Consider the following 576716-nt stretch of genomic DNA (forward strand, 5'->3'; position numbering starts at 1 on the left):
TCATATATTTCACACCTTTTCAGGCTCTTCATGTTTTTCACACCTTTTCAGGCACTTCATGTTTTTCAACAACGTTTCATGCTCCTCCTATTTTTAACACCGTTTCATGCTCCTCATATTTTTGACACCTTTTAAAACTCTTCATATTTTTCACACCTTTTCAGGCTCTTCATGTTATTCAACACCTCTTCATGCTCCTCCTATTTTTCAGACCTTTTAATTCTCCTCATATATTTCACACATTTTGAAGCTCTTCATATATTTCACATCTTTTCAGGCTCCTCATGCTTTAGAGCACCACTTCATGCTCCTCCTATTTTTAACACCGTTTCATGCTCCTCATATTTTTGACACCTTTTGAAGCTCTTCATATTTTTCACACCTTTTCAGGCTCTTCATGTTTTTCAACACCACTTCATACTCCTACTATTTTTCAGACCGTTTCATCGTCCCCATATTTTTGACACCTTTTGAAGCTCTTCACATTTTTCACACCATTTCAGTCTCTTCATGTTTTTCAACACCGCTTCATGCTCCTCCATTTTTTCAGACCGTTTCATGCTCCTCATATTTTTCACACTTTTTGAAGCTCTTCATATATTTCACACTTTTTCAGGCTCTTCATGTTTTTGAACACTGTTTCATGCTGCTCCTATTTTTCAGACCGTTTAATGCTCCTCGTAATTTTGACACCTTTTGAAGCTCCCCATATTTTTCACACCTTTTGAAGCTCTTCATATATTTCACACTTATTCAGGCTCTTCATGTTTTTCATCACCACTTCATGCTCTTCCTATTTTTCAGACCTTTTCATGCTCATCTCATTTTTCACACCTTTTGAAGCTCTTCATATTTTTCACACCTTTTGAAGCTCTTCATATTTTTCACACCTTTTGAAGCTCTTCATATTTTTCACAGCTTTTCAGGCTCTTCATGTTTTTGAACACCGCTTCATGCTCCTCCTATTTTTCAGACCGTTTCATACTCCTCATATATTTCACACATTTTGAAGCTCTTTATATTATACACACTTTTTCAGGCTCTTCATGTTTTTCAACACCGCTTCATGCTCCTCCTCTTTTTCAGACCATTTCATGCTCCTTTTATTTTTGACACCTTTTGAAGCTCTTCATATTTTTCACACCTTTTCAGGTTCTTCATGTTTTTCAACATCGCTTCATGCTCCTCCTATTTTTCAGACCGTTTCATGCTCCTCATGTATTTCACACCTTTTGAAGCTCTTTATATTTTTCACACCTTTTCAGGCTCTTCATGTTTTTCAACACCGCTTCATGCTCCTCCTCTTTTTCAGACCATTTCATGCTCCTTTTATTTTTGACACCTTTTGAAGCTCTTCATATTTTTCACACTTTTTCAGGCTCTTCATGTTTTTCAACACCACTTCATGCTCCTCCTATTTTTCAGACCGTTTCATGGTCCCCATATTTTTGACACCTTTTGAAGCTCTTCATATTTTTCACATCATTTCAGTCTCTTCATGTTTTTCAACACCGCTTCATGCTCCTCCAATTTTTCAGAACGTTTCATGCTCCTCATATTTTTCATACTTTTTGAAGCTCTTCATATATTTCACACCTTTTCAGGCTCTTCATATTTTTCACACCTTTTCAGGCTCTTCATGTTTTTGAACACCGCTTCATGCTCCTCCTATTTTTCAGACCGTTTCAGGCTCCTCATAATTTTAACACCTTTTGAAGCTCTTCCTATTTTTCACACATTTTCAGGCTCTTCATGTTTTGAACACCTTTTCTTGCTCCTCCTATTTTGCAGACCGATTCATGCTCCTCATATTTTGGACAATTTTGAAGCTCTTCATATTTTTCACACCTTTTCAGGCTCTTCATGTTTTTCAACACCGCTTCATGCTCCTCCTATCTTTCAGACCGTTTCATGCTCCTCATATTTTGGACACCTTTTGAAGCTCTTCATATTTTTCACACCTTTTCAGGCTCTTCATGTTTTTCAACACCGCTTCATGCTCCTCCTATCTTTCAGACCGTTTCATGCTCCTCATATTTTGGACACCTTTTGAAGCTCTTCATATTTTTCACACCTTTTCAGGCTCTTCATGTTTTTCAACACCACTTCATGCTCCTCCTATTTTTCAGACCGTTTCATGCTCATCTCATTTTTGACCCTTTTGAAGCTCTTCATGTTTTTCATATTTTTGAAGCTCTTCGAATTTTCACACGTTTTCAGACTCTTCATGTTTTTCAACACCGCTTCATGCTCCTGCTATTTTTCAGACCGTTTCATGCTCCTCATATTTTTGACAACTTTTGAAGCTCTTCATATTTCTCACAGCTATTCAGGCTCTTCATGATTTTCAACACCACTTCATGCTCCTCCTATTTTTCAAACCGTATCAATCTCCTCTTATTTTTGACACCTTTTGAAGCTCTTCATATATATCACACCTTTTCAGGCTCTTCATTTTCTTCAACACCACTTCATGCTCCTCCTATTTTTCAGACCGTTTCATGCTCATCTCATTTTTGACAACTTTTGAAGCTCTTCATATTTTTCACACCTTTTGAAGCTCTTCATATTTTTCACACGTATTCAGGCTCTTCATGTTTTTCAACACCGCTTCATGGTCCTGCTATTTTTCAGACCGTTTCATGCTCCTCATATATTTGACACCTTTTGAAGCTCTTCATATTTTTCACAACTTTTCAGGCTCTTCATGTTTTTAAACAGCGCTTCATGCTCCTCCTATTTTTCAGAACGTTTCATGCTCCTCATATTTTCCCACCTTTTGAAGCTCTTCATATTTTTCACACTTTTCAGGCTCTTGATGTTTTTCAACACCGCTTCATGCTTCGCCTATTTTTTAGGCCGTTTCATGCTCCTCATATTTTTGACACCTTTAGAAGCTCTTCATATTATTCACACCTTTTCATGCTCTTCATGTTTTTGATCACCTCTTCATGCTCCGCTTATTTTTCAGACCGTTTCATTCTCCTCATATCTTTGACACCTTTTGAAGCTCTTCAGATATTTCACACCTTTTCAGGCTCTTCATTTTTTTCAACACCAATTCATGCTCCTCCTATTTTTCAAATCGTTTCATGCTCATCTCATTTTGACACCTTTTGAATCTCTTCATATGTTTCACACCTTATGAAGCTTTTCATATTTTTCATACCTTTTCAGGCTCTTCATGATTTTCAACACCGCTTCATGCTCCTCGTATTTTTCAGAACTTTTCATGCTCATCTCTTTTTTGACACCTTTTGAAGCTCTTCATATTTTTCACACCTTTTGAAGCTCTTCATATTTTTCACATTTTTGAGCTCTTCATAATTTTCACACGTTTTCAGACTCTTCATGTTTTTGAACACCGCTTCATGCTCCTGCTATTTTTCCCGACCGTTTCATACTCCTCATATTTTTGACACGTATTGAGTCTCTTCATATTTTTCACACCTTTTCAGGCTCTTCATGTTTTTGAACACCACTTCATCCTCCTCCTATATTTAAGACCGTTTCATGCTCCTCATATTTTTGACACCTTTTGAAGCTCTTCATATTTTTCACATTTTTGAAGCTCCTCATATTTTTCACACGTTTTCAGGCTCATCATGTTTTTGAACACCACTTCATGCTCCTCCTATTTTTCAGAACTTTTCATGCTCCTGATGTATTTCACACATTTTGAAGCTCTTCATATTTTTCACACCTTTTCAGGCTCTTCATGTTTTTGAACACCGCTTCATGCTCCTCTTATTTTTCAGACCGTTTCATGCTCCTCATGTATTTAACACCTTTTGAAGCTATACATATTTTCCACACCTTTTCAGACTGTTCATGTTTTTCAACACCGCTTCATGCTCCTCCTATTTTTCTCCGTTTCATTCTCCTCATATTTTTCACACATTTTGAAGCTGTTCATATTTTTCACACCTTTTCAGGCTCTTCATGTTTTTCAACACCCCTTCATGCTTCTCCTATTTTTCTGACCGTTTCATGCTCCTCATGTATTTCACACCTTTTGAAGCTCTTCATATTTTTCACACCTTTTCAGGCTCTTCATGTTTTTCAACACCGCTTCATGATCCTCCTATTTTTCGGACCGTTTCATGCTCCTCATATTTTTGAAACCTTTTGAAGGTCTTCCTATTTTTCACACCTTTTCAGGCTCTTCATGTTTTTCAACACCGCTTCATGCTCCTCCTATTTTTCAGATGATTCCATGCTCCTCATATTTTTGACACCTTTTGAAGCTCTTCATATTTTTCACACCTTTTCATGCTCTTCATGTTTTTGAACACCGGTTCATGCTCCTCCTATATTTCAGATCGTTTCATGCTCCTCATATTTTTCACACCATTTGTAGCTCTTCATATTTTTCACACCTTTTGAAGCGCTTCATATTTTTCACACCTTTTCAGGCTCTTCATGTTTTTCAACACCGCTTCATGATCTTCCTATTTTTCGGACCGTTTCATGCTTCTCGTATTTTTGACACCTTTTGAAGCTCTTCATATTTTTCACAACTTTTCAGGCTCTTCATGTTTTTGAACACCACTTCATGCTCCTCCTATTTTTCAGACTATTTCATTCTCCTCATATTTTTCACACCTTTTCAGGCTCTTCATGTTTTTGAACACCGTTTCATTCTCCTCCTATTTTTCAGACCCTTTCATGCTCCTCATATTTTTGACACCTTTTGAAGCTCTTCATATTTTTCACAATTTTGAACCTCTTCATATATTTCACACCTTTTCAGGCTCCTCATGTTTTTCATCACCACTTCATGCTTCTTCTATTTTTCAGACCGTTTCATGCTCATCTAATATTTGACACTTTTGAAGCTCTTCATAATTTTGACACCTTTAGAAGCTCTTCATTATTTCACACCTTTTCAGGCTCTTTATGTTTTTCAACACCGCTTGATGCTCCTCCTATTTTTCAGACCGTTTCATGCTCATCTCATTTTTGACACCTTTTCAAACTTTTCATATTTTTCACACCTTTTCAGGCTCTTCATGTTTTTCAACACCACTTCACGCTCCTCCTATTTTTCAGACTGTTTCATTCTCCTCATATTTTTGACACCTTTTGAAGCTCTTCATATATTTCACACCTTTTCAGGCTCTTCATGTTTTTAACACCACTTCATGCTCCTCCTATTTTTCAGACCATTTCCTACTCATCGATTTTTGACACCTTTTGAAGCTCTTCATATTTTTCACACCTTTTGAAGCTCTTAATATTTTTCACACCTTTTCAGGCTCTTCATGTTTTTGAACACCGCTTCATGCTCCTCCTATTTTTCAGACCCTTTCATGCTAATCTAATATTTGACACCTTTTGAAGGTCTTCATATTTTTCACACCTTTTGAAGCTCTTCATATTTTTCACACCTTTTCAGACTCTTCATGTTTTTGAACACCGCTTCATGTTCCTCCCTTTTTTCAGACCGTTTCATGCTCCTCATATTTTTGACACCTTTTGAAGCTCTTCATATTTTTTAAACCTTTTCAGGCTCTTCATGTTTTTGAACACAGCTTCATGCTCCTCCTATTTTTCAGACCGTTCCATGCTCCTCATATTTTTGACACCTTTTGAAGCTTTTCATATTTTTCACAACTTTTCAGGCTCTTCATGTTTTTGAACACCGCTTCATGCTCCTCCTATTTTTCAGACCGTATCATGCTCCTCATAGGTTTCACACCTTTTGAACCTCCTCATATTTTTCACACGTTTTCAGCCTCTTCGTGTTTTTCAACACCACTTCATGGTCCTCCTATATTTCAGAGAGTTTCATGCTCCTCATGTATTTCACACCTTTTGAAGCTCTTCATATTTTTCATACCTTTTCAGGCTCTTCATGTTTTTCAACACAACTTCATGCTCCTCCTATTTTTCAGACCGTTTCATGCTCATCCCATTTTTGACATCTTTTGAAGCACTTCATATTTTTCACAGCTTTTGAAGCTCTTCATATTTCTCACACGTTTTCAGGCTATTCATGTTTTTCAACACCACTTCTTGCCCCTCCTAATTTTCAGACCGTTTCATGCTCCTCATATTTTTGACACGTTTTGAAGCTCTTCATATTTTTCACACCTTTTCAGGATCTTCATGTTTTTGAACACCGTTTCATGCTGCTCCTATTTTTCAGACCGTTTAATGCTCCTCATATTTTTGACATTTTTTGAAGCTCTTCATATTTTTCACACCTTTTTAGGCTCTTCATGTTTTTGAACACTGCTTCATGCTCCTCCTATTTTTCAGACCGTTTCATGCTCCTCATGTATTTCACACATTTTGAAGCTCTTCATATTTTTCACACCTTTACAGCCTCTTCATGATTTTGAACACCGCTTCATGATCCTCCTATTTTTCAGAATGTTTCATGCTCCTCATATTTTTGACAACTTTTGAAGCTTTTCATATTTTTCACAACTTTTCAGGCTCTTCATGTTTTTCAACAGAGCTTCATGCTCCTCTTATTTTTCAGACCGTATCATACTCGTCATATTTTTCACACCTTTTGAACCTCTTCATATTTTTCACACCTTTTCAGGCTCTTCATGTTTTTCAACACAACTTCATGCTCATCCTATTTTCCAGACCGTTTCATGTTCCTCATGTATTTTACACCTATTGAAGCTCTTCATAATTTTCACACCTTTTCAGGCTCTTCATGCATTTGAACACCTTTTCATGCTCCTCCTATTTTTCAGACCGTTTCAAGCTCCTCATAGATTTGACACCTTTTGAAGCTCTTCTTATTTTTCACACCTTTTCAGGTTCTTCATGTTTTTCCACACCGCTTCATGCTCATCCTATTTTTCAGACCGTTTCATGCTCATCTCATTTTTATCACCTTTTGAAGCTCTTCATATTTTTCACACCTTTTGAAGCTCTTCATATTTTTCACACGTTTTCAGGCTCTTCATGTTTTTCAACACCACTTCCTGCTTCTCCTATTTTTCAGACCGTTTCATGATCCTCATATTTTTGACACATTTTGAAGCTCTTCATATTTTTCACACCTTTTCAGGCTCTTCATGTTTTTCAACACTGCTTCATGCTCCTCCTATTTGTCCGACCGTTTCATGCTCCTCCTATTTTTCAGACCGTTTCATGCTTCTCATATTTTGACACCTTTTGAAGCTCTTCATATTTTTCACAACTTTTCAGGCTCTTCATGTTTTTCAATACCGCTTCATGCTCCTCCACTTTGTCAGACCGTTTCATGCTCCTCATATTTTTGGCACCTTTTGAAGCTCTTCATATTTTTCACACCTTTTCAGGTCTTCATGTTTTTGAACACCAGTTCATGCTCCTCCTATTTTTCAGACCGTTTCATGCTCTTCATATTTTTGGCACCTTTTGAAGCTCTTCATATTTTTCACACCTTTTCAGGCTCTTCATGTTTTTCAACACCGCTTCATGCTCCTCCTATGTTTCAGACCGTTTTATGCTCCTCATATTTGACACCTTTTGAAGCTCTTCATAATTTCCACACCTTTTCAGGCTCTTCATGTTTTTGAACAGCATTTCATGCTCCTCTTATTTTTTTTTTATTGTTATTTTTTTTAATTTTTTTTTATTATTTTTATTTTTTTTTCCCTGTCGGTTTTGTCATACATTGATATGAATCAGCCATGGATTTACATGTATTCCCAATCCCAATCCCCCCTCCCACCTCCCTCTCCACCCGATTCCTCTCGGTCTTCCCAGTGCACCAAGCCGGAGCACTTGTCTCTTGCATCCTACCTGGGCTGGTGATCTGTTTCACCATAGATAGCATACATGCTGTTCTTTTGAAATATCCCAACCTCGCATTCTCCCACAAAGTTCAAAAGTCTGTTCTGTATTTCTGTGTCTCTTTTTCTGTTCTGCATATAGGGTTATCGTTATCACTTTTCTAAATTCCATATACATGTGTCAGCATGCTCTAGTGTTCTTTATCTTTCTGGCTTACTTCACTCTGTATAATGGGCTCCAGCTTCATCCATCTCATTAGGACTGATTCAAATGAATTCTTTTTAATGGCTGAGTAATATTCCATGGTGTATATGTACCACAGCTTTCTTATCCATTCATCTGCTGACGGGCATCTAGGTTGCTTCCATGTCCTGGCTATTATAAACAGTGCTGCGATGAACATTGGGGTGCACGTGTCTCTTTCAGACGAACCTATGGACACCTTATCTTTGACAAAGGAGGCAAGGATATACAATGGAAAAAAGACAACCTCTTTAACAAGTGGTGCTGGGAAAACTGGTCAACCACTTGTAAAAGAATGAAAATAGAACACTTTCTAACACCATACACAAAAATAAACTCAAAATGGATTAAAGATCTAAATTTAAGACCAGAAACTATAAAACTCCTAGAGGAGAACATAGGCAAAACACTCTCTGACATAAATCAAAGCAAGATCCTCTATGACCCACCTCCCAGAATATTGGAAATAAAAGCAAAACTAAACAAATGGGACCTAATGAAACTTAAAAGCTTTTGCACTACAAAGGAAACTATAAGTAAGGTGAAAAGACAGCCCTCAAATTGGGAGAAAATAATAGCAAATGAAGAAACAGACAAAGGATTAATCTCAAAAATATACAAGCAAATCCTGCAGCTCAATTCCAGAAAAATAAATGACCCAATAAAAAATGAGCCAAAGAACTAAACAGACATTTCTCCAAAGAAGACATACAGATGGATAACAAACACATGAAAAGATGCTCAACATCACTCATTATTAGAGAAATGCAAATCAAAACCACAATGAGGTACCATTACACGCCAGTCAGGATGGCTGCTATCCAAAAGTCTACAAGCAATAAATGCTGGAGATGGTGTGGAGAAAAGGGAACCCTCTTACACTGTTGGTGGGAATGCACACTAGTACAGCCCCTATGGAAAACAGTGTGGAGATTTCTTAAAAAACTGGAAATAGAACTGCCATATGACCCAGCAATCCCACTTCTGGGCATACACACTGAGGAAACCAGATCCTCTTATTTTTCAGACCGTTTCAAGCTCCTCATATTTTTTACACCTTTTGAAGCTCTTCATATATTTCACACCTTTTCAGGCTCTTCATGCTTTTCAAATCCGCTTCATGCTCCTCCTATTTTTCAGACTGTTTCATGCTCCTCATATTTTTGACACCTTTTGAAGCTCTTCATATTTTTCACACGTATTCAAGCTCTTCATCTTTTTCAACACCGCTTCATGCTCCTCCTATTTTTCAGACCGTTTCATGCTTCTCATATTTTTGACACCTTTTGAATCTCTTCATATTTTTCACACCTTTTCAGGTTCTTCATATTTTTGAACACCGCTTCATGCTCCTCCCATTTTTCAGACCGTTTCATACTCCTCATATATTTGACACCTTTTGAAGCTCTTCATATTTTTCACAACTTTTCAGGTTCTTCATGTTTTCAACACCACTTCATGCTCCTCCTATATTTCTGAACCGTGTCATGCTTCTCATATTTTTGACATCTTTTGAAGCTCTTCATATTTTTCACGCCTTTTCAGACTCTTCATGTTTTTCTACACCGCTTCATGCTCCTCCTATTTTTGACATCCTTTGAAGCTCTTCATATATTTCACACCTTTTCAGGGTTTTCATGTTTTTGAACACCGTTTCATGCTCCTCATATTTTTCAGACCGTTTCATGCTCCTCATATTTTTGACACCTTTTGAGCTCTTCATATTTTTCACACCTTTTCAGGCTCTTCGTGTTTTCAACACCGTTTCATGCTCCTCCTATTTTTCAGACCGTTTCTTGCTCCTCATATTTTGACACCTTTTGAAGCTCTTCATATTTTTTCACACCTTTTCAGGCTCTTCATATTTTTCAACAAGGTTTCATGCTCCTCCTATTTTTCAGACAGTTTCATGCCCCTCACATTTTTGACACCTTTTCAAGCTCTTCACATTTTTCAAACCTTTTCAGGCTGTTCATGTTTTTGAACACCGTTTCTTGCATCTCCTATTTTTCAGACCGTTTCATGCTCCTCATATTTTGACTCCTTTTGAAGCTCTTCATATTTTTCACACCTTTTAAGGCTCTTCATGTTTTTCAACACCGCTTCTTGCTCATCCTCTTTTTCAGACCGTTTCATGGCCCTCATATTTTTGACACCTTTTCAAGCTCTTCACATTTTTCAAACCTTTTCAGGCTCTTCATGTTTTTGAACAACGTTTCATGCTCCTTCTATTTTTCAGACAGTTTCATGCCCCTCATATTTTTGACACCTTTTCAAGCTCTTCACATTTTTCAAACCTTTTCAGGCTCTTCATGTTTTGAACACCATTTCATCCTCCTCCTAATTTTCAGACCGTTTCATGCTCCTCATATATTTGACACCTTTTGAAGCTCTTCATATTTTTCACAACTTTTCAGGTTCTTCATGTTTTCAACACCACTTCATGCTCCTCCTATATTTCTGACCGTGTCATGCTCCTCATATTTTTGACAAGTTTTGAAGCTCTTCATATTTTTCACACCTTTTCATGCTCTTCATGTTTTTCTACACCGCTTCATGCTCTTCCTATTTTTGACATCTTTTGAACCTCTTCATATATTTCACACCTTTTCAGGGTTTTCATGTTTTTGAACACCGTTTCATGCTCCTCATATTTTTCAGACCGTTTCATGCTCCTCATATTTTGACACCTTTTGAAGCTCTTCATATATTTCACACCATTTCAGGGTTTTCATGTTTTTGAACACCGTTTCATTCTCCTCATATTTTTCAGACTGTTTCATGCTCCTCATATTTTTGACACCTTTTGAAACTCTTCATATTTTTCACAATTTTTCAGGGTCCTCATGTTTTTGAACACCATTTCATGCTCCTCCTATTTTTCAGACCGTTTCATGCTCCTCATATTTTGACACCTTTTGAAGCTCTTCATATTTTTCACACCTTTTCAGGCTCTTCATATTTTTCAACAAGGTTTCATGCTCCTCCTATATTTCAGACCGTTTAATGCTCCCCATAATTTTGACACCTTTTGAAGCGCTTCATAATTATCACACCTTTTCAGGCTCTTCATGTTTTTGAAATCTGCTTCTGCTCCTCCTATTTTTCAGACTGTTTCATGCTCCTCATATTTTTGACACCTTTTGAAGCTCTTCATATTTTTCACACCTTTTCAGGCTCTTCATGTTTTTCAACACCGCTTTATTCTCCTCCTATTTTTCAGACCGTTTCATGCTCCTCATATTTTTGACACCTTTTGAAGCTCTTCATATTTTTCACACTTTTTCAGCCTCTTCATGTTTTTCAACACCGTTTCAACCTCCTCTTATTTCTTAGACCATTTCATGCTCCACATATATTGACACCTCTTGATGCTCTTCATATTTTTCACACCTTTTCAGGCTCTTCATGTTTTTGAACACCACCTCATGCTCCTCATAATATTCAGACCGTTACATGCTCCTCATATATTTGATATCTTTTGAAGCTCTTCATATTTTTCACTCATTTTTATGCACTTCATGTTTTCAACACCACATCATGCTCCTTCTATTTTTCAAACCGATTCATGCTCCTCATATTTTGGATATCTTTTAAGCTCGTCATATTTCTCACACCTTTTCAGGCTCTTCATGTTTTCAACACAGTTTCATGCTCCTCCTATTTTTCAGACCGTTTCATGCTCCTCATATTTTGACTCCTTTTGAAGCTCTTCATATTTTTCACACCTTTTCAGGCTCTTCATGTTTTTCAACACCGCTTCTTGCTCAGCCTCTTTTTCAGACCGTTTCATGCCCCTCATATTTTTGACACCTTTTCAAGCTCTTCACATTTTTCAAACCTTTTCAGGCTCTTCATGTTTTTGAACAACGTTTCATGCTCCTCCTATTTTTCAGACAGTTTCATGCTCCTCATATTTTGACTCCTTTTGAAGCTCTTCATATTTTTCACACCTTTTCAGGCTCTTCATGTTTTTCAACACCGCTTCTTGCTCATCCTCTTTTTCAGACCGTTTCATGCCCCTCATATTTTTGACACCTTTTCAAGCTCTTCACATTTTTCAAACCTTTTCAGGCTCTTCATGTTTTTGAACAACGTTTCATGCTCCTCCTACTTTTCAGACTGTTTCATGCCCCTCATATTTTTGACACTTTTTCAAGCTCTTCACATTTTTCAAGCCTTTTCAGGCTCTTCATCTTTCTGAACACCGTTTCTTGCACCTCCTATTTTTCAGAACGTTTCATGCTCCTCATATATTTGACACCTTTTGAAGCTCTTCATTATTTCCCAACTTTTCAGGTTCTTCATGTTTTCAACACCACTTCATGCTCCTCCTATATTTCTGACTGTGTCATGCTCCTCATATTTTAGACACCTTTTGAAGATCTTCATATTTTTCACACCTTTTCAGGCTCTTCATGTTTTTCTACACCTCTTCATGCTCCTCCTATTTTTGACACCTTTTGAAGCTCTTCATATTTCTCAAACGTTTTCAGGCTCTTCATGTTTTTCAACACCCCTTCTTGTTCATCCTATTTTTCAGACCGTTTCATGCTTCTCTCATTTCTGACACATTTTGAAGCTCTTCATATATTTCACACATTTTCAGGATCTTCATGTTTTTCAACACCACTTCATGCTCCTCCTATTATTCAGACCGTTTCATACTCATCTCAATTTTGACACATTTTGAAGCTCTTCATATTTTCCACACCTTTTGAAGCTCTTCATATTTTTCAAACGTTTTCAGGCTCTTAATCTTTTTCAACCCCGCTTCTTGCTCCTCCTATTTTTCAGACCGTTTCATGCTCCTCATATTTCTGACACGTTTTGAAGCTCTTCATATTTTTCACACCTTTTCAGGCTCTTCATGTTTTTGAACACCGCTTCAACCTCCTCCTATTTTTCAAAACGTTTCGTGTTCCTCATGTATTTCACACCTTTTGAAGCTCTTCATATATTTCACACCTTTTCAAGCTCTTCATGTTTTGAATGCTGTTTCATGCTCCTCCTATTTTTCAGACCGTTTCGTGCTCCTCATATATTGACACCTTTTGAAGCTCCCCATATTTTTCACACCTTTTGAAACTCTTCATATATTTCACACTTTTTCAGACTCTTCATGTTTTTCAACACCGCATCATGCGTCTCCTATATTTCAGACCGTTTCATGCTCCTCATATTTTTGACACCTTTTGAAGCTCTTCATATTTTTCACACCTTTTCATGCTCTTCATGTTTTTCAACACCGTTTCAGGCTCCTCCTATTTTTGACATCTTTTGAATCTCTTCGTATTTTTCACAACTTTTAAGGCTCTTCACGTTTTTGAACACGGTTTCTCTCTCCTGATATTTTTGACACCTTTTGAAGCTCTTCATATATTTCACAACTTTTCAGGCTCTTCATGTTCTTCAACACTGCTTCATGCTCCTCCTACTTTTCAGACCATTTCATGCTCCTCATTCTTTTGACAGGTTTTGAAGCTCTTCATATTTTTCACACCTTTTCTAGCTCTTCATGTTTTGAATACCGTTTCATGCTCCTGCTGTTTTTCAGGCCGTTTCATGCTCCTCATGTATTTCACACCTTTTGAAGCTCTTTATATTTTTCACACCTTTTCAGGCTCTTCATGTTTTTCAACACCGCTTCATGCTCCTCCTGTTTTTCAGACCATTTCATGCTCCCTTTATTTTTGACACCTTTTGAAGCTCTTCATATTTTTTACACCTTTTCAGGTTCTTCATGTTTTTCAACACCGCTTCATGCTCCTCCTGTTTTTCAGACCGTTTCATCCTCCCCATCTGTTTGACACCTTTTGAAGCTCTTCATATATTTCACACTTTTTCAGGCTCTTCATGTTTTTCAACACCACTTGATGCTCCTCCTATTTTTCAGACCGTTTCATGGTCCCCATTTTTTTGACACCTTTTGAATCTCTTCATATTTTTCACATCATTTCAGTCTCTTCTTGTTCTTCAACACCGCTTCATGCTCCTCCAATTTTTCAGAACGTTTCATGCTCCTCATATTTTTCACACTTTTTGAAGCTCTTCATATATTTCACACCTTTTCAGGCTCTTCATGTTTTTCACACCTTTTCAGGCACTTCATGTTTTTCAACAACGTTTCATGCTCCTCCAATTTTTAACACCGTTTCATGCTCCTCATATTTTTGACACCTTTTAAAACTCTTCATATTTTTCACACCTTTTCAGGCTCTTCATGTTATTCAACACCTCTTCATGCTCCTCCTATTTTTCAGACCTTTTAATTCTCCTCATATATTTCACACATTTTGAAGCTCTTCATATAATTCACATCTTTTCAGGCTCCTCATGCTTTAGAGCACCACTTCATGCTCCTCCTATTTTTAACACCGTTTCATGCTCCTCATATTTTTGACACCTTTTGAAGCTCTTCATATTTTTCACACCTTTTCAGGCTCTTCATGTTTTTGAACACTGTTTCATGCTGCTCCTATTTTTCAGACCGTTTAATGCTCCTCGTAATTTTGACACCTTTTGAAGCTCCCCATATTTTTCACACCTTTTGAAGCTCTTCATATATTTCACACTTATTCAGGCTCTTCATGTTTTTCATCACCACTTCATGCTCTTCCTATTTTTCAGACCTTTTCATGCTCATCTCATTTTTCACACCTTTTGAAGCTCTTCATATTTTTCACACCTTTTGAAGCTCTTCATATTTTTCACACCTTTTGAAGCTCTTCATATTTTTCACAGCTTTTCAGGCTCTTCATGTTTTTGAACACCGCTTCATGCTCCTCCTATTTTTCAGACCGTTTCATACTCCTCATATATTTCACACATTTTGAAGCTCTTTATATTATACACACTTTTTCAGGCTCTTCATGTTTTTCAACACCGCTTCATGCTCCTCCTCTTTTTCAGACCATTTCATGCTCCTTTTATTTTTGACACCTTTTGAAGCTCTTCATATTTTTCACACCTTTTCAGGTTCTTCATGTTTTTCAACATCGCTTCATGCTCTTCCTATTTTTCAGACCGTTTCATGCTCCTCATGTATTTCACACCTTTTGAAGCTCTTTATATTTTTCACACCTTTTCAGGCTCTTCATGTTTTTCAACACCGCTTCATGCTCCTCCTCTTTTTCAGACCATTTCATGCTCCTTTTATTTTTGACACCTTTTGAAGCTCTTCATATTTTTCACACTTTTTCAGGCTCTTCATGTTTTTCAACACCACTTCATGCTCCTCCTATTTTTCAGACCGTTTCATGGTCCCCATATTTTTGACACCTTTTGAAGCTCTTCATATTTTTCACATCATTTCAGTCTCTTCATGTTTTTCAACACCGCTTCATGCTCCTCCAATTTTTCAGAACGTTTCATGCTCCTCATATTTTTCATACTTTTTGAAGCTCTTCATATATTTCACACCTTTTCAGGCTCTTCATATTTTTCACACCTTTTCAGGCTCTTCATGTTTTTGAACACCGCTTCATGCTCCTCCTATTTTTCAGACCGTTTCAGGCTCCTCATAATTTTAACACCTTTTGAAGCTCTTCCTATTTTTCACACATTTTCAGGCTCTTCATGTTTTGAACACCTTTTCTTGCTCCTCCTATTTTGCAGACCGATTCATGCTCCTCATACTTTGGACAATTTTGAAGCTCTTCATATTTTTCACACCTTTTCAGGCTCTTCATGTTTTTCAACACCGCTTCATGCTCCTCCTATCTTTCAGACCATTTCATGCTCCTCATATTTTGGACACCTTTTGAAGCTCTTCATATTTTTCACACCTTTTCAGGCTCTTCATGTTTTTCAACACCACTTCATGCTCCTCCTATTTTTCAGACCGTTTCATGCTCATCTCATTTTTGACATCTTTTGAAGCTCTTCATATTTTTCACACCTTTTGAAGCTCTTCATAATTTTCATATTTTTGAAGCTCTTCATATTTTTCACACTTTTTCAAGCTCTTCATGTTTTTCAACAAAACTTCAGGCTCCTACTATTTTTCAGACCAATTCATGCTAATCTAATTTTTGACACTTTTTGAAGCTCTTCATATTTTTCACACCTTTTCAGGCTCTTGAGGTTTTTCAACACCGCTTCATTATCCTCCTATTTTTCAGACCGTTTCATGCTCCTCATATTTTTGACCCTTTTGAAGCTCTTCATGTTTTTCATATTTTTGAAGCTCTTCGAATTTTCACACGTTTTCAGACTCTTCATGTTTTTCAACACCACTTCATGCTCCTGCTATTTTTCAGACCGTTTCATGCTCCTCATATTTTTGACAACTTTTGAAGCTCTTCATATTTCTCACAGCTATTCAGGCTCTTCATGATTTTCAACACCACTTCATGCTCCTCCTATTTTTCAAACCGTATCAATCTCCTCATATTTTTGACACCTTTTGAAGCTCTTCATATATATCACACCTTTTCAGGCTCTTCATTTTCTTCAACACCACTTCATGCTCCTCCTATTTTTCAGACCGTTTCATGCTCATCTCATTTTTGACAACTTTTGAAGCTCTTCATATTTTTCACACCTTTTGAAGCTCTTCATATTTTTCACACGTATTCAGGCTCTTCATGTTTTTCAACATCGCTTCATGCTCCTGCTATTTTTCAGACCGTTTCATGCTCCTCATATATTTGACACCTTTTGAAGCTCTTCATATTTTTCACAACTTTTCAGGCTCTTCATGTTTTTAAACAGCGCTTCATGCTCCTCCTATTTTTCAGAACGTTTCATGCTCCTCATATTTTCCCACCTTTTGAAGCTCTTCATATTTTTCACACTTTTCAGCCTCTTGATGTTTTTCAACACCGCTTCATGCTTCGCCTATTTTTTAGGCCGTTTCATGCTCCTCATATTTTTGACACCTTTAGAAGCTCTTCATATTATTGACACCTTTTCATGCTCTTCATGTTTTTGATCACCGCTTCATGCTCCGCTTATTTTTCAGACCGTTTCATTCTCCTCATATCTTTGACACCTATTGAAGCTCTTCAGATATTTCACACCTTTTCAGGCTCTTCATTTTTTTCAACACCAATTCATGCTCCTCCTATTTTTCAAATCGTTTCATGCTCATCTCATTTTGACACCTTTTGAATCTCTTCATATGTTTCACACCTTATGAAGCTCTTCATATTTTTCATACCTTTTCAGGCTCTTCATGATTTTCAACACCGCTTCATGCTCCTCGTATTTTTCAGAACTTTTCATGCTCATCTCTTTTTTGACACCTTTTGAAGCTCTTCATATTTTTCACACCTTTTGAAGCTCTTCATATTTTTCACATTTTTGAGCTCTTCATAATTTTCACACGTTTTCAGACTCTTCATGTTTTTGAACACCGCTTCATGCTCCTGCTATTTTTCCCGACCGTTTCATACTCCTCATATTTTTGACACGTATTGAGTCTCTTCATATATTTCACACCTTTTCAGGCTCTTCATGTTTTTGAACACCACTTCATCCTCCTCCTATTTTTAAGACCGTTTCATGCTCCTCATATTTTTGACACCTTTTGAAGCTCTTCATATTTTTCACATTTTTGAAGCTCCTCATATTTTTCACACGTTTTCAGGCTCATCATGTTTTTGAACACCACTTCATGCTCCTCCTATTTTTCAAAACTTTTCATGCTCCTCATGTATTTCACACATTTTGAAGCTCTTCATATTTTTCACACCTTTTCAGGCTCTTCATGTTTTTGAACACCGCTTCATGCTCCTCTTATTTTTCAGACCGTTTCATGCTCCTCATGTATTTAACACCTTTTGAAGCTATACATATTTTCCACACCTTTTCAGACTGTTCATGTTTTTCAACACCGCTTCATGCTCCTCCTATTTTTCTCCGTTTCATTCTCCTCATATTTTTCACACATTTTGAAGCTGTTCATATTTTTCACACCTTTTCAGGCTCTTCATGTTTTTCAACACCCCTTCATACTCCTCCTATTTTTCTGACCGTTTCATGCTCCTCATGTATTTCACACCTTTTGAAGCTCTTCATATTTTTCACACCTTTTCAGGCTCTTCATGTTTTTCAACACCGCTTCATGATCCTCCTATTTTTCGGACCGTTTCATGCTCCTCATATTTTTGAAACCTTTTGAAGGTCTTCCTATTTTTCACACCTTTTCAGGCTCTTCATGTTTTTCAACACCGCTTCATGCTCCTCCTATTTTTCAGATGATTCCATGCTCCTCATATTTTTGACACCTTTTGAAGCTCTTCATATTTTTCACACCTTTTCATGCTCTTCATGTTTTTGAACACCGGTTCATGCTCCTCCTATATTTCAGATCGTTTCATGCTCCTCATATTTTTCACACCATTTGTAGCTCTTCATATTTTTCACACCTTTTGAAGCGCTTCATATTTTTAACACCTTTTCAGGCTCTTCATGTTTTTCAACACCGCTTCATGATCTTCCTATTTTTCGGACCATTTCATGCTTCTCGTATTTTTGACACCTTTTGAAGCTCTTCATATTTTTCACAACTTTTCAGGCTCTTCATGTTTTTCAACACCGCCTTATGCTCCTCCTTATTTTCAGACTGTTTCATGCTCCTCATGTAATTCACACCTTTTGAAGCTGTTTATATTTTTCACACATTTTCAGGCTCTTCATGTTTTTCAAAACCACTTCATGCTCCTCCTATTTTTCAGACCGTTTCATGCTCATCTAATTTTTAACACCTTTTGAAACTCTTCATATATTTCACACCTTTGGAAGCTCTTCATATTTTTCACATTTTTGAAGCTCTCCATATTTTTCACACGTTTTCAGGCTCTTCATGTTTTTGAACACCGCTTCATGCTCCTCCTATTTTCCAGACCGTTTCATGCTCCTCATATTTTTGACACATTTTGAAGCTCTTCATATTTTTCACACATTTTCAGGCTCTTCACGTTTTTCAACACAACTTCATGCTCTTCCTATTTTTCAGACCGTTTCATCCTCCTCATACTTTTGACACCTTTAGAAGCTCTTCATTATTTCACAACTTTTCAGGCTCTTCATGTGTTTTAGCACCGCTTCATGCTCGTCCTATTTTTCAGACCTTTCATGCTCCTCATATTTTTCACACCTTTTGAATCTCTTCATATTTTTCACACATTTTGAAGCTCTTCATATTTTTCACACCTTTTCAGGCTGTTCGTGTTTTTGAACACCTCATCATGCTCTTCCTATTTTTCAGAATGTTTCATGCTCCTCATGTATTTCACACCTTTTGAAGCTCTTCATATTGTTCACACCTTTTCAGGCTCTTCATGTTTTTGAACACCGCATCATGCTCCTCCTATTTTTCAGAATGTTTCATGCTCCTCATGTATTTCACACATTTTGAAGCTCTTCATAATTTTCACACCTTTTCAGGCCCTTCATGTTTTTGAACACCATTTCATGCTCCTCCTATTTTTCATACCGTTTCATGCTCATCTATTTTTTGACACCTTTTGAAGCTCTTCATATTTTTCACACCTTTTGAAGCTCTTCACATTTTTCACACCTTTTCAGGCTCTTCATGTTTTTGAACACCGTTTCATTCTCCTCCTATTTTTCAGACCCTTTCATGCTCCTCATATTTTTGACACCTTTTGAAGCTCTTCATATTTTTCACAATTTTGAACCTCTTCATATATTTCACACCTTTTCAGGCTCCTCATGTTTTTCATCACCACTTCATGCTTCTTCTATTTTTCAGACCGTTTCATGCTCATCTAATATTTGACACTTTTGAAGCTCTTCATAATTTTGACACCTTTAGAAGCTCTTCATTATTTCACACCTTTTCAGGCTCTTTATGTTTTTCAACACCGCTTGATGCTTCTCCTATTTTTCAGACCGTTTCATGCTCATCTCATTTTTGACACCTTTTCAAACTTTTCATATTTTTCACACCTTTTCAGGCTCTTCATGTTTTTGAACACCACTTCATGCTCCTCCTATTTTTCAGAGAGTTTCATGCTCCTCATGTATTTCACACCTTTTCAAGCTCTTCATATTTTTCACACCTTTTCAGGCTCTTCATGTTTTTCCATACCACTTCATGCTTCTATTTTTCAGACCATTGCATGCTCCTCATGAATTTCACACCTTTTCAAGCTCTTCAGATTTTTCACAACTTTTCAGGCTCTTCATGTTTCTGATCACCGTTTCATGCTCCTCCTATCTTTCAGACCGTTTCATGCTTCTCATATTTTTGACACCATTTGAAGCTCTTCATATTTTTCACACCTTTTCATGCTCCTCATGTTTTTGAACACTGCTCATGATCCTCCGAATTTTCAGACCGTTTCATGCTCTTCATACTTTTGACATCTTTTGAAACTCTTCATATTTTTCACACCTTTTCATGTTCTTCATGTTTTTCCACACCACTTCATGCTTCTCGTATTTTTCAAACCTTTTCATGCTTCTCATGAATTTCACACCTTTTGAAGCTCTTCATATTTTCACAACTTTTCAGGCTCTTCATGTTTCTGATCACCATTTCATGCTCCTCCTAGCTTTCACACCGTTTCATGCTTCTCATATTTTTGACACCATTTGAAGCTCTTCATATTTTTCACACCTTTTCAGGCTCTTCATGTTTTTGAACACCGATCATGATCCTCCAAAATTCAGACCGTTTCATGCTCTTCATATTTTTGACACCTTTTGAAGCTATTCATATTTTTCACACCTTTTCAGGCTCTTCATGTTTTTCCACACCACTTCATGCTTCTAATATTTTTCAGACCGTTTCATGCTCCTCATGAATTTCACAGCTTTTGAAGCTCTTCATATTTCTCACACCTTTTCAGGCTCCTCATGTTTTTGGTCACCGTTTCATGCTCCTCCTATTTTTCAGAAAGTTTCATGCTCCTCATATTTTTGACACCATTGGAGTTCTTCATATTTTTCACACGTTTTGAGGCTCTTCATGATTTTGAACACCGCTTCATGAACCTCCTATTTTACAGACCGTTTCATGCTCTTTATATTTTTGACCCCTTTTGAAGCTCTTCATATTTTTCACACCTTTTCAGGCTCTTCATATTTTTCAACACCGTTTCATCCTGCTTCTATTTTTCAGGCCGTTTCATGCTCCTCATATTTTTCACACCTTTTGAAGCTCTTCATATTTTTCACACCTTTTCAGGCTCGTCATGTTTTTGAACACCGCTTCATGCTCCTCCTATTTTTCAGACCGTTTCATGCTCCTCACATTTTTGACACCTTTTGAAGCTCTTCATATTTTTGACACCTTTTCAGGCTCTTCATGTTTTTGAAGACCGTTTCATGCTCCTTCTATTTTTCAGACCATTTCTTGCTCCTCATATTTTTGACACCTTTTGAAGCTCTTCATATTTTTCACACCTTTTCAGGCTCTTCATGTTTTTGAACACCGCGTCATGCTCCTCCTATTTTTCAGACCTATTCATGCTCCTCATATTTTTGACAACTTTTGAAGCTCTTCATGTTTTTCACACCTTTTCAGGCTCTTCACGTTTTTGAACACCGCTTCATGCTCCTCCTATTTTTCAGACTGTTTCATGCTCATCTAATTTTTGACACTTTTTGAAGCTTTTCATATTTTTCACACCTTTTGAAGCTCTTCATATTTTTCACACCTTTTCAAGCTCTTCATGTTTTTGAACACCGCTTCATGCTGCTTCTATTTTTCACACCGTTTCATGCTCCTCATATTTTTGACACGTTTTGAAGCTCTTCATATTTTCCACACCTTTTCATGCTCTTCACGTTTTTGAACAACGCTTCATGCTCCTCCTATTTTTCAGACCGTTTCATGCTCCTCGTATTTTTGACACCTTTTGAAGCTCTTCATATTTTTCACATTTTCAGGCTTTTCATGATTTTGAACACCGATTCATGCTCCTCATATTTTTGACACCTTTTGAATCTCTTCATATTTTTCACACCTTTTCAGGCTCTTCATGTTTTTGAATACCACTTGTGTTCCTCCTATTTTTCAGACCGTTTCATGCTCCTCATATTTTTGACACCTTTTGAAGCTCTTCATATATTTCACACGTTTTCAGGCTCTTCATGTTTTTCAACACCACTTCATGCTTCTCCTATTTTTCAGACCGTTTTATGCTCCTCATATTTTTCACACCTTTTGAAGCTCTTCATATTTTTCAACCTTTTTAGGCTCTTTATGTTTTTGAACACGGTTTCATGCTCCTCCTATTTTTCAAACTGTGTCATGCTCATCTCATTTTTAACAACTTTTGAAGCTCTTCATATTTTTCACAGCTTTTGAACCTCTTCATATTTCTCAAACGTTTTCAGGCTCTTCATGTTTTTCAACACCCCTTCTTGCTCATCCTATTTTTCAGACCGTTTCATGCTTCTCTCATTTCTGACACATTTTGAAGCTCTTCATATATTTCACACATTTTCAGGCTCTTCATGTTTTTCAACACCACTTCATGCTCCTCCTATTTTTCAGACCGTTTCATACTCATCTCGCTTTTGACACATTTTGAAGCTCTTCATATTTTCCACAACTTTTGAAGCTCTTCATATTTTTCAAACGTTTTCAGGCTCTTAATCTTTTTCAACACCGCTTCTTGCTCCTCCTATTTTTCAGTCAGTTTCATGCTCCTCATATTTTCCACACCTTTTGAAGCTCTTCATATTTTTCACACCTTTTCAGGCTCTTCATGTTTTTGAACACCGTTTCATGCTGCTCCTATTTTTCAGACCGTTTCATGCTCCTCATATTTTTGACACCTTTTGAAGCTCTTCATATTTTTTCACACCTTTTCATGTTCTTCAGGTTTTTCCACACCGCTTCATGCTTCTCCTATTTTTCAGACCGTTTCATGCTCCTCATATTTTTGACACCTTTTGAAGCTCTTCATATTTTTCACACATTTTCAGGCTCTTCATGTTTTTCAACAGCGATTCATGCTCCTCATATTTTTGACACCTTTTGAAGCTCTTCATATTTTTCACACCTTTTCAGGCTCTTCATGTTTTTCAAAGCCACTTCATGCTTCTCCTATTTTTCAGACCGTTTCATGCTCCTCTCATTTCTGACACATTTTGAAGCTCTTCATATATTTAACACCTTTTCAGGCTCTTCATGTTTTTCAAAGCCGCTTCATGCTTCTCCTATTTTTCAGACCGTTTCATGCTCATCTCATTTTTGACACCTTTTGAAGCTCTTCATATTTTTCACACCTTTTGAATCTCTTCGTATTTCTCAAACGTTTTCAGGCTCTTCATGTTTTTCAACACCCCTTCTTGCTCATCCTATTTTTCAGACCGTTTCATGTTTCTATCATTTCTGACAACTTTTGAAGCTCTTCATATATTTCACACATTTTCAGGCTCTTCATGTTTTTCAACACCACTTCATGCTCCTCCTATTTTTCAGACCGTTTCATGCTCCTCATGTATTTCCAACCGTTTGAAGCTCCTCATATTTTTCACACCTTTTCTGGCTCTTCATGTTTTCAACACCGCTTCATGCTAGTCCTATTTTCCAGACCGTTTCATGCTCGTCTCATTTTTGACACCTTTTGAAGCTCTTCATATTTCTCACAACTTTTAAGCTCTTCAAGTTTTTCACACGTTTTCAGGCTCTTCATGTTTTTCAACACCGCTTCATGCTCCTCCCATTTTTCAGACCGTTTCATGCTCCTCCTATTTTTCAGACCGTTTCATGCTCCTCATATTTTTGACACCTTTTGAAGCTCTTCATATTTTTCACACCTTTTCATGCTCTTCATGTTTTTGAACAACGCTTCATGCTCCTCCTATTTTTCAGACCGGTTCATGCTCCTCATATTTTTGACACCTTTTGAAGCTCTTCATATTTTTCACACCTTTTCATGTTCTTCATGTTTTTCAACACCGCTTCATGCTTCTCCTATTTTTCAGACCGTTTCATGCTCCTAATATTTTTGACACCATTTGAAGCTCTTCATATTTTTCACTCATTTTCAGCCTCTTCATGTTTTTCAACACCGATTCATGCTCCTCATATTTTTGACACTTTTGAATCTCTTCATATTTTTCACACCTTTTCAGGCTCTTCATGTTTTTGAACACCACTTGTGTTCCTCCTATTTTTCAGACCGTTTCATGCTCCTCATATTTTTGACACCTTTTGAAGCTCTTCATATATTTCACACGTTTTCAGGCTCTTCATGTTTTCCAACAGCACTTCTTGCTTCTCCTATTTTTCAGAGCGTTTTATGCTCCTCGTATTTTTCACACCTTTTGAAGCTCTTCATGTTTTTCAACCTTTTTAGGCTCTTCATGTTTTGAACACGCTTTCATGCTCCTCCTATTTTTCAGACTGTTTCATGCTCCTCCTATTTTTGACACCTTTTGAACCTCTTCATATTTCACACAATTTCAGGCTCTTCATGTTTTTGAACACCGTTTAATGCTCCTCCTATTTTTCAGACCTTTTCATGCTCCTCATATTTTTGACACCTTTTGAAGCTCTTCATATTTTACCCACCTTTTCAGGCTCTTCATGTTTTTCAACACCGTTTCATGCTCCTCATGTATTTCCAACCGTTTGAAGCTCTTCATATTTTTCACAACTTTTCAGGCTCTTCATGTTTTTGAACACAGTTTCATGCTCCTCCTATTTTTCAGACCGTTTCATGCTCCTCGTGTATTTCACACCTTTTAAAGCTCTTCATATTTTTCACACCTTTTCAGGCTCCCCATGTTTTTCAACACCGCTTCATGCTCGTCCTATTTTCCAGACCATTTAATGCTCGTCTCATTTTTGACACCTTTTGAAGCTCTTCATATTTCTCACAACTTTTAAGCTCTTCATGTTTTTCACACGTTTTCAGGCTCTTCATGTTTTTCAACACCGCATCATGCTCCTCCCATTTTTCAGACCGTTTCATGCTCCTCATATTTTTGACACCTTTTGAAGCTCTTCATATTTTTCACACCTTTTCAGGCTCTTCATGTTTTTCAACACCGCTTCATGCTCTTCATATATTTCAGACCATTTCATGCTACTCATATTTTTGTCACCTTTTGAAGCTCTTCATATTTTTCACACCTTTTCAGGCTCTTCATGTTTTTCAACACCACTTCATGCTCTTCCTATATTTCAGACCGTTTCATGCTCCTCATATTTTTGTCACCTTTTGAAGCTCTTCATATTTTTCACACCTTTTCATGCTCTTCATGTTTTTGAACACCGCTTCATGCTCCTCCTATTTTTCAGACCGGTTCATGCTCCTCATATTTTGACACCTTTTGAAGCTCTTCATATTTTTCACACCTTTTCATGCTTTTCATGTTTTTGAACACCGCTTCATGCTCCTCCTATTTTTCAGACCGTTTCATGCTCCTCATATTTTTGACACCATTTGAAGCTCTTCACATATTTCACACGTTTTCAGACTCTTCATGTTTTTCAACACCACTTCATGCTTCTCCTATTTTTCAGACCGTTTTATGCTCCTCATATTTTTCACCCCTTTTGAAGCTCTTCATATTTTTCAACCTTTTTAGTCTCTTCATGTTTTTGAACACGCTTTCATGCTCCTCCTATTTTTCAAACTGTGTCATGCTCATCTCATTTTTAACAACTTTAGAAGCTCTTCATATTTTTCACAGCTTTTGAAGCTCTTCATATTTCTCAAACGTTTTCAGGCTCTTCATGTTTTTCAACACCCCTTCTTGCTCATCCTATTTTTCAGACCGTTTCATGCTTCTCTCAATTCTGACACCTTTTGAAGCTCTTCATATTTTTCACACCTTTTCAGGATCTTCATGTTTTTGAACAGAGCTTCATGCTCCTCCTATTTTTCAGAGAGTTTCATGCTCCTCATGTATTTCACACCTTTTGAAGCTCTTCATATTTTTCACACCTTTTCAGGCTCTTCATGTTTTTGAACACCGTTTCATGCTGCTCCTATTTTTCAGACCGTTTCATGCTCATCTCAATTTTGACATTTTTTCAAGCTCTTCATATTTTTCACACCTTTTCAGGCTCTTCATGTTTTTGAACACCGCTTCATGCTCCTGCTATTTTTCAGCCCGTTGCATGCTTCTCCTATTTTTCACACCTTTTGAAGCTCTTCATATTTTTCACACCTTTTCAGGCTTTTCATGTTTTTGAACACCGCTTGATGCTCCTCCTATTTTTCAGACTTTTTCATGCTCCTCATGTATTTCACACGTTTTGAAGGTCTTCATATTTTTCACACCTTTTCAGCCTCTTCATGATTTTGAACACCGCTTCATGATCCTCCTATTTTTCAGAATGTTTCATGCTCCTCATATTTTTGACAACTTTTGAAGCTTTTCATATTTTTCACAACTGTTCAGGATCTTCATGTTTTTGAACAGAGCTTCATGCTCCTCCTATTTTTCAGACCGTATCATACTCGTCATATTTTTCACACCTTTTGAACCTCTTCATATTTTTCACACCTTTTCAGTCTCTTCATGTTTTTCAACACAACTTCATGCTCATCCTATTTCCAGACCGTTTCATGTTCCTCATGTATTTTACACCTTTTGAAGCTCTTCATATTTTTCACACCTTTTCAGGCTCTTCATGCATTTGAACACCCTTTCATGCTCCTCCTATTTTTCAGACCGTTTCATGGTCCTCATAGTTTTGACACCTTTTGAAGCTCTTCATATTTTTCACACCTTTTCAGGTTCTTCATGTTTTTCAACACCGCTTCATGCTCCTCCTATTTTTCAGACCGTTTCATGCTCCTCATATTTTTGACACCTTTAAAGCTCTTCATATATTTCACACATTTTCATACTCTTCATGATTTCCAACACCGCTTCATCCTCCTCATATTTTTCAGACCGTTTCATGTTCATCTCATTTTTATCACCTTTTGAAGCTCTTCATATTTTTCACACCTTTTGAAGCTCTTCATATTTTTCACACGTTTTAAGGCTCTTCATGTTTTTCAACACCACTTCATGCTTCTCCTATTTTTCAGACCGTTTCATGCTCCTCATATTTTTGACACCTTTTGAAGCTCTTCATATTTTATCCACCTTTCAGGCTCTTCATGTTTTTCAACACCGCTTCATGCTCTTCCTATTTTCCAGACCGTTTCATGCTCCTCATGTATTTCCACCCTTTTGAAGCTCTTCATATTTTTCACACCTTTGCAGCCTCCCCATGTTTTTCAACACGGCTTCATGATCCTCCTGTTTTTCAGACCGTTTCATGCTCCTCATATTTTGACACGTTTTGAAGATCTTCATATTTTTCACACATTTTCAGGCTCTTCATGTTTTTCAAAACCGATTCATGCTCCTCCTATGTTTCAGACCGTTTCATGCTCCTCATATTTTGACACATTTTGAAGCTCTTCATATTTTTCACACCTATTCAGTCTCTTCATGTTTTTAAACACTACTTCATGCTCCTCCTATTTTTCAGACCGTTTCATGCTCCTCATATTTTTGACACCATTTGAAGCTCTTCATATATTTCACACGTTTTCAGACTCTTCATGTTTTTCAACACCACTTCATGCTTTTCCTATTTTTCAGACCGTTTTATGCTCCTCATATTTTTCACACCTTTTGAAGCTCTTCATATTTTTCAACCTTTTTAGTCTCTTCATGTTTTTGAACACGCTTTCATGCTCCTCCTATTTTTCAAACTGTGTCATGCTCATCTCATTTTTAACAACTTTTGAAGCTCTTCATATTTTTCACAGCTTTTGAAGCTCTTCATATTTCTCAAACGTTTTCAGGCTCTTCATGTTTTTCAACACCCCTTCTTGCTCATCCTATTTTTCAGACCGTTTCATGCTTCTCTCATTTCTGACACCTTTTGAAGCTCTTCATATTTTTCACACCTTTTCAGGATCTTCATGTTTTTGAACAGAGCTTCATGCTCCTCCTATTTTTCAGAGAGTTTCATGCTCCTCATGTATTTCACACCTTTTGAAGCTCTTCATATTTTTCACACCTTTTCAGGCTCTTCATGTTTTTGAACACCGCTTCATGCTCCTGCTATTTTTCAGCCCATTGCATGCTCCTCATGTATTTCACACGTTTTGAAGGTCTTCATATTTTTCACACCTTTTCAGCCTCTTCATGATTTTGAACATCGCTTCATGATCCTCCTATTTTTCAGAATGTTTCATGCTCCTCATATTTTTGACAACTTTTGAAGCTTTTCATATTTTTCACAACTGTTCAGGATCTTCATGTTTTTGAACAGAGCTTCATGCTCCTCCTATTTTTCAGACCGTATCATACTCGTCATATTTTTCACACCTTTTGAACCTCTTCATATTTTTCAACACAACTTCATGCTCATCCTATTTTCCAGACCGTTTCATGTTCCTCATGTATTTTACACCTTTTGAAGCTCTTCATATTTTTCACACCTTTTCAGGCTCTTCATGCATTTGAACACCCTTTCATGCTCCTCTTATTTTTCAGACCGTTTCATGCTCCTCATAGTTTTGACACCTTTTGAAGCTCTTCATATTTTTCACACCTTTTCAGGTTCTTCATGTTTTTCAACACCGCTTCATGCTCCTCCTATTTTTCAGACCGTTTCATGCTCCTCATATTTTTGACACCTTTTGAAGCTCTTCATATATTTCACACCTTTTCATACTCTTCATGATTTCCAACACCGCTTCATCCTCCTCATATTTTTCAGACCGTTTCATGTTCATCTCATTTTTATAACCTTTTGAAGCTCTTCATATTTTTCACACCTTTTGAAGCTCTTCATATTTTTCACACGTTTTCAGGCTCTTCATGTTTTTCAACACCACTTCATGCTTCTCCTATTTTTCAGACCGTTTCATGCTCCTCATATTTTTGACACCTTTTGAAGCTCTTCATATTTTATCCACCTTTCAGGCTCTTCATGTTTTTCAACACCGCTTCATGCTCTTCCTATTTTCCAGACCGTTTCATGCTCCTCATGTATTTCCAACCTTTTGAAGCTCGTCATATTTTTCACACCTTTGCAGCCTCCCCATGTTTTTCAACACGGCTTCATGATCCTCCTGTTTTTCAGACCGTTTCATGCTCCTCATATTTTGACACGTTTTGAAGATCTTCATATTTTTCACACATTTTCAGGCTCTTCATGTTTTTCAAAACTGATTCATGCTCCTCCTATATTTCAGACCGTTTCATGCTCCTCATATTTTGACACCTTTTGAAGCTCTTCATATTTTTCACACCTATTCAGTCTCTTCATGTTTTTAAACACTACTTCATGCTCCTCCTGTTTTTCAGACTGATTCATGCTCCTCATGTATTTCACACCTTTTGAAGCTCTTCTTATTTTACCCACCTTTTCAGGCTCGTCATGTTTTTCAAGACGGTTTCATGCTCTTCATGTATTTCCAACCGTTTGAAGCTCTTCATATTTTTCACAACTTTTCAGGCTCTTCATGTTTTTGAACACGGTTTCATGATCCTCCTATTTTTCAGACCATTTCATGCTCCTCATATTTTTGACACCTTTTGAAGCTCTTCATATTTTTCACACCTTTTCTGGCGCTTCATTTTTTCAACACCGCTTCATGCTCGTCCTATTTTCCAGACCGTTTCATGCTCGTCTCATTTTTGACAACTTTTGAAGCTCTTCATATTTCTCACAACTTTTAAGCTCTTCATGTTTTTCACACGTTTTCAGGCTCTTCATGTTTTTCAACATCACTTCATGCTCCTCCCATTTTTCAGACCGTTTCATGCTCCTCCTATTTTTCAGACCGTTTCATGCTCCTCATATTTTTGACACCTTTTGAAGCTCTTCATATTTTTCACACCTTTTCATGCTCTTCAAGTTTTGGAACACCGCTTCATGCTCCTCCTATTTTTCAGACCGGTTCATGCTCCTCATATTTTTGACACCTTTTGAAGCTCTTCATATTTTTCACACCTTTTCATGCTCTTCATGTTTTTGAACAACGCTTCATGCTCCTCCTATTTTTCAGACCGGTTCATGCTCCTCATTTTTTTGACACCTTTTGAAGCTCTTCATATTTTTCACACCTTTTCATATTCTTCATGTTTTTCAACACCGCTTCATGCTTCTCCTATTTTTCAGACCGTTTCATGCTCCTCATATTTTTGACACCTTTTGAAGCTCTTCATATTTTTCACACATTTTCAGGCTCTTCATGTTTTTCAACACTGATTCATGCTCCTCATATTTTTGACACCTTTTGAAGCTCTTCATATATTTCACACGTTTTCAAGCTCTTCATGTTTTTCAACACCACTTCTTGCTTCTCCTATTTTTCAGAGCGTTTTATGCTCCTCGTATTTTTCACACCTTTTGAAGCTCTTCATGTTTTTCAACCTTTTTAGGCTCTTCATGTTTTTGAACACGTTTTCATTCTCCTCCTATTTTTCGAACTGTGTCATGCTCATCTCATTTTTAACAACTTTTGAAGCTCTTCATATTTTTCACACCTTTTGAAGCTCTTCATATTTCTCAAACGTTTTCAGGCTCTTCATGTTTTTCAACACCCGTTCTTGCTCATCCTATTTTTCAGACCGTTTCATGCTTCTCTCATTTCTGACACATTTTGAAGCTCTTCATATATTTCACACATTTTCAGGCTCTTCATGTTTTTCAACACCACTTCATGCTCCTCCTATTTTTCAGACCGTTTCATACTCATCTCGCTTTTGACACATTTTGAAGCTCTTCATATTTTCCACACCTTTTAAAGCTCTTCATATTTTTCAAACATTTTCAGGCTCTTATCTTTTTCAACACCGCTTCTTGCTCCTCCTATTTTTCAGACCGTTTCATGCTCCTCATATTTTTGACACGTTTTGAAGCTCTTCATATTTTTCACACCTTTTCAGGCTCTTCATGTCTTTGAACACCGTTTCATGCTCCTCCTATTTTTCAGACTGTTTCATGCTCCTCATATTTTTGACACCTTTTGAAGCTCTTCATATATTTCACACATTTTCAGGCTCTTCATGTATTTCAACACCACTTCATGCTCCTCCTAATTTTCAGACCGTTTAATGCTCCTCCTGCATTTCACACCTTTTGAAGCTCTTTATATTTTTCACACCTTTTTAGGCTCTTCATGTTTTTGAACACGATTTCATTCTCCTCCTATTTTTCGGACTGTTTCATGCTCATCTCATTTTTGACACCTTTTGAATCTCTTCATATTTCTCAAACGTTTTCACGCTCTTCATGTTTTTCAACACCCCTTCTTGCTCATGCTATTTTTCAGACGTTTCATGTTTCTATCATTTCTGACAACTTTTGAAGCTCTTCATATATTTCACACATTTTCAGGCTCTTCATGTTTTTCAATACCACTTCATGCTCCTCCTATTTTTCAGACCTTTTCATGCTCATCTCATTTTTGATACATTTTGAAGCTCTTCATATTTTCCACACCTTTTGAAGCTCTTCATATTTTTCAAACGTTTTCAGGCTCTTCATTTTTTTCAACACCGCTTCTTGCTCCTCCTATTTTTCAGATCATTTCATGCTCCTCATATTTTTGACACGTTTTGAAGCTCTTCATATTTTTCACACCTTTTCAGGCTCTTCATGTCTTTGAACACCGTTTCATGCTGCTCCTATTTTGCAGACAGTATCATGCTCCTCATATTTTTGACTCATTTTGAAGCTCTTCATTTTTTTCACACCTTTTGAAGCTCTTCATATTTTTCACACCTTTTCAGGCTCTTCATGTTTATTACACCGCTTCATGCTGCTCCTATTTTTCAGACCGTTTCATTATCCTCATATTTTTGACACCTTTTGAAGCTCGTCATATTTTTCACACCTTTTGAAGCTCTTCATATTTTTCATATTTTTGAAGCTCTTCATATTTTCACACGTTTTTAGATTCTTCATGTTTTTCAACACCGCTTCATGATCCTGCTATTTTTCAGACCGTTTCATGCTCCTCATATATTTCACACCTTTTGAAGCTCTTCATAATTTTCACATGTTTTCACGCTCTTCATGTTTTTCAACACAACTTCTAGCTCCTCCTATTTTTCAGACCGATTCATGTTCCTCATATTTTTGACACGTTTTGAGGCTCTTCATATTTTTCACACTTTTTCAGGGTCTTCATGTTTTTGAACACCGTTTCATGCTCCTCTTTTTTTTCAAACCTTATCATGCTCCTCATATTTTTGACACCTTTTGAAGCTCTTCATATTTTTCACAGCTTTTCAGGCTCTCCATGTTTTCAACACCACTTCATGCTCCTCCTATTTTTCAGACCGTTTCATGCTCTGCATATTTTTCACACCTTTTGAAGCTCTTCATATTTTTCACATCTTTTCAGGCTCTTCATGTTTTTCAACAAAGCTTCATGCTCCTCCCATTTTTCAGACCGTTTCATGCTCCTCATATTTTCACACATTTTGAACCTCTTCATATTTTTCACAACTTTTCAGGCTCTTCATGTTTTTCAACACTGCTTCATGCTCCTCCCATTTTTCAGACCGTTTCATGCTCCTCATTTTTTTGACACCTTTTGAAGCTCTTCATATTTTTCACACCTTTTCAGGCTCTTCATGTTTTTCAACACCGCTTCATGCTCTTCCTATAGTTCAGACCGTTTCATGCTCCTCATATTTTTGTCACCTTTTGAAGCTCTTCATATTTTTCACACCTTTTCATGCTCTTCATGTTTTTGAACACCGCTTCATGCTCCTCCTATTTTTCAGACCGGTTCATGCTCCTCATATTTTGACACCTTTTGAAGCTCTTCATATTTTTCACACCTTTTCATGTTCTTCATGTTTTTCAACACCGCTTCATGCTTCTCCTATTTTTCAGACCGTTTCATGCTCCTCATATTTTTGACACCTTTTGAAGCTCTTCATATTTTTCACACATTTTCAGGCTCTTCATGTTTTTCAACACCGATTCATGCTCCTCATATTTTTGACACCTTTTGAAACTCTTCATATTTTTCACACCTTTTCAGGCTCTTCATGTTTTTGAACACCACTTGTTTTCCTCCTATTTTTCAGACCGTTTCATGCTCCTCATATATTTGACACCTTTTGAAGCTCTTCATATATTTCACACGTTTTCAGGCTCTTCATGTTTTTCAACACCACTTCATGCTTCTCCTATTTTTCAGACCTTTTAAGCTCCCCTTTTTTTCACACCTTTTGAAGCTCTTCATATTTTTCAACCTATTTAGGCTCTTCATGTTTTTGAACACGGTTTCATGCTCCTCCTATTTTTCAAACTGTGTCATGCTCATCTCATTTTTAACAACTTTTGAAGCTCTTCATATTTTTCACACCTTATGAAGCTCTTCATATTTCTCAAACGTTTTCAGGCTCTTCATGTTTTTCAACACCCCTTCTTGCTCATCCTATTTTTCAGACCGTTTCATGCTTCTCTCATTTCTGACACCTTTTGAAGCTCTTCATATATTTCACACATTTTCAGTCTCTTCATGTTTTTCAACACCGCATCATGCTACTTCTATTTTTCAGACCGTTTCATTCTCCTCATATTTTTCACACCTTTTGAACTCTTCATATTTTTCACACATTTTCAGGGTCTTCATGTCTTTCAAGAACGCCTCATGCTCCTCGAATTTTTCAGACCGTTTCATGCTCCTCATATTTTTGACAGCTTTTGCAGCTCTTCATATATTTCACACCGTTTCAGGCTCTTCATGCTTTTCAACACCGCTTCATGCTCCTCCTATGTTTCAGAGCGTTTCATGCTCCTAAATTTTTTGACACCTTTTGAAGCTCTTCATATATTTCACACCTTTTCAGGCTCTTCATGTTTTTCAACAGTGCTTCATGCTCCACCTCTTTTTCAGACCGTTTAATGCTCCTAATATTTTTCACACTTTTTCAGGCTTTTCATGTTTTTCAATACCCCTTCATATTCCTCTGATTTTTCAGACCGTTTCATGATCCTCATATTTTTGACACCTTTTGAAGCTCTTCATATATTTCACACCTTTATTGGCTCTTCATGCTTTTCAACAACGCTTCATGCTCCTCTTATTTTTCAGAACGTTTCATGCTCCACATATTTTTCACCCCTTTTGAAGCTCTTCATATTTTTCACACCTTTTCAGGCTCTTCATGTTTTTCACAACCGCTTCATGCTCCACCTATTTTTAAGACCGTTTCATGCTCCTAATATTTTTAACACCTTTTCAGGCTCTTCTTGTTTTTCAACACTGCTTCATGCTGCCCCTATTTATCAGACTGTCTCATTCTCTTCAAATTTTTGACACCTTTTGAAGCTCTTCATAATTTTCACACCTTTTCAGGCTCTTCACGTTTTTCAACACCGTTTCATGCTCCTCCTATTTTTCAGACTTTTTCATGCTTCTCATATTTTTGACACTTTTTGGAGCTCTTCATATTTTTCACACCTTTTCAGGCTCTTCATGTTTTTGCACACCGTTTCATGCTCCTCCTTTTTTTCAGACCGTTTCATGCTCCTCATATTTTTGAAACCTTTTGAAGCTCTTCATATTTTTCACACTTTTTGAGGGAATTAATGTCTTTCAAGACCGATTCATTTTCCTCCAGTTTTTTAGACTGTTTCATGCTCCTCATATTTTTGACACCTTGTGAAGCTCTTCATATATTTCACAACTTTTCAGGCTCTTCATGCTTTTCAACAGCGCTTCATGCTCCTCCTATTTTTCAGAAAGTTCCATACTCCTAAGTTTCTTGACACCTTTTGAAGCTCTTCATATATTTCACACCTTTTCAGGCTCTTCATGTTTTTCAACACAGCTTCATGCTCCTCCAATTTTTCAGACCGTATCATGCTCCTCAAATTTTAACACCTTTTGAAGCTCTTCATATATTTCACACTTTTTCATGCTCGTCATGTTTTTCAACACCGCTTCTTGCTCCGCCTATTTTTCAGAGCGTTTCATGCTCCTCCTATTTTTGACACCTTTTGAAGCTCTTCATGTATTTCACTCTTTTCATGCTATTCATGTTTTTCAACACTGCTTCATGCTCCTCCAATTTTTCAGACCGTTTCATGCTCCTCATATTTTTGACACCTTTTGAAGCTCTTCATATTTTTCACACCTTTTCAGGCTCTTCTTGTTTTTGAACACTGTTTCATGCTCCTCCTATATTTGACACCTTTTGAAGCTCTTCATATTTTTCACACTTTTTCAGGCTCTTCATATTTTTAAACAGCGCTTCATGCTGCTCATATTTTTGATACATTTTGAAGCTCTTCATATTTTTCACACCTTTTTGGGCTCTTCATGTTTTTCAACACCACTTCATGCTCCTAACATATTTGACACCCTTTGAAGCTATTCATATATTTCACACCTTTTCAGACTCTTCATGTTTTTCAAACCTTTTCAGGCTCTTCATGTTTTTCAGCACTGCTTCTTGCTCCTCCTATTTTTCAGACCTTATCATGCTCCTCATATTTTTCAAACCTTTTGAAGCTCTTCATATATTTGACACCTTTTCAGACTCTTCATGTTTTTCACACATTTTCAGGCTCTTCATGTTTTTGAACATCTCTTCATGCTCCTCCTATTTTTCAGACCGTTTCATGCTCCTCATATTTTTGACACTTTTTGAAGCTCTTCATATTTTTCACACCTTTTCAGAATCTTCATGTTTTTCAACACCGCTTCATGTTCCTCCTATTTTTCAGACCGTATCATGCTCCTCAAATTTTAACACCTTTGAAGCTCTTCATGTATTTCACACTTTTTCAGGCTCTTCATGTTTTTCCTCACCCTTCATGCTCTACCTATTTTTCAGACCGTTTCTTGCTCCTCATATTTTCGACACCTTTTGAAGATCTTCATTTATTTCACTCTTTTCAGGCTCTTCATGTTTTTCAACACCGTTTCATGCTCCTCATATTTTTGACACTTTTTTAAGCTCTTCATATTTTTCACACCTTTTCAGGCTCTTCATGTGAACACCGCTTCATGCTCCACCTATTTTTCAGACCGTATCATGCTCCTCATATTTTTCCCACATTTTCAGGCCCTTCATATTTCTGAACACCGCTTCATGCTCCTCCTATTTTTCTGGCCGTTTCATGCTCCTCATATTTTTGACACCTTTTGAAGCTCTTCATGTTTTTCACACCGTTTCAGGCTGTTCATGTTTTTCAACACCGCTTCATGCTCCTCCTTCTTTTCAGCCCGTATCATTCTCCTCATATTTTTGACACCTTTTGAAGCTCTTCATATTTTTCCCACCTTTTCAGGCGCTTCATATTTTTCAAAACCGATTCATTCTCCTCCTGTTTCTCAGAGCGTTTCAGGTTCCTCATATATTTCCCGCCTTTTTAAGCTCTTCATATATTTCACACCTTTTCAGGATCTTCATATTTTTTAACACCGCTTCATGCTCCTCCAATTTTTCAGAACGTTTCATGCTCCTAAAATTTTTGACACTTTTTGAAGCTCTTCATATATTTCACAACTTTTCAGGCTCTTCATATTTTTCAACACCGCTTCATTCTCCTCCTGTTTTTCAGAGCGTTTCCGGTTCCTTATATATTTCATGTCTTTTTAAGCTCTTCATATATTTCACACCTTTTCAGGCTCTTCATGTTTTTCAACACCGCTTCTTGCTCCTCCTATTTTTCAGACCGTTTCATGCTCCTCATAATTTTGACACCTTTTGAAGCTCTTCATATTTTTCACAACTTTTCAGGCAATTCTTGTTTTTGAACACCGCTTCATGCGCCTCCTATTTTTGAGACCGTTTCATGCTCCTCATAAATTTGACACCTTTTGAAGCTCTTCATATTTTTCACAACTTTTCAGGATCTTCATGTTCTTCAACACCAATTGATGCTCCTCCTATTTTTCAGACCGTTTCATCCTCCTCATATTTTTCACACCTTTTGAAGCTCTTAATATATTTCACACCTTTTCAGGCTCTTCATGTTTTTCACAACCGCTTCATGCTCCACCTATTTTTAAGACCGTTTCATGCTCCTAATATTTTTAACACCTTTTCAGGCTCTTCATGTTTTTCAACACTGCTTCATGCTGCTCCTATTTATCAGACTGTTTCATTCTCATCAAATTTTTGAGACCTTTTGAAGCTCTTCATAATTTTCACACCTTTTCAGGCTCTTTACGTTTTTCAACACCACTTCATGCTCCTCCTATTTTTCAGACTTTTTCATGCTTCTCATATTTTTGACACTTTTTGAAGCTCTTCATATTTTTCACACCTTTTCAGGCTCTTCATGTTTTTGCACACCGTTTCATGCTCCTCCTTTTTTTCAGACCGTTTCATCCTCCTCATATTTTTGACACCTTTTGAAGCTCTTCATATTTTTCACACTTTTTCAGGGAATTAATGTCTTTCAAGACCGATTCATTTTCCTCCAGTTTTTCAGACTGTTTCATGCTCCTCCTATTTTTGACACCTTTTGAAGCTCTTCATATATTTCACAACTTTTCAGGCTCTTCATGCTTTTCAACAGCGCTTCATGCTCCTCCTATTTTTCAGTACGTTCCATACTCCTAACTTGTTTGACACGTTTTGAAGCTCTTCATATATTTCACACCTTTTCAGGCTCTTCATGTTTTTCAAACCTTTTCAGGCTCTTCATGTTTTTCAACACTGCTTCTTGCTTCTCCTATTTTTCAGACCGTATCATGCTCCTCATATTTTTCAAACCTTTTGAAGCTCTTCATATATTTGACACATTTTCAGACTCTTCATGTTTTTCACACCTTTTCAGGCTCTTCATGTTTTTGAACACCGCTTCATGCTCCTCCTATTTTTCTGGCCGTTTCATGCTCCTCATATTTTTGACACCTTTTCAGGGGCTTCATATTTTTGAACACCGCTTCATGCTCCTCCTATTTTTCTGGCCGTTTCATGCTCCTCATATTTTTGACACCTTTTGAAGCTCTTCATGTTTTTCACACCTTTTCAGGCTGTTCATGTTTTTCAACACCGCTTCATGCTCCTCCTTCTTTTCAGCCCGTATCATTCTCCTCATATTTTTCACATCTTTTGAAGCTCTTCATATATTACACAACTTTTCAGGCTCTTCATGTTTTTCAACCACGCTACATGCTCCTCCTATTTTTCAGACCGTTTCATGTTCCTCATATGTTTGACACCTTTTGAAGCTCTTCATATATTTCACTCTTTTCAGGCTCTTCATGTTTTTCAACACCGTTTCATGCTCCTCCTATTTTTCTGGCCGTTTCATGCTCCTCATATTTTTGACACTTTTGAAGCTCTTCATGTTTTTCACACCTTTTCAGGCTTTTCAAGTTTTTCAACACCGCTTCATGCGCCTCCTATTTTTCAGACTGTTTCAGGCTCCTAATATTGTTAACACCTTTTCAAGCTCTTCAAGTTTTTCAACACCACTTCATGCTCCACCTATTTTTCACACCGTTTCATGCTCCTAATATTTTTAACACCTTTTCAGGCTCTTCAAGTTTTTCAACACCGCTTCATGACCCACCTATTTTTCAGATCGTTTCATGCTCCTCATATTTTTGACACCTTTTGAAGCTCTTCATATATTTCACTCTTTTCAGGCTCTTCATATTTTTCACACCTTTTCAGGCTCTTCAAGTATTTCAACACCGCTTCATGTTCCCTCTATTTTTCATACCGTTTCATGCTCCTCATACTTTTGACAAATTTTGAAACTCTTCATATGTTTCACACCTTTTCAGGCTCTTCATGTTTTTGAACACCTCTTCATGCTCCTCCTATTTTTCAGACCGTTTCATGCTCCTCATATTTTTGACACTTTTTGAAGCTCTTCATGTTTTTCACACCTTTTCAGGCTTTTCAAGTTTTTCAACACCGCTTTATGCGCCTCCTATTTTTCAGACCGTTTCAGGCTCCTAATATTGTTAACACCTTTTCAGGCTTTTCAAGTTTTTCAACACTGCTTTATGTGCCTCCTATTTTTCAGACCGTTTCAGGCTCCTAATATTGTTAACACCTTTTCAGGCTCTTCATATTCTTCAACACCGCTTCATTCTCCTACTGTTTCTCCGAGCGTTTCAGGTTCCTCATATATTTCTCGCCTTTTTAAGCTCGTCATATATTTCACACCTTTTCAGGCTCTTCATATTTTTCAACACCGATTCATTCTCCTCCTGTTTCTCAGAGCGTTTCAGGGTCCTCATATATTTCCCGCCTTTTTAAGCTCTTCATATATTTCACACCTTTTCAGGCTCTTCATATTTTTCAACACCGCTTCATGCTCCTCCAATTTTTCAGACAGTTTCATGCTCCTAAAATTTTTGACACCTTTTGAAGCTCTTCATATTTTTCACACATTTTCAGGCTCTTCATGTTTTTCAACACCGTTTCATGCTCCTCCTATTTTTCAGACTTTTTCATGCTTCTCATATTTTTGACACTTTTTGAAGCTCTTCATATTTTTCACACCTTTTCAGGCTCTTCATGTTTTTGCACACCGTTTCATGCTCCTCCTTTTTTTCAGACCGTTTCATCCTCCTCATATTTTTGACACCTTTTGAAGCTCTTCATATTTTTCACACTTTTTCAGGGAATTAATGTCTTTCAAGACCGATTCATTTTCCTCCAGTTTTTCAGACTGTTTCATGCTCTTCATATTTTTGACACCTTTTGAAGCTCTTCATATATTTCACAACTTTTCAGGCTCTTCATGCTTTTCAACAGCGCTTCATGCTCCTCCTATTTTTCAGAACGTTCCATACTCCTAACTTGTTTGACACGTTTTGAAGCTATTCATATATTTCACACCTTTTCAGGCTCTTCATGTTTTTCAAACCTTTTCAGGCTCTTCATGTTTTTCAACACCACTTCATGTTCCCTCTATTTTTCAGACCGTTTCATGCTCCTCATATTTTTGACAAATTTTGAAACTCTTCATATGTTTCACACCTTTTCAGGCTCTTCATGTTTTTGAACACCTCTTCATGCCCCTCCTATTTTTCAGACCGTTTCATGCTCCTCATATTCTTGACACTTTTTGAAGCTCTTCATATTTTTCACACCTTTTCAGACTCTTCATGTTTTTCAACACCGCTTCATGCTCCTCCTATTTTTCAGACCGTATCATGCTCCTCAAATTTTAACACGTTTGAAGCTCTTCATGTATTTCACACTTTTTCAGGCTCTTCATGTTTTTCATCACCCTTCATGCTCCACCTATTTTTCAGACCGTTTCATGCTCCTCATATTTTTGACACCTTTTGAAGCTCTTCATTTATTTCACTCTTTTCAGGCTCTTCATGTTTTCCAACACCGTTTCATGCTCCTCATATTTTTGACACTTTTTTAAGCTCTTCATATTTTTCACACCTTTTCAGGCTCTTCCTGTGAACACCGCTTCATGCTCCACCTATTTTTCAGACCGTATCATGCTCCTCATATTTTTCCCACCTTTTCAGGCGCTTCATATTTCTGAACACTGCTTCATGCTCCTCCTATTTTTCTGGCCGTTTCAAGCTCCTCATATTTTTGACACCTTTTGAAGCTCTTCATGTATTTCACACCGTTTCAGGCTGTTCATGTTTTTCACCACCGCTTCATGCTCCTCCTTCTTTTCAGCCCGTATCATTCTCCTCATATTTTTCACATCTTTTGAAGCTCTTCATATATTACACAGCTTTTCAGGCTCTTCATGTTTTTCAACCCCGCTTCATGCTCCTCCTATTTTTCAGACCGTTTCATGCTCCTAAAAGTTTTGACATCTTTTGAAGCTCTTCATATATTTCACAACTTTTCAGGCTCTTCATATTTTTCAACCTCGCTTCATTCTCCTCCTGTTTTTCAGAGCGTTTCAGGTTCCTTATATATTTCACTCCTTTTTAAGCTCTTCATATATTTCATACCTTTTCAGGCTCTTCAGGTTTTTCAACACCGCTTCTTGCTCCTCCTATTTTTCAGACCGTTTCATGCTCCTCATAATTTTGACACCTTTTGACGCTCTTCATATTTTTCACAACTTTTCAGGATCTTCATGTTCTTCAATAACATTTGATGCTCCTCCTATTTTTCAGACCGTTTCATGCTCCTCATCTTTTTGACACCTTTTGTAGCTCTTCATATTTTTCACATTTTTTCAGGCTCTTCATGTTTTTGAATACCGTTTCATGCTCCTCATATTTTTTACACGTTTTGAAGCTCTTCATATATTTCACACCTTTTCAGGCTCTTCATGTTTTTCACAACCGCTTCATGCTCCACCTATTTTTAAGACCGTTTCATGCTCCTAATATTTTTAACACCTTTTCAGGCTCTTCATGTTTTTCAACACCGCTTCATGCTGCTCCTATTTATCAGACTGTTTCATTCTCTTCAAATTTTTGACACCTTTTGAAGCTCTTCATAATTTTCACACCTTTTCAGGCTCTTCATGTTTTTCAACACCGCTTCATGCTCCTCCTATTTTTCAGACTGTCATGCTCCTCATTTTTTTGACACCTTTTGAAGCTCTTCATATTTTTCACACCTTTTCAGGCTCTTCATGTTTTTCAACACCGTTTCATGCTCCTACTATTTTTCAGACTTTTTCATGCTTCTCATATTTTTGACACTTTTTGAAGCTCTTCATATTTTTCACACCTTTTCAGGCTCTTCACGTTTTTCAACACTGCTTCATGCTCCTCTTGTTTTTCAGACAGTTTCATGCTCCTCATATTTTTCACACCTTCTGAAGCGGTTCATATTTTTCACACATTTACAGGCTCTTCATGTTTTCAACACCGTTTCATACTCCTCTTATTTTTCAGATCGCTTCATGCTCCTCATATTTTTGACACGTTTTGAAGCTCTTCATATTTTACACAGCTTTTCATGCTCTTCATGTTTTTGAACACCGTTTGATGCTCCTCCTATTCTTCAGAACGTTTCATGCTCCTCATATTTTTCCCACCTTTTCAGGCGCTTCATAATTTTCATACCTTTTCAGGCTCTTCAAGTTTTCAACACGGATACATGCTCCTCCTATTTTTCAGGCCGTTTCATGCTCCTCATATTTTTCACACATTTTCAGGCTCTTCATGTTTTTCAACATTGCTTCATGCTCCTCCTATTGTTCAGACCGTTTCATGCTCCTCATATTTTTGACACCTTTTGACGCTCTTCATATATTACACAACTTTTCAGGCTCTTCATGTTTTTCAACCCCGCCTCATGCTCCTCCTATTTTTCAGACCGTTTCATGTTCCTCATATTTTTGAGACCTTTTGAAGCTCTTCATATATTTCACTCTTTTCAGGCTCTTCATGTTTTTCAACACCGTTTCATGCTCCTCCTATTTTTCAGACCGTTTCATGCTCCTCATATTTTTGACACTTTTTGAAGCTCTTCATGTTTTTCACACCTTTTCAGGCTTTTCAAGTTTTTCAACACCGCTTCATGTGCCTCCTATTTTTCAGACCGTTTCAGGCTCCTAATATTGTTAACACCTTGTCAGGCTCTTCATATTCTTCAACACCGCTTCATTCTCCTACTCTTTCTCAGAGCGTTTCAGGTTCCTCATATATTTCACGCCTTTTTAAGCTCGTCATATATTTCACACCTTTTCAGGCTCTTCATATTTTTCAAAACCGATTCATTCTCCTCCTGTTTTTCAGAGCGTTTCAGGTTCCTCATATATTTCCCGCCTTTTTAAGCTCTTCATATATTTCACACCTTTTCAAGCTCTTCATATTTTTCAACACCGCTTCATTCTCCTCTTGTTTTTCAGAGCGTTTCAGGTTCCTTATACATTTCACGCCTTTTTAAGCTCTTCATATATTTCACACCGTTTCAGGCTCTTCATGTTTTTCAAAACCGCTTCATGCTCCTCCTATTTTTCAGACCGTTTCATGCTCCTCAAATATTAGACACCTTTTGAATCTCTTCATATTTTTCACACCTTTTCAGGCAATTCTTGTTTTTCAACACCACTTCATGCTCCTCCTATTTTTCAGATTGTTTCATGCTTCTCATATTTTTGACACCTTTTGAAGCTCTTCATATATTTCACACCGTTTCAGGCTCTTCAGGTTTTTCAACACCGCTTCTTGCTCCTCCTATTTGTCAGACCGTTTCATGCCCCTCATAATTTTGACACCATTTGACGCTCTTCATATTTTTCACAACTTTTCAGGATCTTCATGTTCTTCAACACCATTTGATGCTCCTCCTATTTTTCAGACCGTTTCATGCTCCTCATCTTTTTGACACCTTTTGTAGCTCTTCATATTTTTCACATCTTTTCAGGCTCTTCATGTTTTAGAATACCGTTTCATGCTCCTCATATTTTTTACACGTTTTGAAGCTCCTCCTATATTTCACACCTTTTCAGGCTCTTCATGTTTTTCACAACCGCTTCATGCTCCACCTATTTTTAAGACCGTTTCATGCTCCTAATATTTTTAACACCTTTTCAGGCTCTTCATGTTTTTCAACACCGCTTCATGCTGCTCCTATTAATCAGACTGTTTCATTCTCTTCAAATTTTTGACACCTTTTGAAGCTCTTCATAATTTTCACACCTTTTCAGGCTCTTCATGTTTTTCAACACCGCTTCATGCTCCTCCTATTTTTCAGACTGTCATGCTCCTCATTTTGTTGACACCTTTTGAAGCTCTTCATATTTTTCACACCTCTTCAGGCTGTTCATGTTTTTCAAAACCGTTTCAGGTTCCTCCTATTTTTCAGACTTTTTCATGCTTCTCATATTTTTGACACTTTTTGAAGCTCTTCATATTTTTCACACCTTTTCAGGCTCTTCATGTTTTGGCACACCGTTTCATGCTCCTCCTTTTTTTCAGACCGTTTCATGCTCCTCATATTTTGACACCTTTTGAAGCTCTTCATATTTTTAACACGTTTTCAGGCTCTTCATATTTTTCAACACAGCTTCATCATCCTACTATTTTTCAGACCGTTTCAGGCTCCTCATATTTTTAACACCTTTTGAAGCTCTTCATGTTTTTCACACTTTTTCAGGGAATTAATGTCTTTCAAGACCGATTCATGGTCCTCCAGTTTTTCAGACTGTTTCATGCTCCTCATATTTTTGACATCTTTTGAAGCTCTTCATATTTTTGACACCATGTCAGGGTATTCATGTCTTTCAAGACCGCTTCATGCTCCTCCAAATTTTCAGACCTTTTCATGCTCCTCATAATTTTGACACCTTTTGAAGCTCTGTATATATTTCACAACCTTTCAGGCTCTTCATGCTTTTCAACAGCGCTTCATACTCCTCCTATTTTTCAGAACGTTCCATACTCCTAACTTTTTTGACACCTTTTGAAGCTCTTCATATATTTCACACCTTTTCAGGCTCTTCATGTTTTTCAACACCGCTTCATGCTCCTCCTATTTTTCAGACCGTTTCATGCTCCTCAAATATTAGACACCTTTTGAATCTCTTCATATTTTTCACACCTTTTCAGGCAATTCTTGTTTTTCAACACCACTTCATGTTCCCTCTATTTTTCAGACCGTTTCATGCTCCTCATATTTTTGACAAATTTTGAAACTCTTCATATGTTTCACACCTTTTCAGGCTCTTCATGTTTTTGAACACCTCTTCATGCCCCTCCTATTTTTCAGACCGTTTCATGCTCCTCATATTCTTGACACTTTTTGAAGCTCTTCATATTTTTCACACCTTTTCAGACTCTTCATGTTTTTCAACACCGCTTCATGCTCCTCCTATTTTTCAGACCGTATCATGCTCCTCAAATTTTAACACGTTTGAAGCTCTTCATGTATTTCACACTTTTTCAGGCTCTTCATGTTTTTCATCACCCTTCATGCTCCACCTATTTTTCAGACCGTTTCATGCTCCTCATATTTTTGACACCTTTTGAAGCTCTTCATTTATTTCACTCTTTTCAGGCTCTTCATGTTTTCCAACACCGTTTCATGCTCCTCATATTTTTGACACTTTTTTAAGCTCTTCATATTTTTCACACCTTTTCAGGCTCTTCCTGTGAACACCGCTTCATGCTCCACCTATTTTTCAGACCGTATCATGCTCCTCATATTTTTCCCACCTTTTCAGGCGCTTCATATTTCTGAACACTGCTTCATGCTCCTCCTATTTTTCTGGCCGTTTCAAGCTCCTCATATTTTTGACACCTTTTGAAGCTCTTCATGTATTTCACACCGTTTCAGGCTGTTCATGTTTTTCACCACCGCTTCATGCTCCTCCTTCTTTTCAGCCCGTATCATTCTCCTCATATTTTTCACATCTTTTGAAGCTCTTCATATATTACACAGCTTTTCAGGCTCTTCATGTTTTTCAACCCCGCTTCATGCTCCTCCTATTTTTCAGACCGTTTCATGCTCCTAAAAGTTTTGACATCTTTTGAAGCTCTTCATATATTTCACAACTTTTCAGGCTCTTCATATTTTTCAACCTCGCTTCATTCTCCTCCTGTTTTTCAGAGCGTTTCAGGTTCCTTATATATTTCACTCCTTTTTAAGCTCTTCATATATTTCATACCTTTTCAGGCTCTTCAGGTTTTTCAACACCGCTTCTTGCTCCTCCTATTTTTCAGACCGTTTCATGCTCCTCATAATTTTGACACCTTTTGACGCTCTTCATATTTTTCACAACTTTTCAGGATCTTCATGTTCTTCAATAACATTTGATGCTCCTCCTATTTTTCAGACCGTTTCATGCTCCTCATCTTTTTGACACCTTTTGTAGCTCTTCATATTTTTCACATTTTTTCAGGCTCTTCATGTTTTTGAATACCGTTTCATGCTCCTCATATTTTTTACACGTTTTGAAGCTCTTCATATATTTCACACCTTTTCAGGCTCTTCATGTTTTTCACAACCGCTTCATGCTCCACCTATTTTTAAGACCGTTTCATGCTCCTAATATTTTTAACACCTTTTCAGGCTCTTCATGTTTTTCAACACCGCTTCATGCTGCTCCTATTTATCAGACTGTTTCATTCTCTTCAAATTTTTGACACCTTTTGAAGCTCTTCATAATTTTCACACCTTTTCAGGCTCTTCATGTTTTTCAACACCGCTTCATGCTCCTCCTATTTTTCAGACTGTCATGCTCCTCATTTTTTTGACACCTTTTGAAGCTCTTCATATTTTTCACACCTTTTCAGGCTCTTCATGTTTTTCAACACCGTTTCATGCTCCTACTATTTTTCAGACTTTTTCATGCTTCTCATATTTTTGACACTTTTTGAAGCTCTTCATATTTTTCACACCTTTTCAGGCTCTTCACGTTTTTCAACACTGCTTCATGCTCCTCTTGTTTTTCAGACAGTTTCATGCTCCTCATATTTTTCACACCTTCTGAAGCGGTTCATATTTTTCACACATTTACAGGCTCTTCATGTTTTCAACACCGTTTCATACTCCTCTTATTTTTCAGATCGCTTCATGCTCCTCATATTTTTGACACGTTTTGAAGCTCTTCATATTTTACACAGCTTTTCATGCTCTTCATGTTTTTGAACACCGTTTGATGCTCCTCCTATTCTTCAGAACGTTTCATGCTCCTCATATTTTTCCCACCTTTTCAGGCGCTTCATAATTTTCATACCTTTTCAGGCTCTTCAAGTTTTCAACACGGATACATGCTCCTCCTATTTTTCAGGCCGTTTCATGCTCCTCATATTTTTCACACATTTTCAGGCTCTTCATGTTTTTCAACATTGCTTCATGCTCCTCCTATTGTTCAGACCGTTTCATGCTCCTCATATTTTTGACACCTTTTGACGCTCTTCATATATTACACAACTTTTCAGGCTCTTCATGTTTTTCAACCCCGCCTCATGCTCCTCCTATTTTTCAGACCGTTTCATGTTCCTCATATTTTTGAGACCTTTTGAAGCTCTTCATATATTTCACTCTTTTCAGGCTCTTCATGTTTTTCAACACCGTTTCATGCTCCTCCTATTTTTCAGACCGTTTCATGCTCCTCATATTTTTGACACTTTTTGAAGCTCTTCATGTTTTTCACACCTTTTCAGGCTTTTCAAGTTTTTCAACACCGCTTCATGTGCCTCCTATTTTTCAGACCGTTTCAGGCTCCTAATATTGTTAACACCTTGTCAGGCTCTTCATATTCTTCAACACCGCTTCATTCTCCTACTCTTTCTCAGAGCGTTTCAGGTTCCTCATATATTTCACGCCTTTTTAAGCTCGTCATATATTTCACACCTTTTCAGGCTCTTCATATTTTTCAAAACCGATTCATTCTCCTCCTGTTTTTCAGAGCGTTTCAGGTTCCTCATATATTTCCCGCCTTTTTAAGCTCTTCATATATTTCACACCTTTTCAAGCTCTTCATATTTTTCAACACCGCTTCATTCTCCTCTTGTTTTTCAGAGCGTTTCAGGTTCCTTATACATTTCACGCCTTTTTAAGCTCTTCATATATTTCACACCGTTTCAGGCTCTTCATGTTTTTCAAAACCGCTTCATGCTCCTCCTATTTTTCAGACCGTTTCATGCTCCTCAAATATTAGACACCTTTTGAATCTCTTCATATTTTTCACACCTTTTCAGGCAATTCTTGTTTTTCAACACCACTTCATGCTCCTCCTATTTTTCAGATTGTTTCATGCTTCTCATATTTTTGACACCTTTTGAAGCTCTTCATATATTTCACACCGTTTCAGGCTCTTCAGGTTTTTCAACACCGCTTCTTGCTCCTCCTATTTGTCAGACCGTTTCATGCCCCTCATAATTTTGACACCATTTGACGCTCTTCATATTTTTCACAACTTTTCAGGATCTTCATGTTCTTCAACACCATTTGATGCTCCTCCTATTTTTCAGACCGTTTCATGCTCCTCATCTTTTTGACACCTTTTGTAGCTCTTCATATTTTTCACATCTTTTCAGGCTCTTCATGTTTTAGAATACCGTTTCATGCTCCTCATATTTTTTACACGTTTTGAAGCTCCTCCTATATTTCACACCTTTTCAGGCTCTTCATGTTTTTCACAACCGCTTCATGCTCCACCTATTTTTAAGACCGTTTCATGCTCCTAATATTTTTAACACCTTTTCAGGCTCTTCATGTTTTTCAACACCGCTTCATGCTGCTCCTATTAATCAGACTGTTTCATTCTCTTCAAATTTTTGACACCTTTTGAAGCTCTTCATAATTTTCACACCTTTTCAGGCTCTTCATGTTTTTCAACACCGCTTCATGCTCCTCCTATTTTTCAGACTGTCATGCTCCTCATTTTGTTGACACCTTTTGAAGCTCTTCATATTTTTCACACCTCTTCAGGCTGTTCATGTTTTTCAAAACCGTTTCAGGTTCCTCCTATTTTTCAGACTTTTTCATGCTTCTCATATTTTTGACACTTTTTGAAGCTCTTCATATTTTTCACACCTTTTCAGGCTCTTCATGTTTTGGCACACCGTTTCATGCTCCTCCTTTTTTTCAGACCGTTTCATGCTCCTCATATTTTGACACCTTTTGAAGCTCTTCATATTTTTAACACGTTTTCAGGCTCTTCATATTTTTCAACACAGCTTCATCATCCTACTATTTTTCAGACCGTTTCAGGCTCCTCATATTTTTAACACCTTTTGAAGCTCTTCATGTTTTTCACACTTTTTCAGGGAATTAATGTCTTTCAAGACCGATTCATGGTCCTCCAGTTTTTCAGACTGTTTCATGCTCCTCATATTTTTGACATCTTTTGAAGCTCTTCATATTTTTGACACCATGTCAGGGTATTCATGTCTTTCAAGACCGCTTCATGCTCCTCCAAATTTTCAGACCTTTTCATGCTCCTCATAATTTTGACACCTTTTGAAGCTCTGTATATATTTCACAACCTTTCAGGCTCTTCATGCTTTTCAACAGCGCTTCATACTCCTCCTATTTTTCAGAACGTTCCATACTCCTAACTTTTTTGACACCTTTTGAAGCTCTTCATATATTTCACACCTTTTCAGGCTCTTCATGTTTTTCAACACCGCTTCATGCTCCTCCTATTTTTCAGACCGTTTCATGCTCCTCAAATATTAGACACCTTTTGAATCTCTTCATATTTTTCACACCTTTTCAGGCAATTCTTGTTTTTCAACACCACTTCATGTTCCCTCTATTTTTCAGACCGTTTCATGCTCCTCATATTTTTGACAAATTTTGAAACTCTTCATATGTTTCACACCTTTTCAGGCTCTTCATGTTTTTGAACACCTCTTCATGCCCCTCCTATTTTTCAGACCGTTTCATGCTCCTCATATTCTTGACACTTTTTGAAGCTCTTCATATTTTTCACACCTTTTCAGACTCTTCATGTTTTTCAACACCGCTTCATGCTCCTCCTATTTTTCAGACCGTATCATGCTCCTCAAATTTTAACACGTTTGAAGCTCTTCATGTATTTCACACTTTTTCAGGCTCTTCATGTTTTTCATCACCCTTCATGCTCCACCTATTTTTCAGACCGTTTCATGCTCCTCATATTTTTGACACCTTTTGAAGCTCTTCATTTATTTCACTCTTTTCAGGCTCTTCATGTTTTCCAACACCGTTTCATGCTCCTCATATTTTTGACACTTTTTTAAGCTCTTCATATTTTTCACACCTTTTCAGGCTCTTCCTGTGAACACCGCTTCATGCTCCACCTATTTTTCAGACCGTATCATGCTCCTCATATTTTTCCCACCTTTTCAGGCGCTTCATATTTCTGAACACTGCTTCATGCTCCTCCTATTTTTCTGGCCGTTTCAAGCTCCTCATATTTTTGACACCTTTTGAAGCTCTTCATGTATTTCACACCGTTTCAGGCTGTTCATGTTTTTCACCACCGCTTCATGCTCCTCCTTCTTTTCAGCCCGTATCATTCTCCTCATATTTTTCACATCTTTTGAAGCTCTTCATATATTACACAGCTTTTCAGGCTCTTCATGTTTTTCAACCCCGCTTCATGCTCCTCCTATTTTTCAGACCGTTTCATGCTCCTAAAAGTTTTGACATCTTTTGAAGCTCTTCATATATTTCACAACTTTTCAGGCTCTTCATATTTTTCAACCTCGCTTCATTCTCCTCCTGTTTTTCAGAGCGTTTCAGGTTCCTTATATATTTCACTCCTTTTTAAGCTCTTCATATATTTCATACCTTTTCAGGCTCTTCAGGTTTTTCAACACCGCTTCTTGCTCCTCCTATTTTTCAGACCGTTTCATGCTCCTCATAATTTTGACACCTTTTGACGCTCTTCATATTTTTCACAACTTTTCAGGATCTTCATGTTCTTCAATAACATTTGATGCTCCTCCTATTTTTCAGACCGTTTCATGCTCCTCATCTTTTTGACACCTTTTGTAGCTCTTCATATTTTTCACATTTTTTCAGGCTCTTCATGTTTTTGAATACCGTTTCATGCTCCTCATATTTTTTACACGTTTTGAAGCTCTTCATATATTTCACACCTTTTCAGGCTCTTCATGTTTTTCACAACCGCTTCATGCTCCACCTATTTTTAAGACCGTTTCATGCTCCTAATATTTTTAACACCTTTTCAGGCTCTTCATGTTTTTCAACACCGCTTCATGCTGCTCCTATTTATCAGACTGTTTCATTCTCTTCAAATTTTTGACACCTTTTGAAGCTCTTCATAATTTTCACACCTTTTCAGGCTCTTCATGTTTTTCAACACCGCTTCATGCTCCTCCTATTTTTCAGACTGTCATGCTCCTCATTTTTTTGACACCTTTTGAAGCTCTTCATATTTTTCACACCTTTTCAGGCTCTTCATGTTTTTCAACACCGTTTCATGCTCCTACTATTTTTCAGACTTTTTCATGCTTCTCATATTTTTGACACTTTTTGAAGCTCTTCATATTTTTCACACCTTTTCAGGCTCTTCACGTTTTTCAACACTGCTTCATGCTCCTCTTGTTTTTCAGACAGTTTCATGCTCCTCATATTTTTCACACCTTCTGAAGCGGTTCATATTTTTCACACATTTACAGGCTCTTCATGTTTTCAACACCGTTTCATACTCCTCTTATTTTTCAGATCGCTTCATGCTCCTCATATTTTTGACACGTTTTGAAGCTCTTCATATTTTACACAGCTTTTCATGCTCTTCATGTTTTTGAACACCGTTTGATGCTCCTCCTATTCTTCAGAACGTTTCATGCTCCTCATATTTTTCCCACCTTTTCAGGCGCTTCATAATTTTCATACCTTTTCAGGCTCTTCAAGTTTTCAACACGGATACATGCTCCTCCTATTTTTCAGGCCGTTTCATGCTCCTCATATTTTTCACACATTTTCAGGCTCTTCATGTTTTTCAACATTGCTTCATGCTCCTCCTATTGTTCAGACCGTTTCATGCTCCTCATATTTTTGACACCTTTTGACGCTCTTCATATATTACACAACTTTTCAGGCTCTTCATGTTTTTCAACCCCGCCTCATGCTCCTCCTATTTTTCAGACCGTTTCATGTTCCTCATATTTTTGAGACCTTTTGAAGCTCTTCATATATTTCACTCTTTTCAGGCTCTTCATGTTTTTCAACACCGTTTCATGCTCCTCCTATTTTTCAGACCGTTTCATGCTCCTCATATTTTTGACACTTTTTGAAGCTCTTCATGTTTTTCACACCTTTTCAGGCTTTTCAAGTTTTTCAACACCGCTTCATGTGCCTCCTATTTTTCAGACCGTTTCAGGCTCCTAATATTGTTAACACCTTGTCAGGCTCTTCATATTCTTCAACACCGCTTCATTCTCCTACTCTTTCTCAGAGCGTTTCAGGTTCCTCATATATTTCACGCCTTTTTAAGCTCGTCATATATTTCACACCTTTTCAGGCTCTTCATATTTTTCAAAACCGATTCATTCTCCTCCTGTTTTTCAGAGCGTTTCAGGTTCCTCATATATTTCCCGCCTTTTTAAGCTCTTCATATATTTCACACCTTTTCAAGCTCTTCATATTTTTCAACACCGCTTCATTCTCCTCTTGTTTTTCAGAGCGTTTCAGGTTCCTTATACATTTCACGCCTTTTTAAGCTCTTCATATATTTCACACCGTTTCAGGCTCTTCATGTTTTTCAAAACCGCTTCATGCTCCTCCTATTTTTCAGACCGTTTCATGCTCCTCAAATATTAGACACCTTTTGAATCTCTTCATATTTTTCACACCTTTTCAGGCAATTCTTGTTTTTCAACACCACTTCATGCTCCTCCTATTTTTCAGATTGTTTCATGCTTCTCATATTTTTGACACCTTTTGAAGCTCTTCATATATTTCACACCGTTTCAGGCTCTTCAGGTTTTTCAACACCGCTTCTTGCTCCTCCTATTTGTCAGACCGTTTCATGCCCCTCATAATTTTGACACCATTTGACGCTCTTCATATTTTTCACAACTTTTCAGGATCTTCATGTTCTTCAACACCATTTGATGCTCCTCCTATTTTTCAGACCGTTTCATGCTCCTCATCTTTTTGACACCTTTTGTAGCTCTTCATATTTTTCACATCTTTTCAGGCTCTTCATGTTTTAGAATACCGTTTCATGCTCCTCATATTTTTTACACGTTTTGAAGCTCCTCCTATATTTCACACCTTTTCAGGCTCTTCATGTTTTTCACAACCGCTTCATGCTCCACCTATTTTTAAGACCGTTTCATGCTCCTAATATTTTTAACACCTTTTCAGGCTCTTCATGTTTTTCAACACCGCTTCATGCTGCTCCTATTAATCAGACTGTTTCATTCTCTTCAAATTTTTGACACCTTTTGAAGCTCTTCATAATTTTCACACCTTTTCAGGCTCTTCATGTTTTTCAACACCGCTTCATGCTCCTCCTATTTTTCAGACTGTCATGCTCCTCATTTTGTTGACACCTTTTGAAGCTCTTCATATTTTTCACACCTCTTCAGGCTGTTCATGTTTTTCAAAACCGTTTCAGGTTCCTCCTATTTTTCAGACTTTTTCATGCTTCTCATATTTTTGACACTTTTTGAAGCTCTTCATATTTTTCACACCTTTTCAGGCTCTTCATGTTTTGGCACACCGTTTCATGCTCCTCCTTTTTTTCAGACCGTTTCATGCTCCTCATATTTTGACACCTTTTGAAGCTCTTCATATTTTTAACACGTTTTCAGGCTCTTCATATTTTTCAACACAGCTTCATCATCCTACTATTTTTCAGACCGTTTCAGGCTCCTCATATTTTTAACACCTTTTGAAGCTCTTCATGTTTTTCACACTTTTTCAGGGAATTAATGTCTTTCAAGACCGATTCATGGTCCTCCAGTTTTTCAGACTGTTTCATGCTCCTCATATTTTTGACATCTTTTGAAGCTCTTCATATTTTTGACACCATGTCAGGGTATTCATGTCTTTCAAGACCGCTTCATGCTCCTCCAAATTTTCAGACCTTTTCATGCTCCTCATAATTTTGACACCTTTTGAAGCTCTGTATATATTTCACAACCTTTCAGGCTCTTCATGCTTTTCAACAGCGCTTCATACTCCTCCTATTTTTCAGAACGTTCCATACTCCTAACTTTTTTGACACCTTTTGAAGCTCTTCATATATTTCACACCTTTTCAGGCTCTTCATGTTTTTCAACACCGCTTCATGCTCCTCCTATTTTTCAGACCGTTTCATGCTCCTCAAATATTAGACACCTTTTGAATCTCTTCATATTTTTCACACCTTTTCAGGCAATTCTTGTTTTTGAACACCACTTCATGCTCCTCCTATTTTTCAGATTGTTTCATGCTTCTCATATTTTTGACACCTTTTGAAGCTCTTCATATATTTCACACCGTTTCAGGCTCTTCGGGTTTTTCAACACCGCTTCTTGCTCCTCCTATTTGTCAGACCGTTTCATGCTCCTCATAATTTTGACACCTTTTGACGCTCTTCATATTTTTCACAACTTTTCAGGATCTTCATGTTCTTCAACACCATTTGATGCTCCTCCTATTTTTCAGACCGTTTCATGCTCTTAATATTTTTGACAACTTTTGAAGCTCTTCATATTTTTCACACCTTTTCAGGCTCTTCATGTTTTTGAACACCGTTTCATGCTCCTCCTATTTTTTACAGATTTTGAAGCTCTTCATATTTTTCACACATTTTCACGCTTTCCATGTTTTTCAACACCGTTTCATGCTGCTCCTATTTTTCAGAACGTTTGATGCTACTGATATTTTTGAGACGATTTGAAGCTCTTCATATTTTTCACACCTTTTCAGGCTCTTCATGTTTTTCAACACCACTTCATGCTCCTCCTATTTTTCAGACCGTTTCATGCTCCTAATATTTTTGACAACTTTTGAAGCTCTTCATATTTTTCACACCTTTTCAGGCTCTTCATGTTTTTCAACACCACTTCATGCTGCTCCTATTTTTCAGACCGTTTCATGCTCCTAATATTTTTGACACCTTTTGAAGTTCTTCATATTTTTCACACCTTTTTAGGCTCTTCATGTTTTTGAACAACGCTTCATGCTCCTCCTACTTTTCAGACCGTTTCATGCTCCTCATGTATTTCACACCTTTTGAAGCTCTTCATGTTTTTCAACACAGTTTCATACTCTTACTTTTTTTCAGACTGTTTCATGCTCCTCTTATTTTTCAGACCGTTTCATGTTCTTCATATATGTGACACCTTTTGAAGCTCTTCATATTTTTCACACCTTTTCATGATCTTCATTTTTTTCAACACCGTTTCATGCTCCTCATATTTTTGACACCTTTTAAAACACCTCATATTTTTCACACCTTTTCATGCTCTTCCTGATTTTCAATGCCGTCTCATGTTCCTCCTATTTTTTGACCGTTTCATGCTCCTCATATTTTTGACACCTTTTGCAGCTCTTCATGTTTTTCACACCCTTTCATGCTCTTCATGTTTTTCAACACGGTTTCATGCTCCTCCTATATTTCAGACCGTTTCATGCTCCTCATGTTTTTGACACCTTTTGAAGTTCTTCATGTTTTTCAACACCGTTTCATGCTCCTCCTATTTTTCACATCGTTTCAGGCTCCTCCTATTTTTCAAACCGTTTCATGCTCCTCATATTTTTGACAATTTTGGAAGCTCTTCATATTTTTCACACCTTTTCAGGCTCTTCATGTTTTTGAACACCGCTTCATGCTCCTCCTATTTTTCAGACCGTTTCATGATCCTCTCATTTTTCACACCTTTTGAAGCTCTTCATATTTTTCACACCTTTTCAGCTCTTCATGTTTTTGAACACCGCTTCATGCTCCTCCTATTTTTCAGACCGTTTCATGATCCTTTCATTTTTCACACCTTTTAAAGCTCTTCATATTTTTCACACCTTTTCAGGCTCTTCATGTTTTTGAACACCGCTTCATGCTCCTCCTATTTTTCAGACAGTTTCATGCTCCTCATATTTTTGACACATTTTGAAGCTCCTCATATTTTTCACACATTTTGAAGCTCTTCATATTTTTCACACGTTCTCAGGCTCTTCATGTTTTTCAACCCCGCTTCATGCTCCTCCTATTTTTCAGACCGTTTCATGCTCCTCATATTTTTGACACATTTTGAAGCTCCTCATATTTTTCACACATTTTGAAGCTCTTCATATTTTTCACACATTTTCAGGCTCTTCTTTTTTTTCAACACCACTTCATGCTCCTTCTATTTTTCATACCGTTTCATGCTCCTTTCATTTTTCACACCTTTTGAAGCTCTTCATATTTTTTACACCTTTTCAGGCTCTTCATGTTTTTGCACGCCGCTTCTTGCTCCTCCTATTTTTCAGACCGTTTCATGCTCCTCATAATTTGGACAACGTTTGAAGCTCTTCATATATTTGACACCTTTGAAGCTCTTCATAATTTTCACATTTTTGAACCTCTTCATATTTTTCACACCTTTTCAGGCTCTTCATGGTTTTGAACACCGCTTCATGCTCCTCCTATTTTTGAGACCGTTTCTTGCTCCTCATATATTTAACACCTTTTGAAGCTCTTCATATTTTTCACACTTTTTCAGGACTTCATGTTTTTCAACATCGCTTCATGCTCCTCCAATTTTTCAGACCCTTTCAAGCTCATGTCATTTTTGACACCTTTTGAAGCTCTTCATATTTTTCACACCTTTTCAGGCTCTTCATGTTTTTCAACACCACTTTATGCAACTCCTATTTTTCAGATCGTTTCATGCTCCTCATATTTTTGACACATTTTCAAGCTCCTCATATATTTCACACCTTTTCAGGCTCTTCATCATATTCAACACCACTTCATGCTCCTCCTATTTTCCAGACCGTTTCATTTTCCTCTTATTTTTGACACCTTTAGAAGCTCTTCATACTTTTCACACGTTCTCAGGCTCTTCATGTTTTTGAACACCGCTTCATGCTCCTCCTATTTTTCAGATAGTTTCATTTCTCTCATGTATTTCACACCTTTTGAAGCTCTTCATATTTTTCACACGTTCTCAGGCTCTTCATGTTTTTGAACACCGCTTCACGCTCCTCCTATTTTTCAGACCGTTTCATGCTCCTGATATTTTTCACACCTTTTGATGCTCTTCATATTTTTCACACCTTTTCAGGCTATTGATGTTTTGGAACACCGTTTCATGCTCCTCCTATTTTTCAGACCTTTTCATGCTCCTCATATCTTTGACACCATTTGAAGCTCTATATTTTTCACACCTTTTCAGGATCTTCTTGTTTTTGAACACCGCTTCATGCTACTCCTATTTTTCAGACCGATTCATGCTCCTCATAATTTTGACACCTTTTGAAAGTCTTCATATTTTTCACAGCTTTTCAGGCTCTTCTTATTTTTGAACACCGTTTGATTCTCCTCCTATTTTTCAGACCGTTTCATGCTCCTCATGTATTTCAGACCGTTTGAAGCTCTTCATATTTTTCAAACCTTTTCAGGCTCTTCATGTTTTTGAACACCGCTTCATGCTCCTCCTATTTTTCACACTTTTTGAAGCTCTTCATATTTTTCACACCTTTTCAGGCTCTTCATGTTTTTCAACACCGCTTCATTCTCCTCCTATTTTGCAGAACGTTTAATGTTCCTCATGTATTTCACACCTTTTGAAGCTCTTCATATTTTTCACACATTTTCAGGCTCTTCTTTTTTTTCAACACCACTTCATGCTCCTTCTATTTTTCATACCGTTTCATGCTCCTTTCATTTTTCACACCTTTTGAAGCTCTTCATATTTTTCACACCTTTTCAGGCTCTTCTTGTTTTTGCACGCCGCTTCTTGCTCCTCCTATTTTTCAGACCGTTTCATGCTCCTCATATTTTTGACACCTTTTGAAGCTCCTCCTATTTTTCACACGTTTTCGGGCTCTTCATGTTTTTCAACACCGTTTCAATGTCCTCCTTTTTTTCCGACTGTTTCAGGCTCCTCCTATTTTTCAAACCGTTTCATGCTCCTCATATTTTTGACAATTTTGGAAGCTCTTCATATTTTTCACACCTTTTCAGGCTCTTCATGTTTTTCAACACCGCTTCATTCTCCTCCTATTTTTGAGACCGTTTCATGCTCCTCATATTTTTGACACTTTTTGAAGCTCTTCATATTTTTCATACCTTTTCAGGCTCTTCATGTTTTTGAACACCGCTTCATGCTCCTCCTATTTTTCAGACCGTTTCATGATCCTCTCATTTTTCACACCTTTTGAAGCTCTTCATATTTTTCACACCTTTTCAGCTCTTCATGTTTTTGAACACCGCTTCATGCTCCTCCTATTTTTCAGACCGTTTCATGATCCTTTCATTTTTCACACCTTTTGAAGCTCTTCATATTTTTCACACCTTTTCAGGCTCTTCATGTTTTTGAACACCGCTTCATGCTCCTCCTATTTTTCAGACCGTTTCATGCTCATATCATTTTTGACAGCTTTTGAAGCTCTTCATACTGTTCACACCTTTTCAGGCCCTTCATGTTTTTAAACACCACTTTATGCTCCTCCTCTTTGTCAGACCGTTTCATGCTCCTCATATTTTTGACACCTTTTGAAACTCTTCATGTTTTTCACACCTTTTCAGGCTCTTCATCTTTTTGAACACCGCTTCATGATCCTCCTATTTTTCAGACCGTTTCATGCTCATCTCATTTTTGACACCTTTTGAAACTCTTCATGTTTTTTACACCTTTTCAGGCTTATCATGTTTTTGAACACCCCTTCATGCTCCTCCTATTTTCACACCTTTTGAAGCTCTTCATATTTTTCACACCTTTTCAGGCTCTTCATGTTTTTGAACACCGTTTCATGCTGCTCCTATTTTTCAGACTCTTTCATGCTCGTCATATTTTTGACACCTTTTGAAGCTCTTCGTATTTTTCACACCTTTTCAGGCTTTTCATGTTTTTGAAAACCGCTTCATGCTCCTTCTATTTTTCAAACCTTTTGAAGCTCTTCATATTTTTCACACCTTTTCAGTCTCTTCATGTTTTTCAACTCCGCTCATGCTCCTCCTCTTTTTCTGACCTTTTCATGCTCCTCATATTTTTGACACCTTTGGAATCTCTTCATATTTTTCACCCCTTTTGAAGCTCTTCATATTTTTCACAGCTTTTCAGGGTCTTCAAGTTTTTCAACACCGTTTCATGCTCCTCCTATTTTTCAGACCGTTTCATGCTCATCTCTTTTTTGACACCTTTTGAAGCTCTTCATATTTTTCACACGTTTTGAAGCTCTTCATATTTTACACGTTTTCAGGCTCTTCAAGTTTTTCAACATCGCTTCATGCACCTCCTATTTTTCAGACCGTTTCATCCTCCTCATATTTTTGACACGTTTTGAGGCTCTTCATATTTTTCACACCATTTCAGGCTCTTCATGTTTTGAACACCGTTTCATGCTCCTCCTATTTTTCAGACCGTTTCATGCTCCTCGTATTTTTCACACCTTTTAAACCTCTTCATATTTTGCACACCTTTTCAGGCTCTCATGATTTTGAACACAGCTTCATGCTCCTCATATTTTTTATACCGTTTCATGATACTCATGTATTTCACACCTTTTGAAGCTCTTCATATTTTTCACACCTTTTCAGGCTGTACATGTTTTTGAAGACCACTTCATGCTCCTCATCTTTTTCAGACCGTTTCATCCTCCTGATTTTTTTCACACCGTTTGAAGCTCTTCATATTTTTCACACGTTTTCAGACTCTTCATGTTTTTGATCACCGTTTCATGCTCCTCCTATTTTTCAGACCGTTTCATGCTCCTCATATTTTTGACACCTTTTGAAGCTCTTCACATTTATCACACCTTTTCAGGCTCTTCATGTTTTTCAACACCGCTTCATGATCCTCCTATATTTCAGAGCGTTTCATGCTCCTCATATTTTTGACACCTTTTGAAGCTCTTCACATTTTTCACACCTTTTCCGGCTCTTCATGGTTTTCAACACCGCTTCATGCTCCTCCTAATTTTCAGATCGTTTCAGGCTCCGCATATTTTTGACTCCTTTTGAAGCTCTTCATATTTTTCACACGTTTTCAGGCCCTTCATGTTTTTGAACACCGCTTTATGCTCCTCCTATTTTTCAGACGGTTTCAGGCTGCTCGTATTTTTCAGACCGTTTCATGCTCCTCATATTTTGACAATTTTATAAGCTCTTCATATTTTTCACACTTTTTCAGGCTCTTCATGTTTTTGAACACCGCTTCATGCTCCTCCTATTTTTCAAACCTTTTATAGGTCTTCATGTTTTTCACACCTTAATACCCTCTTCATGTTTTTGAACATCTCTTCATGCTCCTCATATTTTTGACAATTTTATAAGCTCTTCATATTTTTCACACTTTTTCAGGCTCTTCATGTTTTTGAACACCGCTTCATGCTCCTCCTATTTTTCAGGCCGTTTCATGCTCCTTATATTTTTGACACCTTTTGAAGTTCTTCATTTTTTTTCACACCTTACAGGCTCTTCATGGTTTTCAACACCATTTCATGCTCCTCCTTTTTTTCAGACCGTTTTATGCTCCTGATATATTTGACACCTTTTGAAGCTCTTCATAATTTCCACACCTTTTCAGGCTCTTCATGTTTTTCAACACCATTTCATGCTCCTCCTTTTTTTCAGACCGTTTTATGCTCCTCATATATTTGACACCTTTTCAAGCTCTTCATAATTTCCACACCTTTTCAGGCTCTTCATGTTTTTGAACACCGTTTCATGCTCCTCTTATTTTTTTTTATTGTTATTTTTTTTACTTTTTTTTATTATTTTTATTTTTTTTCCAGTTGGTTTTGTCATACTTTGATATGAATCAGCCATGGATTTACATGCATTCCCAGTCCCGATTCCCCGTCCCACCTCCCTCTCCACCCGATTCCTCTCGGTCTTCCCAGTGCACCAAGCCGGAGCACTTGTCTCGTGCATCCTACCTGGGCTGGTGATCTGTTTCACCATAGATAGCATACATGCTGTTCTTTTGAAATATCCCACCCTCACATTCTCCCACAAAGTTTAAAAGTCTGTTCTGTATTTCTGTGTCTCTTTTTCTGTTCTGCATAAAGGGTTATCGTTGTCACCTTTCTAAATTCCATATACATGTGTCAGTATGCTGTAATGTTCTTTATCTTTCTGGCTTACTTCACTCTGTAAAATGGGCTCCAGCTTCATCCATCTCATTAGGACTGATTCAAATGAATTCTTTTTAACGGCTGAGTAATATTCCATGGTGTATATGTACCACAGCTTTCTTATCCATTCATCTGCTGACGGGCATCTAGGTTGCTTCCATGTCCTGGCTATTATAAACAGTGCTGCGATGAACATTGGGGTGCACGTGTCTCTTTCAGACGAACCTATGGACACCTTATCTTTGACAAAGGAGGCAAGGATATACAATGGAAAAAAGACAACCTCTTTAACAAGTGGTGCTGGGAAAACTGGTCAACCACTTGTAAAAGAATGAAACTAGAACACTTTCTAACATCATACACAAAAATAAACTCAAAATGGAATAAAGATCTAAATGTAAGACCAGAAACTATAAAACTCCTAGAGGAGAACATAGGCAAAACACTCTCCGACATAAATCAAAGCAAGATCCTCTATGACCCACCTCCCAGAATATTGGAAATAAAAGCAAAACTAAACAAATGGGACCTAATGAAACTTAAAAGCTTTTGCACTACAAAGGAAACTATAAGTAAGGTGAAAAGACAGCCCTCAGATTGGGAGAAAATAATAGCAAATGAAGAAACAGACAAAGGATTAATCTCAAAAATATACAAGCAACTCCTGCAGCTCAATTCCAGAAAAATAAATGACCCAATAAAAAATGAGCCAAAGAACTAAACAGACATTTCTCCAAAGAAGACATACAGATGGATAACAAACACATGAAAAGATGCTCAACATCACTCATTATTAGAGAAATGCAAATGAAAACCACAATGAGGTACCATTACATGCCAGTCAGGATGGCTGCTATCCAAAAGTCTACAAGCAATAAATGCTGGAGAGGGAGTGGAGAAAAGGGAACCCTCTTATACTGTTGGTGGGAATGCACACTAGTATAGCCGCTATGGAAAACGGTGTAGAGATTTCTTAAAAAACTGGAAAGAGAACTGCCATATGACCCAGCAATTCCACTTCTGGGCATACACACTGAGGAAACCAGATCCTCTTATTTTTCAGACCGTTTCAAACTCCTCATATTTTTTACACCTTTTGAAGCTCTTCATATATTTCACACCTTTTCAGGCTCTTCATGTTTTTGAACACCGCTTCATGCTCCTCATATTTTTCAGACCGTTTCATGGTCCTCATATTTTTGACACGTTTTGAAGCTCTTCATATATTTCACACCTTTTCAGGCTGTTCATGTTTTTCTACACCGCTTCCTGCTCCTCCTATTTTTGATATCTTTTGAAGCTCTTCATATATTTCACACCTTTTCAGGGTTTTCTTGATTTTGAACACCGTTTCATGCTCCTCATATTTTTCAGACCGTTTCATGCTCTTCATATTTTTGACACCTTTTGAAGCTCTTCATATTTTTCCACACCTTTTCATGCTCTTCATATTTTTCAACAAGGTTTCAAGCTCCTCCTATTTTTCATACCGTTTAATGCTCCCCATAATTTTGACACCATTTGAAGTGCTTCATAATTATCACACCATTTCAGGCTCTTCATGTTTTTCAAATCCGCTTCTCCTCCTCTTATTTTTCAGACTGTTTCATGCTCCTCATATTTTTGACAACTTTTCAAGCTCTTCATATTTTTCAAACCTTTTCAGGCTCTTCATGTTTTTCAACACCGCTTTATTCTCCTCCTATTTTTCACACCGTTTCATGCTCCTCATATTTTTGACACCTTTTGAAGCTCTTCATATTTTTCACACTTTTTCAGGATCTTCATGTTTTTCAACACCATTTCATGCTCCTCCTATTTTTCAGACCATTTCATGCTCCTCATATTTTGACAATCTTGATGCTCTTCATATTTTTCACAGCTTTTCAGGCTCTTCATGTTTTTGAACACCGATTCATGCTCCTCATATTTTACAGACCGTTTCATGCTCCTCATATTATTGACACCTTTTGAATCTCTTCATATTTTTCACACCTTTTCAGGCTCTTCATGTTTTTGAACACCACCTCATGCTCCTCCTAATTTTCAGACCGTTACATGCTCCTCATATTTTGATATTTTTTGAAGCTCTTCATATTTTTCACACATTTTTATGCACTTCATGTTTTCAACACCACATCATGCTCCTTGTATTTTTCAAATCGTTTCATGCTCCTCATATTTTTTATATCTTTTGAAGCTCGTCATATTTTTCACACCTTTTCTGGCTCTTCAGGTTTTCAACACAGTTTCATGCTCATTCTCTTTTTCAGACCGTTTCATGCCCCTCATATTTTTGACACCTTTTCAAGCTCTTCACATTTTTCAAACCTTTTCAGGCTCTTCATGTTTTTGAACAACGTTTCATGCTCCTCCTATTTTTCAGACAGTTTCATGCTCCTCATATTTTTGACAACTTTTGAAGTTTTTCATATTTTTCACACCTTTTCAGGCTCTTCACGATTTGAACACCGTTTCATGCTCCTCCTATTTTTCAGACCGTTTCATGCCCCTCATATTTTTGACACCTTTTCAAGCTCTTCACATTTTTCAAACCTTTTCAGGCTCTTTAGATTTTTGAACACCGCTTCCTGCTCCTCCAAATTTAAGAAGGTTTCATGCTCCTCATATTTTTGACACGTTTAGAAGCTCTTCATATTTTTCACACCTTTTCACGCTCTTCATGTTTTTCAACACCGCTTCATGCTCCTCCTAATTTTCAGACCGTTTCATGCCCATCTCATTTTTGACACCTTTAGAAGCTTTTCATATTTTTCACACCTTTTGAAGCTCTTCATATTTTTCACACGTTTTCATGCTCTTCATATTTTTCAACACTGCTTCAATGTCCTCTTATTTTTCAGACCGTTTCATGCTCCTCATGATTTGACAACTTCTGAAGTTCTTCATATTTTTCAAACCTTTTCAGGCTCTTCATGTTTTTCAACACCGCTTCATGCTCTCTCCTATTTTTTGAGACCGATTCATGCTCCTCATATTTTTGACAACTTTGGAAGCTCTTCATATTTTTCACACCTTTTGAAGCCCTTCATATTTTTCACACGTTTTCAGGCTCTTCATGTTTGTCAACACCACTTCATGCTCCTCCTACTTTTCAGACCGTTTCATGCTCATCTCATTTTTGACACCTTTTGAAGCTCTTCATATTTTTCACACATTTTCAGGCTCTTCATGTTTTTCTACACCGCTTCATGCTCCTCCTATTTTTCAGACCGTTTCATGCTCCTCATATTTTTGACACCTTTTGAAGCTCTTCATATTTTCCACACCTTTTCAGGCTCTTCATGTTTTTCTACACCGCTTCATGCTCCTCCTATTTTTCAGACCATTTAGGGCTCCTCATATTTTTGACACCTTTTGAAGCTCTTCATATATTTCACACCTTTTCAGGCTCTTCATGTTTTTCAAAGCCACTTCATGCTCCTCCTATTTTTCAGACCGTTTCATGCTCATCTCATATTTGAACAACTTTGAAAGCTCTTCATTTTTTTCACACATTTTGAAGCTCTTCATATTTTTCACACCTTTTCATGCTCTTCATTTTTTTCAACACCGCTTCATGCTCCTCATATTTTTTACATCTTTTGAAGCTCTTCATATTTTTCACACCTTTTCAGGCTCTTCATGTTTTTGAACACCGCTTCTTGCTCCTCCTATTTTTCAGACCGTTTCATGCTCCTCATATTTTTCACACCTTTTGAAGCTCATCATATTTTTCACACCTTTTCAGTCTCTTCATGTTTTTGAACACCGTTTCATGCTCCTCCTATATTTCAGACCGTTTCATGCTCCTCATATTTTTGAAACCTTTGGAAGCTCTTCATATTTTTCACACCTTTTAAGGCTCTTCAAGTTTTTGAACACCGCTTCATGCTCCTCCTATTTTCAGACCGTTTCATGCTCCTCATAATTTTGACACCTTTTGAAGCTCTTCATATATTTCACACCTCTTCAGGCTCTTCATGTTTTTCAACACCGCTTCATGCTCCTCCTATTGTTCAGACCATTTCATGCTCATCTCATTTTGACACCTTTTGAAGCTCTTCATGTTTTTCACATTTTTTGAAGCTCTTCATATTTTTCACACCTTTACAGGCTCTTCATGATTTGCAACACCGCTTTATGCTCCTCCCATTTTTCAGACAGTTTCATGCTCATCTCATTTATGACACCTTTTGAAGCTCTTCATATTTTTCACACCTTTTGAAGTTCTTCATATTTTTCACATTTTTGAAGCTCTTCATATTTTTCACTTATTTTCAGGCTTTCATGTTTTTCAACACCGCTTCATGCTCCTCCTATTTTTCAGACCGTTTCATACTCCTCATATTTTTGATATTTTTTGAGAGTCTTCATATTTTTCACACCTTTTCAGTCTCTTCATGTTTTTGAACACCGCTTCATGCTCCTCCTATTTTTCAGAACGTTTCATGCTCCTCATATTTTTTACACATTTTAAATCTCTTCCTATTTTCCACATCTTTTCAGGCTCTTCATGTTTTTGAACACCGCTTCATCCTCCTCCTATTTTTCAGACCGTTTCATGCTCCTCATATTATTGACACCTTTGGAAGCTCTTCATATTTCTCACACCTATTCAAGGTCTTCATGTTTTTGAACACCGCTTCATGCTCCTCCTATTTTTCAGACCGTTTCATGCTCCTCATATTTTTGACACCTTTTCAAACTCTTCATATTTTTCACAACTTTTGAAGCTTTTCATACTTTTCACACCTTTTCAGGCTCTTCATCTTTTTGAACAAAGCTTCATGCTCCTCCTATGTTTCAGACCGTTTCATGTTCATCTCATTTTTGACACATTTGAAGCTCTTCGTATTTTTCACACCTTTTGAAGCTCTTCATATTTTTCACATTTTTGAAGCTCTTCATATTTTTGACACGTTTTCCGGCTCTTCATGTTTTTGAACACCGTTTCATTCTCCTCCTATTTTTCAGACCGTTTAATGCTCCTCATTTTTTCACACCTTTATAAACTCTTCATATTTTTCACACCTTTTTAGGCTCTTCATGTTTTTCAACACTGCTTCATGCTCCTCCTATTTTTCAGACCGTTTCATGCTCGTCTCATTTTTGACACCTTTTGAAGCTCTTCATATTTTTTACATCTTTGAAGCTCTTCATATTTTTCACACATTTTGAAGCTCTTCATATTTTTGACACGTTTTCCGGCTCTTCATGTTTTTGAACACCGTTTCATGCCCCTCCTATTTTTCAGACCATTTAATGCTCCTCATGTATTTCACATCTTTTGAAGCGCTTCATATTTTTCACAGCTTTTCAGGATCTTCATGTTTTTCAACACCGCTTCATGATTTTCCTGTGTCTCAGACTGTTTCTTGCTCATCATATTTTTGACACCTTTTGAAGATCTTCATATTTTTCACACTTTTCAGGCTCTTCATGTTTTTCTACACCACTTCATGCTCCTCCTATATTTCCGACCGTTTCATTCTCCTCATATTTTTGACACCTTAGAAGCTCTTCATATTTTTCACACCTTTTCAGGCTCTTCATGTTTTTGAACACCGTTTCATGCTCTTCCTATTTTTCACACCGTTTAATGCTCCTCATGTATTTCACATCTTTTGAAGCGCTTCATATTTTTCACAGCTTTTCAGGCTCTTCATGTTTTTGAACACCGTTTCATTCTGCTCCGATTTTTCAGACCATTTAATGCTCCTCATGTATTTCACATCTTTTCAAGCTCTTCATATTTTTCACACTTTTTGAGACTCTTCATGTTTTTGAACACCGTTTCATGTTCCTCCTATTTTTCAGACCGTTTCATGCTCCTCATATTTTTGACCCCTTTTGAAGCTCCTCATAATTTTCACAACTTTTCAGTCTCTTCATGTTTTTCATACTTTTACAGGCTCTTCATGATTTTGAACACCGTTTCATGCTCCTCCTATTTTTCAGACCGTTTCATGCTCCTCATATTTTTGACACATTTTGAAGCTCTTCATATTTTTCACACCTTTTCCGGCACTTCATGTTTTTAAGCCCAGCTTCATGCTCCTCCTATTTTTCAGACCGTTTCGTGCTCCTCATGTATTTCACACCCTTTGAAGCTCTTCATATTTTTCACACCTTTTCAGGCTCTTCATGTTTTTTAAAGCAATTTTATGCTGCTCTTAATTTTCAGACCGTTTCCTGCTCCTTATATTTTTGACACCTTTTGAAGCTCTTCATATTTGTCACACCTTTTCAGGCTCTTCATGTTTTTCAACACCGCTTCGTCCTCCTCCTATTTTTCAGTCGTTTCTTGCTTCTCATATTTTGACACCTTTTGAAGCTCTTCATATATTTCACACCTTTTCAGGCTCTTCATTTTTTTCAACACCGCTTCATATTCCTCCTATTTTTCATTCCGTTTCATGCTTCTCATATTTTTGGCACCTTTTGAAGCTCTTCATATTTTTCAAACATTTTCATGCGCCTCATCTTTTGCAAAACAGTTTCATTTTCATCCTATTTTTCCGACTGTTTCATGCTCCTCATATTTTTGACACCTTTTGAAGCTCTTCATATATTTCACACCTTTTGAGCTCTTCATATTTTTCACACGTTTTCAGGCTCTTCATGTTTTTCAACACCGCTTCATGCTCCTCCTATTTTTCAGACCATTTCATGCTCTTCATATTTTTGACACCTTTTGAAGCTCCACATATTTTTCACACCTTTTCAGGCTCTTCATGTTTTTGAACACCGCTTCATGCTCCTCCTATTTTTCAGACCGTTTCATGCTTCTCATGTATTTCACACCTTTTGAAGCTCTTCATATTTTTCACACCTTTGGAACCTCTTCATATTTTTCACACATTTTCAGGCTCCTCATGTTTTTCAACACTACTTCATGCTCCTCCTATTTTTCAGTCCGTTTCATGCTCCTCATATTTTTGACACGTTTTGAAGCTCTTCATATCCTTCACACCTTTTCAGGCTCTTCATGTTTTTGAACACCGTTTCATGCTCCTCCTATTTTTCAGACCGTTTCATGCTCCTCATGTATTTCACACCTTTTGAAGCTCTTCGTATTTTTCACACCTTTTGAAGCTCTCCATATTTTTCACATTTTTGAAGCTCTTCATATTTTTCACACGTTTTCAGTCTCTTCATGTTTTTCAACACCGCTTCATGCTCATCCTATTTTTCAGACCGTTTCATGCTCCTCATGTATTTCACACCTTTTGAAGCTCTTAATATTTTTCACATCTTTTCAGGCTCTTCATGTTTTTCAACACTGCTTCATGCTCCTCCTATTTTTCAGAGCGTTTCATGCTCCTCATATTTTTGACACCTTTTGAAGCTCTTCATATTTTTATCAGCTTTTCAGGCTCTTCATATTTTTGAACACCGGTTCATGCTCCTTCTATTTTTCAGACCGTTGCATGCTCCTCATATTTTTCACACCTTTTGAAGCTCTTCATATTTTTCACCCCTTTTCAGTCTCTGCATGTTTTTGAACACCGCTTCATGACCCCTCTTTTTCAGACCGTTTCATCTCCTCATGAATTTCACACCTTTGAAGCTCTTCATATTTTGCACACCTTTTCAGGCTCTTGAACTTTTTCACAACCACTTCGTGCTCCTCCTACTTTTCAGAATTTTCATGCTCCTCATATTTTTGACACCTTTTGAAGCTCTTCATATTTTTCACACATTTTCAGGCTCTTCATGTTTCTCAACAGAGCTTCATGCTCCTCCTACTTTTCAGACCGTTTCATGCTCCTCATATTTTTGACACCTTTTGAAGCTCTTCATATATTTCACACATTTTCAGGCTCTTCATGTTTTTCAACATCACTTCATGCTCCTCCTATTTTTCAGTCCGTTTCATGCACATCTCATTTTTAACAACTTTTGAAGCTCTTCATATTTTTCACACCTTTTGAAGCTCTTCATATTTTTCACACCTTTTCAGGCTCTTCATGTTTTTGAACACCGCTTCTTGCTCCTCCTATTTCTCAGACCGTTTCATCCTCGTCATATTTTTGACACCTTTTGAAGCTCTTCATATTTTTGACACCTTTTGAAGCTCTTCATATTTTTCACACCGTTTCAGGCTCTTCATGATTTTCAACACCGCTTCATGCTCCTCCGATTTTTCAGACCGTTTCATGCTCATTTCATTTTTGACACCTTTTGAAGCTCTTCATATTTTTCACACCTTTTGAAGCTCTTCATATTTTTGACAGCTTTTGAAGCTCTTCATATTTTTCACAACTTCTCATGCTCTTCATGTTTTTGAACACCGTTTCATGATCCTCCTCTTTTTCAGAACGTTTCATGCTCCTCATATTTTTGACACCTTTTAAAATTCTTCATATTTTTCACACCTTTTAAGGCTCTTCATGTTTTTGAACACCGCTTCATGCTCCTCCTATTTTTCAGACCGTTTCATGCTACTCATATACTTGACAGCTTTTGAAGCTCTTTATATTTTTCACACCTTTTCAGACTCTTCATGTATTTGATCAGCGTTTCATGCTCCTTTATATTTCAGACCGTTTCATGCTCCTCATATTTTTGACACCTTTTGAAGCTCTTCATATTTTTCAAACCTTTTCAGGCTCTTCATTTTTTTCAACACCTTTTCATGCTCCTCGTATTTATAAGACCGTTTCATACTCCTCATATTTTTGACACATTTTGAAGCTCTTCATATTTTCCACACCTTTTCAGGCTCTTCATGTTTTTGAACACCGCTTCATGCTCCTCCTATTTTTCAGACCATTTCATGCTCCTCATATTTTTGACACTTTTTGAATCTCCTCAGATGTTTCACACATTTTGAAGCTCTTCATATATTTCACACCATTTCAGCATCTTCATGTTTTTCAACACCACTTCATGCTCCTCCTTTTTTTCAGACCGTTTCATGCTCCTCATAATTTTGACACCTTTTGAAGCTCTTCATATTTTTCACACTTTTGAAGTTCTTCATATTTCTCACACCTTTTCAGGCTCTTCATGTTTTTGAACACCGCTTCATGCTCCTCTTATTTATCAGACCGTTTCATGCTCCTCATCTATTTCACATCTTTTGAAGCTCTTCATATGTTTCACATCTTTTCAGTCTCTTCATGTTTTTGATCAGCATTTCATGCTCCTTCTATTTTTCAGACCGTTTCATGTTCCTCATATTTTTGACACCTTTTGAAGCTCTTCATATTTTTCACACATTTTCAGGCTCTTCATGTTTTGAACACCGCTTCATGCTCCTCCTCTTTTTCAGACCGTTTCATGCTCCTCATATTTTTGACACCTTATGAAGCTCTTCATATTTTTCACACTTTTCAGGCTCTTCATGTTTTTCAACACCACTTCATGCTCCTCCTATTTTTCAGACCTTTTCATGCTCCTCATATTTTTGACACCTTTAGAAGCTCTTCATATTTTTCACACCTTTTCAGGCTCTTCATTTTTTTCAACACCTCTTCATGCTCCTCGTATTTTTCAACACCGCTTCATGCTCCTCCTATTTTTCAGACCGTTTCATGCTCCTCATAATTTTGACACTTTTTGAAGCTCCTCATATTTTTCACACGTTATGAAGGTCTTCATATATTTCACACCATTTCAGGCTCTTCATGTTTTTCAACACCACTTCATGCTCCTCCTATTTTTCAGAGAGTTTCATGCTCCTCATGTATTTCACACATTTTGTAGCTCTTCATATTTTTCACACCTTTTCAGGCTCTTCATATTTTTCAACACTACTTCTTGCTCCTCCAATTTTTCAGACCGTTTCATGCTCATCTAATTTTTGACACCCTTTGAAGCTATGCGTATTTTTCACAATTTTTCAGGCTCTTCATGTTTTTGAACACCACTGCATGCTTCTCCTATTTTTCTGACAGTATCTTGCTCCTAATATTTTGACACATTTTGAAGCTCTTCATATATTTCACACCTTTTCATGCTCTTCATGTTTTTGAACTCCATTTCATGCTCTTCCTATTTTGCAGACCGTTTCATTCTCCTCATATTTTTACACCTTTTGAAGCTCTTCATATATTTCACACCTTTTCAGGCTTTTCATTTTTTCAACACCACTTCATGCTCCTCCTATTTTTCAGACCGTTTCATGCTCATCTCATTTTTACACCTTTTGAAGCTCTTCATATTTTTCACACCTTTTCAAGCTCTTCATATTTTTCATATTTTTGAAGTTCTTCGTAGTTTCACACGTTTTCAGACTCTTCATGTTTTTCAACACCGCTTCATACTCCTCCTATTTTTCAGATCGTTTCATGCTCCTCCTATTTTTCAGACCGTTTCCTGCTCCTCATAATATTGACACCTTTTGAAGCTCTTCATATTTTTCACACGTTTTCAGTCTCTTCATGTTTTTCAACACCGCTTCATGCTCATCCTATTTTTCAGACCGTTTCATGCTCCTCATGTATTTCACACCTTTTGAAGCTCTTAATATTTTTCACATCTTTTCAGGCTCTTCATGTTTTTCAACACTGCTTCATGCTCCTCCTATTTTTCAGAGCGTTTCATGCTCCTCATATTTTTGACACCTTTTGAAGCTCTTCATATTTTTATCAGCTTTTCAGGCTCTTCATATTTTTGAACACCGGTTCATGCTCCTTCTATTTTTCAGACCGTTGCATGCTCCTCATATTTTTCACACCTTTTGAAGCTCTTCATATTTTTCACCCCTTTTCAGTCTCTGCATGTTTTTGAACACCGCTTCATGACCCCTCTTTTTCAGACCGTTTCATCTCCTCATGAATTTCACACCTTTTGAAGCTCTTCATATTTTGCACACCTTTTCAGGCTCTTGAACTTTTTCACAACCACTTCGTGCTCCTCCTACTTTTCAGAATTTTCATGCTCCTCATATTTTTGACACCTTTTGAAGCTCTTCATATTTTTCACACATTTTCAGGCTCTTCATGTTTCTCAACAGAGCTTCATGCTCCTCCTACTTTTCAGACCGTTTCATGCTCCTCATATTTTTGACACCTTTTGAAGCTCTTCATATATTTCACACATTTTCAGGCTCTTCATGTTTTTCAACATCACTTCATGCTCCTCCTATTTTTCAGTCCGTTTCATGCACATCTCATTTTTAACAACTTTTGAAGCTCTTCATATTTTTCACACCTTTTGAAGCTCTTCATATTTTTCACACCTTTTCAGGCTCTTCATGTTTTTGAACACCGCTTCTTGCTCCTCCTATTTCTCAGACCGTTTCATCCTCGTCATATTTTTGACACCTTTTGAAGCTCTTCATATTTTTGACACCTTTTGAAGCTCTTCATATTTTTCACACCGTTTCAGGCTCTTCATGATTTTCAACACCGCTTCATGCTCCTCCGATTTTTCAGACCGTTTCATGCTCATTTCATTTTTGACACCTTTTGAAGCTCTTCATATTTTTCACACCTTTTGAAGCTCTTCATATTTTTGACAGCTTTTGAAGCTCTTCATATTTTTCACAACTTCTCATGCTCTTCATGTTTTTGAACACCGTTTCATGATCCTCCTCTTTTTCAGAACGTTTCATGCTCCTCATATTTTTGACACCTTTTAAAATTCTTCATATTTTTCACACCTTTTAAGGCTCTTCATGTTTTTGAACACCGCTTCATGCTCCTCCTATTTTTCAGACCGTTTCATGCTACTCATATACTTGACAGCTTTTGAAGCTCTTTATATTTTTCACACCTTTTCAGACTCTTCATGTATTTGATCAGCGTTTCATGCTCCTTTATATTTCAGACCGTTTCATGCTCCTCATATTTTTGACACCTTTTGAAGCTCTTCATATTTTTCAAACCTTTTCAGGCTCTTCATTTTTTTCAACACCTTTTCATGCTCCTCGTATTTATAAGACCGTTTCATACTCCTCATATTTTTGACACATTTTGAAGCTCTTCATATTTTCCACACCTTTTCAGGCTCTTCATGTTTTTGAACACCGCTTCATGCTCCTCCTATTTTTCAGACCATTTCATGCTCCTCATATTTTTGACACTTTTTGAATCTCCTCAGATGTTTCACACATTTTGAAGCTCTTCATATATTTCACACCATTTCAGCATCTTCATGTTTTTCAACACCACTTCATGCTCCTCCTTTTTTTCAGACCGTTTCATGCTCCTCATAATTTTGACACCTTTTGAAGCTCTTCATATTTTTCACACTTTTGAAGTTCTTCATATTTCTCACACCTTTTCAGGCTCTTCATGTTTTTGAACACCGCTTCATGCTCCTCTTATTTATCAGACCGTTTCATGCTCCTCATGTATTTCACATCTTTTGAAGCTCTTCATATGTTTCACATCTTTTCAGTCTCTTCATGTTTTTGATCAGCATTTCATGCTCCTTCTATTTTTCAGACCGTTTCATGTTCCTCATATTTTTGACACCTTTTGAAGCTCTTCATATTTTTCACACATTTTCAGGCTCTTCATGTTTTGAACACCGCTTCATGCTCCTCCTCTTTTTCAGACCGTTTCATGCTCCTCATATTTTTGACACCTTATGAAGCTCTTCATATTTTTCACACTTTTCAGGCTCTTCATGTTTTTCAACACCACTTCATGCTCCTCCTATTTTTCAGACCTTTTCATGCTCCTCATATTTTTGACACCTTTAGAAGCTCTTCATATTTTTCACACCTTTTCAGGCTCTTCATTTTTTTCAACACCTCTTCATGCTCCTCGTATTTTTCAACACCGCTTCATGCTCCTCCTATTTTTCAGACCGTTTCATGCTCCTCATAATTTTGACACTTTTTGAAGCTCCTCATATTTTTCACACGTTATGAAGGTCTTCATATATTTCACACCATTTCAGGCTCTTCATGTTTTTCAACACCACTTCATGCTCCTCCTATTTTTCAGAGAGTTTCATGCTCCTCATGTATTTCACACATTTTGTAGCTCTTCATATTTTTCACACCTTTTCAGGCTCTTCATATTTTTCAACACTACTTCTTGCTCCTCCAATTTTTCAGACCGTTTCATGCTCATCTAATTTTTGACACCCTTTGAAGCTATGCGTATTTTTCACAATTTTTCAGGCTCTTCATGTTTTTGAACACCACTGCATGCTTCTCCTATTTTTCTGACAGTATCATGCTCCTAATATTTTGACACATTTTGAAACTCTTCATATATTTCACACCTTTTCATGCTCTTCATGTTTTTGAACTCCATTTCATGCTCTTCCTATTTTGCAGACCGTTTCATTCTCCTCATATTTTTACACCTTTTGAAGCTCTTCATATATTTCACACCTTTTCAGGCTTTTCATTTTTTCAACACCACTTCATGCTCCTCCTATTTTTCAGACCGTTTCATGCTCATCTCATTTTTACACCTTTTGAAGCTCTTCATATTTTTCACACCTTTTCAAGCTCTTCATATTTTTCATATTTTTGAAGTTCTTCGTATTTTCACACGTTTTCAGACTCTTCATGTTTTTCAACACCGCTTCATACTCCTCCTATTTTTCAGATCGTTTCATGCTCCTCCTATTTTTCAGACCGTTTCCTGCTCCTCATAATATTGACACCTTTTGAAGCTCTTCATATTTTTCACACCTTTTCAGGCTCTTCATGTGTTTGAGCCCAGCTTCATGCTCTTCCTATTTTTCAAGCCGTTTCATGCTCCTCATATATTTCACATCCTTTGAAGCTCTTCATATTTCTCACACCTTTTCAGGCACTTCATGATTTTGAACACCGCTTCATGCTCCTCCTTTTTTTCAGACCGTTTCATGCTCATCTAATTTTGACACCTTTTGAAGCTCTTCATATTTTTCACACCTCTTCAGGCTCTTCATGTTTTTGAACACCGCTTCATGCTTCTCCTATTTTTCAGACCGATTCATGCTCCTCATATTTTTCACACCTTTTGAAGCTCTTCATATTTTTCAAACCTTTTCAGGCTTTCATGTTTTTCAGCACCAGTTCATGCTCCTCCTATTTTTCAGACCGTTTCATGCTCCTCATATTCTTGCCACCTTTTGAAGCTCTTCATATTTTGCACACCTTTTCAGGCTCTTCATGTTTTTCAGCTCCACTTCATGCTCCTCCTATTTTTCAGACTGTTTCATGCTGCTCTCATTTTTACACCTTTCGAAGCTCTTCATATTTTGCACACCTTTTCAGGCTCTTCATGTTTTTCAGCACCAGTTCATGCTCCTCCTATTTTTGAGACCGTTTCATGCTCATCTCATTTTTTACACCTTTTGAAGCTCTTCATATTTTGCACAGCTTTTCAGGATCTTCATGTTTTTCAGCTCCACTTCATGCTCCTCCTATTTTTCAGACCGTTTCATGCTCCTCATATTTTTCACACCTTTTGAAGGTCTTCATATTTTTCAAACCTTTTCAGGCTCTTCATGTTTTTCAGCACCAGTTCATGCTCCTCTTATTTTTCAGACCGTTACATGCTCATCTCATTTTTTACACCTTTTGAAGCTCTTCATATTTTGCACACCTTTTCAGGCTCTTCATGTTTTTCAGCTCCACTTCATGCTCCTCCTATTTTTCAGACCGTTACTTGCTCCTCATATTTTTGACACTGTTTGAAGCTCTTCATATTTTTCACACCTTTTCTGGCTCTTCATATTTTGAACACAGCTTCAAGCTCCTCCTATTTTTCAGACCGTTTCATTCTCCTCATGTTTTTGACACCTGTTGAAGCTCTTCACATTTTTCACACCTTTTCAGGCTCTTCACGATTTTCACACCGCTTCATGATCCTCCTATGTTTCAGACCGTTTCATGCTCTTCCTATTTTTGAGACTGTTTCAGGCTCCTCATATTTTTGACAGGTTTTGAAGCTCTTCATATTTTTCACACCTTTTCAGGCTCTTCATATTTTTGAACACCGCTTCATGCTCCTCCTATTTATCAGACCGTTTCATGTTACTCTTATTTTTTAGACCGTTTCAAGCTCCTCATATATTTGACACCTTTTGAAGCTCTTCATATTTTTCACAGCTTTTCAGGCTCTTCATGTTTTTCAACACTGTTTCATGCTCCTCCTATTTTTCAGACCGTTTCATGCTCCTCATATTTTTCAGACCGTTTCATGCTCCTAATATTTTTGACACCTTTTTAAGCTGTTCATATTTTTCACACCTTTTCAGGCTCTTCATGTTTTTCAACACCGCTTCATGTTCCTCCTATTTTTCAGACCGTTTCATGCTCCTAATATTTTTGACACTTTTTGAAGCTCTTCATATATTTCACACCTTTTCAGGCTCTTCATGTTTTTCAACACCACTTCGTGCTCCTCCTATTTTTCAGACCGTTTCATGCTCCTAATATTTTTGACACTTTTTGAAGCTCTTCATATTTTTGACACGTTTTCAGACTCTTCATGTTTTTCAACACCGTTTCATGCTCCTCCTATTTTTCAGACCGTTTCATGCTCCTAATATTTTTGACACCTTTTGAAGCTCTTCATATTTTTGACACGTTTTCAGACTCTTCATGTTTTCAACACCGTTACATGCTCCTCCTATTTTTCACACCGTTTCCTGCTCCTAATATTTTTGACACCTTTTTAAGCTGTTCATATTTTTCACACCTTTTCAGGCTCTTCATATTTTTCAACACCGCTTCATGTTCCTCCTATTTTTCAGACCGTTTCATGCTCCTAATATTTTTTACACTTTTTGAAGCTCTTCATATATTTCACACCTTTCAGGCTCTTCATGTTTTTCAACACCACTTCGTGCTCCTCCTATTTTTCAGACCGTTTCATGCTCATCTCATTTTTGACACCTTTTGAGATCTTTATATTTTTCACAGCTTTTGAAGCTCTTTATATTTTTCACACTTTTTCAGGCTCTTCATGTTTTTAACACCGTTTCATGCTTCTCCTTTTTTTCAGACCGTTTCATGCTTCTCATATTTTTGACACCTTTTGAAGCTTCATATTTTTCACACCTTTTCAGGCTCTTCATATTTTTGAACACCGATTCATGCTCCTCCTATTTTTCAGACCGTTTCATGCTCCTCATATTTTTCACACGTTTTGAAGCTCTTCCTAATATTCCACAACTTTTCAGGCTCTTCATGTTTTTCCACACCGTTTAATGCTCCTCCTATTTTTCAGACCGTTTCATGCTCATCTAATTTTTGACACCTTTTGAACCTCTTCATATTTTTCACACCTTTTCAGGCTCTTCATGTCTTTGAACACCGCTTCATGCTCCTCCTATTTCCGACCGTTTCATGCTCATCTAATTTTTGACACCTTTTGAAGCTCTTCATATTTTTCACATTTTTGAAGCTCTTCATATTTTTCACACCTTTGCAGGCTCGTTATGATTTTCAACACAGCTTAATGCTCCTCCTATTTTTCAGACTGTATCAAGCTCCTCATATTTTTGACACCTTTTGAAGCTCTTCATATATTTTACACCTTTTCAGGCTCTTCATGTTTTTGATCACAGTTTCATGCTCCTCCGATTTCTCAGACAATATCATGCTATTCATATTTTTCACCCCTTTTGAAGCTCTTCATATTTTTCACACCTTTTCACGCTCTTCATGTGTTTGAGCCCAGCTTCAAGCTCTTCCTGTTTTTCAAGCCGTTTAATGCTCCTCATATATTTCACACCCTTTTAAGCTCTTCATATTTTTCACACCTTTTCAGGCTCTTTATCTTTTTGAACAAAGCTTCATGCTTCTCCTATTTTTCAGACCTTTTCATGCTCATCTCAATTTTGATACCTTTCAAGCTCTTCATATTTTTCACAGCTTTTGAAGCTCTTCATATTTCTCACACCTTTTCAGGCTCTTCATGTTTTTCATTGACGGTTCATGCTCCTCCTATTTTTCAGAAAGTTTCATGCTCCTCATATTTTTGAAACCTTTTGAAGCTCTTCATATTTTTCTCACATTTTCAGGCTCTTCCTGTTTTTCAACACCATTTCATGCTCCTCTTATTTTTCAGACCGTTTCATGTTGCTCCTATTTTTCAGACCGTTTCATGCTCATCTCATTTTTATCACCTTTTGAAGCTCTTCATATTTTTCATAATTTTGAAGCTCTTCATATTTTGCACACCTTTTGAAGCTCTTCATATATTTCACACATTTTCAGGCTCTTCATGTTTTTCAACACCACTTCATGTTCCTCCTATTTTTCAGACCGTTTCATGCTCTTCATATTTTTGACACCTTTTGAAGCTGTTCATATTTTTCACACCGTTTGAAGCTCTTCATATATTTCACACCTTTTGAAGCTCTTAATATTTTTCACATTTTTGAAGCTCTTCAAATTTTTCACACCTTTTCATGCTCTTCATGTTTTTCAACACCGCTTCATGCTCCTCCGGTTTTTCAGAACGTTTCATACTCCTCATATATTTGACACCTTTTGAAGCTCTTCATATTTTTCACACTCTTTCAGGCTCTTCATGTTTTTCAACACAACTTCATGCTCCTCCTATTTTGCAGACAGTATCATGCTCCTCATATTTTTGACACCTTTTGAAGCTCTTCATATTTCTCACACCTTTTCAGGCTCTTCATGTTTTTGAACACCACTTCATGCTCCTCTTATTTTTCAGACCGTTTCATGCTCCTCATGTATTTCACACCTTTTGAGGCTCTTCATATTTTTCACACCTTTTCAAGCTCTTCATGTTTTTGAACAAGGTTTCATGATCCTCCTATTTTTCTGAACGTTTCATGCTCCTCATATTTTTGACACCTTTTAAAGCTCTTCATATTTTTCACACCTTTCAAGCTCTTCGTGTTTTTGAACACCGCTTCATGCTCCTCCTATTTTTCAACTGTTTCATGCTCCTCATGTATTTCACACCTTTTGAAGCGCTTCATATATTTCGCATGTTTTCAGGCTCTTCATGTTTTTCAAAACCAATTCATTCTCCTCCTATTTTTCAGACTGTTTCATGCTCCTCAAATTTTTGACACCTTTTGAAGCTCTTCATATATTTTCCACCTTTTCAGGCTCTTCATTTTTGTGAACTCCGCTTCATGCTCCTCCTTTTCTTCAGACCGTTTCATGCTCATCTCATTTTTGACATCTTTTGAAGCTCTTCACATTTTTCACACCTTTTGAATCTCTTCATATTTTTCATATTTTTGAAGTTCTTCATATTTTTCACACGTTTTCAGGCTCCTCATGTTTTTCAACCACGCTTCATGCTTCTCCTGTTTTTCAGACCGTTTCATGCTCCTCATATTTTTGACACATTTTGAAGCTCTTCATATTTTTCACATCTTTTCAGGCTCTTCATGTTTTTCAACACCACTTCATGCTCCTCGTATTGTTCAGACCTTTTCATGCTCCTCATATTTTTGACACCTTTTGAAGCTCTTCATATTTTTCACACCTTTTGAAGCTCTTCGTATTTTTCACACCTTTTCAGGCTCTTCATGTTTTTCAACACCGCTTCATGCTCCTCCTATTTTTCACAACTTTTGAAGCTCTTCATATTTTTCACACCTTTTCAGGCTCTTCATGTTTTTCAACACCACTTCATGCTGCTCCTATTTTTCAGACCGTTTCATGCTCCTCATATTTTTGAAAGCTTTTGAAGCTCTTCATATTTTTCACACCTTTTCAGGCTCTTCATATTTTTCAACACCGCTTCATGATCCTCCTATTTTTCAGACCGTTTCATGCTCCTCATGTATTTCACACCTTTTGAAGCTCTTCATATTTTTCACACGTTTTCAGCCTCCTCATGTTTTTCATCAATGCTTCATGCTCCTTCTCTTTTTCAGACCGTTTCATGCTCCTCATAGTTTTGACACGTTTTGAAGCTCTTCATATTTTTCACAGCTTTTCAGGCTCTTCATGTTTTTAAACACCACTTCATGCTCCTCCTATTTTTCAGACCGTTTCATGCTCCTCATGTATTTCACACCTTTTGAAGCTCTTCATTTTTCACACCTTTCCAGGCTCTTCATGTTTTTGACATGGTTTCATGCTCCTCCTATTTTTCAGACCGTTTCATGCTCCTCACATTTTTGACACCTTTTGAAGCTCTTCATATTTTTCACAGGATTTCAGGCTCTTCATGTTTTTCAACAACACTTCATGCTCCACCATTTTTCAGACCGCTTCATGCTCATCTCATTTTTGACACTTTTTGAATGTGTTCATATTTTTCACACCTTTTGAAGCTCTTCATATTTTTCACACCTTTTCAGGCTCTTCATGTTTTTGAACAGCGCTTCATGCTGCTCCTATTTTTCAGACCGTTTCATCCTTCTCATATTTTTGACACGTTTTGAAGCTCTTCATATTTTTCACACATTTTCAGGCTCTTCATGTATTTCAACACCACTTCATGCTCCTCCTATTTTTCAGACCGTTTCATGCTCCTCATATTTTTGACACCTTTTGAAGCTCTTCATATTTTTCACACCTTGTCAGGCTGTACATGGTTTTGAACACCTCTTCATGCTCTTCCTATTTTTCAGACCGTTTCATGCTCAGGTCAATTTTCACACCTTTCAGGCTCTTCTTATTTTTCAAACCAGTGAAGCTCTTCATATTTTTCACACTTTTTCAGGCTTTTCATGTTTAGAACACCGCTTCATGCTCCTCCTATTTTTCAGACCCTTTCATGCTCATCTCATTTTTGACACCTTTTCAGGCTCTTCATATTTTTCAAACCTTTTGAAGCTCTTCATATTTTTCACACTTTTTCATGCTCTTCATGTTTTGAACACCGCTTCATGCTCCTCCTATTTTTCAGACCGTTTCATGCTCCTCATATTTTTGAAACCTGTTGAAGCTCTTCATATATTTCACACCTTTTGAAGCTCTTCATATTTTTCACTCCTTTTCAAGCTCTTCATGTTTTTCAACACTGCTTCATGCTACTCCTATTTTTCAGACCGATTAATGCTCCTCATGTATTTCACACCTTTTGAAGCTCTTCATATTTTTCACACGATTTCAGGCTCTTCATGTTTTTCAACAACACTTCATGCTCCACCATTTTTGAGACCGCTTCATGCTCATCTCATTTTTGACACTTTTTGAAACTGTTCATATTTTTCACACGTTTTGAAGCTCTTCATGTTTTTCACACGTTTTCAGGCTCTTCATGTTTTTCAAAACCGCTTCATGCTTCTCCTATTTTTCACACCTTTTGAAGCTCTTCATATTTTTCACACGTTTTCAGGCTCTTCATGTTTTTGAACACCTCTTCATGCTCTTCCTATTTTTCAGACCGTTTCATGCTCATGTCAATTTTCACACCTTTTCAGGCTCTTCTTATTTTTCAAACCAGTGAAGCTCTTCATATTTTTCACACTTTTTCAGGCTTTTCATGTTTAGAACACCGCTTCATGCTCCTCCTATTTTTCAGACCGTTTCATGCTCCTCTCATTTTTGACACCTTTGAAGCTCTTCATATTTTTCACAACTTTTCAGGCTCTTCATGTTTTTCAACACCGCTTCATGATCCTCCAATTTTTCAGACCATTTCAAGCTCCTCATATTTTTGACACCTTTTGAATCTCTTCATATATTTTACACCTTTTCAGGCTCTTCATGTTTTTCAACACCACTTCATGCTCCTCCTTTTTCACACCATTTCATGCTCATCTCATTTGTCACACTTTTTGAAGCTCTTCATATTTTTGACACCTTTTGAGCTCTTCATATTTTTCACACCTTTTGAGGCTCTTCATGTTTTTCAACACCGTTTCATGCTCCTCCTATAATTCAGACGGTTTCATGCTCCTCAAGTCTTTCACTCCTTTTGAAGCTCTTCATATTTTACACACCTTTTCAGGCTCTTCATGATTTTCCACCCCACTTCATGCTCCTCCGATTTTTCAGACCGTTTCATGCTCATCTCATTTTTGACACCTTTTGAAGCTCTTCATACTTTTCACACCTTTTGAAGCTGTTCATATTTTTCACACCTTTTCAGGCTCTTCATGTTTTTGAACACGGTTTCATGCTCCTCCTCTTTTTCAGACCGCTTCATGCTCCTCATATTTTTGACACCTTTAAAAGCTCTTCATATTTTTCACACCTTTTCAGGTTCTTTATGTTTTGAAGACCGTTTCATCGACTTCCTATTTTTCAGACCGTTTCATGCTCCTCATATTTTTGACACATTTTAAACCTTTTCATATTTTTCACACGTTTTCAGGCTCTTCATGTTTTTGAACACCGCTTCATGCTCCTCCTAATTTTCAGACCGTTTCATGCTCCTCATGTATTTAACATCCTTTGAAGCTCTTCATATTTTTCTCACCTTTTCAGACTTTCATGTTTTTGAACACCGTTTCATGCTGCTCCTATTTTTAAGAACGTTTCATGCTCATCTCATTTTTGACACCATTTTAAGCTCTTCATATTTTTCACACCTTTTGAACCTCTTCATATTTTTCACACGTTTTCACGCTCTTCATGTTTTTCAACACCGCTTCTTGATCCACCTATATTTCAGACCGTTTCATGCTCCTCATATTTTTGACACGTTTTGAAGCTCTTCATAGTTTACACACATTTTCAGTCTCTTCAGGTTTTTGAACACCGCTTCATGCTCCTCCTATTTTTCAGACCGTTTCATCCTTCTCATATTTTTGACACGTTTTGAAGCTCTTCATATATTTTAGACTTTTTCAGGCTCTTCATGTTTTTCAACACCACTTCATGCTCCTCCTATTTTTCAGACCGTTTCATGCTAATCTAATTTTTGACACCTTTTGAAGCTCTTCATATTTTACACACTTTTTCAGGCTCTTCATGTTTTTAAACACCGCTTCATGCTCCTCCTATTTTTCAGACCGTTTCATGCTCCTCATGTATTTCACACCTTTTGAAGCTCTTCATTTTTCACACCTTTCCAGGCTCTTCATGTTTTTGACACGGTTTCATGCTCCTCCTAATTTTCAGACCGTTTCATGCTCCTCACATTTTTGACACCTTTTGAAGCTCTTCATATTTTTCACAACTTTTCAGACTCTTCATGTTTTTCAACAACGCTTCATGATCCTCCAATTTTTCAGAACGTTTCATGCTCCTCATATTTGTGACATCTTTTGAAGTTTTTCTTATTTTTCAAAGCTTTTAGGCTCTTCATGTTTTTAAGCACCACTTCATGCTCCTCCTATTTCTCAGACAGTTTCATGCTCCTCATATTGTGGACACCTTTTGAAGCTCTTCATATTTTTCACATGTTTTCAGGCTCTTCATGTTTTTCAACACCACTTCATGCTCGTCCTATTTTCCAAACCGTTACATGCTCCTCATATTTTTGACACCTTTTGAATCTCTTCATATATTTCACACCTTTTCAGGCTCTTCATGTTTTTGACACGGTTTCATGCTCCTCCTATTTTTGAGACAGTTTCATGCTCCTCACATTTTTGACACCTTTTGAAGCTCTTCATATTTTTAACACCTTTTCAGGTTCTTCATGTTTTTCAACACCGTTTCATGCTCCTCATGTATTTCACACCTTTTGAAGCTCTTCATATTTTTCAGACCTTTTGAAGCTCTTCATATTTTTCACACCTTTTGTAGCTCTTCATATTTTTCAGACCTTATCAGGCTATTCATGTTTTTGAACACCGTTTCATGCTCCTCCTATAATTCAGACGGTTTCATGCTCCTCATGTATTTCACTCCTTTTGAAGCTCTTCATATTTTACACACCTTTTCAGGCTCTTCATGATTTTCAACCCCACTTCATGCTCCTCCGATTTTTCAGACCGTTTCATGCTCATCTCATTTTTGACACCTTTTGAAGCTCTTCATATTTTTCACACCTTTTGAAGCTGTTCATATTTTTAACACCTTTTCAGGCTCTTCATGTTTTTGAACACCTTTTCATGCTCCTCCTATTTTTCAGACCATTTCATGCTCCGCATGTATTTCACAGCTTTTGAAGCTCTTTATATTTTTCACACCTTTTCATGCACTTCATGTTCTTGAACAATTTTTAATGCTCGTCCTATTTTTCAGACCGTTTCATGCTCCTCATATTTTTGACACCTTTAGAAACTCTTCATATTTTTCACACCTTTTGAAGCTCTTCATTTATTTCACACCTTTTCAGGCTCTTCATGTTTTTCAACACCACTTCATGCTCCTCTTATTTTTCAGACCGTTTAATGCTCTGCATGTATTTCACACCTTTTGATGCTCTTTATATTTTTCACACCTTTTCAGGCTCTTCATGTTCTTGAACACCTTTTCATGCTCCTCCTATTTTTCAGACAGTTTCATGCTCCTCATGTATTTCACACCTTTTGAAGCTCTTCATATTATTCACACCTTTTCAGGCTCTTCATGTTTTTGAACACGATTTCATGCTCCTCCTATTTTTCACACCGTTTCATGCTCCTCCCATTTTTGACACCTTTGAAGCTCTTCATATTTTTCACAACTTTTCAGGCTCTTCATGTTTTTCAACACAAATTCATGCCTCTCCTATTTTTCAGACCGTTTCATGCTCCTCATATTTTTGACACCTTTTGAACCTCTTCATATTTTTCACACCTTTTGAAGCTCTTCATATTTTTCACACGTTTTTAGGCTCTTCATGATTTTGAACACGGCTTCATGCTCCTCCTCCTTTTCAGACCGTTTCATGCTCCTCATGTATTTCACACATTTTGAAGCTCTTCATATTTTTCACACCTTTTCAGGCTCTTCATGTTTTTGAACACGATTTCATGCTCCTCCTATTTTTCAGACCGTTTCATGCTCCTCCCATTTTTGACACCTTTGAAGCTCTTCATATTTTTCACAACTTTTCAGGCTCTTAATGTTTTTCAACACCGCTTCATGATCCTCCAATATTTCAGACCATTTCAAGCTCCTCATATTTTTGACACCTTTTGAATCTCTTCATATATTTTACACCTTTTCAGGCTCTTCATGTTTTTCAACACCACTTCATGCTCCTCCTTTTTCAGACCATTTCATGCTCATCTCATTTGTCACACTTTTTGAAGCTCTTCATATTTTTGACACCTTTTGAGCTCTTCATATTTTTCACACCTTTTGAGGCTCTTCATGTTTTTCAACACCGTTTCATGCTCCTCCTATAATTCAGACGGTTTCATGCTCCTCAAGTCTTTCACTCCTTTTGAAGCTCTTCATATTTTACACAACTTTTCAGGCTCTTCATGATTTTCAACCCCACTTCATGCTCCTCCGATTTTTCAGACCGTTTTTTGCTCATCTCATTTTTGACACCTTTTGAAGCTCTTCATATTTTTCACACCTTTTGAAGCTGTTCATATTTTTCACACCTTTTCAGGCTCTTCATGTTTTTGAACACGGTTTCATGCTCCTCCTCTTTTTCAGACCGTTTCATGCTCCTCATATTTTTGACACCTTTAAAAGCTCTTCATATTTTTCACACCTTTTCAGGTTCTTTATGTTTTGAAGACCGTTTCATGGTCCTCCTATTTTTCAGACCGTTTCATGCTCCTCATATTTTTGACACATTTTGAACCTTTTCATATTTTTCACACGTTTTCAGGCTCTTCATGTTTTTGAACACCGCTTCATGCTCCTCCTAATTTTCAGACCGTTTCATGCTCCTCATGTATTTAACACCTTTTGAAGCTCTTCATATTTTTCTCACCTTTTCAGGCTTTCATGTTTTTGAACACCTTTTCATGCTCCTCCTATTTTTCAGACCGTTTCATGCTCCACATGTATTTCACAGCTTTTCAAGCTCTTTATATTTTTCACACCTTTTCAGGCTCTTCATGTTTTTGAACACCGTTTCATGCTGCTCCTATTTTTCAGACCGTTTCATGCTCATCTCATTTTTGACACCATTTTAAGCTGTTCATATTTTTCACACCTTTTGAACCTCTTCATATTTTTCACACGTTTTCACGCTCTTCATGTTTTTCAACACAGCTTCTTTTTTTTTTTTATTATTATTTTTTTTTCCTAGTGGGTTTTGTCATTCATTGATATGAATCAGCCATGGATTTACATGTATTCCCAATCCCGATCCCCCCTCCCACCTCCCTCTCCACCCGATTCCTCTGGGTCTTCACAGTGCACCAGGCCGAGCACTTGTCTCGTGCATCCCACCTGGGCTGGTGATCTGTTTCACCATAGATAGTATACATGCTGTTCTTTTGAAATATCCCACCCTCACATTCTCCCACAAAGTTCAAAAGTCTGTTCTGTGTTTCTGTGTCTCTTTTTCTGTTCTGCATATAGGGTTATCGTTATCACCTTTCTAAATTCCATATACATGTGTCAGTATGCTGTAATGTTCTTTATCTTTCTGGCTTACTTCACTCTGTATAATGGGCTCCAGCTTCATCCATCTCATTAGGACTGATTCAAATGAATTCTTTTTAATGGCTGAGTAATATTCCATGGTGTATATGTACCACAGCTTCCTTATCCATTCATCTGCTGATGGGCATCTAGGTTGCTTCCATGTCCTGGCTATTATAAACAGTGCTGCGATGAACATTGGGGTGCACGTATCTCTTTCAGATCTGGTTTCCTCAGTGTGTATGCCCAGAAGTGGGATTGCTGGGTCATATGGCAGTTCTATTTCCAGTTTTTTAAGAAATCTCCACACTGTTTTCCATAGCGGCTGTACTAGTTTGCATTCCCACCAACAGTGTAAGAGGGTTCCCTTTTCTCCACACCCTCTCCAGCATTTATTGCTTGTAGACTTTTGGATAGCAGCCATCCTGACTGGCGTGTAATGGTACCTCATTGTGGTTTTGATTTGCATTTCTCTAATAATGAGTGATGTTGAGCCTCTTTTCATGTGTTTGTTAGCCATCTGTATGTCTTCTTTGGAGAAATGTCTGTTTAGTTCTTTGGCCCATTTTTTGATTGGGTCATTTATTTTTCTGGAATTGAGCTGCAGGAGTTGCTTGTATATTTTTGAGATTAATCCTTTGTCTGTTTCTTCATTTGCTATTATTTTCTCCCAATCTGAGGGCTGTCTTTTCACCTTACTTATAGTTTCCTTTGTAGTGCAAAAGCTTTTAAGTTTCATTAGGTCCCATTTGTTTAGTTTTGCTTTTATTTCCAATATTCTGGGAGGTGGGTCATAGAGGATCTTGCTTTGATTTATGTCGGAGAGTGTTTTGCCTATGTTCTCCTCTAGGAGTTTTATAGTTTCTGGTCTTACATTTAGATCTTTAATCCATTTTGAGTTTATTTTTGTGTATGGTGTTAGAAAGTGTTCTAGTTTCATTCTTTTACAAGTGGTTGACCAGTTTTCCCAGCACCACTTGTTAAAGAGGTTGTCTTTTTTCCATTGTATATCCTTGCCTCCTTTGTCAAAAATAAGGTGTCCATAGGTTCGTGGATTTATCTCTGGGCTTTCTATTCTGTTCCACTGATCTATATTTCTGTCTTTGTGCCAGTACCATACTGTCTTGATGACTGCGGCTTTGTAGTAGAGTCTGAAGTCAGGCAGGTTGATTCCTCCAGTTCCATTCTTCTTTCTCAAGATTACTTTGGCTATTCGAGGTTTTTTGTATTTCCATACAAATTGTGAAATTCTTTGGTCTAGTTCTGTGAAAAATACCGTTGGTAGCTTGATAGGGATTGCATTGAATCTATAGACTGCTTTGGGTAGAATAGCCATTTTGACAATATTAATTCTTCCAATCCATGAACACGGTATGTTTCTCCATCTGTTTGTCAACACCGCTTCTTGATCCACCTATTTTTCAGAACGTTTCATGCTCCTCATATTTTTGACACGTTTTGAAGCTCTTCATATTTTACACACATTTTCAGGCTCTTCATGTTTTTGAACACTGCTTCATGCTCCTCCTATATTTAACACCTTTTGAAGCTCTTCATATATTTTACACTTTTTCAGGCTCTTCATGTTTTTCAACACCACTTCTTGCTCGTCCTATTTTCCAAACCGTTACATGCTCCTCATATTTTTGACACCTTTTGAATCTCTTCATATATTTCACACCTTTTCAGGCTCTTCATGTTTTTGACACGGTTTCATGCTCCTCCTATTTTTCAGACCGTTTAATGATCCTCACATTTTTGACACCTTTGGAAGCTCTTCATATTTTTAACACCTTTTCAGGTTCTTCATGTTTTTCAACACCGCTTCATGCTCCTCCTATTTTTCTGACCGTTTCATGCTCCTCATGTATCTCACACCTTTTGAAGCTCTTCATATCTTTCACACCTTTTGAGCTCTTCATATTTTTCACACCTTTTGTAGCTCTTCATATTTTTCACACCTTTTCAGGCTATTCATGTTTTTGAACACCGTTTCATGCTCCTCCTATAATTCAGACGGTTTCATGCTCCTCATGTATTTCACTCCTTTTGAAGCTCTTCATATTTTACACACCTTTTCAGGCTCTTCATGATTTTCAACCCCACTTCATGCTCCTCCGATTTTTCAGACCGTTTCATGCTCATCTCATTTTTGACAACTTTTGAAGCTCTTCATATTTTTCACACCTTTTGAAGCTGTTCATATTTTTAACACCTTTTCAGGCTCTTCAGGTTTTTGAACACGATTTCATGCTCCTCCTCTTTTTCACACCGTTTCATGCTCCTCCCATTTTTGACACCTTTGAAGCTCTTCATATTTTTCACAACTTTTCAGGCTCTTCATGTTTTTCAACACAAATTTATGCCTCTCCTATTTTTCAGACCGTTTCATGCTCCTCATATTTTTGACACCTTTTGAACCTCTTCATATTTTTCACACGTTTTGAAGCTCTTCATATTTTTCACACTTTTTTAGGCTCTTCATGATTTTGAACACGGCTTCATGCTCCTCCTCCTTTTCAGATCGTTTCATGCTCCTCATGTATTTCACACATTTTGAAGCTCTTCATATTTTTCACACCTTTTCAGGCTCTTCATGTTTTTGAACACGATTTCATGCTCCTCCTATTTTTCAGACCGTTTCATGCTCCTCCCATTTTTGACACCATTGAAGCTCTTCATATTTTTCACAACTTTTCAGGCTCTTCATGTTTTTCAACATCGCTTCATGATCCTCCAATTTTTCAGACCGTTTGAAGCTCCTCATATTTTTGACAACTTTTGAATCTCTTCATATATTTCACACGTTTTCAGGCTCTTCATGTATTGGAACACCGCTTCATGCTCCTCCTATTTTTCAGACGGTTTCATTCTCCTCATGTACCTCACACCTTTTGAAGCTCTTCATATATTTCACACTTTTTCAGGCTCTTCATGTTTTTCAACACCACTTCATGCTCCTCCTATTTTTCAGACCGTTTCATGCTCATCTCATTTTTGACACCTTCTGAAGCTCTTCATATTTGTTACACCCTTTCAGGCTCTTTATGTTTTTCAACACGGCTTCATGCTCCTCCTATTTTTCAGACCGTTTCATGCTCCTCATATTTTTCACACCTTTTGAAGCTCTTCATATTTTTCACACCTTTTCAGGTTCTTCATGTTTTTCAACACTGCTTTAGGCTCCTGCTATTTTTCAGACCGTTTCATGCTCCTCATGTATTTCACACCTTTTGAAGCTCTTCATATTTTTCACACTTTTTGAAGCTCTTCATATATTTCACACGTTTTAAGTCTCTTCATGTTTTTCAACACCGCTTCATGCTCTTCCTATTTTTCAGACCGTTTCATGCTTCTCTTATTTTTGACACGTTTTGAGGCTCTTCATATATTTCACACCTTTTCAGGCTCTTCATGTTTTTGAACACCGCTTCATGCTCCTCCTATTTTTCAGACCGTTTCATGCTCCTCATATTTTGACACCTTTTGAAGCTCTTCATATTTTTCACACCTTTTCAGGCTCTTCATTTTTTTGAACACCGTTTCATGCTCCTCCTATATTTCAGACCGTTTCATGCTCCACATATTTTTGACACCTTTTGAAGCTCTTCCTATTTTTCATGCCTTTTCAGGCTCTTCATGTTTTTCAACACAACTTCATGCCCCTCCTATTTTTCAGACCGTTTCATGCTCATCTCATTTTTGACAGCTTTTGAAGCTCTTCATATTTTTCAAACCTTTTGAGGCTCTTCATATTTTTCACACCTTTTCTGGCTCTTCAGGTTTTTGAACACCGTTTCATGAATCTCCTATTTTTCAGACCGTTTCATGCTTCTCATATTTTGACACGTTTTGAAGCTCTTCATATTTTTCTCACCTTTTCAGGCTCTTCATGGTTTTCAACACCGATTCATTTTCCTCCTATTTTTTCAGACCGTTTCATGCTCCCATATTTTTGACACCTTTTGAAGCTCTTCATATTTTTCACACTTTTTCTGGCTCGTCATGTTTGTGAACACCACTTCATGCTCTCCTATTTTTCAGATCGTTTCATGCTTCTCATATTTTTGACAACTTTTGAATCTCTTCATATTTTTAACACCTTTTCAGGCTCTTCATGTTTTTGAACACCGTTTCATGCTGCTCCTATTTTTCAGACCGTTTCATACTCCTCATAGTTTTGACACCTTTTGAAGCTCTTCATATTTTTCACACCTTTTCAGGCTCTTCATGTTTTTCAACACCGCTTCATGCTCCTCCTATTTTTCAGACCGTTTCATGCTCCTCAAGTATTTCACACCTTGAGGCTCTTCATATTTTTCGCAGCTTTTCAGTCTCTTCATGTTTTTGAACACCGTTTCATGCTCCTCCTATTTTTCAGACCGTTTCATGCTCCTCATATTTTTGACACATTTTGAAGGTCTTCATATTTTTAACACCTTTTCAGGCTCTTCATGTTTTTGAACACCGTTTCATGCAGCTCCTATTTTTCAGACCGTTTCATACTCCTCATATTTTTGACACCTTTTGAAGCTCTTCATATTTTTCACATCTTTTCTGGCTCTTCATGTTTTTCAAAACCGCTTCATGCTCCTCCTATTTTTCAGACCGATTCATGCTAATCAAGTATTTCACACCTTGGGGCTCTTCATATTTTTCACAGCTTTTCAGGCTCTTCATGTTTTTGAACACCGTTTCATGCTCCTCCTATTTTTCAGACCGTTTCATGCTCCTCATATTTTTGACACATTTTGAAGGTCTTCATATTTTTAACACCTTTTCAGGCTCTTCATGTTTTTGAACACCGTTTCATGCAGCTCCTATTTTTCAGACCGTTTCATACTCCTCATATTTTTGACACCTTTTGAAGCTCTTCATATTTTTCACACCTTTTCTTGCTCTTCATGTTTTTCAACACCGCTTCATGCTCCTCCTATTTTTCAGACCGATTCATGCTCCTCAAGTATTTCAAACCTTGAGGCTCTTCATATTTTTCACAGCTTTTCAGGCTCTTCATGTTTTTGAACACCGCTTCATGCTCCTCCTATTTTTCAGACCGTTTCATGCTCCTCATATTTTTGACACTTTTTGAAGCTCTTCATATTTTTCACACCTTTTCAGGCTCTTCAATTTTTTCAACAATGTTACAATGCTCCTCCTATTTTTCAGACCGTTTCATGCTCCTCATATTTTTGACACATTTTGAAGCTCTTCATATTTTTCACACCTTTTGAAGCTCTTCATATATTTCACACTTTTTCAAGCTCTTCATGTTTTTCAACACCACTTCATGCTTCTCCTATTTCTCAGACCGTTTCATGCTCATCTCATTTTTGACACCTTTTGAAGCTCTTCATATTTTTCACACTTTTTCTGGCTCGGCATGTTTGTGAACACCACTTCATGCTCCTCCTATTTTTCAGATCGTTTCATGCTTCTCATATTTTTGACAACTTTTGAATCTCTTCATATTTTTAACACCTTTTCAGGCTCTTCATGTTTTTGAACACCGCTTCTTGATCCTCCTATTTTTCATACCGTTTCATGCTCATCTCATTTTTGACACCTCAGGAAGCTCTTCATATATTTCACACCTTTTGAAGCTCTTCATATTTTTCACACCTTTTTTAGGCTCTTCATGTTTTTCAACACCGCTTCATGCTCCTCCTATTTTTCAGACCGTTTCATGCTCCTCATATTTTTGACCCCTTTTGAAGCTCCTACTATTTTTGACACCTTTTCAAGCTCATCATGTTTTTCAACACCGCTTCATGCTCCTCCTATTTTTCAGACCGTTTCATGCTCATAATATTTTTGACACCATTCGAAGCTCTTCATATTTTTGTCACCTTTTGAAGCTCTTCATGATTTTCAACACCGCTTCATGCTCCTCCTATTTTTCAGACCGTTTCATGCTCCTCATATTTTTGACGCCTTTTGAAGCTTCTACTATTTTTGACACCTTTTCAAGCTCATCATGTTTTTCAACACCGCTTCATGCTCCTCCTATTTTTCAGACCCTTTCATGCTCATCTCATTTTTGACAGCTTTTGAAGTTCTTCATATTTTTCACACCTTTTGAAGCCCTTCATATTTTTCACACCTTTTCAGGCTCTTCATGTTTGAACACCGTTTCATGCTCCTCCTATTTTTCAGACCATTTCATGCTCGTCATAATTTTGACACCTTTTGAAGCTCTTCATATTTTTCACACTTTTTCAGGCTCTTCATGTTTTTCAACACCGCTTCATGTTCCTCCTCTTTTTCAGACCGTATCATGCTCCTCATATTTTTGACAACTTTTGAAGCTCTTAATATATTTAACACCTTTTCAGACTCTTCATTTTTTTCTACAACGCTTCATGCTCCTCCTCTCTTTCAGACCGTTTCATGCTCATCTCATTTTTGACACCTTTTGAAGCTCTTCATATTTTTCACACTTTTTGAATCTCTTCATATATTTCACAACTTTTCAGGCTCTTCATGTTTTGAAAACCGTTTCATGCTCCTCCTATTTTTCAGATCGTTTCATGTTCCTCATATTTTTCACACCTTTTGAAGCTCCTCATATTTTTCATATTTTTGAAGCTCTTCATATTTTTCACAACTTTTCAGGCTCTTCATGTTTTTCAACACCGCTTCATGTTCCTCCTATTTTTCAGACCGTGTCATTCTCCTCATATTTTTCACACCTTTTGAAGCTCTTCATATTTTTCACAACTTTTCAGGCTCTTCATGTTTTGCAACACTACTTCATGCTCGTCCTATTTTTCAGACCGTTTCATGCTCATCTCATTTTTGACACCTTTTGAAGCTCTTCATATTTTTCACACTTTTTGAAGCTCTTCATATTTTTCACATCTTCTCAGGCTCTTCATGTTTTGAACACCAATTCATGCTCCTCCTATTTTTCAGAGAGTTTCATGCTCCTTATGTATTTCACACCTTTTGAAGCTCTTCATATATTTCACAACTTTTCAGGCTCTTCATGTTTTTGAACACCGCTTCATGCTCCTCCTATTTTTCAGACCGTTTCATGCTCATCTCATTTTTGACACCATTTGAAGCTCTTCATATTTTTGACACCTTTTGAAGCTCTTCATATTTTCACACGTTTTCAGGCTCTTCATCTTTTTCAACACAGCTTCTTGCTCCTCCTATTTTTCAGACCGATTCATCCTCCTCATATTTTTGACACCTTTTGAAGCTCTTCATATTTTTCACAACTTTTCAGGCTCTTCATGTTTTTGATCATCGTTTCATGCTTCTCCTATTTTTCAGCCCGTTTCATGCTCCTCATATTTTTGACACCTTTTGAAGCTCTTAACTTTTTTCACACCTTTTCAGGTTCTTCATGTTTTTCAACACCGCTTCATGAACCTCCTATTTTTAAGACCGTTTCATGCTCCTCATATTTTTGACACCTTTGGAAGCTCTTCATATTTTTCACAATTTTCCGGATCTTCATGTTTTTCAACACCACTTCATGCTCCTCCTATTTTTCAGACCGTTTCAAGCTCCTCATATTTTTGACACATTTAGAAGCTCTTGATATTTTTCACACCTTTTCAGGCTCTTCATGTTTTTGAACACCATTTCATGCTCCTCCTATTTTTTAGACTGTTTCATGCTCCTCATATTTTTGACACCTTTTGAAGCTCTTCATATTTTTGACACCTTTTGAAGCTCTTCATATTTTTCACACCTTTTGAAGCTCTTCATATTTTCCACACCTTTTCAGGCTGATCATGTTTTTGAACACAGCTTTATTCTCCTCGTATTTTTCAGACCGTTTCATGCTCCTCATGAATTTAACACCTTTTGAAGCTCTTCATATTTTTCACACCTTTTCATGCTCTTCATCTTTTTCAAAAAAGTTTCATGCTCATCCTATTTTTCAGACCATTTCCTGCTCCTCATATTTCTGACACTTTTTGAAGCTCCTCATATTTTTCACACCTTTTCAGGCTCTTCATGTTTTTGAACACCGTTTCATGCAGCTCCTATTTTTCAGACCGTTTCATACTCCTCATATTTTTGACACCTTTTGAAGCTCTTCATATTTTTCACACCTTTTCTGGCTCTTCATGTTTTTCAACACCGCTTCATGCTCCTCCTATTTTTCAGACCGATTCATGCTCCTCAAGTATTTCACACCTTGAGGCTCTTCATATTTTTCACAGCTTTTCAGGCTCTTCATGTTTTTGAACACCGTTTCATGCTCCTCCTATTTTTCAGACCGTTTCATGCTCCTCATATTTTTGACACATTTTGAAGGTCTTCATATTTTTAACACCTTTTCAGGCTCTTCATGTTTTTGAACACCGTTTCATGCAGCTCCTATTTTTCAGACTGTTTCATACTCCTCATATTTTTGACACCTTTTGAAGCTCTTCATATTTTTCACACCTTTTGAAGCTCTTCATATATTTCACACTTTTTCAAGCTCTTCATGTTTTTCAACACCACTTCATGCTTCTCCTATTTCTCAGACCGTTTCATGCTCATCTCATTTTTGACACCTTTTGAAGCTCTTCATATTTTTCACACTTTTTCTGGCTCGGCATGTTTGTGAACACCACTTCATGCTCCTCCTATTTTTCAGATCGTTTCATGCTTCTCATATTTTTGACAACTTTTGAATCTCTTCATATTTTTAACACCTTTTCAGGCTCTTCATGTTTTTGAACACCGCTTCTTGATCCTCCTATTTTTCATACCGTTTCATGCTCCTCATATTTTTGACACCTTCTGTAGCTCTTCATATTTTTCACACCTTTTAAGGCTCTTCATGTTTTTCAACACCGTTTCATGCTCCTCCTATTTTCAGACAGTTTCTTGCTCCTCATAATTTTGACACCTTTGAATGTCTTCATATTTTTCACACCTTTTGAAGCTGTTCATATTTTTCACACCTTTTTAGACTCTTCATGTTTTTCTACACCGCATCATGCTCCTCCTATTTTTCAGACTGTTTCATGCTCCTCTTATTTTTGACTCCTTTTGAAGCTATTCATATTTTTCACAACTTTTCAGGCTCTTCATGTTTTTCTACACCGCTTCATGCTCCTCCTATTTTTCACACCATTTCATGCTCATCTCATTCTTGACACTTTTTGCAGCTCTTCATATTTTTCACAAGTTTTCAGGCTCTTCATATTTTTCAACACCGCTTCATGATCCTCCTATTTTTCAGACCGTTTTATGCTCCTCATGTATTTCACACCTTTGAAGCTCTTCATATTTTTCAGACCTTTTCAGACTCTTCATATTTTTGAACACGGTTTCATGCTCCTCCTATTTTTCAGAACGTTTCATGCTCCTCATATTTTTACACCTTTGGAAGCTCTTCAAATTTTTCACACCTTTTGAAGCTGTTCATATTTTTCACAACTTTTCAGGCTCTTCATGTTTTTGAACACGGTTTCATGCTCCTCCTCTTTTTCTGACCGTTTCATGCTCCTCATATTTTTGACACCTTTAAAAGCTCTTCATATTTTTCACACCTTTTCAGGTTCTTCATGTTTTGAAGACCGTTTCATGATCCTCCTATTTTTCAGACCGTTTCATGCTCCTCATATTTTTGACACATTTTGAAACTTTTCATATTTTTCACACTTTTTCAGTCTCTTCATGTTTTTGAACACCGCTTCATGCTCCTCCTATTTTTCAGACCGTTTCATGGTCATCTCATTTTTGACACCTTTTGAAGCTCTTCATATTTTTCACATCTTTTGAAGCTCTTCATATTTTTCACACGTTTTAAGGTTCTTCATGTTTTTCAACACCACTTCATGCTTCTCCTATTTTTCAGACCGTTTCATGCTCCTCATATTTTTCACACCTTTTGAAGCTCTTCATATTTTTCACACCTTTTCAGGTTCTTCATGTTTTTCAACACCGCTTTAGGCTCCTGCTATTTTTCAGACCGTTTCATGCTCCTCATGTATTTCACACCTTTTGAAGCTCTTCATATTTTTCACACTTTTTGAAGCTCTTCATATATTTCACACGTTTTAAGTCTCTTCATGTTTTTCAACACCGCTTCATGCTCTTCCTATTTTTCAGACCGTTTCATGCTTCTCTTATTTTTGATACGTTTTGAGGCTCTTCATATATTTCACACCTTTTCAGGCTCTTCATGTTTTTGAACACCGCTTCATGCTCCTCCTATTTTTCAGACCGTTTCATGCTCCTCATATTTTGACACCTTTTGAAGCTCTTCATATTTTTCACACCTTTTCAGGCTCTTCATTTTTTTGAACACCGTTTCATGCTCCTCCTATATTTCAGACCGTTTCATGCTCCACATATTTTTGCCACCTTTTGAAGCTCTTCCTATTTTTCACGCCTTTTCAGGCTCTTCATGTTTTTCAACACAACTTCATGCCCCTCCTATTTTTCAGACCGTTTCATGCTCATCTCATTTTTGACAGCTTTTGAAGCTCTTCATATTTTTCAAACCTTTTGAGGCTCTTCATATTTTTCACACCTTTTCTGGCTCTTCAGGTTTTTGAACACCGTTTCATGAATCTCCTATTTTTCAGACCGTTTCATGCTTCTCATATTTTTGACACGTTTTGAAGCTCTTCATATTTTTCTCACCTTTTCAGGCTCTTCATGGTTTTCAACACCGATTCATTTTCCTCCTATTTTTTCAGACCGTTTCATGCTCCCATATTTTTGACACCTTTTGAAGCTCTTCATATTTTTCACACTTTTTCTGGCTCGTCATGTTTGTGAACACCACTTCATGCTCCTCTTATTTTTCAGATCGTTTCATGCTTCTCATATTTTTGACAACTTTTGAATCTCTTCATATTTTTAACACCTTTTCAAGCTCTTCATGTTTTTCAACACCGTTTCATGCTGCTCCTATTTTTCAGACCGTTTCATGCTCCTCATATTTTTGACACCTTTTGAAGCTCCTCATATTTTTCACACCTTTTCAGGCTCTTCATGTTTTTCAACACCGCTTCATGCTCCTCCTTTTTTTTCAGACTGTTTCATGCTCCTCATGTATTTCACACCTTTTGAAGCTCTTCATATTTTTCCCAACTTTTCAGGCTCTTCATGTTTTTGAACACCGCTTCATGCTCCTCCTATTTTTCAGAACGTTTCATGCTCCTCATATTTTTACACCTTTGGAAGCTCTTCACATTTTTCACACCTTTTCAGGCTCTTCATGTTTTTCAACACTGCTTCTTGATCCTCCTATTTTTCAGACCGTTTCATGCTCATCTCATTTTTGACACCTCAGGAAGCTCTTCATATATTTCACACCTTTTGAAGCTCTTCATATTTTTCACACCTTTTTTAGGCTCTTCATGATTTTCAACACCGCTTCATGCTCCTCCTATTTTTCAGACCGTTTCATGCTCCTCATATTTTTGACACCTTTTGAAACTCCTACTATTTTTGACACCTTTTCAAGCTCATCATGTTTTTCAACACCGCTTCATGCTCCTCCTATTTTTCAGACCGTTTCATGCTCATAATATTTTTGACACCATTCGAAGCTCTTCATATTTTTGTCACCTTTTGAAGCTCTTCATGATTTTCAACACCGCTTCATGCTCCTCCTATTTTTCAGACCGTTTCATGCTCCTCATATTTTTGACGCCTTTTGAAGCTCCTACTATTTTTGACACCTTTTCAAGCTCATCATGTTTTTCAACACCGCTTCATGCTCCTCCTATTTTTCAGACCCTTTCATGCTCATCTCATTTTTGACAGCTTTTGAAGTTCTTCATATTTTTCACACCTTTTGAAGCCCTTCATATTTTTCACACCTTTTCAGGCTCTTCATGTTTGAACACCGTTTCATGCTCCTCCTATTTTTCAGACCATTTCATGCTCGTCATAATTTTGACACCTTTTGAAGCTCTTCATATTTTTCACACTTTTTCAGGCTCTTCATGTTTTTCAACACCGCTTCATGTTCCTCCTCTTTTTCAGACCGTATCATGCTCCTCATATTTTTGACAACTTTTGAAGCTCTTAATATATTTAACACCTTTTCAGACTCTTCATTTTTTTCTACAACGCTTCATGCTCCTCCTCTCTTTCAGACCGTTTCATGCTCATCTCATTTTTGACACCTTTTGAAGCTCTTCATATTTTTCACACTTTTTGAATCTCTTCATATATTTCACAACTTTTCAGGCTCTTCATGTTTTGAAAACCGTTTCATGCTCCTCCTATTTTTCAGATCGTTTCATGTTCCTCATATTTTTCACACCTTTTGAAGCTCCTCATATTTTTCATATTTTTGAAGCTCTTCATATTTTTCACACCTTTTCAGGCTCTTCATGTTTTTCAACACCGCTTCATGTTCCTCCTATTTTTCAGACCGTGTCATTCTCCTCATATTTTTCACACCTTTTGAAGCTCTTCATATTTTTCACAACTTTTCAGGCTCTTCATGTTTTGCAACACTACTTCATGCTCGTCCTATTTTTCAGACCGTTTCATGCTCATCTCATTTTTGACACCTTTTGAAGCTCTTCATATTTTTCACACTTTTTGAAGCTCTTCATATTTTTCACATCTTCTCAGGCTCTTCATGTTTTGAACACCAATTCATGCTCCTCCTATTTTTCAGAGAGTTTCATGCTCCTTATGTATTTCACACCTTTTGAAGCTCTTCATATATTTCACAACTTTTCAGGCTCTTCATGTTTTTGAACACCGCTTCATGCTCCTCCTATTTTTCAGACCGTTTCATGCTCATCTCATTTTTGACACCATTTGAAGCTCTTCATATTTTTGACACCTTTTGAAGCTCTTCATATTTTCACACGTTTTCAGGCTCTTCATCTTTTTCAACACAGCTTCTTGCTCCTCCTATTTTTCAGACCGATTCATCCTCCTCATATTTTTGACACCTTTTGAAGCTCTTCATATTTTTCACAACTTTTCAGGCTCTTCATGTTTTTGATCACCGTTTCATGCTTCTCCTATTTTTCAGCCCGTTTCATGCTCCTCATATTTTTGACACCTTTTGAAGCTCTTAACTTTTTTCACACCTTTTCAGGTTCTTCATGTTTTTCAACACCGCTTCATGAACCTCTTATTTTTAAGACCGTTTCATGCTCCTCATATTTTTGACACCTTTGGAAGCTCTTCATATTTTTCACAATTTTCCGGATCTTCATGTTTTTCAACACCACTTCATGCTCCTCCTATTTTTCAGACCGTTTCAAGCTCCTCATATTTTTGACACATTTAGAAGCTCTTGATATTTTTCACACCTTTTCAGGCTCTTCATGTTTTTGAACACCGTTTCATGCTCCTCGTATTTTTCAGACCGTTTCATGCTCCTCATGAATTTAACACCTTTTGAAGCTCTTCATATTTTTCACACCTTTTCATGCTCTTCATCTTTTTCAAAAAAGTTTCATGCTCATCCTATTTTTCAGACCGTTTCCTGCTCCTCATATTTCTGACACTTTTTGAAGCTCCTCATATTTTTCACACATTGTGAAGCTCTTCATATATTTCACACCATTTCAGCATCTTCATGTTTTTCAACACCACTTCATGCTTCTTCTATTTTTCAGACCGTTTTATAGTCCTCGTATTTTTCACACCTTTTGAAGCTCTTCATATTTTTCACACCTTTTCAGACTCTTCATGTTTTTGAACACCGCTTCATGCTCCTCCTATTTTTCAGACTGTTTCATGCTCCTCATATTTTTGACACCTTTTGAAGCTCTTCATATTTTTCACACCTTTTCATGCCCTTCATGTTCTTCATCAGCGTTTCATTCTCCTCCTATTTTTCAGACCGTTTCATGCTCCTCTCATTTCGGACACCTTTTGAAGGTCTTCATATATTTCACACATTTTCAGGCTCTTCATGTTTTTCAACACCGCTTCTTGCTCCTCCTATTTTTCAGATCGTTTCATGCTCCTCATATTTTTGACACGTTTTGAAGCTCTTCATATTTTTCACACCATTTCAGGCTCTTCATGTCTTTGAACACTGTTTCTTGCTGCTCCTATTTTTCAGATCGTTTCATGCTCCTCATAATTTTGACAGATTTTGAAGCTCTTCTTTTTTTTCACACCTTTTGAAGCTCTTCATATTTTTCACACCTTTTAAGGCTCTTCATGATTTTGAACACCACTTTATGCTCCTCCTATTATTCAGACCGCTTCATTCTCCTCATTATTTTTGACACCTTTTGAAGCTCTTCGTATTTTTCACACTTTTTCAGGCTCTTCATGTTTTTCCACACCGCTTCATGCTCCTCCTATTTTTCAGACAGTTTCATGTGCCTCCTCTTTTTGACACCTTTTGAAGGTCTTCATATTTTTCACACCTTTCAGGCTCTTCATGTTTCTCAACACTGTTTCATGCTCCTCCTATTTTAAAGATAGTTTCATGCTCCTCATATATTTGAAAACTTTTGAAGCTATTCATATTTTTCACACCTTTTCAGCCTCTACATGTTTCTCAACAGCACTTCATGCTCCTCCTGTTTTTCACACCGTTTCATGATCCTCATATTTTTGACACCGTTAGAAGCTCTTCATATTTTTCACACCTTTTCAGTCTCTTCATGTTTTTCTACACCACTTCATGCTCCTCCTATTTCTCAGACCGTTTCATGCTACTCATATTTTTGACACCTTTTGAAGCTCTTCATATTTTTCACACCTTTTCAGGCTGTTCATGTTTTTCAACACCACTTCGTGCTCCTCATATTTTTCAGACCGTTTCATGCTCCTCATATTTTTGACACCTTTTGAAGCTCTTCATATTTTTCACACCTTTTCAGGCTCTTCATGTTTTTCAACACCGCTTCATGCTCCTCCTATTTTTCAGACCGTTTCATGCTCCTCATATATTTGACACCTTTTGAAGCTCTTCATATTTTACCCACCTTTTCAGGCTCTTCATGTTTTCAACACCGTTTCATGCTCCTCATGTATTTCCAACCGTTTGAAGCTCTTCATATTTTTCACAACTTTTCAGGCTCTTCATGTTTTTGAACACGGTTTCATACTCCTCCTATTTTTCAGACCGTTTCATGCTCCTCATGTATTTCACACCTTTTAAAGCTCTTCATATTTTTCACACCTTTTCAGGCTCCCCATGTTTTTCAACACCGCTTCATGCTCGTCCTATTTTCCAGACCATTTCATGCTCATCTCATTTTTGACACCTTTTGAAGCTCTTCATATTTCTCACAACTTTTAAGCTTTTCATGTTTTTCACACGTTTTTAGGCTCTTCATGTTTTTCAGCACCGCTTCATGCTCCTCCCATTTTTCAGACCGTTTCATGCTCCTCATATTTTTGACACCTTTTGAAGCTCTTCATATTTTTCACACCTTTTCAGGCTCTTCATGTTTTTCAACACTGCTTCATGCTCTTCCTATAGTTCAGACCATTTCATGCTCCTCATATTTTTGTCACCTTTTGAAGCTCTTCATATTTTTCACACCTTTTCATGCTCTTCATGTTTTTGAACAGCGCTTCATGATCCTCCTATTTTTCAGACCGGTTCATGCTCCTCATATTTTGACACCTTTTGAAGCTCTTCATATTTTTCACACCTTTTCATGTTCTTCATGTTTTTCAACACCGCTTCATGCTTCTCCAATTTTTCAGACCGTTTCATGCTCTTCATATTTTTGACACCTTTTGAACCTCTTCATATTTTTCACACATTTAGAGGCTCTTCATGTTTTTCAACACCGATTCATGCTCCTCATATTTTTGACACCTTTTGAAACTCTTCATATTTTTCACACCTTTTCAGGCTCTTCATGTTTTTGAACACCACTTGTGTTCCTCCTATTTTTCAGACCGTTTCATGCTCCTCATATATTTGACACCTTTTGAAGCTCTTCATATATTTCACACGTTTTCAGGCTCTTCATGTTTTTCAACACCACTTCATGCTTCTCCTATTTTTCAGACCTTTTAAGCTCCCCTTTTTTTCACACCTTTTGAAGCTCTTCATATTTTTCAACCTATTTAGGCTCTTCATGTTTTTGAACACGGTTTCAAGCTCCTCATATTTTTCAAACTGTGTCCTGCTCATCTCATTTTTAACAACTTTCGAAGCTCTTCATATTTTTCACACCTTATGAAGCTCTTCATATTTCTCAAAAGTTTTCAGGCTATTCATGTTTTTCAACACCCCTTCTTGCTCATCCTATTTTTCAGACCGTTTCATGCTTCTCTCATTTCTGACACATTTTGAAGCTCTTCATATATTTCAAACATTTTCAGGCTCCTCATGTTTTTCAACACCACTTCATGCTCCTCCTATTTTTCAGACCGTTTCATACTCGTCTCGCTTTTGACACATTTTGAAGCTCTTCATATTTTCCACACCTTTTGAAGCTATTCATATTTTTCAAACGTTTTCAGGCTCTTAATTTTTTCAACACCGCTTTTTGCTCCTCCTATTTTTCAGACCGTTTCATGCTCCTCATATTTTTGACACCTTTTCAAGCTCCTCATATTTTTCACACCTTTTCAGGCTCTTCATGTTTTTCCACACAACTCCATGCTTCTCCTATTTTTAGCCCGTTTCATGCTCCTCATGTATTTCACACCATTTGAAGCTCTCCATATTTTTCACACCTTTTCAGGCTCTTCATGTCTTTGAACACCGTTTCATGCTGCTCCTATTTTTCAGATCTTTTCATGCTCCTCATATTTTTGACTCATTTTGAAGCTCTTCATTTTTTTTACACCTTTTGAAGCTCTTCATATTTTTCACACCTTTTCAGGCTCTTCATGTTTATTACACCGCTTCATGCTGCTCCTATTTTTCAGACCGTTTCATGCTCCTCATATTTTTGACACCTTTTGAAGGTCTTCATATCTTTCACACCTTTTCAGGCTCTTCATGTTTTTTACACCGCTTCATGCTGCTCCTATTTTTCCACACCGTTTCATGCTCCTCCTATTTTTGACACCTTTTGAAGCTCTTCATATTTTTCACACCTTTTCAGGGTCTTCATGTTTTTTACACCGCTTCATGCTCCTCCTATTTTTCAGACTGTTTCATGCTCCTCCTATTTTTGACACCTTTTGAAGCTCTTCATATTTCACACCATTTCAGGCTCTTCATGTTTTTGAACACCGTTTAATGCTCATCCTATTTTTCAGACCGTTTCATGCTCCTCATATATATGACACCTTTTAAGCTCTTCATATTTTACCCACCTTTTCAGGCTCTCCATGTTTTTCAACACCGTTTCATGCTCCTCATGTATTTCCAACCGTTTGAAGCTCTTCATATTTTTCACAACTTTTCAGGCTCTTCATGTTTTTCAACACGGTTTCATGCTCCTCCTATTTTTCAGACCGTTTCATGCTCCTCATGTATTTCACACCTTTTAAAGCTCTTCATATTTTTCACACCTTTTCAGGCTCCCCATGTTTTTCAACACCGCTTCATGCTCGTCCTATTTTCCAGACCATTTCATGCTCGTCTCATTTTTGACACCTTTTGAAGCTCTTCATATTTCTCACAACTTTTAAGCTTTTCATGTTTTTCACACGTTTTCAGGCTCTTCATGTTTTTCAACAACGGTTCATGCTCCTCCCATTTTTCAGACTGTTTCATGCTCCTCATATTTTTGACACCTTTTGAAGCTCTTCATATTTTTCACACCTTTTCAGGCTCTTCATGTTTTTCAACACCGCTTCATGCTCTTCCTATAGTTCAGACCGTTTCATGCTCCTCATATTTTTGTCACCTTTTGAAGCTCTTCGTATTTTTCACACCTTTTCATGCTCTTCATGTTTTTGAACACCGCTTCATGCTCCTCCTATTTTTCAGACCTGTTCATGCTCCTCATATTTTGACACCTTTTGAAGCTCTTCATATTTTTCACACATTTTCATGTTCTTCATGTTTTTCAACACCGCTTCATGCTTCTCCTATTTTTCAGACCGTTTCATGCTCCTCATATTTTTGACACCTTTTGAAGCTCTTCATATTTTTCACACATTTTCAGGCTCTACATATTTTTCAACACCGATTCATGCTCCTCATATTTTTGACACCTTTTGAAACTCTTCATATTTTTCACACCGTTTCAGGCTCTTCATGTTTTTGAACACCACTTGTGTTCCTCCTATTTTTCAGATCGTTTCATGCTCCTCATATTTTTGACACCTTTTGACGCTCTTCATATTTTTCACACCTTTTCAGGCTCTTCATGTTTTTCAACACCGTTTCATCCTCCTCATATTTTTGACACCTTTGAAGCTCTTCATATTGTTCACGACTTTTCAGACTCTTCATGTTTTTCAACACCGCTTCATGCTCCTCCTATTTTTCAGACCGTTTCATGCTCCTCATATTTTTGACACCTTTTGACGCTCTTCATATTTTTCACACCTTTTCAGTCTCTTCATGTTTTTCAACACCGCTTCATGCTCCTCCTATTTTTCAGACCGTTTCATGCTCCTCATATTTTTGACACCTTTTGACGCTCTTCATATTTTTCACACCTTTTCAGGCTGTTCATGTTTTTCAACACTGCTTCATGCTCCTCCTTCTTTTTTGCCCGTATCATTCTCCTCATATTTTTCACATCTTTTGAAGCTCTTCATATATTACACAACTTTTCAGGCTCTTCATGTTTTTCAACCACGCTTCATGCTCCTCCTATTTTTCAGACCGATTCATGTTCCTCATATTTTTGACACTTTTGAAGCTCTTCATATATTTCTCTCTTTTCAGGCTCTTCATGTTTTTCAACACCGTTTCATGCTCCTCCTATTTTTCAGACCGTTTCATGCTCCTCATATTTTTGACTCTTTTTGAAGCTCTTCATGTTTTTCACACCTTTTCAGGCTTTTCAAGTTTTTCAACACCGCTTTATGCGCCTCCTATTTTTCAGACCGTTTCAGGCTCCTAATATTGCTAACACCTTTTCAGGCTCTTCAAGTTTTTCAACACCACTTCATGCTCCACCTATTTTTCAAACCGTTTCATGCTCCTAATATTTTTAACACCTTTTCAGGCTCTTCATGTTTTTCAACACCGCTTCATGATCCTCCTATCTTTCAGACCGTATCATGCTCCTCAAATTTTAACACCTTTTGAAGCTCTTCATATATTTCACACTTTTTCAGTCTCGTCATGTTTTTCAGCACCGCTTCATGCTCCACCTATTTTTCAGACCGTTTCATGCTCCTAATATTTTTAACACCTTTTCAGGCTCTTCAAGTTTTTCAACACCGCTTCATGACCCACCTATTTTTCAGATCGTTTCATGCTCCTCATATTTTTGACACCTTTTGAAGCTCTTCATATATTTCACTCTTTTCAGGCTCTTCATATTTTTCACACCTTTTCAGGCTCTTCAAGTATTTCAACACCACTTCATGTTCCCTCTATTTTTCAGACCGTTTCATGCTCCTCATATTTTTGACAAATTTTGAAACTCTTCATATGTTTCACACCTTTTCAGGCTCTTCATGTTTTTGAACACCTCTTCATGCTCCTCCTATTTTTCAGACCGTTTCATGCTCCTCATATTTTTGACACTTTTTGAAGCTCTTCATATTTTTCACACCTTTTCAGACTCTTCATGTTTTTCAACACCGCTTCATGCTCCTCCTATTTTTCAGACCGTATCATGCTCCTCAAATTTTAACACCTTTGAAGCTCTTCATGTATTTCACACTTTTTCAGGCTCTTCATGTTTTTCATCACCCTTCATGCTCCACCTATTTTTCAGACCGTTTCATGCTCCTCATATTTTTGACACCTTTTGAAGCTCTTCATTTATTTCACTCTTTTCAGCCTCTTCATGTTTTTCAACACCGTTTCATTCTCCTCATATTTTTGACACTTTTTTAAGCTCTTCATATTTTTCACACCTTTTCAGGCTCTTCCTGTGAACACCGCTTCATGCTCCACCTATTTTTCAGACCGTATCATGCTCCTCATATTTTTCCCACCTTTTCAGGCGCTTCATATTTCTGAACACCGCTTCATGCTCCTCCTATTTTTCTGGCCGTTTCATGCTCCTCATATTTTTGACACCTTTTGAAGCTCTTCATGTATTTCACACCGTTTCAGTTTGTTCATGTTTTTCAACACCGCTTCATGCTCCTCCTTCTTTTCAGCCCGTATCATTCTCCTCATATTTTTCACATCTTTTGAAGCTCTTCATATATTACACAGCTTTTCAGGCTCTTCATGTTTTTCAACCCCGCTTCATGCTCCTCCTCTTTTTCAGACCGTTTCATGTTGCTCATATTTTTGACACCTTTTGAAGCTCTTCATATATTTCACTCTTTTCAGGCTCTTCATGTTTTTCAACACCGTTTCATGCTCCTCCTATTTTTCAGACCGTTTCATGCTCCTCATATTTTTGACACTTCTTGAAGCTCTTCATGTTTTTCACACCTTTTCTGGCTTTTCAAGTTTTTCAACACTGCTTTATGCGCCTCCTATTTTTCAGACCGTTTCAGGCTCCTAATATTGTTAACACCTTTTCAGGCTCTTCATATTCTTCAACACCGCTTCATTCTCCTACTGTTTCTCAGAGCGTTTCAGGTTCCTCATATATTTCACGCCTTTTTAAGCTCGTCATATATTTCACACCTTTTCAGGCTATTCATATTTTTCAACACCGATTCATTCTCCTCCTGTTTCTCAGAGCGTTTCAGGTTCCTCATATATTTCCCGCCTTTTTAAGCTCTTCATATATTTCACACCTTTTCAGGCTCTTCATATTTTTCAACACCGCTTCATGCTCCTCCAATTTTTCAGACCGTTTCATGCTCTTAAAATTTTTGACACCTTTTGAAGCTCTTCATATATTTCACAACTTTTCAGGCTCTTCATATTTTTCAACACCGCTTCATTCTCCTCCTGTTTTTCAGAGCGTTTCAGGATCCTTATATATTTCACGCCTTTTTAAGCTCTTCATATATTTCACACCTTTTCAGGCTCTTCAGGTTTTTCAACACCGCTTCTTGCTCCTCCTATTTTTCAGACCGTTTCATGCTCCTCATAATTTTGACACCTTTTGACGCTCTTCATATTTTTCACAACTTTTCAGGATCTTCATGTTCTTCAATACCATTTGATGCTCCTCCTATTTTTCAGACCGTTTCATGCTCCTCATCTTTTTGACACCTTTTGTAGCTCTTCATATTTTTCACATCTTTTCAGCCTCTTCATGTTTTTGAATACCGTTTCATGCTCCTCATATTTTTTACACGTTTTGAAGCTCTTCATATATTTCACACCTTTTCAGGCTCTTCATGTTTTTCACAACCGCTTCATGCTCCACCTATTTTTAAGACCGTTTCATGCTCCTAATATTTTTAACACCTTTTCAGGCTCTTCATGTTTTTCAAACTGCTTCATGCTGCTCCTATTTATCAGACTGTTTCATTCTCTTCAAATTTTTGACACCTTTTGAAGCTCTTCATAATTTTCACACCTTTTCAGGCTCTTCATGTTTTTCAACACCGCTTCATGCTCCTCCTATTTTTCAGACTGTCATGCTCCTCATTTTTTTGACACCTTTTGAAGCTCTTCATATTTTTCACACCTTTTCAGGCTCTTCATGTTTTTCAACACCGTTTCATGCTCCTCCTATTTTTCAGACTTTTTCATGCTTCTCATATTTTTGACACTTTTTGAAGCTCTTCATATTTTTCACACCTTTTCAGGCTCTTCATGTTTTTCAACCCCGCTTCATGCTCCTCTTGTTTTTCAGACCGTTTCATGCTCCTCATATTTTTCACACCTTCTGAAGCGGTTCATATTTTTCACACATTTACAGGCTCTTCATGTTTTCAACACCGTTTCATACTCCTCCTATTTTTCAGATCGCTTCATGCTCCTCATATTTTTGACACCTTTTGAAGCTCTTCATATTTTTCACAGCTTTTCAAGCTCTTCATGTTTTTGAACACCATTTCATGCTCCTCCTATTTTTCAGACCGTTTCATGCTCCTCATATTTTTGACACTTCTTGAAGCTCTTCATGTTTTTCACACGTTTTCAGGCTTTTCAAGTTTTTCAACACTGCTTTATGCGCCTCCTATTTTTCAGACCGATTCAGGCTCCTAATATTGTTAACACCTTTTCAGGCTCTTCATATTCTTCAACACCGCTTCATTCTCCTACTGTTTCTCAGAGCGTTTCAGGTTCCTCATATATTTCACGCCTTTTTAAGCTCGTCATATATTTCACACCTTTTCAGGCTCTTCATATTTTTCAACACCGATTCATTCTCCTCCTGTTTCTCAGAGCGTTTCAGGTTCCTCATATATTTCCCGCATTTTTAAGCTCTTCATATATTTCACACCTTTTCAGGCTCTTCATATTTTTCAACACCGCTTCATGCTCCTCCAATTTTTCAGACAGTTTCATGCTCCTAAAATTTTTGACACCTTTTGAAGCTCTTCATATATTTCACAACTTTTCAGGCTCTTCATATTTTTCAACACCGCTTCATTCTCCTCCTGTTTTTCAGAGCGTTTCAGGATCCTTATACATTTCACGCCTTTTTAAGCTCTTCATATATTTCACACCTTTTCAGGCTCTTCAGGTTTTTCAACACCGCTTCTTGCTCCTCCTCTTTTTCAGACCGTTTCATGCTCCTCATATTTTTGACACTTTTTGAAGCTCTTCATATTTTTCACACCTTTTCAGACTCTTCATGTTTTTCAACACCGCTTCATGCTCCTCCTATTTTTCAGACCGTATCATGCTCCTCAAATTTTAACACCTTTGAAGCTCTTCATGTATTTCACACTTTTTCAGGCTCTTCATGTTTTTCATCACCCTTCATGCTCCACCTATTTTTCAGACCGTTTCATGCTCCTCATATTTTTGACACCTTTTGAAGCTCTTCATTTATTTCACTCTTTTCAGGCTCTTCATGTTTTTCAACACCGTTTAATGCTCCTCATATTTTTGCCACTTTTTTAAGCTCTTCATATTTTTCACACCTTTTCAGGCTCTTCATGTGAACACCGCTTCATTTTCCACCTATTTTTCAGACCGTATCATGCTCTTCATATTTTTCCCACCTTTTCAGGCGCTTCATATTTCTGAACACCGCTTCATGCTCCTCCTATTTTTCTGGCCGTTTCATGCTCCTCATATTTTTGACACCTTTTGAAGCTCTTCATATATTTCACTCTTTTCAGGCTCTTCATGTTTTTCAACACCGTTTCATGCTCCTCCTATTTTTCAGACCGTTTCATGCTCCTCATATTTTTGACACTTCTTGAAGCTCTTCATGTTTTTCACACCTTTTCAGGCTTTTCAAGATTTTCAACACCGCTTTATGCGCCTCCTATTTTTCAGACCGTTTCAGGCTCCGAATATTGTTAACACCTTTTCAGGTCTTCAAGTTTTTCAACACCACTTCATGCTCCACCTATTTTTCAAACCGTTTCATGCTCCTCATATTTTTCCCACCTTTTCAGGCGCTTCATATTTCTGAACACCGCTTCATGCTCCTCCTATTTTTCTTGCCGTTTCATGCTCCTCATATTTTTGACACCTTTTGAAGCTCTTCATGTTTTTCACAACTTTTCAGGCTGTTCATGTTTTTCAACACCGCTTCATGCTCCTCCTTCTTTTCTGCCCGTATCATTCTCCTCATATTTTTCACATCTTTTGAAACTCTTCATATATTACACAACTTTTCAGGCTCTTCATGTTTTTCAACCCCGCTTCATGCTCCTCCTATTTTTCAGACCGATTCATGTTCCTCATATTTTTGACACTTTTGAAGCTCTTCATATATTTCTCTCTTTTCAGGCTCTTCATGTTTTTCAACACCGTTTCATGCTCCTCCTATTTTTCAGACCGTTTCATGCTCCTCATATTTTTGACACTTTTTGAAGCTCTTCATGTTTTTCACACCTTTTCAGGCTTTTCAAGTTTTTCAACACTGCTTTATGCGCCTCCTATTTTTCAGACCGTTTCAGGCTCCTAATATTGCTAACACCTTTTCAGGCTCTTCAAGTTTTTCAACACCACTTCATGCTCCACCTATTTTTCAAACCGTTTCATGCTCCTAATATTTTTAACACCTTTTCAGGCTCTTCATGTTTTTCAACACCGCTTCATGATCCTCCTATCTTTCAGACCGTATCATGCTCCTCAAATTTTAACACCTTTTGAAGCTCTTCATATATTTCACACTTTTTCAGTCTCGTCATGTTTTTCAGCACAGCTTCATGCTCCACCTATTTTTCAGACCGTTTCATGCTCCTAATATTTTTAACACCTTTTCAGGCTCTTCAAGTTTTTCAACACCGCTTCATGACCCACCTATTTTTCAGATCGTTTCATGCTCCTCATATTTTTGACACCTTTTGAAGCTCTTCATATATTTCACTCTTTTCAGGCTCTTCATATTTTTCACACCTTTTCAGGCTCTTCAAGTTTTTCAACACCGCTTCATGACCTACCTATTTTTCAGATCGTTTCATGCTCCTCATATATTTGACAATTTTTGAAGCTCTTAATATTTTTCACACCTTTTCAGACTCTTCATGTTTTTCAACACCGTTTCATGCTCCTCATATTTTTGACACTTTTTTAAGCTCTTCATATTTTTCACACCTTTTCAGGCTCTTCCTGTGAACACCGCTTCATGCTCCACCTATTTTTCAGACCGTATCATGCTCCTCATATTTTTCCCACCTTTTCAGGCGCTTCATATTTCTGAACACCGCTTCATGCTCCTCCTATTTTTCTGGCCGTTTCATGCTCCTCATATTTTTGACACCTTTTGAAGCTCTTCATGTATTTCACACCGTTTCAGTTTGTTCATGTTTTTCAACACCGCTTCATGCTCCTCCTTCTTTTCAGCCCGTATCATTCTCCTCATATTTTTCACATCTTTTGAAGCTCTTCATATATTACACAGCTTTTCAGGCTCTTCATGTTTTTCAACCCCGCTTCATGCTCCTCCTGTTTTTCAGACCGTTTCATGTTCCTCATATTTTTGACACCTTTTGAAGCTCTTCATATATTTCACTCTTTTCAGGCTCTTCATGTTTTTCAACACCGTTTCATGCTCCTCCTATTTTTCAGACCGTTTCATGCTCCTCATATTTTTGACACCTTTTGAAGCTCTTCATATATTTCACTCTTTTCAGGCTCTTCATATTTTTCACACCTTTTCAGGCTCTTCAAGTATTTCAACACCACTTCATGTTCCCTCTATTTTTCAGACCGTTTCATGCTCCTCATATTTTTGACAAATTTTGAAGCTCTTCATATTTTTCACAGCTTTTCATGCTCTTCATGTTTTTGAACACCGTTTGATGCTCCTCCTATTCTTCAGACCGTTTCATGCTCCTCATATTTTTCCCACCTTTTCAGGTGCTTCATAATTTTCATACCTTTTCAGGCTCTTCAAGTTTTCAACACGGATACATGCTCTTCCTATTTTTCAGGCCGTTTCATGCTCCTCATATTTTTCACACATTTTCAGTCTCTTCATGTTTTTCAACATTGCTTCATGCTGCTCCTATTGTTCAGACCGTTTCATGCTCCTCATATTTTTGACACCTTTTGAAGCTCTTCATATATTACACAACTTTTCAGGCTCTTCATGTTTTTCAAACCCCCCTCATGCTCCTCCTATTTTTCAGACCTTTTCATGTTCCTCATATTTTTGAGACCTTTTGAAGCTCTTCATATATTTCACTCTTTTCAGGCTCTTCATATTATTCACACCTTTTCAGCCTCTTCAAGTATTTCAACACCGCTTCATGTTCCCTCTATATTTCAGACCGTTTCATGCTCCTCATATTTTTGACAAATTTTGAAACTCTTCATATGTTTCACACCTTTTCATGCTCTTCATGTTTTTGAACACCTCTTCATGCTCCTCCTATTTTTCAGACCGTTTCATGCTCCTCATATTTTTGACACCTTTTGAAGCTCTTCATATATTTCACTCTTTTCAGGCTCTTCATGTTTTTCACACCTTTTCAGGCTTTTCAAGTTTTTCAACACCGCTTCATGCTCCACCTATTTTTCAGACCGTATCATGCACCTCATAATTTCCCCACCTTTTCAGACTCTTCATATTTTTGAACACCGCTTCATGCTCCTCCTATTTTTCAGGCCGTTTCATGCTCCTCATATTTTTGACACTTCTTGAAGCTCTTCATGTTTTTCACACCTTTTCAGGCTTTTCAAGTTTTTCAACACTGCTTCATGCGCCTCCTATTTTTCAGACTGTTTCAGGCTCCTAATATTGTTAACACCTTTTCAGACTCTTCATATTTTTGAACACCGCTTCATGCTCCTCCTATTTTTCAGACCGTTTCATGATCCTCTCATTTTTCACACCTTTTGAAGCTCTTCCTATTTTTCACACCTTTTCAGCTCTTCATGTTTTTGAACACCGCTTCATGCTCCTCCTATTTTTCAGACCATTTCATGATCCTCTCATTTTTCACACCTTTTGAAGCTCTTCATATTTTTCACACCTTTTCAGGCTCTTTACGTTTTTGAACACCGCTTCATGCTCCTCCTATTTTTCAGACCGTTTCATGCTCATATCATTTTTGACACCTTTTGAAGCTCTTCATACTGTTCACACCTTTTCAGGCCCTTCATGTTTTTAAATACCACTTTATGCTCCTCCTCTTTGTCAGACCGTTTCATGCTCCTCATATTTTTGACACCTTTTGAAACTCTTCATGTTTTTCACACCTTTTCAGGCTCTTCATCTTTTTGAACACCGCTTCATGATCCTCCTATTTTTCAGACCGTTTCATGCTCATCTCATTTTTGACACCTTTTGAAACTCTTCATGTTTTTTACACCTTTTCAGCCTTATCATGTTTTTGAACACCCCTTCATGCTCCTCCTATTTTCACACCTTTTGAAGCTCTTCATATTTTTCACACCTTTTCAGGCTCTTCATGTTTTTGAACACCGTTTCATGCTGCTCCTATTTTTCAGACTCTTTCATGCTCGTCATATTTTTGACACCTTTTGAAGCTCTTCGTATTTTTCACACCTTTTCAGGCTTTTCATGTTTTTGAAAACCGCTTCATGCTCCTCCTATTTTTCAAACCTTTTGAAGGTCTTCATATTTTTCACACCTTTTCAGTCTCTTCATGTTTTTCAACTCCGCTCATGCTCCTCCTATTTTTCAGACCGTTTCATGCTCCTCATGTTTTTCACACCTTTGGAAGCTCTTCATATTTTTCACACCTTTTGAAGCTCTTCATATTTTTCACAGCTTTTCAGGGTCTTCAAGTTTTTCAACACCATTTCATTCTCCTCCTATTTTTCAGACCGTTTCATGCTCATCTCTTTTTTGACACCTTTTGAAGCTCTTCATATTTTTCACACGTTTTGAAGCTCTTCATATTTTACACGTTTTCAGGCTCTTCAAGTTTTTCAACATCGCTTCATGCGCCTCCTATTTTTGAGACCGTTTCATCCTCCTCATATTTTTTACACGTTTTGAGGCTCTTCATATTTTTCACACCATTTCAGTCTCTTCATGTTTTGAACACCGTTTCATGCTCCTCCTATTTTTCAGACCGTTTCATGCTCCTCGTATTTTTCACACCTTTTAAACCTCTTCATATTTTGCACACCTTTTCAGGCTCTCATGTTTTTGAACACAGCTTCATGCTCCTCCTATTTTTTATACCGTTTCATGATACTCATGTATTTCACACCTTTTGAAGCTCTTCATATTTTTCACACCTTTTCAGGCTGTACATGTTTTTGAAGACCACTTCATGCTCCTCATCTTTTTCAGACCGTTTCATCCTCCTGATATTTTTCACACCGTTTGAAGCTCTTCATATTTTTCACACGTTTTCAGACTCTTCATGTTTTTGATCACCGTTTCATGCTCCTCCTATTTTTCAGACCGTTTCATGCTCCTCATATTTTTGACACCTTTTGAAGCTCTTCACATTTATCACACCTTTTCAGGCTCTTCATGTTTTTCAACACCGCTTCATGATCCTCCTATATTTCAGCGCGTTTCATGCTCCTCATATTTTTGACACCTTTTGAAGCTCTTCACATTTTTCACACCTTTTCCGGCTCTTCATGGTTTTCAACACCGCTTCATGCGCCTCCTAATTTTCAGATCGTTTCAGGCTCCGCATATTTTTGACTCCTTTTGAAGCTCTTCATATTTTTCACACGTTTTCAGGCCCTTCATGTTTTTGAACACCGCTTTATGCTCCTCCTATTTTTCAGACGGTTTCAGGCTGCTCGTATTTTTCAGACCGTTTCATGCTCCTCATATTTTGACAATTTTATAAGCTCTTCATATTTTTCACACTTTTTCAGGCTCTTCATGTTTTTGAACACCGCTTCATGCTCCTCCTATTTTTCAAACCTTTTATAGCTCTTCATGTTTTTCACACCTTAATAACCTCTACATGTTTTTGAACATCTCTTCATGCTCCTCATATTTTTGACAATTTTATAAGCTCTTCATATTTTTCACACTTTTTCAGGCTCTTCATGTTTTTGAACACCGCTTCATGCTCCTCCTATTTTTCAGACCGTTTCATGCTCATCTCATTTTTGACACCTTTTGAAACTCTTCATGTTTTTCACACCTTTTCAGGCTTTTCACGTTTTTGAACACCCCTTCATGCTCCTCCTATTTTTCAGGCCATTTCATGCTCCTTATATTTTTGACACCTTTTGAAGTTCTTCATTTTTTTCACACCTTACAGGCTCTTCATGGTTTTCAACACCACTTCATGCTCCTCCTTTTTTTCAGACCGTTTTATGCTCCTCATATATTTGACACCTTTTGAAGCTCTTCATAATTTCCACACCTTTTCAGGCTCTTCATGTTTTTCAACACCATTTCATGCTCCTCCTTTTTTTCAGACCGTTTTATGCTCCTCATATATTTGACACCTTTTGAAGCTCTTCATAATTTCCACACCTTTTCAGGCTCTTCATGTTTTTGAACACCATTTCATGCTCCTCTTATTTTTTTTTTATTGTTATTTTTTTTTAATTTTTTTTATTATTTTTATTTTTTTTCCAGTTGGTTTTGTCATACTTTGATATGAATCAGCCATGGATTTACATGCATTCCCAGTCCCGATTCCCCCTCCCACCTCCCTCTCCACCCGATTCCTCTGGGTCTTCCCAGTGCACCAAGCCGGAGCACTTGTCTCGTGCATCCTACCTGGGCTGGTGATCTGTTTCACCATAGATAGCATACATGCTGTTCTTTTGAAATATCCCACCCTCACATTCTCCCACAAAGTTTAAAAGTCTGTTCTGTATTTCTGTGTCTCTTTTTCTCTTCTGCATATAGGGTTATTGTTGTCACCTTTCTAAATTCCATATACATGTGTCAGTATGCTGTAATGTTCTTTATCTTTCTGGCTTACTTCACTCTGTAAAATGGGCTCCAGCTTCATCCATCTCATTAGGACTGATTCAAATGAATTCTTTTTAACGGCTGAGTAATATTCCATGGTGTATATGTACCACAGCTTTCTTATCCATTCATCTGCTGAAGGGCATCTAGGTTGCTTCCATGTCCTGGCTATTATAAACAGTGCTGCGATGAACATTGGGGTGCACGTGTCTCTTTCAGACGAACCTATGGACACCTTATCTTTGACAAAGGAGGCAAGGATATACAATGGAAAAAAGACAACCTCTTTAACAAGTGGTGCTGGGAAAACTGGTCAACCACTTGTAAAAGAATGAAAATAGAACACTTTCTAACACCATACACAAAAATAAACTCAAAATGGATTAAAGATCTAAATGTAAGACCAGAAACTATAAAACTCCTAGAGGAGAACATAGGCAAAACACTCTCCGACATAAATCAAAGCAAGATCCTCTATGACCCACCTCCCAGAATATTGGAAATAAAAGCAAAACTAAACAAATGGGACCTAATGAAACTTAAAAGCTTTTGCACTACAAAGGAAACTATAAGTAAGGTGAAAAGACAGCCCTCAGATTGGGAGAAAATAATAGCAAATGAAGAAACAGACAAAGGATTAATCTCAAAAATATACAAGCAAATCCTGCAGCTCAATTCCAGAAAAATAAATGACCCAATAAAAAATGAGCCAAAGAACTAAACAGACATTTCTCCAAAGAAGACATACAGATGGATAACAAACACATGAAAAGATGCTCAACATCACTCATTATTAGAGAAATGCAAATCAAAACCACAATGAGGTACCATTACATGACAGTCAGGATGGCTGCTATCCAAAAGTCTACAAGCAATAAATGCTGGAGAGGGAGTGGAGAAAAGGGAACCCTCTTATACTGTTGGTGGGAATGCACACTAGTACAGCCGCTATGGAAAACGGTGTAGAGATTTCTTAAAAAACTGGAAAGAGAACTGCCATATGACCCAGCAATTCCACTTCTGGGCATACACACTGAGGAAACCAGATCCTCTTATTTTTCAGACCGTTTCAAACTCCTCATATTTTTTACACCTTTTGAAGCTCTTCATATATTTCACACCTTTTCAGGCTCTTCATGTTTTTGAACACCGCTTCATGCTCCTCCTATTTTTCAGACCGTTTCATGGTCCTCATATTTTTGACACGTTTTGAAGCTCTTCATATATTTCACACCTTTTCAGGCTGTTCATGTTTTTCTACACCGCTTCCTGCTCCTCCTATTTTTGATATCTTTTGAAGCTCTTCATATATTTCACACCTTTTCAGGGTTTTCTTGATTTTGAACACCGTTTCATGCTCCTCATATTTTTCAGACCGTTTCATGCTCCTCATATTTTTGACACCTTTTGAAGCTCTTCATATTTTTCCACACCTTTTCATGCTCTTCATATTTTTCAACAAGGTTTCAAGCTCCTCCTATTTTTCATACCGTTTAATGCTCCCCATAATTTTGACACCATTTGAAGTGCTTCATAATTATCACACCATTTCAGGCTCTTCATGTTTTTCAAATCCGCTTCTCCTCCTCCTATTTTTCAGACTGTTTCATGCTCCTCATATTTTTTACAACTTTTCAAGCTCTTCATATTTTTCACACCTTTTCAGGCTCTTCATGTTTTTCAACACCGCTTTATTCTCCTCCTATTTTTCACACCGTTTCATGCTCCTCATATTTTTGACACCTTTTGAAGCTCTTCATATTTTTCACACTTTTTCAGGATCTTCATGTTTTTGAACACCGTTTCATGCTCCTCCTATTTTTCAGACCATTTCATGCTCCTCATATTTTGACAATCTTGATGCTCTTCATATTTTTCACAGCTTTTCAGGCTCTTCATGTTTTTGAACACCGATTCATGCTCCTCATATTTTACAGACCATTTCATGCTCCTCATATTATTGACACCTTTTGAATCTCTTCATATTTTTCACACCTTTTCAGGCTCTTCATGTTTTTGAACACCACCTCATGCTTCTCCTAATTTTCAGACCGTTACATGCTCCTCATATTTTGATATTTTTTGAAGCTCTTCATATTTTTCACACATTTTTATGCACTTCATGTTTTCAACACCACATCATGCTCCTTGTATTTTTCAAACCGTTTCATGCTCCTCATATTTTTTATATCTTTTGAAGCTCGTCATATTTTTCACACCTTTTCTGGCTCTTCAGGTTTTCAACACAGTTTCATGCTCATTCTCTTTTTCAGACCGTTTCATGCCCCTCATATTTTTGACACCTTTTCAAGCTCTTCACATTTTTCACACCTTTTGAAGTTCTTCATATTTTTGACACGTTTTCAGGCTCTTCATGTTTTTCAACACCGCTTCATGCTCCTCCTATTTTTCAGACCGTTTCATGCACCTCATATTTTTGACACTTTTTGAAGATCTTTGTATTTTTTACACTTTTCAGGCTCTTCATGTTTTTCAATACCACTTCATGCTCCTCCTATATTTCAGACCGTTTCATTCTCCTCATATTTTTGACACCTTTAGAAGCTCTTCATATTTTTCACACCTTTTCAGGCTCTTCATGTTTTTCAACACCGCTTCATCCTCCTCCTATTGTTCAGACCGTTTCATGCTCATTTCAGTTTTGACACCTATTGAAGCTCTTCATATTTTTCACACCTTTTGAAGCTCTTCATATTTTTGACACCTTTTGAAGCTCTTCATATTTTTCACAACTTCTCATGCTCTTCATGTTTTTGAACACCGTTTCATGATCCTCCTTTTTTTCAGAACGTTTCCTGCTCCTCATATTTTTGACACCTTTTAAAATTCTTCATATTTTTCACACCTTTTAAGGCTCTTCATGTTTTTGAACACCGCTTCATGCTCCTCCTATTTTTCAGACCGTTTCATGCTACTCATATACTTGACAGCTTTTGAAGCTCTTTATATTTTTCACACCTTTTCAGACTCTTCATGTATTTGATCAGCGTTTCATGCTCCTTTATATTTCAGACCGTTTCATGCTCCTCATATTTTTGACACCTTTTGAAGCTCTTCATATTTTTCAAACCTTTTCAGGCTCTTCATTTTTTTCAACACCTCTTCATGCTCCTCGTATTTATAAGACCGTTTCATACTCCTCATATTTTTGACACATTTTGAAGCTCTTCATATTATCCACACCTTTTCAGGCTCTTCATGTTTTTGAACACCGCTTCATGCTCCTCCTATTTTTCAGACCGTTTCATGCTTCTCATGTATTTCACACCTTTTGAAGCTCTTCATATTTTTCACACCTTTGGAACCTCTTCATATTTTTCACACATTTTCAGGCTCCTCATGTTTTTCAACACTACTTCATGCTCCTCCTATTTTTCAGTCCGTTTCATGCTCCTCATATTTTTGACACGTTTTGAAGCTCTTCATATTCTTCACACCTTTTCAGGCTCTTCATGTTTTTGAACACCGTTTCATGCTCCTCCTATTTTTCAGACCGTTTCATGCTCCTCATGTATTTCACACCTTTTGAAGCTATTCGTATTTTTCACACCTTTTGAAGCTCTTCATATTTTTCACATTTTTGAAGCTCTTCATATTTTTCACACGTTTTCAGTCTCTTCATGTTTTTCAACACCGCTTCATGCTCCTCCTCTTTTTCAGACCGTTTCATGCTCCTCATGTATTTCACACCTTTTGAAGCTCTTAATATTTTTCACATCTTTTCAGGCTCTTCATGTTTTTCAACACTGCTTCATGCTCCTCCTATTTTTCAGACCGTTTCATGCTCCTCATATTTTTGACACCTTTTGAAGCTCTTCATATTTTTCACACTTTTTCAGGATCTTCATGTTTTTCAACACCGTTTCATGCTCCTCCTATTTTTCAGACCATTTCATGCTCCTCATATTTTGACAAGCTTGATGCTCTTCATATTTTTCACAGCTTTTCAGGCTCTTCATGTTTTTGAACACCGATTCATGCTCCTCATATTTTACAGACCGTTTCATGCTCCTCATATTATTGACACCTTTTGAATCTCTTCATATTTTTCACACCTTTTCAGGCTCTTCATGTTTTTGAACACCACCTCATGCTTCTCCTAATTTTCAGACCGTTACATGCTCCTCATATTTTGATATTTTTTGAAGCTCTTCATATTTTTCACACATTTTTATGCACTTCATGTTTTCAACACCACATCATGCTCCTTGTATTTTTCAAACCGTTTCATGCTCCTCATATTTTTTATATCTTTTGAAGCTCGTCATATTTTTCACACCTTTTCTGGCTCTTCAGGTTTTCAACACAGTTTCATGCTCATTCTCTTTTTCAGACCGTTTCATGCCCCTCATATTTTTGACACCTTTTCAAGCTCTTCACATTTTTCACACCTTTTGAAGTTCTTCATATTTTTGACACGTTTTCAGGCTCTTCATGTTTTTCAACACCGCTTCATGCTCCTCCTATTTTTCAGACCGTTTCATGCACCTCATATTTTTGACACTTTTTGAAGATCTTTGTATTTTTTACACTTTTCAGGCTCTTCATGTTTTTCAATACCACTTCATGCTCCTCCTATATTTCAGACCGTTTCATTCTCCTCATATTTTTGACACCTTTAGAAGCTCTTCATATTTTTCACACCTTTTCAGGCTCTTCATGTTTTTCAACACCGCTTCATCCTCCTCCTATTGTTCAGACCATTTCATGCTCATCTCATTTTGACACCTTTTGAAGCTCTTCATGTTTTTCACATCTTTTGAAGCTCTTCATATTTTTCACACCTTTTGAAGTTCTTCATATTTTTCACATTTTTGAAGCTCTTCATATTTTTCACTTATTTTCAGGCTTTCATGTTTTTCAACACCGCTTCATGCTCCTCCTATTTTTCAGACCGTTTCATACTCCTCATATTTTTGATATTTTTTGAGAGTCTTCATATTTTTCACACCTTTTCAGTCTCTTCATGTTTTTGAACACCGCTTCATGCTCCTCCTATTTTTCAGACCGTTTCATGGTAATCTCATTTTTGACACCTTTTGAAGCTCTTCCTATTTTTCACACCTTTTGAAGCTCTTCATATTTTTCACACATTTTCAGGCTCTTCATGTTTTTGAACACAGTTTCATGCTCCTCCTATTTTTCAGACCGTTTCATGCTCCTCATATTTTTGACAACTTTTCAAACTCTTCATATTTTTCACAACTTTTGAAGCTCTTCATATTTTTCACACCCTTTCAGGCTCTTCATGATTTTCAAAACCGCTTCATGCTCCTCCTATGTTTCAGACCGTTTCATGTTCATCTCATTTTTGACACCTATTGAAGCTCGTCGTATTTTTCACACCTTTTGAAGCTCTTCATATTTTTCACATTTTTGAAGCTCTTCATATTTTTCTCACGTTTTCAGGCTCTTCATGTTTTTCAACACCCCTTCATCCTCCTCCTCTTTTTCAGACCGTTTCATGCTCCTCATATTTTTGACACCTTTTGAAGCTCTTCGTATTTTTCACACCTTTTCAGCCTCTGCAGGTTTTTGAACACCGCTTCATGACCTTCCTCTTTGTCAGACCCTTTCATCTCCTCATGAATTTCACACCTTTTGAAGCTCTTCATATTTTGCACACCTTTTCAGGCCATTGAAGTTTTTCACAACCATTTCATGCTCCCCATATTTCTGACACCTTTTGAATCTCTTCATATTTTTCACACCTTTTCAGGCTCTTCATGTTTCTCAACACCGCTTCATGCTCCTCCTAGTTTTCAGACCTTTTCATGCTCCTCATATTTTTGACACCTTTTGAAGCACTTCCTATATTTCACACATTTTCAGGCTCTTCATGTTTTTCAACATCACTTCATGCTCCTTCTATATTTCAGTCCGTTTCATGCACATCTCATTTTTGACAACTTTTGAAGCTCTTCATATTTTTCACACCTTTTGAAGCTCTTCATTTTTTTCACATTTTTGAAGCTCTTCATATTTTTCACTGGTTTCAGGCTCTTCATGTTTTTCAACACCGCTTCTTGCTACTCCTATTTTTGAGACCATTTCATACTCCTTATATTTTTGACATTTTTTGAGGCTCTTCATATTTTTCACACCTTTCAGGCTCTTCATGTTTTGAACACCGTTTCATGATCCTCCTATTTTTCAGAACGTTTCATGCTCCTCATATTTTGACACCTTTTAAAGCTCTTCATATTTTTCACACCTTTTCAGGCTCTTCATGTTTTTGATCACCGTTTCATGCTACTCGGATTTTCCAGACCGTTTCATGCTCCTCATATTTTTGACACCATTTGAAGCTCTTCATATTTCTCACACCTTTTCAGGCGCTTCATGTTTTTCAACACCGCTTCATGCTCCTCCTATTTTTCAGATCGTTTCATGCTCATCTCATTTTTGACACATTTTAAAGCTCTTCATATTTTTCACACCTTTTGAAGCTCTTCATATTTTTCACACTTTTTCAGGATCTTCATGTTTTTCAACACCGCTTCATGATCCTCCTATTTTTCAGACTGTTTAATGCTCCTCATATTTTTGACACCTTTTGAAGCTCTTCATATTTTTCACAACTTTCAGGCTCTTCATGTTTTTCAAAACCGCTTCATGCTCCTCCTATTTTTCAGACCGTTTCATGCTCCTCATATTTTTGACACCTTTTGAAGCTTTTCATATTTTTCACACCTTTTCAGGCTCTTAATGTTTTTGAATACCGCTTCATGCACCTCCTATTTTTCAGGCCGTTTCATGATCCTCATATTTTTGATACCTTTAGAAGCTCTTCATATTTTTCACACCTTTTCAGGCTCTTCATGTTTTTGAACACCGTTGGATGCTCTTCCTATTTTTCACACGGTTTAATGCTCCTCATGTATTTCACATCTTTTGAAGCGCTTCATATTTTTCACAGCTTTTCAGGCTCTTCATGTTTTTGAACACCGTTTTAATTCTGCTCTGATTTTTCAGACCGTTTAATGCTCCTCATGTATTTCACATCTTTTCAAGGTCTTCATATTTTTCACACTTTTTCAGACTCTTCATGTTTTTGAACACCATTTCATGTTCCTGCTAATTTTCAGACCGTTTCATGCTCCTCATATTTTTGACCCCTTTTGAAGCTCCTCATAATTTTCACAACTTTTCAGGCTCTTCATGTTTTTCATACTTTTTCAGGCTCTTCATGATTTTGAACACCGTTTCATGCTCCTCCTATTTTTCAGACCGTTTCATGCTCCTCATATTTTTGACACATTTTGAAGCTCTTCATATTTTTCACACCTTTTCTGGCTCTTCATGTTTTTAAGCCCAGCTTCATGCTCCTCCTATTTTTCAGACTGTTTCATGCTCCTCATGTATTTCACACCCTTTGAAGCTCTTCATATTTTTCACACCTTTTCAGGCTCTTCATGTTTTTCAACACCGCTTCATATTCCTCCTATTTTTCATTCCGTTTCATGCTTCTCATATTTTTGGCACCTTTTGAAGCTCTTCATATTTTTTAAACATTTTCATGCGCCTCATCTTTTGCAAAACAGTTTCATTTTCATCCTATTTTTCCGACTGTTTCATGCTCCTCATATTTTTGACACCTTTTGAAGCTCTTCATATATTTCACACCTTTTGAGCTCTTCATATTTTTCACACGTTTTCAGGCTCTTCATGTTTTTCAACACCGTTTCATGCTCCTCCTATTTTTCAGACCATTTCATGCTCTTCATATTTTTGACACCTTTTGAAGCTCCACATATTTTTCACACCTTTTCAGGCTCTTCATGTTTTTGAACACCGCTTCATGCTCCTCCTATTTTTCAGACCGTTTCATGCTTCTCATGTATTTCACACCTTTTGAAGCTCTTCATATTTTTCACACCTTTGGAACCTCTTCATATTTTTCACACATTTTCAGGCTCCTCATGTTTTTCAACACTACTTCATGCTCCTCCTATTTTTCAGTCCGTTTCATGCTCCTCATATTTTTGACACGTTTTGAAGCTCTTCATATTCTTCACACCTTTTCAGGCTCTTCATGTTTTTGAACACCGTTTCATGCTCCTCCTATTTTTCAGACCGTTTCATGCTCCTCATGTATTTCACACCTTTTGAAGCTCTTCGTATTTTTCACACCTTTTGAAGCTCTTCATATTTTTCACATTTTTGAAGCTCTTCATATTTTTCACACGTTTTCAGTCTCTTCATGTTTTTCAACACCGCTTCATGCTCCTCCTATTTTTCAGACCGTTTCATGCTCCTCATGTATTTCACACCTTTTGAAGCTCTTAATATTTTTCACATCTTTTCAGGCTCTTCATGTTTTTCAACACTGCTTCATGCTCCTCCTATTTTTCAGACCGTTTCATGCTCCTCATATTTTTGACACCTTTTGAAGCTCTTCATATTTTTATCAGCTTTTCAGGCTCTTCATATTTTTAAACACCGGTTCATGCTCCTTCTATTTTTCAGACCGTTGCATGCTCCTCATATTTTTCACACCTTTTTAAGCTCTTCATATTTTTCACCCCTTTTCAGTCTCTGCATGTTTTTGAACACCGCTTCATGCCCCTCCTCTTTTTCAGACCGTTTCATCTCCTCATGAATTTCACACCTTTTGAAGCTCTTCATATTTTGCACACCTTTTCAGGCTCTTGAACTTTTTCACAACCACTTCATGCTCCTCCTACTTTTCAGACCATTTCATGCTCCTCATATTTTTGACACCTTTTGAAGCTCTTCATATTTTTCACACCTTTTCAGGCTCTTCATGTTTCTCAAGAGAGCTTCATGCTCCTCCTACTTTTCAGACCGTTTCATGCTCCTCATATTTTTGACACCTTTTGGAGCTCTTCATATATTTCACACATTTTCAGGCTCTTCATGTTTTTCAACATCACTTCATGCTCCTCCTATTTTTCAGTCCGTTTCATGCACATGTCATTTTTGACAACTTTTGAAGCTCTTCATATTTTTCACACCTTTTGAAGCTCTTCATATTTTTCACACCTTTTCAGGCTCTTCATGTTTTTGAACACCGCTTCTTGCTCCTCCTATTTCTCAGACCGTTTCATCCTCGTCATATTTTTGACACCTTTTGAAGCTCTTCATATTTTTGACACCTTTTGAAGCTCTTCATATTTTTCACACCGTTTCAGGCTCTTCATGATTTTCAACACCGCTTCATGCTCCTCCGATTTTTCAGACCGTTTCATGCTCATTTCATTTTTGACACCTATTGAAGCTCTTCATATTTTTCACACCTTTTGAAGCTGTTCATATTTTTGACACCTTTTGAAGCTCTTCATATTTTTCAAACCTTTTCAGGCTCTTCATTTTTTTCAACACCTCTTCATGCTCCTCGTATTTATAAGACCGTTTCATACTCCTCATATTTTTGACACATTTTGAAGCTCTTCATATTATCCACACCTTTTCAGGCTCTTCATGTTTTTGAACACCGCTTCATGCTCCTCCTATTTTTCAGACCATTTCATGCTCCTCATATTTTTGACACTTTTTGAATCTCCTCAAATGTTTCATACATTTTGAAGCTCTTCATATATTTCACACCATTTCAGCATCTTCATTTTTTTCAACACCACTTCATGCTCCTCCTTTTTTTCAGACCGTTTAATGCTCCTCATAATTTTGACACCTTTTGAAGCTCTTCATATTTTTCACACTTTTGAAGTTCTTCATATTTCTCACACCTTTTCAGGCTCTTCATGTTTTTGAACACCGTTTCATGCTCCTCCTATTTTTCAGATCGTTTCATGCTCCTCATGTATTTCACATCTTTTGAAGCTCTTCATATTTTTCACACTTTTTCAGGCTCTTCATCTTTTTCCACACCACTTCATGCTTCTCCTATTTTTCAGACTGTTTCATGCTCCTCATGTATTTTGCACCTTTTGAAGCTCTTCATATGTTTCACATCTTTTCAGTCTCTTCATGTTTTTGATCAGCATTTCATGCTCCTTCTATTTTTCAGACCGTTTCATGTTCCTCATATTTTTGACACCTTTTGAAGCTCTTCATATTTTTCACACATTTTCAGGCTCTTCATGTTTTGAACACCGCTTCATGCTCCTCCTCTTTTTCAGACCGTTTCATGCTCTTCATATTTTTGACACCTTATGAAGCTCTTCATATTTTTCACACTTTTCAGGCTCTTCATGTTTTTCAACACCACTTCATGCTCCTCCTATTTTTCAGAACTTTTCATTTTCCTCATATTTTTGACACCTTTAGAAGCTCTTCATATTTTTCACACCTTTTCAGGCTCTTCATGTTTTTGAACACCGCTTCTTGCTCCTCCTATTTCTCAGACCGTTTCATCCTCGTCATATTTTTGACACCTTTTGAAGCTCTTCATATTTTTGACACCTTTTTAAGCTCTTCATATTTTTCACACCGTTTCAGGCTCTTCATGATTTTCAACACCGCTTCATGCTCCTCCTATTTTTCAGACCGTTTCATGCTCCTCATAATTTTGACACTTTTTGAAGCTCCTCATATTTTTCACACGTTATGAAGGTCTTCATATATTTCACACCATTTCAGGCTCTTCATATTTTTCAACACCACTTCATGCTCCTCCTATTTTTCAGAGAGTTTCATGCTCCTCATGTATTTCACACCTTTTGAAGCTCTTCATATTTTTCACACCTTTTCAGGCTCTTCATATTTTTCAACACTACTTCTTGCTCCTCCAATTTTTCAGACCGTTTCATGCTCATCTATTTTTTGACACCCTTTGAAGCTATGCGTATTTTTCACAACTTTTCAGGCTCTTCATGTTTTTGAACACCACTGCATGCTTCTCCTATTTTTCAGACAGTATCATGCTCCTAATATTTTGACACATTTTGAAGCTCTTCATATATTTCACACCTTTTCATGCTCTTCATGTTTTTGAACTCCATTTCATGCTCTTCCTATTTTGCAGACCGTTTCATTCTCCTCATATTTTTACACCTTTTGAAGCTCTTCATATATTTCACACCTTTTCAGGCTTTTCATTTTTTCAACACCACTTCATGCTCCTCCTATTTTTCAGACAGTTTCATGCTCATCTCATTTTTACACCTTTTGAAGCTCTTCATATTTTTCACACCTTTTCAAGCTCTTCATATTTTTCATATTTTTGAAGTTCTTTGTATTTTCACACGTTTTCAGACTCTTCATGTTTTTCAACACCGTTTCATGCTTCTGCTATTTTTCAGAACGTTTCATGCACTTCATAATTTTGACAGGTTTTTAGGCTTTTCATATTTTTCACACCTTCTCAGACTCTTCATGTTTTTCAACACCGCTTCATACTCCTCCTATTTTTCAGACTGTTTCATGCTTTTCATATTTTTCACAACTTTTGAAGCTCTTCATATTTTTCACACCTTTTCAACTCTTCATGTTTTCGAACAAAGCTTCACGCTCCTCCTATTTTTCAGACCGTTTCATGCTCCTCAAATTTTTGACACCTTTTGAAGCTCTTCATATTTTTTCCACCTTTTCAGGTTCTTCATTTTTTTGAACTCTGCTTCATGTTCCTCCTATTTTTCAGACCGTTTCATGCTCCTCATATTTTTGACACCTTTTGAAGCTCTTCATATTTTTCACACATTTTCAGGCTCTTCATGTTTTTCAATACCACTTCATGCTCCTCTATTTTTCAGACCGTTTCATGCTCCTCATATATTTCACATATTTTCAGGCTCTTCAAGTTTTTGAACACCGCTTCATATTCCTCCTATTTTTCAGACCGTTTCATACTCCTCATATTTTTCACACCTTTTGAAGCTCTTCATATATTTCACACCTTTTCAGGCTCTTCATGATTTTCAACACCGCTTCATGCTCCTCCTATTTTTCAGACCGTTTCATGCTCCTTATATTTTTCACACCTTTTGAAGCTCTTCATATTTTTCAGAACTTTTCAGGCTCTTCATGTTTTAGAACACCGTTTCATGCTCCTCCTATTTTTAAGACCGTTTCATGCTCCTCATATTGTTGACACCTTTTGAAGCTCTTCCTATTTTTCACACCTTTTAGGCTCGTCATGTTTTTCAACACCACTTCATGCTCCTCGTATTTTTCAGACCGTTTCAATCTCCTCATATTTTTGACACCTTTTGAAGCTCTGCCTATTTTTCACACCTTTTCAGGTTCTTCATGATTTTCAACACCGCTTCATGCTCCTCCTATTTTTCAGACCGTTTCATGCTCATCTCATTTTTGACATCTTTTGAAGCTCTTCATATTTTTCACACCTTTTGAATCTTTTCATATTTTTCATATTTTTGAAGCTCTTCATATTTTTCACACGTTTTCAGGCTCTTCATGTTTTTCAACATCACTTCATGCTCCTCCTATTTTTCAGACCGTTTCATGCTCATCTCATTTTTGACACCTTTTGATGCACTTCATATTTTTCACATCTTTTGAAGCTCTTCATATATTTCACACCTTTTCAGGCTCTTCATGTTTTCAACACCACTTCATGCTCCTCCTATTTTTCAGACCCTTTCATGCTAAACTAATTTTGACACCTTATGAAGCTCTTCATGTTTTTCACACCTTTTCAGGCTCTTCATGTTTTTGAACACCACTTCATGCTCGTCCTATTTGCAGACCGTTTCATGCTCCTCATATTTTTGACACCTTTTGAACCTCTTCATATTTTTCACCTCTTTTCAGGCTCTTCCTGTTTTTGAACACCACTTCATGCTCTTCCAAATTTTCAGACTGTTTCATGCTCGTCATATTTTTGACACCTTTGGAGCTCTTCATATTTTTCACTCCTTTTCAGGCTCTTCATGTTTTTGAACACCACTTCATGCTCTTCCTAATTTTCAGACTGTTTCATGCTACTCATATTTTTCAAACCTTTTGAAACTCTTCATATTTGTCACACCTTTTCAGGCTCTTCATGATTTTGAACACCGCTTCATGCTCCTCCTATTTTTCAGACCGTTTCATGCTCCTCATATTTTTGACACCTTTTCAAGCTCTTCATATTTTTCAGAACTTTTCAGGCTCTTCATGTTTTAGAACACCTTTTCATGCTCCTCCTATTTTTCAGACCGTTTCATGCTCCCCATATATTTGACACCTTTTGACGCTCTTCATATTTTTCACACCTTTTAAGGCTCTTCATGATTTTGAACACCGCTTCATGCTCCTCCTATTTTTCAGACCGTTTCATGCTCCTCATATTTTTGACACCTTTTGAAGCTCTTCATATTTTTCACACCTCTTCAGGCTCTTCATTTTTTTGAACACCACTACATGCTCCTCCTATTTTTCAGACCGTTTCATGCTCCTCAAATTTCTGACACCTTTTGAAGCTCTTCATATTTTTCACACCTTTTCAGGCTCTTCATGTTTTTCAACATCACTTCATGCTCCTCCTATTTTTCAGAACGTTTCATGCTCCTCAAATTTCTGACACCTTTTGAAGCTCTTCATATTTTTCACACCTTTTCAGGTTCTTCATGTTTTTCAACATCACTTCATGCTCCTCCTATTTTTCAGCCCGTTTCATGCTCCTCATATTTTTGAAACATTTTTAAGCTCTTCACATTTTTCACACCTTTTCAGGCTCTTCATGTTTTTCAACACCACTTCATCCTCCTCCTGTTTTTAAGACCGTTCATGTCAATCATATTTTTGACACCTTTTGAAGCTCTTCATATTTTTCACACCTTTTCAGGCTCTTCATGTTTTTCAACATCACTTCATGCTCCTCCTATTTTTCAGCCCGTTTCATGCTCCTCATATTTTTGAAACATTTTTAAGCTCTTCATATTTTTCACACCTTTTCAGGCTCTTCATGTTTTTCAACAACACTTCATCCTCCTCCTGTTTTTAAGACCGTTCATGTCAATCAGATTTTTGACACCTTTTGAAGCTCTTCATATTTTTCACACCTTTTCAGGCTCTTCATGTTTTCCAACACCGCTTCATGCTCCTATTTTTCAGACCGTTCATGCTCCTACAATTTTTGACAACTTTTGAAGCTCTTCATATTTTGCACACCTTTTCAGGCTCTTAATGTTTTTCAACATCACTTCATGCTCCTCCTATTTTTCAGCCCGTTTCATGCTCCTCATATTTTTGAAACATTTTTAAGCTCTTCATATTTTTCACACCTTTTCAGGCTCTTCATGTTTTTCAACACCACTACATGCTCCTCCTATTTTTCAGACCGTTTCATGCTCCTCAAATTTCTGACACCTTTTGAAGCTCTTCATATTTTTCACACCTTTTCAGGCTTTTCATGTTTTTCAACATCACTTCATGCTCCTCCTATTTTTCAGACCGTTTCCTGCTCCTCATATATTTGACACCTTTTGAAGCTCTTTATATGTTTCACACCTTTTGAAGCTTTTCATGTTTTTTAACACGCTTTCATGCTCCTCCTATGTTTCAGACTGTTTCATGCTCCTCATATTGTTGACACCTTTTCAAGCTCTTCCTATATTTCACACCTTTTCAGGCTCTTCATGTTCTTTAACACCGCTTCATGCTCCTCCTATTTTTCAGACCGTTTCATGCTCCTCATATTTGTCACACGTTTTGAATCTTGACATAATTTCAGAGCTTTTCAGGCTCTTCATGTTTTTGAATACCGCTTCATGCTCCTCCTATTTTTCAGACCGTTTCATGCTCCTCATATTTTTGACACCTTTTGAAGCTCTTCATATTTTTCACACCTTTTCAGGCTCTTCATGTTTTTCAACACTGCTTCATGCTCCTCCTATTTTTCAGACCGTTCATGCTCCTCATATTTTTGACAACTTTTGTAGCTCTTCATATTTTTCACACCTTTTCTGGCTCTTCATGTTTTTGAACTCCGTTTCTACTCCTCCAATTTTTCAGACCGTTTCATTCTCCTTATATTTATGACACCTTTGAAGCTCTTCATATTTGTCACACATTTTCAGGCTCTTCATGTTTTTGAACACCGCTTCATGCTCCTCCTGTTTTTCAGACCATTCATGCTCCTCATATTTTTGACACCTTTTGAAGCTCTTCATATTTTTCACACCTTTTCAGGCTTTTCCTTTTTTTCAACATCACTTCATGCTCCTGCTATTTTTCAGACCGGTTCATGATCATCTCATTTTGACACCTTTTGTGTCTCTTCATATTTTTCACACCTATTCAGCATCTTAATGTTTTTGAACACCGCTTCATGCTCCTCCTATTTTTCAGACCGTTTCATGGTCCTCATATATTTGACACCTTTTGAAGGTTTTCATATTTTTCACACCTTTTCAGGCTCTTCATTTTTTTCAAAACTGCTTCATGCTCCTATTTTTCAGACCGTTCATGCTCCTCATATTTTTGACAACTTTTGAAGCTCTTCATATTTTTGACACCTTTTCAGGCTCTTCATGTTTTTCAACATCACTTCATGCTCCTCCTATTTTTCAGCCCGTTTCATGCTCCTCATATTTTTGAAACATTTTTAAGCTCTTCATATTTTTCACACCTTTTCAGGCTCTTCATGTTTTTCAACAACACTTCATCCTCCTCCTGTTTTTAAGACCGTTCATGTCAATCAGATTTTTGACACCTTTTGAAGCTCTTCATATTTTTCACACCTTTTCAGGCTCTTCATGTTTTCCAACACCGCTTCATGCTCCTATTTTTCAGACCGTTCATGCTCCTACAATTTTTGACAACTTTTGAAGCTCTTCATATTTTGCACACCTTTTCAGGCTCTTCATGTTTTTCAACATCACTTCATGCTCCTCCTATTTTTCAGCCCGTTTCATGCTCCTCATATTTTTGAAACATTTTTAAGCTCTTCATATTTTTCACACCTTTTCAGGCTCTTCATGTTTTTCAACACCACTACATGCTCCTCCTATTTTTCAGACCGTTTCATGCTCCTCAAATTTCTGACACCTTTTGAAGCTCTTCATATTTTTCACACCTTTTCAGGCTTTTCATGTTTTTCAACATCACTTCATGCTCCTCCTATTTTTCAGACCGTTTCCTGCTCCTCATATATTTGACACCTTTTGAAGCTCTTTATATGTTTCACACCTTTTGAAGCTTTTCATGTTTTTTAACACGCTTTCATGCTCCTCCTATGTTTCAGACTGTTTCATGCTCCTCATATTGTTGACACCTTTTCAAGCTCTTCCTATATTTCACACCTTTTCAGGCTCTTCATGTTCTTTAACACCGCTTCATGCTCCTCCTATTTTTCAGACCGTTTCATGCTCCTCATATTTGTCACACGTTTTGAATCTTGACATAATTTCAGAGCTTTTCAGGCTCTTCATGTTTTTGAATACCGCTTCATGCTCCTCCTATTTTTCAGACCGTTTCATGCTCCTCATATTTTTGACACCTTTTGAAGCTCTTCATATTTTTCACACCTTTTCAGGCTCTTCATGTTTTTCAACACTGCTTCATGCTCCTCCTATTTTTCAGACCGTTCATGCTCCTCATATTTTTGACAACTTTTGTAGCTCTTCATATTTTTCACACCTTTTCTGGCTCTTCATGTTTTTGAACTCCGTTTCTACTCCTCCAATTTTTCAGACCGTTTCATTCTCCTTATATTTATGACACCTTTGAAGCTCTTCATATTTGTCACACATTTTCAGGCTCTTCATGTTTTTGAACACCGCTTCATGCTCCTCCTGTTTTTCAGACCATTCATGCTCCTCATATTTTTGACACCTTTTGAAGCTCTTCATATTTTTCACACCTTTTCAGGCTTTTCCTTTTTTTCAACATCACTTCATGCTCCTGCTATTTTTCAGACCGGTTCATGATCATCTCATTTTGACACCTTTTGTGTCTCTTCATATTTTTCACACCTATTCAGCATCTTAATGTTTTTGAACACCGCTTCATGCTCCTCCTATTTTTCAGACCGTTTCATGGTCCTCATATATTTGACACCTTTTGAAGGTTTTCATATTTTTCACACCTTTTCAGGCTCTTCATTTTTTTCAAAACTGCTTCATGCTCCTATTTTTCAGACCGTTCATGCTCCTCATATTTTTGACAACTTTTGAAGCTCTTCATATTTTTGACACCTTTTCTGGCTCTTCATGTTTCTAACTCCGTTTCTTGCTCCTCCAATATTTCAGACCATTTCATGCTCCTCATATTTTTGACACAATTTGAATCTCTTCATATATCACACCTTTTCAGGCTCTTCATGTTTTTGAACACCGTTTCATGCTGCTCCTATTTGTCACACCGTTTCATGCTCCTCATTATTTTCACACCTTTTGAAGCTCTTCATATTTTTCACACCTTTTCCGGTACTTCATGTTTTTGAACACTGCTTCATGCTCCTCCTATTTTTCAGACCGTTTCATGCTCCTCTTGTATTTCACACCTTTTGAAGCTCTTCATAATTTTCACACCTTTTCAGGCTCTTCATGTTTTTGAACACCGTTTCATGCTCCTCCTATTTTTCAGACCGTTTCATGCTCCTCATATTTTTGACACCTTTTGAAGCTGTTCATATTTTTCACACGTTTTCCGACTCCCGATGTTTTTCAACACGGCTTCATGATCCTCCTGTTTTTCAGACCGTTTCATGCTCCTCATATTTTTGACACTTTTTGAAGCTCTTCATATTTTTCACACATTTTCTGGCTCTTCATGTTTTTCAACAACGCTTCATGCTCGTCCTACTTTCCAGACCGTTTCATGCTCGTCTCATTTTTGACACCTTTTGAAGCTCTTCATATTTCTCACAACATTTAAGCTCTTCATATTTTTCACACCTTTTTAGGCTCTTCATGTTTTTCACACCACTTCATGCTCCTCCTATTTTTCAGACCGTTTCATGCTCTTCATATTTTTGACACTTTTTGAAGCTCTTCATATTTTTCACACATTTTCTGGCTCTTCATGTTTTTCAACACCGCTTCATGCTCGTCCTACTTTCCAGACCGTTTCATGCTCGTCTCATTTTTGACACCTTTTGAAGCTCTTCATATTTCTCACAACATTTAAGCTCTTCATGTTTTTCACACCTTTTCAGGCTCTTCATGTTTTTCAACACCGCTTCATGCTCCTCCTATTTTTCAGACCGTTCATGCTCCTCATATTTTTGACAACTTTTGAAGCTCTTCATATTTTTCACACCTTTTCAACTCTTCATGTTTTCGAACAAAGCTTCACGCTCCTCCTATTTTTCAGACCGTTTCATACTCCTTATATTTTTCACACCTTTTGAAGCTCTTCATATTTTTCAGAACTTTTCAGGCTCTTCATGTTTTAGAACACCGTTTCATGCTCCTCCTATTTTTAAGACCGTTTCATGCTCCTCATATTGTTGACACCTTTTGAAGCTCTTCATATTTTGCACACCTTTTGAAGCTCTTCATATATTTCACACATTTTTAGGCTCTTCATGATTTTCAACACCGCTTCATGCTCCTCCTATTTTTCAGACCGTTTCATGCTCCTCATATTGTTGACACCTTTTGAAGCTCTTCCTATTTTTCACACCTTTTAGGCTCGTCATGTTTTTCAACACCACTTCATGCTCCTCGTATTTTTCAGACCGTTTCAATCTCCTCATATTTTTGACACCTTTTGAAGCTCTGCCTATTTTTCACACCTTTTCAGGTTCTTCATGATTTTCAACACCGCTTCATGCTCCTCCTATTTTTCAGACCGTTTCATGCTCATCTCATTTTTGACATCTTTTGAAGCTCTTCATATTTTTCACACCTTTTGAATCTTTTCATATTTTTCATATTTTTGAAGCTCTTCATATTTTTCACACGTTTTCAGGCTCTTCATGTTTTTCAACATCACTTCATGCTCCTCCTATTTTTCAGACCGTTTCATGCTCATCTCATTTTTGACACCTTTTGATGCACTTCATATTTTTCACATCTTTTGAAGCTCTTCATATATTTCACACCTTTTCAGGCTCTTCATGTTTTCAACACCACTTCATGCTCCTCCTATTTTTCAGACCCTTTCATGCTAAACTAATTTTGACACCTTATGAAGCTCTTCATGTTTTTCACACCTTTTCAGGCTCTTCATGTTTTTGAACACCACTTCATGCTCGTCCTATTTGCAGACCGTTTCATGCTCCTCATATTTTTGACACCTTTTGAACCTCTTCATATTTTTCACCTCTTTTCAGGCTCTTCCTGTTTTTGAACACCACTTCATGCTCTTCCAAATTTTCAGACTGTTTCATGCTCGTCATATTTTTGACACCTTTGGAGCTCTTCATATTTTTCACTCCTTTTCAGGCTCTTCATGTTTTTGAACACCACTTCATGCTCTTCCTAATTTTCAGACTGTTTCATGCTACTCATATTTTTCAAACCTTTTGAAACTCTTCATATTTGTCACACCTTTTCAGGCTCTTCATGTTTTTCAACAGTGCTTCATGCTCCTCCTATTTTTCAGACCGTTTCATGCTCCTTATATTTTTCACACCTTTTGAAGCTCTTCATATTTTTCAGAACTTTTCAGGCTCTTCATGTTTTAGAACACCGTTTCATGCTCCTCCTATTTTTCAGACCGTTTCATGCTCCCCATATATTTGACACCTTTTGACGCTCTTCATATTTTTCACACCTTTTAAGGCTCTTCATGATTTTGAACACCGCTTCATGCTCCTCCTATTTTTCAGACCGTTTCATGCTCCTCATATTTTTGACACCTTTTGAAGCTCTTCATATTTTTCACACCTCTTCAGGCTCTTCATTTTTTTGAACACCACTACATGCTCCTCCTATTTTTCAGACCGTTTCATGCTCCTCAAATTTCTGACACCTTTTGAAGCTCTTCATATTTTTCACACCTTTTCAGGCTCTTCATGTTTTTCAACATCACTTCATGCTCCTCCTATTTTTCAGAACGTTTCATGCTCCTCAAATTTCTGACACCTTTTGAAGCTCTTCATATTTTTCACACCTTTTCAGGTTCTTCATGTTTTTCCACATCACTTCATTCTCCTCCTATTTTTCAGCCCGTTTCATGCTCCTCATATTTTTGAAACATTTTTAAGCTCTTCACATTTTTCACACCTTTTCAGGCTCTTCATGTTTTTCAACACCACTTCATCCTCCTCCTGTTTTTAAGACCGTTCATGTCAATCATATTTTTGACACCTTTTGAAGCTCTTCATATTTTTCACACCTTTTCAGGCTCTTCATGTTTTTCAACATCACTTCATGCTCCTCCTATTTTTCAGCCCGTTTCATGCTCCTCATATTTTTGAAACATTTTTAAGCTCTTCATATTTTTCACACCTTTTCAGGCTCTTCATGTTTTTCAACAACACTTCATCCTCCTCCTGTTTTTAAGACCGTTCATGTCAATCAGATTTTTGACACCTTTTGAAGCTCTTCATATTTTTCACACCTTTTCAGGCTCTTCATGTTTTCCAACACCGCTTCATGCTCCTATTTTTCAGACCGTTCATGCTCCTACAATTTTTGACAACTTTTGAAGCTCTTCATATTTTGCACACCTTTTCAGGCTCTTCATGTTTTTCAACATCACTTCATGCTCCTCCTATTTTTCAGCCCGTTTCATGCTCCTCATATTTTTGAAACATTTTTAAGCTCTTCATATTTTTCACACCTTTTCAGGCTCTTCATGTTTTTCAACACCACTACATGCTCCTCCTATTTTTCAGACCGTTTCATGCTCCTCAAATTTCTGACACCTTTTGAAGCTCTTCATATTTTTCACACCTTTTCAGGCTCTTCATGTTTTTCAACATCACTTCATGCTCCTCCTATTTTTCAGACCGTTTCCTGCTCCTCATATATTTGACACCTTTTGAAGCTCTTTATATGTTTCACACCTTTTGAAGCTCTTCATGTTTTTTAACACCCTTTCATGCTCCTCCTATGTTTCAGACTGTTTCATGCTCCTCATATTGTTGACACCTTTTCAAGCTCTTCCTATATTTCACACCTTTTCAGGCTCTTCATGTTCTTTAACACCGCTTCATGCTCCTCCTATTTTTCAGACCGTTTCATGCTCCTCATATTTGTCACACGTTTTGAATCTTGACATAATTTCAGAGCTTTTCAGGCTCTTCATGTTTTTGAATACCGCTTCATGCTCCTCCTATTTTTCAGACCGTTTCATGCTCCTCATATTTTTGACACCTTTTGAAGCTCTTCATATTTTTCACACCTTTTCAGGCTCTTCATGTTTTTCAACACCGCTTCATGCTCCTCCTATTTTTCTGACCGTTCATGCTCCTCATATTTTTGACAACTTTTGTAGCTCTTCATATTTTTCACACCTTTTCAGGCTCTTCATGTTTTTCAACACGGCTTCATGCTCCTCCTATTTTTCAGACCGTTTCATGCTCCTCCTATTTTTCAGACCGTTTCATGCTCCTCATATTTTTGACAACTTTTGAAGCTCTTCATATTTTTCACACATTTTCTGGCTTTTCATGTTTTTCAACACCGCTTCATGCTTGTCCTACTTTCCAGACCGTTTCATGCTCGTCTCATTTTTGACACCTTTTGAAGCTCCTCATATTTCTCACAACTTTTAAGCTCTTCATGTTTTTCACACCTTTTTCAGGCTCTTCATGTTTTTCAACACCGCTTCATTCTCCTCCTGTATTTCAGACCGTTTCATGCTCCTCCTATTACTGACACCTTTTGAAGCTCTTCATATTTTTCACACCTTTTCAGGCTCTTCATGTTTTTGAACACCGTTTAATGCTCCTCCTATTTTTCAGACCGTTTCATGCTCCTCATATTGTTGACACCTTTTGAAGCTCTTCATATTTTGCACACCTTTTCAGCTGTTCATGTTTTTCAACACAGCTTCATGCTCCTCCTATATTTCAGACCGTTTCATTCTCCTCATGTATTTCCAACCTTTTGAAGCTCTTCATATTTTTCACACCATTTCAGGCTCTTCATGTTTTTGAACACCGTTTAATGCTCCTCCTATTTTTCAGACCGTTTCATGCTCCTCATATTTTTGACACCTTTTGAAGCTCTTCACATTTTACCCATATTTTCAGGCTATTCATGTTTTTCAACACTGCTTCATGCTCCTCCTTTTTTTCAGACCGTTTCATGCTCCTCATATATTTCCAACCTTTTGAAGCTCTTCATATTTTTGACACCTTTTCAGCCTCTTCATGTTTCTGAACACCGCTTCATTCTCCTCCTATTTTTCAGACCATTTCATGCTCCTCATAATTTTCACACCTTTTGAAGCTCTTCATATTTTTCACACCTTTTCAGGCTCTTCAAGTTTTTCAACACCGCTTCATGCTCCTCCCATTTTTCAGATCGTTTCATGCTCCTCCTATTTTTCAGACCTTTTCATGCTCCTCATATTTTTGACTTCTTTTGAAGCTTTTCATATTTTTCACACGTTTTCAGGCTCTTCATGATTTTCAACACCGCTTCATGCTCTTCCTATTTTTCAGACCGTTTCATGCTCCTCATATTGTTGACACCTTTTGAAGCTCTTCCTATTTTTCACACCTTTTAGGCTCGTCATGTTTTTCAACACCACTTCATGCTCCTCGTATTTTTCAGACCGTTTCAATCTCCTCATATTTTTGACACCTTTTGAAGCTCTGCCTATTTTTCACACCTTTTCAGGCTCTTCATGATTTTCAACACCGCTTCATGCTCCTCCTATTTTTCAGACCGTTTCATGCTCATCTCATTTTTGACATCTTTTGAAGCTGTTCATATTTTTCACACCTTTTGAATCTTTTCATATTTTTCATATTTTTGAAGCTCTTCATATTTTTCACACGTTTTCAGGCTCTTCATGTTTTTCAACATCACTTCATGCTCCTCCTATTTTTCAGACCGTTTCATGCTCATCTCATTTTTGACACGTTTTGATGCACTTCATATTTTTCACATCTTTTGAAGCTCTTCATATATTTCACACCTTTTCAGGCTCTTCATGTTTTCAACACCACTTCATGCTCCTCCTATTTTTCAGACCCTTTCATGCTAAACTAATTTTGACACCTTATGAAGCTCTTCATGTTTTTCACACCTTTTCATACTCTTTAGGTTTTTGAACACCCGTTCATGCTCCTCCTATTTTTCAACCCGATTCATGCTCCTCCTATTTTTTACACCTTTCGAAGCTCTTCATATTTTTCACAATTTTTCAGTCTCTGCATTTTTTTGAACACCGCTTCATGCTCCTCCTATTTTTCAGACCGTTTCATGCTCATCTCATTTTTGACACCTTTTGAAGCTCTTCATATTTTTTACACCTTTTGAAGCTCTTCATATTTTTCACACCTTTTCAGGCTCTTCATGTATTTGAACACCGCTTCATCCTCCTCCTATTTTTAAGCGGGTTTCATGCTCGTCATATTTTTGACACATTTTGAAGCTCTTCATATTTTTCACAATTTCTCAGGCTCTTCATGTTTTTGAACACCACTTCATGCTCTTCCAAATTTTCAGACTGTTTCATGCTCCTCATATTTTTGACAACTTTTGAAGCTCTTCATATTTTTCACAGCTTTTAAGCTCTTCATATTTTTCACACGTTTTCAGGCTCTTCATGTTTTTCCACACCGCTTCATCATCCTCCTGTTTTCAGATCATTTCATGCTCTTCATATTTTTCAGACCATTTCATGCTCCTCATATTTTTGACAACCTTTGAAGCTCTTCATATTTCTCACAGCTTTTAAGCTCTTCATATTTTTCACAAGTTTTCAGGCTCTTCATGTTTTTCCACACCGCTTCATGCTTGTCCTATTTTCCAGACCATTTCATGCTCCTCGTGTATTTCCAACCTTTTGAAGCTCTTCATATTTTTCACACCTTTTCAGGCTCTTCATGTTTTTGAACACTGCTTCATGCTCCTCATTTTTCATACCGTTTCATGCTCCTCATAATTTTCACACCGTATGAAGCTCTTCATATTTTTCACATCTTTTCTGGTTCTTCATGTTTTTGAACACTGCTTCATGCTCCTCATATTTTTCATACCGTTTCATGCTCCTCATGTATTTCACACCTTGAGAAGCTCTTCATATTTTTCACAGCTTTTCAGGCTCTTCACGTTTTTGAACACCATTTCATGCTTCTCCTATTTTTCAGACTGTTTCATGCTCCTCATATTTTTGAGACCTTTTGAAGCTCTTCATATTTTTCACACCTTTTCAGGCTCCCCATATTTTTCAACACGGCTTCATGATCCTCCTGTTTTTCAGACCGTTTCATGCTCCTCCTATTTTGATGCGTTTTGAAGCTCTTCATATTTTTCACACCTTTTTAGGCTCTTCGTGTTTTTGAACACCGTTTCATGCTCCTCCTAGTTTTCAGACCGTTTCATGATCCTCATATTTTGACGCGTTTTGAGGCTCTTCATATTTTTAACACCTTTTCAGGCTCTTCATGATTTTCAACACCGCTTCATGCTCCTCGTATTTTTCAGATCGTTTCATTCTCATGTCATTTTTGACACATTTTGAATCTCTTCACATTTTTCACACCTATTGAAGCTCTTCATATTTTTCATAATTTTGAAGCTCTTCATATTTTTCACACGTTTTCAGGCTCTTCATCTTTTTCAACACCGCTTCATGCTCCTGCTATTTTCCAGAACGTTTCATACTCCTCATATTTTTGACACGTTTTGAGGCTCTTCATATTTTTCACACCTTTTCAAGGTCTTCATGTTTTTGAACAACGTTTCATGATCCTCCTATTTTTCAGAACGTTTCATGCTCCTCATATTTTTGACACCTTTTAAAGCTCTTCATATTTTTCACACCTTTCAAGCTCTTCATGTTTTTGAACACCGCTTCATGCTCCTCCTATTTTTCAACTGTTTCATGCTCCTCATGTATTTCACACCTTTTGAAGCGCTTCATATATTTCGCATGTTTTCAGGCTCTTCATGTTTTTCAAAACCAACTCATGCTCCTCCTATTTTTCAGATTGTTTCATGCTCCTCAAATTTTTGACACCTTTTGAAGCTCTTCATATATTTTCCACCTTTTCAGGCTCTTCGTTTTTGTGAACTCCGCTTCATGCTCCTCCTTTTCTTCAGACCGTTTCATGCTCATCTCATTTTTGACATCTTTTGAAGCTCTTCATATTTTTCACACCTTTTGAATCTCTTCATATTTTTCATATTTTTGAAGCTCTTCATATTTTTCACACGTTTTCAGGCTCCTCATGTTTTTCAACACCGCTTCATGCTTCTCCTGTTTTTCAGACCGTTTCATGCTCCTCATATTTTTGACACATTTTGAAGCTCTTCATATTTTTCACATCTTTTCAGGCTCTTCATGTTTTTCAACACCACTTCATGCTCCTCCTATTTTTCAGACCTTTTCATGCTCCTCATATTTTTGACACCTTTTGAAGCTCTTCATATTTTTCACACCTTTTGAAGCTCTTCGTATTTTTCACACCTTTTCAGGCTCTTCATGTTTTTCAACACCGCTTCATGCTCCTCCTATTTTTCACAACTTTTGAATCTCTTCATATTTTTCACACCTTTTCAGGCTCTTCATGTTTTTCAGCACCACTTCATGCTGCTCATATTTTTCAGACCTTTTCATGCTCCTCATATTTTTGAAAGCTTTTGAAGCTCTTCATATTTTTCACACCTTTTCAGGCTCTTCATATTTTTCAACACCGCTTCATGATCCTCCTATTTTTCAGACCGTTTCATGCTCCTCATGTATTTCACACCTTTTGAAGCTCTTCATATTTTTCACACGTTTTCAGGCTCCTCTTGTTTTTCATCAATGCTTCATGCTCCTTCTCTTTTTCAGACCGTTTCATGCTCCTCATATTTTTCACACCTTTTGAAGCTCTTCATATTTTTCACACCTTTTAAGTCTCTTCACGTTTTTCAACACCGTCTCATGCTCCTCCTATTTTTCAGACAGTTTCATGCTCCTTATGTATTTCACATCTTTTGAACCTCTTCATATTTTTCACACCTTTTCAGGCTCTTCATGTTTTTGAACACCGCTTCATGCTCCTCCTATTTTTCAAACCGTTACATGCTCCACATATTTTGACACCTTTTGAAGCTCTTTATTTTTCACACCTTTTCAGGCTCTTCATGTTTTTCAACACGGCTTCATGCTCCTCTTATTTTTCAGACCGTTTCATGCTCCTCCTATTTTTCAGACCGTTTCAAGCTCCTCATATTTTTAACACCTTTTGAAGCTCTTCATATTTTTCACACCATTTCAGGCTATTCAAGTTTTTGAACAATGCTACAATGCTTCTCCTATTTTTCAGACCGTTTCATGCTCCTCATATTTTTGACACCTTTTGAAGCTCTTCATATTTTTCACACCTTTTGAAGCTCTTCATATATTTCACACTTTTTCAGGCTCTTCATGTTTTTCAACACCACTTCATGCTTCTCCTATTTCTCAGACCGTTTCATGCGCATCTCATTTTTGACAGCATTTGAAGCTCTTCATATTTTTCACAACTTTTGCAGCTCTTCATATGTTTCACACCTTTTCAGGCTCCTCATGTTTTTCAACACCGCTTCATGCTCCTCCTATTTTTCAGACCGTTTCATGCTCCTCTCATTTCTGAAATCTTTTGAAGCTCTTCATATATTTCACACATTTTCAGGCTCTTAATGTTTTTCAACACCACTTCATTCTCCTCCTATTTTTCGAACCGTTTCATGCTCATCTAATTTTTGACACCTTCTGAAGCTCTTCATAGATTTCACAAATTTTCAGGCTCTTCATATTTTTGAACACCGCTTCATGCTCCTCCTATTTTTCAGACTGTTTCATGCTCCTCATGTATTTCACACATTTTGAAGCTCTTCATATTTTACGCACCTTTTAAGGCTCGTCATGATTTTCAACACCACTTCATGCTCCTCCTATTTTCAAACCGTTTTTGCTCCTCATATATTTGACACCTTTTGAAACTCTTCATATATTTCACACCATTTCAGGCTCTTCAAATTTTTGAACACCACTTCATGCTCCTCCTATTTTGCAGACCGTTTCATGCTCATCTAATTTTTGACACCTTTTGAAGATCTTCATATATTTCACACCTTTTGAAGCTCTTCATATTTTCCACATTTTTGAAGATCTTCAAATTTTTCACACGTTTTCAGGCTCTTCATGTTTTTGAACACCGCTTCATGCTCCTCATATATTTCAGACCGTTTCATGCTCCTCATATTTGTGACACCTTTTGAAGCTCTTCGTATTTTTCTCACATTTTCAGGCTCTTCATGTTTTTCAACATGACTTCATGCTCCTCCTATTTTTCAGACCGTTTCAGTCTCCTTATATTTTTGACACCTTTTGAAATCTTCATATACTTCACACCTTTTCAGGTTCTTCATTTTTTTGAAAAGAACTTCATGCTCCTTCTATTTCTCAGACCGTTTCATGGTCATCTCATTTTTGACAGCTTTTGAAGCTCTTCATATTTTTCAACACCGCATCATACTCCTCCTATTTTTCAGACAGTATCATGCTCCTCATATTTTTGACACGTTTTGAAGCTCTTCATATTTTTCACACCTTTTCAGGCTCTTCATGTTTTTCAACACTGTTTCATGATCCTCCTATTTTTCAGACCGTTTCATGCTCCTCATAATTTTGACACCTTTTGAAGCTCTTCTTATATTTCACACCTTTTCAGACTCTTCATGTTTTCGAAAACCAACTCATGCTCCTCCTATTTTTCAGATTGTTTCATGCTCCTCAAATTTTTGACACCTTTTGAAGCTCTTCATATATTTTCCACCTTTTCAGGCTCTTCATTTTTGTGAACTCCGCTTCATGCTCCTCCTTTTCTTCAGACCGTTTCATGCTCATCTCATTTTTGACATCTTTTGAAGCTCTTCATATTTTTCACACCTTTTGAATCTCTTCATATTTTTCATATTTTAGAAGCTCTTCATATTTTTCACACGTTTTCAGGCTCCTCATGTTTTTCAACACCGCTTCATGCTTCTCCTGTTTTTCAGACCGTTTCATGCTCCTCATATTTTTGACACATTTTGAAGCTCTTCATATTTTTCACATCTTTTCAGGCTCTTCATGTTTTTCAACACCACTTCATGCTCCTCCTATTTTTCAGACCTTTTCATGCTCCTCATATTTTTGACACCTTTTGAAGCTCTTCATATTTTTCACACCTTTTGAAGCTCTTCGTATTTTTCACACCTTTTCAGGCTCTTCATGTTTTTCAACACCACTTCATGCTCCTCATATTTTTCAGACCGTTTCATGCTCCTCATATTTTTGAAAGCTTTTGAAGCTCTTCATATTTTTCACATTTTTGAAGATCTTCAAATTTTTCACACGTTTTCAGGCTCTTCATGTTTTTGAACACCGCTTCATGCTCCTCATATATTTCAGACCGTTTCATGCTCCTCTTATTTTTGACACGTTTTGAAGCTCTTCATATTTTTCACACCTTTTCAGGCTCTTCATGTTTTTCAACACTGTTTCATGATCCTCCTATTTTTCAGACCGTTTCATGCTCCTCATAATTTTGACACCTTTTGAAGCTCTTCTTATATGTCACACCTTTTCAGACTCTTCATGTTTTCGAAAACCACTTCAAGTTCCTCCTATTTGTGCGACCGTTTCATGCTCTTCATATTTTTGACACCTTTTGAAGCTCTTCATATTTTTCACACCTTTTGAAGCTCTTCCTATATTTCACACATTTTCAGGCTCTTCATGTTTTTCAACACCACTTCATGTTCCTGCTATTTTTCAGACCGTTTCATGCTCTTCATATTTTTGACACCTTTTGAAGCTCTTCATATTTTTCACACCTTTTGAAGCTCTTCATATATTTCACACATTTTCAGGCTCTTCATGTTTTTCAACACCACTTCATGTTCCTGCTATTTTTCAGACCGTTTCATGCTCTTCATATTTTTGACACCTTTTGAAGCTGTTCATATTTTTCACACCTTTTGAACCTCTTCATATATTTCACACCTTTTGAAGCTCTTCATATTTTTCACATTTTTGAAGCTCTTCAAATTTTTCACACCTTTTCATGCTCTTCATGATTTTGAACACCGCTTCAGGCTCCTCCGGTTTTTCAGACCGTTTCATACTCCTCATATATTTGACACCTTTTGAAGCTCTTCATATTTTTCACACTTTTTCAGGCTCTTCATGTTTTTCAACACAACTTCATGCTCCTCCTATTTTGCAGACAGTATTATGCTCCTCATATTTTTGACACCTTTTGAAGCTCTTCATATTTCTCACACCTTTTCAGGCTCTTCATGTTTTTGAACAACACTTCATGCTCCTCCTATTTTTCAGACCGTTTCATGCTCCTCATGTATTTCACACCTTTTGAAGCTCTTCATATTTTTCACACGTTTTCAGGCTCCTCAAGTTTTTCATCAATGCTTCATGCTCCTTCTCTTTTTCAGACCGTTTCATGCTTCTCATATTTTTCACACCTTTTGAAGCTCTTCATATTTTTCACACCTTTTAAGGCTCTTCACGTTTTTCAACACCGTCTCATGCTCCTCCTATTTTTCAGACAGTTTCATGCTCCTAATGTATTTCACATCTTTTGAAGCTCTTCATATTTTTCACACCTTTTCAGGCTCTTCATGTTTTTGAACACCGCTTCATGCTCCTCCTATTTTATACACCGTTTCATGCTCCTCATATATTTCACACCTTTTGTAGCTCTTCATATTTTTTACACCTTTTCAAGCTCTTCATGTTTTTGAACAGCGCTTCATGCTCCTCCTATTTTTCAGACAGTTTCATGCTCCTCATGTATTTCACATCTTTTGAAGCTCTTCGTATTTTTCACACCTTTTCAGGATCTTCATGTTTTTGAACACCGCTTCATGCTCCTCCTATTTTTCAAACCGTTACATGCTCCACATATTTTTGACACCTTTTGAAGCTCTTTATTTTTCACACCTTTTCCGGCTCTTCATGTTTTTCAACACGGCTTCATGCTCCTCCTATTTTTCAGACCGTTTCATGCTCCTCCTATTTTTCAGACCGTTTCATGCTCTTCATGTTTTTGACACCTTTTGAAGCTCTTCATATTTTTCACACCTTTTCAAGCTCTTCTTGTTTTTGAACAACGTTTCATGATCCTCCTATTTTTCTGAACGTTTCATTCTCCTCATATTTTTGACACCTTTTAAAGCTCTTCATATTTTTCACACCTTTCAAGCTCTTCGTGTTTTTGAACATCGCTTCATGCTCCTCCTATTTTTCAACTGTTTCATGCTCCTCATGTATTTCACACCTTTTGAAGCGCTTCATATATTTCGCATGTTGTCAGGCTCTTCATGTTTTTCAACACCACTTCATGCTCCTCATATTTTTCAGACCGTTTCATGCTCTTCATGTTTTTGACACCTTTTGAAGCTCTTCATATTTTTCACACCTTGTCAGGCTGTACATGTTTTTGAACACCTCTTCATGCTCTTTCTATTTTTCAGGCCGTTTCATGCTCATGTCAATTTTCACACCTTTCAGGCTCTTCTTATTTTTCAAACCAGTGAAGCTCTTCATATTTTTCACACTTTTTCAGGCTTTTCATGTTTAGAACACGGCTTCATGCTCCTCCTATTTTTCAGACCCTTTCATGCTCCTCCTATTTTTCAGACCGTTTCATGCTCCTCATATTTTTGACACCTTTTGAAGCTCTTCATATTTTTCACACCATTTCAGGCTCTTCAAGTTTTTGAACAATGCTACAATGCTCCTCCTATTTTTCAGACCGTTTCATGCTCCTCGTATTTTTGACACCTTTTGAAGCTCTTCATATTTTTCACACCTTTTGAAGCTCTTCATATATTTCACACTTTTTCAGGCTCTTCATGTTTTTCAACACCACTTTATGCTTCTCCTATTTCTCAGACCGTTTCATGCTCATCTCATTTTTGACAGCATTTGAAGCTCTTCATATTTTTCACAACTTTTGAAGCTCTTCATATGTTTCACACCTTTTCAGGCTCCTCATGTTTTTCAACACCGCTTCATGCTCCTCCTATTTTTCAGACCGTTTCATGCTCCTCTCATTTCTGAAATCTTTTGAAGCTCTTCATATATTTCACACATTTTCAGGCTCTTAATGTTTTTCAACACCACTTCATGCTCCTCCTATTTTCAGACCATTTCATGCTCATCTAATTTTTGACACCTTCTGAAGCTCTTCATAGTTTTCGCAAATTTTCAGGCTCTTCATATTTTTGAACACCGCTTCATGCTCCTCCTATTTTTCAGACCGTTTCATGCTCCTCATGTATTTCACACATTTTGAAGCTCTTCATATTTTACGCACCTTTTAAGGCTTGTCATGATTTTCAACACCACTTCATGCTCCTCCTATTTTCAGACCGTTTATGCTCCTCATATATTTAACACCTTTTGAAACTCTTCATATATTTCACACCATTTCAGGCTCTTCAAATTTTTGAACACCACTTCATGCTCCTCCTATTTTTCACACCGTTTCATGCTCATCTAATTTTTGACACCTTTTGAAGATCTTCATATATTTCACACCTTTTGAAGCTCTTCATATTTTTCACATTTTTGAAGATCTTCAAATTTTTCACACGTTTTCAGGCTCTTCATGTTTTTGAACACCGCTTCATGCTCCTCATATATTTCAGACCGTTTCATGCTCCTCATATTTGTGACACCTTTTGAAGCTCTTTGTATTTTTCTCACATTTTCAGGCTCTTCATGTTTTTCAACATGACTTCATGCTCCTCCTATTTTTCAGACCGTTTCATGCTCCTCATATTTTTGACACCTTTTGAAATCTTCATATACTTCACACCTTTTCAGGTTCTTCATTTTTTTGAAAAGAACTTCATGTTCCTTCTATTTCTCAGACCGTTTCATGGTCATCTCCTTTTTGACAGCTTTTGAAGCTCTTCATATTTTTCAACACCGCATCATACTCCTCTATTTTTCAGAGAGTTTCATGCTCCTCTTATTTTTGACACGTTTTGAAGCTCTTCATATTTTTCACACCTTTTCAGGCTCTTCATGTTTTTCAACACTGTTTCATGATCCTCCTATTTTTCAGACCGTTTCATGCTCCTCATAATTTTGACACCTTTTGAAGCTCTTCTTATATTTCACACCTTTTCAGACTCTTCATGTTTTCGAAAACCACTTCAAGTTCCTCCTATTTGTGCGACCGTTTCATGCTCTTCATATTTTTGACACCTTTTGAAGCTCTTCATATTTTTCACACCTTTTGAACCTCTTCATATATTTCACACCTTTTGAAGCTCTTCATATTTTTCACATTTTTGAAGCTCTTCAAATTTCTCACACTTTCTCATGCTCTTCAGGATTTTGAACACCGCTTCATGCTCCTCCGGTTTTTCAGACCGTTTCATACTCCTCATATATTTGACACCTTTTGAAGCTCTTCATATTTTTCACACATTTTCAGGCTCTTCATGTTTTTCAACACAACTTCATGCTCCTCCTATTTTGCAGACAGTATCATGCTCCTCATATTTTTGACACCTTTTGAAGCTCTTCATATTTCTCACACCTTTTCAGGCTCTTCATGTTTTTGAACACCACTTCATGCTCCTCCTATTTTTCAGACCGTTTCATGCTCCTCATGTATTTCACACCTTTTGAGGCTCTTCATATTTTTAACACCTTTTCAGGCTCCTCATGATTTTCAACACCGTTTCTTGCTCCTCGTATTTTTCAGACCGTTTCATGCTCATGTCATTTTTGACACATTTTGAATCTCTTCACATTTTTCACACCTATTGAAGCTCTTCATATTTTTCATAATTTTGAAGCTCTTCATATTTTTCACACGTTTTCAGGCTCTTCATCTTTTCAACACCGCTTCATGCTCCTGCTATTTTCCAGACCGTTTCATACTCCTCATATTTTTGACACGTTTTGAGGCTCTTCATATTTTTCACACCTTTTCAAGCTCTTCATGTTTTTGAACAACGTTTCATGATCCTCCTATTTTTCTGAACGTTTCATTCTCCTCATATTTTTGACACCTTTTAAAGCTCTTCATATTTTTTCACACCTTTCAAGCTCTTCGTGTTTTTGAACATCGCTTCATGTTCCTCCTATTTTTCAACTGTTTCATGCTCCTCATGTATTTCACACCTTTTGAAGCGCTTCATATATTTCGCATGTTTTCAGGCTCTACATGTTTTTCAAAACCAATTCATGCTCCTCCTATTTTTCAGACTGTTTCATGCTCTTCAAATTTTTGACACCTTTTGAAGCTCTTCATATATTTTCCACCTTTTCAGGCTCTTCATTTTTGTGAACTCCGCTTCATGCTCCTCCTTTTCTTCAGACCGTTTCATGCTCATCTCATTTTTGACATCTTTTGAAGCTCTTCATATTTTTCACACCTTTTGAATCTCTTCATATTTTTCATATTTTTGAAGTTCTTCATATTTTCACACGTTTTCAGGCTCCTCATGTTTTTCAACACCGCTTCATGCTTCTCCTGTTTTTCAGACCGTTTCATGCTCCTCATATTTTTGACACATTTTGAAGCTCTTCATATTTTTCACATCTTTTCAGGCTCTTCATGTTTTTCAACACCACTTCATGCTCCTCGTATTTTTCAGACCTTTTCATGCTCCTCATATTTTTGACACCTTTTGAAGCTCTTCATATTTTTCACACCTTTTGAAGCTCTTCGTATTTTTCACACCTTTTCAGGCTCTTCATGTTTTTCAACACCGCTTCATCCTCCTCCTATTTTTCACAACTTTTGAAGCTCTTCATATTTTTCACACCTTTTCAGGCTCTTCATGTTTTTCAACACCACTTCATGCTGCTTCTATTTTTCAGACCGTTTCATGCTCCTCATATTTTTGAAAGCTTTTGAAGCTCTTCATATTTTTCACACATTTTCAGGCTCTTCATATTTTTCAACACCGCTTCATGATCCTCCTATTATTCAGACCGTTTCATGCTCCTCATGTATTTCACACGTTTTGAAGCTCTTCATATTTTTCACACGTTTTCAGCCTCCTCATGTTTTTCATCAATGCTTCATGCTCCTTCTCTTTTTCAGACCGTTTCATGCTCCTCATAGTTTTGACACGTTTTGAAGCTCTTCATATTTTTCACAGCTTTTCAGGCTCTTCATGTTTTTAAACACCACTTCATGCTCCTCCTATTTTTCAGACCGTTTCATGCTCCTCATGTATTTCACACCTTTTGAAGCTCTTCATTTTTCACACCTTTCCAGGCTCTTCATGTTTTTGACACGGTTTCATGCTCCTCCTATTTTTCAGACCGTTTCATGCTCCTCACATTTTTGACACCTTTTGAAGCTCTTCATATTTTTCACACCTTTTGAAGCTCTTCATATATTTCACACTTTTTCAAGCTCTTCATGTTTTTCAACACCACTTCATGCTTCTCCTATTTCTCAGACCGTTTCATGCTCATCTCATTTTTGACAGCTTTTGAAGTTCTTCATATTTTTCACATCATTTGAAACTATTCATATTTTTCACACCTTTTCAGGCTCTTCATGTTTTTCAACACCGCTTTATGCTCCTCCTATTTTTCAGACCGTTTCATGCTCCTCTCATTTCTAAAATCTTTTGAAGCTCTTCATATATTTCACACATTATCAGGCTCTTAATGTTTTTCAACACCACTTCATGCTCCTCCTATTTTTCAGACCGTTTCATGCTCATCTCATTTTTCACACCTTCTGAAGCGCTTCATAGTTTTCACAAATTTTCAGGCTCTTCATATTTTTGAACACCGCTTCATGCTCCTCCTATTTTTCAGACCGTTTCATGCTCCTCATATTTTTCACACCTTTTCAGGCTCTTCATGTTTTTCAACACCGCTTCATGCTCCTCCTATATTTCAGACCGTTTCATGCTCCTCATGTATTTCACACCTTTTGAAGCTCTTCATATTTTGCCCAACTTTTCAGGCTCTTCATGTTTTTGAACACCGCTTCTTGATCCTCCTATTTTTCATACCGTTTCATGCTCCTCATATTTTTGACACCTTTTGTAGCTCTTCATATTTTTCACACCTTTTAAGGCTCTTCATGTTTTTCAACACCGTTTCATACTCCTCCTATTTTCAGACAGTTTCTTGCTCCTCATAATTTTGACACCTTTGAATGTCTTCATATTTTTCACACCTTTTGAAGCTGTTCATATTTTTCACACCTGTTCAGGCTCTTCATGTTTTTCTACACCGCATCATGCTCCTCCTATTTTTCAGACTGTTTCATGCTCCTCTTATTTTTGACACCTTTTGAAGCTATTCATATTTTTCACAACTTTTCAGGCTCTTCATGTTTTTCTACACCGCTTCATGCTCCTCCTATTTTTCACACCATTTCATGCTCATCTCATTCTTGACACTTTTTGCAGCTCTTCATATTTTTCACACGTTTTCAGGCTCTTCATATTTTTCAACACCGCTTCATGATCCTCCTATTTTTCAGACCGTTTTATGCTCCTCATGTATTTCACACCTTTGAAGCTCTTCATATTTTTCAGACCTTTTCAGACTCTTCATATTTTTGAACACGGTTTCATGCTCCTCCTATTTTTCAGAACGTTTCATGCTCCTCATATTTTTACACTCTTGGAAGCTCTTCACATTTTTCACACCTTTTCAGGCTCTTCATGTTTTTCAACACCGCTTCTTGATCCTCCTATTTTTCAGACCGTTTCATGCTCATCTCATTTTTGACACCTCAGGAAGCTCTTCATATTTTTCACACCTTTTGAAGCTCTTCATATTTTTCACAACTTTTCAGGCTCTTCATGTTTTCAACACCGCTTCATGATCCTCCAATTTTTCAGACCATTTCAAGCTCCTCATATTTTTGACACCTTTTGAATCTCTTCATATATTTTACACCTTTTCAGGCTCTTCATGTTTTTCAACACCACTTCATGCTCCTCCTTTTTCACACCATTCATTGCTCATCTCATTTGTCACACTTTTTGAAGCTCTTCATATTTTTGACACCTTTTGAGCTCTTCATATTTTTCACACTTTTTGAGGCTCTTCATGTTTTTCAACACCGTTTCTTGCTCATCCTATAATTCAGAAGGTTTCATGCTCCTCAAGTCTTTCACTCCTTTTGAAGCTCTTCATATTTTACACACCTTTTCAGGCTCTTCATGATTTTCAACCCCACTTCATGCTCCTCCGATTTTTCAGACCGTTTCATGCTCATCTCATTTTTGACACCTTTTGAAGCTCTTCATATTTTTCACACCTTTTGAAGCTGTTCATATTTTTCACAACTTTTCAGGCTCTTCATGTTTTTGAACACGGTTTCATGCTCCTCCTCTTTTTCAGACCGTTTCATGCTCCTCATATTTTTGACACCTTTAAAAGCTCTTCATATTTTTCACACCTTTTCAGGTTCTTTATGTTTTGAAGACCGTTTCATGGTCCTCCTATTTTTCAGACCGTTCATGCTCCTCATATTTTTGACACATTTTGAACCTTTTCATATTTTTCACACGTTTTCAGGCTCTTCATGTTTTTGAACACCGCTTCATGCTCCTCCTAATTTTCAGACCGTTTCTTGCTCCTCATGTATTTAACACCTTTTGAAGCTCTTCATATTTTTCTCACCTTTTAGGCTTTCATGTTTTTGAACACCTTTTCATGCTCCTCCTATTTTTCAGACCGTTTCATGCTCCGCATGTATTTCACAGCTTTTGAAGCTCTTTATATTTTTCACACCTTTTCAGGCTCTTCATGTTTTTGAACACCGTTTCATGCTGCTCTTATTTTTCAGACTGTTTCATGCTCCTCATAATTTTGACACCTTTGAATGTCTTCATATTTTTCACACCTTTTGAAGCTGTTCATATTTTTCACAGCTTTTCAGGCTCTTCATCTTTTTCTACACCGCTTCATGCTCCTCCTATTTTTCAGACTGTTTCATGCTCCTATTATTTTTGACACCTTTTGAAGCTCTTCATATATTTCACACCTTTTCAGGCTCTTCATGTTTTTGAACACCGCTTCATGCTCTTCCTATTTTTCAGACCGTTTCATGCTCCTCATATATTTGACACCTTTTGAAGCTCTTCAGATTTTTCACACCTCTTCAAGCTCTTCATGTTTTTGAAAACCGCTTCATGCTCCTCCTGTTTTTCAGAGCATTTCATGCTCCTCATGTATTTCACATCTTTTGAAGCTCTTCATCTTTTTGACACTTTTTGAAGCTCTTCATATATTTCACACCATTTCAAGCTCTTCATTTTTTTGAACACCGCTTCATGCTCCTCCTATTTTTCAGACCGTTTCATGCTCCTCATATATTTCACACCTTTTGAAGCTCTTCATATTTTTCACACCTTTTGAAGCTCTTCATATTTTTTACAACTTTTCAGGCTCTTCATGTTTTTCTACACCACTTCATGCTTGTCCTATTTTTCAGACCATTTCATGCTCATCTCATTCTTGACACTTTTTGCAGCTCTTCATATTTTTCACACGTTTTCAGGCTCTTCATATTTTTCAACACCGCTTCATGATCCTCCTATTTTTCAGACCATTTCATGCACCTCATGTATTTCACATCTTTTGAAGCTCTTCATATTTTTCAGACCTTTTCAGACTCTTCATATTTTGAACACGGTTTCATGCTCTTCATATTTTTCAGAACGTTTCATGCTCCTCAAGTATTTCACACCTTGAGGCTCTTCATATTTTTCACAGCTTTTCAGGCTCTTCATGTTTTGAACACCGCTTCTTGATCCTCCTATTTTTCAGACCGTTTCATGCTCCTCATATATTTCTCACCATTTGAAGCTCTTCATATATTTCACACTTTTTGAAGCTCTTCATATATTTCACACCATTTCAGGCACTTCATGTTTTTCAACACCACTTCATGCTCCTCCTATTTTTCAGACCGTTTCACGCTCATCTCATTTTTGACACCTCTGGAAGCTCTTCATATTTTTCACACCTTTTGAAGCTCTTCTTATTTTTCACAACTTTTCAGGCTCTTCATATTTTTCAACACCGCTTCATGATCGTCCTGTTTTTCAGACCGTTTCATGCTCCTCATATTATTGACAGCTTTTGAAGGTCTTCATATTTTTAACACTTTTTCAGGCTCTTCATGTTTATGAACACCGTTTCATGCTCCTCCTATTTTTCAGACCGTTTCATGCTGCTCATATTGTTGACACCTTTTGAAGCTCTTCATATTTTTCACAACTTTTCAGGCTCTTCATTTTTTTCAACATGGCTTCATGATCCTCCTATATTTCAGATCGTTTCATGCTCCTCATATTTTTGACACATTTTGTAGCTCTTCATATTTTTCACGCCTTTTCAGGCTCTTCATGTCTTTCAACACCACTTCATGCCTCTCCTATTTTTCAGACCGTTTCATGTTCCTCCTATTTTTCAGATCATTTCATGCTCCTGATATTTTTGACACGTTTTGAAGCTCTTCATATTTTTCTCACATTTTAAGGCTCTTCATGTTTTCCACACCGTGTCATGCTCCTCCTATTTTTCAGACGGTTTCATGCTCCTCATATTTTTGACTCCTTTTGAAACTCTTCATATTTTTCACACATTTTCAGGCTCTTCAAGTTTTTGAACACTGCTTCATTCTCCTCCTTTTTTTCAGACCGTTTCATGCTCCTCATGTATTTCACACATTTTGAAGCTCTTCAAATTTTTCACATCTTTTCAGGCTCTTCATGTTTTTGAACACTGCTTCATGCTCCTCCTATTTTTCAGACCGTTTCATGCTCCTCATATTTTTGACAGCTTTTGAAGCTCTTCATATATTTCACACCTTTCCATGCTCTTCATATTTTTCAACACCGTGTCATGCTCCTCCTATTTTTCACACGGTTTCATGCTCCTCATATTTTTCACACCTTTAAAGCTCTTCATATTTTTCTCACATTTTAAGGCTCTTCATGTTTTTCAACACTGTGTCATGCTCCTCCTATTTTTCGGACGGTTTCATGCTCTTCATAATTTTCACACCTTTAAAGCCCTTCATATTTTTCACACCTTTTCAGGCTCTTCATGTTTTTGAACACCACTTCATGCTCCGCCTATTTTTCAGACCGTTTCATGTTCCTCCTATTTTTCAGATCATTTCATGCTCCTGATATTTTTGACACCTTTTGAAGCTCTTCATATGTTTCACACCTTTTCAGGGTCTTCATGTTGTTCAACACCACTTCATGTTCCTCCTATTTTTCAGACCGTTTCATGCTCATCTCATTTTTGACAGCTTTTGAAGCTCTTCATATTTTTCACACCTTTTCAGGGTCTTCATGTTTTTCAACACCACTTCATGCTCCTCCTATTTTTCAGACCGTTTCATGCTCATCTCATTTTTGACAGCTTTTGAAGCTCTTCATATTTTTCACACATTTTCATGCTCTTCATGTTTTTCAACACCGCTTCATGCTCCTCCTATTTTTCAGACAGTTTCATGCTCCTCATGTATTTCACACCATTTGAAGCTCTTCATATTTTTCACACCTTTTCAGGCTCTTCATATTTTTCAACACCGCTTCATGCTCCTACGTTTTTTAAGACCGTTTCATTCTCCTCATATTTTTGACACATTTTGAAGCTCCTCATATTTTTCACACTTTTTGAAGCTCTTCATATATTTCACAGTTTTTCAGTATCTTCATGTTTTCAACACCACTTCATGATCCTCCTATTTTTCAGACCGTTTCATGCTCATCTCATTATTGACAGCTTTTGAAGCTCTTCATATATTTCACACCTTTTGAAGCTCTTCATATTTTTCACACCTTTTCATGTTTTCATGTTTTTCAACACCGCTTCATGCTCCTCCTATTTTTCAGACCGTTTCATGCTCCTCATGTATTTCACATCTTTTGAAGCTCTTCATATTTTTCACACCTTTTCATGTTTTCATGTTTTTCAACACCGCTTCATGCTCCTCCTATTTTTCAGACCGTTTCATGCTCCTCATATATTTGACACCTTCTGAAGCCCTTCATATTTTTCACACCTTTTCATGTTTTCATGTTTTTCAACACCGCTTCATGCTCCTCCTATTTTTCAGACCGTTTCATGCTCCTCATGTATTTCACATCTTTTGAAGCTCTTCATATTTTTCACACCTTTTGAAGCTCTTCATATTTTTCACACCTTTTGCAGCTCTTCATATTTTTCGCACCTTTTCAGGCTCTTCATGTTCATGAACACCGTTTCATGCTCCTCTTATATTTCAGACCGTTTCATGCTCCACATATTTTTGACACCTTTTGAAGCTCTTCATATTTTCCCCCCTTTTCAGGCCCTTCATGTTTTTCAACACCACTTCATGCTCCTCCTATATTTCAAACCGTTTCATGCTCCTCATATTTTTGACTCTTTTTGAAGCTCTTCATATTTTTCACACATTTTCAGACTCTTCATGTTTTTCAACACAACTTCATGCCCCTCCTATTTTTCAGACCGTTTCATGCTCATCTCATTTTTGACAGCTTTTGAAGCTCTTCATATTTTTCACACCTTTTGAGTCTCTTCATATTTTTCACTCCTTTTCAGGCTCTTCATGTTTTTGAACACCGTTTCATGCTGCTCCTATTTTTCAGACAGTTTCATGCTCCTCATGTGTTTCACACCTTTTGAAGCCCTTCATATTTTTCACACCTTTTCATGCTCTTCATGTTTTTGAACATCGCTACAATCCTCCTCCTATTCTTCAGACCGTTTCATGCTCCTCATATTTTTCACACCTTTTGAAGCTCTTCATATATTTAACACCTTTTCAGGCTCTTCATGTTTTTCAACACCGCTTCATGCTCCTCCTATTTTTCAGACCGTTTCATGCTCCTATTGTATTTCACACCTTTTGAAGCTCTTCATATTTTTCACACCTTTTCAGGCGCTTCATGTATTTGATCACCATTTCAATCTCCTCCTATTTTTCAGACCGTTTCAGGCTCCTCATATTTTTGACACATTTTCAAGCTCTTCATATTTTTCACACCTTTACAGGCTCTTCATGTTTTTAAACAATGCTTCATGATCCTCCTATTTTTCAGACCTTTTCATGCTCCTCATATTTTTGACACCTTTTGAAGCTCTTCATATTTTTCACACATTTTCAGGCTCTTAATGTTTTTCAACACCACTTCATGCTCCTCCTATTTTCAGACCGTTTCATACTCATCTCATTTTTGACACCTTCTGAAGCGCTTCATAGTTTTCACAAATTTTCAGGCTCTTCATATTTTTGAACACCGCTTCATGCTCCTCCTATTTTTCAGACCGTTTCAGGCTCCTCATATTTTTCACGCCTTTTGCAGCTCTTCATATTTTTCACACCTTTTCAGGCTCTTCATATTTATGAACACCGTTTCATGCTCCTCCTATTTTTCAGACAGTTTCATGCTCCTCATATTTTTGACACCTTTTGAAGCTCTTCATATATTTCATACCTTGTCAGACTCTTCATGTTTTTGAACACCGCTTCATGCTCCTCCTATTTTTCAGACCGTTTCATGTTCCTCCTATTTTTCAGTTCATTTCATTCTCCTAATATTTTTGACACCTTTTAAAGCTCTTCATATTTTTCACAACTTTTCAGGCTCTTCATGTTTTTCAACACCGCTTCATGCTCCTCCTATTTTTCAGACCTTTTCATTCTCCTCATATTTTTCACACCTTTTGACGCTCTTCATATTTTTCACAACTTTTCAAGCTCTTCATGTAATTGAACACCGCTTCATGCTCCTCCTATTTTTCAGACCGTTTCATGCTCATCTCATCTTTAACACCTTTAGAAGCTTTTCATATTTTTCACAAATTTTCAGGCTCTTCATGTTTTTGAACACCACTTCATGCTCCTCCTATTTTTCAGAGAGTTTCATGCTCATCATGAATTTCACACCTTTTGAAGCTCTTCATATTTTTCATAACTTTTCAGGCTCTTCAGGTTTTTCAACACCGCTTCATGCTTCTCCTATTTTTCAGACCGTTTCATGCTCCTCATATTTTTGACACCTTTTGAAGCTCTTCATATTTTTCACAACTTTTCAGGCTCTTCATGTTTTTGATCAATGTTTCATGCACCTCCTATTTTTCAGACCGTTTCATGCTCCTCATATTTTTGACAGCTTTTGAAGCTCTTCATATTTGTCATATCTTTTCAGGCTCTTCATGTTTTTGAACACCGCTTCATGCTCCTCTTATTTTTCAGACCGTTTCATGCTCCTCGTATTCTTCACACCTTTTGAAGCTCTTCATATTTTTTCACACGTTTTCAGGCTCTTCATTTTCTTCAACATCTCTTCATGCTCCTCGTATTTTTCAGACCGTTTCTTGCTCCTCGTATTTTTGACACTTTTTGAAGCTCCTCATATTTTTCACACATTTTGAAGCTCTTCATATATTTCACACCATTTCAGGCTTTTCATGTTTTTCAACACCACTTCATGCTCCTCCTAATTTTCAGACCGTTTCATTCTCCTCATATTTTTGACACCTTTTGAAGCTCTTCATATATTTCACTCCTTTTCAGGCTTTTCATGTTTTTAACACCACTTCATGCTCCTCCTATTTTTCAGACCATTTCCTGATCTTCGATTTTTGACACCTTTTTAAGTTCTTCATATTTTTCACACCTTTTGAAGCTCTTATTATTTTTCACACGTTTTCAGACTCTTCACGTTTTTTAACAACGCTTCATGCTCCTCCTATTTTTCAGACCGTTTCATGCTCCTCATATATTTGACACGTTTTGAAGCTCTTCATATTTTTCACACCTTTTCAGGCTCTTCATGTTTGTGAACACCATTTCATGCTATTCCTATTTTTCAAACTGTTTCATGGTCCTCATATTTGTTACACCTTTTGAAGCTTTTCATATATTTTACACCTTTTCAGTGTCTTCTTGTTTTTCAACACAGCTTCATTCTCCTCCTATTTTACAGACCGTTTCATGCTCCTCATATTTTTGACACCTTTTGAAGCTCTTCATATTTTTCACACTTTTCAGGCTCTTCATGTATTTGAAAACCGCCTCATGCTCCTCCTATTTTTCAGACCGTTTCATGTCCAAATGTATTTCACACCTTTTGAAGCTCTTTATATTTTTCAAAACTTTTCAGGCCCTTCATGTGTTTGATCAGCATTTCATGCTCCTCCAATTTTTCAGACCGTTTCATGTCCAAATGTATTTCACACCTTTTGAAGCTCTTTATATTTTTCAAAACTTTTCAGGCCCTTCATGTGTTTGATCAGCATTTGATGCTCCTCCTATTTTTCAGACCGTTTCATGCTCCTCATATTTTTGACACCTTTTGTAGCTCTTCATATTTTACACGTATTCAGGCTCTTCATGTTTTTCAACACCGTTTCTTGATCCTCCTATTTTTCAGACCGTTTCAAGCTCTTTATATTTTTCACAACGTTTGAAGCTCTTCATATTTTTCACACCTTTTGAGGCTATTCATGTTATTCAACACCGCTTCATGCTCGTCCTATTTTTCAGACCTTTTCATGCTCCTCATATTTTTGACACCTTTTGAAGCTCTTCATATTTTTCACAGCATTTCAGGCTCTTCATGTATTTGAACTCCGCTTCATGCTCCTCCTATTTTTCAGACCGTTTTATCCTACTCATATTTTTGACACCTTTTGAAGCTCTTCATATTTTTCACAACTTTTCAGGCTCTTCAAGTTTTTGAGCACATCTTCATGCTCCTCCTATTTTTCAGAGAGTTTCATGTTCCTCAAGTATTTTACACCTTTTGAAGCTCTTCCTATTTTTCACACCTTTTCAGGCTCTTCAAGTTTTTGATTACAGTTTCAGGCTCATCCTCTTTTTCAGACCGTTTCATGCTCCTCATATTTTTGACACCTGTTGAAGCTCTTCATATTTTTCACACCTTTTCAAGCTCTTCATGTTTTTGAACACCGCTTCATGATCCTCCTATTTTTCAGACCGTTTCATTCTCTTCATATTTTTGACACCTTTTGAAGCTCTTCATATTTTTCACACCTTTTCAAGCTCTTCATGTTTTTGAACACCGTTTCATGCTCTTCCTATTTTTCAAACCGTTTCATGGTCCTCATATTTGTTACACCTTTTGAAGCTATTCATATATTTCACACCTTTTCAGGCTCTTCATGTTATTCAACACAACTTCATGCCTCTCCTATTTTTCAGACCGTTTCATGCTCCTCACATTTTTGACACCTTTTGAAGCTCTTCATATTTTTCACAACTTTTGAAGCTCTTCATATTTTTCACACCTGTTCAGGGTCTTCATGTTTTTCTACACCGCTTCATGCTCGTCCTATTTTTCAGACCTTTTCATGCTCCTCATATTTTTGACACCTGTTGAAGCTCTTCATATTTTTCACACCTTTTCAAGCTCTTCATGTTTTTGAACACCGCTTCATGATCCTCCTATTTTTCAGACCGTTTCATTCTCTTCATATTTTTGACACCTTTTGAAGCTCTTCATATTTTTCATAACTTTTCAGGCTCTTCAGGTTTTTCAACACCGCTTCATGCTTCTCCTATTTTTCAGACCGTTTCATGCTCCTCATATTTTTGACACCTTTTGAAGCTCTTCATATTTTTCACAACTTTTCAGGCTCTTCATGTTTTTGATCAATGTTTCATGCACCTCCTATTTTTCAGACCGTTTCATGCTCCTCATATTTTTGACAGCTTTTGAAGCTCTTCATATTTGTCATATCTTTTCAGGCTCTTCATGTTTTTGAACACCGCTTCATGCTCCTCTTATTTTTCAGACCGTTTCATGCTCCTCGTATTCTTCACACCTTTTGAAGCTCTTCATATTTTTTCACACGTTTTCAGGCTCTTCATTTTCTTCAACATCTCTTCATGCTCCTCGTATTTTTCAGACCGTTTCTTGCTCCTCGTATTTTTGACACTTTTTGAAGCTCCTCATATTTTTCACACATTTTGAAGCTCTTCATATATTTCACACCATTTCAGGCTTTTCATGTTTTTCAACACCACTTCATGCTCCTCCTAATTTTCAGACCGTTTCATTCTCCTCATATTTTTGACACCTTTTGAAGCTCTTCATATATTTCACTCCTTTTCAGGCTTTTCATGTTTTTAACACCACTTCATGCTCCTCCTATTTTTCAGACCATTTCCTGATCTTCGATTTTTGACACCTTTTTAAGTTCTTCATATTTTTCACACCTTTTGAAGCTCTTATTATTTTTCACACGTTTTCAGACTCTTCACGTTTTTTAACAACGCTTCATGCTCCTCCTATTTTTCAGACCGTTTCATGCTCCTCATATATTTGACACGTTTTGAAGCTCTTCATATTTTTCACACCTTTTCAGGCTCTTCATGTTTTTGAACACCATTTCATGCTATTCCTATTTTTCAAACTGTTTCATGGTCCTCATATTTGTTACACCTTTTGAAGCTTTTCATATATTTTACACCTTTTCAGTGTCTTCTTGTTTTTCAACACAGCTTCATTCTCCTCCTATTTTACAGACCGTTTCATGCTCCTCATATTTTTGACACCTTTTGAAGCTCTTCATATTTTTCACACTTTTCAGGCTCTTCATGTATTTGAAAACCGCCTCATGCTCCTCCTATTTTTCAGACCGTTTCATGTCCAAATGTATTTCACACCTTTTGAAGCTCTTTATATTTTTCAAAACTTTTCAGGCCCTTCATGTGTTTGATCAGCATTTCATGCTCCTCCAATTTTTCAGACCGTTTCATGTCCAAATGTATTTCACACCTTTTGAAGCTCTTCATATTTTTCACACCTTTTCAGGCTCTTCATATTTTGAACACCGTTTCATGCTATTACTATTTTTCAAACTGTTTCATGGTCCTCATATTTGTTACACCTTTTGAAGCTCTTCCTATTTTTCACACCTTTTCATGCTCTTCAAGTTTTTGATCACAGTTTCAGGCTCCTCCTATTATTCAGACCGTTTCATGCTCCTCATATTTTTGACACCTTTTAAAGCTCTTCATATTTTTCACACCTTTTCAGGATCTTCACGTTTTTCAACACCGCTTCATGTTCCTTCTATTTTTCAGACCGTTTCATGCATCTCATATTTTTGACTCCTTTTAAGTTCTTCATATATTTCACACCTTTTCAGGCTCTTCATGTTTTTCAACACCGCTTCATGCTCCTCCTATTTATCAGACGATTTCATGCTCCTCCTATTTTTCAGACAGTTTCATGCTCTTCATATTTTTGACACCTTTTGAAGCTCTTCATATATTTCACACCTTTTCAGGCTCTTCATGTTTTTGAACACAGTTACATGCTCCTCATATTTTTCAGACCATATCATGCTCTTCATATTTTTGACACCTTTTGAAGCTCTTCATATTTTTCACACCTTTTCAGGCTTTTCATGTTTTTCAACCACGCTTCATGCTCCTCGTATTTTTCAGACCGTTTCATGCTCTTCATATTTTTGACACCTTTTGAAACTCTTCATATATTTCACACCTTTTCAGACTCTTCATGTTTTTGAACACAGTTTCATGCTGCTCCTATTTTTCAGACACTTTCATGCTCCTCATATTTTTGACACCTTTTGAAGTTCCTCATATTTTTTCACACCATTTCAGGCTCTTCATGTTTTTGAACACCGTTTCACGCTCCTCCTACTTTTCAGAGCGTTTCATGCTCCTCATATTTTTGACACCTTTTGAAGTTCCTCATATTTTTTCACACCATTTCAGGCTCTTCATGTTTTTGAACACCGTTTCACGCTCCTCCTACTTTTCAGACCGTTTCATGCCCCTCATATTTTTGACACCTTTTGAAGCTCTTTATATGTTTCACACCTTTTGAAGCTCTTCATGTTTTTTAACACCGTTTCATGCTCCTCCTATTTTTCAGACCGTTTCCTGCTCCTCATATTTTCCACACCTTTTGAAGCTTGACATAAATTCACAGCTTTTCAGGATCTTCATGTTTTTGAATACCGCTTCATGCTCCTCCTATTTTTCAGACCGTTTCATGCTCCTCTCATTTCTCAAATCTTTTGAAGCTGTTCATATATTTCACACATTTTCAGGCTCTTCCTGATTTTCAACACCGCTTCATGCTCCTCCTATTTTTCAGACCGTTTCAAGCTCCTTATGTATTTCACACATTTTGAAGCTCTTCATATTTTACACACCTTTTCAGGCTCTTCATGATTTTCAACACCACTTTATGCTCCTCCTATTTTTCAGACCGTTTCACGTTCCTTATACTTTGACACCATTTGAAGCTTTTCATATTTTTTACACCCTTTCAGGCTCTTCATGTTTTTCAAGACGGCTTCATGCTCCTCCTATTTTTCAGACAGTTTCATGCTCCTCATATTTTACGCATTTTGTGAAGCTCATCATATTTTTCACACCTTTTCAGGCTCTTCATGTTTTTCAACACCGCTTCATGCTCCTCCTATTTTTCAGACCGTTTCATGCTCCTCATGTATTTCACACCTTTTGAAGCTCTTCATATATTTCACACCATTTCAGGCTCTTCAAATTTTTGTCAAACGCTACAACGCTCCTCCTATTTTTCAGACCATTTCATGCTCCTCATATTTTTGACACCTTTTGAAGCTCTTCATATTTTTCACACCTTTTCAGGCTCTTCATGTTTTTGAACACCGTTTCATGCTCCTCCTATTTTCATTCCGTTTCTTGCTCCTCATATTTTTGACACCTTTGAGTCTCTTCATATTTTTCACACTTTTTGAAGCTCTTCATATATTTGACACATTTTAAGTCTCTTCATGTTTTTCAACACCGCTTCATGCTCCTCCTATTTTTCACACCGTTTCATGCTCCTCATGTATTTCATACACTTTGAAGCTCTTCATATTTTTCACAACTTTTCAGGTTCTTCATGTTTTTCAACACTGCTTCATGCTCCTCATATTTTTCTGACCGTTTCATGCTCCTCATGTATTTCACACCTTTTGAAGCTCTTCATATTTTTCACACCTTTTGAAGCTCTTCATATTTTTCACACCTTTTGAAGCTCTTCATATTTTTCACACCTTTTCAGGCTATTCATGTTTTTGAACACCACTTCATGGTTCTCCTATTTTTCAGACCATTACATGCTCCTCATATTTTTGACACCTTTTGAAGCTCTTCATATTTTTCACACCTTTTCAGGCTCTTCATGTTTTTCAACACCAGTTCATGGTTCTCCTATTTTTCAGACCATTACATGCTCCTCATATTTTTGACACCTTTTGAAGCTCTTCATATTTTTCACACCTTTTCAGGCTCTTCATATTATTGAACACAGTTTCAGGCTCCTCGTATTTTTCAGACCGTTTCATGCTCCTCATATTTTTGACACCTTTAGAAGTTCTTCATATTTTTCACACCTTTTCAGGCTCGTCATGTTGTTGAACACCACTTCATGCTCCTAATATCTTTAAAACCGTTTCATGCTCATCTCATTCTTGACACCTTTTGAAGCTCTTCATATTTTTCACACGTTTTCAGGCTCTTCATGTTTTTTTTTATGTATTTTTTTTATTTATTTTTATATTTTTTCATGTTTTTGAACACCGCTTCATGCTCCTCCTATTTTTCAGACCATTTCATGCTCCTCATATTTTTCACACCATTTAAGCTCTTCAGATTTTTCACACCTTTTCAGGCTCTTCATGTTTTTCAACACCGCTTCATGCTCCTCCTATTTTTCAGACCGCTTCATGCTCCTCATGTATTTCACACCATTTGAAGCTCTTCATATTTTTCACATCTTTTCAGGCTCTTCAAATTTTTCAACACCGCTTCATGCTCCTCCTATATTTCAGACCGTTTCATACTCCTCATATTTTTGACACCATTTGAAGCTCTTCATATTTTTCACACCTTTTCAGGCTCTTGATGTTATTAAACACCGTTTCATGCTGCTCCTACATTTCAAACCGTTTCATACTCCTCATATTTTTGACACATTTTGAAGCTCTTCATATATTTCACACCTTTTCAGGCTGTTCATGTTTTTCAACACCACTTCATGCTTCTCCTATTTTTCAGATTGCTTCATGCTCATCTCATTTTTGACACCTTTGGAAGCTGTTCATATTTTTCACACCTTGTGAAGCTCTTCATATTTTTCACAAGTTTTCAGGCTCTTCATGTTTTTGAACACCGCTTCATGCTCCTCCTATTTTTCAGACCGTTTCAGGCTCCTCATATTTTTGACACCATTTGAAGCTCTTCATATTTTTCACACCTTTTCAGGCTCTTCATGTTTTTGAACACCATTTCATGCTCCTCCTATTTTTCAGACCGTTTCATGCTCCTCATATGTTTGACCCCTTTTGAAGCTCTTCATATTTTTCACACCTTTTCAGGCTCTTCACGTTTTTGAGGACCGCTTCATGCTCCTCCTATTTTTCCGACCGTTTCATGCTCCTCATAATTTTGACACCTTATTAAGCTCTTCAGATTTTTCAGAGTTTTTCAGGCTCTTCATGTGTTTCAACACTGCTTCATTCTCCTCCTATTTTTCAGACCGTTCCATTCTCCTCATATTTTTGACACCTTTGAAACTCTTCATATATTTCAAACCTTTTACGGCTCTTCATGTTTTTTAACACCTCTTCATGCTCCTCCTATTTTTCGGTCATTTCATGCTTCTCATATTCTTGACACTTTTTGAAGCTCTTCATAATTTTCACACCTTTTCATTCTATTCATCTTTTTCAAAACCGTTTCATGCTTATCCAATTTTTCAGGCTGTTTCATGCTTCTCATATATTTGACACCTTTTGAAGCTCTTCATATTTTTCACACCTTTTCAGGCTCTTCATGTTTTTAAACACCGCCTCATGCTCCTCCTATTTTTCAGACCGTTTCTTGCTCCTCAAATTTTTTACACATTTTGAACCTCTTCATATTTTTCACACCTTTTCATGCTCTTCGTGTTTTTGACCACCGCTTCATGATCCTCCTATTTTTCAGACCGTTTTATGCTACTCATATTTTTGACACGTTTTGAAGCTCTTCATATTTTTCACACCTTTTCAGGCTCTTCATGTTTTAAACACCGCTTCATTCTCCTCCTATTTTTGAGACCGTTTTAATGCTCCTCATATTTTTGACACCTTTTGAAGCTCTTCATATTTTTCACACCTGTTCAGGCTCTTCATGTTTTTGACCACCGGTTCATACTCCTCGTATTTTTCAGACAGTTTTATGCTCCTCATAATTTTTTCTCCTTTTTAAGCTCTGCATATTTTTCACACCTTTTCAGTCTCTTCATGTATTTGAGGACCGCTACATGCTCCTCCTGTTTTTCAGACCGTTTCATGCTCCTCATATTTTTGACACCTTTTTAAGCTCTTCATATTTTTCACACTTTTTCAGGCTCTTCATGTGTTTCAACACCGCTTAATTCTCATCGTATTTTTCAGAATCTTTCATGCTCCTCATATTTTTGAGACCTTTTGAAGCTCTTCATATATTTCAAACCTTTTCAGGATCTTCATGTTTTTTTACACGGCTTCATGCTCCTCCTATTTTTCAGACCGTTTCATTCCCCTCATATTTTTGACACCTTTGAAGCTCTTCACATATTTCACAACTTTTAAGGCTCCTCATGTTTTTCAACACCGCTTCATGCTCCTCCTATTTTTCAGTCGTTTCATGCTTCTCATATTTTTGACACCTTTTGAAGCTCTTCATATTTTTCACACCTTTTCAGGCTCTTCATATTTTTCAACACCACTTCATCTTCCTCCTTTTTTTCAGACAGTTTCATTCTCCTCCTATTTTTGACACCTTTTGACGCTCTTCATATTTTTCACACCTTTTCAGGCTCTTCATGTTTTGCAACACCGCTTCATGCTCCTCCTATTTTTCAGACCGTTTTATGCTCCTCCTAATTTTAACACCCTTGAATCTCTTCATATTTTTCACACCTTTTCAGGCTCTTCATGTTTTTGAACACCGCTTCATGCTCCTCCTATTTGTCAGACCGATTCATGCTCCTCATATTTTTGAAACCTTTTGAAGCTTTTCATATTTTTCACACCTTTTCAGGGTTTCATGTTTTGAACACCGCTTCATGCTCCTCCTATTTTTCAGACTGTTTTATGCTCCTCATATATTTGACACCTTTTGAAGCTCTTCAGATATTTCACACCTTTTCAGGCTCTTCATGTTGTTTAACACCGCTTTTTGCTCCTCTATTTTTCAGATAGTTTCATGTTCCTCCTATTGTTCAGACCGTTTCATCCACCTCATATTTTTAACACCTTTTGAAGCTCTTCATATTTTTCACACCTTTTCAGGCTCTTCATGTTTTTCAACACCGCTTCATGCTCCTCCTATTTTTCAGACCGCTTCCTGATCCTCATAATTTTCACACCTTTTGAAGCTCTTCATATTTTTCACACCTTTTCAGGCTCTTCATGTTTTTCAACACCGCTTCATGCTCCTCGTATTTTTCAGACCGTTTCATGCTTCTCATAATTTTGACACCTTTTCTAGCTCTTCATATATTTCACACCTTTTCATGCTCTTCATGTTTTTCAACACCGTTTCATGCTCCTGCTATTTTTCATACGGTTTTATCCTACTCATATTTTTGACTCGTTTTGAAGCTCTTCATATTTTTCACACCTTTTCAGGCTCTTCATGTTTTTAAACACCGCTTCATTCTCCTCCTATTTTTCAGAACTTTTCATCCTCCTCATATTTTTGACACATTTTGAAGCTCTTCATATTTTTCACAGTGTTTCAGGCTCTTCATGTTTTGGACCACCGCTTCATGCTCCTCCTTTTTTTCAGACCGTTTCATGCTCCTCATAATTTTGACACCTTTTGAAGCTCTTCATATTTGTCACACCTTTTCAGGCTCTTCATGTTTTTCAAACCTCTTCATGCTCCTCCAATTTTCGATCGTTTCATGCTTCTCATATTTTTGACACCTTTTGAAGCTCTTCATATTTTTCACACCTTTTCAGGTTCTACATGTTTTTCAACACCACTTCATGTTCCTCCTATTATTCAGACCATTTCATTCTCATCGCATTTTTGACACCTTTTGAAGCTCTTCATATTTTTCACACCTTTTGAAGCTCTTCATATTTTTCACACGTTTTCAGGCTCTTCATGTTTTTCAACACTGCTTCATGCTCCTCTTGTTTTTCAGACCGTTTCAAGCTCCTCATGCATTTCACACCTTTTGAAGCTCTTCATATTTTTCACACCTTTTCAGGCTCTTCATGTTTTTCCACACCGTTTCATGATCCTCCTATTTTTCAGACCGTTTCCTGCTCCTCTTAATTTTCACACCTTTAGAAGCTCTTCATATTTTTCACACCTTTTCAGGCTCTTCATGTTTTTCAACACTGCTTCTAGCTCCTCCTAATTTTCAGACCGTTTCATGCTCCTCATATTTTTGACACCTTTTGAGGTTCTTCATATTTTTCACACCTTTTAGGCTCTTCATGTTTTTGACCACCGCTTCATGCTCCTCCTATTTTTGACACCTTTTGAAGCTCTTCATATTTTTCACACCTTTTCAGGCTCTTCATGTTTTTCAACACTGCTTCTAGCTCCTCCTAATTTTCAGACCGTTTCATGCTCCTCATATTTTTGACACCTTTTGAAGTTCTTCATATTTTTCACACCTTTTCAGTCTCTTCATGTTTTTGACCACCGCTTCATGCTCCTCCTATTTTTGACACCTTTTGAAGCTCTTCATATTTTTCACACCTTTTGAAAATCTCATGATTTTGGACACAGCTTCATGCTCGTCCTGTTTTTAAGGTTGTTTCATGCTCCTCATGTATTGCACACCTTTTGAAGCTCTTCATATATTTCACACCTTTTCAGGCTCTTCATGTTTTTGAACACCGGTTCATGCTCCTCCTATTTTTCAGACCGCTTCATGCTCCTCCTATTTTTCAGACCGTTTCATGCTCCTCCTATATTTCAGACCATTTCATGCTCCTCATATTTTTGACACATTTTGAAGCTCTTCATATTTTTCACGTCTTTTCAGGCTCTTCATGTTTTTCAACACCGCTTCATGCTCCTCCTATTTTTCAGACCGTTTCATGCTCCTCTCATTTCTGACACATTTTGAAGCTCTTCAAATATTTCACACCTTTTGAAGTTCTTCATATATTTCACACCTTTTCAGGCTCTTCTTTTTTTTGAACACCACTTCATGCTCCTCCTATTTTCCAGACCGTTTCATGCTCATCTCATTTTTGATACCTTTTGAAGCTCTTCATATTTTTCACACCTTTTGAAGCTCTTCATATTTTCACACGTTTTCAGGCTCTTCATGTTTTTCAACACCATTTCATGCTTGTCCTATTTTCAGACCGTTTCATGCTCCTCATATTTTGACACCTTTTGAAGCTCTTCATATATTTCACAGCTTTTCAGGCTCTTCTTATTTTTGAACACCCCTTCATGCTCCTCATATTTTTCAGACCGATTCATGCTCCTCATATTTTTGACACCATTTGAAGCTCTTCATATTTTTCACACATTTTCAGGCTCTTCATATTTTTGAACACCGTTTCATGCTCCTCCTATTTTGTAGACCGATTCATGCTCTTCATATATTTCACACCTTTTGAAGCTCTTCATATTTTTCACCCTTTTTCAGGCTCTTCATCTTTTTCAACACCGCTTCATGCTCCTACTATTTTCAGACCGTTTCATGCTCCTCATATTTTTGGCACCGTTTGAAGCTCTTCATATTTTTCACACGTTTTCAGGCTCTTCATCTTTTTCAACACCACTTAATGCTCCTCCTATTTTTGAGACCGTTTCATGCTCCTCATGTATTTCTGACCTTTTGAAGCTCTTCATATTTTTCACACCTTTTCATGGCTCTTCATGTTTTTGAACACCGATTCATGCTCCTCGTATTTTTCAGACCGTTTCATGCTCCTCATGTATTTCACACATTTTGAAGCTCTTCATATTTTTCACACCTTTTCATGCTCTTCATGTTTATCAACACCACTTCATGCTCCTCCTATTTTTCAGACCGTTTCATGCTAATCTCATTTTGACACCTATTGAAGCTCTTCATATTTTTCCAACCTTTTGAAGTTCTTCATATTTTTCGCACCATTTCAGGCTCTTCATGTATTTCAACACCGTTTCATGCTCCTCTTAATTTTCAAACCTTTTCATGCTCATCATATTTTTGACACCTTTTGAAGCTCTTCATATTTTTCACACCTTTCCAGGCTCTACATGTTTTTGAACACTGCTTCATATTCCTCCTATTTTTCAGAACCTTTCATGCCCCTCTTATTTTTGACACGTTTTGAAGCTCTTCATGTTTTTCACACCTTTTCAGGCTCTTCAAGTTTTTGAACACCGTTTCATGCTCCTCCTATATTTCAGACCGTTACAGGCTCCTCATATTTTTGACACCTTTTAAAGCTCTTCATATTTTTCACACCTTTTCAGGCTCTTCAAGTTTTTGAACACCGTTTCATGCTTCTCCTATTTTTCAGACCGTTTCATGCTCTTCATGTATTTCACACCTTTTGAAGTTCTTCATATTTTTCACACCTTTTCAGGCTCTCATGTTTTTGAACACGGCTTCATGCTCCTCCTATTTTTCAGTCCGTTTCATGCTCCTCATATATTTCACACCTTTTGAAGCTCTGCATATTTTTCACACCTTTTCAGGCTCTTCATGTTTTTGAACACCGTTTCATGATCCTCCTAATTTTCAGACCGTTTCATGCTCCTCATATTTTTGACACCTATTGAAGCTCTTCATATTTTTCACACCTTTTCAGGCTCTTCATATTTTTTAACACCACTTCATGCTCCTCCTATTTTTCAGATCGCTTCATGCTCATCTCATTTTTTACACCTTTTGAAGCTGTTCATATTTTTCACACCTTTTGAAGATCTTCATATTTTTCATACGTTTTCAGGCTCTAAATGTTTTTCAACACCGCCTCATGCTCCTCCTATTTTTCAGACCGTTTCATGCTCCTCATATTTTTGACACGTTTTAAAGCTCTTCATATTTTTCACACCATTTCAGGCACTTCATGTATTTCAACACCATTTCATGCTCCTCCTATTGTTCAGACCGTTTCATGCTCCTCATATTTTTGACACCTTTTGAAGCTCTTCATTTTTTTCACACCTTTTCAGGCTCTACATGTTTTTGAAAACTGCTTCATGTTACTCCTATTTTTCAGACAGTTTCATGCCCCTCATATATTTGACACCATTTGAAGCTCTTCATATTTTTGACACCTTTTCAGGCTCTTCAAGTTTTTGAACACCGTTTCTTGCTCCTCCTATTTTTCAGACCGTTACATGCTCCTCATATTTTTGAAACCTTTTGAAGCTCTTCATATTTTTCACAACTTTTCCGGCTCTTCATGTTTTTCAACACCGGTTCATGCTCCTCCTATTTTTCAGACCGTGTCATGCTCCTCATATTTTTCCCACCTTTTGAAGATCTTCATGTTTTTACACCTTTTCAGACTCTTCATGTTTTTGAACACCGCTTCATGCTCCTCCTATTTTGCAGACCGTTTCATGCTCCTCATGTATTTCACACCTTTTGAAGCTCTTCATATTTTTCACACGTTTTCAGGCTCCTCAAGTTTTTGAACACAGCTTCATGCTCCTCCTATTTTTCAGACCGTTTCATACTCCTCATGTATTTCACACCTTTTGAAGCTCTTCATATTTTTCACACCTTTTCAAGCTCTTCCTGTTTTTGAACACCGTTTCATGCTCCTCCTATTTTTCAGACCGTTTCATGCTCCTCATATTTTGACACCTTTTGAAGCTCTTCATATTTTCCACACCTTTTCTGGCTCCTCATGTTTTTGAAAACCGCTTCATTCTCCTCCTATTTTTCAGACCGTTTCATGCTCTTCATATTTTTGACAGCTTTTGAAGCTCTTCATATTTTTCACACCTTTCCAGGCTCTACATGTTTTTGAACACTGCTTCCTATTCCTCCTATTTTTCAGACCGTTTCATGCTCCTCATATTTTTGACACCTTTTGAAGCTCTTCATATTTTTCACACCTTTTCAGGCTCTTCAAGTTTTTGAACACCGTTTCATGCTCCTCCTATTTTTCAGACCGTTTCATGCTCCTCATATTTTTGACACCTTTTGAAGCTCTTCATATTTTTCACACCTTTTCAGGCTCTTCAAGTTTTTGAACACTGCTTCATGCTCTTCCTATTTTTCAGATCGTTTCATGCTCCTCATGTATTTCACACATTTTTAAGCTCTTCATATTTTTCACACCTTTTCAGGCTCCTCATGTTTTTCAACACCACTATATGCTTCTCCTATTTTTCAGACCGTTTCATGCTCCTCATAATTTTGTCTCATTTTTAAGCTCTGCATATTTTTCACACCTTTTCAGTCTCTTCATGTATTTGAGGACCGCTTCATGCTCCTCCTGTTTTTCAGACCGTTTCATGCTCCTCATATTTTTCACACCTTTTGAAGCTCTTCATATTTTTCACTCCTTTTCAGGCTCTTCATGTTTTTCAACACCGCTTCTTGCTCCTCCTGTTTTTCAGACCGTTTCATGCTCATCTCTTTTTTGACAGCCTTTGAAGCTCATGATACTTATCACACCTTTTGAAGCTCTTCATATTTTTCACACCTTTTAAGGCTCTTCATGTTTTTCAACACCGCTTCATGCTCCTCCTCTTTTTCAGACCCTTTCATGCTCCTCATATTTTTGACACCTTTAGAAGCTCTTCATATTTTTCACACCTTTTCAGGCTCTTCATGTTTTTCAACACCGCTTCTTGCTCCTCCTCTTTTTCAGACCGTTTCATGATCCTCATATTTTTGACACCTGTTGAAGCTCTTCATATTTCTCACAACTTTTCAGGTTCTTCATGTTTTTCAACACCGCTTCATGCTCCTCCTATTTTTCAGAGCGTTTCATGCTCATCTCATTTTTCACACCTTTTGAAGCTCTTCATATTTTTCACATCTTTTGAAGCTCTTTATATTTTTCACAATTTTCAGGCTCTTCATGTTTTTCAACACCCCTTCTTGCCCCTCCTATTTTTCACACCGTTTCATGCTCCTCATATTTTTGACACGTTTTGAAGCTGTTCATATATTTCACACCTTTTCAGGCTCTTCATGTTTTTGAACACCGCCTCTTGCTCCTCCTATTTTTCACACCGTTTTATGCTCCTCACATTTTTCACACCTTTTGAAGCTCTTCATATTTTTCACACCTCTTCTGGCTCTTCATGTTTTTGAACACCGCTTCATGCTCCTCCTATTTTTCAGACCATTTAATCCTCCTCATGTATTTCACAACTTTTGAAGCTCTCCATATTGTTCACACCTTTTCATGCTCTTCATGTTTTTGAACACCATTTCATGTTCCTCCTATTTTGCAGACCGTTTCATTCTCATCTCATTTTACACCTTTTGAAGCTCTTCATATTTTCCACGCTTTTTCACGCTCTTCATGATTTTCAACACTGCTGCATGCTCCTCGTATTTTTCAGACCGTTTCATGCTCCTCATATTTTTGACACCTTTAGAACCTCTTAATATTTTACACACCTTTTCAGGCTCTTCATGTTTTTCAACACCGCTTCATACTCCTCCTCTTTTTCAGACCGTTTCATGCTCCTCATATTTTTGACAGGATTTGAGGCTTTTCATATATTTCACACATTTTCACGCTCTTCATGTTTTTCAACTCCACTTCATTCTCCTCGTATTTTTAAGACCGTTTCATGCTCCTCATATTTTTTACACCTTTAGAACCTCTTAATATTTTACACACCTTTTCAGGTTCTTCATGTTTTTCAACACCGCTTCATACTCCTCCTCTTTTTCAGACCGTTTCATGGTCCTCATATATTTGACACCTTTTGAAGCTCTTCATATTTCTCACACCTTTTCAGGTTCTTCATGTTTTTCAACACCGCTTCATTCTCCTACTATTTTTCAGACCGTTTCATGCTCATCTCATTTTTGACACCTTTTAAAGCTCTTCATATTTTTCACATCTTTTGAAGCTCTTCGTATTTTTCACACGTTTTCAGGCTCTACATGTTTTTCAACCCTGCTTCTTGCTTCTCCTATTTTTCAGACCGTTTCATGCTCCTCATATTTTTGACAACTTTTGAAGCTCTTCATATTTTTCACACCTTTCCAGGCTCTACATGTTTTTGAACACTGCTTCCTATTCCTCCTATTTTTCAGACCGTTTCATGCTCCTCATATTTTTGACACCTTTTGAAGCTCTTCATATTTTTCACACCTTTTCAGGCTCTTCAAGTTTTTGAACACCGTTTCATGCTCCTCCTATTTTTCAGACCGTTTCATGCTCCTCATATTTTTGACACCTTTTGAAGCTCTTCATATTTTTCACACCTTTTCAGGCTCTTCAAGTTTTTGAACACTGCTTCATGCTCTTCCTATTTTTCAGATCGTTTCATGCTCCTCATGTATTTCACACACTTTTAAGCTCTTCATATTTTTCACACCTTTTCAGGCTCCTCATGTTTTTCAACACCACTATATGCTTCTCCTATTTTTCAGACCGTTTCATGCTCCTCATAATTTTGTCTCATTTTTAAGCTCTGCATATTTTTCACACCTTTTCAGTCTCTTCATGTATTTGAGGACCGCTTCATGCTCCTCCTGTTTTTTAGACCGTTTCATGCTCCTCATATTTTTCACACCTTTTGAAGCTCTTCATATTTTTCACTCCTTTTCAGGCTCTTCATGTTTTTCAACACCGCTTCTTGCTCCTCCTGTTTTTCAGACCGTTTCATGCTCATCTCTTTTTTGACAGCCTTTGAAGCTCATGATACTTATCACACCTTTTGAAGCTCTTCATATATTTCACACCTTTTCATGCTCTTAATGTTTTCATCACCGACTCATGCTCCTCCTATTTTTCAGACCGTTTCATGCTCCTCCTATTTTTCAGGCCGTTTCATGCTCCTCATATTTTGACAACTTTTGAAGCTCTTCATATTTTTCACACCTTTTAAGGCTCTTCATGTTTTTCAACACCGCTTCATGCTCCTCCTCTTTTTCAGACCCTTTCATGCTCCTCATATTTTTGACACCTTTAGAAGCTCTTCATATTTTTCACACCTTTTCAGGCTCTTCATGTTTTTCAACACCGCTTCTTGCTCCTCCTCTTTTTCAGACCGTTTCATGATCCTCATATTTTTGACACCTGTTGAAGCTCTTCATATTTCTCACAAATTTTCAGGTTCTTCATGTTTTTCAACACCGCTTCATGCTCCTCCTATTTTTCAGAGCGTTTCATGCTCATCTCATTTTTCACACCTTTTGAAGCTCTTCATATTTTTCACATCTTTTGAAGCTCTTTATATTTTTCACAATTTTCAGGCTCTTCATGTTTTTCAACACACCTTCTTGCCCCTCCTATTTTTCACACCGTTTCATGCTCCTCATATTTTTGACACGTTTTGAAGCTGTTCATATATTTCACACCTTTTCAGGCTCTTCATGTTTTTGAACACCGCCTCTTGCTCCTCCTATTTTTCAGACCGTTTTATGCTCCTCACATTTTTCACACCTTTTGAAGCTCTTCATATTTTTCACACTTCTTCTGGCTCTTCATGTTTTTGAACACCGCTTCATGCTCCTCCTATTTTTCAGACCTTTTAATCCTCCTCATGTATTTCACAACTTTTGAAGCTCTCCATATTGTTCACACCTTTTCATGCTCTTCATGTTTTTGAACACCGCCTCTTGCTCCTCCTATTTTTCAGACCGTTTTATGCTCCTCACATTTTTCACACCTTTTGAAGCTCTTCATATTTTTCACACCTCTTCTGGCTCTTCATGTTTTTGAACACCGCTTCATGCTCCTCCTATTTTTCAGACCATTTAATCCTCCTCATGTATTTCACAACTTTTGAAGCTCTCCATATTGTTCACACCTTTTCATGCTCTTCATGTTTTTGAACACCATTTCATGTTCCTCCTATTTTGCAGATCGTTTCATTCTCATCTCATTTTACACCTTTTGAAGTTCTTCATATTTTTCACGCTTTTTCACGCTCTTCATGATTTTCAACACTGCTTCATGCTCCTCGTATTTTTCAGACCGTTTCATGCTCCTCATATTTTTGACACCTTTAGAACCTCTTAATATTTTACACACCTTTTCAGGCTCTTCATGTTTTTCAACACCGCTTCATACTCCTCCTCTTTTTCAGACCGTTTCATGCTCCTCATATTTTTGACAGGATTTGAGGCTTTTCATATATTTTACACATTTCCACGCTCTTCATGCTTTTCAACTCCACTTCATTCTCCTCGTATTTTTAAGACCGTTTCATGCTCCTCATATTTTTTACACCTTTAGAACCTCTTAATATTTTAAACACCTTTTCAGGTTCTTCATGTTTTTCAACACCGCTTCATACTCCTCCTCTTTTTCAGACCGTTTCATGCTCCTCATATATTTGACACCTTTTGAAGCTCTTCATATTTCTCACACCTTTTCAGGTTCTTCATGTTTTTCAACACCGCTTCATTCTCCTACTATTTTTCAGACCGTTTCATGCTCATCTCATTTTTGACACCTTTTAAAGCTCTTCATATTTTTCACATCTTTTGAAGCTCTTCGTATTTTTCACACGTTTTCAGGCTCTACATGTTTTTCAACCCTGCTTCTTGCTTCTCCTATTTTTCAGACCGTTTCATGCTCCTCATATTTTTGACAACTTTTGAAACTCTTCATATTTTTCACACCTTTTCATGCTCTTCGTGTTTTTGACCACCGCTTCATGCTCCTCCTATTTTTGAGACCGTTTCATGCTCCTCATATTTTTGACACCTTTTGAAGCTCTTCAGATTTTTCACACCTGTTCAGGCTCTTCATGTTTTTGACCACCGGTTCATGCTCCTCGTATTTTTCAGACAGTTTTATGCTCCTCATAATTTTGTCTCCTTTTTAAGCTCTTCATATTTTTCACACCTTTTCAGGCTCTTCATGTTTTTGAACACCGTTTCATGCTCCTCCTATTTTTCAGACCATTTCGTGCTCCTCATATTTTTGACACGTTTTGAAGCTCTTCATATTTTTCACACCTTTTCAGGCTCTTCATGTTTTTCAACACCGCTTCATGCCCTACTATATTTCAGACCGTTTCATGCTCATCTAATTTTTGACACCTTTTGAAGCTCTTCATATTTTTCACACCTTTTGAAGCTCTTCATATTTTTCACACTTTTTCAGGCTCTTCATGTTTTTCAACACCGTTTCATGCTGCTTCTATTTTTCAGACCGTTTCATGCTCCTCATATTTTTGACACCTTTTGAAGCTCTCAATATTTTTCACACCTTTTCAGGCTCTTCATGTTTTTGAACAACGCTTCATGCTCCTCCTATTTTTCAGACCGTTTCATGCTCCTCAAATTTTTTACACATTTTGAAGCTTTTCATATTTTTCACACCTTTTCATGCTCTTCGTGTTTTTGACCACCGCTTCATGCTCCTCCTATTTTTGAGACCGTTTCATGCTCCTCATATTTTTGACACCTTTTGAAGCTCTTCATATTTTTCACACCTGTTCAGGTTCTTCATGTTTTTGACCACCGGTTCATGCTCCTCGTATTTTTCAGACAGTTTTATGCTCCTCATAATTTTGTCTCCTTTTTAAGCTCTTCATATTTTTCACATCTTTTCAGTCTCTTCATGTATTTGAACACCGCGTCATGCTCCTCCTGTTTTTCAGACCGTTTCATGCTCCTCATATTTTTGACACCTTTTGTAGCTATTCATATTTATCACACCTTTTCAGGCTCTTCATGTTCTTCAACACCACTTCATGCTCTTCTATTTTTCAGACGGTTTCATGCTCTTCTTTTTTTTGACACCTTTTGAAGCTCCTCATATATTTCACACCATTTCAGGCTCTTCATGTTTTTCAACACCACTTCATGCTCCTCCTATTTTTAAGACCGTTTCATGTTCCTCATATTTTCATAACTTTTGCAGTTCTTCATATTTTTCACACCTTTTCAGGCTCTTCATGTTTTTCAACACCGTGTCATGCTCCTCATATTTTTCAGACGGTTTCATGCTCCTCATAATTTTCACACCTTTAAAGCTCTTCATATTTTTCACACCTTTTCACGCTCTACATGTTTTTCAACACGGCTTCATGCTCCTCTTATTTTTCAGACCGTTTCATGCTCCTCATATTTTTCACACCTTTTGAAGCTCTTCATATATTTCACACCTTTTCAGGCTCTTCATGTATTTCAACACCGTTTCATGATTCTCCTATTTTACAGACCGTTTCTTGCTCCTAATGTATTTCACACATTTTGAAGCTCTTCATATTTTTCACACCTTTTCAGGCTCTTCATGTTTTTCAACACTGCTTCATGCTCCTCCTACTTTTCAGACCGTTTCATGCTCCTATTGTATTTCACACCTTTTGAAGCTCTTCATATTTCTCACACCTTTTCAGGCTCTTCATGTTTTTGAACACCGTTTCATGCTCCTCCTATTTTTCAGACCGTTTCATGCTCCTCATATTTGTGACATCTTTTGAAGCTTTTCATATTTTACACACCTTTTAGGCTCTTCATGTTTTTCAACACCACTTCATGCTACTCTTATTTTTCAGACCGTCATGCTCGTCATATGTTTGACATCTTTTGAAGCTCTTCATATTTGTCATACATTTTCAGGCTCTTCATGTTTTCTGCACTGCTTCATGCTCCTCCTATTTTTCAGAACCGTTTCATGCTCCTCATATTTTTGACACCTTTTGAAGCTCTTCATATTTTCACACCATTTCAGGCTCTTCTAGTTTTTGAACAACGCTACAATGCTCCTCCTATTTTTCAGACCGTTTCATGCTCCTCATATTTTTGACACCTTTTGAAACTTTTCATATTTTTTACACCTTTTCAGTCTCTACATGTTTTTCAACACGGCTTCATGCTCCTCTTATTTTTCAGACCGTTTCATGCTCCTCATATTTTTCACACCTTTTGAAGCTCTTCATATTTTTCACACCTTTTCAGGCTCTTCATGTTTTTCAACACCGCTTCATGCTCCTCCTATTTTTCAGACCGTTTCATTCTCCTCATGTATTTCACTCCTTTTGAAGCTCTTCATATTTTTCACACCTTTTCATGCTCTTCATGTATTTCAACACCGTTTCAGGCTTCTCCTATTTTACAGACCGTTTCATGCTCCTAATATATTTCACACATTTTGAAGCTCTTCATATTTTTCACACCATTTCAGGATCTTCATGTTTTTGAACACGGCTTCATGCTCCTCCTTTTTTTCAGACCGTTTCATGCTCCTCATATTTTTGACACCTTTTGAAGCTCTTCATATTTTTCACACCTTTTCAGGCTCTTCATCTTTTTGAACACCGCTTCATGCTCCTCCTATTTGTCAGATCGTTTCATGCTCCTCATATTTTTGACACTTTTGAAGCTCTTCATATTTTTCACACCTTTTCAGGTTCTTCATGTTTTTGAACACCGCATCAGGCTTCTCCTATTTTTCAGACCGTTTCATGCTCCTCATATTTTTGACACCTTTTGTAGCTATTCATATTTATCACACCTTTTCAGGCTCTTCATGTTTCTCAACACCACTTCATGCTCTTCTATTTTTCAGACGGTTTCATGCTCTTCTTATTTTTGACACCTTTTGAAGCTCCTTATATATTTCACACCATTTCAGGCTCTTCATGTTTTTCAACACCACTTCATGCTCCTCCTATTTTTAAGACCGTTTCATGTTCTTCATATTTTTCATAACTTTTGCAGTTCTTCATATTTTTCACACCTTTTCAGGCTCTTCATGTTTTTGAGCACCGTTTCATGCTCCTCCTATTTTTCACACCTTTTGAAGCTCTTCATATATTTCACACGTTTTCAGGCTCTTCATGTTTTTCAACAACGCTTCATGCTCCTCCTATTTTTCACACCTTTTGAAGCTCTTCATATTTTTCACACATCAGGCTCTTCATGTTTTTGAACAACGCTTCATGCTCCTACAATTTTCAGACCGTTTCAAACTCCTCATGTATTTCACACCATTTGAAGCTCTTCATATTTTTCACACCTTTTCAGTCTCTTCATGTTTTTGAACAGCGCTTCATGCTGCTCCTATTTTTCAGACGGTTTCATACTCCTCGTATTTTTGACACATTTTGAAGCTCTTCATATTTTTCACACCTTTTCTGGCTCTACATGTTTTTCAACACGGCTTCATGCTCCTCTTATTTTTCAGACCGTTTCATGCTCCTCATATTTTTCACACCTTTTGAAGCCTTTCATATTTTTCACACCTTTTCAGGCTCTTCATGTGTTTCAACACCACTTCATGCTCTTCCTAATTTTCAGACCGTTTCATGCTCCTCATGAATTTCACTCCTTTTGAAGCTCTTCATATTTTTCACACATTTTTTGGGTCTTCATGTATTTCCACAAAGTTTCAGCCTCTCCTATTTTTCAGACCGTTTCATGCTCCTCATATTTTTCACACCTTTTGAAGCTCTTCATATATTTCACACCTTTTAGGCTCTTCATGTATTTCAACACCGTTTCATGATTCTCCTATTTTACAGACCGTTTCTTGCTCCTAATGTATTTCACACATTTTGAAGCTCTTCATATTTGTCACACCTTTTCAGGCTCTTCATGTTTTTCAACACTGCTTCATGCTCCTCCTACTTTTCAGACCGTTTCATGCTCCTATTGTATTTCACACCTTTTGAAGCTCTTCATATTTTTCACACCTTTTCAGGCTCTTCATGTTTTTGAACACCATTTCAAGCTCCTCTTATTTTTCAGACCGTTTCAGGTTACTCATATTTTTGACACATTTTCAAGCTCTTCATATTTTTCACACCTTTTCAGGCTCTTTATGTTTTTAAACCCCGCTTCCTGCTCCTCCTATTTTTCAGACCGTTTCATTCTCCTCATATTTTGTCACCTTTTGAAGCTATTCATATTTTTCACACTTTTTGAAGCTCTTCATATATTTCACAGTTTTTCAGGCTCTTCATGTTTTTCAAAGGTACCTCATGCTCCTCCTATGTTTCAGATCGCTTCATGCTCATCTCATTTTTGACAGCTTTTGAAGGTCCTAATATTTTTCACACCTTTTGAAGCTCTTCATATATTTCACACTTTTTTAGGTTCTTCATGTTTTTCAGCACCACTTCATGCTCCTCCTATTTCTCAGACCGGTTCATGCTCCTCATATTGTTGACACATTTTGAAGCTCTTCATATATTTCACATCTTTTCAGGCTCTTCATGTATTTCAACACCACTTCATGCTCGTCCTATTTCCCAAACCGTTTCATGCTCCTTATATTTTTGACACCTTTTGAATCTCTTCATATATTTTACACCTTTTTAGGCTCTTCATGTTTTTCAACACCATTTCATGCTCCTCCTTCTTTTCAGACCATTTCATGCTCATCATATTTTTGGCACTTTCTGAAGCTCTTCATATTTTTAACACCTTTTGAATCTCTTCATATTTTTCACACCTTTTGAGGCTCTTCATATTTTTCAACACCGCTTCATGCTCCTCCTATTTTTCAGACCTTTTCATGCTCCTCATATTTTTGACACTTTTTGAAACTCTTCATATATATCACACCTTTTTAGACTCTTCATGTTTTTGAACACCGCTTCATGCTCCTCCTATTTTTCAGACCGTTTCATGCTCCTCATATATTTCACACCTTTTGAAGCTCTTCAAATTTTCCACACCTTTTCAGGCTCTTCATGTTTTTGAACATCGCTTCATGCTCCTCCTATTTTTCAGACCGTTTCATGCTGCTCATAATTTTGACACCTTTTGAAGCTCTTCATATATTTCACACCTTTTCAGACTCTTGATGTTTTGAACACCGCTTCTTGCTCCTCCTATTTTTCATACCGTTTCATGCACCTCATGTATTTGACACCTTGTGAAGCTCTTTAAATTTTTCACATCTTTTCAGGCTCTTCATATTTTTGAACACCGTTTCATTCTCCTCCTATTTTTCAGACCGTTTCATGCTCCTCATACTTTTGACATCTTTTGAAGCTCTTCATATTTTTCACATCATTTCAGGCTCTTCATGTTTTTAAACACCGCTTCATGCTCCTCCTATTTTTCAGGCCGTTTCATGCTCATTTCATTTTTGACACCTTTGGAAGCTCTTCATATGTTTCACACATGTTCAGGCTCTTCATGTTTTTGAACACCTATTCATGGTCCTCCTATTTTTCAGACCGTTTCATGCTTATTTCATTTTTGACACCTTTTGAAGCTCTTCATATTTTTCACACCTTTTGAAGCTCTTCATATTTTTCACACGTTTTGGGTCTCTTCATGTTTTTCCACACCGCTTCATGCTCGTCTTATTTTTCACACAATTTGAAGCTCTTAATATTTTTCACACCTTTTCAGGCTCTTCATGTTTTTGAACACGGTTTCATGCGCCTCCCATTTTACAGATCGTTTTATGCTCCTCATGTCTTTCACACCTTTTGAAGCTCTTCATATTTTTCACACCTTTTCAGGTTCTTCATGTTTTTGAACACCGCGTCAGGCTCCTCTTATTTTTCAGACCGTTTCATGCTCCTCATATTTTTGACACCTTTTGTAGCTATTCATATTTATCACACCTTTTCAGGCTCTTCATGTTTTTCAACACCACTTCATGCTCTTCTATTTTGCAGACTGTTTCATGCTCTTCTTATTTTTGACACCTTTTGAAGTTCCTCATATATTTCACACCATTTCAGGCTCTTCATGTTTTTCAACACCACTTCATGCTCCTCCTATTTTTAAGACCGTTTCATGTTCCTCATATTTTTCATAATTTTTGCAGTTCTTCATATTTTTCACACCTTTTCAGGCTCTTCATGTTTTTGAGCACCGTTTCATGCTCCTCCTATTTTTCACACCTTTTGAAGCTCTTCATATATTTCACACGTTTTCAGGCTCTTCATGTTTTTCAACAACGCTTCATGCTCCTCCTATTTTTCACACCTTTTGAAGCTCTTCATATTTTTCACACATCAGGCTCTTCATGTTTTTGAACAACGCTTCATGCTCCTACAATTTTCAGACCGTTTCAAACTCCTCATGTATTTCCACCATTTGAAGCTCTTCATATTTTTCACACCTTTTCAGTCTCTTCATGTTTTTGAACAGCGCTTCATGCTGCTCCTATTTTTCAGACGGTTTCATACTCCTCATGTATTTCACACATTTTGAAGCTCTTCATATTTGTCACACCTTTTCAGGCTCTTCATGTTTTTCAACACTGCTTCATGCTCCTCCTACTTTTCAGACCGTTTCATGCTCCTATTGTATTTCACACCTTTTGAAGCGCTTCATATTTTTCACACCTTTTCAGGCTCTTCATGTTTTTGAACACCATTTCAAGCTCCTCTTATTTTTCAGACCGTTTCAGGTTACTCATATTTTTGACACATTTTCAAGCTCTTCATATTTTTCACACCTTTTCAGGCTCTTTATGTTTTTAAACCCCGCTTCCTGCTCCTCCTATTTTTCAGACCGTTTCATTCTCCTCATATTTTGTCACCTTTTGAAGCTATTCATATTTTTCACACCTTTTGAAGCTCTTCATATATTTCACAGTTTTTCAGGCTCTTCATGTTTTTCAAAGGTACCTCATGCTCCTCCTATTTTTCAGATCGCTTCATGCTCATCTCATTTTTGACAGCTTTTGAAGGTCCTAATATTTTTCACACCTTTTGAAGCTCTTCATATATTTCACACTTTTTTAGGTTCTTCATGTTTTTCAGCACCACTTCATGCTCCTCCTATTTCTCAGACCGGTTCATGCTCCTCATATTGTTGACACATTTTGAAGCTCTTCATATATTTCACATCTTTTCAGGCTCTTCATGTATTTCAACACCACTTCATGCTCGTCCTATTTCCCAAACCGTTTCATGCTCCTTATATTTTTGACACCTTTTGAATCTCTTCATATATTTTACACCTTTTTAGGCTCTTCATGTTTTTCAACACCATTTCATGCTCCTCCTTCTTTTCAAACCATTTCATGCTCATCACATTTTTGACACTTTCTGAAGCTCTTCATATTTTTAACACCTTTTGAATCTCTTCATATTTTTCACACCTTTTGAGGCTCTTCATATTTTTCAACACCGCTTCATGCTCCTCCTATTTTTCAGACCTTTTCATGCTCCTCATATTTTTGACACTTTTTGAAGCTCTTCATATATATCACACCTTTTTAGACTCTTCATGTTTTTGAACACCGCTTCATGCTCCTCCTATTTTTCAGACCGTTTCATGCTCCTCAAATATTTCACACCTTTTGAAGCTCTTCAAATTTTCCACACCTTTTCAGGCTCTTCATGTTTTTGAACATCGCTTCATGCTCCTCCTATTTTTCAGACCGTTTCATGCACCTCATGTATTTGACACCTTGTGAAGCTCTTTAAATTTTTCACACCTTTTCAGGCTCTTCATATTTTTGAACACCGTTTCATTCTCCTATTTTTCAGACCGTTTCATGCTCCTCATACTTTTGACATCTTTTGAAGCTCTTCATATTTTTCACATCATTTCAGGCTCTTCATGTTTTTAAACACCGCTTCATGCTCCTCCTATTTTTCAGGCCGTTTCATGCTCATTTCATTTTTAACACCTTTGGAAGCTCTTCATATGTTTCACACATGTTCAGGCTCTTCATGTTTTTGAACAACTATTCATGGTCCTCCTATTTTTCAGACCGTTTCATGCTTATTTCATTTTTGACACCTTTTGAAGCTCTTCATATTTTTCACACCTTTTGAAGCTCTTCATATTTTTCACACGTTTTGGGGCTCTTCATGTTTTTCCACACCGCTTCATGCTCGTCTTATTTTTCACACCATTTGAAGCTCTTAATATTTTTCACACTTTTTCAGGCTCTTCATGTTTTTGAACACCACTTTATGCTCCTCCTATTTTTCAGACCGTTTCATGCTCCTCATGTATTTCACACCTCTTGCATCTCTTCATATTTTTCACACCTTTTCAGGCTCTTAATGTTTTTGAACACGGTTTCATGCGCCTCCCATTTTTCAGATCGTTTTATGCTCCTCATGTCTTTCACACCTTTTGAAGCTCTTCATATTTTTCACACCTTTTCAGGCTCTTCATGTTTTTGAACACCGCATCATGTTTCTCCTATTTTTCAGACCGTTGCATGCTCTTCATATTTTTGACACGTTTTGAGGCTCTTCATTTTTTTCACACCTTTTCAGGCTCTTCATGTTTTTGAACACCGTTTCATGCTCCTCCAATTTTTCAGACAGTTTCCTGCTCCTCATGTATTTCACACCTTTTGAAGCTCTTCGAATTTTTCATACCTTTTCAGGCTCTTCATGTTTTTTTACACCACTTCATGCTCCTCCAATTTTTCAGACCGTTTCATGCTCCTCATATTTTTGACAGCTTTTGAAGCTCTTCATATATTTCACACCTTTTCAGAGTCTTAAAGGTTTTGAACACCGCTTCATGCTCCTCCTGTTTTTCAGACCATTTCATGTTCATCTCATTTTTGACACCTGTTGAAGCTCTTCATATTTCTCACACCTTTTGAAGCTCTTCATTTATTACACTCCTTTACAGGCTCTTCACGATTTTCAACACCGCTTCACCTCCTCCTATTTTTTAGACCGTTTCATGCTCCTCATATATTACACACCTTTTGAAGCTCTTCATATTTTTCACACCTTTTCAGGCTCTTCATGTTTTTGAACACCGCTTCTTGCTCCTCCTATATTTCAGACCGTTTCATGCTCCTCATATTTTAGACACCTTTTGAAGCTCTTCATATATTTCACATCTTTTCAGACTCTTCAAGTTTTTGAACACCGCTTCATGCTCCTACTTTTTTTCAGACCGTTTCATGCTCCTCATGTATTTCACACCTTTTGAAGCTCTTCAAATTTTTCACAACTTTTCAGGCTCTTCATGTTTTTGAACACCGCTTCATGCTCCTCCTATTTTTCAGACCTTTTCATGCTCCTCATATTTTTGACTCCTTTTGAAGCTCTTCATATTTTTCACACCTTTTCAGGCTCTTCGTCTTTTTCAACACCACTTCATGCTTCTGCTATTTTTCAGAACGTTTCAGGCTCCTCATATTTTTGACAGCTTTTGAATCTCTTCCTATTTTTCACACCTTTTCATGCTCTTCATATTTTTCAACACCGTGTCATGCTCCTCCTATTTTTCTGACGGTTTCATGCTCCTCATATTTTTCACACCTTTAAATCTCTTCATATTTTTCTCACATTTTAAGGCTCTTCATGTTTTTCAACACCGTGTCATGCTCCTCATATTTTTCAGACGGTTTCACGCTCCTCATAATTTTCACACCTTTAAAGCTCTTCATATTTTTCACACCTTTTAAGGCTCTTCATGTTTTTGAACACCACTACATGCTCCTCCTATTTTTCAGACCGTTTCATGCTCCTCATATTTTTGACACCTTTGAAGCTCTTCATATTTTTCACACCTTTTCAGGCTCTTCATATTTTTGACGACCACTTCTTGCTCCTCCTACTTTTCAGACCGTTTCATGCTCCTCATATTTTTGAAACATTTTGAAGCTCTTCATATTTTTCACACCTTTTCAGGCTCTTCATGTTTTTGAACACCGCTTCATGCTCCTCCTATTTTTCAGACCGTTTCCTGCGCATCTCATTTTTGACACCTTTGAAAGCTCTTCATATTTTTCACACGTTTTCAGGCTCTTCATGGTTTTCAACGCCGCCTCATACTCCTACTATTTTTCAGACCGTTTTATGCTCCTCGTATTTTTCACACCTTTTAAAGCTCTTCATTTTTTTCACACCTTTTCAAGCTCTCATGTTTTTGAACACAGCTTCATGCTCCTCCTATTTTTCAGACCGTTTCATGCTCCTCATGTATTTCACACCTTTTGAAGCTCTTCATATTTTTCAACCTTTTTAGGCTCTTCATGTTTTTGAACACGGTTTCATGCTCCTCCTATTTTTCAAACTGTGTCATGCTCATCTCATTTTTAACAACTTTTGAAGCTCTTCATATTTTTCACACCTTTTGAAGCTCTTCATATTTCTCAAACGTTTTCAGGCTCTTCATGTTTTTCAACACCCCTTCTTGCTCATCGTATTTTTCAGACCGTTTCATGCTTCTCTCATTTCTGACACATTTTGAAGCTCTTCATATATTTCACACATTTTCAGGCTCTTCATCTTTTTCAACACCATTTCATGTTCTTCCTATTTTTCAGACCGTTTCATACTCATCTCGCTTTTGACACATTTTGAAGCTCTTCATATTTTCCACACCTTTTGAAGCTCTTCATATTTTTCAAACGTTTTCAGGCTCTTAATGTTTTTCAACACCGCTTCTTGCTCCTCCTACTTATCAGACCGTTTCATGCTCCTCATATTTTTGACACGTTTAGAAGCTCTTCATTTTTTTCACACCTTTTGAAGCTCTTCATATTTTTCACACCTTTTCAGGCTCTTCATGTTTATTACACCGCTTCATGCTGCTCCTATTTTTCAGACCGTTTCATGCTCCTCATATTTTTGACACCTTTTGAAGGTCTTCATATCTTTCACACGTTTTCAGGCTCTTCATGTTTTTTACACCGCTTCATGCTGCTCCTATTTTTCAGACCGTTTCATGCTCCTCCTATTTTTGACACCTTTTGAAGCTCTTCATATTTTTCACACCTTTTCAGGCTCTTCATGTTTTTGAACACCGTTTCATTCTCCTCCTATTTTTCAAACCGTTTCATGCTCCTCATATTTTTGACACCTTTTCAAGCTCTTCATATTTTTCACACCTTTTCAGGCTCTTCATGTTTTTCAACACCGCTTCATGTTCCTCCAATTTTCAGACCGTTTCATGCTCCTCATAATTTTGACACGATTTGAAGCTCTTCATATTTTTCACACCTTTTCAGGGTCTTCATGTTTTTCAACACTGCTTCATGCTCCTCCAATTTTCAGACGGTTTCATGCTCCTCATATTTTTGACACGATTTGAAGGTCTTCATATTTTTCAAAGCTTTTTAGGGTCTTCATGTTTTTCTACACCGCTTCATGCTCCTCCTATTTTTGACACCTTTTGAAGCTGTTCATATATTGCACACCTTTTCAGGCGTTTCATGTTTTTGAACACCGTTTTATGCTCCTCATATTTTGACAGGTTTTGATGCTCTTCATATTTTTCACAGCTTTTCAGGCTCTTCATGTTTTTCAACACCACTTCATGCTCCTCCTATTTTTCAGACCGTTTCCTGCTCTTCATATTTTTGACACATTTTCCAACTCTTCATATTTTTCACACCTTTTCAAGCTCTTCATGTTTTTCAACACCGCTTCATTTTCCTCCTATTTTTCAGACCGTTTCATGCTCCTCATATTTTTGACACCTTTTGAAGCTCTTCATATTTTTCACACATTTTCTTGCTTTCCATGTTTTTGAACACCGTTTCATGCTCCTCATATTTTTGACACCTTTGAAGCTCTTCATATTTTTCACACCTTTTCAGGCTCTTCATGTTTTTCAACACCGGTTCATGCTCCTCCCATTTTTCATACATTTTCATGCTCCTCATATTTTTGACAACTTTTGAAGCTCTTCATGTACTTCACACCTTTTCAGGCTCTTCATGTTTTTCAACACCGCTTCATGCTCTTCCTATTTTTCAGACCGTTTAATCCTCCTCATCTTTTTGACAACTTTTGAAGCTCTTCATATTTTTCACACCTTTTCATTCTCTTCAGGTTTTTGAACACCGTTTCATGCTCCTCCTATTTTTCAGACCGTTTCATGCTCCTCATGTATTTCACACCTTTTGAAGCTCTTCATATTTTTCACACCTTTTCAGGCTCTCCATGTTTCTCAACACCGCTTCATGCTCCTGCTATTTTTCAGACCGTTTCACGCTCCTCATGTATTTCACACCTTTTGAAGCTCTTCATATTTTTCACACATTTTCAGGCTCTCCATGTTTCTCAACACCGCTTCATGCTCCTCCTATTTTACAGACCGCTTCATGCTCCTCATGTATTTCACACCTTTTGAAGCTCTTCATATTTTTCACACCTTTTCAGGCTCTCCATGTTTCTCAACACCGCTTCATGCTCCTGCTATTTTTCAGACCGTTTCACGCTCCTCATGTATTTCACACCTTTTGAAGCTCTTCATATTTTTCACACCTTTTCAAGCTCTTCATGTTTTTGAACACGGTTTCATGCTCTTCCTGTTTTTCAGAGAGTTTCATGCTCCTCATATTTTTGACGCCGTTTGAAACACTTCATATTTTTCACACCTTTTCAGGCTTTTCATGTTTTTCAACACCGCTTCATGATCCTCCTATTTTTCTTAGCGTTTCATGCTCCTCATATTTTTGACAACTTTTGAATCTCTTCATATATTTCACACCTTTTCAGGCTCTTCATGTTTTGGAACACCGCTTCATGCTCCTCCTATTTTTCAGACCGTTTCATGCTCCTCATCTATTTCACAGCATTTGAAGCTCTTCATATTTTTTAAACATTTTGAAGCTCTTCATATTTTTCACACATTTTCAGGCTCTTCATGTTTTTGAACACTGTTTCATGCTCCTCCTATTTTTCAGATCGTTTCATGCTCCTCATATTTTTGACAACTTTTGAAGCTCTTCATATATTTCACACCTTTTCTGGCTCTTCATGTTTTTCAACACCGCTTCAGGCTCCTCCTATTTTTCAGACCGTTTCATGCTCCTCATATTTTTGACACCTTTTGAAGCTCTTCATATATTTCCCACCTTTTCAGGCTCTTCATGTTTTTCAACAAAGCATCATGCTCCTCTTATTTTTCAGACCGTTTTATGCACCTCATATTTTTCACACCTTTTGAAGCTCTTCATATTTTTCACACCTTTTCAGGCTGTTCATGTTTTTCAACACCGCTTGATGCTTCTCCTATTTTTCAGACCGTTTCATGCTCCTCATATTTTTCACCCCTTGAAGCTCTTCATAATTTTCACACCTTTTGAAGCTCTTCATATTTTTCACACCTTTTCAGGCTTTTCATGTTTTTCAACACCGCTTCATGCTCCTCCTATTTTTCTGACCTTTTCATACTCCTCATATTTTTGACACCTTTTGAAGCTCTTCATATTTTTCACAGTTTTTCATGCTCTTCATGTTTTTCAACACCGTTTCAGGCTCCTCCTATTTTTGACATCTTTTGAATCTCTTCGTATTTTTCACATCTTTTCAGGCTCTTCACGTTTTTGAACACCGTGTCTCTCTCATCTGATATTTTTGACACCTTTTGAAGCTCTTCATATATTTCACAACTTTTCAGGCTCTTCATGTTTTTCAACACTGCTTCATGCTCCTCCTACTTTTCTGACCATTTCATGCTCCTCATACTTTTGACAGGTTTTGAAGCTCTTCATATTTTTCACACCTTTTCAAGCTCTTCATGTTTTGAATACCGTTTCATGCTCCTCCTTTTTTTCAGAACGTTTCATGCTCCTCATATTTTTGACACCTGTTGAAGCTCTTCATATTTTTCACACCTTTTGAAGCTCTTCATATTTTTCACAGCTTTTCAGGCAGTTCATGTTTTTCAACACCGCTTCATGCTCCTCCTATTTTTCAGACCGTTTCATTCTCCTCATGTATTTCACACCTTTTGAGCTCTTCATATTTTTCACACCTTTTCAGGCTCTTCATGTTTTTGAACACCGTTTCATTCTCCTCCTATTTTTCAGTCCAGTTCATGCTCCTCATATTTTTGACACCATTTTGAAGCTCTTCATATTTTTCACACCTTTTCAGGCTCTTCATATTTTTCAAAAAAGCTTCATGCTCCTCCTATTTTTCATACATTTTTATGCTCCTCATATTTTTGACAACTTTTGAAGCTCTTCATGTACTGCACACCTTTTCAGGCTCTTCATGTTTTTCAACACTGCTTCATGCTCCTCCTATTTTTCAGACCGTTTAATCCTCCTCATCTTTTTGACAACTTTTGAAGCTCTTCATATTTTTCACACCTTTTCATTCTCTTCAGATTTTTGAACACCGTTTTATGCTCCTCCTATTTTTCAGACCGTTTCATGCTCCTCATGTATTTCACACCTTTTGAAGCTCTTCATATTTTTCACACCTTTTTAGGCTCTCCATGTTTCTCAACACTGCTTCATGCTCCTGCTATTTTTCAGACCGTTTCACGCTCCTCATGTATTTCACACCTTTTGAAGCTCTTCATATTTTTGACACCTTTTCCGGCTCTCCATGTTTCTCAACACCGCTTCTTGCTCCTCCTATTTTACAGACTGCTTCATGCTCCTCATATTTTTCACACGTTTTGAAGCTCTTCATATTTTTCACACCTTTTCAGGCTCTTCATGTTTTTCAACACCACTTCATGCTCCTCCTATTTTTCAGACCGTTTCATGCTCCTCATGTATTTCACACCTTTTGAAGCTCTTCATATTTTTCACACCTTTTCAAGCTCTTCATGATTTTGAACACGGTTTCATGCTCTTCCTGTTTTTCAGAGAGTTTCATGCTCCTCATAATTTTGACAACTTTTGAATCTCTTCATATATTTCACACCTTTTCAGGCTCTTCATGTTTTGGAACACCGCTTCATGCTCCTCCTATTTTTCAGACCGTTTCATGCTCCTCATCTATTTCACAGCTTTTGAAGCTCTTCATATATTTTAAACCTTTTGAAGCTCTTCATATTTTTCACACCTTTTCAGGCTCTTCATGTTTTTGAACACTGTTTCATGCTCCTCCTATTTTTCAGACCGTTTCATGCTCCTCATATTTTTGACAACTTTTGAAGCTCTTCATATATTTCACACCTTTTCTGGCTCTTCATGTTTTTCAACACGACTTCATGCTCCTCCTATTTTTCAGACCGTTTCATGCTCCTCATATTTTTCACACTTTTGAAGCTCTTCATAATTTTCACACTTTTTGAAGCTCTTCATATTTTTCACACCTTTTCAGGCTTTCATGTTTTTCAACACCGCTTCATGCGTCTCCTATATTTCAGACCGTTTCATGATCCTCATATTTTTGACACCTTTTGAAGCTCTTCATATTTTTCACACCTTTTCATGCTCTTCATGTTTTTCAACACCGTTTCAGGCTCCTCCTATTTTTGACATCTTTTGAATCTCTTCGTATTTTTCACATCTTTTCAGGCTCTTCACGTTTTTGAACACCGTTTCTATCTCCTGATATTTTTGACACCTTTTGAAGCTCTTCATATATTTCACAACTTTTCAGGCTCTTCATGTTTTTCAACACTGCTTCAAGCTCCTCCTACTTTTCAGACCATTTCATGCTCCTCATACTTTTGACAGGTTTTGAAGCTCTTCATAATTTTCACACCTTTTCAAGCTCTTCATGTTTTGAATACCGTTTCATGCTCCTCCTTTTTTTCAGAACGTTTCATGCTCCTCATATTTTTGACACCTGTTGAAGCTCTTCATATTTTTCACACCTTTTCAGGTTCTTCATGTTTTTCAACACCAGTTAATGTTCCTCCTATTTTTCAGACCGTTTCATGCTCCTCATATTTTTGACAACTTGTGAAGCTCCTCATATTTTTCACACCTTTTGAAGCTCTTCATATTTTTCACACCTTTTCAAGCTCTTCATGTTTTGAATACCGTTTCATGCTCCTCCTATTTTTCAGACCGTTGCATGTTCCTCATGTATTTCACACCTTTTGAAGCTCCTCATATTTTTCACACCTTTTCAAGCTCTTCATGTTTTGAATACCGTATCATGCTCCTCCTATTTTTCAGACCGTTTCATGCTCCTCATATTTTTGACACGTTTTGAGGATCTTCATATATTTCACACCTTTTCAGGCCCTTCATGTTTTTGAACACCGTTTTATGTTCCTCCTATTTTTCAGACCGTTTCATGCTTCTCATGTATTTCACACCTTTTGAAGCTGTCATATATTTCACACCTTTTCAGGCTCTTCATATTTTTCAAACCACTTCCTGCTCCTCCTTTTTTTCAGACCGTTTCATGGTCATCTCATTTTGGACACCTTTTGAAGCTCTTTATATTTTTCACACCTTTTGAAGCCCTTCATATTCTTCATACGTTTTCATGCTCTTTATGTTTTTCAACACCGCTTCTTACTCCTCCTATTGTTCAGACCGTTTAATGCTTCTCATATTTTTGATACGTTTTGAAGCTCTTCATATTTTTCACACCTATTCAAGCTCTTCATATTTTTGAACACCCTTTCATGCTCCTCCTATTTTTCAGACGGTTTCATGCTCCTCATATTTTTGACACCTTTTGAAGCTCTTCATATTTTTCACACCTTTTCAGGCTCTTCAGGTTTTTGAACACCGCTTCATGCTCCTATTTTTCAGACCGTTTCATGCTCCTCATGTATTTCACACCTTTTGAAACTCTTCATTATTTTGACACAATTTCAGCCTCTTCATGTTTCTGAACACCGTTTCATGCTCCTCCTATTTTTCAGACCGTTTCATGCTCATCTCTTTTTTGACACCTTTTGAAGCTCTTCATATTTTTCACACCTTCTCAGGCTTTTCATGTTTTTGAACACCGCTTCATGCTCCTCATATTTTTCACACCTTTTGAAGCTCTTCATATTTTTCACACCTTTTCATGCTTTTCATGTTTATGAACACCGCTTCAAGCTCCTCCTATTTTTCACACCTTTTGAAGCTCTTCATATTTTTCACACCTTTTCAGGCCCTTCGTGTTTTTCAAATGCGTTTCATGCTCCTCCTTTTTTTCAGACCGTTTCATGCTCCTCATATTTTTGACCTCTTTTGAAGCTCCTAATATTTTTCACAAATTTTGAAGCTCTTCATATATTTTACACTTTTTCAGGCTCTTCATGTTTTTCAACACCACTTCCTGCTCCTCCTATTTTACAGACCGTTTCATGCTCATCTCATATTTGACAGCTTTTGAAGCTCTTCATATTTTTCACACCTTTTCATGCTCTTCATGTTTATGAACACCGCTTCATGCTCCTTCTATAATTCAGACGGTTTCATGCTCATCATGTATTTCACTCCTTTTGAAGCTCTTCACATTTTACACACCTTTACAGACTCTTCATGATTTTCAACCCCACTTCATGCTCCTCCTATTTTTCAGACCGTTTCATGTTCCTCATATTTTTGACACCTTTTGAAGCTCTTCATGTTTTTTACCCCTTTTCAGGCTCTTCATGTTTTTCAACACTGCTTCATGCTCCTCTTATTTTTTAGACTGTTTCATGCTCCTCATATTTTTCACACCTTTTGAAGCTCTTCATAATTTTCACACATTTTCAGACTCTTCATGTTTTTCAACAACGCTTCATGCTCCTCCTATTTTTCAGACCGTTTCATGCTCCTCATATTTGAGAAGTTTTGAAGCTCTTCATATATTTCACATCTTTTCAGGCTCTTCATGTTTTTCAACACCGCTTCATGCTCCTCCTATTTTTCAGACCGTTTCATGCTCCTCATATATTTGACACCTTTTGAAGCTCTTCATATTTTTCACTACTTTTCATGCTCTTCATGTTTTTCAAAACCGCTTCAAGCTCCTCCTATTTTTCAGACCGTTTCATGCTCCTCATCGTTTTGACACCTTTTGAGGCTCTTCATATTTTTCACACCTTTTCAGGCTCTTCATGTTTTTCAACAGCGCTTTATGCTCCTCCTATTTTTCAGACCATTTCATGCACGTCATATTTTTGACACCTTTTGAAGCTCTTCATATTTTTCACACCTTTTCAGGCTCTTCATGTTTTTCAACACGGCTTCCTGCTCATCCTATTTTTCAGACCATTTCATGCTCCTCATAATTTTGACCCCTTTTGAAGCTCTTCATATTTTTGACACCTTTTCAAGCTCTTCATGTTTTTCAACACCGCTTCATGCTCCTCCTATTTTTCAGATCGTTTCGTGATCCTCATGTTTTTCAAAACTTTTGAAGCTCTTCATATTTTTCACACCTTTTCATGCTCTTCTTGTTTTTCAACACCGCTTCATGCTCCTCCTATTTTTCAGACCGTTTAATGCTCCTCATATATTTGACACTTTTTGAAGCTCTTCATATTTTTCACTACTTTTCATGCTCTTCATATTTTTCAAAACCGCTTCAAGCTCCTCCTATTTTTCAGACCGTTTCATGCTCCTCATAGTTTTGACACCTTTTGAAGCTCTTCATATTTTTCACACCTTTTCAGGCTCTTCATGTTTTCCAACAGCGCTTCATGCTCCTCCTATATTTCAGACCATTTCATGCGCCTCATATTTTTGACACCTTTTGAAGCTCTTCATATTTTTCACACGTTTTCAGGCTCTTCATGTTTTCAAAACCGATTTATGCTCCTCCTATTTTTCAGACCCTTTCATGCTCCTCCTATTTTTCAGACCGTTTCATGCTCCTCTTATTTTTGACCCCTTTTGAAGTCTTCATATTTTTCACACCTTTTCATGCTCTTCCTGTTTTCAACACCGATTCATGCTCCTCCTATTTTTCAGACCGTTTCATGCTCCTCCTATTTTTCAGACCCTTACATGCTCCTCATATTTTGACACATTTTGAAGCTCTTCATAGTTTTCACACCTTTTCAGGCTCTTCATGTTGTTGAATACGGCTTCATGCTCCTCCTATATTTCACACCGTTTCACGCTCCTCATATTTTTGACACCTTTTGAAGCTCTTCATATTTTTCACATCTTTTCAGGCTCTTCATCTTTTTCAACACCGCTTCATGCTCCTCCTTTTTTTCAGACAGTTTCATTCTCCTCCTATTTTTGACACCTTTTGAAGCTCTTCTTATATTTCACACTTTTTCAAGCACTTCATGTTTTTGAACACTGCTTCATGCTCCTCCTATTTTTCAGACCGTTTCTTGCTCCTCATATTTTTGACTCCTTTTGAAGCTCTTCATATTTTTCACACCTTTTCAGGCTCTTCATGATTTCAACACCGCTTCATGCTCCTCCTATGTTTCAGACCGTTTCATGCTCCTCGTATTTTTGACACGTTTTGAAGCTCTTCATATATTTCACATCTTTTCAGGCTCTTCATGTTTTTCAACACCGCTTCATGCTCCTCCTATTTTTCAGACCGTTTCATGATCATAATATTTTTGACACTATTCGAAGCTCTTCATAATTTTGACACCTTTTGATGCTCTTCATGTTTTTCAACTCCGCTTCATGCTCCTCATTTTTTCAGACAGTTTCTTGCTCCTCATATTTTTGACACCTTTTGAAGCTCTTCATTTATTTCACTCCTTTACAGGCTCTTCATGTTTTTCAACACAGCTTCATGCTCCTCCTATTTTTTAGAGCGTTTCATGCTCCTCATATATTACACACCTTTTGAAGCTCTTCATATTTTTCACAACTTTTGAAGCTCTTCATATTTGTCACATTTTTGAAACTCTTCATATTTTTCACACGATTTCGACTCTTCATGTTTTTCAACACCGCTTCATGCTCCTGCTATTTATCATACCTTTTCATACTCCTCATATTTTTGACACCTTTTGAGGCTCTTCATATTATTCACACCTTTTCAGGCTCTTCATTTTTTTCAACACCACTTCATGCTCCTCCTATTTTTCAGACCGTTTCATGCTCATCTAATTTTTGACACCTTTTGAAGCTCTTCATATTTTTCACACCTTTTGAAGCTCTTCATATTTTTCACACCTTTTCAGGCTCTTCATGTTTTTCAACACCGCTTCATGTTCCTCCTATTTTTCATACCGTTTCATGCTCCTTATATTTTTGACACCTTTTGAAGCTCTTCATATTTTTCACAACTTTTCAGCCTCTTCATGTTTTTAAACACTGCTTCATGCTCCTCCTAATTTTCAGAGAGTTTCATGTGCCTCATCTATTTCACACCTTTTGAAGTTCTTCATATTTTTCACATTTCAGAAGCTCTTCATATTTTTCACACCTTTTCAGGCTCTTCATGTTTTTCAACACCGCTTCATGCTCCTCCTATTTTTCAGACCGTTTCATGCTCCTCATATTTTTGACACATTTTGAAGCTCTTCATATATTTCACACCTTTTGAAGCTCTTCATATTTTTCACACCTTTTAAAGCTCTTCATATTTTTCACACCTTTTCAGGCTCTTCATGTTTTTCAACACCACCTCATGCTCCTCCTATTTTTCAGACGGTTTCATGTTCTTCATATTTTTTACCCCTTTTGAAGCTCTTCATATTTTTCACAAGTTTTCAGGCTCTTCATGTTGTTGAACACTGCTTCTTGCTCCTCCTAATTTTCAGAGAGTTTCATGCGCCTCATGTATTTTACACCTTTAGAAGGTCTTCATATTTTTCACACCTTTTCAGGCTCTTCATGTTTTTCAACACTGCTTCCTGCTCCTCCTAATTTTCAGAGAGTTTCATGTGCCTCATCTATTTCACACCTTTTGAAGCTCTTCATATTTTTCACAGGTTTTCAGGCTCGTCATGTTTTTGAACACCGCTTCATGCGCCTCCATTTTTCAGACTGTCTCATGTTCCTCATATTTTTGACAGATTTTGAAGCTTTTCATATTTTTCACACCTTTTCAGGCTCTTCAAGTTTTTCAACACTAATTCATGCTCCTCCTTTTTGCAGACCTTTTCATGCTCCTCATATTTTTGACACCTTTTGAAGCTCTTCATATTTTTCACACCTTTTCAGGCTCTTCAGGTTTTTGAACACCGCTTCCTGCTCCTTCCTGTTTTTCAGACCGTTTCATGCTCCTCATATTTTTGACACCTTTAGAAGCTCTTCATATTTTTCACACCTTTTCACGCTCTTCATGTTTTTCAACACCGCTTCATGCTCCTCCTATATTTCAGACCGTTTCATGCTCCTCATATTTTTGACACCTTTTGAAACTCTTCATATTTTTCACATCTTTTGAAGCTCTTCATATTTTTCACAACTTTTCACGCTCTTCATGTTTTTCAACACCCCTTCATGCTTCTCCTATTTTTCAACCCGTTTCATGCTCAACATGTATTTCACACCTTTTGAAGCTCTTCATATTTTTCACACCTTTTCAGGCTCTTCATGTTTTTACACACCACTTCATGCTTCTCCTATTTTTCAACCCGTTTCATGCTCAACATGTATTTCACACCTTTTGAAGCTCTTCATATTTTTCACACCTTTTCAGGCTCTTCAAGTTTTTACACACCACTTCATGCTTCTCCTATTTTTCAACCCATTTCATGCTCAACATGTATTTCACACCTTTTGAAGCTCTTCATATTTTTCACACCTTTTCAGGCTCTTCATGTTTTTGATCAATGTTTCATGCACCTCCTATTTTTCAGATCGTTTCATGCTCCTCATAATTTTCACATCTTTTGAGCTCTTCATAATTTTCACAGCTTTTCAGGCTCTTCAGGTTTTTGAACACCGCTTCATGCTCCTCCTATTTTTCAGATCGTTTCATGCTCCTCATATTTTTGACACCTTTAGAAGCTCTTCATATTTTTCACACCTTTTCACGCTCTTCATGTTTTTCAACAACGCTTCATGCTCCTCCTATTTTTCAGACCGTTTCGTGCTCCTCATATTTTTGACACCTTTTGAAGCTCTTCATATATTTCACACCTTTTCAGGCTCCTCTTTTTTTTCAACAAGACTTCATGCTCCTCCTATTGTTCAGACCGTTTCATGCGCAGGGCATTTTTGACACCTTTTGAATCTCTTCATATTTTTCACACCTTTTGAAGCTCTTCATATGTTTCACCCCTTTTCAGACTCTTCATGTTTTTCAACAGCCCTTCATGCTCCTCCTATTATTCAGACCGTTTCATGCTCGTCATATTTTTGACACCTTTTGAAGCTCTTCATATTTTTCACACCTTTTCACGCTCTTCATGTTTTTCAACACCGCTTCATGCTCCTCCTATATTTCAGACCGTTTCATGCTCCTCATATTTTTGACACCTTTTGAAGCTCTTCATATATTTCACACATTTTCAGGCTCTTCTTTTTTTTTCAACACCACTTCATGCTCCTCCTTTTTTTCAGACCGTTTCATGCTCATCTCATATTTGACACCTTTTGAAGCTCTTCATATTCTTCACACCTTTTGAAGCTCTTCATATTTTTTCACACGTTTTCAGGCTCGTCATGTTTTTCAACACCGCTTCATGCTCCTCCTATTTTTCAGACCGTTTCATGCTCCTCATATTTTTGACACCTTTTGAAGCTCTTCATATATTTCACACCTTTTCAGGCTCTTCTTTTTTTTCAACACCTCTTCATGCTCGTCCTATTTGTCAGACCGTTTCATGCTCATCTCATTTTTGACACCTTTTGAAGCTCTTCATATTTTTCACACCTTTTGAAGGTCTTCATATTTTCCACACGTTTTCAGGCTCTTCATGTTTTTGAACACCGCTTCATGCACCTCAAATTTTTCAGACCATTTCGTGCTCCTCATATTCTTGACACCTTATGAAGCTCTTCATATTTTTCACAACTTTTCAGGCTCTTCATGTTTTTGAACACCGCATCATGCTCCTCCTATATTTCAGACCTTTTCATTCTCCTCATAGTTTTCACACCTTTTGAAGCTCTTCATATTTTTCACAACTTTTCAAGCTCTTCATGTAATTGAACACCGCTTCATGCTCCTCCTATTTTTCAGACCATTTCATGCTACTCATATTTTTGAAACCTTTTGAAGCTCTTCATATTTTTCACACCTTTTCAGGCTCTTCATGTTTTTCAACACCGCTTCATGCTTCTCCTATTTTTCAGATCGTTTCATGCTCATCTCATTTTTGACACCTTTTGAAGCTTTTCATATTTTTGACAACTTTTCAGGCTCTTCATGTTTTGAACACCGCTTCATGCTCCTCCTATTTTTCAGACCATATCAGTCTCCTCATATTTTTTAACACCTTTTGAAGCTCTTCATATTTTTCACGCCTTTTCAGGCTCTTCATTTTTTTGAACACTTCTTCATGCTCCTCCTATTTTTCAGACCGTTTCATGCTCCTCATATTTTTGACACCTTTTGAAGCTCTTCATATTTTTCACACCTTTTCAGGCTCTTCATGATTTGCAACAACACTTCATGCTCCTCTTATTTTTCAGACCGTTTCATGCTCCTCATATTTTTCACACCTTTTGAAGCCCTTCATATTTTTCTCACCTTCTCAGGCTCTTCATGTGTTTCAACACCACTTCATGCTCTTCCTAATTTTCAGACCGTTTCATGCTCCTCATGAATTTCACTCCTTTTGAAGCTCTTCATATTTTTCACACATTTTTTGGGTCTTCATGTATTTCCACAAAGTTTCAGCCTCTCCTATTTTTCAGACCGTTTCATGCTCCTCATATTTTTCACACCTTTTGAAGCTCTTCATATATTTCAAACCTTTTCAGGCTCTTCATGTATTTCAACACCGTTTCATGATTCTCCTATTTTACAGACCGTTTCTTGCTCCTATTGTATTTCACACCTTTTGAAGCTCTTCATATATTTCAAACCTTTTCAGGCTCTTCATGTTTTTCAACACTGCTTCATGCTCCTCCTACTTTTCAGACCGTTTCATGCTCCTATTGTATTTCACACCTTTTGAAGCTCTTCATATTTTTCACACCTTTTCAGGCTCTTCATGTTTTTGAACACCATTTCAAGCTCCTCTTATTTTTCAGACCGTTTCAGGTTACTCATATGTTTGACACATTTTCAAGCTCTTCATATTTTTCACACCTTTTCAGGCTCTTTATGTTTTTAAACCCCACTTCCTGCTCCTCCTATTTTTCAGACCGTTTCATTCTCCTCATATTTTGTCACCTTTTGAAGCTATTCATATTTTTCACACCTTTTGAAGCTCTTCATATATTTCACAGTTTTTCAGGCTCTTCATGTTTTTCAAAGGTACCTCATGCTCCTCCTATTTTTCAGATCGCTTCATGCTCATCTCATTTTTGACAGCTTTTGAAGGTCCTAATATTTTTCACACCTTTTGAAGCTCTTCATATATTTCACACTTTTTTAGGTTCTTCATGTTTTTCAGCACCACTTCATGATCCTCCTATTTCTCAGACCGGTTCATGCTCCTAATATTGTTGACACATTTTGAAGCTCTTCATATATTTCACATCTTTTCAGGCTCTTCATGTATTTCAACACCACTTCATGCTCGTCCTATTTCCCAAACCGTTTCATGCTCCTCATATTTTTGACACCTTTTGAATCTCTTCATATATTTTACACCTTTTTAGGCTCTTCATGTTTTTCAACACCATTTCATGCTCCTCCTTCTTTTCAGACCATTTCATGCTCATCATATTTTTGGCACTTTTTGAAGCTCTTCATATTTTTAACACCTTTTGAATCTCTTCATATTTTTCACACCTTTTGAGGCTCTTCATATTTTTCAACACCGCTTCATGCTCCTCCTATTTTTCAGACCTTTTCATGCTCCTCATATTTTTGACACTTTTTGAAGCTCTTCATATATATCACACCTTTAAACTCTTCATGTTTTTGAACACCGCTTCATGCTCCTCCTATTTTTCAGATCGTTTCATGCTCCTCATATATTTCACACCTTTTGAAGCTCTTCAAATTTTCCACACCTTTTCAGGCTCTTCATGTTTTTGAACATCGCTTCATGCTCCTCCTATTTTTCAGACCGTTTCATGCTGCTCATAATTTTGACACCTTTTGAAGCTCTTCATATATTTCACACCTTTTCAGACTCTTGATGTTTTTGAACACCGCTTCTTGCTCCTCCTATTTTTCATACCGTTTCATGCACCTCATGTATTTGACACCTTGTGAAGCTCTTTAAATTTTTCACACCTTTTCAGGCTCTTCATATTTTTGAACACCATTTCATTCTCCTCCTATTTTTCAGAAAGTTTCATGCTCCTCATACTTTTGACATCTTTTGAAGCTCTTCATATTTTTCACATCGTTTCAGGCTCTTCATGTTTTTAAACACCGCTTCATGCTCCTCCTATTTTTCAGGCCGTTTCATGCTCATTTCATTTTTGACACCTTTGGAAGCTCTTCATATGTTTCACACATGTTCAGGCTCTTCATGTTTTTGAACACCTATTCATGGTCCTCCTATTTTTCAGACCGTTTCATGCTTATTTCATTTTTGACACCTTTTGAAGCTCTTCATATTTTTCACACCTTTTGAAGCTCTTCATATTTTTCACACGTTTTGGGGCTCTTCATGTTTTTCCACACCGCTTCATGCTCCTCCTATTTTTCAGACCGTTTCATGCTCCTCATGTATTTCACACCTCTTGCATCTCTTCATATTTTTCACACCTTTTCAGGCTCTTAATGTTTTTGAACACGGTTTCATGCGCCTCCCATTTTTCAGATCGTTTTATGCTCCTCATGTCTTTCACACCTTTTGAAGCTCTTCATATTTTTCTCACCTTTTCAGGCTCTTCATGTTTTTGAACACCGTTTCATGCTCCTCCAATTTTTCAGACAGTTTCCTGCTCCTCATGTATTTCACACCTTTTGAAGCTCTTCGAATTTTTCACACCTTTTCAGGCTCTTCATGTTTTTTTACACCACTTCATGCTCCTCCAATTTTTCAGACCGTTTCATGCTCCTCATATTTTTGACAGCTTTTGAAGCTCTTCATATATTTCACACCTTTTCAGAGTCTTAAAGGTTTTGAACACCGCTTCATGCTCCTCCTTTTTTTCAGACCGTTTCATGCTCCTCATGTATTTCACACATTTTGAAGCTCTTCAAATTTTTCACACCTTTTCAGGCTCTTCATGTTTTTGAACGCCGCTTCATGCTCCTCTTCTTTTTCAGACCGTTTCATACTACTCATATTTTTGACACCTTTTGAAGCTCTTCATATATTTCACAACTTTTCAGTCTCTTCATGTTTCTCAACACCGCTTCATGCTCCTCCTATTTTTCAGACCGTTTAATCCTCCTCATCTTTTTGACAACTTTTGAAGCTCTTGATATTTTTCACAACTTTTCATTCTCTTCAGGTTTTTGAACACCGTTTCATGCTCCTCCTATTTTTCAGACCGTTTCATGCTCCTCATGTATTTCACACCTTTTGAAGCTCTTCATATTTTTCACACCTTTTCATGCTCTCCATGTTTCTCAACACCGCTTCATGCTCCTGCTATTTTTCAGACCGTTTCACGCTCCTCATGTTTTTCACACCTTTTGAAGCTCTTCATATTTTTCACACCTTTTCAGGCTCTCCATGTTTCTCAACACCGCTTCATGCTCCTCCTATTTTACAGACCGCTTCATGCTCCTCATATTTTTCACACCTTTAGAAGCTCTTCATATTTTTCACACCTTTTCAGGCTCTTCATGTTTTTCAACAAAGCATCATGCTCCTCATATTTTTCAGACCGTTTTATGCACCTCATATTTTTCACACCTTTTGAAGCTCTTCATATTTTGCAAACCTTTTCAGGCTGTTCATGTTTTTCAACACCGCTTCATGCTTCTGCTATTTTTCAGACCGTTTTATGCACCTCATATTTTTCACACCTTTTGAAGCTCTTCATATTTTTCACACCTTTTGAGCCTGTTCATGTTTTTCAACCCCGCTTCATGCCCCTCCTATTTTTCTGACCTTTTCATACTCCTCATATTTTTGACACCTTTTGAAGCTCTTCATATATTTCACAACTTTTCAGTCTCTTCATGTTTATCAACACCACTTCATGCTCCTCCTGTTTTTCAGACCATTTCATGTTCATCTCATTTTTGACACCTGTTGAAGCTCTTCATATTTCTCACACCTTTTGAAGCTCTTCATTTATTACACTCCTTTACAGGCTCTTCACGTTTTTCAACACCGCTTCACCTCCTCCTATTTTTTAGACCGTTTCATGCTCCTCATATATTACACACCTTTTGAAGCTCTTCATATTTTTCACAGCTTTTCAGGCTCTTCATGTTTTTGAACACCACTGCATGCTTCTCCTATTTTTCAGACCGTTTCATGCTCCTCCTGTATTTCACACCTTTTGAAGCTCTTTATATTTTTCACAACTTTTTAGGCTCTTCATATTTTTGAACACGATTTCAGGCTCCTCCTATTTTTCGGAATGTTTCATGCTCATCTCATTTTTGACACCTTTTGAAGCTCTTCATAATTTTCACACCTTTTGAATCTTTTCATATTTCTCAAACGTTTTCACACTCTTCATGTTTTTCAACACCCCTTCTTGCTCATCCTATTTTTCAGACCGTTTCATGTTTCTATCATTTCTGACAACTTTTGAAGCTCTTCATATATTTCACACATTTTCAGGTTCTTCATGTTTTTCAACACCACTTCATGCTCCTCCTATTTTTCAGACCGTTTCATGCTCATCTCACTTTTGACACATTTTGAAGCTCTTCATATTTTCCACACCTTTTGAAGCTCTTCATATTTTTCAAACGTTTTCAGGCTCTTCATTTTTTTCAACACCGCTTCTTGCTCCTCCTATTTTTCAGATCGTTTCATGCTCCTCATATTTTTGACACCTTTTGAAGCTCTTCATATTTTTCACACCTTGTCAGGCTCTTCATGTTTTTCAACACCGCTTCATGCTCCTCCCATTTTTCAGACCGTTTCATGCTCCTCATATTTTTGACACCTTTTGAAGCTCTTCATATTTTTCACACTTTTTCAGGCTCTTCATGTTTTTCAACACCGCTTCATGCTCTTCCTATTTTTCAGACCGTTTCATGCTCCTCTTATTTTTGACACATTTTGAAGCTCTTCATATTTTTCACACATTTTCATGCTCTTCATGTTTTTGAATAGCGCTTCATGCTCCTCCTATTTTTCACACCGGTTCATGCTCCTCATATTTTTGACACCTTTTGAAGCTCTTCATATTTTTCACACCTTTTCATGTTTTTCATGTTTTTCAACACCGCTTCATGCTTCTCCTATTTTTCAGACCGTTTCATGCTCCTCATATTTTTGCACCTTTTGAAGCTCTTCATATTTTTCACACATTTTCAGGCTCTTCATGTTTTTCAACACCGATTCATGCTCCTCATATTTTTGACACCTGTTGAAGCTCTTCATATTTTTCACACCTTTTCATGTTTTTCAACACCACTTCATGCTTCTCCTATTTTTCAGACCGTTTCATGCTCCTCGTATTTTTCACACCTTTTGAAGCTCTTCATATTTTTCAACCTTTTTAGGCTCTTCATGTTTTTGAACACGGTTTCATGCTCCTCCTATTTTTCAAACTGTGTCATGCTCATCTCATTTTTAACAACTTTTGAAGCTCTTCATATTTTTCACACCTTTTGAAGCTCTTCATATTTCTCAAACTTTTTCAGGCTCTTCATGTTTTTCAACACCCCTTCTTGCTCATCCTATATTTCAGACCGTTTCATGCTTCTCTCATTTCTGACACATTTTGAAGCTCTTCATATATTTCACACATTTTCAGGCTCTTCATGTTTTTCAACACCATTTCATGCTCCTCCTATTTTTCAGACCGTTTCATACTCATCTCGCTTTTGACACATTTTGAAGCTCTTCATATTTTCCACACCTTTTGAAGCTCTTCATATTTTTCAAACGTTTTCAGGCTCTTAATGTTTTTCAACACCGCTTCTGGCTCCTCCTATTTATCAGACCGTTTCATGCTCCTCATATTTTTGACACGTTTTGAAGCTCTTCATTTGTTTCACACCTTTTGAAGCTCTTCATATTTTTCACACCTTTTCAGGCTCTTCATGTTTATTACACCGCTTCATGCTGCTCCTATTTTTCAGACCGTTTCATGCTCCTCATATTTTTGACACCTTTTGAAGGTCTTCATATCTTTCACACGTTTTCAGGCTCTTCATGTTTTTTACACCGCTTCATGCTGCTCCTATTTTTCAGACCGTTTCATGCTCCTCATATTTTTGACACCTTTTGAAGCTCTTCATATTTTTCACACCTTTTCAGGCTCTTCATGTTTTTGAACACCGTTTCATTTTCCTCCTATTTTTCAGACCGTTTCATGCTCCTCATATTTTTGACACCTTTTGAAGCTCTTCATATTTTTCACACCTTTTCAGGCTCTTCATGTTTTTCAACACCGCTTCATGCTCCTCCAATTTTCAGACCGTTTCATGCTCCTCATATTTTTGACACAATTTGAAGCTCTTCATATTTTTCACACCTTTTCAGGGTCTTCATGTTTTTCAACACTGCTTCATGCTCCTCCTATTTTTGACACCTTTTGAAGCTGTTCGTATATTGCACACCTTTTCAGGCGTTTCATGTTTTTGACCAACGTTTTATGCTCCTCATATTTTGACAGGTTTTGATGCTCTTCATATTTTTCACAGCTTTTCAGGCTCTTCATGTTTTTCAACACCACTTAATGCTCCTCCTATTTTTCAGACCGTTTCCTGCTCCTCATATTTTTGACACATTTTCCAACTCTTCATATTTTTCACACCTTTTCAGGCTCTTCATGTTTTTCAACACCGGTTCATGCTCCTCCTATTTTTCATACCGTTTCATGCTCCTCATATTTTTGACACCTTTTGGAGCTCTTCATATTTTTCAAACCTTTTCAAGCTCTTCATGTTTTTCAACACCGCTTCATTTTCCTCCTATTTTGCAGACCGTTTCATGCTCCTCATATTTTTGACACCTTTTGAAGCTCTTCATATTTTTCACACCTTTTCTTGCTTTCCATGTTTTTGAACACCGTTTCATGCTCCTCGTATTTTTGACACCTTTGAAGCTCTTCATATTTTTCACACCTTTTCAGGCATTTCATATTTTTCAACACCGGTTCATGCTCCTCCTATTTTTCATACATTTTCATGCTCCTCATATTTTTGACAACTTTTGAAGCTCTTCATGTACTTCACACCTTTTCAGGCACTTCATGTTTTTGAAGACCGCTTCATGCTCCTCCTATTTTTCAGACCGTTTAATCCTCCTCATCTTTTTGACAACTTTTGAAGCTCTTGATATTTTTCACAACTTTTCATTCTCTTCAGGTTTTTGAACACCGTTTCATGCTCCTCCTATTTTTCAGACCGTTTCATGCTCCTCATGTATTTCACACCTTTTGAAGCTCTTCATATTTTTCACACCTTTTCATGCTCTCCATGTTTCTCAACACCGCTTCATGCTCCTGCTATTTTTCAGACCGTTTCACGCTCCTCATGTTTTTCACACCTTTTGAAGCTCTTCATATTTTTCACACCTTTTCAGGCTCTCCATGTTTCTCAACACCGCTTCATGCTCCTCCTATTTTACAGACCGCTTCATGCTCCTCATATTTTTCACACCTTTAGAAGCTCTTCATATTTTTCACACCTTTTCAGGGTCTTCATGTTTTTCAACACCACTTCATGCTCCTCCTATTTTTCAGACCGTTTCATGCTCCTCATGTATTTCACACCTTTTGAAGCTCTTCATATATTTCACACCTTTTCAGGCTCTTCATGTTTTGGAACACCGCTTCATGCTCCTCCTCTTTTTCAGACCATTTCATGCTCCACATCTATTTCACAGCTTTTGAAGCTATTCATATTTTTCACACCTTTTCAGGCTCTTCATGTTTTTGAACACTGTTTCATGCTCCTCCTATTTTTCAGACCGTTTCATGCTCCTCATATTTTTGACAACTTTTGAAGCTCTTCATATATTTCACACCTTTTCTGGCTCTTCATATTTTTCAACACCACTTCATGCTCCTCCTATTTTTCAGTCCGTTTCATGCTCCTCATATTTTTGACACCTTTTGAAGCTCTTCATATATTTCCCACCTTTTCAGGCTCTTCATGTTTTTCAACAAAGCATCATGCTCCTCCTATTTTTCAGACCGTTTTATGCACCTCATATTTTTCACACCTTTTGAAGCTCTTCATATTTTGCAAACCTTTTCAGGCTGTTCATGTTTTTCAACACCGCTTCATGCTTCTCCTATTTTTCAGACCGTTTTATGCACCTCATATTTTTCACACCTTTTGAAGCTCTTCATATTTTTCACACCTTTTGAGCCTGTTCATGTTTTTCAACACCGCTTCATGCTCCTCCTATTTTTCTGACCTTTTCATACTCCTCATATTTTTGACACCTTTTGAAGCTCTTCATATTTTTCACACCTTTTCTTGCTCTTCATGTTTCTCAACACCGTTTCAGGCTCCTCCTATTTTTGACATCTTTTGAATCTCTTTGTATTTTTCACAACTTTTCAGGCTCTTTATGTTTTTCAACACTGCTTCATGCTCCTCCTACTTTTCAGACCATTTCATGCTCCTCATATTTTGACAGGTTTTGAAGCTCTTCATATTTTTCACACCTTTTCAAGCTCTTCATGTTTTTGAACAACGTTTCATGCCCCTCCTATTTTTCAGAACGTTTCATGCTCCTCATATTTTTGACACCTGTTGAAGCTCTTCATATTTTTCACACCATTTGAAGCTCTTCATATTTTTCACAGCTTTTCAGGCTCTTCATGTTTTTCAACACTGCTTCATGCTCCTCCTACTTTTCAGACCATTTCATGCTCCTCATATTTTGACAGGTTTTGAAGCTCTTCATATTTTTCACACCTTTTCAAGCTCTTCATGTTTTTGAACAACGTTTCATGCCCCTCCTATTTTTCAGAACGTTTCATGCTCCTCATATTTTTGACACCTGTTGAAGCTCTTCATATTTTTCACACCATTTGAAGCTCTTCATATTTTTCACAGCTTTTCAGGCAGTTCATGTTTTTCAACACCGCTTCATGCTCCTCCTATTTTTCAGACCGTTTCATTCTCCTCATGTATTTCACACCTTTTGAGCTCTTCATATTTTTCACAGCTTTTCAGGCTCTTCATGTTTTTGAACACCGCTTCATGCTCCTCCTATTTTTCAGACCGTTTCATGCTCCTCATGTATTTCACAACTTTTCAAGCTCTTCATATTTTTCACACCTTTTCAAGCTCTTCATGTTTTGAATGCTGTTTCATGCTCCTCCTATTTTTCAGACCGTTTCATGCTCCTCATATTTTTGACACGTTTTAAGCTCCCCATATTTTTCACACCTTTTGAAACTCTTCATATATTTCACACTTTTTCAAGCGCTTCATGTTTTTCAACTCCACTCCATGCTCTTCCTATTTTTCAGACCTTTTGATGCTCATCTCATTTTTGACACCTTTTGAAGCTCTTCATATTTTTCACACCTTTTGAAGCTCTTCATATTTTTCACACCTTTTGAAGCTCTTCATATTTTTCACAGCTTTTCAGGCTCTTCATGTTTTTGAACACCGCTTCATGCTCCTCCTATTTTTCAGACCGTTTCATGCTCCTCATGTATTTCACACCTTTTGAAGCTCTTTATATTTTTCACACCTTTTCAGGCTCTTCATGTTTTTCAACACCGCTTCATGCTCCTCCTGTTTTTCAGACCATTTCATGCTCCTTTTGAAGCTCTTCATATTTTTCACACCTTTTCAGGTTCTTCATGTTTTTCAACACCGCTTCATGCTCCTCCTATTTTTCAGACCTTTTCATCCTCTTCATCTGTTTGACACCTTTTGAAGCTCTTCATATATTTCACACTTTTTCAGGCTCTTCATGTTTTTCAACACCAGTTCATGCTCCTCCTATTTTTCAGACCGTTTCATGGTCCCCATATTTTTGACACCTTTTGAAGCTCTTCATATTTTTCACATCATTTCTGTCTCTTCATGTTTTTCAACACCGCTTCATGCTCCTCCAATTTTTCAGAACGTTTCATGCTCCTCATATTTTTCACACTTTTTGAAGCTCTTCATATATTTCACACCTTTTCAGTCTCTTCATGTTTTTCACACCTTTTCAGGCATTTCATGTTTTTCGACAATGATTCATGCTCCTCCTATTTTTCACACCGTTTCATGCTCCTCGTATTTTTGACACCTTTTAAAACTCTTCATATTTTTCACACCTTTTCATGCTCTTCATATTATTCAACACCTCTTCATGCTCCTCCTATTTTTCAGACCTTTTAATTCTCCTCATATTCTCCACACATTTTGAAGCTCTTCATATATTTCACATGTTTTCAGGCTCCTCATGTTTTAGAGCACCGCTTCATGCTCCTCATATTTTCAGACCGTTTCATGCTCCTCATATATTTGACACCTTTGTAGCTCTTCATATTTTTCACACCTTTTCATGCTCTTCATGATTTTCAGCACCGCTTCTTGCTCTTCCTATTTTTCAGACCGTTTCATGCTCCTCATATATTTGACACCTTTGGAAGCTCTTCATATTTTTACCTCTTTTCAGGCTCTTCATATTTTTGAACACGGCTTCATGCTCCTCCTATTTTTCAGACCGTTTCATGCTCCTCATATTTTTCACACCTATTGAAGCTCTTCATATTTTTCACACCTTTTAAGGCTCTTCATATTTTTGAACACCGTTTCATGCTCCTCCTATTTTTCAGACCGTTTCATGCTCCTCATATTTTTGACACCTTTGAATCTCTTCATATTTTTCACACCTTTTGAAACTCTTCTTATTTTTCACACGTTTTCAGTCTCTAAATGTTTTTCAACACCGCTTCATGCTCCTCCTATTTTTCAGACCGTTTCATGTTCCTCATATTTTTGACACGTTTTGAGGATCTTCATATATTTCACACCTTTTCAGGCCCTTCATGTTTTTGAACACCGTTTTATGTTCCTCCTATTTTTCATACCGTTTCATGCTTCTCATGTATTTCACACCTTTTGAAGCTCTCATATTTTTCACACCTTTTCAGGCTCTTCATGTTTTTGAACCCCGTCATGCTCCTCCTATTTTTCAGACCGTTTCATGCTCCTCATATTTTTGACACCTTTTGAAGCTCTTCATATTTTTCACACCTTTTAAGGCTCTTCATGTTTTTCACCACCGCTTCCTTTTCCTCCTATTTTTCAGACCGTTTCATGCGCCTCATATTTTTGACACCTTTTGAAGCTCTTCGTATTTTTCACACCTTTTCATGCTCTTTAAGTTTTCAACACCGTTTCATGCTCCTCCTATTTTTCAGATCGTTTCATGCTCCTCCTATTTTTCAAACCATTTCATGCTCATCTCATTTTTGACACCTTCTGAAGCTCTTCATATTTTTCACAACTTTTGAATCTCTTCATATTTTTCAAACCTTTTGAAGCTCTTCATATTATTCACACGTTTTCAGTCTCTTCATGTTTTTCAACACCGCTTCATGCTCCTCCTATTTTTCAGACAGTTTCATGCTCCTCATATTTTTGACACATTTTGAGGCTCTTCATATAATTCACACCTTTTCAGGCCCTTCATATTTTGAACACCGTTTCATGCTCCTCGTATTTTTCAGACCGTTTCATGCTCCTCATATTTTTGACACCCTTTGAAGGTCTTCATATTTTTCACACCTTTTCAGGCTCTTCATGTTTTTGAACACCGCTTCATGTTGTTCCTATTTTTCAGACCGTTTCATGCTCGTTATATTTTTGACACCTTTTCAGGCTCTTCAGGTTTTTGAACACCGCTTCAAGCTCCTCCTATTTTTCAGACCGTTTCATGCTCTTCATATTTTTGACATATTTTTAAGCTCTTCATATTTTTCACACCTTTTCAGGCTCTTCATGTTTTTCAACACCGTTTCATGCTCCTCCTATTTTTCAGACCGTTTCACGCTCCTCATATTTTTGGCACCTTTTGAAGCTCTTCATATTCTTCACACCTTTTCAGGCTCTTCATGTTTTTCAACACCACTTTATGCTCCTCCTCTTTTTCAGACCGTTTCATGCTCCTCATATTTTTGACACCTTTTGAAGCTCTTCATATTTTTCACATCTTTTCAGGCTCTTCATGTGTTTCAACACCGCTTCAGGCTCGTCCTATTTTTCAGAACTTTTCATGCTCCTCATATTTTTGACACCTTTTGAAGCTCTTCATATTTCTCACACATTTTCAGGCTCTTCATGTTTTTCAACACCGCTTCATGCTCCTCCTATTTTTCAGACCATTTCATGCTCCTCATATTTTTGACACTTTTTGAAGCTCCTCATATGTTTCACACATTTTGAAGCTCTTCATATATTTCACACCATTTCAGCATCTTCATGTTTTTCAACAACACTTCATGCTCCTCTTTTTTTTCAGACCGTCTCATGCTCCTCATATTTTTCACACTTTTGAAGCTCTTCATATTTTTCACACCTTTTAAGGCTCGTCATGTGTTTCACCACCGCTTCCTGCTCCTCCTATTTTTCAGACCGTTTCATGCTCCTCCTATTTTTCAAACCGTTTCATGCTCATCTCATTTTTGACACCTTCTGAAGCTCTTCGTATTTTTCACACCTTTTGAATCTCTTCATATTTTTCAAAACTTTTGAAGCTCTTCATATTATTCACACGTTTTCAGTCTCTTCATGTTTTTCAACACCGCTTCATGCTCCTCCTATTTTTCAGACAGTTTCATGCTCCTCATATTTTTGACACATTTTGAGGCTCTGCATATAATTCGCAACTTTTCATTCCCTTCATATTTTGAACACCGTTTCATGCTCCTCGTATTTTTCAGACCGTTTCATGCTCCTCATATTTTTGACACCTTTTGAAGGTCTTCATATTTTTCACACCTTTTCAGGCTCTTCATGTTTTTCAACACCAGTTCATGCTCCTCCTATTTTTCAGACCGTTTCATGGTCCCCATATTTTTGACACCTTTTGAAGCTCTTCATATTTTTCACATCATTTCTGTCTCTTCATGTTTTTCAACACCGCTTCTTGCTCCTCCTATTTCTCAGACCGTTTCATCCTCGTCATATTTTTGACACCTTTTGATGCTCTTCATATTTTTCACACTTTTGAAGCTCTTCATATTTTTCACACCGTTTCAGGCTCTTCATGATTTTCAACACCGCTTCATGCTCCTCCGATTTTTCAGACCGTTTCATGCTCATCTCATTTTTGACACCTTTTGAAGCTCTTCATATTTTTGACACCTTTTGAAGCTCTTCATATTTTTCACAACTTCTCATGCTCTTCATGATTTTGAACACCGTTTCATGATCCTCCTCTTTTTCAGAACGTTTCATGCTCCTCATATTTTTGACACCTTTTAAAATTCTTCATATTTTTCACACCTTTTAAGGCTCTTCATGTTTTTGAACACCGCTTCATGCTCCTCCTATTTTTCAGACCGTTTCATGCTACTCATATACTTGACAGCTTTTGAAGCTCTTTATATTTTTCACACCTTTTCAGACTCTTCATGTATTTGATCAGCGTTTCATGCTCCTTTATATTTCAGACCGTTTCATGCTCCTCATATTTTTGACACCTTTTGAAGCTCTTCATATTTTTCAAACCTTTTCAGGCTCTTCATGTTTTTGAACACCGCTTCATGCTCCTCCTATTTTTCAGACCGTTTCATGCTCCTCATATTTTTGACACATTTTGAAGCTCTTCATATTTTTCACACCTTTTCAGGCTCTTCATGTTTTTGAACACCGCTTCATGCTCCTCCTATTTTTCAGACCGTTTCATGCTCCTCATATTTTTGACACTTTTTGAAGCTCCTCATATGTTTCACACATTTTGAAGCTCTTCATATATTTGACACCATTTCAGCATCTTCATGTTTTTCAACACCACTTCATGCTCCTCCTTTTTTTCAGACCGTTTCATGCTCCGCATAATTTTGACACCTTTTGAAGCTCTTCATATTTTTCACACTTTTGAAGCTCTTCATATTTTTCACACCTTTTCACGCTCTTCATGTTTTTCAAAACCACTTCATGCTCCTCCTATTTTTCAGACCGTTTCATGCTCATCTATTTTTGACACCTTTTGAAGCTCTTCATATTTTTCACACCTTTTGAAACTCTTCATATTTCTGACACCTTTTCAGTCTCTTCATGTTTTTCAACACCACTTCATGCTCCTCCTATTTTTCAGACCGTTTCATGCTCCTCATATTTTTGACACCTTTTGAAGCTTTTCATATTTTTCACAACTTTTCAGGCCCTTCATGTTTCTGAACATCGCTTCATACTCCTCCTATTTTTCAGACCGTTTCATGCTCCTCATATTTCTCACACCTTTTGAATCTCTTCATATTTTTCACAAATTATCAGGCTCTTCATGTTTTTGAACACCACTTCATGCTCCTCCTATTTTTCAGAGAGTTTCATGCTCCTCATGTATTTCACACCTTTTGAAGCTCTTCATATTTTTCACACTTTTTCAGGCTCTTCAGGTTTTTCAATACCGCTTCTTGCTGCTCCTAATTTTCAGACCGTTTCATGCTCCTCGTATTTTTGACACATTTTGAAGCTCTTCATATTTTTCACACCTTTTCAGGCTCTTCATGTTTTTGAACACCGCTGCATGCTCCTCCTATTTTTGACACCTTTTGAAGCTCTTCATATTTTTCACACATTTTCAGGCTCTTCTTGTTTTCGAACACCGCTTCATGCTCCTCCTATTTTTCAGACCGTTTCATGCTCCTCATATTTTTCACATCTTTTGAAGCTCTTCATATTTTTCACACCTTTTCAGGCTCTTCATGTTTTTCAACACCGCTTCATGCTCCTCCTATTTTCCAGACCGTTTCATGCTCCTCATATTTTTGACATCTTTTGAAGCTCTTCATATTTTTCACACCTTTTCAGGCTCTTCATGTTTTTGAACACCGCTTCATGTTCCTCCTATTTTTCAGAACGTTTCATGCTCCTCTTGTATTTCACACCTTTTGAAGCTCTTCATATTTTTCTCACCTTTTCAGGCTCTCATATTTTTGAACACAGCTTCTTGCTCCTCCTCTTTTTCAGACCGTTTCATGCTCCTCATGTATTTCACACATTTTGATGCCCTTCATATTTTTCACAACTTTTCAGACTCTTCAGGTTTTATAACACGGTTTCATGCTCCTCCTATTTTTCAGACTGTTTCATGCTCCTCATATTTTTGACACCTTTTGAAGCTCTTCATATTTTTCACACGATTTCAGACTCCTCATGTTTTGAAAACCGCATCATGCTCCTCCTATTTTCAGACCGTTTCATGCTCCTTATGTATTTCACACCTTTTGAAGTCCTTCACATTGTTCACACCTTTTCAGGCTTTTCATGTTTTTGAACACAGTTTCTAACTGTTCCTAATTTTCAGACCGTTTCATGCTCCTCATATTTTTGACACCTTTTGAAGCTCTTCATATATTTCACATCTTTTCAGGCTCCTCATGTTTTAGAGCACCGCTTCATGCTCCTCCTATTTTTCACACCTTTTGAACCTCTTCATATTTTTCACACATTGTGAAGCTCTTCATATTTTTCACACCTTTTCAGGCTTTTCATGTTTTTGAACACCGCTTCATGCTTCTCCTATTTTTCACACCTTTTGAACCTCTTCATATTTTTCACACCTTTTCAGGCTCTTCAGGTTTTTGAACACCGCTTCATGCTCCTCCTATTTTTCAGACCGTTTCATGCTCCTCATGTATTTCACACCTTTTGAAACTCTTCATTTTTTGGACACAGTTTCAGCCTCTTCATGTTTCTGAACACCGTTTCATGCTCCTCCTATTTTTCAGACCGTTTCATGCTCTTCATATTTTTGACACCTTTTGAAGTTCTTCATATTTTTCACAACTTTTGAACCTCTTCATATATTTCACACCTTTACAGGCTCTTCATGTTTTTCAACACCACTTCATGCTCCTCCTATTTTTCAGACCGTTTCATGCTCATCTAATTTTTGACATCTTTTGAAGCTCTTCATATATTTCACACCTTTTGAAGCTCTTCATATTTTTAATATTTTTGAAGCTCTTCATATTTTTCACAACTTTTCAGTCTCTTCATGTTTTTGAACACCGCTTCATGCTCCTCCTATTTTTCAGATCGTTTCATACTCCTCATATTTTTGAGACATTTTGAAGCTCTTCATGTATTTCACAGCTTTTCAGGCTCTTCAGGTTTTAGAACAACGCTTCATGCTCCTACTATTTTTCTGACCATATCAGGCTCCTCATATTTTTCACTCCTTTTGAAGCTCTTCATTTTTTTCACACCTTTTCAGGCTGTTCATATTTTTGAACACCACTTCATGCTCCTACTATTTTTCAGAGAGTTTCATGCTCCTCATGTATTTCACACCTTTTGAAGCTCTTCATATTTTTCACACCTTTTCAGGCTCTTCATGTGTTTCAACACCGCTTCATGCTCCTCCTCTTTTTCAGACCGTTTCATGCTCCTCATATTTTTGACACCTTTTGAAGCTCCTCATATTTTTTACACCTTTTAAAGCTCTTCATATATTTCATACTTTTTCAGGCTCTTCATGATTTGCAACAACACTTCATGCTCCTCCTATTTTTTAGACCGTTTCATGCTCCTCATATATTTGACACCTCTTGAAGCTCTTCATATTTTTCACACCTTTTCAGGTTCTTCATGTTTCTCAACAGCGCTTCATGCACCTCCTACTTTTCAGACCGTTTCATGCTCCTCATATTTTTGACACGTTTTGAAGCTCTTCATATATTTCACACATTTTCAGGCTCTTCATGTTTTTCAACATCACTTCATGTTCCTCCTATTTTTCAGTCCGTTTCATGCACATCTCATTTTTGACAACTTTTGAAGCTCTTCATATTTTTCACACCTTTTCAAGCTCTTCATATTTTTCACACCTTTTCAAGCTCTTCATATTTTTCACACCTTTTCAGGCTCTTCATGTTTTTCAACACCGCTTCTTACTCCTCCTATTTCTCAGACCGTTTCATCCTCGTCATATTTTTGACACCTTTTGATGCTCTTCATATTTTTCACACCTTTTGAAGCTCTTCATATTTTTCACACCGTTTCAGGCTCTTCATGATTTTCAACACCGCTTCATGCTCCTCCGATTTTTCCGACCGTTTCATGCTCATCTCATTTTTGACACCTTTTGAAGCTCTTCATATTTTTGACACCTTTTGAAGCTCTTCATATTTTTCACAACTTCTCATGCTCTTCATGTTTTGAACACCGTTTCATGATCCTCCTTTTTTCAGAACGTTTCATGCTGCTCATATTTTTGACACCTTTTAAAATTCTTCATATTTTTCACACCTTTTAAGGCTCTTCATGTTTTTGAACACCGCTTCATGCTCCTCCTATTTTTCAGACCGTTTCATGCTACTCATATACTTGACAGCTTTTGAAGCTCTTTATATTTTTCACACCTTTTCAGACTCTTCATGTATTTGATCAGCGTTTCATGCTCCTTTATATTTCAGACCGTTTCATGCTCCTCATATTTTTGACACCTTTTGAGGCTCTTCATATTTTTCAAACCTTTTCAGGCTCTTCATGTTTTTGAACACCGCTTCATGCTCCTCCTATTTTTCAGACCGTTTCATGCTCCTCATATTTTTGACACATTTTGAAGCTCTTCATATTTTTCACACCTTTTCAGGCTCTTCATGTTTTTGAACACCGCTTCATGCTCCTCCTATTTTTCAGTCCATTTCATGCTCCTCATATTTTTGACACTTTTTGAAGCTCCTCATATGTTTCACACATTTTGAAGCTCTTCATATATTTGACACCATTTCAGCATCTTCATGTTTTTCAACACCACTTCATGCTCCTCCTTTTTTTCAGACCGTTTCATGCTCCGCATAATTTTGACACCTTTTGAAGCTCTTCATATTTTTCACACTTTTGAAGCTCTTCATATTTTTCACACCTTTTCAGGCTCTTCATGTTTTTCAAAACCACTTCATGCTCCTCCTATTTTTCAGACCGTTTCATGCTCATCTATTTTTTGACACCTTTTGAAGCTCTTCATATTTTTCACACCTTTTGAAACTCTTCATATTTCTCACACCTTTTCAGGCTCTTCATGTTTTTCAACACCATTTCATGCTCCTCCTATTTTTCAGACCGTTTCATGCTCCTCATATTTTTGACACCTTTTGAAGCTTTTCATATTTTTCACAACTTTCAGGCCCTTCATGTTTCTGAACACCGCTTCATACTCCTATTTTTCAGACCGTTTCATGCTCCTCATATTTCTCACACCTTTTGAATCTCTTCATATTTTTCACAAATTATCAGGCTCTTCATGTTTTTGAACACCACTTCATGCTCCTCCTATTTTTCAGAGAGTTTCATGCTCCTCATGTATTTCACACCTTTTGAAGCTCTTCATATTTTTCACACTTTTTCAGGCTCTTCATCTTTTTCCACACCACTTCATGCTTCTCCTATTTTTCAGACCGTTTCATGCTCCTCATATTTTTGACACCTTTTGAAGCTCTTCATATTTTTCACACTTTTCAGGCTCTTCATGTTTTTCAACACCACTTCATGCTCCTCCTATTTTTCAGACCGTTTCATGCTCCTCATATTTTTAATACCTTTAGAAGCTCTTCATATTTTTCACACTTTTCAGGCTCTTCATGTTTTTCAACACCACTTCATGCTTCTCCTATTTTTCAGACCTTTCATGCTCCTCATATTTTTGACACATTTTGAAGCTCTTCATATTTTTCACACCTTTTCAGGCTCTTCATGTTTCTGAACACCGCTTCATCCTCCTCCTATTTTTCAGACCGTTTCATGCTCCTCATATTTTTGACACTTTTTGAAGCTCCTCATATGTTTCACACATTTTGAAGCTCTTCATATATTTCACACCATTTCAGGCTCTTCATGTTTTTAAAACCACTTCATGCTCTCCTATTTTTCAGACCATTTCCTGCTCATCGATTTTTGACACATTTTGAAGCTCTTCATATTTTTCACACCTTTTGAAGCTCTTCATATTTTTCACACTTTTCAGGCTCTTCATGTTTTTGAACACCGCTTCATGCTCCTCCTATTTTTCAGACCGTTTCATGCTCCTCATGTATTTCACATCTTTTGAAGCTCTTCATATTTTTCACACTTTTTCAGGCTCTTCATTTTTTTCCACACCACGTCATGCTTCTCCTATTTTTCAGACTGTTTCATGCTCCTCATGTATTTCACACCTTTTGAAGCTCTTCATATTTTTCACACTTTTTCAGGCTCTTCATTTTTTTCCACACCACTTCATGCTCCTCCTATTTTTCAGACATTTTCATGCTCCTCCTATTTTTCAGACCGTTTCATGTCCTCATAATTTTGACACTTTTTGAAGCTCCTCATATTTTTCACACGTTATGAAGGTCTTCATATATTTCACAACATTTCAGGCTCTTCATGTTTTTCAACACCACTTCATGCTCCTCCTATTTTTCAGAGAGTTTCATGCTCCTCATGTATTTCACACCTTTTGAAGCTCTTCATATTTTTCACACCTTTTCAGTCTCTTCATATTTTTCAACACTACTTCTTGCTCCTCCAATTTTTCAGATCGTTTCATGCTCATCTAATTTTTGACACCTTTTGAAGCTATGCGTATTTTTCACAACTTTTCAGGCTCTTCATGTTTTTGAACACCACTGCATGCTTCTCCTATTTTTCAGACAGTATCATGCTATTCATTTTTTCACACCTTTTGAAGCTCTTCATATTTTTCACATCTTTTCAGTCTCTTCATGTTTTTGAACACTATTTCATGCTCCTCCTATTTTTCAGAGAGTTTCATGCTCCTCATGTATTTCACACATTTTGAAGCTCTTCATTTATTTCACACCTTTTCAGGCTCTTTATGTTTTTCAGCACCACTTCTTGCTCTTCCTATTTTTCAGACCGTTTCATGCTCCTCATATATTTGACACCTTTGGAAGCTCTTCATATTTTTACCTCTTTTCAGGCTCTTCATGTTTTTGAACATGGCTTCATGCTCCTCCTATTTTTCAGACCGTTTCATGCTCCTCATATTTTTCACACATATTGAAGCTCTTCATATTTTTCACACCTTTTAAGGCTCTTCATTTTTTTGAACACCGTTTCATGCTCCTCCTATTTTTCAGACCGTTTCATGCTCCTCATATTTTTGACACGTTTTGAGGATCTTCATATATTTCACACCTTTTCAGGCCCTTCATGTTTTTGAACACCGTTTTATGTTCCTCCTATTTTTCAGACCGTTTCATGCTTCTCATGTATTTCACACCTTTTGAAGCTCTCATATTTTTCACACCTTTTCAGGCTCTTCATGTTTTTGAACCCCGTCATGCTCCTCCTATTTTTCAGACCGTCTCATGCTCCTCATATTTTTGACACCTTTTGAAGCTCTTCATATTTTTCACGCCTTTTAAGGCTTTCATGTTTTTCAACACCGCTTCATGCTCCTCCTATTTTTCAGACCGTTTCATGCGCCTCATATTTTTGACACCTTTTGAAGCTCTTCATATTCTTCACACCTTTTCAGGCTCTTCATGTTTTTCAACACCACTTTATGCTCCTCCTCTTTTTCAGACCGTTTCATGCTCCTCATATTTTTGACACCTTTTGAAGCTCTTCATATATTTCACACCTTTTCAGGCTCTTCATGTTTTTTAACACCACTTCCTGCTCCTCCTGTTTTTCACACCGTTTCATGGTCATCTCATTTTGGACACCTTTTGAAGCTCTTCATATTTTTCACACCTTTTGAAGCTCTTCATATTCTTCATACGTTTTCATGCTCTTTATGTTTTTCAACACCGCTTCTTACTCCTCCTATTGTTCAGACCGTTTAATGCTTCTCATATTTTTTATACGTTTTGAAGCTCTTCATATTTTTACCACCTTTTCAGGCTCTTCATATTTTTGAACACCCTTTCATGCTCCTCCTTTTTTTCAGACCGTTTCATGCTCCTCATATTTTTGACACCTTTTGAAGCTCTTCATATTTTTCACACCTTTTCAGGCTTTTCATGTTTTTGAACACCGCTTCATGCTCCTCCTATTTTTCACACCTTTTGAACCTCTTCATATTTTTCACACCTTTTCAGGCTCTTCAGGTTTTTGAACACCGCTTCATGCTCCTCCTATTTTTCAGACCGTTTCATGCTCCTCATGTATTTCACACCTTTTGAAACTCTTCATTTTTTTGACACAATTTCAGCCTCTTCATGTTTCTGAACACCGTTTCATGCTCCTCTTATTTTTCAGACCGTTTCATGCTCTTCATATTTTTGACACCTTTTGAAGTTCTTCATATTTTTCACAACTTTTGAACCTCTTCATATATTTCACACCTTTACAGGCTCTTCATGTTTTTCAACACCACTTCATGCTCCTCCTATTTTTCAGACCGTTTCATGCTCATCTAATTTTTGACATCTTTTGAAGCTCTTCATATATTTCACACCTTTTGAAGCTCTTCATATTTTTAATATTTTTGAAGCTCTTCATATTTTTCACAACTTTTCAGTGTCTTCATGTTTTTGAACACCGCTTCATGCTCCTCCTATTTTTCAGATCGTTTCATACTCCTCATATTTTTGAGACATTTTGAAGCTCTTCATGTATTTCACACCTTTTCAGGCTCTTCAGGTTTTAGAACAACGCTTCATGCTCCTACTATTTTTCTGACCATATCATGCTCCTCATATTTTTCACTCCTTTTGAAGCTCTTCATTTTTTTCACACCTTTTCAGGCTGTTCATATTTTTGAACACCACTTCATGCTCCTACTATTTTTCAGAGAGTTTCATGCTCCTCATGTATTTCACACCTTTTGAAGCTCTTCATATTTTTCACACCTTTTCAGGCTCTTCATGTGTTTCAACACCGCTTCAGGCTCGTCGTATTTTTCAGAACTTTTCATGCTCCTCATATTGTTGACACCTTTTGAAGCTCTTCATATTTCTCACACATTTTCAGGCTCTTCATGTTTTTCAACACCGCTTCATGCTCCTCCTCTTTTTCAGACCGTTTCATGCTCCTCATATTTTTGACACCTTTTGAAGCTTCTCATATTTTTTACACCTTTTAAAGCTCTTCATATATTTCATACTTTTTCAGGCTCTTCATGATTTGCAACAACACTTCATGCTTCTCCTATTTTTTAGACCGTTTCATGCTCCTCATATTTTTGACACCTCTTGAAGCTCTTCATATTTTTCACACCTTTTCAGGTTCTTCATGTTCCTCAACAGCGCTTCATGCACCTCCTACTTTTCAGACCGTTTCATGCTCCTCATATTTTTGACACGTTTTGAAGCTCTTCATATATTTCACACATTTTCAGGCTCTTCATGTTTTTCAACATCACTTCATGCTCCTCCTATTTTTCAGTCCGTTTCATGCACATCTCATTTTTGACAACTTTTGAAGCTCTTCATATTTTTCACACCTTTTCAAGCTCTTCATATTTTTCACACCTTTTCAAGCTCTTCATATTTTTCACACCTTTTCAGGCTCTTCATGTTTTTCAACACCGCTTCTTACTCCTCCTATTTCTCAGACCGTTTCATCCTCGTCATATTTTTGACACCTTTTGATGCTCTTCATATTTTTCACACCTTTTGAAGCTCTTCATATTTTTCACACCGTTTCAGGCTCTTCATGATTTTCAACACCGCTTCATGCTCCTCCGATTTTTCCGACCGTTTCATGCTCATCTCATTTTTGACACCTTTTGAAGCTCTTCATATTTTTGACACCTTTTGAAGCTCTTCATATTTTTCACAACTTCTCATGCTCTTCATGTTTTGAACACCGTTTCATGATCCTCCTTTTTTCAGAACGTTTCATGCTGCTCATATTTTTGACACCTTTTAAAATTCTTCATATTTTTCACACCTTTTAAGGCTCTTCATGTTTTTGAACACCGCTTCATGCTCCTCCTATTTTTCAGACCGTTTCATGCTACTCATATACTTGACAGCTTTTGAAGCTCTTTATATTTTTCACACCTTTTCAGACTCTTCATGTATTTGATCAGCGTTTCATGCTCCTTTATATTTCAGACCGTTTCATGCTCCTCATATTTTTGACACCTTTTGAGGCTCTTCATATTTTTCAAACCTTTTCAGGCTCTTCATGTTTTTGAACACCGCTTCATGCTCCTCCTATTTTTCAGACCGTTTCATGCTCCTCATATTTTTGACACATTTTGAAGCTCTTCATATTTTTCACACCTTTTCAGGCTCTTCATGTTTTTGAACACCGCTTCATGCTCCTCCTATTTTTCAGTCCATTTCATGCTCCTCATATTTTTGACACTTTTTGAAGCTCCTCATATGTTTCACACATTTTGAAGCTCTTCATATATTTGACACCATTTCAGCATCTTCATGTTTTTCAACACCACTTCATGCTCCTCCTTTTTTTCAGACCGTTTCATGCTCCGCATAATTTTGACACCTTTTGAAGCTCTTCATATTTTTCACACTTTTGAAGCTCTTCATATTTTTCACACCTTTTCAGGCTCTTCATGTTTTTCAAAACCACTTCATGCTCCTCCTATTTTGCAGACCGTTTCATGCTCATCTACTTTTTGACACCTTTTGAAGCTCTTCATATTTTTCACACCTTTTGAAACTCTTCATATTTCTCACACCTTTTCAGGCTCTTCATGTTTTTCAACACCATTTCATGCTCCTCCTATTTTTCAGACCGTTTCATGCTCCTCATATTTTTGACACCTTTTGAAGCTTTTCATATTTTTCACAACTTTCAGGCCCTTCATGTTTCTGAACACCGCTTCATACTCCTCCTATTTTTCAGACCGTTTCATGCTCCTCATATTTCTCACACCTTTTGAATCTCTTCATATTTTTCACAAATTATCAGGCTCTTCATGTTTTTGAACACCACTTCATGCTCCTCCTATTTTTCACAGAGTTTCATGCTCCTAATGTATTTCACACCTTTTGAAGCTCTTCATATTTTTCACACTTTTTCAGGCTCTTCATCTTTTTCCAAACCACTTCATGCTTCTCCTATTTTTCAGACCGTTTCATGCTCCTCATATTTCTCACACCTTTTGAATCTCTTCATATTTTTCACAAATTATCAGGCTCTTCATGTTTTTGAACACCACTTCATGCTCCTCCTATTTTTCAGAGAGTTTCATGCTCCTCATGTATTTCAAACCTTTTGAAGCTCTTCATATTTTTCACACTTTTTCAGGCTCTTCATCTTTTTCCACACCACTTCATGCTTCTCCTATTTTTCAGACCGTTTCATGCTCCTCATATTTTTGACACCTTTTGAAGCTCTTCATATTTTTCACACCTTTTCAGGCTTTTCATGTTTTTGAACACCGCTTCATGCTCCTCCTATTTTTCACACCTTTTGAACCTCTTCATATTTTTCACACCTTTTCAGGCTCTTCAGGTTTTTGAACACCGCTTCATGCTCCTCCTATTTTTCAGACCGTTTCATGCTCCTCATGTATTTCACACCTTTTGAAACTCTTCATTTTTTGACACAATTTCAGCCTCTTCATGTTTCTGAACACCGTTTCATGCTCCTCTTATTTTTCAGACCGTTTCATGCTCTTCATATTTTTGACACCTTTTGAAGTTCTTCATATTTTTCACAACATTTGAACCTCTTCATATATTTCACACCTTTACAGGCTCTTCATGTTTTTCAACACCACTTCATGCTCCTCCTATTTTTCAGACCGTTTCATGCTCATCTAATTTTTGACATCTTTTGAAGCTCTTCATATATTTCACACCTTTTGAAGCTCTTCATATTTTTAATATTTTTGAAGCTCTTCATATTTTTCACAACTTTTCAGTGTCTTCATGTTTTTGAACACCGCTTCATGCTCCTCCTATTTTTCAGATCGTTTCATACTCCTCATATTTTTGAGACATTTTGAAGCTCTTCATGTATTTCACACCTTTTCAGGCTCTTCAGGTTTTAGAACAACGCTTCATGCTCCTACTATTTTTCTGACCATATCATGCTCCTCATATTTTTCACTCCTTTTGAAGCTCTTCATTTTTTTCACACCTTTTCAGGCTGTTCATATTTTTGAACACCACTTCATGCTCCTACTATTTTTCAGAGAGTTTCATGCTCCTCATGTATTTCACACCTTTTGAAGCTCTTCATATTTTTCACACCTTTTCAGGCTCTTCATGTGTTTCAACACCGCTTCAGGCTCGTCGTATTTTTCAGAACTTTTCATGCTCCTCATATTGTTGACACCTTTTGAAGCTCTTCATATTTCTCACACATTTTCAGGCTCTTCATGTTTTTCAACACCGCTTCATGCTCCTCCTCTTTTTCAGACCGTTTCATGCTCCTCATATTTTTGACACCTTTTGAAGCTTCTCATATTTTTTACACCTTTTAAAGCTCTTCATATATTTCATACTTTTTCAGGCTCTTCATGATTTGCAACAACACTTCATGCTTCTCCTATTTTTTAGACCGTTTCATGCTCCTCATATTTTTGACACCTCTTGAAGCTCTTCATATTTTTCACACCTTTTCAGGTTCTTCATGTTCCTCAACAGCGCTTCATGCACCTCCTACTTTTCAGACCGTTTCATGCTCCTCATATTTTTGACACGTTTTGAAGCTCTTCATATATTTCACACATTTTCAGGCTCTTCATGTTTTTCAACATCACTTCATGCTCCTCCTATTTTTCAGTCCGTTTCATGCACATCTCATTTTTGACAACTTTTGAAGCTCTTCATATTTTTCACACCTTTTCAAGCTCTTCATATTTTTCACACCTTTTCAAGCTCTTCATATTTTTCACACCTTTTCAGGCTCTTCATGTTTTTCAACACCGCTTCTTACTCCTCCTATTTCTCAGACCGTTTCATCCTCGTCATATTTTTGACACCTTTTGATGCTCTTCATATTTTTCACACCTTTTGAAGCTCTTCATATTTTTCACACCGTTTCAGGCTCTTCATGATTTTCAACACCGCTTCATGCTCCTCCGATTTTTCCGACCGTTTCATGCTCATCTCATTTTTGACACCTTTTGAAGCTCTTCATATTTTTGACACCTTTTGAAGCTCTTCATATTTTTCACAACTTCTCATGCTCTTCATGTTTTGAACACCGTTTCATGATCCTCCTTTTTTCAGAACGTTTCATGCTGCTCATATTTTTGACACCTTTTAAAATTCTTCATATTTTTCACACCTTTTAAGGCTCTTCATGTTTTTGAACACCGCTTCATGCTCCTCCTATTTTTCAGACCGTTTCATGCTACTCATATACTTGACAGCTTTTGAAGCTCTTTATATTTTTCACACCTTTTCAGACTCTTCATGTATTTGATCAGCGTTTCATGCTCCTTTATATTTCAGACCGTTTCATGCTCCTCATATTTTTGACACCTTTTGAGGCTCTTCATATTTTTCAAACCTTTTCAGGCTCTTCATGTTTTTGAACACCGCTTCATGCTCCTCCTATTTTTCAGACCGTTTCATGCTCCTCATATTTTTGACACATTTTGAAGCTCTTCATATTTTTCACACCTTTTCAGGCTCTTCATGTTTTTGAACACCGCTTCATGCTCCTCCTATTTTTCAGTCCATTTCATGCTCCTCATATTTTTGACACTTTTTGAAGCTCCTCATATGTTTCACACATTTTGAAGCTCTTCATATATTTGACACCATTTCAGCATCTTCATGTTTTTCAACACCACTTCATGCTCCTCCTTTTTTTCAGACCGTTTCATGCTCCGCATAATTTTGACACCTTTTGAAGCTCTTCATATTTTTCACACTTTTGAAGCTCTTCATATTTTTCACACCTTTTCAGGCTCTTCATGTTTTTCAAAACCACTTCATGCTCCTCCTATTTTGCAGACCGTTTCATGCTCATCTACTTTTTGACACCTTTTGAAGCTCTTCATATTTTTCACACCTTTTGAAACTCTTCATATTTCTCACACCTTTTCAGGCTCTTCATGTTTTTCAACACCATTTCATGCTCCTCCTATTTTTCAGACCGTTTCATGCTCCTCATATTTTTGACACCTTTTGAAGCTTTTCATATTTTTCACAACTTTCAGGCCCTTCATGTTTCTGAACACCGCTTCATACTCCTCCTATTTTTCAGACCGTTTCATGCTCCTCATATTTCTCACACCTTTTGAATCTCTTCATATTTTTCACAAATTATCAGGCTCTTCATGTTTTTGAACACCACTTCATGCTCCTCCTATTTTTCACAGAGTTTCATGCTCCTAATGTATTTCACACCTTTTGAAGCTCTTCATATTTTTCACACTTTTTCAGGCTCTTCATCTTTTTCCAAACCACTTCATGCTTCTCCTATTTTTCAGACCGTTTCATGCTCCTCATATTTCTCACACCTTTTGAATCTCTTCATATTTTTCACAAATTATCAGGCTCTTCATGTTTTTGAACACCACTTCATGCTCCTCCTATTTTTCAGAGAGTTTCATGCTCCTCATGTATTTCAAACCTTTTGAAGCTCTTCATATTTTTCACACTTTTTCAGGCTCTTCATCTTTTTCCACACCACTTCATGCTTCTCCTATTTTTCAGACCGTTTCATGCTCCTCATATTTTTGACACCTTTTGAAGCTCTTCATATTTTTCACACCTTTTCAGGCTTTTCATGTTTTTGAACACCGCTTCATGCTCCTCCTATTTTTCACACCTTTTGAACCTCTTCATATTTTTCACACCTTTTCAGGCTCTTCAGGTTTTTGAACACCGCTTCATGCTCCTCCTATTTTTCAGACCGTTTCATGCTCCTCATGTATTTCACACCTTTTGAAACTCTTCATTTTTTGACACAATTTCAGCCTCTTCATGTTTCTGAACACCGTTTCATGCTCCTCTTATTTTTCAGACCGTTTCATGCTCTTCATATTTTTGACACCTTTTGAAGTTCTTCATATTTTTCACAACTTTTGAACCTCTTCATATATTTCACACCTTTACAGGCTCTTCATGTTTTTCAACACCACTTCATGCTCCTCCTATTTTTCAGACCGTTTCATGCTCATCTAATTTTTGACATCTTTTGAAGCTCTTCATATATTTCACACCTTTTGAAGCTCTTCATATTTTTAATATTTTTGAAGCTCTTCATATTTTTCACAACTTTTCAGTGTCTTCATGTTTTTGAACACCGCTTCATGCTCCTCCTATTTTTCAGATCGTTTCATACTCCTCATATTTTTGAGACATTTTGAAGCTCTTCATGTATTTCACACCTTTTCAGGCTCTTCAGGTTTTAGAACAACGCTTCATGCTCCTACTATTTTTCTGACCATATCATGCTCCTCATATTTTTCACTCCTTTTGAAGCTCTTCATTTTTTTCACACCTTTTCAGGCTGTTCATATTTTTGAACACCACTTCATGCTCCTACTATTTTTCAGAGAGTTTCATGCTCCTCATGTATTTCACACCTTTTGAAGCTCTTCATATTTTTCACACCTTTTCAGGCTCTTCATGTGTTTCAACACCGCTTCAGGCTCGTCGTATTTTTCAGAACTTTTCATGCTCCTCATATTGTTGACACCTTTTGAAGCTCTTCATATTTCTCACACATTTTCAGGCTCTTCATGTTTTTCAACACCGCTTCATGCTCCTCCTCTTTTTCAGACCGTTTCATGCTCCTCATATTTTTGACACCTTTTGAAGCTTCTCATATTTTTTACACCTTTTAAAGCTCTTCATATATTTCATACTTTTTCAGGCTCTTCATGATTTGCAACAACACTTCATGCTTCTCCTATTTTTTAGACCGTTTCATGCTCCTCATATTTTTGACACCTCTTGAAGCTCTTCATATTTTTCACACCTTTTCAGGTTCTTCATGTTCCTCAACAGCGCTTCATGCACCTCCTACTTTTCAGACCGTTTCATGCTCCTCATATTTTTGACACGTTTTGAAGCTCTTCATATATTTCACACATTTTCAGGCTCTTCATGTTTTTCAACATCACTTCATGCTCCTCCTATTTTTCAGTCCGTTTCATGCACATCTCATTTTTGACAACTTTTGAAGCTCTTCATATTTTTCACACCTTTTCAAGCTCTTCATATTTTTCACACCTTTTCAAGCTCTTCATATTTTTCACACCTTTTCAGGCTCTTCATGTTTTTCAACACCGCTTCTTACTCCTCCTATTTCTCAGACCGTTTCATCCTCGTCATATTTTTGACACCTTTTGATGCTCTTCATATTTTTCACACCTTTTGAAGCTCTTCATATTTTTCACACCGTTTCAGGCTCTTCATGATTTTCAACACCGCTTCATGCTCCTCCGATTTTTCCGACCGTTTCATGCTCATCTCATTTTTGACACCTTTTGAAGCTCTTCATATTTTTGACACCTTTTGAAGCTCTTCATATTTTTCACAACTTCTCATGCTCTTCATGTTTTGAACACCGTTTCATGATCCTCCTTTTTTCAGAACGTTTCATGCTGCTCATATTTTTGACACCTTTTAAAATTCTTCATATTTTTCACACCTTTTAAGGCTCTTCATGTTTTTGAACACCGCTTCATGCTCCTCCTATTTTTCAGACCGTTTCATGCTACTCATATACTTGACAGCTTTTGAAGCTCTTTATATTTTTCACACCTTTTCAGACTCTTCATGTATTTGATCAGCGTTTCATGCTCCTTTATATTTCAGACCGTTTCATGCTCCTCATATTTTTGACACCTTTTGAGGCTCTTCATATTTTTCAAACCTTTTCAGGCTCTTCATGTTTTTGAACACCGCTTCATGCTCCTCCTATTTTTCAGACCGTTTCATGCTCCTCATATTTTTGACACATTTTGAAGCTCTTCATATTTTTCACACCTTTTCAGGCTCTTCATGTTTTTGAACACCGCTTCATGCTCCTCCTATTTTTCAGTCCATTTCATGCTCCTCATATTTTTGACACTTTTTGAAGCTCCTCATATGTTTCACACATTTTGAAGCTCTTCATATATTTGACACCATTTCAGCATCTTCATGTTTTTCAACACCACTTCATGCTCCTCCTTTTTTTCAGACCGTTTCATGCTCCGCATAATTTTGACACCTTTTGAAGCTCTTCATATCTTTCACACTTTTGAAGCTCTTCATATTTTTCACACCTTTTCAGGCTCTTCATGTTTTTCAAAACCACTTCATGCTCCTCCTATTTTGCAGACCGTTTCATGCTCATCTACTTTTTGACACCTTTTGAAGCTCTTCATATTTTTCACACCTTTTGAAACTCTTCATATTTCTCACACCTTTTCAGGCTCTTCATGTTTTTCAACACCATTTCATGCTCCTCCTATTTTTCAGACCGTTTCATGCTCCTCATATTTTTGACACCTTTTGAAGCTTTTCATATTTTTCACAACTTTCAGGCCCTTCATGTTTCTGAACACCGCTTCATACTCCTCCTATTTTTCAGACCGTTTCATGCTCCTCATATTTCTCACACCTTTTGAATCTCTTCATATTTTTCACAAATTATCAGGCTCTTCATGTTTTTGAACACCACTTCATGCTCCTCCTATTTTTCACAGAGTTTCATGCTCCTAATGTATTTCACACCTTTTGAAGCTCTTCATATTTTTCACACTTTTTCAGGCTCTTCATCTTTTTCCAAACCACTTCATGCTTCTCCTATTTTTCAGACCGTTTCATGCTCCTCATATTTCTCACACCTTTTGAATCTCTTCATATTTTTCACAAATTATCAGGCTCTTCATGTTTTTGAACACCACTTCATGCTCCTCCTATTTTTCAGAGAGTTTCATGCTCCTCATGTATTTCACACCTTTTGAAGCTCTTCATATTTTTCACACTTTTTCAGGCTCTTCATCTTTTTCCAAACCACTTCATGCTTCTCCTATTTTTCAGACCGTTTCATGCTCCTCATATTTTTGACACCTTTTGAAGCTCTTCATATTTTTCACACTTTTCAGGCTCTTCATGTTTTTCAACACCACTTCATGCTCCTCCTATTTTTCAGACCGTTTCATGCTCCTCATATTTTTGATACCTTTAGAAGCTCTTCATATTTTTCACACTTTTCAGGCTCTTCATGTTTTTCAACACCACTTCATGCTTCTCCTATTTTTCAGACCGTTTCATGCTCCTCATATTTTTGACACATTTTGAAGCTCTTCATATTTTTCACACCTTTTCAGGCTCTTCATGTTTCTGAACACCGCTTCATCCTCCTCCTATTTTTCAGACCGTTTCATGCTCCTCATATTTTTGACACTTTTTGAAGCTCCTCATATGTTTCACACATTTTGAAGCTCTTCATATATTTCACACCATTTCAGGCTCTTCATGTTTTTAAAACCACTTCATGCTCTCCTATTTTTCAGACCATTTCCTGCTCATCGATTTTTGACACATTTTGAAGCTCTTCATATTTTTCACACCTTTTGAAGCTCTTCATATTTTTCACACTTTTCAGGCTCTTCATGTTTTTGAACACCGCTTCATGCTCCTCCTATTTTTCAGACCTTTTCATGCTCCTCATGTATTTCACATCTTTTGAAGCTCTTCATATTTTTCACACTTTTTCAGGCTCTTCATTTTTTTCCACACCACGTCATGCTTCTCCTATTTTTCAGACTATTTCATGCTCCTCATGTATTTCACACCTTTTGAAGCTCTTCATATTTTTCACACCTTTTCAGGCTCTTCATGTTTTTGATCAGCATTTCATGCTCCTTCTATTTTTCAGACCGTTTCATGCTCCTCATATTTTTGACACCTTTTGAAGCTCTTCATATTTTTCACACATTTTCAGGGTCTTCATGTTTTGAACACCGCTTCATGCTCCTCCTATTTTTCAGACCGTTTCATGCTCCTCATATTATTGACACCTTATGAAGCTCTTCATATTTTTCACACTTTTCAGGCTCTTCATGTTTTTCAACACCACTTCATGCTCCTCCTATTTTTCAGACATTTTCATGCTCCTCCTATTTTTCAGACCGTTTCATGTCCTCATAATTTTGACACTTTTTGAAGCTCCTCATATTTTTCACACGTTATGAAGGTCTTCATATATTTCACAACATTTCAGGCTCTTCATGTTTTTCAACACCACTTCATGCTCCTCCTATTTTTCAGAGAGTTTCATGCTCCTCATGTATTTCACACCTTTTGAAGCTCTTCATATTTTTCACACCTTTTCAGGCTCTTCATATTTTTCAACACTACTTCTTGCTCCTCCAATTTTTCAGATCGTTTCATGCTCATCTAATTTTTGACACCTTTTGAAGCTATGCGTATTTTTCACAACTTTTCAGGCTCTTTTTGTTTTTGAACACCACTGCATGCTTCTCCTATTTTTCAGACAGTATCATGCTATTCATTTTTTCACACCTTTTGAAGCTCTTCATATTTTTCACATCTTTTCAGTCTCTTCATGTTTTTGAACACCATTTCATGCTCCTCCTATTTTTCAGAGTGTTTCATGCTCCTCATGTATTTCACACATTTTGAAGCTCTTCATTTATTTCACACCTTTTCAGGCTCTTCATGTTTTTGAACACCGCTTCATGCTCCTCCTATTTCTCAGACCATTTCATGCTCCTCATGTATTTCACACCTTTTGAAGCTCTTCATATTTTGCACACATTTTCAGGCTTTTCATGTTTTTCACAACCACTTCATGCTGCTCCTATTTTTCAGACCGTTTCATGCACATCTCATTTTTGACACCTTTTGAAGCTCTTCATATTTTTCTCACCATTTTCAGGCTCTTCATGTTTTTCAACACCGCTTTATGATCCTCCTATTTTTCAGACCGTTTCATATTCCTCATATTTTTGAGACATTTTGAAGCTCTTCATATTTTCCCACGTTTTCAAGCTCTTTATGGTTTTCAACACCACTTGATGCTCCTCCTATTTTTCATACCGTTTCATGGTCCTCATATTTTTCACACCTTTTGAAATTCTTCATATTTTTCACACATTTTCAGGCTTTTCATGTTTTTCAAAACCGCTTCATGCTTCTCCTATTTTTCAGACCGTTTCATGCTCCTTATAATTTTTACACATTTTGAAGCTCTTCATATTTTTCACCACTTTTCAGGCTCTTCCTGTTTTTGAACACCACTTCATGCTCCCCCTTATTTTTCAGACCGTATCATGCTCCTCATATTTTTGACAACTTTTGAAGCTCTTCATAATTTTCACACCTTTTCAAGCTCTTCTTGGTTTTGAACAACGCTTCATGCTCCTCCTATTTTTCAGACCGTTTCAAACTCCTCATATTTTTGACACCTTTTGAAGCTATTCACATTTTCCCACCTTTTCCGGCTCTTCATGTTTTTCAACACCATTTCATGCTCCTCCTATTTTTCAGACCATTTCATGGTCATCTCTTTTTGACACCTTTTGAAGCTCTTCATATTTTTCACACTTTTTGAAGCTCTTCATGTTTTTCAACACTGCTTCATGCTCCTCCTAATTTTCAGACTGTTTCATGCTTCTCATATTTTTGACACCTTTTGAAGATCTTCATATTTTTAACACCTTTTCAAGCTCTTCATGTCTTTCAACACCACTTCATGCTCCTCCTATTTTTCAGACCGTTTCATGCTCCTCATATTTTTGATACCTTTAGAACCTCTTCATATTTTTCACACTTTTCAGGCTCTTCATGTTTTTCAACACCACTTCATGCTCCTCCTATTTATCAGACCGTTTCATGTTACTCTTATTTTTCAGACCGTTTCAAGCTCCTCATATATTTGACACCTTTTGAAGCTCTTCATATTTTTCACAGCTTTTCAGGATCTTCATGTTTTTCAACACTGTTTCATGCTCCTCCTATTTTTCAGACCGTTTCATGCTCCTCCTATTTTTCAGACCGTTTCATGCTCCTCATGTATTTCACATCTTTTGAAGCTCTTCATATTTTTGACACGTTTTCAGACTCTTCATGTTTTTCAACACCGTTACATGCTCCTCCTATTTTTCAGACCGTTTCCTGCTCCTCATAATTTTGACACCTTTTGAAGCTCTTCATATTTTTCACACCTTTTCAGGCTCTTCATGTTTTTGAGCCCAGCTTCATGTTCCTCGTATTTTACAACCATTTCATGCTCCTCATGTATTTCACACCTTTTGAAGCTCTTCATGTTTTTCAACACAGTTTCATACTCTTACTTTTTTTCAGACTGTTTCATGCTCCTCTTATTTTTCAGACCGTTTCATGTTCTTCATATATGTGACACCTTCTGAAGCTCTTCATATTTTTCACACCTTTTCATGATCTTCATTTTTTTCAACACCGTTTCATGCTCCTCATATTTTTGACACCTTTTAAAACACCTCATATTTTTCACACCTTTTCATGCTCTTCCTGATTTTCAATGCCGTCTCATGTTCCTCCTATTTTTTGACCGTTTCATGCTCCTCATATTTTTGACAGCTTTTGCAGCTCTTCATGTTTTTCACACCCTTTCATGCTCTTCCTGATTTTCAACGCCGTCTCATGTTCCTCCTATTTTTTAGACCGTTTCATGCTCCTCCTATTTTTCAGACCGTTCCATGCTCCTCATATATTTGACACCTTTTGAAGATCTTCATATTTTTCACCTTTTCAGGCTTTTCATGTTTTTGAACACCGTTTCATGCTCCTCATATTTTTGACACCTTTTGAACTCTTGATATATTTCACACCTTTTCATGCTCTTCATGTTTTTCAACACCGTCTCATGCTCCTCCTTTTTTTGAAACCTTTTGAAGCTCTTCATATATTTCACACCTTTTCAGGATCTTCATGTTTTTCAACACCGTCTCATGCTCCTCCTATTTTTTTTACCCGTTTCATGCGACTAATGATTTTGAAACCTTTTGAAGCTCTTCATATTTTTCACACCTTTTCAGGCTCTTCATTTTTTTCAACATCGATTCATGCTCCTCCTATTTTTCAGACCGTTTCATGCTCCTCATATATTTGACACCATTTGGAGATTTTCATATATTTCACACTTTTTCAGGCTCTTCATGATTTTCAACACCACTTCATGATCCTCCTATTTTTCAGACCGTTTCTTGCTCCTCTAATTTTTGACACCTTTTGAAGCTCTTCATATTTTTCACACCTTTTCAGGCTCTTCATGTTTTTGAACACCGTTTCATGCTCCTCCTATTTGTGACAACTTTTGAAGCTCTTGATATTTTTCACACCTTTTCAGGATCTTCATGTTTTTGAACATCACTTCTTGCTCCTTAATTTTTGGAGATAGTTTCATGCTTCTAATATTTTTGACATCTTTTGAAGCTCTTCATATTTTTCACACCTTTTAAGGCTCTGCATGCTTTTCAATACTGCTTCATGCTCCTCCTATTTTTCAGACCGTTTCATGCTCCTCTCAATTTTGTCACCTTTTGAAGCTCTTCATATTTTTCACACCTTTTCAGGCTCTTCATGTTTCTGAACACCGTTTCATGCTCCTCATATTTTTGACGCCTTTTGAAGCTCTTTATTTTTTTCACACCTTTTCTGGCTCTTCATGTTTTTTAACAGCGCTTCATGCTCCTCCTATTTTTCAGACCATTTCATGCTCCTCATATTTTTCACACCTTTTGAAGCTCTTCACATTTTTCACACCTTTTTAGGCTCTTCATGTTTTTTCAACAACGCTTAAAGCTCCTCCTATTTGTCTGACTGTTTCATGCTCCTCATATTTTGGACATATTTTGAAGCTCTTCATATTTTTCACACCTTTTCAGGCTCGTCATGTTTTTGAACACCTTTTCATGCTCCTCATCTTTTTGAAACCTTTAGAAGCTCTTCATATTTTTCACACCTTTTCAGGCTCTTCATGTTTTCAACACCGCTTCATGCTCCTCCTATTTTCAGACCGTTTCATGCTCCTCTCATTTTTGACACCTTTTGAAGCTCTTCATATTTTTCACACATTTTGAAGCTCTTTATATTTTTTACACTTTTTTAAGCTTTTCATATTTTTCAAAACTTTTCAGCCTCTTCATATTTTTGAACATCTTTTCAGGCTCTTCATTTTTTTCAACACCGCTTGATGCTCCTCCTATTTTTCAGACCATTTCATGCTCCTCATAATTTTGACACCTTTTGAAGCTTTTGATATTTTTCACACATTTTCAGGCTCTTCATGTTGTTCAACACCGCTTCATGCTCCTCCTATTTTTCAGACTGTTTCATGCTCCTCATATTTTTGACACCTTTTGAAGCTCTTCATATTTTTCACCTTTTCAGGCTTTTCATGATTTTGAACACCGTTTCATGCTCCTCATATTTTTGACACCTTTTGAACTCTTGATATATTTCACACCTTTTCAGGCTCTTCATGTTTAAACACTGTTTAATGCTCCTCCTATTTTTCAGACAATTGCATGCTCCTCATATTTTTGACACCTTTTGAAGCTCTTCATATTTTTCACACCTTTTCATGCTCTTCATGTTTTTGAATACCGTTTCATGCTCCTCATATTTTTTACACGTTTTGAAGCTCTTCCTATATTTCACACCGTTTCAGGCTCTTCAGGTTTTTCAACACCGCTTCTTGCTCCTCCTATTTGTCAGACCGTTTCATGCCCCTCATAATTTTGACACCTTTTGACGCTCTTCATATTTTTCACAACTTTTCAGGATCTTCATGTTCTTCAACACCATTTGATGCTCCTCCTATTTTTCAGACCGTTTCATGCTCCTCATCTTTTTGACACCTTTTGTAGCTCTTCATATTTTTCACATCTTTTCAGGCTCTTCATGTTTTTGAATACCGTTTCATGCTCCTCATATTTTTTACACGTTTTGAAGCTCTTCCTATATTTCACACCTTTTCAGGCTCTTCATGTTTTTCACAACCGCTTCATGCTCCACCTATTTTTAAGACCGTTTCATGCTCCTAATATTTTTAACACCTTTTCAGGCTCTTCATGTTTTTCAACACCACTTCATGCTGCTCCTATTTATCAGACTGTTTCATTCTCTTCAAATTTTTGACACCTTTTGAAGCTCTTCATAATTTTCACACCTTTTCAGGCTCTTCATGTTTTTCAACACCGCTTCATGTTCCTCCTATTTTTCAGACTGTCATGCTCCTCATTTTGTTGACACCTTTTGAAGCTCTTCATATTTTTCACACCTCTTCAGGCTGTTCATGTTTTTCAACACCGTTTCAGGTTCCTCCTATTTTTCAGACTTTTTCATGCTTCTCATATTTTTGACACTTTTTGAAGCTCTTCATATTTTTCACACCTTTTCAGGCTCTTCATGTTTTGGCACACCGTTTCATGCTCCTCCTATTTTTCAGACCATTTCATGCTCCTCATATTTTTCACACCTTTTGAAGCTCTTCACATTTTTCACACCTTTTAGGCTCTTCATGTTTTTCAACAACGCTTCAAGCTCCTCCTATTTGTCTGACTGTTTCATGCTCCTCATATTTTGGACACATTTTGAAGCTCTTCATATTTTTCACACCTTTTCAGGCTCGTCATGTTTTTGAACACCTTTTCATGCTCCTCATCTTTTTGAAACCTTTAGAAGCTCTTCATATTTTTCACACCTTTTCAGGCTCTTCATGTTTTTCCACACCGCTTCATGCTCCTCCTATTTTCAGACCGTTTCATGCTCCTCTCATTTTTGACACCTTTTGAAGCTCTTCATATTTTTCACACATTTTGAAGCTCTTTATATTTTTTACACTTTTTTAAGCTCTTCATATTTTTCAAAACTTTTCAGCCTCTTCATATTTTTTAACATCTTTTCAGGCTCTTCATTTTTTTCAACACCGCTTGATGCTTCTCCTATTTTTCAGACCATTTCATGCTCCTCATACTTTTGACACCTTTTGAAGCTTTTGATATTTTTCACACATTTTCAGGCTCTTCATGTTGTTCAACACCGCTTCATGCTCCTCCTATTTTTCAGACTGTTTCATGCTCCTCATATTTTTGACACATTTTGAAGCTCTTCATATTTTTCACACCTTTTCATTCTCTTCATGTTTTTCAACACCGTTTCATGCTCCTCCCCTTTGCAGGACCGTTTCTTGCTCCTCATATTTTTGACAGCTTTTGAAGCTGTTTATATTTTTCACACTTTTAATGCTCCTCATGTTTTTCAACACCGTTTCATGCTCCTCATATATTTGACACCTTTTGAAACTCTTCATATTTTTCACCTTTTCAGGCTTTTCATGATTTTGGACACCGTTTCATGCTCCTCATATTTTTGACACCTTTTGAACTCTTGATATATTTCACACCTTTTCAGGCTCTTCATGTTTAAACACTGTTTAATGCTCCTCCTATTTTTCAGACAGTTGCATGCTCCTCATATTTTTGACACCTTTTGAAGCTCTTCATATTTTTCACACCTTTTCATGCTCTTCATGTTTTTCACCACCGTTTCATGCTGTTCCTATTTTTCAGACAGTTTCATGCTCCTCTTTTTTTTGACACCTTTTGAAGCTTTTCATATTTTTCACACCTTTTCATGCTGTTCATATTTTTCAACACGTTTTCATGCTCCTCGTGTTTTTCAGACCGTTTCATGATCCTCATATTTTTGACACCTTTTGAAGCTCTTCATATTTTTCACACCTTTTCATTCTCTTCATGTTTTTCAACACCGTTTCATGCTCTTTCTATTTTTCAGACCGTTTCTTGCTCCTCATAATTTTGACAGCTTTTGAAGCTCTTTATATTTTTCACAGTTTTAATTGTTTTTATGTTTTTTAACACCGTTTCATGTTCCGCGTTTATTTGACTCCTTTTGAAGCTCTTAATATTTTGCACACCTTTTCATGCTCTTCATGTATTTGAATACCGCTTCATGCTCCTCCTATATTTCAGACCGTTTCATGCTCCTAATATTTTTGACACTTTTTGAAGCTATTCATATTTCTCACACATTTTTAGGCTCTTCATGTTTTTCAACATGGTTTCATGCTCCTCCTATTTTTCAGACCGTTTCATGCTCCTCCTATTTTTCAGAACGTTTCATGCTCCTCAAATTTTGGCACCTTTTGAAGCTCTTTATATTTTTAACACTTATCATGCTCTTCATGTTTTTCAACACCGTTTCATGCTCCTCCTATTTTTCAGACCGTTTCATGCTCCTCATATTTTTGACACCTTGAAAGCTCTTCATATATTTCCAGCCTTTTCAGGTTCTTCGTGTTTTTCAACACCATCTCATGCTCCTACTATTTTTGAGACCGTTCCATGCTCCTCATATTTTTGACACCTTTTGAAACTCTTCATATTTTTCACACTTTTAATCCTCTTCATGTTTTTCAACACCGTTACATGCTCCTCATATTTTTGACACCTTTTGCAGCTCTTCAAATTTTTCACACTTTTTCATGCTCTTCATGTATACATACAAAGTTTCATGCTCCTCCTATTTTCAGTCCCTTTCATGCTCCTCATATTTTTGATAACTTTTGAAACTCTTCATATTTTTCACACCTTTTCATGCTCTTCATGTTTTTGAACACTGCTTCACGCTCCTCCTATTTTTCAGACCGTTTCATGCTCCTGATATTTTTCACACCTTTTGATGCTCTTCATATTTTTCACACCTTTTCAGGCTATTGATGTTTTGGAACACCGTTTCATGCTCCTCCTATTTTTCAGACCTTTTCATGCTCCTCATATCTTTGACACCTTTTGAAGCTCTATATTTTTCACACCTTTTCAGGATCTTCTTGTTTTTGAACACCGCTTCATGCTACTCCTATTTTTCAGACCGATTCATGCTCCTCATAATTTTGACACCTTTTGAAAGTCTTCATATTTTTCACAGCTTTTCAGGCTCTTCTTATTTTTGAACACCGTTTGATTCTCCTCCTATTTTTCAGACCATTTCATGCTCCTCATGTATTTCAGACCGTTTGAAGCTCTTCATATTTTTCAAACCTTTTCAGGCTCTTCAAGTTTTTGAACACCGCTTCATGCTCCTCCTATTTTTCAGACCGTTTCATGCTCATATCATTTTTGACAGCTTTTGAAGCTCTTCATACTGTTCACACCTTTTCAGGCCCTTCATGTTTTTAAATACCACTTTATGGTCCTCCTCTTTGTCAGACCATTTCATGCTCCTCATATTTTTGACACCTTTTGAAACTCTTCATGTTTTTCACACCTTTTCAGGCTCTTCATCTTTTTGAACACCGCTTCATGATCCTCCTATTTTTCAGACCGTTTCATGCTCATCTCATTTTTGACACCTTTTGAAACTCTTCATGTTTTTTACACCTTTTCAGGCTTATCATGTTTTTGAACACCCCTTCATGCTCCTCCTATTTTCACACCTTTTGAAGCTCTTCATATTTTCCACACCTTTTCAGTCTCTTCATGTTTTTCAACTCCGCTCATGCTCCTCCTCTTTTTCTGACCTTTTCATGCTCCTTATATTTTTGACACCTTTGGAAGCTCTTCATATTTTTCACCCCTTTTGAAGCTCTTCATATTTTTCACAGCTTTTCAGGGTCTTCAAGTTTTTCAACACCGTTTCATGCTCCTCCTATTTTTCAGACCGTTTCATGCTCATCTCTTTTTTGACACCTTTTGAAGCTCTTCATATTTTTCACACGTTTTGAAGCTCTTCATATTTTACACGTTTTCAGGCTCTTCAAGTTTTTCAACATCGCTTCATGCGCCTCTTATTTTTCAGACCGTTTCATCCTCCTCATATTTTTGACACGTTTTGAGGCTCTTCATATTTTTCACACCATTTCAGGCTCTTCATGTTTTGAACACCGTTTCATGCTCCTCCTATTTTTCAGACCGTTTCATGCTCCTCGTATTTTTCACACCTTTTAAACCTCTTCATATTTTGCACACCTTTTCAGGCTCTCATGTTTTTGAACACAGCTTCATTCTCCTCATATTTTTTATACCGTTTCATGATACTCATGTATTTCACACCTTTTGAAGCTCTTCATATTTTTCACACCTTTTCAGGCTGTACATGTTTTTGAAGACCACTTCATGCTCCTCATCTTTTTCAGACCGTTTCATCCTCCTGATATTTTTCACACCGTTTGAAGCTCTTCATATTTTTCACACGTTTTCAGACTCTTCATGTTTTTGATCACCGTTTCATGCTCCTCCTATTTTTCAGACCGTTTCATGCTCCTCATATTTTTGACACCTTTTGAAGCTCTTCACATTTATCACACCTTTTCAGGCTCTTCATGTTTTTTAACACCGCTTCATGATCCTCCTATATTTCAGAGCGTTTCATGCTCCTCATATTTTTGACACCTTTTGAAGCTCTTCACATTTTTCACACCTTTTCCGGCTCTTCATGGTTTTCAACACCGCTTCATGCTCCTCCTAATTTTCAGATCGTTTCAGGCTCCGCATATTTTTGACTCCTTTTGAAGCTCTTCATATTTTTCACACGTTTTCAGGCCCTTCATGTTTTTGAACACTGCTTTATGCTCCTCCTATTTTTCAAACCTTTTATAGCTCTTCATGTTTTTCACACCTTAATACCCTCTTCATGTTTTTGAACATCTCTTCATGCTCCTCATATTTTTGACAATTTTATAAGCTCTTCATATTTTTCACACTTTTTCAGGCTCTTCATGTTTTTGAACACCGCTTCATGCTCCTCCTATTTTTCAGACGGTTTCAGGCTGCTCGTATTTTTCAGACCGTTTAATGCTCCTCATATTTTGACAATTTTATAAGCTCTTCATATTTTTCACACTTTTTCAGGCTCTTCATGTTTTTGAACATGGCTTCATGCTCCTCCTATTTTTCAAACCTTTTATAGCTCTTCATGTTTTTCACACCTTAATACCCTCTTCATGTTTTTGAACATCTCTTCATGCTCCTCATATTTTTGACAATTTTATAAGCTCTTCATATTTTTCACACTTTTTCAGGCTCTTCATGTTTTTGAACACCGCTTCATGCTCCTCCTATTTTTCAGACCGTTTCAGGCTGCTCGTATTTTTCAGACCGTTTCATGCTCCTCATATTTTGACAATTTTATAAGCTCTTCATATTTTTCACACTTTTTCAGGCTCTTCATGTTTTTGAACACCGCTTCATGCTCCTCCTATTTTTCAAACCTTTTATAGCTCTTCATGTTTTTCACACCTTAATACCCTCTTCATGTTTTTGAACATCTCTTCATGCTCCTCATATTTTTGACAATTTTATAAGCTCTTCATATTTTTCACACTTTTTCAGGCTCTTCATGTTTTTGAACACCGCTTCATGCTCCTCCTATTTTTCAGACCGTTTCATGCTCATCTCATTTTTGACACCTTTTGAAACTCTTCATGTTTTTCACACCTTTTCAGGCTTTTCACGTTTTTGAACACCCCTTCATGCTCCTCCTATTTTTCAGGCCGTTTCATGCTCCTTATATTTTTGACACCTTTTGAAGTTCTTCATTTTTTTCACACCTTACAGGCTCTTCATGGTTTTCAACACCACTTCATGCTCCTCCTTTTTTTCAGACCGTTTTATGCTCCTGATATATTTGACACCTTTTGAAGCTCTTCATAATTTCCACACCTTTTCAGGCTCTTCATGTTTTTCAACACCATTTCATGCTCCTCCTTTTTTTCAGACCGTTTTATGCTCCTCATATATTTGACACCTTTTGAAGCTCTTCATAATTTCCACACCTTTTCAGGCTCTTCATGTTTTTGAACACCGTTTCATGCTCCTCTTATTTTTTTTTATTGTTATTTTTTTTTAATTTTTTTTATTATTTTTATTTTTTTTCCAGTTGGTTTTGTCATACTTTGATATGAATCAGCCATGGATTTACATGCATTCCCAGTCCCAATTCCCCCTCCCACCTCCCTCTCCACCCGATTCCTCTGGGTCTTCCCAGTGCACCAAGCCGGAGCACTTGTCTCGTGCATCCTACCTGGGCTGGTGATCTGTTTCACCATAGATAGCATACATGCTGTTCTTTTGAAATATCCCACCCTCACATTCTCCCACAAAGTTTAAAAGTCTGTTCTGTATTTCTGTGTCTCTTTTTCTGTTCTGCATATAGGGTTATCGTTGTCACCTTTCTAAATTCCATATACATGTGTCAGTATGCTGTAATGTTCTTTATCTTTCTGGCTTACTTCACTCTGTAAAATGGGCGCCAGCTTCATCCATCTCATTAGGACTGATTCAAATGAATTCTTTTTAACGGCTGAGTAATATTCCATGGTGTATATGTACCACAGCTTTCTTATCCATTCATCTGCTGACGGGCATCTAGGTTGCTTCCATGTCCTGGCTATTATAAACAGTGCTGCGATGAACATTGGGGTGCACGTGTCTCTTTCAGACGAACCTATGGACACCTTATCTTTGACAAAGGAGGCAAGGATATACAATGGAAAAAAGACAACCTCTTTAACAAGTGGTGCTGGGAAAACTGGTCAACCACTTGTAAAAGAATGAAAATAGAACAGTTTCTAACACCATACACAAAAATAAACTCAAAATGGAATAAAGATCTAAATGTAAGACCAGAAACTATAAAACTCCTAGAGGAGAACATAGGCAAAACACTCTCCGACATAAATCAAAGCAAGATCCTCTATGACCCACCTCCCAGAATATTGGAAATAAAAGCAAAACTAAACAAATGGGACCTAATGAAACTTAAAAGCTTTTGCACTACAAAGGAAACTATAAGTAAGGTGAAAAGACAGCCCTCAGATTGGGAGAAAATAATAGCAAATGAAGAAACAGACAAAGGATTAATCTCAAAAATATACAAGCAAATCCTGCAGCTCAATTCCAGAAAAATAAATGACCCAATAAAAAATGAGCCAAAGAAATAAACAGACATTTCTCCAAAGAAGACATACAGATGGATAACAAACACATGAAAAGATGCTCAACATCACTCATTATTAGAGAAATGCAAATGAAAACCACAATGAGGTACCATTACATGCCAGTCAGGATGGCTGCTATCCAAAAGTCTACAAGCAATAAATGCTGGAGAGGGAGTGGAGAAAAGGGAACCCTCTTATACTGTTGGTGGGAATGCACACTAGTATAGCCGCTATGGAAAACGGTGTAGAGATTTCTTAAAAAACTGGAAAGAGAACTGCCATATGACCCAGCAATTCCACTTCTGGGCATACACACTGAGGAAACCAGATCCTCTTATTTTTCAGACCGTTTCAAACTCCTCATATTTTTTACACCTTTTGAAGCTCTTCATATATTTCACACCATTTCAGGCTCTTCATGTTTTTGAACACCGCTACATGCTCCTCATATTTTTCAGACCGTTTCATGGTCCTCATATTTTTGACACGTTTTGAAGCTCTTCATATATTTCACACCTTTTCAGGCTGTTCATGTTTTTCTACACCGCTTCCTGCTCCTCCTATTTTTGATATCTTTTGAAGCTCTTCATATATTTCACACCTTTTCAGGGTTTTCTTGATTTTGAACACCGTTTCATGCTCCTCATATTTTTCAGACCGTTTCATGCTCCTCATATTTTTGACACCTTTTGAAGCTCTTCATATTTTTCCACACCTTTTCATGCTCTTCATATTTTTCAACAAGGTTTCAAGCTCCTCCTATTTTTCATACCGTTTAATGCTCCCCATAATTTTGACACCATTTGAAGTGCTTCATAATTATCACACCATTTCAGGCTCTTCATGTTTTTCAAATCCGCTTCTCCTCCTCCTATTTTTCAGACTGTTTCATGCTCCTCATATTTTTGACAACTTTTCAAGCTCTTCATATTTTTCACACCTTTTCAGGCTCTTCATGTTTTTCAACACCGCTTTATTCTCCTCCTATTTTTCACACCGTTTCATGCTCCTCATATTTTTGACACCTTTTGAAGCTCTTCATATTTTTCACACTTTTTCAGGATCTTCATGTTTTTCAACACCGTTTCATGCTCCTCCTATTTTTCAGACCATTTCATGCTCCTCATATTTTGACAATCTTGATGCTCTTCATATTTTTCACAGCTTTTCGGGCTCTTCATGTTTTTGAACACCGATTCATGCTCCTCATATTTTACAGACCGTTTCATGCTCCTCATATTATTGACACCTTTTGAATCTCTTCATATTTTTCACACCTTTTCAGGCTCTTCATGTTTTTGAACACCACCTCATGTTCCTCCTAATTTTCAGACCGTTACATGCTCCTCATATTTTGATATTTTTTGAAGCTCTTCATATTTTTCACACATTTTTATGCACTTCATGTTTTCAACACCACATCATGCTCCTTGTATTTTTCAAACCGTTTCATGCTCCTCATATTTTTTATATCTTTTGAAGCTCGTCATATTTTTCACACCTTTTCTGGCTCTTCAGGTTTTCAACACAGTTTCATGCTCATTCTCTTTTTCAGACCGTTTCATGCCCCTCATATTTTTGACACCTTTTCAAGCTCTTCACATTTTTCAAGCCTTTTCAGGCTCTTCATGTTTTTGAACAACGTTTCATGCTCCTCCTATTTTTCAGACAGTTTCATGCTCCTCATATTTTTAACAACTTTTGAAGTTTTTCATATTTTTCACACCTTTTCAGGCTCTTCACGATTTGAACACCGTTTCATGCTCCTCCTATTTTTCAGACCGTTTCATGCCCCTCATATTTTTGACACCTTTTCAAGCTCTTCACATTTTTCAAACCTTTTCAGGCTCTTTAGATTTTTGAACACCGCTTCCTGCTCCTCCAAATTTAAGAAGGTTTCATGCTCCTCATATTTTTGACACGTTTAGAAGCTCTTCATATTTTTCACACCTTTTCACGCTCTTCATGTTTTTCAACACCGCTTCATGCTCCTCCTAATTTTCAGACCGTTTCATGCCCATCTCATTTTTGACACCTTTAGAAGCTTTTCATATTTTTCACACCTTTTGAAGCTCTTCATATTTTTCACACGTTTTCATGCTCTTCATATTTTTCAACACCGCTTCAATGTCCTCTAATTTTTCAGACCGTTTCATGCTCCTCATGATTTGACAACTTCTGAAGTTCTTCATATTTTTCAAACCTTTTCAGGCTCTTCATGTTTTTCAACACCGCTTCATGCTCTCTCCTATTTTTTGAGACCGATTCATGCTCCTCATATTTTTGACAACTTTGGAAGCTCTTCATATTTTTCACACCTTTTGAAGCCCTTCATATTTTTCACACGTTTTCAGGCTCTTCATGTTTGTCAACACCACTTCATGCTCCTCCTACTTTTCAGACCGTTTCATGCTCATCTCATTTTTGACACCTTTTGAAGCTCTTCATGTTTTTCACACATTTTCAGGCTCTTCATGTTTTTCTACACCGCTTCATGCTCCTCCTATTTTTCAGACCGTTTCATGCTCCTCATATTTTTGACACCTTTTGAAGCTCTTCGTATTTTCCACACCTTTTCAGGCTCTTCATGTTTTTCTACACCGCTTCATGCTCCTCCTATTTTTCAGACCATTTAGGGCTCCTCATATTTTTGACACCTTTTGAAGCTTTTCATATTTTTCACACCTTTTCAGGCTCTTAATGTTTTTGAAGACCGCTTCATGCGCCTCCTATTTTTCAGGCCGTTTCATGATCCTCATATTTTTGACACCTTTAGAAGCTCTTCATATTTTTCACACCTTTTCAGGCTCTTCATGTTTTTGAACACCGTTTCATGCTCTTCCTATTTTTCACACGGTTTAATGCTCCTCATGTATTTCACATCTTTTGAAGCGCTTCATATTTTTCACAGCTTTTCAGGCTCTTCATGTTTTTGAACACCGTTTCATTCTGCTCTGATTTTTCAGACCGTTTAATGCTCCTCCTGTATTTCACATCTTTTCAAGCTCTTCATATTTTTCACACTTTTTCAGACTCTTCATGTTTTTGAACAACGTTTCATGTTCCTCCTATTTTTCAGACCGTTTCATGCTCCTCATATTTTTGACCCCTTTTGAAGCTCCTCATAATTTTCACAACTTTTCAGGCTCTTCATGTTTTTCATACTTTTTCAGGCTCTTCATTATTTTGAACACCGTTTCATGCTCCTCCTATTTTTCAGACCGTTTCATGCTCCTCATATTTTTGACACATTTTGAAGCTCTTCATATTTTTCACACCTTTTCCGGCTCTTCATGTTTTTAAGCCCAGCTTCATGCTCCTCCTATTTTTCAGACCGTTTCATGCTCCTCATGTATTTCACACCCTTTGAAGCTCTTCATATTTTTCACACCTTTTCAGGCTCTTCATGTTTTTTAACACAATTTTATGCTGCTCTTAATTTTCAGACCGTTTCCTGCTCCTCATATTTTTGACACCTTTTGAAGCTCTTCATATTTGTCACACCTCTTCAGGCTCTTCATGTTTTTCAACACCGCTTCATGCTCCTCCTATTTTTCAGTCGTTTCTTGGTTCTCATATTTTGACACCTTTTGAAGCTCTTCATATATTTCACACCTCTTCAGGCTCTTCATATTTTTGACACCTTTTGAAGCTCTTCATATTTTTCACAACTTCTCATGCTCTTCATGTTTTTGAACACCGTTTCATGATCCTCCTCTTTTTCAGAACGTTTCATGCTTTTCATATTTTTGACACCTTTTTAAATTCTTCATATTTTTCACACCTTTTAAGGCTCTTCATGTTTTTGAACACCGCTTCATGGTCCTCCTATTTTTCAGACCGTTTCATGCTACTCATATACTTGACAGCTTTTGAAGCTCTTTATATTTTTCACACCTTTTCAGACTCTTCATGTATTTGATCAGCGTTTCATGCTCCTTTATATTTCAGACCGTTTCATGCTCCTCATATTTTTGACACCTTTTGAAGCTCTTCATATTTTTCAAACCTTTTCAGGCTCTTCATTTTTTTCAACACCTCTTCATGCTCCTCGTATTTTTAAGACCGTTTCATGCTCCTCATAATTTTGACACCTTTTGAAGCTCTTCATATTTTCACACTTTTGAAGCTCTTCATATTTTTCACACCTTTTCAGGCTCTTCATGTTTTTAAACACCACTTCATGCTCCTCCTATTTTTCAGACCGTTTAATGCTCCTCATGTATTTCACACCTTTTGAAGCTCTTCATTTTTCACACCTTTCCAGGCTCTTCATGTTTTTGACACGGTTTCATGCTCCTCCTATTTTTCAGACCGTTTCATGCTCCTCCAATTTTTGACACCTTTTGAAGCTCTTCATATTTTTCACATGATTTCAGGCTCTTCATGTTTTTCAACAACACTTCATGCTCCACCATTTTTCAGACCGCTTCATGCTCATCTCATTTTTGACACTTTTTGAATGTGTTCATATTTTTCACACCTTTTGAAGCTCTTCATATTTTTCACACCTTTTCAGGCTCTTCATGTTTTTGAACAGCGCTTCATGCTGCTCCTATTTTTCAGACCGTTTCATCCTTCTCATATTTTTGACACGTTTTGAAGCTCTTCATATTTTTCACACATTTTCAGGCTCTTCATGTATTTCAACACCACTTCATGCTCCTCCTATTTTTCAGACCGTTTCATGCTCCTCATATTTTTGACACCTTTTGAAGCTCTTCATATTTTTCACAACTTGTCAGGCTGTACATGTTTTTGAACACCTCTTCATGCTCTTCCTATTTTTCAGACCGTTTCATGCTCATGTCAATTTTCACACCTTTCAGGCTCTTCTTATTTTTCAAACCAGTGAAGCTCTTCATATTTTTCACACTTTTTCAGGCTTTTCATGTTTAGAACACCGCTTCATGCTCCTCCTATTTTTCAGACTCTTTCATGCTCATCTCATTTTTGACACCTTTTCAGGCTCTTCATATTTTTCAAACCTTTTGAAGCTCTTCATATTTTTCACACTTTTTCATGCTCTTCATGTTTTGAACACCGCTTCATGCTCCTCCTATTTTTCAGACCGTTTCATGCTCCTCATATTTTTGAAACCTGTTGAAGCTCTTCATATATTTCACACCTTTTGAAGCTCTTCATATTTTTCACTCCTTTTCAAGCTCTTCATGTTTTTCAACACTGCTTCATGCTACTCCTATTTTTCAGACCGATTAATGCTCCTCATGTATTTCACACCTTTTGAAGCTCTTCATATTTTTCACACGATTTCAGGCTCTTCATGTTTTTCAACAACACTTCATGCTCCACCATTTTTGAGACCGCTTCATGCTCATCTCATTTTTGACACTTTTTGAAACTGTTCATATTTTTCACACGTTTTGAAGCTCTTCATGTTTTTCACACGTTTTCAGGCTCTTCATGTTTTTCAAAACCGCTTCATGCTTCTCCTATTTTTCACACCTTTTGAAGCTCTTCATATTTTTCACACGTTTTCAGGCTCTTCATGTTTTTGAACACCTCTTCATGCTCTTCCTATTTTTCAGACCGTTTCATGATCATGTCAATTTTCACACCTTTTCAGGCTCTTCTTATTTTTCAAACCAGTGAAGCTCTTCATATTTTTCACACTTTTTCAGGCTTTTCATGTTTAGAACACCGCTTCATGCTCCTCCTATTTTTCAGACCGTTTCATGCTCCTCACATTTTTGACACCTTTGAAGCTCTTCATATTTTTCACAACTTTTCAGGCTCTTCATGTTTTTCAACACCGCTTCATGATCCTCCAATTTTTCAGACCATTTCAAGCTCCTCATATTTTTGACACCTTTTGAATCTCTTCATATATTTTACACCTTTTCAGGCTCTTCATGTTTTTCAACACCACTTCATGCTCCTCCTTTTTCAGACCATTTCATGCTCATCTCATTTGTCACACTTTTTGAAGCTCTTCATATTTTTGACACCTTTTGAGGCTCTTCATGTTTTTCAACACCGTTTCATGCTCCTCCTATAATTCAGACGGTTTCATGCTCCTCAAGTCTTTCACTCCTTTTGAAGCTCTTCATATTTTACACACCTTTTCAGGCTCTTCATGATTTTCAACCCCACTTCATGCTCCTCCGATTTTTCAGACCGTTTCATGCTCATCTCATTTTTGACACCTTTTGAAGCTCTTCATATTTTTCACATCTTTTGAAGCTGTTCATATTTTTCACACCTTTTCAGGCTCTTAATGTTTTTGAACACGGTTTCATGCTCCTCCTCTTTTTCAGACCGCTTCATGCTCCTCATATTTTTGACACCTTTAAAAGCTCTTCATATTTTTCACACCTTTTCAGGTTCTTTATGTTTTGAAGACCGTTTCATCGTCCTCCTATTTTTCAGACCGTTTCATGCTCCTCATATTTTTGACACACTTTAAACCTTTTCATATTTTTCACACGTTTTCAGGCTCTTCATGTTTTTGAACACCGCTTCATGCTCCTCCTAATTTTCAGACCGTTTCATGCTCCTCATGTATTTAACATCCTTTGAAGCTCTTCATATTTTTCTCACCTTTTCAGACTTTCATGTTTTTGAACACCGTTTCATGCTGCTCCTATTTTTCAGACCGTTTCAAGCTCATCTCATTTTTGACACCATTTTAAGCTCTTCATATTTTTCACACCTTTTGAAACTCTTCATATTTTTCACACGTTTTCACGCTCTTCATGTTTTTCAACACCGCTTCTTGATCCACCTATATTTCAGACCGTTTCATGCTCCTCATATTTTTGACACGTTTTGAAGCTCTTCATAGTTTACACACATTTTCAGGCTCTTCATGTTTTTGAACACCGCTTCATGCTCCTCCTATTTTTAACACTTTTTGAAGCTCTTCATATATTTTACACTTTTTCAGGCTCTTCATGTTTTTCAACACCACTTCATGCTCCTCCTATTTTTCAGACCGTTTCATGCTAATCTAATTTTTGACACCTTTTGAAGCTCTTCATATTTTTCACAACTTTTCAGGCTCTTCATGTTTTTCAACACCACTTCATGCTCCTCCTATTTTTCAGACCGTTTCATGCTCCTCACATTTTTGACACCTTTGAAGCTCTTCATATTTTTCACAACTTTTCAGGCTCTTCATGTTTTTCAACACCGCTTCATGATCCTCCAATTTTTCAGACCATTTCAAGCTCCTCATATTTTTGACACCTTTTGAATCTCTTCATATATTTTACACCTTTTCAGGCTCTTCATGTTTTTCAACACCACTTCATGCTCCTCCTTTTTCACACCATTTCATGCTCATCTCATTTGTCACACTTTTTGAAGCTCTTCATATTTTTGACACCTTTTGAGCTCTTCATATTTTTCACACCTTTTGAGGCTCTTCATGTTTTTCAACACCGTTTCATGCTCCTCCTATAATTCAGACGGTTTCATGCTCCTCAAGTCTTTCACTCCTTTTGAAGCTCTTCATATTTTACACACCTTTTCAGGCTCTTCATGATTTTCAACCCCACTTCATGCTCCTCCGATTTTTCAGACCGTTTCATGCTCATCTCATTTTTGACACCTTTTGAAGCTCTTCATATTTTTCACACCTTTTGAAGCTGTTCATATTTTTCACACCGTTTCAGGCTCTTAATGTTTTTGAACACGGTTTCATGCTCCTCCTCTTTTTCAGACCGCTTCATGCTCCTCATATTTTTGACACCTTTAAAAGCTCTTCATATTTTTCACACCTTTTCAGGTTCTTTATGTTTTGAAGACCGTTTCATCGTCCTCCTGTTTTTCAGACCGTTTCATGCTCCTCATATTTTTGACACACTTTAAACCTTTTCATATTTTTCACACGTTTTCAGGCTCTCCATGTTTTTGAACACCGCTTCATGCTCCTCCTAATTTTCAGACCGTTTCATGCTCCTCATGTATTTAACATCCTTTGAAGCTCTTCATATTTTTCTCACCTTTTCAGACTTTCATGTTTTTGAACACCGTTTCATGCTGCTCCTATTTTTCAGACCGTTTCAAGCTCATCTCATTTTTGACACCATTTTAAGCTCTTCATATTTTTCACACCTTTTGAACCTCTTCATATTTTTCACACGTTTTCACGCTCTTCATGTTTTTCAACACCGCTTCTTGATCCACCTATATTTCAGACCGTTTCATGCTCCTCATATTTTTGACACGTTTTGAAGCTCTTCATAGTTTACACACATTTTCAGGCTCTTCATGTTTTTGAACACCGCTTCATGCTCCTCCTATTTTTAACACCTTTTGAAGCTCTTCATATATTTTACACTTTTTCAGGCCCTTCATGTTTTTCAACACCACTTCATGCTCCTCCTATTTTTCAGACCGTTTCATGCTAATCTAATTTTTGACACCTTTTGAAGCTCTTCATATTTTACACACTTTTTCAGGCTCTTCATGTTTTTAAACACCGCTTCATGCTCCTCCTATTTTTCAGACCGTTTCATGCTCCTCATGTATTTCACACCTTTTGAAGCTCTTCATTTTTCACACCTTTCCAGGCTCTTCATGTTTTTGACACGGTTTCATGCTCCTCCTAATTTTCAGACCGTTTCATGCTCCTCACATTTTTGACACCTTTTGAAGCTCTTCATATTTTTCACAACTTTTCAGACTCTTCATGTTTTTCAACAACGCTTCATGATCCTCCAATTTTTCAGAACGTTTCATGCTCCTCATATTTGTGACATCTTTTGAAGTTTTTCTTATTTTTCACAGCTTTTAGGCTCTTCATGTTTTTAAGCACCACTTCATGCTCCTCCTATTTCTCAGACAGTTTCATGCTCCTCATATTGTGGACACCTTTTGAAGCTCTTCATATTTTTCACATGTTTTCAGGCTCTTCATGTTTTTCAACACCACTTCATGCTCGTCCTATTTTCCAAACCGTTACATGCTCCTCATATTTTTGACACCTTTTGAATCTCTTCATATATTTCACACCTTTTCAGGATCTTCATGTTTTTGACACGGTTTCATGCTCCTCCTATTTTTCAGACAGTTTCATGCTCCTCACATTTTTGACACCTTTGGAAGCTCTTCATATTTTTAACACCTTTTCAGTTTCTTCATGTTTTTCAACACCGCTTCATGCTCCTCCTATTTTTCTGACCGTTTCATGCTCCTCATGTATTTCACACCTTTTGAAGCTCTTCATATTTTTCACACCTTTTGAAGCTCTTCATATTTTTCACACCTTTTGTAGCTCTTCATATTTTTCACACCTTTTCAGGCTATTCATGTTTTTGAACACCGTTTCATGCTCCTCCTATAATTCAGACGGTTTCATGCTCCTCATGTATTTCACTCCTTTTGAAGCTCTTCATATTTTACACACCTTTTCAGGCTCTTCATGATTTTCAACCCCACTTCATGCTCCTCCGATTTTTCAGACCGTTTCATGCTCATCTCATTTTTGACACCTTTTGAAGCTCTTCATATTTTTCACACCTTTTGAAGCTGTTCATATTTTTAACACCTTTTCAGGCTCTTCATGTTTTTGAACACCTTTTCATGCTCCTCCTATTTTTCAGACCATTTCATGCTCCGCATGTATTTCACAGCTTTTGAAGCTCTTTATATTTTTCACACCTTTTCAGGCACTTCATGTTCTTGAACACTTTTTCATGCTCCTCCTATTTTTCAGACCGTTTCATGCTCCTCAGATTTTTGACACCTTTAGAAACTCTTCATATTTTTCACACCTTTTGAAGCTCTTCATTTATTTCACACCTTTTCAGACTCTTCATGTTTTTCAACACCACTTCATGCTCCTCTTATTTTTCAGACCGTTTAATGCTCCGCATGTATTTCACACCTTTTGATGCTCTTTATATTTTTCACACCTTTTCAGGCTCTTCATGTTCTTGAACACCTTTTCATGCTCCTCCTTTTTTTCAGACAGTTTCATGCTCCTCATGTATTTCACACCTTTTGAAGCTCCTCATATTATTCACACCTTTTCAGGCTCTTCATGTTTTTGAACACGATTTCATGCTCCTCCTATTTTTCACACCGTTTCATGTTCCTCCCATTTTTGACACCTTTGAAGCTCTTCATATTTTTCACAACTTTTCAGGCTCTTCATGTTTTTCAACACAAATTCATGCCTCTCCTATTTTTCAGACCGTTTCATGCTCCTCATATTTTTGACACGTTTTGAACCTCTTCATATTTTTCACACCTTTTGAAGCTCTTCATATTTTTCACACGTTTTTAGGCTCTTCATGATTTTGAACACGGCTTCATGCTCCTCCTCCTTTTCAGACCGTTTCATGCTCCTCATGTATTTCACACATTTTGAAGCTCTTCATATTTTTCACACCTTTTCAGGCTCTTCATGTTTTTCAACACGATTTCATGCTCCTCCTATTTTTCAGACCGTTTCATGCTCCTCTCATTTTTGACACCTTTGAAGCTCTTCATATTTTTCACAACTTTTCAGGCTCTTCATGTTTTTCAACACCGCTTCATGATCCTCCAATTTTTTAGACCGTTTCAAGCTCCTCATATTTTTGACACCTTTTGAATCTCTTCATATATTTTACACCTTTTCAGGCTCTTCATGTTTTTCAACACCACTTCATGCTCCTCCTTTTTCAGACCATTTCATGTTCATCTCATTTGTCACACTTTTTGAAGCTCTTCATATTTTTGACACCTTTTGAGCTCTTCATATTTTTCACACCTTTTGAGGCTCTTCATGTTTTTCAACACCGTTTCATGCTCCTCCTATAATTCAGACGGTTTCATGCTCCTCAAGTCTTTCACTCCTTTTGAAGCTCTTCATATTTTACACAACTTTTCAGGCTCTTCATGATTTTCAACCCCACTTCATGCTCCTCCGATTTTTCAGACCGTTTCATGCTCATCTCATTTTTGACACCTTTTGAAGCTCTTCATATTTTTCACACCTTTTGAAGCTGTTCATATTTTTCACACCTTTTCAGGCTCTTCATGTTTTTGAACACGGTTTCATGCGCCTCCTCTTTTTCAGACCGTTTCATGCTCCTCATATTTTTGACACCTTTAAAAGCTCTTCATATTTTTCACACCATTTCAGGTTCTTTATGTTTTGAAGACCGTTTCATGGTCCTCCTATTTTTCAGACCGTTTCATGCTCCTCATATTTTTGACACATTTTGAACCTTTTCATATTTTTCACACGTTTTCAGGCTCTTCATGTTTTTGAACACCGCTTCATGCTCCTCCTAATTTTCAGACCGTTTCTTGCTCCTCATGTATTTAACACCTTTTGAAGCTCTTCATATTTTTCTCACCTTTTCAGGCTTTCATGTTTTTGAACACCTTTTCATGCTCCTCCTATTTTTCAGACCGTTTCATGTTCCACATGTATTTCACAGCTTTTGAAGCTCTTTATATTTTTCACACCTTTTCAGGCTCTTCATGGTTTTGAACACCGTTTCATGCTGCTCGTATTTTCAGACAGTTTCATGCTCATCTCATTTTTGACACCATTTTAAGCTCTTCATATTTTTCACACCTTTTGAACCTCTTCATATTATTCACACCTTTTCAGGCTCTTCATGTTTTTGAACACGATTTCATGCTCCTCCTATTTTTCACACCGTTTCATGCTCCTCCAATTTTTGACACCTTTGAAGCTCTTCATATTTTTCACAACTTTTCAGGCTCTTCATGTTTTTCAACACAAATTCATGCCTCTCCTATTTTTCAGACCGTTTCATGCTCCTCATATTTTTGACACCTTTTGAACCTCTTCATATTTTTCACACCTTTTGAAGCTCTTCATATTTTTCACACGTTTTTAGGCTCTTCATGATTTTGAACATGGCTTCATGCTCCTCCTAATTTTCAGACCGTTTCTTGCTCCTCATGTATTTAACACCTTTTGAAGCTCTTCATATTTTTCTCACCTTTTCAGGCTTTCATGTTTTTGAACACCTTTTCATGCTCCTCCTATTTTTCAGACCGTTTCATGCTCCACATGTATTTCACAGCTTTTCAAGCTCTTTATATTTTTCACACCTTTTCAGGCTCTTCATGTTTTTGAACACCGTTTCATGCTGCTCCTATTTTTCAGACCGTTTCATGCTCATCTCATTTTTGACACCATTTTAAGCTCTTCATATTTTTCACACCTTTTGAACCTCTTCATATTTTTCACACGTTTTCACGCTCTTCATGTTTTTCAACACAGCTTCTTTTTTTTTTTTTTTTATTATTATTTTTTTTTCCTAGTGGGTTTTGTCATACATTGATATGAATCAGCCATGGATTTACATGTATTCCCAATCCCGATCCCCCCTCCCACCTCCCTCTCCACCCGATTCCTCTGGGTCTTCACAGTGCACCAGGCCGAGCACTTGTCTCGTGCATCCCACCTGGGCTGGTGATCTGTTTCACCATAGATAGTATACATGCTGTTCTTTTGAAATATCCCACCCTCACATTCTCCCACAAAGTTCAAAAGTCTGTTCTGTGTTTCTGTGTCTCTTTTTCTGTTCTGCATATAGGGTTATCGTTATCACCTTTCTAAATTCCATATACATGTGTCAGTATGCTGTAATGTTCTTTATCTTTCTGGCTTACTTCACTCTGTATAATGGGCTCCAGCTTCATCCATCTCATTAGGACTGGTTCAAATGAATTCTTTTTAATGGCTGAGTAATATTCCATGGTGTATATGTACCACAGCTTCCTTATCCATTCATCTGCTGATGGGCATCTAGGTTGCTTCCATGTCCTGGCTATTATAAACAGTGCTGCGATGAACATTGGGGTGCACGTATCTCTTTCAGATCTGGTTTCCTCAGTGTGTATGCCCAGAAGTGGGATTGCTGGGTCATATGGCAGTTCTATTTCCAGTTTTTTAAGAAATCTCCACACTGTTTTCCATAGCGGCTGTACTAGTTTGCATTCCCACCAACAGTGTAAGAGGGTTCCCTTTTCTCCACACCCTCTCCAGCATTTATTGCTTGTAGACTTTTGGATAGCAGCCATCCTGACTGGCGTGTAATGGTACCTCATTGTGGTTTTGATTTGCATTTCTCTAATAATGAGTGATGTTGAGCCTCTTTTCATGTGTTTGTTAGCCATCTGTATGTCTTCTTTGGAGAAATGTCTGTTTAGTTCTTTGGCCCATTTTTTGATTGGGTCATTTATTTTTCTGGAATTGAGCTGCAGGAGTTGCTTGTATATTTTTGAGATTAATCCTTTGTCTGTTTCTTCATTTGCTATTATTTTCTCCCAATCTGAGGGCTGTCTTTTCACCTTACTTATAGTTTCCTTTGTAGTGCAAAAGCTTTTAAGTTTCATTAGGTCCCATTTGTTTAGTTTTGCTTTTATTTCCAATATTCTGGGAGGTGGGTCATAGAGGATCTTGCTTTGATTTATGTCGGAGAGTGTTTTGCCTATGTTCTCCTCTAGGAGTTTTATAGTTTCTGGTCTTACATTTAGATCTTTAATCCATTTTGAGTTTATTTTTGTGTATGGTGTTAGAAAGTGTTCTAGTTTCATTCTTTTACAAGTGGTTGACCAGTTTTCCCAGCACCACTTGTTAAAGAGGTTGTCTTTTTTCCATTGTATATCCTTGCCTCCTTTGTCAAAAATAAGGTGTCCATAGGTTCGTGGATTTATCTCTGGGCTTTCTATTCTGTTCCATTGATCTATATTTCTGTCTTTGTGCCAGTACCATACTGTCTTGATGACTGCGGCTTTGTAGTAGAGTCTGAAGTCAGGCAGGTTGATTCCTCCAGTTCCATTCTTCTTTCTCAAGATTACTTTGGCTATTCGAGGTTTTTTGTATTTCCATACAAATTGTGAAATTCTTTGGTCTAGTTCTGTGAAAAATACCGTTGGTAGCTTGATAGGGATTGCATTGAATCTATAGACTGCTTTGGGTAGAATAGCCATTTTGACAATATTAATTCTTCCATTCCATGAACACGGTATGTTTCTCCATCTGTTTGTCAACACCGCTTCTTGATCCACCTATTTTTCAGAACGTTTCATGCTCCTCATATTTTTGACACGTTTTGAAGCTCTTCATATTTTACACACATTTTCAGGCTCTTCATGTTTTTGAACACTGCTACATGCTCCTCCTATATTTAACACCTTTTGAAGCTCTTCATATATTTTACACTTTTTCAGGCTCTTCATGTTTTTCAACACCACTTCTTGCTCGTCCTATTTTCCAAACCGTTACATGCTCCTCATATTTTTGACACCTTTTGAATCTCTTCATATATTTCACACCTTTTCAGGCTCTTCATGTTTTTGACACGGTTTCATGCTCCTCCTATTTTTCAGACCGTTTAATGCTCCTCACATTTTTGACACCTTTGGAAGCTCTTCATATTTTTAACACCCTTTCAGGTTCTTCATGTTTTTCAACACCGCTTCATGCTCCTCCTATTTTTCTGACCGTTTCATGCTCCTCATGGATCTCACACCTTTTGAAGCTCTTCATATCTTTCACACCTTTTGAGCTCTTCATATTTTTCACACCTTTTGTAGCTCTTCATATTTTTCACACCTTTTCAGGCTATTCATGTTTTTGAACACCGTTTCATGCTCCTCCTATAATTCAGACGGTTTCATGCTCCTCATATATTTCACTCCTTTTGAAGCTCTTCATATTTTACACACCTTTTCAGGCTCTTCATGATTTTCAACCCCACTTCATGCTCCTCCGATTTTTCAGACCGTTTCATGCTCATCTCATTTTTGACACCTTTTGAAGCTCTTCATATTTTTCACACCTTTTGAAGCTGTTCATATTTTTCACACCTTTTCAGGCTCTTCATGTTTTTGAACACGATTTCATGCTCCTCCTATTTTTCACACCGTTTCATGCTCCTCCCATTTTTGAAACCTTTGAAGCTCTTCATATTTTTCACAACTTTTCAGGCTCTTCATGTTTTTCAACACAAATTCATGCTTCTCCTATTTTTCAGACCGTTTCATGCTCCTCATATTTTTGACACCTTTTGAACCTCTTCATATTTTTCACACCTTTTGAAGCTCTTCATATTTTTCACACTTTTTTAGGCTCTTCATGATTTTGAACACGGCTTCATGCTCCTCCTCCTTTTCAGATCGTTTCATGCTCCTCATGTATTTCACACATTTTGAAGCTCTTCATATTTTTCACACCTTTTCAGGCTCTTCATATTTTTGAACACGATTTCATGCTCCTCCTCTTTTTCAGACCGTTTCATGCTCCTCCCATTTTTGACACCATTGAAGCTCTTCATATTTTTCACAACTTTTCAGGCTCTTCATGTTTTTCAACACCGCTTCATGATCCTCCAATTTTTCAGACCGTTTCAAGCTCCTCATATTTTTGACAACTTTTGAATCTCTTCATATATTTCACACGTTTTCAGGCTCTTCATGTATTGGAACACCACTTCATGCTCCTCCTATTTTTCAGACGGTTTCATTCTCCTCATGTACCTCACACCTTTTGAAGCTCTTCATTTATTTCACACTTTTTCATGCTCTTCATGTTTTTCAACACCACTTCATGCTCCTTCTATTTTTCAGACCGTTTCATGCTCATCTCATTTTTGACACCTTCTGAAGCTCTTCATATTTGTTACACCCTTTCAGGCTCTTTATGTTTTTCAACATGGCTTCATTCTCCTCCTATTTTTCAGACCGTTTCATGCTCCTCATGTTTTTCACACCTTTTGAAGCTCTTCATATATTTCACACCTTTTCAGGCTCTTCATGTTTTTGAACACCGCTTCATGCTCCTCCGATTTTTCAGACCGTTTCATGCTCCTCATATTTTGACACCTTTTGAAGCTCTTCATATTTTTCACACCTTTTCAGGCTCTTCATTTTTTTGAACACCGTTTCATGCTCCTCCTATATTTCAGACCGTTTCATGCTCCACATATTTTTGACACCTTTTGAAGCTCTTCCTATTTTTCACGCCTTTTCAGGCTCTTCATGTTTTTCAACACAACTTCATGCCTCTCCTATTTTTCAGACCGTTTCATGCTCATCTCATTTTTGACAGCTTTTGAAGCTCTTCATATTTTTCAAACCTTTTGAGGCTCTTCATATTTTTCACACCTTTTCTGGCTCTTCATGTTTTTGAACACCGTTTCATGAATCTCCTATTTTTCAGACCGTTTCATGCTTCTCATATTTTTGACACGTTTTGAAGCTCTTCATATTTTTCTCACCTTTTCAGGCTCTTCATGGTTTTCAACACCGATTCATTTTCCTCCTATTTTTTCAGACCGTTTCATGCTCCCATATTTTTGACACTTTTTGAAGCTCTTCATATTTTTCACACTTTTTCTGGCTCGTCATGTTTGTGAACACCACTTCATGCTCCTCCTATTTTTCAGATCGTTTCATGCTTCTCATATTTTTGACAACTTTTGATTCTCTTCATATTTTTAACACCTTTTCAGGCTCTTCATGTTTTTGAACACCGTTTCATGCTCCTCCTATTTTTCAGACCGTTTCATACTCCTCATAGTTTTGACACCTTTTGAAGCTCTTCATATTTTTCACACCTTTTCAGGCTCTTCATGTTTTTCAACACCGCTTCATGCTCCTCCTATTTTTCAGACCGATTCATGCTCCTCAAGTATTTCACACCTTGAGGCTCTTCATATTTTTCACAGCTTTTCAGGCTCTTCATGTTTTTGAACACCGTTTCATGCTCCTCCTATTTTTCAGACCGTTTCATGCTCCTCATATTTTTGACACATTTTGAAGGTCTTCATATTTTTAACACCTTTTCAGGCTCTTCATGTTTTTGAACACCGTTTCATGCAGCTCCAATTTTTCAGACCGTTTCATACTCCTCATATTTTTGACACCTTTTGAAGCTCTTCATATTTTTCACACCTTTTCTGGCTCTTCATGTTTTTCAACACCGCTTCATGCTCCTCCTATTTTTCAGACCGATTCATGCTCCTCAAGTATTTCAAACCTTGAGGCTCTTCATATTTTTCACAGCTTTTCAGGCTCTTCATGTTTTTGAACACCGCTTCATGCTCCTCCTATTTTTCAGACCGTTTCATGCTCCTCATATTTTTGACACTTTTTGAAGCTCTTCATATTTTTCACACCTTTTCAGGCTCTTCAATTTTTTCAACAATGTTACAATGCTCCTCGTATTTTTCAGACCGTTTCATGCTCCTCATATTTTTGACACCTTTTGAAGCTCTTCATATTTTTCACACCTTTTGAAGCTCTTCATATATTTCACACTTTTTCAAGCTCTTCATGTTTTTCAACACCACTTCATGCTTCTCCTATTTCTCAGACCGTTTCATGCTCATCTCATTTTTGACACCTTTTGAAGCTCTTCATATTTTTCACACTTTTTCTGGCTCGGCATGTTTGTGAACACCACTTCATGCTCCTCCTATTTTTCAGATCGTTTCATGCTTCTCATATTTTTGACAACTTTTGAATCTCTTCATATTTTTAACACCTTTTCAGGCTCTTCATGTTTTTGAACACCGCTTCTTGATCCTCCTATTTTTCATACCGTTTCATGCTCCTCATATTTTTGACACCTTCTGTAGCTCTTCATATTTTTCACACCTTTTAAGGCTCTTCATGTTTTTCAACACCGTTTCATGCTCCTCCTATTTTCAGACAGTTTCTTGCTCCTCATAATTTTGACACCTTTGAATGTCTTCATATTTTTCACACCTTTTGAAGCAGTTCATATTTTTCACACCTTTTCAGGCTCTTCATGTTTTTCTCCACCGCATCATGCTCCTCCTATTTTTCAGACTGTTTCATGCTCCTCTTATTTTTGACTCCTTTTGAAGCTATTCATATTTTTCACAACTTTTCAGGCTCTTCATGTTTTTCTACACCGCTTCCTGCTCCTCCTATTTTTCACACCATTTCATGCTCATCTCATTCTTGACACTTTTTGCAGCTCTTCATATTTTTCACACGTTTTCAGGCTCTTCATATTTTTCAACACCGCTTCATGATCCTCCTATTTTTCAGACCGTTTTATGCTCCTCATGTATTTCACACCTTTGAAGCTCTTCATATTTTTCAGACCTTTTCAGACTCTTCATATTTTTGAACACGGTTTCATGCTCCTCCTATTTTTCAGAACGTTTCATGCTCCTCATATTTTTACACCTTTGGAAGCTCTTCACATTTTTCACACCTTTTCAGGCTCTTCATGTTTTTCAACACCGCTTCTTGATCCTCCTATTTTTCACTCCGTTTCATGCTCATCTCATTTTAGACATCTCAGGAAGCTCTTCATATTTTTAACACCTTTTGAAGCTCTTCATATTTTTCACAACTTTTCAGGCTCTTCATGTTTTTCAACACCGCTTCATGATCCTCCAATTTTTCAGACCATTTCAAGCTCCTCATATTTTTGACACCTTTTGAATCTCTTCATATATTTTACACCTTTTCAGGCTCTTCATGTTTTTCAACACCACTTCATGCTCCTCCTTTTTCACACCATTTCATGCTCATCTCTTTTGTCACACTTTTTGAAGCTCTTCATATTTTTGACACCTTTTGAGCTCTTCATATTTTTCACACCTTTTGAGGCTCTTCATGTTTTTCAACACCGTTTCATGCTCCTCCTATAATTCAGACGGTTTCATGCTCCTCAAGTCTTTCACTCCTTTTGAAGCTCTTCATATTTTACACACCTTTTCAGGCTCTTCATGATTTTCAACCCCATTTCATGCTCCTCCGATTTTTCAGACCGTTTCATGCTCATCTCATTTTTGACACCTTTTGAAGCTCTTCATATTTTTCACACCTTTTGAAGCTGTTCATATTTTTCACACCTTTTCAGGTTCTTCATGTTTTGAAGACCGTTTCATGATCCTCCTATTTTTCAGACCGTTTCATGCTCCTCATATTTTTGACACATTTTGAACCTTTTCAAATTTTTCACACGTTTTCAGTCTCTTCATGTTTTTGAACACCGCTTCATGCTCCTCCTATTTTTCAGACCGTTTCATGCTCATCTCATTTTTGAAACCTTTTGAAGCTCTTCATATTTTTCACACCTTTTGAAGCTCTTCATATTTTTCACACGTTTTCAGATCTTCATGTTTTTCAACACCGCTTCTTGATCCTCCTATTTTTTCAGACCGTTTCATGCTCCTCATATTTTTGAGACGTTTTGAAGCTCTTCATATTTTACACACATTTTCAGGCTCTTCATGTTTTGGAACACCGCTTCATGACCCTCCTAATTTTCACACCTTTTGAAGCACTTCAAATTTTTCACACCTTTTCAGGCTCTTCATACTTTTGAACACGGTTTCCTGCTCCTCATTTTTTTCACACCGTTTCATGCTCCTCATATTTTTGACACCTTTTGAATCTCTTCATATATTTCACACGTTTTCAGGCTCTTCATGTATTGGAACACCGCTTCATGCTCCTCCTATTTTTCAGACGGTTTCATTCTCCTCATGTACCTCACACCTTTTGAAGCTCTTCATATATTTCACACTTTTTCAGGCTCTTCATGTTTTTCAACACCACTTCATGCTCCTCCTATTTTTCAGACCGTTTCATGCTCATCTCATTTTTGACACCTTCTGAAGCTCTTCATATTTGTTACACCCTTTCAGGCTCTTTATGTTTTTCAACACGGCTTCATGCTCCTCCTATTTTTCAGACCGTTTCATGCTCCTCATGTTTTTCACACCTTTTGAAGCTCTTCATATTTTTCACACCTTTTCAGGTTCTTCATGTTTTTCAACACCGCTTTAGGCTCCTCCTATTTTTCAGACCGTTTCATGCTCCTCATGTATTTCACACCTTTTGAAGCTCTTCATATTTTTCACACTTTTTGAAGCTTTTCATATATTTCACACGTTTTAAGTCTCTTCATGTTTTTCAACACCGCTTCATGCTCTTCCTATTTTTCAGACCGTTTCATGCTTCTCTTATTTTTGACACGTTTTGAGGCTCTTCATATATTTCACACCTTTTCAGGCTCTTCATGTTTTTGAACACCGCTTCATGCTCCTCCTATTTTTCAGACCGTTTCATGCTCCTCATATTTTGACACCTTTTGAAGCTCTTCATATTTTTCACACCTTTTCAGGCTCTTCTTTTTTTTTGAACACCGTTTCATGCTCCTCCTATATTTCAGACCGTTTCATGCTCCACATATTTTTGACACCTTTTGAAGCTCTTCCTATTTTTCACGCCTTTTCAGGCTCTTCATGTTTTTCAACACAACTTCATGCCCCTCCTATTTTTCAGACCGTTTCATGCTCATCTCATTTTTGACAGCTTTTGAAGCTCTTCATATTTTTCAAACCTTTTGAGGCTCTTCATATTTTTCACACCTTTTCTGGCTCTTCAGGTTTTTGAACACCGTTTCATGAATCTTCTATTTTTCAGACCGTTTCATGCTTCTCATATTTTTGACACGTTTTGAAGCTCTTCATATGTTTCTCACCTTTTCAGGCTCTTCATGGTTTTCAACACCGATTCATTTTCCTCCTATTTTTTCAGACCGTTTCATGCTCCCATATTTTTGACACCTTTTGAAGCTCTTCATATTTTTCACACTTTTTCTGGCTCGTCATATTTGTGAACACCACTTCATGCTCCTCCTATTTTTCAGATCGTTTCATGCTTCTCATATTTTTGACAACTTTTGAATCTCTTCATATTTTTAACACCTTTTCAAGCTCTTCATGTTTTTGAACACTGTTTCATGCTGCTCCTATTTTTCAGACCGTTTCATACTCCTCATAGTTTTGACACCTTTTGAAGCTCTTCATATTTTTCACACTTTTCAGGCTCTTCATGTTTTTGAACATCGTTTCATGCTCCTCCTATTTTTCAGACCGTTTCATGCTCCTCATATTTTTGACACATTTTGAAGCTCTTCATATTTTTCACACCTTTTCAGGCTCTTCAATTTTTTCAACAATGTTACAATGCTCCTCCTATTTTTCAGACCGTTTCATGCTCCTCATATTTTTGACACCTTTTGAAGCTCTTCATATTTTTCACACCTTTTGAAGCTCTTCATATATTTCACACTTTTTCAAGCTCTTCATGTTTTTCAACACCACTTCATGCTTCTCCTATTTCTCAGACCGTTTCATGTTCATCTCATTTTTGACAGCTTTTGAAGTTCTTCATATTTTTCACATCATTTGAAACTATTCATATTTTTCACACCTTTTCAGGCTCTTCATGTTTTTCAACACCGCTTTATGCTCCTCCTATTTTTCAGACCGTTTCATGCTCCTCTCATTTCTAAAATCTTTTGAAGCTCTTCATATATTTCACACATTTTCAGGCTCTTAATGTTTTTCAACACCACTTCATGCTCCTCCTATTTTTCAGACCGTTCATGCTCATCTCATTTTTGACACCTTCTGAAGCGCTTCATAGTTTTCACAAATTTTCAGGCTCTTCATATTTTTGAACACCGCTTCATGCTCCTCCTATTTTTCAGACCGTTTCATGCTCCTCATATTTTTCACACCTTTTCAGGCTCTTCATATTTTTCAACACCGCTTCATGCTCCTCCTATTTTTCAGACCGTTTCATGCTCCTCATGTATTTCACACCTTTTGAAGCTCTTCATATTTTTCCCAACTTTTCAGGCTCTTCATGTTTTTGAACACCGCTTCTTGATCCTCCTATTTTTCATACCGTTTCATGCTCCTCATATTTTTGACACCTTTTGTAGCTCTTCATATTTTTCACACCTTTTAAGGCTCTTCATGTTTTTCAACACCGTTTCATGCTCCTCCTATTTTCAGACAGTTTCTTGCTCCTCATAATTTTGACACCTTTGAATGTCTTCATATTTTTCACACCTTTTGAAGCTGTTCATATTTTTCACACCTTTTCAGGCTCTTCATGTTTTTCTACACCGCATCATGCTCCTCCTATTTTTCAGACTGTTTCATGCTCCGCTTATTTTTGACACCTTTTGAAGCTATTCATATTTTTCACAACTTTTCAGGCTCTTCATGTTTTTCTACACCGCTTCATGCTCCTCCTATTTTTCACACCATTTCATGCTCATCTCATTCTTGACACTTTTTGCAGCTCTTCATATTTTCACACGTTTTCAGGCTATTCATATTTTTCAACACCGCTTCATGATCCTCCTATTTTTCAGACCGCTTTATGCTCCTCATGTATTTCACACCTTTGAAGCTCTTCATATTTTTCAGACCTTTTCAGACTCTTCATATTTTTGAACACGGTTTCATGCTCCTCCTATTTTTCAGAACGTTTCATGCTCCTCATATTTTTACACCTTTGGAAACTCTTCACATTTTTCACACCTTTTCAGGCTCTTCATGTTTTTCAACACTGCTTCTTGATCCTCCTATTTTTCAGACCGTTTCATGCTCATCTCATTTTTGACACCTCAGGAAGCTCTTCATATATTTCACACCTTTTGAAGCTCTTCATATTTTTCACACCTTTTTTAGGCTCTTCATGTTTTTCAACACCGCTTCATGCTCCTCCTATTTTTCAGACCGTTTCATGCTCCTCATATTTTTGACACCTTTTGAAGCTCCTACTATTTTTGACACCTTTTCAAGCTCATCATGTTTTTCAACACCGCTTCATGCTCCTCCTATTTTTCAGACCGTTTCATGCTCATAATATTTTTGACACCATTCGAAGCTCTTCATATTTTTGTCACCTTTTGAAGCTCTTCATGATTTTCAACACCGCTTCATGCTCCTCCTATTTTTCAGACCGTTTCATGCTCCTCATATTTTTGACACCTTTTGAAGCTCCTACTATTTTTGACACCTTTTCAAGCTCATCATGTTTTTCAACACCGCTTCATGCTCCTCCTATTTTTCAGACCCTTTCATGCTCATCTCATTTTTGACAGCTTTTGAAGTTCTTCATATTTTTCACACCTTTTGAAGCCCTTCATATTTTTCACACCTTTTCAGGCTCTTCATGTTTGAACACCGTTTCATGCTCCTCCTATTTTTCAGACCATTTCATGCTCGTCATAATTTTGACACCTTTTGAAGCTCTTCATATTTTTCACACTTTTTCAGGCTCTTCATGTTTTTCAACACCGCTTCATGTTCCTCCTCTTTTTCAGACCGTATCATGCTCCTCATATTTTTGACAACTTTTGAAGCTCTTAATATATTTAACACCTTTTCAGACTCTTCATTTTTTTCTACAACGCTTCATGCTCCTCCTCTCTTTCAGACCGTTTCATGCTCATCTCATTTTTGACACCTTTTGAAGCTCTTCATATTTTTCACACTTTTTGAATCTCTTCTTATATTTCACAACTTTTCAGGCTCTTCATGTTTTGAAAACCGTTTCATGCTCCTCCTATTTTTCAGATCGTTTCATGTTCCTCATATTTTTCACACCTTTTGAAGCTCCTCATATTTTTCATATTTTTGAAGCTCTTCATATTTTTCACACCTTCTCGGGCTCTTCATGTTTTTCAACACTGCTTCATGTTCCTCCTATTTTTCAGACCGTGTCATTCTCCTCATATTTTTCACATCTTTTGAAGCTGTTCATATTTTTCACAATTTCAGGCTCTTCATGTTTTGCAACACTACTTCATGCTCGTCCTATTTTTCAGACCGTTTCATGCTCATCTCATTTTTGACACCTTTTGAAGCTCTTCATAATTTTCACACTTTTTGAAGCTCTTCATATTTTTCACATCTTCTCAGGCTCTTCATGTTTTGAACACCAATTCATGCTCCTCCTATTTTTCAGAGAGTTTCATGCTCCTTATGTATTTCACACCTTTTGAAGCTCTTCATATATTTCACAACTTTTCAGGCTCTTCATGTTTTTGAACACCGCTTCATGCTCCTCCTATTTTTCAGACCGTTTCATGCTCATCTCATTTTTGACACCATTTGAAGCTCTTCATATTTTTGACACCTTTTGAAGCTCTTCATATTTTCACACGTTTTCAGGCTCTTCATCTTTTTCAACACAGCTTCTTGCTCCTCCTATTTTTCAGACCGATTAATACTCCTCATATTTTTGACACCTTTTGAAGCTCTTCATATTTTTCACAACTTTTCAGGCTCTTCATGTTTTTGATCATCGTTTCATGCTTCTCCTATTTTTCAGCCCGTTTCATGCTCCTCATATTTTTGACACCTTTTGAAGCTCTTAACTTTTTTCACACCTTTTCAGGTTCTTCATGTTTTTCAACACCGCTTCATGAACCTCCTATTTTTAAGACCGTTTCATGCTCCTCATATTTTTGACACCTTTGGAAGCTCTTCATATTTTTCACAATTTTCCGGATCTTCATGTTTTTCAACACCACTTCATGCTCCTCCTATTTTTCAGACCGTTTCAAGCTCCTCATATTTTTGACACATTTAGAAGCTCTTGATATTTTTCACACCTTTTCAGGCTCTTCAGGTTTTTGAACACCGTTTCATGCTCCTCCTATTTTTCAGACTTTTTCATGCTCCTCATATTTTTGACACCTTTTGAAGCTCTTCATATTTTTCACACCTTTTGAAGCTCTTCATATTTTTCACACCTTTTGAAGCTCTTCATATTTTCCACACACTTTCAGGCTCATCATGTTTTTGAACACAGCTTTATTCTCCTCGTATTTTTCAGACCGTTTCATGCTCCTCATGAATTTAACACCTTTTGAAGCTCTTCATATTTTTCACACCTTTTCATGCTCTTCATCTTTTTCAAAAAAGTTTCATGCTCATCCTATTTTTCAGACCGTTTCATGCTCCTCATATTTCTGACACTTTTTGAAGCTCCTCATATTTTTCACACATTGTGAAGCTCTTCATATATTTCACACCATTTCAGCATCTTCATGTTTTTCAACACCACTTCATGCTTCTTCTATTTTTCAGACCGTTTTATAGTCCTCGTATTTTTCACACCTTTTGAAGCTCTTCATATTTTTCACACCTTTTCAGACTCTTCATGTTTTTGAACACCGCTTCATGCTCCTCCTATTTTTCAGACTGTTTCATGCTCCTCATATTTTTGACACCTTTTGAAGCTCTTCATATTTTTCACACCTTTTCATGCCCTTCATGTTCTTCATCAGCGTTTCATTCTCCTCCTATTTTTCAGACTGTTTCATGCTCCTCTCATTTCGGACACCTTTTGAAGCTCTTCATATATTTCACACATTTTCAGGCTCTTCATGTTTTTCAACACCGCTTCTTGCTCCTCCTATTTTTCAGATCGTTTCATGCTCCTCATATTTTTGACACGTTTTGAAGCTCTTCATATTTTTCACACCATTTCAGGCTCTTCATGTCTTTGAACACTGTTTCTTGTTGCTCCTATTTTTCAGATCGTTTCATGCTCCTCATATTTTTGACAGATTTTGAAGCTCTTCTTTTTTTTCACACCTTTTGAAGCTCTTCATATTTTTCACACCTTTTAAGGCTCTTCATGATTTTGAACACCACTTTATGCTCCTCCTATTATTCAAACCGCTTCATTCTCCTCATTATTTTTGACACCTTTTGAAGCTCTTCATATTTTTCACACTTTTTCAGGCTCTTCATGTTTTTCCACACCGCTTCATGCTCCTCCTATTTTTCAGACAGTTTCATGTGCCTCCTCTTTTTGACACCTTTTGAAGGTCTTCATATTTTTCACACCTTTCAGGCTCTTCATGTTTCTCAACACTGTTTCATGCTCCTCCTATTTTAAAGATAGTTTCATGCTCCTCATATATTTGAAAACTTTTGAAGCTATTCATATTTTTCACACCTTTTCAGCCTCTACATGTTTCTCAACAGCACTTCATGCTCCTCCTGTTTTTCACACCGTTTCATGATCCTCATATTTTTGACACCGTTAGAAGCTCTTCATATTTTTCACACCTTTTCAGTCTCTTCATGTTTTTCTACACCACTTCATGCTCCTCCTATTTTTCAGACCGTTTCATGCTACTCATATTTTTGACACCTTTTGAAGCTCTTCATATTTTTCACACCTTTTCAGGCTGTTCATGTTTTTCAACACCGCTTCGTGCTCCTCATATTTTTCAGACCGTTTCATGCTCATCTCATTTTTGACACCTTTTGAAGCTCTTCATATTTTTCACACCTTTTCAGGCTCTTCATGTTTTTCAACACCGCTTCATGCTCCTCCTATTTTTCAGACCGTTTCATGCTCCTCATATATTTGACACCTTTTGAAGCTCTTCATATTTTACCCACCTTTTCAGGCTCTTCATGTTTTCAACACCGTTTCATGCTCCTCATGTATTTCCAACCGTTTGAAGCTCTTCATATTTTTCACAACTTTTCAGGCTCTTCATGTTTTTGAACACGGTTTCATACTCCTCCTATTTTTCAGACCGTTTCATGCTCCTCATGTATTTCACACCTTTTAAAGCTCTTCATATTTTTCACACCTTTTCAGGCTCCCCATGTTTTTCAACTCCGCTTCATGCTCGTCCTATTTTCCAGACCATTTCATGCTCGTCTCATTTTTGACACCTTTTGAAGCTCTTCATATTTCTCACAACTTTTAAGCTTTTCATGTTTTTCACACGTTTTCAGGCTCTTCATGTTTTTCAACACCGCTTCATGCTCCTCCCATTTTTCAGACCGTTTCATGCTCCTCATATTTTTGACACCTTTTGAAGCTCTTCATATTTTTCACACCTTTTCAGGCTCTTCATGGTTTTCAACACCGCTTCATGCTCTTCCTATAGTTCAGACCGTTTCATGCTCCTCATATTTTTGTCACCTTTTGAAGCTCTTCATATTTTTCACACCTTTTCATGCTCTTCATGTTTTTGAACACCGCTTCATGATCCTCCTATTTTTCAGACCGGTTCATGCTCCTCATATTTTGACACCTTTTGAAGCTCTTCATATTTTTCACACCTTTTCATGTTCTTCATGTTTTTCAACACCGCTTCATGCTTCTCCAATTTTTCAGACCATTTCATGCTCTTCATATTTTTGACACCTTTTGAAGCTCTTCATATTTTTCACACATTTTCAGGCTCTTCATGTTTTTCAACACCGATTCATGCTCCTCATATTTTTGACACCTTTTGAAACTCTTCATATTTTTCACACCTTTTCAGGCTCTTCATGTTTTTGAACACCACTTGTGTTCCTCCTATTTTTCAGACCGTTTCATGCTCCTCATATATTTGACACCTTTTGAAGCTCTTCATATATTTCACACGTTTTCAGGCTCTTCATGTTTTTCAACACCACTTCATGCTTCTCCTATTTTTCAGACCTTTTAAGCTCCCCTTTTTTTCACACCTTTTGAAGCTCTTCATATTTTTCAACCTATTTAGGCTCTTCATGTTTTTGAACACGGTTTCATGCTCCTCCTATTTTTCAAACTGTGTCATGCTCATCTCATTTTTAACAACTTTCGAAGCTCTTCATATTTTTCACACCTTATGAAGCTCTTCATATTTCTCAAACGTTTTCAGGCTCTTCATGTTTTTCAACACCCCTTCTTGCTCATCCTATTTTTCAGACCGTTTCATGCTTCTCTCATTTCTGACACATTTTGAAGCTCTTCATATATTTCAAACATTTTCAGGCTCCTCATGTTTTTCAACACCACTTCATGCTCCTCCTATTTTTCAGACCGTTTCATACTCGTCTCGCTTTTGACACATTTTGAAGCTCTTCATATTTTCCACACCTTTTGAAGCTATTCATATTTTTCAAACGTTTTCAGGCTCTTAATTTTTTCAACACCGCTTTTTGCTCCTCCTATTTTTCAGACCGTTTCATGCTCCTCATATTTTTGACACCTTTTCAAGCTCCTCATATTTTTCACACCTTTTCAGACTCTTCATGTTTTTCCACACAACTCCATGCTTCTCCTATTTTCAGCCCGTTTCATGCTCCTCATGTATTTCACACCATTTGAAGCTCTCCATATTTTTCACACCTTTTCAGGCTCTTCATGTCTTTGAACACCGTTTCATGCTGCTCCTATTTTTCAGATCTTTTCATTCTCCTCATATTTTTGACTCATTTTGAAGCTCTTCATTTTTTTTACACCTTTTGAAGCTCTTCATATTTTTCACACCTTTTCAGGCTGTTCATGTTTTTCAACACCGCTTCGTGCTCCTCATATTTTTCAGACCGTTTCATGCTCATCTCATTTTTGACACCTTTTGAAGCTCTTCATATTTTTCACACCTTTTCAGGCTCTTCATGTTTTTCAACACCGCTTCATGCTCCTCCTATTTTTCAGACCGTTTCATGCTCCTCATATATTTGACACCTTTTGAAGCTCTTCATATTTTACCCACCTTTTCAGGCTCTTCATGTTTTCAACACCGTTTCATGCTCCTCATGTATTTCCAACCGTTTGAAGCTCTTCATATTTTTCACAACTTTTCAGGCTCTTCATGTTTTTGAACACGGTTTCATACTCCTCCTATTTTTCAGACCGTTTCATGCTCCTCATGTATTTCACACCTTTTAAAGCTCTTCATATTTTTCACACCTTTTCAGGCTCCCCATGTTTTTCAACTCCGCTTCATGCTCGTCCTATTTTCCAGACCATTTCATGCTCGTCTCATTTTTGACACCTTTTGAAGCTCTTCATATTTCTCACAACTTTTAAGCTTTTCATGTTTTTCACACGTTTTCAGGCTCTTCATGTTTTTCAACACCGCTTCATGCTCCTCCCATTTTTCAGACCGTTTCATGCTCCTCATATTTTTGACACCTTTTGAAGCTCTTCATATTTTTCACACCTTTTCAGGCTCTTCATGGTTTTCAACACCGCTTCATGCTCTTCCTATAGTTCAGACCGTTTCATGCTCCTCATATTTTTGTCACCTTTTGAAGCTCTTCATATTTTTCACACCTTTTCATGCTCTTCATGTTTTTGAACACCGCTTCATGATCCTCCTATTTTTCAGACCGGTTCATGCTCCTCATATTTTGACACCTTTTGAAGCTCTTCATATTTTTCACACCTTTTCATGTTCTTCATGTTTTTCAACACCGCTTCATGCTTCTCCAATTTTTCAGACCGTTTCATGCTCTTCATATTTTTGACACCTTTTGAAGCTCTTCATATTTTTCACACATTTTCAGGCTCTTCATGTTTTTCAACACCGATTCATGCTCCTCATATTTTTGACACCTTTTGAAACTCTTCATATTTTTCACACCTTTTCAGGCTCTTCATGTTTTTGAACACCACTTGTGTTCCTCCTATTTTTCAGACCGTTTCATGCTCCTCATATATTTGACACCTTTTGAAGCTCTTCATATATTTCACACGTTTTCAGGCTCTTCATGTTTTTCAACACCACTTCATGCTTCTCCTATTTTTCAGACCTTTTAAGCTCCCCTTTTTTTCACACCTTTTGAAGCTCTTCATATTTTTCAACCTATTTAGGCTCTTCATGTTTTTGAACACGGTTTCATGCTCCTCCTATTTTTCAAACTGTGTCATGCTCATCTCATTTTTAACAACTTTCGAAGCTCTTCATATTTTTCACACCTTATGAAGCTCTTCATATTTCTCAAACGTTTTCAGGCTCTTCATGTTTTTCAACACCCCTTCTTGCTCATCCTATTTTTCAGACCGTTTCATGCTTCTCTCATTTCTGACACATTTTGAAGCTCTTCATATATTTCAAACATTTTCAGGCTCCTCATGTTTTTCAACACCACTTCATGCTCCTCCTATTTTTCAGACCGTTTCATACTCGTCTCGCTTTTGACACATTTTGAAGCTCTTCATATTTTCCACACCTTTTGAAGCTATTCATATTTTTCAAACGTTTTCAGGCTCTTAATTTTTTCAACACCGCTTTTTGCTCCTCCTATTTTTCAGACCGTTTCATGCTCCTCATATTTTTGACACCTTTTCAAGCTCCTCATATTTTTCACACCTTTTCAGACTCTTCATGTTTTTCCACACAACTCCATGCTTCTCCTATTTTCAGCCCGTTTCATGCTCCTCATGTATTTCACACCATTTGAAGCTCTCCATATTTTTCACACCTTTTCAGGCTCTTCATGTCTTTGAACACCGTTTCATGCTGCTCCTATTTTTCAGATCTTTTCATTCTCCTCATATTTTTGACTCATTTTGAAGCTCTTCATTTTTTTTACACCTTTTGAAACTCTTCATATTTTTCACACCTTTTCAGGATCTTCATGTTTATTACACCGCTTCATGCTGCTCCTATTTTTCAGACCGTTTCATGCTCCTCATATTTTTGACACCTTTTGAAGGTCTTCATATCTTTCACACCTTTTCAGGCTCTTCATGTTTTTTACACCGCTTCATGCTGCTCCTATTTTTCACACCGTTTCATGCTCCTCCTATTTTTGACACCTTTTGAAGCTCTTCATATTTTTCACACCTTTTCAATGTCTTCATGTTTTTTACACCGCTTCATGCTCCTCCTATTTTTCAGACTGTTTCATGCTCCTCCTATTTTTGACACCTTTTGAAGCTCTTCATATTTCATACCATTTCAGGCTCTTCATGTTTTTGAACACCGTTTAATGCTCCTCCTATTTTTCAGACCGTTTCATGCTCCTCATATATTTGACACCTTTTGAAGCTCTTCATATTTTACCCACCTTTTCAGGCTCTTCATGTTTTTCAACACCGTTTCATGCTCCTCATGTATTTCCAACCGTTTGAAGCTCTTCATATTTTTCACAACTTTTCATGCTCTTCATATTTTTCAACACGGTTTCATGCTCCTCCTATTTTTCAGACCGTTTCATGCTCCTCATGTATTTCACACCTTTTAAAGCTCTTCATATTTTTCACACCTTTTCAGGCTCCCCATGTTTTTCAACACCGCTTCATGCTCGTCCTATTTTCCAGACCATTTCATGCTCGTCTCATTTTTGACACCTTTTGAAGCTCTTCATATTTCTCACAACTTTTAAGCTTTTCATGTTTTTCACACGTTTTCAGGCTCTTCATGTTTTTCAACACCACTTCATGCTCCACCTATTTTTCAGCCCGTTTCCTGCTCCACATAATTTTCACACCTTTTGAAGCTCTTCATTTTTTTCACAACTTGTCAGGCTCTTCATGTTTTTCAACACCACTTCAAGCTCCTACAATTTTTCAGATCATTTAATGCTCCTCATAATTTTGACACGTTTTGAAGCTCTACATATATTTCACAGCTTTTCAGGCTCTTCATGTATTTCAACACCGCTTCATTCTCCTCGTATTTTTCAGAACGTTTCATGCTCCTCATATTTTTGACACCTTTTGAAGCTCTTTATATATTTCACAACTTTTCAGGCTTTTCATGTTTTTCAACACCGCTTCATATTCCTCCTATTTTTCAGACCGTTTCATGCTCCTCAAATTTTTGACACCTTTTGAAGCTCTTCATATTTTTCACACATTTTCAGGCTCTTCATGTTTTTCAACAAAACTTCATGCTCCTCCTATTTTTCAGACCGTTTCATGCTCCTCATATTTTTCACACCTTTTGAAGCTCTTCATATTTTTCACACCTTTTCAGGCTCTTCATGTTTTTGAACACCGTTTCATGCTCCTCCTGTTTTTCAGACTGTTTCATGCTCCTCATAATTTTGACACCTTTTGAAGCTCTTCATATATTTCACACCTTTTCAGGCTCTTCATGTTTTTCAACACCGCTTCATGCTCCTCCTATTTTTCAGACCGTTTCATGCTCCTCATAATTTTGACACCTTTTGAAACTCTTCATATATTTCACACCTTTTCAGGCTCTTCATGTTTTCCAACAAGACTTCATGCTCCTCCTATTTTTCAGACCGTTTCATGCTCCTCATATTTTTCACAACTTTTGAAGCTCTTCACATTTTTCACACCTTTTCAGGCTCTTCATGTTTTTGAACACCATTTCATGCTCCTCCTATTTTTCAGACCGTTTCATGCTCCTCATATTTTTGAAACCTTTTGAAGCTTTTCATATATTTCACACATTTTCAGGTGCTTCATGTTTTTCAACACCACTTCATGCTCCACCTATTTTTCAGCCCGTTTCCTGCTCCACATAATTTTCACACCTTTTGAAGCTCTTCATTTTTTTTACAACTTGTCAGGCTCTTTATGTTTTTCAACGCCACTTCAAGCTCCTACAATTTTTCAGATCATTTAATGCTCCTCATAATTTTGACACGTTTTGAAGCTCTACATATATTTCACAGCTTTTCAGGCTCTTCATGTATTTCAACACCGCTTCATTCTCCTCGTATTTTTCAGAACGTTTCATGCTCCTCATATTTTTGACACCTTTTGAAGCTCTTTATATATTTCACAACTTTTCAGGCTTTTCATGTTTTTCAACACTGCTTCATATTCCTCCTATTTTTCAGACCGTTTCATGCTCCTCAAATTTTTGACACCTTTTGAAGCTCTTCATATTTTTCACACATTTTCAGGCTCTTCATGTTTTTCAACAAAACTTCATGCTCCTCCTATTTTTCAGACCGTTTCATGCTCCTCATATTTTTCACACCTTTTGAAGCTCTTCATATTTTTCACACCTTTTCAGGCTCTTCATGTTTTTGAACACCGTTTCATGCTCCTCCTATTTTTCAGACCGTTTCATGCTCCTCATAATTTTGACACCTTTTGAAGCTCTTCATATATTTCACACCGTTTCAGGCTCTTCATGTTTTTCAACACCATTTGATGCTCCTCCTATTTTTCAGACCGTTTCATGCTCCTCATATTTTCACACCTTTTGAAGCTCTTCATATATTTCACACTTTTTCAGGGTCTTCATATTTTCCACCACTGCTTCATGCTCCATCTATATATCAGACCGTTTCCTGCTCCTCATATTTTTGACACCTTTTGAAGCTCTTCATATTTTTCACACATTTTCAGGCTCTTCATGTTTTTCAACAAAACTTCATGCTCCTCCTATTTTTCAGACCGTTTCATGCTCCTCATATTTTTCACACCTTTTGAAGCTCTTCATATTTTTCACACCTTTTCAGGCTCTTCATGTTTTTGAACACCGTTTCATGCTCCTCCTGTTTTTCAGACTGTTTCATGCTCCTCATAATTTTGACACCTTTTGAAGCTCTTCATATATTTCACACCTTTTCAGGCTCTTCATGTTTTTCAACACCGCTTCATGCTCCTCCTATTTTTCAGACCGTTTCATGCTCCTCATAATTTTGACACCTTTTGAAACTCTTCATATATTTCACACCTTTTCAGGCTCTTCATGTTTTCCAACAAGACTTCATGCTCCTCCTATTTTTCAGACCGTTTCATGCTCCTCATATTTTTCACAACTTTTGAAGCTCTTCACATTTTTCACACCTTTTCAGGCTCTTCATGTTTTTGAACACCATTTCATGCTCCTCCTATTTTTCAGACCGTTTCATGCTCCTCATATTTTTGAAACCTTTTGAAGCTCTTCATATATTTCACACATTTTCAGGTGCTTCATGTTTTTCAACACCACTTCATGCTCCACCTATTTTTCAGCCCGTTTCCTGCTCCACATAATTTTCACACCTTTTGAAGCTCTTCATTTTTTTTACAACTTGTCAGGCTCTTTATGTTTTTCAACGCCACTTCAAGCTCCTACAATTTTTCAGATCATTTAATGCTCCTCATAATTTTGACACGTTTTGAAGCTCTACATATATTTCACAGCTTTTCAGGCTCTTCATGTATTTCAACACCGCTTCATTCTCCTCGTATTTTTCAGAACGTTTCATGCTCCTCATATTTTTGACACCTTTTGAAGCTCTTTATATATTTCACAACTTTTCAGGCTTTTCATGTTTTTCAACACTGCTTCATATTCCTCCTATTTTTCAGACCGTTTCATGCTCCTCAAATTTTTGACACCTTTTGAAGCTCTTCATATTTTTCACACATTTTCAGGCTCTTCATGTTTTTCAACAAAACTTCATGCTCCTCCTATTTTTCAGACCGTTTCATGCTCCTCATATTTTTCACACCTTTTGAAGCTCTTCATATTTTTCACACCTTTTCAGGCTCTTCATGTTTTTGAACACCGTTTCATGCTCCTCCTATTTTTCAGACCGTTTCATGCTCCTCATAATTTTGACACCTTTTGAAGCTCTTCATATATTTCACACCGTTTCAGGCTCTTCATGTTTTTCAACACCATTTGATGCTCCTCCTATTTTTCAGACCGTTTCATGCTCCTCATATTTTCACACCTTTTGAAGCTCTTCATATATTTCACACTTTTTCAGGGTCTTCATATTTTCCACCACTGCTTCATGCTCCATCTATATATCAGACCGTTTCCTGCTCCTCATATTTTTGACACCTTTTGAAGCTCTTCATATTTTTCACACCTTTTCAGGCTCTACATATTTTTGAACACCGTTTCATGCTCCTTCTATTTTTAAGACCGTTTCATACACCTCATATTTTTGACACTTTTTGAAGCTCTTCATGTTTTTCACACTTTTTCAGGCTCTTCATATTTTTGAACACCGCTTCATGCTTCTCCTTTTTTTCAGACCGTTTTATGCTCCTCATATTTTTCACACTCTTTGAAGCTCTTCATATTTTTCACACCTGTCAGGCTCTTCATGTTTTTGAACACCGCCTCATGCTCCACCTATTTTTCAGACAGTATCATGCTCCTCATATTTTCCCCACCTTTTCAGGCTCTTCATATTTTCGAACACCGCTTCATGCTCCTCCTATTTTTCAGGCCGTTTCATGCTCCTCATATTTTTGACACCTTTTGAAGCTCTTCATGTTTTCACACCTTTTCAGGCTGTTCATGTTTTTCAACACCGCTTCATGCTCCTCCTTTTTTTCAGCCCGTATCATTCTCCTCATATTTTTCACATCTTTTGAAGCTCTTCATATATTACACAACTTTTCAGGCTCTTCATGTTTTTCAACCCCGCTTCATTCTCCTCCTATTTTTCAGAACGTTTCATGTTCCTCATATCTTTGGCACCTTTTGAAGCTCTTCATATATTTCACTCTTTTCAGGCTCTTCATGTTTTTCAACACCGTTTCATGCTCCTCCTATTTTTCAGACCGTTTCATGCTCCTCATATTTTTGACACTTTTTGAAGTTCTTCATGTTTTTCACACCTTTTCAGGCTTTTCAAGTTTTTCAACACCGCTTCATGCGCCTCCTATTTTTCAGACTGTTTCAGGCTCCTAATATTTTTAACACGTTTTCAGGATCTTCATATTCTGCAACACCGCTTCATTTTCCTCCTGTTTCTCAGAGAGTTTCAGGTTCCTCATATATTTAACGCCTTTTTAAGCTTGTCATATATTTCTCACCTTTTCAGGCTCTTCATATGTTTCAACACCGATTCATTCTCCTCCTGTTTCTCAGAGCGTTTCAGGTTCCTCATATATTTCCGGCCTTTTTAAGCTCTTCATATATTTCACACTTTTCAGGCTCTTCATATTTTTCAACACCGCTTCATGCTCCTCCAATTTTTCAGAACGTTTCATGCTCCTAAAATTTTTGACACCTTTTGAAGCTCTTCATATATTTCAAACCGTTTCAGTCTCTTCAGGTTTTTCAACACCGCTTCTTGCTCCTCCTATTTTTCAGACCGTTTCATGCTCCTCATAATTTTGACACCTTTTTAAGCTCTTCATATTTTTCACAACTTTTCAGGATCTTCATGTTCTTTAACACCAATTGATGTTCCTCCTATTTTTCAGACCGTTTCATGCTCCTCATATTTTTCACACCTTTTGAAGCTCTTCATATATTTCACACGTTTTCAGGCTCTTCATGTTTTTCAACACCACTTCATGCTTCTCCTATTTTTCAGACCTTTTAAGCTCCCCTTTTTTTCACACCTTTTGAAGCTCTTCATATTTTTCAACCTATTTAGGCTCTTCATGTTTTTGAACACGGTTTCATGCTCCTCCTATTTTTCAAACTGTGTCATGCTCATCTCATTTTTAACAACTTTCGAAGCTCTTCATATTTTTCACACCTTATGAAGCTCTTCATATTTCTCAAACGTTTTCAGGCTCTTCATGTTTTTCAACACCCCTTCTTGCTCATCCTATTTTTCAGACCGTTTCATGCTTCTCTCATTTCTGACACATTTTGAAGCTCTTCATATATTTCAAACATTTTCAGGCTCCTCATGTTTTTCAACACCACTTCATGCTCCTCCTATTTTTCAGACCGTTTCATACTCGTCTCGCTTTTGACACATTTTGAAGCTCTTCATATTTTCCACACCTTTTGAAGCTATTCATATTTTTCAAACGTTTTCAGGCTCTTAATTTTTTCAACACCGCTTTTTGCTCCTCCTATTTTTCAGACCGTTTCATGCTCCTCATATTTTTGACACCTTTTCAAGCTCCTCATATTTTTCACACCTTTTCAGACTCTTCATGTTTTTCCACACAACTCCATGCTTCTCCTATTTTCAGCCCGTTTCATGCTCCTCATGTATTTCACACCATTTGAAGCTCTCCATATTTTTCACACCTTTTCAGGCTCTTCATGTCTTTGAACACCGTTTCATGCTGCTCCTATTTTTCAGATCTTTTCATTCTCCTCATATTTTTGACTCATTTTGAAGCTCTTCATTTTTTTTACACCTTTTGAAACTCTTCATATTTTTCACACCTTTTCAGGATCTTCATGTTTATTACACCGCTTCATGCTGCTCCTATTTTTCAGACCGTTTCATGCTCCTCATATTTTTGACACCTTTTGAAGGTCTTCATATCTTTCACACCTTTTCAGGCTCTTCATGTTTTTTACACCGCTTCATGCTGCTCCTATTTTTCACACCGTTTCATGCTCCTCCTATTTTTGACACCTTTTGAAGCTCTTCATATTTTTCACACCTTTTCAGTGTCTTCATGTTTTTTACACCGCTTCATGCTCCTCCTATTTTTCAGACTGTTTCATGCTCCTCCTATTTTTGACACCTTTTGAAGCTCTTCATATTTCACACCATTTCAGGCTCTTCATGTTTTTGAACACCGTTTAATGCTCCTCCTATTTTTCAGGCCGTTTCATGCTCCTCATATATTTGACACCTTTTGAAGCTCTTCATATTTTACCCACCTTTTCAGGCTCTTCATATTTTTCAACACCGTTTCATGCTCCTCATGTATTTCCAACCGTTTGAAGCTCTTCATATTTTTCACAACTTTTCATGCTCTTCATATTTTTCAACACGGTTTCATGCTCCTCCTATTTTTCAGACCGTTTCATGCTCCTCATGTATTTCACACCTTTTAAAGCTCTTCATATTTTTCACACCTTTTCAGGCTCCCCATGTTTTTCAACACCGCTTCATGCTCGTCCTATTTTCCAGACCATTTCATGCTCGTCTCATTTTTGACACCTTTTGAAGCTCTTCATATTTCTCACAACTTTTAAGCTTTTCATGTTTTTCACACGTTTTCAGGCTCTTCATGTTTTTCAACACCACTTCATGCTCCACCTATTTTTCAGCCCGTTTCCTGCTCCACATAATTTTCACACCTTTTGAAGCTCTTCATTTTTTTCACAACTTGTCAGGCTCTTCATGTTTTTCAACACCACTTCAAGCTCCTACAATTTTTCAGATCATTTAATGCTCCTCATAATTTTGACACGTTTTGAAGCTCTACATATATTTCACAGCTTTTCAGGCTCTTCATGTATTTCAACACCGCTTCATTCTCCTCGTATTTTTCAGAACGTTTCATGCTCCTCATATTTTTGACACCTTTTGAAGCTCTTTATATATTTCACAACTTTTCAGGCTTTTCATGTTTTTCAACACCGCTTCATATTCCTCCTATTTTTCAGACCGTTTCATGCTCCTCAAATTTTTGACACCTTTTGAAGCTCTTCATATTTTTCACACATTTTCAGGCTCTTCATGTTTTTCAACAAAACTTCATGCTCCTCCTATTTTTCAGACCGTTTCATGCTCCTCATATTTTTCACACCTTTTGAAGCTCTTCATATTTTTCACACCTTTTCAGGCTCTTCATGTTTTTGAACACCGTTTCATGCTCCTCCTGTTTTTCAGACTGTTTCATGCTCCTCATAATTTTGACACCTTTTGAAGCTCTTCATATATTTCACACCTTTTCAGGCTCTTCATGTTTTTCAACACCGCTTCATGCTCCTCCTATTTTTCAGACCGTTTCATGCTCCTCATAATTTTGACACCTTTTGAAACTCTTCATATATTTCACACCTTTTCAGGCTCTTCATGTTTTCCAACAAGACTTCATGCTCCTCCTATTTTTCAGACCGTTTCATGCTCCTCATATTTTTCACAACTTTTGAAGCTCTTCACATTTTTCACACCTTTTCAGGCTCTTCATGTTTTTGAACACCATTTCATGCTCCTCCTATTTTTCAGACCGTTTCATGCTCCTCATATTTTTGAAACCTTTTGAAGCTCTTCATATATTTCACACATTTTCAGGTGCTTCATGTTTTTCAACACCACTTCATGCTCCACCTATTTTTCAGCCCGTTTCCTGCTCCACATAATTTTCACACCTTTTGAAGCTCTTCATTTTTTTTACAACTTGTCAGGCTCTTTATGTTTTTCAACACCACTTCAAGCTCCTACAATTTTTCAGATCATTTAATGCTCCTCATAATTTTGACACGTTTTGAAGCTCTACATATATTTAACAGCTTTTCAGGCTCTTCATGTATTTCAACACCGCTTCATTCTCCTCGTATTTTTCAGAACGTTTCATGCTCCTCATATTTTTGACACCTTTTGAAGCTCTTTATATATTTCACAACTTTTCAGGCTTTTCATGTTTTTCAACACTGCTTCATATTCCTCCTATTTTTCAGACCGTTTCATGCTCCTCAAATTTTTGACACCTTTTGAAGCTCTTCATATTTTTCACACATTTTCAGGCTCTTCATGTTTTTCAACAAAACTTCATGCTCCTCCTATTTTTCAGACCGTTTCATGCTCCTCATATTTTTCACACCTTTTGAAGCTCTTCATATTTTTCACACCTTTTCAGGCTCTTCATGTTTTTGAACACCGTTTCATGCTCCTCCTATTTTTCAGACCGTTTCATGCTCCTCATAATTTTGACACCTTTTGAAGCTCTTCATATATTTCACACCGTTTCAGGCTCTTCATGTTTTTCAACACCATTTGATGCTCCTCCTATTTTTCAGACCGTTTCATGCTCCTCATATTTTCACACCTTTTGAAGCTCTTCATATATTTCACACTTTTTCAGGGTCTTCATATTTTCCACCACTGCTTCATGCTCCATCTATATATCAGACCGTTTCCTGCTCCTCATATTTTTGACACCTTTTGAAGCTCTTCATATTTTTCACACCTTTTCAGGCTCTACATATTTTTGAACACCGTTTCATGCTCCTTCTATTTTTAAGACCGTTTCATACACCTCATATTTTTGACACTTTTTGAAGCTCTTCATGTTTTTCACACTTTTTCAGGCTCTTCATATTTTTGAACACCGCTTCATGCTTCTCCTTTTTTTCAGACCGTTTTATGCTCCTCATATTTTTCACACTCTTTGAAGCTCTTCATATTTTTCACACCTGTCAGGCTCTTCATGTTTTTGAACACCGCTTCATGCTCCACCTATTTTTCAGACAGTATCATGCTCCTCATATTTTCCCCACCTTTTCAGGCTCTTCATATTTTCGAACACCGCTTCATGCTCCTCCTATTTTTCAGGCCGTTTCATGCTCCTCATATTTTTGACACCTTTTGAAGCTCTTCATGTTTTCACACCTTTTCAGGCTGTTCATGTTTTTCAACACCGCTTCATGCTCCTCCTTTTTTTCAGCCCGTATCATTCTCCTCATATTTTTCACATCTTTTGAAGCTCTTCATATATTACACAACTTTTCAGGCTCTTCATGTTTTTCAACCCCGCTTCATTCTCCTCCTATTTTTCAGAACGTTTCATGTTCCTCATATCTTTGGCACCTTTTGAAGCTCTTCATATATTTCACTCTTTTCAGGCTCTTCATGTTTTTCAACACCGTTTCATGCTCCTCCTATTTTTCAGACCGTTTCATGCTCCTCATATTTTTGACACTTTTTGAAGTTCTTCATGTTTTTCACACCTTTTCAGGCTTTTCAAGTTTTTCAACACCGCTTCATGCGCCTCCTATTTTTCAGACTGTTTCAGGCTCCTAATATTTTTAACACGTTTTCAGGATCTTCATATTCTGCAACACCACTTCATTTTCCTCCTGTTTCTCAGAGAGTTTCAGGTTCCTCATATATTTAACGCCTTTTTAAGCTTGTCATATATTTCTCACCTTTTCAGGCTCTTCATATGTTTCAACACCGATTCATTCTCCTCCTGTTTCTCAGAGCGTTTCAGGTTCCTCATATATTTCCGGCCTTTTTAAGCTCTTCATATATTTCACACTTTTCAGGCTCTTCATATTTTTCAACACCGCTTCATGCTCCTCCAATTTTTCAGAACGTTTCATGCTCCTAAAATTTTTGACACCTTTTGAAGCTCTTCATATATTTCAAACCGTTTCAGTCTCTTCAGGTTTTTCAACACCGCTTCTTGCTCCTCCTATTTTTCAGACCGTTTCATGCTCCTCATAATTTTGACACCTTTTTAAGCTCTTCATATTTTTCACAACTTTTCAGGATCTTCATGTTCTTTAACACCAATTGATGTTCCTCCTATTTTTCAGACCGTTTCATGCTCCTCATATTTTTCACACCTTTTGAAGCTCTTAATATATTTCACACCTTTTCAGGCTCTTCATGTTTTTGAACACCGTTTCATGCTAGTCCTACTTTTCAGACCATTTCATGCTCCTCATTTTTTGACACCTTTTGAAGCTCTTCATATTTTTCACATCTTTTCAGGCTCTTCATGTTTTTGAACACCGCTTCATGCTTCTCCTTTTTTTCAGACCGTTTCATGCTCCTCATATTTTTCACACTCTTTGAAACTCTTCATATTTTTCACACCTGTCAGGCTCTTCATGTTTTTGAACACCGCTTCATGCTCCACCTATTTTTCAGACCGTTTCATGCTCCTCATATTTTTCCCACTCTTTCAGGCTCTTCATATTTTCGAACACGGCTTCATGCTCCTCCTATTTTTCAGGCCGTTTCATGCTCCTCATATTTTTGACACCTTTTGAAGCTCTTCATGTTTTTCACAACTTTTCAGGCTGTTCATGTTTTTCAACACCGCTTCATGCTCCTCCTTTTTTTCAGCCCGTATCATTCTCCTCATATTTTTCACATCTTTTGAAGCTCTTCATATATTACACAACTTTTCAGGCTCTTCATGTTTTTCAACCCCGGCTCATGCTCCTCCTATTTTTCAGACCGTTTCATGTTCCTCATATTTTTGACACCTTTTGAAGCTCTTCATATATTTCACTCTTTTCAGGCTCTTCATGTTTTTCAACACCGTTTCATGCTCCTCCTATTTTTCAGACCGTTTCATGCTCCTCATATTTTTGACACTTTTTGAAGCTCTTCATGTTTTTCACACCTTTTCAGGCTTTTCAAGTTTTTCAACACTGCTTCATGCGCCTCCTATTTTTCAGACCGTTTCAGGCTCCTAATATTTTTAACAGCTTTTCAGGCTCTTCATATTCTGCAACACCGCTTCATTTTCCTCCTGTTTCTCAGAGCGTTTCAGGTTCCTCATATATTTCACGCCTTTTTAAGCTCGTCATATATTTCACACCTTTTCAGGCTCTTCATATTTTTGAACACCGCTTCATGCTCCTCCAATTTTTCAGAACGTTTCATGCTCCTAAAATTTTTGACACCTTTTGAAGCTCTTCATATATTTCACAACTTTTCAGGCTCTTCATATTTTTCAACACCGCTTCATTCTCCTCCTGTTTTTCAGAGCGTTTCAGGTTCCTTATATATTTCACAACTTTTTAAGCTCTTCATATATTTCACACCTTTTCAGGCTCTTCATGTTTTTCAACACCGTTTCATGCTCCTCCTATTTTTCAGACCGTTTCATGCTCCCCAAATATTAGACACCTTTTGAATCTCTTCATATTTTTCACACCTTTTCAGGCAATTCTTGTTTTTGAACACCGCTTCATGCTCCTCCTATTTTTCAGATCGTTTCATGCTCCTCATATTTTTGACACCTTTTTAAGCTCTTCATATATTTCACTCTTTTCAGGCTCTTCAGGTTTTTCAACACCGCTTCTAGCTCCTCCTATTTTTCAGACCGTTTCATGCTCCTCATAATTTTGACACCTTTTGACGCTCTTCATATTTTTCACATCTTTTCAGGCTCTTCATGTTTTTGAATACCGTTTCATTCTCCTCATATTTTTTACACGTTTTGAAGCTCTTCATATATTTCACAACTTTTCAGGCTCTTCATGTTTTTCACAACCGCTTCATGCTCCACCTATTTTTAAGACCGTTTCATGCTCCTAATATTTTTAACACCTTTTCAGGCTCTTCATGTTTTTCAACACCGCTTCATGCTGCTCCTATTTATCAGACTGTTTCATTCGCTTCAAATTTTTGACACCTTTTGAAGCTCTTCATAATTTTCACACCTTTTCAGGCTCTTCATGTTTTTCAACACCGCTTCATGCTCCTCCTATTTTTCAGACTGTCATGCTCCTCATTTTTTGACACCTTTTGAAGCTCTTCATAATTTTCACACCTTTTCAGGCTCTTCATGTTTTTCAACACCGCTTCATGCTCCTCCTATTTTTCAGACTGTCATGCTCCTCATTTTTTTGACACCTTTTGAAGCTCTTCATATTTTTCACACCTTTTCAGGCTCTTCATGTTTTTCAACACCGTTTCATGCTCCTCCTATATTTCAGACTTTTTCATGCTTCTCATATTTTTGACACCTTTTGAAGCTCTTCATATATTTCACTCTTTTTCAGTCTCGTCATGTTTTTCAGCACCGCTTCATGCTCCACCTATTTTTCAGACCGTTTCATGCTCCTAATATTTTTAACACCTTTTCAGGCTCTTCAAGTTTTTCAACACCGCTTCATGACCCACCTATTTTTCAGATCGTTTCATGCTCCTCATATTTTTGACACCTTTTGAAGCTCTTCATATATTTCACTCTTTTCAGGCTCTTCATATTTTTCACACCTTTTCAGGCTCTTCAAGTATTTCAACACCACTTCATGTTCCCTCTATTTTTCAGACCGTTTCATGCTCCTCATATTTTTGACAAATTTTGAAACTCTTCATATGTTTCACACCTTTTCAGGCTCTTCATGTTTTTGAACACCTCTTCATGCTCCTCCTATTTTTCAGACCGTTTCATGCTCCTCATATTTTTGACACTTTTTGAAGCTCTTCGTATTTTTCACACCTTTTCAGACTCTTCATGTTTTTCAACACCGCTTCATGCTCCTCCTATTTTTCAGACCGTATCATGCTCCTCAAATTTTAACACCTTTGAAGCTCTTCATGTATTTCACACTTTTTCAGGCTCTTCATGTTTTTCATCACCCTTCATGCTCCACCTATTTTTCAGACCGTTTCATGCTCCTCATATTTTTGACACCTTTTGAAGCTCTTCATTTATTTCACTCTTTTCAGGCTCTTCATGTTTTTCAACACCGTTTCATGCTCCTCATATTTTTGACACTTTTTTAAGCTCTTCATATTTTTCACACCTTTTCAGGCTCTTCCTGTGAACACCGCTTCATGCTCCACCTATTTTTCAGACCGTATCATGCTCCTCATATTTTTCCCACCTTTTCAGGCGCTTCATATTTCTGAACACCGCTTCATGCTCCTCCTATTTTTCTGGCCGTTTCATGCTCCTCATATTTTTGACACCTTTTGAAGCTCTTCATGTATTTCACACCGTTTCAGGTTGTTCATGTTTTTCAACACCGCTTCATGCTCCTCCTTCTTTTCAGCCCGTATCATTCTCCTCATATTTTTCACATCTTTTGAAGCTCTTCATATATTACACAGCTTTTCAGGCTCTTCATGTTTTTCAACCCCGCTTCATGCTCCTCCTCTTTTTCAGACCGTTTCATGTTCCTCATATTTTTGACACCTTTTGAAGCTCTTCATATATTTCACTCTTTTCAGGCTCTTCATGTTTTTCAACACCGTTTCATGCTCCTCCTATTTTTCAGACCGTTTCATGCTCCTCATATTTTTGACACTTCTTGAAGCTCTTCATGTTTTTCACACCTTTTCAGGCTTTTCAAGTTTTTCAACACTGCTTTATGCGCCTCCTATTTTTCAGACCGTTTCAGGCTCCTAATATTGTTAACACCTTTTCAGGCTCTTCATATTCTTCAACACCGCTTCATTCTCCTACTGTTTCTCAGAGCGTTTCAGGTTCCTCATATATTTCACGCCTTTTTAAGCTCGTCATATATTTCACACCTTTTCAGGCTCTTCATATTTTTCAACACCGATTCATTCTCCTCCTGTTTCTCAGAGCGTTTCAGGTTCCTCATATATTTCCCGCCTTTTTAAGCTCTTCATATATTTCACACCTTTTCAGGCTCTTCATATTTTTCAACACCGCTTCATGCTCCTCCAATTTTTCAGACCGTTTCATGCTCCTAAAATTTTTGACACCTTTTGAAGCTCTTCATATATTTCACAACTTTTCAGGCTCTTCATATTTTTTAACACCGCTTCATTCTCCTCCTGTTTTTCAGAGCGTTTCAGGATCCTTATATATTTCACGCCTTTTTAAGCTCTTCATATATTTCACACCTTTTCAGGCTCTTCAGGTTTTTCAACACCGCTTCTTGCTCCTCCTATTTTTCAGACCGTTTCATGCTCCTCATAATTTTGACACCTTTTGACGCTCTTCATATTTTTCACAACTTTTCAGGATCTTCATGTTCTTCAATACCATTTGATGCTCCTCCTATTTTTCAGACCGTTTCATGCTCCTCATCTTTTTGACACCTTTTGTAGCTCTTCATATTTTTCACATCTTTTCAGGCTCTTCATGTTTTTGAATACCGTTTCATGCTCCTCATATTTTTTACACGTTTTGAAGCTCTTCATATATTTCACACCTTTTCAGGCTCTTCATGTTTTTCACAACCGCTTCATGCTCCACCTATTTTTAAGACCGTTTCATGCTCCTAATATTTTTAACACCTTTTCAGGCTCTTCATGTTTTTCAACACCGCTTCATGCTGCTCCTATTTATCAGACTGTTTCATTCTCTTCAAATTTTTGACACCTTTTGAAGCTCTTCATAATTTTCACACCTTTTCAGGCTCTTCATGTTTTTCAACACCGCTTCATGCTCCTCCTATTTTTCAGACTGTCATGCTCCTCATTTTTTTGACACCTTTTGAAGCTCTTCATATTTTTCACACCTTTTCAGGCTCTTCATGTTTTTCAACACCGTTTCATGCTCCTCCTATTTTTCAGACTTTTTCATGCTTCTCATATTTTTTACACTTTTTGAAACTCTTCATATTTTTCACACCTTTTCAGGCTCTTCATGTTTTTCAACACTGCTTCATGCTCCTCTTGTTTTTCAGACCGTTTCATGCTCCTCATATTTTTCACACCTTCTGAAGCGGTTCATATTTTTCACACATTTACAGGCTCTTCATGTTTTCAACACCGTTTCATACTCCTCATATTTTTCAGATCGCTTCATGCTCCTCATATTTTTGACACGTTTTGAAGCTCTTCATATTTTTCACAGCTTTTCAAGCTCTTCATGTTTTTGAACACCGTTTCATGCTCCTCCTATTTTTCAGACCGTTTCATGCTCTTCATATTTTTGACACCTTTTGAAGCTCTTCATATTTTTCACACATTTTCAGGCTCTTCATGTTTTTCAACACCGATTCATGCTCCTCATATTTTTGACACCTTTTGAAACTCTTCATATTTTTCACACCTTTTCAGGCTCTTCATGTTTTTGAACACCACTTGTGTTCCTCCTATTTTTCAGACCGTTTCATGCTCCTCATATATTTGACACCTTTTGAAGCTCTTCATATATTTCACACGTTTTCAGGCTCTTCATGTTTTTCAACACCACTTCATGCTTCTCCTATTTTTCAGACCTTTTAAGCTCCCCTTTTTTTCACACCTTTTGAAGCTCTTCATATTTTTCAACCTATTTAGGCTCTTCATGTTTTTGAACACGGTTTCATGCTCCTCCTATTTTTCAAACTGTGTCATGCTCATCTCATTTTTAACAACTTTCGAAGCTCTTCATATTTTTCACACCTTATGAAGCTCTTCATATTTCTCAAACGTTTTCAGGCTCTTCATGTTTTTCAACACCCCTTCTTGCTCATCCTATTTTTCAGACCGTTTCATGCTTCTCTCATTTCTGACACATTTTGAAGCTCTTCATATATTTCAAACATTTTCAGGCTCCTCATGTTTTTCAACACCACTTCATGCTCCTCCTATTTTTCAGACCGTTTCATACTCGTCTCGCTTTTGACACATTTTGAAGCTCTTCATATTTTCCACACCTTTTGAAGCTATTCATATTTTTCAAACGTTTTCAGGCTCTTAATTTTTTCAACACCGCTTTTTGCTCCTCCTATTTTTCAGACCGTTTCATGCTCCTCATATTTTTGACACCTTTTCAAGCTCCTCATATTTTTCACACCTTTTCAGACTCTTCATGTTTTTCCACACAACTCCATGCTTCTCCTATTTTCAGCCCGTTTCATGCTCCTCATGTATTTCACACCATTTGAAGCTCTCCATATTTTTCACACCTTTTCAGGCTCTTCATGTCTTTGAACACCGTTTCATGCTGCTCCTATTTTTCAGATCTTTTCATTCTCCTCATATTTTTGACTCATTTTGAAGCTCTTCATTTTTTTTACACCTTTTGAAACTCTTCATATTTTTCACACCTTTTCAGGATCTTCATGTTTATTACACCGCTTCATGCTGCTCCTATTTTTCAGACCGTTTCATGCTCCTCATATTTTTGACACCTTTTGAAGGTCTTCATATCTTTCACACCTTTTCAGGCTCTTCATGTTTTTTACACCGCTTCATGCTGCTCCTATTTTTCACACCGTTTCATGCTCCTCCTATTTTTGACACCTTTTGAAGCTCTTCATATTTTTCACACCTTTTCAGTGTCTTCATGTTTTTTACACCGCTTCATGCTCCTCCTATTTTTCAGACTGTTTCATGCTCCTCCTATTTTTGACACCTTTTGAAGCTCTTCATATTTCACACCATTTCAGGCTCTTCATGTTTTTGAACACCGTTTAATGCTCCTCCTATTTTTCAGGCCGTTTCATGCTCCTCATATATTTGACACCTTTTGAAGCTCTTCATATTTTACCCACCTTTTCAGGCTCTTCATGTTTTTCAACACCGTTTCATGCTCCTCATGTATTTCCAACCGTTTGAAGCTCTTCATATTTTTCACAACTTTTCATGCTCTTCATATTTTTCAACACGGTTTCATGCTCCTCCTATTTTTCAGACCGTTTCATGCTCCTCATGTATTTCACACCTTTTAAAGCTCTTCATATTTTTCACACCTTTTCAGGCTCCCCATGTTTTTCAACACCGCTTCATGCTCGTCCTATTTTCCAGACCATTTCATGCTCGTCTCATTTTTGACACCTTTTGAAGCTCTTCATATTTCTCACAACTTTTAAGCTTTTCATGTTTTTCACACGTTTTCAGGCTCTTCATGTTTTTCAACACCACTTCATGCTCCACCTATTTTTCAGCCCGTTTCCTGCTCCACATAATTTTCACACCTTTTGAAGCTCTTCATTTTTTTCACAACTTGTCAGGCTCTTCATGTTTTTCAACACCACTTCAAGCTCCTACAATTTTTCAGATCATTTAATGCTCCTCATAATTTTGACACGTTTTGAAGCTCTACATATATTTCACAGCTTTTCAGGCTCTTCATGTATTTCAACACCGCTTCATTCTCCTCGTATTTTTCAGAACGTTTCATGCTCCTCATATTTTTGACACCTTTTGAAGCTCTTTATATATTTCACAACTTTTCAGGCTTTTCATGTTTTTCAACACCGCTTCATATTCCTCCTATTTTTCAGACCGTTTCATGCTCCTCAAATTTTTGACACCTTTTGAAGCTCTTCATATTTTTCACACATTTTCAGGCTCTTCATGTTTTTCAACAAAACTTCATGCTCCTCCTATTTTTCAGACCGTTTCATGCTCCTCATATTTTTCACACCTTTTGAAGCTCTTCATATTTTTCACACCTTTTCAGGCTCTTCATGTTTTTGAACACCGTTTCATGCTCCTCCTGTTTTTCAGACTGTTTCATGCTCCTCATAATTTTGACACCTTTTGAAGCTCTTCATATATTTCACACCTTTTCAGGCTCTTCATGTTTTTCAACACCGCTTCATGCTCCTCCTATTTTTCAGACCGTTTCATGCTCCTCATAATTTTGACACCTTTTGAAACTCTTCATATATTTCACACCTTTTCAGGCTCTTCATGTTTTCCAACAAGACTTCATGCTCCTCCTATTTTTCAGACCGTTTCATGCTCCTCATATTTTTCACAACTTTTGAAGCTCTTCACATTTTTCACACCTTTTCAGGCTCTTCATGTTTTTGAACACCATTTCATGCTCCTCCTATTTTTCAGACCGTTTCATGCTCCTCATATTTTTGAAACCTTTTGAAGCTCTTCATATATTTCACACATTTTCAGGTGCTTCATGTTTTTCAACACCACTTCATGCTCCACCTATTTTTCAGCCCGTTTCCTGCTCCACATAATTTTCACACCTTTTGAAGCTCTTCATTTTTTTTACAACTTGTCAGGCTCTTTATGTTTTTCAACACCACTTCAAGCTCCTACAATTTTTCAGATCATTTAATGCTCCTCATAATTTTGACACGTTTTGAAGCTCTACATATATTTCACAGCTTTTCAGGCTCTTCATGTATTTCAACACCGCTTCATTCTCCTCGTATTTTTCAGAACGTTTCATGCTCCTCATATTTTTGACACCTTTTGAAGCTCTTTATATATTTCACAACTTTTCAGGCTTTTCATGTTTTTCAACACTGCTTCATATTCCTCCTATTTTTCAGACCGTTTCATGCTCCTCAAATTTTTGACACCTTTTGAAGCTCTTCATATTTTTCACACATTTTCAGGCTCTTCATGTTTTTCAACAAAACTTCATGCTCCTCCTATTTTTCAGACCGTTTCATGCTCCTCATATTTTTCACACCTTTTGAAGCTCTTCATATTTTTCACACCTTTTCAGGCTCTTCATGTTTTTGAACACCGTTTCATGCTCCTCCTATTTTTCAGACCGTTTCATGCTCCTCATAATTTTGACACCTTTTGAAGCTCTTCATATATTTCACACCGTTTCAGGCTCTTCATGTTTTTCAACACCATTTGATGCTCCTCCTATTTTTCAGACCGTTTCATGCTCCTCATATTTTCACACCTTTTGAAGCTCTTCATATATTTCACACTTTTTCAGGGTCTTCATATTTTCCACCACTGCTTCATGCTCCATCTATATATCAGACCGTTTCCTGCTCCTCATATTTTTGACACCTTTTGAAGCTCTTCATATTTTTCACACCTTTTCAGGCTCTACATATTTTTGAACACCGTTTCATGCTCCTTCTATTTTTAAGACCGTTTCATACACCTCATATTTTTGACACTTTTTGAAGCTCTTCATGTTTTTCACACTTTTTCAGGCTCTTCATATTTTTGAACACCGCTTCATGCTTCTCCTTTTTTTCAGACCGTTTTATGCTCCTCATATTTTTCACACTCTTTGAAGCTCTTCATATTTTTCACACCTGTCAGGCTCTTCATGTTTTTGAACACCGCTTCATGCTCCACCTATTTTTCAGACAGTATCATGCTCCTCATATTTTCCCCACCTTTTCAGGCTCTTCATATTTTCGAACACCGCTTCATGCTCCTGCTATTTTTCAGGCCGTTTCATGCTCCTCATATTTTTGACACCTTTTGAAGCTCTTCATGTTTTCACACCTTTTCAGGCTGTTCATGTTTTTCAACACCGCTTCATGCTCCTCCTTTTTTTCAGCCCGTATCATTCTCCTCATATTTTTCACATCTTTTGAAGCTCTTCATATATTACACAACTTTTCAGGCTCTTCATGTTTTTCAACCCCGCTTCATTCTCCTCCTATTTTTCAGAACGTTTCATGTTCCTCATATCTTTGGCACCTTTTGAAGCTCTTCATATATTTCACTCTTTTCAGGCTCTTCATGTTTTTCAACACCGTTTCATGCTCCTCCTATTTTTCAGACCGTTTCATGCTCCTCATATTTTTGACACTTTTTGAAGTTCTTCATGTTTTTCACACCTTTTCAGGCTTTTCAAGTTTTTCAACACCGCTTCATGCGCCTCCTATTTTTCAGACTGTTTCAGGCTCCTAATATTTTTAACACGTTTTCAGGATCTTCATATTCTGCAACACCACTTCATTTTCCTCCTGTTTCTCAGAGAGTTTCAGGTTCCTCATATATTTAACGCCTTTTTAAGCTTGTCATATATTTCTCACCTTTTCAGGCTCTTCATATGTTTCAACACCGATTCATTCTCCTCCTGTTTCTCAGAGCGTTTCAGGTTCCTCATATATTTCCGGCCTTTTTAAGCTCTTCATATATTTCACACTTTTCAGGCTCTTCATATTTTTCAACACCGCTTCATGCTCCTCCAATTTTTCAGAACGTTTCATGCTCCTAAAATTTTTGACACCTTTTGAAGCTCTTCATATATTTCAAACCGTTTCAGTCTCTTCAGGTTTTTCAACACCGCTTCTTGCTCCTCCTATTTTTCAGACCGTTTCATGCTCCTCATAATTTTGACACCTTTTTAAGCTCTTCATATTTTTCACAACTTTTCAGGATCTTCATGTTCTTTAACACCAATTGATGTTCCTCCTATTTTTCAGACCGTTTCATGCTCCTCATATTTTTCACACCTTTTGAAGCTCTTAATATATTTCACACCTTTTCAGGCTCTTCATGTTTTTGAACACCGTTTCATGCTAGTCCTACTTTTCAGACCATTTCATGCTCCTCATTTTTTGACACCTTTTGAAGCTCTTCATATTTTTCACATCTTTTCAGGCTCTTCATGTTTTTGAACACCGCTTCATGCTTCTCCTTTTTTTCAGACCGTTTCATGCTCCTCATATTTTTCACACTCTTTGAAACTCTTCATATTTTTCACACCTGTCAGGCTCTTCATGTTTTTGAACACCGCTTCATGCTCCACCTATTTTTCAGACCGTTTCATGCTCCTCATATTTTTCCCACTCTTTCAGGCTCTTCATATTTTCGAACACGGCTTCATGCTCCTCCTATTTTTCAGGCCGTTTCATGCTCCTCATATTTTTGACACCTTTTGAAGCTCTTCATGTTTTTCACAACTTTTCAGGCTTTTCAAGTTTTTCAACACTGCTTCATGCGCCTCCTATTTTTCAGACCGTTTCAGGCTCCTAATATTTTTAACAGCTTTTCAGGCTCTTCATATTCTGCAACACCGCTTCATTTTCCTCCTGTTTCTCAGAGCGTTTCAGGTTCCTCATATATTTCACGCCTTTTTAAGCTCGTCATATATTTCACACCTTTTCAGGCTCTTCATATTTTTGAACACCGCTTCATGCTCCTCCAATTTTTCAGAACGTTTCATGCTCCTAAAATTTTTGACACCTTTTGAAGCTCTTCATATATTTCACAACTTTTCAGGCTCTTCATATTTTTCAACACCGCTTCATTCTCCTCCTGTTTTTCAGAGCGTTTCAGGTTCCTTATATATTTCACAACTTTTTAAGCTCTTCATATATTTCACACCTTTTCAGGCTCTTCATGTTTTTCAACACCGTTTCATGCTCCTCCTATTTTTCAGACCGTTTCATGCTCCCCAAATATTAGACACCTTTTGAATCTCTTCATATTTTTCACACCTTTTCAGGCAATTCTTGTTTTTGAACACCGCTTCATGCTCCTCCTATTTTTCAGATCGTTTCATGCTCCTCATATTTTTGACACCTTTTTAAGCTCTTCATATATTTCACTCTTTTCAGGCTCTTCAGGTTTTTCAACACCGCTTCTAGCTCCTCCTATTTTTCAGACCGTTTCATGCTCCTCATAATTTTGACACCTTTTGACGCTCTTCATATTTTTCACATCTTTTCAGGCTCTTCATGTTTTTGAATACCGTTTCATTCTCCTCATATTTTTTACACGTTTTGAAGCTCTTCATATATTTCACACCTTTTCAGGCTCTTCATGTTTTTCACAACCGCTTCATGCTCCACCTATTTTTAAGACCGTTTCATGCTCCTAATATTTTTAACACCTTTTCAGGCTCTTCATGTTTTTCAACACCGCTTCATGCTGCTCCTATTTATCAGACTGTTTCATTCGCTTCAAATTTTTGACACCTTTTGAAGCTCTTCATAATTTTCACACCTTTTCAGGCTCTTCATGTTTTTCAACACCGCTTCATGCTCCTCCTATTTTTCAGACTGTCATGCTCCTCATTTTTTGACACCTTTTGAAGCTCTTCATAATTTTCACACCTTTTCAGGCTCTTCATGTTTTTCAACACCGCTTCATGCTCCTCCTATTTTTCAGACTGTCATGCTCCTCATTTTTTTGACACCTTTTGAAGCTCTTCATATTTTTCACACCTTTTCAGGCTCTTCATGTTTTTCAACACCGTTTCATGCTCCTCCTATATTTCAGACTTTTTCATGCTTCTCATATTTTTGACACCTTTTGAAGCTCTTCATATATTTCACTCTTTTTCAGTCTCGTCATGTTTTTCAGCACCGCTTCATGCTCCACCTATTTTTCAGACCGTTTCATGCTCCTAATATTTTTAACACCTTTTCAGGCTCTTCAAGTTTTTCAACACCGCTTCATGACCCACCTATTTTTCAGATCGTTTCATGCTCCTCATATTTTTGACACCTTTTGAAGCTCTTCATATATTTCACTCTTTTCAGGCTCTTCATATTTTTCACACCTTTTCAGGCTCTTCAAGTATTTCAACACCACTTCATGTTCCCTCTATTTTTCAGACCGTTTCATGCTCCTCATATTTTTGACAAATTTTGAAACTCTTCATATGTTTCACACCTTTTCAGGCTCTTCATGTTTTTGAACACCTCTTCATGCTCCTCCTATTTTTCAGACCGTTTCATGCTCCTCATATTTTTGACACTTTTTGAAGCTCTTCATATTTTTCACACCTTTTCAGACTCTTCATGTTTTTCAACACCGCTTCATGCTCCTCCTATTTTTCAGACCGTATCATGCTCCTCAAATTTTAACACCTTTGAAGCTCTTCATGTATTTCACACTTTTTCAGGCTCTTCATGTTTTTCATCACCCTTCATGCTCCACCTATTTTTCAGACCGTTTCATGCTCCTCATATTTTTGACACCTTTTGAAGCTCTTCATTTATTTCACTCTTTTCAGGCTCTTCATGTTTTTCAACACCGTTTCATGCTCCTCATATTTTTGACACTTTTTTAAGCTCTTCATATTTTTCACACCTTTTCAGGCTCTTCCTGTGAACACCGCTTCATGCTCCACCTATTTTTCAGACCGTATCATGCTCCTCATATTTTTCCCACCTTTTCAGGCGCTTCATATTGCTGAACACCGCTTCATGCTCCTCCTATTTTTCTGGCCGTTTCATGCTCCTCATATTTTTGACACCTTTTGAAGCTCTTCATGTATTTCACACCGTTTCAGGTTGTTCATGTTTTTCAACACCGCTTCATGCTCCTCCTTCTTTTCAGCCCGTATCATTCTCCTCATATTTTTCACATCTTTTGAAGCTCTTCATATATTACACAGCTTTTCAGGCTCTTCATGTTTTTCAACCCCGCTTCATGCTCCTCCTCTTTTTCAGACCGTTTCATGTTCCTCATATTTTTGACACCTTTTGAAGCTCTTCATATATTTCACTCTTTTCAGGCTCTTCATGTTTTTCAACACCGTTTCATGCTCCTCCTATTTTTCAGACCGTTTCATGCTCCTCATATTTTTGACACTTCTTGAAGCTCTTCATGTTTTTCACACCTTTTCAGGCTTTTCAAGTTTTTCAACACTGCTTTATGCGCCTCCTATTTTTCAGACCGTTTCAGGCTCCTAATATTGTTAACACCTTTTCAGGCTCTTCATATTCTTCAACACCGCTTCATTCTCCTACTGTTTCTCAGAGCGTTTCAGGTTCCTCATATATTTCACGCCTTTTTAAGCTCGTCATATATTTCACACCTTTTCAGGCTCTTCATATTTTTCAACACCGATTCATTCTCCTCCTGTTTCTCAGAGCGTTTCAGGTTCCTCATATATTTCCCGCCTTTTTAAGCTCTTCATATATTTCACACCTTTTCAGGCTCTTCATATTTTTCAACACCGCTTCATGCTCCTCCAATTTTTCAGACCGTTTCATGCTCCTAAAATTTTTGACACCTTTTGAAGCTCTTCATATATTTCACAACTTTTCAGGCTCTTCATATTTTTTAACACCGCTTCATTCTCCTCCTGTTTTTCAGAGCGTTTCAGGATCCTTATATATTTCACGCCTTTTTAAGCTCTTCATATATTTCACACCTTTTCAGGCTCTTCAGGTTTTTCAACACCGCTTCTTGCTCCTCCTATTTTTCAGACCGTTTCATGCTCCTCATAATTTTGACACCTTTTGACGCTCTTCATATTTTTCACAACTTTTCAGGATCTTCATGTTCTTCAATACCATTTGATGCTCCTCCTATTTTTCAGACCGTTTCATGCTCCTCATCTTTTTGACACCTTTTGTAGCTCTTCATATTTTTCACATCTTTTCAGGCTCTTCATGTTTTTGAATACCGTTTCATGCTCCTCATATTTTTTACACGTTTTGAAGCTCTTCATATATTTCACACCTTTTCAGGCTCTTCATGTTTTTCACAACCGCTTCATGCTCCACCTATTTTTAAGACCGTTTCATGCTCCTAATATTTTTAACACCTTTTCAGGCTCTTCATGTTTTTCAACACCGCTTCATGCTGCTCCTATTTATCAGACTGTTTCATTCTCTTCAAATTTTTGACACCTTTTGAAGCTCTTCATAATTTTCACACCTTTTCAGGCTCTTCATGTTTTTCAACACCGCTTCATGCTCCTCCTATTTTTCAGACTGTCATGCTCCTCATTTTTTTGACACCTTTTGAAGCTCTTCATATTTTTCACACCTTTTCAGGCTCTTCATGTTTTTCAACACCGTTTCATGCTCCTCCTATTTTTCAGACTTTTTCATGCTTCTCATATTTTTTACACTTTTTGAAACTCTTCATATTTTTCACACCTTTTCAGGCTCTTCATGTTTTTCAACACTGCTTCATGCTCCTCTTGTTTTTCAGACCGTTTCATGCTCCTCATATTTTTCACACCTTCTGAAGCGGTTCATATTTTTCACACATTTACAGGCTCTTCATGTTTTCAACACCGTTTCATACTCCTCATATTTTTCAGATCGCTTCATGCTCCTCATATTTTTGACACGTTTTGAAGCTCTTCATATTTTTCACAGCTTTTCAAGCTCTTCATGTTTTTGAACACCGTTTCATGCTCCTCCTATTTTTCAGACCGTTTCATGCTCCTCATATTTTTGACACTTCTTGAAGCTCTTCATGTTTTTCACACGTTTTCAGGCTTTTCAAGTTTTTCAACACTGCTTTATGCGCCTCCTATTTTTCAGACCGTTTCAGGCTCCTAATATTGTTAACACCTTTTCAGGCTCTTCATATTCTTCAACACCGCTTCATTCTCCTCCTGTTTCTCAGAGCGTTTCAGGTTCCTCATATATTTCCCGCCTTTTTAAGCTCTTCATATATTTCACACCTTTTCAGGCTCTTCATATTTTTCAACACCGCTTCATGCTCCTCCAATTTTTCAGACAGTTTCATGCTCCTAAAATTTTTGACACCTTTTGAAGCTCTTCATATATTTCACAACTTTTCAGGCTCTTCATATTTTTCAACACCGCTTAATTCTCCTCCTGTTTTTCAGAGCGTTTCAGGATCCTTATACATTTCACGCCTTTTTAAGCTCTTCATATATTTCACACCTTTTCAGGCTCTTCAGGTTTTTCAACACCGCTTCTTGCTCCTCCTATTTTTCAGACCGTTTCATGCTCCTCATATTTTTGACACTTTTTGAAGCTCTTCATATTTTTCACACCTTTTCAGACTCTTCATGTTTTTCAACACCGCTTCATGCTCCTCCTATTTTTCAGACCGTATCATGCTCCTCAAATTTTAACACCTTTGAAGCTCTTCATGTATTTCACACTTTTTCAGGCTCTTCATGTTTTTCATCACCCTTCATGCTCCACCTATTTTTCAGACCGTTTCATGCTCCTCATATTTTTGACACCTTTTGAAGCTCTTCATTTATTTCACTCTTTTCAGGCTCTTCATGTTTTTCAACACCGTTTAATGCTCCTCATATTTTTGACACTTTTTTAAGCTCTTCATATTTTTCACACCTTTTCAGGCTCTTCATGTGAACACCGCTTCATGCTCCACCTATTTTTCAGACCGTATCATGCTCCTCATATTTTTCCCACCTTTTCAGGCGCTTCATATTTCTGAACACCGCTTCATGCTCCTCCTATTTTTCTGGCCGTTTCATGCTCCTCATATTTTTGACACCTTTTGAAGCTCTTCATGTTTTTCACACCGTTTCAGGCTGTTCATGTTTTTCAACACCGCTTCATGCTCCTCCTTCTTTTCAGCCCGTATCATTCTCCTCATATTTTTCACATCTTTTGAAGGTCTTCATATATTACACAGCTTTTCAGGCTCTTCATGTTTTCAACCCCGCCTCATGCTCCTCCTATTTTTCAGACCGTTTCATGTTCCTCATATTTTTGACACCTTTTGAAGCTCTTCATATATTTCACTCTTTTCAGGCTCTTCATGTTTTTCAACACCGTTTCATGCTCCTCCTATTTTTCAGACCGTTTCATGCTCCTCATATTTTTGACACTTCTTGAAGCTCTTCATGTTTTTCACACCTTTTCAGGCTTTTCAAGATTTTCAACACTGCTTTATGCGCCTCCTATTTTTCAGACCGTTTCAGGCTCCGAATATTTTTAACACCTTTTCAGGTCTTCAAGTTTTTCAAGACCACTTCATGCTCCACCTATTTTTCAAACCGTTTCATGCTCCTCATATTTTTCCCACCTTTTCAGGCGCTTCATATTTCTGAACACCGCTTCATGCTCCTCCTATTTTTCTTGCCGTTTCATGCTCCTCATATTTTTGACACCTTTTGAAGCTCTTCATGTTTTTCACAACTTTTCAGGCTGTTCATGTTTTTCAACACCGCTTCATGCTCCTCCTTCTTTTTTGCCCGTATCATTCTCCTCATATTTTTCACATCTTTTGAAGGTCTTCATATATTACACAACTTTTCAGGCTCTTCATGTTTTTCAACCCCGCTTCATGCTCCTCCTATTTTTCAGACCGATTCATGTTCCTCATATTTTTGACACTTTTGAAGCTCTTCATATATTTCTCTCTTTTCAGGCTCTTCATGTTTTTCAACACCGTTTCATGCTCCTCCTATTTTTCAGACCGTTTCATGCTCCTCATATTTTTGACACTTTTTGAAGCTCTTCATGTTTTTCACACCTTTTCAGGCTTTTCAAGTTTTTCAACACCGCTTTATGCGCCTCCTATTTTTCAGACCGTTTCAGGCTCCTAATATTGCTAACACCTTTTCAGGCTCTTTAAGTTTTTCAACACCACTTCATGCTCCACCTATTTTTCAAACCGTTTCATGCTCCTAATATTTTTCACACCTTTTCAGGCTCTTCATGTTTTTCAACACCGTTTCATGCTCCTCCTATATTTCAGACTTTTTCATGCTTCTCATAGTTTTGACACCTTTTGAAGCTCTTCATATATTTCACTCTTTTTCAGTCTCGTCATGTTTTTCAGCACCGCTTCATGCTCCACCTATTTTTCAGACCGTTTCATGCTCCTAATATTTTTAACACCTTTTCAGGCTCTTCAAGTTTTTCAACACCGCTTCATGACCCACCTATTTTTCAGATCGTTTCATGCTCCTCATATTTTTGACACCTTTTGAAGCTCTTCATATATTTCACTCTTTTCAGGCTCTTCATATTTTTCACACCTTTTCAGGCTCTTCAAGTATTTCAACACCACTTCATGTTCCCTCTATTTTTCAGACCGTTTCATGCTCCTCATATTTTTGACAAATTTTGAAACTCTTCATATGTTTCACACCTTTTCAGGCTCTTCATGTTTTTGAACACCTCTTCATGCTCCTCCTATTTTTCAGACCGTTTCATGCTCCTCATATTTTTGACACTTTTTGAAGCTCTTCATATTTTTCACACCTTTTCAGACTCTTCATGTTTTTCAACACCGCTTCATGCTCCTCCTATTTTTCAGACCGTATCATGCTCCTCAAATTTTAACACCTTTGAAGCTCTTCATGTATTTCACACTTTTTCAGGCTCTTCATGTTTTTCATCACCCTTCATGCTCCACCTATTTTTCAGACCGTTTCATGCTCCTCATATTTTTGACACCTTTTGAAGCTCTTCATTTATTTCACTCTTTTCAGGCTCTTCATGTTTTTCAACACCGTTTCATGCTCCTCATATTTTTGACACTTTTTTAAGCTCTTCATATTTTTCACACCTTTTCAGGCTCTTCCTGTGAACACCGCTTCATGCTCCACCTATTTTTCAGACCGTATCATGCTCCTCATATTTTTCCCACCTTTTCAGGCGCTTCATATTTCTGAACACCGCTTCATGCTCCTCCTATTTTTCTGGCCGTTTCATGCTCCTCATATTTTTGACACCTTTTGAAGCTCTTCATGTATTTCACACCGTTTCAGGTTGTTCATGTTTTTCAACACCGCTTCATGCTCCTCCTTCTTTTCAGCCCGTATCATTCTCCTCATATTTTTCACATCTTTTGAAGCTCTTCATATATTACACAGCTTTTCAGGCTCTTCATGTTTTTCAACCCCGCTTCATGCTCCTCCTCTTTTTCAGACCGTTTCATGTTCCTCATATTTTTGACACCTTTTGAAGCTCTTCATATATTTCACTCTTTTCAGGCTCTTCATGTTTTTCAACACCGTTTCATGCTCCTCCTATTTTTCAGACCGTTTCATGCTCCTCATATTTTTGACACTTCTTGAAGCTCTTCATGTTTTTCACACCTTTTCAGGCTTTTCAAGTTTTTCAACACTGCTTTATGCGCCTCCTATTTTTCAGACCGTTTCAGGCTCCTAATATTGTTAACACCTTTTCAGGCTCTTCATATTCTTCAACACCGCTTCATTCTCCTACTGTTTCTCAGAGCGTTTCAGGTTCCTCATATATTTCACGCCTTTTTAAGCTCGTCATATATTTCACACCTTTTCAGGCTCTTCATATTTTTCAACACCGATTCATTCTCCTCCTGTTTCTCAGAGCGTTTCAGGTTCCTCATATATTTCCCGCCTTTTTAAGCTCTTCATATATTTCACACCTTTTCAGGCTCTTCATATTTTTCAACACCGCTTCATGCTCCTCCAATTTTTCAGACCGTTTCATGCTCCTAAAATTTTTGACACCTTTTGAAGCTCTTCATATATTTCACAACTTTTCAGGCTCTTCATATTTTTTAACACCGCTTCATTCTCCTCCTGTTTTTCAGAGCGTTTCAGGATCCTTATATATTTCACGCCTTTTTAAGCTCTTCATATATTTCACAACTTTTCAGGTTCTTCAGGTTTTTCAACACCGCTTCTTGCTCCTCCTATTTTTCAGACCGTTTCATGCTCCTCATAATTTTGACACCTTTTGACGCTCTTCATATTTTTCACAACTTTTCAGGATCTTCATGTTCTTCAATACCATTTGATGCTCCTCCTATTTTTCAGACCGTTTCATGCTCCTCATCTTTTTGACACCTTTTGTAGCTCTTCATATTTTTCACATCTTTTCAGGCTCTTCATGTTTTTGAATACCGTTTCATGCTCCTCATATTTTTTACACGTTTTGAAGCTCTTCATATATTTCACACCTTTTCAGGCTCTTCATGTTTTTCACAACCGCTTCATGCTCCACCTATTTTTAAGACCGTTTCATGCTCCTAATATTTTTAACACCTTTTCAGGCTCTTCATGTTTTTCAACACCGCTTCATGCTGCTCCTATTTATCAGACTGTTTCATTCTCTTCAAATTTTTGACACATTTTGAAGCTCTTCATAATTTTCACACCTTTTCAGGCTCTTCATGTTTTTCAACACCGCTTCATGCTCCTCCTATTTTTCAGACTGTCATGCTCCTCATTTTTTTGACACCTTTTGAAGCTCTTCATATTTTTCACACCTTTTCAGGCTCTTCATGTTTTTCAACACCGTTTCATGCTCCTCCTATTTTTCAGACTTTTTCATGCTTCTCATATTTTTTACACTTTTTGAAGCTCTTCATATTTTTCACACCTTTTCAGGCTCTTCATGTTTTTCAACACTCTTTCATGCTCCTCTTGTTTTTCAGACCGTTTCATGCTCCTCATATTTTTCACACCTTCTGAAGCGGTTCATATTTTTCACACATTTACAGGCTCTTCATGTTTTCAACACCGTTTCATACTCCTCATATTTTTCAGATCGCTTCATGCTCCTCATATTTTTGACACGTTTTGAAGCTCTTCATATTTTTCACAGCTTTTCAAGCTCTTCATGTTTTTGAACACCGTTTCATGCTCCTCCTATTTTTCAGACCGTTTCATGCTCCTCATATTTTTGACACTTCTTGAAGCTCTTCATGTTTTTCACTCGTTTTCAGGCTTTTCAAGTTTTTCAACACTGCTTTATGCGCCTCCTATTTTTCAGACCGTTTCAGGCTCCTAATATTGTTAACACCTTTTCAGGCTCTTCATATTCTTCAACACCGCTTCATTCTCCTCCTGTTTCTCAGAGCGTTTCAGGTTCCTCATATATTTCCCGCCTTTTTAAGCTCTTCATATATTTCACACCTTTTCAGGCTCTTCATATTTTTCAACACCGCTTCATGCTCCTCCAATTTTTCAGACAGTTTCATGCTCCTAAAATTTTTGACACCTTTTGAAGCTCTTCATATATTTCACAACTTTTCAGGTTCTTCATATTTTTCAACACCGCTTCATTCTCCTCCTGTTTTTCAGAGCGTTTCAGGATCCTTATACATTTCACGCCTTTTTAAGCTCTTCATATATTTCACACCTTTTCAGGCTCTTCACGTTTTTCAACACCGCTTCTTGCTCCTCCTATTTTTCAGACCGTTTCATGCTCCTCATATTTTTGACACTTTTTGAAGCTCTTCATATTTTTCACACCTTTTCAGAGTCTTCATGTTTTTCAACACCGCTTCATGCTCCTCCTATTTTTCAGACCGTATCATGCTCCTCAAATTTTAACACCTTTGAAGCTCTTCATGTATTTCACACTTTTTCAGGCTCTTCATGTTTTTCATCACCCTTCATGCTCCACCTATTTTTCAGACCGTTTCATGCTCCTCATATTTTTGACACCTTTTGAAGCTCTTCATTTATTTCACTCTTTTCAGGCTCTTCATGTTTTTCAACACCGTTTCATGCTCCTCATATTTTTGACACTTTTTTAAGCTCTTCATATTTTTCACACCTTTTCAGGCTCTTCCTGTGAACACCGCTTCATGCTCCACCTATTTTTCAGACCGTATCATGCTCCTCATATTTTTCCCACCTTTTCAGGCGCTTCATATTTCTGAACACCGCTTCATGCTCCTCCTATTTTTCTGGCCGTTTCATGCTCCTCATATTTTTGACACCTTTTGAAGCTCTTCATGTTTTTCACACCGTTTCAGGCTGTTCATGTTTTTCAACACCGCTTCATGCTCCTCCTTCTTTTCAGCCCGTATCATTCTCCTCATATTTTTCACATCTTTTGAAGGTCTTCATATATTACACAACTTTTCAGGCTCTTCATGTTTTCAACCCCGCCTCATGCTCCTCCTATTTTTCAGACCGTTTCATGTTCCTCATATTTTTGACACCTTTTGAAGCTCTTCATATATTTCACTCTTTTCAGGCTCTTCATGTTTTTCAACACCGTTTCATGCTCCTCCTATTTTTCAGACCGTTTCATGCTCCTCATATTTTTGACACTTCTTGAAGCTCTTCATGTTTTTCACACCTTTTCAGGCTTTTCAAGATTTTCAACACTGCTTTATGCGCCTCCTATTTTTCAGACCGTTTCAGGCTCCGAATATTTTTAACACCTTTTCAGGTCTTCAAGTTTTTCAAGACCACTTCATGCTCCACCTATTTTTCAAACCGTTTCATGCTCCTCATATTTTTCCCACCTTTTCAGGCGCTTCATATTTCTGAACACCGCTTCATGCTCCTCCTATTTTTCTTGCCGTTTCATGCTCCTCATATTTTTGACACCTTTTGAAGCTCTTCATGTTTTTCACAACTTTTCAGGCTGTTCATGTTTTTCAACACCGCTTCATGCTCCTCCTTCTTTTTTGCCCGTATCATTCTCCTCATATTTTTCACATCTTTTGAAGGTCTTCATATATTACACAACTTTTCAGGCTCTTCATGTTTTTCAACCCCGCTTCATGCTCCTCCTATTTTTCAGACCGATTCATGTTCCTCATATTTTTGACACTTTTGAAGCTCTTCATATATTTCTCTCTTTTCAGGCTCTTCATGTTTTTCAACACCGTTTCATGCTCCTCCTATTTTTCAGACCGTTTCATGCTCCTCATATTTTTGACACTTTTTGAAGCTCTTCATGTTTTTCACACCTTTTCAGGCTTTTCAAGTTTTTCAACACCGCTTTATGCGCCTCCTATTTTTCAGACCGTTTCAGGCTCCTAATATTGCTAACACCTTTTCAGGCTCTTCAAGTTTCTCAACACCACTTCATGCTCCACCTATTTTTCAAACCGTTTCATGCTCCTAATATTTTTAACACCTTTTCAGGCTCTTCATGTTTTTCAACACCGCTTCATGATCCTCCTATCTTTCAGACCGTATCATGCTCCTCAAATTTTAACACCTTTTGAAGCTCTTCATATATTTCACACTTTTTGAGTCTCGTCATGTTTTTCAGCACCGCTTCAGCTCCACCTATTTTTCAGACCGTTTCATGCTCCTAATATTTTTAACACCTTTTCAGGCTCTTCAAGTTTTTCAACACCGCTTCATGACCCACCTATTTTTCAGATCGTTTCATGCTCCTCATATTTTTGACACCTTTTGAAGCTCTTCATATATTTCACTCTTTTCATGCTCTTCATATTTTTCACACCTTTTCAGGCTCTTCAAGTATTTCAACACCACTTCATGTTCCCTCTATTTTTCAGACCGTTTCATGCTCCTCAAATTTTTGACACTTTTTGAAGCTCTTCATATTTTTCACACCTTTTCAGACTCTTCATGTTTTTCAACACCGCTTCATGCTCCTCCTATTTTTCAGACCGTATCATGCTCCTCAAATTTTAACACCTTTGAAGCTCTTCATGTATTTCACACTTTTTCAGGCTCTTCATGTTTTTCATCACCCTTCATGCTCCACCTATTTTTCAGACCGTTTCATGCTCCTCATATTTTTGACACCTTTTGAAGCTCTTCATTTATTTCACTCTTTTCAGGCTCTTCATGTTTTTCAACACCGTTTCATGCTCCTCATATTTTTGACACTTTTTTAAGCTCTTCATATTTTTCACACCTTTTCAGGCTCTTCCTGTGAACACCGCTTCATGCTCCACCTATTTTTCAGACCGTATCATGCTCCTCATATTTTTCCCACCTTTTCAGGCGCTTCATATTTCTGAACACCGCTTCATGCTCCTCCTATTTTTCTGGCCGTTTCATGCTCCTCATATTTTGGACACCTTTTGAAGCTCTTCATGTATTTCACACCGTTTCAGTTTGTTCATGTTTTTCAACACCGCTTCATGCTCCTCCTTCTTTTCAGCCCGTATCATTCTCCTCATATTTTTCACATCTTTTGAAGCTCTTCATATATTACACAGCTTTTCAGGCTCTTCATATTTTTCAACCCCGCTTCATGCTCCTCCTCTTTTTCAGACCGTTTCATGTTCCTCATATTTTTGACACCTTTTGAAGCTCTTCATATATTTCACTCTTTTCAGGCTCTTCATGTTTTTCAACACCGTTTCATGCTCCTCCTATTTTTCAGACCGTTTCATGCTCCTCATATTTTTGACACCTTTTGAAGCTCTTCATATATTTCACTCTTTTCATGCTCTTCATATTTTTCACACCTTTTCAGGCTCTTCAAGTATTTCAACACCACTTCATGTTCCCTCTATTTTTCAGACCGTTTCATGCTCCTCATATTTTTGACAAATTTTGAAACTCTTCATATGTTTCACACCTTTTCAGGCTCTTCATGTTTTTGAACACCTCTTCATGCTCCTCCTATTTTTCAGACCGTTTCATGCTCCTCATATTTTTGACACTTTTTGAAGCTCTTCATATTTTTCACACCTTTTCAGACTCTTCATGTTTTTCAACACCGCTTCATGCTCCTCCTATTTTTCAGACCGTATCATGCTCCTCAAATTTTAACACCTTTGAAGCTCTTCATGTATTTCACACTTTTTCAGGCTCTTCATGTTTTTCATCACCCTTCATGCTCCACCTATTTTTCAGACCGTTTCATGCTCCTCATATTTTTGACACCTTTTGAAGCTCTTCATTTATTTCACTCTTTTCAGGCTCTTCATGTTTTTCAACACCGTTTCATGCTCCTCATATATTTGACACTTTTTTAAGCTCTTCATATTTTTCACACCTTTTCAGGCTCTTCCTGTGAACACCGCTTCATGCTCCACCTATTTTTCAGACCATATCATGCTCCTCATATTTTTCCCACCTTTTCAGGCGCTTCATATTTCTGAACACCGCTTCATGCTCCTCCTATTTTTCTGGCCGTTTCATGCTCCTCATATTTTTGACACCTTTTGAAGCTCTTCATGTATTTCACACCGTTTCAGTTTGTTCATGTTTTTCAACACCGCTTCATGCTCCTCCTTCTTTTCAGCCCGTATCATTCTCCTCATATTTTTCACATCTTTTGAAGCTCTTCATATATTACACAGCTTTTCAGGCTCTTCATGTTTTTCAACCCCGCTTCATGCTCCTCCTATTTTTCAGACCGTTTCATGTTCCTCATATTTTTGACACCTTTTGAAGCTCTTCATATATTTCACTCTTTTCAGGCTCTTCATGTTTTTCAACACCGTTTCATGCTCCTCCTATTTTTCAGACCGTTTCATGCTCCTCATATTTTTGACACTTCTTGAAGCTCTTCATGTTTTTCACACCTTTTCAGGCTTTTCAAGATTTTCAACACTGCTTTATGCGCCTCCTATTTTTCAGACCGTTTCAGGCTCCGAATATTTTTAACACCTTTTCAGGTCTTCAAGTTTTTCAAGACCACTTCATGCTCCACCTATTTTTCAAACCGTTTCATGCTCCTCATATTTTTCCCACCTTTTCAGGCGCTTCATATTTCTGAACACCGCTTCATGCTCCTCCTATTTTTCTTGCCGTTTCATGCTCCTCATATTTTTGACACCTTTTGAAGCTCTTCATGTTTTTCACAACTTTTCAGGCTGTTCATGTTTTTCAACACCGCTTCATGCTCCTCCTTCTTTTTTGCCCGTATCATTCTCCTCATATTTTTCACATCTTTTGAAGCTCTTCATATATTACACAACTTTTCAGGCTCTTCATGTTTTTCAACCCCGCTTCATGCTCCTCCTATTTTTCAGACCGATTCATGTTCCTCATATTTTTGACACTTTTGAAGCTCTTCATATATTTCTCTCTTTTCAGGCTCTTCATGTTTTTCAACACCGTTTCATGCTCCTCCTATTTTTCAGACCGTTTCATGCTCCTCATATTTTTGACACTTTTTGAAGCTCTTCATGTTTTTCACACCTTTTCAGGCTTTTCAAGTTTTTCAACACCGCTTTATGCGCCTCCTATTTTTCAGACCGTTTCAGGCTCCTAATATTGCTAACACCTTTTCAGGCTCTTCAAGTTTTTCAACACCACTTCATGCTCCACCTATTTTTCAAACCGTTTCATGCTCCTAATATTTTTAACACCTTTTCAGGCTCTTCATGTTTTTCAACACCGCTTCATGATCCTCCTATCTTTCAGACCGTATCATGCTCCTCAAATTTTAACACCTTTTGAAGCTCTTCATATATTTCACACTTTTTCAGTCTCGTCATGTTTTTCAGCACCGCTTCATGCTCCACGTATTTTTCAGACCGTTTCATGCTCCTAATATTTTTAACACCTTTTCAGGCTCTTCAAGTTTTTCAACACCGCTTCATGACCCACCTATTTTTCAGATCGTTTCATGCTCCTCATATTTTTGACACCTTTTGAAGCTCTTCATATATTTCACTCTTTTCAGGCTCTTCATATTTTTCACACCTTTTCAGGCTCTTCAAGTATTTCAACACCACTTCATGTTCCCTCTATTTTTCAGACCGTTTCATGCTCCTCATATTTTTGACAAATTTTGAAACTCTTCATATGTTTCACACCTTTTCAGGCTCTTCATGTTTTTGAACATCTCTTCATGCTCCTCCTATTTTTCAGACCGTTTCATGCTCCTCATATTTTTGACACTTTTTGAAGCTCTTCATATTTTTCACACCTTTTCAGACTCTTCATGTTTTTCAACACCGCTTCATGCTCCTCCTATTTTTCAGACCGTATCATGCTCCTCAAATTTTAACACCTTTGAAGCTCTTCATGTATTTCACACTTTTTCAGGCTCTTCATGTTTTTCATCACCCTTCATGCTCCACCTATTTTTCAGACCGTTTCATGCTCCTCATATTTTTGACACCTTTTGAAGCTCTTCATTTATTTCACTCTTTTCAGGCTCTTCATGTTTTTCAACACCGTTTCATGCTCCTCATATTTTTGACACTTTTTTAAGCTCTTCATATTTTTCACACCTTTTCAGGCTCTTCCTGTGAACACCGCTTCATGCTCCACCTATTTTTCAGACCGTATCATGCTCCTCATATTTTTCCCACCTTTTCAGGCGCTTCATATTTCTGAACACCGCTTCATGCTCCTCCTATTTTTCTGGCCGTTTCATGCTCCTCATATTTTGGACACCTTTTGAAGCTCTTCATGTATTTCACACCGTTTCACTTTGTTCATGTTTTTCAACACCGCTTCATGCTCCTCCTTCTTTTCAGCCCGTATCATTCTCCTCATATTTTTCACATCTTTTGAAGCTCTTCATATATTACACAGCTTTTCAGGCTCTTCATGTTTTTCAACCCCGCTTCATGCTCCTCCTCTTTTTCAGACCGTTTCATGTTCCTCATATTTTTGACACCTTTTGAAGCTCTTCATATATTTCACTCTTTTCAGGCTCTTCATGTTTTTCAACACCGTTTCATGCTCCTCCTATTTTTCAGACCGTTTCATGCTCCTCATGTTTTTGACACCTTTTGAAGCTCTTCATATATTTCACTCTTTTCAGGCTCTTCATATATTTCACACCTTTTCAGGCTCTTCAAGTATTTCAACACCACTTCATGTTCCCTCTATTTTTCAGACCTTTTCATGCTCCTCATATTTTTGACAAATTTTGAAACTCTTCATATGTTTCACACCTTTTCAGGCTCTTCATGTTTTTGAACACCTCTTCATGCTCCTCCTATTTTTCAGACCGTTTCATGCTCCTCATATTTTTGACACTTTTTGAAGCTCTTCATATTTTTCACACCTTTTCAGACTCTTCATGTTTTTCAACACCGCTTCATGCTCCTCCTATTTTTCAGACCGTATCATGCTCCTCAAATTTTAACACCTTTGAAGCTCTTCATGTATTTCACACTTTTTCAGGCTCTTCATGTTTTTCATCACCCTTCATGCTCCACCTATTTTTCAGACCGTTTCATGCTCCTCATATTTTTGACACCTTTTGAAGCTCTTCATTTATTTCACTCTTTTCAGGCTCTTCATGTTTTTCAACACCGTTTCATGCTCCTCCTATTTTTCAGACCGTTTCATGCTCCTCATATTTTTGACACTTCTTGAAGCTCTTCATGTTTTTCACACCTTTTCTGGCTTTTCAAGTTTTTCAACACTGCTTTATGCGCCTCCTATTTTTCAGACCGTTTCAGGCTCCTAATATTGTTAACACCTTTTCAGGCTCTTCATATTCTTCAACACCGCATCATTCTCCTACTGTTTCTCAGAGCGTTTCAGGTTCCTCATATATTTCACGCCTTTTTAAGCTCGTCATATATTTCACACCTTTTCAGGCTCTTCATATTTTTCAACACCGATTCATTCTCCTCCTGTTTCTCAGAGCGTTTCAGGTTCCTCATATATTTCCCGCCTTTTTAAGCTCTTCATATATTTCACACCTTTTCAGGCTCTTCAGGTTTTTCAACACCGCTTCTTGCTCCTCCTATTTTTCAGACCGTTTCATGCTCCTCATAATTTTGACACCTTTTGACGCTCTTCATATTTTTCACAACTTTTCAGGATCTTCATGTTCTTCAATACCATTTGATGCTCCTCCTATTTTTCAGACCGTTTCATGCTCCTCATCTTTTTGACACCTTTTGTAGCTCTTCATATTTTTCACATCTTTTCAGGCTCTTCATGTTTTTGAATACCGTTTCATGCTCCTCATATATTTTACACGTTTTGAAGCTCTTCATATATTTCACACCTTTTCAGGCTCTTCATGTTTTTAACAACCGCTTCATGCTCCACCTATTTTTAAGACCGTTTCATGCTCCTAATATTTTTAACACCTTTTCAGGCTCTTCATGTTTTTCAACACCGCTTCATGCTGCTCCTATTTATCAGACTGTTTCATTCTCTTCAAATTTTTGACACCTTTTGAAGCTCTTCATAATTTTCACACCTTTTCAGGCTCTTCATGTTTTTCAACACCGCTTCATACTCCTCCTATTTTTCAGACTGTCATGCTCCTCATTTTTTTGACACCTTTTGAAGCTCTTCATATTTTTCACACCTTTTCAGGCTCTTCATGTTTTTCAACACCGTTTCATGCTCCTCCTATTTTTCAGACTTTTTCATGCTCCTCATTTTTTTGACACCTTTTGAAGCTCTTCATATTTTTCACACCTTTTCAGGCTCTTCATGTTTTTCAACACCGTTTCATGCTCCTCCTATTTTTCAGACTTTTTCATGCTCCTCATATTTTTGACACTTCTTGAAGCTCTTCATGTTTTTCACACCTTTTCAGGCTTTTCAAGATTTTCAACACCGCTTTATGCGCCTCCTATTTTTCAGACCGTTTCAGGCTCCGAATATTGTTAACACCTTTTCAGGTCTTCAAGTTTTTCAACACCACTTCATGCTCCACCTATTTTTCAAACCGTTTCAGGCTCCTCATATTTTTCCCACCTTTTCAGGCGCTTCATATTTCTGAACACCGCTTCATGCTCCTCCTATTTTTCTTGCCGTTTCATGCTCCTCATATTTTTGACACCTTTTGAAGCTCTTCATGTTTTTCACAACTTTTCAGGCTGTTCATGTTTTTCAACACCGCTTCATGCTCCTCCTTCTTTTTTGCCCGTATCATTCTCCTCATATTTTTCACATCTTTTGAAGCTCTTCATATATTACACAACTTTTCAGGCTCTTCATGTTTTTCAACCCCGCTTCATGCTCCTCCTATTTTTCAGACCGATTCATGTTCCTCATATTTTTGACACTTTTGAAGCTCTTCATATATTTCTCTCTTTTCAGGCTCTTCATGTTTTTCAACACCGTTTCATGCTCCTCCTATTTTTCAGACCGTTTCATGCTCCTCATATTTTTGACACTTTTTGAAGCTCTTCATGTTTTTCACACCTTTTCAGGCTTTTCAAGTTTTTCAACACCGCTTTATGCGCCTCCTATTTTTCAGACCGTTTCAGGCTCCTAATATTGCTAACACCTTTTCAGGCTCTTCAAGTTTTTCAACACCACTTCATGCTCCACCTATGTTTCAAACCGTTTCATGCTCCTAATATTTTTAACACCTTTTCAGGCTCTTCATGTTTTTCAACACCGCTTCTTGATCCTCCTATCTTTCAGACCGTATCATGCTCCTCAAATTTTAACACCTTTTGAAGCTCTTCATATATTTCACACTTTTTCAGTCTCGTCATGTTTTTCAGCACCGCTTCATGCTCCACGTATTTTTCAGACCGTTTCATGCTCCTAATATTTTTAACACCTTTTCAGGCTCTTCAAGTTTTTCAACACCGCTTCATGACCCACCTATTTTTCAGATCGTTTCATGTTCCTCATATTTTTGACACCTTTTGAAGTTCTTCATATATTTCACTCTTTTCAGGCTCTTCATATTTTTCACACCTTTTCAGGCTCTTCAAGTTTTTCAACACCGCTTCATGACCCACCTATTTTTCAGATCGTTTCATGCTCCTCATATATTTGACACTTTTTGAAGCTCTTCATATTTTTCACACCTTTTCAGACTCTTCATGTTTTTCAACACCGTTTCATGCTACTCATATTTTTGACACTTTTTTAAGCTCTTCATATTTTTCACACCTTTTCAGGCTCTTCCTGTGAACACCGCTTCATGCTCCACCTATTTTTCAGACCGTATCATGCTCCTCATATTTTTCCCACCTTTTCAGGCGCTTCATATTTCTGAACACCGCTTCATGCTCCTCCTATTTTTCTGGCCGTTTCATGCTCCTCATATTTTTGACACCTTTTGAAGCTCTTCATGTATTTCACACCGTGTCAGTTTGTTCATGTTTTTCAACACCGCTTCATGCTCCTCCTTCTTTTCAGCCCGTATCATTCTCCTCATATTTTTCACATCTTTTGAAGCTCTTCATATATTACATAGCTTTTCAGGCTCTTCATGTTTTTCAACCCCGCTTCATGCTCCTCCTCTTTTTCAGACCGTTTCATGTTCCTCATATTTTTGACACCTTTTGAAGCTCTTCATATATTTCACTCTTTTCAGGCTCTTCATGTTTTTCAACACCGTTTCATGCTCCTCCTATTTTTCAGACCGTTTCATGCTCCTCATATTTTTGACACCTTTTGAAGCTCTTCATATATTTCACTCTTTTCAGGCTCTTCATATTTTTCACACATTTTCAGGCTCTTCAAGTATTTCAACACCACTTCATGTTCCCTCTATTTTTCAGACCGTTTCATGCTCCTCATATTTTTGACAAATTTTGAAGCTCTTCATATTTTTCACAGCTTTTCATGCTCTTCATGTTTTTGAACACCGTTTGATGCTCCTCCTATTCTCCAGACCGTTTCATGCTCCTCATATTTTTCCCACCTTTTCAGGCGCTTCATAATTTTCATACCTTTTCAGGCTCTTCAAGTTTTCAACACGGATACATGCTCCTCCTATTTTTCAGGCCGTTTCATGCTCCTCATATTTTTCACACATTTTCAGTCTCTTCATGTTTTTCAACATTGCTTCATGCTCCTCCTATTGTTCAGACCGTTTCATGCTCCTCATATTTTTGACACATTTTGAAGCTCTTCATATATTACACAACTTTTCAGGCTCTTCATGTTTTTCAAACCCCCCTCATGCTCCTCCTATTTTTCAGACCGTTTCATGTTCCTCATATTTTTGAGACCTTTTGAAGCTCTTCATATATTTCACTCTTTTCAGGCTCTTCATATTATTCACACCTTTTCAGCCTCTTCAAGTATTTCAACACCGCTTCATGTTCCCTCTATATTTCAGACCGTTTCATGCTCCTCATATTTTTGACAAATTTTGAAACTCTTCATATGTTTCACACTTTTTCATGCTCTTCATGTTTTTGAACACCTCTTCATGCTCCTCCTATTTTTCAGACCGTTTCATGCTCCTCATATTTTTGACACCTTTTGAAGCTCTTCATATATTTCACTCTTTTCAGGCTCTTCATGTTTTTCACACCTTTTCAGGCTTTTCAAGTTTTTCAACACCGCTTCATGCTCCACCTATTTTTCAGACCGTATCATGCACCTCATAATTTCCCCACCTTTTCAGACTCTTCATATTTTTGAACACCGCTTCATGCTCCTCCTATTTTTCAGGCCGTTTCATGCTCCTCATATTTTTGACACTTCTTGAAGCTCTTCATGTTTTTCACACCTTTTCAGGCTTTTCAAGTTTTTCAACACCGCTTCATGCGCCTCCTATTTTTCAGACTGTTTCAGGCTCCTAATATTGTTAACACCATTTCAGGCTCTTCATATTTTTCAACACCGCTTCATTCTCCTCCTGTTTCTCAGAGCGTTTCAGGTTCCTCATATATTTCACGCCCTTTTAAGCTCGTCATATTCTTGAACACCGCTTCATGCTCCTCCAATTTTTCAGACCGTTTCATGCTCCTAAAATTTTTGACACCTTTTGAAGCTCTTCATATATTTTACAACTTTTCAGGCTCTTCATATTTTTCAACACCGATTCATTCTCCTACTGTTTTTCAGAGCGTTTCAGGTTCCTCATATATTTCACGCCTTTTTAAGCTCTTCATATATTTCACACCTTTTCAGGCTCTTCATGTTTTTCAACACCGCTTCATGCTCCTCCTATTTTTCAGACCGTTTCATGCTCTCATATTTTTGACACTTTTTCAAGCTCTTCATGTTTTTCACACCTTTTCAGACTCTTCATGTTTTTCAACACCACTTCATGCTCCTCCTATTTTTGAGACCTTTTCTGCTCCTCATATATTTGATACATTTTGAAGCTCTTAATATATTTAACACATTTTCAGGCTCTTCATGTTTTTGAACACCACTTCATGCACCTCCTATTTTTCAGACTGTTTCATGCTCCTCATATTTTTGACAGCTTTTGAAGCTGTTTATATTTTTCACACTTTTAATGCTCCTCATGTTTTTCAACACCGTTTCATGCTCCTCATATATTTGACACCTTTTGAAGCTCTTCATATTTTTCACACATTTTGAAGCTCTTTATATTTTTTACACTTTTTTAAGCTCTTCATATTTTTCAAAACTTTTCAGCCTCTTCATATTTTTGAACATCTTTTCAGGCTCTTCATTTTTTTCAACACCGCTTGATGCTCCTCCTATTTTTCAGACCATTTCATGCTCCTCATAATTTTGACACCTTTTGAAGCTTTTGATAATTTTCACACATTTTCAGGCTCTTCATGTTGCTCAACACCGCTTCATGCTCCTCCTATTTTTCAGACTGTTTCATGCTCCTCATATTTTTGACACCTTTTGAAGCTCTTCATATTTTTCACACCTTTTCAGGCTCTTCATGTTTTTGAACACCACTTCTTGCTCCTTAATTTTTGGAGATAGTTTCATGCTTCTCATATTTTTGACACCTTTTGAAGCTCTTCATATTTTTCACACCTTTTAAGGCTCTGCATGCTTTTCAATACTGCTTCATGCTACTCCTATTTTTCAGACCGTTTCATGCTCCTCATGTATTTCACACCTTTTGAAGCTCTTCATATTTTTCACACCTTTTCAGGCTCCTCATGTTTTTCAAAACCGCTTCATGCTCCTCCTATTTTTCAGACCGTTTCATGCTCCTCATATTTTTCACACCTTTTATGGCTCTTCGTATTTTTCACAGCTTTTCAGGCTCTTGATGTTTTTCAACACTGCTTCATGCTCCTCCTATTTTTCAGACCGTTTCATGCTACTCATAATTTACACACCTTTTGAAGCTCTTCATATTTTTCACACATTTTCAGGCTCTTCTAGTTTTTCAACACCGCTTCATTCTCCTCCTATTTTTCAGACTGTTTCATGCTCCTCATATTTTTGACACCGTTTGAAGCTCTTCATATTTTTCACACGTTTTCAGGCTCTTCATGTTTTTCAACACCGTTTCATGCTCCTCCTCTTTTCCAGACCCTTTCATGCTCCTCATATTATTGACACCTTCTGAAGCTCTTCTTATTCCTCACAGCTTTTCAGGCTCTTCATGATTTTCAACACCGTTTCATGCTCCTCCTATTTTTCGGATGGTTTCAGGCTCCTCATATTTTTGACACCTTTTGAAGCTCTTCATATATTTCACTCTTTTCAGGCTCTTCATATTTTTCACACCTTTTCAGGCTCTTCAAGTTTTTCAACACCGCTTCATGACCCACCTATTTTTCAGATCGTTTCATGCTCCTCATATATTTGACACTTTTTGAAGCTCTTCATATTTTTCACACCTTTTCAGACTCTTCATGTTTTTCAACACCGTTTCATGCTACTCATATTTTTGACACTTTTTTAAGCTCTTCATATTTTTCACACCTTTTCAGGCTCTTCCTGTGAACACCGCTTCATGCTCCACCTATTTTTCAGACCGTATCATGCTCCTCATATTTTTCCCACCTTTTCAGGCGCTTCATATTTCTGAACACCGCTTCATGCTCCTCCTATTTTTCTGGCCGTTTCATGCTCCTCATATTTTTGACACCTTTTGAAGCTCTTCATGTATTTCACACCGTGTCAGTTTGTTCATGTTTTTCAACACCGCTTCATGCTCCTCCTTCTTTTCAGCCCGTATCATTCTCCTCATATTTTTCACATCTTTTGAAGCTCTTCATATATTACATAGCTTTTCAGGCTCTTCATGTTTTTCAACCCCGCTTCATGCTCCTCCTCTTTTTCAGACCGTTTCATGTTCCTCATATTTTTGACACCTTTTGAAGCTCTTCATATATTTCACTCTTTTCAGGCTCTTCATGTTTTTCAACACCGTTTCATGCTCCTCCTATTTTTCAGACCGTTTCATGCTCCTCATATTTTTGACACCTTTTGAAGCTCTTCATATATTTCACTCTTTTCAGGCTCTTCATATTTTTCACACATTTTCAGGCTCTTCAAGTATTTCAACACCACTTCATGTTCCCTCTATTTTTCAGACCGTTTCATGCTCCTCATATTTTTGACAAATTTTGAAGCTCTTCATATTTTTCACAGCTTTTCATGCTCTTCATGTTTTTGAACACCGTTTGATGCTCCTCCTATTCTCCAGACCGTTTCATGCTCCTCATATTTTTCCCACCTTTTCAGGCGCTTCATAATTTTCATACCTTTTCAGGCTCTTCAAGTTTTCAACACGGATACATGCTCCTCCTATTTTTCAGGCCGTTTCATGCTCCTCATATTTTTCACACATTTTCAGTCTCTTCATGTTTTTCAACATTGCTTCATGCTCCTCCTATTGTTCAGACCGTTTCATGCTCCTCATATTTTTGACACATTTTGAAGCTCTTCATATATTACACAACTTTTCAGGCTCTTCATGTTTTTCAAACCCCCCTCATGCTCCTCCTATTTTTCAGACCGTTTCATGTTCCTCATATTTTTGAGACCTTTTGAAGCTCTTCATATATTTCACTCTTTTCAGGCTCTTCATATTATTCACACCTTTTCAGCCTCTTCAAGTATTTCAACACCGCTTCATGTTCCCTCTATATTTCAGACCGTTTCATGCTCCTCATATTTTTGACAAATTTTGAAACTCTTCATATGTTTCACACCTTTTCATGCTCTTCATGTTTTTGAACACCTCTTCATGCTCCTCCTATTTTTCAGACCGTTTCATGCTCCTCATATTTTTGACACCTTTTGAAGCTCTTCATATATTTCACTCTTTTCAGGCTCTTCATGTTTTTCACACCTTTTCAGGCTTTTCAAGTTTTTCAACACCGCTTCATGCTCCACCTATTTTTCAGACCGTATCATGCACCTCATAATTTCCCCACCTTTTCAGACTCTTCATATTTTTGAACACCGCTTCATGCTCCTCCTATTTTTCAGGCCGTTTCATGCTCCTCATATTTTTGACACTTCTTGAAGCTCTTCATGTTTTTCACACCTTTTCAGGCTTTTCAAGTTTTTCAACACCGCTTCATGCGCCTCCTATTTTTCAGACTGTTTCAGGCTCCTAATATTGTTAACACCATTTCAGGCTCTTCATATTTTTCAACACCGCTTCATTCTCCTCCTGTTTCTCAGAGCGTTTCAGGTTCCTCATATATTTCACGCCCTTTTAAGCTCGTCATATTCTTGAACACCGCTTCATGCTCCTCCAATTTTTCAGACCGTTTCATGCTCCTAAAATTTTTGACACCTTTTGAAGCTCTTCATATATTTTACAACTTTTCAGGCTCTTCATATTTTTCAACACCGATTCATTCTCCTACTGTTTTTCAGAGCGTTTCAGGTTCCTCATATATTTCACGCCTTTTTAAGCTCTTCATATATTTCACACCTTTTCAGGCTCTTCATGTTTTTCAACACCGCTTCATGCTCCTCCTATTTTTCAGACCGTTTCATGCTCTCACATTTTTGACACTTTTTCAAGCTCTTCATGTTTTTCACACCTTTTCAGACTCTTCATGTTTTTCAACACCACTTCATGCTCCTCCTATTTTTGAGACCTTTTCTGCTCCTCATATATTTGATACATTTTGAAGCTCTTAATATATTTAACACATTTTCAGGCTCTTCATGTTTTTGAACACCACTTCATGCACCTCCTATTTTTCAGACTGTTTCATGCTCCTCATATTTTTGACAGCTTTTGAAGCTGTTTATATTTTTCACACTTTTAATGCTCCTCATGTTTTTCAACACCGTTTCATGCTCCTCATATATTTGACACCTTTTGAAGCTCTTCATATTTTTCACACATTTTGAAGCTCTTTATATTTTTTACACTTTTTTAAGCTCTTCATATTTTTCAAAACTTTTCAGCCTCTTCATATTTTTGAACATCTTTTCAGGCTCTTCATTTTTTTCAACACCGCTTGATGCTCCTCCTATTTTTCAGACCATTTCATGCTCCTCATAATTTTGACACCTTTTGAAGCTTTTGATAATTTTCACACATTTTCAGGCTCTTCATGTTGCTCAACACCGCTTCATGCTCCTCCTATTTTTCAGACTGTTTCATGCTCCTCATATTTTTGACACCTTTTGAAGCTCTTCATATTTTTCACACCTTTTCAGGCTCTTCATGTTTTTGAACACCACTTCTTGCTCCTTAATTTTTGGAGATAGTTTCATGCTTCTCATATTTTTGACACCTTTTGAAGCTCTTCATATTTTTCACACCTTTTAAGGCTCTGCATGCTTTTCAATACTGCTTCATGCTACTCCTATTTTTCAGACCGTTTCATGCTCCTCATGTATTTCACACCTTTTGAAGCTCTTCATATTTTTCACACCTTTTCAGGCTCCTCATGTTTTTCAAAACCGCTTCATGCTCCTCCTATTTTTCAGACCGTTTCATGCTTCTCATATTTTTCACACCTTTTATGGCTCTTCGTATTTTTCACAGCTTTTCAGGCTCTTGATGTTTTTCAACACTGCTTCATGCTCCTCCTATTTTTCAGACCGTTTCATGCTACTCATAATTTTCACACCTTTTGAAGCTCTTCATATTTTTCACACATTTTCAGGCTCTTCTAGTTTTTCAACACCGCTTCATTCTCCTCCTATTTTTCAGACTGTTTCATGCTCCTCATATTTTTGACACCGTTTGAAGCTCTTCATATTTTTCACACGTTTTCAGGCTCTTCATGTTTTTCAACACCGTTTCATGCTCCTCCTCTTTTCCAGACCCTTTCATGCTCCTCATATTATTGACACCTTCTGAAGCTCTTCTTATTGCTCACAGCTTTTCAGGCTCTTCATGATTTTCAACACCGTTTCATGCTCCTCCTATTTTTCGGATGGTTTCAGGCTCCTCATATTTTTGACACCTTTTGAAGCTCTTCATGTTTTTCAACACCGTTTCATGCTCGTCCTATTTTTTAGACCGTTTCATGGTCCTCATATTTTTCTGACAGTTTCATGTTCCTCATATTTTTGACACCTTTGAAGCTCTTCATATTTTTCCAACGTTTTCAGGTTCTTCATGTTTTTACACCGTCTCATGCTTCTCCTATTTTTAAGACCGTTTCATGCTCCTCATATTTTTGGCACCTTTTGAAGCTCTTCATATTTTTCACACCTTTTCATTCTCTTCATGTTTTTCAACACCGTTTCATGCTCCTCCTCTTTTCCAGACCGTTTCTTGCTCCTCATATTTTTGACAGCTTTTGAAGCTGTTTATATTTTTCACACTTTTAATGCTCCTCATGTTTTTCAACACCGTTTCATGCTCCTCATATATTTGACACCTTTTGAAGCTCTTCATATTTTTCACCTTTTCAGGCTTTTCATGATTTTGAACACCGTTTCATGCTCCTCATATTTTTGACACCTTTTGAACTCTTGATATATTTCACACCTTTTCAGGCTCTTCATGTTTAAACACTGTTTAATGCTCCTCCTATTTTTCAGACAGTTGCATGCTCCTCATATTTTTGACACCTTTTGAAGCTCTTCATATTTTTCACACCTTTTCATGCTCTTCATGTTTTTCACCACCGTTTCATGCTGTTCCTATTTTTCAGACAGTTTCATGCTCCTCTTTTTTTTGACACCTTTTGAAGCTCTTCATATTTTTCACACCTTTTCAGGCTCTTCATGTTTTTCAACACCGCTTCATGCTCCTCCTATTTTTCTGACCGTTTCATGCTCCTCATATTTTTGACACTTTTTCAAGCTCCTCATACTTTTCACACCTTTTCAGGGTCTTCATGTTTTTCAACACCGTTTCATGTTCCTCATCTTTTTGAAACCTTTTGAAGCTCTTCATATTTTTCACCGCTTTTCAGGCTCTTCATGTTTTTGAACACTGCTTCATGCTCCTCCTATTTTTCAGACCGTTTCATGCTCCACATATTTTTGGGACCTTTTGAAGCTCTTCATATTTTTCACACCTTTTCAGGCTCTTCATGATTTGAACACTGTTTCATGTTCCTCCTATAATTGACACCGTTTTAAGCTCTTCATATTTTTCACCGCTTTTCAGGCTCTTCATGTTTTTGAACACTGTTTCATGCTCCTCTTATATTTGACACATTTTGAAGCTCTTCATATTTTTCACACCATTTCAAAAACTCTCACTGTTTGCAGATGACATGATCCTCTACATAGAAAACCCTAAAGACTCTACCAGAAAATTACTAGAGCTAATCAATGAATATAGTAAAGTTGCAGGATATAAAATTAACACACAGAAATCCCTTGCATTCCTATATACTAACAATGAAAAAACAGACAGAGAAATTAAGGAAACAATACCATTCACCATTGCAACAAAGGAATAAAATACTTAGGAGTATATCTCCCTAAAGAAACAAAGGACCTATACATAGAAAACTATAAAACACTGATGAAAGAAATCAAAGAGGACACAAACAGATGGAGAAACATACCGTGTTCATGGATTGGAAGAATTAATATTGTCAAAATGGCTATTCTACCCAAAGCAGTCTATAGATTCAATGCAATCCCTATCAAGCTACCAATGGTATTTTTCACAGAACTAGACCAAAGAATTTCACAATTTGTATGGAAATACAAAAAACCTCGAATAGCCAAAGTAATCTTGAGAAAGAAGAATGGAGCTGGAGGAATCAACCTGCCTGACTTCAGACTCTACTACAAAGCCACAGTCATCAAGACAGTATGGTACTGGCACAAAGACAGAAATATAGATCAATGGAACAGAATAGAAAGCCCAGAGATAAATCCACGAACCTATGGACACCTTATCTTTGACAAAGGAGGCAAGGATATACAATGGAAAAAAGACAACCTCTTTAACAAGTGGTGCTGGGAAAACTGGTCAACCACTTGTAAAAGAATGAAACTAGAACACTTTCTAACACCATACACAAAAATAAACTCAAAATGGATTAAAGATCTAAATGTAAGACCAGAAACTATAAAACTCCTAGAGGAGAACATAGGCAAAACACTCTCCGACATAAATCAAAGCAAGATCCTCTATGACCCACCTCCCAGAATATTGGAAATATAAGCAAAACTAAACAAATGGGACCTAATGAAACTTAAAAGCTTTTGCACTACAAAGGAAACTATAAGTAAGGTGAAAAGACAGCCCTCAGATTGGGAGAAAATAATAGCAAATGAAGAAACAGACAAAGGATTAATCTCAAAAATATACAAGCAACTCCTGCAGCTCAATTCCAGAAAAATAAATGACCCAATCAAAAAATGGGCCAAAGAACTAAACAGACATTTCTCCAAAGAAGACATACAGATGGCTAACAAACACATGAAAAGATGCTCAACATCACTCATTATTAGAGAAATGCAAATAAAAACGCTCTTCATTTTTTATCACCGTTTCATGCTCCTCCTATTTTTCAGACCGTTTCATGCTCCACATGTATTTCACACCTTTTGAAGCTCCTCATATTTTTCACACCTTTTCAGGCTCTTCTTGTTTTTGAACACCGCTTCATTCTCCTCCTATTTTTCAGACCGTTTAATGCTCCACATATATTTCACACCTTTTGAATCTCCTCATATTTTTCACACCTTTTCAGGCTCTTCTTCTTTTTGCACACCGCTTCATGCTCCTCCTGTTTTTCGGACCGTTTAATGCTCCACATGTATTTCACACCTTTTGAAGCTCCTCATATTTTTCACACCTTTTCAGGCTCTTCATGTTTTTCAACACCGCTTCATGCTCCTCCTATTTTTCAGACCGTTTAATGCTCCACATGTATTTCACACCTTTTGAAGCTCTTCATATTTTTCACACCTTTTGAAGCTCTTCATATTTTTCACATGTTTTCAGGCCTTCATGTTTTTCAACACCGCTTAATGCTCCTCCTATCTTTCAGACCGTTTAATCCTCCTCATGTATTACACTTTTTGAAGCTCTTCATATTTTTCACACCTTTTCAGGCTCTTCATGTTTTTGAACACGGCTTCATGCTCTTCCTATTTTTCAGACCGTTTCATGCTCCTCATATTTTTGACACCTTTTGAAGCTCTTCATATTTTTCACACCTTTTCAGGCTCTTCAGTTTTTTTCAACACCACTTCATGCTCCTCCTATTTTTCAGACCGTTTAATCCTCCTCATGTATTTCACACTTTTTGAAGCTCTTCATATTTTTCACACCTTTTGAAGCTCTTCATATTTTTCACACGTTTTCAGGCTCTTCATGTTTTTCAACACCGCTTCATGCTCCTCCTATTTTTCAGACCGTATCATGCTCCTCATATTTTTCACACCTTTTCAGGCTATTCATATTTTTGAACACCACTTCATGCTCCTTCTATTTTTCAGAGAGTTTCATGCTCCTCATGTATTTCACAGCTTTTGAAGCTCTTCATATTTTTCACACCTTTTCAGGCTCTTCATGTTTTTGATCACCGTTTCATGCTCCTCCTATTTTTCAGACTGTTTCATGCTCCTCATATTTTTTTTTCCAGTGGGTTTTGTCATACATTGATATGAATCAGCCATGGATTTACATGTATTCCCAATCCCGATCCCCCCTCCCACCTCCCTCTCCCCCCGATTCCTCTGGGTCTTCCCAGTGCACCAGGCCGGAGCACTTGTCTCATTCATCCTACCTGGGCTGGTGATCTGTTTCACCATAGATAGGATACATGCTGTTCTTTTGAAATATCCCACCCTCACATTCTCCCACAAAGTTCAAAAGTCTGTTCTGTATTTCTGTGTCTCTTTTTCTGTTCTGCATATAGGGTTATCGTTATCACCTTTCTAAATTCCATATACATGTGTCAGTATGCTGTAATGTTCTTTATCTTTCTGGCTTACTTCACTCTGTATAATGGGCTTCAGCTTCATCCATCTCATTAGGACTGGTTCAAATGAATTCTTTTTAATGGCTGAGTAATATTCCATGGTGTATATGTACCACAGCTTCCTTATCCATTCATCTGCTGATGGGCATCTAGGTTGCTTCCATGTCCTGGCTATTATAAACAGTGCTGCGATGAACACTGGGGTGCACGTGTCTCTTTCAGTTCTGGTTTCCTCAGTGTGTATGCCCAGAAGTGGGATTGCTGGGTCATATGGCAGTTCTATTTCCAGTTTTTTAAGAAATCTCCACACTGTTTTCCATAGCGGCTGTACTAGTTTGCATTCCCACCAACAGTGTAAGAGGGTTCCCTTTTATCCACACCCTCTCCAGCATTTATTGCTTGTAGACTTTTGGATAGCAGCCATCCTGACTGGCGTGTAATGGTACCTCATTGTGGTTTTGATTTGTATTTCTCTAATAATGAGTGATGTTGAGCATCTTTTCATGTGTTTGTTAGCAATCTGTATGTCTTCTTTGGAGAAATGTCTGTTTAGTTCTTTGGCCCATTTTTTGATTGGGTCATTTATTTTTCTGAAATTGAGCTGCAGGAGTTGCTTGTATATTTTTGAGATTAATCCTTTGTCTGTTTCTTCATTTGCTATTATTTTCTCCCAATCTGAGGGCTGTCTTTTCACCTTACTTATAGTTTCCTTTGTAGTGCAAAAGCTTTTAAGTTTCATTAGGTCCCATTTGTTTAGTTTTGCTTATATTTCCAATATTCTGGGAGGTGGGTCATAGAGGATCTTGCTTTGATTTATGTCAGAGAGTGTTTTGCCTATGTTCTCCTCTAGGAGTTTTATAGTTTCTGGTCTTACATTTAGATCTTTAATCCATTTTGAGTTTATTTTTGTGTATGGTGTTAGAAAGTGTTCTAGTTTCATTCTTTTACAAGTGGTTGACCAGTTTTCCCAGCACCACTTGTTAAAGAGGTTGTCTTTTTTCCATTGTATATCCTTGCCTCCTTTGTCAAAGATAAGGTGTCCATAGGTTCGTGGATTTATCTCTGGGCTTTCTATTCTGTTCCATTGATCTATATTTCTGTCTTTGTGCCAGTACCATACTGTCTTGATGACTGTGGCTTTGTAGTAGAGTCTGAAGTCAGGCAGGTTGATTCCTCCAGCTCCATTCTTCTTTCTCAAGATTACTTTGGCTATTCGAGGTTTTTTGTATTTCCATACAAATTGTGAAATTCTTTGGTCTAGTTCTGTGAAAAATACCATTGGTAGCTTGATAGGGATTGCATTGAATCTATAGACTGCTTTGGGTAGAATAGCCATTTTGACAATATTAATTCTTCCAATCCATGAACACGGTATGTTTCTCCATCTGTTTGTGTCCTCTTTGATTTCTTTCATCAGTGTTTTATAGTTTTCTATGTATAGGTCCTTTGTTTCTTTAGGTAGATATACTCCTAAGTATTTTATTCTTTTTGTTGCAATGGTGAATGGTATTGTTTCCTTAATTTCTCTGTCTGTTTTTTCATTGTTAGTATATAGGAATGCAAGGGATTTCTGTGTGTTAATTTTATATCCTGCAACTTTACTATATTCATTGATTAGCTCTAGTAATTTTCTGGTAGAGTCTTTAGGGTTTTCTATGTAGAGGATCATGTCATCTGCAAACAGTGAGAGTTTTACTTCTTCTTTTCCTATCTGGATTCCTTTTACTTCTTTTTCTGCTCTGATTGCTGTGGCCAGAACTTCCAACACTATGTTGAATAGTAGTGGTGAGAGTGGGCACCCTTGTCTTGTTCCTGATTTCAGGGGAAATGCCTTCAATTTTGACACCTTCTGAAGATCTTCATATTTTTCACACCTTTTCAGGCTCTTCATGTTTTGAACACAGTTTCATGCTCCTCATATTTTTCACATATTTTTATGCTCTTCATATTTTTCACATATTTTCAGGCTATTCATGTTTCTCAAAACCGTTTCATGCTCCTCATATTTTTGACACCTTTTGAAGCTCTTCATATTTTTCACACCTTTTCAGGCTCTTCTTGTTTTTGAACACCGCTTCATGCTCCTCCTATTTTTGAGACAGTTTCATGCTCCTCATATTTTTGACACCTTTTGAAGCTTTTCATATTTTTGAAACCTTTTCAGGCTCTTCATTTTTTTCAACACCACTTCATGCTCCTCCTATTTTTCAGACCGTTTCATGCTCATCAAATTTTTGACACCTTTTGAAGCTCTTCATATTTTTCACAACTTTTGAAGCTCTTCATATTTTTCACAACTTTTGAAGCTTTCATATTTTTCACACGTTTTCAGGCCTTCATGTTTTTCAACACCGCTTCATGCTCCTCCTATTTTTCAGACAGTTTAATTCTCCTCATGTATTTCACACTTTTTGAAACTGTTCATATTTTTCACACCTTTTCAGGCTCTTCATGTTTTTGAACACCATTTCATGCTCCTCCTATTTTTCAGACCGTTTAATTCTCCTCATGTATTTCACACTTTTTGAAACTGTTCATATTTTTCACACCTTTTCAGGCTCTTCATGTTGTTGAACACCATTTCATGCTCCTCCTATTTTGCAGGCCGTTTCATTCTCCTCATATTTTTGACACCTTTTGAAGCTCTTCATATATTTCACACATTTTAAGGCTTTTCATTTTTTTCAACACCACTTCATGCTCCTCCTATTTTTCAGACCGTTTCATGCTCATCTCATTTTGACACCTTTTGAAGCTCTTCATATTTTTCACATCTTTTGAAGCTTTTCATATTTTCACACCTTTTCAGGCTCTTCATGATTTTCAACACCGCTTCATGCTCCTCCTATTTTTCAGACAGTTTCATGCTCATCTCATTTTTGACACCTTTTGAAGCTCTTCATATTTTTCACACGTTTTCAGACTCTTCATGTTTTTCAACACCGCTTCATCCTCCTCCTTTTTTTAAGACCGTTTCATGCTCCTCATATTTTTGACACCTTTTGAAGCTCTTCGTATTTTTACACCTTTTCAGGCTCTTTATATTTTTGAACACCGCTTCATGCTCTCCTATTTTTCAGACCGTTTCATGCTCCTCATAATTTTGACACCTTTTGAAGCTCTTCATATTTTTCACACCTTTTCAGGCTCTTCATGTTTTTGAACACCGCATCATGCTACTCCTATTTTTCAGACCGTTTTATGCTCCTCATATTTTTGACACCTTTTGAAGCTTTCCATATTTTTCACACCTTTTCAGGCTCTTCATTTTTTTCAACAGCGTTTCATGCTCCTCCTATTTTTCAGACCGTTTCATGCTCCTCATATATTTGACACCCTTTGAAGCTCTTCATATATTTCACACCATTTCAGGCTCTTCATGTTTTTCAACACCACTTCATGCTCCTCGTATTTTTAAGACCATTTCATGCTCCTCATATTTTTGACACCTTTAGATTCTCTTCATATTTTTCACACCTTTTCAGGCGCTTCATGTTTTTCAAAAACGCTTCATGCTCCTCCTATCTTGCAGACTGTTTAATCCTCCTCATGTATTTCACACCTTTTGAAGCTCTTCATATTTTTCACACCTTTTCAGGCTCTTCATGTTTGTGAACACCATTTCATGCTCCTCCTATTTTGCAGACCGTTTCATTCTCCTCATATTTTTGACACCTTTTGAAGCTCTTCATATTTTTCACACCTTTTCAGGCTCTTTAGATTTTCTAACACCGCTTCATGCTCCTCCTATTTTTCAAAAGGTTTCATGTTCCTCATATTTTTGACACTTTTTGAAGCTCTTCATATATTTTACACCTTTTCAGGCTCTTCATGTTTTTGAACACCGCTTCATGCTCCTCCTTTTTCAGACAGTTTCATGCTCCTCATATTTTTGACACGTTTTGAAGTTATTCATATTTTTCACACCTTTTCAGGCTCTGCATTTTTTTGAACACAGTTTCATGCTCCTCATATTTTTCACACATTTTCATGCTCTTCATATTTTTCACACCTTTCAGGCTCTTCATGTTTTTGAACACCATTTCATGCTCCTCCTATTTTTCAGACGGTTTCATGCTCCTCATAACTTTGACACCTTTTGAAGCTCTTCATATTTTTCACACCTTTTCAGTTTCTTCAGGTTTTTTAACACGGCTTCATGCTCCTCGTATTTTTCAGACCGTTTCATGCTCCTCATATTTTTCACACTTTTTCATGCTCTTCATATTTTTCACATCTTTTCATGCTCTTCATGTTTCTCAACACCGTTTCATGCTCTTCAGGTTTTTGAACACGGCTTCATGCTCCTCGTATTTTTCAGACCGTTTCATGCTCCTCATATTTTTGACACTTTTTGAAGCTCTTCATATTTTTCATACCTTTTCAGGCTCTTAATGTTTTGGAACACCGCTTCATGCTCCTCATATTTTTCAGACCGTTTCATGCTCCTCATATTTTTAACCCTATTGAAGCTCTTCATATTTTTCACAACTTTTCAGGATCTTCAGTTTTTTGAACACGGCTTCATGCTCCTCGTATTTTTCAGACCGTTTCATGCTCCTCATATATTTCACACCGTTTGAAGCTCTTCATATTTTTCACACGTTTTCAGGCTCTTCAGGTTTTTGAACACCGCTTCATGCTCCTCCATTTTTCAGAACTTTTCATGCTCCTCATATTTTTGACACGTTTTGAAACACTTCATATTTTTCACACCTTTTCAGGCTCTTCATATTTGTGAACACTGCTTCATGCTCCTCCTATTTTCATACGGTTTCATGCTACTCATATTTTTGACACCTTTTGAAGCTCTTCATATTTTTCACACCTTTTCAGGCTCTTCATGTTTTTCAACACCGCTTCATGCTCCTCCTATTTTTCAGACCGTTTCATGCTCCATATATTTTTGGCACCTTTTGAAGCTCTTCATATTTTTCACAGCTTTTCAGTCTCTTCATGTTTTTGAACACTGTTTCATGTTCCTCTTATATTTGACACATTTTGAAGCTCTTCATATTTTTCACACCATTTCACGCTCTTCATTTTTTATCACCGTTTCATGCTCCTCCTATTTTTCAGACCGTTTAATGCTCCACATGTATTTCACACCTTTTGAAGCTCCTCATATTTTTCACACCTTTTCAGGCTCTTCTTGTTTTTGAACACCGCTTCATGCTCCTCCTGTTTTTCAGACCTTTTAATGCTCCACATGTATTTCACACCTTTTGAAGCTCTTCATATTTTTTACGCCTTTTCAGACTCTTCATGTTTTTCAACACTGTTTCTTGCTCCTCCTGTTTTTCAGACCGTTTCGTGCTCCTCCTATTTTTCAGACCGTTTCATGCTCCTCATATTTTTGACAACTTTTGAAGCTCTTCATATTTTTCACTATTTTTCAGGCTCTTCATGTTTTTGAACACCTATTCATGCTCCTCCTGTTTTTCAGACCGTTTCAGGCTCCTCATTTTTTTGACCCCTTTTGAAGTTCTTCATATTTTTCACAACTTTTCAGGCTCTTCATGTTTTTCAACACCGCTTCATGCTCCTCCTATTTTTCAGACCGTTTCATGCTCATCTAATTTTTGACACCTTTTGAAGCTCTTCATATTTTTCACACCTTTTGAAACTCTTCATATTTTTCACACGTTTTAAGTCTCTTCATGTTTTTCAACACCGCTTCATGCTCCTCCTATTTTTCAGACCGTATCATGCTCCTCATATTTTTCACACCTTTTGAAGCTCTTCATATTTTTCAAACCTTTTCAGGCTCTCCATGTTTTTCAACACCAGTTCATGCTCCTCCTATTTTTCAGACCGTTTCATGCTCCTCATATTTTTGACACCTTTAGAAACTCTTCATATTTTTCACACCTTTTCAAGCTCTTCATGTTTTTCACACCGCTTCATGCTCCTCCTATTTTTCAGACCGTTTAATGCTCCACATGTATTTCACACCTTTTGAAGCTCCTCATATTTTTCACACCTTTTCAGTCTCTTCTTGTTTTTGAACACCGCTTCATGCTCCTCCTATTTTTGAGACAGTTTCATGCTCCCCATATTTTGACACCTTTTGAAGCTTTTCATATTTTTCAAACCTTTTCAGGCTCTTCATTTTTTTCAACACCACTTCATGCTCCTCCTATTTTTCAGACCGTTTCATGCTCATCTAATTTTTGACACCTTTTGAAGCTCTTCATATTTTTCACACCTTCTGAAGCTCTTCATATTTTTCACATGTTTTCAGGCCTTCATGTTCTTCCACACCGCTTAATGCTCCTCCTATTTTTCAGACCGTTTAATCCTCCTCATGTATTTCACACTTTTTGAAGCTCTTCATATTTTTCACATCTTTTGAAGCTTTTCATATTTTTCACACCTTTTCAGACTCTTCATGATTTTCAACAGTGCTTCATGCTCCTCCTATTTTTCAGACCGTCATGCTCATCTAATTTTTGACCCCTTTTGAAGCTCTTCATATTTTTCAGAACTTTTGAACCTCTTCATATTTTCACACGTTTTAAGTCTCTTCATGTTTTTCAACACCGCTTCATGCTCCTGCAATTTTTCAGACCGTTTCATGCTCCTCATATTTTTGACACGTTTTGAGGCTTTTCCTATTTTTCACACCTTTTCAGGCTCTTCATGTTTTTGAACACCACTTCATCCTCCTCCTGTTTTTAAGACCGTTTCATGCTCCTCATATTTTTGACACCTTTTGAAGCTCTTCATATTTTTCAAACCTCTTCAGGCTCTTTATGTTTTTGAACACCGCTTCATGCTCCTCCTTTTTTTCAGACCCTTTCATGCTCCTCATATTTTTGACACCTTTTGAAGCTCTTCATATATTTCAAAACTTTTCAGGCTCTTCATGTTTTTGAACACCGCTTCATGCTCCTCCTATTTTTTGAGACCGTTTCATGCTACTCATATTTTTGACACCTTTTGAAGCTTTCCATATTTTTCACACCTTTTCAGGCTCTTCATTTTTTTCCACACCACTTCATGCTCCTCCTATTTTTCAGACCGTTTCGTGCTCATCTACTTTTTGACACCTTTTGAAGCTCTTCATATTTTTCACACCTTTTGAAAGTCTTCATATTTTTCACACGTTTTCAGGCTCTTCATGTTTTTCAACACCTCTTCATGCTGCTGCTATTTTTCAGACCGTTTCATGCTCATCTACTTTTTGACACCTTTTGAAGCTCTTCATATTTTTCACACCTTTTGAAACTCTTCATATTTTTCACACGTTTTCAGGCTCTTCATGTTTTTGATCACCGTTTCATGCTCTTCCTATTTTTCAGACTGTTTCATGCTTCTCATATTTTTTTTTCCAGTGGGTTTTGTCATACATTGATATGAATCAGCCATGGATTTACATGTATTCCCAATCCCGATCCCCCCTCCCACCTCCCTCTCCCCCCGATTCCTCTGGGTCTTCCCAGTGCACCAGGCCGGAGCACTTGTCTCGTTCATCCCACCTGGGCTGGTGATCTGTTTCACCATAGATAGGATACATGCTGTTCTTTTGAAATATCCCACCCTCACATTCTCCCACAAAGTTCAAAAGTCTGTTCTGTATTTCTGTGTCTCTTTTTCTGTTCTGCATATAGGGTTATCGTTATCACCTTTCTAAATTCCATATACATGTGTCAGTATGCTGTAATGTTCTTTATCTTTCTGGCTTACTTCACTCTGTATAATGGGCTTCAGCTTCATCCATCTCATTAGGACTGGTTCAAATGAATTCTTTTTAATGGCTGAGTAATATTCCATGGTGTATATGTACCACAGCTTCCTTATCCATTCATCTGCTGATGGGCATCTAGGTTGCTTCCATGTCCTGGCTATTATAAACAGTGCTGCGATGAACACTGGGGTGCACGTGTCTCTTTCAGTTCTGGTTTCCTCAGTGTGTATGCCCAGAAGTGGGATTGCTGGGTCATATGGCAGTTCTATTTCCAGTTTTTTAAGAAATCTCCACACTGTTTTCCATAGCGGCTCTACTAGTTTGCATTCCCACCAACAGTGTAAGAGGGTTCCCTTTTATCCACACCCTCTCCAGCATTTATTGCTTGTAGACTTTTGGATAGCAGCCATCCTGACTGGCGTGTAATGGTACCTCATTGTGGTTTTGATTTGTATTTCTCTAATAATGAGTGATGTTGAGCATCTTTTCATGTGTTTGTTAGCAATCTGTATGTCTTCTTTGGAGAAATGTCTGTTTAGTTCTTTGGCCCATTTTTTGATTGGGTCATTTATTTTTCTGAAATTGAGCTGCAGGAGTTGCTTGTATATTTTTGAGATTAATCCTTTGTCTGTTTCTTCATTTGCTATTATTTTCTCCCAATCTGAGGGCTGTCTTTTCACCTTACTTATAGTTTCCTTTGTAGTGCAAAAGCTTTTAAGTTTCATTAGGTCCCATTTGTTTAGTTTTGCTTATATTTCCAATATTCTGGGAGGTGGGTCATAGAGGATCTTGCTTTGATTTATGTCGGAGAGTGTTTTGCCTATGTTCTCCTCTAGGAGTTTTATAGTTTCTGGTCTTACATTTAGATCTTTAATCCATTTTGAGTTTATTTTTGTGTATGGTGTTAGAAAGTGTTCTAGTTTCATTCTTTTACAAGTGGTTGACCAGTTTTCCCAGCACCACTTGTTAAAGAGGTTGTCTTTTTTCCATTGTATATCCTTGCCTCCTTTGTCAAAGATAAGGTGTCCATAGGTTCGTGGATTTATCTCTGGGCTTTCTATTCTGTTCCATTGATCTATATTTCTGTCTTTGTGCCAGTACCATACTGTCTTGATGACTGTGGCTTTGTAGTAGAGTCTGAAGTCAGGCAGGTTGATTCCTCCAGCTCCATTCTTCTTTCTCAAGATTACTTTGGCTATTCGAGGTTTTTTGTATTTCCATACAAATTGTGAAATTCTTTGGTCTAGTTCTGTGAAAAATACCATTGGTAGCTTGATAGGGATTGCATTGAATCTATAGACTGCTTTGGGTAGAATAGCCATTTTGACAATATTAATTCTTCCAATCCATGAACACGGTATGTTTCTCCATCTGTTTGTGTCCTCTTTGATTTCTTTCATCAGTGTTTTATAGTTTTCTATGTATAGGTCCTTTGTTTCTTTAGGTAGATATACTCCTAAGTATTTTATTCTTTTTGTTGCAATGGTGAATGGTATTGTTTCCTTAATTTCTCTGTCTGTTTTTTCATTGTTAGTATATAGGAATGCAAGGGATTTCTGTGTGTTAATTTTATATCCTGCAACTTTACTATATTCATTGATTAGCTCTAGTAATTTTCTGGTAGAGTCTTTAGGGTTTTCTATGTAGAGGATCATGTCATCTGCAAACAGTGAGAGTTTTACTTCTTCTTTTCCTATCTGGATTCCTTTTACTTCTTTTTCTGCTCTGATTGCTGTGGCCAGAACTTCCAACACTATGTTGAATAGTAGTGGTGAGAGTGGGCACCCTTGTCTTGTTCCTGATTTCAGGGGAAATGCCTTCAATTTTGACACCTTCTGAAGATCTTCATATTTTTCACACCTTTTCAGGCTCTTCATGTTTTGAACACAGTTTCATGCTCCTCATATTTTTCACATATTTTTATGCTCTTCATATTTTTCACATATTTTCAGGCTATTCATGTTTCTCAAAACCGTTTCATGCTCCTCATATTTTTGACACCTTTTGAAGCTCTTCATATTTTTCACACCTTTTCAGGCTCTTCTTGTTTTTGAACACCGCTTCATGCTCCTCCTATTTTTGAGACAGTTTCATGCTCCTCATATTTTTGACACCTTTTGAAGCTTTTCATATTTTTGAAACCTTTTCAGGCTCTTCATTTTTTCAACACCACTTCATGCTCCTCCTAATTTTCAGACCGTTTCATGCTCATCTAATTTTTGACACCTTTTGAAGCTCTTCATATTTTTCACACCTTTTGAAGCTCTTCATATTTTTCAAACCTTTTCAGGCTCTTCATGTTTTTGAACACCACTTCATGCTCCTTCTATTTTTCATAGAGTTTCATGCTCCTCGTGTATTTCACACCTTTTGAAGCTCTTCATATTTTTCACACCTTTTCAGGCTCTTCATGTTTTTCCACACCACTTCATGCTTCTCCTATTTTTCAGCCCGTTTCATGCTCCTCTTGTATTTGACACCTTTTGAAGCTCTTCATATTTTTCACACCTTTTCAGGCTCTTCATGTTTTTGATCACTGTTTCATGCTCCTCCTATTTTACAGGCCGTTTCATGCTCCTCATATATTTGAAATCTTTTGAAGCTCTTCATATTTTTCAAACCTTTTCAGGCTCTTCATGTTTTTGAACACCGCTTCATGCTCCTCCTATTTTTCAGACCGTTTCATGCTCCTCATATTTTTGACAGGTTTTGAAGCTCTTCATATTTTTCACACATTTTCAGGCTCTTCATGTTTTGAACACCACTTCATGCTCGTCCAATTTTTCAAACCGTTTCAGACTCATGTCATTTGTGACTCCTTCTGAAGCTCTTCATATTTTTCACACCTTTTGAAGCTCTTCATATTTTTCACACGTTTTCAGGCTCTTCATGTTTTTCAACACCGCTTCATGCTCCTCCTATTTTTCAGACAGTTTCATGCTCCTCATATTTTTGACACTTTTTGAAGCTCTTCATACTTTTCACACCATTTCAGGCTCTTCATGTTTTGAACATGGCTTCATGCTCCTCCTATGTTCAGACCGTTTCATACTCCTCATAATTTTGACACCTTTTGAAGCTCTTCATATTTTTTCACACGTTTTCAGGCTCTTCATGTTTTTCAACACCGCTTCATGCTCCTCCTATTTTTCAGAACGTGTCATGCTCCTCATATTTTTGACACGTTTTGAAGATCTTCATATTTTTCACACCTTTTCAGTCTCTTCATGTTTTTGAACACCGCTTCATTATCCTCCTATTTTTCAGACCGTTTCATGCTCATCTAATTTTTGACACCTTTTGAACCTCTTCCTATTTTTCACACCTTTTCAGGCTCTTCTTGTTTTTGAACACCGCTTCATGCTCCTCCTATTTTTGAGACAGTTTCATGCTCCTCATATTTTTGACACCTTTTGAAGCTTTTCATATTTTTCAAACCTTTTCAGGCTCTTCATTTTTTTCAACACCACTTCATGCTCCTCCTATTTTTCAGACCGTTTCATGCTCATCTAATTTTTGACACCTTTTGAAGCTCTTCATATTTTTCACACCTTTTGAAGCTCTTCATATTTTTCACACCTTTTCAGGCTCTTCATGTTTTTCAGCACCGCTTCATGCTCCTCCTATTTTTCAAACCGTTTAATCCTCCTCATGTATTTCATGCTTTTTGAAGCTCTTCATATTTTTCACACCTTTTCAGGCTCTTCATGTTTTGTGACACCGTTTAATAATCCTCCTATTGTTCAGACTGTTTCATGCTTCTCATATTTTTGACACCTTTTGAAGCTCTTCATATTTTTCACACCTTTTCAGGCTCTTCATGTTTTTCAACACCGCTTCATGCTCCTCCTATTTTTCAGACGGTTTCATGCTCCTCATATTTTTGACACCTTTTGAAGCTCTTCATATTTTTCCACATCTTTTGAAGCTCTTCATATTTTTCACACATTTTCAGGCTCTTCATGTTTTTCAACACCCCTTCTTGCTCCTCCTATGTTTCAGACCGTTTCATGCTCATCATAATTTTGACACTTTTTGAAGCTCTTCATATTTTTCACACCTTTTCAGGTTTTTCATGTTTTTGAACACCGCTTCATGCTCCTCCTATTTTTCAGACCGTTTCATGCTCCTCATATTTTTGACAAGTTTTGAAGCTCTTCATATTTTTCACACATTTTCAGGCTCTTCATGTTTTTGAACACCACTTCATGCTCATCCTATTTTTCAAACCGTTTCAAACTCCTCTCATTTTTGACTCATTTTGAACCTCTTCATACTTTTCACAACTTTTGAAGCTCCTCATATTTTCCACACGTTTTCAGGCTCTTCATGTTTTTCAACACCGCTTCATGCTCCTCCTATTTATCAGACCGTTTAATGCTCCTCATATTTTTCACTTCTTTTGAAGCTCTTCATACTTTTCACAACTTTTCAGGCTCTTCATGTTTTTCAACACCACTTCATGCTCCTCCTATTTTTCAGACCGTTTCATGCTCCTCATATTTTTGTCGCCTTTTGAAGCTCTTCATATTTTTCACACCTTTACAGTCTCTTCATTTTTTTTCCACCCTTCGTGCTCCTCCTATTTTTCAGACCGTCACATGCTCCTCATATTTTTGTCACCTTTTGAAGCTCTTCATATTTTTCACACCTTTTGAAGCTCTTCATATTTTTCATATTTTTGAAGCTCTTCATATTTTCACCCGTTTTCACAATCTTCATGTTTTTCAACACCGCTTCATGCTCCTCCTATTTATCAGACCGTTTAATGCTCCTCATATTTTTCACTCCTTTTGAAGCTCTTCATACTTTTCACAACTTTTCAGGCTCTTCATGTTTTTCAACACCACTTCATGCTCCTCCTATTTTTCAGACCGTTTCATGCTCCTCATATTTTTGTCGCCTTTTGAAGCTCTTCATATTTTTCACACCTTTACAGTCTCTTCATTTTTTTTACCACCCTTCGTGCTCCTCCTATTTTTCAGACCGTTACATGCTCCTCATATTTTTGTCACCTTTTGAAGCTCTTCATATTTTTCACACCTTTTGAAGCTCTTCATATTTTTCATATTTTTGAAGCTCTTCATATTTTCACCCGTTTTCACAATCTTCATGTTTTTCAACACCGCTTCATGCTCCTGCTATTTTTCAGATCGTTTCATACTCGTCATATTTTTGACACGTTTTGAGGGTTTTCATATTTTTCACACCTTTTCAGTCTCTTCATTTTTTGAAACACCACTTCATGCTCCTCCTATTTTTCAGACCGTTTAATGCTCCTCATGTATTTCACACTTTTTGAAGCTCTTCATATTTTTCACACCTTTTTAAGCTCTTCATATTTTTCACACGTTTTCCGGCTCTTCATGTTTTTGAACATGGCTTCATGCTCCTCCTATTTTTCAGACCGTTTCATGCTCCTCATATTTTGACACCTTTTGTAGCTTTTCATATTTTTCACACCGTTTGAAGCTCTTCATATATTTCATACCTTTTCAGGCTCTTCATGTTTTTGAACATGGCTTCATGCTCCTCCTATTTTCAGACCGTTTCATACTCCTCATAATTTTGACACCTTTTGAAGCTCTTCATACTTTTCACAACTTTTCAGGCTCTTCAGGTTTTTCAACACCGCTTCATGCTCCTCCTATTTTTCAGAACGTGTCATGCTCCTCATATTTTTGACACGTTTTGAAGATCTTCATATTTTTCACACCTCTTCAGTCTCTTCATGTTTTTGAACACCGCTTCATTATCCTCCTATTTTTCAGACCGTTTCATGCTCATCTAATTTTTGACACCTTTTGAACCTCTTCATATTTTTCACACCTTTTCAGGCTCTTCTTGTTTTTGAACACCGCTTCATGCTCCTCCTATTTTTGAGACAGTTTCATGCTCCTCATATTTTTGACACCTTTTGAAGCTTTTCATATTTTTCAAACCTTTTCAGGCTCTTCATTTTTTTCAACACCACTTCATGCTCCTCCTATTTTTCAGACCGTTTCATGCTCATCTAATTTTTGACACCTTTTGAAGCTCTTCATATTTTTCACACCTTTTGAAGCTCTTCATATTTTTCAAACCTTTTCAGGCTCTTCATGTTTTTGAACACCACTTCATGCTCCTTCTATTTTTCAGAGAGTTTCATGCTCCTCATGTATTTCACACCTTTTGAAGCTCTTCATATTTTTCACACCTTTTGAAGCTCTTCATATTTTTCAAACCTTTTCAGGCTCTTCATGTTTTTGAACACCGCTTCATGCTCCTCCTATTTTTCAGACCGTTTCATGCTCCTCATATTTTTGACTCCTTTTGAAGCTCTTCATATTTTTCACACCTTTTGAAGCTCTTCATATTTTTCACACGTTTTCAGGCTCTTCATGTTTTTCAATACCACTTCATGTTCCTCCTATTTTTCAGACAGTTTCATGCTCCTCATATTTTTGACACTTTTTGAAGCTCTTCATACTTTTCACACCATTTCAGGCTCTTCATGTTTTGAACATGGCTTCATGCTCCTCCTATGTTCAGACGTTTCATGCTTCTCATATTTTTGACACCTTTTGAAGCTCTTCATATTTTTACACCTTTTCAGGCTCTTCATGTTTTTCAACACCACTTCATGCTCCTCATATTTTTCAGACGGTTTCATGCTCCTCATATTTTTGACACCTTTTGAAGCTCTTCATATTTTTCACACTTTTTCAGGCTCTTCATGTTTTTCAACACCCCTTCTTGCTCCTCCTATGTTTCAGACCGTTTCATGCTCATCATAATATTGACACTTTTTGAAGCTCTTCATATTTTTCACACCTTTACATGTTCTTCATGTTTTTGAACACCGCTTCATGCTCCTCCTATTTTTCAGACCGTTTCATGCTCCTCATATTTTTGACAAGTTTTTAAGCTCTTCATATTTTTCACACATTTTCAGGCTCTTCATGTTTTTCAACACCACTTCATGCTCCTCCTATTTTTCAGACCGTTTAATCCTCCTCATGTATTTCACACTTTTTGAAAGTCTTCATATATTTCACACCTTTTCAGGCTCTTCATGTTTTTGAAAACCATTTCATGCTCCTCCTATTTTGCAGACCGTTTCATTCTCCTCATATTTTTGACACCTTTTGAAGCTCTTCATATATTTCATACCTTTTCAGGCTCTTCATGTTTTTGAACATGGCTTCATGCTCCTCCTATTTTCAGACCGTTTCATACTCCTCATAATTTTGACACCTTTTGAAGCTCTTCATATTTTTCACACGTTTTCAGGCTCTTCATGTTTTTCAACACCGCTTCATGCTCCTCCTATTTTTCAGAACGTGTCATGCTCCTCATATTTTTGACACGTTTTGAAGCTCTTCATATTTTTCACACCTTTTCAGTCTCTTCATGTTTTTGAACACCGCTTCATTATCCTCCTATTTTTCAGACCGTTTCATGCTCATCTAATTTTTGACACCTTTTGAAGCTCTTCATATTTTTGACACCTTTTGAAGCTCTTCATATTTTTCACACCTTTTCAGGCTCTTCATGTTTTTCAACACCACTTCATGCTCCTCCTATTTTTCAAACCGTTTAATCCTCCTCATGTATTTCACATTTTTAGAAGCTCTTCATATTTTTCACACCTTTTGAAGCTCTTCATATTTTTCACACCTTTTCAGGCTCTTCATATTTTGTAACACCGTTTCACAATCCTCCTATTGTTCAGACAGTTTCAAGATCCTCATATTTTTGACGCCTTTTGAAGGTCTTCATATTTTTCACACCTTTTCAGGCTCTTCATTTTTTGGACCACCCTTCATGCTCCTCCTATTTTTCAGACCGCTTCCTGATCCTCATATATTTCACACCTTTTGAAGCTCTTCATATTTTTCACACCTTTTCAGGCTCTTCATGTTTTTGAACACCCCTTCATGCTTCTCCTATTTTTCATACCGTTTACTGCTCCTCATATTTTCCACACCTTTTGAAGCTCGTCATATATTTCACACTTTTTCATGCTTTTCATCTTTTTCAAAACCTTTTCATGATCATCCTATTTTACAGAAAGTTTCATCGTCCACACATTTTTGACTCCTTTAGAAGCTCTTCATTTTTTTTCACACCTTTTCAGGCTCTTCATGTTTTTCAACACGACTTCATGCTCCTCGTATTTTTCAGACCGTTTAATGCTCCTCATATTTATGACACAATTTGAAGCTCTTCATATTTTTCACACCTTTTCAGGCTCTTCCTGTTTTTCAACACCGTTTCCTGCTCCTATTATTTTTCAGACCTTTTCAGGCTCCTCATATTTTTGACACATTTTGAAGCTCTTCACATTTTCACACCATTTCAGGCTCTTCAAGTTTTTCAACACCGTTTCATGCTCCTCATATTTTTAAGACCGTTTCCTACTCCTCATATTTTTCAGACCTTTTGAAGCTCTTCATATATATTACACTTTTTCAGGCTCTTCATGTTTTTCAACAACACTTCATGTTCCCCCTATTTTTCAGACCGTTTCATGCTTCTCATATTTTTGACACCTTTTGAAGCTCTACATATATTTCACATATTTTCATGCTCTTCATCTTTTTAAAAACCGTTTCATGCTCCTCCTATTTTTCAGACAGTTTCATGCTCCTCATATTTTTGACACCTTTTGAAGCTCTTCATATTTTTCACACCTTTTCACGCTCTTCGTGTTTTTCAACACCGCTTCATGCTCCTCCTATATTTCAGAGCGGTTCATGCTCCTCATATTTTTGACACCTTTTGAAGCTCTTCATATTTTTCACACCTTTTCAGGTTCTTCATGTTTTTCAACACCGCTTCATGCTCCTCCTACTTTTCAGACCGATTCATGCTCCTCATAATTTTGACACCTTTTGAAGGTCTTCATATTTTTCACGGCTTTTCAGGCTCTTCTTATTTTTGAACACCATTTGATTCTCCTCCTATTTTTCAGACCGTTTCATGCTCCTCATTATTTGGACACCGTATGAAGCTCTTCATATATTTGACACCTTTGAAGCTCTTCATATTTTTCACACGTTCTCAGGCTCTTCATGTTTTTCAACCCCGCTTCATGCTCCTCCTATTTTTCAGACCGTTTCATGCTCCTCATAATTTGGACACCGTTTGAATCTCTTCATATATTTGACACCCTTGAAGCTCTTCATATTTTTCACATTTTTGAACCTCTTCATATTTTTCACACCTTTTCAGGCTCTTCATGGTTTTGAACACCGCTTCATGCTCCTCCTATTTTTGAGACCGTTTCTTGCTCCTCATATATTTAACACCTTTTGAAGCTCTTCATATTTTTCACACTTTCTCAGGCTCTTCATGTTTTTCAACCTCGCTTCATGCTCCTCCAATTTTTCAGACCGTTTCAAGCTCATGTCATTTTTGACACCTTTTGAGCTCTTCATATTTTTCACACCTTTTCAGGCTCTTCATGTTTTTCAACACCACTTCGTGCACCTCCTATTTTTCAGATCGTTTCATGCTCTTCATATTTTTGACACATTTTCAAGCTCCTCATATATTTCACACCTTTTCAGGCTCTTCATCATATTCAACACCACTTCATGCTCCTCCTATTTTCCAGACCGTTTCATTGTCCTCATATTTTTGACACCCTTAGAAGCTCTTCATATTTTTCACACCTTTTCAGGCTCTTCATGTTTTTCAACACGGCTTCATGCTCCTCCTATTTTTCAGATAGTTTCATTTCTCTCACGTATTTCACACCTTTTGAAGCTCTTCATATTTTCACACCTTTTCAGGCTCTTCATGTTTTTGAACACCACTTCATCCTCCTCCTATTTTTCAGACAGTTTCATGCTCCTCATGTATTTCACACCTTTTGCAGCTCTTCATATTTTTCACACGTTCTCAGGCTATTGATGTTTTGGAACACCGTTTCATGCTCCTCCTATTTTTCAGACCGTTTCATGCTCCTCATATTTTTCACACCTTTTGATGCTCTTCATATTTTTCACACCTTTTCAGGCTATTGATGTTTTGGAACACCGTTTCATGCTCCTCCTATTTTTCAGACCTTTTCATGCTCCTCATATTTTTGACACCTTTTGAAGCTCTTCATATTTTTCACAACTTTTCAGGCTGTTCATGTTTTCGATCACCGTTTCATGCTCCTCCTATTTTTCAGACCGTTTCATGCTCCTCATATCTTTGACACCTTTTGAAGCTCTATATTTTTCACACCTTTTCAGGATCTTCATGTTTTTGAACACCGCTTCATGCTACTCCTATTTTTCAGACCGATTCATGCTCCTCATAATTTTGACACCTTTTGAAGGTCTTCATATTTTTCACAGTTTTTCAGGCTCTTCTTATTTTTGAACACCATTTGATTCTCCTCCTATTTATCAGACCGTTTCATGCTCCTCATGTATTTCAGACCGTTTGAAGCTCTTCATATTTTTCAAACCTTTTCAGGCTCTTCATGTTTTTGAACACCGCTTCATGCTCCTACTATTTTTCCCACTTTTTGAAGCTCTTCATATTTTTCACAACTTTTCCGGCTCTTCATGGTTTTGAACACCGCTTCATGCTCCTCCTATTTTTCAGAACTTTTAATGTTCCTCATGTATTTCACACCTTTTGAAGCTCTTCATATTTTTCACACATTTTCAGGCTCTTCTTTTTTTTCAACACCACTTCATGCTCCTTCTATTTTTCATACCGTTTCATGCTCCTTTCATTTTTCACACGTTTTGAAGCTCTTCATATTTTTCACACCTTTTCAGGCTCTTCATGTTTTTGCACGCTGCTTCTTGCTCCTCCTATTTTTCAGACCGTTTCATGCTCCTCATATTTTTGACACCTTTTGAAGCTCCTCCTATTTTTCACACGTTTTCAGGCTCTTCAAGTTTTTCAACATCACTTCATGCTCCTCCTATTTTTCAGACCTTTTCATGCTCCTCATATTTTGACACCTTCTGAAATCTTCATATACTACACACTTTTTCAGGCTCTTCATTTTTTGGAACACAATTTCATGCTCCTCCTATTTTTCAGACCGTTTCATGCTCATCTCTTTTTTGACAACTTTTGAAGATCTTCATATTTTCCACACGTTTTCGGGCTCTTCATATTTTTCAACACTGCATCATGCTCCTCCTATTTTTCAGACCGTTTCATGCTCCTCATATTTTTGACACCTTTTGAAGCTCCTCATATTTTTCACACCTTTTGAAGCTCTTCATATTTTTCACACGTTCTCAGGCTCTTCATGTTTTTCAGCCCCGCTTCATGCTCCTCCTATTTTTCAGACCGTTTCATGCTCCTCATTATTTGGACACCGTATGAAGCTCTTCACATATTTGACACCTTTGAAGCTCTTCATATTTTTCACACGTTCTCAGGCTCTTCATGTTTTTCAACCCCGCTTCATGCTCCTCCTATTTTTCAGACCGTTTCATGCTCCTCATAATTTGGACACCGTTTGAAGCTCTTCATATATTTGACACCCTTGAAGCTCTTCATATTTTTCACATTTTTGAACCTCTTCATATTTTTCACACCTTTTCAGGCTCTTCATGGTTTTGAACACCGCTTCATGCCCCTCCTATTTTTGAGACCGTTTCTTGCTCCTCATATATTTAACACCTTTTGAAGCTCTTCATATTTTTCACACTTTTTCAGGCTCTTCATGTTTTTCAACCTCGCTTCATGCTCCTCCAATTTTTCAGACCGTTTCAAGCTCATGTCATTTTTGACACCTTTTGAGCTCTTCATATTTTTCACACCTTTTCAGGCTCTTCATGTTTTTCAACACCACTTCGTGCACCTCCTATTTTTCAGATCGTTTCATGCTCCTCATATTTTTGACACATTTTCAAGCTCCTCATATATTTCACAACTTTTCAGGCTCTTCATCATATTCAACACCACTTCATGCTCCTCCTATTTTCCAGACCGTTTCATTGTCCTCATATTTTTGACACCTTTAGAAGCTCTTCATATTTTTCACACCTTTTCAGGCTCTTCATGTTTTTCAACACCGCTTCATGCTCCTCCTATTTTTCAGATCGTTTCATGCTCCTCATGTTTTTGACACCTTTTGAAGCTCTTCATATTTTTCACACCTTTTCAGTCTCTTCATGTTTTTGAACTCCGCTTCATGCTCCTCCTATTTTTCAGAACGTTTAATGTTCCTCATGTATTTCACACCTTTTGAAGCTCTTCATATTTTTCACACATTTTCAGGCTCTTCTTTTTTTTCAACACCACTTCATGCTCCTTCTATTTTTCATACCGTTTCATGCTCCTTTCATTTTTCACACCTTTTGAAGCTCTTCATATTTTTCACACGTTCTCAGGCTCTTCATGTTTTTCAACCCCGCTTCATGCTCCTCCTATTTTTCAGACCGTTTCATGCTCCTCATAATTTTGACACCTTTGAAGCTCTTCATATTTTTCAAACCTTTTCAGGCTCTTCATGTTTTTCAACACCACTTCATGCACCTCCTATTTTTCAGACCGTTTCATGCTCCTCATATTTTTGACACCTTTTCAAGCTCCTCATATATTTCACACCTTTTCAGGCTCTTCATGTTTATGAACACCACTTCATGCTCCTCCTATTTTTCAGACCGTTTCATGTTCATCTCATTTTTGACAGCTTTTGAAGTTCTTCATATTTTTCACAACTTTTGAAGCTCCTCATATTTTTCACACCTTTTCAGTCTCTTCATGTTTTTGAACACCGGTTCATGCTCCTCCTATTTTTCAGACCGTGTCATGCTTCTCATATTTTTCACAGGTTTTGAAGCTCTTCATATTTTGCATACCTTTTCAGGCTCTTCATATTTTTCAACACTGTTTCATGCTTCTCGTATTTTTCAGACCGTTTCATCCTCCTCATAATTTTGACACCCTTTGAAGCTCTTCATATATCTCAGCTTTTCACGCTCTTCATGATTTTGAACACCGCTTCATGTCCCTCCTATTTTTCCTACCGTTTCTTGCTCCTTATATTTTTGACACCTTTTGAAGCTCCTCATATTTTTCACCCCTTTTGAAGCTCTTCATATTTTTCACACCTTTTCATGCTCTTCATGTTTTTGAACACCGCTTCATGCTCCTCCTATTTTTCAGACCGTTTCATGCTCCTCATATTTTTGACATGTTTTGAGGCTGTTCATATTTTTCACACCTTTTCAGGCTCTTCATATTTTTGAACACCGCTTTATGCTCCTCCTATTGTTCAGATCGTTTCATTATACTCATATTTTTGACACCTTTTGAAGCTCTTCATATTTTTCACACTTTTTCAGGCTGTTTATAGTTTTCAACATCGCTGCATGATTCTCCTATTTTTCAGACCGTTTCTTGCTCCTCATATTTTTGACACCTTTTGGAGCTCTTCATATTTTTCACACCTTTTCAGGCTCTTCATGTTTTTGAACACCGCTTCATGCTCCTCCTATTTTTCCGACCGTTTCATGCTCCTCATATTTATGACACCTTATCAAGCTCTTCATATTTTACACACCTTTTCAGGCTGTTCATGTTTTTCAACACCACTGCATGATTCTCCTATTTTTCAGATCGTTTCATGCTCCTCATATTTTTGACAGCTTTTGAAGCTCTTCATATTTTTCACACCTTTTCATGTTTTTCAACACCACTTCATGCACCTCCTATTTTTCAGACCGTTTCTTGCTCCTCATATATTTAACACCTTTTGAAGCTCTTCATAATTTTCACACTTTTTCAGGCTCTTCATGTTTTTCAACATCGCTTCATGCTCCTCCAATTTTTCAGACCGTTTCAAGCTCATTTCATTTTTGACACCTTTTGAAGCTCTTCATATTTTTCACACCTTTTCAGGCTCTTCATGTTTTTGCACGCCGCTTCTTGCTCCTCCTATTTTTCAGACCGTTTCATGCTCCTCATATTTTTGACACCTTTTGAAGCTCTTCATATTTTTCACAACTTTTCAGGTTGTTCATGTTTTCGAACACCGTTTCATGCTCCTCCTATTTTTCAGACCGTTTCATGCTCCTCATATCTTTGACACCTTTTGAAGCTCTATATTTTTCACACCTTTTCAGGATCTTCATGTTTTTGAACACCGCTTCATGCTACTCCTATTTTTCAGACCGATTCATGCTCCTCATAATTTTGACACCTTTTGAAAGTCTTCATATTTTTCACAGCTTTTCAGGCTCTACTTATTTTTGAACACCGTTTGATTCTCCTCCTATTTTTCAGACCGTTTCATGCTCCTCATGTACTTCAGACCGTTTGAAGCTCTTCATATTTTTCAAACCTTTTCAGGCTCTTCATGTTTTTGAACACCGCTTCATGCTCCTCCTATTTTTCAAACTTTTTAAGCTCTTCATATTTTTCACACCTTTTCAGGCTCTTCATGTTTTTCGACACCGCTTCATGCTCCTCCTATTTTTCAGAACGTTTAATGTTCCTTATGTATTTCACACCTTTTGAAGCTCTTCATATTTTTCACACATTTTCAGGCTCTTCTTTTTTTTCAACACCACTTCATGCTCCTTCTATTTTTCATACCTTTTCATGCTCCTTTCATTTTTCACACCTTTTGAAGCTCTTCATATTTTTCACACCTTTTCAGGCTCTCCTTGTTTTTTCACTCCGCTTCTTGCTCCTCCTATTTTTCAGACCGTTTCATGCTCCTCATATTTTTGACACCTTTTGAAGCTCCTCCTATTTTTCACACGTTTTCGGGCTCTTCATGTTTTTCAACACCGTTTCAATGTCCTCCTTTTTTTCCGACTGTTTCAGGCTCCTCCTATTTTTCAAACCGTTTCATGCTCCTCATATTTTTGACAATTTTGGAAGCTCTTCATATTTTTCACACCTTTTCAGGCTCTTCATGTTTTTCAACACCGCTTCATGCTCCTCCTCTTTTTGAGACCGTTTCATGCTCCTCATATTTTTGACACTTTTTGAAGCTCTTCATATTTTTCATACCTTTTCAGGCTCTTCATGTTTTTGAACACCGCTTCATGTTCCTCCTATTTTTCAGACCGTTTCATGATCCTCTCATTTTTCACACCTTTTGAAGCTCTTCTTATTTTTCACACCTTTTCAGCTCTTCATGTTTTTGAACACCGCTTCATGCTCCTCCTATTTTTCAGACCGTTTCATGATCCTCTCATTTTTCACACCTTTTGAAGCTCTTCATATTTTTCACACCTTTTCAGGCTCTTTACGTTTTTGAACACCGCTTCATGCTCCTCCTATTTTTCAGACCGTTTCATGCTCATATCATTTTTGACACCTTTTGAAGCTCTTCATACTGTTCACACCTTTTCAGGCCCTTCATGTTTTTAAATACCACTTTATGCTCCTCCTCTTTGTCAGACGGTTTCATGCTCCTCATATTTTGACAATTTTATAAGCTCTTCATGTTTTTCACACCTTTTCATGCTTTTCACGTTTTTGAACACCCCTTCATGCTCCTCCTATTTTTCAGGCCGTTTCATGCTCCTTATATTTTTGACACCTTTTGAAGTTCTTCATTTTTTTCACACCTTACAGGCTCTTCATGGTTTTCAACACCACTTCATGCTCCTCCTTTTTTTCAGACCGTTTTATGCTCCTCATATATTTGACACCTATTGAAGCTCTTCATAATTTCCACACCTTTTCAGGATCTTCATGTTTTTCAACACCATTTCATGCTCCTCCTTTTTTTCAGACTGTTTCATGCTCCTCATATTTTTTTTTCCAGTGGGTTTTGTCATACATTGATATGAATCAGCCATGGATTTACATGTATTCCCAATCCCGATCCCCCCTCCCACCTCCCTCTCCCCCCGATTCCTCTGGGTCTTCCCAGTGCACCAGGCCGGAGCACTTGTCTCATTCATCCTACCTGGGCTGGTGATCTGTTTCACCATAGATAGGATACATGCTGTTCTTTTGAAATATCCCACCCTCACATTCTCCCACAAAGTTCAAAAGTCTGTTCTGTATTTCTGTGTCTCTTTTTCTGTTCTGCATATAGGGTTATCGTTATCACCTTTCTAAATTCCATATACATGTGTCAGTATGCTGTAATGTTCTTTATCTTTCTGGCTTACTTCACTCTGTATAATGGGCTTCAGCTTCATCCATCTCATTAGGACTGGTTCAAATGAATTCTTTTTAATGACTGAGTAATATTCCATGGTGTATATGTACCACAGCTTTCTTATCCATTCATCTGCTGAAGGGCATCTAGGTTGCTTCCATGTCCTGGCTATTATAAACAGTGCTGCGATGAACATTGGGGTGCACGTGTCTCTTACAGACGAACCTATGGACACCTTATCTTTGACAAAGGAGGCAAGGATATACAATGGAAAAAAGACAACCTCTTTAACAAGTGGTGCTGGGAAAACTGGTCAACCACTTGTAAAAGAATGAAAATAGAACACTTTCTAACACCATACACAAAAATAAACTCAAAATGGATTAAAGATCTAAATGTAAGACCAGAAACTATAAAACTCCTAGAGGAGAACATAGGCAAAACACTCTCTGACATAAATCAAAGCAAGATCCTCTATGACCCACCTCCCAGAATATTGGAAATAAAAGCAAAACTAAACAAATGGGACCTAATGAAACTTAAAAGCTTTTGCACTACAAAGGAAACTATAAGTAAGGTGAAAAGACAGCCCTCAGATTGGGAGAAAATAATAGCAAATGAAGAAACAGACAAAGGATTAATCTCAAAAATATACAAGCAAATCCTGCAGCTCAATTCCAGAAAAATAAATGACCCAATAAAAAATGAGCCAAAGAACTAAACAGACATTTCTCCAAAGAAGACATACAGATGGATAACAAACACATGAAAAGATGCTCAACATCACTCATTATTAGAGAAATGCAAATGAAAACCACAATGAGGTACCATTACATGACAGTCAGGATGGCTCCTATCCAAAAGTCTACAAGCAATAAATGCTGGAGAGGGAGTGGAGAAAAGGGAACCCTCTTATACTGTTGGTGGGAATGCACACTAGTACAGCCGCTATGGAAAACGGTGTAGAGATTTCTTAAAAAACTGGAAAGAGAACTGCCATATGACCCAGCAATTCCACTTCTGGGCATACACACTGAGGAAACCAGATCCTCTTATTTTTCAGACCGTTTCAAACTCCTCATATTTTTTACACCTTTTGAAGCTCTTCATATATTTCACACCTTTTCAGGCTCTTCATGTTTTTGAACACCGCTTCATGCTCCTCCTATTTTTCAGACCGTTTCATGGTCCTCATATTTTGACACGTTTTGAAGCTCTTCATATATTTCACACCTTTTCAGGCTGTTCATGTTTTTCTACACCGCTTCCTGCTCCTCCTATTTTTGATATCTTTTGAAGCTCTTCATATATTTCACACCTTTTCAGGGTTTTCTTGATTTTGAACACCGTTTCATGCTCCTCATATTTTTCAGACCGTTTCATGCTCCTCATATTTTTGACACCTTTTGAAGCTCTTCAAATTTTTCCACACCTTTTCATGCTCTTCATATTTTTTAACAAGGTTTCAAGCTCCTCCTATTTTTCATACCGTTTAATGCTCCCCATAATTTTGACACCATTTGAAGTGCTTCATAATTTTCACACCATTTCAGGCTCTTCATGTTTTTCAAATCCGCTTCTCCTCCTCCTATTTTTCAGACTGTTTCATGCTCCTCATATTTTTGACAACTTTTCAAGCTCTTCATATTTTTCACACCTTTTCAGGCTCTTCATGTTTTTCAACACCGTTTTATTCTCCTCCTATTTTTCACACCGTTTCATGCTCCTCATATTTTTGACACCTTTTGAAGCTCTTCATATTTTTCAGACTTTTTCAGGATCTTCCTGTTTTTCAACACTGTTTCATGCTCCTCCTATTTTTCAGACCATTTCATGCTCCTCATATTTTGACAAGCTTGATGCTCTTCATATTTTTCACAGCTTTTCAGGCTCTTCATGTTTTTGAACACCGATTCATGCTCCTCATATTTTACAGACCGTTTCATGCTCCTCATATTATTGACACCTTTTGAATCTCTTCATATTTTTCACACCTTTTCAGGCTCTTCATGTTTTTGAACACCACCTCATGCTTCTCCTAATTTTCAGACCGTTACATGCTCCTCATATTTTGATATTTTTTGAAGCTCTTCATATTTTTCACACATTTTTATGCACTTCATGTTTTCAACACCACATCATGCTCCTTGTATTTTTCAAACCGTTTCATGCTCCTCATATTTTTTATTTCTTTTGAAGCTCGTCATATTTTTCACACCTTTTCTGGCTCTTCAGGTTTTCAACACAGTTTCATGCTCATTCTCTTTTTCAGACCGTTTCATGCCCCTCATATTTTTGACACCTTTTCAAGCTCTTCACATTTTTCACACCTTTTGAAGTTCTTCATATTTTTGACACGTTTTCAGGCTCTTCATGTTTTTCAACACCGCTTCATGCTCCTCCTATTTTTCAGACCGTTTCATGCACCTCATATTTTTGACACTTTTTGAATTTCTTTGTATTTTTTACACTTTTCAGGCTCTTCATGTTTTTCAATACCACTTCATGCTCCTCCTATATTTCAGACCGTTTCATTCTCCTCATATTTTTGACACCTTTAGAAGCTCTTCATATTTTTCACACCTTTTCAGGCTCTTCATGTTTTTCAACACCGCTTCATCCTCCTCCTATTGTTCAGACCATTTCATGCTCATCTCATTTTGACACCTTTTGAAGCTCTTCATGTTTTTCACATCTTTTGAAGCTCTTCATATTTTTCACACCTTTTCAGGCTCTTCATGATTTGCAACACCGCTTTATGCTCCTCCCATTTTTCAGACAGTTTCATGCTCATCTCATTTATGACACCTTTTGAAGCTCTTCATATTTTTCACACCTTTTGAAGTTCTTCATATTTTTCACATTTTTGAAGCTCTTCATATTTTTCACTTATTTTCAGGCTTTCATGTTTTTCAACACCGCTTCATGCTCCTCCTATTTTTCAGACCGTTTCATACTCCTCATATTTTTGATATTTTTTGAGAGTCTTCATATTTTTCACACCTTTTCAGTCTCTTCATGTTTTTGAACACCGCTTCATGCTCCTCCTATTTTTCAGACCGTTTCATGGTAATCTCATTTTTGACACCTTTTGAAGCTCTTCCTATTTTTCACACCTTTTGAAGCTCTTCATATTTTTCACATTTTTGAAGCTCTTCATATTTTTCACACATTTTCAGGCTCTTCATGTTTTTGAACACAGTTTCATGCTCCTCCTATTTTTCAGACCGTTTCATGCTCCTCATATTTTTGACAACTTTTCAAACTCTTCATATTTTTCACACCTTTTGAAGCTCTTCATATTTTTCACACCCTTTCAGGCTCTTCATGATTTTCAAAACCGCTTCATGCTCCTCCTATGTTTCAGACCGTTTCATGTTCATCTCATTTTTGACACCTATTGAAGCTCGTCGTATTTTTCACACCTTTTGAAGCTCTTCATATTTTTCACATTTTTGAAGCTCTTCATATTTTTCACACGTTTTCAGGCTCTTCATGTTTTTCAACACCCCTTCATCCTCCTCCTCTTTTTCAGACCGTTTCATGCTCCTCATATTTTTGACACCTTTTGAAGCTCTTCGTATTTTTCACACCTTTTCAGCCTCTGCAGGTTTTTGAACACCGCTTCATGACCCTCCTCTTTGTCAGACCGTTTCATCTCCTCATGAATTTCACACGTTTTGAAGCTCTTCATATTTTGCACACCTTTTCAGGCTCTTGAAGTTTTTCACAACCACTTCATGCTCCTCCTACTTTTCAGACCATTTCATGCTCCCCATATTTCTGACACCTTTTGAATCTCTTCATATTTTTCACACCTTTTCAGGCTCTTCATGTTTCTCAACACCGCTTCATGCTCCTCCTAGTTTTCAGACCGTTTCATGCTCCTCATATTTTTGACACCTTTTGAAGCACTTCCTATATTTCACACATTTTCAGGCTCTTCATGTTTTTCAACATCACTTCATGCTCCTTCTATATTTCAGTCCGTTTCATGCACATCTCATTTTTGACAACTTTTGAAGCTCTTCATATTTTTCACACCTTTTGAAGCTCTTCATATTTTTCACATTTTTGAAGCTCTTCATATTTTTCACTGGTTTCAGGCTCTTCATGTTTTTCAACACCGCTTCTTGCTCCTCCTATTTTTGAGACCATTTCATACTCCTTATATTTTTGACATTTTTTGAGGCTCTTCATATTTTTCACACCTTTCAGGCTCTTCATGTTTTTGAACACCGTTTCATGATCCTCCTATTTTTCAGAACGTTTCATGCTCCTCATATTTTGACACCTTTTAAAGCTCTTCATATTTTTCACACCTTTTCAGGCTCTTCATGTTTTTGATCACCGTTTCATGCTACTCGGATTTTCCAGACCGTTTCATGCTCCTCATATTTTTGACACCATTAGAAGCTCTTCATATTTCTCACACCTTTTCAGGCGCTTCATGTTTTTCAACACCGCTTCATGCTCCTCCTATTTTTCAGATCGTTTCATGCTCATCTCATTTTTGACACATTTTAAAGCTCTTCATATTTTTCACACCTTTTGAAGCTCTTCATATTTTTCACACTTTTTCAGGATCTTCATGTTTTTCAACACCGCTTCATGATCCTCCTATTTTTCAGACTGTTTAATGCTCCTCATATTTTTGACACCTTTTGAAGCTCTTCATATTTTTCACAACTTTCAGGCTCTTCATGTTTTTCAAAACCGCTTCATGCTCCTCCTATTTTTCAGACCGTTTCATGCTCCTCATATTTTTGACACCTTTTGAAGCTTTTCATATTTTTCACACCTTTTCAGGCTCTTAATGTTTTTGAATACCGCTTCATGCACCTCCTATTTTTCAGGCCGTTTCATGATCCTCATATTTTTGATACCTTTAGAAGCTCTTCATATTTTTCACACCTTTTCAGGCTCTTCATGTTTTTGAACACCGTTTGATGCTCTTCCTATTTTTCACACGGTTTAATGCTCCTCATGTATTTCACATCTTTTGAAGCGCTTCATATTTTTCACAGCTTTTCAGGCTCTTCATGTTTTTGAACACCGTTTCATTCTGCTCTGATTTTTCAGACCGTTTAATGCTCCTCATGTATTTCACATCTTTTCAAGCTCTTCATATTTTTCACACTTTTTCAGACTCTTCATGTTTTTGAACACCATTTCATGTTCCTCCTAATTTTCAGACCGTTTCATGCTCCTCATATTTTTGACCCCTTTTGAAGCTCCTCATAATTTTCACAACTTTTCAGGCTCTTCATGTTTTTCATACTTTTTCAATCTCTTCATGATTTTGAACACCGTTTCATGCTCCTCCTATTTTTCAGACCGTTTCATGCTCCTCATATTTTTGACACATTTTGAAGCTCTTCATATTTTTCACACCTTTTCCGGCTCTTCATGTTTTTAAGCCCAGCTTCATGCTCCTCCTATTTTTCAGACCGTTTCATGCTCCTCATGTATTTCACACCCTTTGAAGCTCTTCATATTTTTCACACCTTTTCAGGCTCTTCATGTTTTTCAACACCGCTTCATATTCCTCCTATTTTTCATTCCGTTTCATGCTTCTCATATTTTTGGCACCTTTTGAAGCTCTTCATATTTTTTAAACATTTTCATGCACCTCATCTTTTGCAAAACAGTTTCATTTTCATCCTATTTTTCCGACTGTTTCATGCTCCTCATATTTTTGACACCTTTTGAAGCTCTTCATATATTTCAAACCTTTTGAGCTCTTCATATTTTTCACACGTTTTCAGGCTCTTCATGTTTTTCAACACCGTTTCATGCTCCTCCTATTTTTCAGACCATTTCATGCTCTTCATATTTTTGACACCTTTTGAAGCTCCACATATTTTTCACACCTTTTCAGGCTCTTCATGTTTTTGAACACCGCTTCATGCTCCTCCTATTTTTCAGACCGTTTCATGCTTCTCATGTATTTCACACCTTTTGAAGCTCTTCATATTTTTCACACCTTTGGAACCTCTTCATATTTTTCACACATTTTCAGGCTCCTCATGTTTTTCAACACTACTTCATGCTCCTCCTATTTTTCAGTCCGTTTCATGCTCCTCATATTTTTGACACGTTTTGAAGCTCTTCATGTTCTTCACACCTTTTCAGGCTCTTCCTGTTTTTGAACACCGTTTCATGCTCCTCCTATTTTTCAGACCGTTTCATGCTCCTCATGTATTTCACACCTTTTGAAGCTCTTCGTATTTTTCACACCTTTTGAAGCTCTTCATATTTTTCACATTTTTGAAGCTCTTCATATTTTTCACACGTTTTCAGTCTCTTCATGTTTTTCAACACCGCTTCATGCTCCTCCTATTTTTCAGACCGTTTCATGCTCCTCATGTATTTCACACCTTTTGAAGCTCTTAATATTTTTCACATCTTTTCAGGCTCTTCATGTTTTTCAACACTGCTTAATGCTCCTCCTATTTTTCAGACCGTTTCATGCTCCTCATATTTTTTACACCTTTTGAAGCTCTTCATATATTTCACACCTTTTCAGGCTCTTCATGTTTTTGAACACCGCTTCATGCTCCTCCTATTTTTCAGAACGTTTCATGGTCCTCATATTTTTGACACGTTTTGAAGCTCTTCATATATTTCACACCTTTTCAGGCTGTTCATGTTTTTCTACACCGCTTCCTGCTCCTCCTATTTTTGATATCTTTTGAAGCTCTTCATATATTTCACACCTTTTCAGGCTTTTCTTGATTTTGAACACCGTTTCATGCTCCTCATATTTTTCAGACCGTTTCATGCTCCTCATATTTTGACAAGCTTGATGCTCTTCATATTTTTCACAGCTTTTCAGGCTCTTCATGTTTTTGAACACCGATTCATGCTCCTCATATTTTACAGACCGTTTCATGCTCCTCATATTATTGACACCTTTTGAATCTCTTCATATTTTTCACACCTTTTCAGGCTCTTCATGTTTTTGAACACCACCTCATGCTTCTCCTAATTTTCAGACCGTTACATGCTCCTCATATTTTGATATTTTTTGAAGCTCTTCATATTTTTCACACATTTTTATGCACTTCATGTTTTCAACACCACATCATGCTCCTTGTATTTTTCAAACCGTTTCATGCTCCTCATATTTTTTATATCTTTTGAAGCTCGTCATATTTTTCACACCTTTTCTGGCTCTTCAGGTTTTCAACACAGTTTCATGCTCATTCTCTTTTTCAGACCATTTCATGCCCCTCATATTTTTGACACCTTTTCAAGCTCTTCACATTTTTCACACCTTTTGAAGTTCTTCATATTTTTGACACGTTTTCAGGCTCTTCATGTTTTTCAACACCGCTTCATGCTCCTCCTATTTTTCAGACCGTTTCATGCACCTCATATTTTTGACACTTTTTGAATTTCTTTGTATTTTTTACACTTTTCAGGCTCTTCATGTTTTTCAATACCACTTCATGCTCCTCCTATATTTCAGACCGTTTCATTCTCCTCATATTTTTGACACCTTTAGAAGCTCTTCATATTTTTCACACGTTTTCAGGCTCTTCATGTTTTTCAACACCCCTTCATCCTCCTCCTCTTTTTCAGACCGTTTCATGCTCCTCATATTTTTGACACCTTTTGAAGCTCTTCGTATTTTTCACACCTTTTCAGCCTCTGCAGGTTTTTGAACACCGCTTCATGACCCTCCTCTTTGTCAGACCGTTTCATCTCCTCATGAATTTCACACGTTTTGAAGCTCTTCATATTTTGCACACCTTTTCAGGCTCTTGAAGTTTTTCACAACCACTTCATGCTCCTCCTACTTTTCAGACCATTTCATGCTCCCCATATTTCTGACACCTTTTGAATCTCTTCATATTTTTCACACCTTTTCAGGCTCTTCATGTTTCTCAACACCGCTTCATGCTCCTCCTAGTTTTCAGACCGTTTCATGCTCCTCATATTTTTGACACCTTTTGAAGCACTTCCTATATTTCACACATTTTCAGGCTCTTCATGTTTTTCAACATCACTTCATGCTCCTTCTATATTTCAGTCCGTTTCATGCACATCTCATTTTTGACAACTTTTGAAGCTCTTCATATTTTTCACACCTTTTGAAGCTCTTCATATTTTTCACATTTTTGAAGCTCTTCATATTTTTCACTGGTTTCAGGCTCTTCATGTTTTTCAACACCGCTTCTTGCTCCTCCTATTTTTGAGACCATTTCATACTCCTTATATTTTTGACATTTTTTGAGGCTCTTCATATTTTTCACACCTTTCAGGCTCTTCATGTTTTTGAACACCGTTTCATGATCCTCCTATTTTTCAGAACGTTTCATGCTCCTCATATTTTGACACCTTTTAAAGCTCTTCATATTTTTCACACCTTTTCAGGCTCTTCATGTTTTTGATCACCGTTTCATGCTACTCGGATTTTCCAGACCGTTTCATGCTCCTCATATTTTTGACACCATTAGAAGCTCTTCATATTTCTCACACCTTTTCAGGCGCTTCATGTTTTTCAACACCGCTTCATGCTCCTCCTATTTTTCAGATCGTTTCATGCTCATCTCATTTTTGACACATTTTAAAGCTCTTCATATTTTTCACACCTTTTGAAGCTCTTCATATTTTTCACACTTTTTCAGGATCTTCATGTTTTTCAACACCGCTTCATGATCCTCCTATTTTTCAGACTGTTTAATGCTCCTCATATTTTTGACACCTTTTGAAGCTCTTCATATTTTTCACAACTTTCAGGCTCTTCATGTTTTTCAAAACCGCTTCATGCTCCTCCTATTTTTCAGACCGTTTCATGCTCCTCATATTTTTGACACCTTTTGAAGCTTTTCATATTTTTCACACCTTTTCAGGCTCTTAATGTTTTTGAATACCGCTTCATGCACCTCCTATTTTTCAGGCCGTTTCATGATCCTCATATTTTTGATACCTTTAGAAGCTCTTCATATTTTTCACACCTTTTCAGGCTCTTCATGTTTTTGAACACCGTTTGATGCTCTTCCTATTTTTCACACGGTTTAATGCTCCTCATGTATTTCACATCTTTTGAAGCGCTTCATATTTTTCACAGCTTTTCAGGCTCTTCATGTTTTTGAACACCGTTTCATTCTGCTCTGATTTTTCAGACCGTTTAATGCTCCTCATGTATTTCACATCTTTTCAAGCTCTTCATATTTTTCACACTTTTTCAGACTCTTCATGTTTTTGAACACCATTTCATGTTCCTCCTAATTTTCAGACCGTTTCATGCTCCTCATATTTTTGACCCCTTTTGAAGCTCCTCATAATTTTCACAACTTTTCAGGCTCTTCATGTTTTTCATACTTTTTCAATCTCTTCATGATTTTGAACACCGTTTCATGCTCCTCCTATTTTTCAGACCGTTTCATGCTCCTCATATTTTTGACACATTTTGAAGCTCTTCATATTTTTCACACCTTTTCCGGCTCTTCATGTTTTTAAGCCCAGCTTCATGCTCCTCCTATTTTTCAGACCGTTTCATGCTCCTCATGTATTTCACACCCTTTGAAGCTCTTCATATTTTTCACACCTTTTCAGGCTCTTCATGTTTTTCAACACCGCTTCATATTCCTCCTATTTTTCATTCCGTTTCATGCTTCTCATATTTTTGGCACCTTTTGAAGCTCTTCATATTTTTTAAACATTTTCATGCACCTCATCTTTTGCAAAACAGTTTCATTTTCATCCTATTTTTCCGACTGTTTCATGCTCCTCATATTTTTGACACCTTTTGAAGCTCTTCATATATTTCAAACCTTTTGAGCTCTTCATATTTTTCACACGTTTTCAGGCTCTTCATGTTTTTCAACACCGTTTCATGCTCCTCCTATTTTTCAGACCATTTCATGCTCTTCATATTTTTGACACCTTTTGAAGCTCCACATATTTTTCACACCTTTTCAGGCTCTTCATGTTTTTGAACACCGCTTCATGCTCCTCCTATTTTTCAGACCGTTTCATGCTTCTCATGTATTTCACACCTTTTGAAGCTCTTCATATTTTTCACACCTTTGGAACCTCTTCATATTTTTCACACATTTTCAGGCTCCTCATGTTTTTCAACACTACTTCATGCTCCTCCTATTTTTCAGTCCGTTTCATGCTCCTCATATTTTTGACACGTTTTGAAGCTCTTCATGTTCTTCACACCTTTTCAGGCTCTTCCTGTTTTTGAACACCGTTTCATGCTCCTCCTATTTTTCAGACCGTTTCATGCTCCTCATGTATTTCACACCTTTTGAAGCTCTTCGTATTTTTCACACCTTTTGAAGCTCTTCATATTTTTCACATTTTTGAAGCTCTTCATATTTTTCACACGTTTTCAGTCTCTTCATGTTTTTCAACACCGCTTCATGCTCCTCCTATTTTTCAGACCGTTTCATGCTCCTCATGTATTTCACACCTTTTGAAGCTCTTAATATTTTTCACATCTTTTCAGGCTCTTCATGTTTTTCAACACTGCTTAATGCTCCTCCTATTTTTCAGACCGTTTCATGCTCCTCATATTTTTTACACCTTTTGAAGCTCTTCATATATTTCACACCTTTTCAGGCTCTTCATGTTTTTGAACACCGCTTCATGCTCCTCCTATTTTTCAGAACGTTTCATGGTCCTCATATTTTTGACACGTTTTGAAGCTCTTCATATATTTCACACCTTTTCAGGCTGTTCATGTTTTTCTACACCGCTTCCTGCTCCTCCTATTTTTGATATCTTTTGAAGCTCTTCATATATTTCACACCTTTTCAGGCTTTTCTTGATTTTGAACACCGTTTCATGCTCCTCATATTTTTCAGACCGTTTCATGCTCCTCATATTTTGACAAGCTTGATGCTCTTCATATTTTTCACAGCTTTTCAGGCTCTTCATGTTTTTGAACACCGATTCATGCTCCTCATATTTTACAGACCGTTTCATGCTCCTCATATTATTGACACCTTTTGAATCTCTTCATATTTTTCACACCTTTTCAGGCTCTTCATGTTTTTGAACACCACCTCATGCTTCTCCTAATTTTCAGACCGTTACATGCTCCTCATATTTTGATATTTTTTGAAGCTCTTCATATTTTTCACACATTTTTATGCACTTCATGTTTTCAACACCACATCATGCTCCTTGTATTTTTCAAACCGTTTCATGCTCCTCATATTTTTTATATCTTTTGAAGCTCGTCATATTTTTCACACCTTTTCTGGCTCTTCAGGTTTTCAACACAGTTTCATGCTCATTCTCTTTTTCAGACCGTTTCATGCCCCTCATATTTTTGACAACTTTTCAAGCTCTTCACATTTTTCACACCTTTTGAAGTTCTTCATATTTTTGACACGTTTTCAGGCTCTTCATGTTTTTCAACACCGCTTCATGCTCCTCCTATTTTTCAGACCGTTTCATGCACCTCATATTTTTGACACTTTTTGAATTTCTTTGTATTTTTTACACTTTTCAGGCTCTTCATGTTTTTCAATACCACTTCATGCTCCTCCTATATTTCAGACCGTTTCATTCTCCTCATATTTTTGACACCTTTAGAAGCTCTTCATATTTTTCACACCTTTTCAGGCTCTTCATGTTTTTCAACACCGCTTCATCCTCCTTCTATTGTTCAGACCATTTCATGCTCATCTCATTTTGACACCTTTTGAAGCTCTTCATGTTTTTCACATCTTTTGAAGCTCTTCATATTTTTCACACCTTTTCAGGCTCTTCATGATTTGCAACACCGCTTTATGCTCCTCCCATTTTTCAGACAGTTTCATGCTCATCTCATTTATGACACCTTTTGAAGCTCTTCATATTTTTCACACCTTTTGAAGTTCTTCATATTTTTCACATTTTTGAAGCTCTTCATATTTTTCACTTATTTTCAGGCTTTCATGTTTTTCAACACCGCTTCATGCTCCTCCTATTTTTCAGACCGTTTCATACTCCTCATATTTTTGATATTTTTTGAGAGTCTTCATATTTTTCACACCTTTTCAGTCTCTTCATGTTTTTGAACACCGCTTCATGCTCCTCCTATTTTTCAGACCGTTTCATGGTAATCTCATTTTTGACACCTTTTGAAGCTCTTCCTATTTTTCACACCTTTTGAAGCTCTTCATATTTTTCACATTTTTGAAGCTCTTCATATTTTTCACACATTTTCAGGCTCTTCATGTTTTTGAACACAGTTTCATGCTCCTCCTATTTTTCAGACCGTTTCATGCTCCTCATATTTTTGACAACTTTTCAAACTCTTCATATTTTTCACACCTTTTGAAGCTCTTCATATTTTTCACACCCTTTCAGGCTCTTCATGATTTTCAAAACCGCTTCATGCTCCTCCTATGTTTCAGACCGTTTCATGTTCATCTCATTTTTGACACCTATTGAAGCTCGTCGTATTTTTCACACCTTTTGAAGCTCTTCATATTTTTCACATTTTTGAAGCTCTTCATATTTTTCACACGTTTTCAGGCTCTTCATGTTTTTCAACACCCCTTCATCCTCCTCCTCTTTTTCAGACCGTTTCATGCTCCTCATATTTTGACACCTTTTGAAGCTCTTCGTATTTTTCACACCTTTTCAGCCTCTGCAGGTTTTTGAACACCGCTTCATGACCCTCCCCTTTTCAGACCGTTTCATCTCCTCATGAATTTCACACCTTTTGAAGGTCTTCATATTTTGCACACCTTTTCAGGCTCTTGAAGTTTTTCACAACCACTTCATGCTCCTCCTACTTTTCAGACCATTTCATGCTCCCCATATTTCTGACACCTTTTGAATCTCTTCATATTTTTCACACCTTTTCAGGCTCTTCATGTTTCTCAACACCGCTTCATGCTCCTCCTAGTTTTCAGACCGTTTCATGCTCCTCATATTTTTGACACCTTTTGAAGCACTTCCTATATTTCACACATTTTCAGGCTCTTCATGTTTTTCAACATCACTTCATGCTCCTTCTATATTTCAGTCCGTTTCATGCACATCTCATTTTTGACAACTTTTGAAGCTCTTCATATTTTTCACACCTTTTGAAGCTCTTCATATTTTTCACATTTTTGAAGCTCTTCATATTTTTCACTGGTTTCAGGCTCTTCATGTTTTTCAACACCGCTTCTTGCTCCTCCTATTTTTGAGACCATTTCATACTCCTTATATTTTTGACATTTTTTGAGGCTCTTCATATTTTTCACACCTTTCAGGCTCTTCATGTTTTTGAACACCGTTTCATGATCCTCCTATTTTTCAGAACGTTTCATGCTCCTCATATTTTGACACCTTTTAAAGCTCTTCATATTTTTCACACCTTTTCAGGCTCTTCATGTTTTTGATCACCGTTTCATGCTACTCGGATTTTCCAGACCGTTTCATGCTCCTCATATTTTTGACACCATTAGAAGCTCTTCATATTTCTCACACCTTTTCAGGCGCTTCATGTTTTTCAACACCGCTTCATGCTCCTCCTATTTTTCAGATCGTTTCATGCTCATCTCATTTTTGACACATTTTAAAGCTCTTCATATTTTTCACACCTTTTGAAGCTCTTCATATTTTTCACACTTTTTCAGGATCTTCATGTTTTTCAACACCGCTTCATGATCCTCCTATTTTTCAGACTGTTTAATGCTCCTCATATTTTTGACACCTTTTGAAGCTCTTCATATTTTTCACAACTTTCAGGCTCTTCATGTTTTTCAAAACCGCTTCATGCTCCTCCTATTTTTCAGACCGTTTCATGCTCCTCATATTTTTGACACCTTTTGAAGCTTTTCATATTTTTCACACCTTTTCAGGCTCTTAATGTTTTTGAATACCGCTTCATGCACCTCCTATTTTTCAGGCCGTTTCATGATCCTCATATTTTTGATACCTTTAGAAGCTCTTCATATTTTTCACACCTTTTCAGGCTCTTCATGTTTTTGAACACCGTTTGATGCTCTTCCTATTTTTCACACGGTTTAATGCTCCTCATGTATTTCACATCTTTTGAAGCGCTTCATATTTTTCACAGCTTTTCAGGCTCTTCATGTTTTTGAACACCGTTTCATTCTGCTCTGATTTTTCAGACCGTTTAATGCTCCTCATGTATTTCACATCTTTTCAAGCTCTTCATATTTTTCACACTTTTTCAGACTCTTCATGTTTTTGAACACCATTTCATGTTCCTCCTAATTTTCAGACCGTTTCATGCTCCTCATATTTTTGACCCCTTTTGAAGCTCCTCATAATTTTCACAACTTTTCAGGCTCTTCATGTTTTTCATACTTTTTCAATCTCTTCATGATTTTGAACACCGTTTCATGCTCCTCCTATTTTTCAGACCGTTTCATGCTCCTCATATTTTTGACACATTTTGAAGCTCTTCATATTTTTCACACCTTTTCCGGCTCTTCATGTTTTTAAGCCCAGCTTCATGCTCCTCCTATTTTTCAGACCGTTTCATGCTCCTCATGTATTTCACACCCTTTGAAGCTCTTCATATTTTTCACACCTTTTCAGGCTCTTCATGTTTTTCAACACCGCTTCATATTCCTCCTATTTTTCATTCCGTTTCATGCTCCTCATGTATTTCACACCCTTTGAAGCTCTTCATATTTTTCACACCTTTTCAGGCTCTTCATGTTTTTCAACACCGCTTCATATTCCTCCTATTTTTCATTCCGTTTCATGCTCCTCATGTATTTCACACCCTTTGAAGCTCTTCATATTTTTCACACCTTTTCAGGCTCTTCATGTTTTTCAACACCGCTTCATATTCCTCCTATTTTTCAGACCGTTTCTTGCTCCTCATATTTTTGACACCTTTTGAAGCTCTTCATATTTTTCACACCTTTTCAGGCTCTTCATGTTTTTGAACACCGCTTCATGCTCCTCCTATTTTTCCGACCGTTTCATGCTCCTCATATTTATGACACCTTATCAAGCTCTTCATATTTTACACACCTTTTCAGGCTGTTCATGTTTTTCAACACCACTGCATGATTCTCCTATTTTTCGGATCGTTTCATGCTCCTCATATTTTTGACACCTTTTAAAGCTCTTCATATTTTTCACACCTTTTCATGTTTTTCAACACCACTTCATGCACCTCCTATTTTTCAGACCGTTTCTTGCTCCTCATATATTTAACACCTTTTGAAGCTCTTCATAATTTTCACACTTTTTCAGGCTCTTCATGTTTTTCAACATCGCTTCATGCTCCTCCAATTTTTCAAACCGTTTCAAGTTCATTTCATTTTTGACACCTTTTGAAGCTCTTCATATTTTTCACACCTTTTCAGGCTCTTCATGTTTTTGCACGCCGCTTCTTGCTCCTCCTATTTTTCAGACCGTTTCATGCTCCTCATATTTTTGACACTTTTGAAGCTCTTCATATTTTTCACAACTTTTCAGGTTGTTCATGTTTTCGAACACCATTTCATGCTCCTCCTATTTTTCAGACCGTTTCATGCTCCTCATATCTTTGACACCTTTTGAAGCTCTATATTTTTCACACCTTTTCAGGATCTTCATGTTTTTGAACACCGCTTCATGCTACTCCTATTTTTCAGACCGATTCATGCTCCTCATAATTTTGACACCTTTTGAAAGTCTTCATATTTTTCACAGCTTTTCAGGCTCTACTTATTTTTGAACACCGTTTGATTCTCCTCCTATTTTTCAGACCGTTTCATGCTCCTCATGTACTTCAGACCGTTTGAAGCTCTTCATATTTTTCAAACCTTTTCAGGCTCTTCATGTTTTTGAACACCGCTTCATGCTCCTCCTATTTTTCACACTTTTTGAAGCTCTTCATATTTTTCACACCTTTTCAGGCTCTTCATGTTTTTCAACACCGCTTCATGCTCCTCCTATTTTTCAGAACGTTTAATGTTCCTCATGTATTTCACACCTTTTGAAGCTCTTCATATTTTTCACACATTTTCAGGCTCTTCTTTTTTTTCAACACCACTTCATGCTCCTTCTATTTTTCATACCTTTTCATGCTCCTTTCATTTTTCACACCTTTTGAAGCTCTTCATATTTTTCACACCTTTTCAGGCTCTCCTTGTTTTTTCACTCCGCTTCTTGCTCCTCCTATTTTTCAGACCGTTTCATGCTCCTCATATTTTTGACACCTTTTGAAGCTCCTCCTATTTTTCACACGTTTTCGGGCTCTTCATGTTTTTCAACACCGTTTCAATGTCCTCCTTTTTTTCCGACTGTTTCAGGCTCCTCCTATTTTTCAAACCGTTTCATGCTCCTCATATTTTTGACAATTTTGGAAGCTCTTCATATTTTTCACACCTTTTCAGGCTCTTCATGTTTTTCAACACCGCTTCATGCTCCTCCTCTTTTTGAGACCGTTTCATGCTCCTCATATTTTTGACACTTTTTGAAGCTCTTCATATTTTTCATACCTTTTCAGGCTCTTCATGTTTTTGAACACCGCTTCATGCTCCTCCTATTTTTCAGACCGTTTCATGATCCTCTCATTTTTCACACCTTTTGAAGCTCTTCCTATTTTTCACACCTTTTCAGCTCTTCATGTTTTTGAACACCGCTTCATGCTACTCCTATTTTTCAGACCGATTCATGCTCCTCATAATTTTGACACCTTTTGAAAGTCTTCATATTTTTCACAGCTTTTCAGGCTCTACTTATTTTTGAACACCGTTTGATTCTCCTCCTATTTTTCAGACCGTTTCATGCTCCTCATGTACTTCAGACCGTTTGAAGCTCTTCATATTTTTCAAACCTTTTCAGGCTCTTCATGTTTTTGAACACCGCTTCATGCTCCTCCTATTTTTCACACTTTTTGAAGCTCTTCATATTTTTCACACCTTTTCAGGCTCTTCATGTTTTTCAACACCGCTTCATGCTCCTCCTATTTTTCAGAACGTTTAATGTTCCTCATGTAGTTCACACCTTTTGAAGCTCTTCATATTTTTCACACATTTTCAGGCTCTTCTTTTTTTTCAACACCACTTCATGCTCCTTCTATTTTTCATACCTTTTCATGCTCCTTTCATTTTTCACACCTTTTGAAGCTCTTCATATTTTTCACACCTTTTCAGGCTCTCCTTGTTTTTTCACTCCGCTTCTTGCTCCTCCTATTTTTCAGACCGTTTCATGCTCCTCATATTTTTGACACCTTTTGAAGCTCCTCCTATTTTTCACACGTTTTCGGGCTCTTCATGTTTTTCAACACCGTTTCAATGTCCTCCTTTTTTTCCGACTGTTTCAGGCTCCTCCTATTTTTCAAACCGTTTCATGCTCCTCATATTATTGACACCTTTTGAATCTCTTCATATTTTTCACACCTTTTCAGGCTCTTCATGTTTTTGAACACCACCTCATGCTTCTCCTAATTTTCAGACCGTTACATGCTCCTCATATTTTGATATTTTTTGAAGCTCTTCATATTTTTCACACATTTTTATGCACTTCATGTTTTCAACACCACATCATGCTCCTTGTATTTTTCAAACCGTTTCATGCTCCTCATATTTTTTATATCTTTTGAAGCTCGTCATATTTTTCACACCTTTTCTGGCTCTTCAGGTTTTCAACACAGTTTCATGCTCATTCTCTTTTTCAGACCGTTTCATGCCCCTCATATTTTTGACACCTTTTCAAGCTCTTCACATTTTTCACACCTTTTGAAGTTCTTCATATTTTTGACACGTTTTCAGGCTCTTCATGTTTTTCAACACCGCTTCATGCTCCTCCTATTTTTCAGACCGTTTCATGCACCTCATATTTTTGACACTTTTTGAATTTCTTTGTATTTTTTACACTTTTCAGGCTCTTCATGTTTTTCAATACCACTTCATGCTCCTCCTATATTTCAGACCGTTTCATTCTCCTCATATTTTTGACACCTTTAGAAGCTCTTCATATTTTTCACACCTTTTCAGGCTCTTCATGTTTTTCAACACCGCTTCATCCTCCTCCTATTGTTCAGACCATTTCATGCTCATCTCATTTTGACACCTTTTGAAGCTCTTCATGTTTTTCATATCTTTTGAAGCTCTTCATATTTTTCACACCTTTTCAGGCTCTTCATGATTTGCAACACCGCTTTATGCTCCTCCCATTTTTCAGACAGTTTCATGCTCATCTCATTTATGACACCTTTTGGAGCTCTTCATATTTTTCACACCTTTTGAAGTTCTTCATATTTTTCACATTTTTGAAGCTCTTCATATTTTTCACTTATTTTCAGGCTTTCATGTTTTTCAACACCGCTTCATGCTCCTCCTATTTTTCAGACCGTTTCATACTCCTCATATTTTTGATATTTTTTGAGAGTCTTCATATTTTTCACACCTTTTCAGTCTCTTCATGTTTTTGAACACCGCTTCATGCTCCTCCTATTTTTCAGACCGTTTCATGGTAATCTCATTTTTGACACCTTTTGAAGCTCTTCCTATTTTTCACACCTTTTGAAGCTCTTCATATTTTTCACATTTTTGAAGCTCTTCATATTTTTCACACATTTTCAGGCTCTTCATGTTTTTGAACACAGTTTCATGCTCCTCCTATTTTTCAGACCGTTTCATGCTCCTCATATTTTTGACAACTTTTCAAACTCTTCATATTTTTCACACTTTTGAAGCTCTTCATATTTTTCACACCCTTTCAGGCTCTTCATGATTTTCAAAACCGCTTCATGCTCCTCCTATATTTCAGACCGTTTCATGTTCATCTCATTTTTGACACCTATTGAAGCTCGTCGTATTTTTCACACCTTTTGAAGCTCTTCATATTTTTCACATTTTTGAAGCTCTTCATATTTTTCACACGTTTTCAGGCTCTTCATGTTTTTCAACACCCCTTCATCCTCCTCCTCTTTTTCAGACCGTTTCATGCTCCTCATATTTTTGACACCTTTTGAAGCTCTTCGTATTTTTCACACCTTTTCAGCCTCTGCAGGTTTTTGAACACCGCTTCATGACCCTCCTCTTTGTCAGACCGTTTCATCTCCTCATGAATTTCACACCTTTTGAAGCTCTTCATATTTTGCACACCTTTTCAGGCTCTTGAAGTTTTTCACAACCACTTCATGCTCCTCCTACTTTTCAGACCATTTCATGCTCCCCATATTTCTGACACCTTTTGAATCTCTTCATATTTTTCACACCTTTTCAGGCTCTTCATGTTTCTCAACACCGCTTCATGCTCCTCCTAGTTTTCAGACCGTTTCATGCTCCTCATATTTTGGACACCTTTTGAAGCACTTCCTATATTTCACACATTTTCAGGCTCTTCATGTTTTTCAACATCACTTCATGCTCCTTCTATATTTCAGTCCGTTTCATGCACATCTCATTTTTGGCACCTTTTGAAGCTCTTCATATTTTTCAAACATTTTCATGCGCCTCATCTTTTGCAAAACAGTTTCATTTTCATCCTATTTTTCCGACTGTTTCATGCTCCTCATATTTTTGACACCTTTTGAAGCTCTTCATATATTTCACACCTTTTGAGCTCTTTATATTTTTCACACGTTTTCAGGCTCTTCATGTTTTTCAACACCGCTTCATGCTCCTCCTATTTTTCAGACCATTTCATGCTCTTCATATTTTTGACACCTTTTGAAGCTCCACATATTTTTCACACCTTTTCAGGCTCTTCATGTTTTTGAACACCGCTTCATGCTCCTCCTATTTTTCAGACCGTTTCATGCTTCTCATGTATTTCACACCTTTTGAAGCTCTTCATATTTTTCACACCTTTGGAACCTCTTCATATTTTTCACACATTTTCAGGCTCCTCATGTTTTTCAACACTACTTCATGCTCCTCCTATTTTTCAGTCCGTTTCATGCTCCTCATATTTTTGACACGTTTTGAAGCTCTTCATATTCTTCACACCTTTTCAGGCTCTTCATGTTTTTGAACACCGTTTCATGCTCCTCCTATTTTTCAGACCGTTTCATGCTCCTCATGTATTTCACACCTTTTGAAGCTCTTCGTATTTTTCACACCTTTTGAAGCTCTTCATATTTTTCACATTTTTGAAGCTCTTCATATTTTTCACACGTTTTCAGTCTCTTCATGTTTTTCAACACCGCTTCATGCTCCTCCTATTTTTCAGACCGTTTCATGCTCCTCATGTATTTCACACCTTTTGAAGCTCTTAATATTTTTCACATCTTTTCAGGCTCTTCATGTTTTTCAACACTGCTTCATGCTCCTCCTATTTTTCAGACCGTTTCATGCTCCTCATATTTTTGACACCTTTTGAAGCTCTTCATATTTTTATCAGCTTTTCAGGCTCTTCATATTTTTAAACACCGGTTCATGCTCCTTCTATTTTTCAGACCGTTGCATGCTCCTCATATTTTTCACACCTTTTGAAGCTCTTCATATTTTTCACCCCTTTTCAATCTCTGCATGTTTTTGAACACCGCTTCATGCCCCTCCTCTTTTTCAGACCGTTTCATCTCCTCATGAATTTCACACCTTTTGAAGCTCTTCATATTTTGCACACCTTTTCAGGCTCTTGAACTTTTTCACAACCACTTCATGCTCCTCCTACTTTTCAGACCATTTCATGCTCCTCATATTTTTGACACCTTTTGAAGCTCTTCATATTTTTCACACCTTTTCAGGCTCTTCATGTTTCTCAACAGAGCTTCATGCTCCTCCTACTTTTCAGACCGTTTCAGGCTCCTCATATTTTTGACACCTTTTGGAGCTCTTCATATATTTCACACATTTTCAGGCTCTTCATGTTTTTCAACATCACTTCATGCTCCTCCTATTTTTCAGTCCGTTTCATGCACATCTCATTTTTGACAACTTTTGAAGCTCTTCTTATTTTTCACACCTTTTGAAGCTCTTCATATTTTTCACACCTTTTCAGGCTCTTCATGTTTTTGAACACCGCTTCTTGCTCCTCCTATTTCTCAGACCGTTTCATCCTCCTCATATTTTTGACACCTTTTGAAGCTCTTCATATATTTCACACCTTTTGAGCTCTTCATATTTTTCACACGTTTTCAGGCTCTTCATGTTTTTCAACACCGCTTCATGCTCCTCCTATTTTTCAGACCATTTCATGCTCTTCATATTTTTGACACCTTTTGAAGCTCCACATATTTTTCACACCTTTTCAGGCTCTTCATGTTTTTGAACACCGCTTCATGCTCCTCCTATTTTTCAGACCGTTTCATGCTTCTCATGTATTTCACACCTTTTGAAGCTCTTCATATTTTTCACACCTTTGGAACCTCTTCATATTTTTCACACATTTTCAGGCTCCTCATGTTTTTCAACACTACTTCATGCTCCTCCTATTTTTCAGTCCGTTTCATGCTCCTCATATTTTTGATACGTTTTGAAGCTCTTCATATTCTTCACACCTTTTCAGGCTCTTCATGTTTTTGAACACCGTTTCATGCTCCTCCTATTTTTCAGACCGTTTCATGCTCCTCATGTATTTCACACCTTTTGAAGCTCTTCGTATTTTTCACACCTTTTGAAGCTCTTCATATTTTTCACATTTTTGAAGCTCTTCATATTTTTCACACGTTTTCAGTCTCTTCATGTTTTTCAACACCGCTTCATGCTCCTCCTATTTTTCAGACCGTTTCATGCTCCTCATGTATTTCACACCTTTTGAAGCTCTTAATATTTTTCACATCTTTTCAGGCTCTTCATGTTTTTCAACACTGCTTCATGCTCCTCCTATTTTTCAGACCGTTTCATGCTCCTCATATTTTTGACACCTTTTGAAGCTCTTCATATTTTTATCAGCTTTTCAGGCTCTTCATATTTTTAAACACCGGTTCATGCTCCTTCTATTTTTCAGACCGTTGCATGCTCCTCATATTTTTCACACCTTTTGAAGCTCTTCATATTTTTCACCCCTTTTCAATCTCTGCATGTTTTTGAACACCGCTTCATGCCCCTCCTCTTTTTCAGACCGTTTCATCTCCTCATGAATTTCACACCTTTTGAAGCTCTTCATATTTTGCACACCTTTTCAGGCTCTTGAACTTTTTCACAACCACTTCATGCTCCTCCTACTTTTCAGACCATTTCATGCTCCTCATATTTTTGACACCTTTTGAAGCTCTTCATATTTTTCACACCTTTTCAGGCTCTTCATGTTTCTCAACAGAGCTTCATGCTCCTCCTACTTTTCAGACCGTTTCAGGCTCCTCATATTTTTGACACTTTTGGAGCTCTTCATATATTTCACACATTTTCAGGCTCTTCATGTTTTTCAACATCACTTCATGCTCCTCCTATTTTTCAGTCCGTTTCATGCACATCTCATTTTTGACAACTTTTGAAGCTCTTCTTATTTTTCACACCTTTTGAAGCTCTTCATATTTTTCACACCTTTTCAGGCTCTTCATGTTTTTGAACACCGCTTCTTGCTCCTCCTATTTCTCAGACCGTTTCATCCTCGTCATATTTTTGACACCTTTTGAAGCTCTTCATATTTTTGACACATTTTGAAGCTCTTCATATTTTTCACACCGTTTCAGGCTCTTCATGATTTTCAACACCGCTTCATGCTCCTCCGATTTTTCAGACCGTTTCATGCTCATTTCAGTTTTGACACCTTTTGAAGCTCTTCATATTTTTCACACCTTTTGAAGCTCTTCATATTTTTGACACCTTTTGAAGCTCTTCATATTTTTCACAACTTCTCATGCTCTTCATGTTTTTGAACACCATTTCATGATCCTCCTCTTTTTCAGAACGTTTCATGCTCCTCATATTTTTGACACCTTTTAAAATTCTTCATATTTTTCACACCTTTTAAGGCTCTTCTTGTTTTTGAACACCGCTTCATGCTCCTCCTATTTTTCAGACCGTTTCATGCTACTCATATACTTGACAGCTTTTGAAGCTCTTTATATTTTTCACACCTTTTCAGACTCTTCATGTATTTGATCAGCGTTTCATGCTCCTTTATATTTCAGACCGTTTCATGCTCCTCATATTTTTGACACCTTTTGAAGCTCTTCATATTTTTCAAACCTTTTCAGGCTCTTCATTTTTTTCAACACCTCTTCATGCTCCTCGTATTTATAAGACCGTTTCATACTCCTCATATTTTTGACACATTTTGAAGCTCTTCATATTATCCACACCTTTTCAGGCTCTTAATGTTTTTGAACACCGCTTCATGCTCCTCCTATTTTTCAGACCATTTCATGCTCCTCATATTTTTGACACTTTTTGAATCTCCTCAAATGTTTCACACATTTTGAAGCTCTTCATATATTTCACACCATTTCAGCATCTTCATTTTTTTCAACACGACTTCATGCTCCTCCTTTTTTTCAGACCGTTTCATGCTCCTCATAATTTTGACACCTTTTGTATCTCTTCTTATTTTTCACTCTTTTGAAGTTCTTCATATTTCTCACACCTTTTCAGGCTCTTCATGTTTTTGAAACCGCTTCATGCTCCTCCTATTTTTCAGACCGTTTCATGCTCCTCATGTATTTCACATCTTTTGAAGCTCTTCATATTTTTCACACTTTTTCAGGCTCTTCATCTTTTTCCACACCACTTCATGCTTCTCCTATTTTTCAGACTGTTTCATGCTCCTCATGTATTTTGCACCTTTTGAAGCTCTTCATATGTTTCACATCTTTTCAGTCTCTTCATATTTTTGATCAGCATTTCATGCTCCTTCTATTTTTCAGACCGTTTCATGTTCCTCATATTTTTGACACCTTTTGAAGCTCTTCATATTTTTCACACATTTTCAGGCTCTTCATGTTTTGAACACCGCTTCATGCTCCTCCTCTTTTTCAGACCGTTTCATGCTCTTCATATTTTTGACACCTTATGAAGCTCTTCATATTTTTCACACTTTTCAGGCTCTTCATGTTTTTCAACACCACTTCATGCTCCTCCTATTTTTCAGAACTTTTCATTTTCCTCATATTTTTGACACCTTTAGAAGCTCTTCATATTTTTCACACCTTTTCAGGCTCTTCATTTTTTTCAACAACTCTTCATGCTCCTCGTATTTTTCAACACCGCTTCATGCTCCTCCTATTTTTCAGACCGTTTCATGCTCCTCATAATTTTGACACTTTTTGAAGCTCCTCATATTTTTCACACGTTATGAAGGTCTTCATATATTTCACACCATTTCAGGCTCTTCATGTTTTTCAACACCACTTCATGCTCCTCCTATTTTTCAGAGAGTTTCATGCTCCTCATGTATTTCACACCTTTTGAAGCTCTTCATATTTTTCACATCTTTTCAGGCTCTTCATATTTTTCAACACTACTTCTTGCTCCTCCAATTTTTCAGACCGTTTCATGCTCATCTAATTTTTGACACCCTTTGAAGCTATGCGTATTTTTCACAACTTTTCAGGCTCTTCATGTTTTTGAACACCACTGCATGCTTCTCCTATTTTTCAGACAGTATCATGCTCCTAATATTTTGACACATTTTGAAGCTCTTCATATATTTCACACCTTTTCATGCTCTTCATGTTTTTGAACTCCATTTCATGCTCTTCCTATTTTGCAGACCGTTTCATTCTCCTCATATTTTTACACCTTTTGAAGCTCTTCATATATTTCACACCTTTTCAGGCTTTTCATTTTTTCAACACCACTTCATGCTCCTCCTATTTTTCTGACCGTTTCATGCTCATCTCATTTTTACACCTTTTGAAGCTCTTCATATTTTTCACACCTTTTCAAGCTCGTCATATTTTTCATATTTTTGAAGTTCTTCGTATTTTCACACGTTTTCAGACTCTTCATGTTTTTCAACACCGCTTCATGCTCCTGCTATTTTTCAGACCGTTTCATGCTCTTCATAATTTTGACAGGTTTTTAGGCTTTTCATATTTTTCACACCTTTTCAGGCTGTTCATGTTTTTCAGCTCCACTTCATGCTCCTCCTATTTTTCAGACCGTTTCATGCTGCTCTCATTTTTACACCTTTTGAAGCTCTTCATATTTTTCAAACCTTTTCAGGCTCTTCATGTTTATCAACACCACTTCATGCTCCTCCTATTTTTCAGACCGTTTCATGTTCATCTCATTTTTGACACCTTTTGAAGTTCTTCATATTTTTCACACCTTTTGAAGCTCCTCATATTTTTCACACCTTTTCAGTCTCTTCATGTTTTTGAACACCGGTTCATGCTCCTCCTATTTTTCAGACCGTGTCATGCTTCTCATATTTTTGACAGGTTTTGAAGCTCTTCATATTTTGCACACCTTTTCAGGCTCTTCATATTTTTCAACACTGTTTCATGCTTCTCGTATTTTTCAGACCGTTTCATCCTCCTCATAATTTTGACACCCTTTGAAGCTCTTCATATATTTCTCAGCTTTTCACGCTCTTCATGATTTTGAACACCGCTTCATGTCCCTCCTATTTTTCCTACCATTTCTTGCTCCTTATATTTTTGACACCTTTTGAAGCTCCTCATATTTTTCACCCCTTTTGAAGCTCTTCATATTTTTCACACCTTTTCATGCTCTTCATGTTTTTGAACACCGCTTCATGCTCCTCCTATTTTTCAGACCGTTTCATGCTCCTCATATTTTTGACATGTTTTGAGGCTGTTCATATTTTTCACACCTTTTCAGGCTCTTCATATTTTTGAACACCGCTTTATGCTCCTCCTATTGTTCAGATCGTTTCATTATACTCATATTTTTGACACCTTTTGAAGCTCTTCATATTTTTCACACTTTTTCAGGCTGTTTATAGTTTTCAACATCGCTGCATGATTCTCCTATTTTTCAGACCGTTTCTTGCTCCTCATATTTTTGACACCTTTTGAAGCTCTTCATATTTTTCACACCTTTTCAGGCTCTTCATGTTTTTGAACACCGCTTCATGCTCCTCCTATTTTTCCGACCGTTTCATGCTCCTCATATTTATGACACCTTATCAAGCTCTTCATATTTTACACACCTTTTCAGGCTGTTCATGTTTTTCAACACCACTGCATGATTCTCCTATTTTTCAGATCGTTTCATGCTCCTCATATTTTTGACACCTTTTGAAGCTCTTCATATTTTTCACACCTTTTCATGTTTTTCAACACCACTTCATGCACCTCCTATTTTTCAGACCGTTTCTTGCTCCTCATATATTTAACACCTTTTGAAGCTCTTCATAATTTTCACACTTTTTCAGGCTCTTCATGTTTTTCAACATCGCTTCATGCTCCTCCAATTTTTCAGACCGTTTCAAGCTCATTTCATTTTTGACACCTTTTGAAGCTCTTCATATTTTTCACACCTTTTCAGGCTCTTCATGTTTTTGCACGCCGCTTCTTGCTCCTCCTATTTTTCAGACCGTTTCATGCTCCTCATATTTTTGACACCTTTTGAAGCTCTTCATATTTTTCACAACTTTTCAGGTTGTTCATGTTTTCGAACACCGTTTCATGCTCCTCCTATTTTTCAGACCGTTTCATGCTCCTCATATCTTTGACACCTTGTGAAGCTCTATATTTTTCACACCTTTTCAGGATCTTCATGTTTTTGAACACCGCTTCATGCTACTCCTATTTTTCAGACCGATTCATGCTCCTCATAATTTTGACACCTTTTGAAAGTCTTCATATTTTTCACAGCTTTTCAGGCTCTACTTATTTTTGAACACCGTTTGATTCTCCTCCTATTTTTCAGACCGTTTCATGCTCCTCATGTACTTCAGACCGTTTGAAGCTCTTCATATTTTTCAAACCTTTTCAGGATCTTCATGTTTTTGAACACCGCTTCATGCTCCTCCTATTTTTCACACTTTTTGAAGCTCTTCATATTTTTCACACCTTTTCAGGCTCTTCATGTTTTTCAACTCCGCTTCATGCTCCTCCTATTTTTCAGAACGTTTAATGTTCCTCATGTATTTCACACCGTTTGAAGCTCTTCATATTTTTCACACATTTTCAGGCTCTTCTTTTTTTTCAACACCACTTCATGCTCCTTCTATTTTTCATACCTTTTCATGCTCCTTTCAGTTTTCACACCTTTTGAAGCTCTTCATATTTTTCACACCTTTTCAGGCTCTCCTTGTTTTTTCACTCCGCTTCTTGCTCCTCCTATTTTTCAGACCGTTTCATGCTCCTCATATTTTTGACACCTTTTGAAGCTCCTCCTATTTTTCACACGTTTTCGGGCTCTTCATGTTTTTCAACACCGTTTCAATGTCCTCCTTTTTTTCCGACTGTTTCAGGCTCCTCCTATTTTTCAAACCGTTTCATGCTCCTCATATTTTTGACAATTTTGGAAGCTCTTCATATTTTTCACACCTTTTCAGGCTCTTCATGTTTTTCAACACCGCTTCATGCTCCTCCTCTTTTTGAGACCGTTTCATGCTCCTCATATTTTTGACACTTTTTGAAGCTCTTCATATTTTTCACACCTTTTCAGGCTCTTCATGTTTTTGAACACCGCTTCATGCTCCTCCTATTTTTCAGACCGTTTCATGATCCTCTCATTTTTCACACCTTTTGAAGCTCTTCCTATTTTTCACACCTTTTCAGCTCTTCATGTTTTTGAACACCGCTTCATGCTCCTCCTATTTTTCAGACCGTTTCATGATCCTCTCATTTTTCACACCTTTTGAAGCTCTTCATATTTTTCACACCTTTACAGGCTCTTTACGTTTTTGAACACCGCTTCATGCTCCTCCTATTTTTCAGACCGTTTCATGCTCATATCATTTTTGACACCTTTTGAAGCTCTTCATACTGTTCACACCTTTTCAGGCCCTTCATGTTTTTAAATACCACTTTATGCTCCTCCTCTTTGTCAGACCGTTTCATGCTCCTCATATTTTTGACACCTTTTGAAACTCTTCATGTTTTTCACACCTTTTCAGGCTCTTCATCTTTTTGAACACCGCTTCATGATCCTCCTATTTTTCAGACCGTTTCATGCTCATCTCATTTTTGACACCTTTTGAAACTCTTCATGTTTTTTACACCTTTTCAGGCTTATCATGTTTTTGAACACCCCTTCATGCTCCTCCTATTTTCACACCTTTTGAAGCTCTTCATATTTTTCACACCTTTTCAGGCTCTTCATGTTTTTGAACACCGTTTCATGCTGCTCCTATTTTTCAGACTCTTTCATGCTCGTCATATTTTTGACACCTTTTGAAGCTCTTCGTATTTTTCACACCTTTTCAGGCTTTTCATGTTTTTGAAAACCGCTTCATGCTCCTCCTATTTTTCAAACCTTTTGAAGGTCTTCATATTTTTCACACCTTTTCAGTCTCTTCATGTTTTTCAACTCCGCTCATGCTCCTCCTATTTTTCAGACCGTTTCATGCTCCTCATGTTTTTCACACCTTTGGAAGCTCTTCATATTTTTCACACCTTTTGAAGCTCTTCATATTTTTCACAGCTTTTCAGGGTCTTCAAGTTTTTCAACACCGTTTCATTCTCCTCCTAATTTTCAGACCGTTTCATGCTCATCTCTTTTTTGACACCTTTTGAAGCTCTTCATATTTTTCACACGTTTTGAAGCTCTTCATATTTTACACGTTTTCAGGCTCTTCAAGTTTTTCAACATCGCTTCATGCGCCTCCTATTTTTGAGACCGTTTCATCCTCCTCATATTTTTTACACGTTTTGAGGCTCTTCATATTTTTCACACCATTTCAGGCTCTTCATGTTTTGAACAACGTTTCATGCTCCTCCTATTTTTCAGACCGTTTCATGCTCCTCGTATTTTTCACACCTTTTAAACCTCTTCATATTTTGCACACCTTTTCAGGCTCTCATGTTTTTGAACACAGCTTCATGCTCCTCCTATTTTTTATACCGTTTCATGATACTCATGTATTTCACACCTTTTGAAGCTCTTCATATTTTTCACACCTTTTCAGGCTGTACATGTTTTTGAAGACCACTTCATGCTCCTCATCTTTTTGAGACCGTTTCATCCTCCTGATATTTTTCACACCGTTTGAAGCTCTTCATATTTTTCACACGTTTTCAGACTCTTCATGTTTTTGATCACCGTTTCATGCTCCTCCTATTTTTCAGACCGTTTCATGCTCCTCATATTTTTGACACCTTTTGAAGCTCTTCACATTTATCACACCTTTTCAGGCTCTTCATGTTTTTCAACACCGCTTCATGATCCTCCTATATTTCAGCGCGTTTCATGCTCCTCATATTTTTGACACCTTTTGAAGCTCTTCACATTTTTCACACCTTTTCCGGCTCTTCATGGTTTTCAACACAGCTTCATGCTCCTCCTAATTTTCAGATCGTTTCAGGCTCCGCATATTTTTGACTCCTTTTGAAGCTCTTCATATTTTTCACACGTTTTCAGGCCCTTCATGTTTTTGAACACCGCTTTATGCTCCTCCTATTTTTCAGACGGTTTCAGGCTGCTCGTATTTTTCAGACCGTTTCATGCTCCTCATATTTTGACAATTTTATAAGCTCTTCATGTTTTTCACACCTTTTCAGGCTTTTCACGTTTTTGAACACCCCTTCATGCTCCTCCTATTTTTCAGGCCGTTTCATGCTCCTTATATTTTTGACACCTTTTGAAGTTCTTCATTTTTTTCACACCTTACAGGCTCTTCATGGTTTTCAACACCACTTCATGCTCCTCCTTTTTTTCAGACCGTTTTATGCTCCTCATATATTTGACACCTTTTGAAGCTCTTCATAATTTCCACACCTTTTCAGGCTCTTCATGTTTTTCAACACCATTTCATGCTCCTCCTTTTTTTCAGACCGTTTTATGCTCCTCATATATTTGACACCTTTTGAAGCTCTTCATAATTTCCACACCTTTTTAGGCTCTTCATGTTTTTGAACACCATTTCATGCTCCTCTTATTTTTTTTTTATTGTTATTTTTTTTTAATTTTTTTTATTATTTTTATTTTTTTTCCAGTTGGTTTTGTCATACTTTGATATGAATCAGCCATGGATTTACATGCATTCCCAGTCCCGATTCCCCCTCCCACCTCCCTCTCCACCCGATTCCTCTGGGTCTTCCCAGTGCACCAAGCCGGAGCACTTGTCTCGTGCATCCTACCTGGGCTGGTGATCTGTTTCACCATAGATAGCATAGATGCTGTTCTTTTGAAATATCCCACCCTCACATTCTCCCACAAAGTTTAAAAGTCTGTTCTGTATTTCTGTGTCTCTTTTTCTGTTCTGCATATAGGGTTATCGTTGTCACCTTTCTAAATTCCATATACATGTGTCAGTATGCTGTAATGTTCTTTATCTTTCTGGCTTACTTCACTCTGTAAAATGGGCTCCAGCTTCATCCATCTCATTAGGACTGATTCAAATGAATTCTTTTTAACGGCTGAGTAATATTCCATGGTGTATATGTACCACAGCTTTCTTATCCATTCATCTGCTGAAGGGCATCTAGGTTGCTTCCATGTCCTGGCTATTATAAACAGTGCTGCGATGAACATTGGGGTGCACGTGTCTCTTTCAGACGAACCTATGGACACCTTATCTTTGACAAAGGAGGCAAGGATATACAATGGAAAAAAGACAACCTCTTTAACAAGTGGTGCTGGGAAAACTGGTCAACCACTTGTAAAAGAATGAAAATAGAACACTTTCTAACACCATACACAAAAATAAACTCAAAATGGATTAAAGATCTAAATGTAAGACCAGAAACTATAAAACTCCTAGAGGAGAACATAGGCAAAACACTCTCTGACATAAATCAAAGCAAGATCCTCTATGACCCACCTCCCAGAATATTGGAAATATAAGCAAAACTAAACAAATGGGACCTAATGAAACTTAAAAGCTTTTGCACTACAAAGGAAACTATAAGTAAGGTGTAAAGACAGCCCTCAGATTGGGAGAAAATAATAGCAAATGAAGAAACAGACAAAGGATTAATCTCAAAAATATACAAGCAAATCCTGCAGCTCAATTCCAGAAAAATAAATGACCCAATAAAAAATGAGCCAAAGAACTAAACAGACATTTCTCCAAAGAAGACATACAGATGGATAACAAACACATGAAAAGATGCTCAACATCACTCATTATTAGAGAAATGCAAATCAAAACCACAATGAGGTACCATTACATGACAGTCAGGATGGCTGCTATCCAAAAGTCTACAAGCAATAAATGCTGGAGAGGGAGTGGAGAAAAGGGAACCCTCTTATACTGTTGGTGGCAATGCACACTAGTACAGCCGCTATGGAAAACGGTGTAGAGATTTCTTAAAAAACTGGAAAGAGAACTGCCATATGACCCAGCAATTCCACTTCTGGGCATACACACTGAGGAAACCAGATCCTCTTATTTTTCAGACCGTTTCAAACTCCTCATATTTTTTACACCTTTTGAAGCTCTTCATATATTTCACACCTTTTCAGGCTCTTCATGTTTTTGAACACCGCTTCATGCTCCTCCTATTTTTCAGACCGTTTCATGGTCCTCATATTTTTGACACGTTTTGAAGCTCTTCATATATTTCACACCTTTTCAGGCTGTTCATGTTTTTCTACACCGCTTCCTGCTCCTCCTATTTTTGATATCTTTTGAAGCTCTTCATATATTTCACACCTTTTCAGGGTTTTCTTGATTTTGAACACCGTTTCATGCTCCTCATATTTTTCAGACCGTTTCATGCTCCTCATATTTTGACAAGCTTGATGCTCTTCATATTTTTCACAGCTTTTCAGGCTCTTCATGTTTTTGAACACCGATTCATGCTCCTCATATTTTACAGACCGTTTCATGCTCCTCATATTATTGACACCTTTTGAATCTCTTCATATTTTTCACACCTTTTCAGGCTCTTCATGTTTTTGAACACCACCTCATGCTTCTCCTAATTTTCAGACCGTTACATGCTCCTCATATTTTGATATTTTTTGAAGCTCTTCATATTTTTCACACATTTTTATGCACTTCATGTTTTCAACACCACATCATGCTCCTTGTATTTTTCAAACCGTTTCATGCTCCTCATATTTTTTATTTCTTTTGAAGCTCGTCATATTTTTCACACCTTTTCTGGCTCTTCAGGTTTTCAACACAGTTTCATGCTCATTCTCTTTTTCAGACCGTTTCATGCCCCTCATATTTTTGACACCTTTTCAAGCTCTTCACATTATTCACACCTTTTGAAGTTCTTCATATTTTTGACACGTTTTCAGGCTCTTCATGTTTTTCAACACCGCTTCATGCTCCTCCTATTTTTCAGACCGTTTCATGCACCTCATATTTTTGACACTTTTTGAATTTCTTTGTATTTTTTACACTTTTCAGGCTCTTCATGTTTTTCAATACCACTTCATGCTCCTCCTATATTTCAGACCGTTTCATTCTCCTCATATTTTTGACACCTTTAGAAGCTCTTCATATTTTTCACACCTTTTCAGGCTCTTCATGTTTTTCAACACCGCTTCATCCTCCTCCTGTTGTTCAGACCATTTCATGCTCATCTCATTTTGACACCTTTTGAAGCTCTTCATGTTTTTCACATCTTTTGAAGCTCTTCATATTTTTCACACCTTTTCAGGATCTTCATGATTTGCAACACCGCTTTATGCTCCTCCCATTTTTCAGACAGTTTCATGCTCATCTCATTTATGACACCTTTTGAAGCTCTTCATATTTTTCACACCTTTTGAAGTTCTTCATATTTTTCACATTTTTGAAGCTCTTCATATTTTTCACTTATTTTCAGGCTTTCATGTTTTTCAACACCGCTTCATGCTCCTCCTATTTTTCAGACCGTTTCATACTCCTCATATTTTTGATATTTTTTGAGAGTCTTCATATTTTTCACACCTTTTCAGTCTCTTCATGTTTTTGAACACCGCTTCATGCTCCTCCTATTTTTCAGACCGTTTCATGGTAATCTCATTTTTGACACCTTTTGAAGCTCTTCCTATTTTTCACACCTTTTGAAGCTCTTCATATTTTTCACATTTTTGAAGCTCTTCATATTTTTCACACATTTTCAGGCTCTTCATGTTTTTGAACACAGTTTCATGCTCCTCCTATTTTTCAGACCGTTTCATGCTCCTCATATTTTTGACAACTTTTCAAACTCTTCATATTTTTCACACCTTTTGAAGCTCTTCATATTTTTCACACCCTTTCAGGCTCTTCATGATTTTCAAAACCGCTTCATGCTCCTCCTATGTTTCAGACCGTTTCATGTTCATCTCATTTTTGACACCTATTGAAGCTCGTCGTATTTTTCACACCTTTTGAAGCTCTTCATATTTTTCACATTTTTGAAGCTCTTCATATTTTTCACACGTTTTCAGGCTCTTCATGTTTTTCAACACCCCTTCATCCTCCTCCTCTTTTTCAGACCGTTTCATGCTCCTCATATTTTTGACACCTTTTGAAGCTCTTCGTATTTTTCACACCTTTTCAGCCTCTGCAGGTTTTTGAACACCGCTTCATGACCCTCCTCTTTGTCAGACCGTTTCATCTCCTCATGAATTTCACACTTTTTGAAGCTCTTCATATTTTGCACACCTTTTCAGGCTCTTGAAGTTTTTCACAACCACTTCATGCTCCTCCTACTTTTCAGACCATTTCATGCTCCCCATATTTCTGACACCTTTTGAATCTCTTCATATTTTTCACACCTTTTCAGGCTCTTCATGTTTCTCAACACCGCTTCATGCTCCTCCTAGTTTTCAGACCGTTTCATGCTCCTCATATTTTTGACACCTTTTGAAGCACTTCCTATATTTCACACATTTTCAGGCTCTTCATGTTTTTCAACATCACTTCATGCTCCTTCTATATTTCAGTCCGTTTCATGCACATCTCATTTTTGACAACTTTTGAAGCTCTTCATATTTTTCACACCTTTTGAAGCTCTTCATATTTTTCACATTTTTGAAGCTCTTCATATTTTTCACTGGTTTCAGGCTCTTCATGTTTTTCAACACCGCTTCTTGCTCCTCCTATTTTTGAGACCATTTCATACTCCTTATATTTTTGACATTTTTTGAGGCTCTTCATATTTTTCACACCTTTCAGGCTCTTCATGTTTTTGAACACCGTTTCATGATCCTCCTATTTTTCAGAACGTTTCATGTTCCTCATATTTTGACACCTTTTGAAGCTCTTCATATTTTTCACACCTTTTCAGGCTCTTCATGTTTTTGATCACCGTTTCATGCTACTCGGATTTTCCAGACCGTTTCATGCTCCTCATATTTTTGACACCATTTGAAGCTCTTCATATTTCTCACACCTTTTCAGGCGCTTCATGTTTTTCAACACCGCTTCATGCTCCTCCTATTTTTCAGATCGTTTCATGCTCATCTCATTTTTGACACATTTTAAAGCTCTTCATATTTTTCACACCTTTTGAAGCTCTTCATATTTTTCACACTTTTTCAGGATCTTCATGTTTTTCCACACCGCTTCATGATCCTCCTATTTTTCAGACTGTTTAATGCTCCTCATATTTTTGACACCTTTTGAAGCTCTTCATATTTTTCACAACTTTCAGGCTCTTCATGTTTTTCAAAACCGCTTCATGCTCCTCCTATTTTTCAGACCGTTTCATGCTCCTCATATTTTTGACACCTTTTGAAGCTTTTCATATTTTTCACCCCTTTTCAGGCTCTTAATGTTTTTGAATACCGCTTCATGCACCTCCTATTTTTCAGGCCGTTTCATGATCCTCATATTTTTGATACCTTTAGAAGCTCTTCATATTTTTCAAACCTTTTCAGGCTCTTCATGTTTTTGAACACCGTTTGATGCTCTTCCTATTTTTCACACGGTTTAATGCTCCTCATGTATTTCACATCTTTTGAAGCGCTTCATATTTTTCACAGATTTTCAGGCTCTTCATGTTTTTGAACACCGTTTCATTCTGCTCTGATTTTTCAGACCGTTTAATGCTCCTCATGTATTTCACATCTTTTCAAGCTCTTCATATTTTTCACACTTTTTCAGACTCTTCATGTTTTTGAACACCGTTTCATGTTCCTCCTAATTTTCAGACCGTTTCATGCTCCTCATATTTTTGACCCCTTTTGAAGCTCCTCATAATTTTCACAACTTTTCAGGCTCTTCATGTTTTTCATACTTTTTCAGGCTCTTCATGATTTTGAACACCGTTTCATGCTCCTCCTATTTTTCAGACCGTTTCATGCTCCTCATATTTTTGACACATTTTGATGCTCTTCATATTTTTCACACCTTTTCCGGCTCTTCATGTTTTTAAGCCCAGCTTCATGCTCCTCCTATTTTTCAGACCGTTTCATGCTCCTCATGTATTTCACACCCTTTGAAGCTCTTCATATTTTTCACACCTTTTCAGGCTCTTCATGTTTTTCAACACCGCTTCATATTCCTCCTATTTTTCATTCCGTTTCATGCTTCTCATATTTTTGGCACCTTTTGAAGCTCTTCATATTTTTTAAACATTTTCATGCACCTCATCTTTTGCAAAACAGTTTCATTTTCATCCTATTTTTCCGACTGTTTCATGCTCCTCATATTTTTGACACCTTTTGAAGCTCTTCATATATTTCACAACTTTTGAGCTCTTCATATTTTTCACACGTTTTCAGGCTCTTCATGTTTTTCAACACCGTTTCATGCTCCTCCTATTTTTCAGACCATTTCATGCTCTTCATATTTTTGACACCTTTTGAAGCTCCACATATTTTTCACACCTTTTCAGGCTCTTCATGTTTTTGAACACCGCTTCATGCTCCTCCTATTTTTCAGACCGATTCATGCTTCTCATGTATTTCACACCTTTTGAAGCTCTTCATATTTTTCACACCTTTGGAACCTCTTCATATTTTTCACACATTTTCAGGCTCCTCATGTTTTTCAACACTACTTCATGCTCCTCCTATTTTTCAGTCCGTTTCATGCTCCTCATATTTTTGACACGTTTTGAAGCTCTTCATATTCTTCACACCTTTTCAGGCTCTTCATGTTTTTGAACACCGTTTCATGCTCCTCCTATTTTTCAGACCGTTTCATGCTCCTCATGTATTTCACACCTTTTGAAGCTCTTCGTATTTTTCACACCTTTTGAAGCTCTTCATATTTTTCACATTTTTGAAGCTCTTCATATTTTTCACACGTTTTCAGTCTCTTCATGTTTTTCAACACCGCTTCATGCTCCTCCTATTTTTCAGACCGTTTCATGCTCCTCATGTATTTCACACCTTTTGAAGCTCTTAATATTTTTCACATCTTGTCAGGCTCTTCATATTTTTAAACACCGGTTCATGCTCCTTCTATTTTTCAGACCGTTGCATGCTCCTCATATTTTTCACACCTTTTGAAGCTCTTCATATTTTTCACCCCTTTTCAGTCTCTGCATGTTTTTGAACACCGCTTCATGCCCCTCCTCTTTTTCAGACCGTTTCATCTCCTCATGAATTTCACACCTTTTGAAGCTCTTCATATTTTGCACACCTTTTCAGGCTCTTGAACTTTTTCACAACCACTTCATGCTCCTCCTACTTTTCAGACCATTTCATGCTCCTCATATTTTTGACACCTTTTGAAGCTCTTCATATTTTTCACACCTTTTCAGGCTCTTCATGTTTCTCAACAGAGCTTCATGCTCCTCCTACTTTTCAGACCGTTTCATGCTCCTCATATTTTTGACACCTTTTGGAGCTCTTCATATATTTCACACATTTTCAGGCTCTTCATGTTTTTCAACATCACTTCATGCTCCTCCTATTTTTCAGTCCGTTTCATGCACATCTCATTTTTGACAACTTTTGAAGCTCTTCTTATTTTTCACACCTTTTGAAGCTCTTCATATTTTTCACACCTTTTCAGGCTCTTCATGATTTTGAACACCGCTTCTTGCTCCTCCTATTTCTCAGACCGTTTCATCCTCGTCATATTTTTGACACCTTTTGAAGCTCTTCATATTTTTGACACCTTTTGAAGCTCTTCATATTTTTCACACCGTTTCAGGCTCTTCATGATTTTCAACACCGCTTCATGCTCCTCCGATTTTTCAGACCATTTCATGCTCATTTCAGTTTTGACACCTTTTGAAGCTCTTCATATTTTTCACACCTTTTGAAGCTCTTCATATTTTTGACACCTTTTGAAGCTCTTCATATTTTTCACAACTTCTCATGCTCTTCATGTTTTTGAACACCGTTTCATGATCCTCCTCTTTTTCAGAACGTTTCATGCTCCTCATATTTTTGACACCTTTTAAAATTCTTCATATTTTTCACACCTTTTAAGGCTCTTCATGTTTTTGAACACCGCTTCATGCTCCTCCTATTTTTCAGACCGTTTCATGCTACTCATATACTTGACAGCTTTTGAAGCTCTTTATATTTTTCACACCTTTTCAGACTCTTCATGTATTTGATCAGCGTTTCATGCTCCTTTATATTTCAGACCGTTTCATGCTCCTCATATTTTTGACACCTTTTGAAGCTCTTCATATTTTTCAAACCTTTTCAGGCTCTTCATTTTTTTCAACACCTCTTCATGCTCCTCGTATTTATAAGACCGTTTCATACTCCTCATATTTTTGACACATTTTGAAGCTCTTCATATTATCCACACCTTTTCAGGCTCTTCATGTTTTTGAACACCGCTTCATGCTCCTCCTATTTTTCAGACCATTTCATGCTCCTCATATTTTTGACACTTTTTGAATCTCCTCAAATGTTTCACACATTTTGAAGCTCTTCATATATTTCACACCATTTCAGCATCTTCATTTTTTTCAACACGACTTCATGCTCCTCCTTTTTTTCAGACCGTTTCATGCTCCTCATAATTTTGACACCTTTTGAATCTCTTCATATTTTTCACACTTTTGAAGTTCTTCATATTTCTCACACCTTTTCAGGCTCTTCACGTTTTTGAACACCGCTTCATGCTCCTCCTATTTTTCAGACCGTTTCATGCTCCTCATGTATTTCACATCTTTTGAAGCTCTTCATATTTTTCACACTTTTTCAGGCTCTTCATCTTTTTCCACACCACTTCATGCTTCTCCTATTTTTCAGACTGTTTCATGCTCCTCATGTATTTTGCACCTTTTGAAGCTCTTCATATGTTTCACATCTTTTCAGTCTCTTCATGTTTTTGATCAGCATTTCATGCTCCTTCTATTTTTCAGACCGTTTCATGTTCCTCATATTTTTGACACCTTTTGAAGCTCTTCATATTTTTCACACATTTTCAGGCTCTTCATGTTTTGAACACCGCTTCATGCTCCTCCTCTTTTTCAGACCGTTTCATGCTCTTCATATTTTTGACACCTTATGAAGCTCTTCATATTTTTCAAACTTTTCAGGCTCTTCATGTTTTTCAACACCACTTCATGCTCCTCCTATTTTTCAGAACTTTTCATTTTCCTCATATTTTTGACACCTTTAGAAGCTCTTCATATTTTTCACACCTTTTCAGGCTCTTCATTTTTTTCAACAACTCTTCATGCTCCTCGTATTTTTCAACACCGCTTCATGCTCCTCCTATTTTTCAGACCGTTTCATGCTCCTCATAATTTTGACACTTTTTGAAGCTCCTCATATTTTTCACACGTTATGAAGGTCTTCATATATTTCACACCATTTCAGGCTCTTCATGTTTTTCAACACCACTTCATGCTCCTCCTATTTTTCAGAGAGTTTCATGCTCCTCATGTATTTCACACCTTTTGAAGCTCTTCATATTTTTCACATCTTTTCAGGCTCTTCATATTTTTCAACACTACTTCTTGCTCCTCCAATTTTTCAGACCGTTTCATGCTCATCTAATTTTTGACACCCTTTGAAGCTATGCGTATTTTTCACAACTTTTCAGGCTCTTCATGTTTTTGAACACCACTGCATGCTTCTCCTATTTTTCAGACAGTATCATGCTCCTAATATTTTGACACATTTTGAAGCTCTTCATATATTTCACACCTTTTCATGCTCTTCATGTTTTTGAACTCCATTTCATGCTCTTCCTATTTTGCAGACCGTTTCATTCTCCTCATATTTTTACACCTTTTGAAGCTCTTCATATATTTCACACCTTTTCAGGCTTTTCATTTTTTCAACACCACTTCATGCTCCTCCTATTTTTCAGACCGTTTCATGCTCATCTCATTTTTACACCTTTTGAAGCTCTTCATATTTTTCACACCTTTTCAAGCTCTTCATATTTTTCATATTTTTGAAGTTCTTCGTATTTTCACACGTTTTCAGACTCTTCATGTTTTTCAACACCGCTTCATGCTCCTGCTATTTTTCAGACCGTTTCATGCTCTTCATAATTTTGACAGGTTTTTAGGCTTTTCATATTTTTCACACCTTTTCAGGCTCTTCATGTTTTTCAGCACCAGTTCATGCTCTTCCTATTTTTCAGACCGTTACATGCTCATCTCATTTTTTACACCTTTTGAAGCTCTTCATATTTTGCACACCTTTTCAGGCTCTTCATGTTTTTCAGCTCCACTTCATGCTCCTCCTATTTTTCAGACCGTTACTTGCTCCTCATATTTTTGACACTGTTTGAAGCTCTTCATATTTTTCACACCTTTTCTGGCTCTTCATATTTTTGAACACAGCTTCAAGCTCCTCCTATTTTTCAGACCGTTTCATTCTCCTCATGTTTTTGACACCTGTTGAAGCTCTTCACATTTTTCACACCTTTTCAGGCTCTTCATGATTTTCAACTCCGCTTCATGATCCTCCTATGTTTCAGACCGTTTCATGCTCTTCCTATTTTTGAGACAGTTTCAGGCTCCTCATATTTTTGACAGGTTTTGAAGCTCTTCATATTTTTCACACCTTTTCAGGCTCTTCATGTTTTTCAACACCGCTTCATGCTCCTCCTATTTTACAGACCGTTTCATGCTCCTCTCATTATTCACACCTTTTGAAGCTCTTCATATTTTTCACACCTTTTCAGGCTCTTCATGTTTTTGAACACCGCTTCATGCTCCTCCTATTTATCAGACCGTTTCATGTTACTCTTATTTTTCAGACCGTTTCAAGCTCCTCATATATTTGACACCTTTTGAAGCTCTTCATATTTTTCACAGCTTTTCAGGCTCTTCATGTTTTTCAACACTGTTTCATGCTCCTCCTATTTTTCAGACCGTTTCATGCTCCTCCTATTTTTCAGACCGTTTCATGCTCCTAATATTTTTGACACCTTTTTAAGCTGTTCATATTTTTCACACCTTTTCAGGCTCTTCATGTTTCTCAACACCGCTTCATGTTCCTCCTATTTTTCAGACCGTTTCATGCTCCTAATATTTTTGACACTTTTTGAAGCTCTTCATATATTTCACACCTTTTCAGGCTCTTCATGTTTTTCATCACCGTTACATGCTCCTCCTATTTTACAGACCGTTTCATGCTCCTCTCATTATTCACACCTTTTGAAGCTCTTCATATTTTGCACACCTTTTCAGGCTCTTCATGTTTTTCAGCTCCACTTCATGCTCCTCCTATTTTTCAGACCGTTTCATGCTCCTAATATTTTTGACACTTTTTGAAGCTCTTCATATTTTTGACACGTTTTCAGACTCTTCATGTTTTTCAACACCGTTTCATGCTCCTCCTATTTTTCAGACCGTTTCATGCTCCTAATATTTTTGACACCTTTTGAAGCTCTTCATATTTTTGACACGTTTTCAGACTCTTCTTGTTTTTCACCACCGTTACATGCTCCTCCTATTTTTGAAACCGTTTCCTGCTCCTAATATTTTTGACACCTTTTTAAGCTGTTCATATTTTTCACACCTTTTCAGGCTCTTCATGGTTTTCAACACCGCTTCATGTTCCTCCTATTTTTCAGACCGTTTCATGCTCCTAATATTTTTGACACTTTTTGAAGCTCTTCATATATTTCACACCTTTTCAGGCTCTTCATATTTTTCAACACCACTTCGTGCTCCTCCTATTTTTCAGACCGTTTCATGCTCATCTCATTTTTGACACCTTTTGAGATCTTTATATTTTTCACAGCTTTTGAAGCTCTTTATATTTTTCACACTTTTTCAGGCTCTTCATGTTTTTAACACCGTTTCATCCTTCTCCTTTTTTTTCAGACCGTTTCATGCTTCTCATATTTTTGACACCTTTTGAAGCTTCATATTTTTCACACCTTTTCAGGCTCTTCATATTTTTGAACACCGATTCATGCTCCTCCTATTTCTCAGACCGTTTCATGCTCCTCATATTTTTCACACGTTTTGAAGCTCTTCCTATTTTTCCACACCTTTTCAGGCTCTTCATGTTTTTCCACACCGTTTAATGCTCCTCCTATTTTTTAGACCGTTTCATGCTCATCTAATTTTTGACACCTTTTGAACCTCTTCATATTTTTCACACCTTTTCAGGCTCTTCATGTCTTTGAACACCGCTTCATGCTCCTCCTATTTCAGACCATTTCATGCTCATCTAATTTTTGACACCTTTTGAAGCTCTTCATATTTTTCACATTTTTGAAGCTCTTCATATTTTTCACACCGTTTTAGGCTCGTTATGATTTTCAACACAGCTTAATGCTCCTCCTGTTTTTCAGACCGTATCAAGCTCCTCATATTTTTGACACCTTTTGAATCTCTTCATATATTTCACACCTTTTCAGGCTCTTCATGTTTTTGATCACCGTTTCATGCTCCTCCGATTTCTCAGACAATATCATGCTATTCATATTTTTCACCCCTTTTGAAGCTCTTCATATTTTTCACACCTTTTCAGGCTCTTCATGTGTTTGAGCCCAGCTTCAAGCTCTTCCTATTTTTCAAGCCATTTAATGCTCCTCATATATTTCACACCCTTTGAAGCTCTTCATATTTTTCACACCTTTTCAGGCTCTTTATCTTTTTGAACAAAGCTTCATGCTTCTCCTATTTTTCAGACCTTTTCATGCTCATCTCAATTTTGATACCTTTCAAGCTCTTCATATTTTTCACAGCTTTTGAAGCTCTTCATATTTCTCACACCTTTTCAGGCTCTTCATGTTTTTCAATGACGGTTCATGCTCCTCCTATTTTTCAGAAAGTTTCATGCTCCTCATATTTTTGAAACCTTTTGAAGCTCTTCATATTTTTCTCACATTTTCAGGCTCTTCCTGTTTTTCAACACCATTTCATGCTCCTCTTATTTTTCAGACCGATTCATGTTGCTCCTATTTTTCAGACCGTTTCATGCTCATCTCATTTTTATCACCTTTTGAAGCTCTTCATATTTTTCACACCTTTTGAAGCTTTTCATATTTTTCACACGTTTTCAGGCTCTTCATGTTTTTCAACACCGCTTCATACTCCTCGTATTTTTCAGACCGTTTCTTGCACCTAATCTTTTTCACACCTTTTGAAGCTCTTCATATTTTTCACACCTTTCAGGCTCTTCATGTGTTTGAACACCATTTCATGCTACTCCCATTTTTCAGACCGGTTCATGCTCCTCATATTTTTGACACCTTTAGAAACTCTTCATATTTTTCACACCTTTTCAGACTCTTCATGTTTTTGAACACCGCTTCATGCTCCTCCTATTTTTCAGACCGTTTAATCCTCCTCATGTATTTCACACCTTTTGAAACTCTTCATATTTTTCACACTTTTTCATGCTCTTTATGTTTTTGAACACCATTTCATACTCTTCCTATTATGAAGACCGTTTCATTCTCCTCATATTTTTACACCTTTTGAAGCTCTTCATATATTTCACACCTTTTCAGGCTTTTCCTTTTTTTCAACATCACTTCATGCTCCTGCTATTTTTCAGACCGGTTCATGATCATCTCATTTTGACACCTTTTGTGTCTCTTCATATTTTTCATACCTATTCAGCATCTTAATGTTTTTGAACACCGCTTCATGCTCCTCCTATTTTTCAGACCGTTTCATGGTCCTCATATATTTGACACCTTTTGAAGGTTTTCTTATTTTTCACACCTTTTCAGGCTCTTCATTTTTTTCAAAACTGCTTCATGCTCCTATTTTTCAGACCGTTCATGCTCCTCATATTTTTGACAACTTTTGAAGCTCTTCATATTTTTGACACCTTTTCTGGCTCTTCATGTTTTTGAACTCCGTTTCTTGCTCCTCCTATTTTTCAGACCGTTTCATGATCCTCATATATTTGTAACCTTTTGAAGCTCTTCATATTTTTCACATCTTTTCAGGCTCTTCATGTTTTTCAACACCGCTTCATGCTCGTCCTACTTTCCAGACCGTTTCATGCTCGTCTCATTTTTGACACCTTTTGAAGCTCTTCATATTTCTCACAACATTTAAGCTCTTCATGTTTTTCACACCTTTTCAGGCTCTTCATGTTTTTCAACACCGCTTCATTCTCCTCCTATATTTCAGACCGTTTCATGCTCCTCCTATTACTGACACCTTTTGAAGCTCTTCATATTTTTCACACCTTTTCAGGCTCTTCATGTTTTTCAACACCGCTTCATGCTCCTTCCATTTTTCAGATCGTTTCATGCTCGTCCTATTTTTCAGACCGTTTCATGCTCCTCATAATTTTCACACCTCTTGAAGCCCTTCATATTTTTCACACCTTTTCAGGCTCTTCTTGTTTTTGATCACAGTTTCTTGCTCCTCCTAATTTTCAGACCGTTTCATGCTCCTCATATTTTTGACACCTTTTGAAGCTCTTCATATTTTTCACACCTTTTCAGGCTCTTCATGTTTTTCAACACCGCTTCATACTCCTCCCATTTTTCAGATCGTTTCATGCTCCTCCTATTTTTCAGACCGTTTCATGCTCCTCATATTTTTGACTTCTTTTGAAGCTCTTCATATTTTTCACACGTTTTCAGGCTCTTCATGTTTTTCAACACCGCTTCATGCTCCTCCCATTTTTCAGATCGTTTCATGCTCCTCCTATTTTTCAGACCGTTTCATGCTCCTCATATTTTTGACTTCTTTTGAAGCTCTTCATATTTTTCACACGTTTTCACGCTCTTTATGTTTTTGAACACCGCTTCATGCTCCTCCTATTTTTCAGACCGTTTCATGATCCTCATATATTTGTAACCTTTTGAAGCTCTTCATATTTTTCACATCTTTTCAGGCTCTTCATGTTTTTCAAAACCGCTTCATGCTCCTCGTATTCTTCAGAAATTTTCATGATCCTCATATATTTGACATCTTTTGAAGCTCTGCATATTTTTCACACCTTCTCAGACTCTTCATGTTTTTCAACACCGCTTCATACTCCTCCTATTTTTCAGACTGTTTCATGCTTTTCATATTTTTCACAAATTTTGAAGCTCTTCATATTTTTCACACCTTTTCAACTCTTCATGTTTTCGAACAAAGCTTCACGCTCCTCCTATTTTTCAGACCGTTTCATGCTCCTCAAATTTTTGACACCTTTTGAAGCTCTTCATATTTTTTCCACCTTTTCAGGTTCTTCATTTTTTTGAACTCTGCTTCATGTTCCTCCTATTTTTCAGACCGTTTCATGCTCCTCATATTTTTGACACCTTTTGAAGCTCTTCATATTTTTCACATATTTTCACGCTCTTCATGTTTTTCAATACCACTTCATGCTCCTCTTTTTTTCAGACCATTTCATGCTCCTCATATATTTCACATATTTTCAGGCTCTTCAAGTTTTTGAACACCGCTTCATGATCCTCCTATTTTTCAGACCGTTTCATACTCCTCATATTTTTCACACCTTTTGAAGCTCTTCATATATTTCACACCTTTTCAGGCTCTTCATGATTTTCAACACCGCTTCATGCTCCTCCTATTTTTCAGACCGGTTCATGATCATCTCATTTTGACACCTTTTGTGTCTCTTCATATTTTTCATACCTATTCAGCATCTTAATGTTTTTGAACACCGCTTCATGCTCCTCCTATTTTTCAGACCGTTTCATGGTCCTCATATATTTGACACCTTTTGAAGGTTTTCATATTATTCACACCTTTTCAGGCTCTTCATTTTTTTCAAAACTGCTTCATGCTCCTATTTTTCAGACCGTTCATGCTCCTCATATTTTTGACAACTTTTGAAGCTCTTCATATTTTTGACACCTTTTCTGGCTCTTCATGTTTTTGAACTCCGTTTCTTGCTCCTCCTATTTTTCAGACCGTTTCATGATCCTCATATATTTGTAACCTTTTGAAGCTCTTCATATTTTTCACATCTTTTCAGGCTCTTCATGTTTTTCAAAACTGCTTCATGCTCCTATTTTTCAGACCGTTCATGCTCCTCATATTTTTGACAACTTTTGAAGCTCTTCATATTTTTGACACCTTTTCTGGCTCTTCATGTTTTTGAACTCCGTTTCTTGCTCCTCCAATATTTCAGACCATTTCATGCTCCTCATATTTTTGACACCATTTGAATCTCTTCATATATCACACCTTTTCAGGCTCTTCATGTTTTTGAACACCGTTTCATGCTCCTCCTATTTTTCAGACCGTTTCATGCTCCTCATATTTTTGACACCTTTTGAAGCTGTTCATATTTTTCACACGTTTTCCGACTCCCGATGTTTTTCAACACGGCTTCATGATCCTCCTTTTTTTCAGACCGTTTCATGCTCCTCATATTTTTGACACTTTTTGAAGCTCTTCATATTTTTCACACATTTTCTGGCTCTTCATGTTTTTCAACACCGCTTCATGCTCGTCCTACTTTCCAGACCGTTTCATGCTCGTCTCATTTTTGACAACTTTTGAAGCTCTTCATATTTCTCACAACATTTAAGCTCTTCATATTTTTCACACCTTTTTAGGCTCTTCATGTTTTTCACACCACTTCATGCTCCTCCTATTTTTCAGACCGTTTCATGCTCTTCATATTTTTGACACTTTTTGAAGCTCTTCATATTTTTCACACATTTTCTGGCTCTTCATGTTTTTCAACACCGCTTCATGCTCGTCCTACTTTCCAGACCGTTTCATGCTCGTCTCATTTTTGACACCTTTTGAAGCTCTTCATATTTCTCACAACATTTAAGCTCTTCATGTTTTTCACACCTTTTCAAGCTCTTCATGTTTTTCAACACCGCTTCATTCTCCTCCTATATTTCAGACCGTTTCATGCTCCTCCTATTACTGACACCTTTTGAAGCTCTTCATATTTTTCACACCTTTTCAGGCTCTTCATGTTTTTCAACACCGCTTCATGCTCCTTCCATTTTTCAGATCGTTTCATGCTCGTCCTATTTTTCAGACCGTTTCATGCTCCTCATAATTTTCACACCTCTTGAAGCCCTTCATATTTTTCACACCTTTTCAGGCTCTTCTTGTTTTTGATCACAGTTTCTTGCTCCTCCTAATTTTCAGACCGTTTCATGCTCCTCATATTTTTGACACCTTTTGAAGCTCTTCATATTTTTCACACCTTTTCAGGCTCTTCATGTTTTTCAACACCGCTTCATACTCCTCCCATTTTTCAGATCGTTTCATGCTCCTCCTATTTTTCAGACCGTTTCATGCTCCTCATATTTTTGACTTCTTTTGAAGCTCTTCATATTTTTCACACGTTTTCAGGCTCTTCATGTTTTTCAACACCGCTTCATGCTCCTCCCATTTTTCAGATCGTTTCATGCTCCTCCTATTTTTCAGACCGTTTCATGCTCCTCATATTTTTGACTTCTTTTGAAGCTCTTCATATTTTTCACACCTTTTCAGGCTCTTCATATTTTTGAACACCACTTCATGCTCCTCCTATTTTTCAGACCGTTTCATGCTCTTCATATTTTTGACACTTTTTGAAGCTCTTCATGTTTTTCACACATTTTCTGGCTCTTCATGTTTTTCAACACCGCTTCATGCTCGTCCTACTTTCCAGACCGTTTCATGCTCGTCTCATTTTTGACACCTTTTGAAGCTCTTCATATTTCTCACAACATTTAAGCTCTTCATGTTTTTCACACCTTTTCAGGCTCTTCATGTTTTTCAACACCGCTTCATTCTCCTCCTATATTTCAGACCGTTTCATGCTCCTCCTATTACTGACACCTTTTGAAGCTCTTCATATTTTTCACACCTTTTCAGGCTCTTCATGTTTTTCAACACCGCTTCATGCTCCTCCCATATTTCAGATCGTTTCATGCTCCTACTATTTTTCAGACCGTTTCATGCTCCTCATAATTTTCACACCTCTTGAAGCCCTTCATATTTTTCACACCTTTTCAGGCTCTTCTTGTTTTTGATCACAGTTTCTTGCTCCTCCTAATTTTCAGAGCGTTTCATGCTCCTCATATTTTTGACACCTTTTGAAGCTCTTCATATTTTTCACACCTTTTCAGGCTCTTCATGTTTTTGAACACCGCTTCATGCTCCTCCTATTTTTCAAACCGTTACATGCTGCACATATTTTTGACACCTTTTGAAGCTCTTTATTTTTCACACCTTTTCAGGCTCTTCATGTTTTTCAACACGGCTTCATGCTCCTCTTATTTTTCAGACCGTTTCATGCTCCTCCTATTTTTCAGACCGTTTCATGCTCCTCATATATTTCACACCTTTTGTAGCTCTTCATATTTTTTACACCATTTCAAGCTCTTCATGTTTTTGAACAGCGCTTCATGCTCCTCCTATTTTTCAGACAGTTTCATGCTCCTCATGTATTTCACATCTTTTGAAGCTCTTCGTATTTTTCACACCTTTTCAGGATCTTCATGTTTTTGAACACCGCTTCATGCTCCTCCTGTTTTTCAAACCGTTACATGCTCCACATATTTTTGACACCTTTTGAAGCTCTTTATTTTTCACACCTTTTCAGGCTCTTCATGTTTTTCAACACGGCTTCATGCTCCTCCTATTTTTCAGACCGTTTCATGCTCCTCCTATTTTTCAGACCGTTTCATGCTCCTCATATTTTTGACACCTTTTGAAGCTCTTCATATTTTTCACCACATTTCAGGCTCTTCAAGTTTTTGAACAATGCTACAATGCTCCTCCTATTTTTCAGACCGTTTCATGCTCCTCATATTTTTGACACCTTTTGAAGCTCTTCATATTTTTCACACCTTTTGAAGCTCTTCATATATTTCACACTTTTTCAGGCTCTTCATGTTTTTCAACACCACTTCATGCTTCTCCTATTTCTCAGACCGTTTCATGCTCATCTCATTTTTGACAGCATTTGAAGCTCTTCATATTTTTCACAACTTTTGAAGCTCTTCATATGTTTCACACCTTTTCAGGCTCCTCATGTTTTTCAACACCGCTTCATGCTCCTCCTATTTTTCAGACCGTTTCATGCTCCTCTCATTTCTGAAATCTTTTGAAGCTCTTCATATATTTCACACATTTTCAGGCTCTTAATGTTTTTCAACACCACTTCATGCTCCTCCTATTTTTCAGACCGTTTCATGCTCATCTAATTTTTGACACCTTCTGAAGCTCTTCATATTTTTCGCAAATTTTCAGGCTCTTCATATTTTTGAACACCGCTTCATGCTCCTCCTATTTTTCAGACCGTTTCATGCTCCTCATGTATTTCACACATTTTGAAGCTCTTCATATTTTACGCACCTTTTAAGGCTCATCATGATTTTCAACACCACTTCATGCTCCTCCTATTTTCAGACCGTTTTTGCTCCTCATATATTTGACACCTTTTGAAACTCTTCATATATTTCACACCATTTCAGGCTCTTCAAATTTTTGAACACCACTTCATGCTCCTCCTATTTTTCACACCGTCTCATGCTCATCTAATTTTTGACACCTTTTGAAGATCTTCATATATTTCACACCTTTTGAAGCTCTTCATATTTTTCACATTTTTGAAGATCTTCAAATTTTTCACACGTTTTCAGGCTCTTCATGTTTTTGAACACCGCTTCATGCTCCTCATATATTTCAGACCGTTTCATGCTCCTCATATTTGTGACACCTTTTGAAGCTCTTCGTATTTTTCTCACATTTTCAGGCTCTTCATGTTTTTCAACATGACTTCATGCTCCTCCTATTTTTCAGACCGTTTCATGCTCCTCATATTTTTGACACCTTTTGAAATCTTCATATACTTCACACCTTTTCAGGTTCTTCATTTTTTTGAAAAGAACTTCATGTTCCTTCTATTTCTCAGACCGTTTCATGGTCATCTCATTTTTGACAGCTTTTGAAGCTCTTCATATTTTTCAACACCGCATCATACTCCTCTATTTTTCAGAGAGTTTCATGCTCCTCTTATTTTTGACACGTTTTGAAGCTCTTCATATTTTTCACACCTTTTCAGGCTCTTCATGTTTTTCAACACTGTTTCATGATCCTCCTATTTTTCAGACCGTTTCATGCTCCTCATAATTTTGACACCTTTTGAAGCTCTTCTTATATTTCACACCTTTTCAGACTCTTCATGTTTTCGAAAACCACTTCAAGTTCCTCCTATTTGTGCGACCGTTTCATGCTCTTCATATTTTTGACACCTTTTGAAGCTCTTCATATTTTTCACACCTTTTGAAGCTCTTCATATATTTCACACATTTTCAGGCTCTTCATGTTTTTCAACACCACTTCATGCTCCTGCTATTTTTCAGACCGTTTCATGCTCTTCATATTTTTGACACCTTTTGAGGCTGTTCATATTTTTCACACCTTTTGAACCTCGTCATATATTTCACACCTTTTGAAGCTCTTCATATTTTTCACATTTTTGAAGCTCTTCAAATTTTTCACACCTTTTCATGCTCTTCATGATTTTGAACACCGCTTCATGCTCCTCCGGTTTTTCAGACCGTTTCATACTCCTCATATATTTGACACCTTTTGAAGCTCTTCATATTTTTCACACTTTTTCAGGCTCTTCATGTTTTTCAACACAACTTCATGCTCCTCCTATTTTGCAGACAGTATCATGCTCCTCATATTTTTGACACCTTTTGAAGCTCTTCATATTTCTCACACCTTTTCAGGCTCTTCATGTTTTTGAACACCACTTCATGCTCCTCCTATTTTTCAGACCGTTTCATGCTCCTCATGTATTTCACACCTTTTGAGGCTCTTCATATTTTTAACACCTTTTCAGGCTCCTCATGATTTTCAACACCGCTTCATGCTCCTCGTATTTTTCAGACCGTTTCATGCTCATGTCATTTTTGACACATTTTGAATCTCTTCACATTTTTCACACCTATTGAAGCTCTTCATATTTTTCATAATTTTGAAGCTCTTCATAGTTTTCACACGTTTTCAGGCTCTTCATCTTTTTCAACACCGCTTCATGCTCCTGCTATTTTCCAGACCGTTTCATACTCCTCATATTTTTGACACGTTTTGAGACTCTTCATATTTTTCACACCTTTTCAAGCTCTTCATGTTTTTGAACAACGTTTCATGATCCTCCTATTTTTCTGAACGTTTCATTCTCCTCATATTTTTGACACCTTTTAAAGCTCTTCATATTTTTCACACCTTTCAAGCTCTTCGTGTTTTTGAACACCGCTTCATGCTCCTCCTATTTTTCAACTGTTTCATGCTCCTCATGTATTTCACACCTTTTGAAGCGCTTCATATATTTCGCATGTTTTCAGGCTCTTCATGTTTTTCAAAACCAATTCATGCGCCTCCTATTTTTCAGACTGTTTCATGCTCTTCAAATTTTTGACACCTTTTGAAGCTCTTCATATATTTTCCACCTTTTCAGGCTCTTCATTTTTGTGAACTCCGCTTCATGCTCCTCCTTTTCTTCAGACCGTTTCATGCTCATCTCATATTTGACATCTTTTGAAGCTCTTCATATTTTTCACACCTTTTGAATCTCTTCATATTTTTCATATTTTTGAAGTTCTTCATATTTTTCACACGTTTTCAGGCTCCTCATGTTTTTCAACACCGCTTCATGCTTCTCCTGTTTTTCAGACCGTTTCATGCTCCTCATATTTTTGACACATTTTGAAGCTCTTCATATTTTTCACATCTTTTCAGGCTCTTCATGTTTTTCAACACCACTTCATGCTCCTCGTATTTTTCAGACCTTTTCATGCTCCTCATATTTTTGACACCTTTTGAAGCTCTTCATATTTTTCACACCTTTTGAAGCTCTTCGTATTTTTCACACCTTTTCAGGCTCTTCATGTTTTTCAACACCGCTTCATGCTCCTCCTATTTTTCACAACTTTTGAAGCTCTTCATATTTTTCACACCTTTTCAGGCTCTTCATGTTTTTCAACACCACTTCATGCTGCTCCTATTTTTCAGACCGTTTCATGCTCCTCATATTTTTGAAAGCTTTTGAAGCTCTTCATATTTTTCACACCTTTTCAGGCTCTTCATATTTTTCAACACCGCTTCATGATCCTCCTATTTTTCAGACCGTTTCATGCTCCTCATGTATTTCACACGTTTTGAAGCTCCTCATATTTTTCACACGTTTTCAGCCTCCTCATGTTTTTCATCAATGCTTCATGCTCCTTCTCTTTTTCAGACCGTTTCATGCTCCTCATAGTTTTGACACGTTTTGAAGCTCTTTATATTTTTCACAGCTTTTCAGGCTCTTCATGTTTTTAAACACCACTTCATGCTCCTCCTATTTTTCAGACCGTTTCATGCTCCTCATGTATTTCACACCTTTTTAGCTCTTCATTTTTCACACCTTTCCAGGCTCTTCATGTTTTTGACACGGTTTCATGCTCCTCCTATTTTTCAGACCGTTTCATGCTCCTCACATTTTTGACACATTTTGAAGCTCTTCATATTTTTCACATGATTTCAGGCTCTTCATGTTTTTCAACAACACTTCATGCTCCACCATTTTTCAGACCGCTTCATGCTCATCTCATTTTTGACACTTTTTGAAAGTGTTCATATTTTTCACACCTTTTGAAGCTCTTCATATTTTTCACACCTTTTGAAGCTGTTCATATTTTTCACAACTTTTCAGGCTCTTCATGTTTTTGAACACGGATTCATGCTCCTCCTCTTTTTCAGACCGTTTCATGCTCCTCATATTTTTGACACCTTTAAAAGCTCTTCATATTTTTCACACCTTTTCAGGTTCTTTATGTTTTGAAGACCGTTTCATGGTCCTCCTATTTTTCAGACCGTTCATGCTCCTCATATTTTTGACACATTTTGAACCTTTTCATATTTTTCACACGTTTTCAGGCTCTTCATGTTTTTGAACACCGCTTCATGCTCCTCCTAATTTTCAGACCGTTTCTTGCTCCTCATGTATTTAACACCTTTTGAAGCTCTTCATATTTTTCTCACCTTTTAGGCTTTCATGTTTTTGAACACCTTTTCATGCTCCTCCTATTTTTCAGACCGTTTCATGCTCCGCATGTATTTCACAGCTTTTGAAGCTCTTTATATTTTTCACACCTTTTCAGGCTCTTCATGTTTTTGAACACCGTTTCATGCTGCTCTTATTTTTCAGACCGTTTCATGCTCATCTCATTTTTGACACCATTTTAAGCTCTTCATATTTTTCACACCTTTTGAGCCTCTTCATATTTTTCACACGTTTTCACGCTCTTCATGTTTTTCAACACCGCTTCTTGATCCACTGATATTTCAGACCGTTTCATGCTCCCCATATTTTTGACACGTTTTGAAGCTCTTCATAGTTTACACACATTTTCAGGCTCTTCATGTTTTTGAACACCGCTTCATGCTCGTCCTATTTTCCAAACCGTTACATGCTCCTCATATTTTTGACACCTTTTGAATCTCTTCATATATTTCACACTTTTTCAGGCTCTTCATGTATTGGAACACCGCTTCATGTTCCTCCTATTTTTCAGACGGTTTCATTCTCCTCATGTACCTCACACCTTTTGAAGCTCTTCATATATTTCACACTTTTTCAGGCTCTTCATGTTTTTCAACACCACTTCATGCTCCTCCTATTTTTCAGACCGTTTCATGCTCATCTCATTTTTGACACCTTCTGAACCTCTTCATATATGTTACACCCTTTCAGGCTCTTCATGTTTTTCAACACGGCTTCATGCTCCTCCTATTTTTCAGACCGTTTCATGCTCCTCATATTTTTCACACCTTTTGAAGCTCTTCATATTTTTCACACCTTTTCAGGTTCTTCATGTTTTTCAACACCGCTTTAGGCTCCTCCTATTTTTCAGACCGTTTCATGCTCCTCATGTATTTCACACCTTTTGAAGCTCTTCATATTTTTCACACTTTTTGAAGCTCTTCATATATTTCACACGTTTTAAGTCTCTTCATGTTTTTCAACACCGCTTCATGCTCCTCCTATTTTTCAGACCGTTTCATGCTTCTCTTATTTTTGACACGTTTTGAGGCTCTTCATATATTTCACACCTTTTCAAGCTCTTCATGTTTTTCAACACCGCTTCATGCTCCTCCTATTTTTCAGACCGTTTCATGCTCCTCATTTATTTCACACCTTTTGAAGCTCTTCATATTTTTCCCAACTTTTCAGGCTCTTCATGTTTTTGAACACCGCTTCTTGATCCTCCTATTTTTCATACCGTTTCATGCTCCTCATATTTTTGACACCTTTTGTAGCTCTTCATATTTTTCACACCTTTTAAGGCTCTTCATGTTTTTCAACACCGTTTCATGCTCCTCCTATTTTCAGACAGTTTCTTGCTCCTCATAATTTTGACACCTTTGAATGTCTTCATATTTTTCACACCTTTTGAAGCTGTTCATATTTTTCACACCTTTTCAGGCTCTTCATGTTTTTCTACACCGCATCATGCTCCTCCTATTTTTCAGACTGTTTCATGCTCCTCTTATTTTTGACACCTTTTGAAGTTATTCATATTTTTCACAACTTTTCAGGCTCTTCATGTTTTTCTACACCGCTTCATGCTCCTCCTATTTTTCACACCATTTCATGCTCATCTCATTCTTGACACTTTTTGCAGCTCTTCATATTTTCACACGTTTTCAGGCTCTTCATATTTTTCAACACCGCTTCATGATCCTCCTATTTTTCAGACCGTTTTATGCTCCTCATGTATTTCACACCTTTGAAGCTCTTCATATTTTTCAGACCTTTTCAGACTCTTCATATTTTTGAACACGGTTTCATGCTCCTCCTATTTTTCAGAACGTTTCATGCTCCTCATATTTATACACCTTTGGAAGCTCTTCACATTTTTCACACCTTTTCAGGCTCTTCATGTTTTTCAACACTGCTTCTTGATCCTCCTATTTTTCAGACCGTTTCATGCTCATCTCATTTTTGACACCTCAGGTAGCTCTTCATATTTTTCACACCTTTTGAAGCTCTTCATATTTTTCACACCTTTTCAGGCTCTTCATATTTTTCAACACCGCTTCATGATCGTCCTGTTTTTCAGACCATTTCATGCTCCTCATATTATTGACAGCTTTTGAAGCTCTTCATATTTTTCACACCTTTTCAGGCTCTTCATGTTTATGAACACCGTTTCATGCTCCTCCTATTTTTCAGACCGTTTCATGCTGCTCATATTGTTGCCACTTTTTGAAGCTCTTCATATTTTTCACAGCTTTTCAGGCTCTTCATGTTTTTCAACACCGCTTCATGCTCCTCCTATTTTTCAGACCTTTTCATGCTCCTCATATTTTTGACACTTTTTGAAGCTCTTCATATTTTTCACACCTTTTCAGGCTCTTCAATTTTTTCAACAATTTTACCATGCTCCTCCTATTTTTCAGACCGTTTCATGCTCCTCATAATTTTGACACCTTTTGAAGCTCTTCATATTTTTCACACCTTTTGAAGCTCTTCATATATTTCACACTTTTTGAAGCTCTTCATGTTTTTCAACACCACTTCATGCTTCTCCTATTTCTCAGACCATTTCATGCTCATCTCATTTTTGACAGCTTTTGAAGTTCTTCATATTTTTCACATCTTTTGAAACTATTCATATTTTTCACACCTTTTCAGGCTCTTCACGTTTTTCAACACCCCTTCATGCTTCTCCTATTTTTCAGACCGTTTCATGCTCCTCTCATTTCTGAAATCTTTTGAAGCTTGTCATATATTTCACACATTTTCAGGCTCTCAATGTTTTTCAACACCACTTCATGCTCCTCCTATATTTCAGACCGTTTCATGCTCATCTCATTTTTGACACATTCTGAAGCGCTTCATAGTTTTCACAAATTTTCAGGCTCTTCATATTTTTGAACACCTCTTCATGCTCCTCCTATTTTTCAAACCGTTTCATGCTCCTCATGTATTTCACACATTTTGCGGCTCTTCATATTTTACACACCTTTTCAGGTTCTTCATTATTTTCAACACCACTTCATGCTCCTCCTATTTTTCAGACGGTTTCATGTTCCTTATAGTTTTGCCACCTTTTGAAGCTCTTCATATTTTTTACACCCTTCCAGGCTCTTCATGTTTTTCAACACGGCTTCATGCTCCTCCTATTTTTCAGACCGTTTCATGCTCCTCATATTTTTCACACCTTTTGAAGCTGTTCATATTTTTCACAATTTTCAGGCTCTTCATCTTTTTCTACACCGCTTCATGCTCCTCCTATTTTTCAGACTGTTTCATGCTCCTCTTATTTTTGACACCTTTTGAAGCTCTTCATATATTTCACACCTTTTCAGGCTCTTCATGTTTTTGAACACCGCTTCATGCTCTTCCTATTTTTCAGACCGTTTCATGCTCCTCATATATTTGACACCTTTTGAAGCTCTTCAGATTTTTCACACCTTTTCAAGCTCTTCATGTTTTTGAACACCGCTTCATGCTCCTCCTGTTTTTCAGAGCATTTCATGCTCCTCATGTATTTCACATCTTTTGAAACTCTTCATCTTTTTGACACTTTTTGAAGCTCTTCATATTTTTCACACCATTTCAGGCTCTTCATTTTTTTGAACACCGCTTCATGCTCCTCCTATTTTTCAGACCGTTTCATGCTCCTCATATATTTCACACCTTTTGAAGCTCTTCATATTTTTCACACCTTTTGAAGCTCTTCATATTTTTTACAACTTTTCAGGCTCTTCATGTTTTTCTACACCACTTCATGCTCCTCCTATTTTTCAGACCATTTCATGCTCATCTCATTCTTGACACTTTTTGCAGCTCTTCATATTTTTCACACGTTTTCAGGCTCTTCATATTTTTCAACACCGCTTCATGATCCTCCTATTTTTCAGACCGTTTCATGCACCTCATGTATTTCACATCTTTTGAAGCTCTTCATATTTTTCAGACCTTTTCAGACTCTTCATATTTTGAACACGGTTTCATGCTCGTCATATTTTTCAGAACGTTTCATGCTCCTCAAGTATTTCACACCTTGAGGCTCTTCATATTTTTCACAGCTTTTCAGGCTCTTCATGTTTTTGAACACCGCTTCTTGATCCTCCTATTTTTCAGACCGTTTCATGCTCCTCATATATTTCTCACCATTTGAAGCTCTTCATATATTTCACACCTTTTGAAGCTCTTCATATATTTCACACCATTTCAGGCACTTCATGTTTTTCAACACCACTTCATGCTCCTCCTATTTTTCAGTCCGTTTCATGCTCCTCATATATTTCTCACCATTTGAAGCTCTTCATATATTTCACACTTTTTGAAGCTCTTCATATATTTCACACCATTTCAGGCACTTCATGTTTTTCAACACCACTTCATGCTCCTCCTATTTTTCAGACCATTTCACGCTCATCTCATTTTTGACACCTCTGGAAGCTCTTCATATTTTTCACACCTTTTGAAGCTCTTCATATTTTTCACAACTTTTCAGGCTCTTCATATTTTTCAACACCGCTTCATGATCGTCCTGTTTTTCAGACCGTTTCATGCTCCTCATATTATTGAGAGCTTTTGAAGCTCTTCATATTTTTCACACTTTTTCAGGCTCTTCATGTTTATGAACACCGTTTCATGCTCCTCCTATTTTTCAGACCGTTTCATGCTGCTCATATTGTTGACACCTTTTGAAGCTCTTCATATTTTTCACAACTTTTCAGGCTCTTCATTTTTTTCAACATGGCTTCATGATCCTCCTATATTTCAGATCGTTTCATGCTCCTCCTATTTTTGACACGTTTTGTAGCTCTTCATATTTTTCACACCTTTTCAGGCTCTTCATGTCTTTCAACACCACTTCATGCCTCTCCTATTTTTCAGACCGTTTCATGTTCCTCCTATTTTTCAGATCATTTCATGCTCCTCATATTTTTGACACCTTTTGAAGCTCTTCATATTTTTCTCACATTTTAAGGCTCTTCATGTTTTCAACACCGTGTCATGCTCCTCCTATTTTTCAGACGGTTTCATGCTCCTCATATTTTTGACTCCTTTTGAAGCTCTTCATATTTTTCATACCTTTTCAGGCTCTTCATCCTTTTCAACCCCATTTCATGCTCCTTCTATTTTGCAGACAGTTTCAGGCTCCTCATATTTTTGACAGCTTTTGAATCTCTTCATATTTTTCACACCTTTTCATGCTCTTCATGTTTTTCAACACCGTGTCATGCTCCTCCTTTTTTTCAGACTGTTTCATGCTCCTCATATTTTTCACACCTTTAAAGCTCTTCATATGTTTCACACCTTTTCAGACTCTTCAAGTTTTTGAACACTGCTTCATTCTCCTCCTTTTTTTCAGACCGTTTCATGCTCCTCATGTATTTCACACATTTTGAAGCTCTTCAAATTTTTCACATCTTTTCAGGCTCTTCATGTTTTTGAACACCGCTTCATGCTCCTCCTATTTTTCAGACCGTTTCATGCTCCTCATATTTTTGACAGCTTTTGAAGCTCTTCATATATTTCATACCTTTTCAGACTCTTCATGTTTTTGAACACCGCTTCATGCTCCTCCTGTATTTCAGACCGTTTCATGTTCCTCCTATTTTTCAGATCATTTCATGCTCCCGATATTTTTGACACCTTTTGAAGCTCTTCATATTTTTCACACCTTTCCATGCTCTTCATATTTTTCAACACCGTGTCATGCTCCTCCTATTTTTCACACGGTTTCATGCTCCTCATATTTTTCACACCTTTAAAGCTCTTCATATTTTTCTCACATTTTAAGGCTCTTCATGTTTTTCAACACTGTGTCATGCTCCTCCTATTTTTCAGACGGTTTCATGCTTTTCATAATTTTCACACCTTTAAAGCCCTTCATATTTTTCACACTTTTTCAGGCTCTTCATGTTTTTGAACACCACTTCATGCTCCGCCTATTTTTCAGACCGTTTCATGTTCCTCCTATTTTTCAGATCATTTCATGCTCCTGATATTTTTGACACCTTTTGAAGCTCTTCATATTTTTCACACCTTTTCAGGGTCTTCATGTTTTTCAACACCACTTCATGCTCCTCCTATTTTTCAGACCGTTTCATGCTCATCTCATTATTGACAGCTTTTGAAGCTCTTCATATATTTCACACCTTTTGAAGCTCTTCATATTTTTCACACCTTTTCAGGTTTTTCTTGTTTTTCAACACCGCTTCATGCTCCTCCTATTTTTCAGGCCGTTTCATGCTCCTCATAATTTTGACACCTTTTGAAGCTCTTCATATGTTTCACCCATTTTCAGGCTCTTCATTTTTTTCAACACCACTTCATGCTCCTCCTATTTTTCAGACCGTTTCATGCTCCTCATATTTTTCATACCTTTAGAAGCTCTTCATATTTTTCAAACCTTTTCAGGCTCTTCATGTTTTTCAACACAGCTTCATGCTCCTCCTATTTTTGAGAAGCTTTCATTCTCCTCATATTTTTGGCACTGTTAGAAGCTCTTCATATATTTCACACCTTTTCAGTGTCTTCTTTTTTTTCAACACCACTTCATGCTACTCCTATTTTTCAGACAGTTTCATGCTCTTCTCATTTTTGACACGTTTTGAGGCTCTTCATATTTTTCACACCTTTTCAGCCTTTTCATGTTTTTGAACACCGCTTCATGCTCCTCCTATTTTTCAGACCATTTCATGATCCTCATGTATTTCACACCTTTTGAAGCTCTTCATATTTTTCACACGTTTTCAGGCTCTTCATGTTTTTCAACACCGCTTCATGCTCCTCCTATTTTTCAGACCGTTTCATGCTCCTCATGTATTTCACACCTTTTGAAGCTCTTCATATTTTTCACACGTTTTCAGGCTCTTCATGTTTTTGAACACTGCTTCATGCTCCTCCTATTTTTCGGACCGTTTCATGCTCCTCATGTATTTCACACCTTTTGAAGCTCTTCATATTTTTCACACCTTTACAGGCTCTTCATATTTTTGAACACCGCTTCATGCTCCTCCTATTTTTCAGATCATTTCATGCTCCTGATATTTTTGACACCTTTTGAAGCTCTTCATATTTTTCACACCTTTTCCGGCTCTTCATATTTTTGAACACCGCTTCATGCTCCTCCAATTTTTCAGGCCGTTTCATGCTCCTCATAATTTTGACACCTTTTGAAGCTCTTCATATGTTTCACACATTTTCAGGCTCTTCATTTTTTTCAACACCACTTCATGCTCCTCCTATTTTTCAGACCGTTTCATGCTCCTCATATTTTTCATACCTTTAGAAGCTCTTCATATTTTTCAAACCTTTTCAGGCTCTTCATGTTTTTCAACACAGCTTCATGCTCCTCCTATTTTTGAGAAGCTTTCATTCTCCTCATATTTTTGGCACTGTTAGAAGCTCTTCATATATTTCACACCTTTTCAGTGTCTTCTTTTTTTTCAACACCACTTCATGCTACTCCTATTTTTCAGACAGTTTCATGCTCTTCTCATTTTTGACACGTTTTGAGGCTCTTCATATTTTTCACACCTTTTCAGCCTTTTCATGTTTTTGAACACCGCTTCATGCTCCTCCTATTTTTCAGACCATTTCATGATCCTCATGTATTTCACACCTTTTGAAGCTCTTCATATTTTTCACACGTTTTCAGGCTCTTCATGTTTTTCAACACCGCTTCATGCTCCTCCTATTTTTCAGACCGTTTCATGCTCCTCATGTATTTCACACCTTTTGAAGCTCTTCATATTTTTCACACGTTTTCAGGCTCTTCATGTTTTTGAACACTGCTTCATGCTCCTCCTATTTTTCGGACCGTTTCATGCTCCTCATGTATTTCACACCTTTTGAAGCTCTTCATATTTTTCACACCTTTACAGGCTCTTCATGTTTTTCCACACCACTTCATGCTTCTCCTATTTTTAAGACCGTTTCATGATCCTCATGAATTTCACACCTTTTGAAGCTCTTCATATTTTTCACACCTTTTCACGCTCTTCATGTTTTTGATCACCGCTTCATGCTCCTCCTATTTTTCAGACCGTTTCGTGCTCATCTCATTTTTCACACCTTTTAATGCTCTTCATATTTCTCAGACCTTTTTAGGCTCTTCATGTTTTTGACACTGCTTCATGCTCCTCCTATATTTCAGAGAGTTTCATGCTCCTCATGTATTTCACATCTTTTGCAGCTCTTCATATTTCTCACAACTTTTTAGGCTCTTCATTTTTTTCCACACCACTTCATGCTTCTCCTATTTTTCGGCCTGTTTCATGCTCCTCATGTATTTCACACCTTTTGAAGCTCTTCATATTTTTCACACCTTTTCAGGCTCTTCATGTTTTTAATCACCGTTTCATGCTCCTCCTATTTTTCAGACCGTTTCACGGTCCTCATATGTTTGACACATTTTGCAGCTCTGAATATTTTTCACACATTTTCAGGCTCTTCATGTTTTTGAACACTGCTTCATGATCCTCCTATTTTTCAGACCGTTTCATGTTCTTCATATGTTTGACACCTTTTGAAGCTCTTCATATTTTTCACTCCTTTTCAGGCTCTTCATGTTTTTCAACACCGCTTCATGCTCCTCCTATTTTTCAGACCGTTTCATGCTCCTCATATTTTTGACAGCTTTTGAAGCTCTTCATATATTTCATACCTTTTCAGACTCTTCATGTTTTTGAACACCGCTTCATGCTCCTCCTGTTTTTCAGACCGTTTCATGTTCCTCCTATTTTTCAGATCATTTCATGCTCCTCATATTTTTGACACCTTTTGAAGCTCTTCATATTTTTCACACCTTTTCAGGCTCTTCATGTTTTTCAACACCGCTTCATGTTCCTCCTATTTTCAGACCTTTTCATGCTCCTCATATTTTTGACTCCTTTTGAAGCTCTTCATATTTTTCACACCTTTCCATGCTCTTCATATTTTTCAACACCGTGTCATGCTCCTAATATTTTTCACACGGTTTCATGCTCCTCATATTTTTCACACCTTTAAAGCTGTTCATATTTTTCTCACATTTTAAGGCTCTTCATGTTTTTCAACACTGTGTCATGCTCCTCCTATTTTTCAGACGGTTTCATGCTCTTCATAATTTTCACACCTTTAAAGCCCTTCATATTTTTCACACCTTTTCAGGCTCTTCATTTTTTTGAACACCACTTCATGCTCCGCCTATTTTTCAGACCGTTTCATGTTCCTCCTATTTTTCAGATCATTTCATGCTCCTGATATTTTTGACACCTTTTGAAGCTCTTCATATTTTTCACACCTTTTCAGGCTCTTCATGTTTTTCAACACTGCTTCATGCTCCTCCTATTTTTCAGAGCTTTTCATGCTCCTCATAATTTTGATTCCTTTTGAAGCTCTTCATATTTTTCACACCTTTTCAAGCTCTTCATCTTTTTCAACACCACTTCATGCTCCTCCTATTTTTCAGACCGTTTCAGGCTCCTCATATTTTTGACAGCTTTTGAATCTCTTCATATTTTTCACACCTTTTCATGCTCTTCATGTTTTTCAACACCGTGTCATGCTCCTCCTATTTTTCAGACGGTTTCATGCTCCTCATATTTTTCACACCTTTAAAGCTCTTCATATATTTGACACCTTTTCATGCTCTTCATGTTTTCAACACCGATTCATGCTTCTCCTATTTTTCAGACCATTTCTTGCTCCTGATGTATTTCACACCTTTTCAAGCTCTTCATATTTTTCACACCTTTTCAGGCTCTTCACGTTTTTGAACTACACTTCATGCTCCTCCTATTTTTCAGACCATTTCATGCTCATCTCATTTTTCACACTTTTTGAAGCTCTTCATATTTTTGACACCTTTTGAGCTCTTCATATTTTTCACACCTTTTGAGGCTCTTCATGTTTTTCAACACCGTTTCATGCTGCTCCTATTTTTCAGACCGTTTCATACTCCTCATAGTTTTGACACCTTTTGAAGCTCTTTATATTTCTCACACGTTTTCAGGCTCTTCATATTTTTAAACACCGCTTCATGCTCCTCCTATTTTTCAGACCGTTTCATGCTCCTCACATTTTTGACAACTTTTGAAGCTCTTCATATATTTCATACCTTTTCAGGCTCTTCATGTTTTTCAACACCGCTTCATGCTCCTCCTATTTTTCAGACCGATTCATGCTCCTCAAGTATTTCACACCTTTTGAGGCTCTTCATGTTTTTCAACACCACTTCTTGCTCCACCTCTTTTTCAGACCGTTTCATGCTCATCTCATTTTTGACACCTTTTGAAGCTCTGCATATTTTTCACACCTTTTGAAGCTCTTCATATTTTTCACAAGTTTTCAGATCTTAATGTTTTTCAACACCGCTTCTTGATCCTCCTATTTTTCAGACCGTTTCATGCTCCTCATATTTTTGACACGTTTTGAAGCTCTTCATATTTTACAAACATTTTCAGGCTTTTCATGTTTTTGAACACCACTTCATGCTCCTCCTAATTTTCTCATATTTTGAAGCACCTCAAATTTTTCACACCTTTTCAGGCTCTTCATGTTTTTGAACACGGTTTCCTGATCCTCCTTTTTTTCAGACCGTTTCATGCTCCTCATATTTTTGACACCTTTTGAATCTCTTCATATATTTCACACCTTTTCAGGCTCTTCATGTATTGGAACACCGCTTCATGCTCCTCCTATTTTTCGGACGGTTTCATTCTCCTCATGTACTTTACACCTTTTGAAGCTCTTCATATATTTCACACTTTTTCAGGCTCTTCATGTTTTTCAACACCACTTCATCCTCCTCCTATTTCTCAGACCGTTTCATGCTCATCTCATTTTTGACACCTTCTTAATCTCTTCATATTTGTTACACCCTTTCAGGTTCTTCATGTTTTTCAACACGGCTTCATGCTCCTCCTATTTTTCAGACCGTTTCATGCTCCTCATATTTTTCACACCTTTGAAGCTCTTGATATTTTTCACAATTTTCAGGCTCTTCATGTTTTTCAACACCACTTCATGCTCCTCCTATTTTTCAGACCGTTTCATGCTCCTCACGTTTTTCACACCTTTTGAAGCTCTTCATATTTTTCACACTTTTTGAAACTCTTCATATATTTCACACGTTTTAAGTCTCTTCATGTTTTTCAACACCGCTTCATGCTCCTCCTATTGTACAGACCGATTCATGCTCCTCTTATTTTTGACACGTTTTGAGGCTCTTCATATATTTCACACCTTTTCAGGCTCTTCATTTTTTTGAACACCGCTTCATGCTCCTCCTATTTTTCAGACCGTTTCATGCTCCTCATATATTTGACACCTTCTGAAGCCCTTCATATTTTTCACACCTTTTCATGTTTTCATGTTTTTCAACACCGCTTCATGCTCCTCCTATTTTTCAGACCGTTTCATGCTCCTCATGTATTTCACATCTTTTGAAGCTCTTCATATTTTTCACACCTTTTGAAGCTCTTCATATTTTTCACACCTTTTGCAGCTCTTCATATTTTTCACACCTTTTCAGGCTCTTCATGTTCATGAACACCGTTTCATGCTCCTCCTATATTTCAGACCGTTTCATGCTCCACATATTTTTGACACCTTTTGAAGCTCTTCATATTTTTCACCCCTTTTCAGGCCCTTCATGTTTTTCAACACCACTTCATGCTCCTCCTATATTTCAAACCGTTTCATGCTCCTCATATTTTTGACTCCTTTTGAAGCTCTTCATATTTTTATCAGCTTTTCAGGCTCTTCATATTTTTAAACACCGGTTCATGCTCCTTCTATTTTTCAGACCGTTGCATGCTCCTCACGTTTTTCACACCTTTTGAAGCTCTTCATATTTTTCACATCTTTTGAAACTCTTCATATTTTTCACACATTTTCAGACTCTTCATGTTTTTCAACACAACTTCATGCCCCTCCTATTTTTCAGACCGTTTCATGCTCATCTCATTTTTGACAGCTTTTGAAGCTCTTCATATTTTTCACACCTTTTGAGTCTCTTCATATTTTTCACTCCTTTTCAGGCTCTTCATGTTTTTGAACACCGTTTCATGCTGCTCCTATTTTTCAGACAGTTTCATGCTCCTCATGTGTTTCACACCTTTTGAAGCCCTTCATATTTTTCACACCTTTTCATGCTCTTCATGTTTTTGAACACCGCTACAATCCTCCTCCTATTCTTCAGACCGTTTCATGCTCCTCATATTTTTCACACCTTTTGAAGCTCTTCATATATTTAACACCTTTTCAGGCTCTTCATGTTTTTCAACACCGCTTCATGCTCCTCCTATTTTTCAGACCGTTTCATGCTCCTCATATTTTTCACGCCTTTTGAAGCTCTTCATATTTTTCACACCTTTTCAGGCTCTTCATATTTATGAACACCGTTTCATGCTCCTCCTATTTTTCAGACCGTTTCATGCTCCTCATATTTTTCACGCCTTTTGAAGCTCTTCATATTTTTCACACCTTTTCAGGCTCTTCATATTTATGAACACCGTTTCATGCTCCTCCTATTTTTCAGACAGTTTCATGATGCTCATATTGTTGACACTTTTTGAAGCTCTTCATATTTTTCACACCTTTTCAGGCTCTTCATGTTTTTCAACACCGCTTCATGCTCCTCCTATTTTTCAGACCGTTTCATGCTCCTCATATTTTTCACGCCTTTTGAAGCTCTTCATATTTTTCACACCTTTTCAGGCTCTTCATATTTTGAACACCGTTTCATGCTCCTCCTATTTTTCAGACAGTTTCATGATGCTCATATTGTTGACACTTTTTGAAGCTCTTCATATTTTTCACACCTTTTCAGGCTCTTCATGTTTTTCAACACTGCTTCATGCTCCTCCTATTTTTCAGACCTTTTTATGCTCCTCATATTTTTGACACCTTTTGAAGATCTTCATATTTTTCACACGTTTTTAGGCTCTTCATATTTATGAACACTATTTTATGCTCCTCCTATATTTCAGACCGTTTCATGCTCCTCATATTTTTGACACATTTTGAAGCTCTACATATTTTTCACACCTTTTCAGGCTCTTCATGTCTTTCAACACCACTTCATGCCTCTCCTATTTTTCAGACCGTTTAATGTTCCTCCTATTTTTCAGATCATTTCATGCTCCTCATATTTTTGACACCTTTTGAAGCTCTTCATATTTTTCACCCCTTTTCAGGCTCTTCATTTTTTTCAGCACCGCGTCATGCTCCTCCTTTTTTTCAGAACGTTTCATGCTCCTCATGTATTTCACACCTTTTGAAGCTCTTCATTTTTCACACCTTTTCAAGCTCTTCATGTTTTCGAACACCGTTTCATGCTCCTCCTATTTATCAGACAGTTTCATGCTCCTCATATTTTTGACACCTTTTAAAGCTCTTCATATTTTTCACACGTTTTCAGGCTCTTCATGTTTTTCAACACCGCTTCATGCTCCTCCTATTTTTCAGACCGTTTCATGCTCCTCATGTATTTCACACCTTTTGAAGCTCTTCATATTTTTCACACGTTTTCAGGCTCTTCATGTTTTTGAACACTGCTTCATGCTCCTCCTATTTTTCGGACCGTTTCATGCTCCTCATGTATTTCACACCTTTTGAAGCTCTTCATATTTTTCACACCTTTACAGGCTCTTCATATTTTTGAACACCGCTTCATGCTCCTCCTATTTTTCAGATCATTTCATGCTCCTGATATTTTTGACACCTTTTGAAGCTCTTCATATTTTTCACACCTTTTCCGGCTCTTCATATTTTTGAACACCGCTTCATGCTCCTCCAATTTTTCAGGCCGTTTCATGCTCCTCATAATTTTGACACCTTTTGAAGCTCTTCATATGTTTCACACATTTTCAGGCTCTTCATTTTTTTCAACACCACTTCATGCTCCTCCTATTTTTCAGACCGTTTCATGCTCCTCATATTTTTCATACCTTTAGAAGCTCTTCATATTTTTCAAACCTTTTCAGGCTCTTCATGTTTTTCAACACAGCTTCATGCTCCTCCTATTTTTGAGAAGCTTTCATTCTCCTCATATTTTTGGCACTGTTAGAAGCTCTTCATATATTTCACACCTTTTCAGTGTCTTCTTTTTTTTCAACACCACTTCATGCTACTCCTATTTTTCAGACAGTTTCATGCTCTTCTCATTTTTGACACGTTTTGAGGCTCTTCATATTTTTCACACCTTTTCAGCCTTTTCATGTTTTTGAACACCGCTTCATGCTCCTCCTATTTTTCAGACCATTTCATGATCCTCATGTATTTCACACCTTTTGAAGCTCTTCATATTTTTCACACGTTTTCAGGCTCTTCATGTTTTTCAACACCGCTTCATGCTCCTCCTATTTTTCAGACCGTTTCATGCTCCTCATGTATTTCACACCTTTTGAAGCTCTTCATATTTTTCACACGTTTTCAGGCTCTTCATGTTTTTGAACACTGCTTCATGCTCCTCCTATTTTTCGGACCGTTTCATGCTCCTCATGTATTTCACACCTTTTGAAGCTCTTCATATTTTTCACACCTTTACAGGCTCTTCATGTTTTTCCACACCACTTCATGCTTCTCCTATTTTTAAGACCGTTTCATGATCCTCATGAATTTCACACCTTTTGAAGCTCTTCATATTTTTCACACCTTTTCACGCTCTTCATGTTTTTGATCACCGCTTCATGCTCCTCCTATTTTTCAGACCGTTTCGTGCTCATCTCATTTTTCACACCTTTTAATGCTCTTCATATTTCTCAGACCTTTTTAGGCTCTTCATGTTTTTGACACTGCTTCATGCTCCTCCTATATTTCAGAGAGTTTCATGCTCCTCATGTATTTCACATCTTTTGCAGCTCTTCATATTTCTCACAACTTTTTAGGCTCTTCATTTTTTTCCACACCACTTCATGCTTCTCCTATTTTTCGGCCTGTTTCATGCTCCTCATGTATTTCACACCTTTTGAAGCTCTTCATATTTTTCACACCTTTTCAGGCTCTTCATGTTTTTAATCACCGTTTCATGCTCCTCCTATTTTTCAGACCGTTTCACGGTCCTCATATGTTTGACACATTTTGCAGCTCTGAATATTTTTCACACATTTTCAGGCTCTTCATGTTTTTGAACACTGCTTCATGATCCTCCTATTTTTCAGACCGTTTCATGTTCTTCATATGTTTGACACCTTTTGAAGCTCTTCATATTTTTCACTCCTTTTCAGGCTCTTCATGTTTTTCAACACCGCTTCATGCTCCTCCTATTTTTCAGACCGTTTCATGCTCCTCATATTTTTGACAGCTTTTGAAGCTCTTCATATATTTCATACCTTTTCAGACTCTTCATGTTTTTGAACACCGCTTCATGCTCCTCCTGTTTTTCAGACCGTTTCATGTTCCTCCTATTTTTCAGATCATTTCATGCTCCTCATATTTTTGACACCTTTTGAAGCTCTTCATATTTTTCACACCTTTTCAGGCTCTTCATGTTTTTCAACACCGCTTCATGTTCCTCCTATTTTCAGACCTTTTCATGCTCCTCATATTTTTGACTCCTTTTGAAGCTCTTCATATTTTTCACACCTTTCCATGCTCTTCATATTTTTCAACACCGTGTCATGCTCCTAATATTTTTCACACGGTTTCATGCTCCTCATATTTTTCACACCTTTAAAGCTGTTCATATTTTTCTCACATTTTAAGGCTCTTCATGTTTTTCAACACTGTGTCATGCTCCTCCTATTTTTCAGACGGTTTCATGCTCTTCATAATTTTCACACCTTTAAAGCCCTTCATATTTTTCACACCTTTTCAGGCTCTTCATGTTTTTGAACACCACTTCATGCTCCGCCTATTTTTCAGACCGTTTCATGTTCCTCCTATTTTTCAGATCATTTCATGCTCCTGATATTTTTGACACCTTTTGAAGCTCTTCATATTTTTCACACCTTTTCAGGCTCTTCATGTTTTTCAACACTGCTTCATGCTCCTCCTATTTTTCAGAGCTTTTCATGCTCCTCATAATTTTGATTCCTTTTGAAGCTCTTCATATTTTTCACACCTTTTCAAGCTCTTCATCTTTTTCAACACCACTTCATGCTCCTCCTATTTTTCAGACCGTTTCAGGCTCCTCATATTTTTGACAGCTTTTGAATCTCTTCATATTTTTCACACCTTTTCATGCTCTTCATGTTTTTCAACACCGTGTCATGCTCCTCCTATTTTTCAGACGGTTTCATGCTCCTCATATTTTTCACACCTTTAAAGCTCTTCATATATTTGACACCTTTTCATGCTCTTCATGTTTTCAACACCGATTCATGCTTCTCCTATTTTTCAGACCATTTCTTGCTCCTGATGTATTTCACACCTTTTCAAGCTCTTCATATTTTTCACACCTTTTCAGGCTCTTCACGTTTTTGAACTACACTTCATGCTCCTCCTATTTTTCAGACCATTTCATGCTCATCTCATTTTTCACACTTTTTGAAGCTCTTCATATTTTTGACACCTTTTGAGCTCTTCATATTTTTCACACCTTTTGAGGCTCTTCATGTTTTTCAACACCGTTTCATGCTGCTCCTATTTTTCAGACCGTTTCATACTCCTCATAGTTTTGACACCTTTTGAAGCTCTTTATATTTTTCACACGTTTTCAGGCTCTTCATATTTTTAAACACCGCTTCATGCTCCTCCTATTTTTCAGACCGTTTCATGCTCCTCACATTTTTGACAACTTTTGAAGCTCTTCATATATTTCATACCTTTTCAGGCTCTTCATGTTTTTCAACACCGCTTCATGCTCCTCCTATTTTTCAGACCGATTCATGCTCCTCAAGTATTTCACACCTTTTGAGGCTCTTCATGTTTTTCAACACCACTTCTTGCTCCACCTCTTTTTCAGACCGTTTCATGCTCATCTCATTTTTGACACCTTTTGAAGCTCTGCATATTTTTCACACCTTTTGAAGCTCTTCATATTTTTCACAAGTTTTCAGATCTTAATGTTTTTCAACACCGCTTCTTGATCCTCCTATTTTTCAGACCGTTTCATGCTCCTCATATTTTTGACACGTTTTGAAGCTCTTCATATTTTACAAACATTTTCAGGCTTTTCATGTTTTTGAACACCACTTCATGCTCCTCCTAATTTTCTCATATTTTGAAGCACCTCAAATTTTTCACACCTTTTCAGGCTCTTCATGTTTTTGAACACGGTTTCCTGATCCTCCTTTTTTTCAGACCGTTTCATGCTCCTCATATTTTTGACACCTTTTGAATCTCTTCATATATTTCACACCTTTTCAGGCTCTTCATGTATTGGAACACCGCTTCATGCTCCTCCTATTTTTCGGACGGTTTCATTCTCCTCATGTACTTTACACCTTTTGAAGCTCTTCATATATTTCACACTTTTTCAGGCTCTTCATGTTTTTCAACACCACTTCATCCTCCTCCTATTTCTCAGACCGTTTCATGCTCATCTCATTTTTGACACCTTCTTAATCTCTTCATATTTGTTACACCCTTTCAGGTTCTTCATGTTTTTCAACACGGCTTCATGCTCCTCCTATTTTTCAGACCGTTTCATGCTCCTCATATTTTTCACACCTTTGAAGCTCTTGATATTTTTCACAATTTTCAGGCTCTTCATGTTTTTCAACACCACTTCATGCTCCTCCTATTTTTCAGACCGTTTCATGCTCCTCACGTTTTTCACACCTTTTGAAGCTCTTCATATTTTTCACACTTTTTGAAACTCTTCATATATTTCACACGTTTTAAGTCTCTTCATGTTTTTCAACACCGCTTCATGCTCCTCCTATTGTACAGACCGATTCATGCTCCTCTTATTTTTGACACGTTTTGAGGCTCTTCATATATTTCACACCTTTTCAGGCTCTTCATTTTTTGAACACCGCTTCATGCTCCTCCTATTTTTCAGACCGTTTCATGCTCCTCATATTTTTCACGCCTTTTGAAGCTCTTCATATTTTTCACACCTTTTCAGGCTCTTCATATTTATGAACACCGTTTCATGCTCCTCCTATTTTTCAGACAGTTTCATGATGCTCATATTGTTGACACTTTTTGAAGCTCTTCATATTTTTCACACCTTTTCAGGCTCTTCATGTTTTTCAACACCGCTTCATGCTCCTCCTATTTTTCAGACCGTTTCATGCTCCTCATATTTTTCACGCCTTTTGAAGCTCTTCATATTTTTCACACCTTTTCAGGCTCTTCATATTTTGAACACCGTTTCATGCTCCTCCTATTTTTCAGACAGTTTCATGATGCTCATATTGTTGACACTTTTTGAAGCTCTTCATATTTTTCACACCTTTTCAGGCTCTTCATGTTTTTCAACACTGCTTCATGCTTCTCCTATTTTTCAGACCTTTTTATGCTCCTCATACTTTTGACACCTTTTGAAGATCTTCATATTTTTCACACGTTTTTAGGCTCTTCATATTTATGAACACTATTTTATGCTCCTCCTATATTTCAGACCGTTTCATGCTCCTCATATTTTTGACACATTTTGAAGCTCTACATATTTTTCACACCTTTTCAGGCTCTTCATGTCTTTCAACACCACTTCATGCCTCTCCTATTTTTCAGACCGTTTAATGTTCCTCCTATTTTTCAGATCATTTCATGCTCCTCATATTTTTGACACCTTTTGAAGCTCTTCATATTTTTCACCCCTTTTCAGGCTCTTCATTTTTTTCAGCACCGCGTCATTCTCCTCCTTTTTTTCAGAACGTTTCATGCTCCTCATGTATTTCACACCTTTTGAAGCTCTTCATTTTTCACACCTTTTCAAGCTCTTCATGTTTTCGAACACCGTTTCATGCTCCTCCTATTTATCAGACAGTTTCATGCTCCTCATATTTTTGACACCTTTTAAAGCTCTTCATATTTTTCACAACTTTTCAGGCTCTTCATGTTTTTCAACACCGCTTCATGCTCCTCCTATTTTTCAGACCTTTTCATGCTCCTCATATTTTTCACTCCTTTTGAAGGTCTTCATATTTTTCACAGCTTTTCATGCTCTTCATATTTTTCAACACCGTGTCATGCTCCTCCTATTTTTCACACGGTTTCATGCTCCTCATATTTTTCACACCTTTAAATCTCTTCATATTTTTCTCACATTTTAAGGCTCTTCATGTTTTTCAACACCGTGTCATGCTCCTCCTATTTTTCAGATGGTATCATGCTCCTCATAATGTTCACACCTTTAAAGCTCTTCATATTTTTCACACCTTTTAAGGCTCTTCATGTTTTTGAACACCACTTAATGCTCCTCCTAATTTTCAGACCGTTTCATGTTCCTCCTATTTTTCAGATCATTTCATGCTCCTCATATTTTTGACACCTTTTGAAGCTCTTCATATTTTTCACACATTTTCATGCTCTTCATGTTTTTCAACACCACTTCATGCTCCTCCTATTTTTCAGACAGTTTCATGCTCCTCATGTATTTCACACCATTTGAAGCTCTTCATATTTTTCACACCTTTTCAGGCTCTTCATGTTTTTGAACACCGTTTCATGTTCCTCCTCTTCTTCAGACAGTTTCATGCTCCTCATATTTTTTACACCTTTTGAAGCACTTCATATTTTTCACACCTTTTCTCTTTCGTGATGTTTTTCAACACCGCTTCATGCTCCTCCTATTTTTCAGGCTGTTTCATGCTCCTCTTGTATTTCACACCTTTGGAAGCTCTTCATATTTTTCACACCTTTTCATGCTCTTCATGTTTTTGAACATCGCTACAATCCTCCTCCTATTCTTCAGACCGTTTCATGCTCCTCATATTTTTCAAACCTTTTGAAGCTCTTCATATTTTTCACACCTTTTCAGGCTCTTCATATTTTTCAACACCGCTTCATGCTCCTCCGTTTTTTCAGACCGTTTCATGCTCCTCATAGTTTTGACACCATTTGAAGCTCTTCATATATTTCACACCTTTTCATGCTCTTCATGTTTTTCAACACCGTGTCATGCTCCTCCGATTTTTCACACGGTTTCATGCTCCTCATATTTTTCACACCTTTAAAGCTCTTCATATTTTTCTCACATTTTAAGGCTCTTCATGTTTTTCAACACCGTGTCATGCTCCTCCTATTTTTCAGACGGTTTCATGCTCCTCATAATTTTCACACCTTTAAGCTCTTCATATTTTTCACACCTTTTAAGGCTCTTCATGTTTTTGAACACCACTTCATGCTCCTCCTATTTTTCAGACCGTTTCATGCTCCTCATATTTTTCAGATCATTTCATGCTGCTGATATATTTGACACTTTTTGAAGCTCTTCATATTTTTCACACCTTTCCAGGCTCTTCATGTTTTTCAACACCGCTTCATGCTCCTCCTTCTTTTCAGACCGTTTCATGCTCCTCAAATTTTTGACACCTTTTGAAGCTCTTCATATATTTCACACCTTTTCAGACTCTTCATGTTTTTGAACACCGTTTCATGCTCCTCCTATTTTTCAGATCATTTCATGCTCCTCATATTTTTGACACAGTTTGAAGCTCTTCATATTTCTAACACCTTTTCAGGCTCTTCATGTTTTTCAACACCGCTTCATGCTCCTCCTTGTTTTCAGACCGTTTCATGCTCCTCATATATTTGACACCTTTTGAAGCTCTTCAGATTTTTCACACCTTTTCAGGCTCTTCATGTTTTTGAACACCGCTTCATGCTCCTCCTGTTTTTCAGAGCATTTCATGCTCTTCATGTATTTCACATCTTTGAAGCTCTTCAAATTTTTGACACTTTTTGAAGCTCTTCATATTTTTCACATCTTTTCAGGCTCTTCAATTTTTGAACACCGCTTCATGCTCCTCCTATTTTTCAGACCGTTTCATGCTCCTCATATATTTCACACCTTTTGAAGCTCTTCATATTTTTCACACCTTTTGAAGCTCTTCATATTTTTTACAACTTTTCAGGCTCTTCATGTTTTTCTACACCGCTTCATGCTCCTCCTATTTTTCAGACCATTTCATGCTCATCTCATTCTTGACACTTTTTGCAGCTCTTCATATTTTTCACACGTTTTCAGGCTCTTCATGTTTATGAACACCGTTTCATGCTCCTCCTATTTTTCAGACCGTTTCATGCTGCTCAAATTGTTGACACCTTTTGAAGCTCTTCATATTTTTCACACCTTTCCAGGCTCTTCATGGTTTTGAAGACCGTTTCATGCTCCTCCTATTTTTTCAGACCGTTTCATGCTCCTCATTTTTTTGACACCTTTTGAATCTCTTCATATATTTCACACCTTTTCAGGCTCTTCATGTTTTTGAACACAACTTCAAGCTCTTCCTATTTTTAAGACAGTTTCATGGTCCTCATATATTTCTCACCTTTTGAAGGTCTTCATATTTTTCACACCTTTCAGGCTCTTTATGTTTTTCACAACCGCTTCATGCTCCTCCTATTTTTCAGACCGTTTCATGCTCCTCATATTTTTGACACCTTTTGAAGCTCTTCATATTTTTCACAAATTTTCAGGCTCTTCATATTTTTGAACACCGCTTCATGCTCCTCCTATTTTTCAGAGCGTTTCATGATCCTCATGTATTTCACACCTTTTGAAGCTCTTCGTATTTTACACAGCTTTTCAGGATCTTCATGATTTTCAACACCACTTCATGCTCCTCCTATTTTTCAGACCGTTTCATGCTCCTCATATTTTTGACACCTTCTGAAGCGCTTCATAGTTTTCACAAATTTTCAGGCTCTTCATATTTTTGAACACCGCTTCATGCTCCTCCTATTTTTCAGACCGTTTCATGCTCCACATAGTTTTCACACCTTTTGAAGCTCTTCATATATTTCACACCTTTTCAGGCTCTTCATATTTATGAACACCGTTTCATGCTCCTCCTATTTTTCAGACCGTTTCATGCTGCTCATACTGTTGACACTTTTTGAAGCTCTTCATATTTTTCACACCTTTTCAGGCTCTTCATGTTTTTCAACACTGCTTCATGCTCCTCCTATTTTTCAGACCTTTTCATGCTCCTCATATTTTTGACACCTTTTGAAGCTCTTCATATTTTTCACACCTTTTCAGGCTCTTCAGTTTTTTCAACAATGTTACAATGCTCCTCCTATTTTTCAGACCGTTTCATGCTCCTCATATTTTTGACACCTTTTGAAGCTCTTCATATTTTTCACACCTTATCAGGCTCTTCATGTTTTTCAACATCGCTTCAAGCTCCTCCTATTTTTCAGACCTTTTCATGCTCATCTAATTTTTGACACTTTTTGAAGCTCTTCATATTTTTCACACCTTTTCAGGCTCTTCAATTTTTTCAACAATGTTACAATGCTCCTCCTATTTTTCAGACCGTTTCATGCTCCTCATATTTTTGACACCTTTTGAAGCTCTTCATATTTTTCACACCTTTTGAAGCTCTTCATATATTTCACACTTTTTCAAGCTCTTCATGTTTTTCAACACCACTTCATGCTTCTCTTATTTCTCAGACCGTTTCATGCTCATCTCATTTTTGACAGCTTTTGAAGTTCTTCATATTTTTCACATCTTTTGAAACTCTTCATATTTTTCACACCTTTTCAGGCTCTTCATGTTTTTCAACACCGCTTCATGCTTCTCCTATTTTTCAGACCGTTTCATTCTCCTCTCATTTCAGAAATCTTTTGAACCTCTTCATATATTTCACATATTTTCAGGCTCTTAATGTTTTTCAACACCACTTCCTGCTCCTCCTATTTTTCAGACCGTTTCATGCTCATCTCATTTTTGACACCTTATGAAGCTCTTCATATTTTTCACACCTATTCAGGCTCTTCATGTTTTTGAACACCGCTTCATGCTCCTCCTATATTTCAGACCGTTTCATTCTCCTCATAGTTTTCACACCTTTTGATGCTCTTCATATTTTTCACAACTTTTCAAGCTCTTCATGTAATTGAACACCGCTTCATGCTCCTCCTATTTTTCAGACCGTTTCATGCTCATCTCATCTTTAACACCTTTAGAAGCTTTTCATATTTTTCACAAATTTTCAGGCTCTTCATGTTTTTGAACACCACTTCATGCTCCTCCTATTTTTCAGAGAGTTTCATGCTCATCATGAATTTCACACCTTTTGAAGCTCTTCATATTTTTCATAACTTTTCAGGCTCTTCAGGTTTTTCAACACCGCTTCATGCTTCTCCTATTTTTCAGACCGTTTCATGCTCCTCATATTTTTGACACCTTTTGAAGCTCTTCATATTTTTCACAACTTTTCAGGCTCTTCATGTTTTTGATCAATGTTTCATGCACCTCCTATTTTTCAGACCGTTTCATGCTCCTCATATTTTTGACAGCTTTTGAAGCTCTTCATATTTGTCATATCTTTTCAGGCTCTTCATGTTTTTGAACACCGCTTCATGCTCCTCTTATTTTTCAGACCGTTTCATGCTCATTTCATTTTTGACACCTTTTGAAGCTCTTCATATTTTTCACACCTTTCAAGCTCTTCATGTTTTTCAACACCGTTTCATGCTCCTCCTATTTTTCAGACCGTTTCATGCTCATCTAATTTTTGACACCTTTTGAAGCTCTTCATATTCTTCACACATTTTGAAGCTCTTCATATTTTTTCACACGTTTTCAGGCTCTTCATGTTTTTCAACACCGCTTCATGCTCCTCCTATTTTTCAGACCGTTTCATGCTCCTCGTATTCTTCACACCTTTTGAAGCTCTTCATATTTTTTCACACGTTTTCAGGCTCTTCATTTTCTTCAACATCTCTTCATGCTCCTCGTATTTTTCAGACCGTTTCTTGCTCCTCGTATTTTTGACACTTTTTGAAGCTCCTCATATTTTTCACACATTTTGAAGCTCTTCATATATTTCACACCATTTCAGGCTTTTCATGTTTTTCAACACCACTTCATGCTCCTCCTAATTTTCAGACCGTTTCATTCTCCTCATATTTTTGACACCTTTTGAAGCTCTTCATATATTTCACTCCTTTTCAGGCTTTTCATGTTTTTAACACCACTTCATGCTCCTCCTATTTTTCAGACCATTTCCTGATCTTCGATTTTTGACACCTTTTTAAGTTCTTCATATTTTTCACACCTTTTGAAGCTCTTAATATTTTTCACACGTTTTCAGGCTCTTCACGTTTTTTAACAACGCTTCATGCTCCTCCTATTTTTCAGACCGTTTCATGCTCCTCATATATTTGACACGTTTTGAAGCTCTTCATATTTTTCACACCTTTTCAGGCTCTTCATGTTTTTGAACACCGTTTCATGCTATTACTATTTTTCAAACTGTTTCATGGTCCTCATATTTGTTACACCTTTTGAAGCTTTTCATATATTTTACACCTTTTCAGTGTCTTCTTGTTTTTCAACACAGCTTCATTCTCCTCCTATTTTACAGACCGTTTCATGCTCCTCATATTTTTGACACCTTTTGAAGCTCTTCATATTTTTCACACTTTTCAGGCTCTTCATGTATTTGAAAACCTCCTCATGCTCCTCCTATTTTTCAGACCGTTTCATGTCCAAATGTATTTCACACCTTTTGAAGCTCTTTATATTTTTCAAAACTTTTCAGGCCCTTCATGTTTTTGATCAGCATTTCATGCTCCTCCTATTTTTCAGACCGTTTCATGTCCAAATGTATTTCACACCTTTTGAAGCTCTTTATATTTTTCAAAACTTTTCAGGCCCTTCATGTGTTTGATCAGCATTTCATGCTCCTCCTATTTTTCAGACCGTTTCATGCTCCTCATATTTTTGACACCTTTTGTAGCTCTTCATATTTTACACGTATTCAGGCTCTTCATGTTTTTCAACACCGTTTCTTGATCCTCCTATTTTTCAGACCGTTTCAAGCTCTTTATATTTTTCACAACGTTTGAAGCTCTTCATATTTTTCACACCTTTTCAGGCTATTCATGTTATTCAACACCGCTTCATGCTCGTCCTACTTTTCAGACCTTTTCATGCTCCACATATTTTTGACACCTTTTGAAGCTCTTCATATTTTTCACAGCATTTCAGGCTCTTCATGTATTTGAACTCCGCTTCATGCTCCTCCTATTTTTCAGACCGTTTTATCCTACTCATATTTTTGACACCTTTTGAAGCTCTTCATATTTTTCACAACTTTTCAGGCTCTTCATGTTTTTGAGCACATCTTCATGCTCCTCCAATTTTTCAGAGAGTTTCATGTACCTCAAGTATTTTACACCTTTTGAAGCTCTTCCTATTTTTCACACCTTTTCAGGCTCTTCAAGTTTTTGATTACAGTTTCAGGCTCCTCCTCTTTTTCAGACGGTTTCATGCTCCTCATATTTTTGACACCTGTTGAAGCTCTTCATATTTTTCACACCTTTTGAAACTCTTCATATTTTTCACACCTTTTCAGCCTCTTCATGTTTTTCAACACCGTTTCATGCTCCTCCAATTTTTCAGAACGTTTCCTGCTCCTCATATTTTTAACACCTTTTGAAGCTCTTCATATTTTTCACACCTTTTCAGGCTCTTCATGTTTTTGAACACCGTTTCATGCTCCTCCTATTTTTCAGAGAGTTTCATGCTCCTCATGTATTTCACACCTTTTGAAGCTCTTCATATTTTTCACACCTTTTCAGGCTCTTCAAGTTCTTCCACAATACTTCATGCTTCTCCTATTTTTCAGCCCGTTTCATGCTCATCATGTATTTCACACCTTTTGCAGCTCTTCATATTTTTCACACCTTTTCAGGCTCTTCATGTTTTTGATCAATGTTTCATGCACCTCCTATTTTTCAGACCGTTTCATGCTCCTCATAATTTTCACATCTTTTGAAGCTCTTCATATTTTTCACACTTTTTCAGGCTCTTCAGGTTTTTGAACACCGCTTCATGCTCCTCCTATTTTTCAGACCGTTTCATGCTCCTCATATTTTTGACACCTTTTGAAGCTCTTCATATTTTTCACACTTTTCAGGCTCTTCATGTATTTGAAAACCTCCTCATGCTCCTCCTATTTTTCAGACCGTTTCATGTCCAAATGTATTTCACACCTTTTGAAGCTCTTTATATTTTTCAAAACTTTTCAGGCCCTTCATGTGTTTGATCAGCATTTCATGCTCCTCCTATTTTTCAGACCGTTTCATGTCCAAATGTATTTCACACCTTTTGAAGCTCTTTATATTTTTCAAAACTTTTCAGGCCCTTCATGTGTTTGATCAGCATTTGATGCTCCTCCTATTTTTCAGACCGTTTCATACATCTCATATTTTTGACACCTTTTGTAGCTCTTCATATTTTACACGTATTCAGGCTCTTCATGTTTTTCAACACCGTTTCTTGATCCTCCTATATTTCAGACCGTTTCATGCTCCTCATATTTTTGACACCTTTTGAAACTCTTCATATATTTCACAGTTTTCAGGCTCTTCTTTTTTTTTCAACACCACTTCATGCTCCTCCTATTTTTCAGACCGTTTCATGCTCATCTCATTTTTGACACCTTTTGAAGCTCTTCATATTCTTCACACCTTTTGAAGCTCTTCATATTTTTTCACACGTGTTCAGGCTCTTCATGTTTTTCAACACCACTTCATGCTCTTCCTATTTTTCAGACCTTCATGCTCCTCATATTTTTGACACCTTTAGAAGCTCTTCATATTTTTCACACCTTTTCAGGCTCTTCATTTTCTTCAACACCTCTTCATGCTCCTCGTATTTTTCAGACCGTTTCTTACTCCTCATATTTTTGACACTTTTTGAAGCTCCTCATATTTTTCACACATTTTGAAGCTCTTCATATATTTCACACCATTTCAGGCTCTTCATGTTTTTCAACACCACTTCATGCTCCTCCTATTTTTCAGACCGTTTCATGCTCCTCATATATTTGACACGTTTTGAAGCTCTTCATATTTTTCACACCTTTTCAGGCTCTTCATATTTTGAACACCGTTTCATGCTATTACTATTTTTCAAACTGTTTCATGGTCCTCATATTTCTTACACCTTTTGAAGCTCTTCCTATTTTTCACACCTTTTCAGGCTCTTCAAGTTTTTGATCACAGTTTCAGGCTCCTCCTATTATTCAGACCGTTTCATGCTCCTCATATTTTGACACATTTTGAAGCTCTTCATATTTTTCACACCTTTTCAAGCTCTTCATGTTTTTGAACACCGCTTCATGATCCTCCTATTTTTCAGACCGTTTCATGCTCTTCATATTTTTGACACCTTTTGAAGCTCTTCATATTTTTCACACCTTTTCAGGCTCTTCATGTTTTTGAACACCGTTTCATGCTCTTCCTATTTTTCAAACCGTTTCTTGGTCCTCATATTTGTTACACCTTTTGAAGCTATTCATATATTTCACACCTTTTCAGACTCTTCATGTTTTTCAACACAACTTCATGCCTCTCCTATTTTTCAGACCGTTTCATGCTCCTCATATTTTTGATACCTTTTGAAGATCTTCATATTTTTCACAACTTTTGAAGCTCTTCATATTTTTCACAACTTTTCAATCTCTTCATGTAATTGAACACCGCTTCATGCTCCTCCTATTTTTCAGACCGTTTCATGCTCCTCATATTTTTGACACCTTTTGAAGCTCTTCATATTTTTCACAGCATTTCAGGCTCTTCATGTATTTGAACTCCGCTTCATGCTCCTCCTATTTTTCAGACCGTTTTATGCTCCTCATATTTTTGACACCTTTTGAAGCTCTTCATATTTTTCACAACTTTTCCGGCTCTTCATGTTTTTGAGCACCGCTTCATGCTCCTCCTATTTTTCAGAGAGTTTCATGCTCCTCATGTATTTCACACCTTTTGAACCTCTTCATATTTTTCACATCTTTTCAGGCTCTTCATTTTCTTCAACATCTCTTCATGCTCCTCATATTTTTCAGACCGTTTCTTGCTCCTCATATTTTTGACACTTTTTGAAGCTCCTCATATGTTTTCACACCTTTTCAGCCTCTTCATGTTTTTGAACACCGTTTCATGCTATTCCTATTTTTCAGACCGTTTCATTCTCCTCATATATTTGACACCTTTTGAAGCTCTTCATATTTTTCACACTTTTCAGGCTCTTCATGTATTTGAAAACCGCCTCATGTTCCTCCTATTTTTCAGACCGTTTCATGTCCAAATGTATTTCACACCTTTTGAAGCTCTTTATATTTTTCAAAACTTTTCAGGCCCTTCATGTGTTTGATCAGCATTTCATGCTCCTCCTATTTTTCAGACCATTTCATGCTCCTCATATTTTTGACACCTTTTGAAGCTCTTCATATTTTTCACACCTTTTCCTGCTCTTCATATTTTTGAACACCCCTTCATGCTCCACCTATGTTTCAAACCGTTTCATTCTCCTCCTATTTTTGAAACCTTTTGAAGCTCTTCATATTTTTCACATCTTTTCAGGCTCTTCCTTTTTTTCAACACCACTTCATGCTCGTCCTATTTGTCAGACCGTTTCATTCTCATCTCATTTTTGACACCTTTTGAAGCTCTTCATATTTTTCACACCTTTTGAAGCTCTTCATATTTTCCACACTTTTTCAGTCTCTTCTTGTTTTTCAACACAGCTTCAACCTCCTCCTATTTTACAGACCGTTTCATGCTCCTCATATTTTTGACACCTTTTGTAGCTCTTCATATTTTACACGTATTCAGGCTCTTCATGTTTTTCAACACCGTTTCTTGATCCTCCTATTTTTCAGACCGTTTCAAGCTCTTCATATTTTTCACAACTTTTGAAGCTCTTCATATTTTTCACACCTTTTCACGCTCTTCATGTTTTTCAACACCGCTTCATGCTCCGCCTATTTTTCAGACCGTTCATTCCCCTCATAATTTTGAAACATTTTGAAGCTCTTCTTATTTTTCACACCTTTTCAGGCTCTTTATGGTTTTCAACACCGCTTCATGCTCCTCCTATTTTACAGACCGTTTCATGCTCCTCATATTTTTGACACCTTTTGAAGCTCTTCCTATTTTTCACACCTTTGCAGGCTCTTCAAGTTTTTGATCACAGTTTCAGGCTCCTCCTATTTTTCAGACCGTTTCATGCTCCTCATATTTTTGACACCTTTAGAAGCTCTTCATATTTTTCACACCTTTTCACGCTCTTCATGTTTTTCAACACCGCTTCATGCTCCTCCTATATTTCAGACCGTTTCATGCTCCTCATATTTTTGACACCTTTTGAAGCTCTTCATATATTTCACAGCTTTTCAGGCTCTTCTTTTTTTTTCAACACCACTTCATGCTCCTCCTATTTTTCAGACCGTTTCATGCTCATCTCATTTTTGACACCTTTTGAAGCTCTTCATATTCTTCACACCATTTCACGCTCTTCATGTTTTTCAACACCGCTTCATGCTCCTCCTATATTTCAGACCGTTTCATGCTCCTCATATTTTTGACACCTTTTGAAGCTCTTCATATATTTCACAGCTTTTCAGGCTCTTCTTTTTTTTTCAACACCACTTCATGCTCCTCCTATTTTTCAGACCGTTTCATGCTCCTCATATTTTTGACACCTTTAGAAGCTCTTCATATTTTTCACACCTTTTCACGCTCTTCATGTTTTTCAACACCGCTTCATGCTCCGCCTATTTTTCAGACCGTTCATTCCCCTCATAATTTTGAAACATTTTGAAGCTCTTCTTATTTTTCACACCTTTTCAGGCTCTTTATGGTTTTCAAGACCGCTTCATGCTCCTGCTATTTTCTAGACTGTTCATGCTCCTCATATTTTTGACACCTTTTGAAGCTCTTCATATTTTTCACACCTTTTCAGGCTCTTCATGTTTTTCAACACCGCTTCATGCTCCTCCTAATTTTCAGACCGTTTCATGCTCCTCATATTTTTGACACCTTTTGAAGCTCTTCATATATTTCACACTTTTTCAGGCTCATCATGTTTTTCAACACCACTTCATGCTCCTCCTATTTTTCGGGCCGTTTCATGCTCATCTCATTTTTGACACCTTTTGAAGCTCTTCATATTTTTCACACCTTTAGAAGCTCTTCATATCTTTCACACATTTTTAGTCTCTTCACGTTTTTCAACACCACTTCATGCTTCTCATATTATTGAGACAGTTTCATGCTCCTAATATTTTTGACACGTTATGAAGCTCTTCATATTTTTCACACCTTTTCAGACTCTTCATGCTTTTCAAAACCGCTTCATGCTTCTCCTATTTTTCAGACCGGTTCATGCTCCTCATATTTTTCACATCTTTTGATGATCTTCATATTTTTCACACCTTTTCAGGCTCTTCATGTTTTTAAACATCACTTCTTGCTCCTCCTATTTTTCAGACCGTTTCATGCTCCTCATATTTTTGACAAATTTTGAAGATCTTCATATTTCTCACACCTTTTCAGGGTCTTCATGTTTTTCAACACCGCTTCATGCCCCTCCTATCTTTCAGAACATTTCATGCTCATCTCATTTTTGACACATTTTGAAGCTCTTCATATATTTCACACCTTTTGAAGCTCTTCATAATTTTCACACGTTTTCAGGCTCTTCATGTTTTTCAACACGGCTTCATGATCCTCCTATTTTCATACCGTTCATGCTCCTCATATTTTTGACACCTTTTGAAGTTCTTCCTATTTTTCACAACTCTTCATGCTCTTCATGTTTTTCGACACGGCTTCATGCTCCTCCTATTTTTCAGCCTGTTTCATGCTCCTCATATTTTTGACACCTTTTGAAGCTCTTCATATTTTTCACACCTTTTCATGCTCTTCATGATTATCAACAAGGTCTCATGCTCCTCCTATTTTTTTGACCGTTTCATGCTCCTCATATTTTTGACACCTTTTTAAGCTCTTCTTTTTTTTCACACCTTTTCATGGTCTTCATATTTTTCAACACCGTTTCATGCTTCTTCTAATTTTCAGACCGTTTCATGCTCCTCATAATTTTGACGCCTTTTGCAGCTCTTCTTATACTTCACAACTCTTCAGGCTCTTCATGATTTTCAACACCTTTTCAGGCTCTTTCTATTTTTCAGACCGTTTCATGCTCCTCATATTTTTTACACCTTTTGACGCTCTTTATATTATTCAGACCTTTCCATGCTCTTCATGTTTTAGAACACCGCTTCATGCTCCTCCTATTTTTCAGACCGTTTCATGCTCCTCATATTTTTGATACCTTTTGAAGCTCTTCATATTTTTCACACATTTTCAGGCTCTTCATGTTTTTCAACAACACTTCATGCTTCTCCTACTTTTTGAGACCGTTTCATGCTCCTCATATATTTGACACCTTTTGAAGCTCTTCATATTTTTCACACCTTTTCAGGCTCTTCATTTTTTTCAACACCGCTTAATGCTCCTCCTGTTTTTCAGACCGTTTCATGCTCCTCATTTTTTGACACCTTTTGAAGCTCTTCATATATTTCACACCTTCAGGCTCTTCATGTTTTTCAACACCGCTTCATGATCCTCCTATTTTTCAAACCTTTTCATGCTCCTCATATGTTTCACACCTTTTCAAGTTCTTCATGTTTTTTAACACCTTTTCTTGCTCCTGCTATATTTCAGACCGTTTCATGTTCCTCATATTTTGACACCTTTTGAAGCTCTTCAAGTTTTTCACACCTTTCCATGCTCTTCATGTTTTTCAACACCGTTTCATGCTCCTCCTATTTTTGAGACCGTTTCAGGCTCCTCATATTTTGACACCTTTTGAAGCTCTTCATATTTTTCACACCTTTCCATGCTCTTCATGTTTTTCAAATCCGTTTCATGCTCCTCCTATTTTTCAGACCGTTTCAGGCTCCTCATATTTTTCAGATCGTTTTATGGTCCTCATATTTTTGACACCTTTTGAAGCTCTTCATATTTTTCACACCTTTTCAGGCTCTTCATGTGTTTCAACACCGTTTCTTGCTCCTCATATTTTTGACACCTTTTTAAGCTCTTCATATTTTTAACACCTTTTCATGCTCTTCATGTTTATCATCAACGTCTCATGCTCCTCCTATTTTTTGACCGTTTCATGCTCCTCATACTTTTGACACCTTTTTAAGCTCTTCATGTTTTTCACACCCTTTCATGGTCTTCATATTTTTCAACACCGTTTCATGCTTCTTCTAATTTTCAGACCGTTTCATGCTCCTCATATTTTTGACGCCTTTTGCAGCTCTTCTTATTCTTCACACGTTTTCAGGCTCTTCATGATTTTCAACACCTTTTCATGATCCTCCTATTTTTCAGACCGTTTCTTGCTCCTCATAATTTTTACACCTTTGAAGCTCTTCATATTTTTCACACGTTTTTAGGCTCTTCATGTTTTTGAACACCGTTTCATGCTCCTCCTAATTTTCAGACCTTTTCATGCACTTCATATTTTTGACACCTTTTGAAGCTTCATATATTTCACACCTTTTCTGGCTCTTCATGTTTTTCTACACCGCTTCATTCTCCTCCTAATTTTAATACTGTTTCATGCTCTTCATAATTTTGGCACCTTTTGAACCTCTTCATATTATTCACACCTTTTCAGGCTCTTCATGTTTTTCAACACCGCTTCATGCTCCTCCTATTTTTCAGACCGTTTCATGCTCCTCATATTTTTGACACCTTTTAAAGCTCTTCATATTTTTCACACCTTTTCAGGATCTTCACGTTTTTCAACACCGCTTCATGTTCCTTCTATTTTTCAGACCGTTTCATGCATCTCATATTTTTGACTCCTTTTAAGTTCTTCATATATTTCACACCTTTTCAGGCTCTTCATGTTTTTCAACACCGCTTCATGCTCCTCCTATTTATCAGACGATTTCATGCTCCTCCTATTTTTCAGACAGTTTCATGCTCTTCATATTTTTGACACCTTTTGAAACTCTTCATATATTTCACACCTTTTCAGGCTCTTCATGTTTTTGAACACAGTTACATGCTCCTCATATTTTTCAGACCATATCATGCTCTTCATATTTTTGACACCTTTTGAAGCTCTTCATATTTTTCACACCTTTTCAGGCTTTTCATGTTTTTCAACCACGTTTCATGCTCCTCGTATTTTTCAGACCGTTTCATGCTCTTCATATTTTTGAAACCTTTTGAAACTCTTCATATATTTCACACCTTTTCAGACTCTTCATGTTTTTGAACACAGTTTCATGCTGCTCCTATTTTTCAGACCCTTTCATGCTCCTCATATTTTTGAAACCTTTTGTAGTTCCTCATATTTTTTCACACCATTTCAGGCTCTTCATGTTTTTGAACACCGTTTCACGCTCCTCCTACTTTTCAGAGCGTTTCATGCTCCTCATATTTTTGACACCTTTTGAAGTTCCTCATATTTTTCACACCTTTTCAGGGTTTTCATGTTTTTCTACACCACTTCATGCTCCTCCTATTTTTCAGACCGTTTCATGCCCCTCATATTTTTGACACCTTTTGAAGCTCTTTATATGTTTCACACCTTTTGAAGCTCTTCATGTTTTTTAACACCGTTTCATGCTCCTACTATTTTTCAGACCGTTTCCTGCTCCTCATATTTTCCACACCTTTTGAAGCTTGACATAAATTCACAGCTTTTCAGGATCTTCATGTTTTAGAATACCGCTTCATGCTCCTCCTATTTTTCAGACCGTTTCATGCTCCTCTCATTTCTCAAATCTTTTGAAGCTGTTCATATATTTCACACATTTTCAGGCTCTTCCTGATTTTCAACACCGCTTCATGCTCCTCCTATTTTTCAGACCGTTTCAAGCTCCTTATGTATTTCACACATTTTGAAGCTCTTCATATTTTACACACCTTTTCAGGCTCTTCATGATTTTCAACACCACATTATGCTCCTCCTATTTTTCAGACCGTTTCACGTTCCTTATACTTTGACACCATTTAAAGCTTTTCATATTTTTTACACCCTTTCAGGCTCTTCATGTTTTTCAAGACGGCTTCATGCTCCTCCTATTTTTCAGACAGTTTCATGCTCCTCATATTTTACACATTTTGTGAAGCTCTTCATATTTTTCACACCTTTTCAGGCTCTTCATGTTTTTCAACACCAGTTCATGGTTCTCCTATTTTTCAGACCATTACATGCTCCTCATATTTTTGACACCTTTTGAAGCTCTTCATATTTTTCACACCTTTTCAGGCTCTTCATATTATTGAACACAGTTTAAGGCTCCTCGTATTTTTCAGACCGTTTCATGCTCCTCATATTTTTGACACCTTTATAAGCTCTTCATATTTTTCACACCTTTTCAGGCTCGTCATGTTGTTGAACACCACTTCATGCTCCTAATATCTTTAAAACCGTTTCATGCTCATCTCATTCTTGACACCTTTTGAAGCTCTTCATATTTTTCACACGTTTTCAGGCTCTTCATGTTTTTTTTTTATGTATTTTTTTTTATTTATTTTTATATTTTTTCATGTTTTTGAACACCGCTTCATGCTCCTCCTATTTTTCAGACCATTTCATACTCCTCATATTTTTCACAACATTTGAAGCTCTTCATATTTTTCACACCTTTTCAGGCTCTTCATGTTTTTCAACACCGCTTCATGCTCCTCCTATTTTTCAGACCGCTTCATGCTCCTCATGTATTTCACACCATTTGAAGCTCTTCATATTTTTCACATCTTTTCAGGCTCTTCAAATTTTTCAACACCGCTTCATGCTCCTCCTATATTTCAGACCGTTTCATACTCCTCATATTTTTGACACCATTTGAAGCTCTTCATATTTTTCACACCTTTTCAGGCTCTTGATGTTATTAAACACCGTTTCATGCTGCTCCTACATTTCAAACCGTTTCATACTCCTCATATTTTTGACACATTTTGAAGCTCTTCATATATTTCACACCTTTTCAGGCTGTTCATGTTTTTCAACACCACTTCATGCTTCTCCTATTTTTCAGATTGCTTCATGCTCATCTCATTTTTGACACCTTTTGAAGCTGTTCATATTTTTCACACCTTGTGAAGCTCTTTATATTTTTCACAAGTTTTCAGGCTCTTCATGTTTTTGAACACCGCTTCATGCTCCTCCTATTTTTCAGACCGTTTCAGGCTCCTCATATTTTTGACACCATTTGAAGCTCTTCATATTTTTCACACCTTTTCAGGCTCTTCATGTTTTTGAACACCACTTCATGCTCCTCCTATTTTTCAGACCGTTTCATGCTCCTCATATGTTTGACCCCTTTTGAAGCTCTTCATATTTTTCACACCTTTTCAGGCTCTTCATGTTTTTGAGGACCGCTTCATGCTCCTCCTATTTTTCCGACCGTTTCATGCTCCTCATAATTTTGACACCTTATTAAGCTCTTCAGATTTTTCAGAGTTTTTCAGGCTCTTCATGTGTTTCAACACTGCTTCATTCTCCTCCTATTTTTCAGACCGTTCCATTCTCCTCATATTTTGACACCTTTGAAACTCTTCATATATTTCAAACCTTTTACGGCTCTTCATGTTTTTCAACACCTCTTCATGCTCCTCCTATTTTTCGGTCATTTCATGCTTCTCATATTCTTGACACTTTTTGAAGCTCTTCATAATTTTCACACCTTTTCATTCTATTCATCTTTTTCAAAACCGTTTCATGCTTATCCAATTTTTCAGGCTGTTTCATGCTTCTCATATATTTGACACCTTTTGAAGCTCTTCATATTTTTCACACCTTTTCAGGCTCTTCATGTTTTTAAACACCGCCTCATGCTCCTCCTATTTTTCAGACCGTTTCTTGCTCCTCAAATTTTTTACACATTTTGAACCTCTTCATATTTTTCACACCTTTTCATGCTCTTCGTGTTTTTGACCACCGCTTCATGATCCTCCTATTTTTCAGACCGTTTTATGCTACTCATATTTTTGACACGTTTTGAAGCTCTTCATATTTTTCACACCTTTTCAGGCTCTTCATGTTTTTAAACACCGCTTCATTCTCCTCCTATTTTTGAGACCGTTTTAATGCTCCTCATATTTTTGACACCTTTTGAAGCTCTTCATATTTTTCACACCTGTTCAGGCTCTTCATGTTTTTGACCACCGGTTCATACTCCTCGTATTTTTCAGACAGTTTTATGCTCCTCATAATTTTGTCTCCTTTTTAAGCTCTGCATATTTTTCACACCTTTTCAGTCTCTTCATGTATTTGAGGACCGCTTCATGCTCCTCCTGTTTTTCAGACCGTTTCATGCTCCTCATATTTTTGACACCTTTTTAAGCTCTTCATATTTTCACACTTTTTCAGGCTCTTCATGTGTTTCAACACCGCTTAATTCTCATCGTATTTTTCAGAATCTTTCATGCTCCTCATATTTTTGAGACCTTTTGAAGCTCTTCATATATTTCAAACCTTTTCAGGATCTTCATGTTTTTTTACATGGCTTCATGCTCCTCCTATTTTTCAGACCGTTTCATTCCCCTCATATTTTTGACACCTTTGAAGCTCTTCACATATTTCACAACTTTTAAGGCTCCTCATGTTTTTCAACACCGCTTCATGCTCCTCCTATTTTTCAGTCGTTTCATGCTTCTCATATTTTTGACACCTTTTGAAGCTCTTCATATATTTCACACCTTTTCAGGATCTTCATATTTTTGACGTCTGCTTCATGCCCCTGCTATTTTTCAGAATGTTTCATGCACCTCATATTTTTGAAACCTTTTGAAGCTCTTCATATTTTTCACACCTTTTCAGGCTCTTCATGTTTTGCAACACCGCTTCATGCTCCTCCTATTTTTCAGACCGTTTTATGCTCCTCCTAATTTTAACACCCTTGAAGCTCTTCATATTTTTCACACCTTTTCAGGCTCTTCATGTTTTTGAACACCGCTTCATGCTCCTCCTATGTGTCAGACCGATTCATGCTCCTCATATTTTTGAAACCTTTTGAAGCTTTTCATATTTTTCACACCTTTTCAGGGTTTCATGTTTTGAACACCGCTTCATGCTCCTCCTATTTTTCAGACTGTTTTATGCTCCTCATATATTTGACACCTTTTGAAGCTCTTCAGATATTTCACACCTTTTCAGGCTCTTCATGTTGTTTAACACCGCTTTTTGCTCCTCTATTTTTCAGATAGTTTCATGTTCCTCCTATTGTTCAGACCGTTTCATCCACCTCATATTTTTAACACCTTTTGAAGCTCTTCATATTTTTCACACATTTTCAGGCTCTTCATGTTTTTCAACACCGCTTCATGCTCCTCCTATTTTTCAGACCGCTTCCTGATCCTCATAATTTTCACACCTTTTGAAGCTCTTCATATTTTTCACACCTTTTCAGGCTCTTCATGTTTTTGAACACCGCTTCATGCTCCTCCTTTTTTTCAAACAGTTTCATGCTCCTCATATTTTTGACACCTTTTGATGCTATTCATATTTTTCACACCTCTTCAGGCTCTTCATGTTTTTCAACACCGCTTCATGCTCCTCGTATTTTTCAGACCGTTTCATGCTTCTCATAATTTTGACACCTTTTCTAGCTCTTCATATATTTCACACCTTTTCATGCTCTTCATGTTTTTCAACACCGTTTCATGCTCCTGCTATTTTTCATACGGTTTTATCCTACTCATATTTTTGACTCGTTTTGAAGCTCTTCATATTTTTCACACCTTTTCAGGCTCTTCATGTTTTTAAACACCGCTTCATTCTCCTCCTATTTTTCAGACCTTTTCATCCTCCTCATATTTTTGACACATTTTGAAGCTCTTCATATTTTTCACAGTGTTTCAGGCTCTTCATGTTTTGGACCACCGCTTCATGCTCCTCCTTTTTTTCAGTCCGTTTCATGCTCCTCATAATTTTGACACCTTTTGAAGCTCTTCATATTTTTCACACCTTTTCAGGCTCTTCATGTTTTTCAAACCTCTTCATGCTCCTCCAATTTTCGATCGTTTCATGCTTCTCATATTTTTGACACCTTTTGAAGCTCTTCATATTTTTCACACCTTTTCAGGTTCTTCATGTTTTTCAACACCACTTCATGTTCCTCCTATTATTCAGACCATTTCATTCTCATCGCATTTTTGACACCTTTTGAAGCTCTTCATATTTTTCACACCTTTTGAAGCTCTTCATATTTTTCACACGTTTTCAGGCTCTTCATGTTTTTCAACACTGCTTCATGCTCCTCTTGTTTTTCAGACCGTTTCAAGCTCCTCATGCATTTCACACCTTTTGAAGCTCTTCATATTTTTCACACCTTTTCAGGCTCTTCATGTTTTTCCACACCGTTTCATGATCCTCCTATTTTTCAGACCGTTTCCTGCTCCTCATAATTTTCACACCTTTTGAAGCTCTTCATATTTTTCACACCTTTTCAGGCTCTTCATGTTTTTCAACACTGCTTCTAGCTCCTCCTAATTTTCAGACCGTTTCATGCTCCTCATATTTTTGACACCTTTTGAAGTTCTTCATATTTTTCACACCTTTTCAGGCTCTTCATGTTTTTGACCACCGCTTCATGCTCCTCCTATTTTTGACACCTTTTGAAGCTCTTCATATTTTTCACACCTTTTCAAAATCTCATGATTTTGGACACAGCTTCATGCTCGTCCTGTTTTTAAGGTTGTTTCATGCTCCTCATGTATTGCACACCTTTTGAAGCTCTTCATATATTTCACACCTTTTCAGGCTCTTCATGTTTTTGAACACCGCTTCATGCTCCTCCTATTTTTCAGACCGCTTCATGCTCCTCCTATTTTTCAGACCGTTTCATGCTCCTCCTATATTTCAGACCATTTCATGCTCCTCATATTTTTGACACATTTTGAAGCTCTTCATATTTTTCACATCTTTTCAGGCTCTTCATGTTTTTCAACACCGCTTCATGCTCCTCCTATTTTTCAGACCGTTTCATGCTCCTCTCATTTCTGACACATTTTGAAGCTCTTCAAATATTTCACACATTTTCAGGCTCTTCATGTTTTTCAACACCACTTCATGCTCCTCCTATATTTCAGACCGTTTCATGCTCATCTCATTTTTGACACCTTTTGAAGCTCTTCATATTTTTCACAACTTTTGAAGCTTTTCATATTTTTCACACATTTTCAGGATCTTCAGGTTTTTCAACACCGCTTCTAGCTCCTCCTAATTTTCAGACCGTTTCATGCTCCTCATATTTTTGACACCTTTTGAAGCTCTTCATATTTTTCACACCTTTTGAAGTTCTTCATATATTTCACACCTTTTTAGGCTCTTCTTTTTTTTGAACACCACTTCATGCTCCTCCTATTTTCCAGACCGTTTCATGCTCATCTCATTTTTGATACCTTTTGAAGCTCTTCATATTTTTCACACCTTTTGAAGCTGTTCATATTTTTCACACGTTTTCAGGCTCTTCATGTTTTTCAACACCACTTCATGCTTGTCCTATTTTCAGACCGTTTCATGCTCCTCATATTTTGACACCTTTTGAAGCTCTTCATATATTTCACAGCTTTTCAGGCTCTTCTTATTATTGAACACCCCTTCATGCTCCTCCTATTTTTCAGACCGTTTCATGCTCCTCATATTTTTGAAACCTTTTGAAGCTCTTCATATTTTTCACACCTTTTCAGGCTCTTCATGTTTTGCAACACCGCTTCATGCTCCTCCTATTTTTCAGACCGTTTTATGCTCCTCCTAATTTTAACACCCTTGAAGCTCTTCATATTTTTCACACCTTTTCAGGCTCTTCATGTTTTTGAACACCGCTTCATGCTCCTCCTATGTGTCAGACCGATTCATGCTCCTCATATTTTTGAAACCTTTTGAAGCTTTTCATATTTTTCACACCTTTTCAGGGTTTCATGTTTTGAACACCGCTTCATGCTCCTCCTATTTTTCAGACTGTTTTATGCTCCTCATATATTTGACACCTTTTGAAGCTCTTCAGATATTTCACACCTTTTCAGGCTCTTCATGTTGTTTAACACCGCTTTTTGCTCCTCTATTTTTCAGATAGTTTCATGTTCCTCCTATTGTTCAGACCGTTTCATCCGCCTCATATTTTTAACACCTTTTGAAGCTCTTCATATTTTTCACACATTTTCAGGCTCTTCATGTTTTTCAACACCGCTTCATGCTCCTCCTATTTTTCAGACCGCTTCCTGATCCTCATAATTTTCACACCTTTTGAAGCTCTTCATATTTTTCACACCTTTTCAGGCTCTTCATGTTTTTGAACACCGCTTCATGCTCCTCCTTTTTTTCAAACAGTTTCATGCTCCTCATATTTTTGACACCTTTTGATGCTATTCATATTTTTCACACCTCTTCAGGCTCTTCATGTTTTTCAACACCGCTTCATGCTCCTCGTATTTTTCAGACCGTTTCATGCTTCTCATAATTTTGACACCTTTTCTAGCTCTTCATATATTTCACACCTTTTCATGCTCTTCATGTTTTTCAACACCGTTTCATGCTCCTGCTATTTTTCATACGGTTTTATCCTACTCATATTTTTGACTCGTTTTGAAGCTCTTCATATTTTTCACACCTTTTCAGGCTCTTCATGTTTTTAAACACCGCTTCATTCTCCTCCTATTTTTCAGACCTTTTCATCCTCCTCATATTTTTGACACATTTTGAAGCTCTTCATATTTTTCACAGTGTTTCAGGCTCTTCATGTTTTGGACCACCGCTTCATGCTCCTCCTTTTTTTCAGTCCGTTTCATGCTCCTCATAATTTTGACACCTTTTGAAGCTCTTCATATTTTTCACACCTTTTCAGGCTCTTCATGTTTTTCAAACCTCTTCATGCTCCTCCAATTTTCGATCGTTTCATGCTTCTCATATTTTTGACACCTTTTGAAGCTCTTCATATTTTTCACACCTTTTCAGGTTCTTCATGTTTTTCAACACCACTTCATGTTCCTCCTATTATTCAGACCATTTCATTCTCATCGCATTTTTGACACCTTTTGAAGCTCTTCATATTTTTCACACCTTTTGAAGCTCTTCATATTTTTCACACGTTTTCAGGCTCTTCATGTTTTTCAACACTGCTTCATGCTCCTCTTGTTTTTCAGACCGTTTCAAGCTCCTCATGCATTTCACACCTTTTGAAGCTCTTCATATTTTTCACACCTTTTCAGGCTCTTCATGTTTTTCCACACCGTTTCATGATCCTCCTATTTTTCAGACCGTTTCCTGCTCCTCATAATTTTCACACCTTTTGAAGCTCTTCATATTTTTCACACCTTTTCAGGCTCTTCATGTTTTTCAACACTGCTTCTAGCTCCTCCTAATTTTCAGACCGTTTCATGCTCCTCATATTTTTGACACCTTTTGAAGTTCTTCATATTTTTCACACCTTTTCAGGCTCTTCATGTTTTTGACCACCGCTTCATGCTCCTCCTATTTTTGACACCTTTTGAAGCTCTTCATATTTTTCACACCTTTTCAAAATCTCATGATTTTGGACACAGCTTCATGCTCGTCCTGTTTTTAAGGTTGTTTCATGCTCCTCATGTATTGCACACCTTTTGAAGCTCTTCATATATTTCACACCTTTTCAGGCTCTTCATGTTTTTGAACACCGCTTCATGCTCCTCCTATTTTTCAGACCGCTTCATGCTCCTCCTATTTTTCAGACCGTTTCATGCTCCTCCTATATTTCAGACCATTTCATGCTCCTCATATTTTTGACACATTTTGAAGCTCTTCATATTTTTCACATCTTTTCAGGCTCTTCATGTTTTTCAACACCGCTTCATGCTCCTCCTATTTTTCAGACCGTTTCATGCTCCTCTCATTTCTGACACATTTTGAAGCTCTTCAAATATTTCACACATTTTCAGGCTCTTCATGTTTTTCAACACCACTTCATGCTCCTCCTATATTTCAGACCGTTTCATGCTCATCTCATTTTTGACACCTTTTGAAGCTCTTCATATTTTTCACAACTTTTGAAGCTTTTCATATTTTTCACACATTTTCAGGATCTTCAGGTTTTTCAACACCGCTTCTAGCTCCTCCTAATTTTCAGACCGTTTCATGCTCCTCATATTTTTGACACCTTTTGAAGCTCTTCATATTTTTCACACCTTTTGAAGTTCTTCATATATTTCACACCTTTTTAGGCTCTTCTTTTTTTTGAACACCACTTCATGCTCCTCCTATTTTCCAGACCGTTTCATGCTCATCTCATTTTTGATACCTTTTGAAGCTCTTCATATTTTTCACACCTTTTGAAGCTGTTCATATTTTTCACACGTTTTCAGGCTCTTCATGTTTTTCAACACCACTTCATGCTTGTCCTATTTTCAGACCGTTTCATGCTCCTCATATTTTGACACCTTTTGAAGCTCTTCATATATTTCACAGCTTTTCAGGCTCTTCTTATTATTGAACACCCCTTCATGCTCCTCATATTTTTCAGACCGATTCATGCTCCTCATATTTTTGACACCATTTGAAGCTCTTCATATTTTTCACACCTTTTCAGGCTCTTCATGTTTTTGAACACCGATTCATGCTCCTCGTATTTTTCAGACCGTTTCATGCTCCTCATGTATTTCACACATTTTGAAGCTCTTCATATTTTTCACACCTTTTCATGCTCTTCATGTTTATCAACACCACTTCATGCTCCTCCTATTTTTCAGACCGTTTCATGCTAATCTCATTTTGACACCTATTGAAGCTCTTCATATTTTTCCAACCTTTTGAAGTTCTTCATATTTTTCGCACCATTTCAGGCTCTTCATGTATTTCAACACCGTTTCATGCTCCTCTTAATTTTCAAACCTTTTCATGCTCATCATATTTTTGACACCTTTTGAAGCTCTTCATATTTTTCACACCTTTCCAGGCTCTACATGTTTTTGAACACTGCTTCATATTCCTCCTATTTTTCAGAACCTTTCATGCCCCTCTTATTTTTGACACGTTTTGAAGCTCTTCATATTTTTCACACCTTTTCAGGCTCTTCAAGTTTTTGAACACCGTTTCATGCTCCTCCTATATTTCAGACCGTTACAGGCTCCTCATATTTTTGACACCTTTTAAAGCTCTTCATATTTTTCACACCTTTTCAGGCTCTTCAAGTTTTTGAACACCGTTTCATGCTTCTCCTATTTTTCAGACCGTTTCATGCTCTTCATGTATTTCACACCTTTTGAAGTTCTTCATATTTTTCACACCTTTTCAGGCTCTCATGTTTTTGAACACGGCTTCATGCTCCTCCTATTTTTCAGTCCGTTTCATGCTCCTCATATATTTCACACCTTTTGAAGCTCTGCATATTTTTCACACCTTTTCAGGCTCTTCATGTTTTTGAACACCGTTTCATGATCCTCCTAATTTTCAGACCGTTTCATGCTCCTCATATTTTTGACACCTTTTGAAGCTCTTCATATTTTTCACACCTTTTCAGGCTCTTCATATTTTTTAACACCACTTCATGCTCCTCCTATTTTTCAGATCGCTTCATGCTCATCTCATTTTTTACACCTTTTGAAGCTGTTCATATTTTTCACACCTTTTGAAGATCTTCATATTTTTCACACGTTTTCAGGCTCTAAATGTTTTTCAACACCGCCTGATGCTCCTCCTATTTTTCAGACCGTTTCATGCTCCTCATATTTTTGACACGTTTTAAAGCTCTTCATATTTTTCACACCATTTCAGGCACTTCATGTATTTCAACACCATTTCATGCTCCTCCTATTGTTCAGACCGTTTCATGCTCCTCATATTTTTGACACCTTTTGAAGCTCTTCATTTTTTCCACACCTTTTCAGGCTCTACATGTTTTTGAAAACTGCTTCATGTTACTCCTATTTTTCAGACAGTTTCATGCCCCTCATATTTTTGACACCATTTGAAGCTCTTCATATTTTTGACACCTTTTCAGGCTCTTCAAGTTTTTGAACACCGTTTCTTGCTCCTCCTATTTTTCAGACCGTTACATGCTCCTCATATTTTTGAAACCTTTTGAAGCTCTTCATATTTTTCACAACTTTTCAGGCTCTTCATGTTTTTCAACACCGGTTCATGCTCCTCCTATTTTTCAGACCGTGTCATGCTCCTCATATTTTTCCCACCTTTTGAAGATCTTCATGTTTTTACACCTTTTCAGACTCTTCATATTTTTGAACACCGCTTCATGCTCCTTCTATTTTTCAGACCGTTTCATGCTCCTCATGTATTTCACACCTTTTGAAGCTCTTCATATTTTTCACACGTTTTCAGGCTCCTCAAGTTTTTGAACACAGCTTCATGCTCCTCCTATTTTTCAGACCGTTTCATACTCCTCATGTATTTCACACCTCTTGAAGCTCTTCATATTTTTCACACCTTTTCAGGCTCTTCATGTTTTTCAACACCGCTTCTTGCTCCTCCTCTTTTTCAGACCGTTTCATGATCCTCATATTTTTGACACCTGTTGAAGCTCTTTATATTTCTCACAACTTTTCAGGTTCTTCATGTTTTTCAACACCGCTTCATGCTCCTCCTATTTTTCAGAGCGTTTCATGCTCATCTCATTTTTGACACCTTTTGAAGCTCTTCATATTTTTCACATCTTTTGAAGCTCTTTATATTTTTCACAATTTTCAGGCTCTTCATGTTTTTCAACACCCCTTCTTGCCCCTCCTGTTTTTCACACCGTTTCATGCTCCTCATATTTTTGACACGTTTTGAAGCTGTTCATATATTTCACACCTTTTCAGGCTCTTCATGTTTTTGAACACCGCCTCTTGCTCCTCCTATTTTTCAGACCGTTTTATGCTCCTCACATTTTTCACACCTTTTGAAGCTCTTCATATTTTTCACACCTCTTCTGGCTCTTCATGTTTTTGAACACCGCTTCATGCTCCTCCTATTTTTCAGACCATTTAATCCTCCTCATGTATTTCACAACTTTTGAAGCTCTCCATATTGTTCACACCTTTTCATGCTCTTCATGTTTTTGAACACCATTTCATGTTCCTCCTATTTTGCAGACCGTTTCATTCTCATCTCATTTTACACCTTTTGAAGCTCTTCATATTTTTCACGCTTTTTCACGCTCTTCATGATTTTCAACACTGCTTCATGCTCCTCGTATTTTTCAGAACGTTTCATGCTCCTCATATTTTTGACACCTTTAGAACCTCTTAATATTTTACACACCTTTTCAGGCTCTTCATGTTTTTCAACACCGCTTCATACTCCTCCTCTTTTTCAGATCGTTTCATGCTCCTCATATTTTTGACAGGATTTGAGGCTTTTCATATATTTCACACATTTTCACGCTCTTCATGTTTTTCAACTCCACTTCATTCTCCTCGTATTTTTAAGACCGTTTCATGCTCCTCATATTTTTTACACCTTTAGAACCTATTAATATTTTACACACCTTTTCAGGTTCTTCATGTTTTTCAACACCGCTTCATACTCCTCCTCTTTTTCAGACCGTTTCTTGCTCCTCATATATTTGACACATTTTGAAGCTCTTCATATTTCTCACACCTTTTCAGGTTCTTCATGTTTTTCAACACCGCTTCATTCTCCTACTATTTTTCAGACCGTTTCATGCTCATCTCATTTTTGACACCTTTTAAAGCTCTTCATATTTTTCACATCTTTTGAAGCTCTTCGTATTTTTCACACGTTTTCAGGCTCTACATGTTTTTCAACCCTGCTTCTTGCTTCTCCTATTTTTCAGACCGTTTCATGCTCCTCATATTTTTGACAACTTTTGAAGCTCTTCATATTTTTCACACCTTTTCAGGCTCTTCATGTTTTTGAACACCGTTTCATGCTCCTCCTATTTTTCAGACCGTTTCGTGCTCCTCATATTTTTGACACGTTTTGTAGCTCTTCATATTTTTCACACCTTTTCAGGCTCTTTCTGTTTTTCAACACCGCTTCATGCCCTCCTATATTTCAGACCGTTTCATGCTCATCTAATTTTTGACACCTTTTGAAGCTCTTCATATTTTTCACACCTTTTGAAGCTCTTCATATATTTCACACTTTTTCAGGCTCTTCATGTTTTTCAACACCGTTTCATGCTGCTTCTATTTTTCAGACCGTTTCATGCTCCTCATATTTTTGACACCTTTTGAAGCTCTTCATATTTTTCACACCTTTTCAGGCTCTTTCTGTTTTTCAACACCGCTTCATGCCCTCCTATATTTCAGACCGTTTCATGCTCATCTCATTTTTGACACCTTTTAAAGCTCTTCATATTTTTCACATCTTTTGAAGCTCTTCGTATTTTTCACACGTTTTCAGGCTCTACATGTTTTTCAACCCTGCTTCTTGCTTCTCCTATTTTTCAGACCGTTTCATGCTCCTCATATTTTTGACAACTTTTGAAGCTCTTCATATTTTTCACACCTTTTCAGGCTCTTCATGTTTTTGAACACCGTTTCATGCTCCTCCTATTTTTCTGACCGTTTCGTGCTCCTCATATTTTTGACACATTTTGAACCTTTTCATATTTTTCACACCTTTTCAGGCTCTTCATGTTTTTCAACACCGCTTCATGCCCTCCTATATTTCAGACCGTTTCATGCTCATCTAATATTTGACACCTTTTGAAGCTCTTCATATTTTTCACACCTTTTGAAGCTCTTCATATTTTTCACACTTTTTCAGGCTCTTCATGTTTTTCAACACCGTTTCATGCTGCTTCTATTTTTCAGACCGTTTCATGCTCCTCATATTTTTGACACCTTTTGAAGCTCTCAATATTTTTCACACCTTTTCAGGCTCTTCATGTTTTTGAACAACGCTTCATGCTCCTCCTATTTTTCAGACCGTTTCATGCTCCTCAAATTTTTTACACATTTTGAAGCTTTTCATATTTTTCACACCTTTTCATGCTCTTCGTGTTTTTGACCACCGCTTCATGCTCCTCCTATTTTTGAGACCGTTTCATGCTCCTCATATTTTTGACACCTTTTGAAGCTCTTCAGATTTTTCACACCTGTTCAGCCTCTTCATTTTTTTGACCACCGGTTCATGCTCCTCGTATTTTTCAGACAGTTTTATGCTCCTCATAATTTTGTCTCCTTTTTAAGCTCTTCATATTTTTTCACACCTTTTCAGGCTCTTCATGTTTTTGAACACCGTTTCATGCTCCTCCTATTTTTCAGACCATTTCGTGCTCCTCATATTTTTGACACGTTTTGAAGCTCTTCATATTTTTCACACCTTTTCAGGCTCTTCATGTTTTTCAACACCGCTTCATGCCCTACTATATTTCAGACCGTTTCATGCTCATCTAATTTTTGACACCTTTTGAAGCTCTTCATATTTTTCACACCTTTTGAAGCTCTTCATATTTTTCACACTTTTTCAGGCTCTTCATGTTTTTCAACACCGTTTCATGCTGCTTCTATTTTTCAGACCGTTTCATGCTCCTCATATTTTTGACACCTTTTGAAGCTCTCAATATTTTTCACACCTTTTCAGGCTCTTCATGTTTTTGAACAACGCTTCATGCTCCTCCTATTTTTCAGACCGTTTCATGCTCCTCAAATTTTTTACACATTTTGAAGCTTTTCATATTTTTCACACCTTTTCATGCTCTTCGTGTTTTTGACCACCGCTTCATGCTCCTCCTATTTTTGAGACCGTTTCATGCTCCTCATATTTTTGACACCTTTTGAAGCTCTTCATATTTTTCACACCTGTTCAGGTTCTTCATGTTTTTGACCACCGGTTCATGCTCCTCGTATTTTTCAGACAGTTTTATGCTCCTCATAATTTTGTCTCCTTTTTAAGCTCTTCATATTTTTCACATCTTTTCAGTCTCTTCATGTATTTGAGGACCGCTTCATGCTCCTCCTGTTTTTCAGACCGTTTCATGCTCCTCATCTTTTTGACACCTTTTTAAGCTCTTCATATTTTTCACACTTTTTCAGGCTCTTCTTGTGTTTCAACACCGCTTAATTCTCATCGTATTTTTCAGAATCTTTCTTGCTCCTCATATTTTTGACACCTTTTGAAGCTCTTCATATTTTTCAAACCTTTTCAGGCTCTTCATATTTTTGACCACCGCTTCATGCTGCTCCTATTTTTCTGACCGTTTCATGCTCCTCAAATTTTTGAGACCTTTTGAAGCTCTTCATATATTTCAAACCTTTTCAGGCTCTTCATGTTTTTCAACACCGCTTCATGCTCCTCCTATTTTTCAGTCGTTTCATGCTTCTCATATTTTTGACACCTTTTGAAGCTCTTCATATTTTGCACACCTTTTCAGGATCTTCATATTTTTGACGTCTGCTTCATGCCCCTGCTATTTTTCAGAATGTTTCATGCACCTCATATTTTTGAAACCTTTTGAAGCTCTTCATATTTTTCACACCTTTTCAGGCTCTTCATGTTTTTCAACACCGCTTCATGCTCCTCCTATTTTTCAGACCGTTTTATGCTCCTCCTAATTTTAACACCCTTGAAGCTCTTCATATTTTTCACACCTTTTCAGGCTCTTCATGTTTTTGAACACCGCTTCATGCTCCTCCTATTTGTCAGACCGATTCATGCTCCTCATATTTTTGAAACCTTTTGAAGCTTTTCATATTTTTCACACCTTTTCAGGGTTTCATGTTTTGAACACCGCTTCATGCTCCTCCTATTTTTCAGACTGTTTTATGCTCTTCATATATTTGACACCTTTTGAAGCTCTTCAGATATTTCACACCTTTTCAGGCTCTTCATGTTGTTTAACACCGCTTTTTGCTCCTCTATTTTTCAGATAGTTTCATGTTCCTCCTACTGTTCAGACCGTTTCATGCTCCTCATATTTTTCACAACTTTTGAAGCTCTTCATATTTTTCACACCTTTTCAGGCTCTTCATGTTTTTGAACACCGTTTCATGCTCCTCCTATTTTTCAGACCGTTTCGTGCTCCTCATATTTTTGACACGTTTTGAAGCTCTTCATATTTTTCACACCTTTTCAGGCTATTCATGTTTTTCAACACCGCTTCATGCCCTCCTATATTTCAGACCGTTTCATGCTCATCTAATTTTTGACACCTTTTGAAGCTTTTCATATTTTTCACACTTTTTCAGGCTCTTCATGTTTTTCAACACCGTTTCATGCTGCTTCTATTTTTCAGACCGTTTCATGCTCCTCATATTTTTGACACCTTTTGAAGCTCTCAATATTTTTCACACCTTTTCAGGCTTTTCATGTTTTTGAACAACGCTTCATGCTCCTCCTATTTTTCAGACCGTTTCATGCTCCTCAAATTTTTTACACATTTTGAAGCTTTTCATATTTTTCACACCTTTTCATGCTCTTCGTGTTTTTGACCACCGCTTCATGCTCCTCCTATTTTTGAGACCGTTTCATGCTCCTCATATTTTTGTCACCTTTTGAAGCTCTTCATATTTTTCACACCTGTTCAGGCTCTTCATGTTTTTGAACACCGTTTCATGCTCCTCCTATTTTTCAGACCATTTCGTTCTCCTCATATTTTTGACACGTTTTGAAGCTCTTCATATTTTTCACACCTTTTCAGGCTCTTCATGTTTTTCAACACCGCTTCATGCTCTACTATATGTCAGACCGTTTCATGGTCATCTAATTTTTGACACCTTTTGAAGCTCTTCATATTTTTCACACCTTTTGAAGCTCTTCATATTTTTCACACTTTTTCAGGCTCTTCATGTTTTTCAACACCGTTTCATGCTGCTTCTATTTTTCAGACCGTTTCATGCTCCTCATATTTTTGACACCTTTTGAAGCTCTCAATATTTTTCACACCTTTTCAGGCTCTTCATGTTTTTGAACAACGCTTCATGCTCCTCCTATTTTTCAGACCGTTTCATGCTCCTCAAATTTTTTACACATTTTGAAGCTTTTCATATTTTTCACACCTTTTCATGCTCTTCGTGATTTTGACCACCGCTTCATGCTCCTCCTATTTTTGAGACCGTTTCATGCTCCTCATATTTTTGACACCTTTTGAAGCTCTTCATATTTTTCACACCTGTTCAGGTTCTTCATGTTTTTGAACACCGCTTCATTCTCCTCCTATTTTTCAGAGCTTTTCATCCTCCTCATATTTTTGACACCTTTTGAAGCTCTTCATATTTTTCACAGTGTTTCAGGCTCTTCATGTTTTTCAAACCTCTTCATGCTCCTCCTATTTCTCGATCGTTTCATGCTTCTCATATTTTTGACACCTTTTGAAGCTCTTCATAATTTTCACACCTTTTCATTCTATTCATCTTTTTCAAAACCTTTTCATGCTTATCCAGTTTTTCAGGTTGTTTCATGCTTCTCATATTTTTGACACCTTTTGAAGCTCTTCCTGTTTTTCACACCTTTTCAGGCTCTTCATGTTTTTAAACACCGCTTCATGCTCCTCCTATTTTTCAGACCGTTTCCTGCTCCTCATAATTTTCACACCTTTTGAAGCTCTTCATATTTTTCACACCTTTTCAGGCTCTTCATGTTTTTCAACACTGCTTCATGCTCCTCCTATTTTTCAGACCGTTTCATCCTCCTCATGTATTTCACACCTTTTGAAGCTCTTCATATTTTTCACACCTTTTCATGCTCTTCATGTTTTTCAACACCGCTTCATGCTCCTACTATTTTTCACACTGTTTCATGCTCCTCATATTTTTGACACCTTTTAAAGCTCTTCGTATATTTCACACCATTTCAGGCTCTTCATGTTTTTCAACACCACTACATGCTTCTCGTATATTTCAGACTGTTTCATACTCATCTCTTTTTTTACACCTTTTAAGCTCTTCATATGTTTCACACCTTTTGAAGCTCTTCATGTTTTTCAACACCACTTCATGCTCCTCCTATTTTTCAGACCGTTTCATGCTCCTCATATATTTGACACCTTTTGAAGCTCTTCATATTTTTCACAACTTTTCAGGCTCTTCATGTTTTGAACACCGCTTCTTGCTCCTCCTATTTTACAGACCTTTTCATTCTCCTCATGTATTTCAACCTTTTGAAGCTCTTCCTATTTTTCACAAATTTTCAGGCTCTTCATTTTTTTCAACACCGTTTCATGATCCTCCTATTTTTCAGACTTTTTCCTGCTCCTCATATTTTTCACACATTTTGAAATTCTTCACATTTTTCACACCTTTTCAGGCTCTTCATGTTTTACAACAATGCATCATGCTCCTCCTATTTTTCTGACTGTTTCATGCTCCTCATATTTTTGACACCTTTTGATGCTCTTAATATTTTTCACACCTTTTCAGGCTCTTCATGTTTTTCTACACAACTTCATGCATCTCCTATTTTTCGGACCCTTTCATTCTCCTCATGTTTTTCAAACCTTTTGAAGCTCTTCATATTTATCACACGTTTTCATGCTCTTCATTTGTTTGAACACCATTTCATGCTCCTCCTATTTTTCAGACCGTTTCATGCTCCTCATATTTTTGACACCTTTTGAAGCTCTTCATATATTTCACACCTTTTCAGGTTCTTCATGTTTTTCAACACGACTTCATTCTCCTCCTATTTTTCAGAGCGTTTCTTGCTCATCTCATTTTTGACTCCTTTTGAAGCTCTTCATATTTCTCACACCTTTTCAGGCTCTTCATGTTGTTGAACACCGCTTCTTGCTTCTCCTATATTTCAGACCGTTTCATGCTCCTCATATTTTTCACACCTTTTGAAGCTCTTCATATTTTTCACACCTTTTCATGCTCTTCATGTTTTTGAACACCGCTTCATGCTCCTCCTATTTTTCAGACCATTTAATCCTCCTCATGTATTTCACAACTTTTGAAGCTCTTCATATTTTTCACACCTTTTCATGCTCTTCATGTTTTTGAACACGATTTCATGCTCCTCCTATTTTGCAGACCGTTTCATTCTCCTCATATTTTTGAAACCTTTTGAAGCTCTTCATATATTTCACTCCTTTTCAGGCTTTTCATTTTTTTCAACACCATTTCATGCTCCTCGTATTTTTCAGACCGTTTCATGCTCCTCATATTTTTGACACCTTTAGAACCTCTTAATATTTTACACACCTTTTCAGGCTCTTCATGTTTTTCAACACCGCTTCATACTCCTCCTCTTTTTCAGACCGTTTCATGCTCCTCATATATTTGACACCTTTTGAAGCTCTTCATATTTCTCACACCTTTTCAGGTTCTTCATGTTTTTCAACACCGCTTCATTCTCCTACTATTTTTCAGAGCGTTTCATGCTCATCTCATTTTTGACACCTTTTAAAGCTCTTCATACTTTTCACATCTTTTGAAGCTCTTCGTATTTTTCACACGTTTTCAGGCTCTACATGCTTTTCAACACTGCTTCTTGCTCCTCCTATTTTTCAGACCGTTTCATGCTCATCTCATTTTTGACACCTTTTGAAGCTCTTCATATTTTTCACACCTTTTGAAGCTCTTCATATTTTTCATATTTGTGAAGCTCTTCATACTTTCACACGTTTTCAGACTCTTCATGTTTTTCAACACCGCTTCATGCTCCTCCTATTTTTCAGACCGTTTCATGCTCCTCATATTTTTGACAACTTTTGGAACTCCTCATATTTTTCACACCTTTTCAGGCTCTTCATGTTTTAGAACACGGTTTCATGCTCCTCCTATTTTTCAGACCGTTTCATGCTCCTCATATTTTTCACACCTTTTGAAGCTCTTCATATTTTTCACACCTTTTCAGGCTTCATGTTTTTGAAAACCGTTTCATGCTCCTCCTGTTTTTCAAACCATTTCATGCTCCTCAGATTTTTGACACCTTTTGAAGCTCCTCGTATTTTTCACACCTTTTGAAGCTCTTCATATATTTCACACTTTTTCAGGCTCTTCAAGTTTTTCAACACCGCTTCATGCTCCTCCTATTTTTCAGACCGTTTCATGCTCATCTCTTTTTTGACAGCTTTTGAAGCTCATGATATTTATCACACCTTTTGAAGCTCTTCATATATTTCACACCTTTTCATGCTCTTAATGTTTTCATCACCGACTCATGCTCCTCCTATTTTTCAGACCTTTTCATAGTCCTCCTATTTTTCATGCCGTTTCATGTTCCTCATATTTTGACAACTTTTGAAGCTCTTCATATTTTTCACACCTTTTCAGGCTCTTCATGTTTGTCAACACCGCTTCATGCTCCTCCTCTTTTTCAGACCGTTTCATGCTCCTCATATTTTTGACACCTTTAGAAGCTCTGCATATTTTTCACACCTTTTGAGGCTCTTCATGTTTTTCAACACCGCTTCTTGCTCCTCCTCTTTTTCAGACGGTTTCATTCTCCTCATATTTTTGACACCTGTTGAAGCTCTTCATATTTCTCACAACTTTTCAGGTTCTTCATGTTTTTCAACACCGCTTCATGCTCCTCCTATTTTTCAGAGCGTTTCTTGCTCATCTCATTTTTGACTCCTTTTGAAGCTCTTCATATTTTTCACATCTTTTGAAGCTCTTTATATATTTCACACATTTTCAGGCTCTTCATGTTTTTCAACATCGTTTAATGTTCCTCCTATTTTTCAGACCATTTCATGCTCCTAATATTTTTGACACGTTTTGAAGCTGTTCATATTTTTCACACCTTTTCAGGCTCTTCATGTTTTTGAACACCGCTTCTTGCTCATCCTATTTTTCAGACCGTTTCATGCTCCTCATATTTTTCACACCTTTTGAAGCTCTTCATATTTTTCACACCTCTTCTGGCTCTTCATGTTTTTGAACACCGCTTCATGCTCCTCCTCTTTTTCAGACCATTTAATCCTCCTCATGTATTTCACAACTTTTGAAGCTCTTCATATTGTTCACACCTTTTCATGCTCTTCATGTTTTTGAACACCATTTCATGCTCCTCCTATTTTGCAGACCGTTTCATTCTCCTCATATTTTTGAAACCTTTTGAAGCTCTTCATATATTTCACAACTTTTCAGGCTTTTCATTTTTTTCAACACCATTTCATGCTCCTCCTATTTTTTAGACCGTTTCATGCTCATCTCATTTTGACACCTTTTGAAGCTCTTCATATTTTTCACGCGTTTTCAGGCTCTTCATGATTTTCAACACCGCTTCATGCTCCTCGTACTTTTCAGACCGTTTCATGCTCCTCATATTTTTGACACCTTTAGAAACTCTTAATATTTTACACACCTTTTCACTCTCTTCATGTTTTTCAACACCGCTTCATACTCCTCCTCTTTTTCAGACCGTTTCATGCTCCTCATATTTTTGACAGGATTTGAGGCTTTTCATATTTTTCACACATTTTTACGCTCTTCATGTTTTTCAACTCCACTTCATTCTCCTCGTATTTTTAAGACCGTTTCATGCTCCTCATATACTTGACACCTTTAGAACCTCTTAATATTTTACACACCTTTTCAGGCTCTTCATGTTTTTCAACACCGCTTCATACTCCTCCTCTTTTTCAGACCGTTTCATTCTCCTCATATTTTTGACAACTTTTGAAGCTCTTCATATTTTTCACACCTTTTCAGGCTCTTCATGTTTTTCAACACCGCTTCATGCCCTCCTATATTTCAGACCGTTTCATGCTCTTCATATTTTTGACACTTTTTGAAGCTCCTCATATTTTTCACATCTTTTGAACCTCTTCATATATTTCACACCATTTCAGGCTCTTCATGTTTTTCAACAACACTTCATGCTCCTCCTATTTTTCAGACCGTTTCATGCTCCTCATAATTTTGACACATTTAGAAGCTCTTCATATTTTTCACACCTTTTCAGGCTCTTCATGGTTTTCAACACCGCTTCATGCTCCTTCTGTTTTTCAGACAGTTTCATTCCTCTCATGTATTTCACACCTTTTGAAGCTCTTCATATTTTTCACACCTCTTGAGCCTCTTCATGTTGTTGAACACCACTTCATGCTCCTCCTATTTTTCAGACAGTTTCATGCTCCTCATGTATTTTATACCTTTTGAAGCTCTTAATATTTTTCACACCTTTTCAGGCTCTTCATGTTTTTCTACACAACTTCATGCATCTCCTATTTTTCGGACCCTTTCATTCTCCTCATGTTTTTCAAACCTTTTGAAGCTCTTCGTATTTATCACACCTTTTCATGCTCTTCATTTGTTTGAACACCATTTCATGCTCCTCCTATTTTTCAGACCGTTTCATGCTCCTCATATTTTTGACACCTTTTGAAGCTCTTCATATATTTCACACCTTTTCAGGTTCTTCATATTTTTCAACACCGCTTCATGATCCTCCTATTTTTCACACCGTTTCATGCTCCTCATATTTTTGCCACCTTTTCAAGCTCCTCATATATTTCCCACATTTTCAGGCTCTTCATGTTTTTCTACACCACTTCATGCTCCTCCTATATTTTCAGACCGTTTAATGCTCCTCATATTTTTGACCCGTTTTGAGGCTCTTCATTTTTTTCACACATTTTCAGGATCTTCATGTTTTTGAACACCGCTTCATGCTCCTCCTATTTTTCAGACCGTTTCATGCTCCTCATGTATTTCACACCTTTTGAAGCTCTTCATATTTTTCACACTTTTCAGTCTCTCATGTTTTTGAACACAGCTTCATGCTCCTCCTATTTTTCAGACCGTTTTATGATCCTCCTATATTTGACACCTTTTGCAGCTCTTCATATTTTTCTCACATTTTCAGGCTATTCATGTTTTAAAACACCGCTTCATGCTACTACTATTTTTCAGACGGTTTCATGCTCCTCATAATTTTGACAACTTTTAAAGATCTTCATATATTTCACACCTTTTCAGGCTCTTCATGTTTTTCAACACCAATTCAGGCTCCTCCTATTTTTCAGACCGTTTAATGCTCATCTCATTTTTGACATCTTTTGAAGCTCTTCATATATTTCACACCTTTTCAGGCTCTTCATGTTTTTCAACACCAATTCAGGCTCCTCCTATTTTTCAGAACGTTTAATGCTCATCTCATTTTTGACATCTTTTGAAGCTCTTCATATATTTCACTCCTTTTCAGGCTCTTCATGTTTTTGAACACCGCTTCTTGCTCCTCCTATTTTTCAGACCGTTTCATGCTCCTCATATTTTTCACACCTTTTGAAGCTCTTCATATTTTTCACACCTCTTCTGGCTCTTCATGTTTTTGAACACCGCTTCATGCTCCTCCTATTTTTCAGACCATTTAATCCTCCTCATGTATTTCACAACTTTTGAAGCTCTTCATATTGTTCACACCTTTTCATGCTCTTCATGTTTTTGAACACCATTTCATGCTCCTCCTATTTTGCAGACCGTTTCATTCTCCTCATATTTTTGAAACCTTTTGAAGCTCTTCATATATTTCACAACTTTTCAGGCTTTTCATTTTCTTCAACACCATTTCATGCTCCTCCTATGTTTCAGACCGTTTCATGCTCCTCATATTTTTGACACCTTTTGAAGCTCTTCATATTTTTCACACCTTTTGAAACTCTTCATATTTTTCACACCTTTTCAGCCTCTTCATGTTTTTCAACACCGTTTCATGCTCCTCCAATTTTTCAGAACGTTTCCTGCTCCTCATATTTTTGACACCTTTTGAAGCTCTTCATATTTTTCACACCTTTTCAGGCGCTTCATGTTTTTGAACACCGTTTTATGCTCCTCCTATTTTTCAGACTGTTTCATGCTCCTCTTATTTTTCACACCTTTTGAAGCTCTTCATATTTTTCACACCTTTTCAGGCTCTTAATGTTTTTCAACACAGTTTCATGCTCCTCCTATTTTTCAAACCGTTTCAAGCTTCTCATATTTTTGACACCTTTTGAAGCTCTTCATATTTTTCACACCTTTTCAGGCTCTTCATGTTGTTGAACACGGTTTCATGCTTCTCCTATGTTTCAGACCGTTTCATGCTCCTCATATTTTTGACACCTTTTGAAGCTCTTCATATTTTTCACACCTTTTCAGGCTCTTCATGTTGTTGAACACGGTTTCATGCTTCTCCTATGTTTCAGACCGTTTCATGCTCCTCATAATTTTGATACCTTTTGAAGCTCTTCATATTTTTCACACCTTTTCGGGCTCTTCATGTTTTTGAACACTGCTTCATACTCCCCCTATTTTTCAGACCGTTCCTTGCTCTTCATATTTCTGACACTTTTTGAAGCTCTTCATATTTTTCACACATTTTCAGGCTCTTCATGTTTTTGAAAATGGTTTCATGCTTCTCCTATTTTTCAGACCGTTTCATGCTACTCATATTTTTGACAATTTTTGAAGCTCTTCATACTTTTCACACCTTTTGAAGCTCTTCATATTTTTCACACCTTTTCAGGCTCTTCATGTTTTCCAACACCACTTCATGCTCCTCCTATTTTTCAGACCGTTTCATGCTCCTCATATTTTTGACTCGTTTTGAAACTCTTTATATTTTTCACACCTTTTCAGGCTCTTCATGTTTTTCAACAGTGCCTCATGCTCCTCGTAATTTTCAGACCGTTTCATGCTCCTCATCTTTTTGACACATTTTGAAGCTCTTCATATTTTTGACACCTTTTCACGCTCTTCATGTTTTCAACAGCGCTTCATGCTCCTCCTATTTTTCAGACCGTTTCATGCCCCTCATATTTTTGATACCATTTGAACCTCTTCATATTTTTGACATCTTTTCAGGTTCTTCATGTTTTTGAACACCGCTTCTCGCTCCTCCTATTTTTCAGACCGTTTCATGCTCCTCATATTTTTGACACCTTTTGAAGCTCTTCGTATTTTTCACAAGTTTTCAAGCTCTTCATGTTTTGAACACCACTTCATGCTCCTCTTATTTTTGAGATCGTATCATGCTCCTCATATTTTTCACACCTTTTGAAGCTCTTCATATTTTTAACACCTTTTAAGCCTCTTCATGTTTTTCAACACCGCTTCATGCTCCTCCTGATTTTCAGATCGTTTCATGCTCCTCATCTTTTGACACCTTTTGAAGGTCTTCATATTTTTCACATCTTTTCAGTATTCAAGTTTTTGAACACCGCTTCATGCTCCTCATATTTTTCACAGCTTCTGAAGCTCTTCATATTTTTCTCACCTTTTCAGGCTCTTAATATTTTTGAACACCGTTTCATGCTCCTCTTATTTTCAGAACGTTTCATGCTCCTCATATTTTTGACACCTTTTGCAGTCTTCATATATTTCACACCTTTTCAGGCTGTTTATGTTTTTCAACACCGATTCATTCTGCTCCTATTTTTCAGACTGTTTCATGCTCCTCATATATTTTACACATTTTGAAGCTCTTCATATATTTCACAACTTTTCAGGCTCTTCATGTTTTTCAACACTGCTTCTTGCCACTCCTATTTTTGAGACCGTTTCTTGCGCCTCATATTTTTGACAGCTTTTGAAGCCCTTCCTGTTTTTCACACCTTTTCAGGCTCTTCATTTTTCAACACCGCTTCATGCTCCTCCTATTTTTCAGACCGTATCATGCTCCTCATACTTTTGAAAACTTTTGAAGCTCTTCATATATTTCACACCTTTTCAGGATCTTCATGTTTTTCAACACCGCTTCATGCTTGTCCTATTTTTCAGACCGTTTCATGCTCCTCATATTTTTGACACCTTTTGATGCTCTTCATATTTTTCACACCTTTTGAGGCTCCTCATGTATTTCAACGCCAATTCATGCTCCTCCTATTTTTCAAACCGTTTCATGCTCCTCCTATTTTTGACACTTTTGAAATTCTTCATTTATTTCACACCTTTTCAGGCTCTTCATGTTTTTCAACACCGCTTCATGCTCTTCCTATTATTAAGACCGTTTCATGCACCTCATAATTTTGAAACCTTTTGAAGCTCTTCATATTTTTCACAACTTTTCAGTCTCTTCATGTTTTTGAACACCGTTTCATGCTCCTCATATTTTTGACATGTTTTGAAACTCTTCATATTTTTCACACCTTTTCATTTGCTTCAGGGTTTCAACACCGTTTCATGCTCCTCCTATTTTTCAGACCGTTTCATACTCCTCATAATTTTTACACCTTTTGAAGCTCTTCATATTTTTCACACATTTTCAGGCTCTTCATGTTTTTGAACACCGCTTCATGCTCCTCGTATTTTTAAGACCGTTTCATGCTCCTCGTATTTTTGACACCTTCTTAAGCTCTTCATATTTCTCACACCTTTTCAGGCTCTTCATGTTTTTCAACAAGGCTTCATGCACCTCCTATTTGTCAGACCGTTTCATGCTCATCTCATTTTTGACACCTTTTGAATCTTTTCATATTTTTCACACCTTCTCAGGCTCTTCATGTTTTTGAACACCGCTTCATGCTAATCCTATTTTTCAAACCATATCATGCTCCTCATATTTTTCACACCTTTTAAGCTCTTCATATTTTTCACACTTTTTCAGGCTCTTCATGTTTTTCAACACCGCTTCATGCTCCTCCTAGTTTTCAGACCGTTTCATGCTCCCCATATTTCTGACACCTTTTGAATCTCTTCATATTTTTCACACCTTTTCAGGCTCTTCATGTTTCTCAACACCGCTTCATGCTCCTCCTAGTTTTCAGACCGTTTCATGCTCCTCATATTTTTGACACCTTTTGAAGCACTTCCTATATTTCACACATTTTCAGGCTCTTCATGTTTTTCAACATCACTTCATGCTCCTTCTATATTTCAGTCCGTTTCATGCACATCTCATTTTTGACAACTTTTGAAGCTCTTCATATTTTTCACACTTTTGAAGCTCTTCATATTTTTCACACCATTTCAGGCTCTTCATGTTTTTCAACACCTTTTCATGCTGCTTCTATTTTTCAGACCGTTTCATGCTCCTCATATTTTTCACACCTTTTGAAGCTCTTCATATTTTTCACACCTTTTCAGGCTCTTTTTTTTTCTACACCACTTAATGCTTCTCCTATTTCTCAGACCATTTCATGCTCCTCATGTATTTCACACCTTTTGAAGCTCTTCATATTTTTCACACCTTTTCAGGCTCTTCATGTTTTTCAACACCATTTCATGCTGCTTCTATTTTTCAGAACGTTTCATGCTCCTCATATTTTTCACACCTTTTGAAGCTCTTCATATTTTTCACACCTTTTCAGGCTCTTCATGTTTTTCTACACCACTTCATGCTTCTCCTATTTTTCAGCCGGTTCCATGCTCCTCATGTATTTCACACCATTTGAAGCTCTTCATATTTTTCACACCTTTTCAGGCTCTTCATGTTTTGAACACCGCTTCATGCTCCTCCTATTTTTCAGACCGTTTCATGCTCCTCATATTTCACACCTTTTGAAGCTCTTCATATTTTTCACAACTTTTCAGGCTCTTCATGTTTTTGATCACCGTTACATTCTCCTCCTATTATTCAGACCGTTTCATGCTCCTCATATTTTTGACATCTTTTGAAGCTTTTCATATTTTTCACACCTTTTCAGGCTCTTCAAGTTTTTCAACACCACTTCATGCTCCTCCTATTTTGCAGACCGTTTCATGCTCCTCATATTTTTGATACCTTTTGATGCTCTTCATATTTTTCACACCTTTTCAGGCTCTTCATTTTTTCAACACCGCTTCATGCTCCTCCTATTTTTCAGACCGTTTCATGCTCATCTCATTTTTGACACCTTTTGAAGCTTTTCATATTTTTCTCAACTTTTCAGGCTCTTCATGTTTTTGAACACCGCTTCATGCTCCTCCTATTTTTCAGACCGTTTCATGCTCCTCATATTTCACACCTTTTGAAGCTCTTCATATTTTTCACAGCTTTTCAGGCTCTTCATGTTTTTGATCACCGTTACATTCTCCTCCTATTATTCAGACCGTTTCATGCTCCTCATATTTTTGACACTTTTTGAAGCTCTTTATATATTTCACACCTTTTCAGGCTCTTCATGTTTTTGATCACCGTTACATTCTCCTCCTATTATTCAGACCGTTTCATGCTCCTCATATTTTTGACACTTTTTGAAGCTCTTTATATATTTCACACATTTTCAGGCTCTTCATGTTTTGAACACAGCTTCATGCTCCTCCTATTTTTCAGACCGTTTCATGCTCCTCTTGTATTTCACACCTTTTGAAGCTCTTCATATTTATCACAACTTTTCAGGCTCTTCATGTTTTTGAACACCGCTTCATGCTCCTCCTATTTTTCAGACCGTTTCATGCTCCTCATATTTTTCACACCTTTTGAAGCTCTTCACATTTTTCACAACTTTTCAGGATCTTCATGTTTTTGAACACCGCTTCATGCTCCTCCTATCTTTCAGACCATTTCATGCTCCTTCTATTTTTCACACCTTTTGAAGCTCTTTATATTTTTCACACCTTTGAAGCTCTTCATATTTTTCACACGTTTTCAAACTCTTCATGTTTTTCAACACCGCTTCTTGCTCCTCCTGTTTTTCATTCGGTTTCAGCTCCTCATGTTTTTGACACCTTTTGAGGCTCTTCATATTTTTCACACCTTTTCAGGCTGTTCATGGTTTTCAACACAACTTCATACTCCTCCTATTTTTCAGACCATTTCATTCTCCTCATATTTTTGACACGTTTTGAGTCTCTTCATATTTTTCACTCCTTTTCAGGCTCTTCATATTTTTGAACACCGTTTCATGCTCTTCCTATTTTTCAGACCGTTTCATGCTCCACATTTTTTTGACACCTTTTGAAGCTCTTCATATTTCACACTTTTTAAGGCTCTTCATGTTTTTGACACCGCTTCATGCTCCTCATATTTTTGACACCTTTTGAAACTCTTCATATATTTCACACCTTTTCAGGCTCTTCATTTCTTTGAACACCACTTCATGCTCCTACTATTTTTCAGACCTTTTCATGCTCATCTCATTTTTGACACCTTTTGAAGCTCTTTATATTTTGCCACCTTTTGAAGCTCTTCATATTTTTCACACGTTTTCAGGCTCTTCATGTTTTTGAACACCGCTTCATGCTCCTCCTATTTTTCAGACCGTTTTATGCTCCTCATATTTTTCACACCTTTTGAAGCTCTTCACATTTTTCACAACTTTTCAGGATCTTCATGTTTTTGAATACCGCTTCATGCTCCTCCTATTTTTCAGACCATTTCATACTCCTCATGTATTTCACACCTTTTGAAGCTCTTCATATTTTTCACATCTTTTCAGGCTCTTCATGTTTCTGAACAAGGTTTCATGCTCCTCCTAATTTTCTGATCGTTTCATGCTCCTCATATTTTTGACATCTTTTGAAGGTTTTCATATTTTTCACACCTTTTCTGGCTGTTCATGTTTTTTAACAACTCTTCATGCTCCTCCTATTTTTCTGACCGTTTCATGCTCCTCATGTATTTCACACCTTTTGAAGCTCTTCATATTTTTCACACCTTTTCAGGCTTTTCATGTTTTTCAACTTCGCTTCATGTTTCTCCTATTTTTCAAAGCATTTCATGCTGCTCATATTTTTGACACCTTTTGAAGTTCTTCATATTTTTCACACCTTTTCAGGCTCTTCATGTTTTTGAAGACCGCTTCATGTGCCTCCTATTTTTCAGACCGTTTCATGCTCCTCATATTTTTGACACCTTTTGAAGCTCTTTATATTTTTCACAGCTTTTCAGGCTCTTCATGTTTTTGAACACCTCTTCATGCTCCTCCTATATTTCACAGCTTTTGAAGCTCTTCATATTTTTCAAACCTTTTCAGGCTCTTCATATTTTTGAACACCGCTTCATGCTCCTCCTATTTTTCAGACCGTTTAATGCTCCTCCTGTATTTCATACCTTTTGAAACTCTTCATATTTTTCACACCTTTTCAGGCTCTTCATGTTTTTCAACACTGCTTCATGCTCCTCCTATTTTTCAGACCGTTTAATGCTCCTCATGTATTTCACACCTTTCGAAGCTCTTCATATTTTCACACCTTTTCAGGTTCTTCATGTTATTCAACAACACTTTATGCTCCTCTTATATTTCAGACCGCTTCATCCTGATCTCATTTTTGACACTTTTTGAAGCTGTTCATATTTTTCACACCTTTTGAAGCTCTTCATAATTTTCACAAGTTTTCATGCTCTTTATGTTTTTCAACACCGCTTCATGCTCCTCCTATTTTTCACACCTTTTGAAGCTCTTCTTATTTTTCACACATTTTCAGGCTCTTCATGTTTTTGAACACCGCTTCTTGATCCTCCTATTTTTCAGATCGTTTCTTGCTCCTCATGTATTTCACAACTTTTGAAGCTCTTCATATTTTTCACACCTTTTCAGGCTCTTGATGTTTTTCCACACCACTTCATGCTTCTCCTATTTTTCAACCCGTTTCATGCTCCTCATGTATTTCACACCTTTTGAAGCTCTTCATATTTTTCACACCTTTTCAGGCTCTTCATGTTTTTTAACACCGCTTCATGCTCCTCCTATTTTTCAGACCGTTACATATACTTCATATTTTTCTCACCTTTTGAAGCTCTTCATATTTTTCACACCTTTTCAGGCTCCTCATGTTTTGCAACACCGCTTCATGCTCCTCCTATTTTTCAGACCGTTTCATACTCCTCATATTTTTGACACCTTTTGTTGCTCTTCATATTTTTCACACCTTTTCAGGCTCTTCATTTTTTCAACACCGCTTCATGCTCCTCCTATTTTTCAGACCGTTTCATGCTCATCTCATTTTTTACACCTTTGGAAGCTTTTCATATTTTTCACAACTTTTCAGGCTCTTCATGTTTTGAACACCGCTTCATGCTCCTCCTATTTTTCAGACCGTATCATGCTCTTCATATTTTTCACACCTTTTGAAGCTCTTCATATTTTTCACACCTTTTCAGGCTCTTCATATTTTTGAACACCTCTTCATCCCCTCCTATTTTTCAGACCGTTGCTTGCTCCTCATGTATTTCACACCTTTTGAAGCTCTTCATATTTTTCACACCTTTTCAGTCTCTTGATGTTTTTCCACACCACTTCATGCTTCTCCTATTTTTCAACCCGTTTCATGCTCCTCATGTATTTCACACCTTTTGAAGCTCTTCACATTTTTCACACCTTTTCAGGCTCTTCATGGTTTTGATCACCGTTTCATGCTCCTCCTATTTTTCAGACCGTTTCATGCTCCTCATATTTTTGACAACTTTTGAAGCTCTTCATATTTTTCACAACTTTTCAGGCTTTTCCTGTTTTTGAACACCGCTTCATGCTCCTCCTATTTTTCAAACCGTTTAATGCACCTCATGTATTTCACACCTTTTGAAGCTCCTCATATTTTTCACACGTTTTCAGGCTCTTCATGTTTTTGAACACCACTTAATGCTCCTCCTATTTTTCAGACCGTTTCATGCTCCTCATATTTTTGACACCTTTTGAAGCTCTTCATATTTTTCACACCTTTTCAGGCTCTTCATGTTTTTGAACACCGCTTCATGTTCCTCCTATTTTTCAGACCGCGTCATTCTCCTCATATTTTTGACACCTTTTGAAGCCCTTCATATATTTCACACCTTTCCGTCTCTTCTTTTTTTTCAACACCACTTCATGCTCCTCCTATTTTTCAGACCGTTTCATGCTCATCTCATTTTTGACACCTTTTGAAGCTCTTCATATTTTTCACACCTTTTCAGGCTCTTCATGTTTTTGAACACCGCTTCATGCTCCTCCTATTTTTCAGACCGCTTCATACTCCTCTCATTTTTGACACCTTTTGAAGCTCTTCATATTTTTGACACCTTTTGAAGCTCTTCATATTTCTCACACGTTTTCAGGCTCTTCATGATTTTCAACACCGATTCATGCTCCTCCTCTTTTTCAGACCGTTTCATGCTCCTCATATTTTTGACACCTTTTGAATCTCCTCATATTTTTTTTTTATTTTTTTTAATTTTTATTATTATTATTTTTTTTTCCCAGTGAGTTTTGTCATACATTGATATGAATCAGCCATGGATTTACATGTATTCCCAATCCCGATCCCCCCTCCCACCTCCCTCTCCACCCGATTCCTCTGGGTCTTCCCAGTGCACCAGGCCCGAGCACTTGTCTCGTGCATCCCACTTGGGCTGGTGATCTGTTTCACCATAGATAGTATACATGCTGTTCTTTTCTAATATCCCACCCTCACATTCTCCCACAAAGTTCAAAAGTCTGTTCTGTGTTTCTGTGTCTCTTTTTCTGTTCTGCATTTAGGGTTATCGTTATCACCTTTCTAAATTCCATATACATGTGTCAGTATGCTGTAATGTTCTTTATCTTTCTGGCTTACTTCACTCTGTATAATGGGCTCCAGCTTCATCCATCTCATTAGGACTGGTTCAAATGAATTCTTTTTAATGGCTGAGTAATATTCCATGGTGTATATGTACCACAGCTTCCTTATCCATTCATCTGCTGATGGGCATCTAGGTTGCTTCCATGTCCTGGCTATTATAAACAGTGCTGCGATGAACATTGGGGTGCACGTGTCTCTTTCAGATCTGGTTTCCTCAGTGTGTATGCCCAGAAGTGGGATTGCTGGGTCATATGGCAGTTCTATTTCCAGTTTTTTAAGAAATCTCCACACTGTTTTCCATAGCGGCTGTACTAGTTTGCATTCCCACCAACAGTGTAAGAGGGTTCCCTTTTCTCCACACCCTCTCCAGCATTTATTGCTTGTAGACTTTTGGATAGCAGCCATCCTGACTGGCGTATAATGGTACCTCATTGTGGTTTTGATTTGCATTTCTCTAATAATGAGTGATGTTGAGCATCTTTTCATGTGTTTGTTAGCCATCTGTATGTCTTCTTTGGAGAAATGTCTGTTTAGTTCTTTGGCCCATTTTTTGATTGGGTCATTTATTTTTCTGGAATTGAGCTGCAGGATTTGCTTGTATATTTTTGAGATTAATCCTTTGTCTGTTTCTTCATTTGCTATTATTTTCTCCCAATCTGAGGGCTGTCTTTTCACCTTACTTATAGTTTCCTTTGTAGTGCAAAAGCTTTTAAGTTTCATTAGGTCCCATTTGTTTAGTTTTGCTTTTGTTTCCAATATTCTGGGAGGTGGGTCATAGAGGATCTTGCTTTGATTTATGTCGGAGAGTGTTTTGCCTATGTTCTCCTCTAGGAGTTTTATAGTTTCTGGTCTTACATTTAGATCTTTAATCCATTTTGAGTTTATTTTTGTGTATGGTGTTAGAAAGTGTTCTTGTTTCATTCTTTTACAAGTGGTTGACCAGTTTTCCCAGCACCACTTGTTAAAGAGGTTGTCTTTTTTCCATTGTATATCCTTGCCTCCTTTGTCAAAAATAAGGTGTCCATAGGTTCGTGGATTTATCTCTGGGCTTTCTATTCTGTTCCATTGATCTATATTTCTGTCTTTGTGCCAGTACCATACTGTCTTGATGACTGTGGCTTTGTAGTAGAGTCTGAAGTCAGGCAGGTTGATTCCTCCAGTTCCATTCTTCTTTCTCAAGATTACTTTGGCTATTCGAGGTTTTTTGTATTTCCATACAAATTGTGAAATTCTTTGGTCTAGTTCTGTGAAAAATACCGTTGGTAGCTTGATAGGGATTGCATTGAATCTATAGACTGCTTTGGGTAGAATAGCCATTTTGACAATATTAATTCTTCCAATCCATGAACACGGTATGTTTCTCCATCTGTTTGTGTCCTCTTTGATTTCTTTCATCAGTGTTTTATAGTTTTCTATGTATAGGTCCTTTGTTTCTTTAGGTAGATATACTCCTAAGTATTTTATTCTTTTTGTTGCAATGGTGAATGGTATTGTTTCCTTAATTTCTCTGTCAGTTTTTTCATTGTTAGTATATAGGAATGCAAGGGATTTCTGTGTGTTAATTTTATATCCTGCAACTTTACTATATTCATTGATTAGCTCTAGTAATTTTCTGGTAGAATCTTTCGGGTTTTCTATGTAGAGGATCATGTCATCTGCAAACAGTGAGAGTTTTACTTCTTCTTTTCCTATCTGGATTCCTTTTACTTCTTTTTCTGCTCTGATTGCTGTGGCCAGCACTTCCAACACTATGTTGAATAGTAGTGGTGAGAGTGGGCACCCTTGTCTTGTTCCTGATTTCAGGGGAAATGCCTTCAATTTTTCACCATTGAGGGTGATGCTTGCTGTGGGTTTGTCATATATAGCTTTTATTATGTTGAGGTATGTTCCTTCTATTCCTGCTTTTTGGAGAGTTTTAATCATAAATGAGTGTTGAATTTTGTCAAAGGCTTTCTCTGCATCTATTGAGATAATCATATGGTTTTTATCTTTCAATTTGTTAATGTGGTGTATTACATTGATTGATTTGCGGATATTAAAGAATCCTTGCATTCCTGGGATAAAGCCCACTTGGTCATGGTGTATGATGTTTTTAATATGTTGTTGGATTCTGTTTGCTAGAATTTTGTTAAGGATTTTTGCATCTATGTTCATCAGTGATATTGGCCTGTAGTTTTCTTTTTTTGTGGCATCTTTGTCTGGTTTTGGAATTAGGGTGATGGTGGCCTCATAGAATGAGTTTGGAAGCTTACCTTCTTCTGCAATTTTCTGGAAGAGTTTGAGTAAGATAGGTGTTAGCTCTTCTCTAAATTTTTGGTAGAATTCAGCTGTGAAGCCATCTGGTCCTGGGCTTTTGTTTGCTGGAAGATTTTTGATGACAGTTTCGATTTCCTTGCTTGTGATGGGTCTGTTAAGATCTTCTATTTCTTCCTGGTTCAGTTTTGGAAAGTTATACTTTTCTAAGAATTTGTCCATTTCATCCAAGTTGTCCATTTTATTGGCATAGAGCTGCTGGTAGTAGTCTCTTATGATCCTTTGTATTTCAGTGTTGTCTGTTGTGATCTCTCCATTTTCATTTCTAATTTTGTTAATTTGGTTCTTCTCTCTTTGTTTCTTAATGAGTCTTGCTAATGGTTTGTCAATTTTGTTTATTTTTTCAAAAAACCAGCTTTTAGCTTTGTTGATTTTTGCTATGGTCTCTTTAGTTTCTTTTGCATTTATTTCTGCCCTGATTTTTAAGATTTCTTTCCTTCTGCTAACTCTGGGGTTCTTCATTTCTTCCTTCTCTAATTGCTTTAGGTGTAGAGTTAGGTTATTTAATTGGTTTTTTTCCTGTTTCTTGATGTAAGCCTGTAATGCTATGAACCTTCCCCTTAGCACTGCTTTTACAGTGTCCCATAGGTTTTGGGTTGTTGTGTTTTCATTTTCATTCATTTCTATACATATTTTGATTTCTTTTTTGATTTCTTCTATGATTTGTTGGTTATTCAGAAGCGTGTTATTTAGCCTCCATATGTTTGAAGTTTTAACAATTTTTTCCCTGTAATTGAGATCTAATCTTACTGCACTGTGGTCAGAAAAGATGACTGGAATGATTTCAATTTTTTTGAATTTTCCAAGACCAGATTTATGGCCCAGGATGTGATCTATTCTGGAGAATGTTCCGTGTGCACTTGAGAAAAAGGTGAAGTTGATTGTTTTGGGGTGAAATGTCCTATAGATATCAATTAGGTCTAGCTGGTCCATTGTGTCATTTAAGGTTTGTGTTTCCTTGTTAATTTTCTGTTTAGTTGATCTATCCATAGTTGTGAGTGGGGTATTAAAGTCTCCCACTATTATTGTGTTACTATTAATTTCCTCTTTCATACTTGTTAGCGTTTGCCGTACATATTGCGGTGCTCCTATGTTGGGTGCATATATATTTATAATTGTTATATCTTCTTTTTTGATTGATCCTTTGATCATTATGTAGTGTCCTTCTTTGTCTCTTTTCACTTCCTTTATTTGAAAGTCTATTTTATCTGATATGAGTATTGCGACTCCTGCTTTCTTTTGGTCTCCGTTTGCATGAAATACTTTTTTCCAGCCCTTCACTTTTAGTCTGTATGTGTCTCTTGTTTTGAGGTGGGTCTCTTGTAGACAGCATATATAGGGGTCTTGTTTTTGTATCCATTCAGCCAATCTTTGTCTTTTGGTTGGGGCATTCAACCCATTTACATTTAGGGTAATTATTGATAGGTGTGGTCCCGTTGCCATTTACTTTGTTGTTTTGGGTTCACGTTTATACAACCTTTCTGCATTTCCTGTCTAGAGAAGATCCTTTAGCATTTGTTGAAGAGCTGGTTTGGTGGTGCTGAATTCTCTCATCTTTTGCTTATCTGTAAAGCTTTTAAATTCTCCTTCATATCTGAATGAGATCCTTGCTGGATACAGTAATCTAGGTTGTAGGTTATTCTCTTTCATTACTTTCAGTACGTCCTGCCATTCCCTTCTGGCCTGGAGGGTTTCTATTGATAGATCAGCTGTTATCCTTATGGGAATCCCTTTGTGTGTTATTTGTTGTTTTTCCCTTGCTGCTTTTAATATTTGTTCTTTGTGTTTGATCTTTGTTAATTTGATTAATATGTGTCTTGGGGTGTTTCGCCTTGGGTTTATCCTGTTTGGGACTCTCTGGGTTTCTTGGACTTGGGTGGCTATTTCCTTCCCCATTTTAGGGAAGTTTTCAGCTATTATCTCCTCGAGTATTTTCTCATGGCCTTTCTTTTTGTCTTCTTCTTCTGGAACTCCTATGATTCGAATGTTGGGGCGTTTCACAGTGTCCCAGAGGTCCCTGAGGTTGTCCTCATTTCTTTTGATCCTTTTTTCTTTTTTCCTCTCTGCTTCATTTATTTCCACCATTTTATCTTCTACCTCACTTACCCTATCTTCTGCCTCCGTTATTCTACTCTTGGTTCCCTCCAAAGTGTTTTTGATCTCATTCATTGCATTATTCATTTGTAATTGACTCTTTTTTTATTTCTTCTAGGTCTTTATTAAACAGTTCTTGAATCTTTTCAATCTTTGTTTCCAGGCTATTTATCTGTAACTCCATTTTGTTCTCAAGATTTTGGATCATTTTTATTATCATTATTCTAAATTCTTTTTCAGGTAGATTCCCTATCTCCTCCTCTTTTGTTTGACTTGGTGGGCATTTTTCATGTTCCTTTACCTGTTGGGTATTTCTTTGCCTTTTCATCTTGTTTAGATTGCTGTATCTGGAGTGGGCTTTCTGTATTCTGGAGGTCTGTGGTTCCTTTTTGTTGTGGAGGATTAACCCAGTGGGTAGGGTTAGACGATTGGCTTGTCGAGATTTCCTGGTTAGGGAAGCTTGCGTCAGTGTTCTGGTGCGTGGAACTTGATTTCTACTCTTTGGAGAGCAATGGAGTGCCCAGTAATGAGTTTTGAGATGGGTCTATGTGTTAGGTGTGACCTTGGGCAGCCTGTATGTTGATGTTCAGGGCTATGTTCCTGCGTTGCTGGAGAATTTGCGTGGTATGTCTTGCTCTAAAACTTATTGGCTCTTGTGTGGTGGTTGGTTTCAGTGTAGGTATGGAGGCTTTTGGACAGTCACTTATTACTTAAAGTTCCTTGTAGTCAGGAGTTTTCTGGTGTTCTCAGGTTTTGGGCTTAAGTCTCCTGCCTCTGGATTTCAGTTTTATTCTTCCTGTAGTTTCAGGACTTCTCCAACTATGCAGCCCTCCTTTCGAAGACAATGGGCTGCTTTTCTGGGCGCCTGATGACCTCAGCTAGCGATCAGAAGTTGTTTTGCGAAGTTTGCTCTGCGTTCAGTTATTCTTTTGATGAATTTGTAGGAGAGAAAGTGGTCTCCCCGTCCTACTCCTCGGCCATCTTGGCTCCTCCCCTCCTCATATTTTTTACACCTTTTGAAGCTCTTCATGTATTTCACACTTTTTCAGGCTCTTCATGTTTTTCAACACGGCTTCATGCTCCTCCTATTTTTCAGACCGTTTCATGCTCCTCATATTTTTCACACCTTTTGAAGCTCTTCATATTTTTCACACCTTTTAAGCCTCTTCATGTTTTTTAACACCGCTTCATGCTCCCCCTATTTTCAAGACAGTTTAATACTCCTCATGTATTTCATACCTTTTGAAGCTCTTCATATTTTTCACACCTTTTCAGGCTCTTCATATTTTTGAACACCACTTCATGCTCCTCCTATTTTTAAGACCGTTTCATGCTCCTCATATATTTCACACCTTTTGAAGTTCTTCATATTTTTCACACCTTTTCAGGCTCTGCATGTTTTTCAACACCGTTTCATGCTCCTCCTATTTTTCAGACCGTTTCATGCTCCTCATATTTTTGACACCTTTTGAAGTTCTTGATATATTTCACACCTTCTCAGGCTCTTCATTTTTTTGAACACCACTTCTTGCTCCTCCTATTTTTCAGACCGTTTCATGCTCATCTCATTTTTGACACCTTTTGAAGCTCTTCATATATTTGACACCATTTGAAGCTCTTCATATTTTTCACAACTTTTCAGGCTCTGCATATTTTTGAACACCGTTTCATGCTACTCCTATATTTCAGACCGATTCTTGCTGCTCATATATTTGACACCTTTTGAAACTCTTCATATTTTTAACACCTTTTTAGGCTCTTCATGTTTTTCAACACCGCTTCATGCTCCTCCTATTTTTCAGACCGTTTCATGCTCCTCATATTTTTGACACCTTTAGAAGCTCTTCATATTTTTCACACATTTTGAGGCTCTTCATGTTTCTCAACACCGCTTCCTGCTCCTCCTCTTTTTCAGACCGTTTCATGCTCCTCATATTTTTGAAACATTTTGAAGCTCTTCATATTTCTCACAGCTTTTCAGGCTCTTCATGTTGTTCAACACCCTTTCTTGCTCCTCCTATTTTTCCGACCGTTTCATGCTCCTCATATTTTTGACACCTTTTGAAGCTCTTCATATTTTTCACTACTTTTCAGGGTCTTCCTGTTTTTGAACACCGCTTCATGCTCCTCCTATTTTTCAGAACTTTTCATGCTCCTCATATTTTTGACACCTTTTGAAGCTCTTCATATTTTTCACACCTCTTCAGGCTCTTCATGTTTTTGAACACCATTTCATGCTCCTCCTATTTTACAGACCATTTCATTCTCCTCATATTTTTGACACCTTTTGAAGCTGTTCATATATTTCACACCTTTTCAGGCTTTTCATTATTTTCAACACCACATCATGCTCCTCTTATTTTTCAGACCGTTTCATGCTCATCTCATTTTGACACCTTTTGAAGCTCTTCATGTTTTTCACATCTTCTGAAGCTCTTAATATTTTTCCGAAATTTTCAGGCTCTTTATGATTTTCAACACCGTTTCATGCTCCTCCTATTTTTCAGACCGTTTCATGTTCATCTCATTTTGACACCTTTTGAAGCTCCTCATAGTTTTCACACCTTTTGAAGCTCTTCATATTTTTCATATTTTTGAAGTTCTTCATAATTTCACACGATTTCAGACTCTTCATGTTTTTCAACACCGCTTCATGCTCCTCCTATTTTTCAAACCGTATCATGCTCCTCATATTTTTCACACGTTTTGAAGCTCTTCGTATTTTTCACACGTTTTCAGGCTCTTCATGTTTTTGAACACCACATCATGCTCCTTCTATTTTTCAGAGAGTTTCATGCTCCTCATGTATTTCACACCTTTTGAAGCTCTTCATATTTTTCACACCTTTTCAGGCTCTTCATGTTTTTGAACACTTCTTCATGCTCCTCCTATTTTTCAGACCGTTTCATGCTCCTCATATTTTTGACAACTTTTGAAGCTCTTCATATTTTTCACAACTTTTCAGGCTCTTCCTGTTTTTGAACCCCTCTTCATGCTTCTCCTATTTTTCAGACCGTTTAATGCTCCTCATGTATTTCACACCTTTTGAAGCTCTTCATATTTTTCACACGTTTTCAGGCTCTTCATGTTTTTGAACACCGCTTCATGCTTCTCCTATTTTTCAGACCGTTTAATGCTCCTCATGTATTTCACACTTTTTGAAGCTCTTCATATATTTCAAACCTTTTCAGTCTCTTCCTTTTTTTCAACACCAGATCATACTCCTATTTTTCAGACCGTTTCATGTTCATTTCATTTTTGAAACCTTTTGAAATCTTCATATTTTTCACACCTTTTTTTTTGCTCTTCATGTTTTTGAACACCACTTCATGCTCCTCCTATTTTTCAGACCATTTAATGCTCCTCATGTATTTCACACCTATTGAAGCTCTTCATATTTTTCACACGTTTTCAGGCACTTCATGTTTTTCAACACCGCTTCATGCTCCTCTTATTTTTCAGACCGTTTCATGCTCCTCATATTTTTGACACCTTTTGAAGCTCTTCATATTTTTCACACCTTTTCAGGCTCTTCATGTTTCCAACACCGCTTCATGATCCTCCTATTTTTCAGACCGTTTCATGCTCCTCCTATTTTTGACACCTTTTGAAGCTCTTCATATTTTTCACACCTTTTCAGGCTTTTCAAGTTTTTGAACACCGCTTCATGCTCCTCCTATTTTTCAGACCTTTTCATGCTCCTCCTATTTTTCAGACCTTTTCATGCTCCTCATATTTTTGACAACTTTTGAAGCTTTTCATATTTTTCACACCTTGTCAGGATCTTCAAGTTTTTCAACACCACTTCATGCTCCTCCTTTTTTGCAGACCGTTTCATGCTCCTCATATTTTTGACACATTTTGAAGCTCTTCATATTTTTCACACCTTTTCAGGCTCTTCATGTTTTTGAACACCGCTTCATGATCCTCCTATTTTTCAGACCTTTTGATGATCCTCGTATTTTTGACACCTTTTGAAGTTCTTCATATTTTGCACACATTTTCAGGCTCTTCATGTTTTGAACACCGCTTCATGATCCTCCTATTTTTCTGACCTTTTCATGCTCCTCATATTTTTGACAACTTTTGAAGCTCTTCATAATTTTCACAACTTTTCAGTCTTTTCCTGTTTTTTAACACCGCTTCATGCTCCTCCTATTTTTCAAACCGTTTAATGCACCTCATGTATTTCACACCTTTTGAATCTCCTCAAATTTTTCACACGTTTTCAGGCTCTTCATGTTTTTGAACACCGCTTCATGCTCCTCCTATTTTTCAGACCGTTTCATGCTCCTCATATTTTTGACACATTTTGAAGCTCTTCATATTTTTCATACCTTTTCAGGCTCTTCATGTTTTTGAACACCGCTTCATGCTCCTCCTATTTTTCAGACCGCATCATTCTCCTCATAATTTTGACACCTTTTGAAGCCCTTCATATATTTCACACCTTTTCCGTCTCTTCTTTTTTTTCAACACCACTTCATGCTCCTCCTATTTTTCAGACCGTTTCATGCTCCTCATATTTTTGACACCTTTTGAAGCTCTTCATATTTTTGACACCTTTTGAAGCTCTTCATATTTCTCACACGTTTTCAGGCTCTTCATGATTTTCAACACAGATTCATGCTCCCCCTTTTTTCAGACCGTTTCATGCTCCTCATATTTTTGACACCTTTTGAATCTCCTCATATTTTTTACACCTTTTGAAGCTCTTCATGTATTTCACAATTTTTCAGGCTCTTCTTGTTTTTCAACACGGCTTCATGCTCCTCCTATTTTTCAGACCGTTTCATGCTCCTCATATTTTTCACACCTTTTGAAGCTCTTCATATTTTTCACACCTTTTAAGCCTCTTCATGTTTTTTAACACCGCTTCATGCTCCTCCTATTTTCAAGACAGCTTCATACTCCTCATGTATTTCATACCTTTTGAAGCTCTTAATATTTTTCACACCTTTTCAGGCTCTTCATATTTTTGAACACCGCTACATGCTCCTCCTATTTTTAAGACCGTTTCATGCTCCTCATATATTTCACACCTTTTGAAGTTCTTCATATTTTTCACACCTTTTCAGGCTCTGCATGTTTTTCAACACCGTTTCATGCTCCTCCTATTTTTCAGACTGTTTCATGCTCCTCATATTTTTGACACCTTTTGAAGCTCTTCATATATTTGACACCATTTGAAGCTCTTCATATTTTTCACAACTTTTCAGGCTCTGCATATTTTTGAACACCGTTTCATGCTACTCCTATATTTCAGACCGATACTTGCTGCTCATATATTTGACACCTTTTGAAACTCTTCATATTTTTAACACCTTTTCAGGATCTTCATGTTTTTCAACACCGCTTCATGCTTCTCCTATTTTTCAGACCGTTTCATGCTACTCATATTTTTGACACCTTTTGATGCTCTTCATATTTTTCACATCTTTTCAGGCTTTTCATGTTTTTGAACACCGCTTCATGCTCCTCCTATTTTTCACACCTTTTAAAGCTCTTCATATTTTTCAAACCTTTTCAGGCTCTTTATGTTTTTGAACACTGCTTCATGCTCCTCGTATTTTTCAGACGGTTTCATGCTCCTCATGATTTTGACACCTTTTGAAACTCTTCATATTTTTCAAACCTATTCAGGCTCTTCATGTTTTTGAACACCGCTGCATGCTCCTCCTATTTTTCAAACCATTTCATGATCCTCATGTATTTCACACCTTTGAACCTCTTCATATTTTTCACACCTTTTCAGGCTCTTCATGTGTTTCAACACCACTTCATGCTTCTCATCTTTTTCAGACCGTTTCATGCTCATCTCATTTTTGAAACATTTTGAAGCTCTTCAAATTTTTCACACCTTTTGAATCTCTTCATATTTTTGACACCTTTTCAGGCTCTTCATGTTTTTGAACACCGCTGCATGCTCCTCCTATTTTTCAGACCGTTTAATGCTCCTCATGTATTTCACACCTTTTGAAGCTCTTCATATTTTTCTCAACTTTTCAGGCTCTTCATGTTTTTGAACACCGCTTCATGCTCCTCATATTTTTCAGACCGTTTCATGCTCCTCATATATTTCAAACCTTTTGCACCTCTTCATATTTTTCACACCTTTTCAATGTCTTCATGTTTTGAACACCGTTTCATGCTGCTCCTATTTTTCACAACGTTTCATGCTCCTCATATTTTTGACACCTTTTGAAGCTCTTCATATTTTTCACACCTTTTCAAGCTCTTCATGATTTTCAACACCGCTTCATGCTCCTTGTATTTTTCAGACCCTTTCATGCTCATCTCATTTTTGACACCTTTTGAAGCTCTTCATATTTTTCACACCTTTTGAAGCTCTTCATATTTTTCATATTTTTGAAGCTCTTCATATTTTCACACGTTTTCATACTCTTCATGTTTTTCAACACCGATTCATGATCCTGCTATTTTTCAGACCGTTTCATGCTCCTCACATTTTTGACAGGTTTTGAGGCTTTTCATATTTTTCACACCTTTTCAGGCTCTTCATGATTTTGAACACCGCTTCATGCTCCTCCTATTTTTCAGACCGTTTCATGCTCCTCATATTTTTGACACGTTTTGAAGCTCTTCATATTTTTCAAACCTTTTCAGGCTCTTCATGTTTTTGAACACCGCTTCATGCTCTTCCTATTTTTCAGACCGTTTCATGCTCCCCATATTTTTGACACCTTTTGAAGCTCTTCATATTTTTCACACCTTTTCAGGCTCTTCATGTTTTTCAACACCGCTTCATGCTCCTCCGATTTTTCAGTCCGTTTCATGCTCCTCATATTTTTGACACCTTTTGAAGCTCTTCATATTTTTCACACCTTTTCGGGCTCTTCATGTTTTGAACACCGCTTCATACTCCTCCTATTTTTCAGACAGTTTCATGCTCATCTCATTTTTGTCACCTTTTGAAGCTTTTCATATTTTTCACAACTTTTCAGGCTCTTCATGTTTTCGAACACCTCTTCATGCTAATCCTATTTTTCAAACCATGACATGCTCCTCATATTTTTCACACCTTTTGAAGCTCTTCATATTTTTTACACCTTTTCAGGCTCTTCATATTTTTCAACACCATTTCATGCCGCTTCTATTTTTCAGACGGTTTCATGCTCCTCATATTTTTCACAACTTTTGAAGCTCTTCATATTTTTCACACCTTTTCAGGCTCTTCATGTTTTTCCACACCACTTAATGCTTCTCCTAAATTTCACACCGTTTCATGTTCCTCATGTATTTCACACCTTTTGAAGCTCTTCATATTTTTCACAGCTTTTCATGCTCTTCATGTTTTTGATCACCGTTTCATGCTGCTCCTTTTTTTTCAGACCGTTTCATGCTCCTCATATTTTTCACACCTTTTTAAGCTCTTCATATTTTCCACACCTTTTCAGGTTCTTCATGTTTTTGAACACAGCTTCATGCTCCTCCTATTTTCCAGACCGTTTCATGCTCCTCATATTTTTGACATCTTTTGAAGCTCTTCATAATTTTCACACCTTTTCAGGCTCTTCATGTTTTTCAAAACCGTTTCATGATCCTCTTATTTTTCAGACCGTTTCATGCTCATCTCATTTTTTATACCTTTTGAAGCTTTTCATATTTTTCAAAACTTTTAGGCTCTTCATGTTTTTGAACACCGCTTCATGCTCCTCCTCTTTTTCAGAGAGTTTCATGCTCCTCATGTATTTCACACCTTTTGAAATTGTTCAAATATTTCACACCTTTTCAGGATCTTCTTTTTTTTGAACACCGCTTCATGATTCTCCTATTTTTCAGACCGTTTCATGCTCTTCATATTTTTGATACATTTTGAAGTTCTTTATATTTTTCACACCTTTTCAGGCCCTTCATGTTTTTGAAGACCGCTTCACGCTCCTGTTTATCAGACCTTTTCATGCTCCTCATATTTTAAACGCATTTTGAAGCTCTTCATTTTTTTCACACCATTTCATGCTCTTCATGTTTTTCAACACCGTTTCATGCTCCTCCTATTTTTCAGACCGTTTCATGCTCATCTCATTTTTCAAACGTTTTGAAGCTCTTCATATATTTCACACGTTTTCAATCTCTTCATGATATCCAACACCGCTTCATGATCCTCATATTTTTCAGACCATTTCATGCTGATCTCATTTTTGTCACCTTTTGAAGCTCTTCATATTTTTCACAGCTTTTGAAGCTCTTCATATTATTCACACCTTTTCAGGCTGTTCATGTTTTCAACACCGCTTCTTGCCTCTCCTATATTTCAGACCGTTTCATGCTCCTCATATTTTTGACACGTTTTGAAGCTCTTCATATTTTTCACACCTTCTCAGGCTCTTCATGTTTTTGAACACAGTTTCATGCTTCTCCTATTTTTCAGACCGTTTCATGCTCCTCATATTTTTGACACTTTTTGAAGCTCTCCATATTTTTCACACCTTTTCAGGCTCTTCATATTTTTGAACACCTCTTCATGCTCCTCTAATTTTTCAGACCGTTTCATGCTCCTCATATTTTTGACACCTTTTGAAGCTCTCATATTTTTCACACCTTTTCAGGCTCTTCATGTTTTTGAACACCGCTTCATGTTCCTCCTATTTTTCAGACCGTTTCATGCTCCTCATGTATTTCACACGTTTTGAAGCTCTTCATATTTTTCACAACTTTTTAGCCTCTTCATGTTTTTGAACACCGCTTCATGCTCCTCCTATTTTTCAGATCGTTTTATGCTCCTCATATTTTTGAAACTTTTTCATGCTTTTCATATTTTTCACAACTTTTCAGGCTCTTTATGTTTTTGAACACCGCTTCATGCTCCTCCTATTTTTAAGACCGTATCATGCTCGTCATATTTTTCACACCTTTTGAACCTCTTCATATTTTTCACACCTTTTCAGGCTCTTCACGTTTTTCAACACAACTTCATGCTTCTCCTATTTTTCAGACCGTTCAATGCTCCTCATGTATTTCACACCTTTTGAAGCTCTTCATATATTTCACACCTCTTCAGGCTCTTCATGATTTCCAACACCGCTTCATGCTCCTCATATTTTTCAGACCGTTTCATGCTCATCACATTTTTGTCACCTTTTGAAGCTCTTCATATCTTTCACAACTTTTCAGGCTCTTCATGTTTTTAACAACCACATCATGCTCCTCCTATTTTTCAGACCGTTTCATGCATATCTCATATTTGACACCTTTTGAAGCTCTTCATATTTTTCACACTTTTTCAGGATCTTCATGTATTTGAACACCGCTTCATGGTCCTCCTTTTTTTCAGATCGTTTCATGCTCCTCATGTATTTCACACGTTTTGAAACTCTTCGTATATTTCACACCTTTTCAAGCTCTTTATGTTTTTGAACACCGTTTCATACTCCGCTTATTTTTCAGACCGTTTCATGCTCCTCATAATTTTGACACGTTTTGAAGCTCTTCATATTTTTCACACCTTTTGAAGCTCTTCATATTTTTCACACCCTTTCAGGCTCTTCATGTTTTTCAACACCGTTTCATGCTCCTCCTTTTTTTCAGACCGTTTCATGCTCATCTAAATTTTTACACCTTTTGTAGCTCTTCATATTTTTCACACCTTTTGAGGCTCTTCATATTTTTCACACCTTTTCAAGCTCTTCATTTTTTTGAACAACGTTTCATGATCTTCCTATATTTTAGAACGTTTCATGCTCCTCATATTTTTGACACCTTTTAAAGCTCTTCTTATTTTTCACACCTTTCAAGCTCTTCATGTTTTTGAACACCGCTTCAGGCTCCTCCTATTTTTCAGACCGTTTCATGCTCCTCATATTTTTGACACCTTTTGAAGCTCTCATATTTTTCACACCTTTTCAGGCTCTTCATGTTTTTGAACACCGCTTCATGCTCCTCCTATTTTTCAGACCGTTTCATGCTCCTCATATTTTTGACACCTTATGAAGCTCTCATAGTTTTCAAACCTTTTCAGGCTCTTCATGTTTTTGAACACCGCTTCATGCTCCTCCTATTTTTCAGACCGTTTCATGCTCATCTAAATTTTTACACCTTTTGTAGCTCTTCATATTTTTCACACCTTTTCAGGCTCTTCATATTTTTCACACCTTTTCAAGCTCTTCATTTTTTTGAACAACGTTTCATGATCTTCCTATATTTTAGAACGTTTCATGCTCCTCATATTTTTGACACCTTTTAAAGCTCTTCTTATTTTTCACACCTTTCAAGCTCTTCATGTTTTTGAACACCACTTCATGCTCCTCCTATTTTTCAGACCGTTTCATGCTCCTCATATTTTTGACACCTTTTGAAGCTCTCATATTTTTCACACCTTTTCAGGCTCTTCATGTTTTTGAACACCGCTTCATGCTCCTCCTATTTTCAGACCGTTTCATGCTCCTCATATTTTTGACACCTTTTGAAGCTCTCATAGTTTTCAAACCTTTTCAGGCTCTTCATGTTTTTGAACACCGCTTCATGCTCCTCCTATTTTTCAGACCGCATCATTCTCCTCATAATTTTGACACCTTTTGAAGCTCTTCATATTTTTGACACCTTTTGAAGCTCTTCATATTTCTCACACGTTTTCAGGCTCTTCATGATTTTCAACACAGATTCATGCTCCCCCTTTTTTCAGACCGTTTCATGCTCCTCATATTTTTGACACCTTTTGAATCTCCTCATATTTTTTACACCTTTTGAAGCTCTTCATGTATTTCACAATTTTTCAGGCTCTTCATGTTTTTCAACACGGCTTCATGCTCCTCCTATTTTTCAGACCGTTTCATGCTCCTCATATTTTTCACACCTTTTGAAGCTCTTCATATTTTTCACACCTTTTAAGCCTCTTCATGTTTTTTAACACCGCTTCATGCTCCTCCTATTTTCAAGACAGTTTCATACTCCTCATGTATTTCATACCTTTTGAAGCTCTTAATATTTTTCACACCTTTTCAGGCTCTTCATATTTTTGAACACCGCTACATGCTCCTCCTATTTTTAAGACCGTTTCATGCTCCTCATATATTTCACACCTTTTGAAGTTCTTCATATTTTTCACACCTTTTCAGGCTCTGCATGTTTTTCAACACCGTTTCATGCTCCTCCTATTTTTCAGACTGTTTCATGCTCCTCATATTTTTGACACCTTTTGAAGCTCTTCATATATTTGACACCATTTGAAGCTCTTCATATTTTTCACAACTTTTCAGGCTCTGCATATTTTTGAACACCGTTTCATGCTACTCCTATATTTCAGACCGATACTTGCTGCTCATATATTTGACACCTTTTGAAACTCTTCATATTTTTAACACCTTTTCAGGATCTTCATGTTTTTCAACACCGCTTCATGCTTCTCCTATTTTTCAGACCGTTTCATGCTCCTCATATTTTTGACACCTTTTGATGCTCTTCATATTTTTCACATCTTTTCAGGCTTTTCATGTTTTTGAACACCGCTTCATGCTCCTCCTATTTTTCACACCTTTTAAAGCTCTTCATATTTTTCAAACCTTTTCAGGCTCTTTATGTTTTTGAACACTGCTTCATGCTCCTCGTATTTTTCAGACGGTTTCATGCTCCTCATGATTTTGACACCTTTTGAAACTCTTCATATTTTTCAAACCTATTCAGGCTCTTCATGTTTTTGAACACCGCTTCATGCTCCTCCTATTTTTCAAACCATTTCATGATCCTCATGTATTTCACACCTTTGAACCTCTTCATATTTTTCACACCTTTTCAGGCTCTTCATGTGTTTCAACACCACTTCATGCTTCTCATCTTTTTCAGACCGTTTCATGCTCATCTCATTTTTGAAACATTTTGAAGCTCTTTAAATTTTTCACACCTTTTGAATCTCTTCATATTTTTGACACCTTTTCAGGCTCTTCATGTTTTTGAACACCGCTGCATGCTCCTCCTATTTTTCAGACCGTTTAATGCTCCTCATGTATTTCACACCTTTTGAAGCTCTTCATATTTTTCTCAACTTTTCAGGCTCTTCATGTTTTTGAACACCGCTTCATGCTCCTCATATTTTTCAGACCGTTTCATGCTCCTCATATATTTCAAACCTTTTGCACCTCTTCATATTTTTCACACCTTTTCAATGTCTTCATGTTTTGAACACCGTTTCATGCTGCTCCTATTTTTCACAACGTTTCATGCTCCTCATATTTTTGACACCTTTTGAAGCTCTTCATATTTTTCACACCTTTTCAAGCTCTTCATGATTTTCAACACCGCTTCATGCTCCTTGTATTTTTCAGACCCTTTCATGCTCATCTCATTTTTGACACCTTTTGAAGCTCTTCATATTTTTCACACCTTTTGAAGCTCTTCATATTTTTCATATTTTTGAAGCTCTTCATATTTTCACACGTTTTCATACTCTTCATGTTTTTCAACACCGATTCATGATCCTGCTATTTTTCAGACCGTTTCATGCTCCTCACATTTTTGACAGGTTTTGAGGCTTTTCATATTTTTCACACCTTTTCAGGCTCTTCATGTTTTTGAACACCGCTTCATGCTCCTCCTATTTTTCAGACCGTTTCATGCTCCTCATATTTTTGACACGTTTTGAAGCTCTTCATATTTTTCAAACCTTTTCAGGCTCTTCATGTTTTTGAACACCGCTTCATGCTCTTCCTATTTTTCAGACCGTTTCATGCTCCCCATATTTTTGACACCTTTTGAAGCTCTTCATATTTTTCACACCTTTTCAGGCTCTTCATGTTTTTCAACACCGCTTCATGCTCCTCCGATTTTTCAGTCCGTTTCATGCTCCTCATATTTTTGACACCTTTTGAAGCTCTTCATATTTTTCACACCTTTTGGGCTCTTCATGTTTTGAACACCGCTTCATACTCCTCCTATTTTTCAGACAGTTTCATGCTCATCTCATTTTTGACACCTTTTGAAGCTTTTCATATTTTTCACAACTTTTCAGGCTCTTCATGTTTTTGAACACCTCTTCATGCTAATCCTATTTTTCAAACCATAACATGCTCCTCATATTTTTCACACCTTTTGAAGCTCTTCATATTTTTTACACCTTTTCAGGCTCTTCATATTTTTCAACACCATTTCATGCCGCTTCTATTTTTCAGACGGTTTCATGCTCCTCATATTTTTCACAACTTTTGAAGCTCTTCATATTTTTCACACCCTTTCAGGCTCTTCATGTTTTTCCACACCACTTAATGCTTCTCCTAAATTTCACACCGTTTCATGTTCCTCATGTATTTCACACCTTTTGAAGCTCTTCATATTTTTCACAGCTTTTCATGCTCTTCATGTTTTTGATCACCGTTTCATGCTCCTCCTTTTTTTTCAGACCGTTTCATGCTCCTCATATTTTTCACACCTTTTTAAGCTCTTCATATTTTCCACACCTTTTCAGGTTCTTCATGTTTTTGAACACAGCTTCATGCTCCTCCTATTTTCCAGACCGTTTCATGCTCCTCATATTTTTGACATCTTTTGAAGCTCTTCATATTTTTCACACCTTTTCAGGCTCTTCATGTTTTTCAAAACCGTTTCATGATCCTCTTATTTTTCAGACCGTTTCATGCTCATCTCATTTTTTACACCTTTTGAAGCTTTTCATATTTTTCAAAACTTTTAGGCTCTTCATGTTTTTGAACACCGCTTCATGCTCCTCCTCTTTTTCAGAGAGTTTCATGCTCCTCATGTATTTCACACCTTTTGAAATTGTTCAAATATTTCACACCTTTTCAGGATCTTCTTTTTTTTGAACACCGCTTCATGATTCTCCTATTTTTCAGACCGTTTCATGCTCTTCATATTTTTGATACCTTTTGAAGTTCTTTATATTTTTCACACCTTTTCAGGCCCTTCATGTTTTTGAAGACCGCTTCACGCTCCTGTTTATCAGACCTTTTCATGCTCCTCATATTTTAAACACATTTTGAAGCTCTTCATTTTTTTCACACCATTTCATGCTCTTCATGTTTTTCAACACCGTTTCATGCTCCTCCTATTTTTCAGACCGTTTCATGCTCATCTCATTTTTCAAACGTTTTGAAGCTCTTCATATATTTCACACGTTTTCAATCTCTTCATGATATCCAACACCGCTTCATGATCCTCATATTTTTCAGACCATTTCATGCTGATCTCATTTTTGTCACCTTTTGAAGCTCTTCATATTTTTCACAGCTTTTGAAGCTCTTCATATTATTCACACCTTTTCAGGCTGTTCATGTTTTCAACACCGCTTCTTGCCTCTCCTATATTTCAGACCGTTTCATGCTCCTCATATTTTTGACACGTTTTGAAGCTCTTCATATTTTTCACACCTTCTCAGGCTCTTCATGTTTTTGAACACAGTTTCATGCTTCTCCTATTTTTCAGACCGTTTCATGCTCCTCATATTTTTGACACTTTTTGAAGCTCTCCATATTTTTCACACCTTTTCAGGCTCTTCATATTTTTGAACACCTCTTCATGCTCCTCTAATTTTTCAGACCGTTTCATGCTCCTCATATTTTTGACACCTTTTGAAGCTCTCATATTTTTCACACCTTTTCAGGCTCTTCATGTTTTTGAACACCGCTTCATGTTCCTCCTATTTTTCAGACCGTTTCATGCTCCTCATGTATTTCACACGTTTTGAAGCTCTTCATATTTTTCACAACTTTTTAGCCTCTTCATGTTTTTGAACACCGCTTCATGCTCCTCCTATTTTTCAGATCGTTTTATGCTCCTCATATTTTTGAAACTTTTTCATGCTTTTCATATTTTTCACAACTTTTCAGGCTCTTCATGTTTTTGAACACCGCTTCATGCTCCTCCTATTTTTAAGACCGTATCATGCTCGTCATATTTTTCACACCTTTTGAACCTCTTCATATTTTTCACACCTTTTCAGGCTCTTCACGTTTTTCAACACAACTTCATGCTTCTCCTATTTTTCAGACCGTTCAATGCTCCTCATGTATTTCACACCTTTTGAAGCTCTTCATATATTTCACACCTCTTCAGGCTCTTCATGATTTCCAACACCGCTTCATGCTCCTCATATTTTTCAGACCGTTTCATGCTCATCACATTTTTGTCACCTTTTGAAGCTCTTCATATCTTTCACAACTTTTCAGGCTCTTCATGTTTTTAACAACCACATCATGCTCCTCCTATTTTTCAGACCGTTTCATGCATATCTCATATTTGACACCTTTTGAAGCTCTTCATATTTTTCACACTTTTTCAGGATCTTCATGTATTTGAACACCGCTTCATGGTCCTCCTTTTTTTCAGATCGTTTCATGCTCCTCATGTATTTCACACGTTTTGAAACTCTTCGTATATTTCACACCTTTTCAAGCTCTTTATGTTTTTGAACACCGTTTCATACTCCGCTTATTTTTCAGACCGTTTCATGCTCCTCATAATTTTGACACGTTTTGAAGCTCTTCATATTTTTCACACCTTTTGAGGCTCTCATATTTTTCACACCCTTTCAGGCTCTTCATGTTTTTCAACACCGTTTCATGCTCCTCCTTTTTTTCAGACCGTTTCATGCTCATCTAAATTTTTACACCTTTTGTAGCTCTTCATATTTTTCACACCTTTTGAGGCTCTTCATATTTTTCACACCTTTTCAAGCTCTTCATTTTTTTGAACAACGTTTCATGATCTTCCTATATTTTAGAACGTTTCATGCTCCTCATATTTTTGACACCTTTTAAAGCTCTTCTTATTTTTCACACCTTTCAAGCTCTTCATGTTTTTGAACACCGCTTCATGCTCCTCCTATTTTTCAGACCGTTTCATGCTCCTCATATTTTTGACACCTTTTGAAGCTCTCATATTTTTCACACCTTTTCAGGCTCTTCATGTTTTTGAACACCGCTTCATGCTCCTCCTATTTTTCAGACCGTTTCATGCTCCTCATATTTTTGACACCTTTTGAAGCTCTCATAGTTTTCAAACCTTTTCAGGCTCTTCATGTTTTTGAACACCGCTTCATGCTCCTCCTATTTTTCAGACCGTTTCATGCTCATCTAAATTTTTACACCTTTTGTAGCTCTTCATATTTTTCACACCTTTTGAGGCTCTTCATATTTTTCACACCTTTTCAAGCTCTTCATTTTTTTGAACAACGTTTCATGATCTTCCTATATTTTAGAACGTTTCATGCTCCTCATATTTTTGACACCTTTTAAAGCTCTTCTTATTTTTCACACCTTTCAAGCTCTTCATGTTTTTGAACACCGCTTCATGCCTCTCCTATTTTTCAGACCGTTTCATGCTCCTCATATTTTTGACAACTTTTGAAGCTCTCATATTTTTCACACCTTTTCAGGCTCTTCATGTTTTTGAACACCGCTTCATGCTCCTCCTATTTTTCAGACCGTTTCATGCTCCTCATATTTTTGACACCTTTTGAAGCTCTCATATTTTTCACACCTTTTCAGGCTCTTCATGTTTTTGAACACCGCTTCATGCTCCTCCTATTTTTCAGACCGCATCATTCTCCTCATAATTTTGACACCTTTTGAAGCTCTTCATATTTTTGACACCTTTTGAAGCTCTTCATATTTCTCACACGTTTTCAGGCTCTTCATGATTTTCAACACAGATTCATGCTCCCCCTTTTTTCAGACCGTTTCATGCTCCTCATATTTTTGACACCTTTTGAATCTCCTCATATTTTTTACACCTTTTGAAGCTCTTCATGTATTTCACAATTTTTCAGGCTCTTCATGTTTTTCAACACGGCTTCATGCTCCTCCTATTTTTCAGACCGTTTCATGCTCCTCATATTTTTCACACCTTTTGAAGCTCTTCATATTTTTCACACCTTTTAAGCCTCTTCATGTTTTTTAACACCGCTTCATGCTCCTCCTATTTTCAAGACAGTTTCATACTCCTCATGTATTTCATACCTTTTGAAGCTCTTAATATTTTTCACACCTTTTCAGGCTCTTCATATTTTTGAACACCGCTACATGCTCCTCCTATTTTTAAGACCGTTTCATGCTCCTCATATATTTCACACCTTTTGAAGTTCTTCATATTTTTCACACCTTTTCAGGCTCTGCATGTTTTTCAACACCGTTTCATGCTCCTCCTATTTTTCAGACTGTTTCATGCTCCTCATATTTTTGACACCTTTTGAAGCTCTTCATATATTTGACACCATTTGAAGCTCTTCATATTTTTCACAACTTTTCAGGCTCTGCATATTTTTGAACACCGTTTCATGCTACTCCTATATTTCAGACCGATACTTGCTGCTCATATATTTGACACCTTTTGAAACTCTTCATATTTTTAACACCTTTTCAGGATCTTCATGTTTTTCAACACCGCTTCATGCTTCTCCTATTTTTCAGACCGTTTCATGCTCCTCATATTTTTGACACCTTTTGATGCTCTTCATATTTTTCACATCTTTTCAGGCTTTTCATGTTTTTGAACACCGCTTCATGCTCCTCCTATTTTTCACACCTTTTAAAGCTCTTCATATTTTTCAAACCTTTTCAGGCTCTTTATGTTTTTGAACACTGCTTCATGCTCCTCGTATTTTTCAGACGGTTTCATGCTCCTCATGATTTTGACACCTTTTGAAACTCTTCATATTTTTCAAACCTATTCAGGCTCTTCATGTTTTTGAACACCGCTTCATGCTCCTCCTATTTTTCAAACCATTTCATGATCCTCATGTATTTCACACCTTTGAACCTCTTCATATTTTTCACACCTTTTCAGGCTCTTCATGTGTTTCAACACCACTTCATGCTTCTCATCTTTTTCAGACCGTTTCATGCTCATCTCATTTTTGAAACATTTTGAAGCTCTTCAAATTTTTCACACCTTTTGAATCTCTTCATATTTTTGACACCTTTTCAGGCTCTTCATGTTTTTGAACACCGCTGCATGCTCCTCCTATTTTTCAGACTGTTTCATGTTCCTTATGTTTTTGACACCTTTTGAAGCTCTTCATATTTTTTACACCGTTCCTGGCTCTTCATGTTTTTCAACACGGCTTCATGATCTACCTATTTTTCAGACCGTTTCATGCTCCTCATATTTTTCACACCTTTTGAAGCTCTTCATATTTTTCACACCTTTTCAGGCTGTTCATGTTTTTCAACACCGCTTCATGCTCCTATTTTTCAGACCGTTTCATGCTCCTCATGTATTTCACACCTTTTGAAGCTCTTCATATTTTTCAAACCTTTTCAGGCTCTTCATGTTTTTGAACACCAATTCATGCTCCTCATATTTTTCAGACTGTTTCATGCTCCTCATATTTTTGACACCTTTTGAAGCTCTTCATATTTTTCACACCTTTTCAGGCTTTTCATGTTTTTCAACACCGCTTCATGCTCCTCCTGTTTTTTAGACCGATTCATGCTCCTCAAGTATTTCACACCTTGAGGCTCTTCATATTTTTCACAGCTTTTCAGGCTCTTCATGTTTTTCAACACCACTTCCTGCTCCTCTTATTTTACAGACCGTTTCATGCTCATCTCATATTTGACACCTTTTGAAGCTCTTCATATTTTTCACACCTTTTCAGGCTCTTCATATTTTTCAACACCGCTTCATGCTCCTCCTATTTTTCAGACCGTTTCATGCTCCTCATATTTTTGACACCTTTTGAAGCTCTTCATATTTTTCACACTTTTTCAGGCTCTTCAATTTTTTCAACAATGTTACAATGCTCCTCCTATTTTTCAGACCGTTTCATGCTCCTCATATTTTTGACACCTTTTGAAGCTCTTCATATTTTTGACACCTTTTGAAGCTCTTCATATAATTCACACTTTTTCAAGCTCTTCATGTTTTTCAACACCACTTCATGCTTCTCCTATTTCTCAGACCGTTTCATGCTCATCTCATTTTTGACAGCTTTTGAAGTTTTTCAAATTTTTCACATCTTTTGAAACTATTCATATTTTTCACACCTTTTCAGGCTCTTCATGTTTTTCAACACCAGTTCATGCTCCTCCTATTTTTCAGACCGTTTCATGTTCCTCTCATTTCTGAAATCGTTTGAAGCTCTTCATATATTTCACACATTTTCAGGCTCTTAATGTTTTTCAACACCACTTCATGCTCCTCCTATTTTTCAGACCGTTTCATGCTCATCTCATTTTTGACACCTTCTGAAGCGCTTCATAGTTTTCACAAATTTTCAGGCTCTTCATATTTTTGAACACCGCTTCATGCTCCTCCTATTTTTCAGACCGTTTCATGCTCCTCATGTATTTCACACATTTTGCGGCTCTTCATATTTTACACACCTTTTCAGGTTCTTCATGATTTTCAACACCACTTCATGCTCCTCCTGTTTTTCAGACCGTTTCATGTTCGTTATATTTTTGACACCTTTTGAAGCTCTTCATATTTTTTACACCCTTCCTGGCTCTTCATGTTTTTCAACACGGCTTCATGCTCTTCCTATTTTTCAGACCGTTTCATGCTCCTCATATTTTCACACCTTTTGAAGCTCTTCATATTTTTCACAACTTTTCAGGCTGTTCATGTTTTTCAACACCGCTTCATGCTCCTCCTATTTTTCAGACCGTTTCATGCTCCTCATGTATTTCACACCTTTTGAAGCTCTTCATATTTTTCACACCTTTTCAGGCTCTTCATGTTTTTCAACACCGCTTCATGCTCCTCCTATTTTTCAGACCTTTTCATGCGCCTCATATTTTTGACACCTTTTGAAGCTTGTCATATTTTTCACACGTTTTCAGGCTCTTCATGTTTTTCAACACCACTTCAAGCTCCTCCTATTTTTCAGACCATTTCATGCTCCTCATATTTTTTAAACCTTTTGAAGCTCTTCATATTTTTCACACCTTTTCATGCTCTTCATGTTTTTCAACACCGCTTCATGCTCCTCCTATTTTTCTGACCGTTTCATGCTCCTCATAGTTATGACACCTTTTGAAGCTCTTCATATTTTTGACACCATTTCAAGCTCTTCATGTTTTTCAACACCGCTTCCTGCTCCTCCTATTTTTCAGACCATTTCATGCTCCTCATATTTTTAACACCTTTTCATGCTCTTCATGTTTTTCAACACCGCGTCATGCCCCTCCTATTTTCAGACAGTTTCATGCTCCTCATATTTTTGACTTCTTTTGAAGCTCTTCACATTTTTCACACCTTTTAATGCTCTTCATGTTTTTGAACACCGATTCATGCTCCTCCTATTTTTCAGACCGTTTCATGCTCCTCAAGTATTTCACACATTTTGAAGCTCTTCATATTTTTCACACCTTTTCAGGCTTCTCATCTTTTTGAACACCGTTTCATGCTCCTACTATTTTTCAGACCGTTTCATGCTCCTTATATTTTTGAAACCTTTTGAAGCTCTTCATATTTTTCACACCTTTTCAGGCTCTTCATATTTTTCAACACCGCTTCATGCTCCTCCTATTTTTCAGACCGTTTCATGTTCCTCTCATTTCTTAAATCGTTTGAAGCTCTTCATATTTTTCACACCTTTTCAGGCTCTTCATGTTTTTGAACACCGATTCATGCTCCTCATATTTTTCAGACTGTTTCATGCTCCTCATATTTTTGACACCTTTTGAAGCTCTTCATATTTTTCACACCATTTCAGGTTCTTCATGTTTTTCAACACCGCTTCATGCTCCTCCTGTTTTTCAGACCGATTCATGCTCCTCAAGTATTTCACACCTTGAGGCTCTTCATATTTTTCACAGCTTTTCAGGCTCTTCATGTTTTTGAACACCGTTTCATGCTCCTCGTATTTTTCAGACCCTTTCATAGTCCTCATAGTTTTGACACCTTTTGAAGTTCTTCATATTTTCACAACTTTTCAGGCTCTTCATGTTTTTCAACACCACATCATGCTCCACCTATTTTTCAGACCGTTTCATGCTCATCTCATTTTTGACACCATTTTAAGCTCTTCATATTTTTCACACCTTGTGAAGCTCTTCATATTTTTCACACGTTTTCACGCTCTTCATGTTTTTCAAGACCGATTCTTGATCCACCTATTTTTCAGACCGTTTCATGCTCCTCATATTTTTGACACCTTTTGAAGCTCTTCATATTTTACACACATTTTCAGGCTCTGCATGTTTTTGAACACCGCTTCATGCTCCTCCTATTTTTAACACCTTTTGAAGCTCTTCATATTTTTCACACCTTTTCAGGCTCTTCATGTTTTTAAACACTGCTTCATGCTCCACCTATTTTTCAGACCGTTTCATTCTCCTCATATTTTTGACACCTTTTGAAGCTCTTCATATTTTTCACATCTTTTCAGGCTCTTCATGTTTTTCAACACAGCTTCATGCTCCTTCTATTTTTCAGACCGTTTCATGCCCCTATGTATTTCACACCTTTTGAAGCTCTTCATATTTTTCACACCTTTTCAGGCCCTTCGTGTTTTTCAAAACCGTTTCATGCTCCTCCTATTTTTCAGACCGTTTCATGCTCCTCATATTTTTGACCTCTTTTGAAGCTCCTAATATTTTTCACAAATTTTGAAGGTCTTCATATATTTTACACTTTTTCAGGCTCTTCATGTTTTTCAACACCACTTCCTGCTCCTCCTATTTTACAGACCGTTTCATGCTCATCTCATATTTGACAGCTTTTGAAGCTTTTCATATTTTTCACACCTTTTCAGCCTCTTCATGTTTATGAACACCGCTTCATGCTCCTCCTATAATTCAGACGGTTTCATGCTCCTCATGTATTTCACTCCTTTTGAAGCTCTTCACATTTTACACACCTTTTCAGACTCTTCATGATTTTCAACCCCACTTCATGCTCCTCCTATTTTTCAGACCGTTTCATGTTCCTCATATTTTTGACACCTTTTGAAGCCCTTCATGTTTTTTACACCTTTTCAGGCTCTTCATGTTTTTCAACACGGCTTCATGCTCCTCTTATTTTTTAGACCGTTTCGTGCTCCTCATATTTTTCACACCTTTTGAAGCTCTTCATATTTTTCACACTTTTTCAGGCTCTTCAATTTTTTCAACAATGTTACAATGCTCCTCCTATTTTTCAGACCGTTTCATGCTCCTCATATTTTTGACACCTTTTGAAGCTCTTCATATTTTTGACACCTTTTGAAGCTCTTCATATATTTCACACTTTTTCAAGCTCTTCATGTTTTTCAACACCACTTCATGCTTCTCCTATTTCTCAGACCGTTTCCTGCTCATCTCATTTTTGACAGCTTTTGAAGTTTTTCAAATTTTTCACATCTTTTGAAACTATTCATATTTTTCACACCTTTTCAGGCTCTTCATGTTTTTCAACACCACTTCATGCTCCTCCTATTTTTCAGACCGTTTCATGTTCCTCTCATTTCTGAAATCGTTTGAAGGTCTTCATATATTTCACACATTTTCAGGCTCTTAATGTTTTTCAACACCACTTCATGCTCCTCCTATTTTTCAGACCGTTTCATGCTCATCTCATTTTTGACACCTTCTAAAGCGCTTCATAGTTTTCACAAATTTTCAGGCTCTTCATATTTTTGAACACCGCTTCATGCTCCTCCTATTTTTCAGACCGTTTCATGCTCCTCATGTATTTCACACATTTTGCGGCTCTTCATATTTTACACACCTTTTCAGGTTCTTCATGATTTTCAACACCACTTCATGCTCCTCCTATTTTTCAGACCGTTTCATGTTCCTTATATTTTTGACACCTTTTGAAGATCTTCATATTTTTTCACCCTTCCTGGCTCTTAATGTTTTTCAACACGGCTTCATGCTCTTCCTATTTTTCAGACCGTTTCATGCTCCTCATATTTTTCACACCTTTTGAAGCTCTTCATATTTTTCACACCTTTTCAGGCTCTTCATGTTTTTGAACACCGATTCATGCTCCTCATATTTTTCAGACTGTTTCATTCTCCTCATATTTTTGACACCTTTTGAAGCTCTTCATATTTTTCACACCTTTCCAGGCTCTTCATGTTTTTCAACACCGCTTCATGCTCCTCCTGTTTTTCAGACCGATTCATGCTCCTCAAGTATTTCACACCTTGAGGCTCTTCATATTTTTCACAGCTTTTCAGGCTCTGCATGTTTTTGAACACCGCTTCATGCTCCTCCTATTTTTAACACCTTTTGAAGCTCTTCATATTTTTCACACCTTTTCAGGCTCTTCATGTTTTTAAACACTGCATCATGCTCCACCTATTTTTCAGACCGTTTCATTCTCCTCATATTTTTGACACCTTTTGAAGCTCTTCATATTTTTCACATCTTTTCAGGCTCTTCATGTTTTTCAACACAGCTTCATGCTCCTTCTATTTTTCAGACCGTTTCATGCCCCTATGTATTTCACACATTTTGAAGCTCTTCATATTTTTCACACCTTTTCAGGCCCTTCGTGTTTTTCAAAACCGTTTCATGCTCCTCCTATTTTTCAGACCGTATAATGCTCCTCATATTTTTGACCTCTTTTGAAGCTCCTAATATTTTTCACAAATTTTGAAGGTCTTCATATATTTTACACTTTTTCAGGCTCTTCATGTTTTTCAACACCACTTCCTTCTCCTCCTATTTTACAGACCGTTTCATGCTCATCTCATATTTGACAGCTTTTGAAGCTCTTCATATTTTTCACACCTTTTCAGGCTCTTCATTTTTATGAACACCGCTTCATGCTCCTCCTATAATTCAGACGGTTTCATGCTCCTCATGTATTTCACTCCTTTTGAAGCTCTTCACATTTTACACACCTTTTCAGACTCTTCATGATTTTCAACCCCACTTCATGCTCCTCCTATGTTTCAGACCGTTTCATGTTCCTCATATTTTTGACAGCTTTTGAAGCTCTTCATGTTTTTTACATCTTTTCAGGCTCTTCATGTTTTCCAACACTGCTTCATGCTCCTCTTATTTTTTAGACCGTTTCATGCGCCTCATATTTTTGACACCTTTTGAAGCTCTTCATATTTTTCACACGTTTTCAGGCTCTTCATGTTTTTCAACACCGCTTAATGCTCCTCCTATTTTTCAGACCATTTCATGCTCCTCATATTTTTGACACCTTTTGAAGCTCTTCATATTTTTCACACGTTTTCAGGCTCTTCATGTTTTTCAACACCGCTTCATGCTCCTCCTATTTTTCAGACCATTTCATGCTCCTCATATTTTTCACACCTTTTGAAGCTCTTCATATTTTTCACACCATTTCAGGCTCTTCATGTTTTTCAACACCGCTTCATGCTCCTCCTTTATTTCAGAAAGTTTCCTTCTCCTCCCATTTTTCACACCTTTTAAAGCTCTTATTATATTTCACACCTTTTCAAGCTCGTCATGTTTTTGAACACTGCTTCATTCTCCTCCTCTTTTTCTGACCGTTTCATGGTCCTCGTATTTTTGACACCTTTTGAAGCTCTTCATATTTTTCACACCTTTTCAGGCTCTTCATGTTTTTGAACACCGCTTCATGCTCCTCATATTTTTCAGACCGTTTCATGCTCCTCATATTTTTGATACCTTTTGAAACTCTTCATATTTTTCACACCTTTTAAAACTGTTCATGTTTTTGAACACCGCTTCATTCTCCTCCTTTTTTTTCAGACTGTTTCGTGCTCCTCATGTATTTCACACCTTTTGAAGCTCTTCATATATTTCACACCTTTTCAGGCTCTTGATGTTTTTGAACACCACTTCATGCTCCTCCTATTTTTTAGACCGTTTCATGCTCCTCATGTATTTCACACTTTTGAAGCTCTTCATATTTTTCACACATTTCCAGGCTCTTCATGTTTTTGAACATCGTTTCCTGCTCCTCCTATTTTTCAGACCGTTTCATACTCCTCATATTTTTGTCACATTTTGAAGCTCTTCATATTTTTCACACCTTTTCAGTCTCTTCATATTTTTCAACACCACTTCATGCTCCTCCTATTTTTCAGACCTTTTCATGCTCCTCATATTTTTGACTCCTTTTGAAGCTCTTCATATTTTTCACACCTTTTCAGGCTCTTCATCTTTTTCAACACCACTTCATGCTCCTCATATTTCTCAGACCGTTTCAGGCTCCTCATATTTTTGACAGCTTTTGAATCTCTTCATATTTTTCACACCTTTTCATGCTCTTCCTGTTTTTCAACACCGTGTCATGCTCCTCCTATTTTTCAGACCGTTTCATGCTCCTCATATTTTTGACCCCTTTTGAAGCTCTTCATATTTTTCACACCTTTTCATGCTCTTCCTGTTTTCAACACCGATTCATGCTCCTCCTATTTTTCAGACCGTTTCATGCTCCTCATATTTTTGACCCCTTTTGAAGCTCTTCATATTTTTCACACCTTTTCATGCTCTTCCTGTTTTCAACACCGATTCATGCTCCTCCTATTTTTCAGCCCGTTTCATGCTCTTCATATTTTGACACATTTTGAAGCTCTTCATAGTTTTCATACCTTTTCAGGCTCTTCATGTTGTTGAATACGGCTTCATGCTCCTCCTATATTTCACACAGTTTCATGCTCCTCATATTTTTGACACCTTTTGAAGCTCTTCATATTTTTCACATCTTTTCAGGCTCTTCATCTTTTTCAACACCGCTTCATGCTCCTCCTTTTTTTCAGACAGTTTCATTCTCCTCCTATTTTTGACACCTTTTGAAGCTCTTCATATATTTCACACTTTTTCAAGCACTTCATGTTTTTGAACACTGCTTCATGCTCCTCCTATTTTTTAGACCGTTTCATGCTCCTCATGTATTTCACACTTTTGAAGCTCTTCATATTTTTCACACATTTCCAGGCTCTTCATGTTTTTGAACATCGTTTCCTGCTCCTCCTATTTTTCAGACCGTTTCATACTCCTCATATTTTTGTCACATTTTGAAGCTCTTCATATTTTTCACACCTTTTCAGTCTCTTCATATTTTTCAACACCACTTCATGCTCCTCCTATTTTTCAGACCTTTTCATGCTCCTCATATTTTTGACTCCTTTTGAAGCTCTTCATATTTTTCACACCTTTTCAGGCTCTTCATCTTTTTCAACACCACTTCATGCTCCTCATATTTCTCAGACCGTTTCAGGCTCCTCATATTTTTGACAGCTTTTGAATCTCTTCATATTTTTCACACCTTTTCATGCTCTTCCTGTTTTTCAACACCGTGTCATGCTCCTCCTATTTTTCAGACCGTTTCATGCTCCTCATATTTTTGACCCCTTTTGAAGCTCTTCATATTTTTCACACCTTTTCATGCTCTTCCTGTTTTCAACACCGATTCATGCTCCTCCTATTTTTCAGACCGTTTCATGCTCCTCATATTTTTGACCCCTTTTGAAGCTCTTCATATTTTTCACACCTTTTCATGCTCTTCCTGTTTTCAACACCGATTCATGCTCCTCCTATTTTTCAGCCCGTTTCATGCTCTTCATATTTTGACACATTTTGAAGCTCTTCATAGTTTTCATACCTTTTCAGGCTCTTCATGTTGTTGAATACGGCTTCATGCTCCTCCTATATTTCACACAGTTTCATGCTCCTCATATTTTTGACACCTTTTGAAGCTCTTCATATTTTTCACATCTTTTCAGGCTCTTCATCTTTTTCAACACCGCTTCATGCTCCTCCTTTTTTTCAGACAGTTTCATTCTCCTCCTATTTTTGACACCTTTTGAAGCTCTTCATATATTTCACACTTTTTCAAGCACTTCATGTTTTTGAACACTGCTTCATGCTCCTCCTATTTTTCAGACCGTTTCTTGCTCCTCATATTTTTGACTCCTTTTGAAGCTCTTCATATTTTTCACACCTTTTCAGGCTCTTCATGTTTTTCAACACCGCTTCATGCTCCTCCTATGTTTCAGACCGTTTCATGCTCCTCGTATTTTTGACACGTTTTGAAGCTCTTCATATATTTCACATCTTTTCAGGCTCTTCATGTTTTTCAACACCGCTTCATGCTCCTCCTATATTTCAGACCGTTTCATGCTCATAATATTTTTGACACCTTTCGAAGCTCTTCATAATTTTGACACCTTTTGATGCTCTTCATGTTTTTCAACACCGCTTCATGCTCCTCATTTTTTTCAGACAGTTTCTTGCTCCTCATATTTTTGACACCTTTTGAAGCTCTTCATTTATTTCACTCCTTTACAGGCTCTTCATGTTTTTCAACACAGCTTCATGCTCCTCCTATTTTTTAGAGCGTTTCATGCTCCTCATATTTTACACACCTATTGAAGCTCTTCATATTTTTCACACTTTTCCAGGCTCTTCATGTTTTTGAACACCGTTTCATGTTCCTCCTGTTTTTCAGACTGTTTCCTGCTCCTAATATTTTTGACACATTTTGAAGCTCTTCATATTTTTCACACCTTTTCAAGCTCTTCATGTTTTTGAACACCGCTTCATGCTCCTCCTTTTTTTCAGACCGTTTCGTGCTCCTCATGTATTTCAATCCTTTTGAAGCTCTTCATATTTTTCACACCTTTTCATGCTCTTCATGTTTTTGATCACGGCTTCATGCTCCTCCTATTTTTCAGACCGTTTTATGCTCCTCCTATGTTTGACACCTTTTGAAGCTCTTCATATTTTTCACACCTTTTCAGGCTCTTCATGGTTTTCAACACTGCTTCATGCTCCTCCTTTATTTGAGACAGTTTCATTCTCCTCCTATTTTTGACACCTTTTGAAACTCTTCATATATTTCACAACTTTTCAAGCTCTTCATGGTTTTGAACACGGATTCATTCTCCTCCTATTTTTCATACCGTTTCATGCTCCTGCTATTTTTCAGGCCGTTTCATGCTCCTCATATTTTGACACCTTTTGAATCTCTTCGTATTTTTCACACATTTTCAGGCTCTTCATGATTTTGAACACTACTGCATCTCCTCTTATTTTTCAGAACGTTTCATGCTCCTCATATTTTTGTCACCTTTTGAAGCTCTTCATATTTTTCACTACTTTTCATGCTCTTCATGTTTTTCAACACCGCTTCAAGCTCCTCCTATTTTTCAGACCGTTTCATGCTCCTCATAGTTTTGACACCTTGTGAAGCTCTTCATATTTTTCACACCTTTTCAGGCTCTTCATGTTTTTCAACAGCGCTTCATGCTCCTCCTATTTTTCAGACGGTTTCATGCTCCTCATATTTTTGACACCTTTTGAAGCTCATCATATTTTTCACACCTTTTCAGGCTCTTCATGTTTTTCAACACCGCTTCATGCTCCTCCTATTTTTCAGACCGTTTCATGCTCCTCCTATTTTTCAGACCGTTTCTTGCACCTCATATATTTCACACCTTTTGAAGCTCTTCATATTTTTCACACATTTTCAGGCTTTTCATGTTTTTCAACACCACTTCATGCTCCTCCTCTTTTTCAGACGTTTCATGCTCATCTCATTTTGACACCTTTTGAAGCTCTTCATATTTTTCACACCTTTTCTTTATCTTCATGATTTTCAACACCGCTTCATGCTCCTCCTATTTTTCGGACCGTTTCATGCTCATCTCATTTTTGACACCTTTTGAAGCTCTTCATATTTTTCACACCTTTTGAAGCTCTTCATATTTGTCACATTTTTGAAACCCTTCATATTTTTCACACGATTTCGACTCTTCATGTTTTTCAACACCGCTTCATGCTCCTGCTATTTATCATACCTTTTCATACTCCTCATATTTTTGACACCTTTTGAGGCTCTTCATATTATTCACACCTTTTCAGGCTCTTCATTTTTTTCAACACCACTTCATGCTCCTCCTATTTTTCACACCGTTTCATGCTCATCTAATTTTTGACACCTTTTGAAGCTCTTCATATTTTTCACACCTTTTGAAGCTCTTCATATTTTTCACACCTTTTCAGGCTCTTCATGTTTTTCAACACCGCTTCATGTTCCTTCTATTTTTCAGACCATATCAGGCTCCTCATATTTTTTAACACCTTTTGAAGCTCTTCATATTTTTCACGCCTTTTCAGGCTCTTCATTTTTTTGAACACTTCTTCATGCTCCTCCTATTTTTCAGACCGTTTCATGCTCCTCATATTTTTGACACCTTTTGAAGCTCTTCATATTTTTCACACCTTTTCAGGCTCTTCATGTTTTTGAACACCGTTTCTCGCTCCTCCTATTTTTCAAACCGTTTCATGCTCATCTCATTTTTGACACCTTTTGTAGCTCTTCATATTTTTCACAAGTTTTCTGGCTCTTCATGTTTTTCAACACCGTTTCTTGATCCTCCTATTTTTCAGAACGTTACATGCTCATCTCATCTTTAACACCTTTAGATGCTTTTCATATTTTTCACAACATTTCATGCTCTTCAGGTTTTTCAACACCGCTTCATGCTCCTCTTATTTTTCAGACCGTTTCATGCTCCTCATATTTTTGACACCTTTTGAAGCTCTTCATATTTTTCACAATTTTTCAGGCTCTTCATGTTTTTGAACACCGCTTCATGCTCCTCCTATTTTTCAGACCGTTTCATGCTCCTCATATTTTTGACACCTTTTGAAGCTCTTCATATTTGTCATATCTTTTCAGGCTCTCCATGTTTTTGAACACCGCTTCATGCTCCTCTTATTTTTTAGACCGTTTCATGCTCATTTCATTTTTGACACCTTTTGAAGCTCTTCATATTTTTCACACCTTTTCAAGCTCTTCATGATTTTCAACACCGTTTCATGCTCCTCCTATTTTTCAGACCGTTTCGTGCCCCTCATATTTTTGACACCTTTTGAAGCTCTTCATATATTTCACACCTTTTCAGGCTCTTCTTTTTTTTCAACAAGACTTCATGCTCCTCCTATTTTTCAGACCATTTCATGCGCAGGGCATTTTTGACACCTTTTGAATCTCTTCATATTTTTCACACCTTTTGAAGCTCTTCATATTTTTCACACCTTTTCAGGCTCTTCATGTTTTTCAACACCACTTCATGCTCCTCCTATTTTTCAGACCTTCATGCTCCTCATATTTTTGACACCTTTTGAAGCTCTTCATATTTTTCACACCTTTTCAGGCTCTTCATTTTCTTCAACACCTCTTCATGCTCCTCGTATTTTTCAGACAGTTTCTTGCTCCTCATATTTTTGACACATTTTGAAGCTTCTCATATTTTTCACACATTTTGAAGCTCTTCATATATTTCACACCATTTCAGGCTCTTCATGTTTTTCAACACCACTTCATGCTCCTCCTATTTTTCAGACCGTTTCATTCTCCTCATATTTTTGACACCTTTTGAAGCTCTTCATATTTTTCACACCTTTTCAGGCTCTTCATGTTTTTAACACCACTTCATGCTCCTCCTATTTTTCAGACCATTTCCTGCTCATCGATTTTTGACTCCTGTTGAAGCTCTTCATATTTTTCACACCTTTTGAAGCTCTTCATATTTTTCACACCTTTTCAGGCTCTTCATGTTTTTCAACACCACTTCATGCTCCTCCTATTTTTCAGACCTTCATGCTCCTCATATTTTTGACACCTTTTGAAGCTCTTCATATTTTTCACACCTTTTCAGGCTCTTCATTTTCTTCAACACCTCTTCATGCTCCTCGTATTTTTCAGACAGTTTCTTGCTCCTCATATTTTTGACACATTTTGAAGCTTCTCATATTTTTCACACATTTTGAAGCTCTTCATATATTTCACACCATTTCAGGCTCTTCATGTTTTTCAACACCACTTCATGCTCCTCCTATTTTTCAGACCGTTTCATTCTCCTCATATTTTTGACACCTTTTGAAGCTCTTCATATTTTTCACACCTTTTCAGGCTCTTCATTTTTATGAACACCGCTTCATGCTCCTCCTATAATTCAGACGGTTTCATGCTCCTCATGTATTTCACTCCTTTTGAAGCTCTTCACATTTTACACACCTTTTCAGACTCTTCATGATTTTCAACCCCACTTCATGCTCCTCCTATGTTTCAGACCGTTTCATGTTCCTCATATTTTTGACAGCTTTTGAAGCTCTTCATGTTTTTTACATCTTTTCAGGCTCTTCATGTTTTCCAACACTGCTTCATGCTCCTCTTATTTTTTAGACCGTTTCATGCGCCTCATATTTTTGACACCTTTTGAAGCTCTTCATATTTTTCACACGTTTTCAGGCTCTTCATGTTTTTCAACACCGCTTAATGCTCCTCCTATTTTTCAGACCATTTCATGCTCCTCATATTTTTGACACCTTTTGAAGCTCTTCATATTTTTCACACGTTTTCAGGCTCTTCATGTTTTTCAACACCGCTTCATGCTCCTCCTATTTTTCAGACCATTTCATGCTCCTCATATTTTTCACACCTTTTGAAGCTCTTCATATTTTTCACACCATTTCAGGCTCTTCATGTTTTTCAACACCGCTTCATGCTCCTCCTTTATTTCAGAAAGTTTCCTTCTCCTCCCATTTTTCACACCTTTTAAAGCTCTTATTATATTTCACACCTTTTCAAGCTCGTCATGTTTTTGAACACTGCTTCATTCTCCTCCTCTTTTTCTGACCGTTTCATGGTCCTCGTATTTTTGACACCTTTTGAAGCTCTTCATATTTTTCACACCTTTTCAGGCTCTTCATGTTTTTGAACACCGCTTCATGCTCCTCATATTTTTCAGACCGTTTCATGCTCCTCATATTTTTGATACCTTTTGAAACTCTTCATATTTTTCACAATTTTAAAACTGTTCATGTTTTTGAACACCGCTTCATTCTCCTCCTTTTTTTTCAGACTGTTTCGTGCTCCTCATGTATTTCACACCTTTTGAAGCTCTTCATATATTTCACACCTTTTCAGGCTCTTGATGTTTTTGAACACCACTTCATGCTCCTCCTATTTTTTAGACCGTTTCATGCTCCTCATGTATTTCACACTTTTGAAGCTCTTCATATTTTTCACACATTTCCAGGCTCTTCATGTTTTTGAACATCGTTTCCTGCTCCTCCTATTTTTCAGACCGTTTCATACTCCTCATATTTTTGTCACATTTTGAAGCTCTTCATATTTTTCACACCTTTTCAGTCTCTTCATATTTTTCAACACCACTTCATGCTCCTCCTATTTTTCAGACCTTTTCATGCTCCTCATATTTTTGACTCCTTTTGAAGCTCTTCATATTTTTCACACCTTTTCAGGCTCTTCATCTTTTTCAACACCACTTCATGCTCCTCATATTTCTCAGACCGTTTCAGGCTCCTCATATTTTTGACAGCTTTTGAATCTCTTCATATTTTTCACACCTTTTCATGCTCTTCCTGTTTTTCAACACCGTGTCATGCTCCTCCTATTTTTCAGACCGTTTCATGCTCCTCATATTTTTGACCCCTTTTGAAGCTCTTCATATTTTTCACACCTTTTCATGCTCTTCCTGTTTTCAACACCGATTCATGCTCCTCCTATTTTTCAGACCGTTTCATGCTCCTCATATTTTTGACCCCTTTTGAAGCTCTTCATATTTTTCACACCTTTTCATGCTCTTCCTGTTTTCAACACCGATTCATGCTCCTCCTATTTTTCAGCCCGTTTCATGCTCTTCATATTTTGACACATTTTGAAGCTCTTCATAGTTTTCATACCTTTTCAGGCTCTTCATGTTGTTGAATACGGCTTCATGCTCCTCCTATATTTCACACAGTTTCATGCTCCTCATATTTTTGACACCTTTTGAAGCTCTTCATATTTTTCACATCTTTTCAGGCTCTTCATCTTTTTCAACACCGCTTCATGCTCCTCCTTTTTTTCAGACAGTTTCATTCTCCTCCTATTTTTGACACCTTTTGAAGCTCTTCATATATTTCACACTTTTTCAAGCACTTCATGTTTTTGAACACTGCTTCATGTTCCTCCTATTTTTCAGACCGTTTCTTGCTCCTCATATTTTTGACTCCTTTTGAAGCTCTTCATATTTTTACACCTTTTCAGGCTCTTCATGTTTTTCAACACCGCTTCATGCTCCTCCTATGTTTCAGACCGTTTCATGCTCCTCGTATTTTTGACACGTTTTGAAGCTCTTCATATATTTCACATCTTTTCAGGCTCTTCATGTTTTTCAACACCGCTTCATGCTCCTCCTATATTTCAGACCGTTTCATGCTCATAATATTTTTGACACCTTTCGAAGCTCTTCATAATTTTGACACCTTTTGATGCTCTTCATGTTTTTCAACACCGCTTCATGCTCCTCATTTTTTTCAGACAGTTTCTTGCTCCTCATATTTTTGACACCTTTTGAAGCTCTTCATTTATTTCACTCCTTTACAGGCTCTTCATGTTTTTCAACACAGCTTCATGCTCCTCCTATTTTTTAGAGCGTTTCATGCTCCTCATATTTTACACACCTATTGAAGCTCTTCATATTTTTCACACTTTTCCAGGCTCTTCATGTTTTTGAACACCGTTTCATGTTCCTCCTGTTTTTCAGACTGTTTCCTGCTCCTAATATTTTTGACACATTTTGAAGCTCTTCATATTTTTCACACCTTTTCAAGCTCTTCATGTTTTTGAACACCGCTTCATGCTCCTCCTTTTTTTCAGACCGTTTCGTGCTCCTCATGTATTTCAATCCTTTTGAAGCTCTTCATATTTTTCACACCTTTTCATGCTCTTCATGTTTTTGATCACGGCTTCATGCTCCTCCTATTTTTCAGACCGTTTTATGCTCCTCCTATGTTTGACACCTTTTGAAGCTCTTCATATTTTTCACACCTTTTCAGGCTCTTCATGGTTTTCAACACTGCTTCATGCTCCTCCTTTATTTGAGACAGTTTCATTCTCCTCCTATTTTTGACACCTTTTGAAACTCTTCATATATTTCACAACTTTTCAAGCTCTTCATGGTTTTGAACACGGATTCATTCTCCTCCTATTTTTCATACCGTTTCATGCTCCTGCTATTTTTCAGGCCGTTTCATGCTCCTCATATTTTGACACCTTTTGAATCTCTTCGTATTTTTCACACATTTTCAGGCTCTTCATGATTTTGAACACTACTGCATCTCCTCTTATTTTTCAGAACGTTTCATGCTCCTCATATTTTTGTCACCTTTTGAAGCTCTTCATATTTTTCACTACTTTTCATGCTCTTCATGTTTTTCAACACCGCTTCAAGCTCCTCCTATTTTTCAGACCGTTTCATGCTCCTCATAGTTTTGACACCTTGTGAAGCTCTTCATATTTTTCACACCTTTTCAGGCTCTTCATGTTTTTCAACAGCGCTTCATGCTCCTCCTATTTTTCAGACGGTTTCATGCTCCTCATATTTTTGACACCTTTTGAAGCTCATCATATTTTTCACACCTTTTCAGGCTCTTCATGTTTTTCAACACCGCTTCATGCTCCTCCTATTTTTCAGACCGTTTCATGCTCCTCCTATTTTTCAGACCGTTTCTTGCACCTCATATATTTCACACCTTTTGAAGCTCTTCATATTTTTCACACATTTTCAGGCTTTTCATGTTTTTCAACACCACTTCATGCTCCTCCTCTTTTTCAGACGTTTCATGCTCATCTCATTTTGACACCTTTTGAAGCTCTTCATATTTTTCACACCTTTTCTTTATCTTCATGATTTTCAACACCGCTTCATGCTCCTCCTATTTTTCGGACCGTTTCATGCTCATCTCATTTTTGACACCTTTTGAAGCTCTTCATATTTTTCACACCTTTTGAAGCTCTTCATATTTGTCACATTTTTGAAACCCTTCATATTTTTCACACGATTTCGACTCTTCATGTTTTTCAACACCGCTTCATGCTCCTGCTATTTATCATACCTTTTCATACTCCTCATATTTTTGACACCTTTTGAGGCTCTTCATATTATTCACACCTTTTCAGGCTCTTCATTTTTTTCAACACCACTTCATGCTCCTCCTATTTTTCACACCGTTTCATGCTCATCTAATTTTTGACACCTTTTGAAGCTCTTCATATTTTTCACACCTTTTGAAGCTCTTCATATTTTTCACACCTTTTCAGGCTCTTCATGTTTTTCAACACCGCTTCATGTTCCTTCTATTTTTCAGACCATATCAGGCTCCTCATATTTTTTAACACCTTTTGAAGCTCTTCATATTTTTCACGCCTTTTCAGGCTCTTCATTTTTTTGAACACTTCTTCATGCTCCTCCTATTTTTCAGACCGTTTCATGCTCCTCATATTTTTGACACCTTTTGAAGCTCTTCATATTTTTCACACCTTTTCAGGCTCTTCATGTTTTTGAACACCGTTTCTCGCTCCTCCTACTTTTCAAACCGTTTCATGCTCATCTCATTTTTGACACCTTTTGTAGCTCTTCATATTTTTCACAAGTTTTCTGGCTCTTCATGTTTTTCAACACCGTTTCTTGATCCTCCTATTTTTCAGAACGTTACATGCTCATCTCATCTTTAACACCTTTAGATGCTTTTCATATTTTTCACAACATTTCATGCTCTTCAGGTTTTTCAACACCGCTTCATGCTCCTCTTATTTTTCAGACCGTTTCATGCTCCTCATATTTTTGACACCTTTTGAAGCTCTTCATATTTTTCACAATTTTTCAGGCTCTTCATGTTTTTGAACACCGCTTCATGCTCCTCCTATTTTTCAGACCGTTTCATGCTCCTCATATTTTTGACACCTTTTGAAGCTCTTCATATTTGTCATATCTTTTCAGGCTCTCCATGTTTTTGAACACCGCTTCATGCTCCTCTTATTTTTTAGACCGTTTCATGCTCATTTCATTTTTGACACCTTTTGAAGCTCTTCATATTTTTCACACCTTTTCAAGCTCTTCATGATTTTCAACACCGTTTCATGCTCCTCCTATTTTTCAGACCGTTTCGTGCCCCTCATATTTTTGACACCTTTTGAAGCTCTTCATATATTTCACACCTTTTCAGGCTCTTCTTTTTTTTCAACAAGACTTCATGCTCCTCCTATTTTTCAGACCGTTTCATGCGCAGGGCATTTTTGACACCTTTTGAATCTCTTCATATTTTTCACACCTTTTGAAGCTCTTCATATTTTTCACACCTTTTCAGGCTCTTCATGTTTTTCAACACCACTTCATGCTCCTCCTATTTTTCAGACCTTCATGCTCCTCATATTTTTGACACCTTTTGAAGCTCTTCATATTTTTCACACCTTTTCAGGCTCTTCATTTTCTTCAACACCTCTTCATGCTCCTCGTATTTTTCAGACAGTTTCTTGCTCCTCATATTTTTGACACATTTTGAAGCTTCTCATATTTTTCACACATTTTGAAGCTCTTCATATATTTCACACCATTTCAGGCTCTTCATGTTTTTCAACACCACTTCATGCTCCTCCTATTTTTCAGACCGTTTCATTCTCCTCATATTTTTGACACCTTTTGAAGCTCTTCATATTTTTCACACCTTTTCAGGCTCTTCATGTTTTTAACACCACTTCATGCTCCTCCTATTTTTCAGACCATTTCCTGCTCATCGATTTTTGACTCCTGTTGAAGCTCTTCATATTTTTCACACCTTTTGAAGCTCTTCATATTTTTCACACGTTTTCAGGCTCTTCACGTTTTTCAACAACGCTTAATGCTCCTCCTATTTTTCAGACCGTTTTATGCTCGTCATATTTCTGACACCTTTTGAAACTTTTCATATTTTTTACACCTTTTCAGTCTCTACATGTTTTTCAACACGGCTTCATGCTCCTCTTATTTTTCAGACAGTTTCATGCTCCTCATATTTTTCACACCTTTTGAAGCTCTTCATATTTTTCACACCTTTTCAGGCTCTTCATGTTTTTCAACACCGCTTCATGCTCCTCGTATTTTTCAGACCGTTTCATGCTCCTCATGTATTTCACTCCTTTTGAAGCTCTTCATATTTTTCACACCTTTTCATGCTCTTCATGTATTTCAACACCGTTTCATGCTTCTCCTATTTTACAGACCGTTTCATGCTCCTAATGTATTTCACACATTTTGAAGCTCTTCATATTTTTCACACCATTTCAGGATCTTCATGTTTTTGAACACCGCGTCATGCTCCTCCTATTTTTTAGACCGTTTCATGCTCCTCATATTTTTGACACCTTTTGTAGCTATTCATATTTATCACACCTTTTCAGGCTCTTCATGTTTTTCAACACCACTTCATGCTCTTCTATTTTTCACACGGTTTCATGCTCTTCTTATTTTTGACACCTTTTGAAGCTCCTCATATATTTCACACCATTTCAGGCTCTTCATGTTTTTCAACACCACTTCATGCTCCTCCTATTTTTAAGACCGTTTCATGTTCCTCATATTTTTCATAACTTTTGCAGTTCTTCATATTTTTCACACCTTTTCAGGCTCTTCATGTTTTTGAGCACCATTTCATGCTCCTCCTATTTTTCACAACTTTTGAAGCTCTTCATATATTTCACACGTTTTCAGGCTCTTCATGTTTTTCAACAACGCTTCATGCTCCTCCTATTTTTCACACCTTTTGAAGCTCTTCATATATTTCACACCTTTTCAGGCTCTTCATGTATTTCAACACCGTTTCATGATTCTCCTATTTTACAGACCGTTTCTTGCTCCTAATGTATTTCACACATTTTGAAGCTCTTCATATTTGTCACACCTTTTCAGGCTCTTCATGTTTTTCAACACTGCTTCATGCTCCTCCTACTTTTCAGACCGTTTCATGCTCCTATTGTATTTCACACCATTTGAAGCTCTTCATATTTTTCACACCTTTTCAGGCTCTTCATGTTTTTGAACACCATTTCAAGCTCCTCTTATTTTTCAGACCGTTTCAGGTTACTCATATTTTTGACACATTTTCAAGCTCTTCATATTTTTCACACCTTTTCAGGCTCTTTATGTTTTTAAACCCCGCTTCTTGCTCCTCCTATTTTTCAGACCGTTTCATTCTCCTCATATTTTGTCACCTTTTGAAGCTATTCATATTTTTCACACCTTTTGAAGCTCTTCATATATTTCACAGTTTTTCAGGCTCTTCATGTTTTTCAAAGGTACCTCATGCTCCTCCTATTTTTCAGATCGCTTCATGCTCATCTCATTTTTGACAGCTTTTGAAGGTCCTAATATTTTTCACACCTTTTGAAGCTCTTCATATATTTCACACTTTTTTAGGTTCTTCATGTTTTTCAGCACCACTTCATGATCCTCCTATTTCTCAGACCGGTTCATGCTCCTAATATTGTTGACACATTTTGAAGCTCTTCATATATTTCACATCTTTTCAGGCTCTTCATGTATTTCAACACCACTTCATGCTCGTCCTATTTCCCAAACCGTTTCATGCTCCTCATATTTTTGACACCTTTTGAATCTCTTCATATATTTTACACCTTTTTAGGCTCTTCATGTTTTTGAACACCTATTCATGGTCCTCCTATTTTTCAGACCGTTTCATGCTTATTTCATTTTTGACACCTTTTGAGGCTCTTCATATTTTTCACACCTTTTGAAGCTCTTCATATTTTTCACACCTTTTCAGGCTCTTCATGTTTTTGAACACTGTTTCATGCTCCTCCTATTTTTCAGACCGTTTCATGCTCCTCATATTTTTGACAACTTTTGAAGCTCTTCATATATTTCACACCTTTTCTGGCTCTTCATATTTTTCAACACCACTTCATGCTCCTCCTATTTTTCAGACCGTTTCATGCTCCTCATATTTTTGACACCTTTTGAAGCTCTTCATATATTTCCCACCTTTTCAGGCTCTTCATGTTTTTCAACAAAGCATCATGCTCCTCCTATTTTTCAGACCGTTTTATGCACCTCATATTTTTCACACCTTTTGAAGCTCTTCATATTTTGCACACCTTTTCAGGCTGTTCATGTTTTTCAACACCGCTTCATGCTTCTCCTATTTTTCAGACCGTTTTATGCACCTCATATTTTTCACACCTTTTGAAGCTCTTCATATTTTTCACACCTTTTGAGGCTGTTCATGTTTTTTAACACCGCTTCATGCTCCTCCTATTTTTCTGACCTTTTCATACTCCTCATATTTTTGACACCTTTTGAAGCTCTTCATATTTTTCACACCTTTTCATGCTCTTCATGTTTCTCAACACCGTTTCAGGCTCCTCCTATTTTTGACATCTTTTGAATCTCTTTGTATTTTTCACAACTTTTCAGGCTCTTCATGTTTTTCAACACTGCTTCATGCTCCTCCTACTTTTCAGACCATTTCATGCTCCTCATATTTTGACAGGTTTTGAAGCTCTTCACATTTTTCACACCTTTTCAGGCTCTTCATGTTTTTGAACACCGCTTCATGCTCCTCCTATTTTACACACCGCTTCATGCTCCTCGTATTTATCACACCTTTTGAAGCTCTTCATATTACTCACACCTTTTCAGGCTCTTCATGTTTTTCAACACCGCTTCATTATCCTCCTATTTTTCAGAGCGTTTCATGCTCCTCATATTTTTGACACCTTTTGAATCTCTTCATATATTTCACACCTTTTCAGGCTCTTCATGTTTTTGAACATCACTTCATGCTCCTCCTATTTTTCAGACTGTTTCCTGCTCCTCATGTATTTCACACCTTTTGAAGCTCTTCATATATTTCACACCTTTTGAAACTCTTCATATATTTCACAGCTTTTCAGGCTCTTCATGTTTTTGAACAACGTTTCATGCTCCTCCTATTTTTCAGACCGTTTCATGCTCCTCCTTTATTTCAGCCGTTTCATGCTCCTCATTTTTTTGGCACCTTTTGAAGTTCTTCATATTTTTCACAACTTTTCAGATTCTTCATGTTTTTCAACACCGCTTTATGCTCCTCCTTTTTTTCAGATCGTTTCATGCTCCTCTTGTATTTTACAACTTTTGAAGCTCTTCACATTTTTCACACCTTTTCAGGCTCTTCATGTTTTTCAACACCGCTTCATGCTCCTCCTATTTTTCAGACCGTTTCATGCTCCTCATGTATTTCACACATTTTGAAGCTCTTTATATTTTTCACACGTTTTCAGGCTCCGCATGTTTTTGACCACGATTTCTTGCTCCTCCTATTTTTCAGACCGTTTCATGCTCCTCATATTTTTGACACCTTTTGAAGCTCTTCATATTTTTCACATCTTTTCAGGCTTTTCATGTTTTTCAACATCGCTTCATGATCCTCCTACTTTTCTGAGCGTTTCATGCTCCTCATATTTTTGAAACCTTTTGGAGCTCCTCATATTTTTCACACCTTTTGAAGCTCTTCATATTTTTCACACTTTTCAGGCTCTTCACGTTTTTCAACACCACTTCATGCTCCTCCTATTTTTCAGACATTTTCATGCTCCTCCTATTTTTCAGACCGTTTCATGTCCTCATAATTTTGACACTTTTTGAAGCTCCTCATATTTTTCACACGTTATGAAGGTCTTCATATATTTCACAACATTTCAGGCTCTTCATGTTTTTCAACACCACTTCATGCTCCTCCTATTTTTCAGAGAGTTTCATGCTCCTCATGTATTTCACACCTTTTGAAGCTCTTCATATTTTTCACACCTTTTCAGGCTCTTCATATTTTTCAACACTACTTCTTGCTCCTCCAATTTTTCAGATCGTTTCATGCTCATCTAATTTTTGACACCTTTTGAAGCTATGCGTATTTTTCACAACTTTTCAGGCTCTTCATGTTTTTGAACACCACTGCATGCTTCTCCTATTTTTCAGACAGTATCATGCTATTCATTTTTTCACACCTTTTGAAGCTCTTCATATTTTTCACATCTTTTCAGTCTCTTCATGTTTTTGAACAGCATTTCATGCTCCTCCTATTTTTCAGAGAGTTTCATGCTCCTCATGTATTTCACACATTTTGAAGCTCTTCATTTATTTCACACCTTTTCAGGCTCTTCATGTTTTTGAACACCGCTTCATGCTCCTCCTATTTCTCAGACCATTTCATGCTCCTCATGTATTTCACACGTTTTGAAGCTCTTCATATTTTGCACACATTTTCAGGCTTTTCATGTTTTTCACAACCACTTCATGCTGCTCCTATTTTTCAGACCGTTTCATGCACATCTCATTTTTGACACCTTTTGAAGCTCTTCATATTTTTCACACCATTTTCAGGCTCTTCATGTTTTTCAACACCGCTTTATGATCCTCCTATTTTTCAGACCGTTTCATATTCCTCATATTTTTGAGACATTTTGAAGCTCTTCATATTTTCCCACGTTTTCAAGCTCTTTATGGTTTTCAACACCACTTGATGCTCCTCCTATTTTTCATACCGTTTCATGGTCCTCATATTTTTCACACCTTTTGAAATTCTTCATATTTTTCACACATTTTCAGGCTTTTCATGTTTTTCAAAACCGCTTCATGCTTCTCCTATTTTTCAGACCGTTTCATGCTCCTTATAATTTTTACACATTTTGAAGCTCTTCATATTTTTCACCCCTTTTCAGGCTCTTCCTGTTTTTGAACACCACTTCATGCTCCCCCTTATTTTTCAGACCGTATCATGCTCCACATATTTTTGACAACTTTTGAAGCTCTTCATAATTTTCACACCTTTTCAAGCTCTTCTTGGTTTTGAACAACGCTTCATGCTCCTCCTATTTTTCAGACCGTTTCAAACTCCTCATATTTTTGACACCTTTTGAAGCTATTCACATTTTCCCACCTTTTCCGGCTCTTCATGTTTTTCAACACCATTTCATGCTCCTCCTATTTTTCAGACCATTTCATGGTCATCACTTTTTGACACCTTTTGAAGCTCTTCATATTTTTCACACTTTTTGAAGCTCTTCATGTTTTTCAACACTGCTTCATGCTCCTCCTAATTTTCAGTCTGTTTCATGCTTCTCATATTTTTGACACCTTTTGAAGATCTTCATATTTTTAACACCTTTTCAAGCTCTTCATGTCTTTCAAAACCGCTTCATGCTCCTCCTAATTTTCAGACTGTTTCATGCTCTTCATATTTTTGACACCTTTTGAAGCTCTTCATATTTTTGACACCTTTTCTTTCTCTTCATTTTTTTGAACACCGCTTCATGCTCCTCCTATTTATCAGACAGTTTCATGCTCTTCATGTATTTCACATCTTTTGAGGCTCTACATATTTTTCACACCTTTTCAGGCTCTTCATGTTTTTCCACACCGTTTCTCGCTCCTCCTATTATTCAGACCGTTTTATGCTCCTCTTATTTTTCAGACCATTTCATGTTCCTCATATTTTTGACACGTTTTGAAGCTCTTCATATTTTTCACACCTTTTCAGGCTCTTCATGTTTTTGAACACCGCTTCATGCTCCTCCTATTTTTCAGACCGTTTCATGCTCGTCATATTTTTGACACCTTTTGAAGCTCTTCATATTTTTCACACCTTTTCAGGTTCTTCATGTTTTTCAACACCACTTCATGCTCTTCCGTTTTTGCAGACCGTTTCATGCTCCTCATATTTTTGAAACATTTTGTAGCTCTTCATATTTCTCACACCTTTTCATGCTCTTCAATTTTTTCAACACCATTTCATGCTCCTCCTATTTTTCATACCATTTCATGCTCCTCATATTCTTGACAGCTTTTGAAGCTCTTCATATTTTTCACACCTTTTCAGGGTCTTCATGTTTTTGAACAGCATTTCATGCTGTGCCTATTTTTCAGACCGTTTCATGCTCCTCATATTTTTGACACGTATTGGGGCTCTTCATATTTTTCACACCATTCCAGGCTCTTCATATTTTTGAACACCGTTTCATTCTCCTCCAATTTTTCAGACCATTTCGTGCTCCTCATATTTTTGACAGCTTTTGAAGCTCTTCATCTTTTTCACACCTTTTCAGGCTCTTCATGTTTTGAACATCGCTTCATGCTCCTCCTATTTTTCAGATGGTTTCATGCTCCTCATGTATTTCACACATTTTGAAGCTCTTCGTATTTTTCACACCTTTTCAAGATCTTCATGTTTTTGAACACCGCTTCATGCCCGTCCTATTTTTCCGACCGTTTCATTCTCCTCACATTTTTGATACCTTTTGAAGCTCTTCATATATTTCACACCTTTTCAGGCTCTTCATGTTTTTAACACCATTTCATGCTCTCCTATTTTTTAGACCATTTCCTGCTCATCGATTTTTGACACTTTGAAGGTCTTCATATTTTTCATACCTTTTGAAGCTCTTAATATTTTTCACACGTTTTCAGGCTCTTCACGTTTTTCAACACCGCTTCATGCTCCTCCTATTTTTCAGACCGTTTCATGCTCCTCATATATTTGACACGTTTTGTAGCTCTTCATATTTTTCACCACTTTTCAGTCTCTTCATGTTTTTGAACACCGTTTCATGCTCTTCCAATTTGTCAAACCGTTTCATGCTCCTCATATTTTTGACACCTTTTGAAGCTCTTCATATTTTTGACATCTTTTCAGGCTCTTCATGTTTTTGAACACCACTTCTTGCTCCTTATTTTTTGCAGATCGTTTCATACTCCTCATATTTTTGACACCTTTTGAAGCTCTTCATATTTCTCACACCTTTTCAGGCTCTTCATGTTTTTCAGCAACGATTCATGCTGCTCCTATTTTTCAGACCGTTTCATGCTCATCTCTTTTTTGACACCTTTTGAAGTTTTGCATATTTTCCACAACTTTTCAGGCTCTTCATGTATTTGAACACCGCTTCAGGCTAATCCTATTTTTCAAACCATATCATGTTCATCATATTTTTCACACTTTTGAGGCTCTTCATATTTTTCACACCTTTTCATGGTCTTCATGTTTTTGAACACCACTTCATGCTCCTCCTATTTTTCAGACCGTTTAATCCTCCTCATGTATTTCACACCTTTTGAAGCTCTTCATAATTTTCACATATTTTCATGCTCTTCATGTTTTTGAACACCATTTCATGCTCCTCCTATTTTGCAGACGGTTTCATGCTCCTCATATTTTTACACCTTTTCAAGCTCTTCATATATTTCACACCTTTTCAGGCTCTTCATGTTTTTGAACACCGCGTCATGCTCCTCCTATTTTTCAGACCGTTTCATGCTCATCTCATTTTTTACACCTTTTGAAGCTCTTCATATTTTTCACACCTTTTCTGGCTCTTCATGTTTTTGAACACAGCTTCATACTCCTCCTATTTTTCAGACCGTTTCATTCTTCTCATGTTTTTGACACCTGTTGAAGCTCTTCACATTTTTCACACCTTTTCAGGCTCTTCACGATTTTCAACACCGCTTCATGATCCTCCTATTTATCAGACCGTTTCATGTTACTCTTATTTTTCAGACCGTTTCAAGCTCCTCATATATTTGACACCTTTTGAAGCTCTTCATATTTTTCACAGCTTTTCAGGATCTTCATGTTTTTCAACACTGTTTCATGCTCCTCCTATTTTTCAGACCGTTTCATGCTCCTCCTATTTTTCAGACCGTTTCATGCTCCTCATGTATTTCACACCTTTTGAAGCTCTTCATATTTTTGACACGTTTTCAGACTCTTCATGTTTTTCAACACCGTTACATGCTCCTCCTATTTTTCAGACCGTTTCCTGCTCCTCATAATTTTGACACCTTTTGAAGCTCTTCATATTTTTCACACCTTTTCAGGCTCTTCATGTTTTTGAGCCCAGCTTCATGCTCTTCCTCTTTTTCAGGCCGTTTCATGCTCCTCATGTATTTCACACCTTTTTAAACTCTTCATATTTTTCACAGCTTTTCACGCTCTTCATGTTTTTGATCACCGTTTTATGCTGCATTTATTTTTCACACCGTTTCCTGCTCCTAATATTTTTGACACCTTTTTAAGCTGTTCATATTTTTCACACCTTTTCAGGCTCTTCATGTTTTTCAACACCGCTTCATGTTCCTCGTATTTTACAACCATTTCATGCTCCTCATATTTTTGACACTTTTTGAAGCTCTTCATATATTTCACACCTTTTCAGGCTCTTCATGTTTTTCAACACCACTTCGTGCTCCTCCTATTTTTCAGACCGTTTCTTGCTCATCTCATTTTTGACAACTTTTGAAGATCTTCATATTTTTCACACCTTTTCAGGCTCTTCATGTTTTTGAACACCGCTTCATGCTCCTCCTATTTATCAGACCGTTTCATGTTACTCTTATTTTTCAGACCGTTTCAATCTCCTCATATATTTGACACCTTTTGAAGCTCTTCATATTTTTGACACCTTTTGAAGCTCTTCATATTTTTCACACCTTTTCAGGCTCTTCATGTTTTTGAACACCGTTTCATGCTCCTCCTGTTTTTTACACATTTTGAAGCTCTTCATATTTTTCACACATTTTCACGCTTTCCATGTTTTTCAACACCGTTTCCTGCTGCTCCTATTTTTCAGAACGTTTCATGCTACTGATATTTTTGAGACGATTTGAAGCTCTTCATATTTTTCACACCTTTTCAGGCTCTTCATGTTTTTCAACACCGCTTCATGCTCCTCCTATTTTTCAGACCGTTTCATGCTCCTAATATTTTTGACAACTTTTGAAGCTCTTCATATTTTTCACACCTTTTTAGGCTCTTCATGTTTTTGAACAACGCTTCATGCTCCTCCTACTTTTCAGACCGTTTCATGCTCCTCATGTATTTCACACCTTTTGAAGCTCTTCATGTTTTTCAACACAGTTTCATACTCTTACTTTTTTTCAGACTGTTTCATGCTCCTCTTATTTTTCAGACCGTTTCATGTTCTTCATATATGTGACACCTTCTGAAGCTCTTCATATTTTACACACCTTTTCATGATCTTCATTTTTTTCAACACCGTTTCATGCTCCTCATATTTTTGACACCTTTTCAAACACCTCATATTTTTCACACCTTTTCATGCTCTACCTGATTTTCAATGCCGTCTCACTTTCCTCCTATTTTTTGACCGTTTCATGCTCCTCATATTTTTGACACCTTTTGCAGCTCTTCATGTTTTTCACACCCTTTCATGCTCTTCCTGATTTTCAACGCCGTCTCATGTTCCTCCTATTTTTTAGACCGTTTCATGCTCCTCCTATTTTTCAGACCGTTCCATGCTCCTCATATATTTGACACCTTTTGAAGATCTTCATATTTTTCACCTTTTCAGGCTTTTCATGTTTTTGAACACCGTTTCATGCTCCTCATATTTTTGACACCTTTTGAACTCTTGATATATTTCACACCTTTTCATGCTCTTCATGTTTTTCAACACCGTCTCATGCTCCTCCTTTTGTTGAAACCTTTTGAAGCTCTTCATATATTTCACACCTTTTCAGGATCTTCATGTTTTTCAACACTGTCTCATGCTCCTCCTATTTTTTTTACCCGTTTCATGCAACTAATAATTTTGAAACCTTTTGAAGCTCTTCATATTTTTCACATCTTTTCATGCTCTTTATGTTTTTCAACACCGTTTCATACTCCTCCTATATTTCAGACCGTTTCATGATCCTCATATTTTTGACACCTTTTGAAGCTCTTCATATTTTTCACACCTTTTCAGGCTGTTCATGTTTTTCAATACCATTTCATGCTCCTCCTATCTTTCAGACCCATTCATGCTACTGATATTTTTGACACCTTTTGAAGCTCTTCATATTTTTCACACCTTTTCAGGCTCTTCATTTTTTTCAACATCGATTCATGCTCCTCCTATTTTTCAGACCGTTTCATGCTCCTCATATTTTTGACACCTTTTGGAGATTTTCATATATTTCACACTTTTTCAGGCTCTTCATGTTTTTCAACACCACTTCATGATCCTCCTATTTTTCAGACCGTTTCTTGCTCCTCTAATTTTTGACACCTTTTGAAGCTCTTCATATTTTTCACACCTTTTCAGGCTCTTCATGTTTTTGAACACCGTTTCATGCTCCTCCTATTTGTGACAACTTTTGAAGCTCTTGATATTTTTCACACCTTTTCAGGATCTTCATGTTTTTGAACACCACTTCTTGCTCCTTAATTTTTGGAGATAGTTTCATGCTTCTCATATTTTTGACACCTTTTGAAGCTCTTCATATTTTTCACACCTTTTAAGGCTCTGCATGCTTTTCAATACTGCTTCATGCTCCTCCTATTTTTCAGACCGTTTCATGCTCCTCTCAATTTTGTCACCTTTTGAAGCTCTTCATATTTTTCACACCTTTTCAGGCTCTTCATGTTTCTGAACACCGTTTCATGCTCCTCATATTTTTGACGCCTTTTGAAGCTCTTTATTTTTTTCACACCTTTTCTGGCTCTTCATGTTTTTTAACAGCGCTTCATGCTCCTCCTATTTTTCAGACCATTTCATGCTCCTCATATTTTTCACACCTTTTAAAGCTCTTCACATTTTTCACACCTTTTTAGGCTCTTCATGTTTTTTCAACAACGCTTAAAGCTCCTCCTATTTGTCTGACTGTTTCATGCTCCTCATATTTTGGACACATTTTGAAGCTCTTCATATTTTTCACACCTTTTCAGGCTCGTCATGTTTTTGAACACCTTTTCATGCTCCTCATCTTTTTGAAACCTTTAGAAGCTCTTCATATTTTTCACACCTTTTCAGGCTCTTCATGTTTTCAACACCGCTTCATGATCCTCCTATTTTCAGACCGTTTCATGCTCCTCTCATTTTTGACACCTTTTGAAGCTCTTCATATTTTTCACACATTTTGAAGCTCTTTATATTTTTTACACTTTTTTAAGCTTTTCATATTTTTCAAAACTTTTCAGCCTCCTCATATTTTTGAACATCTTTTCAGGCTCTTCATTTTTTTCAACACCGCTTGATGCTCCTCCTATTTTTCAGACCACTTCATGCTCCTCATAATTTTGACACCTTTTGAAGCTTTTGATATTTTTCACACATTTTCAGGCTCTTCATGTTGTTCAACACCGCTTCATGCTCCTCCTATTTTTCAGACTGTTTCATGCTCCTCATATTTTTGACACCTTTTGAAGCTCTTCATATTTTTCACACCTTTTCATTCTCTTCATGTTTTTCAACACCGTTTCATGCTCCTCCCCTTTGCAGGACCGTTTCTTGCTCCTCATATTTTTGACAGCTTTTGAAGCTGTTTATATTTTTCACACTTTTAATGCTCCTCATGTTTTTCAACACCGTTTCATGCTCCTCATATATTTGACACCTTTTGAAGCTCTTCATATTTTTCACCTTTTCAGGCTTTTCATGATTTTGAACACCGTTTCATGCTCCTCATATTTTTGACACCTTTTGAACTCTTGATATATTTCACACCTTTTCAGGCTCTTCATGTTTAAACACTGTTTAATGCTCCTCCTATTTTTCAGACAGTTGCATGCTCCTCATATTTTTGACACCTTTTGAAGCTCTTCATATTTTTCACACCTTTTCATGCTCTTCATGTTTTTGAATACCGTTTCATGCTCCTCATATTTTTTACACGTTTTGAAGCTCTTCCTATATTTCACACCGTTTCAGGCTCTTCAGGTTTTTCAACACCGCTTCTTGCTCCTCCTATTTGTCAGACCGTTTCATGCCCCTCATAATTTTGACACCTTTTGACGCTCTTCATATTTTTCACAACTTTTCAGGATCTTCATGTTCTTCAACACCATTTGATGCTCCTCCTATTTTTCAGACCGTTTCATGCTCCTCATCTTTTTGACACCTTTTGTAGCTCTTCATATTTTTCACATCTTTTCAGGCTCTTCATGTTTTTCACAACCGCTTCATGCTCCACCTATTTTTAAGACCGTTTCATGCTCCTAATATTTTTAACACCTTTTCAGGCTCTTCATGTTTATCAACACCACTTCATGCTGCTCCTATTTATCAGACTGTTTCATTCTCTTCAAATTTTTGACACCTTTTGAAGCTCTTCATAATTTTCACACCTTTTCAGGCTCTTCATGTTTTTCAACACCGCTTCATGCTCCTCCTATTTTTCAGACTGTCATGCTCCTCATTTTGTTGACACCTTTTGAAGCTCTTCATATTTTTCACACCTCTTCAGTCTGTTCATGTTTTTCAACACCGTTTCAGGTTCCTCCTATTTTTCAGACTTTTTCATGCTTCTCATATTTTTGACACTTTTTGAAGCTCTTCATATTTTTCACACCTTTTCATGCTCTTCATGTTTTTGAATACCGTTTCATGCTCCTCATATTTTTGACACCTTGAAAGCTCTTCATATATTTCCAGCCTTTTCAGGTTCTTCATGTTTTTCAACACCATCTCATGCTCCTACTATTTTTGAGACCGTTCCATGCTCCTCATATTTTTGACACCTTTTGAAACTCTTCATATTTTTCACACTTTTAATCCTCTTCATGTTTTTCAACACCGTTACATGCTCCTCATATTTTTGACACCTTTTGCAGCTCTTCAAATTTTTCACACCTTTTCATGCTCTTCATGTATACATACAATGTTTCATGCTCCTCCTATTTTCAGTCCCTTTCATGCTCCTCATATTTTTGATAACTTTTGAACCTCTTCATATTTTTCACACCTTTTCAGGATCTTCATGTTTTTCAAAACCGTCTCATGCTCCTCCTATTTTTTTTACCCGTTTCATGCGACTAATAATTTTGAAACCTTTTGAAGCTCTTCATATTTTTCACACCTTTTGATGCTCTTTATGTTTTTCAACACCGTTTCATGCTCCTCCTATTTTTCAGACCGTTTCATGCTCCTCATATTTTTGACACCTTTTGGAGATTTTCATATATTTCACACTTTTTCAGGCTCTTCATGTTTTTCAACACCACTTCATGATCCTCCTATTTTTCAGACCGTTTCTTGCTCCTCTAATTTTTGACACCTTTTGAAGCTCTTCATATTTTTCTCACCTTTTGAAACTCTTCATATTTTTCACACCTTTTGAAGCTCTTCATATTTTTCACACCTTTTCAGGCTCTTCATGTTTTTGAACACCGTTTCATGCTCCTCCTATTTGTGACAACTTTTGAAGCTCTTCATATTTTTCACACCTTTTCAGGCTCTTCATGTTTTCAACACCATTTCATGCTCCTCCTATTTGTCTGACTGTTTCATGCTCCTCATATTTTGACACATTTTGAAGCTCTTCATATTTTTCACACCTTTTCAGACTCGTCATGTTTTTGAACACCTTTTCATGCTCCTCATCTTTTTGAAACCTTTAGAAGCTCTTCATATTTTTCACACCTTTTCAGGCTCTTCATGTTTTTCAACACCGCTTCATGCTCCTCCTATTTTCAGACCGTTTCATGCTCCTCTCATTTTTGACACCTTTTGAAGCTCTTCATATTTTTCACACATTTTGAAGCTCTTTATATTTTTTACACTTTTTTAAGCTCTTCATATTTTTCAAAACTTTTCAGCCTCTTCATATTTTTTAACATCTTTTCAGGCTCTTCATTTTTTTCAACACCGCTTGATGCTTCTCCTATTTTTCAGACCATTTCATGCTCCTCATAATTTTGACACCTTTTGAAGCTCTTCATATTTTTCACACCTTTTCATTCTCTTCATGTTTTTCAACACCGTTTCATGCTCCTCCCCTTTGCAGGACCGTTTCTTGCTCCTCATATTTTTGACAGCTTTTGAAGCTGTTTATATTTTTCACACTTTTAATGCTCCTCATGTTTTTCAACACCGTTTCATGCTCCTCATATATTTGACACCTTTTGAAGCTCTTCATATTTTTCACCTTTTCAGGCTTTTCATGATTTTGAACACCGTTTCATGCTCCTCATATTTTTGACACCTTTTGAACTCTTGATATATTTCACACCTTTTCAGGCTCTTCATGTTTAAACACTGTTTAATGCTCCTCCTATTTTTCAGACAGTTGCATGCTCCTCATATTTTTGACACCTTTTGAAGCTCTTCATATTTTTCACACCTTTTCATGCTCTTCATGTTTTTCACCACCGTTTCCTGCTGTTCCTATTTTTCAGACAGTTTCATGCTCCTCTTTTTTTTTGACACCTTTTGAAGCTTTTCATATTTTTCACACCTTTTCATGCTGTTCATATTTTTCAACACGTTTTCATGCTCCTCGTGTTTTTCAGACCGTTTCATGATCCTCATATTTTTGACACCTTTTGAAGCTCTTCATATTTTTCACACCTTTTCATTCTCTTCATGTTTTTCAACACCGTTTCATGCTCTTTCTATTTTTCAGACCGTTTCTTGCTCCTCATAATTTTGACAGCTTTTGAAGCTCTTTATATTTTTCACAGTTTTAATTGTTTTTATGTTTTTTAACACCGTTTCATGTTCCGCGTATATTTGACTCCTTTTGAAGCTCTTAATATTTTGCACACCTTTTCATGCTCTTCATGTATTTGAATACCACTTCATGCTCCTCCTATATTTCAGACCGTTTCATGCTCCTAATATTTTTGAAACTTTTTGAAGCTATTCATATTTCTCACACATTTTTAGGCTCTTCATGTTTTTCAACATGGTTTCATGCTCCTCCTATTTTTCAGACCGTTTCATGCTCCTCCTATTTTTCAGAACGTTTCATGCTCCTCAAATTTTGGCACCTTTTGAAGCTCTTTATATTTTTAACACTTATCATGCTCCTCATGTTTTTCAACACCGTTTCATGCTCCTCCTATTTTTCAGACCGTTTCATGCTCCTCATATTTTTGACACCTTGAAAGCTCTTCATATATTTCCAGCCTTTTCAGGTTCTTCGTGTTTTTCAACACCATCTCATGCTCCTACTATTTTTGAGACCGTTCCATGCTCCTCATATTTTTGACACCTTTTGAAATTCTTCATATTTTTCACACTTTTAATCCTCTTCATGTTTTTCAACACCGTTACATGCTCCTCATATTTTTGACACCTTTTGCAGCTCTTCAAATTTTTCACACTTTTTCATGCTCTTCATGTATACATACAAAGTTTCATGCTCCTCCTATTTTCAGTCCCTTTCCTGCTCCTCATATTTTTGATAACTTTTGAACCTCTTCATATTTTTCACACCTTTTCATGCTCTTCATGTTTTTCAACAGCGTCTCATGCTCCTCCTTTTTTTGAAAACTTTTGAAGCTCTTCATATATTTCACACCTTTTCAGGATCTTCATGTTTTTCAACACCGTCTCATGCTCCTCCTATTTTTTTTACCCGTTTCATGCGACTAATAATTTTGAAACCTTTTGAAGCTCTTCATATTTTTCACACCTTTTCATGCTCTTTATGTTTTTCAACACCGTTTCATACACCTCCTATATTTCAGACCGTTTCATGATCCTCATATATTTGACACCTTTTGAAGCTCTTCATATTTTTCACACCTTTTCAGGCTCTTCATTTTTTTCAACATCGTTTCATGCTCCTCCTATTTTTCAGACCGTTTCATGCTCCTCATATTTTTGACACCTTTTGGAGATTTTCATATATTTCACACTTTTTCAGGCTCTTCATGTTTTTCAACACCACTTCATGATCCTCCTATTTTTCAGACCGTTTCTTGCTCCTCTAATTTTTGACACCTTTTGAAGCTCTTCATATTTTTCTCACCTTTTGAAACTCTTCTTATTTTTCACACCGTTTGAAGCTCTTCATATTTTTCACACCTTTTCAGGCTCTTCATGTTTTTGAACACCGTTTCATGCTCCTCCTATTTGTGACAACTTTTGAAGCTCTTCATATTTTTCACACCTTTTCAGGCTCTTCATGTTTTTCAACACCGCTTCATTCTCCTCGTATTTTTCAGACCGTTTAATGCTCCTCATATTTTTCACACCTTTTGAAGCTCTTCATATATTTCACACCTTTTCAGGCTCTTCATGTTTTTCAACACCGCTTCATGCTCCTCCTATATTTTAGAACTTTTCATGCTCTTCATATTTTTGATACCTTTTGAAGCTCTTCATATATTTCACACAGTTTCAGGCTCTTCATGTTTTTCAACACCTCTTCATGCTCCTCCTATATTTTAGAACTTTTCATGCTCCTCATATTTTTGATACCTTTTGAAGCTCTTCATATATTTCACACAGTTTCAGGCTCTTCATGTTTTTCAACACCGCTTCATGCTCCTCCTATATTTTAGAACTTTTCATGCTCCTCATATTTTTGATACCTTTTGAAGCTCTTCATATATTTCACACAGTTTCAGGCTCTTCATGTTTTTCAACACCGCTTCATGCTCCTCCTATATTTTAGAACTTTTCATGCTCCTCATATTTTTGATACCTTTTGAAGCTCTTCATATATTTCACACAGTTTCAGGCTCTTCATGTTTTTCAACACCGCTTCATGCTCCTCTTATTTTTCTGACCATTTCATGCTCCTCGTACTTTTGACACCTTTTGAAGCTCTTCATATTTTTCACCCCTTTTCAGGCTCTTCATGTTTTTTAACACCTTTTCATGCTCCTCTCATTTTTGACACCTTTTGAAGCTCTTCATGTTTTTCACATCTTTTGAAGCTCTTCATATTTTTCAACCTATTGAAGCTCTTCATATTTTACACACCTTTTGAAGCTCTTCATATTTTACACACGTTTTCAGGCTCTTGATGTTTTTTTACACCGTTTCATGCTCCATTTATTTTTTAGACCGTTTCATGCTCCTCATATTTTTGACACCTTTTCAAGCTCTTCATATTTTTTACACATTTTCAGGCACTTCATGATTTTCAACACCACTTCATGCTCCTCCTATTTTTCAGACCGTTTCATGCTCCTCATATTTTTGACACCTTTGAAGCTCCTCCTATTTTTCACACGTTTTCAGGCTCTTCATGTTTTTCAACATCACTTCATGATCCTCCTATTTTTCAGACCTTTTCATGCTCCTCATATTTTGACACCTTCTGAAATCTTCATATACTAGACACCTTTTCAGGCTCTTCATTTTTTTGAATACAATTTCATGCTCCTCCTATTTTTCAGACCGTTTCATGCTCATCTCTTTTTTGACAACTTTTGAAGCTCTTCATATTTTTCATACCTTTTGAAGATCTTCATATTTTTCACACGTTTTCGGGCTCTTCATATTTTTCAACACTGCATCATGCTCCTCCTATTTTTCAGACAGTTTCATGCTCCTCATGTTTTTAACACATTTTGAAGCTCCTCATATTTTTCACACATTTTGAAGCTCTTCATATTTTTCACACGTTCTCAGGCTCTTCATGTTTTTTAACCCCGCTTCATGCTCTTCCTATTTTTCAGACCGTTTCATGCTCCTCATATTTTTGACACATTTTGAAGCTCCTCATATTTTTCACACATTTTGAAGCTCTTCATATTTTTCACACATTTTCAGGCTCTTCTTTTTTTTCAACACCACTTCATGCTCCTTCTATTTTTCATACCGTTTCATGCTCCTTTCATTTTTCACACCTTTTGAAGCTCTTCATATTTTTCACACCTTTTCAGGCTCTTCATGTTTTTGCACGCCGCTTCTTGCTCCTCCTATTTTTCAGACCGTTTCATGCTCCTCATAATTTGGACACCGTTTGAGGCTCTTCATATATTTGACACCTTTGAAGCTCTTCATATTTTTCACATTTTTGAACCTCTTCATTTTTTTCACACCTTTTCAGGCTCTTCATGGTTTTGAACACTGCTTCATGCTCCTCCTATTTTTGAGACCGTTTCTTGCTCCTCATATATTTAACACCTTTTGAAGCTCTTCATATTTTTCACACTTTTTCAGGACCTCATGTTTTTCAACATCGCTTCATGCTCCTCCAATTTTTCAGACCGTTTCAAGCTCATGTCATTTTTGACACCTTTTGAAGCTCTTCATATTTTTCACACCTTTTCAGGCTCTTCATGTTTTTCAACACCACTTCATGCAACTCCTATTTTTCAGATCGTTTCATGCTCCTTTCATTTTTCACACCTTTTGAAGCTCTTCATATATTTCACACCTTTTCAGGCTCTTCATGTTTTTGAACACCGCTTCATGCTCCTCCTATTTTTCAGATAGTTTCATTTCTCTCATGTATTTCACACCTTTTGAAGCTCTTCATATTTTTCACACGTTCTCAGGCTCTTCATGTTTTTGAACACCGCTTCACGCTCCTCCTATTTTTCAGACCGTTTCATGCTCCTGATATTTTTCACACCTTTTGATGCTCTTCATATTTTTCACAGCTTTCAGGCTATTGATGTTTTGGAACACCATTTCATGCTCCTCCTATTTTTCAGACCTTTTCATGCTCCTCATATCTTTGACACCTTTTGAAGCTCTGTATTTTTCACACCTTTTCAGGATCTTCTTGTTTTTGAACACCGCTTCATGCTACTCCTATTTTTCAGACCGATTCATGCTCCTCATAATTTTGACACCTTTTGAAAGTCTTCATATTTTTCACAGCTTTTCAGGCTCTTCTTATTTTTGAACACCGTTTGATTCTCCTCCTATTTTTCAGACCGTTTCATGCTCCTCATGTATTTCAGACCGTTTGAAGCTCTTCATATTTTTCAAACCTTTTCTGGCTCTTCATGGTTTTGAACACGGCTTCATGCTCCTCCTATTTTTCACACTTTTTGAAGCTCTTCATATTTTTCACACCTTTTCAGGCTCTTCATGTTTTTCAACACCGCTTCATGCTCCTCCTATTTTTCAGAACGTTTAATGTTCCTCATGTATTTCACACCTTTTGAAGCTCTTCATATTTTTCACACATTTTCAGGCTCTTCTTTTTTTTTAACACCACTTCATGCTCCTTCTATTTTTCATACCGTTTCATGCTCCTTTCATTTTTCACACCTTTTGAAGCTCTTCATATTTTTCACACCTTTTCAGGCTCTTCTTGTTTTTGCACGCCGCTTCTTGCTCCTCCTATTTTTCAGACCGTTTCATGCTCCTCATATTTTTGACACTTTTTGAAGCTCCTCCTATTTTTCACACGTTTTCGGGCTCTTCATGTTTTTCAACACCGTTTCAATGTCCTCCTTTTTTTCCGACTGTTTCAGGCTCCTCCTATTTTTCAAACCGTTTCATGCTCCTCATATTTTTGACAATTTTGGAAGCTCTTCATATTTTTCACACCTTTTCAGGCTCTTCATGTTTTTCAACACCCCTTCATGCTCCTCCTATTTTTGAGACCGTTTCATGCTCCTCATATTTTTGACACTTTTTGAAGCTCTTCATATTTTTCATACCTTTTCAGGCTCTTCATGTTTTTGAACACCGCTTCATGCTCCTCCTATTTTTCAGACCGTTTCATGATCCTCTCATTTTTCACACCTTTTGAAGCTCTTCATATTTTTCACACCTTTTCAGCTCTTCATGTTTTTGAACACCGCTTCATGCTCCTCCTATTTTTCAGACCGTTTCATGATCCTTTCATTTTTCACACCTTTTGAAGCTCTTCATATTTTTCACACCTTTTCAGGCTCTTCATGTTTTTGAACACCGCTTCATGCTCCTCCTATTTTTCAGACCGTTTCATGCTCATATCATTTTTGACAGCTTTTGAAGCTCTTCATACTGTTCACACCTTTTCAGGCCCTTCATGTTTTTAAACACCACTTTATGCTCCTCCTCTTTGTCAGACCGTTTCATGCTCCTCATATTTTTGACACCTTTTGAAACTCTTCATGTTTTTCACACCTTTTCAGGCTCTTCATCTTTTTGAACACCGCTTCATGATCCTCCTATTTTTCAGACCGTTTCATGCTCATCTCATTTTTGACACCTTTTGAAACTCTTCATGTTTTTTACACCTTTTCAGGCTTATCATGTTTTTGAACACCCCTTCATGCTCCTCCTATTTTCACACCTTTTGAAGCTCTTCATATTTTTCACACCTTTTCAGGCTCTTCATGTTTTTGAACACCGTTTCATGCTGCTCCTATTTTTCAGACTCTTTCATGCTCGTCATAATTTTGACACCTTTTGAAGCTCTTCGTATTTTTCACACCTTTTCAGTCTCTTCATGTTTTTCAACTCCGCTCATGCTCCTCCTCTTTTTCTGACCTTTTCATGCTCCTCATATTTTTGACACCTTTGGAAGCTCTTCATATTTTTCACCCCTTTTGAAGCTCTTCATATTTTTCACAGCTTTTCAGGGTCTTCAAGTTTTTCAACACCGTTTCATGCTCCTCCTATTTTTCAGACCTTTTCATGCTCATCTCTTTTTTGACACCTTTTGAAGCTCTTCATATTTTTCACACGTTTTGAAGCTCTTCATATTTTACACGTTTTCAGGCTCTTCAAGTTTTTCAACATCGCTTCATGCGCCTCCTATTTTTCAGACCGTTTCATCCTCCTCATATTTTTGACACGTTTTGAGGCTCTTCATATTTTTCACACCATTTCAGGCTCTTCATGTTTTGAACACCGTTTCATCCTCCTCCTATTTTTCAGACCGTTTCATGCTCCTCGTATTTTTCACACCTTTTAAACCTCTTCATATTTTGCACACCTTTTCAGGCTCTCATGTTTTTGAACACAGCTTCATGCTCCTCATATTTTTTATACCGTTTCATGATACTCATGTATTTCACACCTTTTGAAGCTCTTCATATTTTTCACACCTTTTCAGGCTGTACATGTTTTTGAAGACCACTTCATGCTCCTCATCTTTTTCAGACCGTTTCATCCTCCTGATATTTTTCACACCGTTTGAAGCTCTTCATATTTTTCACACGTTTTCAGACTCTTCATGTTTTTGATCACCGTTTCATGCTCCTCCTATTTTTCAGACCGTTTCATGCTCCTCATATTTTTGACACCTTTTGAAGCTCTTCACATTTATCACACCTTTTCAGGCTCTTCATGTTTTTCAACACCGCTTCATGATCCTCCTATATTTCAGAGCGTTTCATGCTCCTCATATTTTTGACACCTTTTGAAGCTCTTCACATTTTTCACACCTTTTCCGGCTCTTCATGGTTTTCAACACCGCTTCATGCTCCTCCTAATTTTCAGATCGTTTCAGGCTCCGCATATTTTTGACTCCTTTTGAAGCTCTTCATATTTTTCACACGTTTTCAGGCCCTTCATGTTTTTGAACACCGCTTTATGCTCCTCCTATTTTTCAGACGGTTTCAGGCTGCTCGTATTTTTCAGACCGTTTCATGCTCCTCATATTTTGACAATTTTATAAGCTCTTCATATTTTTCACACTTTTTCAGGCTCTTCATGTTTTTGAACACCGCTTCATGCTCCTCCTATTTTTCAAACCTTTTATAGCTCTTCATGTTTTTCACACCTTAATACCCTCTTCATGTTTTTGAACATCTCTTCATGCTCCTCATATTTTTGACAATTTTATAAGCTCTTCATATTTTTCACACTTTTTCAGGCTCTTCATGTTTTTGAACACCGCTTCATGCTCCTCCTATTTTTCAGACCGTTTCATGCTCATCTCATTTTTGACACCTTTTGAAACTCTTCATGTTTTTCACACCTTTTCAGGCTTTTCACGTTTTTGAACACCCCTTCATGCTCCTCCTATTTTTCAGGCCGTTTCATGCTCCTTATATTTTTGACACCTTTTGAAGTTCTTCATTTTTTTCACACCTTACAGGCTCTTCATGGTTTTCAACACCACTTCATGCTCCTCCTTTTTTTCAGACCGTTTTATGCTCCTCATATATTTGACACCTTTTGAAGCTCTTCAGAATTTCCACACCTTTTCAGGCTCTTCATGTTTTTCAACACCATTTCATGCTCCTCCTTTTTTTCAGACCGTTTTATGCTCCTCATATATTTGACACCTTTTGAAGCTCTTCATAATTTCCACACCTTTTCAGGCTCTTCATGTTTTTGAACACCGTTTCATGCTCCTCTTATTTTTTTTTATTGTTATTTTTTTTAATTTTTTTTATTATTTTTATTTTTTTTCCAGTTGGTTTTGTCATACTTTGATATGAATCAGCCATGGATTTACATGCATTCCCAGTCCCGATTCCCCGTCCCACCTCCCTCTCCACCCGATTCCTCTGGGTCTTCCCAGTGCACCAAGCCGGAGCACTTGTCTCGTGCATCCTACCTGGGCTGGTGATCTGTTTCACCATAGATAGCATACATGCTGTTCTTTTGAAATATCCCACCCTCACATTCTCCCACAAAGTTTAAAAGTCTGTTCTGTATTTCTGTGTCTCTTTTTCTGTTCTGCATATAGGGTTATCGTTGTCACCTTTCTAAATTCCATATACATGTGTCAGTATGCTGTAATGTTCTTTATCTTTCTGGCTTACTTCACTCTGTAAAATGGGCTCCAGCTTCATCCATCTCAGTAGGACTCATTCAAATGAATTCTTTTTAACGGCTGAGTAATATTCCATGGTGTATATGTACCACAGCTTTCTTATCCATTCATCTGCTGACGGGCATCTAGGTTGCTTCCATGTCCTGGCTATTATAAACAGTGCTGCGATGAACATTGGGGTGCACGTGTCTCTTTCAGACGAACCTATGGACACCTTATCTTTGACAAAGGAGGCAAGGATATACAATGGAAAAAAGACAACCTCTTTAACAAGTGGTGCTGGGAAAACTGGTCAACCACTTGTAAAAGAATGAAAATAGAACAGTTTCTAACACCATACACAAAAATAAACTCAAAATGGAATAAAGATCTAAATGTAAGACCAGAAACTATAAAACTCCTAGAGGAGAACATAGGCAAAACACTCTCCGACATAAATCAAAGCAAGATCCTCTATGACCCACCTCCCAGAATATTGGAAATAAAAGCAAAACTAAACAAATGGGACCTAATGAAACTTAAAAGCTTTTGCACTACAAAGGAAACTATAAGTAAGGTGAAAAGACAGCCCTCAGATTGGGAGAAAATAATAGCAAATGAAGAAACAGACAAAGGATTAATCTCAAAAATATACAAGCAAATCCTGCAGCTCAATTCCAGAAAAATAAATGACCCAATAAAAAATGAGCCAAAGAACTAAACAGACATTTCTCCAAAGAAGACATACAGATGGATAACAAACACATGAAAAGATGCTCAACATCACTCATTATTAGAGAAATGCAAATGAAAACCACAATCAGGTACCATTACATGCCAGTCAGGATGGCTGCTATCCAAAAGTCTACAAGCAATAAATGCTGGAGAGGGAGTGGAGAAAAGGGAACCCTCTTATACTGTTGGTGGGAATGCACACTAGTATAGCCGCTATGGAAAACGGTGTAGAGATTTCTTAAAAAACTGGAAAGAGAACTGCCATATGACCCAGCAATTCCACTTCTGGGCATACACACTGAGGAAACCAGATCCTCTTATTTTTCAGACCGTTTCAAACTCCTCATATTTTTTACACCTTTTGAAGCTCTTCATATATTTCACACCTTTTCAGGCTCTTCATGTTTTTGAACACCGCTTCATGCTCCTCATATTTTTCAGACCGTTTCATGGTCCTCATATTTTTGACACGTTTTGAAGCTCTTCATATATTTCACACCTTTTCAGGCTGTTCATGTTTTTCTACACCGCTTCCTGCTCCTCCTATTTTTGATATCTTTTGAAGCTCTTCATATATTTCACACCTTTTCAGGGTTTTCTTGATTTTGAACACCGTTTCATGCTCCTCATATTTTTCAGACCGTTTCATGCTCCTCATATTTTTGACACCTTTTGAAGCTCTTCATATTTTTCCACACCTTTTCATGCTCTTCATATTTTTCAACAAGGTGTCAAGCTCCTCCTATTTTTCATACCGTTTAATGCTCCCCATAATTTTGACACCATTTGAAGTGCTTCATAATTATCACACCATTTCAGGCTCTTCATGTTTTTCAAATCCGCTTCTCCTCCTCCTATTTTTCAGACTGTTTCATGCTCCTCATATTTTTGACAACTTTTCAAGCTCTTCATATTTTTCACACCTTTTCAGGCTCTTCATGTTTTTCAACACCGCTTTATTCTCCTCCTATTTTTCACACCGTTTCATGCTCCTCATATTTTTGACACCTTTTGAAGCTCTTCATATTTTTCACACTTTTTCAGGATCTTCATGTTTTTCAACACCGTTTCATGCTCCTCCTATTTTTCAGACCATTTCATGCTCCTCATATTTTGACAATCTTGATGCTCTTCATATTTTTCACAGCTTTTCAGGCTCTTCATGTTTTTGAACACCGATTCATGCTCCTCATATTTTACAGACCGTTTCATGCTCCTCATATAATTGACACCTTTTGAATCTCTTCATATTTTTCACACCTTTTCAAGCTCTTCATGTTTTTGAACACCACCTCATGCTCCTCCTAATTTTCAGACCGTTACATGCTCCTCATATTTTGATATTTTTTGAAGCTCTTCATATTTTTCACACATTTTTATGCACTTCATGTTTTCAACACCACATCATGCTCCTTGTATTTTTCAAACCGTTTCATGCTCCTCATATTTTTTATATCTTTTGAAGCTCGTCATATTTTTCACACCTTTTCTGGCTCTTCAGGTTTTCAACACAGTTTCATGCTCATTCTCTTTTTCAGACCGTTTCATGCCCCTCATATTTTTGACACCTTTTCAAGCTCTTCACATTTTTCAAACCTTTTCAGGCTCTTCATGTTTTTGAACAACGTTTCATGCTCCTCCTATTTTTCAGACAGTTTCATGCTCCTCATATTTTTGACAACTTTTGAAGTTTTTCATATTTTTCACACCTTTTCAGGCTCTTCGCGATTTGAACACCGTTTCATGCTCCTCCTATTTTTCAGACCGTTTCATGCCCCTCATATTTTTGACACCTTTTCAAGCTCTTCACATTTTTCAAACCTTTTCAGGCTCTTTAGATTTTTGAACACCGCTTCCTGCTCTTCCAAATTTAAGAAGGTTTCATGCTCCTCATATTTTTGACACGTTTAGAAGCTCTTCATATTTTTCACACCTTTTCACGCTCTTCATGTTTTTCAACACCGCTTCATGCTCCTCCAATTTTCAGACCGTTTCATGCCCATCTCATTTTTGACACCTTTAGAAGCTTTTCATATTTTTCACACCTTTTGAAGCTCTTCATATTTTTCACACGTTTTCATGCTCTTCATATTTTTCAACACCGCTTCAATGTCCTCTTATTTTTCAGACCGTTTCATGCTCCTCATGATTTGACAACTTCTGAAGTTCTTCATATTTTTCAAACCTTTTCAGGCTCTTCATGTTTTTCAACACCGCTTCATGCTCTCTCCTATTTTTTGAGACCGATTCATGCTCCTCATATTTTTGACAACTTTGGAAGCTCTTCATATTTTTCACACCTTTTGAAGCCCTTCATATTTTTCACACGTTTTCAGGCTCTTCATGTTTGTCAACACCACTTCATGCTCCTCCTACTTTTCAGACCGTTTCATGCTCATCTCATTTTTGACACCTTTTGAAGCTCTTCATATTTTTCACACATTTTCAGGCTCTTCATGTTTTTCTACACCGCTTCATGCTCCTCCTATTTTTCAGACCGTTTCATGCTCCTCATATTTTTGACACCTTTTGAAGCTCTTCATATTTTCCACACCTTTTCAGGCTCTTCATGTTTTTCTACACCGCTTCATGCTCCTCCTATTTTTCAGACCATTTAGGGCTCCTCATATTTTTGACACCTTTTGAAGCTCTTCATATATTTCACACCTTTTCAGGCTCTTCATGTTTTTCAAAGCCACTTCATGCTCCTCCTATTTTTCAGACCGTTTCATGCTCATCTCATATTTGAACAACTTTGAAAGCTCTTCATTTTTTTCACACATTTTGAAGCTCTTCATATTTTTCACACCTTTTCATGCTCTTCATTTTTTTCAACACCGCTTCATGCTCCTCATATTTTTTACATCTTTTGAAGCTCTTCATATTTTTCACACCTTTTCAGGCTCTTCATGTTTTTGAACACCGCTTCTTGCTCCTCCTATTTTTCAGACCGTTTCATGCTCCTCATATTTTTCACACCTTTTGAAGCTCATCATATTTTTCACACCTTTTCAGTCTCTTCATGTTTTTGAACACCGTTTCATGCTCCTCCTATATTTCAGACCGTTTCATGCTCCTCATATTTTTGAAACCTATGGAAGCTCTTCATATTTTTCACACCTTTTAAGGCTCTTCAAGTTTTTGAACACCGCTTCATGCTCCTCCTATTTTCAGACCGTTTCATGCTCCTCATAATTTTGACACCTTTTGAAGCTCTTCATATATTTCACACCTCTTCAGGCTCTTCATGTTTTTCAACACCGCTTCATGCTCCTCCTATTGTTCAGACCATTTCATGCTCATCTCATTTTGACACCTTTTGAAGCTCTTCATGTTTTTCACATCTTTTGAAGCTCTTCATATTTTTCACACCTTTTCAGGCTCTTCATGATTTGCAACACCGCTTTATGCTCCTCCCATTTTTCAGACAGTTTCATGCTCATCTCATTTATGACACCTTTTGAAGCTCTTCATATTTTTCACACCTTTTGAAGTTCTTCATATTTTTCACATTTTTGAAGCTCTTCATATTTTTCACTTATTTTCAGCCTTTCATGTTTTTCAACACCGCTTCATGCTCCTCCTATTTTTCAGACCGTTTCATACTCCTCATATTTTTGATATTTTTTGAGAGTCTTCATATTTTTCACACCTTTTCAGTCTCTTCATGTTTTTGAACACCGCTTCATGCTCCTCCTATTTTTCAGAACGTTTCATGCTCCTCATATTTTTCACACATTTTAAATCTCTTCCTATTTTCCACATCTTTTCAGGCTCTTCATGTTTTTGAACACCGCTTCATCCTCCTCCTATTTTTCAGACCGTTTCATGCTTCATATTATTGACACCTTTGGAAGCTCTTCATATTTCTCACACCTATTCAAGCTCTTCATGTTTTTGAACACCGCTTCATGCTCCTCCTATTTTTCAGACCGTTTCATGCTCCTCATATTTTTGACAGCTTTTGAAGCTCCACATATTTTTCACACCTTTTCAGGCTCTTCATGTTTTTGAACACCGCTTCATGCTCCTCCTATTTTTCAGACCGTTTCATGCTCCTCATATTTTTGACACCTTTTCAAACTCTTCATATTTTTCACAACTTTTGAAGCTTTTCATATTTTTCACACCTTTTCAGGCTCTTCATCTTTTTGAACAAAGCTTCATGCTCCTCCTATGTTTCAGACCGTTTCATGTTCATCTCATTTTTGACACATTTGAAGCTCTTCGTATTTTTCACACCTTTTGAAGCTCTTCATATTTTTCACATTTTTGAAGCTCTTCATATTTTTCACACGTTTTCAGGCTCTTCATGTTTTTCAACACCGCTTCATGCTCCTCCTATTTTTCAGACTGTTTCATGCTCCTCATGTATTTCACACCTTTTGAAGCTCTTCATATTTTTCACACCTTTTCAGGCTCTTCATGTTTTTCAACAGTTCTTTATGCTCCTCCTATTTTACAGACCGTTTCATGCTCCTCATATTTTTGACACCTTTTGAAGCTCTTCATATTTTTCACACCTTTTCAGGCTCTTCATATTTTTGAACACCGGTTCATGCTCCTCCTATTTTTCAGACAGTTGCATGCTCCTCATATTTTTCATACCTTTTGAAGCTCTTCATATTTTTCACACCTTTTCAGTCTCTGCATGTTTTTGAACACCGCTTAATGCCCCTCCTCTTTTTCAGACCGTTTCATCTCCTCATGAATTTCACACCTTTTGAAGCTCTTCATATTTTGCACACCTTTTCAGGCTCTTGAAGTTTTTCACAACCACTTCATGCTCCTCCTATATTGCAGACCATTTCATGCTCCTCATATTTTTGACATCTTTTGAAGCTCTTCATATTTTTTACACCTTTTCAGGCTCTTCATGTTTCTCAACACCGCTTCATGCTCCTCCTAGTTTTCAGACGGTTTCATGCTCCTCATATTTTTGACACCTTTTGAAGCTCTTCCTATATTTCACACATTTTCAGGCTCTTCATGTTTTTCAACATCACTTCAAGCTCCTCCTATATTTCAGTCCGTTTCATGCACATCTCATTTTTGACAACTTATGAAGCTCTTCATATTTTTCACACCTTTTGAAGCTCTTCATATTTTTCACATTTTTGAAGCTCTTCATATTTTTCACTCGATTTCAGGCTCTTCATGTTTTTCAACACCGCTTCTTGCTCCTCCTATTTTTGAGACCATTTCATACTCCTTATATTTTTGACATTTTTTGAGGCTCTTCATATTTTTCACACCTTTTCAGGCTCTTCATGTTTTTGAACACCGTTTCATGATCCTCCTATTTTTCAGAACGTTTCATGCTCCTCATATTTTGACACCTTTTAAAGCTCTTCATATTTTTCACACCTTTTGTGGCTCTTCATGTTTTTGAACACCGCTTCATGCTCCTCCTATTTTTCAGACCGTTTCATGCTCCTCATATTTTTCACACCGTTTGAAGCTCTTCATATTTTTCACACCTTTTCAGGCTCTTCATGTTTTTCAACACCGCTTCATGCTCCTCCTATTTTTCAGACCGTTTCATGTTCCTCATATTTTTGACACCTTTCAATCTCTTCATATTTTTCACACATTTTCAGGCACTTCAAGTTTTTGAACACCGCTTCATGCTCCTCCTATTTTTCAGACCGTTTCATGCTCATATCATTTTTGACAGCTTTTGAAGCTCTTCATACTGTTCACACCTTTTCAGGCCCTTCATGTTTTTAAATACCACTTTATGCTCCTAATCTTTGTCAGACCGTTTCATGCTCCTCATATTTTTGACACCTTTTGAAACTCTTCATGTTTTTCACACCTTTTCAGGCTCTTCATCTTTTTGAACACCGCTTCATGATCCTCCTATTTTTCAGACCGTTTCATGCTCATCTCATTTTTGACACCTTTTGAAACTCTTCATGTTTTTTACACCTTTTCAGGCTTATCATGTTTTTGAACACCCCTTCATGCTCCTCCTATTTTCACACCTTTTGAAGCTCTTCATATTTTTCACACCTTTTCAGGCTCTTCATGTTTTTGAACACCGTTTCATGCTGCTCCTATTTTTCAGACTCTTTCATGCTCGTCATATTTTTGACACCTTTTGAAGCTCTTCGTATTTTTCACACCTTTTCAGGCTTTTCATGTTTTTGAAAACCGCTTCATGCACCTTCTATTTTTCAAACCTTTTGAAGCTCTTCATATTTTTCACACCTTTTCAGTCTCTTCATGTTTTTCAACTCCGCTCATGCTCCTCCTCTTTTTCTGACCTTTTCATGCTCCTTATATTTTTGACACCTTTGGAAGCTCTTCATATTTTTCACCCCTTTTGAAGCTCTTCATATTTTTCACAGCTTTTCAGGGTCTTAAAGTTTTTCAACACCGTTTCATGCTCCTCCTATTTTTCAGACCGTTTCATGCTCATCTCTTTTTTGACACCTTTTGAAGCTCTTCATATTTTTCACACGTTTTGAAGCTCTTCATATTTTACACGTTTTCAGGCTCTTCAAGTTTTTGAACATCGCTTCATGCGCCTCCTATTTTTCAGACCGTTTCATCCTCCTCATATTTTTGACACGTTTTGAGGCTCTTCATATTTTTCACACCATTTCAGGCTCTTCATGTTTTGAACACCGTTTCATCCTCCTCCTATTTTTCAGACCGTTTCATGCTCCTCGTATTTTTCACACCTTTTAAACCTCTTCATATTTTGCACACCTTTTCAGGCTCTCATGTTTTTGAACACAGCTTCATGCTCCTCATATTTTTTATACCGTTTCATGATACTCATGTATTTCACACCTTTTGAAGCTCTTCATAGTTTTCACACCTTTTCAGGCTGTACATGTTTTTGAAGACCACTTCATGCTCCTCATCTTTTTCAGACCGTTTCATCCTCCTGATATTTTTCACACCGTTTGAAGCTCTTCATATTTTTCACACGTTTTCAGACTCTTCATGTTTTTGATCACCGTTTCATGCTCCTCCTATTTTTCAGACCGTTTCATGCTCCTCATATTTTTGACACCTTTTGAAGCTCTTCACATTTATCACACCTTTTCAGGCTCTTCATGTTTTTCAACACCGCTTCATGATCCTCCTATATTTCAGAGCGTTTCATGCTCCTCATATTTTTGACACCTTTTGAAGCTCTTCACATTTTTCACACCTTTTCCGGCTCTTCATGGTTTTCAACACCGCTTCATGCTCCTCCTAATTTTCAGATCGTTTCAGGCTCCGCATATTTTTGACTCCTTTTGAAGCTCTTCATATTTTTCACACGTTTTCAGGCCCTTCATGTTTTTGAACACCGCTTTATGCTCCTCCTATTTTTCAGACGGTTTCAGGCTGCTCGTATTTTTCAGACCGTTTCATGCTCCTCATATTTTGACAATTTTATAAGCTCTTCATATTTTTCACACTTTTTCAGGTTCTTCATGTTTTTGAACACCGCTTCATGCTCCTCCTATTTTTCAAACCTTTTATAGCTCTTCATGTTTTTCACACCTTAATACCCTCTTCATGTTTTTGAACATCTCTTCATGCTCCTCATATTTTTGACAATTTTATAAGCTCTTCATATTTTTCACACTTTTTCAGGCTCTTCATGTTTTTGAACACCGCTTCATGCTCCTCCTATTTTTCAGACCGTTTCATGCTCATCTCATTTTTGACACCTTTTGAAACTCTTCATGTTTTTCACACCTTTTCAGGCTTTTCACGTTTTTGAACACCCCTTCATGCTCCTCCTATTTTTCAGGCCGTTTCATGCTCCTTATATTTTTGACACCTTTTGAAGTTCTTCATTTTTTTCACACCTTACAGGCTCTTCATGGTTTTCAACACCACTTCATGCTCCTCCTTTTTTTCAGACCGTTTTATGCTCCTCATATATTTGACACCTTTTGAAGCTCTTCAGAATTTCCACACCTTTTCAGGCTCTTCATGTTTTTCAACACCATTTCATGCTCCTCCTTTTTTTCAGACCGTTTTATGCTCCTCATATATTTGACACCTTTTGAAGCTCTTCATAATTTCCACACCTTTTCAGGCTCTTCATGTTTTTGAACACCGTTTCATGCTCCTCTTATTTTTTTTTATTGTTATTTTTTTTAATTTTTTTTATTATTTTTATTTTTTTTCCAGTTGGTTTTGTCATACTTTGATATGAATCAGCCATGGATTTACATGCATTCCCAGTCCCGATTCCCCGTCCCACCTCCCTCTCCACCCGATTCCTCTGGGTCTTCCCAGTGCACCAAGCCGGAGCACTTGTCTCGTGCATCCTACCTGGGCTGGTGATCTGTTTCACCATAGATAGCATACATGCTGTTCTTTTGAAATATCCCACCCTCACATTCTCCCACAAAGTTTAAAAGTCTGTTCTGTATTTCTGTGTCTCTTTTTCTGTTCTGCATATAGGGTTATCGTTGTCACCTTTCTAAATTCCATATACATGTGTCAGTATGCTGTAATGTTCTTTATCTTTCTGGCTTACTTCACTCTGTAAAATGGGCTCCAGCTTCATCCATCTCATTAGGACTCATTCAAATGAATTCTTTTTAACGGCTGAGTAATATTCCATGGTGTATATGTACCACAGCTTTCTTATCCATTCATCTGCTGACGGGCATCTAGGTTGCTTCCATGTCCTGGCTATTATAAACAGTGCTGCGATGAACATTGGGGTGCACGTGTCTCTTTCAGACGAACCTATGGACACCTTATCTTTGACAAAGGAGGCAAGGATATACAATGGAAAAAAGACAACCTCTTTAACAAGTGGTGCTGGGAAAACTGGTCAACCACTTGTAAAAGAATGAAAATAGAACACTTTCTAACACCATACACAAAAATAAACTCAAAATGGATTAAAGATCTAAATGTAAGACCAGAAACTATAATACTCCTAGAGGAGAACATAGGCAAAACACTCTCCGACATAAATCAAAGCAAGATCCTCTATGACCCACCTCCCAGAATATTGGAAATAAAAGCAAAACTAAACAAATGGGACCTAATGAAACTTAAAAGCTTTTGCACTACAAAGGAAACTATAAGTAAGGTGAAAAGACAGCCCTCAGATTGGGAGAAAATAATAGCAAATGAAGAAACAGACAAAGGATTAATCTCAAAAATATACAAGCAAATCCTGCAGCTCAATTCCAGAAAAATAAATGACCCAATAAAAAATGAGCCAAAGAACTAAACAGACATTTCTCCAAAGAAGACATACAGATGGATAACAAACACATGAAAAGATGCTCAACATCACTCATTATTAGAGAAATGCAAATGAAAACCACAATGAGGTACCATTACATGCCAGTCAGGATGGCTGCTATCCAAAAGTCTACAAGCAATAAATGCTGGAGAGGGAGTGGAGAAAAGGGAACCCTCTTATACTGTTGGTGGGAATGCACACTAGTACAGCCGCTATGGAAAACGGTGTAGAGATTTCTTAAAAAACTGGAAAGAGAACTGCCATATGACCCAGCAATTCCACTTCTGGGCATACACACTGAGGAAACCAGATCCTCTTATTTTTCAGACCGTTTCAAACTCCTCATATTTTTTACACCTTTTGAAGCTCTTCATATATTTCACACCTTTTCAGGCTCTTCATGTTTTTGAACACCGCTTCATGCTCCTCATATTTTTCAGACCGTTTCATGGTCCTCATATTTTTGACACGTTTTGAAGCTCTTCATATATTTCACACCTTTTCAGGCTGTTCATGTTTTTCTACACCGCTTCCTGCTCCTCCTATTTTTGATATCTTTTGAAGCTCTTCATATTTTTCACACCTTTTCAGTCTCTGCATGTTTTTGAACACCGCTTAATGCCCCTCCTCTTTTTCAGACCGTTTCATCTACTCATGAATTTCACACCTTTTGAAGCTCTTCATATTTTGCACACCTTTTCAGGCTCTTGAAGTTTTTCACAACCACTTCATGCTCCTCCTACATTTCAGACCATTTCATGCTCCTCATATTTTTGACACCTTTTGAAGCTCTTCATATTTTTTACACCTTTTCAGGCTCTTCATGTTTCTCAACACCGCTTCATGCTCCTCCTAGTTTTCCGACGGTTTCATGCTCCTCATATTTTTGACACCTTTTGAAGCTCTTCCTATATTTAACACATTTTCAGGCTCTTCATGTTTTTCAACATCACTTCAAGCTCCTCCTACATTTCAGTCCGTTTCATGCACATCTCATTTTTGACAACTTTTGAAGCTCTTCATATTTTTCACACCTTTTGAAGCTCTTCATATTTTTCACATTTTTGAAGCTCTTCATATTTTTCACTCGATTTCAGGCTCTTCATGTTTTTCAACACCGCTTCTTGCTCCTCCTATTTTTGAGACCATTTCATACTCCTTATATTTTTGACATTTTTTGAGGATCTTCATTTTTTTCACACCTTTTCAGGCTCTTCATGTTTTTGAACACCGTTTCATGATCCTCCTATTTTTCAGAACGTTTCATGCTCCTCATATTTTGACACCTTTTAAAGCTCTTCATATTTTTCACACCTTTTGTGGCTCTTCATGTTTTTGAACACCGCTTCATGCTCCTCCTATTTTTCAGACCGTTTAATGCTCCTCATATTTTTCACACCGTTTGAAGCTCTTCATATTTTTCACACCTTTTCAGGCTCTTCATGTTTTTCAACACCGCTTCATGCTCCTCCTATTTTTCAGACCGTTTCATGTTCCTCATATTTTTGACACCTTTAAATCTCTTCATATTTTTCACACATTTTCAGGCACTTCAAGTTTTTGAACACCGTTTCATGCTACTTCTAATTTTGACTCCTTTTGAAGCTCTTCATATTTTTCAAACCTTTCATGATCTTCATGTTTTTCAACACATTTTGATGCTCCACCTATTTTTCAGACCGTTTCATGCTCCTCATATTTTTAACACCTTCTGAAGCTATTCATATTTTTCACACCTTTTGAAGTCCTTCATATATTTCACACCTTTTCAGGCTCTTCGTGTTTCTCACCACCGGTTCATGCTCCTCCTATCTTTCAGATCATTTCATGATCCTCACAGTTTTGACACCTTTTGAAGCTCTTCATATTTTTCACACCTTTCAATGCTCTTCATGTTTTTCAACACCGTTTCATGCTCCTCCTATTAATCAGACCGATTCATGCACCTCATATTTTTCAGTCCATTTCATGCTCCTCATATTTTTGACACCTTTTGAAGCTCTTCATATTTTTCACACATTTTCAGGCTCTTCATGTTTTTCTACACCGCTTCATGCTCCTCCTATTTTTCAGACCGTTTCATGCTCCTCATATTTTTGACACCTTTTGAAGCTCTTCATATTTTCCACACCTTTTCAGGCTCTTCATGTTTTTCTACACCGCTTCATGCTCCTCCTATTTTTCAGACCATTTAGGGCTCCTCATATTTTTGACACCTTTTGAAGCTCTTCATATATTTCACACCTTTTCAGGCTCTTCATGTTTTTCAAAGCCACTTCATGCTCCTCCTATTTTTCAGACCGTTTCATGCTCATCTCATATTTGAACAACTTTGAAAGCTCTTCATTTTTTTCACACATTTTGAAGCTCTTCATATTTTTCACACCTTTTCATGCTCTTCATTTTTTTCAACACCGCTTCATGCTCCTCATATTTTTTACATCTTTTGAAGCTCTTCATATTTTTCACACCTTTTCAGGCTCTTCATGTTTTTGAACACCGCTTCTTGCTCCTCCTATTTTTCAGACCGTTTCATGCTCCTCATATTTTTCACACCTTTTGAAGCTCATCATATTTTTCACACCTTTTCAGTCTCTTCATGTTTTTGAACACCGTTTCATGCTCCTCCTATATTTCAGACCGTTTCATGCTCCTCATATTTTTGAAACCTATGGAAGCTCTTCATATTTTTCACACCTTTTAAGGCTCTTCAAGTTTTTGAACACCGCTTCATGCTCCTCCTATTTTCAGACCGTTTCATGCTCCTCATAATTTTGACACCTTTTGAAGCTCTTCATATATTTCACACCTCTTCAGGCTCTTCATGTTTTTCAACACCGCTTCATGCTCCTCCTATTGTTCAGACCATTTCATGCTCATCTCATTTTGACACCTTTTGAAGCTCTTCATGTTTTTCACATCTTTTGAAGCTCTTCATATTTTTCACACCTTTTCAGGCTCTTCATGATTTGCAACACCGCTTTATGCTCCTCCCATTTTTCAGACAGTTTCATGCTCATCTCATTTATGACACCTTTTGAAGCTCTTCATATTTTTCACACCTTTTGAAGTTCTTCATATTTTTCACATTTTTGAAGCTCTTCATATTTTTCACTTATTTTCAGCCTTTCATGTTTTTCAACACCGCTTCATGCTCCTCCTATTTTTCAGACCGTTTCATACTCCTCATATTTTTGATATTTTTTGAGAGTCTTCATATTTTTCACACCTTTTCAGTCTCTTCATGTTTTTGAACACCGCTTCATGCTCCTCCTATTTTTCAGAACGTTTCATGCTCCTCATATTTTTCACACATTTTAAATCTCTTCCTATTTTCCACATCTTTTCAGGCTCTTCATGTTTTTGAACACCGCTTCATCCTCCTCCTATTTTTCAGACCGTTTCATGCTCCTCATATTATTGACACCTTTGGAAGCTCTTCATATTTCTCACACCTATTCAAGCTCTTCATGTTTTTGAACACCGCTTCATGCTCCTCCTATTTTTCAGACCGTTTCATGCTCCTCATATTTTTGACAGCTTTTGAAGCTCCACATATTTTTCACACCTTTTCAGGCTCTTCATGTTTTTGAACACCGCTTCATGCTCCTCCTATTTTTCAGACCGTTTCATGCTCCTCATATTTTTGACACCTTTTCAAACTCTTCATATTTTTCACAACTTTTGAAGCTTTTCATATTTTTCACACCTTTTCAGGCTCTTCATCTTTTTGAACAAAGCTTCATGCTCCTCCTATGTTTCAGACCGTTTCATGTTCATCTCATTTTTGACACATTTGAAGCTCTTCGTATTTTTCACACCTTTTGAAGCTCTTCATATTTTTCACATTTTTGAAGCTCTTCATATTTTTCACACGTTTTCAGGCTCTTCATGTTTTTCAACACCGCTTCATGCTCCTCCTATTTTTCAGACTGTTTCATGCTCCTCATGTATTTCACACCTTTTGAAGCTCTTCATATTTTTCACACCTTTTCAGGCTCTTCATGTTTTTCAACAGTTCTTTATGCTCCTCCTATTTTACAGACCGTTTCATGCTCCTCATATTTTTGACACCTTTTGAAGCTCTTCATATTTTTCACACCTTTTCAGGCTCTTCATATTTTTGAACACCGGTTCATGCTCCTCCTATTTTTCAGACGGTTGCATGCTCCTCATATTTTTCATACCTTTTGAAGCTCTTCATATTTTTCACACCTTTTCAGTCTCTGCATGTTTTTGAACACCGCTTAATGCCCCTCCTCTTTTTCAGACCGTTTCATCTCCTCATGAATTTCACACCTTTTGAAGCTCTTCATATTTTGCACACCTTTTCAGGCTCTTGAAGTTTTTCACAACCACTTCATGCTCCTCCTATATTGCAGACCATTTCATGCTCCTCATATTTTTGACATCTTTTGAAGCTCTTCATATTTTTTACACCTTTTCAGGCTCTTCATGTTTCTCAACACCGCTTCATGCTCCTCCTAGTTTTCAGACGGTTTCATGCTCCTCATATTTTTGACACCTTTTGAAGCTCTTCCTATATTTCACACATTTTCAGGCTCTTCATGTTTTTCAACATCACTTCAAGCTCCTCCTATATTTCAGTCCGTTTCATGCACATCTCATTTTTGACAACTTATGAAGCTCTTCATATTTTTCACACCTTTTGAAGCTCTTCATATTTTTCACATTTTTGAAGCTCTTCATATTTTTCACTCGATTTCAGGCTCTTCATGTTTTTCAACACCGCTTCTTGCTCCTCCTATTTTTGAGACCATTTCATACTCCTTATATTTTTGACATTTTTTGAGGCTCTTCATATTTTTCACACCTTTTCAGGCTCTTCATGTTTTTGAACACCGTTTCATGATCCTCCTATTTTTCAGAACGTTTCATGCTCCTCATATTTTGACACCTTTTAAAGCTCTTCATATTTTTCACACCTTTTGTGGCTCTTCATGTTTTTGAACACCGCTTCATGCTCCTCCTATTTTTCAGACCGTTTCATGCTCCTCATATTTTTCACACCGTTTGAAGCTCTTCATATTTTTCACACCTTTTCAGGCTCTTCATGTTTTTCAACACCGCTTCATGCTCCTCCTATTTTTCAGACCGTTTCATGTTCCTCATATTTTTGACACCTTTCAATCTCTTCATATTTTTCACACATTTTCAGGCACTTCAAGTTTTTGAACACCGCTTCATGCTCCTCCTATTTTTCAGACCGTTTCATGCTCATATCATTTTTGACAGCTTTTGAAGCTCTTCATACTGTTCACACCTTTTCAGGCCCTTCATGTTTTTAAATACCACTTTATGCTCCTCCTCTTTGTCAGACCGTTTCATGCTCCTCATATTTTTGACACCTTTTGAAACTCTTCATGTTTTTCACACCTTTTCAGGCTCTTCATCTTTTTGAACACCGCTTCATGATCCTCCTATTTTTCAGACCGTTTCATGCTCATCTCATTTTTGACACCTTTTGAAACTCTTCATGTTTTTTACACCTTTTCAGGCTTATCATGTTTTTGAACACCCCTTCATGCTCCTCCTATTTTCACACCTTTTGAAGCTCTTCATATTTTTCACACCTTTTCAGGCTCTTCATGTTTTTGAACACCGTTTCATGCTGCTCCTATTTTTCAGACTCTTTCATGCTCGTCATATTTTTGACACCTTTTGAAGCTCTTCGTATTTTTCACACCTTTTCAGGCTTTTCATGTTTTTGAAAACCGCTTCATGCACCTTCTATTTTTCAAACCTTTTGAAGCTCTTCATATTTTTCACACCTTTTCAGTCTCTTCATGTTTTTCAACTCCGCTCATGCTCCTCCTCTTTTTCTGACCTTTTCATGCTCCTTATATTTTTGACACCTTTGGAAGCTCTTCATATTTTTCACCCCTTTTGAAGCTCTTCATATTTTTCACAGCTTTTCAGGGTCTTAAAGTTTTTCAACACCGTTTCATGCTCCTCCTATTTTTCAGACCGTTTCATGCTCATCTCTTTTTTGACACCTTTTGAAGCTCTTCATATTTTTCACACGTTTTGAAGCTCTTCATATTTTACACGTTTTCAGGCTCTTCAAGTTTTTGAACATCGCTTCATGCGCCTCCTATTTTTCAGACCGTTTCATCCTCCTCATATTTTTGACACGTTTTGAGGCTCTTCATATTTTTCACACCATTTCAGGCTCTTCATGTTTTGAACACCGTTTCATCCTCCTCCTATTTTTCAGACCGTTTCATGCTCCTCGTATTTTTCACACCTTTTAAACCTCTTCATATTTTGCACACCTTTTCAGGCTCTCATGTTTTTGAACACAGCTTCATGCTCCTCATATTTTTTATACCGTTTCATGATACTCATGTATTTCACACCTTTTGAAGCTCTTCATAGTTTTCACACCTTTTCAGGCTGTACATGTTTTTGAAGACCACTTCATGCTCCTCATCTTTTTCAGACCGTTTCATCCTCCTGATATTTTTCACACCGTTTGAAGCTCTTCATATTTTTCACACGTTTTCAGACTCTTCATGTTTTTGATCACCGTTTCATGCTCCTCCTATTTTTCAGACCGTTTCATGCTCCTCATATTTTTGACACCTTTTGAAGCTCTTCACATTTATCACACCTTTTCAAGCTCTTCATGTTTTTCAACACCGCTTCATGATCCTCCTATATTTCAGAGCGTTTCATGCTCCTCATATTTTTGACACCTTTTGAAGCTCTTCACATTTTTCACACCTTTTCCGGCTCTTCATGGTTTTCAACACCGCTTCATGCTCCTCCTAATTTTCAGATCGTTTCAGGCTCCGCATATTTTTGACTCCTTTTGAAGCTCTTCATATTTTTCACACGTTTTCAGGCCCTTCATGTTTTTGAACACCGCTTTATGCTCCTCCTATTTTTCAGACGGTTTCAGGCTGCTCGTATTTTTCAGACCGTTTCATGCTCCTCATATTTTGACAATTTTATAAGCTCTTCATATTTTTCACACTTTTTCAGGTTCTTCATGTTTTTGAACACCGCTTCATGCTCCTCCTATTTTTCAAACCTTTTATAGCTCTTCATGTTTTTCACACCTTAATACCCTCTTCATGTTTTTGAACATCTCTTCATGCTCCTCATATTTTTGACAATTTTATAAGCTCTTCATATTTTTCACACTTTTTCAGGCTCTTCATGTTTTTGAACACCGCTTCATGCTCCTCCTATTTTTCAGACCGTTTCATGCTCATCTCATTTTTGACACCTTTTGAAACTCTTCATGTTTTTCACACCTTTTCAGGCTTTTCACGTTTTTGAACACCCCTTCATGCTCCTCCTATTTTTCAGGCCGTTTCATGCTCCTTATATTTTTGACACCTTTTGAAGTTCTTCATTTTTTTCACACCTTACAGGCTCTTCATGGTTTCAACACCACTTCATGCTCCTCCTTTTTTTCAGACCGTTTTATGCTCCTCATATATTTGACACCTTTTGAAGCTCTTCAGAATTTCCACACCTTTTCAGGCTCTTCATGTTTTTGAACACCATTTCATGCTCCTCATATTTTTCAGACCGTTTCATGGTCCTCATATTTTTGACACGTTTTGAAGCTCTTCATATATTTCACACCTTTTCAGGCTGTTCATGTTTTTCTACACCGCTTCCTGCTCCTCCTATTTTTGATATCTTTTGAAGCTCTTCATATTTTTCACACCTTTTCAGTCTCTGCATGTTTTTGAACACCGCTTAATGCCCCTCCTCTTTTTCAGACCGGTTCATCTCGTCATGAATTTCACACCTTTTGAAGCTCTTCATATTTTGCACACCTTTTCAGGCTCTTGAAGTTTTTCACAACCACTTCATGCTCCTCCTACATTTCAGACCATTTCATGCTCCTCATATTTTTGACACCTTTTGAAGCTCTTCATATTTTTTACACCTTTTCAGGCTCTTCATGTTTCTCAACACCGCTTCATGCTCCTCCTAGTTTTCCGACGGTTTCATGCTCCTCATATTTTTGACACCTTTTGAAGCTCTTCCTATATTTAACACATTTTCAGGCTCTTCATGTTTTTCAACATCACTTCAAGCTCCTCCTACATTTCAGTCCGTTTCATGCACATCTCATTTTTGACAACTTTTGAAGCTCTTCATATTTTTCACACCTTTTGAAGCTCTTCATATTTTTCACATTTTTGAAGCTCTTCATATTTTTCACTCGATTTCAGGCTCTTCATGTTTTTCAACACCGCTTCTTGCTCCTCCTATTTTTGAGACCATTTCATACTCCTTATATTTTTGACATTTTTTGAGGCTCTTCATATTTTTCACACCTTTTCAGGCTCTTCATGTTTTTGAACACCGTTTCATGATCCTCCTATTTTTCAGAACGTTTCATGCTCCTCATATTTTGACACCTTTTAAAGCTCTTCATATTTTTCACACCTTTTGTGGCTCTTCATGTTTTTGAACACCGCTTCATGCTCCTCCTATTTTTCAGACCGTTTAATGCTCCTCATATTTTTCACACCGTTTGAAGCTCTTCATATTTTTCACACCTTTTCAGGCTCTTCATGTTTTTCAACACCGCTTCATGCTCCTCCTATTTTTCAGACCGTTTCATGTTCCTCATATTTTTGACACCTTTAAATCTCTTCATATTTTTCACACATTTTCAGGCACTTCAAGTTTTTGAACACCGTTTCATGCTACTTCTAATTTTGACTCCTTTTGAAGCTCTTCATATTTTTCAAACCTTTCATGATCTTCATGTTTTTCAACACATTTTGATGCTCCACCTATTTTTCAGACCGTTTCATGCTCCTCATATTTTTAACACCTTCTGAAGCTATTCATATTTTTCACACCTTTTGAAGTCCTTCATATATTTCACACCTTTTCAGGCTCTTCGTGTTTCTCACCACCGGTTCATGCTCCTCCTATCTTTCAGATCATTTCATGATCCTCACAGTTTTGACACCTTTTGAAGCTCTTCATATTTTTCACACCTTTCAATGCTCTTCATGTTTTTCAACACCGTTTCATGCTCCTCCTATTAATCAGACCGATTCATGCACCTCATATTTTTCAGTCCATTTCATGCTCCTCATATTTTTGACACCTTTTGAAGCTCTTCATATCCTCACAACTTTTCAGGCACTTCATGTTTTTCAACAGCGCTTCATGCTCCTCCTATTTTTCAGACCTTTTCATGCTCTTCATATTTTTCACAACTTTTGCAGCCCTTCATATTTTTCACACCTTTACATGCTGTCATGTTTTTCAACACAGCTTCGTGGTTCTCCTATTTTTCAGACCGTTCCGTGCTCCTCATATTTTTGACACCTTTTTAAGCTCTTCATATTTTTCACACCTTTTCATGCTCTTCATGTTGTTCAAGACCAGTTCATGCTCCTCCTATTTTTCAGATCGTTTCATGATCTAATATTTTTCACACCTTTTGAAGCTCTTCATGTTTTTCATCACGTTTCATGCTCCTCCTATTTTTCAAACCGTTTCATGCTCCTTCATATTTTTCAGACGGTTTATTGCTCCTCTTAATTTTAAAACCTTTTGAAGCTCTTCATATTTTTCACAGCTTTTGAAGCTCTTCATATTTTTCACACCTTTTCAGGCTCTTCTTGTTTTTCCACACCGCATCATGCTCCTCCTATTTTTCAGACCGTTTCATGCTCCTCCTATTTTTCAAACCGTTTCATTCTCCTCATATTTTCACAATTTTGGAAGCTCTTCATATTTTTCACACCTTTTCAGGCTCTTCATGTGTTTCATCACGACTTCATGCTCCTCCTATTTTTCAGACCGTTTCATGCTACTCATATTTTTGACACCTTTTCAAGATCTTCCTATTTTTCACACCTTTTCAGGCTCTTCATGTTTTTCAGCACCGGTTAATGCTCCTCCTACTTTTCAGACGGTTTCATGCTCCTCATATTTTGACACCTTTTGAAACTCTTCATATTTTTCACACCTTTTCAGGCTCTTCTTCTTTTTGAACACCGTTTCATTCTCCTCCTATTTTTCAGACCGTTTCATGCTCCTCATATATTTCACACCCTTTGAAGCTCTTCATATTTTTCACACCTTTTCAGGCTCTTCATGTTTTTTAACACAATTTTATGCTGCTCTTAATTTTCAGACCGTTTCCTGCTCCTCATATTTTTGACACCTTTTGAAGCTCTTCATATTTGTCACACCTTTTCAGGCTCTTCATGTTTTTCAACACCGCTTCATGCTCCTCCTATTTTTCAGTCGTTTCTTGGTTCTCATATTTTGACACCTTTTGAAGCTCTTCATATATTTCACACCTTTTCAGGCTCTTCATATTTTTGACACCTTTTGAAGCTCTTCATATTTTTCACAACTTCTCATGCTCTTCATGTTTTTGAACACCGTTTCATGATCCTCCTCTTTTTCAGAACGTTTCATGCTCTTCATATTTTTGACACCTTTTAAAATTCTTCATATTTTTCACACCTTTTAAGGCTCTTCATGTTTTTGAACACCGCTTCATGCTCCTCCTATTTTTCAGACCGTTTCATGCTACTCATATACTTGACAGCTTTTGAAGCTCTTTATATTTTTCACACCTTTTCAGACTCTTCATGTATTTGATCAGCGTTTCATGCTCCTTTATATTTCAGACCGTTTCATGCTCCTCATATTTTTGACACCTTTTGAAGCTCTTCATATTTTTCAAACCTTTTCAGGCTCTTCATTTTTTTCAACACCTCTTCATGCTCCTCGTATTTTTAAGACCGTTTCATGCTCCTCATATTTTTGACACATTTTGAAGCTCTTCATATTTTCCATACCTTTTCAGGCTCTTCATGTTTTTGAACACCGCTTCATGCTCCTCCTATTTTTCAGACCATTTCATGCTCCTCATATTTTGGACACTTTTTGAAGCTCCTCAAATGTTTCACACATTTTGAAGCTCTTCATATATTTCACACCATTTCAGCATCTTCATGTTTTTCAACACCACTTCATGCTCCTCCTTTTTTTTCAGACCGTTTCATGCTCCTCATAATTTTGACACCTTTTGAAGCTCTTCATATTTTCACACTTTTGAAGCTCTTCATATTTTTCACACCTTTTCAGGCTCTTCATGTTTTTCAACACCACTTCATGCTCCTCCTATTTTTCAGACCGTTTCATGCTCATCTACTTTTTGACACCTTTTGAAGCTCTTCATATTTTTCACATTTTTGAAGTTCTTCATATTTCTCACACCTTTTCAGGCTCTTCATTTTTTTCAACACCTCCTCATGCTCCTCGTATTTTTCAACTCCGCTTCATGCTCCTCCTATTTTTCAGAACGTTTCATGCTCCTCATAATTTTGACACTTTTTGAAGCTCCTCATATTTTTCCCACGTTATGAAGGTCTTCATATATTTCACACCATTTCAGGCTCTTCATGTTTTTCAACACCACTTCATGCTCCTCCTATTTTTCAGAGAGTTTCATGCTCCTCATGTATTTCACACCTTTTGAAGCTCTTCATATTTTTCACACCTTTTCAGGCTCTTCATATTTTTCAACACTACTTCTTGCTCCTCCAATTTTTCAGACCGTTTCATGCTCATCTAATTTTAGACACCTTTTGAAGCTATGCGTATTTTTCACAACTTTTCAGGCTCTTCATGTTTTTTAACACCACTGCATGCTTCTCCGATTTTTCAGACAGTATCATGCTATTCATATTTTTCACACCTTTTGAAGCTCTTCATATTTTTCACATCTTTTCAGGCTCTTCATTTTTTTGAACACCACTTCATGCTCCTCCTATTTTTCAGAGAGTTTCATGCTCCTCATGTATTTCACACCTTTTGAAGCTCTTCATATTTTTCACACCTTTTCAGGCTCTTCATGTTTTTCACACCACTTCATGCTTCTCCTATTTTTCAGACAGTATCATGCTCCTAATATTTTGACACATTTTGAAGCTCTTCATATATTTCACACCTTTTCATGCTCTTCATGTTTTTGAACTCCATTTCATGCTCTTCCTATTTTGCAGACCGTTTCATTCTCCTCATATTTTTACACCTTTTGAAGCTCTTCAAATATTTCACACCTTTTCAGGCTTTTCATTTTTTCAACACCACTTCATGCTCCTCCTATTTTTCAGACCGTTTCATGCTCATCTCATTTTTACACCTTTTGAAGCTCTTCATATTTTTCACACCTTTTCAAGCTCTTCATATTTTTCATATTTTTGAAGTTCTTCGTATTTTCACACGTTTTCAGACTCTTCATGTTTTTCAACACCGCTTCATGCTCCTGCTATTTTTCAGACCGTTTCATGCTCTTCATAATTTTGACAGGTTTTTAGGCTTTTCATATTTTTCACACCTTTTCAGGCTCTTCATGTTTTTGAACACCGCTTCATGCTCCTCATATTTTTCAAACCGTTTCATGCTCCTAATATTTTGACACATTTTGAAGCTCTTCATATATTTCACACCTTTTCAGGCTCTTCCTGTTTTTCAACACCACTTCATGCTCCTCCTATTTTTCAGACCGTTTCCTGCTCCTCATAATATTGACACCTTTTGAAGCTCTTCATATTTTTCACACCTTTTCAGGCTCTTCATATGTTTGAGCCCAGCTTCATGCTCTTCCTATTTTTCAAACCGTTTCATGCTCCTCATATATTTCACATCCTTTGAAGCTCTTCATATTTCTCACACCTTTTCAGGCACTTCATGATTTTGAACACCGCTTCATGCTCCTCCTTTTTTTCAGACCGTTTCATGCTCATCTATTTTTGCCACCTTTTGAAGCTCTTCATATTTTTCACACCTCTTCAGGCTCTTCATGTTTTTGAACACCGCTTCATGCTTCTCCTATTTTTCAGACCGATTCATGCTCCTCATATTTTTCACACCTTTTGAAGCTCTTCATATTTTTCAAACCTTTTCAGGCTTTCATGTTTGTCAGCACCAGTTCATGCTCCTCCTATTTTTCAGACCGTTTCATGCTCCTCATATTCTTGACACCTTTTGAAGCTCTTCATATTTTGCACACCTTTTCAGGCTCTTCATGTTTTTCAGCTCCACTTCATGCTCTTCCTATTTTTCAGACTGTTTCATGCTGCTCTCATTTTTACACCTTTCGAAGCTCTTCATATTTTGCACACCTTTTCAGGCTCTTCATGTTTTTCAACACCACTTCATGCTCCTCCTATTTTTCAGACCGTTTCATGCTCATCTACTTTTTGACACCTTTTGAAGCTCTTCATATTTTTCACATTTTTGAAGTTCTTCATATTTCTCACACCTTTTCAGGCTCTTCATTTTTTTCAACACCTCCTCATGCTCCTCGTATTTTTCAACTCCGCTTCATGCTCCTCCTATTTTTCAGAACGTTTCATGCTCCTCATAATTTTGACACTTTTTGAAGCTCCTCATATTTTTCCCACGTTATGAAGGTCTTCATATATTTCACACCATTTCAGGCTCTTCATGTTTTTCAACACCACTTCATGCTCCTCCTATTTTTCAGAGAGTTTCATGCTCCTCATGTATTTCACACCTTTTGAAGCTCTTCATATTTTTCACACCTTTTCAGGCTCTTCATATTTTTCAACACTACTTCTTGCTCCTCCAATTTTTCAGACCGTTTCATGCTCATCTAATTTTAGACACCTTTTGAAGCTATGCATATTTTTCACAACTTTTCAGGCTCTTCATGTTTTTTAACACCACTGCATGCTTCTCCGATTTTTCAGACAGTATCATGCTATTCATATTTTTCACACCTTTTGAAGCTCTTCATATTTTTCACATCTTTTCAGGCTCTTCATGTTTTTGAACACCACTTCATGCTCCTCCTATTTTTCAGAGAGTTTCATGCTCCTCATGTATTTCACACCTTTTGAAGCTCTTCATATTTTTCACACCTTTTCAGGCTCTTCATGTTTTTCACACCACTTCATGCTTCTCCTATTTTTCAGCCCGTTTCATGCTCCTCATATATTTCACACATTTTGAAGCTCTTCATTTATTTCACACCTTTTCAGGCTCTTCAAATTTTTCCACACCACTTCATGCTTCTCCTATTTTTCAGCCCGTTTCAAAGTCCTCATGTATTTCACACCTTTTGAAGCTCTTCATATTTTTCACACCTTTTCAGGCTCTTCATGTTTTTGATCACCGCTTCATGCTCCTCCTATTTTTCAGACCGTTTCATTCTCCTCATATTTTTGACACCTTTTGAAGCTCTTCATATTTTTCACAGCTTTTCAGGCTCTTCATGTTTTTGAACACCGTTTCATTCTCCTCCTATTTTTCAGACCGTTTAATGCTCCTCATTTTTTCACACCTTTATAAACTCTTCATATTTTTCACACCTTTTTAGGCTCTTCATGTTTTTCAACACTGCTTCATGCTCCTCCTATTTTTCAGACCGTTTCATGCTCATCTCATTTTTGACACCTTTTGAAGCTCTTCATATTTTTTACACCTTTGAAGCTCTTCATATTTTTCACACATTTTGAAGCTCTTCATATTTTTGACACGTTTTCCGGCTCTTCATGTTTTTGAACACCGTTTCATGCTCCTCCTATTTTTCAGATCATTTAATGCTCCTCATGTATTTCACATCTTTTGAAGCGCTTCATATTTTTCACAGCTTTTCAGGATCTTCATGTTTTTCAACACCGCTTCATGATTTTCCTGTGTCTCAGACTGTTTCATGCTCATCATATTTTTGACACCTTTTGAAGATCTTCATATTTTTCACACTTTTCAGGCTCTTCATGTTTTTCTACACCACTTCATGCTCCTCCTATATTTCCGACCGTTTCATTCTCCTCATATTTTTGACACCTTAGAAGCTCTTCATATTTTTCACACCTTTTCAGGCTCTTCATGTTTTTGAACACCGTTTCATGCTCTTCCTATTTTTCACATCGTTTAATGCTCCTCATGTATTTCACATCTTTTGAAGCGCTTCATATTTTTCACAGCTTTTCAGGCTCTTCATGTTTTTGAACACCGTTTCATTCTGCTCCGATTTTTCAGACCGTTTAATGCTCCTCATGTATTTCACATCTTTTCAAGCTCTTCATATTTTTCACACTTTTTCAGACTCTTCATGTTTTTGAACACCGTTTCATGTTCCTCCTATTTTTCAGACCGTTTCATGCTCCTCATATTTTTGACCCCTTTTGAAGCTCCTCATAATTTTCACAACTTTTCAGGCTCTTCATGTTTTTCATACTTTTTCAGGCTCTTCATGATTTTGAACACCGTTTCATGCTCCTCCTATCTTTCAGACCGTTTCATGCTCCTCATATTTTTGACACATTTTGAAGCTCTTCATATTTTTCACACCTTTTCCGGCTCTTCATGTTTTTAAGCCCAGCTTCATGCTCCTCCTATTTTTCAGACCGTTTCATGCTCCTCATGTATTTCACACCCTTTGAAGCTCTTCATATTTTTCACACCTTTTCAGGCTCTTCATGTTTTTTAACACAATTTTATGCTGCTCTTAATTTTCAGACCGTTTCCTGCTCCTTATATTTTTGACACCTTTTGAAGCTCTTCATATTTTTCACAGCTTTTCAGGCTCTTCATGTTTTTCAACACCGCTTCATGCTCCTCCTATTTTTCAGTCGTTTCTTGCTTCTCATATTTTGACACTTTTTGAAGCTCTTCATATATTTCACACCTTTTCAGGCTCTTCATGTTTTTCAACACCGCTTCATATTCCTCCTATTTTTCATTCCGTTTCATGCTTCTCATATTTTTGGCACCTTTTGAAGCTCTTCATATTTTTCAAACATTTTCATGCGCCTCATCTTTTGCAAAACAGTTTCATTTTCATCCTATTTTTCCGACTGTTTCATGCTCCTCATATTTTTGACACCTTTTGAAGCTCTTCATATATTTCACACCTTTTGAGCTCTTCATATTTTTCACACGTTTTCAGGCTCTTCATGTTTTTCAACACCGCTTCATGCTCCTCCTATTTTTCAGACCATTTCATGCTCTTCATATTTTTGACACCTTTTGAAGCTCCACATATTTTTCACACCTTTTCAGGCTCTTCATGTTTTTGAACACCGCTTCATGCTCCTCCTATTTTTCAGACCGTTTCATGCTTCTCATGTATTTCACACCTTTTGAAGCTCTTCATATTTTTCACACCTTTGGAACCTCTTCATATTTTTCACACATTTTCAGGCTCCTCATGTTTTTCAACACTACTTCATGCTCCTCCTATTTTTCAGTCCGTTTCATGCTCCTCATATTTTTGACACGTTTTGAAGCTCTTCATATTCTTCACACCTTTTCAGGCTCTTCATGTTTTTGAACACCGTTTCATGCTCCTCCTATTTTTCAGACCGTTCATGCTCCTCATGTATTTCACACCTTTTGAAGCTCTTCCTATTTTTCACACCTTTTGAAGCTCTTCATATTTTTCACATTTTTGAAGCTCTTCATATTTTTCACACGTTTTCAGTCTCTTCATGTTTTTCAACACCGCTTCATGCTCATCCTATTTTTCAGACCGTTTCATGCTCCTCATGTATTTCACACCTTTTGAAGCTCTTAATATTTTTCACATCTTTTCAGGCTCTTCATGTTTTTCAACACTGCTTCATGCTCCTCCTATTTTTCAGACCGTTTCATGCTCCTCATATTTTTGACACCTTTTGAAGCTCTTCATATTTTTATCAGATTTTCAGGCTCTTCATATTTTTGAACACCGGTTCATGCTCCTTCTATTTTTCAGACCGTTGCATGCTCCTCATATTTTTCACACCTTTTGAAGCTCTTCATATTTTTCACAACTTTTCAGTCTCTGCATGTTTTTGAACACCGCTTCATGCCCCTCCTCTTTTTCAGACCGTTTCATCTCCTCATGAATTTCATACCTTTTGAAGCTCTTCATATTTTGCACACCTGTTCAGGCTCTTGAACTTTTTCACAACCACTTCATGCTCCTCCTATTTTCAGACCATTTCATGCTCCTCATATTTTTGACACCTTTTGAAGCTCTTCATATTTTTCACACATTTTCAGGCTCTTCATGTTTCTCAACAGAGCTTCATGCTCCTCCTACTTTTCAGACCGTTTCATGCTCCTCATATTTTTGACACCTTTTGAAGCTCTTCATATATTTCACACATTTTCAGGCTCTTCATGTTTTTCAACATCACTTCATGCTCCTCCTATTTTTCAGTCCGTTTCATGCACATCTCATTTTTGACAACTTTTGAAGCTCTTCATATTTTTCACACCTTTTGAAGCTCTTCATATTTTTCACACCTTTTCAGGCTCTTCATGTTTTTGAACACCGCTTCTTGCTCCTCCTATTTCTCAGACCGTTTCATCCTCGTCATATTTTTGACACCTTTTGAAGCTCTTCATATTTTTGACACCTTTTGAAGCTCTTCATATTTTTCACACCGTTTCAGGCTCTTCATGATTTTCAACACCGCTTCATGCTCCTCCGATTTTTCAGACCGTTTCATGCTCATTTCATTTTTGACACCTTTTGAAGCTCTTCATATTTTTCACACCTTTTGAAGCTCTTCATATTTTTGACACCTTTTGAAGCTCTTCATATTTTTCACAACTTCTCATGCTCTTCATGTTTTTGAACACCGTTTCATGATCCTCCTCTTTTTCAGAACGTTTCATGCTCCTCATATTTTTGATACCTTTTAAAATTCTTCATATTTTTCACACCTTTTAAGACTCTTCACGTTTTTGAACACCGCTTCATGCTCCTCCTATTTTTCAGACCGTTTCATGCTACTCATATACTTGACAGCTTTTGAAGCTCTTTATATTTTTCACACCTTTTCAGACTCTTCATGTATTTGATCAGCGTTTCATGCTCCTTTATATTTCAGACCGTTTCATGCTCCTCATATTTTTGACACCTTTTGAAGCTCTTCATATTTTTCAAACCTTTTCAGGCTCTTCATTTTTTTCAACACCTTTTCATGCTCCTCGTATTTATAAGACCGTTTCATACTCCTCATATTTTTGACACATTTTGAAGCTCTTCATATTTTCCACACCTTTTCAGGCTCTTCATGTTTTTGAACACCGCTTCATGCTCCTCCTATTTTTCAGACCATTTCATGCTCCTCATATTTTTGACACTTTTTGAATCTCCTCAAATGTTTCACACATTTTGAAGCTCTTCATATATTTCACACCATTTCAGCATCTTCATGTTTTTCAACACCACTTCATGCTCCTCCTTTTGTTCAGACCGTTTCATGCTCCTCATAATTTTGACACTTTTTGAAGCTCCTCATATTTTTCACACGTTATGAAGGTCTTCATATATTTCACACCATTTCAGGCTCTTCATGTTTTTCAACACCACTTCATGCTCCTCCTATTTTTCAGAGAGTTTCATGCTCCTCATGTATTTCACACATTTTGTAGCTCTTCATATTTTTCACACCTTTTCAGGCTCTTCATATTTTTCAACACTACTTCTTGCTCCTCCAATTTTTCAGACCGTTTCATGCTCATCTAATTTTTGACACCCTTTGAAGCTATGCGTATTTTTCACAATTTTTCAGGCTCTTCATGTTTTTGAACACCACTGCATGCTTCTCCTATTTTTCAGACAGTATCATGCTCCTAATATTTTGACACATTTTGAAGCTCTTCATATATTTCACACCTTTTCATGCTCTTCATGTTTTTGAACTCCATTTCATGCTCTTCCTATTTTGCAGACCGTTTCATTCTCCTCATATTTTTACACCTTTTGAAGCTCTTCATATATTTCACACCTTTTCAGGCTTTTCATTTTTTCAACACCACTTCATGCTCCTCCTATTTTTCTGACCGTTTCATGCTCATCTCATTTTTACACCTTTTGAAGCTCTTCATATTTTTCACACCTTTTCAAGCTCTTCATATTTTTCATATTTTTGAAGTTCTTCGTATTTTCACACGTTTTCAGACTCTTCATGTTTTTCAACACCGCTTCATGCTCCTGCTATTTTTCAGACCGTTTCATGCTCTTCATAATTTTGACAGGTTTTTAGGCTTTTCATATTTTTCACACCTTTTCAGGCTCTTCATGTTTTTGAACACCGCTTCATGCTCCTCATATTTTTCAAACCGTTTCATGCTCCTAATATTTTGACACATTTTGAAGCTCTTCATATATTTCACACCTTTTCAGGCTCTTCCTGTTTTTCAACACGACTTCATGCTCCTCCTATTTTTCAGACCGTTTCCTGCTCCTCATAATATTGACACCTTTTGAAGCTCTTCATATTTTTCACACCTTTTCAGGCTCTTCATATGTTTGAGCCCAGCTTCATGCTCTTCCTATTTTTCAAACCGTTTCATGCTCCTCATATATTTCACATCCTTTGAAGCTCTTCATATTTCTCACACCTTTTCAGGCACTTCATGATTTTGAACACCGCTTCATGCTCCTCCTTTTTTTCAGACCGTTTCATGCTCATCTATTTTTGCCACCTTTTGAAGCTCTTCATATTTTTCACACCTCTTCAGGCTCTTCATGTTTTTGAACACCGCTTCATGCTTCTCCTATTTTTCAGACCGATTCATGCTCCTCATATTTTTCACACCTTTTGAAGCTCTTCATATTTTTCAAACCTTTTCAGGCTTTCATGTTTGTCAGCACCAGTTCATGCTCCTCCTATTTTTCAGACCGTTTCATGCTCCTCATATTCTTGACACCTTTTGAAGCTCTTCATATTTTGCACACCTTTTCAGGCTCTTCATGTTTTTCAGCTCCACTTCATGCTCCTCCTATTTTTCAGACTGTTTCATGCTGCTCTCATTTTTACACCTTTCGAAGCTCTTCATATTTTGCACACCTTTTCAGGCTCTTCATGTTTTTCAGCACCAGTTCATGCTCCTCCTATTTTTGAGACCGTTTCATGGTCATCTCATTTTTTACACCTTTTGAAGCTCTTCATATTTTGCACAGCTTTTCAGGCTCTTCATGTTTTTCAGCTTCACTTCATGCTCCTCCTATTTTTCAGACCGTTTCATGCTCCTCATATTTTTCACACCTTTTGAAGGTCTTCATATTTTTCAAACCTTTTCAGGCTCTTCATGTTTTTCAGCACCAGTTCATGCTCCTCCTATTTTTCAGACCGTTACATGCTCATCTCATTTTTTACACCTTTTGAACCTCTTCATATTTTGCACACCTTTTCTGGCTCTTCATATTTTTGAACACAGCTTCAAGCTCCTCCTATTTTTCAGACCGTTTCATTCTCCTCATGTTTTTGACACCTGTTGAAGCTCTTCACATTTTTCACACCTTTTCAGGCTCTTCACGATTTTCAACACCGCTTCATGATCCTCCTATGTTTCAGACCGTTTCATGCTCTTCCTATTTTTGAGACTGTTTCAGGCTCCTCATATTTTTGACAGGTTTTGAAGCTCTTCATATTTTTCACACCTTTTCAGGCTCTTCATGTTTTTCTACACCGCTTCATGCTCCTCCTATTTTACAGACCGTTTCATGCTCCTCTCATTATTCACACCTTTTGAAGCTCTTCATATTTTTCACACCTTTTCAGGCTCTTCATGTTTTTGAACACCGCTTCATGCTCCTCCTATTTATCAGACCGTTTCATGTTACTCTTATTTTTTAGACCGTTTCAAGCTCCTCATATATTTGACACCTTTTGAAGCTCTTCATATTTTTCACAGCTTTTCAGGCTCTTCATGTTTTTCAACACTGTTTCATGCTCCTCCTATTTTTCAGACCGTTTCATGCTCCTCCTATTTTTCAGACCGTTTCATGCTCCTAATATTTTTGACACCTTTTTAAGCTGTTCATATTTTTCACACCTTTTCAGGCTCTTCATGTTTTTCAAAACCGCTTCATGTTCCTCCTATTTTTCAGACCGTTTAATGCTCCTAATCTTTTTGACACTTTTTGAAGCTCTTCATATATTTCACACCTTTTCAGGCTCTTCATGTTTTTCAACACCACTTCGTGCTCCTCCTATTTTTCAGACCGTTTCATGCTCCTAATATTTTTGACACTTTTTGAAGCTCTTCATATTTTTGACACGTTTTCAGACTCTTCATGTTTTTCAACACCGTTTCATGCTCCTCCTATTTTTCAGACCGTTTCATGCTCCTAATATTTTTGACACCTTTTGAAGCTCTTCATATTTTTGACACGTTTTCAGACTCTTCATGTTTTCAACACCGTTACATGCTCCTCCTATTTTTCACACCGTTTCCTGCACCTAATATTTTTGACACCTTTTTAAGCTGTTCATATTTTTCACACCTTTTCAGGCTCTTCATATTTTTCAACACCGCTTCATGTTCCTCCTATTTTTCAGACCGTTTCATGCTCCTAATATTTTTGACACTTTTTGAAGCTCTTCATATATTTCACACCTTTCAGGCTCTTCATGTTTTTCAACACCACTTCGTGCTCCTCCTATTTTTCAGACCGTTTCATGCTCATCTCATTTTTGACACCTTTTGAGATCTTTATATTTTTCACAGCTTTTGAAGCTCTTTATATTTTTCACACTTTTTCAGGCTCTTCATGTTTTTAACACCGTTTCATGCTTCTCCTTTTTTTCAGACCGTTTCATGCTTCTCATATTTTTGACACCTTTTGAAGCTTCATATTTTTCACACCTTTTCAGGCTCTTCATATTTTTGAACACCGATTCATGCTCCTCCTATTTTTCACACCGTTTCATGCTCCTCATATTTTTCACACGTTTTGAAGCTCTTCCTATTTTTCCACAACTTTTCAGGCTCTTCATGTTTTTCCACACCGTTTAATGCTCCTCCTATTTTTCAGACCGTTTCATGCTCATCTAATTTTTGACACCTTTTGAACCTCTTCATATTTTTCACACCTTTTCAGGCTCTTCATGTCTTTGAACACCGCTTCATGCTCCTCCTATTTCAGACCGTTTCATGCTCATCTAATTTTTGACACCTTTTGAAGCTCTTCATATTTTCACATTTTTGAAGCTCTTCATATTTTTCACACCTTTTCAGGCTCGTTATGATTTTCAACACAGCTTAATGCTCCTCCTCCTATTTCAGACCGTATCAAGCTCCTCATATTTTTGACACCTTTTGAAGCTCTTCATATATTTCACACCTTTTCAGGCTCTTCATGTTTTTGATCACCGTTTCATGCTCCTCCGATTTCTCAGACAATATCATGCTATTCATATTTTTCACCCCTTTGAAGCTCTTCATATTTTTCACACCTTTTCAGGCTCTTTATCTTTTTGAACAAAGCTTCATGCTTCTCCTATTTTTCAGACCTTTTCATGCTCATCTCAATTTTGATACCTTTCAAGCTCTTCATATTTTTCACAGCTTTTGAAGCTCTTCATATTTCTCACACCTTTTCAGGCTCTTCATGTTTTTCAATGACGGTTCATGCTCCTACTATTTTTCAGAAAGTTTCATGCTCCTCATATTTTTGAAACCTTTTGAAGCTCTTCATATTTTTCTCACATTTTCAGGCTCTTCCTGTTTTTCAACACCATTTCATGCTCCTCTTATTTTTCAGACCGTTTCATGTTGCTCCTATTTTTCAGACCGTTTCATGCTCATCTCATTTTTATCACCTTTTGAAGCTCTTCATATTTTTCATAATTTTGAAGCTCTTCATATTTTTCACACCTTTTGAAGCTCTTCATATATTTCACACATTTTCAGGCTCTTCATGTTTTTCAACACCACTTCATGCTCCTCCTATTTTTCAGACCGTTTCATGCTCTTCATATTTTTGACACCTTTTGAAGCTTTTCATATTTTTCACACCGTTTGAAGCTCTTCATATATTTCACACCTTTTGACGCTCTTCATATATTTCACACGTTTTCAGACTCTTCATGTTTTTCAACACCGCTTCATGCTCCTCCGGTTTTTCAGAACGTTTCATACTCCTCATATATTTGACACCTTTTGAAGCTCTTCATATTTTTCACACTCTTTCAGGCTCTTCATGTTTTTCAACACAACTTCATGCTCCTCCTATTTTGCAGACAGTATCATGCTCCTCATATTTTTGACACCTTTTGAAGCTCTTCATATTTCTCACACCTTTTCAGGCTCTTCATGTTTTTGAACACCACTTCATGCTCCTCCTATTTTTCAGACCGTTTCATGCTCCTCATGTATTTCACACCTTTTGAGGCTCTTCATATTTTTAACACCTTTTCAGGCTCTTCATGATTTTCAACACCGCTTCATGCTCCTCGTATTTTTCAGACCGTTTCATGCTCATGTCATTTTTGACACATTTTGAATCTCTTCACATTTTCCACACCTATTGAAGCTCTTCATATTTTTCATAATTTTGAAGCTCTTCATATTTTTCACACGTTTTCAGGCTCTTCATCTTTTTCAACACCGCTTCATGCTCCTGCTATTTTCCAGACCGTTTCATACTCCTCATATTTTTGACACGTTTTGAGGCTCTTCATATTTTTCACACCTTTTCAAGCTCTTCATATTTTTGAACAAAGTTTCATGATCCTCCTATTTTTCTGAACGTTTCATGCTCCTCATATTTTTGACACCTTTTAAAGCTCTTCATATTTTTCACACCTTTCAAGCTCTTCGTGTTTTTGAACACCGCTTCATGCTCCTCCTATTTTTCAACTGTTTCATGCTCCTCATGTATTTCACACCTTTTGAAGCGCTTCATATATTTCGCATGTTTTCAGGCTCTTCATGTTTTTCAAAACCAATTCATTCTCCTCCTATTTTTCAGACTGTTTCATGCTCCTCAAATTTTTGACACCTTTTGAAGCTCTTCATATATTTTCCACCTTTTCAGGCTCTTCATTTTTGTGAACTCCGCTTCATGCTCCTCCTTTTCTTCAGACCGTTTCATGCTCATCTCATTTTTGACATCTTTTGAAGCTCTTCATATTTTTCACACCTTTTGAATCTCTTCATATTTTTCATATTTTTGAAGTTCTTCATATTTTTCACACGTTTTCAGGCTCCTCATGTTTTTCAACCACGCTTCATGCTTCTCCTGTTTTTCAGACCGTTTCATGCTCCTCATATTTTTGCACATTTTGAAGCTCTTCATATTTTTCACATCTTTTCAGGCTCTTCATGTTTTTCAACACCACTTCATGCTCCTCGTATTGTTCAGATCTTTTCATGCTCCTCATATTTTTGACACCTTTTGAAGCTCTTCATATTTTTCACACCTTTTGAAGCTCTTCGTATTTTTCACACTTTTTCAGGCTCTTCATGTTTTTCAACACCGCTTCATGCTCCTCCTATTTTTCACAACTTTTGAAGCTCTTCATATTTTTCACACCTTTTCAGGCTCTTCATGTTTTTCAACACCACTTCATGCTTCTCCTATTTTTCAGACCGTTTCATGCTCCTCATATTTTTGAAAGCTTTTGAAGCTCTTCATATTTTTCACACCTTTTCAGGCTCTTCATATTTTTCAACACCGCTTCATGATCCTCCTATTTTTCAGACCGTTTCATGCTCCTCATGTATTTCACACCTTTTGAAGCTCTTCATATTTTTCACACGTTTTCAGCCTCCTCATGTTTTTCATCAATGCTTCATGCTCCTTCTCTTTTTCAGACCGTTTCATGCTCCTCATAGTTTTGACACGTTTTGAAGCTCTTCATATTTTTCACAGCTTTTCAGGATCTTCATGTTTTTAAACACCACTTCATACTCCTCCTATTTTTCAGACCGTTTCATGCTCCTCATGTATTTCACACCTTTTGAAGCTCTTCATTTTTCACACCTTTCCAGGCTCTTCATGTTTTTGACACGGTTTCATGCTCCTCCTATTTTTCAGACCGTTTCATGCTCCTCCCATTTTTGACACCTTTTGAAGCTCTTCATATTTTTCACATGATTTCAGGCTCTTCATGTTTTTCAACAACACTTCATGCTCCACCATTTTTCAGACCGCTTCATGCTCATCTCATTTTTGACACTTTTTGAATGTGTTCATATTTTTCACACCTTTTGAAGCTCTTCATATTTTTCACACCTTTTCAGACTCTTCATGTTTTTGAACAGCGCTTCATGCTGCTCCTATTTTTCAGACCGTTTCATCCTTCTCATATTTTTGACACGTTTTGAAGCTCTTCATATTTTTCACACATTTTCAGGCTCTTCATGTATTTCAACACCACTTCATGCTCCTCCTATTTTTCAGACCGTTTCATGCTCCTCATATTTTTGACACCTTTTGAAGCTCTTCATATTTTTCACACCTTGTCAGGCTGTATATGTTTTTGAACACCTCTTCATGCTCTTCCTATTTTTTAGACCGTTTCATGCTCATGTCAATTTTCACACCTTTCAGGCTCTTCTTATTTTTCAAACCAGTGAAGCTCTTCATATTTTTCACACTTTTTCAGGCTTTTCATGTTTAGAACACCGCTTCATGCTCCTCCTATTTTTCAGACCCTTTCATGCTCATCTCATTTTTGACACCTTTTCAGGCTCTTCATATTTTTCAAACCTTTTGAAGCTCTTCATATTTTTCACACTTTTTCATGCTCTTCATGTTTTGAACACCGCTTCATGCTCCTCCTATTTTTCAGACCGTTTCATGCTCCTCATATTTTTGAAACCTGTTGAAGCTCTTCATATATTTCACACCTTTTGAAGCTCTTCATATTTTTCACTCCTTTTCAAGCTCTTCATGTTTTTCAACACTGCTTCATGCTACTCCTATTTTTCAGACCGATTAATGCTCCTCATGTATTTCACACCTTTTGAAGCTCTTCATATTTTTCACACGATTTCAGGCTCTTCATGTTTTTCAACAACACTTCATGCTCCACCATTTTTGAGACCGCTTCATGCTCATCTCATTTTTGACACGTTTTGAAACTGTTCATATTTTTCACACGTTTTGAAGCTCTTCATGTTTTTCACACGTTTTCAGGCTCTTCATGTTTTTCAAAACGGCTTCATGCTTCTCCTATTTTTCACACCTTTTGAAGCTCTTCATATTTTTCACACGTTTTCAGGCTCTTCATGTTTTTGAACACCTCTTCATGCTCTTCCTATTTTTCAGACCGTTTCATGCTCATGTCAATTTTCACACCTTTTCAGGCTCTTCTTATTTTTCAAACCAGTGAAGCTCTTCATATTTTTCACACTTTTTCAGGCTTTTCATGTTTAGAACACCGCTTCATGCTCCTCCTATTTTTCAGACCGTTTCATGCTCCTCACATTTTTGACACCTTTGAAGCTCTTCATATTTTTCACAACTTTTCAGGCTCTTCATGTTTTTCAACACCGCTTCATGATCCTCCAATTTTTCAGACCATTTCAAGCTCCTCATATTTTTGACACCTTTTGAATCTCTTCATATATTTTACACCTTTTCAGGCTCTTCATGTTTTTCAACACCACTTCATGCTCCTCCTTTTTCAGAACATTTCATGCTCATCTCATTTGTCACACTTTTTGAAGCTCTTCATATTTTTGACACCTTTTGAGCTCTTCATATTTTTCACACCTTTTGAGGCTCTTCATGTTTTTCAACACCGTTTCATGCTCCTCCTATAATTCAGACGGTTTCATGCTCCTCAAGTCTTTCACTCCTTTTGAAGCTCTTCATATTTTACACACCTTTTCAGGCTCTTCATGATTTTCAACCCCACTTCATGCTCCTCCGATTTTTCAGACCGTTTCATGCTCATCTCATTTTTGACACCTTTTGAAGCTCTTCATATTTTTCACACCTTTTGAAGCTGTTCATATTTTTCACACCTTTTCAGGCTCTTAATGTTTTTGAACACGATTTCATGCTCCTTCTCTTTTTCAGACCGCTTCATGCTCCTCATATTTTTGACACCTTTAAAAGCTCTTCATATTTTTCACACCTTTTCAGGTTCTTTATGTTTTGAAGACCGTTTCATCGTCCTCCTATTTTTCAGACCGTTTCATGCTCCTCATATTTTTGACACATTTGAAACCTTTTCATATTTTTCACACGCTTTCAGGCTCTTCATGTTTTTGAACACCGCTTCATGCTCCTCCTAATTTTCAGACCGTTTCATGCTCCTCATGTATTTAACATCCTTTGAAGCTCTTCATATTTTTCTCACCTTTTCAGACTTTCATGTTTTTGAACACCGTTTCATGCTGCTCCTATTTTTCAGACCGTTTCATGCTCATCTCATTTTTGACACCATTTTAAGCTCTTCATATTTTTCACACCTTTTGAACCTCTTCATATTTTTCACACGTTTTCACGCTCTTCATGTTTTTCAACACCGCTTCTTGATCCACCTATATTTCAGACCGTTTCATGCTCCTCATATTTTTGACACGTTTTGAAGCTCTTCATAGTTTACACACATTTTCAGGCTCTTCATGTTTTTGAACACCGCTTCATGCTCCTCCTATTTTTAACACCTTTTGAAGCTCTTCATATATTTTACACTTTTTCAGGCTCTTCATGTTTTTCAACACCACTTCATGCTCCTCCTATTTTTCAGACCGTTTCATGCTAATCTAAATTTTGACACCTTTTGAAGCTCTTCATATTTTACACACTTTTTCAGGCTCTTCATGTTTTTAAACACCGCTTCATGCTCCTCCTATTTTTCAGACCGTTTCATGCTCCTCATGTATTTCACACCTTTTGAAGCTCTTCATTTTTCACACCTTTCCAGGCTCTTCATGTTTTTGACACGGTTTCATGCTCCTCCTAATTTTCAGACCGTTTCATGCTCCTCACATTTTTGACACCTTTTGAAGCTCTTCATATTTTTCACAACTTTTCAGACTCTTCATGTTTTTCAACAACGCTTCATGATCCTCCAATTTTTCAGAACGTTTCATGCTCCTCATATTTGTGACATCATTTGAAGTTTTTCTTATTTTTCACAGCTTTTAGGCTCTTCATGTTTTTAAGCACCACTTCATGCTCCTCCTATTTCTCAGACAGTTTCATGCTCCTCATATTGTGGACACCTTTTGAAGCTCTTCATATTTTTAACATGTTTTCAGGCTCTTCATGTTTTTCAACACCACTTCATGCTCGTCCTATTTTCCAAACCGTTACATGCTCCTCATATTTTTGACACCTTTTGAATCTCTTCATATATTTCACACCTTTTCAGGCTCTTCATGTTTTTGACACGGTTTCATGCTCCTCCTATTTTTCAGACAGTTTCATGCTCCTCACATTTTTGACACCTTTTGAAGCTCTTCATATTTTTAACACCTTTTCAGGTTCTTCATGTTTTTCAACACCGCTTCATGCTCCTCCTATTTTTCTGACCGTTTCATGCTCCTCATGTATTTCACAACTTTTGAAGCTCTTCATATTTTTCACACCTTTTGAAGCTCTTCATATTTTTCACACCTTTTGTAGCTCTTCATATTTTTCACACCTTTTCAGGCTATTCATGTTTTTGAACACCGTTTCATGCTCCTCCTATAATTCAGACGGTTTCATGCTCCTCATGTATTTCACTCCTTTTGAAGCTCTTCATATTTTACACACCTTTTCAGGCTCTTCATGATTTTCAACCCCACTTCATGCTCCTCCGATTTTTCAGACCGTTTCATGCTCATCTCAATTTTGACACCTTTTGAAGCTCTTCATATTTTTCACACCTTTTGAAGCTGTTCATATTTTTAACACCTTTTCAGGCTCTCATGTTTTGGAACACCTTTTCATGCTCCTCCTATTTTTCAGACCATTTCATGCTCCGCATGTATTTCACAGCTTTTGAAGCTCTTTATATTTTTCACACCTTTTCAGGCACTTCATGTTCTTGAACACTTTTTCATGCTCCTCCTATTTTTCAGACCGTTTCATGCTCCTCATATTTTTGACACCTTTAGAAACTCTTCATATTTTTCACACCTTTTGAAGCTCTTCATATTTTTCACACGTTTTTAGGCTCTTCATGATTTTGAACACGGCTTCATGCTCCTCCTCCTTTTCAGACCGTTTCATGCTCCTCATGTATTTCACACATTTTGAAGCTCTTCATATTTTTCACACCTTTTCAGGCTCTTCATGTTTTTCAACACGATTTCATGCTCCTCCTATTTTTCAGACCGTTTCATGCTCCTCTCATTTTTGACACCTTTGAAGCTCTTCATATTTTTCACAACTTTTCAGGCTCTTCATGTTTTTCAACACCGCTTCATGATCCTCCAATTTTTTAGACCGTTTCAAGCTCCTCATATTTTTGACACCTTTTGAATCTCTTCATATATTTTACACCTTTTCAGGCTCTTCATGTTTTTCAACACCACTTCATGCTCCTCCTTTTTCAGACCATTTCATGTTCATTTCATTTGTCACACTTTTTGAAGCTCTTCATATTTTTGACACCTTTTGAGCTCTTCATATTTTTCACACCTTTTGAGGCTCTTCATGTTTTTCAACACCGTTTCATGCTCCTCCTATAATTCAGACGGTTTCATGCTCCTCAAGTCTTTCACTCCTTTTGAAGCTCTTCATATTTTACACAACTTTTCAGGCTCTTCATGATTTTCAACCCCACTTCATGCTCCTCCGATTTTTCAGACCGTTTTTTGCTCATCTCATTTTTGACACCTTTTGAAGCTCTTCATATTTTTCACACCTTTTGAAGCTGTTCATATTTTTCACACCTTTTCAGGCTCTTCATGTTTTTGAACACGGTTTCATGCTCCTCCTCTTTATCAGACCGTTTCATGCTCCTCATATTTTTGACACCTTTAAAAGCTCTTCATATTTTTCACACCTTTTCAGGTTCTTTATGTTTTGAAGACCGTTTCATGGTCCTTCTATTTTTCAGACCGTTTCATGCTCCTCATATTTTTGACACATTTTGAACCTTTTCATATTTTTCACACGTTTTCAGGCTCTTCATGTTTTTGAACACCGCTTCATGCTCCTCCTAATTTTCAGACCGTTTCATGCTCCTCATGTATTTAACACCTTTTGAAGTTCTTCATATTTTTCTCACCTTTTCAGGCTTTCATGTTTTTGAACACCTTTTCATGCTCCTCCTATTTTTCAGACCGTTTCATGTTCCAAATGTATTTCACAGCTTTTGAAGCTCTTTATATTTTTCACACCTTTTCAGGCTCTTCATGGTTTTGAACACCGTTTCATGCTGCTCGTATTTTCAGACATTTTCATGCTCATCTCATTTTTGACACCATTTTAAGCTCTTCATATTTTTCACACCTTTTGAACCTCTTCATATTATTCACACCTTTTCAGGCTCTTCATGTTTTTGAACACGATTTCATGCTCCTCCTATTTTTCACACCGTTTCATGCTCCTCCCATTTTTGACACCTTTGAAGCTCTTCATATTTTTCACAACTTTTCAGGCTCTTCATGTTTTTCAACACAAATTCATGCCTCTCCTATTTTTCAGACCGTTTCATGCTCGTCATATTTTTGACACCTTTTGAACCTCTTCATATTTTTCACACCTTTTGAAGCTCTTCATATTTTTCACACGTTTTTAGGCTCTTCATGATTTTGAACACGGCTTCATGCTCCTCCTCCTTTTCAGACCGTTTCATGCTCCTCATGTATTTCACACATTTTGAAGCTCTTCATATTTTTCACACCTTTTCAGGCTCTTCATGTTTTTGAACACGATTTCATGCTCCTCCTATTTTTCAGACCGTTTCATGCTCCTCCCATTTTTGACACCTTTGAAGCTCTTCATATTTTTCACAACTTTTCAGGCTCTTCATGTTTTTCAACACCGCTTCATGATCCTCCAATTTTTCAGACCATTTCAAGCTCCTCATATTTTTGACACCTTTTGAATCTCTTCATATATTTTACACCTTTTCAGGCTCTTCATGTTTTTCAACACCACTTCATGCTCCTCCTTTTTCAGAACATTTCATGCTCATCTCATTTGTCACACTTTTTGAAGCTCTTCATATTTTTGACACCTTTTGAGCTCTTCATATTTTTCACACCTTTTGAGGCTCTTCATGTTTTTCAACACCGTTTCATGCTCCTCCTATAATTCAGACGGTTTCATGCTCCTCAAGTCTTTCACTCCTTTTGAAGCTCTTCATATTTTACACAACTTTTCAGGCTCTTCATGATTTTCAACCCCACTTCATGCTCCTCCGATTTTTCAGACCGTTTTTTGCTCATCTCATTTTTGACACCTTTTGAAGCTCTTCATATTTTTCACACCTTTTGAAGCTGTTCATATTTTTCACACCTTTTCAGGCTCTTCATGTTTTTGAACACGGTTTCATGCTCCTCCTCTTTTTCAGACCGTTTCATGCTCCTCATATTTTTGACACCTTTAAAAGCTCTTCATATTTTTCACACCTTTTCAGGTTCTTTATGTTTTGAAGACCGTTTCATGGTCCTCCTATATTTCAGACCGTTTCATGCTCCTCATATTTTTGACACATTTTGAACCTTTTCATATTTTTCACACGTTTTCAGGCTCTTCATGTTTTTGAACACCGCTTCATGCTCCTCCTAATTTTCAGACCGTTTCATGCTCCTCATGTATTTAACACCTTTTGAAGCTCTTCATATTTTTCTCACCATTTCAGGCTTTCATGTTTTTGAACACCTTTTCATGCTCCTCCTATCTTTCAGACCGTTTCATGCTCCACATGTATTTCACAGCTTTTCAAGCTCTTTATATTTTTCACACCTTTTCAGGCTCTTCATGTTTTTGATCACCGTTTCATGCTGCTCCTATTTTTCAGACCGTTTCATGCTCATCTCATTTTTGACACCATTTTAAGCTCTTCATATTTTTCACACCTTTTGAACCTCTTCATATTTTTCACACGTTTTCACGCTCTTCATGTTTTTCAACACAGCTTCTTTTTTTTTTTATTATTATTATTTTTTTTTCCTAGTGGGTTTTGTCATACATTGATATGAATCAGCCATGGATTTACATGTATTCCCAATCTCGATCCCCCCTCCCACCTCCCTCTCCACCCGATTCCTCTGGGTCTTCACAGTGCACCAGGCCGAGCACTTGTCTCGTGCATCCCACCTGGGCTGGTGATCTGTTTCACCATAGATAGTATACATGCTGTTCTTTTGAAATATCCCACCCTCACATTCTCCCACAAAGTTCAAAAGTCTGTTCTGTGTTTCTGTGTCTCTTTTTCTGTTCTGCATATAGGGTTATCGTTATCACCTTTCTAAATTCCATATACATGTGTCAGTATGCTGTAATGTTCTTTATCTTTCTGGCTTACTTCACTCTGTATAATGGGCTCCAGCTTCATCCATCTCATTAGGACTGGTTCAAATGAATTCTTTTTAATGGCTGAGTAATATTCCATGGTGTATATGTACCACAGCTTCCTTATCCATTCATCTGCTGATGGGCATCTAGGTTGCTTCCATGTCCTGGCTATTATAAACAGTGCTGCGATGAACATTGGGGTGCACGTATCTCTTTCAGATCTGGTTTCCTCAGTGTGTATGCCCAGAAGTGGGATTGCTGGGTCATATGGCAGTTCTATTTCCAGTTTTTTAAGAAATCTCCACACTGTTTTCCATAGCGGCTGTACTAGTTTGCATTCCCACCAACAGTGTAAGAGGGTTCCCTTTTCTCCACACCCTCTCCAGCATTTATTGCTTGTAGACTTTTGGATAGCAGCCATCCTGACTGGCGTGTAATGGTACCTCATTGTGGTTTTGATTTGCATTTCTCTAATAATGAGTGCTGTTGAGCCTCTTTTCATGTGTTTGTTAGCCATCTGTATGTCTTCTTTGGAGAAATGTCTGTTTAGCTCTTTGGCCCATTTTTTGATTGGGTCATTTATTTTTCTGGAATTGAGCTGCAGGAGTTGCTTGTATATTTTTGAGATTAATCCTTTGTCTGTTTCTTCATTTGCTATTATTTTCTCCCAATCTGAGGGCTGTCTTTTCACCTTACTTATAGTTTCCTTTGTAGTGCAAAAGCTTTTAAGTTTCATTAGGTCCCATTTGTTTAGTTTTGCTTTTATTTCCAATATACTGGGAGGTGGGTAATAGAGGATCTTGCTTTGATTTATGTCGGAGAGTGTTTTGCCTATGTTCTCCTCTAGGAGTTTTATAGTTTCTGGTCTTACATTTAGATCTTTAATCCATTTTGAGTTTATTTTTGTGTATGGTGTTAGAAAGTGTTCTATTTTCATTCTTTTACAAGTGGTTGACCAGTTTTCCCAGCACCACTTGTTAAAGAGGTTGTCTTTTTTCCATTGTATATCCTTGCCTCCTTTGTCAAAAATAAGGTGTCCATAGGTTCGTGGATTTATCTCTGGGCTTTCTATTCTGTTCCATTGATCTATATTTCTGTCTTTGTGCCAGTACCATACTGTCTTGATGACTGCGGCTTTGTAGTAGAGTCTGAAGTCAGGCAGGTTGATTCCTCCAGTTCCATTCTTCTTTCTCAAGATTACTTTGGCTATTCGAGGTTTTTTGTATTTCCATACAAATTGTGAAATTCTTTGGTCTAGTTCTGTGAAAAATACCGTTGGTAGCTTGATAGGGATTGCATTGAATCTATAGACTGCTTTGGGTAGAATAGCCATTTTGACAATATTAATTCTTCCAATCCATGAACACGGTATGTTTCTCCATCTGTTTGTCAACACCGCTTCTTGATCCACCTATTTTTCAGAACGTTTCATGCTCCTCATATTTTTGACACGTTTTGAAGCTCTTCATATTTTACACACATTTTCAGGCTCTTCATGTTTTTGAACACTGCTTCATGCTCCTCCTATATTTAACACCTTTTGAAGCTCTTCATATATTTTACACTTTTTCAGGCTCTTCATGTTTTTCAACACCACTTCTTGCTCGTCCTATTTTCCAAACCGTTACATGCTCCTCATATTTTTGACACCTTTTGAATCTCTTCATATATTTCACACCTTTTCAGGCTCTTCATGTTTTTGACACGGTTTCATGCTCCTCCTATTTTTCAGACCGTTTAATGCTCCTCACATTTTTGACACCTTTGGAAGCTCTTCATATTTTTAACACCTTTTCAGGTTCTTCATGTTTTTCAACACCGCTTCATGCTCCTCCTATTTTTCTGACCGTTTCATGCTCCTCATGTATCTCACACCTTTTGAAGCTCTTCATATCTTTCACACCTTTTGAGCTCTTCATATTTTTCACAGCTTTTGTAGCTCTTCATATTTTTCACACCTTTTCAGGCTATTCATGTTTTTGAACACCGTTTCATGCTCCTCCTATAATTCAGACGGTTTCATGTTCCTCATGTATTTCACTCCTTTTGAAGCTCTTCATATTTTACACACCTTTTCAGGCTCTTCATGATTTTCAACCCCACTTCATGCTCCTCCGATTTTTCAGACCGTTTCATGCTCATCTCATTTTTGACACCTTTTGAAGCTCTTCATATTTTTCACACTTTTTGAAGCTGTTCATATTTTTCACACATTTTCAGGCTCTTCATGTTTTTGAACACGATTTCATGCTCCTCCTATTTTTCACACCGTTTCATGCTCCTCCCATTTTTGACACCTTTGAAGCTCTTCATATTTTTCACAACTTTTCAGGCTCTTCATGTTTTTCAACACAAATTCATGCCTCTCCTATTTTTCAGACCGTTTCATGCTCCTCATATTTTTGACACCTTTTGAACCTCTTCATATTTTTCACACCTTTTGAAGCTCTTCATATTTTTCACACTTTTTTAGGCTCTTCATGATTTTGAACACGGCTTCATGCTCCTCCTCCTTTTCAGATCGTTTCATGCTCCTCATGTATTTCACACATTTTGAAGCTCTTCATATTTTTCACACCTTTTCAGGCTCTTCATGTTTTTGAACACGATTTCATGCTCCTCCTATTTTGCAGACCGTTTCATGCTCCTCCCATTTTTGACACCATTGAAGCTCTTCATATTTTTCACAACTTTTCAGGCTCTTCATGTTTTTCAACACCGCTTCATGATCCTCCAATTTGTCAGACCGTTTCAAGCTCCTCATATTTTTGACACCTTTTGAATCTCTTCATATATTTCACACGTTTTCAGGCTCTTCATGTATTGGAACACCGCTTCATGCTCCTCCTATTTTTCAGACGGTTTCATTCTCCTCATGTACCTCACACCTTTTGAAGCTCTTCATATATTTCACACTTTTTCAGGCTCTTCATGTTTTTCAACACCACTTCATGCTCCTCCTATTTTTCAGATCGTTTCATGCTCATCTCATTTTTGACACCTTCTGAAGCTCTTCATATTTGTTACACCCTTTCAGGCTCTTTATGTTTTTCAACACGGCTTCATGCTCCTCCTATTTTTCAGACCGTTTCATGCTCCTCATATTTTTCACACCTTTTGAAGCTCTTCATATTTTTCACACCTTTTCAGGTTCTTCATGTTTTTCAACACCGCTTTAGGCTCCTGCTATTTTTCAGACCGTTTCATGCTCCTCATGTATTTCACACCTTTTGAAGCTCTTCATATTTTTCACACTTTTTGAAGCTCTTCATATATTTCACACGTTTTAAGTCTCTTCATGTTTTTCAACACCGCTTCATGCTCTTCCTATTTTTCAGACCGTTTCATGCTTCTCTTATTTTTGACACGTTTTGAGGCTCTTCATATATTTCACACCTTTTCAGGCTCTTCATGTTTTTGAACACCGCTTCATGCTCCTCCTATTTTTCAGACCGTTTCATGCTCCTCATATTTTGACACCTTTTGAAGCTCTTCATATTTTTCACACCTTTTCAGGCTCTTCATTTTTTTGAACACCGTTTCATGCTCCTCCTATATTTCAGACCGTTTCATGCTCCACATATTTTTGACACCTTTTGAAGCTCTTCCTATTTTTCACGCCTTTTCAGGCTCTTCATGTTTTTCCACACAACTTCATGCCCCTCCTATTTTTCAGACCGTTTCATGCTCATCTCATTTTTGACAGCTTTTGCAGCTCTTCATATTTTTCAAACCTTTTGAGGCTCTTCATATTTTTCACACCTTTTCTGGCTCTTCAGGTTTTTGAACACCGTTTCATGAATCTCCTATTTTTCAGACCGTTTCATGCTTCTCATATTTTTGACACGTTTTGAAGCTCTTCATATTTTTCTCACCTTTTCAGGCTCTTCATGGTTTTCAACACCGATTCATTTTCCTCCTATTTTTTCAGAACGTTTCATGCTCCCATATTTTTGACACCTTTTGAAGCTCTTCATATTTTTCACACTTTTTCTGGCTCGTCATGTTTGTGAACACCACTTCATGCTCCTTCTATTTTTCAGATCGTTTCATGCTTCTCATATTTTTGACAACTTTTGATTCTCTTCATATTTTTAACACCTTTTCAGGCTCTTCATGTTTTTGAACACCGTTTCATGCTGCTCCTATTTTTCAGACCGTTTCATACTCCTCATAGTTTTGACACCTTTTGAAGCTCTTCATATTTTTCACACCTTTTCAGGCTCTTCATGTTTTTCAACACCGCTTCATGCTCCTCCTATTTTTCAGACCGATTCATGCTCCTCAAGTATTTCACACCTTGAGGCTCTTCATATTTTTCACAGCTTTTCAGGCTCTTCATGTTTTTGAACACCGTTTCATGCTCCTCCTATTTTTCAGACCGTTTCATGCTCCTCATATTTTTGACACATTTTGAAGGTCTTCATATTTTTAACACCTTTTCAGGCTCTTCATGTTTTTGAACACCGTTTCATGCTGCTCCTATTTTTCAGACCGTTTCATACTCCTCATATTTTTGACACCTTTTGAAGCTCTTCATATTTTTCACACCTTTTCTGGCTCTTCATGTTTTTCAACACCGCTTCATGCTCCTCCTATTTTTCAGACCGATTCATGCTCCTCAAGTATTTCAAACCTTGAGGCTCTTCATATTTTTCACAGCTTTTCAGGCTCTTCATGTTTTTGAACACCGCTTCATGCTCCTCCTAATTTTCAGACCGTTTCATGCTCCTCATGTATTTAACACCTTTTGAAGCTCTTCATATTTTTCTCACCTTTTCAGGCTTTCATGTTTTTGAACACCTTTTCATGCTCCTCCTATTTTTCAGACCGTTTCATGTTCCACATGTATTTCACAGCTTTTGAAGCTCTTTATATTTTTCACACCTTTTCAGGCTCTTCATGGTTTTGAACACCGTTTCATGCTGCTCGTATTTTCAGACATTTTCATGCTCATCTCATTTTTGACACCATTTTAAGCTCTTCATATTTTTCACACCTTTTGAACCTCTTCATATTATTCACACCTTTTCAGGCTCTTCATGTTTTTGAACACGATTTCATGCTCCTCCTATTTTTCACACCGTTTCATGCTCCTCCAATTTTTGACACCTTTGAAGCTCTTCATATTTTTCACAACTTTTCAGGCTCTTCATGTTTTTCAACACAAATTCATGCCTCTCCTATTTTTCAGACCGTTTCATGCTCGTCATATTTTTGACACCTTTTGAACCTCTTCATATTTTTCACACCTTTTGAAGCTCTTCATATTTTTCACACGTTTTTAGGCTCTTCATGATTTTGAACACGGCTTCATGCTCCTCCTCCTTTTCAGACCGTTTCATGCTCCTCATGTATTTCACACATTTTGAAGCTCTTCATATTTTTCACACCTTTTCAGGCT

Source organism: Dama dama, chromosome 22 (assembly GCF_033118175.1).
Source record: "Dama dama isolate Ldn47 chromosome 22, ASM3311817v1, whole genome shotgun sequence".
NCBI classification, from domain to species: Eukaryota; Metazoa; Chordata; class Mammalia; order Artiodactyla; family Cervidae; genus Dama; species Dama dama.